Raw genomic sequence first — 576716 nt, forward strand, 5'->3', positions numbered from 1 at the left:
ATGCAAATATAGTCACTGGGCCGAAAGAGAGCCAAGAATATCATTTAGCTTTATGTGGAAGCCGTGCATGGAACTGTGTGTCACTGTGCACAAATGTGTTATGAGTTCCCAGTGCCCCATCGCAAGGGATTATGTAAAGCTGGCATAGAATCTTCTGGACGAGTTAAGTACTGACCTTATGAAAAGAGCACTGAATTCTTCAGCATCACCTTGTCCTCTTCCTTCTCGCCATCATCATCATCACTATCCTCATCACCATTATCATTTAGATGATTGATTCCTTACCATATTCCAGATTCTTTGCATATATATTTCATACACTTCTTACAACAACTCTGTGATATATAAGTTATCACCCCATTTTATAGATGAAGGAATTAAACCCCAGAGGTTTTAAGAATCTTCCTGGTCTCAGGCAGCTGGAACCAAAGTTTGAATCCAGGTATCATTTGATCCCAGAATTTTAACCATTGTGTTCTGCTGCCTTCTGAGATGGGGAGCTCTGGATTCTAGTCTTTCCTCTGCAGTAGAGTAACTAATCAGTTAACCTTGAGCAAGCCCTTCACCCTCTGTGGGCCTTGGATTCTCCATATGCTCCCACCATATTGGGAAAGATGTATGTATCATAAATAGGAGGAAGTGTGTTAGATGATGACTCATGTATAAAGAACATTTGTCACCTCTCTCTCCCTTTAATCTTCACACGTTCCCGTTGAGGTTGAGAGTGGCAGAATGAATGACTCCATTTGGCCAGTCTAGAGAGGCAGGCTGCAGTCCATGGGATCGCAGGAGTCGGACGTGACTTAGCAACTAAATCACTACCACCTCTACCACCACCAGAGAGGGTTAAGATCTCAGCAAGGCCATAGATCTTGGATCTACAACCAACTCTAGTGCCCTGGAGACGAGTCCAGTCCCACTCATGGTCACACAAGCCCCAGGTTGCTAAGAGTCTAGTAGCCTTGGACAAATGGCCATTGCTGGGTTTTCTTCTCTGCCTAACTGGGGAAAATAGTGACACCCCTCATAAGGTTATGTGGTGGTGGTAACCTGCCAGGCTCCTCTGTCCATGGGATTCTCCAGGCAAGAATATTAGAGTGGGTTGCCACTTCCTTCTCTAGCGGATCTTCCTAACCCAGGAATCGAACCTGAGTCTCCTGCATTGCAGGCAGATTCTTTACTAACTGAGCAGCAAGGGAAGCCCTCATAATGTTATAGTGAGGGCATGTCAGATCCATAGGACAGTAGTACTTGGCCTGTAACAAGGACTATATAAGTGTTTGTTGTGGTCATTTTTGTACTCAGCATCCTACTCGACAGCCACGTTGAAGAATCCCCATCAGTGCCCTCTCACACCTACCTTCTTAGTCTTTGCATGTGCTGATCACCCTTCTAGGAATGCCCTTCCAGCCTGGGCATTCAGTTCAGTTCAGTCGCTCAGTCGTGTCCGATTCTTTGCAACCCCATGAACTGCAGCATGCCAGGCCTCCTTGTCCATCACCAACTCCTGGAGTTTACCCAAAACTCAGTGTCCATTGAGTCGGTGATGCCATCCAACCGTCTCATCCTCTGTCATCCCCTTCTCCTCCTACCCTCAATCTTTCCCAGCATCAGGGTCTTTTCAAATGAGTCAGCTCTTCGCATCAGGTGACCAAAGTTTTGGAGTTTCAGCTTCAGCATCCATCCTTCTAGTGAATATTCAGGACTGATCTCCTTTAGGATGGACTGGTTTGATCTTCTTGCAGTCCAAGGGACTCTCAAGAGTCTTCTCCAACAGCACAGTTCAGAAGCATCAATTCTTCAGCACTCAGCTTTCTTTATAGTCCAACTCTCACATCCATACATGGCCATGGGAAAAACCATAGCCAGCTGAAGTTTCTCTCACTGGCTTCCTGAGGCCTTTTGCCTCTCACAGAGGGAGTCAGTAATGGTCTCTTCTGAGGTATTGTGGTGAGAATCCCCTACGTCTATTCCAGCGTTTTCCTCACCCAGTGTCACTGTCCTGCATAGGACTGCAAGGACCCAAGGCTGTGTGCTGGGTATGATTCTCTGAACTGAAGAGCCTTTCATGGCCCTAGCTCAGAGCAAAGTGCATACTCATCCAGCACAACAGAGCTTAATGCCTAGGAGGAGGAAACTCTTAGGGGGTTCATGGGAAGCACAGCCATCCCCAAGACGCCTTGAGGACAGAGGCACCATCGGAGCCACACAGGAGGGTTCTGGAGAGAAGGCCACAGCCAAACAAAACCCATGTATGACTTTGCATGGCGGTGCACTTTCTAATTGGCCTCCGCTGAGAAAGCTGCCAGACCCTGAAAGGCGCTCACTATCTGTCTGCCTTTGGAAGCTCTGCTGTGTGTGTTTGTCCATGTTACAGCTGAAGCCAAACCACTCCGTTTTCCTGTTTCACGGGAGTTGGGAAGAGGGTAGGGCGAGGGGCTGGCCACAGGTGTGATCTGCTGGACGTGTGTGTGTGTGTGTGTGTGTGTAATGAGGAGGCTGGTGAGGAGGTTGTCAACTCCAGTAGCACCAAGTGCCCCAGATGGAACATTAAGGATTCAGACCCGAGACCCAGCTCCGACACCAACAGGCTGGGGCACCAGGCCAGTCCCTCCCCAGTCTTGCCTTGGGTGTCTTTTCATCAACACATTGTTCCAGCTAGCATGTCCCCGAAGAACCCTTCAACGCTGACGTTCTAGGTTCTCCAGCCCTCAGGGCCAACACTGGAATGGAGAGAGTCAACAGTCCTTTGTATTTGATCAAGTTGCTGTTGTTTACAAGTCAAACTCCCCAGAGAAGTGTTCCTTATTCCAAGAAAGCTGCTCTGACTCTGACTCCCAGATTCAGGATGGGAGCTCCCCCTTTAGCTTCTCACAGTCTCCACACTTCTGTGGCGCTGTCTACTCAGCCCACTGAGTTTTAACTGTGCCTTTAAGATCCTGTCTTCTCCTGATGGGTGCAAACTCCTTCAGGGGGCCAGGTCTCATGGCTTCTGTGCCCAAGAAGCCATGTGCTCATGTGCTTTACGTGGTCTCGAAGCTATGTTTATGTGACTCTTAGAGGACAGGGCTACAAGATCTGCACATGGAATTAACTCATGAATGTGGTCCCATCTTGCAGTCCATGAAATCTTAGTTCCCTGACCAGGAATCGAACCTTTGTGCCCTGCATTGGGATCTCGGCATCTTAACCCCTCGACCACCGGGGAATCCTGCTCTACTCTTTAGATAAGGAAACTGAGGCTGGATTTGTGTCATACAGGACCTCCAGGCCAGAGCAGGCTGGCCTCTTGGGGATTCCAATGAGAGATGACAAACTTTGGTAACACGGGAGCAGTAGTTAACTTTTGTCAGGTGTTGGCCAGGGCCACGGCTTCCCTGGTGGCTCAGGAGGTAAAGAATCCACCTGGTTTGATCCCCGGTTTGGGAAGATTCCCTGGAGAAGGGCCAGCTACTGACTCCAGGACTCTTGCTTGGAGAATCCCCATGGACAGAAGAGTCTGGTGGGCCTCAGTTCAGGGGGTCGCAAAGAGTCGGACACGAATGAGCAGCTTTCACTTTGCCGGGGCCAGGGTCTGTGCCAAGCACAATAGTCGCACTGTCTCATTTAGTTCTCACCCACATGCCATGACGTGGCTGCCAGCACCCCCATTTTACAGAGCACGTCCTGAGGCTCAGGGAGGTCACGGGATGCGCCTGGCTCACACCGTTCCTAAGGAGCTGGGGTCCAGTCTGCCTGGAAACGTGGTGACTCTGCAGCTCTGCTCTCGGAACCGCACCACAGGCCGATGCTCCCGATCTATCAAGGGGAAGCCTGAGGGTCAGATAAGAAGTAGTACCTGTCCCAGGCCACGTAGCTGACGGAATCGAGTGTGGAATATTCCGATTTTATCTCCAGTGCTTTTCTGACCCCTTGGTAACCTCAGGCCCATCCCCTTTCCTGACGTCTGGGCAGGTGGGGAGGGGCAGAGAAGAAAGCCTTACCTCTGTTGAAGGAGCAAGGCCCGTGCCAAGCTAGCTCGGCCTCCCCAGGCGGTTTCGTAGTCCAAATACCAACCAGCCTGGTTGCGGTTCATCGGGTTTTATGATCGGGGGTGACGTAGTTTCTTCACTCACTTGCGAGCTGTTCAACTCACAACTCACAGGCACAGGCTTCCCAGGGCAGACCAAGGGCTGTGTGTTTAGAGGGGCTGCCTGATTGGAAAGTAAAACAGGACTCATCGGCCGTGGGGCCTTGGGCACATGTTCTCCCCTCTTTGCATCACGATCCCCCTTGTAATTCGGAGAATTGGGTTGAAACTTCCGAATAACAGTTTAGGGGAAATGCAGATTTTTAGTCCCCACTCGTTGAGGTTCCAATGAAGTAAGTCTTGAGGGAGACCTGGGAGTCTGTATTTTTACATCTCCCGGGGTGACTTTGATGCATGTCATGTAAGAAACACAGATCTGGATGATTTCCAAGAGCCTTCCAACCTGAGCACAGAGAGTGTGGCTTTCCGTGGAGGATTCATGGAGTCCCAGTCTCGTCTTTCGATATAGTAATAGTAGGCATGCAGCTGAAGGAACGGACTCTTTTTAAAACGTTTTGTTTGTTTGTTTATTTCTGGCTGTGCTGGGTCTTCTTGTTTCACGCAGGCTGTCTGGCTGTAGCGAGTGGGCGCTGCTCCTTGTTTCCGCGTATGGGTTTCTTATTGTGCTGGCTTCTCTTGTGGCAGAGCATGGGCTCAACAGTGGTATCCCACATCCCCACGGCATGTGGGATCTTCCCGGGTCAGGGATCGAACCCACGTCTCTGTCACTGGCAGGTGGATTCTTTACTACTGAGCCGCTAGGGAGGCCACAGCAGTGGACTCTCTTCTTGGGGTTTAGGAGAACAGAGTGGAGACCAGAGCTTTGCCCAGGGAGGCTGGTTTTGTCTCCATATGAACAGCTGATTTTTTGGTGAGGTGGTGAGCTTCCCATCACTAGACAGGTAGAAAATGAGACTCAGCTGAGTTGAGATTCAGGTCTCTGTGGTAAGGGGCAAATAACCACAGAAAGAGCTGCTAAGAGAGAGAGTCATTCCAAGGAATGAAGAATGAAGAGGGGTCTTTGGAGTCAATAAACTTAAAAGTCCAGCTTCACCAAGCATGGAGGATTGTATAGACCTGAAGCTAGATTTTCTCAACAGAAAAATAGACACCCCCAGATTCATCTGTCTCATTGGGACATTGTAGGGAAAACATAAATAAATAACAAAGGGCCTGGTGTAGATCCCAGCACACAGTAGGTGCTCAAGGAAGTCCTGTGATTTGGCTTTTATTTAATTTTCACTTGCTCATTCCTCTGGCTCCACTCTTAGTTCCAGGAAAACCTAACTTCAGGGAGAGAGAACTGCTTACCCGACCACATGTTTATTACGTAAGAAAGTGGGGCTTGTGCTAAATACAAAATCAATAAACAAAAACAGAACACAGGATGATTATTGGACAACAGAGCTTTCTGTCGCTGGCTGAGGGCATGGGGCGTGGGCCACTGATGAAAACATTTTTTGCCCTTATTCTTTTTAAATGTTCAAGTGAAGCTTCCAGTTGGTGCTGGGCCAAGCTCAGGGCCCGCTCAGCACATCTGTAATGGGCTTAATGATTTTGGGACTTGTTTAATCTATTTGTACCAGCATCAGTGGATATAACAGTCGCAGAATGCACCTTGGCCCTTGACATTGGGCACAGACAACGTCGTATCTCCACTCAGCAGGTACACAGGCAAGAGTAGTGTTCCCTAGCCTCCTTCATTATCCTAATCATTCCATGGTACAATGTCAAGTTGAAGCATCACCATGTTTCACCCCTGGCTTGACAGAACCAGTCACTTTTTGTCTCATGCCTTATATACCCAAGTGGACCTTCCTGGTGGCTCAGGCAGAAAAGAATCTGCCCACAATGCAGGAGACCTGGGTTCAATCCCTGGGTTGGGAAGATTCCGGGAGAAGGGGAACCTGTGAACCCTGTCACTGATATTCTACCGTGATGCAAGAGTATTTTCCCTGGGAAGCCTTCCTTGAACTCGGATATAGGGCTCATGGATTCATTCGTGGTCTTCTTGTGGGAGCTGTTGCGGTTGTTCGGTCATCTAGCCGAGTCTGACTCTGGGAGCCCCTGAGTTGCGGGACGCCAGGCTTCCTTGTCCCTTACCTGTGATGTGCTTGTTCTGTGCACTGCTCAGGCAACACACAAGCTGGGCACCTGCCCCCTCCTTTGAGGTTCTTCAGATAAAGAGATCACATCTATGTTAGCCCTGCCACAGCAGGACAGACAGCTCTAGGTTTTATGACTGTCTCCCTCCAGGCTGTGTGATTATCAGGAGCCGGATAGTGCTTCATTCACCTCGGGGTCTCTAAGGTCCTGGCATGGTGCCCAGAGCATCCTTGATGCTCAATAATGGGGATGGGTCGGAATTGACTTACTCTGGGGGGACTCCCTACAAAGCGGCCTCAGCCTTAGTCCATAATATCTTTGAGAGCTAACTTAGACTGTGTCGTATTTCGGAAAGCAAAGAGGGAAAAAATGTTGAGAGAAAACCCTGCAGTGGATGTGTGCTTCAGTTCAGTGAAGAACTCGTTTGCTGTTGGTCTGTTTTTTTTTTTTTTTCTCTTTAAATCACATTCTAGTTAGTGGTAGCCATGACTGACTGAGGGCTTTGGTGACTGGATGGAAAGATTTCATCTAGGCGTTCTAGTAAAAATCCCAATGAAAGGGATTCCCATTCCCCCTCTCCACACCCTTCTGTCTTTCCCTAAGAAGCCTTAATGGACCTTCAGTGCAACTCTGACATGATGGAAATTGCAAAGAGATGGAATTTCCACCTTGGGCAGAGAACAGAGGAATGTTATTCTTGGTCCAACCCTGGAACTGGCAAGCCGCCTCTGGGTGGGAGAAGGGACTTTGAGAGGGAAGAACGAGAGCAGGAGGAAAAAGGGAGGCAGAGACTGAGATGATGGAAGGCCAGGCTTCAGCTGTTCACTCCTGGCATCTGTGCCCCCGATGGCCTTGCCCATGCATCTGGAAGATCATTGTCACCGGGGCCCCACATCTGGAGAGCACCACACAGGTTGTGAAGGCCTTTCACTGTTATCTGTAGTCAGATGCCCATAGCAAAGTGGGCAGAGCAAATATCACTGTCCTCTTGTGGCCAGCGAAGCCCCTAAAGTTGTCACATGCCCCTGCTTAGACAGTAGTGACAATAGTGATGACGATGGTAGTAAGGAAAACCAACACTTAGAAAGCACTCAGAACAGGCCAGGCACTGGTCTCTGTGAGTTCTGCCTACATAGTATTCACTATTGAACCTACATGGCATTTCTGCAAGATGGGTTTTTTTATCCTCACTTTCCAGACAAGGAGAATGAATCACACCAGGGTTTAGCAGCTGGCCCAAGATCACACAGAGAGCCCATGGCAGAGCCAAGATTCAAGTCCAGACAGTTTGCCTCCAAAATCTATGTTCTAAACCACTATTCCATGCCTGCCTGCCTATCAAAGCAGGGCAGAGAAACAGGTCTGACTCCTGATTTCACTTCGATGTTGGTAGCACTGTATAAAGAGAGAAGTGCCATTCTGGTAGGAGACATTCATTCATTCACTCAAATATGTGCTGGGCGACTATAACATGTCTGTTCCTAAGTTGGACAATGGGGACCAGGATTCAGGAAGATTGGTCTCAGCACCCTATCTCACTGGTCACGTAAGTGCCATGAACCTCATGACCATCTCCAGCTCCCAAAGCATGTCAGGTGTTTAATACATAGTGTTGAGTGAATGTGTTGTTCCTGCTTTTCTGTGGTTCAGTCTGGAGGAAAAAACTTCAGATATATACTCATTTTTATAATATATAATTACATCTGTGTGTGTATACACACACATATATACATACATACATAGATACATAGACACACACACACATATATAGGAATGCTGAGAGTTATAGTGTACCCTGGAGAAGGAAATGGCAACCCACTCCAGTGTTCTTGCCTGGAGAATCTCATTGGCAGAGGAGCCTGGAGGCCTATAGTCTGTGGGGTCGCAAGAGTTGGACGCGACTTAATGACTAAATCATCACCACCACCGTAGTGTGCCCTGGGGCTAGAGTGGAAGAACATGAGTGGAAGGGTTACTGGCACTGCCAGTGGTTCAACACACCCTGAAACAGGTATTGTAGATGGGGCACCATCAGATAAGGCTGGACAGGTAAACCATCGTGTGTCCTCAAGAGCTGTGCATTATCTAAGGTTGAGCTCAGCAGACTTTATTTAAAGGGTCGTATAGTAAATATTTTAAGCTTTGTGGGCCATACAATTTCCGTTGCAACTACTCAACTCTACTTCAAAGGTAGACATAGAGAGTTTGTCAATAAATGAGCATAACTCTATTCCTCCAAAAATTATTTACAAAATGGGAGGCACGCTAGATGTGTCCTGTGGGCTGTAGTTTGCTGATCCCCACTGCAGGGTTTTGGGTTCTCTTGAGGCTGTGTGATCAGATGTCCCTCCTTTATTCATCCTTTAAGTATTTCTCGAACACCTAATATGTCCCATGGATAGTAACAGTTGCTTCACTCTTGTTGCTTACAGACTAGCGGGATAGAAAGACTCAGAGCACCCTGGCAAGTACTGTGATGGATTGAAAGAGAGGGAGTTGTGGGGTCAGAGAAACAGGCCTTTAAACCCAAATTTGGAAGGCTGAACACATGCCTCATACTCCAAGGAAAAATATCTGAGCTCCGGCCCAAAAGCTGAGTAAATGAACTGAAAAAAATGATACATATAAATAAAGGCTGGGTAGAGATAGAAGATGTTCAAGGTAGAAGGCCTGAGATGAGTTCAGAAGCATGGATCGTGCTAGGGAGCACAGCAAGAATTGAGGCTGAATGTTAAGTATCCATTAGAGCAGTGTCACCCAATAGAAATACAGTGTCAGTTATGTGTGTGATTTTAAAATTTCTAATGAAAATGAAATTCACTCAATCCTATCCACCTCTTTGCGACCCCATGGACTGCAGCACGCCAGGTCTCCCTGTCCATCACCAACTCCCGGAGTTTACTCAAACCCATGTCCATTGAGTCGGTGATGACATCCAACCATTTCATCCTCTGTCGTCCCATTCTCCTCCTGTCTTCAATCTTTCCCAGCATCAGGGTCTTTTCAAGTGAGTCAGCCCTTTGCATCAAGTGGCCAAAGTATTGGAGTTTCAGCTTCTAACATCAGTCCTTCTAATGAACACCCAGGACTGATCTCCTTTAGGATGGACTGGTTTGATCTCCTTGCAGTCCAAGGGACTCTCAAGAGTCTTCTCCAACACCACAGTTCAAAAGCATCAATTCTCTGTTGCTCAGCTTTCTTTATAGTCTAGCTCTCACATCCATACATGACTACTGGAAAAACCATAGCCTTGACTAGACGGACCATTGTCGGCAAAGTAATGTCTCTGCTTTTTAATATGCTGTCTAGGTTGGTGGTAGCCTATCCCTTCTCCAGCAGATCTTCCCAACCTAGGAATTGAACCAGGGTCTCCTGCATTGAAGGTGGATTCTTTACCAGCTGAGCTACAAGGGAAGCCATATTTAAAGAGTCCAAAAGCAATGAATGAATTTAAATTTAATAATTCAGATGGTCCCCAACTTAATATTTTTCAACTTTACCATGTGACTCACTCAGTAAAGAATCTGCCTACAATGCAGGAGACCTGGGTTCGATCCCTGGGTTGGGTAGGTTAGGTGTAGTAAATGCATCTCCAATTTACAATGACATTTTCAACTGATGATGTAATCATACCATAAATCAAGGAAGATGTGTCTGTCTTATTTAATACAACATATTATGAATATTATCCTTGCAACATAAGATTAATATAAACAATTATCAATATTTCTTTTTTTGGTACTAAGTCATTAATATCCAATGTGTTTGTCCCACTTGTAGCACATCTCAATTCAAACTAACCGTGTTTCTTTCAGTGCTCAATAGACACATGTGCTAGGGACTGCTGTGTTGGATGCTGCCAGAATTAGATCATGCAAAGCCATCTGGGGCATCAGTGGAGGCTGGGCTACAGCATAAGTGCAGTGAGATTTTTTATATTAATATCATTGTGGTAGCAGGATAGCCTGTTATCTTTACATTTCTGACCAGTTGCCTTAGAATAGGAAGCTCAAAGGAGAGAAGCAAAAGGCAGAAGAAAGGGAGAGAGAAGAATGGCCAACTTTGGATGGGAAGGAAACAGTGTGTGTGGCCTTATTAGAAAACCTGGGGAAATGAAAAAGAATAGAACCAAATAGCCAGCTGACCTAAACAGGCGGTGGTTGAGAGGGCAGATGTCTGGGAGATCTTGCTCACACAATGAGGAGTCAAAGCCTAGCTGTCCAGGCAGTGGTCAGCTCTGCTAACTACCCGAGAACCACCAACCCTCTCATTCAGAACCTGAGGATGTCAAGAGCGGGAAGGCAGGTCAGCCCGGGAAGCCGCCTCATTCTCCTTGCTGCTAGCTGGTGGCCCAGATTGCAGAACCCACCCCAGCCTGGGTCACAGGAGGTTGGCACTTCCTCACATCTCAGCCTCTAAGGGCTGAGACCCATCTTTCGAGGGAAACTCACTAGACCTCCTGGGTAGGTGGGCTAGTTTTGATTATAACAGCCCCTTCTCATGTGCTCAGATTTCCTTCTGTTTACCCATTTCCCCACCTATCATCGGGCTTCCCAGGTGGCGCGAGTGGTAAAGGACCCGCCTGCTAATGCAAGAGACACAGAAGACTTGGGTTCGATCCCTGGGTCGGGAAGATCCCCTGGAGGAGGAAATGGCAACCCACTCTAGTATTCTTGCCTGGAGAATGCCATGAACAGAGGAACCTGGTGGTCTACAGTCCATGGGGTGGCAAAGAGTTGGACATGATTGAAGCAACTGAGCACGCTACCTACCATCAACACTTTAAACGTAGGCGTCTATTTGATTATCCATATTTGACTGTATTTATTAAAACACAGGTCATCAGGCTATGCAACATGTTGGAATTACTGATCATTTCTTAAAATTGTCTTTTCTGTCTCTAACTACATGCTTGTCTTATTTAAGCCTTAGCAATCAGAAGTCTTTGGGGGCACCTTTAATGAAAAAATGAAAAAAATTGGTAATTAACATGTGATTTGTGCATGTGTGTGTTTGTGTGTGTGTGTTTATATACTGCACCAAAGTGCTGAAAAATTGTTTTCTTAATCGGTTTAGTTACAGCCTGGAGTTTTACATCACAAATTGGATTAGCATCATGAGTGGCACTTAACACATGCTCTGTCCAAATTTGTTGCTATCTTCCTCAAACAAACACAAGACCAATGGTGAGCCAGGAGGTATAAGCTGAATGAGCAGCTTGTGTGTTCTGAGAAATGGAAGAAGTAAATGGACAGTTAGTGTAGTCTGAGGTGATTTTGGAGGAAATGGACTAGTGGGGACTCGCAGATCTTCTAGGCTTGGTTGAACTTGGATAAGACTTCCAGGAGCATCACTAGGCATAGTTATGTTGGGGTTTCACATTCAGATTTCACCCCTCAAAGATCTTATGACCTTGGGAACGTTATTTAAAATTTCTTGCCTCAAGTCCTCATGTATAAAATGAGAATACCGTGTCAGGCATATAGTGAGCCTGTGATCAGTGTAAGCGATACTAATTAATATTAATATACTTATCTAAGTTGAGGCCTAAAGGATGGGTGGGAATGAGCTCCGTGTAGTCAAAGGAGCGTGTTCCAGGTAGTAGAGAGCTCAAGTCCGAAGCTCAGATCTCAGAGAACATTTTGTTCTTGTTCAGTCACTAAGTTGTGTCCAACTCTGTGGCCCCATGGACTGCAGCACGCCAGGCTTCCCTGTCCTTCACTATCTCCTGGAGTTTGCTGAAACTCACGTCCATTGAGTCGGTGATGCCATCCAACCGTCTCATCCTCTCTCACCCCTTTCTCCTGCCTTCAGTCTTTCCCAGCATCAGATCTTCTCCAATGAGTTGGCTCTTTGCACCAGGTGGCCAACGTATTGAGCTTCAGCCTCAGCATCAGTTCTTTTCATGAATATTCAGGGCTGATTTCCTTTAGGATTGACTAGTTTGAGAGGACATGGCATGTTACAGTAACCAAAGAGAGTTTGGTTTGGCTGGAACATGAAGTGAGGGGTGGGTAGGTGGCAGTGGGGTTGGGAGCAAAAGGCAAGTCTTGCAAGGTAGGCGGAACCTGAAACTTTGGGCCGCTGTATCCTTGAGATGTGAGCCTATTTCCAAATCTCAGGCTCTGAAGACAAATTTACAGGTGAACAGAGTCCCAACAACTGATGCTTTGTATGTGTTAACATGAGTTACAAGAGAACCACAGATGTTTGAGATGAAAGCCTTTGGCAGGGAGCTTCATGGAAAATATTTTTTTTTAAATATCAGCACAGAGAAAAATTAGCAATGACTTGACAGAAAGCCATTCCCCTAGGAATATCAAGGTTTGGGGTTTGGGTCTTGGATGGTGTACTGAATGTCTGGAAACTAGGTTTCCTCTTTGGCTACTTGGGGAGAGGTTTTGAAATTGGTCCTTGGAAATTCTGCCTCCCAGGCCTGTACTGGTAGAAAGGGTGTGTGTGTGTGTGTGTGTGTGTGTGTACAGATGAATGGATGCTAGGATGGACACCCCATGTCTATCCAGGAACTGGAGAAAATGAGACATCTGGTTACATCTTGTCCTAAACATGGTCTGTGTTACTTGGCATGCTTTAATCCTGCAAAGGAATGTTCGTACATGCAAAGGTATCAAGGAGAATGAGCTGCTGCTTTTCCTTGTGAAGCCCAGACAGGTTCCTGAGGGGAGCCATAGGGCAAGATCGCACCTCCTAGACAAACTTCTGTGGAAGGACAACGTGTGTGTGCTCCCTATTTGAAAAAGGAAGAGGAAATAAGGGAGGCAGCATAGGGTCCCCGAAGTCAGACACACCTGAGGTTTTCTCAACCAGACTACCCTTCCTTCTCTCTCCTGAAGCCCTGATTGTTCTTCAAGGCTCCTCGAAGGAGCCTCCAGGTACCTTTCCAGCCCCATCTCCTCTGCTTGCTCAGGTATTGACAATATTCTGACCTAAACTCCTCAGCGTGCGTTCTCCCACCAGGCTCTCTTATCCAGGCTCCTCCCTCTGCCTGGAACACCCTTCTCTCCCTCCTTGTTCTGTCTGGCTCCGCCTCATGTTCAAAACTCCATGTGGTCATTGCCTTCTTCCCTGCTGCCTCACGTGGTAGAGAATCTGCCCGCAACGCAGGGGACCTGGGTTCGATCCCTGGGCTGGGAAGATCGCTGAAGAAGGGAACGGCTACCCACTCCAGTATTCTTGCCTGGAGAATTCCATGGACAGAGGAGCCTAGTGGGCTACAGTTCACGGGGTCACAAAGACTCTACATGATTGAGCAACTAACACTTTCACTTCCGTATCCTCAAGTCTGAGTCCCTCTCAGATTTGGCCTTTGACATTATAAAACATGTGTGGAATCTCTTTACCAATAGACAGGAAACTCCCTGAGGGCAGGGGCCATGTGATGCTTATTTTTACCCATTTAGGGTAATCACCTAAGTCATGTCCAACTCTTTGCAACCCCATGGACTGTAGCTTGCCAGGCTCCCCTGTCCATGGAATTCTCCAGACAAGAATATTGGAATGGATTGCCATGTCCTTCTCCAGGAGATCTTCCTGATCCAGGGATCAGACCCAGATCTCCCACATGACGGGCAGATTCTTGATCAACCGAGCCACAACTCTCATAACTTTCAGGATCCTCATCACCTAGCAGAGTAGGTGTGTGTGCATATGGACAGTTGAGAGGTTGGGTCTGTGGTTCTCCAAGTGTGACCCCCTAATCAGCAGCAACTGTATCTCATAGCAAGTTTTCAGAAATACAAATTCTTGGGCCCTACTCCAGCACTGAATCAGAAACTCCGAGGTAAAATCTTAATAAGGCATTCAGGGGGTTCTGAGGCATGCTGAAGTTGGAGTGCCGCAGGTCTGAAAAACGGGGATGGACCATTGAGATGAAAAGGGCACAGTTACTAGGACGTTCTGCTGATAGGACACAAACTTCACTAGAACTCAAGGACATCACGAACTGTGAACAAAATGTTCTTACTGGGAGGGAGGGAGGCTAATTAGGGGAGCAGTTTTCTGTTGATTTAAACTGTTTCATGAAAAATATGCAACACATGTCCGTCATGACATGTAGCCCCGGCACTCGGTTCTTCTTTTCTAGGAAAAATTAATTGTACTTATTTGACCGCTCATGGCCTTTATACCTTTTCTGACTACATTTGGCCCCTAAACACCCTGGATTCTCCAGTTGGCCATGCAAAGTGTGTGCCTTTTAGGTCAATCATTCCACTTTCCCCTCTAGTCATCAAATTAATCACTTACGTCATCCTACTTGGGCTTCCTAGGTGGCTCAGTGGGTAAAGAATCTGGATGCAATGCAGGAGACACAGTTTCAATCCCTGGGTTGGGAAGATCACCTGGAGCAGAGCATGGGAACCCACTCTATTATTCCCTGGGAAATCCCATGGACAGAGGAATCTGATGGGCTACAGTTCATGGGGTCGCGTGACATGACTGAAGCTGCTGAGCATGCACGCTTGCTATCCTACTACTTCCTACCACTCTCTTCATCCCAACTGCTTTTTTTTTCCCATTATTGCCCATCAAAACCTGGTCATTTCTCATCTGGACCACTGCTCCAGCCTCAGATTTGGTCTCAGCAGATCCCAGTTCTCCCCTATAACCCTTGTTCTCCACAAAGTAGTCTACCTCAAAATTTTAAGTTTATTTCTTACTCCCTTTCCCTAAAAAAATGTGGAGTATGTCTGTCCATCATCCTCAGAATGATGTTCAAACCCTCAAGTGCGGCAGCAGAGTCCAGGGAATCCCTGCCCATTTCTCTGAGCTTAGAGAGTATTCTGGTCCAAATCCCCATGGTCAGTATCCACGTCTCTTTACCTGAGAGTCTTTTCTGATGCCCTGAGTCTCTTATTCTCATCAGCATGAAATACAAATGTGGTGAAGGATAAATGGTCTGGGGGCACCCCTCCATGGGAGCGACTCTATCCCAATTCTGTAGCATCTCAGGTCGGGTAACTCTAAGGAGTGTGTTCTCTGCTGGCTCAGCGTTTTTAAGGGGATTAAACTTAAATCTGTGTTGCTCACAGTAGCAACACGTTTGACAATACATCCTCTCTTGGTTACCTTCCCATCTTTGTTTCACATCCCCTCTTCTCTATCTGTAGCAATTGGAATCATTATATGATAGGCTACTTGCCTAGAGGTGTGCTTCTGAAGGAACACAGACTAAGACAGACAATTGCAAAGCCCTTGGCAACTGGTCTGTATAACTCTCTAGAATCAGCTGACACCTTTCTTCCCCAGAATGGTTCCTTGATTATTCTTATAACCAATCCAACTCCAATGGCCCGAACACTTGCCATTCTGCAAGACAGTCGTGTCCTATTTCACCCTCTTGGTCTATGCACATGGCACTAATTGTGCCTGCAACATTTACCATTTTCCCTCTGGGATGGATTCTCCTTTTTATGACTCTGTACACTAATGAGATAGTTGCTTGCCTCTCTCTGTATTTGGATAGTATACCTTGTGAGGGCTGTGACTGTGGCTGTCTCTCTGGGCCATCGTTTTTATCTCTACTTAGTCTAATGCACTACATATAGTCCTGCTCAACAAACCATTCTTCAACATGTAATTGTATAAATGAGTATGTTTAAAGGTTAATAAATATAGTAAATGATGTACATATGGAAGGATCTATTTGTACTGTGGTTTCAGCAAGTTGACCCCCAGAGGTTGTTGAAAGGACATAGTTGCCATCTCTGTAGCCTCTGAGAGTTCTTCTTTGCTTGAAAAGCTGTGGGTTAAGGAAAGAAATGAAAGCACTTATTTAAGCATGTAGCTCAGGCTGGATTCTGGATGGTGCAGCCCCATACAGAAGAAACCTCTTACTGTCACGGTGGACCATGGTTGGCTGTGTGTCAAGCAGAGAAACAACAAAGAATCTCAAAAACTTACGGGCCTTTGCTGCCTCCAAACCCCCTTTATTTGATCTCTAGGCATGCAGTGTAGTCTTTCGAAACCCCATAGATCACTGCTTCTGAAGAGCCCAAATATCATGTGGCATCATGGCAAGGCAGTGAGCAGTGTTACCTGCCCCTGCTTAGGGGTTCTGAGCAAGTGACAAATTCAAATTCTGAGTTTCTGTCAATTTCCCCATCTGTAAAAAAAGATTAGATTGTTTGCTTTCACCATCATGATGATCCCGGTTTTGTTCGAGAAGACAGATGGGATAACTAGGAGGGTCCCTCATCCCCTCTTTGATTACAGAAGCTCTTCAACTTGTTCGTATTTCACATCCTATTGTGCTTTAAAAATGGATTGCATGGTCAGAGTGTTTGAAAATCACTGACTGCCTGCAGACTACACTAACTTAAAGAGCATTGGTGTTGGCACACATGCTCGGACACACACACTTTCTCGATCTATTTGGGAAATATCTGCCTCTTTTCATGAATCTATTCTTTAAGTCTTATTTCAATCTTGACAGTGAGTTGAATAGAACTGAGTAAAACATTCTCTTTAATGATTTATCCCACTTTGGAAACAGTTATCTGATAGAATTTAGCAATGACTCTTGTTAAATTATTTGGAGCTCTGTCTCATATCTCCCAGTGGACTGTGTTTGTAAAGAGTCTAAAACACCTGCTGTGGGTGGTTCTTGGCTTCTCTCTCTCTGCCCTTTTATGGCATTCATATCGGTGTCCCTAAACTTTACTCTTTTGTACAGAATTCAACAGTTCAAGTATCAGCAGATAAACCTATATTATGGTGGTACTGCCAGTCTATGGCTCAGAATACAGTGCATACATTGCCTGTGCAAGTACTTGGATGCTTTTATGATCCTTGTTTTCATGCTTTTAGATATTAGAAAAGTCAATTCATTTATTGATACTTGTCACAAGCAGCCATGTCTCATAATAATCATAACAAGAGTTAATATAAACCATGTCTGGCACAGCTCTATAATCTTTGATATTTATCTTAGCTCATTCTAATAACAGCTTCATGGGTGGGTACTTTTATTATTTCCATTGTATAGATAGGAAAACTAAATCGTAAAGCAATTAAATAACTTTCCAAAGACCACATAGCTATTAAGTGGTGATGAGACAAAAAAATGAGATTCAATGGGCAGATTGAAAATAGCAAAAGTTTGGTCTCAGCTTCCAGTTCTGAAAATTGAATGACTGAGTGTCCAATTATGAAGAAAAAATGAAAATATACTGAAGTATATCATTGAACATAGCATCCAAAAAACTAGATATGACTAGAAGTGACATGAAAACTGAACTTTCTGGTAACATGTAAGAATGTTTCCAATTGTATATGTAAAGTATAGGTGCTCTCAGGAATTATTTCTGTAGAAGAGAGGGTGTATATTAGATTCAAATTCATGCTATCCTTGATCTTCTAATTCTAGGCCCTGGTATTCTATTCCATGTTACTGTGTATATGCGAGAGAGTCTTTTAGATTATGCTAATGTGTACATGTGAGAATCTTGTAGATTTCCACAACAGACAACAACCACACCGCTATTTTTGAAGCGTACAAGCTATTATATATTTTCATAATATAGAACTTTAAGGTATAGTAATCAACAGTGGCAAAATATTTCTGTCTTTGACATTATTTTTTCGTGAGATCCAACCTGTAATTGAGACCAGAGAAAACAGTATGGAGAAACAAATCCAGGAGAACAGGATAAAAATATCATGAACAGCAAAATATGTCTGAGTATTTAAAACCGTATAGAAAAAATAAATTAGATGAACAATTGTGTAAATATAAATTAAAAAAAGATGACATTCTTAATAAATAAAGTTTACTATTTACATTTTTATATATTGCTGAAAGACTTAACTTAGATCCATAAAAACACATAAACAGGAAAAAATAAAACCCAAAAAAGGAGCAGCAAATTTATGCGCGTGAGGTACAGAAAAAGGGTTGGAGTTGTGTTTTGTTTTTGGTGATTAGATTATTTTCTTTTTTTTTCTTTTTTCTCTTTTTTTAATAGTAGGCCAGTAGAATTTTCTTGAGAACAGATTTTTAAGCATATCAATGGAGAGTCATTTTTGGTAGTTTCCAGAAGATGCCAAACAGATTTCAACATCATCATCATTAGAAATACCCATAATAATTATAACAATAATAAAAAGGTATAATATACATAAATATGGAAGAGCCGCTTGTAATATGAATACATTTTCTCTAGACGAGATCACAGTTTTATTTTGTAAATATTACATTTAAGTATATATATACACACATATATGTACAACTATATATACATGTGCATATATATGTAAATTTATATTTATATATAATATCTTTATATAGATAGATATCTGCGGACAGGTTATTGATTATAGAGACCCAAGAAAGCAAGTCAATTAATTGTTCAAACTTCTCCTCACTGACTGCTGGTGTAGAATTTAAGAAACCCCGAGTTTGCACTCAGAATGCCGTATCTTCTTTTAATGGAACACTCGATGTGGAATTTTAAGTCTGAGAAGAAAAAGAAAACTTAGGGACTCCCTTCCTCTGTAAAGCTGGAAGTGGCCTGGAAGTCTTGAATAAGCAGTAAACTGACTTTTACACTGTAGGAAGTCACTGTTTTGTTTTGTCTTTTAAATCAAATTACAGAACTGGTAAAGGCCTGAATAAGGGGAGAAAGTCCAACTTATCTACAAGTAAAATATTCTCAAATGCAAGCCTCTCTCAAGGTGGGTTCTAATCTAGGAGCTCACTTCCATTCCTTGAAATACCGAAAGAGCACTCCCTGTCTTTCTCGAGTGGCCGGTGGGCCTGTGCATTCTTGGAAAGTAACCCATAGACGTTGTGTCAGGCTCTCACAGATTGGCTCTCAAGTAGATTGCCGCAGCCCCTTAGAAGCCTCGGGGCCTCACAATCCCCTGCCCTCCCGCTGTGAGGTAGGTTAAGTAGTATTATCCCCATTTTGCAGCTGGAGAAACTGAGGCAAATGGAGAGGCAATATCATGACTTGTTTAAGATCACGGAGCAAACTGCTGCCTGGAGTCAAGAATTCTGTGTTCTCACTCGAGGGACATAATTCCTCTCTTGGCTATGACACATTGCTCTTCAAGATCAAAGAGTTGGGAGGAATTTGGCAAAACGTGAGCAAATTGCCAAGAATAGGCTTTGATTCTTTTGCTGTTTAGTTTTATGTCTGTTATTTGCTTGGTTTGTTCTGTTTCTCGAAAACCATGGGAATTACCTGTCTGGTCACGTAGCAGCTTCTTAGGAAAGTGGACTGTGCAGTGTGATTCTAAGTGCAGACTTTAGAAAGCCCAGTGCTCTAATGGTAAATACAAACATTTCATAATGTGAAAAGCGCAACACAGTATGTCCCCTTAATATTAGGAAAAAGAAAAAAAAATGATTTCAAGCCCTCCCCACTCCCTACTATTACTGATTGACAACCAAACAAATAGACAAAAATGCACCCTCCCCCAACAATATCAGCTACATATTAAGGGGAAAGATGCCTTATTTCCTGAACCTACCACAATGTACAGAAAAGAACAGACAGCGCTATAAAACCCCTCTCTACTCCTGCTAGGGAAATCTTTAGACTGTGTCTACCTACTTAGTCTGTAGAATAAAGAATGTTCTTCAGGAAGCACAAAAATAGGTTTTCTTAAAATTCTTATTTTTAATCATGCTTTACTTTTTAATCTCTTTGTCTTCTATTAATCTCTATCTGTACAGCTTTGTCACCATCCATCTCTTCTTTTATATTTTCCCTACTTTGAAGTAGTTTGAGGAGAAAAAAAAAAAAAACAACACAAAAACCTCAAATCTGTTAACTTGAATTTATGGTTTCCTTTCTTCCTTCCCTCTTTCCTCCTCTTTTTCTTCCTCTCTTTCTTTCCTTTCTTAACACAGGTAAGACCTATAACAAACTGACAGAACCAAGTTAAACCAAACCTGGAAGGGAGGTAGCCAGAATCTGTCTCAAAGAATTATTGTCAACAAATAGCATTGAAGCATTGGCCAAGGCGGGAAAAAGACCAAGAGCACTGTCTAGGCAGTGACTCAACATGCTGAAGCCAGGAGAAGCAGCTGATACCCTCCATCCTCAGAGCTCTACTAGTTACAACCACTCATCTCCCCCTTTCATAACACCCCCTGTTCAGCCTCCAGAATGGACTTCCCAAGGGTTGTCTTCCCTTAAAAGGTGGCTGGCACAGAATCTAGGGGATAACACAGGTCCTCTGGCAGCCAGTAGGGCTGAGGCTCAGAAAGTCTTCCTAAGAGAAGGCTTGGCGACCTGTCCACCTGATCTTTTCTTTCTTGCTGTTAACAGGCGAATCCTTCTTCAGAACCTCCATGTTCTGGAGAAAGTTCTGAAGAAGCTAACCCATCTTCAGAACCTCCAAGTGCTTTAGGACCTCTGAGTTGCTGATAGACAGCAGTGCTGCAGAGATGCCCTGTGAGTACTCCGCCGCCCTAAACTGAAGTTGATAAAGGGGTGAGAGTGAGTTTACCCCCAGAAAGCAAATGAAGCTGAGTATCAGCGCACTGCATTCATGGAGCCGACCGTCCTCCACTAAGGTAGGAGAAGGACCTATCAGTGGCACCTTGCATGTGGGACTGAGGCTGCCCACCCACCAGGCAGCCTCTCCCACCTAATATCCCTGGCAAATAGGCATTTGTGAGTAACAGGTTTGAATGATGGTGAGGAGGAGACTGGGAGACGCTTTGCTGAGAAGGGCTTGATCAATCTGAGACTCTGAAGGCAGAAGTCAGCTGCAGAATGTGGGTGAGTGGAGGAGGAAAGAGCGTGAGAGTGGGCTGAAAGGAAGCTGGTGAGGTTCTGCTGTGGTTCCTGCCACCCCACCATCAGGAATGTTGTCTTCAGGTCTCCCAGGCTCTCTGCACTACTTACTGATGTTAAAAAAAAAAAAGCAGCTGGGAGAGCCAACTCTGTTAACATCTTACCTCATTTGTTCCTTCCTATCTAGCACCACTCAGGTTGATAACTCAGCAAGGGCATGAGGGGACTTGAAGACTTAGCCAGAGTTCTAAGATACTGGAGAGGGATACAAAATGGAATCGATGCTTATACAATTATTATTCTCTTGCCAAAGATTGGCCCTGGTAATTAAAGGGGAAAAAAAAACCCATGCCCTCAGTATAAATGAGATACAAGTTTGTAAGAAGGAAACATAATGGATCTGAGTCAGGCCTTAACGATGGCATGCCTGGAACCCAATCTCGGAGACTGTAACATGGCAGAAGCCACACAAAACTATCTAAGCACTGCGTCCTTATTTGTGGGCACCTGTACGAAAAGCACCTTGATATAGTTATTAATGTAACAGACCACAGATGGCCAACAGACGTCTTCTCAAGTGTTCTCGGTCAGCAGTTAGCTGCTGCTGGGAGAGAGAACAGTAGGAAGGTTTCTGAAGTTATTTTTGGTCCCCGTTGGAAAAAAAAAAAAAAAAAGGCTCTAGTTGATGAACAGCGACTGTGTTGGATGCAGGAATGAGGAGAGTCGGCCACATGCTTGGTACCTTCCATGTCTATGTTATTGGTTTTTCGGTTGGTTGTCTTCACTAGACTTGAGATGATTGGGGGCAATATTTATGCACTATCTCTACCTTAGACCTTCCCATCACCTCGCTTTCTCAGTTTCAGAGATCAGGGTAAATGTCAGCCTTCTTTCCACCTCATTCTGTATTCCTCACCTCCCTTACTAATTCAAAAGGAGTGGACAGGTTAACTGGCTGAACAAAGAGGACCCCAAAGAGGTGGGGGCTTCTGTGAGCATCTGGCTAATTTCCTCTTAACTTTTGGAGGCTGAACATGGGAGACAGGAGGCAAGGGCCACCCTGGGACAGAGGTGGATGGGAGTATGGGAGCTGAAGGCTCTGTGGAAGGCATGATGACCATGCTGGGTGGGTGGGGACCAAGACTGGAAACCCTTGGGCTATCCCCTGAAGGCCCCGCTAGAACACAGTCCAGGTGTGGATCCCATCCGAGATGCTTCTCTGCTCCAGAACTATTGCTACTCAGGGCACAATGAGGTCCTCAGACCCAAAGCCTGCTCTCGCCATGGAGGGGCAGGAAGACTTGGATAAGGATGCTAACCCAAGAGTCCCTGCCATCCCAACAGTTTCCGGAGGGTTCTGACATCATAGAAATGTAACACTGTTCCTCTTGCTTGTAAAATCTAACACTGGCTTAGACATTCTGGACTCTCGGTGAGGGTTCCAGCATCGGAAGCCCCTCAGTCCCCTTCCAGGATGAGAAGCCCACCCAGGGGGGCCTTCACTTCTCACCACGTGGGCCAATGAGGGGTTTTCCCTTGCAGAAGGACTAAGACGTGAGGAGTGGTGGGGAAATGTGGGTCACTTTTAAGGCAGACTGTTTGGTTGTGTGGGGGTTTTTCCTAACCTAGTCCTACCACCTTGGGGTACTCATGTATAGGATAGAGCAGCTGGAAAAGTAGCAGCAAGTGTGGTCCCAAGGCAAGATGTGGGGGATGTGAGGGATATTATGGCCTCAAGCCGGGGGCTGTTATAATACCTCGACATTGCAATCCTAAGCCATTTCCAGCCTGGCCTCGAACCCTGGGGGCTTTGCATACCTTGGATTCTTTACCTCTTCCTTGGGTCCTGCTTCCCTAGAAGGGAGGTGATCAGAGACCATTTCACTTCCAATCCCAAAGGACTGCACACTCAGGCACACCTTACGTATTCTATAAGCCTCAGGGTGTGAGCTACTTTGGCATTTAACACTTGGTCTTAGCAGTTTCTGTAACTCTCTTTCTCCCAAGGACAGTGTTGGTTAAGAGCCTGGGAGAGGAAGGATTGAGTCTGTCCCAGTCTCTCTCTGCTCAGTCTCCAAAACTGCCCTCCCACGGATGTTTGCACGGGTGCGTATGCATGCATGCGTACTAACCACAGATGGGCACACTCCTAGATACAGAATATGTTTCTCGCTGTGGTCACGTGACAAATGGTTAGAATTTTAGGAGGCTCAGGGACTGCACGCTGTATGTGCAATCCTTCTAAGACTTTGAGATGGGATTCTATTCCATCATCCAACATGGCGAGACTTGGTTCACACGCCCACTCTACGAGTCCTTCCTGGGTGAAATTAAAGGCAGACCGGTTGGGTGCTAAGGATCCCTGGTGTGGAGAGGCCATTCCGTTGAGCAGCTGACTGTGAAATCAATACCAAAGGGATGCGGGTCCTGGCGTTGGGAATTCTTTGACAACTCCTTGTCCTTCCTTAGCCATGGCTGTATCCTCGGAGGTCTTTCCGGCTGTGTTCTTGGGCCTGGGGGTCCCGGCAAGCACAGTCACCCTGTAGGTCACAAGACATGGGGAAGGGTGTGACCTGCAGAGAGAAAGGCAGAAGCGGTTAGCCAGGTGCTTGGGGCTGAAACAGAAATTTCTAGAGAAGCAGTGCAGGGCAGAGGGTTCATCACTGGATGTTGGGGGCAGCAGATTCAAGCTCAAGTCATGACTCTGCTTCTTGCTAGCCTTATGATAATTTTATTAGGATCACCATGGTCATTATCATAGCTGTTTCCATTTTCACGGGCATGTATTACAGGTCAGGCAATGTGCTCAATGCTTTACAACCAGGAAAGAGCTGAATTCTTCAACAACTCTGTAAAGTGAAAGTGAAGTCTCTGAGTTGTGTCTGACTCTTTGAGACCCCATGGACTATACCCTATCAGACTCTTCCATCCCTAGGATTCTCCAGGCAAGAATACTGGAGTGGGTTGCCATTTCCTTCTCCAGGAGATCTTCCTGACCCAGGGACTGAACCCAGGTCTCCCGCATTGTAGGCAGACGCTTTACCGTCTGAGCGACCAGGGAAGTCCAACTCTGTAAAATAGGCACTAAAGCAACCGCCCTTTCACAGGTGGAGAAACTGAGGCTCAGAAAGGGGCGGGCATTCGCCCAAAGTGGTGGTGGTGGTGTTTAGTTGCTTCAGCCGTCTCCAACTTTTTTGCAACCCTATGGACTGTAGCCCACCAGACTCCACTGTTCATGGGATTTCCCAGGTAAGAATACTGGAGCGGATTGCCATTTCCTTCTCCAGGGGATCCTCCCAACCCAGAGATCAAACCAACATCTCTTGTGGGTCCTGCATTGGCAGGCAGATTCTTTATCACTGAGCGACCAGGGAAGCCCAAACGAGTAAGGGACAAATCCAGTATTTTAAAGTAAGGCAAGCCACCTCTCCTCGAGCCTCAGGTTCCTCCTAGCTGTGAAATCAGTGGAACAAGACCTGCCTTGCACTGTGGACTCTGAAGGCTGAATGAAATTGTGACTGAAAAGTTGTCATGTATCACATGAGTGTCGGTTAATAGACTTGTACAATGGAATATATAGCTTCTAGGACTGTTGGGGCGATCCACTGATAATAAAAGATGCAGTGATGTCTTTTAGGAAAACCTAACTCTCTGCACATATTGGTAATTTTGATTTGGGGATGAGGAAAATAACAAAAGCTTTTGCTGGCAAGCTCAGACCATCTTCTAGGACAGCGGTCCCCAGCCTTTCTGGGACCAGGGACCAGTTTCGTTGAAGACAGTTTTTCCGTGGACCAGGGGTCGGGGGATGGTTTGGGGATGATTCAAGCGCATTACACTTAATGTGCCCTATATTTCCATTATTATTACATCAGCTCCACCTCAGATCATCAGGCATTAGATCCCAGAGGTTGGGGACCCCTGTTCTAGAGCGCCCGAAATCCTGGTGGGGAACATTTCACAGAGAGATTTTTTTTTTTTTTTTTTTTTTGCAGAAAATTAGGTTGAAGGATCCTAGGAGCAGATTTTAGCATAAGAAAAAGTGAGGGGTGCACAACGGGATTATTTGATATATGTAAAGATTACAAAATTGGAGAGGCCCAACTTTCATTTCCCAGTCCGGACCCTTCACATGCCTTGTGACCTTGGGCTGGCTTTCCTTTCTAGAAACTGTGAGAAAGAGACCAGCAGAGTGAACATCCTCCCCACACGGCAGAGGATCTGTCTTTGCAAAGAGCACAGTGCGGTCCCTGCTTGAGCCCCAGCCTGGGCTGACGCGAGTGGATTTCACCTCATTGCATCATGACATTTGCATAGAACTTTCCCTAGAGGGTCCCCCATCTGCGCAGATGGATTTAATGACCTCATTCGCCTCCTGCCTGGGCAGGGTCTCGAGTGCTCACAAGGCTCAGAGAGCATGTTTGTCCCTCTGGCTGTGGGCTCATTCTCCTGAACACTTTCTCCCCGCTCTGTGCCTTTCTTTCTTCCCTCTTTGCCTCCCCAACCTGCAACTTCTCAATAATTTAGAAGTGTAGGAATGAACAGGAAGATTGATGTAGAAGGCCCAGCTCTCTCACCTAACTGAGGTGTGACCCTGAATAGGTAACAATTTCTCTGAGCCTCAGTGATCCTTCCTAGAGGGGGAGAAGTGAAAGTGTGTGGTTGTGACCACAGTGTCAAGTGGTTGTGACGAGGGGTAATGAATTAGCCGATAAAATGAGCACAGCAAGCAATGCCTGCCACATGCCCAGTGTGCCTCCTTCTCGGTAAGCAAGGTGGGGACTGTGTCAGCCTTGCTCACTTTTGTATCCCCAGCGTCTAAGCTGTAGAATACAAATGCAGGTGTGTTCACTTCGCCCTCTCTCTGACTCACTGCAGCAGGGCTAGTGCAACTCCTAGTTTCTCTTTTCAGTTCCAGCTCACAGATGTGTGATGCCCTGGTGAGCATCCCCACAGCTACCACTTCCATGCAGAGGCTGCCTTGCTGCTTTCAGCTGCTCACTATGCCCTGATTCCAGGACACTCCCCAGCCTCCATGCGTATGCAGGGGCCATACCGTTCCCATCTAGAATGTTCTTCTGCAACTTCTTCACTGCCCCAAGAAGCAGAGAACGTTAGGCTCGAAAGAGACCTAGAGAAAATCCTCCAAAGTAGGGAGACTGAGGGCAGGGCCACATCCAGATCTAACAGCTGAGGTCCAGTGGGGAGACCCTGTGAGCAGAGAGGCCTGGATTAGTATCCTCTCTTGCCTCATACTCGCTGAACAAGTGTGGGAAAAACCCCTTTGCTGCCATCACCTTCAATTTGTGCATCTAGAAAACGGTGATAAAAAAAAAAATTACAGTAAGTCCGCTCCATACGAATGAGTTCCATTCCCAGAGCACGTTTGCTAAGTCCAATGTGACCCTAAGTCCAAGAAAATTAGCCTAGGTACCCAATTAACACAATCGGCTATATAGTACCACATGTAATAGGTTTATAATACTTTTTGCACAAATAATACATAAAAAACAAACACAAAAAGAAAACATTTTTAACCCTACAGTACAGAACCTTGAAAGGCACCAGCGCACAATGACTGGCACATCGGGCTGGCATGGTGTGAACAGGCAAGAAGAGCTGCTGCCTGGCCGTCAGTGAGCAGAGACGGCGGAGGAGGGCGAGCTGCAAGCTTACTCACACCCGACGTCGGTGGCACAGGTTCCGGTTCCTCGCTGGACCCAGACGCACGTTCCCATCTTTGCAAGTTTGCACCTTGGCGGTGCGTGTGCAGGGGACGTCCCCTACTGCAGTTCAGGCGGTTGGGGGGATTCCACAAGAAAGATGCAAACCCTCCCAGCACGTGGTCTGACACGCGGGTCGCCCGATGCTGAGTCGGCCTCCCGCAGGCTCGTTCTGCCTGCCCGTGACACCCTGCCTGCCTGCCTCCTCCCCGGCCTGAGCGGCCTCTGTTTCCCCCGGAGCCGTCCCGTCCTCTTGCCCTTGCCCTCATTCTAACGTTGGGATGCCCAGTGACCGCTCCTGTCTCCTGCACCGTGGGTTCCCTCTGTCCCTCTCCCACCGGGCTCCACGGTTCTTTCGGGACAGCCTCACATATGGTTCCTCTCTCCTGCTTCCTGTTGTACCTCGCCCAGGCAAAACGTGCAACAGATTCTGTCTCTGAGGATAAGACACAAAGTCCTCAGCGAGAGTTCAGGGCCTTGCCTGATCTCCACACTCTTCTTAGACCTCATCTGGTTCCCTTCATCCCCCCGCTCTCTGCCGCTTGTCTGTTTCCTGTTTCCTCAAAGACGCCAGGTGTTTTCCTGCGTTTGAGTCTTCAGCTGTTCTGTTCCTCCCCGCTCCTGCTCTTCCCTGGCCAGCTTGTCTTCATCCGCCAGGTCTTACCGCAAGCACTGCCTCCTGCCTCCTTAGTCTGACCAAAGACGGGACCATCACGCTCCTCCCGTACCCTAGCATCCTACCCCTTCCCCGTTCTTGGACGGAATCACGTCTGTGCTTGTATGCCTGCGCCGTCTGGGCAGGGGCCTTGGCTCTGATGTTGTTGTTTTTTAACATGTATTATTTGGCCGTGCTGGGTCTTAGCTGTGGTATGTGAGATTGTTTAGTTGTGACATGTGGGATCTAGTTCCCTGACCGGGGATAGTAGCCGGGCCCCCTGCATTGAGAGCGTGCAGTCTGAGCCACTGGACCAGCAGGGAAGCCCTCGTGTCTGTGGTTGGCCTCTTCATCTACCACGTGGCAGGCACTCAAGGGACCCGTGAATGGAGGGACATACGAAAGCACAAATACCCAGGGACACCACCGGTCAGCGAGCCTCTGCTCTTGCATTCCCGTGCTGCATAACTTCGTACAAGCCACCTCCCTTCTCAGGCTTCAGGGTCCTTATCTGCACACCGAGTTGATTTTAATGATCTCTACCTTCCCTTCTGTTTGAGACTCCTTCTCAGCCCGAGAAAGGTGGACGGCGAGGCCCTGGGCAGAGAAGACCAGGAAATGTCGCCCTTCTCCACAGCTTATGTCTTGCACGTCCCCCTTCCTGCCACCCCAGTCCCAGGAGCTTCTCCAGAGTTATCAGCCAGCAGGACCCTATGATGCCAGGGAGCTTCGCAGGCCCGTGTGGGCACCCTGGCTGTGTGGGACGTGGTGTGAGCACACGCTTTCCTCCTGGCCCGGCCCAGGGAGTTTCAGCGTTCCCCTAAAGACATGGGTCTGGATCCGCAGGGAAGGAACCTTAGAACACAATGAAGTCTAGAAGGTTTAGTCTCAGGGGGACGATCGGGGATGCTGCTTGTGCCCTTCCATGCTTATAAACGCAGGTGCACTGATGGAGCCCTTGCCAGGGGCCTGGGAGCACCCCGCTCGACTTTCAGCAGGCCCTTGGTACCCGTGGAGCTGGACTCCCCATCAGTCAGACGAGGGATCTGGTGAGGACCAGTGGAGCAATGCCGCCTGCACACCAGCCCGCGGAGGTCCCAGTGCAGAGGACAAGCCCGGTATCTCGCCCTTCTTCTTGTCTCTCCGTGACCTGCCCGTTCAGAGCCTGCCTCGGGGGGTCTCCTCTGCCCACAGGCGTCCTTACTGACTGGGCATCTACAACTTGTGAGGGAAGGTGGAGCTCGCCAGCCCCACCCGCTCCCCCAGATTCCCCAGGTCTGAGCTGGAAGAGACACGCCCAGGTCTGGTCCACAGCCGCGTGCACACACACGCAGGTACTGCCTGAGGCCGTCCGTGTGCAGGATGATTCCCACATGGCTCCACCCAGGCTCGAGAGGCTGCTGTCCTTTAGCTACCCAGCTTACAGATGGTAAAATAGAGGCCCCAGCCTGTCTCAAACCTGCCCTGGACCTCACGACCTGTCAACCGGGTAGGTGCTGCAGGATTTTAAGCCCCCACTCTGGACACCGAGAGCTGTCGGCAAGCCAGACAAGAGGGGGAAGGCAGCTCTCCGTCCCCCGTCCCGGCTGAGAGCTGTGGGCTCTGTTTAATAGTCACTCGCCTTCTACCTATTATTATGTGCCGGGCGCCTGTTACTCACCCTTCCCAGCAGCTCTTCTCACAGTCCTCGTTTTACATCTTAGAGGAAATGAAGATGCGAAGAGGTGAGTCACTTGTCTGGCAGGGTGCCTTGGACCTGCGCCCCCATTTGTAACCGCTCCCCGGCACCGTTTCCCCCAAGAGGCAGGTAGGGTAGGAGGCAGGGTCCCCTCTCACAGAGGAAGAAGCTGAGGTCTGGAGAGAGGAGTCCCACCCCTATAAGGCTGGCTCCAAGCCCGACTCCCAGATGCCCGGATTCCCCGAGTAGCTATCCACCTTCTCCCCCGGATGGCCTCCCAAGCAAACCTACCACCCACGGCATCAAGGCCTCGGCGGCCAGTTTACATTTGGGATTCCCAGCACTGTGCAGCTAGGCTGTCCCATAAACGGCTTGGCCACCCACTCTGGGATTCTGTCAACAAGCCCAGGTCGGTGATGGAAGGCCAGGGTTCTCGCTTTTCCCTCTAGGCTGGAGACGGTGCTCAGCACAGGGGTTTCAGCCCATGGGTGAGCTGCCCAGGGTAACACCTCCACCCGCGTGTGTGTGAGCGGCTCAGGAATGCAGCCTGGCCAATGCCACGGGGCCCTGGCGGAAGGGCTGTCTGAGGCTGGCTTCTGACTCACGCAACAGGGAGGTCACAGCCGAGGGTGGGCGGTGTGGGGGAGCAGGAGGCATGCTGCAGGGACGGTCAGAGAGCCTGACTGTCCACCCGCCCACGGCGGGGCCCTGGGCGACTCGCTTCACCACCCTGAGTCTCTGGGTCGCCGGAGTGTTGATAGAGAGACTTAGTGACCTCAAGCAGACCAAGGCCTGGTGCTGGGGGCTCCACAGTGGCTCCCTTGGGACTGTGCAGTTCTGTGCCTGGCACGGGGCATGCAGCAGTCAGGGCATACCAAAGCTTGTTTAGACGCGGGTAAGTGGAGGAGGAAACAGAAAGTGTGGCTCATGTGGAGGAATGCACCAGGTTAGACAAGGAGACGTGATTCCTTGTGTTGTTAGCAGTGTAGCGGTGTGTGCTAGTGAAACGCTAGCAGGCAAGTGACTTCCTTGCGGGGAGGGGGATTCGGTTTGCCTATCTATAAGATAGAGGAAGTAACAGTCCTGCCACGGAGAAGTATTTTGGATAAAGTATAAAATCAAGGACAGCACTTGCATAAGGCCTGGTGTAGAATTCGTGCTCAGTGAAGGATGGTGGTGACAGTGGTGGTGATGTGGTAATGGCATTGGTGGTGGCTATGATGATCGTCATTCCAGGGGGATAGAAAGGCCTGCTGCTTTTCATAGGATCAAGTTGAAATGAGTGTTGAATTCACCCACAGGAAAAAAAAAAAAGTCAAGTTATACCCCAAATGAGGGAAATCCTAACACTCCAGAAACCAGTGGGTAGAAGAATTAGTCTATTTGACTTAGTCATTTGCCTACTGTGTCTGACTCATCTTCCAAGTTGAGTCATGTGTTCCCTCTTCCAGGAAGCCTTCTAGGATTCTCTCAGCTGGTTCAGTGTTTAAAATCATTGACTACTCCCATTGCCACCTAGAGAAAGTTCAGATTCCCTAGAGTGGCTTATAGAAGCCTTGCTCATGCCTGCAGGTTCACCTCTCACACCTTCATCTCTTGCACTGTGCTCCGGCCATTTTCAGGGAATCAGAGTTTCCTGACTGTGTTCCCTGTTCTGGGCTTTGCACAGACTCTGCCCTCTGCCAGGAACACACTTCTCTCTCATCTTTCTCCCTGGTCTTCCCCTCACTACTTTTACTTGGGTAAGACCTGCTGCGACTTCCCCGTCTCACCTCTAACATTGTCTTCTCTGAGAAACTCTGGTGATTCGCCTTAGTTGTTGTATCTCCATTAGCATTTCCTGGACTCTCAGCACCTGCCCACAGGTCCCCATGACCACACAGCTGGGCCTGGCCCATCTGCTCATGGCCTAGCAGTATCTATCACATAGCAGGGTCTCAGCAGTAGGGGACATGGGAACTTGGGATAGAACAGTGACTAAAATAAATGCACCTTCACTCTCATGAAATTTTCCTTCCAACAACAAGAGGTATAGAGATAGCCAGGCAATGAATAATACATACATTCTTACAATATGTACAATATGTGATGCGTGTTATGGAAGGAAGGAAGGCATGGAAGTCAAGGTCAACAGGTGCAGAAGGGCCAGAGGTGATGGAAGGTGGGTGGTCAGGCTGGGGCACGTTGAGCACACAGCACTTGGGCAAAAGACCTGGAGTGAGTCATGAGGATGAGTGGAGAAGAATGTTCTTGGCCAGAAGAACAGCTCGTGGTGAAGGCTGGAAGGTAGGAGGTTGCCCGACCTGTGTGTAGGAGTGTGTAGGTGGCAAGGAGTCCAGAGGGCTGGAGTGAAGAGGAGGAAGGCACCTATGGGGGTGGGGGGTGAGGTCTGTGGTGGGCAGAGCACCCGGGCCTGGCAGGCTGTTGGGAGACCAGTGTTCACTCGGGGAAGTGGAGAGGAACAGAGGGCCGTGCACAGAGATGCGATGCCAGCCTGACTCCTTTTCAGAGGACCACTCAGGTTGCTAAGCTGAGACGTTAGAGCTGTTGACATGCACCCCCAACTCTGCAAACAACACTTTATCAGCTCTGCTGAGATGACTGCTTCCCATCTAAAGCTTCTGACTATCTTCCCCTATCTTACAGAATCACTAGCCTCCTCAGACCAATGAGCTCCACTGGGGTTTCATGCCCTTTCTCAAGCAAGCAGCTTTTCACTTAGATTTGAGCAAATACAGGTGGCAACCCTACGCTTCATGCCATCAGTTGGGCATGTCATCCTGTGCTGAGACACGCTCCTGGGACCAATTTTTTTACTCTCCCCTGGCCCCCTGACCCTGATTAACCTTCAAGTTCCTACTCAAGGACCACCTCACTCAGGAAGCCACGTGGAGAGTCCTTAGCCATGAATCTAATCTGAACATCAGGAGATAAAAACTCAAGGCAAGCCCGGCCTGGCCACGGCCACAGAGCTGAGCTGTAGAGTTGGGACCACACTGCAACTCCCCAGACATCTTCCAGAATCAGTCTCTTAGCAGCCAACCAAAACATGATCGTCACCACCGTTCCAGCCCACCACGCCTTGGAAAACACTGGTATGTCAAACACTTGAAGGTTACTTCTCCTTCCTCCCTTATACCCTGCTACACATGCGTACCTAGAATGAGTCCAACTAGAAATAATGGTTGTTCGTCGTTAGTATGGGGGGAAGCTGTTGAAGCAACCATCCTGGAGATCTGCTCTGTATTCTAGACTCCTCGTGGCTCCAATAAGAAAATGCCAAGTCCCACCCCTTCCTGCCTGCCTCGCAGTGCACACAGGTACCTGGGTGGGAGGCTGGGCACGCCTGGCAGGTGGAGTTTCCTCTGACAGTCCTGCACTCGTCCTGTCTCGTCTTCCAGCAGGGCCCAGGTCACCCCACAAGGCAGATGAGGGGAACAGCTGGGTCTATACAGACAAGCGGTGGGGGGTGCTAGAGGGAGCAGACAGACATCCTTCTGGCTGAAGTGAGGGGGAGGCCCCAGCTCCAGGGACCAGAAAGAGGTTTTAGGTGGAGAGTAGGAGGAAGGAAGAGCAGGAGAAGGCATGGAGTGCTTCCCCCGGGGGCTGGAGTTCCGGGACCCCAGTCCAGGAGGACCAGGATGCAAGAGGAAAGGGACCCCAGGAAGGGCACGGTGTGAGCCCAGAGCAAGCAGACGTTCAGAACAAGGGTCAGAGGCAGGGGCTGCGTGACTTGGAACCACAGCCTTTGTGTCTCAGCTCCACCACTTACCAGCTGTGTGACCTCAACCTGTCTAAGCCTCAGTTGTACCATCTGTATGGTGAGGATAAAAAGGACCGTGCCTACAGCGGGGCTGCTGTGCTGATGAAATGACACGCGGAAGAAAAGGTGACACTGTGCTTGGTAGACAGTAAGCTCTCGAAACACAGTAGCTACTATCTGTCATTTGCTTGGTGTCAGGAAATCCTAAATCCTACACAGAGGTCCACCACTTAGTATAAGTGATTCCACCTCTATGGGTCTCAGATGTGGGCCTTGTTGGATGGTTCTGGAGTCTAAAAGGAATAATATGCACAGAGATGCCAACCCACGGCCAAGCACGTGGTAAGCGCTCGATTACGGTCACTTTGGAAAGTGCAGGGAGTCTGTCTACGCTGTCAATGAGATTCTGAGCACCAGGCTGGGAGTTTAGGGGCAGGGGACTTGCCATGAGGTGGAACCAGGGCCATGAGTACAGGCGGGGGTGAACTAGGCCAGCACGTAAGAGATGGGAGGGGTATGGGAGCAGAAAGCCAGCCTCTGGCCCCTCTCCTGCCCCGAGAGGCTTCCTGCTATGGAAGCTGGAGACAGAAAGGCAGGACGTTTTTGTGCTCAGGGGAAACTCCTGTCTGGGCAGTCAAGGATGACTGGCAGGGCTGGGAGTCTCCGCTACTCCCCACCCTGGGGAAAGCTGCTTTTGCCTCGTCAAAGTGAGTGGGAAGGGGTCCCAGACCCAAGGCTCCCTGGCATTCAGGGGCCACAGCGAAATGTCTCCAGCTGGGCCAGGTAGCGTCACGCCCAGGTGCGCTGAGGACAGGTTCTGCCAGCCGCCGCCCCCACCTCCCTCTTCTGTGGCGCAGCCCCTGCAGCAGAACAAGCCGGGCTTGGGACTCAGACGGAACCAGGTTCGACTCTGGCCCGTGGCACTTGCAGCCGGTAAACTCAAGCAAGTCCTGTAAGTACTCGCTAAGCCTGAAGTTAAGGGCTTCCCTGCTGACTCAGCTGGTAAAGACTCTGCCTGCAGTGTGGAGACCCGGGTTCAATCCCTGGGCTGGGAAGATCCCCTGGAGAAGGGAGTGGTTACCCACTCCAGTGTTCTTGCTGGAGAATCCCACAGACTGAAGAGCCTGGTGAGCTATGAGCCCACAGGGTTGCAAAGTCAGACTTAATTGAGTGACTAACACACAAGCCCAAACTGGTTCCCAGTGCCCTGCCGGGGTTGACACGAGGATTAAAGAAGGTAAGGGAGGATGCGTGTCTGACGTGCGGCAGTTCACTAACAGGCGTCCTGTCTTATCATCTTCTGTCTCTATAAAGCAGCCAGTGCAAGGACAGTTGGCTGGAGATGAGAGAGCAGAGGGTTTCAAGAAGTTGGAGTTTATGTAGAAGTTAGATTGGGGAATTTAAACTGTGGGAGTATGACATCACCTTTGTTCTCCAGAAGTCAGACTTCAGGAGTCTCGCATCTGAAGAGACGTCCAGACACTTCTGAGCACGCAATAACTACGGTAAAGCCACCCTCACTATGACAGAGGCCATCAGGTGCTCTAATCCACAGGTGAAGGTCACACAGACTTCCCACAGCTCTCCCTATTCTCCTCCCAACCACCATGCATCTGCACCAGGGAAGTTCCTACTCACTCTTCAGGTCTCAGTGTAAACCTCTCTTCCTCGGGAACGCTTTCTCTGACCTTCACACTGTTTCTCCAAATGAGCCCCCACCTTCCCTTCACTGTCCCTTCTGCAAAGGTCACTAAACACATAGCTCTGTACCTCAGGGGGCTTTCCTGGTGGCTCAGTGCTAAGGAATCCACCTCCCAAGCGGGAGATGTGGGTTTGATCCCTGGGTTCCAGATGATACCCTGGAGAAGGAAATGGCAACCCACTCCAGTATTCTTGCCTGGAGAAACCCCATGGATAGAGAAGCCTGGCGGATTACAGTCCCTGGGGTTGCAAAAGAGTTGGATGCAACTGACTGACTAACAGCAGCAACATACCTCACTGCTCGTAATCTGGCCCCCCCGACAGCCCACGAGTTCCACAAGGGCAGGGATGGCGCCTGGATGCTGCTGCATGCCCAGCCCATGAGCTGCTCCACGGACACATCTCCTTTCACGGAGGAAGCCTGCTCACCTACATGCCATAGCCGTGGCCAACAGGAAGAAGTGAAAAAGTGGAAGAAGGTGGTCTTGTAACACAAAAAGCTAAAATTGCATTCATAATGTAGATTGAAAAGGGGGGGAAAAGGACGAGGAAACATATTCAGAACTAGCAAGAGAACAGACTCTGGGTCCTTGATTCAAGAGACAACACTCATCACTGAGCCCTGGAGCCTGAAACTGCTGCAGCTGAAAAATGACCATTTGAGATGTATATCTATATATTCAAGTGACTGTAATAACCTGGAATCTGCACCTGAGCCTGAATTATGACTGCATGTCCCTACCATGCATTCTAGAAATAACAATCTGTTTGAGAAAGTTTCCCAATAAAATTAGTTTTTATATTTTAATGTATGAGTTTTATATTTTAATATTTTAGTACCTAAGTTATAGTTGTTAGGAAAATTCTTTCAATCAGAGCTGCTGTTTCTCTAGCTGATGGTGTCAGATGAATAACATGTCATAATTCTACACAAGCTTCATTGTCTATTCACTGCCAAAGTGGCTGACTCCAAGGGAGTGAAAGAGACACAGTGTATTCATTGGCATCAGGAATACAGAGCCTTCAAAATGCTCACACCTGGAGGGGGAGGATGAGTAGGACATGGAGCTCACCTTCTCCCACCAAACACTGCAAATACATCTACAAGGAGAACCATTCACATGGAACAGCTACTGAATGCCGACAGAGGGCCTCAGACTTCCAAAGAGACAAGAAAACCTCCTTGTAACCAGGTAAGACAGAAGGAAAAAGAAAAGGAAGGAGTCTGAACGGGGCCTGCGCCCCAGGGAGGGAGCTCTGGAGGAGGGAAGGTTCCTGCACCCAGGGGCGTCTCCTCACCAGTGGGAAGGTCAGACTGGATGGAAGAGGGGCTTCGGAGGGCAAAGCACAGCAGCTTGCTGGCTCCCAGGCCGAGACACTCCTCTGTCCGTGCGGGGGGAGCTGGGTGCAGAAGACGAGGCTTCCGGGGGCAGACCCAGGGAGAAGAACGCGGTTGGCTGCGCAGAAGAGCCTAGAAAGTCTAGGATGTGGCAACCAAGGGTGTACCTGGGCCCACCAGCGTCAGGGCGCTGTTACTAGGGGGGGTGTGACGAGGGGGCGGGACCACCATCAGGGCTGCTTTCCCCGTCTGGGCCCCGGACACCAGCATTCCACCTACAGGAGCTCTGTGAGCAGGCTTTAGTCCTAGCGCCACTGTGGGCTTCAGAGGTGGGAGCAGGCTGAGGCCACGAGACCCGTGAGTAGGTGCCAGGCCCCAAACCTGCTGTTCCAGGAGCCCGCAAGGGGCCACTGTCGCAAACCCCATAGCAAGGGGACAACGGCCAGTACCTGATAAGGGAAGGGGCAGCAAGCATCCGAACCATAAAACAGTCCCTCGATCCCAGAAAAGACGGCAGAGTGGAAGGCGCTGAGCTCAGGTCCTCTTGGGAAAACACCAATATCACAACTAACTGCTGACAACCATCAATAGAAAAGACTGGAGCCTACCAAAACAGAGATTTTACAGACTAAGAAGATGCCACAATGAGAGCAAGCGGAAGGGTACTCCCTGACCTGATCAAATCCCATACCTGCTGGGCAGGTGACCGACAAACTGGAAAAGAACTATACTGCAGAGGTTCTCACGCAAGAGTGAGCGTCCTGAGCCCTGCATCAGTCTCCCCAGCCTGAGGGCAAGGCATCAGCAAGAAGAAACCCCAAAGCATTTGGCTCGAGTGTGGGAGGTCCTTGGGACTGGGGGAAATGAAAGATTTCACTCTCGCAGGACACACGAGGTTTCACATACACTACAACCAAGACTACTCTGCCCAGGAAGGCCCTCATTCAGATTCAACAGAGAAATCAAAGGTTTTACAGACAAGCAAAAGCTAAGAGAATTCAGCACCACAAATCCTAAGGGAACTTCTCTAGGTAGGGACGAAAAGGCCACAATAAGAATCAAGAAAATTACAAACAGGGAACTCACCAGTAAAGGCAAAGATAAAGTTAGGAAATCATCCACACACAAATATATCAAAACCAGCGATCATGAGAAGACGACAGTACAGGTACAGGATATCAGAAATGTGTTTGAGAGATCAGCAACTGAAAACAATCTGGTACATATATAGACTGCTATATCAAAATCTAATGGGAGCCACAAACCAAAAATCTACAGCAGATACAAACAATAAAGAAAAAGCAATCCAAACACATTACTAAAGATAGGCATCAAATCACAGGAGAAGAGGAAAAAAGACCTTCAAAAATACCCAAAACAACTAACAAAATGGCAATAAGAATATTCATATTGATAATCACCTTAACTGTAAATAGATTAAATGGTCTAACCAAAAGACACAAATTGTCTGAATGGATATAAAAACAAAACCTATGTATATACTGTCTACAAGAGACCCACCTCAGATCTAGGGCCCTACACAGACTGAAAGAGATGGAATAGAAAAAGTCATTCCATGCAAATGGAAATCAAAAGAAAGCTGGCGTAGCAACACTCATGTCAGACAAAACAGACTTTAAAATAAAGACGAGAGACAAGGAAGGACTCTACATAATGATCAAGGGATCAATCCAAGAAGAAGATACAACAATTGTACATTTATATGCACCCAATATAGGAGCCCCTTAATATATAAGGCAAGTGCTAACAGCCAGGAAAGAAGAAATAGACACATTAATCATGGGTGACCTTAAAACACTACTCTCATACATGGACAGATCATCCAGACAGAAAATCAAGAAGGAAACACAGGCCTTAATTGATATTTATAGAACATTCCATCTGAAAGCAACAGAATACATTTTTTTCTCAAGTGCATGTGAAACATTCTCTAGGATGGATCACATCTTGGGCCACAAATCAAGCCTTGGTAAATTTTAGAAAATTGAAATTAAACATCTTTTCCAACCACAGTGCTAGGAGTTAGACATCAATTACTAGGGCGAAAAACTTTAAAAACACAAACACATGGAGACTAAACAATATGTTACTAAACAACCAATGGATCACTGAAGAAATCAAGGAAAAAAATACCTAGAGACAAATGACAATGAAAACATAACAATCCAAAACCATCGGGATGCAGCAAAACCATTTCTATGAGGGAAGTTTATAGCAATACAGTCCTACCTCAGGAGACAAGAAAAATTTCAACAAACAACCTAGCCTTATACCTAGAACAACTAAAGAGGAACAAACAAAATCCCAAGATAGCAGAAAGAAAGAAAGAAAGAAAGATCGGAGCAGAAATAAATGAAATGGAAATGAAGAAAACAGTAACAAAGATCAATGAAACATAAAGCTGATTCTTTGAGAAGATAAACAAAATTGATAAACCTTTAGGCAGACTCATCAAGAAAAAAAGGGAGAGGACTCAAATCCATAAAATTAGAAATGAAAAAGAAGTTACAACAGACATCATAGACATACAAATGACCACGAGAGACTACTAGAAGAACTACACACCAATAAATTGATCAACTTAGGGAAAAAAAAGGAAAGATTCTTAAAGGATACACTCTTTCAAGACTGAATCAGGAAGACATAGGAATATGAAGAGACCAATCACAAGTACTGAAACTTAAACACAGATTAAAAAACTTCCAACAAACAAAAGTTCAGGACCAGATGGCTTCACAGGAAACTCTATCAAACATTTAGAGGAGTTAACACTTCTCATTTTGAAAATCTTCCAAAACTGCAGAGGGGGGAACACTCTCAAACTCATTTTATGAGGCCATCATAATCCTGATACCAAAAGCAGACAAAATACACTACACATAAAAAAAGAAAATTACCGGCCAATATCACTGATGAACATAGTGTAAAACTAGCAAACCAAATGCAACCATACATTAAAAGGATCACACATCATGATCAAGCAGGCTTTATCCTAGGGATGCAAGGATTCTTCAATATCTGCAAATCAATCACTGTGATACACTACATGAACAAACAAGAATAAAAACCATATGATCATCTCAATAGATACAGACAAAGGTTCAGACAAAATTCAACACCTATTTATGATAAAAGCCCTCCAGAAAGTGGGAATACAGGGAATTTAACTCAACATAATAAAGGCTATATCAGACAAACCCACAGCTAACATCATTCTCAATGGTAAAAAGCCAAAAGCATTTCCTCTAAGATAGGAACAAGGCAAGGAAATCCACTGTTACCACTTTTATTCAACATAGTTTTGGAAGTCTTAGCCATGGCAATCAGAGAAAAGGAATAAAAATAATCCAAATTGGAAAAAAAGATGTGAAACTGACACTGTTTACAGATGACCTGATAATGTGTATAGAAAATCCTAAAGCTGTCACCAGAAAAATACAAGAGCTAATCAATCAATGTGGTAAAGTCGCAGAATATAAATGCACAGGCATCTCTCGCATTCCTATATATTAACAACAAAAGATCAGAAAGAGAAATTAAGGAAACAATCCCAATTACCATCACACCAAAAATAATAAAATACCTATGAATAAATCTACTCTGAAAATTATAAGACACTGATGAAAGAAATCAGCTATGACACAGATGGAAGATTACACTATGTTAACTGGATTGGAAGAATCAATATTGTCAAAATGAATATACTAAACATCCACCCCACTGTTCACTGCAGCATTGTTTTACAATAGCCAAGACATGGAAGTCATCTAACTGTCCACTGACAGAGGAAGGGAAAAAGAAGATATGGTACATATATATATATATAATATATATATATAATAGAATATTACTCAGCCATAAAAAAGAATGAAATAATGCTATTTGCAGCAACATGGATGGGCCCAGAGATGACCATAAGAAGTGAAGTCATACAGAGAAAGACAAAGATGATATCACTCATATGTGGAATCTAATTTTTAAAAAGATACCAATGAACTTACTCATAAAACAGGAACAGATTTACAGATATCAAAAACAAACTTATGTCACCAAAAGGGATACATGGCACGGGAGGGATAAAGAAGAGCTTGGGGTAAATACACACACTAACATACGTAAGACAGATAACCAAGAAGGCTGTACTGTATAGCAGAGGGGACTCTCTGCAGTATTCCGTGATAATCTATACGAGGAAAGAATCTTAAAGAAGAAGGACTGTATGTATAACTGAATCACTTTACTCTGCACCTGAAACTAACAGAACTCTGAAAACCAAATATATGCCAATAAGATTAAAATATTAAAAAAATGCTCACATCTTATATCCTGCTCATGTCAATTCTAAGAATCAGTTGTAAATGAATAATTACAGTTATAGAATATGTCTGTGCAAAAATGTTCATTAGCATCATTGTCATTGTGAGAAGATGAAATCACCGAAAAGTTAAAATCAAAAGTTGGAGAGAAATAGTTTCATAAATTATTGTACATCACAACCATATACTAAGTATACTAACAATATACAGCAAAGCAAACGCAACCAGTAAGCCTGGCAGCTACCAAGAGATGCAGTAACAGGTCTCCAATTGGAGTGTTTCTTGGGTCTTGCCCTGTTTACCCCTTCGTTTAGAATCAGAGCATCTTTCTTGAAGGAGCAATTTGTCTTAAGGACGCTGCAGTACAAAGGGGCGGGGACAGAAGCCAGGAACCTCGCTCTATCACTCCCTATTCTTCCTTGGACAAATCATCCCTCCTTGATGGGTCTCAGAACCCCCATTAAGGCAATGCAAAGTCTGGACCACGTCATCACAGAGGGTTCTGTAGCCGAAATGACCATGAGTGTGTGCACTCCCCACCCACCTCAAGAACAGTTTCCCCTCTTTAAAATGAGAGAGAAGGTCAAATGATTTTCCAGCTTAGAATGTAGATGCACATGAAAATAGAAACTGTTCCCGATGAACTCATTCATCACAGGAATCTTTTTAACTCACACTGGGCCAGAGTGGTCACCTCTCTCCCAACTCTTGGCCCAGGCACCAAACTCTGGCTCCAGCTCTCACCAGGAGGAAAGTGGAGGTGGCCACTCCTCTGTGGGGGGGGTGCCACCGCATCTTAACTGGATGCTCCAGTTTTACCATAAATACTTGAATCACCTCTGCGACATCCTAATATGCTAAGGAAGAAAATGGTGACCGAGACCACACCCACTGATTTTCCAGGTGTGAACAATGAAAGACATTATTAAATGCTTAAAGAGCATAACTGACCTTGTCAGGGACGTCTCATCTTCCATCTTCCCCTAGGCTTTAGCCACACTCCCTAAACGTGTGTGCTCTCTAGGATTTCACATGCCAGCCTCCTGCCCCAGACACTTCTCCTGGCCACCTCCCTGCCCCTTCTCATCCCTCAGTGGTGTGTGTTGATGAAGATCCCACCACAGAGTCTTCTCCAACCCTTTGCCTGGGTCCTCAGAGAATTCTGTCCTTTCCTTTAAAAAGCATCGCTCTTCAACTTGCCAGCTTCCATATCTGACTCTAGGCTTTGAGGTTAAGCGACCTCACCTACAAAGACCATCCATGAACCTCCACACCTAGTTCAGGGCTCAGCACATGATATGAGCTCAACTACTGAGTAACATGGAGAAGGAAATGGCAGCCCACTCCAGTGTTCTTGCCTGGAGAATCCCATGGACAGAAGAGCCTGGAGGGGCCACAGCGCATGAGGTCGCAAGAGTCAGACATGACTTAGCGCCTAAACCACCACCACCACTGAGTGAAAGAATGAAAAATACAATGTCATAGAACACAATGAAACTCGTAGGGGAATGCTGACACAGCCAGGTCAATAGGCTGTCCAACACCCAGGGTCGATCCTGGGCCAGTGAGTTGGAGACGGCCGCAGAGGGGGTGCACTGGCCTACCTACCTTTTTGGTCTTCACTGTAGAAGCGCAACAATCTCCACCATCATAGTTGCAGAAGGCTCGGTTGTTGATGGCATCGCAGTAATTGTCTCCCATGAAGGGCTGTACGTGAGGAGAGAGGCAGGAAGAAGGGAGGCCTGATGAGCATCCTGGAGTGAGCAGCGACTGGCTTCTCTAAATATTCAGCTGTCTCTCTTCTTCTCACAAACCTCTGAGTCAGCCTACCTGGCTTCAAATCCCTACACCCTTTTGGACAAATCATCATGTCTGCCATTTTTAAAGACTCTTAACTAGCCAAGATTTTCTCCCCACTCAGCCACAGTTATACTAGGAGACACACACTTATATGCTGGGTATGCAAAAGCACTAGGTCTTCCTGAAGCACAGGGCTCCTTTCACTTGGAGAAATAAGAAAATCTAACCCCTCCCCCTACTTTCCTGGTAGTAGATATATACAACCATAATTTACAATAAACATATATGCAAATACACTGGGAAGCTGAATGTAAACTAACAAAGAACTATAGAGACTGAACGTAAGAATTCATATGAATTTGGCACAACAGTTGGTGTGTGATTGCGGACACTTTCTCCTCTAATATGACAGTATAGATATACTGAATGTCACACACCTTCCATGTTCGTTTTCCTTTTGTTCTCAAAAAAAAAAAAAACACGTGAGGTAGGCATTGCTCTTCCCACATTACACATTAAGACCTTGGGGCTCAGGGCAAGAAAGGGACTTGGACACAAGCAAACTGGCAGAGGCAGAGAAGAGATTTCAATCTAAGCTGACATCTCACTTTTCTTTACCCTTCTAGGTAATATCTAGAATATGCCGATTTCTCTCTTTTCTTCCCTGTGTTTCTCCAACTCTGTGATGCTTGAAAGATGATGAAAAGATGATAGAGTTATTACTGATCTGAACCCAGAGTCAGTTTAGGGCAGAGGCAGGGGTCTCTGCAACCCCTAGCACTTGCATTTCCCACCTGAACACTTAGCATACTGTGTAACCTGGTTGGCTACTCGATCATTTTGAGTAAGTGGCTTATTGTCTCTGGGCCTCAGGGCTCCCAGTGGTAAAATGAAGAGGCAGAATTAGACCACTGTTTTTCTCAAAGCAATGAACATACCCCTCCCCTCATCAGAGGTAATCCTGTGTAACCCTCTAATACAGAAAGGAAATCAAAGAGAAACTTCTCTGAATAAAGTTCGGCTTGGGGGTCTCTGACGCTCAGTGACTTGTTGATGAGAAAGAAGATGTCAACAGCTGGCTAAGACCCCTGCCTTTCAGCACCACCTCTGTGACCCAGCGGTCTCTCCCTCCCGCCCTGACTTCTGTGGGCTTGCTCTGGGGAGACCCAAATTCACAAGGAGGCCAGCCTGTGTGGCATCCTTGTCTCTTGCATCTGTGCTCCAGATTCACACAGTCTTCGTGCCACCAACTCTTGAGGCCTGATTCCATTTCATCACCACCCTACTAGGGTCTAAAAAAGCTCTTAGCAAGACAGAGCCAAGAGCAGACAGAACTGTGCCCAACGGCGTGTGCACACACGCAAGGCTGTGAACACAGGTGGGACTCTGCCTGTGACTGCCGTAACGGACACAGTAACCACATTCGTATTGGAGCAGAGAGGCAGCGGCCACAAAGGTTAAGCCCTTTGCTCTTTTCTGAGCCTTAGGAGATCTGTCTGGGGGCTCTCTTTCCTATGTTCTTTCTCATATCATATAGAAAGGACTAATCACAGAAACCAAATGTCCCTTTCCTAAAATAAAAAGAACTGGCTTGATAAAGGAGTAGCTGGAGAAGAAGAGGAGGAAGAAAAATAAAATAAAAGTAAAATAAAGTGTTTCTTTTTTTATTGGGCCACTGAAAGGTATCTCTAGTCTCATCACTAGCTACTGTCTTCTGTGTGCCCTTTCCTGCAGCTATATCCACCCACCCACCCATCTATCCATTCATCTTCTATTCAATCCTGTCTGTTGAACACCTACTATGTGTCACACACTGTGCTTTAAAAAAAGGGGGGGTGGAATGTAATAATGAGTCAATGTATTGGGTTGGCCAAAACATTGTTCGGATTTTCCCTAAAAGGTTAAAGGCTAACCTGAATGAACTTTTTGGCCAACCCAATAGAGCTCCTCCTCCTGTAGGTCTTACATTGTAGTGAGGAGGCAGACTTTGTTCAAGGGATCACTTATCTAATTGCTGATTTTAACTTTGATAAGAACTTGGGAGGAAAGGTACCTGATGCTGTTAGAATTAAGAGCAGGAAGGTCTGACCTAATCAGAGAAGTCCACGAAGGGGTCTCCGAGGAAACGATTGTTTCAGCTGAGATCATAAGATGAGTAGGAGTTAATCAGATGGTGGAAATTAATCAGGGGGTGGAGACGGGAGACTTTCTATAGAGAGAGAATCACATGTGAGAAGCTCTACAACTTAGAGGTTGCTTCTCTCTCTGGTGTCTCTCATGCTTCTACTGACAGTGTGTTCCAGAAAACAAGTCATCCTTCAAGATAGAGCTCAAACATCACCCTTCCAAAATGCCTTCCCTAGAACCCTGGGATTCCGTGTGCTTCTGAAGCTTCCTGCACCTGCTTGGCTTATAGCTCTTGGTGTATTAGTTTAGAACTCTTCTTTAACTATCTCTTTTACTATACTGTGAGTTCCTTACGGACAGGGGACGTATGTCATCCAAATTTTTATATCTTAGATTTCCTAGCAAAATGCTGGCAATTTGAGCAAACCTTTATCAAATACATTTTCCTTAAATGTTTATCTTGTAAAATGATCAGTAAAAGGGTGGACGGATGGATGGATGAAAGGTTAAGAAGATATCTAGATGAGTCAAGAGAGCATAGTTACTGTTCTCACTTGACTAAAACCATTGCACTCTCGGAATGTAGACCAGTGCTGGGCGCAGAATAGGCCCCCAGTGAAGCTCTGATAGACAAGCAATTAAATTACTAATTTAGACACAGCTTGGGGCAGAGGGGAGGGGGCTCAAGGTTCCCAAACCCTTTATCAATCTCGGCTACTGTAGATATTCCAGGATGATAGCTCCTCCCAGGACCCTGCATTTGTGCCTTTTCTAAGCAAACTTTCCAGGCCAGATAAGAGACAAGCTATTAGAAGGCAAGGAGACAAGGGGGCGCCTGCAAGGGCAGAGGCGATAAGCATCACTTGGCAGAGCTGAGAGCCGGGCAGGTGAGGGTCTCCAAGGCCTTAGTGCTGAGTCAAAGGAGGGATCGAATTCTGCTGTCACACTGGTCGCCCCGACTGCCGACTCAGCAGAAGGCATGCCCAGGTAACCCAAGCTTCCTGTTTCTGAAATGCTGGACTGATCCAGAGAGATGGCAGGATGCCACTGTCTTGGGTCCTTGGCTTTGGTTTTGCCATTTCTGCTGAATCTTGGGAGAAGGGGAGTTCTTAAAAACTACAGTGTCCTGTGCCCTAAGAAGATGCCACAGGAGGTCCCTAGCCCATACAGAAAGAAATACAACCCAGGGACTGGCCTGTAATCCTGACAGGCCAGGGGGTGGTCTGTGGGCAGGAGTGGCCAGTGAAGGAGAAAATTCACAGGCCTGGAAGCCAGGAGACCTGGGTTCATGCTTTAGCTCTATGTCTGTTATGCTACGCAACCTTGGGCTGATCCATCCCCCTCTAGCCCTCTTCCAGTCTACCCAACAGACGAGGAGGCTAGATCACATTAAGAGCCGTTCCAGTTTGGCATTCCATCAAACGTGAGACCTGGCTGCTAGCTTGGTCTCAGTCTCCCCATCACTTAGAAGAGCATTCTGGTTGTGACATTTTAAGAATTCCATCAAATAGAAAGTTTTCTAGAGCAGTCTAGTCCTTTCCACCTGGCTTTTCCTGAGGGGTCTGAGGGGACCACAGAGATGTGGGCGTCCACTTGGACAGGATCTGGGGCTTCCTTTTGATGCCAGCTGAAAAGACTTAGGTGGGCACAGAGGTGCACAGAATGTCTCTGACCTCCAAGGACAGCACCCCCTTGAGAACACAGGTGATAGGCCAAGTACCCTGGCCCTGCCCCTCCCCAAGCTTATCACTGATACCCAGGGACAGAGCGCCAAAATGCCAAGTTCCAGGGATTGGCTCCACTGAAGGGTCAGAGGAGCTGTTCTGCCTCCAGCTCTAAGCAGTTGGGATAAGGTGTCCCTATCTCCTTTGGAGTTGATAAACACATGAATGACAAAGATGTTGGGCAGAAGGAAGTGACCTGCAGCTAATGGTGTCAGAAAAAGAAGAAATTCAAAAAAAAAGAAACCTGCCTCACGTGCTTCTGAAAAGTTAAATGAGTCCATGCTGGTAAAATGTCTGGCGTATTACAGCTGCTAAATCAATATGGACTCGTTCACTCCCTTTCTCCCTTTCAGAGGCAATATTCCATGGAGCCAGAAACACCCGGTCTGGAATCCTGACTGTGAGCCACTCAACGTGTGTCTGAATGTGTGTCGCCATCTCTGTGCATCAGTTTCATGAGCTGTAAGACAGGACGGCTGACTCCCACCCAAGAAGTCTGTTAAAGGGGTATCTAAAGCACTTAGCAGGTACCACAAATGTTACCATGAGTAACAATAAGAGGGACAACCATGGTGGGACCATTCTGAGAAACTCACCTCACAACCTTTGACGCAGTGAATCAGGGCAGGGTGAGGATACCACTTGAGACCAGCCGTGCAGACCACTCTCTGCAGAGAGAGGGAGAAAGAGGTTCAGACGGGTTTGCGGCTGCGAGGGAGCCATCGCTTCACCGGAACCGTGTTCAACACCCCTGATCCCTTCTTGGATCTTCTGAGTCCTGACCTCACCCTGGCATTTACATGGAGAATTTGCCCAGGTACCTGCCTGAACTGGAGCCACAAGATGAAAACAATGTTTGTGTTCACTGTAGGGGTCGTGATTCTGTATTTCTCTGGCAGGAATATGAGAGGAGGAGATGCAGGCCTGCAGGACGGGGATGGGATCGGAAAGGCACTTCGGGAAATTCCTGGCTGGGGTTTGCCCCGTGGACAGAGTCGGGGATCAGGCGGGAGGAAGGAGGAAGGGGAGAGAGAGAGAGAGTGTGTGTGTGTACGTGCATGCGTGCGCTTGCACACATGTGAGCACATGCATGTCCAAGTGCGTGGCTGCAGCAGGAGATGGAGCAAGGCATGGAACAGGGCTGCCCCAAGTCGGCGCTGAGGACCACCCTAATCACCATCACACAGCACGCTGAAACGGCAGATTCTTCAGCACTGCCTTGGGCCTAGGGGGTCTGAGTCCCTGAAGCCAGGACTTGGGACTCTTGTGTTTTAAAAACAAGCTTTCCCAGATGATTCTGATACACACTACAGTTTGAGAGTGGTGGGCTGGAGGATGCAGGAATGCACCTTCGGTTTGGAACCCTGGACAGGCAGAAAACCCTTTCTGCTTCCACCTGCTGCCACCATACAGGCCAGCTCTCCATTTGGGGTTGCAAGAGTCGGACGCGACTTAGCGACTACACCGCCTCCGCCACCATTCCCGAGGCCGCCCACATTCCTACCTCTGTGACTTTGGCCCTGCTGCTCCCTTCCACGGCAGGCCCTTCCTCATCTTGTCACCTGGAGAATCTTTAGTTATCTTTTATGTTTCTGCACAAGACTACCTTCCTCGATACTCTGTAACGGCCTGTATGGGGAGAGTATCTAAAGAAGACTGCTGGGTGTACCAAGTCGCTTCAGTCGTGGTGGATTCTTTGCGACCCTATGGACTGTAGCCCACCAGGCTCCTCTGTCCATGGAATTCTCCAATCAAGAATACTGGAGAGGGTTGCCATGCCCTCCTCCAGGGGATCTTCCCGACCCAGGGATAGAGCCTGCATCTCTTGTGTCTCTTACATTGGCAGGAGGGTTCTTTACCATTAGCACCACCTGGGAAGTGGATGTATGTATAACTTATTCACTTTGCTGTACACCTGAAACTAACACATTGTAAATTAACTACGTTGCTGTTTAGTGGCTAAGTTGTGTCTAACCCTTCGCAACCCCATGGACTACAGCATGCCAAGCTTCGCTGTCCTTCATTATCTCCTGGAATTTGCTCAAACTCAAGTCCACTGAATCGGTGATGCCATCAAACCATCTCATTCTCTGTCACCTCTTTCTCTTCCAATAAAATAAATAAGTAGCATATAAATTTAGAATTAAAAAAAAAAAGACTACCTTCCTTTGGATTTCCCCAATCCCCTCAGGCAGAACTTAAGTATATGTATATACATTTACTTGTAGCCATCCTTAATCAAACTATTATTATAATACAAATGTATTGAGTGCACTTATGGTGCTATTTACTTTATTCATTCTCTTATTTATTTCTCACCACCATGCAGGGCGTGGGGGTGGGCATTAATCTTGTGTCACAAGGAGAAGAAATTCCCCAAGCTCCACAGCTGTTAAGTGAAGAAACCAACATATGAAACTAAGCATATTTTTTAGGAATGATTTAAGGTGACTCATAACATAAAATCCAACACAGTAATTTTCTTAAGGAGGTGAAAAAAGAAAGAGAAACAAAACTAGGAAAATAAAACAGCATCAGGACTGGGGCTAAGGTAGCAATCCCAGAAGCTCCCTTTTCTATTCTGCCATAGATGCCCTACTTTTCATGCCGGATTACAATGAGTGATTTGTTTGTCTATTTATCTATTTTTAATCTTTTAGCCATGGCATGCAGCATCTGGGATCTTAGCTTTCCGAATATCGATCATATTTATGCCTCCTGTATTGGAAGCACAGAGTCTTAACCATGGGACACCAGGGAGGTCCTACAATGATTTATTTAAAAAAAATTAATCAAAATAACCTGGAGGCAAATGCTTAGCTTGCCCATGACAGGTAACTCTGCATCAGGGAGAAGCCACTGAAGCCTCCACGGTCAGGGCTAAGCAGAGTGCCAGTTGATTAATTTTAATTAAGAAATGAACAGTCACAAGGGTCAGACTGTGGAAAATCCATGTGACCGGCCCATTCTCTCCCCGAGGGCAGACCTATATGGGAGCAAAGCTGTGATTAGGTTTCCTGGTGAGCGTGGAATCACGTGATTCCAGGATTTGGCTGAGGTTGGACTGGGTGCCTTGCTTCTCTGCCCCATTTCTCTGGTTCACCCTGGGTCTTCTATGCCTAGAATGGTGCCTAGTACTTGGAGGATGATCAGCCAGTATTTATGTTATTTATGAATGGATCCATCTCAAAATAGAGATGATTTTACCAAGGGACACTTGTCTTCCTGGGCTCCCCTGGTGGCTCAGACAGTAAAGAATCTGTCTTCAGTGTGGGAGACACAAGTTTGATCCTGGGGTCGGGAAGATCCCATGGAGAAGAGAATGGCTACCCACTCCAGTATTCTCTGGAGAATTCCATGAACAAAGGAGCCTGGTGGGCTACAGTCCATATGGTTGCAAAGAGTCGGACATGGCTGAGCAACTAATACTTTCACTTTTTCCTCCACAGCAGCAGAAAAGCATTTGCAAAGCCCAGCAGAGTGTCTCGCTTAGATGACCAGTTTAGTGTACACTGAATTAATTACAGATCTTGGACAAACAACCTAACGTAGGATCTGCCAACCACAGTCTCACAATGTGAAATCTACTCTTTAGCCCCTCCTGCCTCTGTTGACACTGTCTGCCTTCTCCTAAAACACAAGGTGATGTGTGGGAAAGGTTGAGCACTGAGGCATGACAGATATGGTTGCACTTCTGGCTTAAAATTTCCACTCTGAGGTTAGGTTTTCCTATCTGCAAAATGGGTCCTGAAAATGTCACAGGCTTGTTGTGAAGATGCATTAAGAGAAAGTATGTGGAAATGGTTTATCCAGGAGTAACAGCTGCGGGTAAGAGGGCAGGCCCTGGTTTTAGACATCTCTGCCTGCCCCCATCCCCACCCCCGAGGTTCAGGATGGAGCACAGCAAACAAATGCATGTTGATCCAGTGAAGGAATGTGAGAAGTCTAGTCCCTTCCTTCCAGCTCAGCTACTTTCTCACCCCTCTGCTTCCTAACCCTGGGGGCCAGAAGTGGAGGGGACCACCTGCTTTCATCATCTGGCAAGTTTTAATCAGACTTCCATCCCTGGGTCTGAGCGTCTGTTCCCGGCCAACATGCAGGGATGTTGGAGGGGCATTTAGGCTACGGTTCAACATTCGAAAAAATAAGCGCAAAGAGTTGGACACGACTGAGCAACTGAACTGAACTCAAGTAGTAGAAAACAGCAGGGTCAGGCTCCACAAGGGATTCGATGCCCACCCCCCACCCTGTTTATTTGAGCCCTAATTTAATCCATCCGTGGGAGTGTCTCGGTGTGGTTGTACAAGTTTCTGTCAGTTGAGGTTTACCTGACGTGAGTTCAGAAAAAGGACTTTTATACTATCTGCATGAGCCTATTTATGTTTCCAAGTCTTCTGGATTTTCCACTATTCCTCAGGGCTGCACGCCCCACCTGTCTCCCGACAGGGCCCCTCTGTCTGCCAGGAGGACTGGGAAAGGGGAGAGGCAGCAGGAGCTGAAGGAAAGACTAGGCTGTTTACACCTAGTGTGCTGGGAGATCCCAGATGGGTCCCCACAGAGGTCAGCCTTGCTCCTCTTGATGCCAGTCAGAGCCCTTTCAGACTAGGCTTTGTAAGACAGCTTTCTTTCCTGCCTTGCTACGTAGGAAGAACAGACTGTCTCTTCTTCTCGGCTGCAATGACCATCACCACCACCATCATCCGTAACAGCAGCACCATGATCTTCACCATAGCAGCCCCACTCCCACCATCATCATCAATGGCGCCATCACCATATCATCACCACAGGACCACTAACAGCTCCATCACGATTTTCCCTCGGCTCCTCAACACAAAACTCTCTACTAAGCACATGTTATGCTCCAAGCCTTGTGCTCAGAATTTTTATTTCCTTTAACATTTACCATAACTATAATATAGGTCCATATATATATGATATAGGTACTTTTTTCAAGCGTACAGCAAAATGATTCAGTTATCTTTTCAGATTATATTCTAATATAGGTTATTATATTGAGTATAAACCCCCTGTGAGCTTGTGTGAAGTCGCTTCAGTCGTGTCTGACTCTTTGCGTCCCTGTGGACTGCAGTCCACCAGGCTCCTCTGTCCATGGGATTCTCCAGGCAAGACTATTGAGTGGGTTGCCATTCCCACCTCATAATTCCCTGTGCTATATACTAAATCCTTATTGCTGATTTATTTTATATATAGTGGTTTGTATCTGTTAACCTCATACTGCTATATGTCCTTGCTTCCCTCCCTCTCCGCTTTCATAACCATAAGTTTGTTTTCTATATCTGTGAGTCTGTTTCTTTTCTGTATATAGATTCATCTGTATGGGTTCTAGATTTCACATATAAGTGATATCATACAGTATTTATGTACAATTTTTGATGCTGGTTTACACAAGAGGAAACTGAGGTACAGAGAAGTTAAATAACCTGCCCCAAATCATATGCATAGGTAACGACAATCAGGAATTAAACTCATATCTGTCCTATTTCCAGATCTATAATTTGAAAACTATATTCTCCTTCAAAACCCTCTAGCTCCCAAACCGGTTAGTATAAAAGCACTTACTCTTTTGACAGATGGAAAGACCAAGGTTCAGAAAGATGGAGGGGCTTTGAGACAAATGCAGCGGAAGCAGAGTGTTTAAAAGCTGAACCCCAGAGAAGATGGACCCAAGCAGAGCCAAAGACGTGAGAGAGTCTTAGAAGAACCCCCTTGTTCTAAGCCCAGACCTGACACCCGCTCTGAGGTCTTCTGGGACAAGTCCTCCTTTCTCCTTTATTTTTCCTTATTTATAGGACCTTCTGTGGGTCTGCTGCAGAAGTTGTTTTCCCTTTATTATCAGTTACTGAGCTTCTGGCTTTCTTCTTCATGTTTGTTTTTTTTTTCCTTCTAAACCTAGGTATTTTCCACCCTGTATCCCTTATTTGAAGAATGCCTTCCATTTTGAGGTACCCAATCTATGTTCATTGAAAGAGTTAATGAATAAATGACCAAATGAGTGACCGTATTAAGTGCATCCCAGAGTGAATGAAACATTGCTGGTTTCCAAACACATCTCCCCACCTCCGGGCTTCCCCCGCAGGGCACAGGATGTCTCCTTCTACGCACTGGGTGGACTGGACTTTGTCTTCACGCAGAGCAAACACAGACTGGACTTTGTCTTCACTCAGAACCATTCCACCCCTGGTCTTTAGAGTCTCATGCCTTCTCCTCAAGGAACGAATTGTGCAGCCTTTGTCTGATGCGTTGCACTTGTTCATTACTTATGACGTGTAAGGTGCTTGTCTCGTAGGACAGAATGCATCCGCCTTAGTCCTGGGCGCTAATCCTGATTCCATCACACAAGTTACGTGCATTGGTGACAACCTCTGCAAACCTCAGCTGCTTCCTCTGTAAAGTGGTGATAACACTGATCTCACCGGAGTGTAGTGGATTCCTCACAAAGAGCGCCCGCATGTCACAACAGAGAGTCAGTACGCGGCACTTTCCCTTCCCCTAACTCCCTCTCTCTCCTCCTGCTCAACCCTCCTTTCCTCTCTCCCTTTCTCTTCTCCTTCCTCCTTCCATCCTTTTTCCAGAAGCTCTTAAAGAAGCCAGGATCCCAGCTGTTGTTGTTGTTCAGTTGCGCAGTCGTGCTGGACTCTTGGTGACCCCTCGGCCTGCAGCACGCCAGGCTGCCCTGTTCTTGGCCATCTCCTGGAGTTTGCTCAAACTCATGTCCCTTGAGTCGATGGTGTGATCCTAGCTACCCAGAGGCATTACGCCCCTCTGAGGTGGTGAGCTGCACTTCCTACCGGGGAGCTTTCTCAGCTCCCTAAGCAGGGGGACTGCAGGGCGGACGGGGGGTGCTCCTTAGTCCTTAGGGGCTGATGCAGGAGGGGCCGCCCCCTGAATCCTGGAACTCCAGTCTGGAGGAGTGTCTCATCCAGAGGTGGCAAGCCAACAGCTTCCAGGCTACACAGCCCACAGAAGTGTCTGGCGTGGCGCACAAAGAGCTCCAAGTCAAAAGCAGTTGCCCATATTAAAAAAAAAATGAGAGACTTCACATTTTAAAGACTTCAGATTTCTTGTACCCAAGGAAACAGGGAAAATCTGGCCACACCGAGCCCACATTTCCCCGCTGTCACTCTCAGCTGGCGGCTCCCCCACTGGCAGCCAGGGTGTTTCTCCCTTGACCACAGTCCCCACCATTCCCTGCAGCCTCTCCAGCCTTAAGCCCAAGGCGTATTTCCATCCATCACAGAGAGTTTGCATCGTCCTATTGATCACATTAGAGGAAGGTTTCTCTGTACCTTCACTGCTTTCCAAAGTGTGTGTGTGCAAAGAGGCTTGAAAAGGGGGAGAACTTGAAAGAAAGGAAAAGGACAGCGTGTTTTTCTCTGAAGGTAAAACATATGGCTACACAAGAATTTCTCTGGATATATATGCTAAGATTCCAGCTACATGAAGTTCAAAAGTAAGCAAAACCAACAGAAGAGACCTTAGCGGTGGAGGCGCTGCCTGGCGTGGAAAGGGGAGGACTGTCTGAAAGCTGTAAAGGTCCCCACCCTGATCTGAACCTCACGAGTGGACACAGCAAAGTGACCAAGCCTTATGCTTAAGATTAGCATGCAAGCTTTATCTCAATAAGAAAGTGACTGCATTTGCGATAACTTATTTCTTAGCTTGGGTAGCACATACATGGGCATTTGTTTTATTTTAACCTTTTTGTCTGATGTATTTACACCACTACAGTTATGACACTTCAGTATTTAGAATGCAAAGCGACACACTTGGCCTGCTTCACCCACTGATCCCACCTGCCTGGTTCCCATCGGTTTTTGAATCTGTGACTCTTGATTTCGGTCTAGTTCACGTTTCACAGAAGGGGAAACTCTGGCACGTGCAGCAAGCAGCTGCCTGGGTTCAGACTTGAACCTTGGTCCCGTGACTCAGCCACTGCAAACAAGGGCATCTGCTGTGCCCTGGGCCCCAAAGGGCACGCCAGGGTCAACACGGTGAGCATGGGCCTGCCTTCACAAAGGCCCCTCACCCTGCACGTGAGCTCAGAGTCGATATTCCAAGTTACCTAGGTGGTCCTTGTTCTTGTCATATGTGCCAACCTATGTCTAATGCTTAAAGCAGAGCCTGCTATGTGGTGAGTGCCCAGGGTGGGCTGCAGCTGGCTCCCAGGGGCTCATGAGAGGCCACGGCGCCCATCTCTTCTGACTTGTGTTCAGCGACAGTCACTTGGAGCGCCAGCAGCCTGCTGTGGTGGGAATATTTACACCACAGCAATGGGCAAGTGCTTCACGTCAGAGGGTATATCTATGGGGAGAGCTGGCTGTCAGCTACTTAGGCGATGGTAAATATTTCCCTTATTATTATTATCATAGAGGCTGTAGGCAGCTAGAGTTAACAGCAGCATCAGATGGACCCGGATCCCTCTTTGGTTCCTTCTAGGGAGAAGGTTTCTACGTATGAGATGCCATTTCTTCTACTGGAAAAAAGGGAGACTAATTCCTACCTCCTGGGGGGTGTGTGTGTGTGTGTGTGTGTGTGTGTGTGTGTGTGTGTGTGTGTGGTGGGGGCAGGAGTGCAAATGAAGCCGGGAAGGTGTCTGATCCAATGCCGGATTCACAGCGGGTGTTCATCACACGTCAGGGCTCAGCTCTCCCTCCCTTACACGGGGACAGTCGTGACAGGGGTTGGCGCAGAGCCGTGCCCTTTGCCATCCCGCACTGGTGCTCGGAGCAAACCCCCTGAAAGCAGAGGGGCGACCCGGGCCGGCTCCCGCCCAGCCCCGCCGGCCCCGCAGCTGTGTCTGCAGCTCTCGCCACACTGGGGGCAAGGGTGCAGCGGAGGCCGGCGTCTCTGCCCGATTCCTGGAAATCATCAATCTCTGCCCTTCGCCCTCCTCCCTTTTTCTACCACATTTTTTTCCTCCTGGATAATGAGGCCTCCCGAGACCAGTGGAGGTCTGAACCTCGTTACGGCTCTCCGGGTAGGCCGGCATCAATAAGGACCGGGGACCTGGGCGGGGGCGGGGGTGGGCAGGCGGCGGGTGGGCGACTGAGGAGGGGGGCTTTGCAGACTTTCAAATCCCTGGATTTATTTCACCGTGAATTATAACTGAACTCTTTAGTGCCCGGGGCTCATGGAGGGGAGGGTGGAATTCAGCCGACGGGCAGAGGGCAGAGGGGTGGGGGGCCCTGGTCTGGGTCCCAGACCAAGAAGACCTCCGGCCCTGGGATGTGAGAGAGGTCTCTGGTGTCCGCTGTGTGTAGAGGCAGGCCCCCTGCCTTTGGTGCATGGGAGGTGGTGGGGGAAGGGTGCTGAGGGAGGGTGGGGTGGCATAGAAGGAGCTCCCAGTCAAGATCCTGGCGCTGCTCCCTTGTGACCCTGGCCCAGCGCCCTCCCTCTCTGATCCTGTTTCTCCATCTGTACAGTGAGGGGCGTGTGTTGATGATCTCCATCTGCCTTGAGACTGATGTATGGCCTCTGTGTGGGCACCTGGGTGTGTACACGGGATGCTCAGGGAGATCCTATGTGGGGCTCTGGGTGGGGAGTGGGCAAAAGCATGCTGAGTGTGAAAAACAGATGAAGGCACACAAGCTCAAGGAAACAGAGTGGTCTCTTGGATTATGTGGGAGAGTCAAGCAGAGAGACACAGACAGATAGGACAACAGAGATGGAGGCAAAGAAGGTGGGCAGGAAGCAGGTGGAAAGAGGTGATAGGGGTCTCAGGAGAAGGAAGAGAGGAACAGTGAAAACAGACGCAGGCAATTCTTGTATCTCCTTATATCCAGAAAATCCTTCGCGGTGACATCTGCTCCTTTTGACAAGTGGACCGTTCATGAGATTAGCGGGATCTTCTGCAAAAATATGTGCTTGGTTGCGTGTTCTCTGTCAAAACCACATCTATCTGTCAAACCACATCTATCCTGACCTTGCCCTTACCTCTTGGGAGCAGTTTCTCAGAGCTATCTAAGAGGCTATCTCCCGGGCTATAGTCCTCATTTGCCCCAAATAAAACTTCACTCACAACTCTTATAAAAAAGAAGAAGAAGAAAACAGAGGCAGGAAAAGGGCACTAAGTTGGAGATGGACAGAGGGTGGTGACAGAAGACAGGAAGAGAGGGGCGGCAGGCCCTGGGGTGCGGGGTCAGCAGAGGGGCTGGCCAGGTCAGCCAGCGTGGAGTGCTGAGTAAGCCCTCGCCATGGAGCCCTCAGCTCGTCTGGGAAACAGTATGCCTGCTATCAGGTTCTGCCAGCTCTCCGAGCGGGATCTGCAACGGGCAGGCAGGCAGACGGGAGCCCTCCCAGCGCCTCAGCAGAAAGGCTGGTCGAGAGACACAGCTGAATCTTCCCGGCGCCCCCGTCTCCATCTCTCACATCCTCCGGTGTGCGGAGCCAACGCCCAGAGCTGACACATGGCGACAGGGATCGCTCTGCCCCGGAGGACACAAGTGGGGTCCACGTCGGCTCTGGGGGCCCTGACTGATCAGCTGACACGTAGGAACACGGGGCTGGCCAATTCTGATGGGAATGTGGCCTTCCACACACACCTGGCACTGTGGGGCGAGCACAGCCCTCGGACTCAGGCTTGGGGTCGGACCCTCCTACCAGACCACTGTCCACCCCTGAGGTCTAGTGTCCATGAGGAGAGGATGCAGACAGTGGCCCCCACTCCACGGGACCATCCTGAGGTGTAAACAGACTTGTGTGCTAAGTGTTGGGTGCACAAACACGGGAGGTGCTCCATAAACAATCGGTATTACTAGTTCCCCGTATCACAGATGAGTTGCTTTCCACCACACAAGTGAAGTACAAGAAAGATACCAGAAACCCTGTCTACTGACTGTCCAAGAGCTTCTACCAGAGAAGCCCTGAGCCCTGCCCCGATGAGTGAGGACATTCCCGTCAGCAGACACAGCTTTGGGGTCTTCCCTGCTCCTTCACCCTAGTTGATCTTGGAGTCTCAGTCTCCTCATCTGTAAACGAGGTGCCTCATCCTCTTACTCCCTGGGCGTCATCAGGATTCAGTGGGACGGTGAATAACAGCCTTAGCGCAGGGGCTGCCAGAGGGAAGGACTAAATGGTCAACAAGGTCATTTTCCTCCCAGTCACTCACCTGTACCCGCGTGGGGTTCAGCCAGTGGGGGATGTCACGGACGGTCACATTCACTGGCAGGACGATGGACTCGCTGTTGTGGTCCAGGCAGGAGGTGGTGCACTCTGACCCTGCAGGGAAGCAGAGAGGGAGGTGGCGGCTCAACCCCTGTCTCCTGATGCCAGGGGCCGCCCCCTCCCCGCACTGGAATGGACCCGGCTGCTCCCTGGACCCCATTGGTCTGGGCCATCCCACCTTCAGGGACAGCAGGAAACAGAGAACCCCTCATCCCTCCGGGAGGGCCACGTCTGGTCTCCCTGACAACTCTCTTGTCTCCAGTGCAGCTGACACCCACCGCCACGCTCATCAGCCCTGAGCCCAGTTTGGTCTTACTCCTCCTCTGCTCAGAAACCCTTCCAGGGGTGGCCGACATCCAGGACAAAGTGCAAAACACACCCCTTTGTCCAGCATCCCTGGCCTCCCACGGTCTGGTCAACCTTATCACCCATGAACCATCTCACACACACTCACCAACTGGACTGCGCTTGGTTTTCCACCCGAACCCCCCAGTCACGACCTCTAAACTCTTGTCCCTGTGTATCCTTTCTCCTGACTTGTCCCACTGATCGGCCTTCTCAAGGTCAAATCCTACCAGCTCTTCAAAGCCCACTTCAGATCCTCCAAGAAGCTTGCCCTGATCTCTGCAGCTGAGTGAGAGCAGCATTTGCCGTTGGTGAATCCCACTCCCGCGCTGGCCGTGGCCCCCCGTCCCTCCTCTCCACAGCTACAGTAATGCCCTAGGAGAGGAAGGATGGGGTCGCATCCTCTCTGAGCCTAACGCAGTGCCTGCACACAAGGTCTGCTCTGCGGGCATCAGCCGAGGGAAGGGTGAGCGTGTGGATGCCACATGAGCGTCTTAACCACACTCTCCTCCCCCCAGGGCTTGTGTTCACACCCTCCTCTGTGCTTTCAGGATCCTTCCCACCCCTCTTCAGCTAGTGCAGGACAATCAACGATCTTTCAGACCTTAACCCAAGTGCCCTTGCTTGGAGGAGACCTCCACTTCTGACAGGCCAAACCCTCTTACAGGCACCCATCACAGACTTTGTCACTGTTGTACCAAAAGTTCTCTTCCCTGCTCGACTGTAACTCCATGAGGCCAGTGCTATCTATGCCCCTTTCTATGCCCAGAGCCTGGCACTGGGCACGGTGGATGGCAGGCACTCGATAAATATTTGTGAAGTGAGTGAAAAAGACAAGAGACAGCAGTTGCACAGATGGTTGAGGAAATGAATGAGTGAATGAATGGAGGGCACAATGAATGAATGATGAGTAGGCATTTAGGTATCCCGGAGAGCAGGAAGTGGGTACATAAATGAATGAGTGGATCAATAAATGACTGAGTAAGTAGATAAAGGAATGAAAATGTGAATCAGGCATGAGTCAGTGAAGGCACCACGACCAACAGAAACAGGGTCAGTACACAGAAGCCCTTGGTCCAGGCACTTCCCCAGTTGACCTTCAAGCTGTGGGTGGGCAAGATGATTGAAATATGACTGATTCATTCTCTGCTCTGACCTCAGTGATTCTGAAGTCTCCTTAAAACCAAGCTTATCCCATGGGATATCCCCAGGACTCCAGAAAGGTCCTCATTCATATGGACAAAGAACGGACATGTCAGAATCTGACCAGAGCCCTAGGGAGGTCATCCCCCTGCCTTAGTGTCAAGACCACCCTTGAACACTGAATGGTTTACGAGAGTCAACTTTCTTGAAAAATATCCTCTACTGTTAGCCAGTCCAAAGGCTCTCTTCCAAACGTGTGCATGTATAAAAACAGAATGCATATATGTATATGCATGCATGCAAATATATGTGCATATATAGATATTTGTAAATGTACATATAGTTCATCTGGGCCCTTTTGTTACCATCTTGTCATGATCAAAGCGAGTCACAAAGTCTGAAGAGGGGGCCAGGGTGGAATGGCAGATCCGGGACAATCTTTAGAATCTCTTTACTTTAAACACGGGGCCCCTGAGCCCAGAAGGCAGGAGTGGGGGGTATTTCTGGTCTGGTCAGCTGGCTTTCACCTGCCACTCACCCCCCTGCACACCCAGCCCTTGAGACCGGGGTCCTCACACGCATCTCAGGGGTGAGAGGGTGAAGTGTGCAGCACTTGAGTCCCAGAGCTGGTGAGGAGGGGGCCGTGAATGAAAGCCCACGCCTCTCCGGCTCCCAAATCCTGCGACGCACACAGTGGAGACACAGAAGGAAGAGAAGAGAAGGCGGCGGCCGTGGAAGGGGACAGAGCGCTGTGAAGGGTGAGCAGAAAGAACAGCAACATGCAGAAAGACACAAAAAGACGAGCTGAGAGTCCGAGCTGGGGGTCCCTTGGCCCTCAGACTCCGTGGTGTGTGTGTCTATCAGGAGATCAATTCTACAGATTTTAGGGGGCAAGGACACAGACAGGCTCTGATGGAAAATCTTTTTGGAGGAACAAGACACCACCTCTGAGAAACAGACAAGGGCTGTTCGCCCCAAAAGGGGGACTAAATAAACCTCGTCCACCCAGGAGGCCATGGCTGCCCTGTGCAGCAGACACAGCTCAATCCCTCTCTCCCGGCGGCCGGCTCTGCTCTGCCCTCCTCCCCCTGCCACAGCGCCGGGTCTCGGGACCAGGCAGCGTGTTGTGATGCATGAGCCCTAACTGGCATCATTACAGAGCGCTGATCTCACCAGGCCCCCGCCTCCCCCTCCCGGGAGGAGCCGGGAGGTAGCAGCGGCCTCAGTGGCCGTCACAACTTTCTGGGAGCTTCTGAGAGGGGACACAGGCCTCCCCAGGCTGCTCGGGGAGGGCCTGGAGGCAGTTCCGAGCGGCTCCAGAAAGTGGGCCCCAGCCCCCAAGCCGGCCGCCCACCTCACCCCTGCCCTCCCTTAGGAGGCCTCTGGCCGGGGTCCCTCTCCTTGGTGAGGTGATGTCTCCCCAGGGAGGGCTCAGCCCAGGGAGTGGATGGAAGGGGAACAAGCAGGGAGTATCGGGTGGGGTGGGGGGAAGCTTTTCTACTCTCTGCTTCAGCGTCTCCTTCAGAGACCCCCGGGGTGGGGGGGCTTTTACTCTCTCAACCCCCTCCAGCAGCCCACCACCCCCCACCCCAGCTGACCATGCTCATAAAACCACATGGGCATGGCAGTGAGAAAAGGGGGTACAGAAGCGGAGAAGGGGATTCCGGCTTCAACATCAGACACACAGCTTTCCCTCTCTGCTTGGACCATGAGAAACCTCAGGGGGTGAAGGAAACGCTCCTGTCACCACTACCCCAGCCCCCCACCCCCCACCACCTCTGGACCAGTCTGCTGGCTAGCAGAGAGCCAGGCATTCTGGCTGCTTTGCGTGTGTCTGTGACTTGCACATTTACAATAGGTACAAAGCAGCCATGTGATGTATCTTGATGTGTCTGCCTACGTGTGTGTGAGCGGCATGCAGGTTTATGGGTGACGCATTTGGGTGGTGTCTGGCTGATGTGTCCGTGCTAGGCATGAGCTCACCGCACGGTGGGCACGTTTGTGTCTGGTTGTTAAGTATGCGTGCTTGCTTGTTTGTGCATACGTGAATAAATGTGCTTGAGAGCATCGGTGGACATAGACATGAAGGCGGTCTGGTTTCAATCAGGATTTTTTTTTTTCCTTCCAGGGTTGCTCAATGCCAGGCATGAGTGTGACGAAGTATTCATGTGCGTGTCCTGACAGAGTCGGGGGCAGGGACCCCATCACAGACAGAAGTGTCCAGAGCCAGGCACACCCCTCAGGAATGATGGGGAAAGCCTTGGCCTTGGGATGGAGCAGCCAACGCTACTGGCCATCACTGCACCTGCTGCCCCGACTTTCCAGAACGCCTACACCGGCAGACCCGCAAGATCCCCCCTCTGCCACTCTCCTGCTTAAGGTCCTTTGGATCAGTGACTCCATTAGACCTTAAAGCACCTTGGGAATCAGCAGGGGGGCGAACCGTGCCCTTGGGTGTATTCTGAGCCGCCCAGCACTAATGCGGGAGTGCTGATCCCTCCTCTAAGTTCAGCTGAAGAGCCTCTGCGCCAGGTCTGCGTTTCCATCTTTCAAAGGAAGTGGTCAGGCCCCTCCCGCCTCTGCTCCCCGCCGCGGGCCTCCCTTCTGGACACGAAACGATAACCGCGTCAGGGTGAGGAACGCATTGTGTGGCTGGGAGTGAGCGTCTGCAGAGATAACCCTCTGCTCCAGACACCCCTGGTGACTGTCCCATAAATCACACTGGCCACGAGAAAGGACATACAATTCCCTGGGCTTTTCATCATGGTCAATTAAGGAATCTGCCCAGGAGGTCAGTAGCGCTGCCCTCCACTGAGGTCAGACTCCGTGTGTGCCCAGCTCCCCAGGAAGCCGTGGGCCTGTGATTAATGTATCTGTCCAGATACCTGGTCTGGTCTCCACCAGGCCAACCCCTGGCATCAGACCCCAGGTTGTCTCCCTTCACTTGGCGAGCTAGCCTATGACCATGCAAAGAATATTCTGAAAAAGCTGTTTCTCCTTATTTCGGAGGCAACTGAAAAGCCATGGAAAGAACTCAGGCTTTGGAGGAGTGGTCTCAGGATTCGGGCATGTTCTATCATTGCTTTAAGTCTCAATTTCCTCATCTGTTCAAGGTTATCGAGAGGATAAGAGATCCCATCTCTAGAGAGCTGGGTGCAGCACTGACCCATGGCCAGGATTACGAATGATTAGCATCACACATATTTTAAGATTACCAACAAAGGCAGCCACGCTAGATCACTACAGCTTCCCTAAACTGGATGTGGATTTTCACACTTGCCTCCCTTTGCCATGTTGACTCCTTCTATCTGGAGGGCTTCTTGCCTCCGGCGAATCCCTGTGTAAGCAGCCTTTCCTGTGTCCCCGGAGGCACCAGTCAACGTTTCTGTCCTCCAGGGGAATCCCACACACCCACCCAACATTGCTTTGCCGACATCCATGCCCTGAACTCTCTTCCGGGGAGGACAGGGTCTGGTCTCATTCCTCTTCATTTCCCCAGTGCCTCGTGCTGATAGAGGTGCCCATTACCCCAGCAGGACACAAGCCTCAAGTTCCGGGGAGGATGCACACGCCCCCTCCCATGCATAGCTCACCACCCACGCCCATCGTACCTATGGCATAGCCCTCAGGGCACTGCAGCTTGAGGTTGCTGTTGAGCTGGTCTGGGGCCGAGCACTCGCCTTGCATCTCCTGGCAGACATGGAAGGAGCCGCTCCAGGTGCCATCTTTCCGGCAGTGGATGACGTTGCTCCCGCGGCCCTGCACGCCACAGAGACACAGTCAGGACTGAGAGAGACCCCACCCTCTGCACAAGAAGCCTCCCAATGTTTCATCTCCGCAGCCCCCTGAAAGTGTTCCAAAACAAGTTCTTCACCATGGTGCAAACCCAGTCAACCTCCAATAGAGTCACTAGAATGTCTCCATTTTACAGATGGGGACACTGAGGACTCAGTGGGGGGAAGAGACTTGCTCAAAGCATTTTGAAGAGTTTAACACCCAGGTTTCCTACATCTGAGTAGTCTTCTTTCAGAGAGTCCAATCAGAGGAGTTTGTTTGGCTTGTTTTTTGTAATTGAGAATATAGGGGATCAGGTGCACCCTATGTACAGTGAGTAAGCATGGGTCTTGGAGCCATTTGTCAGGAGGCACACACCACCAAGGCTCAGAGGGTAAAGGGTGCCTGCAATGCAGAAGATCCAGGTTTGATCCCTGCATCGGGAAGATCCCCTGGAGAAAGGAATGGCTACCCAATCCAGTGTTCTTGCCTGGAAAATCCCATGAACAGAAGAGCCTGGCAGGCTAGAGTTCATGAGGTCACAAAGAGCTGGACATGATTGAGCAACTATCACTTTTCATTTTCACCCCAGGCATGCTCCAAAGCTTGCTTCATCTCAATTGATGAGAAAAAAAATCCCAGGCCCCAGCCCCCTGAGCAGCTTTCTCTTCAAGGGTTCCCTTCCCCTCCCTCCTTTCTTCCTTCAACTCCATTCCATTCCAGCAATAATGGCACCGGGACAGTAGCATGAGGATGCTTTTACATGCTCCCTCCCTCCGAGTCTTTAAAACAGGCAATATCCCATCTCTCAATCTTCTGCAAAGCCATGGACAAACGAGCCACTTTCCACTAACATTCTAACAGAAGGTCCAGCTTTGCTGAAATTTCAGAACCATCCCCAAATCCAAAGACCACTCCTTAGCGTCCATTCTAGGCATAGCTCTGTCGGGTCCAGATGAGAAGTAAGCCAGTATTTGCCCCAGAGAGCTGGCAAGACAGTCGTGAGCTGTCACCCACATCAGCATGACCATGCCCAGTGACCATGCTGTGTGCATATGGGGAGGGTAACGGGATGTGAGGGGCAAGCAGGGAAGGTTTCTGAGAGGAGGTGACAGATGGAAAAGTTTTCAAGTGTATGTACGTAAAATCAGGCAAAACAAAACATCTGTGGAAGCCAAAGGGCATGAGAAAGTTTGAGCAGGAGGGCATGGGGCAGGATGAGCTTGTCAGGCAGGTAGGGGCTTTAAACATCCACGTATGAAGTTTGGGCTCTACCTCCTGGAAAATGGAGAACCACAGGCATTAACAGTTTCTGCACAGGGAGTCCACCTATCTGAGAACAAGCTGTATATTGTCCCCTTCTTTTAAGTTTATGATAAAGAAAAAAAAAAAAAAAGAAACTCTACATGAGACCAGAGGAGCTGACCGTGCTCCACCAGCGAAAACATCTGTGGAACGACTCCTCTCAAGCCCTTCAGCTCCGATTCAGGCCTCCCGAGCCCTCTCAGCCTCAACTCTGCCCAGTTCTCCAGCTCCCTGCTCCCCACAGCACCATCGCCAACCCTGAGCGTCATCCACTGCCTGCATTCTCAAATGCCCCACGTGAGGTTCTGCCTGGCCAGGCTTCTTCTGCACGTGTTCCACCTTCTGTCTGTTCTGTCCCCCCCGCCGCACCCCGGCCCCCCTGTCCAAACACAGGCATGGAACTTTCTGGCAGAAGCATCCTGTCCTGATGCTACCCCCGTCCTGCGCACTGCACTCGCTGAAGGCCTCTGACACCCGCTGCCTCTTTATCATCTGTTCCCTCCTAAATGGTACCCTCTTGGGTCACCCCGGTACCCCCAGGGGCCTTCCACAGCACTTATCAGGTCCCAGCCACCCGGCCCATTCACACATCACTCAATAGGTATTTTTGCTCATTCAGGAATTGTTTAACAAAAGATGGAGTGAATAAGTACAGAGATGTGGGATGAATCTGTGTAAAAAATAAGAAGAGAAATGCATGGATGAGGAAATAAATGAGTAAATGAAGAAATGAGTGAATACACGAATAAATGAACAAGTGTATGCATGAGAAAACAAACTCTTGGAAAGGGCTGATGCAGGCTGAAGCTGCCCTGTCTGAGAAAACAGCTGTAAGGAGCTGGGATTTAGAGAGCAAGGGCCCCTCTCTGGGCCTCACGTGGGTCAGCATGAGGAGGATCTGGTGGCGGTGAAAACCTCTGTGGCCACGGAGAAGGGTGGCCCATCCCGCGCCCACAGCTGTGGGGTGATGGCTGAGTCCACCCAGAGGTTCCGTGTGAGCACGGGGAAAGTTTAGGCAACTTCCTATGGCTTCAGAGAACCCTGAATCTCCCTCCCAGAGCCCCAGGCCCCGTGATTCTGCTGGGCCCTCGGGGGAGTAGGAAATTGACCCCAATTTCCTGGAGCCTTGGCCTATGGTGCACTTGGCCTCCAGGCCCCGAAGGGCTGCAGACCTCAGCGCTGCGTGGGCCAGAGCTGGCTGGGAGCTGGGTTTGCAACAGAGAATGTATTAGGACCGGCTGGAATCTGCGCAGGGAGTTTCATGCCGGGGAGGCGCCACTACAGAAGAGGGGAGCATAAAGGCGCTCTGGTCTTGCTGACTCTGGTCTCTCTCCCTCCTGCCCAGCTCATCTGGCGCTTTCTGCTGCTGACTGCGCTTTCTGCTGCTGACTGAAGCAGCGTCACAAAGGATAGACTCCTTCTGCTAAGATACCTTGCACTTTCAAACCAGGCTTGCTTGAGGGCCGGCAGCCAGGGCTTCTAGAGTGGGACCCAGATGACACGTCCAGCCCCTTCTCTTGCTACGCACACTTCCTTCCTTCACGTCTGAGGTCACCTGTCTCTCCCGCACACTTCTTTTGATTCCCACCACCACACCTCTGGCCCTGCTGGTGGCTTCTACATGGCAGACTTCCCGGAGCCACTCTGGATTTCATGTCCTCCTTTGGGAAAAGGTTTGGGTGCACTTAGGCCTGCCTATCACCTGAGTGCAGATGCTCGGAGCAGAGCCAGGCTGTTGAGCCCAGTGTGACCACAGAAGGCCTGACATAGAGGATCCAATCTGGGAAGACCGGAGGCCAGGGGACCCACTGGACCCACTGACACTGAGGATCCAATCTGGGAAGACTGGAGGCCAGGGGACCCACTGGACCCACTGACACAGAGGATCCAATCTGGAAGACCAGCAGCCAGGGGACCCACTGGATCACTGACACTGAGGATCCAATCCAGGAAGACCAGCGGCCAAGGGACCCACTGGATCCACTGACACGGAGGATCCAATCTGGGAAGACCAGCATCCAGAGGACCCACTGGATCCACTGACACAGAGGATCCAATCTGGGAAGACCGGAGGCCAGGGGACCCATGGTGCATCTCTGAATGTACAGTGCTGCATGCTAGGGTGAAGTTTAACACCAGAGGGCTGAGCATCTCTCAGCAAAGCATCTTGTCTCTCTGCGCCTGTGTCTCCATCTGCAAAACAGCATACTGTGTGGGGCTGCCCTGCTGGTTCCGTGGTAAAGACTCTGCCTGCCAATACAGGAGACACGGGTTTGAGCCCTGATCCAGGACGATCCCTCTTGCCATGGAGCGACCGAGCCCACGCACTGCAGCTACGCGGCCTGTGCTCTGGAGTCCCTGGGCTGCAACCGCTGAAGCCCGTGTGCCCCAGAGCCCATGCTCTGCAACGAGAGGCCGAAGTCCAGCACAGCCCCAGATACATAAATACATAAAAATTTAAAAGAAGCATACTATGCTTTCTCAGCTCCTCTTTAACTACACGGGTCCACAAGAAGCCAAAAGCACATAATACGGTATCAGATATCTATATGTGCCCAGTGTTTTATACGCAGTTAAAAATGCTTTTAACAGTGCAGTTACTGCGGAAATCAAGTCCTTTTTACAGATTTGAAAATTGAGGCTCAGCCAGGAAGTGAAAAGGTGAGCTTTTAAATGATGCTGGTGTGCTGGTTAAGAGTCTGGACTTCAGTCAGACTTCCCAGGTTCCAGTTCCATCTCTGCAACCTTCCCACTGTGCAGACTCAGGGAAGCTCCTTAACTTCTCTCTGCTTTGGTTTCCTGTTAAATGAGCCTGGAATTCGCTGCCTGAGAAAGTCATCACGGGGATCAGTGAGTTAGGCTATGTGAAGGCATTTATAGCTTAACACACAGATCAGGCTCTCTAAGGGTTAGCTGAGCTCTTAACCACTCTCTTGCACTGTCTCAAAGGGAACTTTAGCATCAGCCCAAGCATCACCCGCATTTGAGAAACGGCAGCCATCAGAATCGGGAGGCGGCAGGGCCGGAGCCAGGCTTTTCCCTGTAAGCCTCTGCGCTTTGCTATAGCGCCAGGGTGCAGAGATGGGGAGGAGAGGCTGGGGGATGCGCGGACAGGGAGACCCGTGCTGCTCCTAGTTAGCACAAATGGAAACTAACAAAACAATGGCAGAGAAATACGACAGCAACAGAGCAATTCAGCTCAGTCGTTCGGTTGTGTCCGACTCTTTGTGACCCCACAGACCGCAGCACGCCAGGCTTCCATGTCCTTCACCATCTCCTGGACTTTGCTCAGACTCATGTCCACTGAGTAGGTAATGCCATCCAACCATCAGGGCAGAACTACACAGTGAGCCACAAGATACAAAGGAGGCAGCCTGGCCTGATAACAGAAATCTCAGTTCTGCCTGGACTTCCTCCTGGTTGTATAAGGTGGGCAAGACCCCTTAACTCACCGAAACACACCTTCCTCATCTGCAAAATGGGACAGTGATGCCAGACACCGTGGGGCTTAAACGTCTGTACAAAGCAATTAGCCCAGACTGGCATGGAGTACATGCTCAATAAATCGCAGCTGTTGCTTATTATCTGCCTCTGTGTCTAGTCAATGGCCTCAGGTGCATTTTGCTTCCTCCCAGTGAGATACAGGGCTGACACGGAGCCACGCAGCTGCAGGGGTCAGGCTGGGCAGAGAATGTGGTTTGTGCAATGACTTGGCTAGGATATCTGACTCCGCTACTAACTTGCTGTGTGACCTGAGGTATGATGCTCCCCTCTCTGGGCTTCAGTGGTCCCATCTATAAAATAAGCGGGTTGCAGTGGGAAAACCCTGAGGTCCAGCCCACTTCTAATATTGTATGGGCTTGGGATGTCTCTGACTTCCTCTAGGAAACCTTGCATCCTTGGGCAAGCATGTGACGACCCTGAACCTAGAAGCTGCCCCTGCTTGGGAAGGCATTATATGTGTGGGGGGTGTGCAGGGGTTGCACACTGCACAATTCCACAGGCCTGCCCCACTTTCACGGAGAAGGCAATGGCACCCCACTCCAGTGCTCTTGCCTGGAAAATCCCATGGGCGAAGGGAGCCTGGTGGGCTGCAGTCCATGGGGTCGCAAAGAGTCGGACACGAATGAGTGACTTCACTTTCACTGTTCACTTTCATGCACTGGAGAAGGAAATGGCAACCCACTCCAGTGTTCTTGCCTGGAGAATCCCAGGGATGGGGGAGCCTGGTGGGCTGCCATCTATGGGGTCCCACAAAGTCGGACACAACTGAAGTGACTTAGCAGCAGCAGCAGTCCTACTTTCATTGCCTCAGTTAATCCTCACAAATAAACTAAGAGGTAGCCAGAATTGCTTCCCCTCCCCCATTTTAAGCCTGAGGAAACTGAAGCTTAAAGAGTTAAATAACTTGCCCAAGTCCACCAGCTAGTAAGTGGTAAAGCCAAGATTCAAACTCAGAGTCTGGATCCAGCATCATAGTGGCTCCCTAGGAATGAATGAAGTTGAGGTTTGATTTGTTCATTTGCTTTTAGTAGCAGTGAGAAGGAGTATGCAAACCTCCCCTTCAACAGCCCCTGTCCTCCCTTGCCAGGATCTGGAGCTTGTTTGGAAAGCAAATAATTCCCGCTCCATATACACGCTGTTCAAGATACTCTGCACCGTACGTTTTGACTATGTTTACAGGCAGCGAGAGGGGATCTGAGGTGAATACTAGATTTGGCTCCCAGGCCCCTGGTCTGAGGGTAGAGGAAATTCATTTGCAGCACAAACTAGAAACGTCAATTGTATTAGGAGCCCATTTGGCACGCGCTCCCTCATTCCTTAGCCGGCAAGCAATACCCTGCTCCTTAGCGTCTGGCCTCCCCGCCAGTTGCCAAACAGGACCGCGTGAGTCGTCTGATAAATTTACATTTTCCTCTCCTTTAAATACAAACTGGCCATGAAAGGTACTTGGCAGGCCCCAGGCAGACTGGGTTTCAGTTTGATAACACGACCACAGCCAGAATAGTATTTGGCTCAGCCGTTTGGGTAACTGTTAGCAACAGTTTTATGTAAGGGAGCGAGAGGGAAGTTGATCGGCTGCGTGAGGCCGTGGTAATCTCTGGCCTTTGCTTGTTCCGGCCCCAGCTTCTGCCTCCCTGGCAGCTGAGGAAGGGGAAGGAGCCGGGTACACAGACAGAAGCCCTGAGCCCGCCTCCCCGACAGGGACTGCCTCCTGGACTCGCTCTGCGCACTGTCCACAGTCGGGGGACCTGGGTTCTGATTCGGATTCAGCTGACACCAGCTGCGTCACCTTGGGTGGCTGAGTGCCTGTCTCAGCTGTAAAACGGGGAGACTGGCCTGGACGTTCGCAGAGGGTCTCAAGCCCCGTCACTTTCTGAGCACCTACTAGGTGCCTGACACCGTCCCCAGTGCTGAAAACACAGGGAAGGCAAAAGCTGTGGTCAGGGATGGCAAAACCTAGTGAAAGTGAAGTCGCTCAGTCGTGTCCAACTCTTTGCAACCCCTTGGACTGTAGCCCACCAGGCTCCTCCGTCCATGGAATTTTCCAGGCAAAAGTTCTGGAGTGGATTGCCATTCCCTTCTCCAGGGGATCTGCCCGACCCAGTGATCAAACCCGGGTCTCCTGCATTGCAGGCAGACACTTTAGCATCTGATCCACCTGGGAAGCCCCCAAATCTAGTGGGGGAGTGTGAAGTGAAATCCAACGCAGCGTGGTCAGTGCCGTGATGCAGGGGCAGAGAGTCCACAGTGGGAGGGGCAGGAAGAGGTCAGGAAGAAGGGGTGCCTGGGCTGAATGAAGGGCAGTAAGGCTGGAAAAGCTGACAGGGCTTCTTTCACAGAGAACACCCAGACGAAGGGGGAGATCTGTCTTACTGTGATGGTGGAGATATGCTGAATGCACAGGTGAGATTCTTTCCAAGGGAGACAGGGTCGCTGGTTCACAAAGGACTTTGAGCAGGGGAACTGTCATGATCACATGTGTGCTATCAACAAGCCCCTCTGGCTGTGATGTGGACAGGATGCTGGAGAGGCAAGGAGAAGGCAGGGCCGGTCGGGAAGCTGCATGTGGGCCGGGAGAGTGATGCTGCTGGCCTGAGTTAGGCTGGTGGCCTTGGATAAGGACAGTTCAGGAGATCAGAATGGGCAGCATTCTGTGGCAGATCAGTGGCTATCTGGAGGTGGGAATGTGAGTGAGAGGAGCTGAGGATGTTGCTCCAACGGTGTCTAGTATTTGGTAGATGTTTTCCCAGTGGTCATGTACGGATGTGAGAGTTGGACTATAAAGAAAGCTGAGCACCGAAGAATTGATGCTTCTGAACTGTGGTGTTGGAGGAGACTCTTGACAGTCCCTTGGACTGCAAGGGGATCCAACCACTCCATCCTAAAGGAGATCAGTCCTGGGTGTTCATTGGAAGGACTGATGCTGAAGCTGAAATTCCAATCCTTTGGCCACCTGATGTGAAGAGCTGACTAATATGAAAATACTGTGATGCTGGGAAAGATTGAAGGCAGGAGGAGAAGGGGATGACAGAGGATGAGATGTTTGAATGGCATCACTGACTCAATGGACATGGGTCTGGGTAAATTGCAGGAGTTGGTGATGGACAGGGAGGCCTGGCATGCTGTGGTTCATGGGGTCGCAAAGAGTTGGACACAACTGAGCGACTGAACTGTACTGAACTGAATACCCACTAAGGACTGACAAGAGGGAGGTCCTTGCGCTGGGGCCCAGTTGGCTGAACTCTGGCCTCACCTGAGTAAAGATCCTTGCCCACCCATGAGTCATGGGGCTTGAGGCATCCACCCTAAATGGAGGGCCCTCTCAGGGCTGGAGCTCCTTGTGGACCTAAGTCTTCCTTGGAGCCAGCTGGTTCCTCATTCTCGTTCCCATTCTTGATTCCCTGACTGTCTTAGTGGGTGGAGGTGGGTGGGTGTAAGGATTAAGGAAATGCCATTCACAGAACTCCCTCAGCAGGGCTGGTGGGAGTGATGAACTCTGCCTCAGGTACACGTGGATTGAGATAAAATCCAGTCCCTGCCATCTCCTTCCATCCTTCTTCAGTAGTCTCAAAACTGTACATCTAGCCTAAATACGGCTCCCTTTCTCCAAATGCTTGAGGAGCCACTGATGTCTCCAGATAGTGGAAATCATGATTCTCAATATGTCAGAGCAACGTAAGTGGTGATGGTGGTAAAAAGTCAACAAAACAGCCTCGGTCACACCTTACCTTGGATCAAGTTCAGACATCAGGATTTCACTTATGATTTCTTTCATAAGATTCCTAATACTGAGAATTTTTTTCAAAGCTAAGAATCTCTGAGCCAGTAACATGCAGTGTGATGGGTAGGAGCACTAGGTTCAGAGAGATTACAAAGGATGATGCAGGGAACCCAGGTCCTAAACTTCTGCGTGGGTGATACTGCTATTAACTCTGGCATCCGCAGGGAGTTTCCTGGAGGATGTGGTTCTTAAATCCTGGCTGGTCTTTAGTAAACAGAGGGGAAAGGGATCCAAGTGTTGAATCCAAATTCAAGGGGCCTCACCTGGGTGGCATCGCTGTCTTCACACTTGATCCTGCATTCACTGTTGAACTGGAAGCCATTGGTGCACTGGTACAGCCCGTGGAATTTCGGTGGAGGAGGGTCACACGTCACAGGAACACAAGCTCCCTCCTGCCAGCTGCCATCCTGGGTACACTGGGTCTTGAAGGCCCGTCTTTCAGGAAGAGATGGAAAGTAGAGACATCTCAAGGACCAAACGGCTGCAGCCACACTCTACCAAGACACCCACAGTCTCTGGAGCCAGCTGGCCTCACATGTGCCTTTCTGATTCCTGAGTCCCTGCTCATCCTATTGGGTGATGGAGGGAGTGAGGAGGGGTTAAGGTGAATGTTCACAGAACTCTTCCGTTGGGGCCGAGCAAGAGTTTCATGTGGAATGAAATAAAATCAAGCCCTGCTGGCCCATTTCCCCCCACTTCCTTCCAGGGGCGCTGATGGGGGCTGACACAGGGATGGTATGGATACCCACCATTTGCTGTGTACCACGCACTTTGCGAGCACGTCACATACACATCCTCATTCATCCTTCGCCCCCATCTAATGCAGAGACTGTTATCATCCTCCCCATCGCATTGCTCAACAACAGAGGCCCAGAGAAGAGAAGTCACTGACTTCAGGTCACACAGTCAGCAAGCAGCTGATGACAATGGCCCCCCAGAGTCCCAGGGAAGAGCACGGGATGACGGTGGGCAGAGAAGCGGGCACGTCCTTCTAACTAGACAGACCTGGCTCCCCCTGTCCCCCCGCCAGCTCCGGCCGCCGGGAGCTTGCCTCTGCAGCCCCACTTACTTCTTTGACTTCCGGGGGGAGCCGGGCACGTGGTATCCAGGCCTGCACTTGTACTTGCAGAATGACCCCACCTTGTGCTTGCTCTCGCGGCACCGGGCCGTCTGGAGGTCCGCGTTGGGCACCGGGGGCGGAGCCAGGCACATGAGCTCGCACAGAGCCTCCGGGAAGGACCACAGCCCATCCTCCATGCAGGTCAGGAGGCTGTTGTTGCCTGCAGGACACAGGCAGGCAGTGTTAGTGCAGGCGGCAGGTGGGGAGGCTCTGCTAGGCCAGCTAATCCACGCACTGCCTGGACTCAGGTCAACCTGAAGAACCAGAGACACTTCCACGTGCAATTCCAGCCCCTTCCACCTTCAACTGAGGAGTGTAGGGAGTAGAAAGAGCTGCCACAAAATGAAAAAAAAAATAGAAAAAAGAAAAGGGAGAGACAACTTGGGGACTGACATACCCCATGTCAACAGTGAATCCAATTCAAGGCTCCTGACTTCTGATTCTGAAACCTCTTATATTGCACAGACAAGGGAACTGCATGATCCTTGTCAACTACAAATGGACACTTGCCACAAGCATTTGCCAGCGACTGAACGACAACAAGAAGGGCATTTGCCACCTGCCTGTGCAGAGATTGAACCCCATGCGGTTGCAGCTGCCGACCTGACCTTCAACACCCCCTGAGGGGAACTCAGGGAGGGGGGCGAGGCACTCTGTGCTCCAAGGAAACTGGTGGAACAAGTCTTTAGATAGTTAGATGTGTTCAGGAACTGATTTCATGATCCCAATCCTTGGATCTCTTCCTATCTAGGAAATCACTAAATCCCTTCATGATGACATCAGCTCCTCGTGACTAACAGAAAATCTTCTATAAAGTAAGAACTTGATTACATTGAACTCCGCCTTCACCAAAATCTGACATATGAACCTTCGCCACTGCCTCTTCGGAGCGTCCCTCAGAGCTGTCTGAAGTCCTGCCTCCTGGACTGCCATCCTCATTTTGCTGCAAATAAAACTTAACTGGCAACTCTCACTTTGCGCATCTTTTTATCCACACTTCCCTCCATCCTCCCTGCTTTGCATCTGAGCCCAGAGATGAAGGCACTTGCTTTCCAGTAATTGGCAGAGTAAGCTTCCCCGGTAGCTCAGCTGGTAAAGAATCCGCCTGCAATGCAGGAGACGCTGGTGTGATTCCTGGATCAGGAAGTTCCCCTGGAGAAGGGTAGGCTGCTCACTCCAGTATTCCTGGGCTCCACTGGTGGCTCAGACAGGAAAGAAAATACCTGCCATGCGGGAGACCTGGGTTCAACCCCTGGGTTGGGAAGATCCCCTGGAGGAAGGCATGGCAGCAGCTCTGAAAGGATCACAGGAGTTGCATGAGAACCTCCATTCATTCGGGGCTTCCCAGGTGATGCTAGTGGTAAAGAACCCACCTGCCAATGCAGGAGATGTAAGAGATGTGGGTTCGATCCCTGGGTTGGGAAGATGTCCTGGAGGAGAGCATGGCAACTCACCCCAGTATTCTTGCCTGGAGAATCCCCATGGACAGAGGAGCCTGGTGGGCTACAGTCCATGGGGTAGTAAAGAGTTGGACACGACTGAAGTGACTTAGCACACACACATACACGCACACACACACTTCATTCAACAAGCATCTCTTTAGTGCTTACTCTGTGCCAGCTACTCTTGTCTATGTGGAGACAAGGCAAAACAAACCAAACCCCAAACCCTGCCCTCTTGGAGCTTATATTCTAGTGGGATACCGATAAGAAATTACCTTTTTAAAAAAGCAAACTGTTTGGTGTGTAGAAGGCGGAAAGAACTACGGAGAGAAATAAAACAGGAAAAAAAGATGAGAGCGTGTGTAGGCGCCTCTGCGGCTTCGTTCCCTGCTCACTGTCCTCTTCCTCCTCCCGTATCTGTGTGAGTAACCTGGGGAGCCCAAGGCAAATCAGGGTCTGTAAGCCACACAGAGGACTCCACGTGATAACCTGTGACACTGCTCCCTACAGACATTTCTACATCAAGTAAAAAGAATAAAGGGTGCGGAAGAGTGGCTCATTTGGTTTCTATAGAAGCAGAGATGGCTCCAGCACACCCGAGATTGTAAATTGCATTATTATTATTATTTTTTGCATGGTCTTGTGATGAAGGCAGTGTTGGAGTGCCTGGGTTCAGCAAGAGCTTAGCGGAGACTGGGAGCCACAAAAGATAAAGGGAGCCCTACCCTCTCTAAATATTCCAGGAAGGATAAAATGCCTCTGGAAAAAGGGTCAAGATGCTTTACAAGTACACCCTATCAGCTAGGTAAACCCTAGACTGTGAAGTGGACGTTGTGGTTCTCTGGTGGTGAGCTAACAGAAAAATAGCAAAAGGTTAATCAAGAGAGAAAAGGCAGAGAGGAAATGTACATTCTTTGAGAGGGTAAATAGGAGTCAGCGAGCACTGCAGTCAGAAGAACAATGTTAACACCAGAGCTGGTGATTCAGGACCATGGACATGCCCCACACCATGGCAGACACGCAAGTGCGCAGAATCAGCATTTCCTGGCCCCAGCTGTGGCCCCCACCCAGCAGCCTCCATGGGGCTCTGAAGAAAGCAGGGTAGGATGCAGCTGTCCACGCCCTTCCCACGTGCCCTTGGCCCTGACCTTCATATGCTGAAGGACGCCTACTGCACCCACAGCTGTTTGCTGCTGGAGGTCTTTCGCTCTATCAGGGGTGTTTGGCCTGCATGCGGGGCAGGCTCACAGTGCTGAGGTGTCAACGCTCATAGAAGTAGCGCCCAAACCAGTGAAGGGGCTGGTGCATTAACACGACAATTGCCCGAGTTACGGGAACTCAGAGGAATAATCCTGCCCTGTCTCCAATGCGTTCCCAGAGGGACTGAGCCAGGCTGTCCACAGGGGGGTGGCTTTGGAGGAGCCCTGATGCTTCTATCATTTCCATGTCTTCCTCTCACTATGTTTCTTGGGGGAACATGACTCTGGACAAGAGGTGAAGGCGTTTCTGAGCCTGGAGTCCCTGGCTGAGGGTAAGAATGCTGAGGGCAGAGACTAGGTTTCAGAGAGTGATGTCACACTGTACTTTTGTCTGTTCAACTTTCAAAGTCAAGGAAACAAATCTTGCTCAGACTGTCTACAAATGTGGCTAAGGAAATTTCAATCTCCAGTGAGTATTAAAATGATTACAAATGTACTATCAAAAGAAATAAATCTACTTTTATTATTTTGCTGTAAAGAGTACCCAGAAGATCATGTTTCTTGAGAATACCTTTAAGACTGAAACTAACCTTGGTTAGAATGGGAGGAGGGAAATGCCAGGAGATCTAGGTCTGTTTATTTTTAATGCCTCGTTGATTGTGCTGGCATCGCCCACATCCTAAGGGCTGGGACTGCACCTTGTTCATTCTTTTATTCCCAGAACCCACCCCAGTGCCAAGCATACATGCATGCATGCTAAGTTGCTTCAGTTGTGTCCAACTCTGTGTGACCCCATGGACAGCAGCCCACCAGGCTCCTCTGTTCATGGGATTCTCTAGGCAAGAACACTAGAGTGGGTTGCCATTTCCTTCTCCAGCCAAGCATCCAGGAAGCCCTAAGTGTCCACTTGTTGAATACATACTGCTATTGTTTAGCCACTCAGTGGTATCCGACTCTGTGACCCCACGGTCTATAGCCCCACAGGCTCCTCTGTCCATGGGGATTTCTAGGTGAGAATACTGGAGCAGGTTGCCATTTCCTTCTCCATGGGATCTTCCCAACCCAGGGACTGAACCCACATCTCCTTCAAGTCTCCTGCCTTGCAGGCAGATTCTTTAGCAGATTCTTGAGCTACCGGGGAAGCCTGGAGTATTATGAATTTACTGTGACCTTGAACAAGTCGCCTGACTTCTCTGGCCCTAGGCCAAAGCCATCTTTAAGTTCTTGTCCAGTTCTAATATTTTAGGATGTGGAAGGGCATTGGTCACTGAATTAAGAAAGCAAAAACACAGCTAGCTGAACTGGGATAAGGACAAATCACATTTGTAGAGTCCATGAGGTAGGCATAGGAAGAGTGACTGGCCCCATCTCCTTGATCCTTCCAGTGACCCAATTTGTCCTTAATCTCATTTTGCAGGTGGGAACACTGAGTCCCAGAGTGAAAAGTGAGCTTCTCCAACTATAGCTGGCCTTCATTCCAGCTGTGTCTGACCCCTGAGCGCTCCCTTGACCACACTACAGAGCTTTTACCCAAGGGTATGGCCACAGAGGAACTGCCGTCTGGAGAAAAACCTCATGGAACCAGAAACATGAATGTGTGGAGTATCTCAAAAACAAGACGAATCATACAATTTCAGCATCCCTCCTGTTTCCACCGTCCAGAATGGTGTCTCTCACTTCCACATGTCTGCACTGAAACGCTCTCCATGTTAGACACAAAGGAGAAGAAGAATGTGCTAAAATGCAGTCACAGTCAGGGATAACGAATGGGTACTGTCCTAAGAGAGGAAAGAGCCTGGAATGTTGGACAGCTGCCATAACAGGGGCTGGGAGTGTGCAAGTCAGATGATTTCACAAGCCTGCTGGGAATGGAATGCCTGGCAAGAGGGCACCTCTTCTGGGGTAGGGACCCCTGGGTCACTTTCTGGCCCCAGTGCTCATGGTAATGCATACATGACCTTTCATGAATGTCTTCCTCTCTTGGACCTCAGTTTCTGCATGGCAAAAGGAACTGATGACTTCTGGCTTCTCCCAGCTCTGGCTGGAGAAGCTCCAATACTTTGGCCACTTGATGCCAAGAGCAGACTCATCGGAAAAGACCCTGATGCTGGGAAAGATTGAGGGCAGGAGGAGGAAGGGGTGACAGAGGATGAGATGGTTGGATGGTGTTACCGACTCAATGGACATGAGTTTGAGCAAAGTCCAGGATATAGTAAAGGACAGGGAAGCCTGGCGCGCTGCAGTTCACGGGGACACAGAGAGTCAGACATGACTTAGTGACTGAACGGCAACAACTAGGTTGAGAGGCATGGTTCAGAAAAGGTCAAAGGAATTCTGGATCAGCAGCTAAGAACCCTGAGGTGAGAACACGCTTGACTTTTGAAACCTGAGCACTGTTCAGAGTGAAGTGAAGGTGGAGGTGGGGGATGAGGGAGACAGAAGAATTATCTAAGAGAGAAAAGAAATCTGTTGCTTCCTCTTATCACTGCTCACCTCTAAAGACGGTGTCATGAGCAGCTGTGTGATCTTGAATAAGTTTTCTTTTCCATGGTGCTCGTCTGTCCCCAGGAAGGATTGGGTAGCGGTTTACCATTAACCACTATTGGATAGGAAATGACAACCCACTCCAGTATTCTTGCCTGGAGAATTCCACGGACAGCGTAGTCCATGGGGTCACAAAGAGCCAGATACAACTGAGCAACTAACACTTACCATTAACACCCAGTGGTGGCTGGGACCCAGGGACACTCTAAACCCTGCTACCTCCAAAGCACTAGGATGATAAGAGGAGAGTAGCCTTCTCTTAGCAGTGATATGAGACGTCCTCTTTGGTGGAGACCCTGTTTTTGTGGGAAAGATGCCTTGATGAGACCCTTAGGATAAAGTTGAATCCTCCAGGTCTCTGGCTATCTGCTTCTGAGAGAGATGAAAGGGTCTCTGCCTGAGAGAGGAGAGAAGATGTGAAATTCCTAGAGGGAGAAAGATCAGGACCGGACTCTGAGGGAGAGGGCAAGGGGCAAGGAGGAGAGTGGGAGGCTGGCAGGAAGGTTAACTGCTGGACACTGAAGGACATGGCCATTCCGCTCATCAGTATAGCAGAGTCTAAGAAACCAGAAAATGCTCCAGGGTACTGAGTGTCTTCTGGAAACCAGTGAATAGGCCGAGTTTAAATCTTGGGCCTTAGATAGAAGTAGACAGTGGGCCTTTTAGAAAGACTTTTTTATTTTTTGGGGGGCTGAGCTGCATGGCATGTGGAATCTAAGTTCCCTGACTAGGGACCAAATCCACAGCCCTGCAGTGGAAGCATGGAGTCTAAGCCACTGGATCACCAGGGAAGTCCCTGGAAAGATCTTTGTGGAATGAGAGCATGCTTGCTTTAGAAGCCCCGCTCCAGAATCAACATCCAGTGTACCTCACACGGTTGAGTTGAAGCTGACAAGGTCATGGATGCAACGGTGCATTTTTAGCCATTGCGTTAAACATTTATGATTCTGAGACGAAGGTTCTTTCTTTTAAACTTGAGAGAACTTTGTTCCTCGTGCATGTGTGTAGGTGCAGTGGGTGCTGTTAGTGCTGGTGTGATAAAGGGCCCGGGCAGGAATGACTCCAGAGCTATGGGTTTGCAGGGTATTTTGTGGACATCTTGATGAGGGCTCAGAACTTAAGGGAAGGTCAGGATATTCGAGAAAAGTTCACTTAGATTCTAAGGGACTGGTGTGTTTGTGCTGCTATTGATATCTGCATTACACTGGCCTTGGGGCCACACTCAGCGCTTCTCCTGGGTGGGGGCTTCTGGTCCAAGCACATTAACCTCTAGGTCCTGAGTGGAATGTGGAGGATGGAGCAAGTCTCCACAGGTCCCAGGACTAAGGCCTCCATGGGATAAAGAGGTCAGGGGTCAAGAGGGCAGCCACTGCCTAATTCTCACAAGAGTGCCTCTTGGGGATGAGTATTTACTAAGTACTTACTCTGGTTCTGGCAATTTTATTCACACCACCACTTTTAATCCTCACCATAACCCTTCAATGTGGATGCTCTTACACACATTTTACGGATGAGAGTACTGAGGCTCAAGGATGTGAAATTGCTCTTCTAGGATCTACTAACATCTCCCAATGTGAAATTCATCTCCTGAGATCAGGCAGCTGGGGCAGAACAAAGAGTTCAATCCCTCTCTGTCTGATGAAAGATGAAAGCTCACACTCCTTTTGCTTAAATCTTGCTGTGGGGAAGGAAAAGCAAAGAGCATAAAGGGACGCAGACAAGAAATGGGGGGAAATTTCGTTTTGATCACCCCTAGTGGTTCAGTTAAGAATCTGCCTGCAGGGCAAGAGACCTGGGTTTGATTCCTGGGTTGGGAAGATTCCCTGAAGAAGGGAACGGCAACTCATTCCAGTATTCTTGCCTGGAAAATTTCATGGACAGAGGAGCCTGGTGGGCTACAGTCCGTGGGGTCACAAAGAGTTGGACACGACTGAGGGACTTTCACTTTGGGCTTCCCTGCTGGCCAAGATGGTAAAGAACCTGCTTGCCAATGCAGAAAACATTAGAAATGCAGGTTCAATCCCTGGGTTGGGAAGATCCCCTGGAGAAGGGAATGGCTATCCACTCCAGTATTCCTGTCTGGAGAATTCCATGGACAGAGAGCCTGGCAGGCTATAGTCCATGGAGTCACAAAGAGTCAGACATGACTGAGTGACTAACGCTTTCACTTTATCTTTTGGCTTAAGAAGCAAAGAACTATTAACAAGCTCAAGAGAGAGGACCAGGCCCTCTGCACAGCCTTTGCCGCCAGCAGACCCAAGCCAAAGCACTGGACCTGGAATCTGAGCATCTGATGATGCCGAGAACCAAGGGCACGGTGCGTCAGTGGGTCCTGCCCTGCATCCTCAAGGGACGATGAAAGTGGGGATCAACACCTTCAAAATGACAGTCCTTCTAGGGTCACATCTCCACAGTGAGGTCATCCCTCCACCACAGTAAGCAGGGAAGCAATGACAGAGAATCACTTTGATTAAGGATTATTACTGCAGCCCTCGTTGTGGCTAATAATGCTGATTTATACACCTCCCTGATTTATACACCTGACTTAGAGGGGAAGTGTGATGTCCTAGTCTGGAGTTATTAATAAGCCCCACGTCTGAGCAGATGGGGCCAGGGACAGGCTCAGATAAGGTGGAGGCTTTGCAATTTTCACTGGTCTCTTCGTCTCTCTCAGATCTCAATCTCTAGGGCAGCTCAAATAAAATGTCTATAACTTTTAGACTCAAATCTTCTTGGCTAAAAATATGAGGGGACTTTGGTTACTTGATGCAAAGAGCCGACTCATTGGAAAAGACATTGATGCTGGGAAAGATTGAGGGCAAGAGAAGAAGAGGGAGGCAGGATGAGATGGTTGGATAATATCACCAACTCAATGGATGTGAGTCTGAGCAAATTCCAGGAGATGGTGAAGGACAGGGAAGACTGGTGTGTTGCAGTTCATGGGGTTACAAAGAGTCAGGCATGACCGAGCAACTGAACAATAGGAAAGGATGTATCCCAGAAGTGTTTTCTGCTTCTCTTTGGGGGCAGTTTAGAGAGATAGCTGGGTCCTTCATTCATTTCTTAAAAGAAACATTTCCTGTGGTTTTACTTTCATCAACTCATTCAGTTGCCCAGTCTATACACTTTATTGAGTCCTACTATGTGTAGTAATCCTTTGGAGTTCTACATCTTCTTGAAAACTTGGAGACACTATCAACCCTCTACAATCATCCAAATGCCTGGAAACTCATGAATTTGTATATGACATCTAAGTGAAAGTGAAGTTGCTCACTCATGTGCAACTCTTTGTGACCCCATGAACTGTAGCCTACCAGGCTCCTCCATCCATGGGATTTTCCAGGCAAGAATACTGGAGTGGGTTGCCATTTCCTTCTCCAATATGACATCTAAGTTGAAGGGAATTTACAGACCTCCCTCTAAACCCCCACACAACACACAGTAGTCCGCTCATTCCCATGATGGATCCCAAGGTAGGACCCATGCTTAGTGAGTTATCATTTTGGTTATCTGATGAAGGGACAATGTTTCCTCTGATAAGCCAAACAAAGGAAAGTCCTGCTACCTACGAAAACTGGGTATAATGCCCAAACCTAACACTCAACCAGAAGCCAAGAGAGTTATTCTGATGTTGCTGCTAACTTGCTCTGTGATTCTGTGCAAGTTCCCTCCTTCCTATCACTGCACCTCAGTTTCATCATCCGTCCAGTAATCAGTTACCCTTGCCTAGTTCAAAGAGCCCTTGGAGAGACTAGGTCGCCCAGGCCAGCCTCTCACTCATTTCCAACATGGGTCCTCTTCTCCCGTTTGCCAGACTATGTCTTCTCACCTGAATATCCCAGCACCTAGCCCAAGAGATGCCCATTAGCTCTTCCCTCCTAGAGTGACTCCCCTTGGAGCTAGCCCTTCCTAAAGGGCAGCAGTGGGCTTTGGAGAAAGACAGACCTGGGCCCCGTGGTGGAGCCCTCCAGTAATAGCATGGCCTTGGACAAGTTCTTTCAACTCTGAACCTTGAGTTTCTCCTCCATGAAAATTAAAATAATAATAATACTTTCCTCTTAGACTTACTGGACCCTCACCCCACCCAATGAACTAGTCACATCAGTTCCAGATGCTATTTTCTTAGAATCTTCTCTTTCCTTCCACTTTCCCTCCCTTCCTGCTTTTCTCTTTCCTCTCTTGCCAGATCTTAGAGACACCATCAGAGACGGCAATGGCACCCCACTCCAGTCCTCTTGCCTGGAAAATCCCATGGACGGAGGAGCCTGGTGGGCTGCAGTCCATGGGGTCGCAAAGAGTTGGACACGACTGTGCGACTTCACGTTCACTTTTCACTTTCACGCACTGGAGAAGGAAATGGCAACCCACTCCAGTGTTCTTGCCTGGACAACCCCAGGGCCGGGGGAGCCTGGTGGGCTGCCGTCTCTGGGGTCGCACAGAGTCGGACACGACTGAAGCGACACAGCAGCAGCAGCAGCAGAGACACCATGCGTGTCCACACTCAACTCTCTCCCCAGCTGCACAACAAGGCAGTCTGCATAGAACAGGTGGCAGGGACCAGAAGCAGAGACGACACCCTGTCCAAGCCCCGGTGTGGAGTCCCCGCGGGGGGCCTGGAGGCGGCCCAGGGTCTCGTACCTTTCAGCTGCGCCGGGTGGCGGCATTGGAAGGAGCACTTGCTGCCGAAGGTGGTGCCCTCGAGGCAGGAGAACGAGGCGGCGTGGACGTGGTGCTGGTCCGGGACGCCGCAGTCCACCGGCTCGCACGCCACCTGCTTGCTCCACTTGCCCTCTGTACAGGTCACCGTGACGCTGGGTCCTGTCTGGAAGACGGAGGCGGGCACCGTGAGATGCGGCGGGCGGAAACCCAACCCCTGGGGAAAACCCTTCTCCCCTGGGCTACGGCACCCGGAGATCCATGCTCCACATTTAGCTCCCTTTCCGGGATCCCAGCAACTGTTTGAAGGAGGTACTTCAGCTCCCACTTTACAGCTGCTGAAACTGAGGCTCAGAGACATTGACTAGCTCCAAGTTTCATAGCTGGACAAAGGCTAAGTGGGAATTGAGCGCAAAGACACGGCTCTGCATGGCTGTCTGGAGAGTCTCCCAGATAGTTATTTCCATTGTATTGCTGCGAATCTTAAGGCTCAGACTTCCCAGGGCCAGAGGACTGCTTTTCATGAAATAGCCTCTGAAACACAGCACAAGGGTGGGATGCTAGATTTCAACCTTTGGATCTTTCCCTGGCCCTGGGGGAGCGGGGGAGATTGTGCTTGGCACAGAGTGGGCATCACCCTGGGGGGATGGGGGAACGGGATTTGGTTCTGGGTGCTGTGAGACCGTGGGCAAGTCCCTTTCCTCACTGGCATCAAAGTCAAGCATTGCTCTAAGAGCCACTCCCTGCTCCAACACATGATGCTTCAATAGCTGGGAGAGGTGGACGTGAAGAAGGAAGGAGGCTAGGCAAATGAAAGGGTCGACAGGGATTCAACACACATTAGAAGACAGCACGGCTGGGGATAGAAGGACAAGCTCAGGCTGCAGGGACAAGGCAGGGTTGGTCCACGGCAGCCCAGCCCGGGGGGCCTCCATTCAAGGAAGAAGCCGCCACATCCCAGGCGATCAGGGATGCCAAATGTTGAGATGGGATTTCAAAAGCATGGGATACTGTTCCCCTCTTCAGCGCCCATCAAAGGAATGAAAGGTCCCTCACTGCCAAAGCCAGCTTAATTGTTTTCACAGGAGTTCCGACCTGCTGTGTCTGACACACGGAAGCAGGTGTCTAAGCAACTGGGCCCCAGGGCGCCTCAGTGGGACTCTTTGCAAGCCCAGAAGCTCTGTGCAAACAGGCATTCCCAGCAACAAAGAATGTGCCCATGCACCCAGAGCATGAAGGGGGAGTCTGCTGGTGGGGTCCCACAAGAGGCTGCACATGGAATCCCCAAATCTCAGGGCTTAATTCCCTGCTCCTCCTCACACCCAACTGAGACCCCACAGGCACGCTGGCTGAAAGCACCATTACACCACATCTAAGTCAACCTGAGGCCACTATCCTTATATAGGACTCAGCCCTCTTCCCAAGGCCGCCCCACCATGGCTGGACTCCAAGCCACACCCATGTGGGCCGCTGGAAGGACCTTCATCACCCACGATCTGACCACGTCACTTCCTTCAACAGCTCCCTGCTGCCCTGAAGAGGACCCTCCCACTCCCTGACCAAGCTAACAGGGCCTTACATCAGCACACCTTGCTTGCCCCTCCAGCCTCACTGCCTGGGTAAGATCAGAAAAACAAACGTCTGTCTGCGGTACCCTCCTTCTCACCAGCAGGCATCCATAGATTCCGGTCCACGCCCAGAGCCTGCCTCCCTCCCTCGCTGGAATGCGCGACCCTCTGCCTATGTCTCCAGTTCTCGGTTTTCATATCACCTCTTCCAGGGAGCTTTCCTTGACTGCCTCTGTGCTTCCACAACACCCCGCACTTCCCTTCACAGTGTTTATCACACGGTACGGCCATGACTCACTCATCGTCTGCTCCCGGTCACTAGTCATCAAGCTCCTTAAGAGGAGGAAGTAGGTTCATCTTGGTGACTTTTTTCTCTAGCACCTAGTATAGCATACCTGGTGACTCAGACAGTAAAGAATCTGCCTGCAATGCGGGAGACCTGGGTTCGACCCCTGGGTTGGGAAGATCCCCTGGAGGAGGGCATGGCAACCCACTCTAGTATTTTTGCCTGGAGAATCGCCATGGAAAGAGGAGTCTGGCAGGCTGCAGTCCATGGGGTCGCAGAGAGTTGGACACGACTGAGCGACTTACACACACACAGTACATCTGGTTCCCAGGGCACAGATGTTTGAATGAATGAATGAGCATCACATTGACAGGGGGCTCACCTCTTCTGAAACCAGCCCACTCAACTGTAGCAGGGCTCTGACTGTGAGGGTTTCAGCCCAAAAGTCATGCTCAGCCCATGGTTTTCCAGATTTTCAACCTACACTGGCGATGCTGGTACCTGTGATGTGAATCACTACTCTGCACGGGAACCATGGTCTCAGAAATCCCAGATTGAGGCAGTCTTTCATTCAACCCACACCTCTTTATTGGGCATCCACTATGTCGCAGCAGTGCTTCAAATGCTGAGGATTCAGCAGGGAACAGGTTCAACACCCGCTCAGCCTTTCGTGGGCTTTCTGCGCCCGGCACCCACACACACCTGGCTTTTGATCAGCTCGTCGTCCCGCTGAATCTGGAGCACGTAGCCGGTCCGACAGCGCACAGTGCACTGGGCGCCATGGTAGCCGTCACTGCCAGAGCAGTTGAGCCAAGCGTTCTCCACAGCCAGCTTTGGGCAGTCCGCGGCCTCACATGCGAAGTGCACACAGCTGAGGAGAAAGGGAACAAGAGGGTGAGAGGTGCTTTCTTGCAGGACCGATGCACTCCAGCAGGAAGACAAAGGCTGATGGGTTCTCGCTCCAAATTTCAGGAGGCTGACACAGGAGACACGTGGAGTGGACACGACTCCGGAGGCGCAGCGGCCAAAGTTTATCACGAAGAGCACAGTTTATGGAAACAGACAACCCGGGGCTCAAATCCCACATCTTAAAAGCCTTACAAATTATGAATCTGCAAATGCTGTAGAACCTTAGTTTTTCCATCTGCAAAATGGGAATTATTATGATTACAGCAAAAGCATTCATTGAGTCTCTTATCCGCCAGGCACTGAGCTGAATGAAAGCCTTTTCATATTCTGTAACAGCACTCACTTCCGGGGATCGTTGTGAGAATTAAATCAGATAGTTGAGCAAAAGCATGGAGTGGAATTCCTATATAAGGACACGAAGGTATGGATAAATCTATGCTGTATTACCTAGAGCCTGTCTAACTTTGGGCAAGGTCCATCACCTCTCTGAGTTTCAGCATACTCTCAGATTCGGCTAACCCATAGCTCCATGAGATTCAACTGAGGTCCTGAAGGTGGAAGTCTTTTATAAACTGTACAGTGACTTCAGAATGGTTGATAAAGTGGTACAGAGATCACGCCATGCATCTTCCTGTAGTTGCCAACCTTCCTGCCAACTGGAATTTACTTGTTCCAGTCTGAGCGCCATGAAAGGGTCTACAGAAAGCTTTCTCCTGTCCCCAGGTAAGCTTCCCTGCAGCACTGGGCCCTCTCTTCTCTCACACCCTGGCCTCTTTTTTCATGGGCTGAAAGCACGGGTCTGGGGTGCCTACCGTCTGCCGGAATGCGTGCTAACCCTTCAGGAAACGGAAACAACATAAAACCCCCACGCTTAGATGATCTTTCCCCTCATATTACCGTCACGCAGACGCTTAATAACATTAGCGACTATTTACCGATTGCTTACATACATGAGCTCACCCATCCTCACGGCGACCCTATGAGCTAAGCGTTACTCACTTTACTGTTGGAAAGTCGGGGAGCTGCGAGATCGAGTTACTTGTTTAAGTTCCCATCCAGATGTGTGACTCCAAAGTCCTCATTATGAACCTCATGCCACACCTGGACTAGAACTTCCCTGAGGGTAGAGATAGTGCCCGTTTCATTTCGGTGTGCTTCGCACTGCCAATGAAAATGCCTCGGGTGAAAGAGATGTTTCCTAACTAGCAAGGAACAAATGGTGGCAGTGTCTTGCGACAACTCTTAAGCGCTCTGCAAACATCGGGATATTGAATTTGAAGGATTCTAGGAGGCAGTTCTCTTGAATGTTGCCCCTCTGGCCCTGTCTACCCCAACTCCTGGCGTACGACATACACAGATGCTGGGGTTGCCATTCAGAGCCTTAAAGTGTTTGTTTTCCTGTTTCTATCCAGCACACGCGGAGCAGTGTGGGGGTCAAGCCAACTTAAGAAGACGTTCTCCACTTTTTGCTTGGTGCTGGTTTCAGGATAAAACCCCACACTGAGGGTTTTATAGGAACAGGCTTACTCACCCCCACTCTGTATCTCCTGCTGAAAAGTATGGTGAGAATTAGAGTGGGGTAACAGTGGGGGAGGTGAGGATCAAACATCTCTAGCACTTAGCACAAACAAACTCAACTTTTTAAAGTACTGGGACAAGGCAAGTGTTCAGTTCTGGTCTCACACCCACTCTGATGTATGCTTTGTAGCTTCCACACACCCACCTCCCCTTCACAAACGCAGGATGAGCTGGGATGAAGCGACACTCGCTGAGACTTTCTGATGCCTTGCCCTTTTTTCTGCTCTGACAGCCTCTGCCCTGCGCCACCCTAAAGACTGTAGCTTTGGAGTCAACACGAGGTCTCTGACACCAAACAATGCATCTGTTCACGTTGTGCAAGCGCTGGGGAAAGAGCCACATGGTTCCAATTTAAATAGATTTGAAGTCTGTAAGCCACCAGCCTCCAAGTGGGTCTTCTGACCTTTGCCTTACAGTTTGACCATTCTCGCTCTGCACACCCAGGAGGCCCCCGGTCTCCCATCTGATGACGGACCGGGGGGAGCCTCTGGGGACCCTTTTTGAAAGATAAGGGCTCTGGGCTTCTCTGGGCTGTGTGACCACTAAGGTTTGGAAAAAAAAAAAGGGCTCTCCCTCCTGTGCACATTAAGGTTGTTCTTCATAGGAAAAGGAGAAACTAAAAAACTTGATTTCCTCGAGCGGAAAGGCCCTATGGCTTAGCAGGTGGGCAGATCTGGGCTCCGGCCCAGGCTCACAGTTTATCAGTTGTTTGATCTGGACAGTCATGTGACGACCTGAGCCTCAGTTTCCTCCTCTGTTCAGTGGAGGCCACAAAACGATCCCTCTCTCAAGACTGTCAAAACAAGGTGATGGGTCAGCCACCGACTCATCTGTTCAACACACTTGCCTGGGGATCTCACCACACGGCAGACACTGCTGCAAACACGGTGGATCTGAGGAGGGAGGGCGTGTGCCAAAGACAAGTCATAAGTAAGCTTGTTTCAGACAGCAAAGCGCATAGAGGAGGGGCGCTAACCCCAGGTGAAACTACAGAGGGCGACACCGGGAGAGGGGAGGGCGGGGCGCTCTGCTCAGAAGGGTCGGGGAAGCCTCCTCTGGGGACCCCTGGACCAAGACCCGAGGAAGTGAAGGGGGTCAGCCATGTGAAGGTTTGGGGCACAGAGAATCCCAGGCAGAGGGAAGAGCATGCACAAAGGCCCGGGGCAGGCTGGAGTGTGGCATGTCTGCAGAACAGAAAGGCCAGCGCACGGGAAATGCTACGGAAACGGTGATGCGCCAGAGAAGGGGGTCCCTCTCCTCTGGCTCCTCCTACCACAGAGGGAAAACACCCCTATTCACATGGGCTGCTTGGCCAAGAAAGTGTTCAAACAGGGAGACCCGATGGCCAGTCACCTTTCTCCATGGCAGGACTTCTCAGAAGCTTGAATTCTAATGCACATGCTGGGTTTCCAGAAGGGACCGTAACTTCCCAAGCTCTGAGAGCCTTTCCCTGTGGCCCGGTTCTTGGGACTGGCGTCCTCTGGAACGTATCTGAGGGAAAGTGGCCTCCCTACATTTTCAGGACACTCATCTGCACCTGGCCTACAGGCTGGGGGCAGGAAGGAAAGGGGATGAGGAAGCAGGCCGCCCCAGGTACTGGCAGTTGTGTTTCACCAACATCATCTTATCTGCATCCTCACTGTAATTCCACGAGGTAGGGTTATTATTCCCGTTTGTGAGAAGAGGAGACTAAACTAAGCGAGTTTAAATCACTTGCCCAAAGGCACTCGGCATGGACAGGATTCCGGTGTGGATCTGTCTCTGTCCCCAAATCCCTGCTCTTCCCTTCGCTGTCCTGTTAGCTGGAAAGCGCTGTGTGAACACATGGCCCAGAAATGATAAACATCACCCCAGCGGCCCCTCCCAAAAAACTCCCTGACACAGCTCTGTCATTTCTGAAACACAAAAACAAAAATCAAAACAAGGAAAACAAAACAAAAGCCTCTGCCTTCATTAAAAAAAAAAAAAAAAAAGGAGGGGGGAGGGATTTCATACCAGTGACGGGCTGTCATAGTAACAAAAGAAGGGGGAGAAAGAAAAAGCAGCCGCTTCTCAGAAGGGCGCAGAGTGGTTCATCCCAGTGGGGGGACGGATATAGGTAATTTTACCAATAAAATTCGCACACCCGGGCAAAGGCGACACTCGGCACCCTCCCCACCCTATGCAAAGATGATCAGATGTTTATAAATTGTCTTTTCTTGTTATACCTATGTAAGTTATTCACGTAGAGACTCAACCTCCATACAGAGGCAGATCCTTAAGTGATCTGACAGTCCTCCAATTGTCAACCCCCACAGTCAACTGAAAGGGCCCCCGATTGTGCATAACATGGGGTACCTGTGCACCCCTCAACTGGGAGAGAGGAGGCCAGAGTTCACAGGCCTGGTGAGGGCTCCCCTCCTGGCTCCCCCTTGACCCATGGCTTAACTCCTGTGGTTACTTAGCTGCAATTATGCCATGGGGCAGTGGGGGCAGTCAACAGGCAGCCAGTTTATAAATCATTCTGAGCTGCTTGGCTGGGGACAGCACATGCAACACTGGGCACTGGGAACTGGGAACCGGGGAATGAAGGGGGAGATGCTCTCAGCACGAGTGCTGCAGGATCACTTGGGAAGTGAGACCGAGGAAGAGTCAGCAAGCAAGGCAGGACTCGTTTTCCTGCCCGGCAGCGAGGCCACTGCAGGAAGCCATGCCAGCAGGCTCTTCTTCCCTGGAATTCTAGAAGCGAGCCGGTGGTGTGGTGGGTGCGGCATTGGGAGGCAGGGTCAGCAGCTACAGCGTCTGGCCGACCATCTGAATGGCCAGGTGAGCTGAGCGCGGGGTGGCCAGTGGGAGGCCGCCTGCTGACCACAGCTGCCTCTCCAGTCCCAGGATCTGAGTGGGCCCAATGTTCCAAATCTTGTGATGTGTTTAAGAGTGGAAAGGATTCCGGCCTTTACTCTGTACTCTCCTGACAGTTAACTGCTACAAGTAATTTAAAAACATGTCAAACAAGGGCCAGAAAAACCACAAGTTGCTGGGGCCTCTGGGACAGCTGTTTTGATACCTCTGATGATGGGGAGAGGGAGGGGAAAGCTTTGCCCTGGAAGTCCCGAGACCTGGATTCCAATGCCGTGTGGTTCTGCATCCTAACCCACTGGGGCGACTTTGGGAAACATTTTCCCCGCCTGGACCTTAGGTTTTCCATTGTTGAATGAGAGTAAGGAACCAAAGAATCTCTTCACGCCTCCTAGCTTCCGGGGTCAAGTCAGGGTGTGGACAAAACCAGGGAGATGTATAATTTCAGAGCCCGCTGGAAGGGGAACAAGTAGACTTTGATAATCCCACGTTTTGACAAGGCTATGGAACAATAGGGATTCTGACAGGCAGGCTGGGGCTAGAGCATGGCTTGGGCAGTGTCTTAGAGGAGAGTCAGGCACATCCATACAGGTGAGAAGGGCGCGTGCTTAGGCACAGAAGTTCCGTTTGCAGGCATATGCCCCAGGCCACCACTCCCAACAGATGTTCTGAGAGGTGCTGATCCATTCGAGGGTGGGGACACTGGGTGAACCTGGGGACGGCGACCTGAGGCCTGGGCCGTCTGGCTGTGAGAAGCTTCCTCCTGGGCTCCCAATCTTACAGACAGATTCTTAGAGAGCCCCCAGTCAGGGCACAGACTCCAGGGTCTTTTGGTTTCAGCCTGTAGGCACCCACTCTGATGCCACCACTACCAATAAGTACCAGACTAAGTTCACTCTGGCTGCAAGGAATGAGTCTAGTCACGCCAAGAATTTACTGTCCCTTTGGAAGGAAAGTTATGACCAACCTAGACAGCATATTAAAAAGCAGAGACATTACTTTGCCAACAAAGGTCCATCTAGTCAAGGCTATAGTTTTTCCAGTGGTCATGTATGGATGTGAGACTTGGACTAAAAAGAAAGCTGAGCGCCAAAGAATTGATGCTTTTGAACTGTGGTGTTGGAGAAGACTCTTGAGAGTCCCTTGGACTGCAAGGAGATCCAACCAGTCCATCCTAAAGGAGATCAGTCCTGGGTGTTCATTGGAAGGACTGATGCTGAAGCTGAAACTCCAATACTTTGGCCACCCGATGCAAAGAGCTGACTCATTTGAAAAGACCCTGATGCTGGGAAAGATTGAGGGCAAGAGGAGAAGGGGACGACAGAGGATGAGATGGCTAAATGGCATCACCGACTCAGTGGACATGACTTTGGAAGAACTCTGGGAGTTGGTGATGGACAGGGAGGCCTGGAGTGCTATAGTCCATGGGGTCGCAAAGAGTTGGCCACGACTGAGCAACTGAACTGATCTGAACTAAAGGTTGATCCTCTAAAGGCTAGCTGCCAATCAGAACTGCCTCTCTCTGGATGCTCTGACATGGAGAAAGTGGGAAGAGTTTGCGGTAGAGAAAGGAAGAGAATACAAAACTTGAGAGGGAGGGGAGGAAGGGAGAAAGGAAAGAGGGGGAGGGAAGGAAGGAGGGAAAGGAAGAAGCTAATTTTCTAAACACATGGCCCCCTGAATGTTATGCTAAATTGCTCGATCTCTGTTTAGAACTATAGGCTGGATAATGGCACGTGCATCTGTGTGTGTGTGTCCAACCCCTGAAGCCTCAATTCCTGACGGCCCCTTTTCTCAATGAAGAAGCCTCATAGCTTCCATCCAACCATCGCTAGCGCTCCCCGTCTTTCCCCCTTCCCCTTCTTGGTGCGGAGCTGGAACTCAGCTAGAATTCCACAACTGGACCTCTCATTTGAAACCAGATCCTGTTTTCCTGGGTCTCTGAATTTACTCCAAGTTCCGCATGGGGACAGAGAGCCTTGAATCCGGGTCAGAACACACACGCCTGGACTGATTTTGCTGTGCTTGAGGCTTCTCCCATGGCAGCTGACCAGCTATCACGCTGCCCTCAGGAGGAGAGAAAGAAAGCGGGGACGGAACAGGGGGTGAGAGAGGATGGAGGGGAAGAGCCGGAGGAGCAGGAGGGAGGAAAGTCAGGAGAATACATAGGGAGGAGGTGGGAGGAGGACTCTGAGTGGGGAGAGGAAGGGCTGTGGGGGGCGGTGGGGGCCACACTTCACTACCTGGGAAGCAGCTGAGAGTCAAGTGGGCCATTTCCACTAGAGCAGCTGAGCTATAAAAAGGGATGCTATTTACCTTGGTGCTTCGAGAATGAAGAAAAACATCCCGTGGCTTTTTACAGTTGTTGCTTATTATTCTTTTCTTTCCTCCTGGTTTGTTTGTTTTAATGGCATTTGCACGTTTGCACAGTCCTGTCTGTTAGGGTAAATCCCTCTTCAGCGCCCCAGGGGCAGCTGCGGTCCTCCCCGACTCCCCGCCCCACTCCCACCCCACAGCCTGGCATTCAGGAGGAGCAGCCTATCTTAGACCCAGGGAGCTCAGGGCCCGGCCAGCCGGCCCCGGGAGTGCACCTCCATCACTCCACTCCGTCTCACTGAGAAGAGCTCGTCAGGGAGGAGGCCTGGGAAGTCCTCTTCTCTCCTGGATGAGCCTGGTCCTGGGGAGCAGAGTGTGGTTCTCAGGGGCGGACAAAGCGAGATCTTACCTCCCACTCCCTCCATGGTCCTGGCTCACTCACTCTGTCCATACCTCACCAGACAGGTGTGATAATGAAATAAGATGATGAAATCAGCGTGGGTCCCCTCCTCTTCCCCTCTCACCGCGCCTACCTCCTGGGAATCACAGACTGTTCCAAGTGGAAGGAATCACAGAGAACACAGATCTTCACTGCTGTCATTTCACACGTGGGGAGACAGGCCCAGAGAAGACAGGGGTCTGGCTCCCCATCCCACCACCAGTCAGAGACAGGGCAACGTCCTGCCCCAGTTCCGTGTGTTTCCACGAGAGGTCAAAGGACTTCAACAGACACTTACTGATGGACTTGTTTTCAAGGTTAAACATGTCTTACTGTTCACTTGGGACACGGGAACCGCTAATGAAGGATTCAAAGAAGCCAGCGCTGGCCTCAGCTCAACTCGGGGATGGTCTTGGTGGCTGGTTAGGGACGGGAAAGCGTTGCCGAGAGGGTCTGACGGATTTGCATTTTGCGTCGACATTGTTTCCCTGGGTTCTGAGAATTAACTTGTTTTTATAGTCTGGAGAGGCAGGGATGAAAAAGCCCTCTCAGGGTGAAACACAACAATGAATGATATTTAAGGAGCTCTTTTGCCTATGAAGGATTGCGACAGACTTTGCACAACAGAAGCTAGAGACAGTGGGTGCAAAACAATGCGGGTTTTGCAACCACCTTTTGTGTCCTCTGGTGGCAGGGGCGTGGGAAAGGCTGGGGTCCCCTCTCCCCACTCCTCCTTTCTCTCCTGCTCCCAGGTATACAGGGCAGAGCGGGACTGCCTTTCAGAGGGCCTTGCTTCGGGGGAGCCCACTGAGACCCCCAACTCTTTAAACAGACGTCAGAGATGCTGTGTGACTCTGGACCAGCCCTTCCTGTTCTGAAAACCCAGAGGGTAACATGGAAGTTGGACAATGCAGATATACTAGATGAGCTCTGAGGATTATTCCAGCTCAACTAGAAGAACTTTATGTGGAATTATGCACAGAACAGCATCAGCATCGCATCAGAAAGTGGTGATAAACACTCTCAATCAACACATTATCTTTGCACAGTGCCTAAGAGTTCGTAGGAGCACTTTCATCTGAGGCACACCATTCAGTTCTCACGACCACCCTGCCAGGTAGATATTACCCCAAAGGAGACAACTGAGACTCACTAGAGCTCATATTTTTTCTAGGAAGGACCCCCCTCCTCTCCGAGCTCCACACTAGGTATATTAACAGATACAGATCAAGGCACCGCAGAGCCACGTGGTTATAAGACAGACACCAGGACCACTGGGGCTATCTCCCAGGAGGGTTATGCCTCTTGCCTGTGCTACTTAGGATGCAGAAGGTTCCAGTATTTCAGAGCTGGAAGACAGCTAATCCACCACCCCTCACTTCATTCAAATGAGGATGCTGAGGTCCAGAGAGAGAAAGTGATGCTCCCAAGATCACCCTGCAGGTCGCCGTCAGCGCTGGGACCTCGAACAGGGTGAAAGAGGTCCTCCTTCCACAACCATGTCTACTGCCCTCCCGCACCGCCTGGAACTCAGAGTCGTGGGGTCCTCCCAAGCCCCAAGGCAGAGCCGGCCAGAGGCCAGACGATGGAGAAGGGAGAAACGCACAGACCTTTTCCTGCAACACCCACGGCGGCCCGGCTGCAGGGTCCCCCCAGCGCGCAGACCCGGGGTGCCTTACCTCTGTTCCGCAGAGCTGTAGGTCTCCCCTCTCTGGCAGCTGCTCAGGGTGACGGGGTCAAAGTTGTCGAAGGAGCGGAGGGCCACCCCCGAGATGGCGACCAGGGGTGAACTGAAGCTCACGCGTACCGCCTGGCTGTGGTAGAAGGGCTGGCTGAGGTCATGGACCACAGGGATAATCAGGGGATTGTTCCGGCAGCTCAGGACGTGGAGGCCTGTCAGGGGAGACAGAGGGCCGGGGGGCCAGGCTCATTACTCAAGGCCAGTCACGCCCTCCCCAACGGGCCCTTCCCGAAGCCCCCAGACCCTTTCATGTCACTGCACAAAAGCACCATTGGGTGGCCAGTGGGGATTTTGAGTTTGATTGAAAGTTTCTTTGTCTGCCTTTTTCTCTCGGCTCCAAATCTTTCCAATCCCCTCGCCTCGCCGCTCCCTAAGCTCTCCCTTCACCTAGCGCCCACGGCCCCCGCTCCCCCTCAAAGGGCCACCCCTGGGCCAAGCCTCGCTGGCGCTGGCTTCCCTCCCACCTCGCGGGAGGGCTTGGCTGGTCTGAGCTGCTAGTTTTCAGGCAGTCATCAAGATGAGGGAAACAGTTCACAGAAACAGGTCATTGTTGGGGTAAAAAAGAAGCCTCCTCTCATTTTTAAGCTAGGAACCTGGGCCCAGCCCTGTGTGCGAAGGACCTCTGCATCCATTTGGCAGACAGGAGACGCAGAAATGTGGCAGGAGATGGCTTTCCAGGAGGACACAGAACACTGTGCCAGCCAGAGTCCAAGGAGAATCCAAACTGCTTCGCCCAGAAGCTCTCAGTTCTTTCTAGAAGTCCCCAGGCTTTGAAAAGCGGTGGGGAGCGAGCGGGGCGGGGAGAAGAGGTACATAAGGAGAGGGAGGAGAATGATGGGGAGGGTTGGCGTTGGGAAAAGCAAAGCTGGCTTTGGTGCCTGATGGACATCAGTTCAATCCTGGCTTTGTAGGTCTCCCTGACAGCTCAAGTGATAAAGAGCCTGCCTGCTATGCAGGAGACCCGGGTTTGATCCCTGGATTGGGAAGATCCCCTGGAGAAGGGTGCGACTACCCACTCCAGTGTTCTTGCCCGGGGAATCCCATGGACAGGAAGACCTGGTGGGTTACAGTCCATGGGGTTGTAAAGAGTCGGACACGACTGAGCGATTGACACGGATAACAGATACTTACTTCTTTACTATGTGAGCCCACCAAGCCCCTGACCCTCAGTGTCGGCCTCTAAAAAGTGAGATCACCCTGACCAAGCGCTGGGAGTCCTGCTCTGCTCGGGCGTGAGGCTCCCAGTCTAGCAGGTCTGTGTCTGGGGTCCACTGGCATAGAGCCGCAGAGCCTCCATGGGAACGCCAGGGTGCTGAGGATGCAGGACAGGGGAGCCGATGGGGAGGGAAAGATGGACACTTGGGCATCAAATAGCAAGAACCAAAGATCTCTGCTGGAGCCCGAGTCTTTCCATTCCTCTGAAAACCTCTCCACAGAGCCCTTTGCGATGCCAGGACAGCTATGAAAATATTTGCTTCTCGCTTAGGGACATTTCCCAGGAATCTGGATAAATCCAGAGGGGTTTCCTTTCCCTTCCTTATTAATGCGTTTCCCCCTTGCCTTGAAAACTGACCAAATAAGTAAACATAAAAACAAAACAAAACCCCTCCCCACTGCCTGAGCTGCGGCTTGACCCCGACGTAACCCCTGGCGAGTTTGCTTCCTATGGGGCTTTGAAACGAGCTCCCTGTGGAATCGTAGGGCACAGCTTTGAAGCCGGGACTTCTGCGCCGGCCTGGAATTCCAGAGTAGGCTGAGCAGGGTGTCTGGGCAGTGTGGGAGGGGGTGGTGGGGCTTTCTGAGTGTGGGGTCTTGTGCTCGGCATGGGTCACCACATCTCAAGTGAGAGCTCATTTGCTATGGCGGACGCTCCTGGTTACAGGGTGAAGGGCAGTGGGTGCTGATTCTGAAAACCCGGCTTCCCTGCTTGCTGGCTAGCTCTGGCCATGTGACCCGGGCCTCTCAGTGTGTCTCTTTGGGTCTCAGGTGATGATACATACAATGGAAAAGCATCTTTATTCAGTCAAAAGAGGACTTTGACCTGAATCTCCTACCCCCATACCCATCCGATTCGGGCTTCTCTAGGTGCACACAGACCCATCCTGATCTGAAGACAACCTGATGGTAAATAGAGCAGCAATAAGAGGCGACAGGAGGCGAGAACTCATTCTCAGCCTATCCTTACAAACCACCCACGGGCAGATGGGGAGGCAGGTAGCAAGAGCAAGCCATACGCTCACCTAGATCGTGGCTCTGTTCTTTGGTATCAAGCAGCTGGACGCTGATGGTTTCCTGCTTTTGGTCCCCATAGTAGGTCCCATCGGTCACCAGGTGGACGATGACGGCGGTAGCGACCATTGGTTGAGAAAAGTATGCCTGAAATGCAGGAGACCCAGGAGGCTCAGCCATGCAGCTAGGCATGCGGTGGTGCGGCGGCCCCGGGGCAGGGGTTTTGAGAAGAATCTTCCATTTCGGGAGCTGGACTATTTATCATGGTCCATGGTGGGAACGGGAGGCAGCGAAACCTCAGAGCAAAGAGCATGGCCTCTGAGGTCAGAGACTGTTTTCATCTTGGCTCTGTTCTTTTCAAGCTGTGTGATGCCCAGTGATGACTGAGCCACTCTGAGCCTAAATTCCCTACCCTCTAAGTCATGGATCTGTAAATAGGTGCATCACAGGATGCCTGGCAGGCTCCTGCAAGATACTAACAGTCCAGCACACACTAAAACCACATGAAATGAGACTTGTTATTCATCACTGCTCCATGCTGACCAACCTCTGCACTAGCCATCAAGGAGACAAAGGTAAATAAGATGTGCCTTTGCATTTCTGTAGATGGCGGAGTTCCATGTGGGTGAGAATCGCAGTCCACAGTCAGGCAGATGGGCCTGTGGACAGCTACGGAATACCACGGCACATGACGAGTGTCACCCAACAGATGACCACATGTGGAGGACTAGAAGGGAAAGGACAGTTCCTTCTCCCTGGAGGGCTCAGTGAAGACTTCAAGGCAAGATGATTTAACAGAACGACATCTAAATGATATCTAAACTCTCGGCCAAAACAAGACTGACTGAAGGCATCCCATGAGCAATTAAGGGATTCCATTCCAGGAAGCATCCTGCTGCTAACCGTTTTGTTCTCTGTCCTTTCCATTAACACCCTCAGCGGGTAGACAAAACCATCCTGAGAAAGGGCCAAGGGAGACAGTGCTTCCCCGGGGGCCTCGCTGGACAGTCTGTGGCTCTCAAAGCTTTGACTTACCCGGACCCAGAAAGTGGTCTGAGCCAGCTGGGAATACGGGTAGCTCATGGTGCAAGGGTACCAGGCGTGCTGGGAGATGCCTTCGCTGAGATCGATCACCTTGGTCCGACACACCTGGAAAAAAATAAATCAATCAATCAAGGGAAACACATGTCTTAGAGGGTTTTAGAGGTTGAAATAAATTCAACTCAACAACACCTCACTATCCACCTATTCTGTTCTTGACACTGCAGGAAAAAACAGTGATGAACAGACAAGAGTCTATTCCAGGAGTCCACATTCTAATAATGCAGATGAGAAAACCTTCCATGGCATTCAGCAAAGGAGGGATAACACATTTGGGTGGCAGAGATGTCAGAGAAGTTCTTGTGGGGACATGTCCTGGAGGAGTTGACACTTGAGTTGGGTCTGGAAGAAGAGGGTGGCTGCACATGGAAGGGTGTTGCCCATGGAAGAAACAGAAGTAAAGTCTCAGAGGAAAGCAGAAGCCCAGGATGATGAACTGCCTGGTATAATCAGAACTTGGGGAAAGTGGCAGCAAAGGCAGGCCTCACGGCCTGAATCTGTCACGAACTCTGAATACCAAGCATCCGTTCAGGACAAATCTGTAAACTGTGCTCAGAGCCAGATTAATGACACAGACCGGAACAGTGTCAGCATCTGTTCTCCCCAAAGGATATCGGCTCCACCATTTGGGTGTGTGTGTGAGTATCTACACATACACACAGCCCCTCACCCTCAATGACAGACATACCAACTGACACTCCAAGAAACACGAAGCAGGTATAGACAAGTAGAATTCTTCAAACTGAGGAATTTCCTGTCCTCATGTCATTTCATCCCATTGGTTCAGTCATTCATTCCAATACTATTTACTGAGTAACTGCAATTGGTCAAACACTCTGGTACAAGACATCAGACGAGGCAGACAGGGAGAGGAGCTTGGGGTGACAGCGGGTGCAGGCACTCATCAAGGAATCACATATGTCTACGTAACTGCCAGCTGCAGACCAGAAAAGAACTAGGATGGAAAAGGACAAGAACAGCTACGGTACTCTTGAGATACGTCAGACTCTTTGCAAAAGGTCATCCCAGATTAGTGTTTTTCCTTGCATCTCTATTGGGACTCCTTTCTCAATATTCTCTGAGAAAACGGGCCTGTCATTCCACATCTGTGGGTCTTAGGTGACTCGTCTAAGAAGTAAGGCTAACCTAGATATAAGCTATGAAAAAAAAAGTGAGATCATCTAATATCAATTACACAAACAAACATATGCATGTAAAACAAAAAAAAAGGAAAGGAAAAAAAAAATATATATATATACAAGGATCAAGACTATCCATTCCAGCAATATCTTCAGTAGCAAAAGATCAGGGATATGCCATCATCAAAAATTCTACAAACAATAAATGCTAAGAAAAGGTGTGGAGAAGAGGGAGCCCTTTTACACTGACTGTTGGTGGGAATGTAAATGGATAACAGCCACTATGGAGAACAGTGTGGAGGGTCCTTAAAAACTAGGAATGAAAGCATCATATGACCCAGCAATCCCACCACTAGGCATATACCCCGAGGAAACCAAAACTGAAAGACACATGTACTCCAACGTTCACTGCCCTCTTTACAACAGCTAGAACAGGGAAGCCACCTAGATGTCCATCGACAGATGAATGGATAAAGAAGCCGTGGTACATATACACAATGGAACGTTACTCAGCCATAAAAAGGGATGCATTTGAGTCAGCCCTAATGAGGTGGATGAACCTCGAGCCTATTATATAGAGTGAAGTAAGCCAGGAAGAGAAAAACACATACTGTATATGAACGCATGTATATGGAATCCAGAAAGACGGTGCTGATGAGCCTGCACGCGGAGCAGCAGCGGAGACGCAGAGAACAGACGTAAGGACATGGCTGTGGAGGGAGGAAGGAGAGGTGGGACGTATGCAGGGTAACATGGAAACATACGTGACCGTATGGAGAACAGCCAGCCAAAAGGAAACTACTGCATGACTCAGGGGATTCAAATCAGGGCTCTGTAACAACCTAGAGGTGTGGAATGGGGAGGGAGGTGGGAGGGACGTTCAAGCGGGAGGGGACATGGGTAAACCTATAGCTGATTCATGTTGATATCTGGTAGAAACAAACAATACTGTAAATCAATTACCCTTCAATTATAAACAAATAAATTAAAAAAAAGATCAGGGATAGTTTATATGCTCCCCTGCTGAAGAAGGGGTGAGTAAAGATGACACATTCACATGTTAGGATTCCATAAGCAAAAGAATATTAAGAGGACTGAATGAGATTCAAATGTGGGGATGATCCTGAGAATATCTGACACCTGGTTCAATATGGACCCTGGCCAAAAAAAATAGAAGCCCTATTTGTGAGTTCATAGATGACAACATAGATTGCAAAAGCATAGCATGGAATGAATAAAGAATGAGGTATAAGTGGATAAGTACATTAGGATTCTATTTATTAAAATCAAAGGAAGTTATACTATACCCAGGGAGTCATACAGATGAGGGTAGAAGAATTAAAAATAGCACGGAAAGTTGCACATCAAATTCACTAATCAAAGTCAAGCTAAAACACATGGCCGCACTGTAATCCACAATTGCAAGCTGCAATGCTTTCTTTTAAAATAAATGTTTTGTTTTGGAATAATTTTATATTTACAGGGAACTTGCAAAGGAAGAAATACCAAGAGTTACATATATGCTTCACCCAGTTTCCCTTAAAGTTAACATCTTCAGTTCATTCTTGAAATATCAAATAGAAGAAGAAAAGTGTCTTAACCAACTTTGGAGAATCACATCATCACCCAGGGAGTTCCTGTAATGGTGAGCTGGGTTAAGATACCTGGTCCTGGTTCCGACTCCCTCAACATTTGATGTGTAATTGCCGACTAGCTATCTCTCATCTTTGGACCTCAGGTTATCTTTCACATCTGAATGTTGGATTAGGTCATGGCTTTTCAAGGTGTCACCTCTGGATTCCTAGGGTTGCTTGGAGGTGTCAATCTGGGCTTCAGGATAGAGGAAGATGTGTTTAGCTTCTGCTCCATGGTTTCAACCAAAGCATCTTCATCCATCTGTTTTATATATCAGGATGCCTTGTATTGTTTCCTTTGAGAGCTTCATCGCTTTAAAACAGAAAAGTACTGAAACTTGTTCGCTGCCAAAGTTGCCCTTCCCCTTCCCCAAGGTGTGAGCGGGTCCTGGGAACACAGTGTTAGTTTCCTGAATGTCACAGGTAACTTCCTAAAGAGAGTAAAGGTGCCAAGAATCATCCATCTCATCGGCCAGAAATTAGGTGATGACTTCAGTTATTCAAATCCCTAGAAGCCTAATACCGAGGAGGCTGTGGGTAAAACATAGCCAACTTAATGGGCTGGCAGACTTTTTCAAGTTTATTTATTTTTCTCAAAAACAACTTAGTTCCTGCAGATCCGCCAGGGGGATCAGGTTACATTTTACAACAGTGCGAGACTTCACATAAACTATCTATGGCATTTGAAATCCAGGCCAGCGATTCGACATGTATCCTTTTGGAATTCTCTCCCCTTGTGTTCTTAGCTGCCTGTCCCCCAGCAGAGCGTGGTGGAGTGCATCTCTGGAGTGCTGGAGCCCGGGGCTTATCTCTGCATCTACAGCATGCACGGTCAGAGGAGTCTCCGACATGAACAGAGCCCTCTTACTGCTTAAACACAATTTCCTCTTATCTCATCAACTTGATCAGCACCAGACAGGGCTTAGAGGGATGTACTGCTGTTATTTTATTCTCCTGGTTTCCTATTTAGTGTTGTGTTTGTTTCGGGCTGGCTGTGATCCTGACCATGGACAGTCAAAGCAGATCAGAGAGGAACAAACAAATGTAGCTGAACCTTTGCCCGAAGCCCCAGCCAGTGTTAAAACCATCTATGTTCCTGGGGAGGTGGGGGAAGGTTACAGGGGAAGTGGGAGGGGACACTCACAAGCCCCCCACTTTTACAGACCTTATGTGAATTTGCTCATTCAGCAGCCATTGATGGAAGGGGTTGGCACCCGGCTCTCTCTGAGAAGAAAGGAGCCTTGCCCTTGGGCAAAAGGAGGGTCACATATCTAAGTGTGATCCCCAAGATACCGGATGCTATGCAGGTGCACTGCTTTCAACCAGTCACGTTTTGTATCTTCTAAAAAGGCAAATCCAATTCCACAAAGTCTTACTGAGTAGCGTAGTCTTTAATGGACATTTTGTGGGGGAACGAGGAGGGGGTTACACTGCTCACCCCGTGGGGACACAAGCTCTCCCATCATCACCCCCGAGGCTGCTCTTTACTCATCCTCTCTCTTCAACCAGTGTCTTCAGCAGCCTTCCCAAACTCTCCCACCCCCTCTCCCTTCCCAACCTCCACCTCTCTTCAATCCCAGGCAGAGTCATTCTGCTCTCACTCCTGATCTCTAAGACACAAATCCTTCAACTGATACCAAGGATTCGACCTTGACCCCCGGGTCAAGAGATGACCAGGCCCCAGAGATGTCAGGCAGGTAAACACAGCAACCTTTTGACTCTCTGTCCTCCTGGTATGAACGAACTCTCCTCCCTGCCTTTACATCACTCACTGGTTTGCGGGATACATCACGGAGGCTCTAGAAGCATCAGCAATCTCTAGGCTCTTCTAGAGAGATAAGGAGAGGGTCTCCTCTAGCTGACAGTGATCTTGCTGCATTGTTTATGCCCATGCTCATGGCAGTATTATTTGCAACAGCCAAGATGTGAGAACAACCCCAATGTCACCAACAGACAAATGGATAAACTAAATGTGGTGGGTACACATGATAGAACAGTATTAAACCTGAAAAAATAAGGAAACACTGCTGTATGTCACTACACAGAGGAATCTCAAGGCTATTCTAAGTGCACCCAGGTAGTCAGTAAGAAACAAATACTGCGTGATTCCACTATATGAGGTATCTAACACAGTTAAACCCACAGAATTCAAGAGTGGAATGAGAGCGGCCAGGGGCAGCAGGGAAAGTGACAAAGGAGTTGATATAAGTTTATAAATCAACGTATAAATCAACAATGAAGTCTCAGTTAAGCAAGTTGATTAAAATTTTAATAGATCTGCTGTATAACACTATACCTATAATCAATAATGGGGTTTCCTAGGTAGCTCAGTGGTAAAGAAGTCACCCTCAGTGCAGGAGACTTGCAGGAGATGTGGGTCTGATCCCTGAGTCAGGAAGATTCCCTAGAGAAGGAAATGACAACTCACTCCAGTATTCTTGCCTGGGAAATCCCATGGACAGAGGAGCCTGGCAGGCTACAGTTCATGGGGTCACAAAGAGCCAGACACAATTGGAGACTAAACAACAGTAACATAGTCAGTACTACTGTATTGTGCCCATAAAAACTTGAGAGGGTAGATTTCTTTTCAAGTATTCTCATCACAATAAACTGAAATAAAATAGATAATATCATATTGAATGATTGACATTGATATTCACTGAATGAATGATTAACAAATGATTAAATGACTGAATAAATAAGTGATTGAATGAATCAATCAATCAATTAATAAATGACTGAATACAGTAATAAATATATGATCCAGAGAAGGGAGGGGAGAGAAATTCATATAATGTTGTCATGCAAAGAGCAGATGTGGTTGGGCTGGCAAGCACCATCACTTATGTCTTTTCGGGGTAAGAGGAGGAATTACCCAGCATCTTCCTGATTACTTCTCAGATGGAGGACTCTCTTTCATTCATAAACAGCCCAGCTTACCTTTGGGCAGATTCTTCCCAACCGTCAGGGGAAGATGTCTAGCTGTGCTTTCTTCTACTCTTTCCTCTAAGCAGCAACACTCACAAGCTTCCACATTTTAGAGCTTTAGAGTTAGCGGGACTTAAGTAGGTTACCAACTGGGAGCATTTCTTTTTCAGTGGTCGAGGGAGGGCAGGGGTCTTGCACAATACATCACAGCAAGTAAGTGGTAAACCTGATATGAAAACAATGACTTTCTGGCCCCAGAACCAACGCCCCGTTGTCTCCTGGGTTCTCCATCCTTTCAAGCCTCCCTCCCTGACGCAGGACCATCCCTGGTGAGATTCCTACCCTTACCCAAGGATTCATAGCAGAAATCCTGGTCTCCATGTCACTTGCTTCTGCAGGAAGCCCAGCTCTATATCTCTGATGGAAGCTGGGCAAGTCGCTGCCTTTCAACCTCATCTTAGTGCAGGAACCACCCCCCCCCTTTCCCCTTGACCTTGAAGGGGGATGTCTCATCTTTAGCACACTGCCTCAGACTCTCTGTCATCTTCAGAGATATCTGTGCTTACTTTAAAAATAGAAACCAAGAGACACAGGGGACCTGGGCTGGTTCTGTCTGCCACTTATCAGTTGGACATCTCTCCCATCCTGTCTCTCCATCTGGGAAGCGCAGTGGTGCCCCAGCAGCTTAAGAACATCCACAGGAATACTATCCCCCAAGGTCTCATGGGCACAGTATCCCTTAATCCTCTCATTTATTCAGGGAGGCTGGAATTATCCCATTTTTCTGATGAGGAAAGAAGGCACGGAAGCTTTCAATTACTCTTTCAAGCTCACGCATCCAATCGTGTATAACAGCAGGGTCCTGGACTCCGAGTCCACGTTCTGAGCACTCCATCACATGGCAGCCCAGCTGCTGTTTGATTAAAACCTCTGTTTCCTCTGATGGAGAAGCAGGCACTGAGAACCATTCTCCTCGACTCCAGTCACTCCACATGCTCGCCCTGCTCCTGAGTGTGAGAGAGTGTGTGTGTGTGTGTGTGCATGCAAGTGCGCTCTGTCTTGTCCTACTCTTTGAGACCCTATGGACTGTAGCCTGCCAGACCCCTCTGTCCATGGGATTCTCTAGGCAAGAAAACAGGTGGGTTGTCATTTTCTACTCCAGGGGATCAGCCCCACCCAGGGATCAAACCTGCGCCTCCTACACTGATAGACAGATCCATTACCACTGCTCCATCCCTGCTCCAGAGGTTCCATAACTCACTTTCACAATGAAGAATGCATCATGTTGCCCTGCTACCCCATCCATGGCTGCCCCTGGACCACAGGATGGAAACTTCCCTAGACGCAGCTTACGAGGGCCTTGGGGCGCTGGTTCGGTCACATCCCCAGGTGCACAGCCAGCTGCGTCCCATCCAGGCAGGTGCATGCACGGGCTCCCTTCCCACTGCACCACCCTCCCTCCCACGTGCCGCAGACTCCACTGTGGCGATGCGTGTGCCCAGTTTTCTTCCCCCTGCCCCAGCCCCCACTTCCCTCCATGGCACTCGATGAGGGCCCATTTCGTGAAACACTACACATACTTCAAAGCCAGTCTCAAATATCACCCCTCCTCTGAAAGCCTTTGCTCACCACCCCCAGGCAGAATTAATTGCTCCCTCTTCTGTGACCATATAGTTCTTTATGTATGCCTCCACTACAGCTCTTGTCAGGTTGGATTATAGTTGTTTAGAGCTCAGTCTTATCCCTTTAAACTCTGAAGGCTTCCAAGGTGAGAACCATGTTTCATTTACCCTCAAATAAATCGCAGCAAATTGCCCAGCACGCAGGACATAAGAGGTACCCAGTGAACACCAGTAACGCCAGCAGGGTATACCAGCTGCCTGATGTCTGCTGGGCACTGCTTTCAGGACTCTGGACGTATGAAAGCATCCAGTCTTCAATGATGGCTAGGTAAGACAGGTGCTATTATTATACCCATTTAATCTATAAGGAAATTGAAGCCCGGTAATTCACTGACATGAACCTGGGCAAACTCTGGGCTAGTGAGGGACAGGGAAGCCTGGCGTGCTGCAGTCCATGGGGTCGCAAAGAGTCAGACACGATTTAGCGACTGAACAACAGCAAAATTCACTGAAGGTCACACGACGAGTTAGTAGAACCGAAACGCAAATCCAGGCACAAAGTCAGCCCCCACTCTTAACTGTACGTATAATTTGAAGAGAGCCTGTCTACACGTGGCTGAGGGCTGTAACAGAGAATGGACTTGGGATTTTTTCTGGTTGTTTCTTCTGGTCTGCTGACTGATTCAGCAGACAAAAGCAGGCCGTTACAGGCCTGTTCTGGGACGGGGCTGTGTGGTTCAAAGAGCCCCGAGCTGCCAGGCTCCAGGACCTGCCTCCTAGAACCGACTCAGTTGCTGACTTTCTCTGACATTCATTGTTCCTGATTGTAGAAGGATGGAGTAAGATGTAACCCCAAAGGGCTTTTCTGTTCTGACATTCTGCCACCTTTTGATATCCAGTTCCTTCCAGCAAAAGTATCGATGCTGCAGTGAAATGTGATGCTCCTGTAGGTCTGAGTTGGCACAGGGATCCCATGACTCTGATACCCTGAGGCCAAAAGCTAACTCCTATCACAGTCAGAATTTCTGTCTAAGGCAACTGGAGAAGTAACCTAAAATTTTACTGCAGTCATTCCAGCAACGTGTTTTCTGTTTTGTGTTATTTTTCCTTTTTTGGTGTGTGTGCTGCAAAAGAGCTGGAAGTTCTTCTTCCAGAGCTTTGAGATCATCTATGTGAGTTGGGAAAGTCCTCAAAGATCTGATTCTAGCCATCATGCCTGACAGACAGGTGGGGTCAGAGCCCAGCGGGGAACAGAGAGACAGTCTTGAAAGAATGCTGCACGGTCCTCTGGGCTGGCTCTCAGCTGGCAGAAGCAGAGGCCTCTGTGGCCCTAGGACTTGGGGACTTTCGTCCACACCAGGCACTGCCAGCCGCGACACCCAGCACCCGCCTCCAAACCTCCTCCCTTGCAGAAGACTGCTTTCAATTAGAGGAGTTAACGACGTCTTGCTTTCAAAGGGTTTTTTAAATCCAGTTTATCTTCCACCCACACACGATGTACACAAAGGCGGGGGACGGAGAGAGAAGAGGGGGAGTGGGCGTTCTGGTATTTTCCCACACAAGGGAGATGCCAGGAGGTTTCTCCTCAATTTCACTTTTACAGATTTACATGCCCTTTTGTCAATCACAGGACAGAGGAAGTGCTCGTCAAACCTCGAGCCCATCTTCTCCAATTTCCTCTTTCAATCCAAAGGGACCCGGGAAAGGGCCTCACGGAGAAAGAGAGGAAAGGAGTAGGGAGGGGGAGGGGGCGCATGCCGACAATGACAGCACACGTAAGCGCAGATTGCACGCACAAGCACGTGTGCACACACACACTCACACACACACGTTCCCCAGGCAGTGGTCCAGAGTATTTCTACTCAGGCCACATGTTAACCTCAGGTGTACAGGTCCCAGGCCAAGCCATTTCCCCAAGAACTACAAGGTTGCAGAGGTGGGCAGGGGTCCTTGCTCTGAAGACTGCAGGCTGTAAGGGGCCTTGGGAGGCCAGACACAGAGTCAGCAACGTGAAATAAAGCTGCCTCTAGAAAGCCGGCTTGGCTGTTCCTTCGAGAACATGTTGTTCCCACCTTAGAGCTCCTGCTGGGGAGGGACAGGGCACCAGCTCTTAAGGATGGGCCCCCCAGGACTAACGCTGCGCCCTGTATTATATGCCCTGACCCTCATAAGAACCCTGAGGAATGACCATTTTTGTGTGTGTGTGTCCCTCCTGGAGAGATAAGGGCTCTGAGGTTTGGAAGGCACTGGCCGCTCCCCTGGGACCTAAAGGTCAAAGCCAAGTGGTCTGATTCAACGTCCATCCTCTCCCCACCCTGTGGCTGGACCAGCCGAGGACGCTTCGTCACAGCCTTTGTGTAACACGCTGCACTGTGGTTTCTCGTCCATCTGTCCCCGGGCCTGAGCTTCGAGGACACCGCCCGCGCCTGATTGATCTCCCCTTTTCACTGGTGTCCAGTGAGGTCACTGGGCAGGGCTCCTTGAACGTGGCCTTTATCGAGATAACGCGGCTTTTCCAAGGCTGCACATGCGGTTCCGGGCTGACAACGTCTGACCCAGAAGCCCGGGTCTCTGGGGGCCTCGACCAGCGCTGGGAGGTGATGATGACCGCTGGATGCAGGAAGACACCAGAGACCCCATCCGTTCAGGGGCACCAGCATGCCTGGCAGCCGCATCCGGCTACCACCCAGGCTCGCCCGGCGCTGACGTGCCATGAACAAGCCGATGACAATAAGAGCTGGTACTCACAGCCCTCTCTCTCATTAGTGTAATGCACTCCAGAGCCTGGTTGATTCCATTGCTTTGCTTACTCCCTAAGTGGGTGGCCATGCCTTTCTCCAGGGGATCTTCCCGACTCAGGGATTGAACCTAGGTCTCTTGCATTGCAGGCAGATTCTTTATCAACTGAGCTACCAGGGGAAAGCCGGAAGTAAACACTAAGTTAGCTGAATAAAAAATGAACTGACACCTATCACAGGGATGTCATTGATGCTTAACATGTATCAGGCATCTAACACGAGCCCCACATGCCTGGTCTCCGTGAGGGTGATGTGGACACCAAATGTCCCGCCCCCGGCTCAGGGCCTCTTCTGCCGACTGTGAAACACTGTGGTCCTCTCCCACCCGGGTCCTGTTCCCCTTCCTCCAAACGGACCCTCTGAATATGACGCACAAAATATCTTAAAAGGTATCCATAACTGAGGCTAACATGACACGGTACACACACACACACACACACACACACACACACACACTTTCAATCTCCTCATCCAACTTCCATTAACACATTTGCAATTTCCCCCTCCAGTCTCCATTTTCCACACTTAGTAGTGAAAGAGTCCACGCAGTCGCAAAGAGTCGGACACGACTGAGCGACTAAACTACTGCTACGACTAGTGAGAGAGACAGACAGAGGCAAAAAGGAGGAAAAAGCCAGGCCTTCTTTGCTGACCATTGGAAACAGTGCTCACTTTCCCCCAGCCCTCAGAACAGCATCCCCTTTGAAACCTGCCTTGAAAAGACCGAAAGGGGAGGGCGAGGGCTGGATTGCCTTTCTTTCAATTTCAGGATTTATTATTTGTCGTGGACAACAGAGCAAAAAAGCATTTCCTGTGTACAGGGCGGGTGCCTGGGGTGTAGAGTTACCTCCTCCTCCCGGCAGACCTCAGGGCCTCCCCACCCAGCAGACCCTCGCGGATAAGGTAACCTGGCGTCAAACGCCTCCAGCCTTGGGGCTCAGCCCCAGGGTGGCTAGTACCTTGTTGCCTGCCCCCCGCCCCCCAGAGTCTGTCCCTGACCCCTGAGGCATTTCGCACTCCTCAGGGCTCTAATATCCTCCTGGCCCACATCTCCCCCATGTGTCTGGAATCCTGTGGTTTGGGGCACAAGCCCCTGGTCTGATCAAATGGTCCTGGAAAAGATGCCTAGGCTCTCAAGGGGAAAAGTGCAAAGACGTCACTTAAAACACCACTGTCACGCAGTATCCTGACATTTTTACAGGCGAGGAAACCAACTTTCTTAGAAAAGAAATGGTTGAGAGTCACAGAATTGATTCTTGGGAACCTCTCACTCAACGGCTTATTTTTACAGACAGATACTCAGGACTTCTAAGGGACAGAAATTGGGTGCCCCAACCTTCTTCTAAAGGAAAAGTGTTTAGGCAAGGGGCCTCAGAAGGTGTCCACGATCAATGGCAAAGACAAAACACACTTTCTTTGCCAACACCTAAACTGGCAACTCTGTCCCAAGCACAGATCCTTTCCTTCCTGTGTAAGGTAGGAATCGCCAGCCTCACCTGCTCTCCAGGTAGGGGGCCTGAGTTTCAATGGGACCAGTGGCATCCCTAAGCCACATCCATCAGGACTGTGAAGTCTGGATCTGATTCCCACCGGTGGTACCGAGAGTCTGGCTCCTCTGATACGGATGAGGAAACTGAGGCCCGCCTAGGGTAAATGGTGATCTGCAGAAAGGCGACGATGACGGCAGTGGTGAGCACCCACCGCTCACCGTCATCAGCTCCATCCTCATGTCACTGTGAAAGGGAGAGTTCTATTACTCCTTTTCAGGTGGGAAAACTGAGGCCAAGGGAGAGGAAGAAATAATCACCACGGCAGTGGGAGTGCTAGTTAACGAAAGGACACAGGTCAGCCATGGACTGTCCGACATGTGTGTGGGTCATCACCACGCCGACCCTCGGGGTCAGCACCATCTCCCATCTCCCGGACAGCAGAGCCGGGCCTCGGGCGCGCTCAGCGCCGGAACCCACACACCCGTTTCGAGGAGGCGCTGGGCAGGGGGCTCGGGCTCCTCCAGCTAGTAAATCCTCTAACAAGGGAGAGTGATTAGTGTCGGATGTGGCGGTCGGCTTTTGTGCGGCTGACAACTCGTCCCTTTAGAGGCCGGGCCGGGCTCATTTCACGGGGGCCCTCCACAGGCTTGTTCCCGGCTCCGTAATTACGCCATTCACCAGTCACCCAGGCCCGCCTCTGAACTCCTGACCCGGCACTGAAAGACTTGGGATCTCATTACTAATCTCTTAAGCCACCTAGTCCTCCAAAATACATCCATTTAAGTTGGAGGCCAAGGCTTCGGGGGTGGGAGCCAGAGAGAGGGAAAGTCCAGGAGAGGCCCTTCTCATGACATGGCCATGGGCCCGCTCTGGGACCTGGGGCCGGAGCCACAGGGCAGCTGGCCGGGCTGGCTCCGGGCAGGACAGCCTCCCCGAGGCTCAGGACTCAGCTCAGAGACTAGGCTTTGGGATGGGGAGGGCATCTGGACCCACCTGTTTGTAATTTCAGGGGTGCGGGTAGGGGATGAGGCCCGTGTTTGTTTTAATTATTATTATTGTTGTTGAAAAGGGAGGGGAAAAAAAATGAGCAGAAACTGCTAACATCTGGAGGCTGCTGTCCAGTTACGTAATCTCCCGAAGCTGAGGAGGGACACGGGATCCCCAGCCAGATGGTCCGTGGGTGACTTCACGGTACACATGTCTCCTCTGGCAGTTAAGATGCTGACAGGGTGAGAAGAGTGGGTTGCGGGACCTTCTTAAAATTCTTGAGGGGTGAGGGATGGGGGCTTGAGAGGTTGCTCCCAGAGATCTCAGTTTTCTTTTGGAACACGCAAATTTTGCTCTGGCCAAAGCTCATGTACTTCTTGTATTTCGCTCTCATTCATTCATTCATGCACTCATTCAATATACACTGACATGACACCTATTACGAGTTAGGATCTTTATCTCATGATGTCTAAGGAAAATGGATCGCAAAGAAGGGGGGAAAAGGCCATAAAGATAAAATCTCTTCCCCAAAAGAGCTCCCAGACCCAGGTGGAGGAGAGGGTGGAGGGTAAATGATGATGCCAGCAAGCACCCACCCAACAACGTGGTGGGCTCTTTGCTCAAGGTTTGTGCAGGCTGAGAGGAACTTGGAAAAAGAAGTTCCCAGACAATCCGTGCCTGAGCGCCAGGCCTGACATGACGAATCTTAATATCAAGAGGCTGGAGAGCAAGGGCTGGAGGAAAAAAAAGGGGAGAGAAGGAGAAAAACTGGGCCACAGCTGAGCCATGACAAACCCAGTTTCCCAGATGATGTCAATAGCAGAAGCATGAAGGATAAAGTTCGAGATGTAGAATTTTGCTGCAAACACAATTCTGAGGACATTAGTACTTTTTTTTTTAATCAACATTGCTAACTTTATGTGTTTCCAAATTGTACTGAAAGTAATGAATGACATTTCATGAATTCTAGATCAGAATATAAAAGCAGCCTAGATTCTGGAAGAGACCAAGAGGGTGCTGTTATCTTCAACTAAAAGGTGCACTCAAATCTGGATCGAAACCCAGAGATACTGGCAGCGTGAGATGAAAATTCGGAGGCATCATCAGCCTCCAATATGAATCCTGCAGCAGCATGAATCCGATGTGTATTTCAGAGATTGGCCACACTGTCAGTTTTAAAACAGGACTTTGAGTGTGGAAACACTTCCAGTTCTAGACCAGAATATCAGGATAGTGTCATTCTAGTAACAGGGCCAAGCAATGCCATCTGCTCTAAATCCAGAACCCCCAAATGCCTGTGCCAGAAAATCAGACACCAAAGACAGAGAACCCAGATCCAGTGAGCTTTACTCTAAAAGGCCCCGTCCACAGGCTCGGGAGTGGAATTGGGAGACACAGCCAACTGAGGAGCAAAGACTGAACGGGGAAATCTCCAACACAGCTCGGAGCTACTCGGACTCACGGGCCGTCTGCGGAAGCCTCCGGGCTGCTCCTGTGCCTACTCTGGGACCCCTGAGATGTGCGCGGGTTAATCAGGGAAATGGTGACCGTGTCCAAGCTTGGGGCCTGGTCACTGAAACCCCTGGTTAAGCATAGTTGAGCAGTGGTTAATGGCAGTCTTGACCACACTGGCCCATTCGAGAAAGGTCAAGGGAGTGATTTTTCACTTAAAAACAGCTGTGCGTTAAAAGAACAAGACTTTCTCAAGTTCATAAAACTAGGAGTTTCCAGGTTGTTTTTGTGTTGTTTCTCCCTTCCCCTTCCTCATCATCTCCTACTTTCCTAATGAAGATGTGTGTGTCCCAAGCTGTGACCAGGATGAAGGCCGAGTCACACTGCCTGCAGGGAGCCCCACTCAGCGCCCAGGTCACGCAGAGCGCCTTGTCTTGGGGTCTGCCCTTCACCACAAACCTCAGGGTTTTCTGATCCCCTCTGATCACCCTGGGAGAAAGCGCTGGAAACCCCCGAGTGCGTGCCTCTCCTCTTTGCTTTTGAAGAGCAGCAGTCCTCTTGGCAGGTCTGCTCTAGTTTGATTTCTCCAAGGAAGGGGCTCTGAAGGATGCCTGCTCTGATGCACGCAAGGACCCAAGGACAGAGCTGACATATGCTTTTATCAGCAGCCTGCTGACCTTCTGGCTCAAATGAGGGCTCACATTCTGAAGGACGGGGGTGGCATCTCTCTCTGGCCTTCCTCTCCAGATTTCAGCAGGAGGGACAGTGACATGCAAATTGGGAGCTCTGCCTATCAAATGTCTAATGGACACTGCTGACTCCCGTGTCCACCACCCCAGCCACAGAGCTCTCTGAGGGACAGAGGCCATCTGCAGTGGTGCTCTCCCCCAGGGACCCTTGGACGAGGCAGCACACATCTGCAAAAGAGCAGGGTGTTGAAGCAGCTGTTCTGAGACACGGTCCATGGGAACCATCCCAGTATGATCTGGGATCCACAATATGACCTTCTTAACAATCCTACACCTGCCACTTTGTTGAACTTTCCATGAGCAGTGGAAGTCACACACATCCAAGAGTGCGGGCCAGAATTCATTGACATCATGACTGAATCCTCTAAGACGCCTCAGTTCCTCCACTGAGAAATCAGATGACGAGAGCTACTTTGGAAGGTTGATCCAGGGTTCAAAGATCCCTTGCACATCCAAGTGCTGACAAACAGCCCTGCAAGCCAGATACACGCTTAACATTCCCCTCCAGTGCCCCTTCTCACTTCTTTCCTCCTGGTTCTAGAAGAAGACAGTCCTGGGCATGAATTCTAGATTCCCCTGCCTCGCCCCTAGCTGGTTGTAGAAACTTGGGTAAGTTATTAATACTTAACCTTTGTGAGTCCCAACTTAGTCCTTTGTAAACCAGTGAAAGTCCCTACTTCCCAGAGGGGCTGGTGGGTATAAATGTGCTAAAAACAGAGTGAAACTCTGGGCAGAGAGAGAGAGAGCCAGACCATTTACGTTGCTATCATTGTCAGCTATTGTTATTACTATTATGTCCCTGGTAGCACTGTCATTTATTATTATTTAGTCATTCCTTTGCATCTGTCCCCTCATTATTTTTATTATCAAGTGACCTTTGTGAGTCTCAGCTTAGTGCTCTGAAATCAGTGAAAGTTAGTCATTATCTCTTAGAGGCGTTGGCGGGTGTAAATGTGTTATAACACCGTGAAACTCTGCGTGCTTTCCAGGTAGCAGACTCTGCTCTAGACCTGGCATACCTCAGGGTGTAAGATGGAGCCCAGATACTTGGCAGTTATGGGGCCCGTGGTATGGAAAACCACAGACACAGGTGGATGCAAAATACTGATAAAAGCTGCTTGTGCTGGGCCACGGATGGTTCCAGAAGCGCTATGTGGTATCAGAGAGTGAGGGCTGCACACGGGCTGGGCTGGTCAAAAGAGGCCACATCAAAGAGGCACTGGTTGAAGCAGACCTCGAAAGGTACTTAAGCTTTAAACGAGAGGCCTTCCCTGGTGGTCCAGGGGTTAAGAATCTGCCTACCCAGGCAGGAGACCCAGCTTCCATCCCTGGGCCGGGAAGATCCCACGTGCCGCGGAGCAGCTGTGCCCGTGAATCACAATTGCCAGCCACCACTACTGAAGCCCGCACTCCAGGGCTGGGGTGCTGCAAGTACTGAAGCCCGCCCACCCTAGAGCCCGTGTTCCGTAACAAGAGCAGGCTCTACAGCGAGAGGCCTGGACACCACAGTGAAGAGGAGCCCTGCTCACCTGGAGAAAGCCCGCGCAGAGCAAGGAAGACCCAGCACAGCCAAAATTAAAGAAATTCCTTTTTAAAAGGTGGATGATTGAAGGATGGCGTTTCCATGCAGAAGAAATGGAAACTCCAAGGTCTGTCTGCGGACTGCAGATGGGTCCATTCTGTCTGGCAGGTTCATGTCTAATGAACCTGTTAAGACAACAGGCCGTGAGGAAAAGCTGAGGGAAACAGACCGTGGGAGGCCTTACCTGCTAAGACTCTGGGATTTTATACGCCGTGGGGAACAATATAGATCTTTCACAAGCGAGAGATCCCTGAGACCAATATTTATTGTCAACGATGGAAGAGGTACTGCAAAAGGAAAAATCCTCCAATAAAGATACTTGCAGACTTAAATGATTTAAGATGATGTATCACAAAAAAGATAAATATGTCATATTTCACTTTGGGAACAAAAGAAGGGTTACTCCAAAAAAAAAAAAATTCTTGGGAGAAGTAGCGTGTCTACAGTAAAGCACATGGGCCGTGGAGCCTGAAAGCACTGGCTTCACTCCTGTTCCACCACCTGGAGGAAGGGCTCTATCTGGACTTCTGCTTCCCCATCTGGGAAATGGGAACACACTTCTTACTAGATTATAAGGATTTAATGCCATAACCAAAGTGAATCCATGTAGACAGCAGTTATTACCTGCCAAGCAATGTTCCATATGCTCTCTGTGGGCCGTTTGCTAGAATACTCGCAGTTGCTAGTTCGTCTCCCTATTTTACAGATGAGGAGACGGAGGCAGAGAGAGGCTACAGTCGCCCTGGGTCTCACCACAGGCGGCAGCATGGGGATGTGATAGACTAGAACGGCTCCAGTGGGGTGACTCAGGGTCTGCTTGTGGCTACTTCATTTTAAATCCGTTAGAGGTTCAGTTCCTTAGTTCCCTGAGCCACATCTCCAGGGTTCGATACAATAGGTGGCGAGGCGCAGTGGTGCCAGGATAGAACACTTCCACTGTCACCGGAAGTCCTATCGGGGGGCGGATCTGGAGGCTGGCTCTCTACACTGACCCGATTCTACCTTCTCTGGCACATAAACCGGCCACAGCTCCCCAGTGCGTGTCAGTGTATCTCCTTCCTGCATGGCTCTGCATTACTTCTCTCTTCCCAGACCCCTTGCCTCAGGCAGCTGTGTTGCAGACCTCAGCATCACCCTGGCAGCAGCCACCATTCCTAAGAGCAGCATCCGGCCAGCAGGCCAGATCTCTCCCAAACTCACGTCTCTTTCCCAGGATGGAGACAAATGCAGGCTTCAGGCAAGCATCCCCTTCCACCAGCTGGATGCATGGGTCCAGTTTGGGAAAGGTCTCAGGGTGGGCAGGAGCCCCCCGAGGAAGGCTTTCTGGACCCCCCAGCACAGAAGCTTGCCCCTCACCACGGGTACCTGTCACGTGCCTCTCTGAGTCCACTTCTCCCTGAGAAATGAACACGCTACAAATATATCCTGGCACATGGATCTGGCCAAAGAAAGGTGAGTTTTAAAAAAATCTGTGTCTGGGGTGGTGAGGAGGGTAGAAAGCTCTTTTTGGTCTGATTCTACAGACATCGGGCTTTCCAGGAGGCACAATGGTAAAGAATCCGTGTCAATGCAAGAGACGCCAGAGACACACATCTGATCCCTGCTTTGGGAAGATCCCCTGGAGAAGGAAATGAAATGGCGACCCACTAATCCACTCCAGTATTCTTGCCTGGGAAATTCCATGGACAGAGGAGTCTGGAGGGCTCTTATGATCCATGGGGTTGCAAAGAGTCAGACACAACTGAGGGAATGAGCATGCAGCTTCTATAGATTGTCGAGGTTAATTTTTAAAAGGATGTTGGGGTGGAGAGTGGGGGGCAGGGGGGTTGCAAACCAAACAAATGAACACACACACACAAACCCCCCCAGAAGCAAAATGCTGTGCACAACCAACATCCAACTCTCCTCAGACCCCCATCCTTCGGGCCTGGCTTGAGAAAGTTTACTTCCAGACTTGAAGAAACGAGCATGTGGTTTTGGGGACAGAATCCAATACCGCCGAAGCCGCGGGCTCAGCAAGCTCAACCGGCTGCTGCTTCCTAAGCGTATTACGGTCTCGGAGAGCAAACGCTGTTTACATATTTGACATGTTTCTTGGGTACAGGACATGAAACTAAATTATACAGCAAAGACCATGCTGGCTAAACACCGGTGCCCCCACTTAAAAGAACAACAATAATTTAAAAAAACAGAAAGAAGAGAAAATGAAAGACAAGGATGGAGTTGGGTCTTGAGAGAGCCTGAGTGGACGGCAAGGAAGGAGGGAAGGGGTCTGGTCCTGAAGGGATGAGGAGGGAGGGATGATGTGGAGAACACAGACAGCAAGATGGGAGAGGGATGGGCTGAGAGATGCAAGAAAGACAAAGGCCTAGGGATCTTGCAGGAGGGGCTGTGGTGTGAACTGGCCTGGCCATGTCTGCTCTCCGCAGAGAGCCAGTGGAAGCCACCCCAAACCACAAAGCCTGGCTTGTTCTTGGGCTGCAAGACAGGAAGCGACTGGCAAGCGAGAGCCTTCTCTGCTCCACAAAGCACCTTCCTGGTAACCCGTGCGTGTCTGCTGCCCCGGCCAGCGTGCCCTCCCCCGTCAATGTGCGTGTCTCTAAGAGTCACTCCACGTGCCTGCGTGCCACAGTGGTTTGCCCAGGTTTTTCTTTCCTTCTTAGAAGTACCTGTGTCAGTATTCCCTGTCCTCCCAGGACACTACAGATGCCTTGAGGGTAGGGGTTGAACTCTTCATCTCAGCCTCGACTCCCTGCTGAAAAGGATGCTCTAGACATAGTGAAAGGTTGAAGGCCAGAGGAGAAGGGGATGGCAGAGGATGAGATGGTTGGATGGCATCACCGACTCCATGGACATGAGTTTGAGCAAGCTCCGGGGGTTGGTGATGGACAGGGAAGCCTGGTGTGCTGCAGTCCATGGGGCCACAAAGAGTCGGACACGACTGAGTGACTGAACTGAACGGCGACATAGTAGGTTCACAATAAGACTCCAGTGGGTTTTGAATCCAAATATCAGAATTGCTTTCTAACAGATAGGGATTGAGGGGTTTAGGGAAGTTATTTCATCACAGCTGACTCTTCAGTGAAATATGACCAAGAGACTCTCAAAAGTCTCTCTCTGCTTAGATTTCTGTAGTCCTAAAGAGTGTTCCTTTAAAAATAAGAACACAGAACTCAATATTTCCTCATTGGATCCCTCAGTTGCTAAACTCCATGGACAGAAAGAAGCACTTCTTTAAAAAGTTTTTAGTTGCTATCAGAAGGAAAACTACATCTGTGGATCAACTGTCTCATCCTTGACAAGCACCTGCCATAGAAAGCTGTCACTCCTGTTTTATAGATTGGGTAGAGGCAAGGAGAACCAGCTTGCTTGGAGGGACCGAGTTGGTAATTGGTGACCCTAGAATCAGAAGCCAGGTTGAGTTGATCCTAAATCTCATTTTTTTTTTTTCTATAAAACTCTCATCATTCAAAGTTGGGGAGGCACAATCATAGTGTCTAGCATTTCACAGCTTTGAATACAGCTTGAAACAGTGAAGGACTTAAGAAGGGAGCAAAGAAGAGGGGTGGAGGAGAGTCTGGTGGAGACCTTCACTGGGGTCATGAACAATTTGATAGATTTAAAGTACCCCCCACTCCCCGCCCACGTTTCCATGTCAAGTCCAGGATGTTATAACCACCAGGGCAAGGGGGTCCTTTCTGATGCAGGAACTGACTTAGTCTTCTGGAGGGATTTTTGGGTGTCCCACACCAGTGGGACAGACTGTGACAGGCCATGGGACTAGCTGTTCTGTCTCCTTAGATGACTCACACATGTGCTCTTGAAAAATCATTCAGAAACCACCAGAAGAAAGCAGATCCCTTGGGTACTTGGGAAAACTGCTTGGAATCTTCTCGGACATTTTGGCGCATCCCCTTGGCCTCCCACTTCCCCCACCACCAGCAGATGCTGTCCCATTTCACCAGCGAGAAGACATGAACACTCCGGTGAAGGGACCTCAGCACTGAGTACTGAGCCCACAATTGCCCCCCAACGCGAGCCCTTTGCCAATACGAGCATCAGCAGAGAACGGCTCATCCATGCAAAATGTCCACATGGGGCTGTTTCAATGCAATACCAGTAGCTGGTGCAAGAAAAGAAAGAAGTAGAAGAAAGCATGGCACAGGCAAGACTGTCCACCTCCCGCACGCATGGAAGGCAGCTCTTCATTCTGAGATGAGAAGTGAAACTTCAGAGTTTCATAACGTGCTTCAAACCCCTCTTTCAGGAGGTGCTCCTAGAGGTCAATCCTCACCCTCAAATAAGCATCTGACCTGTTGGCCCCCAACTCAGAACCTCAGAGAAGCTCCTCATCACACTTGGGATAAAGTGTAGGGACTTCCCTTGTCCAGTGGTTAAGACTCTATGCGCCTAGTGCAGGGGGCCTGAGTTCAAACCCTGATCAGGGAGCTAGATCCTCCATGCCACTAAGAGCTTGTGTACCACAACTAAAGACCCCACATGACCCAATAATGACCCAAGATCCTGGGTGCCACAACTGAGGCCTCGTGCAGCCCATAAATAAATAGTGAAGTCTAAATTTCAAGCATCTGAAGGCGGCTCCCACATCATTTTCATAGCCCATCTCTCTTGACATCCCCTGGATCTCATTCTTTATTTCCCCCTGAATTTCTTATGGACCTTTCGTTGGATGCCTGTCTCCCTGTCTCTCTGACATGATCCAACACCCCTCTACTACCCCAGATTATCCTTCCAGTTACAGCTCAGTGATCACAACCAGAGGAAATATTCACCCACCTTCCCCTTGACTCCCCGGTCCCAGCACATCCTAGCCTGCACTGTGGAAGCCTGTGGAAAGATCTCTTGCCCTCACGTCCAGAGGACCCAGTAGATTTCCACTCCCTCCCCCTAGACACAAGGATGCAGCAGACATAGATACATGGTCCCTGCATTATGGGCCTAAGACTTGGGGGCATCAAGGAATGCGCACCTCTTGCGATTCCCTTACAGACATCTCAAGGTTTCCCGGGTAGAGCACATGGTTTTGCGACAAACCGGACAAATGGAACAAAGGTTCCCCTTCCACCTACAATCGTCCTGTTGGTGCTTTCCTTCATGTTCTCTCCCATAACCCATAAATAATTAGCCATGGAACCAAAAATCTAAAAAAAAAAAAAAATCTTTTTTTTTTTCCCCACATTCAGTGTTCAGCAACTGGAAACATTTCCTGAGCTTCTCCCATATTTTCATGAATGTGTTGTAAGTGACTTTCTGGAAAGGGCACCACTTAAGCGGAAAGAACGCCTGCCCGCAGGTAGAGATGTCGGTGGCAATGCAGAAACAGTGGGGCCATACTGGGGGTCCTGGAGAGGGGGCTTCCCACTATCCTCGAGGTCCTTAAATGCACACTAGGCAAGAAAACACGCACATGGCAGGCTTCCCCTCCTGTTCTCCTGTGTCAGTCACGGAAGCGGGCATGAGCTGACTTGCCCTGCACCCAGGCTCCTGTGACGAAGCCCGTGACCTGAATCCTGGTTGTGCCGCTGTCTCTTAGAAGGGTGTGCCCCCCAAACGAGCCAGCCCCTCGCTCCCAGAGTCCTACTGTCCCCATCTGTCAGAGGAGAGCAGCAATGCCTCCTTCTGCAGTGGCTTAAGTCAGATTCAAGGAATTTGATGCGGAGCCTAGCTGAACTTGGAAAATATTATTTTTATAATTTGTCCGGGACCTTCTGAAAGTGGGCAAAGGACTTTTCCATCCCTCCATGCTGGCTTTCATCCCTGCTGGCTGAGTAAGCTGATAGCAGTGCGGCTGCTTCCTCGGGAAACTCCCTCTGAATCTCAGACTCTTGGGTCTTGGCTGCTATTTGCAGCCGGACACACCCCTCCCATGGACTAGCAAGCACTGAGGGCTAAGAAAGGACCCGCGCTCCTCTGGAGTTTCGCAAAGTGCCTGCTCTAGTCCTGAGTGTGCAGGAAACTTTTGTTAATGCGACTGTGATTATTCACCCAACCAAACGCTGACTGTGCTTCTGTGCCGTGTGGCCCATTGGAACGAAGGTGCAGAGAGGAGGCCTGACACGGACCGAAGAGGGAATTAACACACGCACTGCCCGATACATGGGAAACTAACAAAAAACAACCACCACGACAAACAGTGCTAAACTTTTTCTCTGCATTCATTTCCTTAATCCCCACCAAACAGATGCCACCATTCTCTCTTTCCAGAGGAGAACACTGAGGTTCCCGGAGGAATAACTGGCTCAAAATTCCCAAATAAAAAGAAAAGCTATGAGGGCGGAGCCACCTCTGCACGATTTCCACTTGACCCCGCGGATGTCTATGTTTTCTACCTGCTCACACTCCTCAGGGTAGGATCCCTTCATATGTCCACTTAGTCAAACAAGTCAACAAATCCATCAGGGCAAATTATGATTTGCATTTTAATAGAGGCACACCATGTTCTGGATATGCCAAGGTACAGGTAATAGTGATTCTCACTGAGGTGGCAAAGGACCAATGTGTCTAATCATGGGTCAGTGGATGCAAAGTCAGAATCAGTCACAAAGGAAGGCGAGATGCAAGATCTTCCCGTGTGACCACCTGCTCAGCCTGACTGCCTTGTGATGGCAGCTTACTGCATCACAGGCACTCCACCTCATTGAGGATAGCGCTCGTTCTAAGCTAGGCTGTCTTTACTTTGGCTCTGAAACTACAGTCCCGGAAATGCTTAGTTTAAATGTTACCCTCAAAGGATCAACCAAATAAATCGGTTGGTTGACGGCAGGTCCATAATCCCTGGGAGAGCACTGTGCATTCCGATAGCCTTCACATCTCCACCACCTCCTGTGTGGGAGGGGGGAGGGGACTGCTTGGACAGGAGGGAACTGGGGTGGGTAGAAATGCAGTGGGGAGCGGGGGTGGGGGGAGAAAGGCAGTGGGGAGCGGGGGATGGGGGGAGAAATGCAGTGGGGAGCGGGGGATGGGGGGAGAAATGCAGTGGGGAGCGGGGGTGGGGGGAGAAAGGCAGTGGGGAGCGGGGATGGGGGGAGAAATGCAGTGGGGAGCGGGGGATGGGGGGAGAAATGCAGTGGGGAGCGGGGGTGGGGGGGAGAAAGGCAGTGGGGAGCGGGGGTGGGGGGAGAAAGGCAGTGGGGAGCGGGGGTGGGGGGAGAAAGGCAGTGGGGAGCGGGGGGGTGGGGGTAGAAATGCAGTGGGGAGCGGGGGGGTGGGTGGGGGGAGAAATGCAGTGGGGAGCGGGGCTGGGGGGAGAAATGCAGTGAGGAGCGGGGGAGTGGGGGGAGAAATGCAGTGGGGAGCGGGGGAGTGAGGGGAGAAATGCAGTGGGGAGCGGGGTGGGGGGAGAAATGCAGTGGGGAGCGGGGGAGTGGGGGGAGAAATGCAGTGGGGAGCGGGGGAGTGAGGGGAGAAATGCAGTGGGGAGCAGGGGGTGGGGGGAGAAATGCAGAGGGGAGCGGGGGGAGTGGGGGGAGAAATGCAGTGGGGAGCGGGGGGGTGGGGGGAGAAATGCAGTGGGGAGCGGGGGGTGGGGGAGAAATGCAGTGGGGAGCAGGGGGTGGGGGGAGAAATGCAGTGGGGAGCAGGGGGGTGGGGGAGAAATGCAGTGGGGAGCGGGGGTGGGGGGAGAAAATGCAGTGGGGAGCGGGGGTGGGGGGAGAAATGCAGTGGGGAGCAGGGTGGTGGGGGAGAAATGCAGTGGGGAGCGGGGGGGTGGGGGGAGAAATGCAGTGGGGAGCGGGGGGGTGGGGGGGAGAAATGCAGTGGGGAGCGGGGGGGTGGGGGGAGAAATGCAGTGGGGAGCGGGGGGGTGGGGGGAGAAATGCAGTGGGGAGCGGGGGGGTGGGGGGGAGAAATGCAGTGGGGAGCGGGGGGGGGTGGGGGGAGAAAATGCAGTGGGGAGCGGGGGGGTGGGGGGAGAAATGCAGTGGGGAGCGGGGCGGTGGGGGGAGAAATGCAGTGGGGAGCGGGGGGTGTGGGGGGAGAAATGCAGTGGGGAGCGGGGGGTGGGGGGAGAAATGCAGTGGGGAGCAGGGGGGTGGGGGGAGAAATGCAGTGGGGAGCAGGGGGCGTGGGGGGAGAAATGCAGTGGGGAGCAGGGGGGTGGGGGGAGAAATGCAGTGGGGAGCGGGGGTGGGGGGAGAAATGCAGTGGGGAGCGGGGTGGGGGGAGAAATGCAGTGGGGAGCAGGGGGTGGGGTAAGAAATGCAGTGGGGAGCGGGGGGGTGGGGGGAGAAATGCAGTGGGGAGCGGGGGTGGGGGAGAAATGCAGTGGGGAGCGGGGGGGATGGGGGAGAAATGCAGTGGGGAGCGGGGGGGTGGGGGGAGAAATGCAGTGGGGAGCGGGGGGTGGGGGGAGAAATGCAGTGGGGAGTGGGGGCTGGGGGGAGAAATGCAGTGGGGAGCGGGGTGGGGGGAGAAATGCAGTGGGGAGCAGGGGGGTGGGGGTAGAAATGCAGTGGGGAGCGGGGTGGGGGGAGAAACGCAGTGGGGAGCGGGGTGGTGGGAGGGCAGGATGAAGGAATCTCTGTATCTCACTCTGGCAGCCTGTGGTGTAAAGCACCGGAGAAGTGTGAGACCTGGAGACCAAATGCGAACAAGACGGGATCTTTGCAAACACTTAAACCAAACTGTGCTGAGCTTCCCAGAAGAGAGATAACTCTATACTTTCCATTTGTTCCATTTTTGTTCTGTCTCAGGGACCTCTTGAATTCCAGCAGGGCTGGGAAGGTGCACGGCCAAAACATCCCAAGAATGTCTCCTTATTATAGGATGTTCAGCCCGATGCACACAGCCAGGGAGGTGTGATGCTTCTGATAACATTTAGATATAAAACTCGATGTTCCGGGCGGAGGAGCTTAGCTCTTACCAAATTTGGGCATCTTGTTTGAGGGGGATAGACAAGCAAGACTGGGGACTTTGAGAAGTGGAGGGTTCATGCAAAAGTGGAAATGAAAATTTTAATCATTTTCTAGACTCGTCTAGCACAGAGAGGTAGAACAGCCTGCCTGCTGACTCTGACAGGGCTGCTCCTCTCGAGAGCATCCTCACATTATGGTCTTACACACGCACAAGGTCAAGGTCGGGTCTCCTTCTTCTTTGGTTTCTTCCATGGGCCCTAGCACAGAGCCAGGAACATAACTCCAATAAACGCCTGCATTTATCATTTTTGCAGCATCAGGGGAAATACACAGACTAGGACAAAACTGGTTTATAAAGAGGAAATGGACATGACTGTGGTCACTTCATCACTCTCCAAGTGGATAGAGTGTCCCAGTGAACACCAGGCTACCAGCAACAGGGACGCCTAGACAGAGTGGAATCAGCCTGAACTCAAGCTGTGGGCAGTGCCTGGGAGATTTTTGCTGTTGTTCAGCAGCTAAGTTGTGTCTGACTCTGTGACCCATGAACCGCAGCACACCAGGCTTCCCTGTCCTTCACAAACTCCTGGAGTTCGCTGAAACTTATGTCCATTGAGTCGGTGATGCCATCCAACCATCTCATCCTCCATCATTCACTTCTCCTCCTGCCCTGAATCCTTCCCAGTATCAGGGTCTTTTCAAATGAGTCGGCCCTTTGCATCAGGTGACCAAAGTATTGGAGCTTCAGCTTCGGCCTCAATCCTTCCAATGAATATTCAGGGTTGATTTCCTTCAGGGTTGATTTCCTTCAGGATTGACTGCCTGGATCTCCTTGCAGTCCAAGGGACTCTCAAGAGTCTTCTCCAACACCACAGTTCAAAAGCATCAGTTCTTCAGTGCTCAGCCTTCTTGATGGTCCAACTCTCAACATACATACAAAATTATTGGAAAAACCATAGCTTTGAAGAGACAGACCTTTGTCAGCAAAGTGATTTCTCGGCTTTTTAATATGCTGTCTAGGTTTGTCATAGCGTTCCTTCCAAGGAGCATGCGTCTTTTATTTCATGGCTGAAGTCATCGTCTGCAGTGATTTTGGAGCCCAGGAAAATAAAATCGGTCACTGCTTCCACTTTACCCCTTCCATTTGCTATGAATTAATGAGATCGGATGCTATGATCTTGGTTTTTGAATGCTGAGTCCTCAGCCAGCTTTTTCACTCTCCTCTTTCACCCTCGTCAGGGGGCTCTTTAGTTCCTCCTCAAGAACCTCACGGAGCCTGCACGGTACAACCAACGCAAAGAGCTATCCATCCATGGCTCTTTCCACCTGATTCACAGTGACATTTTTCAGGAACCCGGCTACTCCCAGCTCCTGAGCAGGACCACACATTCCCACACTCCCAGTGTTGCCTTCCAGGAGAACCTTTCCATCCTCAATTCCCCACTACGGGCTGTGTGACCTTGGGGAAACCACTCCACGTCTCGGTTTCTCCAAGGTGAGTAGTAATTCTTCCCTTGAAGAATGGCGAGGGGGTTGGTTAGGAAGCATGTATGAGGGCCTAACTCCATGGCTGGGGGACCTCGACAACCGCTGTCCCCTCCCCACTCTCTCCCCTGCGCTTCGGGATCGCTGCATGGACCTGGGCTCTTGCATCTGCAAGGCCTGCTCCTGGAAGATGCTCGCGTGTGTGTGCCTGTCTGTGTGTGTATAAAGGAGACAGAGAGAGAGGAGGAGGAAAGAGGAGGAGGAATGTATAATTGGGTTAAGGGAAGGGAAGGTGCTCACAGGGCATCTAAGAAGCCCACAGCTCCCTCTCTCAGGCCATCAACCTCTTCCCCGGAGGCCCTGACAGGGTGAAAATTAACCACCAGCCTCTTCTAGTCACCACGCAGGGTGATGAAGGGCCATGGTCACACTTCCTCCTCTTTTCTGCTGTCAGAAGGGAGCTGTGTCTACCCTCCAAGAAGAGGCTTGACTCAGTCATGCAGGCTGTGCGTGTGCTGTCTGTGTGTGTACACATGTTGGCCTGTGCACGATGGGGCTGGTGTGGGAATGGCTTCCAGGCACTCACTTTGAGACAGGGAATTGGGGGGACTTTTGTTCTGCCAGCCCCCAGACCCCCCGTCCGGCCCTGCACCCAGGCGGCACACACCTCCCCACCCCTGACCCTGTATTCTCCAGTGAGCTGATCTCATTATGGCAAATTTAGTTACAGCTGAAGTCTCCCTGTAACAAAGATTATGTCCAAGCCCAGAGTAATGGAACCTAGTCGATTTCATTAAAATAAAATTGGTTACAATGAATAATTCAATAGGATGATTTTGTTTTCTCAGCCCCTCTTTGTAGATCGAAGAGCGAGTATTTATAATGATTTTTTTTAAATTGGATTGTTGTTTAGGAAGAGATAATCACCCATGATTCCTGACAGCCCCCTCCTTCCCAGACTGGAATAATTGCCCAGGCGAAGTCTCTTTTCAAATGCTAAGACTGGAAAATTCTTTCTCTCCTTTTCTCACATTAGTAGCAATAACCTTTGGTGGTTTATAAGCACAGCTGTTACCTCAACATGTGGTCATGTGAGATTCTGAGTGTGTTAATAATACCCTTGTTTGAATGATGTTTTTAAAACATTTCTAGAAACTGGATGGCAGGGTTGAATCTGGAATGCCTGGCTCTATCACTGGCCAGCCCTGTTGTGCCTAAAGCAGGACACTCCTTATGAGAAAGGTAGCAACGTGTGTGTTTATCTACAATTAATTAAACACATATCGCTTGAACTCCTGGTCTTACCTAAAACCTGTGCTTGAAGATGGGGAACACAGTAAATAAAACCTTAAAACTCTTTTCACAAAACTAGCAGCCTGAGGGGGAAGCCGATATGGAAACGGGTAATTAGAGTTCAGAGCATGGGTTTCACCCAAAATGATCTCAGCAGGTACAGAGGTGGCATGGGGCAGAATGAGCGTAGGCAAGCATTCATTCATTCATTCATTCGGTCATTCATGCACCCAGCTGGCACTACACACGACAAACATTCGGGAATACCTTGCTTACATTTCTTTCCATCCTCCTCAGGAACAGTCCAAAACAAACGAATACATAATCTGATGCAGGTAAACGCAATCAGATAAAAGAACAAATGATCAAATAAACACTATAAGTGAGGTTAGATTCCTTTGTACCTCTTCCAGTGATGTTCCCCGGGCCCCAGGAGGAGGTCCCATGTCTCTTTCATCTAGAAACCAGGCCCCTCCGCCCTCGCCTCACCCCTCCACCGACCACGAGTCAGGCTAGCAATGTTAGAGAGGAATGGGGAGACAGAACTCTCCTGCAAGGCCAGGTGGGAGGCCGGCCTCTGAAACGGCCGTGGGGCGGGGTGGGAGGAAGCGCTGGTGTGTCTCTGGGAAACGAGAGTCTCGGAAGAAGGCAGGTGGTCACTGGGTAGGATAATTGGAGACGGGACTCTGGGGACAGCAGGGCCATCCCTAGAATCACACAAGCGCTGCCGGCCCCAGTGCTCTCACTCCCTCGACTAAGCTGATAGTCCCCTGGGGAAGAACCTGGGACATAAATAGTGCATTCGAGAATGAGGAATGAGTCACAGCTTTTGAGTGTTGGGAAGGTCCTTGGAGAGCATCCAGCTCAACTACTGTCTAATTTAAAGATGGGGAAAATGGGGCCCGGAGAAATGGGAAGACTAGCCCAAAGCCGCACGGCGCATCCACGATGGAGATACCATATTCACGAGAGCATGCTAGAGCAGTACGTGACGAGACGCCCTCCCCTGTCAAAAGTGAGAGTCGCCCAGAGAATCTGTTCTCATACCATTCAATGCCAGTGGTATATCCCAAATGGAGTGCTTTCCCCAAATATGACTTCTAGCAGGAGACACAGGAGAGTCATTACCCCTACGGCGCTAATGCTTCTTGCCCTTAAACACTCCAAATCCAACTGCTGACCAACAAGTCTCATAAGACCTCAGAATTACATTTGTCCATCGGCAGCAACATGGATGGACCGAGAGATTACCGTACGCCGTCAAGGTTTGTCAAAGCTTTCCAGGACACCAAATCGGTCACTCCTAAAGGAAATCAACCCTGAATATTCACTGGAAATAAACTGATGCTGAAGCTCCATTACTTTGGCCACCTGATGCAATGAGCCGACTCATTGGAAAAGGCCCTAATGCTGGGAAAGATTGAAAGCAAAAGGAAAAGAGGGCAACAGAGGATGAGATGGTTGGATGGTATCACCGACCCAGTGGATATGAATTTGAACAAACTGTGGGAGATAGTGAAAGGCAGGGAAGCCTGGAGTGTTGTAAAGAGTTTGCAACCATGGGGTTGCAAAGAGTCGGACACAACTTAGCAAGTGAACAACAACAGAGGTATAGTCAAGTGGCCATGTCCAGAGACACTGCCTTTGTGATGGGCAACCTTGAGGGGCAGAGCAGCGATCTGGAATGTCTGCAGGAAACATCAGGCATGGCTGGGCGCTTACCTGGGACGCTGCTGGCTGGCCAATGATGACCCAGCCTGGGCACTGCTGGTCTTGGTGGGACACTGTGGCATTGGACGCCCACTGATCCAGGAACCCCTGGGGCGTGTAGACACCACAGTCCTTGATGCTGGTTTTCTGTTCAAACTCCTCACATACTCCATCACCATCATGGAAATAGCACCGGCTGGGTTCATCTGTGGGAGACAGACATCGAAGGGAGAGAACAGATCAGTGTTTGTTCTTTGACCCTGGCTGCCACCAGCTGTTACGGAATCAGATACACAGAATCATTGGCATAGTCAAGCCCACCGCTGATGGTCACCACTGACTGTTATTCAGGCTTTACAATGGAGATCTTGCCATATGAGGCAACACTAGTGAACCTGGAGGACATTACACGCAGGACAAACACTGTATGATTCCACTTATATGATGCATATAAAACAAACTCATAGAAGGAGAGAGTAGAATGGTGACCACCAGGGGCTGGAAGGAGGGGGGTTGAGATTTCAAATCCACTATTCAAACGGTATAAAGCTTTGTTACACAGGATGAATAAGTTCTAGCAATCTGACGTACAACATTGTGACTATAGATAAAAAAAAAACAAACTGTATGTACACTTAAAAATTTAAGAGAGTAGATCTTGTATTATGTGACTTTTACTACATAACATACACACAGATTAACAAACACTTCCACCTTCATACCCCTTGTGAGCCCCACAGTAAACCTTGTGAGGAAGATATTATTTAAATTATGATTTTAGTCTTCTCAATTAGCAAACTGAAATCCTGCATGTCTTAAATAACTTTCCCAAGGTCATGAAAAGTGTTCATGCCGGATCCTAATTTTATACTCAGGCTTTCACTGTCTAAGTTCTAGGTACATTATCTGCCACCGCAGCACTTCATAGTCTTAAACTGACAATTTTGACTAATTAACTGTAAATAGGATTACAGTCTGACATAGAGTGAACTGTTATATGAGAGCCTCTGGCTTCAGTCCCGAGTCTGTAACGAAATTGTTCTGTTCCTTCAGACAAACCTCTTTCCCTCTTCTGGGCTCAGTCATCATTGAAGGGGGAGAAACTGCTAAAACTCCAGGAGCCCTTCCTGTCTAAGGTGCTATCTTCTAGATACTTGCTGGATATCTTAGGTATTTCAGTTAAAGGCCAAGTGAGTTCTCAAGCTCCTGTGTAACTCGAATCATAGCCAGGAGTTCTGCTTGGGACAGTTTAAAGCTGCAGCTGGCTGCAGTGATTCTCCCTGAGCTGTAAGAACAAAACTCAAGAGAAGCAGAGTTAGCTGGATACCTTCTTTTTTTTATTTTTTTAACTTTTAATTTTGTACTGGGCTAGTCAATCCAGTGGAAAAGACCCTGATGCTGGGAAAGATTGAGGGCAGGAGGAGAAAGGGGAGACAGAGGATGAGATGGTTGGATGACATCACCGACTCAATGGACATGAGTTTGAGCAAACTCTGGGAGGTAGTGAAGGACAGGGAAGCCTGGCGTGCTGCAGTCCATGGAATCACAGAGGCAGACACGACCTAACGACTGAGCAACAACGTAGTCGATTAACAATGTTGTGAGAGTTTCAGGTGAACAGTGAGGGGACTCAGTCATACATTTACATGGATAGCTGGAGGCCTTCTAAGCAGGTAGGACCTACACAGTACATGCTTCGTGGTGTTTCAGAATAGAATAATACAAGGAGAAATCTGGAGGTAGCTGTCCAAAAGCGATCATCTGGCCCATCTTTTGGGCAAGATGAAGGCCAGGCATACTTTCCCAATTCCTCTATGAAAGCTAAGTACTCCCTCCTGTGTGGGTTCCTATTTTAGAAAGATCCCCATCATAACCTGCCTGCAATTCGTCTGAATCCGTCTGCAACACGGGACACCCCGGTTCGATCCCTAGGCTGGGAAGATCCCCTGGAGAAGGGAAAGGCTACCCACTCCGGTATTCTGGCCTGGAGAATTCCATGGACTGTATAGTCCATGGGGTCGCAAAGAGTTGGACACGACTGAGTGACTTTCACTTCACTTCACCATCTTAATAGTCATCCCCCTGTATTGCCATCACATTTACATGCAGCAGCTCCTTCAAACAGTACACTTGGGGAGTGAGAGAGAATGCTAGTAAAAATTCCGCCCAGGCAAGAGGCACCTATCCTGAGAAAATCTAAACATCGCAGAACGTATGGTCACCCTGAGAATGCTGCTTGATCTAGGACATTCTTGCCTGATTCACTCTGAAAGAAGAGAGAGAGAAGCCTCACTGAAGACCAGGGTTTGGTTTCTGCCCCTCGTATTAGGGAGGGGTGTGCGCGCGCTCATTTCTCAGTCGTGTCTGACTCTTCACCACTCCATGGACTGTGTGGCCTGCCAGTTTCCTCTGTCCACAGGATTGCTCAGGCAAGAATACTGGATGGGTAGCCTTTCCCTTCTCCAGGGGATCTTCCCAACCCAGGGATCGAACGCGGGTCTCCCGCACTGCAAGCAAATTCTTTACTGTCTGGGCCACCAAGGAAGCTCCTATTAGGTGTGTAACTCTGCACGATCAACTTTACTTCTCACCCTCTGGTTTCCCATCCATAGTACAGAAACCAGCAAGGACAACCCCTCAAGATAGCCATACAACTTTCATAAGAAATGGACATAAACACACAGTGTATATCTTAAAATAATGGTCAAGAAAAAAAAATACTCTTCTCGTTAAGGGTTTAATTTATTCCTAAGTGGCTGAATTGAATCAGCTTGTAAAATCAGTACTCACTTGAAACACTTTCAAGCGGCATTCCCCCAAATGGAAAGAGCCTGGGTCAAGTAGAAATAAGACTTGAATTTCTGTGATGCTGACTATCTGAAAAAAGGAATCATTGAATTCAGGGGCAGCAGAATTTTGAGCCCCTTCCAAGCTCCAAAATCCCTTGTTTGTTTCTGCAAACAGTTTACATAGTGAAATACTATCAAAAGAGCCAGAATAAATCAATCCATTATAATTCAATTATTTAAGGATGAGTTTGAGCCAGCTGAGGACTCCAGTGACCAGTAGCATGCCTGGCAGTTCAAATACAGAAGGAATACAGGCTCAGCACTTCTCAGTAGCTCCAAACAACCTCTTGGTGAATGTGGCCAACTCACATATAATAAAACTCACCCTGATCTGAAAGCAAGTTATCCATTCAGACTTTACTCTTTAGAAACCCAATAAAGGGAACTGCATAGGGCATAGGTTTTGGGCATCAGGCAGAGCTAGGTTCAAGACTCCTGAGAGTCCCTTGACAGCAAGGGCATCAAACTAGTCAATCCTGAAGGAAATCAACTCTGAATATTCATTGGAAGAATTGATACTGAAGCCCCAATACTTTGGCCACCTGATGCGAAGAGCCTACTCACTTGAAAAGACCCTGATGCTGGGAAAGATTGAAGGCAAGAGCAGAAGTGGGTGACAGAGGATGAGACGGTTGGATGGCATCATCAACTCAAATAGACATGAGTTTGAGGAATCTCTTGGAGATAGTGAAGGACAGGGAAACCTGGCGTGCTGCAGTCCATGGGGTCACAAACAGTCAGACGTGACTTTGCGAATGAATAACAACAAAGCTAGGTTCAAGTGCTACCTCTGCCATACACAAGTGCCACAGGGCTTAAATAATCTAACTTCTCTGAACTTCATTTCTGTCATTCAAATCGAATGGATAATAATATCTATCCAGTGTTGTCACAATGGTTTCATGTGATGAGGTGTACCACCCCAGTCCCTTCACCCATTTTATTGAATAGAAAACTAAAAACCATAGGAGGAAAGAGGTAAGGCATTTGCCTCCAGACAACAGAGCCATTTGGTGGAGGACTAGCAGCAGGAGCCTGGACTTTCTATACCAAGCAGAGAGATCTTCCCCTACACATCTTAGTTACAGGATCATGAAGGCCCATCCCCTTGAGGATAAGGTCATGAGGTTGTCTGACTCTTGGTATCACCTCCCTTCTCCTCTAATATGAAGACAAATAGGGTGAGATGATGATGGTAAGATTGCATATGATCTGCTTTCTAGGGTACATTGATTTATTTCCTCAAAGAGACTGCAGAGTGGCAGGAATTGGAGCTAGAGTCAAGTTCTTGTGAAGGCTGGTTCCTTCCTGATTATGTGGAAGACCTCAATCTGTCTGTCTGCTTAGAGCTAGTGCATCCTGCAGGTTCTGGAGGAGAGGCGAGGTAGACACAGGTCAGGCAATATGCACTTAGACAGGCAGTGGTACGTAGCAGGAGGATAGTAGATGTATAGATAGTTAGGCAGAGGGAGGGTTAAAAGAGAGAGAGGAAATGAGGCTAAAAGGGGGAGGAAGAGAGAGAGGGAAAGAGAGGGAGAGATGGGGGAGGGAGGGATGGAAGGGGAGGCGGGAGGGAGGAGGGGAGAGAGAAAGGGACCTGTTTCCCCCACAAGATTCTGCTGACAAAGCTACTGAGAGTCCCTTTTTTTTGAATAACATCCCTGCACTCTGCTATGCAGTTTCCCTTGCTACGAGCATCCCAGGGGCCTTTCAGCAGTGTCTGCCAGTCTTCATCTAGGGAATTCTCTCTCCCTCTCTACTCCCGTGCCCCCAGCGCTGAAGAAAGCAGGGTGAGGAATGGAATACAAAATGTGTGGGCTGGGAAAACAAAGGCAGCAACAACAGAACAATCAAACAAAACCGGCCTTCTTGCTTTCATTACCCCAATTTGCTCAGTGCTTCTTGAACGCTTTCTGCGGGGGGCTGAGCAGGTTGTAGGAAAAAGAGCTTGCCGTCAATACCAAGGTCAAATGATCGCCCTGCCCCGTTCTCTTCTCAGGTAGTAGCTAGGTGGCACTGGTAATAATACTTCCCATCGGGAGGGGTATTCTGAAAACAAATACTTGCTGAATGCATGAATGAAGGAGGAAAACTCAGTACCCTCAATGTGCATACTCTTGTCCCAATATAGTTGAGGCTCTGTACACTGTGAAGCGTTTCTTTCAACTGGGTCTCAGGGCAAAGAGATGGGAGTGATGACTTGCTTCCCGTGACATCAGGGAACTCTCCACTTCAGATTCCCTCCCTTTCATGCAGTGACAGACTTAGAAATCTGCGCTAACCTGCTAGGAGACTTGATGCAGGTGGGGAGACACTGCCAAGTCTGTCTTCCCTGGCTGAGTTTTCAATTGCCAGGGGTAAGCTCAGCTCCAGGAGCCCACAGGAGATGGATGCTCTGTAAGTGGACAGACACAGCTGACACTGCTTCTCGCTGACTTAATTTTCAATTTCCATCAGTCTGGAGCATCAAGATGAACTCCCTTGCCTCTGCTCCCCTGAAGCATGTCCAAAGGACGCTATTTGGGATAAGCAGGGACTGTCATACCTAACCGAAACCTTAGCAAGCCAGGTCCCAGAGAGATGAGATAAATTTACTTTTAAGTATAAACAAAGGCTGTTATCTGAACTATTGTTAAAAGCTCTCATCCTTGAAGTCAGAAACCCTGGATTCAAGCTCCTTATCTGTCCCTGCTCCTTGGGTGAACATGGGCTTGGTATTTCATCTCCCTGTGCCTCAGTTTCCCCATATGGAAAACGAAAACAAGATTACCTTTTAGACTGCCTCGACAAAGTGCTAGGTATACTCAAATAGCACAACAGACACCGATGGAAAGTGATGAGAGTCTTAAAGGCACAGGGCTTATTCTTAACCATGATGATACTGGGGTGAGGTAGGGGTTGGAGAAGTTTTCTTAATTAGGAATTTGGTGTTTAGTCACTAACTAAGTCGTGTCCTACTCTTTTTGACCCCATGGACTGCAGCATGCCAGGCTCCCCTGTCCTTCACTATCTCTCAGAGTCTGCTCAAATTTCTGAAATGTCTACTTTTTATTTACACAGCCCTAGATCCTAGGGTACCTTCAAGAATAGAAATGATTGAAGAGGGTGCATGGGCTATTTTCAACTTAAATAGCCAGAAACGAAGTAAACTAAAACAAACAAAAAAGGGTGGGGGAAGTAATAACCTAAGGAAGAAGAAAATAATTACTTAGACCAGAACTATTTCAATCCAATTGGAGAATGTTAATTAACTTAGCTTGATTAGAAACTTTGGTAATTTGTGATACCACTAGAATCCTTGAGATTCCCACGGAACTTACAGACTAGTGGTAAACACAGATAAAGCACTTAAAACATAAAACGTGACTGAAAAATGGCCTATGATAATGGTGATCAAGATGCTGATGATTCTAGAGCCGAAAGCAATCATTTCATGTATGGGAAAACTAAGGTTCATAAAGTTGAAGTCATTTTCTGAAGGCTTCAGAAAAAATTTCTGGAAGAGACAAGACTAGACCATTGGTTCTTAAACCCATAATACAATTCCTTTTCCACTGTACCCTGCCACCTTATTATATCAAGTTTTCAGTATATAATTATGGCAACCAAAGGGTATCTTTATCCAAGTTCACTATCACTTTTGAGAATCTCTGGTTTCAGTTTTCACAATAGCCCCTGGTACCGGCTAAGTATAGTAAGTCTGAAGCTATTGGGATTACTAAGTTAACAGCCCAATAAGGGAAAAAAAAAACCCAAAAAGCTGCAGATAGAGAAATGAGAGCTACAAGCAATAGGAGATAGATGATAGATTTGACTTAGGACTCAAGGAAGACACAGGGATTTGAATGAACACCTTTTTTGGTGGCCTGCCTTCTAAACAATGGGTAGATTCACCTGTCTTTCTCAACTTCACATCTCTGAAGATGGGTCAACTTTTGAGAACTTAGCATCTGTTTCTATTTCCAGCTGAGGGAACAGGATTGGCATCAGGATATTCTCTTTCAGTCCAATGATGACTATTTTTTCAACACCAGAAAAAATAGTATTTTTTTTTTAAGTTCAGCTGTTTGTTTAGGGATGGGTCCAACCACAACAAGCTTCATGCCACATAACAATTCATCCAAACAACAACAAAAAGAGACCAAAAAATGCACAATCTTTGTGTCCAAATAATATCTTCTTGGAATGGGGGAAATTGGATGGAGTGCTTAACCCCCAAAGGTTTATAAAGGGGAAGCTTGAGATGGGCTGATGGCTATCTTGGCAAATGTTTCCTCTGGAACAGAAATATCTGGACTTTACATTGCCTATCTTTGAAAGGCTCCAAGTCAAACCCACATCGCTGACCTCACTTCATTCTATTAAAACCAAGGTTTGTTCTTAACCTCCACCACCAGATCAGCCTGTTCAGAATACAAAAGTCAGGGTGGTGAAGGGCTTCTAAAGAACCATGAACCCGCTAACAAGCTTCAGATGCCGATTAGGTCTACTGAATCTGGGGAGCTTATGTGGGTTTCTGGTTCCTTTCAGGGTTGGCCATCTACCAAAGTAGGCCAGAAATCCCTTTCTGCGTTTCCCTGTGATAACCAGGCACCATCGAGCAAACCCAAAGCGCTAGGAAAAGAAGAGTGAATCTGGGTCGGGTCCCCAGTGATCGCTCCGCCTCCACGGTCCCAGAGAGCATCCTCCAAGGGACCCCTCACTCCTCACAACCCTCTCACCGTGGCTTCGGGACTTCCTTACTTCAACAGCTTCTCACAAAGCAGCCTATAGTGATTCATCTAGAATGTAAATCTGATCCAGTTTGAGATTCTCAATTGACTCCCGCAAAATCTGAGCCTCCCCATCTAGTACTCAAGTCCTTTTGTCATCCAGCTCCAACCTCCCCATCTACTCTCATTTCCAAGCACATGTCCACCCTAAAAGCATAGAGCTCCCCTCCAGAACTCACACCTCAGAGTTGCCCACTCCCCACTTATTTCCTTAGCATGAAAGGCTAGTCCCTGCCTACAAGTCTTCCATCAAGATTTAATTCTAGCATCTTCAGCTCCATGAAGCCTCATCTGTCACTCTTCTGCATCACTACTGTCCAGCAAAAACTATTTCACTCTGTTCCTTGAGTTATGATTCTCTATTTCCAAACCAGCAAAGCAGGACATTGCCTCTGCAAATTTTTAATTTAAAAAGTGAGCAATGTACATTAAAAAAAATTTTTTTTTAAATAAAACCTCCCTTTGGTCATATTTCTCTTCCCATGATTCATAGTGAAATTGACTGAGGACTATCTAAACTTGTATTTTCCACATTCTCTCTGAAAATTCACTCTTCAGTTCTCTCCCATCTAGCTTCCAAAGTCCCCTCCCTAATACACACACACACACACACACACACACACACACACACCCAGAAAACCATCATGTCAAGATCACCACTGACTCAATGTTGCCAAAACCAACTACAATATCCAACAGTCCTGAAACATGTGAAGAAGTCACCCATTCCTTCCTTTCCGAAGCATTGCCCCCTGGATTCCATGACAACATGTATCCTAGTCCCCCTCCAGCTGTCAGACCTTCCCACACAGACTCATTTGCCATCTATGCTTCCCTCTGCTAAATGCTGCCAGTTTTCAGGGCAAGGTCTTGGGCTCCCTTTTCCTATCTATCTACATTCTCTTATCCAGTCCCAATATTTAAATAAAAATTTAAAGTATTGATGTACCAATGACTCAAACATCTCTTCAGATATGATTTCTGAGTCCCAGTCACCTGCAATGACATCTCTACTTAAATACCTATTTAAAGTCATCACTAAATCAGCATGTCTGAAACAAGAGTAATGGCTTCTTCCCAAATTACTTTTTCCCCATCTTAGCAAATGATAACATTGCCTGACAATGGCCAAACTAAAAATTTTCTGAGTCACCTCTCCTGTTTTTCTTCTGTCCACCCTCTAATACCACATACAGTTTATGAACACATCCTGTAGATTCTTTTGTCTCAGGATATTCCAAAAAGATCCACTTCTGTCCAATCACCGACACCCTTAATCCAAGCCACCATCACTATGGCATCACTTATTTATTTAAGCAGTTTCTCTTCCACGTCAGCTTCCCAGTCTTGCCTCCTCCAGAACACAGCTAGAGAGCTCTTCTAACAACATAAACCACATCAGGCCACTCTCCACTAAAACTTCTCAGTGGCTTCCCATGTCACATGGAACAAAATGCAAAGACTGTATCACAGCCAAGTCACCACTTCATCTGATCATTTTCTGCTATTATCCTTCTTGTTCATTACCTTCCATTCATTAACCCCCCTATCCATCCATCCAGATAATCATCCATTCCTCCATCCATCCATCCTGATATATATCCATCCATTCAGATATCCATCCATCCATCCATATATCCAATCATTCAACAAGTATCTGTTCCTTAAATAAGCCAAACTTGCTATTGTTCAAGAAAACTCAAACTTGCTATTTACTTTACCTGGAATACTTTTTCCCACCCTGGCTTTTCCCAGGGCAGGGGGGGAAGCTTCTTTTTATCACTTAGGGATTCTTTTCATCACTTAGGGCTCAGGTCACATACTACTTCCTCTAATAACAACTCTGCCTTCTTACAGTAAGGTCACATTTTATTCCTCGATCCCCGTTAGAATGTAGCACACAGTCTTATTTCTTCACAGCATTAGTCACTATCTAAGAACAAAGTATATTTATTATTGTTTCCCTCCTTCTCGATGACATAAGCTTCTTGGAAGACTATCTCAACATGTGCCTCTTTCTGTAGGATCAAGAAAACCACCTCTCCATATTATATAATTGATATTTAAGGACAAATGAATGAATGAATGTGTGACTCTGTATAACTCTTGGATTGTGACATATTTCTGGGCTGGCCCCAGTCACACTTATATCTACACCTCTAATTCTTAGAACAATGCCAGTCTCAGAGCAGGTACTCAGTAAATTATGAATTAACAACATTCTTTAGAGTTTCAGAATCTCTGTTACTGACTGTAATGAGGAAGTCTCAAACCTGATTTGAGTCTGTTCTGCAGATTGTACTATAGAAAGATTTTTTTTTAATAAAAATGTTAATTATGGTGATATCATATTATAAATCAAGCACATATTAAGGGGGAAAATCCAATTCTATCTAAATCATCCCATATTATTTTTTTCCCATGAGACATCCTGCCTCACCATCTGTCCTATATATTGTTTTATTTTCTTTCTTGACTAAATCTGCAAAGAAATAGAATATCTGGATAGAAAAGGTGGTGCCTACTAAGCTGAAATTTGATAAAGAGATTTGATGGGCTTATGAACTGGAACTTGAAGATACATTTACATCACTTTGAATTTAGCATAGTTTTTTAAATGGCCTAAAATGATTGTATTCAAAGATAGTGATCCTAATAAATGACAATACATCGCACAGAGAAGGCTGCTCAAAGCCCTGAATGATTTTCAGCTGAGTCTCTTTTGGGTTTTAATGCTTTCTCGTAAATGAAAGAAGGGGTAAAATTTAGCACTGCAGTGAATGACACAGTGATCATGAAATAGGACAGTCATTCTAAGCACAGACAGGAAGAAGGGTGATACCCAGGACCTGAAGGCCTTTAAAAGTGTGAACAGGAAATAACAAAATGAGATTTGTTTGGGATGATATAGGCTAATAATAAATGCAGAAAACCAATCTGAAGCATTCATATGCAGAGAGTCTGCAAGAAAAAAAAAGGTAACAGAAAAGAAAGATGATAAAAGATAGCAAAATACAAGCAAAAGAGACACAGATATAAGGAACAGACTTTTGGACTCTGTGGGAGAAGGCGAGGGTGGGATGATTTGAGAGAATAGCACTGAAACATGTATGTTACCATATGTGAAATAGATGACCAGTCCAAGTTCGATGCATGAAACAGGGCACTCAGAGCTGGTGCCCTGGGACAACCCAGAGGGATGGGGTGGGGAGGGAGGTGGGAGGGGGGCTCAGGATGGGGGCCACATGTACACCTGTGGCTGATCCATGTCAATGTATGGTAAAAACTACTACAATATTGTAAAGTAATTAACCTCCAATTTAAATAAATAAGTTAATTTTTTTTAATGAATAAAAGAATAAAAACAGGGAGAGCAGTAAAAACAACAACAAGAACAAAAAGATAGCAAAATACAAATGAAGTGTCAGTGATTTCAATGTGATCTCATCAGTTCAAACAGAAGTGAGGGGCCAGTGGGGGGAAAGAGGAGAGGAAGGGACAGGGAGAGACAGAGAAGAAAGAAAGAGAGGGCACTTCCTTATGATCAGCAGACTGGTCAAGAGACCTGGAATCTAAATCAGTTCAGTCGCTCAGTCGTGTCCGACTCTTTGCGACGCCATGAACCGCAGCACGCCAGGCCTCCCTGTCCATCACCAACTCCTGGAGTTTACTCAGACTCATGTCCATTGAGTCGGTGATGCCATCCAACCAACTCATCCTCTGTCGGCCCCTTCTCCTCCCGCTGTCACTCTTTCCCAGCATCAGGGTCTTTTCCAATGAGTCAATTCTTCGCATCAGGTGGCCACAGTACTGGAGTTTCATATGTCCACTAATATACCCACGACTTTGACCATGGCCTTTCCCTCTCAGGGCTGCAGTTCCCCTTTGAGTGAAAAAGAGTTAAATCAGTTTTATGATTCCCTTCAACTAAGTCACTCTAAAATGTAATTGCTTCTTGATTTTTTTTTAACTTTCTTTTAATTATTAAATCCACTCTTCAGTCTGAAGATGGGGAAGTATGTTCAGCAAAACTACTAATAAGACTGCAGAAGAACTCTCCGAAGAACGTGGAAGAAAATGTATCACAAAAAGTATATGGAACAGGAACCGGAAACCAAAATTTGAAGTGCAGCTTTGTCACCAGATCATTTGGTACAGGGCAACGTACATCATTATTGTGGGTTCCATTCTTTTTGTTTATTAAAAAAATGACAATATTACTTTTCCTACCCATTACAGAAAGTGGTTGTAATGATCAGACAAAATGGCGTTATGGAAAACACTCGAGCATGGTGATGTTTCTACATTTTATTATCATAGGTACAATCTAGAACTCATCTCCCAAAGCATTACATGGCTTTGCCAACTCATCATGTCAGTCTCTCCTCAACCATCACCTGCCTAATGAGGACTTCTCTAATCATGCTAACTTCACTCCAGTTTCCCTACTCCACTGGTCTATTTTATTTTCTACGTAGCATTACATTGCTTCTTCAGAGTTTAGTAATGAACATTGTATTCTCTCTAAAACAAAATGGCTACTTCATGAGAGCAGGAACAGACGCTGTTTTGCCCACTAATGCATTCCAATTCCAGAATACAGAAGACAATTATGAACTGTTGGCTGAATGAATGAATAAAGGTTTAACACTGCAAAAGTCTTTTGAGATTATCTAGTCTACATGCTTTGTTTTGCAAATACAGCAACTGAGTTTCAGAAAGTTTAAGTAACTCTTCTTGAATGCTGCGCAGTTCATTGCTACAGGCCAAGTGTTCTGACTGGCTAACTAAGGTTCATTATATAACTGCTGGGAATATGCAACATCAAAGAGAAATTGAATCGGACTGTGAGAAATCCACGTATGTGACCCTAAAGCAAAACAATCAAATAAAAGTTGGTAGGTGCACATCTGCACATCATTCTTCAATCCAGCAAAACAAGCAGCAGTCAGTCTTCTAAGGCATCCTCAAGAAGCTGGAGAAGAGGGACTTGTAGACAAGTCTAGGTTAACAGTAGCTGAGGAACTGAAGATACCACGTGAAACTAAGCCAGTCACCCTAGTCTGGCATAAATCGTGACTAGAGTGAACACAGTGTGTTAGGTTCTTGGTAGGGTTCCTAGGCAAGAAGCTGGAGTGTCAAAAATGGATCCTTTCCACCCTGAGCCCTGGTTGGTTTAGCCAGCCTTGAAGACTGTCCTCTTGCCATATGATTGAGATAAGACCAAGAAGATGAGACATTTAAACCACAGCTTGCTTGATCTCCAGGTTAGGACACGTGCTGCCGTGCTCTGAAGAACAGAAGCCCAGTTAAGGGGCAGAACTGCACTCACCTAAGTTTCCTTTATCTCGCATGATGAGTGTTATATCTTGCATAACTCATGTGATGTCCACTTGAATCTATATGTTTCATGTGTATCTTTGAACTGCAGTTTGTTTTCCTAGAAATGTGTATATATATTTTTGTCTCTTTCCTCCCGATAAGGAAAGAAGAGGGGGGAAGAAGGAAGGAAAGATGGGAAGAAGAGATGGAAGGAGGAAGAAAGAAAGGAGGGCCACTGGTCCTCAATCTTAAGAGCTAACTTGAACTATTTGAAAATATCAATCAAAACCCCTGTTGTTTTTGATCAGAGATGACAGATAAAGGTCAGCAAAACTATTCATGCTCAAAGAAAGTTTCAAAGAGTAGCAGTCACCCTGGGATCTGTTTCTACCAACTGGAGAAAGTGTTGGCCCAAACAAGAATGTGAGATTGCAGATTACCTTACTGACAAAAAGACAGTAGATTCCAGAACAAAGGTCAGAGAAGCCCCCTCTGGTCCTAGAGATGGCTGGACAGACCAGTTCTGGACCACTGAATTGATGAACCAGGATATGGTCAGTGGATGCGGCCCAAGGCAGGCGTCATCAGGAAGCAGTGCTCACAGATATGAAGATGTTTAATCTGAAGGAGAGGAGGCTCAGAGCAGACACGGCAGAAAACTCTTCCAACAAACTGCACTTGGTTTGAGAATAAAATTGGCTACCTCAGAAGGTACTGAGACAGAGGCTTGGTAACAGCTGATGAGGCATAATGTGGTCCCAGTCTGCTTCTGCAGCCTTCTTTCTAGTGTATTCTAGTTTCAGCTCCAGGCAGGCTGAGATCATGGCCATCTCCTAAATGGGCCAGATTCCCCTTCCTGCCCCCACTGCCTGCTGTGCAGAAGCCCACCCCACCCCCAAATTCCTAATCCCGTTTTTGTTGCTGTTGTTGTTACTAGCCTCCATTTCCTACCCATACTTAACCAGACATTTCTCTGGAAAAATCTCTCCAGCAATCCACTCAGGAGGGCTACTGGCCACCGTCTTTGTCTTCCCATAGCATCCTCTACTTCTCTAGTTAAAATAATAGGTACCATGCAGGAGGAGAAGAGGGTGACAGAGGAGATGGTTGGATGGCATCCTTGACTCAATGGACGTGAGTTTCAGCAAACTCTGGGAGATAGAGAAGGACAGGGGAGCCCGGCATGCTGCAGTCCATGGGGTTGCAAAGAGTCGGACAAAACTTAGCAACTGAACAACAAACCATGCAGATGTAAGCTCTTCTATAAAGAATGGATAATCAATAAGATCTTATAGTACAGAGAACTATATTCAATATCCCATGGTAAACCATAGTGGAAAAGAACATTGAAAAGAATGTATATCTATCTGTGTGTGTGTGTGTGTGTGTGTGTGTGTATCACTTTGCTGTACAGTAGAAATTAATAAAACATTGTAAGTCAACTACACTCCAGTAAAAACAAACAGAACATGACAGACACCATGCAGTAAGGGTATTTACTAAGTGAATGACGTACTTAAATGTTTTTAAAGTACATTCAATGATGTGACGTCATTGAATCCTAGAAGAGCCCTATGTATTTGGTGCAATTATTATCTCCATTTAACAGACAAGGAAATTGATGTGCAGAAAGGTAAAGGCATCACCTAAGGTTTTAAGGCTCAAACCCTGATTAGCGTGATTCCAAAATCCATACACTCCCATCCGCCCCTGCTGCCCAGTTCCCTGTCTTTTGTGTGGATGTGGGTGCTGAGGAGGAGCTAATGAGACAAGCTGATCTGATTCTCTCTGAGATGCCCTGCAATTCTGAGGTACTTGGGGGCTCAGGGGTCTCACGGAGCTGCGGTCACATCCCTGCTCTCCACTAATTAGCTGGGTGTTGATGAGCAGCATGCTTCATCCTGGAGTGCCAGTTTCTTCTTTGGCAGTTGGTGAAATAATGACTCTTCCCAGACGTTAGGAGGATAAAAATGAGAAGCTGTATAGAAAATGCATAGCATGCGCCTAGCATGCAAAAAGATTCTGCAAGATTCTGCGAAGGATCATGAGCCTCCCTTTCCCTAAAGGAAACAATCTGTCTCTGCTACCTTCTGCCAGTTAAACTGTACGAGCTCGGTAACTCATATTTTGGTTAAATCTTAAAAAAAAAAAAATTTAAGGGGAATCTGAGTTTTTGTTGGCAAGGGATTGAACAGGCTTGGGCGCAGCCTCCGGGCCCAGAGTCCATTAGGGAATTTACGAGGGGAGATGGGGGACCATCAACTCAAGTACTCCCTTCAGAGGCAGTACTTACAAAGCCATCAATTTCCTTAACAAAGACCACTGGCTTAAATGCCCCTTAAAGCAGCATTATTTACACAGTTTCTCCACTTCCCTTTGAATTCTCTGCCTGGGGGGGTGGCCTACCTGCAGTCCTTTCCAGCTACTAGTTAATTAGGCTCCCTCCCAGAAAGGAAGCTAGTGGAAGCAGGGACTTAGTTTTGAAAAGCAGCTCAATTCGGGGGTTATCAGAGAGTTCACAGGAGCTACTGGACTGCCCGCTGCTTCTGCTGATATTCTAAAACGTGTGGACTTCATCAGAGCTATGACCACGGTTGGCATTGTGAGACAGTGGAGGAGAAACCAATCCAGCTGTCCCAGCTTTGCAGGGAAGGTATAATAAAAGTCCAAGAACATTCCTGGCAAATGCTACTATGGTGCTTTCTAGCTCTGTGGCCTGTCAACCTCGCAAACCTGCCGTTTTCATAGATGAAGAAACTGAAGTGGCCCCCACCCCTTTTTTTTGTGGGAGAACTGGGATTTGAACCAAGCAACCCAGCTCTGGAGCCTGAGCACAGAACCTCTATCCTAAGCTCCTCAAACTGAGACGTCTGGCCTGAGATGACAGCTAGAAAGTGGAGAGGCTGCGAGTCCAACTGAGGTTTGTCCGACTCTAAAGACCAACAGAGCTCTACCACAGTTTGTTGCCTCAGGAATAAAAATGTCTCTTAAGAAATATATCCTCCCTTCACTCATTTCTCCTATATTTACTAAGCTGCAAAGTATGTGCCAGGTCCTGGACGGATTGCTGGGAAATGAGATGAATGAACCCTGGGCTCAGCACTCCAGGAGCCCAGGGGTTGCAGAGAGAGGCAGGAAGTTATCGACTGCACCCTATTTTGCTCAGAGGTAGCAAATGCTGTAAGATCACAGAGAAGAGACCCCCTAACCTGATCTTGCCCAGATTTGAGAAGCTCCCCTTAGAAGGCAACACCTGGGCTAAGTCTCTGAGAGGAGAAATCAATCTAGAGTGAGGCAGACATTCCAGGAGGCTGGAGGGCCGGGTGGGGGGCTGCTGAGAGCAAGCGGGAGGAAGCTGCAAACAGGGTCGTAGGTGCAAAGCTAGAAGACGCTGCATGCCACAGTAAGGAACTAAGACTTATCTCAAGGGCCATGCAGAGCCATTGATGCTTTTAAAAGGAGAGGGACAGAATGACATCTGCCTTTTAGGAAGTTTAGGCTTCCCAGGTGGCACTAGTGGTAAAGAACCCACCTGCCAGTGCAGGAGACAGAAGAGATGTGGGTTTGATCCCTGGGTAGGGAAGATCCCCTGGAGGAGGGCATGGCAACCCACTCCAGTGTTCTTGCCTGGAGAATCCCATGGACAGAGGAGTCAGGTGGGCTATAGTCCATAGGGTCTCAAAGAGTTGGGCACGACTGAAGCAACTTAGCATGCACACACATACTCATGATACTGAAGGATAGATTGGAGCCAGCAAAGATGGGAGCAGGGACCTAGCTGAACTCTCCTAGGATGGTTCAGGCATGAGTCTACATGTGGGGGCGGGTCTGCAGACTCAGGTAGGGAGATAGAAGTAGGACTGATTTGGAGGGAAAAGTGTTAAAGGTCAGAATGGTGACTGGATGTGGCAAAAAGGGAAGAGTGGAGATTGTTTCCCGAACTTCTAGCTTAAATAGCTGGTTGGCTAGTGGCACCAGCCGTTGAGACTGAGAAAAACAGGAGTGCAGGAGCTCTGGAGAGAAAATGGCAAGCCCTGTGTTACATGTGTTGAGTCTGAGTGCCTGCGGGGATCTGATAGAATCATTAGATACACTAGTCCAGAGGTCAGGATAAAGGCCTCAGTCTGCACACAGAAATTTTGCAGTCTTTGGTTTTGAATGACGGAGTCAGGGAGAGAGTGCGGAAACTGGGAAGTGAGTCCATTATGGAACTTTGGAGAAAGAATATTTAAAAGGTAGGCATAACATGTCTGTGTAGGGATGGGCAGAGAGGTTAAGGAAAACTGGAAGAAGATAACATTTCAGAGGGCCTGGAAATTAAGAAGTTCAACAAAGAACCAGGTAAGCTGAAGGAGAAAAATACTGGAGTGTGTTTGCTGTTTGAAAAAGTATTAGTGCTCAGTCATGTCTGGCTCTTTGTGACCCCATGGACTGTAGCCCACCAGGCTCCTCTGTCCATGGGATTCTCCAGGCAAGAATACTGGAGTGGGTAGCCATTCCCTTCTCCAGGGGACCTTCACGACCCAGGGGTCGAACCCAGGTCTCCTGCATTGCAGGCAGATTCTTTACTGGCTGAGCCACCAGGTAACTTCCATGTTTGTTTTTTGGCTTCCCCTCAAAACCATTCTTTGGCACAATGGTAAAGAATCTGCCTGCCAATGCAGGAGACACAGGAGATGCAGGTTTTGACCCCTGGGTCAGGAAGATCCTGTGGCATAGGAAATGGCAACCCGACCCAGTGTTCCTGCCTGGAGAATCCCATGGACAGAGGAGCCTGGTGGGCTACAGTCCACGGGGTCCCAAAGGAGGCAGACGTGGCTGAGAACTGAGGACACACACACACGTTTAATCATGCTCTCTAAGAGAACCCCCTTCATTGCTCCATGATGACTCTCAACTTTCTGGTCGATCTCTTCCAGGGACAGGGTGTTCTCTACTTGTGAGTAAGAACTAGGCTGCTATTTATAATAACCACGAGAATCAGTATTTATTCATCACTTTCTGAAGAACAGAGGCTGCCCCAAGCCTAGCACATCTGGCATTCTTGGTGCCTTAGCACCCTGACGGGTAAGAGGTGCTGAACAAATGTATGATGAATAAACCCATAAATGCATGAAAGACTATATCACAGCTACCCTATGAAGTAAGGAAGCTCACTCCCCACACTCCACAGTTGGAAAAAGATGGTTGGGGACCAAGTCTGGAGAAGAGGCAGTCCCTGTGTTGCTGGGTCAGATCAATTGGCCTCTCCTCTGTCTCTCTCCATCTAGGAGTTCTCTTGGCAAAAGGTGCAAAGACTGATGGGAAATTCTGGGGTTTGAAGATGCTGGTGCAGCCCTCTCATCAGCAATGAGGCTGAACTCGAGTTACAATGCATGGTTTTGGACTCCTGAACTGAGAAACCAGTTATGATCCTGCCAATAGCAGTTGGAAGTTCAGTTCAATCTTTTGGATCATTTGGGCTGGGCTTCTGACTGGTGTTGAAAGCCAAAATCACTATGATTTCTCTTCAGGTCAAGTTGCCAAGAGTACTTCATTGGCCCTTGAAGAGCATCCCACAGCAGGAGTCTGCTCTTAAAGCACTGCTCCTAGCTTGTCTTGCTTCTGCCCAGAAACCACTGCTTGACCTAGAATCACACCTACCCACCTACCCATCCCGGAGCAGCTTTCTATGGGACCTGTCTGCCCACGGGACCGCAGAAGCACCCTCCTTCTGGACCTTCATAGCAGCAGAGTCCCTGCATGTGGTTTCACCGAGTCCAACTGCCCAGGAAGCCTTCATGGACTCACCAGCCCCCACCGCTGGTCTTCCCACTCCTCCTGGGGTCTCCTCAAACCACCCCGGTACATCTTGAAGGAGCACTGCCCTCTAGAGCCCTGCAGTGAAGGACTCCTTCTTCCCCAGATCGTCACTCCCATCTGCCTCCTGCCTAGCACAGAGCTTTGTATACAGCAGGTGCTTAATATAGACAAATGGCAGTGTGAATCTCTCCTGTGGTCACCTTTGTTTCCAGTCATCTTTGTAGAACCCCTGAGGCTGCTGCCTTGAGGCCAGAGAAGGGAAGCCCAGCACTTGTGAGGGGAGCTGCAGACTCCCAGTGTGGGATATTTTATCTCTCTGGCAAATTAAAATTAAAATCCAGTCCCTTAAAAATTATGATAATTTCAGCTTTGCTGTATCTTAATTTCTCCCTGGTACTTAATCAGTAGCAGCGAAGAGAAAAAGTCGCATTTAGTTTCTCCCTCTGTTGAGTCGCTAATGATCTGTAAACAAACACTCCAGACTGCGTCTTAAAGAGACCCTGGGAGCCCTGTGCGATGTGAGATTCCTTTCGCACCTTGCATTGTTTCCTCTTCTCATTATCTCTTTGCTGCTAGGCTGTTCAGCTCTCAAGAGCACATGTTTTTATTAGATAATCTTAATGATCAAAAGGCAGCATAAATTAGCAGTTCAGCTCCAGGGTTTAAGAGACAGACTTCCACGGCTGGAATCCCTTACTGGGGAGCCTTGACATCTCCGTGCGTTTTCCTTATCTACAGGGTCAACACAATTAAGCACAGGAGTTCACGGAGAAAAAGCATTACATGCATAACCAGGAGTCTGGACTGTTATGACTATTGTTTGAAATGAAGAGATGGAAGAGGGCTGACAACGCAGATATCGATGTCAGCACTTCTACTGGTTCTGAAGATCTGATGTTTCGGAGGACACTGGCTCCTTGAGTGTTGGAGCTGGGCAGATTCTGGTTCAAACCTCAGTTCTGCCACTTAAAAATCACCTGCTTTAAAGAAGCCTTTTCATCTCCCCGAGCCTCAGTTTCTTCTTGTGTAAAATGGGAGTCACAGGCCCTGCCTTCCTGCAGCTCAGGAAGATAGAGAGGGAGGGGAGAGAAGAGCCGTGTGTGTGGCAGAACGGCTGGCCTGGGATGTGACACTCACGAAAGCTTGTTTCCTCTTGGGCTGGTTTTCCCACTCAATAAATATTTATGGAACAGAGGTCACTTTCTCAAAAGTCACTTAAACACTGGGGACTTTGCTCTGTCATCTGGAAAGCGGTGATGAGAATGTCTGGATGCCCGGGGTGCTGGGGGTTTGAAATGAGACTGCCTTAGTAGGTTCTTACTAAAGGTCTATGTGCCCCCTTCTCCAACCCGGGGAGGATCCAGGATGTTTGCTGAAGCTCTAGGTACTAAGCTGGAGCTGAGCATCTCTGGCCACTCTTTTCTGCTTCCAAGTATCACTTGACTCAGTGTATCAGCCAAAGTCTGGCTCTAGCTGGATGCTGGGAACATGGGGATGGGCAGGATGACTTCTTTCAAGGGTGAGGGAAACTGACATGTAAACAAAAAATGTCGGGGAGTGAAGAGAACTACAACTAGGCTGCCACAGGCTGAGGGGCAATGCGGACGAGGTCGTACCTCCCCTCTCTGCGTCTCATCCGCCTTGACCTACCTGCTTGGCTAACCTCCCACCCACCTAGAGACTCCCCATCTATGCCCCAGGTGGTCAGCAACTTCTCCCCTGCAAGGCCAGACAGTGAATATTTTGACGTGGTGGGCCATACAGGGCCGCTGGGAACTACTCGACTATCTCTGCGGTCACAGATCTCTAAACCAAGGGGCACAGTGATGTTTCTGTCAAACCTGATCTGCCATCAGAGACAGCACGTGTGGTTTGACCACGGGCAGTAGTTTCTGACCCCTGATCTAGGCAAGCATGCCCACGCCTCCTGGGCCCCCGGGCAGGGCTTGTCCCCGTGTGTAGTCTGTACACCGAGGACGTGCCTTCCCTTCTTTTCCTGCCAGGAACAGCACCCTGCCCGGAGTCCTCAAACCTGCGGGGTCCAACCTCTTCCCTCTTCCACCCCTCACCACTCTCCAGCCATGAGGACTTTCTCCGACCTCCTCGAAAGCTCCTTCCTGCCTCGAGGATTTAGCAGTCTGAACTTGCGATCCTCGCTCCATCACCCTGCTCCCCATCTCCCTACTCTGTCCACTTTCTCTTCAACCTTCACGTCTCAACTTGAAGGTCCTGTCTCCAAGGGGGCCTCTCCCGGCCCCGTCACTTACACACCCCTACACGTTTCCACTCAGTGGCATTTTCAACAATTCTATTTCAATAATTGCCAGAGCTATTTCCTTCGCCTCCCTGGCCTTCCTTGTTCACGGACATCTCCCTTGCCACCAACATGGTGTTCGGCTCCCAGCAGACATCAGTAACTGTGTGACTAAATGCATGATGTGACTCAGCGACTGATCTGCACCATCCTTGGCCTGGCTTACGTTAGCGCCCACAGCCGCTCCAGTCTGCAGACTATAGCAGCGGGGTCTCACACAGTCCTGACTGCCCATCCATCATTTTATTTTAAGCACATTACTTCTCTGCCCCAAAAGAAGAGGAGGATACAATTAGGCCTATATCCCCCACTTGCTTAATATTTCAATTTCCCCCAGGGTACTTCCTTCAAGTGGCGATCACAGCTCATGAATATTAAATGTCTCTTCCAACCCACCATGGTCCCCAGGAAAGAGGAGAGAGTGAGCCTGGGACTAGGAAAGACTCCTGCCCCCAGGCCTCTCCCCACTTCGGGCTCTCTCGGACCTGAAGTCCTGACCACACAGATGCACAGCAAGGCCCCTGCAGTGGCAGTCCAGTTTCTGGTCCCTTGAAGTGCCACAGAGAAGCCCTTGTTCTCGGCTACCCAGACTCACCTGTCTTGGGTGTGGACTGCCTTTCAAACGCACACATCAAAGTGTGGTCTTGACTCCTCGATTTCAGGAAAGCTCTGAGCCCTTTTGGAGCCTGACCCCTCCCTGGGAGTCACGAGGCCAGCCTGGACCAAGGGGAGAATTCCTCCCGTCCAGCATCTGAGGCCATCCTGTTTCTTTTCATTCCTGACTGGCCTCTCTGTGGGGTAGGCCTCCCGGGCTTCTAAAGGAGGTGGTAAGCCGCGGTCTGAGGCTGGATGGCAGGCTTGATCCTAACCGGTGCTGACTCTAGGGTGTGTGAATGCATCCATCAGACCGCCCAGTTGAGGACCTCAGATCTTTAGACCGCCCTGCACAGCAGCCTTCCGCCCCATCGCCTCGCTTCCCCTTGTCTTTGTCCCCTCTGTGACCCTCTCTGACCCTCTGGGTTAAAGGAATTCCTTTCCCCTCCCCAAGCCCTCATTTCTTTTAAAATGCCCAGTTTAAAAACAATAACGATCTGGGATTTAAATTCTGGAAGTCAGGGTTTGAAGAGTCCCGGAGCTCATTTAGATCACTCCCGTCACGTGACAGCTGGGGAGACTGAGATCAAGGGGCCTCCGTCACTTCTCCTGATGACAGGATGCAGCTAAGGACCATTTGTCCCAGAGATGGACCTGTGGCCTTTGCATCCCTCACAACTAAGATGGCAAATGGGAGGGGAAGATAGTAGACATGTCTACTGATTGCCACGCACGGTGCTGGACACGCTAAAGACTCTCTTTCCATCTTTCTCTAAACATAACTGTGTTATGATTATGTCCATTTTCCAGAAAAGAAGACTGGGACTCAGAGAGAGGACGGGAGATGCTCAAGCTGACCCAGGGAGTGATTAAAATCAATAGACCTTTGAACTCATGCTCCTTGGTCTGACATTGCCATGACAACGGACTGAAGTGTCAAACTCCTCCTAGGCTAAAACACAATGTGGCTACATTCAAAGGAGGGTAAGCTATTAGAAACAAAAACGCAGCCCCAAACACAGAATGGCCCTAAGTCAAGGGCCTGGGGTTTGTGCAGTAGAATGTTTATAGGGTGATAATAACTGAAAATTGTCATTTTCCTGACTCATGAGAAAGGCACAGGAAGGATCTATGCGTTCACTTTTGTTTCCTACTGTGTCAGTGGCAACACGGCCGAAGTAGTGGAAAAGAGAGGCTTTCCATGGCTTTTGGTGGGGCTCATCTGGATGCTGGACGCACTCTTTGAAAGCAGGTGGACTGGAGTTAAAATCTCCTACTCTGACCCAGTTGGCTGTATGACTTAGGACAATTCACCTACACTCTCAGCACTCCAGTCTCCTCATCAGCAAAAGGGACGTCCTTATTCTGAGGAAGCAGCATGGCGGGAAGGGTAAATGAAATCATTTGACAAAAGGGCTTCTGTGCTAAGCACAGACGCTGGTCCAGTTGGGTGCCTGATAAATGAAATAATTTCACGGTCAAGTGTGCAGACTTTGCTTAGGTACTGTGAATCTCATCTCTGCTTTCCCCAGCTATGTGACCTTGGGCAAGTTATTTTACCTCTCTGAACCTCTACACAACTGAGATCAACATCGTTTATGTCATCGGGTTCCTGGGAAGATGGACCTAAGTTTCAAATTAATGACATTGATGACAACAGCAGCAGCATTAGCAAGCGTATACATATCATCTACTAGGTATCACTTATAAAATGTTTTACCTACTTAACCTCATTTCATCTTAACAACTGTGAGAGGCAGGGACTATTACTAACCCATTTCACTGATGAGCAAACTGAGGCACAGAGAAAACTTATTTGGACCTTATTTCTCACCCAAAATCCACGTCCATAATCATGATGGTCGGTGTCATTATGCTAGTACTAAGCATGACACCCAGTCTAGCTGACAGACCACCACCATTATCACCACCTCCATGACTACCACTAACACTTCTCTTTCCTTCCTTTAAAGACAGGTCTTCAAGTTAAAAGAAGTTTTATTTGAAGAAGGTATTTTGGCGACAGTCACTATGTTTTCCATAGAGGGAGGTCTGAAAAACTATGTATGGCCAGGAGATGTTTTATTTTTTTCTTACTTCAATTTTTTTTTTTTTTTTTTTTTTTTGGTAAGGTGAGAGGTGGGTCATCTATTATGATTTCACGTTGTTGGAAAGAAAAATAATAATAGACACAACTCCCAGCAGGGCCCATGCTTCCGCCTCTTCCCCTCCCCCTACCAGATGCTACTTTCCCCTTTAGTCAGTGGTGTTCTAAACTCTCATCAGAATATCCACCAAGAAGACACAGCGATTCATCTTCCTGTTTTCCTTTCTCGCCTTGGCTGGGAGCAGGCCAGGGCAGCCTGACAGAGGGGCCACAAGGCGCGGTGACCCCCGCCCCTCCCAGGGACTGGTGGGGAAATGGATTGATCCCTCCTCCCCCGCCCCCTTATCTACGCACAGATAATTTAGTTATTGGCCCTGGCTCTGGGACAGGGCTGGGAATGCTGTGTCCTGACCAGAGACAAAGTGATGCTAATGGCAGGGAATGGGGGAGAAGAGGGGAGGGGAGGGGCTGAGAAGGAGAGCCAGGCTGGGAATGCCTGTGTGTTTGTGTCTACAAAAGACGACGTGGGGGTCCGTTTGCTTTGTTTGCTTAACTATATATCAGCATCAAGCAGGATTTGAAACCCCAAAACCCTTAAATGGATGTTTGACAAATTGAGGATTCCTCACTGTCAGACAGGGGAAAGGAGCCTTTTGACCCTCAGCAGGCTCACTCTCATTTCACCAAGGGAGAGGCTGACGCCCCCCAGGGGAGATCCCAAGCTGCAACCCAGGCTCTCTAGTCTGAGCTGAGACCCCAGCTCTCCCGAGGAACCCGGGGCAATAAATCAACGTGGCACGAAGAGCCTTCTACAATCACAACCCCTATAATGGCTTAAATGTCATCTCCGAAGGTAGCACGTTTCCAGCACCCACTGGAGATATATGACTGAGTATGACCCCTATTGGGGATGCTTCCCATTTTGTCTGACTAATTTGACCATTACCTCCCCCCTTCAGCTTTTATCAGCAGCCTGTCTGTAGTTTATGACTCAGTGCTTTAGACACAGAATTCCCAACTCTGCGAACAATGCCTCCAGCCAGAGCCGCTCCGGGTGGGGTGCGGAGAGTTATCAGTTTACTGATGATACCACATTTTTTCTAACCGAAAACCTCAGGCCTGGGGTATGTTATATGTGAAAAGGGGGAGAAAGGACAAGATAATTTCCACATTGCTGGGGATGCAGCCTCATTGCCTAAGAGGGCTTGTGGGTGGTGTTCCTATTAACAAGCAACTTATTATGTGTTGGGGATGAGGGCTCTGGGGGTGGGACAGTGGGGAAGGGAAGTCCCAGGCTATTGCATAAAAACACATTGGCACCTTGGGAATCCTTCCGGATGTGTGGGCTTCTGCAGCGTGAATGAGAACGCCACCATAAATCTGCCACCCACCCTCACGCTGCTGGTGCCAGAGCCAGGGAAAACATCAGCCCGGCTCGACGGTCGGCGACAAGAAAACAAATAAGGAGGAAAGGAAGGGGGGAAGAAAGCGTGGAAAGAAGGAAGGAAGGGAGGGAGTGAGGGGTCGTCCAGCTAGGGAGGAGAGCTGCCGCCGAGAGGAGGCAGAGAGGCTCTGTGCTCAGTCTGGAGATAGAATCACAGCTCTTTGAGATGAGTCACCTTGGGCAAGTGAAGGCATCCTGTGTGTACGCTCTGGGCTCAGTCTTGTCAGAACTCTTCACAAAACCCCAAGGACTACAGTGCACCAGGATCCTCTGTCCATGGGTTTTTCTCAGGCAAAAGCACTGGAGCAGGTGGCCATCTCCTACTCCAGGAGATCTTCCCGATCCAGGGATCGAACCTGCATCTCCCGCATGGGCAGGCGGATTCTTTACCACGACGCCACCTGGGAAGCCCCTTTGGGCATCCTAGTAGGTCTCAGATCCCTCATCTGGATGTAAGAGACCTCCCACAGGCTCACCTTAAACAAAGGTGCATGACATAGGGCAGGCTGCCTGGTGAGTACCCACATGTGGTGGGCGGTGCTGATATTCACCCACATCCCAATGCTCACTGAGGGAAGTACTGGGTAATGTGCATCAAACACATTCAATTTGCTGGGAACAGGGCTGGACCTCACCGCATCTGATGACAACATTCAGTAGGGCTTCTAGGTGACAATCAGCAGAAACCAACTTTGGCCAAGTCAGGCAAAACAAGCAAACAAGAAGTATCTATTCAAAGAATACTGGGTACTGATGGAAGACTCCCTGGGAGGGCTGGAGAGTGTTCTGAAGGCTGATTTTGAGCTCACAAGGAAGCCCCAGGACTGTTTTTGTGAAGACATCTCAGAGCTATGGCTGCACAAAATCCTCTCCGCACGACTGCTGGGTGCTGTCAGCGGTACTGTGGAAACACAGGGATTGTGGCCACTCCCATCATCTTCATCAAATGGGTTTGCTTTGATGAATCAGAGTCCCTGTGTCTTCTGATTCATCCTCGGGCTGATGTGTCTGATTGGTGATCAGGGGAGAGGGTAGGTCACATGCCCACATTCAGTTACAAGGAGGACTGGGGCTCAGAGGTGCTGCCATTACTAACTTCTTTTCTTTTTTATTAGGCCTTTATTGAATGTGTTACTATATTGCTTCTGTTTCATCTTTTGGTTTCCCTGCCACTAGGCATGTGGGATCTTAACTTCTCCAGCAGGGACTGGACCCACACCCTCTGCACTGGAATGCAGAGTCTTAACCACTAGACCGCCAGGGAAGTCTCTGCACTACCAGCTTCTGTGGCGGGGCTCTGCCTCACTATTATTACAACAAGGAGAGTTCTTTCCTAAATCTGGGAAAGGGATTGAAATAATGTGTCCACAAATATTGGTAAACATCTTCCACAATGAAGTCCCAGGCCTGCTCCCATTTTCTGGATGAGAACACTGAAGCTCAGCCAAGACCACATGTCTAAGTCATGGTGTCAACCCAAGTCAAGTCTCATTCAAGCCTGTTCTCCTGGCTACCACCTTGACCAGCGTCTTGCCATGTGTCATGATGAGAACAACATCCACCCCAGCAACGCCTCCCACATTCCAGTCCCATTTCTCTGACTCATCTGAGCTGGATCTTTTGGGAGCCACAGATTCACTGTCTGTTTTTCTGTTATTCTTCTTAGAGGAAGATGTTTTTCTTCCTCTAAAGCCATGGAGTCTGTTCTTGGAATGTAGTTTCTAGGCGCCGGGATCTCTGGACAGACTCCTTTCTTCCTGGAATGTCCTGTCCCTCGGAGTGCCTAGGATGGACTCCTACACGGTGAGGCGGGGGTGACTAACTGAGGTGCCTCCTCTAACACAACCACAGTCACCAGGCAGGGGGAATGCAGAGCCTTCCCTGGATGCTGTCCACACCACTGACAGTTCTGTATTCCATTCCATTAATTCATTAAGTGAACTGTTCCATAGCAGTATGTTCCTTGCTCACACTCCCAAAGCTCTACCAGACCAAGAGCTGTCTGGTAAAAAAAATATTTTGCAGGAAGCTCCTCACCATGAGCCCTAGAGTCAGACTCTCTGGGTGAAAGTCCCAGCTCTATCACTTGACTGCATATCCTTAGTTCACCTCCCCACGCCTCAGCATCCTGGTTTGTAAATGAAGGATACTGAAAGAGTTCTTAGGAGAATGACACTTTAGAAATGTGTCCGGCATATGATAGGTGCTCAATACATGTCATCAGCAACGGCAGAACATTTAGGATCTACTGGGGAATAATCGTATGGGAAGTAGGTCGAGGGCCTTCTCTGGTGGCACAGTGGCTAAGAATCCATCTGCCAATGCAGGGGACACGGTTTCCCTTGGTCCGGGAAGACTCCACATGCCAGGGGGCAACTAAGCCCATGAGCCACAACGACTGAGTCCACGTGCTGCCTGAAGCCCACGTGCCCGGAGCCTGTGGTCTGCAACAGGAGAGGCCACCGTCATGAGGAGCCCCCGCTCGCCACAAACAGAAAGCGTCTGCACGCAGCAACAAAGGCCTAGTGAGACCATAAAAAGGTAAATAAATAAATTCTTAAAGAATAACAATATAAAGCAGATCCTGAGGTTCCAAGTCTCATCCTCTTGGTAACGTCCTCATCTTCTCTTTTCTCCCTCTTAAGCATTTCAGTGAACACAGCTTGAAAATCAGGATCTATTCCAATTACTTGGGCCAAAGTGTAGGTGGGGAAGCAATGCCTCTAGAGGTAAAGAAGAGAGGACCCGACTCTGAGTCTCCCAGGCCCCACTACTGTAGGTATAAAATGCAGTTATTTTTTCTAAGTGGTGAACCATGCCATAATGTTCATCTCCTCTTTGCACTAGTCTCTAGCAACCAATAATATCAGAGACCCAAAATCTGTGGACCAAGAAATGTCATCTGTAATGAGCCAAATAAATATTTTAGGCTCTTCAGCCCCTGGGGTCCCTGTTGCAACTACTCAGCTTTATGGTCGCGGCAAAAAAGCAGCCACAGATAATGAAAGATGGGTACTGTGTTCTAGCACTTCCCAGGTGGTGCAGAATCCATCTACCGATGCAGGAGATGCAAGAGACCTGGGTTTGATCCCTGGGTCGGGAAGATCCCCTGGAGGAGGGTACGGCAACCCACTCCAGTATTCTTGTCTAGAGAATTCCATGGACAGAGGAGGCTGGCGGACTACAGTCTATGGGGTCACAAGGACATCGCTGAGCATCCTGTATTATTCTGTATTATTGCATTCTGGGTTATTCGCTCAGTCCTGTCCGACTCTTTGCGACCCCATGGACTGTTGTAGCCTGCCAGGCTGCTCTGTCCATGGGATTCTCCAGGCAAGGATACTGGAGTGGGTTGCCATTTCCTTCTCCAGGGGATCTACCCAACCCAGGGATCGAACTCTGGTCTCTCTCATTGCAGGAGGACTCTTTATGGTCTGAGCCACCACGGAGGCCCCTGGTACATTCTGGAAAACTTTATTTACAAATATAGGCGGTAGACCAGTTCCAGCTCATGGACTGTAACTTGCAGACCTGTTCCACAGACCCTACCATCCTAACTTCACCACAGTCTAACTCTGGCCAGAAGCCCTTGAGCCACACGCCATCTTAATTCTAGTAAAATGGGTGGACATCGTCCAGCAGGATCTGAGTGTATGCTTGGGTGTCATGAGGATGATGTCCACGGTGAGAGATGGTTCGAGCAGAGCTCACAATTATGAGAAATAGTCACACACTTTGGAAACCACACAGCAGAAGTGCAGGTAAGGCTTTTAGAGAGCACCTAGTATAATCCTTTCAATTTATGGGAGGTCAGTCAGAAGTCCAGACTAGGGAGGTGACTTGGCCAGTTTCAACTAACATGTTCTCAGCATAGCTGGGACCAGAATGCCTGGTTTTCTGACATTTAATCCAAGGCTCTTTCTACCAGACCACTAGGTTCATATCAAGATTTTATTATGAATCATACTCAAATCAACAGAGAGAGAGGGGAAAAAATCTGCACTTTAAAAACCAAAGTCCCTGCCTGGAACCTCTGCTGTCCTTCCCCGCTCCGTATCTTCCTTTTCTTCCATCTACGAACAGGTGTGGGGCGCCTCTATTGTGTTGCTCAGCCTTGGTGCCAAGGAGAAAGTAAGTGGTCAATAAACGTGTTTGAGAATGGAATACACCGTAAATGATACGTGGTAAAGAGCGCACAGCATGCCAGGAGAAGGGAGGTCTAAAAGCTGCCTGTGAGGTGCTGCAAAGAGAAGAACCAATGGCATTTCCTCCCCTCCAGTCCTCCAAGAAAACTGCCTTTCAGAGAGAAATCTTCCCACCGAGGCCTTCCTCCTTTCCTTAGATGGAGCACCTCTGTCTTTTGTACTTGCAAATGAATTGTGATTAGTTTTCACCTCCAGCCCCGGGGATTAGCCAGGGGACCTTTGATCTTCAGGTATCGATTTGCATCTTAAAGGAAGCATGATCTCATCTGGGCCAGCTCAAAATTCCATCCCTGCCCCCCAACCCTTGTCTGTTTACCAGCCCCCCACCCCCAGGCTGACCAGGGGCCTCCCAAGTGGGGCTAAAACAACATGACCAACCAGACTCTTGGAGAAGGCGGAGGAAAACAAATTTCCCATCTGACTCCGTGAAGGTGGGAAAAGGACATTTGCTTTCTAAACATGGGCTGGTCTGCGATTCCTCTTCCTCAAGTCAGAGAACCTGGATCCTGGCTGGAGGCCGTGGAGGAAAATGAACTGAGCTTGTGTGCAAGAATCAGACAAGATCAGCTCCAAGTCCTGGTTCTGTCTTCAAGCCTAACCTGTATGACTCTGGACGCGTTTCACAAGCTCTCTGGCTTCTGTGTTTTTCCCATCTCTAAAGGAAGAATAAAAGCCTTAAACATCTACACAAATAATAGCCATCCCAGACGGTTGGCATGAAGAAGAGCAGTCAGTGTAAGATGAAGCTAGATCAGAAGGGTTATCCATTAGCACCGTCACCTATGAGAACGTACGCTCCCGGAGGGCAGAATGCCTGACCTCTGTCTGTCTGTTTCCTTGGCTGTGTTCACTAGTGCCTAAAACAGTGTCTGGCTCCCAGGAGGCACTCAATGCATACGCGTGATAGAAAGGAGTGAATCGTCATTTAGTTATAACCATTGCTATTCTTCTAACTGACCAGCCATCCGGCACCGTCCACTTCTCCAGCGAGGCCCAGAGAAAGGGCAGACTTACCAACACAGTTGAAGGAGACTTCCTGCCGACAGAAGAGGGAGCAGCCATCCCCACTGATCTTGTTCATGTCGTCACACTCTTCACCTTGGCTTCTGCAGAACGGATACGGAAGGAAAATTTGTCACATCAGCTTCAGAAGCCCAACCAGACATGGAAAAGCTCGCTGGGGGCTAGGAATGTTTTGGTTAGGTCTGGGGCAAGTCCCTTCTTCCCCTGAGTTTCTGCTTCTTCCAAACGACGTGCGTGCAAGGTAAATTTGTGAAGTCCTTATGTTTGTCTTACTGGGTGTTTTTGATGACAAAGTAGCATTCCTGCTTCAGACTCATTCGCTGAGATCTCCTCTGTTAAGCTGGTAAGTCAGAGGAGAGGAAGAAGAGGATGAATCAATGAACCAGACTTTGCTACTGTGTCTGGGAAATCGCACTTCCACTCTAAGATGGGGGACTGAAGGGAGTTTTGGGGTTTCTAAGGCAATGGCACCCCACTCCAGTACTCTTGCCTAGAAAATCCTATGGACGGAGGAGCCTGGTAGGCTGCAGTCCATGGGGTCGAGACGAGTTAGACATGATTGAGCAACTTCACTTTCACTTTTCACTTTGATGCATTGGAGAAGGAAATGGCAACCCAGTCCAGTGTCCTTGCCTGGAGAATCCCAGGGATGGGGTCGCACAGAGTCGGACACGACTGAAGTGTCTTAGCAGCAGTAGCAGCAAGGTATAAATACTGTTCTTCACTGTGCCCTGCTCTGGCCCTTCTGTCATAACCCCAGTGCACATAAAGGCAGTTTTGTCTCCTACATACATTCAGGTATCTGATCTTTATTAGATCAGAGAACACCGCCTTCTCTGTTGGCTGTGTCATTTATTGGTAACAAGAACTCTAAGGCCTGGGACCTACACTGCTAGGAAATAAAAACGCCTCCCCCTGCTTTTTAAGGAATTATTTCCATCACTGAAGGATGATTTTGCAGTCATTAGGATGGGCAGAAAATGAGCCACACTCTCTGAATCGGATCTAGAAGAGAAAGAGGATTAACAATGGAAAGACTGAATGTGTTACCACTTTCTGGAAAATTCCCATCCCTTTAGTCACAGAAACTTGGGTTTAGAGACCCGTGTTCCCAACTAATTGTGTGATTTTGGACAAGTCCCTTAGTAGGGCTCGCCAACCTTTGGCACCTAATGCCTGATGATCTGAGATGGAGTTGATGCAATAATAATAGAAATAAAGCACACAATAAATGTAATGAGCTTGAGTTATCCCTAAACCATCTCCCATCTTGCCAGTCCATGGAAAAAGTGTCTTCCATTAAACCTGTCCCTAGTGCCAAAAAGGTGGGGGATCTCTCTCTGATCTTTTTATCTTTGACAATTTACATCAACAAAAATTGAAAACAAACTTTCCATTGTTTAGCCACAGTAAGCACATTTCAAGTCCTCAATAGCTGGATGGAGCGAGTGGCAGCCGGATCAGAGAGCACAGAATCTACTTCCACTATTATAGAAAAACCCACTGAACGGTGCTCTTCCGGGTGTTGAGTCTGTTTTCTCGGGGGTTAAAGTGGAGATAGTTACACCTACTCCTTAGTGTCGGCACAAACGTGGAAGGCAACTTGAGGCGGCGGGCCAGGCTTGCCGCACACAGCCGACAGTGCGTCACAGTCCCCACGCCCACCCACCTGTCCTGGGAGGTCTCCGTAGAGGCTGTGGCTGTTGTCCCTCTTTCCCCAGAGACCGGCTGGGAGTCCCGGCCTGGGAGGGGCCTCAGACTTTGCCTTTCACCCCGGCAATTAACACGGGGAAACATTTGTTGCTTTTAGGAAGTGTCAGAGTACCAATATGGGGTCTTGTAATCAGTGCTTACGATGACTAGGACATTGCATTGATCTTTGAAGAGCCCCCCACTTCTCTCCAGCTTGCAAAGCCATTAGCAAGGAATTCTATATTCCAAGCTGGGCCCGTATTCAAGCAAATCTTACACACTGGAAATCAATGATGGCCTTGTGATTCTTAACTCTTCCATAGGTTATCTGGGGAGAGATTTTTTTTTTTTAACCTGGGCTGTTTTCCCTAAGCCACAAAGAACATTTCTAACCCTCCTTTCCTCACCACCCAAACAGTATGTTCTATTGGTTTAAGCAAAACATTAGGGTCACCACAAATACCTTCTAGGCATGCCGGATCTATCATTAGATAGACAAGCTCTGAGAAACCTTCTTTGACCTCCCAGGCTAGAGTGGGTGGCCATCTTCTCTGAGTCCAGAGACGAGGGGCTCCATCTATCACAGCGCTTGTCAGATCAACCACTTTTGCCTGTTACTTGAGAGCACCCTGCCCTAGGCTTTAGGAAGTCAAAGGATGTGACAGAGTCTTTGTCATCCTAGCACCCTGACGCCTGGCACAGTGTCTGGGAAAGAGGAAATAGCACGGAGCTATCCCTTCACTTGTTAGTCCTGCAGCACCATCAGTCACGGCAAGGCAATGGTAAACCCAGATAATAATGTGGGTCCTAGGCCTACATCTTGGTTCTGCTCCTTACTGAGTATGAAAGCTTCAGGAAACCATTTTAATCTTTGGGGGCAAGGTGTCTCTTTCGTGAAGCAAGGTAATAAGGCCTATCTCACATGGTTGTTGGAAGGACCCAAGGGGATTATAGTGTAGCACAGTGCCTCCTGCCTAGTAGAGTCTCAATAAATATTTATAATTATCATTATAACAGTCATCCAGTGTTTTTTCTCATCAGGGACCTCACTGAATGTTGAGTCTATCTGTATTTCTTCATAAATTCCTTTGCATATATATAGCAAATTAGCATGTATCATCCCATGAAAAATCCAGTTAGTGAAGATGACAGCCCTTCTCACCCTCAAAGTTTTTTTTTTTTTTTTTTTTGCTTAGGTTAGGTACCAAACAGTTGTTGACATAGTTAGTAGAAAACTGAATGCAACTGTTTGGTACCTGCAGGTAATTCAAAACCTATTTGACATCTATGAAGGTTATTAATCCTAGGTATAAAATACTAAAAAACCATGCTCAGAATGATATTTAAATTATTACTACTACCAGCAGTTTTAGGTCAGTGATGATATTGCTTGCAGTGTTTTATCAATATATCTATGAAAAGTAAAAGTGTTAGTCATTCAGTCCTGTCTGACTCTTTGAGATCCCATGGACTGTAGCCTGCCAGACTCCTCTGTCAATGGGATTCTCCAAGCAAGAATAGTGAGTAGGTTGCCATTTCCTATTCCAGGGGATCTTCCCGACCCAGGGATTGAACTCAGGTCTCCTGCACTGTGGGCAGATTCTTTACCACTTGAGCCATCAAGGAAGCTCTATCTATATCTGATTCCAAAATGGACAGACAGAATTGTAGACCAGTTCCTACACATAGTGAGTTTCTTTTTTATTCCTCTTGCTAAATTAAAAAATCCCAAGTCACAATTATGGGTTGTCGGCAATGACCATGACCGTTTCCTGGATGTTCTGGATATGTAGCTTAATCTTGGACCCATAAAAGATGCAGCACTTTCCCTGGAGATGATCTTGTTCACTTGCTCAGGGTTCTATCAGACAACAGCTTTATCAAAAGCTAGAAGTAGATGTCTTCATGTGGAAGGAAACAGTATCTTCCCTTTGCCCAATTTTGTTACATTAAGCGCCTGAAACCATATGTTCATGTTGGATTGTTGCACCTGGATGAGGATCTTAAATGTAGGCAATAGCACACCATCAATGTCAATCTCTGACAAGTGTGGAGTTTTATTTTGTATGCTTGAAGAGTCAACTTCTTGGCAATCAGGTGGTTTGCATCATAATTCAACACTTAAAAATCCTTATTATTACCCCCCTCCGTATTGAAATCTAGATAATTCAGCTTTGAAATTATAGGTGCAGGACGTTTAAGACATGGACACATATATATATATACCTGAGCTGCATCACTTCAGCAAATCACTTGAAATTGCACAAATATTCAATACTGGTCTTTATCAGTGTTAACAGTAAAGAAAAAACAAAAAAAGTCATTCATTATTTCAAAAACTTGACTTAGTACCCTGCTTGTAGCAGCTGGTTTATTTCAGGGTGTTTAGGGGAGCAGTGTCTTGCACATGCTGCTATCCTTTTGCACAATAAGTTGGGCAGATGTGGCTCACTGGCCGGCATCCGATCATATTCTCGACATCTGCTTTTTCCTTCAGTGCTAAGCCATGATCAGAAGGCAAACTGCTGGCCAATAGTGGGTGTCTGTGCAAATGTGTATTCATGGACACACTCTTTCTCTGCATCGCTGCATCATCCTTGCTGTGCTCCTAGCTGGTCCTTTCATTCCACAGCAGCTTTCCAGTGTACATTACACACCACAAAATCAACAGCATCCAGTTAAATTGCTCTTGACCTCTAGCACGAGTGTCAATGATAAACCAAGGAATCAGTCATTGAGCCCTTTTCTTTCATTATACGAATTATACCTATGAATTGATTCATGTTCTGCACATCAGTGAAACAAATTCCCTTTAAAGGGCCCCTCCCCCTACAGAAATAGTAATTGCAATCCCATGGTGTACAGATACTCTGTGACACCCAATGGTGCCATTTAATGATGGAATTTTGCCAATAGCATGTTGTGTCATCTCCATATGTAACGTTTATTATTAAATCCGCCAATAGTTTTAAAAGTCCCTTAGCAATAGTGTGATTTGCAACTGTGATTGCAAGAAAGAACACAGGCTTAGCAATAAGGAGTTTGTGAATGATCCTTGGTCTCTTTTTCATCTTGAGGACCAAAACTATTTAACTGAGTGACAAGCCATTTTTATGCTTACTCTGGAGGAAAAAAAAAAAAACCAAAGATTTCTTTTTTTTTTTCAACAATGCAAAAGTCTTGATGGCTTCTCGCCACTATTGCTCAGTTGTGTAACATCTTGCCCTGTGGACAGGGGATGAATGGACTGATGATCCGATAAAATCCATTTTCTAGACACACAGCTTTGTATTTTCTAATCACACTTATCCTTTCTTTTGGCTGCTCGTGTGGAATCTTTACACTTACCGATTCATTTGCCTCCTGTACTTAATAGTCATATTCAATGTTCACTCTAGAGGACTGCTTACTATTTATGGTTTCAACATTACAGAAGAGTTGAAATATTTTGCTGTTTCTATGAGACTGACCCATTTTGTAAACTGTTGACATAACACAATAGAAATAATAAATACACTTTCAATTTTAATAAGTGTAAACGGTAACCAGCAAAGAATGTGAAAGTGTTCTCACGTAGGTGCCCTGTGTCCTGTTAACTGAATGTGGACTGAGGTGGAAAAAACTAATAGAATCTTTGTGGCACATAGGAAACAATGAGGAACAACAGCACCGTGGTACTCAGTGCAGAATGGTGGCCCTGTGGAAATCTTATATTATTACACATTTGAGAAACGTGCTTGCTCAAAAAAAGAGTCACAGCTTTTCTTCTGAGGCTTGCCAACTACTTGCAGACAAATCGACTTGCAGATTGCTGGGGCTCCCCTCACAGCTCATACCCTGAAGGGTAGCCCATAAGTGCTTCTCTTTGGCACCCCGACCACCTTCTGGCCTAATTAGCACTGCCTCCCGCCGTGTCTGTAGCTACACCTACTTACCTCTGAACGATGCCATCACCACAGTACCCACTTCCGTGGATGTACGTGGCAGCAGGTGACAGCTCACTCTCTTCATTTCCTGAAATAGCGATGACCCAATACTGGTACATACTGCCAAGATGGACATCTCTGGAAAACATAAAAACATAAGGAAGACTATTAACTATACAGATGCAAGGCTGGGGACAGACAAAATGGACCCTCTTGAGTACATTTCTACTAGTCTGGCTTGCTTCTGATACCACCCACATATTTAATTATTCAATAATTGCTATTTGTTTTTTAGAAATTTTATTGAAGCATAGTTGATTTACAATGTTATATTAATTTCTGTTGTAGAGCAAAAGTGACTCCTTTGTACACAGACACACATTCTTTTCATATTCTTTTCCGTTATGGTTTGTTACAGGAGATTGAATATAGCTCCCTGTGCTATATAGTAGGACCTTGGTGTTCATTCATCCTATACACACTAGTTGGCATCTGATAGTCCCAAATTTGCAATCCTCCCCTCCCCCATCCCAGTCTCCTTTGGTGACCACAAGAATGTTCTCTATGTCTATGAGTCTCTTTCTGTTTTCTTGATATGTTCATTTGTGTCACATGTTAGAATGCACACATAAGTTAGTTATCCAGTAATTTTTCATGTCTACCGTGATTAAGCCACTCTCCCACTTATGATGGGCTATACTAAAATGAGGCAACAACTGACATACGACCATGAATATTACCAAGTGGCGCTAACGGTAAAGAATCTGCCTGCCAATGCAGGAGACACGAGATGTGAGTTCGATCCCTGGCTGGAGTAGAAAGTGGCAACTACTCCCGTACCCTTGCCTGAAAATTCTATCAACAGAAGAGCCTGGAGGGCTACAGTCCGCGGGGCCGCCAAGAGTTGGACACGACTGAACGACTGAGCACTTTTTATTTTTAGTTTAATCTTTAGGATAACCCTGGTGGATAAGAATTAGATGGTATATGGCCCACAATGAAGATGTCTTGGAGAATGCCATCTAGGAAAAATAAACGGGATGAGTAAAAGCGCAGAGGTGGGAAAGCGCCACGCGGGTTCTGTGGGCACTGCTCTATTGCCCTCATCCTAAGATGTGAGCGGAAACCCCACATAAGCAAGAAGTGCTTTCCTACGGTTCACATCCAGTGACGATCCGTCTCCCTGCCACTTGCTCTGCGCTGTGCCTCTCACTCTTGACTAAAATAATAATAATAGCAGCAACTATTAAATGAATGTCCAGCCTGGGGCTAAGCACTTTCTGTGTGTTTTCTCATTTGAGAATCAAAACAACACTACATGCATACTAGTAGTTTCATGTTTATTTTACAGACGATGAATCTGAGGCATAAGGAGATTAAGCAACGTGCTTACAGCCATATGGCATTAAAGTATATGCTGCACTCTGCCTCCCTAATTCCTAGCTCAGGTCTGCTTGAACAATTTCACTCCTTGCAAAGGGAAATCTTGTCCTACAATTGCAATTCCAGCCTTTGGTTCCTGCTAGATTTCCAGTTTACCTAGATTGCATCTCTCCTCTGCGCTCAAGACCCCCCGGAGCAATGCCTGTTCCACTTTCCTGGCACTCAACCTTATACCAGATCACCTTCCTCCCCTTCTTATCTCTTCTCAGCTCCTTACTTGAATTCCCTGCCATGGAAGGAACCTGGATACTGGCAATTATCTTCCAGGGCAAAGATATATTTATCCACATGACCAAATCACCACCCCCATTTCCTTTCTGACCATTTTCAAAGAGAAATGTTATTCTTCTCTTTCATCTCCCTCTGCACCAATTAATTACTTTTTAATAATAAAAATGTGTCATGGGAAAAAAGAAAGCACAAAATGGTAATGAAGAGAATTCCTATCAGATTCCAGAGTTGGGGTGAGGGGGGATTCATAAACAAAAGGATGGTGTCAAAAAATCTCAAGTCCTCTTGCCCATCTGTTGTTTCAGCTGCTGCTCGGGCTGGGGCTGTTTGGATAAGGCCAATAAGATAACAGGTGCAGCGACAACAGACAGTATCTCCTGACTCTCAACACAATGAGGAGCTAGAGTTTGTGAGCACTGAAGGAGGCTGCCGAAGAACACAACCCTTCTGAGAATGCTGGACTTACGACCCAGGAGAGAGCTTGTTTTAGCACTGCTGGAGCAGGTTAAGAATATTGAGGGTAGACCAGAAGTCCCTGGAGATTCTAGCCGCGCTCTGCCAATGAAAACTAAGTAGGCAAAATGCATAAAAATCTTGAGATATTATAACTGTATGAATAGTGGTTGCCTTGTAAACCTCTGGAATGCTAATTTGTTGATATAATTAGAGGCTTTTATAAAAGTTCATTGGATATTTGAACCACCTCTAGACCAGTGAATGTATACATTTTCAGATGGTGCTTCTGAAACTGGAATATTGGGGCAGGAGAAAGAATGGCTTTCCTAGGAGATGCATGAAGGCCCGAGATAAAGATGACATGCACTCTATTGTACATTTATTTTGCTTTGAAATATGGAGGCTGGGACTTCCTGGAGGTCCAGTGGCTAAGAATCCGCCTTGCAATACCAAGGACGTGGGTTTGATCCCTGGTCAGGGAACTAAGCTCCCACAGGCCCCAGGGCACCTAGGTTCACGCACAGCAACTACTAATACTGTGCACTTTGAAGCCCACTCAGCACAACTAGAAAGTGCATGCGCTACAAACAAAAGATTCCACATGATGGGTTAGGGTTAGGGTTAGGGCAAAGATCCGGCATGCCACAGCTAAGGCTCAACACAGCCAAATCAAAAAAATTTAAAAAAATAAAAATAAAAAATATGGAGGTATGTTTTACATTAAACAAGTATGGCCCAATTAGGGAATAAAATTAAAAAAAAAAAAATTTCTACAGGCTACCTCCCAGCTACTGGGGGCATATGGTCACTGTCTGAAGCAGATGGTGCACTTGGGTGGAAAAGCGTGAGACTGTGAAGAGTGTGTCTCTATCTTGTGCTTTTTCATTCGTGGTGTGCATCCAAATGACTTGTGCCTGATGATATTTAGGGGCTCTGCTAGTATCTGTGACTGCTTTCTCCCCCACCTTGCCTGGGCTCCTCCCCTCTCCCTCCTCCTCCGTCTCAGCAAATACCACTTTGAGGTGAGCAAACACATGTGTCCATCCTGGCTTCCTCACTTGCTTGCTGAGAAGTCATAGGTGGGGGTTCCAGTGCGGTGAGCCTATTTCAAATTAGTCAGAAGCCTGGTTTCACAGCATATTCCCACAGGTTGAACGTGAGGGCACAAAAAGCACCTATATTTCCAGCCAACGATAAATAGCTAACAAATGTTAACCTGTTACTCTTAAAGCTAAATTATCAACATTTTCATCCACTGAGAGTTTTGCTGTGCTCTCTTTACCAGAAGGAATGGAGAGACAGATAACTATATATAAACTTGGTTTGGTAAACCCATGAAGATGAATAAGACCATCATCTATCCTATGCATCATGGTTTGATGGAAACTCTCTTTTCTGCCACAGTGCTTGGCTAGAACACCCTCAGGGCATGTGGCTCTCTCTCTTTCTCTCTCTCTAGGTAGCTGTTTCAAGTTTTGAAATTTCTGGATCCCAGAAGGTTTGTCTTTACCCTGGGGCAAAATCGATTCCCCAGTAACTTCCACCACTGTCCTTCTTATTACCTGCAGGCATTACACAGAAAGTATCTGATGGGTAGAGAAACCTTAATACCCTGCTTCTAAACAGTGCGTGCATGGCACATGCATGATTATCTCTCAGAAGCCTGAGAGTGGCACTTTGGGGCAGGGGTTGTTATCCCAAGTTTTCACATAGGAAATTAGAAGCCATTCCCTTCATTAAAAGGTAGAGAAGGGAAATCATGGCAAAAATGCTATGAAAAAGATGATATTTCTCCACTTAAGAATTCTTGTGATAAAACTATATTTTCTCCAAATTAAAGTCACAATGAGTGCTAAACCAGGGCTCTTTTCTCAAGAGCCTAAGGTAGAAGAGTTTCCCTGGGAGCTTGGATGGTAAAGTGTCTGCCTGCAATGTGGGAGACCCGGGTTCAATCCCTGGGTCGGGAAGATCCCCTAGAGAAGGAAATGGCAACCCACTCCAGTATTCATGCCTGGAAAATCCCATGGACTGAGGAGCCTGGTGGGCTACAGTCCATGGGGTCACAAAGAGTTGGACACAACTGAGTGACTTTTCTTCTCTTCTAAGGTAGAAGAGAATTTTTTAGAGAAGGACAGGTTATGGCTTCTGAAGGCTTTGCTGGAGGTTAGGACCTATTTCACGGTTGGCCTAAAAGTAGGACATTTATGTCAGCTTGTTCCTTTCAGCTGCTCTGAAAACCATCTGGAAAGTCTTAATGCTGTCACTGGAACCCCTTCCCCTCCTGAGTCTCCCACATCCAAGCAGACCCTAAGCCTTGTCAACAAGCCCATCCAACAGTTTCCATGTCTTTCCCTATGCGTCCTTGCTACCACCTACATCCCAACCTTGACAGCTCTGCCTCACCCTCTTGCCTCGAGCATCTCCCCTTTCCAGCCTCGCCAACACCATCAGAATATTCTTAGATCCAAAGCTACTCTCCAGCTCAAAACCTCTCCATGTAGGGCAGTGATGGGAACACGCTTCCACCTGAAACTTCCTATTTCTCTTTGTTTAAAACTAAAATTTTACCACTTCATCTGAAACACAATCAGTTTCATCACTTCTGATTTCTCTCATAGAGTTCTGAGTGCCAGTTTATTTGAAAGCTAACCTCCACCAGAATTCAATCATTAATGCATCACATCTCAGATTAAATTCAGGCTTTTAGCTAGTAAGTTTAAATGGCAGTATTTAAATGTGATGAGATTGTTTGGCTAGTTTTGAAGGGTGGCTTGTTTTGCATCCTTGGTATGACTTTTTTTTAAATGTTTTTATGCTTAACCATCATTGTTTCACAAATATCTCAAATTACACATCTGCCTTAGGTTTGCATCTCTGGCAATTAGAAATAAAAACACTGACATTTCTAAGTGGTATGATTTTTCAGTCCTTTTCCTCAGAAATGTATTGATTGTGATGTGTATCAAATTTGAAGCACAACCTAAAAGTAAATTTAGTTATAGATTATAAAATCACTATCTTAAGAAAATACATGTTATTAAGGAGTCTAACACACCATGACCTAGCTTTTGGCAAAAATGTCAATTTCTTAAAATGTTGGTGTGTAATTAGTATCATGACAGCAATTAAAAACCCTTCTGAAATCTACAAGCAAGTCACTTTCTTTCTCTCAGTCTGTTTTCCTACCTTTTAATTAAGATGTATGATTCCTGTCCCATACCACTGTGAAGATAAAATGAGAACTACAAAAGTACAACAGGAGAAAGAGGGCAGGGGAACATCATCTCACAATGGAAATATGCCACTTTGCTTGCTCCAGGAAATTCTCTCTGAGCCTCTTGATTCCTCTGTATCGACCTCCTATTGTTTCCATATTATAGCATTCGTGTATCATACACTCTGTCTATAGTCTGTGTAACTGAACTGCATTATACTTTTTTGATACCCTAACTTCTGCAATAATTATAGCAATTGTAGTTTCCATTTGTTGGGTATTTATCACATGCCAGGCACTATGCCTGGCACTTCATATGAATAACATCATTTAAGCAAAACAGCAGTCCCTTGAATATTTACTATGAAAAGTTTTTAGCTGAGGAGACAAACACCTAGAGAGGTTAAGCTACCTGCCTGCAGTCACACTGCTTTTGTCACAGGACAGAAACTTAAGCAAGTCTGTCTAATTCCACCCCAAGACTCTGCTCTCTGGAGGTGAAGACCCTGGCTGTTACAAACCAGAAAAGACGGCAGAGGTGAAAAGATCAAGTTTTTGAATCATGTAGCATCCACATACAAGGACTAGTTGGAAAGTTCTAGAAGTCAGGAGAGACACACACTCTCTTAAACACCACTACTGACTCACCCATCATGGGCAAGCCATGCCTCCTCTCTGATCATCCATTTCTTCGTCTACAATGGGAATCTGGGAAGAATGTGACAAGCAGCCCTAATTTAATGAGGAATGTGGTGTTGCATCTTCCTGCCACAGGCTTTTCTACAAGCTAGAAGCTGCCTCAGCACTTAAAATTCTGCGCTGAGAAGGATGTAGTTCTAAATCTGCCACCCAGATTGACTAAGCTGGGACTCACGGTGGGGGGGACCACCTAGGATGCCTCTGGCTCAGGGAGAACCCAAGTATTCCAGGGCTGCCTTGGGCTAAGGATAAGAGGGTAATCCCTGGGTGCTTCACACACCAGCTTCCAGCCACGGGAAGAGAAGGAAACAATCACTTTTGGAGCCTGAGATGATGTGCCCAGGCACCCTACACATACCATTAGTATTGTGTTGATTAGAAAATATATTAATCTTATAGAAAAATACAAAGAACATTACAACAAATCCCCTTAGACTTACCACCCAGCTTTGTCGCATTAAAACATTTTGCCATATTTTCTTCCTCTTTTCTTTTTGGTGTTTTTAAAAGAAATAAAACATAACTGTTTTGTATTTTTTGTTTTCAATCAACCATTTCTCTCTCACATGAGTGCTTTTATATTTCTTGTGCCTATGTGTTGCTCTGCATGTTTTAAACTTCCTAGGTGTTTTAATACTACATTTATTATTGTGTAGCTGTGTTTTTCAAACCCAGCATTGTTTTTGAGATCACATATATTGATCATATAGATCAATGCAGTAATATACTTCCTTTGATCATTCTTTTCCTGATAGGTGCCCAGATTATATCTGTCATTATTACTATCACCATTGGTAATCTTTTTATTTGTTATTTCCAATAACATTGCTTTAAACATACATGTTCACATTCCTTTGCACATAAAGCATGAGTGTCTGCAGGAAATACATCTAAAGTGGTACGGCTAGACTGAAGATAACTGCATCTTCAACTTTATTCAGTTCAGTTCAGTTCAGTCACTCAGTCATGTTCGACTCTTTGCGACCCCATGAACCGCAGCACGCCAGGCCTCCCTGTTCATCATCAACTTTATTAGATATTGCTAGATTACTCTCCAAGAGTGTACCAATTAACACACCCACCAATAGATTTTCCGTTGCTCCGGGTCCCGGGCAGCACTAGATTCTACCAAACATGTAACTTTGTAGCTAATCTGATGGGTATTAAATTATATTTGGGCTTCCCTCATAGCTCAGATGGTAAAGAATCTGCCTGCAACGCAGGAGACGTGGGTTCAATCCCTGGGTTAGAAAGATTCCCTGGAGAAGGCAATGGCAACCCATTCCAATACTCTTGCCTGGAGAATCCCTCGGACAGAGGAGCCTGGCGGGCTGTAGTCCACGGGGTCACAAAGAGTCGGACACGACTGAGCAACTAACGCTTTAGGGCTTCCCTGGTGGCATTATTCTACGTCGCCTTCCCCTGATTACTAACAAGCCTGAGTACCACTTCATGTGTTCGTTGACAACATGTGTTTCTACCTGTGTTGACTGTTCATCACTCTGGCCTGTTTTAAATTGGATTCTTTTGTCTTTATTGATAAGCCATGCATTTACAGATAGTGGATACTGAGCCTTTGCAATTTTTTCTTTTCATTCTGTTTAGGTTGTTTTGTTGAATAAGAAGTTTTAATCTTTTCCTTCATGATTTGGCCTTTTGTTGGCTTGTTAAATAAACATTTCTTTGCTCCAAGGTATTCACAAACACAAATTAAAGTAGTCTCCCCTATTTTCTTCCAATGGATTTAAGTTTTAATTTTTACATGTATGGCTTCAATCAACCACAAACAGTTTTTAAAATGATGGTGGTAAGGATTGTTTCCCCCAAAATAGAGATGAATCATTTGTCTGACATTATTTATGTAAAACTTAATCCTTTCACTACTGAATTGTGGCACATTCTTTGCCGTATATCATTCAGAACTTAGATAAGCTTTCTTTTTTGGTGGGGGAGAGTTATCTTGTTTCATTAGTTTATTTTTTTCCTGTTATCTTATCAATAGCAGTTTGTCTTAATTTCCATAGTTTTAGAAAAGTCTTGATTTATCTACAAGTCCACTCTATACTTTGGTTTTCTCCATCAAAAGACCCTTTCACTTTTTCAAGTGAATTATTAGTTTCATTTTCTGAAATGCCTGTTGGGATTTTAATTCCAATTTCATTGAATTTATAGATGCATTTGAGGATAAAACACTTCTTTATGACATTGTATCCTCATATTTAACTGTATAGTTTATCTTTTTATTTATTTAGGTCTCCTTTTATGATTTCAATAAAGTTTTTAAAGCTTTCTTCATAAAAACTGTGATATTTTTTATTAGGGATATATTCCTAACTCTAAGCATTTTATAGATGTCACTGCTATAGTTAATGATAGCTTTAATCTATCTACCCATCCACATATATAAACATATTTGCATGTATATCTATGTTTGTATCTTCATGTCTTAGAGCTGACAAAAATAATTTCTAGATTGATATTCTATTCATCAGTCCTCACAGGCTGTTTTATTAGTTTCACTACTTTGTTGATTCTTATTAATTTTTCTATGCAGTCTTTTATAGGCGAGGGCCATGATGGTTTAGTTTCTCCCTTTCCAATCCTCAGAGATTTTGTTGATTTTTTTTGCCTAGCTGGGTAAGGTAGGATAAATGGTGTTACTGGTTTTGTTTGTTTTTATCATGAAGGGACTTGATTTTATTAAGAGTTTTAAAATTCTGCATCTAGTAAGACAATTTTATTAAAAAAAATATTTTCATATGCTGGTCTTGTGAATTACATTCATAGACCATATAACTTTAACATCTCATTTTATCCTGGGAAAATCCACTTGATGCAATGTATATGGATCTGTTTGAGTTTGTAGGTTTTAAAACATTGATATATTTGGTCTGCTAGTCTCTTATACGGGCTTCCAGGGTAGCTCAGCTGGTAAAGAATCCACCTGCAATGCAGGAGACCCCAGTTTGATTCCTGGGTTGAGAAGTTCCCCTGGAGAAAGGATAGGCTCCTCACTCCAGTAATCTTGGGCTTCCCTTGTGGCTCAGAGGGTGAAGAATCTGCCAGCAATGCGAGAGACCTGGGTTTGATCCCTGGGCTGAGAAGATTTTCCTGGAGGAGGGCAGAGCAACCCACTCCAGTATTCTTGTCTAGAGAAGCCCCAGGGACCGGAGGAGCCTGGTGGGCTACAGTCCATGGGGTCACAGAGAGTCAGACACGGCTCAGCGGCTAAGCACACACAGGATCATACATAAGGTTTCTTGCTTTTTCGATCATACACTCAGTTGACCCAAAAGATGTTTTAACCATCTTCATTTATTTACCTGTCTGCTTGTTTACTGGCTTATATATTTATGTGTTGTGCTATGGACAGAAATGCTATTCTATGTGATACTTATTCTTTGATACTTCCTGTTGTCATTTTGTGGCCTGGGACATAATAAATTAAAAAAACATGTTCTATACATTCTAGAAGAAAATATTTATACTTAATTCAGTAGTAGGGTTCTATATATTTTTGTCAGATGAAACACTTTTTTGGGTGTGTTGTTCAAAGTCGCCTAGATTATTATTCTATTTTTTTTTTTGCTTAGTGTAATAATTATTGAGAAAGTATGTTAAAATATTATAATACCACTGTGGATTTATCACCTTTTTTTCTTAAAGGTAAGTGTCATAGTCGATTTATATATTTTTAGGGCATGTTATTTGGTATATACAAGCTCAGAATCATTATATAACTTCCATTTATCATTATATGTTAATCACTATATCTTAGAAAAAAAATTTTTTTGTCTTAATATTTCCTTTACCTGATATTAATATTAGTGTGTTTTGGTTAGCTTTTTCCTGGCAAGTATTTTCCATTCCTTTACCTTTAACCTTTCAATGAATTTATATTCAATTAAATCCAACATGAGAATCTACATCATCATAGTCGACTTCAATCTGATTAGCGTGATGACTATTAATTAATTTATCCCATCCTGTTATGCTCTCCATTTATCATCCTTTTTCCTTGCTTATTTACATCCCCCCTTTCTTACCTTCCTTTGGATATACTGGATCTCTTTATTTTTACTCTGTACCCCTAGTTAGTCCATCTAATTTTTACAGATTATACTTTACTATTTCTTTTTCCTGGTTACACAAAAATATGAATGTACACACTTCTTATCAATGTCAAAATTTAATAAAAACTGATGTTGATTTCTTACCCTTATTCTTAGGTTTTTATGTTTTTTTGTGGGTTTCTTTTTTTAATTTTGACATGTCAACTCATGTTCATCGGGTTTTAATCGGTGGGGAATCATGTTCCCCAAGGTCAAGTCTACATTCCCTCTCAGAGGACAATTTCTAGGTAACCTTGAAACATTATTCATTGAGAACTCATCTTTTTCATTTTGCTTCCAGTTAGTTTTTTCAGTTCAGGCATTCCCAGACCATAGTGAGCAATGTAAACTCAAACCTCAAATCTTTATGAGATATAGGACATAGACATAGATATTTTCCCCCAAGTACACCCTTTCATTAAGCATGTAACTTTCAGAAGTCCTAACTTCATTCTGAAGCCCTCAGATATGACTTCCCACTCAAGAGTTTCAGGGCCAAATCTCTCCTGGAATAAGTGAGAATATTCAATCCACTCACTTGCCAAACTGAAGGCTCTCCCTTGTCCAAACTACATCAATAAAACTAGATTCAGAGCTAACCTGTCTAATTCTCAGTTTCATTTTATTGTTTGCCTGTAGCAACTTTTTTTTTTTCACTTCTCTGATCTGTCATGCATTTTGAAGAACACTAGTAACATTGGTTGTATTTTATCTCAAATGACTGGATAGATGTTTGTACTAGAAATATTTTTAGTTTGCTAGCCCATATTTTCACATACAATTACTAATATATACCCAAAAGATAGAAATCATTTGCACTGTTCAATTGGGGTTGAGTGTAGTTCAGTGATCTGCCCAAGATCAGGGAGATAATAATTATATAGCAGAATTTAAATCATGCTATTTGACTCTAGAACCCTTGACATTCCCATGATACTGAGAGGACTCCTTGGATAAGTATACACTAGTAAGCTGTGCATTAATCGACAATCAAGTGTAGACCATGGCAAATATCTGAAAATAACACAAGCTCCACTTGTAGTTCTAAAGTCTTTTAGGAAGCTACAACTCAGACTAAAGTAGACTTTATTGCTTATGTAGAGTTATAGAACAAATAGCTTAAGCACTAGCATATTGCTAGAGTGAAAGCTGATTTTTGTTTTAATTGAGAAAGGATAGTAATATTACTACAACTGCTTTACTTTTTTTCTAACCATCAAGATCACCCACGCTTGCTTTAACAAACTAAAACACTATATAAAATAATTAAAATAAAGTAAAATTATATCAAATTCCATCACATTGAAGCAGCTATCAAGAATAGTCCAGACTTCTCTAGTGGTCTAGGAGCTAAGAATCCGCCTGCCAATGCAGGGGACACGGGTTCCATCCTTGGTCCGGAAAGATCCCACATGCTACAGGGCAACAATGCCTGTGCGCCACAACTACTGAATCCATGCACGCCCACGAGCCCACGCTCTGCAACCAGAGAAGCCACTGCAATGAGCAGCCTGTGTACTGCAACCAGAGGGTAGCCTCCGCTTGCCCCAGCTAGAGAAAGTCTGCCCGCAGCAACAAAGACCCAGTGCAGTGCCCATCACAAAGAAAACACATTAATAATCAAATAAATGAATAATTTTTTAAAAGAAGAACATTCTGGTTAGCATCTTTCATGTATCTATGTATTATCACACACAAACACACAATTTTCTATGAATGTAAGTGCACAAATATGTCAATACTATTTCATCTTTGAAGTGAAGTGAAAGTCGTTCAGTCATGTCCAACTCTTTGCGACCCTATGAACTATACTGTCCATGGAATGCTTTAGGCCAGAACACTGGAGTGGGTAGCCTTTCCCTTCTCTAGGGGATCTTCCCAACCCAGGGATTGAACCCAGGTCTCCCTCATTGCAGGCGGATTCTTTACCAGCTGAGACACCAGGGAAGTCCATTTCACCTTTAAAAAAAAGGGCACAGGAGAAGTAAGTCCAGCTGGTTAGCTTCATGCTGTCTAATTACTGTCATGATTTTGACCACTTTTCAAATCCTGAATAAATATGTGTGTATCATTTCCCTGGCTGATCCATTCATTCATCCAAATAGCATTCACTGAGTTGTCCCAACTTCTCCTACGTTTCCTGGATTCAAAGATCAATAAAATATAGCCCTGCTTTTAGGATACTCATAGGCTTGTGGGGAAGAAAAGACAATAAAATGAGTGGCTTTCACACAGGTTAAAGAGGTCTATAGGACCACAGGTAGTATCAGACACAGAGGAGGAGCCTGAACAGACTTCTCAGAGAAGGTACACTGGCTTGACAGGAGGTGGAAGGAGAAACCATGCCAGGGGAAGAAGACGGAAATGGCTTTCGAGGCAAAGGACACAACCATCTTTGTTCTGAGGAAGACTATTTTGGCAGCAGTAGAGATAGCTGGTTTGGAGGAAAGGCATAAAGACCAAATATTCCCCATGGGATGAACGATGTGGGAATAAACTACATATCAAGTTTGGGCACTGTGCTAGACATCGTCATATTCTAAATTGATTAAAGAGACCTAAAACTTACAATAAAATATCTTTCCTCACTGAATGGCTGAAGCTATGAGTGGTCTTCTCCAAAGAATTTCTTAACATTCATACACTCAGGGTTTTTTTTTTTTCCCCGCTATATACAGTAATAATATACTCCTAATTCCAATTTTGTTTGGGTATCACCCTGAATTTTTATGAGAACGCTTGATTTTTGTTATAGGTTAAGAGGCCCTTTGGGCTTAGGTTTTATGGGAAGAGGGCAGTTGTTAATTATCTGAAGCAGAAAATATCCTCTGCCTTTGGGAAGGGACAACTCGAAAGGCGTTTTGACATCACTGTGGATGTCACCTGGACCGCATGTCAGGAAAAATGACTAGGATTCTTCTATTAACTTTGGCTGTGATTTCAGATGACTTAGTTCCCCTCTCCCAATGCTGCTTTCCTTGTGCAATTCAAATAAGAAGGATGTAAGGAACTTCTGGTAGGAGTCATTCCAAAGATGAAGAAGGCAACATCATTGTTCTCAAATAGTTCAGTGGGCAAAAGAGAGGATAAGCCAAATACAGTTTGACTGTAATTCAAGGAAGAACTTAAAGAGCACCAACAGAAAAGAGGGTCCAAGAGCGGTTAGAAGGATGAGAAAGGGAAGACTCCTAACACTGTTAGCTTGATTCCTCTCCCAAGTGCCCATATCTCCCCATATTTGATTATAAAATTCAGCACCCTTTGTTGCAGTCAGATATCTTCCCTGGTGTATATTAAGCGTGCTTAGGACAAAAAGAAACATCAGCCTTTCACGGCTACATCTCTGTACCTAGCACAGTGCTTGGCACAGGCGAGGTTTCCAACAATATCTGCTGAAGGAATTAACAGTGTGAGATAGTGCACACAGGGAAAATGTCAAGGCATAAATGATGAGCATGGTATTCAGTAGGAACAGCAAAGAACAGGAGACAGGTAGATGTTCTGAGAGGAAGAACAGTGCATTAAGACTGGCCTTCAAACTAAGTCAAAGGAAGTGCTCAAGTTCGCTGACAACGGTCAGCTGAGAGCGTGCAGGAAATGGTGGAAGGTTCTGAGCAAGATACTGCGGCATGAGTCACCGATCAATAGGAACCCACTGTTGTAAAAGCAGGGGACTGAACGCAATGATTTCCCAAGTCCCCCGTCTCCAGCTGCCTAAGTCAGAATAGATGGTTTAACAGCAGTTGAGATATCAAACCAGCACCCAGGTCTTTAGACAGCCTGGGTTAAATCCACTGCCACCTACCCTCCTGCCAGAGCAGGACCTGGTAGACCGCAGCCCCTTCCATTCAAGTGCCCTTTTGTTAAAGCAGTGAATCTCAGAATACCGAGATTCCATTGCTAAGAAGAGAATCTTTGTCTGGGAAAATGAACTTTTGTCTTACAATGTCCATCCACTATTCCTCTTGGGGGCTGCTGTGAGTTCCAACTCGTGGTCTGGACTAAATGAATAAAGAATGAAAAAGCAGGGATCCGAGAATCCACGGTGCTTGTGTATCCCTCCCAATGGGACTTGGGTCCACCCCTCTCACGCAGGTAAGACCCAACTCATTCTTTCCCTGCTGACGACGCAGCCCTCACTCTGTATAAGGCTCAGAAAAGGAGCAGATGTATACACTCAACTGATGAATTCCAGCAGCTTTTGAAATAACTGTCCAAAGGTTTGCCCTGGTACCAATTTACAACACAGTAGCAAATTTAATAAAACTAACAGTTTGCAGCCAAGGCCTTTGTTATTTTGTTTTAATCATCTTTTACCACCAATTGAAATGATTTTCTACTTTCTTGGTGCAGTGCAATAAAACACAAGACAAAGAATGGAGGGGCAACGTGGAAATTAGAAAAAGATTCCGAGCTTCAAATCCGGGGATAAGGTAACAGCAGGCCTGAGATCTAGCTGGTTGGTTGCGTCCGGTGCAGATTTGAAGGGAAGACATTTCCCAGTCTGGGGGAAATGCCACACCTGGATAGCATTAAAGCAAGGAGGGAGGAAAAGGCCTACAAGGGACTCTTGTTTTTCCTGAACGCAACCAAAGGCGCTGTGTGACAGCTTCCCCAAACACCCCTGCTGGTGATGGACAGGGCTCTTGATTACAGAGCAGGAGCCTGTGACAAGCTGACCGGTCGCCAAGACCCCCGGGAGCCGAATCGCCAGATACGGTGGGAGGCAAACAAGGCGCTCAGCACAGTGTGAACGCGAGGCCACGCCGGGGCCAGGAGCCGAGCGGGGGGACCGGTGACAGCCGGTGATGGAGCAGCGCTAAGTGAACACAGTTGTGGAGGACTCGGGGCCAGCGCAGAAGGCAGCCTCCTTTCTCTTCCCCTTGGCCTCTCTGGGTGGCCGGCGATTTTATTACTGGCAGAGGGTGAGCCCCACAGCATTTTCGAATTTGGCACCACATCTAAAACCATTTGGGGGGCTGGGTGCCTCTTTCTTCTCCCTCCTGCCCTCCCCCACCCCCATCACCCCCATCACCACCCCCCGCAGCCCTCACCCTCCCCAAGAATGCTTTGGATTCGGTGAAAGTCTCGGCGTGCAGCTAGCAAACGACATTTCCCCTCGAATTTGGAAACCCATGTGCGCTTGGGGAAAATGTAATCCTTATGTTTCTGATTCATTTACACTTAACTCATCAAAACGCTATTTTGTAAGAGCTATTTGATGTCCACGGAGTCTGCCGAGCCCCTTTGGTAAGCCGGACTTCTTAGGAGCAGGAAGTCACGTTTCTGACAAGAGGGAGAACTTGAACTTAAAAGATTGAGTTTGTTTTGAAATGAGGGCTCTCAGAGGGTCACGTGGACCCGGAGCTGGGCCAAATGCGTTCTCTCATTTCCTATAGCACCCCCCTCACCAGCACCAGCTGCCATGACGTGACTAGCGTCCGCCTGCTATGATTTCACTCCGAGCAGCCGACAGAGGCTCCTTGGTGATCAGAGAGAGCGGAGCTCAAAGCTATTGAATCCCCAGGTCTGGCCAAATTCCAGCCCCCTGCGTTGTGGGAAAAGGATCACCTGCACTGGGAATCAGGAAGACCCAGGTTCAAGACCCCATCCTGCCATTGAACGGCTGTGTGACTCTGAGGACATGGCCTCCCCTCTCTGGGTCCAGTGGAGAGGGCAATGGCACCCCACTCCAGTGCTCTTGCCTGGAAAATCCCATGGACGGAGGAGCCTGGTGGGCTGCAGTCCATGGGGTCGTGAAGAGTCAGACACGACTGAGAGACTTCACTTTCACTTTTCACTTTCAAGCATTGGAGAAGGAAATGGCAACCCACTCCAGGGTTCTTGCCTGGAGAATCCCAGGGATGGGGGAGCCTGGTGGGCTGCCGTCTGTGGGGTCGCACAGAGTCGGACACGACTGAAGCGACTTAGCAGCAGAAGCAGCAGTCAGCTCTGGGCCCAGTGTTCTCATAAAAAGGGTCAGGGCTTCAGCGCGCCTTTTCAGTCTAAGAGTTTTTGAGTCTACTTCCTAGATGGCAGGAGGTGTGAGTACCCCAGAATTCTCTCTGCTGAAAACTTGGGGACGGAGCTTGTATGCGAGTAGCTTTGCACAAGAAGGACACACAGGCATGTAGAAATCAGGCCTCGGCCATCCTGTGCAGAGCGTCTCACTGTGGGCTGGATACTCGAGGCCAGAGAGGAGGAAACTCATTGCCCCAAGTCATACAGACAATTAATGGCAGAGCCCAGCTTTCCTGGTGTTTTTTTGACTAACATCCTTGGATGGGAGATTTCAAATCATTCGGTTTACAGGATACTGAAGCTGAAGCAAAAAAAAAAACTCTGCTTCCCACTCTGACAATAGGAATGTGAACGCTGGCGCTAAAATGGAAAGGGGACTGGCATCGCTCTGCATGAGGCACAGTGAGGTGGTGTCTGGCTTGTATTAAAGCCCATGAGTGAATGATTAATCCTGGGCAGAAAACAAAGCCCATGCCTTGTAACGTTATAGGTATTAGTGCGACAGAAGATTAACCCCACGACCCCCCCAGGGGACCTTTGAGAACATTGGACAACACTTTGAGGATCGATGGATGATGAAAACAGGTGGTCTCACAGGTCCTGTCTGCCCACCCTTGATACACACACACACTCACACATATACATGCATGCATGCACACACACACATACACACATGTGTGCGCATGCACAAGCTCACCTCCATTGCTCCTGAATCTATGTACAGAAATGTTACGGTTCAAAGCCAGCTGCAGCTGCCTGCCTGCCACCGATTCATAGACTGTAATGGGAAGACACTGTTCCGTTTCTCCTTCTCCTCCTCCTCCTCTCATCCCGAACCAAACATCCCTCTGTCTTCCCATCACGTGACTCAGTGACCCCAGCACCACAGGCACTTCTGGGACCCACTCCCTTGCCTCCCCCTCCTGACCACCATGGGGTCCATCCATCCGTCAGCACTGCCTAGCCCCCCCAGCTCCCTCTGCTCCCACCCTGACGGCCATAGATCAGGGCCATCTTCCGCTTTACAGTCTGCAACACTATCTAACCTCCCTCTCCATTTATGGTCAGGGTCTCTAGTCTTACATCCACCCAGCTAGCCGCACACAGCCAAAGAGTGGTCTTAAAACCAAATCTCATCAGGATCCTCTCTTACCTGAAGATATCGAGTGGCTCCTTACCACCCTCAGGATGAAGTCCAGGCCCTTTAGCCTGCACTCTAGAACCATCGTTACAGACCTCCTCTCAACCTCTCTGGCTTCTTTGCTCAAACTCTCCCCCTCCTCCAAATTTACCCCACAGTCAGCAGGAACAAATGGTGCCACCCCCCTCCCCTGCCACCAAATCCCCATCTAAATGGCCTGGCCTTGGTATGCATGTGTGCTGAGTAGCTTCAGCCGTGTCTGACTCTTCCTGACCCCATGCACCGGAGCCCACCAGGCTCCTCTGTCCATGGAATTTTCCAGGCAAGATGCCACCTTTTCTAGGAGGGTCTTGCTGACCTTTTAAGCTGAGTGAGGATCTCCTAACCCTTTTGCTTCCCTTAATGTAACACTTTTCTCACTTTTGGTACCACTTAGGTGTCCCCTTCTCATATTAATGGGATGAAGCTCCCAGAGGACTGGGATGGTTCCTCCTTCATCTCCACTCCCCAGCATGGGGCCAGTTACACGCACAGCACTAATTCAGTGTCTGCGGAGTGAATGGCAGGCTGACTTACATCATTTGGCTTCATCCCTTGACTTGAGGAATAAGGACACTGAGGCCCAAAGAGGAGAGGAGGCCGAGCTGGAAGGTTTTCTTTATTCCTTTTGCGCCTCTGGTAACTAATCCGGTTGAGACGTTTAGAGGAAGACATCCGATATACCAGGTATCATCTGAATTATCACAGATTTCTGACCACTTATTGATCTGCCAAAGCGTTTACTCATCCATTCATGCCTTTACTGACCTATATTTATTGGCCATCTGCTTCACGCCTGTCCTTATACGAGAAGCTGAAGATAATGCAGCAAAAGCAACCTAGTTCCCATCTCTGGTATCTCACTGTCAAGGCCAAGGTATCACAGAACAAGGAAAAAAAAAATGCACCAATGCATTCTGAAGCTGTCCCAAATGGAAAGCTTGGAGAACTCTAAGAGAGAGAGAGTAGCTCAGGGAGGATTTCCGAGGGCCCCAGCACACCTGGAGGGGTTTCTTTACAGACGGCCAGTCTCTGAGCTCCCGGGGGACATGCAGCCTGCTCCCTTCTCTCTCACTGAATTAGACATTCAGGGCAGGTAAGATTTCCAGGAGGGTCTGAACAGAATGTCAGAGCTGGAAATGACTTTGAGAGTCATCTACCTAGGCCTTCATTTCATAGATGGCGTGTTGGGGGGGGGGGGGTCATGCTCAGGCTCAGAACTGGGGAGTCAGGGGCCAGGAATATAGTGCAATCTCAGGAGATCAGCACTGCAAGCCAGGTCTCCTGACTCCAGGGCTGGCCCTTCGTGGGTTTTCTCTCTTCTTTTCAGCTACAGAGATTAAAGCGCAACTATCTTTTCTGCCTCCAAATCCAGTACTGAACTCTGGGTAGAGCTGACCGGGAAACGGTTTCATGTGTGTGTCTGTGCGTGTCTGTGTGTTTGTCTTTCACAAATACTCTCTGGTCAGGCCAAGAACAACCCTAATGAAAACCAAACAATAGGAAGAATCATGAACATTTCAGTCTTTATAGTCCCCCAGATTGCATCATGTTCTTGCAAGTTCATTAACTCATTAGTTTTTCAGGACACCCCTCGTGAGGCTGTATGCATAGGAATCATCACCCATTTTTTTTTTTTTTTCCAGGGATTGGGGCTAAGGCTCAAAAGCATTGAAAGAATCTGGCCAGGGTCACGCAGCAAGGCCCTTGTGTGCTGGCCTGGGAATCAGATCTCCTGATTCTGCATTCAGCCTCTCCTAAGTCATGTCTGAGGTTCCTGCTTTAACAGACACAACATAAACCCATTAAGCTCTGTCCTGAGGATTCTCATCGGCTCTGAGCACAGACTGAATGGGTTTTTGTCCACTCCTGTTGCCAATGCCCAGTGTGAGATAAATTCCTCCATTCTTCCCACATCTGTAATTACTCTGACGGCTGTTATTTTCCTTCTCTTTCCTAGTCATTTGTTTTCCTAAAAAATCAGGAATGGGTGCTGTACCACTAAGTCCAGCCCATCCTACCGACCCACAGGGAGAATGGCCAAAGAGCAAAGAAGCAGGTGACGTTAGGACATCCTGGGCGACCCGGCTTCACCAACTCATTGTTTTCCAACGGAGCGCTTGATCCACCCCACCCTCTAATAAAACACTAAATTAAAATCTATTCCTCCATGTCAGGAAATAACATTTCCCTCATTCCAGATACTCAAACCAGAAACCTGGGAGTCATTGGACAGCTCCTTCTCAGAACCCTGGAGGCCAATACATCGCCAAGTCCTGTTGGTTCTACATTGTAAGCATTCCTCCAATTCATCTGCTTCTCCTGCAAATAATCATCTCTGGCTTGCACTTTAGCAATAGCCTCTAGATGGATTTTCTCACTCTTCCTCAACCCTTTCTTCACAGGGTACCAAGAGCAATTTTATAAAAATACAGCTCTGATGGGTTTAGCCCTCCACTTCCCAATGAACAAATCCAAACTCCATCACATAACCTCCCTTCACCACCCTGCCCTTGCTTGTATCTCGTTTTGTCTTCTGTATATCCCCCCTTAGTTTAAGAGGGAATTATCCTCTATTATAACCTCTCATAATAATAATCTTCAGTCTGTAATTATATTTTTATTTGGGCTATTATTCAGACCAGCCTTCCTATCCAATTATAAGATTCAGAATTGTAGTGCCAGTGTGGAGATTAACAGGCAGAAGGCACTTACTATTAAAAGGCTGACTAAATGAATGAATATGCTCATCAACGGAGGCTTGAGTTGAACACTTAACTTCGATGAGTTTTACTATCTGTTGAAGAGACACTAGAATGACAACCTGGTTTAAAAGCCAAGTAACGCATCAGACTGATCCATAGATGAGTGATCTCAATGGTGTGAGCACCAAACAGGGGCTCTTCACACATCCAAAATCGTGAGGGAACTTACAGACAGAGGACATTTCTATGGCTGCTGCTCATCCCAGAGATCCATTGATTTTGCTAAACCCTTTTGCTTACCCTAATGTTCTCAGAGCCCGTATTTCACTCTGAGAGGTACTTGGCCTAAGACGGATGAGAGGGAGTTGTAGGTGGATAATACCCAGCTTCCAAAAACAGAGGAAGATTGTGCTGATTATGTACACTGCTAGCCTGAGCTAGGAACAGAGGTATTTGTTCTGGGCCTGTAGAAATAGCTACCAATCCTGATGCTGCTCCTCTGTCCTGGTGACAGAACATCAGAATGCAGGCAAGGCATGCATTTCAGTAACAGCTTCTTGGAAACCATGCTGGTCTGACCATGACCACACTTTGTCAAGCCTCCTTTTCCTCATATGCTTAAATGTTCAAAAATTAGATGGAAAAGAAGTTATCTTGTGTGTGTTTATTCTCTTGCTTCTTGGAAACAAGAAAAACTAGTTTTAACATCTACTGTCTCCATTCATCAAGATACCACCTTATCCTTTTTCTGTCATAACAATGATTATGCTCTATAGTTTGCCAGGAACATCTGTTAGGGTCAGGCAAGGAGATATAAAACTTGACTCTAGCATCTATTTACTGTAAGACCATAAATGAGTGACTTTATCATTTTGAGTCTGAACTTATGCATCTAAAAATAAGGCATAGTGAGAGCTATATCTCATTGGTAGGCTTATAAAAAATACTAAGCACATATGAAGTATTTACTGGGGATTTTCTTGGTGGCTCAGATGGTAAAGAGCCTGCCTGCAATGTGGGAGACCCAGGTTCAATTCCTGGGTCAGAAAGATCCCCCGGAGAAGGAAATGGCAACCCACTCCAGTATTCTTGCCTGGAAAATCCCATGGACAGAGGAGTCTGGTGGTCTACAGTCCATGGGTCGCAAAGAGTTGGACATGACTGAGCATATATGAAGTATATTCTACATGGTAATTATTAGTGAATTACTAGTAATTCACTAGTAATGGTAATTACTAGTGAAGCTAGTACTACTGGTAGTAGACGTTACCTGCATATGTGATGGTGGTTAACAGAGAGACTAAATTTAGACTCCACTGAGGTCAGAACCTGGGTTGGTTTTTATTAAACACTGCATCTTCAAAGGTGGCATGGTTCCCATCCAAGGGGCATTTGAGAAAGATATCAATGAATATATGATTTCTAAGAGTAACTCCTTCATAAACGCTAGTTCATTCTTGACAATCCATTTTACCCTGGATTCCTAGAACACTGATGGATATGCAGGAGGGCTGATATTAAAATCCCAATTTAGCATCTAGGAAAACCGACATATGATAAGATTAACAATTAGACAGCACTTAGATATGTTAATAGACAAGTAACAGGAGAGGAGATGCAAAGCCAGTCAATATTTGAAAAGATGCTCAATCACAGGAATACCAATGAAAAGTCATGTTTTACCCATCCAGTGAGCAAAGCCAAAGCACCTCCATTTTTTGAGTAGCTGTGACCACAAGTGCAGCTAAATAACCTGTAGCACATTCCTACTGTGGCATATTATGTAGCAGTTAAAAGGAATGAAGTAGGTTTAAGCAACAAAGTGGATAAACAGTCCAGATGACTACATACCCTCCTCCAAACTCTACAAGTAATCTGAGATTGAACATGCTCTTCTGCCAGGAAGCACATTAGATTTGTCCATTCATTCACTCATTCATTCATTTGTTTATGTATTTATCAATTTTTGATGAGCATCCATTTTTCAACCATCCATTCTGTGGCAAACTTCTTCAATAATCAACTCTTACCTCTTTCAGGTCTCAACTTAGACAGACATAACTTCTTCTAAGAAGAAGTTAGGGTAAATTCCTAAATCATCTCAAGCTGGGTTAGAGACCGTTCTTAAGTTTTATATAGCCTTCTTATGCTCCTCACCCCACACACTTTTCATGCTGCAGCATAATCACCTGATTTTTTTTTCCTGTTTCTCCCTTTAAACTGTGTGCTCATAAGGCAAGGCATCAGGGCTCTCTAGTTCAAGTGTAGAGCATGGCACAGAACAAGATACCTAGTAAATATCTGTGAATATAGGAGTTACTACCAAACACGACTGAATTACAGATTTTCACTATTTGGTTGATGAATGAAAGAAAAAAAAAAGGAACATATATAAGAACAAAGAATACATGACTAAGTGATATACAGAAAGAGCCAGGAAAAGAAATGGCCCTAAGAAAAAAAATGGAATGGTGACTCACCTTGAGAGTCACAGAAACAGCAAGGAAGACCCGCCTGTTTCAGGTGACCCTGATTTGGTCTAACATTTCCCAATCCTCTGATGTTTAATATGGCATCACATGTCAATCTTATGGCTAAGATCTGGAGGCAAGAAACTCGTCTCTGAGAAGTCCCACTTTGTGCTACCGCTGACTCATTCTTCACACCCTTACCCAACAAGCATTCATGGAACCCTGAATGTGTTACAAATAAGCATGCTAAATTTTGTACTTAAGAATCTGAACCAGGTAAGAGGAATAAACAAACACAGCTAAAGATAAGATAGGTTAGACAGTAATCAAAGACCAAGGATCATGTTACAAGACACTTCTGTTCCAAACAGGCTAGGATCTCAATGATGACAGGTCACCCAGCCTTTATTATAAGTCACGAGGAGACCCTTCTGGTCTCTGTTCAAATGTCACCTTATCTCAGAGGCCTTGCCTGACAACCTGTCTAAAAAGCACTATATTCTAACCAGTTGGAGCACTGTGTAGTGCTTCCTGGTTTGTCTCTTCCAGCTACATCCCAGGGATGAGTAAAAGTAAGGATCCTTTCTGTTCTATTCACTACTGCATTGCTAGTGCCTTGAAAGTGCTTGGGTTCATGATGGGAATCAACAAATATACACCCAGAAAATGAACTGATGAGTGAACTATAAAGTTTCTGAAGTTACTCATGGGGGTTCTGAGTATGTGGAACCCAAAGGAAGAGACTTAGGGTTTGATTTGTAAAACGTGGACTCATATTCACAACAACAACAACAAAAAAAATATTCACAACAATTTCCACCAAGATCATGTGAATATACCCTTCCCTTATGCTGTCCTTAGTCATTCTGTTGTGTCCAGCTCTTTGCGACCCCATGGACTGCAGCCCGCCAGGCTCCTCTGTCCATGGGGATTCTTCAGGCAAGAATACTGGAGTGGGTTGCCATGCCCTCCTCCAGGGTATCTTCCCCACTCAGGGATTGAAACCAGGTCTCCTGCATTACAGGCAGATACTTTACCATCTAAGCCACTAGGAAAGCCCATGAATACTGGAGTGGGTAGCCTATTCCTTTCCAGGGGATTTTCCCTACCCAGGAATCAAACCGAGTCTCCTGCATTGCAGGTGGATTCTTTATCAGCTGAGTTACCAGGAAAGTTCATCCTTCCCTTATCATTATTCATTTATTCCAAGACTTATATTGAGAATACCAAGGATGTGAGGTAAAATAGAGATTGTGTTGGCACCTTAATAGGTCTGAATATGAAAGAATTGATAGATTAATTAATTTTGGACAGACAAATAAACTGGTGGGGAGAAACAACTTTTGAGAATATTTCTAGCTCTAAATCAATGATTCTAAGAACAGAGAGGCACAACCAAAGTAGGTGACACAGACAAACTTGTTCAACTAGAGAATGAATAATTAATAGCACTATCATTGAAGTTGATGGAACTCCGTGCAACCCCCAGCAATGGTTACACTGTTTGATAGCTGTGTAGACTTTGAGTTTTAGGTTCTGATCTATAATTTGGGGTATAGGACCACCTACTTTGTGGAGTTGTTGTACAGATTAAGTTAAATAAGACCGCCTAAGCAAAGACCTTAGTATGTGTTTGACATATAGTAGCTACTTAGTAAATTACCACTTCTCCATTTCTCTTCCACTGCTAAACCCCTTCCCACTCTTTATTTAAGAATCATTCAAAAATATTTACTGAATGCTGACTTTGTGCCTAGAATTGTTGTAGGCACTTGGACCACACCAGCAGATAAAGAGGCAAAAATCCAGTCCTCAAGGAGTTTATATTCCTCAATTACAGCTCAGTTCTTCCAAGTTTGGGTTAGAAACCTCTGAATTGACAATGGATGGATGAACAGATAAGTTGATGAATAATGAAAGTGAGCTGCTATCTGCTGTTCCTGGTTTGCTTTATATCTCACTTTCTCCAAGCCAAAAAGAAGGGTTAGTTTTATCCAGAGTCCTTATTTATTAGAGACAGCTGGAGATTCAGTACAGACCCGAGGAGTATGGTGCCCAATGCAGAAGCACTTGGCAGCCGAGCCAGAAACAGAAGTGTCCTCACTCCTTCCCAGCCAGACACAAAAAGACCTGGCCGTGCATTTCGTGTTGCTGGACTCCAAGAGCAGGTCTCAGGAATGGTCTGCGGGCTGGTAGCCTGTGAACTGTAATCCTGTCTTCTGCTTTCTGTACCTTGAACTTCAGCCAGCTTGGATGCAGGTCTGAGCTCTAAAATCCTGCCTCTGCATTATTACAGCAGGTGGAGTAGTGTGGCTGAAAAGGTGGGATTTGGAATTAGACCTGGGTTTTAAGCCTGACTCTGACATGACCAGGCTTCCCTGGTGGTTCATCAGTAACAAATCTGCCTGCTAATGCAGGGGACATGGGTTCTGATCCCTGGTCGGGAAGATCACCCGGAGGAGGAAATGGCAGCCCACTCCAGTATTCCTGCCTGGGAAATCCCATGGCCAGAGGAGCCTGCTGGGCTATAGTTCACGGGTCACAAAGGGGTCAGACACAATTGAACAACTAAATAAAAACAAGAACTGTCATTACCAGCTGTATTAGGTCCTTTCACTAGGACATGCAGAACCAGTAAGGTCTATGCTGGGTACTGATTTAGAGACAGTCTCTGCCGAGTCCCTTTTACTATTAAAAAACAACCAACCAAAGAGAATGACTCACCTAAGAACAACTCCTATCCACAGAGAAAAGCTTTATATGTTGTCCCCTCATTTTACAGGTAGAAAAAAAACCCAGAAAACAAAGGTGAAGCAACGTGCCTTCAAGTCACATAGTGAGTTAGGAGCGGAGTCAGCATGGGTCCCCTCTTCCCCTGTCAATGTCAGACCTCATTTAATGGAGAGCTTCCACTTAAGGGAGACAGTCCACAGTTCTCCCCTGTGCTGGCCAAGAGCAATCAGTCTACGAGAAGCGTCCATCGGGTAAGCACAGAAGCCTCTCCCTTCATCAATGTCATACCTTGGGAAACTATCTCCAGTATAGATAACAGAAAGAATAAATATTTTTGTTGAGAGAAAAAAATGAAGACAAAGGTCAAAGGGAATCATGTAATGGGTTGAGTCAGGGAAGAAAAAGAAAGCTTTTTTTTTTCTCTCTCCTCTTTTTCTCCAAAACAGTCTTTATATAGAACTTGTCTAAGAGCCAATTTATTTGATATGGAAAAAATGTGAAAGCAGTCAGACACACACACACACACACACACACACACACACACAAAGAGGTATTTGTGCTGGAGTTTAGAACTCGAATTACCAAGAGATAAAGGAGTTGAAATAGTAGGTTGACTTGGAACGATATTTTATTTTTTCAGAGTCTCAGAGAACTTTCAAGTCAGGAAACGGAGTCCGGCCCAGCCCAGGTCTCCAATAAATTCCTTGGGACTCGAGAAAGACAAAGAGGAAAAGGTCAAGGAAGGACTCAGTCTAGCCCTTGTGCCTGCAACACAGAAGGGACCAAAGAAACATTTGTTGAGGATGAAAGGACAAATGGTGCACAGTCTGGACCTGAAGAGTGGTGATTTGGGAAGCAAATTGGCCTAGGACCTGGCATTTTTACCAAGTGGTTAAGGTCTTCAGCAATAAAGTGTGAGTGTCTAAGGACAGAGGACTGAGTCATTTCTGAAATCTATAGCTCCCAGCACAGACTACAGCACCTAGAATGCCCTCAATACATACTTGTAAATTGAATGAGTAGTCAGTCGTATGAGTAAAGAGAACTTGGAGCTTCCTGGGGCTTAGAGATCAGTGAGAATAATAACTATTAAACTTCAAACAGCATCAGAATCATCTGGAGACGACCTGTAGGCAGAGTTTCTTAGTCAGCAGTCTGGGCTGCGGCCTAAGAACCTGCTCTTTCTAAATTCTCAGATCCTGTTGATGCTGCTGGTCTGGGCCACACTTCAAGAGCCTGCTTTGGTGCAGAGTTTCTTAAACTTGGCTGCAAGTCAGAATCAACCAGTGAGATGTTAAAGGCTTAAGAGTTATGCCTCATTCTCCTATTAAATCAATATCTGGGGCAGGACCAGGAGGAAAGAGGAGACGGGAATGTAAATAAGCTGGAGATGATTTTTAAATGTCCCCAAATTTTGTAATGTGCAACTCAGTCTGAGAATCCCTCATCTAATACAACCTCCTCCTTGTGGATGTAAGGCCTCTGAGGTCCAGAAAGAGTAAGTGACTAGTATAAGAACATATGGCAAGTTAGTGGCTTAGCTGAGAAGAGAATTCAGGGTGGTTTTACTTCTTTGGTGAAATCTACCATCCTGTACTTATCAACCCATGTGAGCTCTTGCAGGCTCACAGCTCCAGGCTAAGGAAAACAAAAAAAGAGCTGTGTCTAAGTTGAGGTTTTAAGACATCTATTATTTCTTCTCTTCCTTGTTTTACACAGAAATGTTAAGTGGATGCATATTTATAGAATTTTACCATTTTAGACAAGTGAGGAGATGGAAGAGACGGGGTTATGCAGGATTCTCAAGGCAAGACGATCTTTTAAGTACATCCTCAAACACAAACCAAGGGCTCCCTCTGAGTTCTTAAACAGATGTTCTTCATCTCTGAGTCAATGAACGGGCAAGGGTTTGCTTGCAATGTGCACGTTAATTGCCGGCCTTGTAAAAGGAAGTGCTGGTAAAGTGTCTGAAAGTGGTTCTGTCTCTTAAAGAGATTAAAAGTTTCCTCCAGAACTTGGTTTCTATTAATAACTGGCTTAGCACATATTTTCAAACAGACAGAGCAGAGATTGTGTCTTATATCTTCTTAGAACCAAAGAAAGTGCAACAAAAGGCCCATAGTTACCATCGACGTCCACGTTTTCATCAGTCAGAGAGTAAATCAAAACTCAAAGGGATTGACTGATTTATCCAGCGTGAGTCAGCAGATCAGCTGGGACTAGACACAAGGTGTCTGACTCCTGAGCTATTGTTCTTTTCAGTTCTCAAAGTGTTCCCTATCCATGTCGCTTGTACATAGAAGAGGCAAGGTTCAACAGATGTGACTTCATAGACTCTTGGTATCCATACTAGGTGAGGCTAAGGCCCCCTCATTTGTTAAATTAAAGCAGAAATTGGGATCACATCTTTAATTGAATAGTGGTTCAGTGCACTGGCTTCGGAGCCAGGATGAATTCCAATCCTGACCTCACCACTTCCTAAGTATGTGATCTTGGACAAGTGACTTCACATCTCTAAGCTACAGTTTCCTTCTGTAAAATGAGAAGGAGACTAGGGCTGTGGTTGTGGAGAGGATGAAATAAGTCAAAGATGCAAAGACATTAACCCATGGCTTGGCAGAGAAGAAAAGCACTAATGGCTTCATAGTAAGGTGGTGCCTGTCATAAAACATAAATCCTTAGGATATTTGAGGAAGAGGTGATAGAGAGACATCTTGAGAAAGGAATATTAAGAACAAACATTATCTCACATCCAAGCAATGAGTACCCAGAAAGAACCATGGAGACCTAGAGCTGTGAGGGCGCCAAAGAATCAAATGGGTACGAACCTCTCTTCCACACTGGAAAACAAAGACGGTTACTGGTTATGCTCACCTGCCATCATCATCCCACTCCAGTACTCTTGCCTGGAAAATCCCATGGACAGAGGAGCCTGGTGGGCTGCAGACCACGGGGTCGCTAAGAGTCGGACGTGACTGAGCGACTTCTCTTTCACTTTTCACTTTCATGCATTGGAGAAGGAAATGGCAACCCACTCCAGTGTTCTTGCCTGGAGAACCCCAGGGACGGGGGAGCCTGGTGGGCTGCCGTCTATGGGGTCTCACAGAGTCGGACACGACTGAAGCGACTTAGCAGCAGCAGAAGCAGCAGCAGCCATCATTATTTTTAAGCAAACATCTGGGAACATGCTCAGTTTCCAGCCAACCTACTGTAAGTTCACCCTTCCCTCAAAAAGCAACCACAGTGCATGAATATGCTTCCATGTAATCTAAAAAGGAGATCATTAGCAAACTCCAGTTCTTGTATTTCCATTACTAATAAGTGACTTTCTCATTGCTAATCTCATCCAACCTCCTTCATTTCACTGTTGGGAAAAATAAGCTACAGAGAGCTCAGAGAGGCTTAGAGTCCCATGTTAGACCTGTCACCAGCATTCAGGACTCGTGGTTCTTGGTCCGCTGTTCTTCCCACCATATCAACTCCGCCTTGTTAAGACAGGTCTACACCCAACGCCAGGCGACAAATCCCCAGAGGTGAGTCTGTCTGTGATCACCCTCCCTCCAGTGCAGGACACTCTGACCCTCCTGGCATCCCTCTGCAACCCCCCGCCCCCTACCTGACCACCCCCCTGTCCAGAGAGCACACTTACGTGTCTGTGAACCTTCTACCGAAGTGCAGGGTGGAGGCCACGTCCACCCGGAGAGGAGGGTCCCGCACCACCTTGTACCGCAGCGGCTTACACTCCAGGCAGAGTGGGCTGTCTGCCACCGAGGTCAGCATGGCCGCGTCAATCTCCAGGTGCTCATCCAACGTGTAGATCTGGACGCCATACACCTCCTCGCCCACATCCCGGAGCTTGATGGTCAGCGGGACATCACAGAAGATGTTCTGAGGCCCCAGGGAGATGTTATTCCCACTGACACCCAAGAGTTTGATGTCATTGACAGCCCCACTAGAGTCCCAGTCAGTGGAGACAAAGGTCACCCAGACGGTCAAAGACTCGGGGACCAAGGGGTAGCGGAATCTCAGGTCAAGGTGGCAGCCTTGGGGCTCAGGGCAGGCTGGAGGGATCGTATGTGGGTTGACGGCTGAATTGGGGCTCCAGGTGCGGACGCTGGACTTACAGGGCTGCTCAACATCTGGATGACCTGTGGACAAGACATGAGGATATGAGCTCTGGAAAGTCCTTCGAGTTTCCTGCAGCCCTCAGGAGATACTGGCCAGACTAGGACTCAGAGGGAAGGTAAAAAGAGAGGGAAGATTCTCAGTGTCTTGGTGAATCAGCTGTACTCACGGCACCCCTGCTCATTCCTACCCCAGTGACGTGGATCCGAACGAACTGAATCAGGAGACGTTTGGTTCAAATTACCTTCAAGTAAGTTGCTTACGATTGAGTCGTGGCCCAAACTACCCCTCCTCATCTCTCACTTGATGGAAAGAAAGAAGGGATGCACGCTAAACACCCACTATGTCCTCTGAACCAGTTTAATTCTTGCGAGGACTCACTTCTGAGGTGAGGCAACCAAGGCTTAGAGATGTGGAGTGAGCTAACCAGAGTCTCACAGCTTGACGTGTAAAGTCAGCACTAGAGCCAAGTTCTGTCTCACCCTGAAGTTCCTCCTTCCCCAGACTGAACGCGAGAGCCGCTAATACGAACTAGACTCCCTCCGGTACAACCTGCTTGTAATGACAGAAGGGCCAGAAACCTCCAGCGAAGAGGAGGTGAGTTACGATACTTCTGCCTCTTGGGCTGAGTTTTCTTGGACGGAACTGTCTAGAACCACGAATGACAGAGGTGGAAGACAGCCCTGGAGCCATCTTATCTCTTTGCCTCCCCTTCTCCACATGAGGTCATTCCACACCACGGGGCTTCTCTGAGCTCTGTCCAGTCGGACTCAGGGAGGGGAGGGCTGCTTAGGAGCGGGGAGAAGGAAGGAGAGATTCTTCCAGTCTTTCCCTGGGGAGACGATGCCTCATTCCCCACTGATCTCAGCCTGAGCAGTGACTTCTGGATTTTTCTCTGCTGAGATCATTAGTCCTAGACCCTCAGAGAACTCTCCTTTGCACCGCTGAGAAAAGTAATCAGGACTCAGTGCAATGACTGGCTCTGATTTATTTAAGGGTGTCTAGCAAGAGATGCACATCAGCTGGTGAGGGGAGGATGGAAGACCTCAGGTTTTCCTGTGAGCCACATTCTCTTTTTTCCTCCCTTTAAATCAGTGGTTGATAGGGGTGGAGGTGCTGGATATTTCAAAAGCAAAAGGGGGGAAAAACCCATCAGTCGTAGCCTGAAAAGGCTTTATGATAATGTTACAGCATAATAAGAACCAACACAATATGAAAACTAGAAACCAATTTTGGGTGGAAAAGCATTCCAGGGAAAGTTGTTAAGTATCTCCAATGCCCTTGCCTCTGCCCAGCCAAGGGAGCACAGAGACGATGTCCAGGGGAAAAGGAAACGAGAAGAGAAAAAGAGGGGGGAGAATGGGCAGGGGAGATAGGGGAGGGGCCAAGGACAAGGAAAATTCAAAAGACTCATCAGAACAAGAAGACATGGATATGACTACAAGGTTCCCTCCACCTTCCCTTGGCCAACTTCATTTATTACTTGTGGCAAATGCTGGATAAAAGAGAGCAGCTGTTCATGGCAAAGGCACAAGTAAGGCTGAAGTCTTTCTTCTCGTCAATTCTCCAACCCAAAGAGCTCCTGATCCTTTTGACTTTGTGGGTCTTTTGGTACTCAAGTAGCATTTAATCATTCACAAAGCCTTATCAAGGGCAGTGTTTCAATACATACAAGGCACATTCCTTAGCCATTAATGTGTTCATCTGATTCTCACCAAAATCCTGTAAGATGGTTGTCATTTTTGTCTTTTTTTTTTTTTAAGTTGTGTTTCACTCAGTTGCCATGTTCAGTGCTTTAGGCAGAGCCTGGTGCAGCAACAGGGAACACAGTGGACATTAGATAAATATTTAAGTGAAGACTCTTCTAGTATGTTCATGTGGAGTTAAAGAAGTGAAGGACCCAGGGACTATGAGGCCCTGCTACGTCATGGCATGTTCCAGGTGAACACCCCCCTGCCCCCCACTGAGCGTCCTCCTGGAGCTGACAAGAAATGGAGAGATCTTTCTCCCTTCCTTGGAGAAAATGACTTTCAGTGGTGGGAAGCCACAGGAGAGCAAAGATGACAAATCTCTTTGGCTCTGACTTTCATCCCTGGTTTCTTGTTAATCAACAGAGAGACCAAATGCTTTCCAAAGGATAAGAAACTAAGCTTGATCATTATGCTCAAGTAAGTAAATGGGACTAGAAATATTAGCAAAGTGTGAGCTTGTCTGGTTATCAGAACAAACTTATAGGTGTTAAAAAAAAAGGAAAAAAAAAAGAGTTTCAAGGGGCACTGAGTCCCTTTAATAATACCAGGCTTCACACACTGACCATAATCTGTGTGCTGGGCGCTGTGCCAAGCATGTTACATGCCTCAACTCTTTTCATCCTGCCAATAAGTCTATGACGTTGGTCTTATGAAACTCATTTTACAGAAGAGGAAGCAGAGCCTCAGATGGTTAAGTAATTCCATGGTGGTGAGCAGAATACTATGTGGTACTGTGGGCCCAGAGAGCATGCCAAACTTTGAAGGAATAAAGTATGGGTTAAAATATCAATTATATAGCTTCTCACCATATCACCCACTCTAACGTTGTCTACCCCACAAGGGGTACTACAAAACTCAAACGGGATGAGACATTTAATAGATGAACATATTCACAAATACATCAGCTCTGCTTTGACACATATGGGAGAATTAACAAGTAAAAGCCTGGGAAGAGGAGATATTCTAAGCAAAGAGAACAGTTAAGAGAGAAAGTGAAATAAGATGATTGTGGCTTTGAGTGCAGTGGGAAGGCAGTAAGTGGTAAGGCCGGCAAAATAAGTTGAACCCAGATTACGAAGGGTCTTGGGTGTCACTTTAAGGAAACTGAACTTCGTGCTAAGGCAGCTGGGGAGTTAGTGAAGACTTTCAAGCAAGCAAATGAAGGCTGTCTTTCAGAAAAACCAACGTTGACAGTCACAGATACTCTCCATCCACCCATCTATCCATCCATTCATCCACCCTTCCACCCATTCATCCATCCATCAGTCCACCCACCCATCCATCCATCCAGAGAATGGCTGCCCCTGCCTGTGTCCAGGGCTAGGTTATAGTTCCTGGAAGAACGGGTTTTGCAGACATGGTCTCTGCTCTCACGGAGCTTCCAGTCTAGTGAAACCAGTTAAGAAACTATTATATCAGTGCAGATAATACACAACTCTTGCCTGTACCTAGGGAACATGAGAGGCAATGAGGACAAATCAGGGTCCCTAAACCGGGAGGCTGGTAAGCTGTGTGGTGACAAATCTGGGAGAGGGGTTGAGAAAGGAAAGGGAAGGAAAGGTGGAGAGGAGGAGGATAGAAAGGGAAGGGGAAAAAGAGGGAAGGGGATGGAGGGAGGGGAGAAGGGAAGGAAGGGGAAAGGAAACAAAGGAAGGGGCAACGAAGAAAAGTACGTAGGAACTGCTACTTCATTACAAGTACATATCTTTTTCATATGAAAAGTCACGTGTATATAAGCAATCCACTAGAGATCAGGCAATATACGTGTGTGGAAATATATTTATACAAACCCACGCTGATTTAAATGTACATTTATGACAATCTGTACAGACGTCTATTACATATCTTTGTGTATATACACTGCAGCTGTTGACACAAATACTGTTTATAAAAACTCGGTGCCAAGTTTTTTCTAGATGTATACTTCAGCACACCTGAAATATTCTGGGCACAAAAATGGGGAAAAGATTCACACAAGTAAGAAAAAATGAAAACAGCCGGAGCCATTCGTTACCCTCTCACGTAAAACCCAGCAGTTGCAATGTATTATATGCTTGCATAAGTGATCTGAATTTGAGATTTGAGTCAATCAGATCTAGCTATCTGATTCCTGAGCTACGAGCGTATCGTGGTGTTGAATACCTCAGAAAATATTCATCTGTGAAGTACAGTTTTTGCTCAAGAGAAGGGGAAACAGGGTTTCTTTTTGGTACAACCATGTTCTGTGGCCAAAGGCAAGAATTTCTGTGATTACATTTTTCCTGAAGTTCTCAAGATGGAGTTAGTGGAACATAGTGAATATGCCATAAATGTTTGTTAAGTGAAGAATGTTCTATCTTGTTAATGTGGAGCTAAAACTATGAGGTTGTGGCTCTGTGGAATATCCTCGCTGGAAAGGACATTCTGTTGATAAGATGCTATCTTCAGAAAAGCAAAGTGACTCACTCAAGGGCACAGAGCACATTGATGGCCAGGCTCAGACCAAAACCCCAACCCCGTCATCCTCCCCACACCCATGCTCTTTCCCCTACCCCAAAGATACGTCTGGCATCGCTCACAGATTGGGGAGTTTTATGTTAGTTTGGGAAGTCCAAAAACTTAAACACGCAAAGATAAATAGGATGAAAATGAGTTGAGAAATACACTGCAGAGCTTGGCTCATGGAAAAGTTTATTTCTTCAAGAATATTAAAAGGGTCTGAGCCAAATGGATCACAGAGCCTGTAATAGGATGCTCTAAAAAAAGAACAGTGTCTTTTCCTGGCCTGCGTGTACTAAATTTGCATATCCTAAAGGAAAACCCAGGGCTGCTGGGTTTTCTTGGAGGCCTGAGTGAACTCTGGGTACAGGGGAGGTGGTTCAACACTGCTCCGCAGTTCCTGCTTTAAGAGGGTCAGGGATGCACCAGGAGCAGACCTAACCAACTGACAGTTTGGTCGGATGGTGGTGTGGGGTGATGCCAGGGAATTCTTTCATTCATTCAAGTGATGGGACAAACTAAGACGGTTTTAGCCAGAAAAGTCTCAGGGTAGAGTCTTGCTACTTCATCCACCCAGTGTGCATGTCTGCGTGCTCAGTCATATCTGAGTCTGCAACACTGTGGACTGTGGCCCACCAGGCTCCTTGGTGCATGGAGTTTCCCAGGCGAGAATACTGCAGTGGGTTGCTGTTTCCTGCACCAGGGGATCTTTCTGACCCAGGGATCAAACTCACACGTCTTGCCTGTTCTGCATTGACAGGCAGAACTCTTTACCGCTATGCCACTTGGGAAGCCCCATCGTCCTCCCAAATCTCTTTCAATCCCATTGACTCTTCTCCAATCTCACTGCCACTGACCTCAGCCAGGCCACCACCGTCCCTCTCCTGGGTTCCTGTAACAGCCACTTAGATGCACCCTTCTCCCTCCCCTCAACCCCACCCCAGGTCTACTCAACTCCCAACCTCTTCATCACAGAGCAGACCAGGCGATCTTTTATAACAGGCACATCTCACCATCTCCCAGACCCATGCCAAGGCACGTGGCATCTCCTTATGACCCTCAGAGTAATCCAAACCCACCCTCATCTGGTCATTACACGTCTCACTCCAGCTCAACCGCTCCCTAGTCCACACCTTTCTCTCCATACCCATTTAAGTTCCTACCCCATTATTGAAGAGCTTTTCTTCTTGCACATAGTATCTATGTCATTACCATATTGTGGATTAAAACTGAGAGACTTTAAAACACAGGAACACATACGCATGCATCCCGTTAGCTATCTAAGCAGAAAAATATCACATACCATGCAGTCACTGGGAAGCACCTCTGGAAACTCAGGAAAGAAAGGGAGTGAAAAAGGTAAGCTGTGCCACAGTATTACTATGAAAACATCTTTTCCTTGGAGGACATACTAAGAAGCCTCAGGAACCGCTGAAGTCTCCAGATCACACTAAAATAACCAGTGCTCTCAACACAGTCAACTCCTCTCACATTCTTGAATGCACCTTGCTGACTGCTGTGCTGACATTTCCTCGGCGGGGCGTGAGTCTCGCTTTGGGATGAGGTCCCCCACTTCCTACTTGTCTCCCCACACTCTGTAGGTCCATGAGCACCAGCCTCATCACACCAGATGGAGAACGCCCCGTATACTCATCTGACTCCCGTATCAGATAGCCAGCTCTGCAGAGAGCCCGGCACGGTGCCTGCCTGGTGCATATAGTCCCTGCGGTGGGCAGAGAGGAGATGGGTTTGTTCCTTGTATGGATGAGACATAGAGTTGCTTCTGGGAGAACCCAACGTGGGTTCAGTTTGGGCAAAAACGTCACCACTGCAGATTTCAGGAAGAACTTTCTAGCAGATGGCGTGAGGATGGGGAGACCAAGGAAAGACAGGAGCCGGTGCTGGGTGGGCACAAAGGGGATTCCTGCCCTGGGTGGGAATTGGGGTCGGATGACCCCAGGCATCCCTTCCACGTCTGACAGCTCGTGATTCTGTGGGGCTGAGCTGAGGGCTTCTCCCAGGCACCCCTCGAGCTTTACATTCCTGACAGATCTGTTTAGAGTTCCCCAGTTCGACTCCTTTATATTTCAAGCTACTTTAGAAGATAACAGAGCACAGTGTTGTCATTTTTCTCCCTCATGTTTCCTCTCTGATCCTTCCGCCTTGCTTTATTCTATCTCTGGCTTTCTCTTTTTCAACCTTCTTTCTAAAAATATAGAGGAGAACGGGGGAGTTCCTGCTGAACCTCAGTGAAGAGTCAGATTCTGCTTCCTCCGGTGGCCGCGGGGCCCTACTCAGAGACGGTTGGCATGAGCCGCCCTGCAGAGCACGATGAAGGATTTGGGGGGCGGGGGGCTTCTGTGTAGACGTCTCCGAGGGCAACAGAGGGCAAGACGGAGGGCTGAGATGGGATGTGAGGTTTCTGCCAGCCTGGCTTCAGGGACTAGACCTGCGCCTCGAAGAAAGAGACACCACACAAGGACCCAGCATAGGCAATTGGCCATGAGATTCGCTATGTTGCAAGCTGTCTTGCTTCAGGGCCAAGTGACAGGGCAACAGAGCATTGGATAAAAGACACTTTCTTAATTTCTCTCAAAAACTGAAGGGCAGTGGCAGTGAGTGTAGGGCAGCAGAGAGACTGCTGGTCTGCAGGGAGGCCTGGCGACTGCCCCGCCCCTAGCATGGAAGGTCTGCGGGTGAAGCCCACAACCATGGCCGTCCAGAGGAGCTTCCCTCCAGTGTCTTGCTGATACATGAATTCTGAAAAGGAAATGATACGGCAGGAGTCCGAGGGGAAGAAATGCAACACATGGAAGACTGCCTTGCGTATTCCCAGGAATAACTGCAGAAGAATCAAAGGCTCGTGATGCCTTGAAGTCCTCCAATACGCCTGTTGATTCTGATGTGAGCTTGTTGGTACCCACAGGCTGTCAAGGTCTAGGGCACAGACAAACACACACACACAGGGTGTCTTAGCAGGTATGTGGCCTTGGGGACTTTATTTCTCACGGGCTTTGCTTCTTCATATGTAAAGTGGGATGACATACCCAGGACAGTTCAGGTGCTCAAAAAGACTTGTGTTGAACAAATGCATGAATACTGGCCTTGATGTAGGGGAAAGGGTACAAACTCCTAGCAATACAATGAATAAATTCTGGAGCTCTAATATATAGCAACAACAATCAACAATACTGTATCAAAAAACTGTGTAACAAGTAGATCTTAAAGGTTCTCACTGCTCCCCTCCCCCTGCGGGGGTGGGGTGGGGAATGTGTGCAGTGATCCCCCCCGCAAAAAAAAAAGAAAAAAGTGTGCAGTGATGTGCGTGGTGACTTTACAATAAATGTGCTCTGCCATGCTAAGTCACTTTAGTCCTGTCCGACTCTCTTCGACTCCACAGACTGTAGCCCACCAGGCTCCTCTGTCCATGGAACTCTCCAGGCAAGCATGGGTTGTCATTTCCTTCTCCAGAGGATCTTGCCAACCCAAGGGTCTATCAATCATCACATTGCACACCTTAAACCTACACAATATTAAATGTCAATTATATCTCAGAAAAAATTCTTTTTTTTTTTTTTCGCTCAGAAAAAAACAGACCTAAAAAGAAAAAAAAAAAAATACTGGGCTTGCGGGGCGATCTTAAGATCAAATGAGATGATACATGCTGCTGCTGCTAAGTCACTTCAGTCGTGTCCGAATCTGTGCGACCCCATAGACAGCAGCCCACCAGGTTCCGCCGTCCCTGGGATTCTCCAGGCAAGAGGACTGGAGTGGGGTGCCATTGCCTTCTCCAATGCATCAAAGTGAAAAGTGAAAGTGAAGTCGCTCAGTCGTGTCCAACTCCTAGCAACCCCATGGACTGTAACCTACCAGGCTCCTTCACCCATGGGATGTTCCAGGCAAGAGGACTGGAGTGGGGTGCCACTGCCTTCTCCGGATGGTACATAAGAAAGACCATTAAAATCACAAAGCTCTATCCACATTGAAAGAGTTCACACACCCAACCTGCAAAAGAGCCCCAGCCTGGCTTACCTTCTGCTTCCCGAGGGCTCCAGTGTCCCGATGGGCCGCAGGGCATCGGGGAGGAGGCGTTGAAGGCATACTGCACCAGGAATCTCCCTTCCAGGCAAAGGTCACATGCTGATCCCAATTCTCTAGGAGGCCAAGGAGAGAAGGAAACGCACCGACTTAGGAAGGGTTGAATGAGTTCCTGACTCAACTGAGCCAAAGATGTAGGCGACAACACATCTGCTATCCTATCGTCCTTATTCTCCCTTGGGCTGTGAGGAGATCCAACCAGTCAATTCTAAAGGAAATCAACCCTGAATATTCGCTGGAAGGACTGGTGCTGAAGCTCCAATACTTTGGCCACCTGACTCGAAGAGCCGACTCATTGGAAAAGACCCTGATGCTGGGCAAGACTGAAGGCAAGAAGAAGGAGCCAGCAGAGAATTAGAAAGTTAGATAGCATCACTGACTGCATGGGCATGAACTAAGCAAACTCCAGGAGAGAGTGGAGGACGGAGGAGCCTGACGAGCTACAGGCCATGAGGTCACAAAGAGTCGGATGCGACTTAGAGGCTAAACAACAATAATAAGTCCTCCCTATCTTTGTCAGAGCTTCCAGAATTATGACTATAAGTGAAATTCCTCCCCACCACTCAGGAGGGCCTTTCTTGGGTCTAAGGGTCTTCTGTTCTGATGGTGGATACACTTAAATTTAAAGCAGCCCAGAATCGACAGGTCAAAGACTTACTACCCACACTATTTCTTCATCAGTCATTCAAAGTTCCACTGCAGATTTGACATGTGGTTGTGAGAAAACCTTTTACCCATTGGACCTCAAATTTTATTCTTTTAACAATCTCTGTCTGGTACCTACTATGTGCAGGAATTATCAGGATCCTAGGTGTTAAATAGGAAGACGGAATGGTTCAGTTCCTTCAGCTGAAAATGACTGGGCTGAACTAGACGGTGCTTATAGAACCTTCTAGCTCTGACATTCAGGGGATAGATGAGTCACTCCTGGATTTTACAGTCAAAAGCAGTTTCCTTACCATGCCATCTAATTCACTTCAGCAGCTTTCCAAGGGGCAAGCCAATCCCTCAACGGGACAAACCCCAGCAGTGGAATATGACAGTGGCTTTCCCCACCAGCTAGTATCTTATGTGTCCTGGATTCAATCTCCCTTTAACCACAGCAGCCTTTGGGATCCTACTTGTTCTCCAGACGTGGCCCCTGTTCAGGAGAGAGCTGCTTGGAAGGGAGAGGGATAGCCCTTTTCTTCTGTACCAGGGTGAGCAAGCCCAAAACTCTGAAAATCTGAGCGACTTCTGCAGAGCAACTGGAGAGGAAAAATATCAAGAAAGGTCATAGCCCAACCCATTATTTCTCAAAATGCAATGGTCCTGCAGAAATCTCCTTCCTAAAAGAACCACCATCCTTCAGCCACTGGAAAGACACAAGGGAGGGGCCGTATCTCAAGCCTTAGGGCTTCTGCTTCGCAGGGAAGCTCCACAGCCCCCGGCTCACGTGCTCGCTAACATCACAGTCTGCAGGTGGTCTGGTCCTCCGTCACCCAGCTGCCAGGGAGCTCATCCCCAAACCTCCGTCGGAATACTTCATGCCTCTGCTCATCTGCTAATATGATGACCAACATGTGTAATTTAATGGCTGGATGGATAGATGGATAAATACCAGTCACTCCAACATGTTGCTAAGACTCATGACTAACCTAGTGTAGACCCTCAAATTGCATATTCTGCATCATCAGCATTATCATCATAAATATGAAATCATGCTGCTGCTGCTAAGTCGCTTCAGTCGTGTCCGACTCTGTGCGACCCCACAGACGGCAGCCCTCTAGGCTCCTCTGTCCCTGGAATTCTCCAGGCAAGAATACCGGGGTGGGTTGCCATTGCCTTCTCCAATGAATGAAAGGGAAAAGTGAAGTCGCTCAGTCGTGCCTGACTCTTAGTGACCCCATGGACTGCAGCCCACCAGGCTCCTCCATCCATGGGATTTTCCAGGCAAGAGCACTGGAGTGGGGTGCCATTGCCTTTTCTGTATGAAATCATACATAGGTATAATTTTATAAGCACACTAATACTTAGTGATAGGAGAATGGTTGACCAGTCTAAGGTCAATCTGCTCAACGGAACAGTAAGCAGTTGTTACAAATATTCATAAAGTTCATTAAAATTTATGGAAAATATGTTATAATGTTAAGGGAAGAGTCATATTCAAAACTGTACTTTATAGCAGCATCTCGATGCTGTTCAAATAACTTAAGTGACAAAATACTACCAGCAATTATTTCTAGGTGGTGGAACTCCGGATGATTCCTCTCTCCCTACTTCCATTCCTTCTGGTCTTCTGAACTTTCTCTGTATTTTCAGCATGTATGAGGTGTTCCTGAACTAGCAATGATGATGATTAAACACATGTACTTGGAGGCATAGGACGAAGAGTAGAGAGAGAGGTTCTCAGCACCGGTCTGGTTCCATTACAAGGACCACAATCCATGCACAGCAGCTCAGAGTCACAGGACTGGCTTTATGACGACAATGAGATTAGAAACATCCCTGGAGGAATCACGATCGCACCATTCTTAATGGTAACTGAGCTTTCTACTCTAGATGCCTTGCTTTAGAGGAAACACATGTAGTCACCTGCACTTCACTGAGTTCTTGACAACTGTAGGTTCCCTATAAATACTTTGATGAACTAATAAACCGTCACCCACCTGACAGTACATGGGCCTTATTTACACGGAGTTCCACAAAGAGTGTTCCCTCATGCTCAATCATGGGTTAGCGTGTTCATTCAATATTTCACCTGTTCATTCACTGGACGCTCATTGAACAATCTCTGGTTGCTAGCACTGTGCAACGACCAGACACTAACCATCTTTGATGTGGTACCTGCCCTCACAGACCCTGCAATCCAGCAGAGGCAACAGTCCATAAACAAACAGGAAAGTAGTGTATATAAAGTACAGGTTGAATTACTGCTAGAAGGAAAGTTGATAGATGATGCAGGGGTTGTGCAGGGCTTAAGATGGGAGTGATGGTGGCAGACCCTAGTGCAGTATGGTGAAGAATGACACCAGGATTGGGAGTAGAGCCGCCCAGGTTCAGTCTCAAGGTGCATAAAGGACCCAGGCGGGAGAAAAGGCCTCGGTCCACAGAGGTCCCGAAGGAAACGCGAGTGGCAAGAGTCACCAATGAAAGAAAGAGCAGTGCGAGAGCCAGTGGGACAGGCAGGCAAGGACACAGGATGGGAGGTTCTGCAGACTCCTTGCAGATTACACATGAAAGTAATGGGAAGTCACTGGAGGGTTATACCATGGGTGACATGATCTAATTCACATTTTTAAAAGATCAGCCTGAATGATGAACGAAGAATAAATTGGGAAAAGAAGAGCACAGGTAAAAGCAAAGTCAGGAAATAGAGAGCAAAGGTGTGATCCTGCATATGGTGGGTGATGTTCCCATTTTACAGATAAGGAAACTGAGGCTCATGGGTGCAGAGGAACCATACCAAGGTCAAAGCTCAGAAAGTCACAGAGTCAAAACAGACTTTACCAAAACCATGCCATATCCTACACATTCAGGGTAAGTAAAATGTGTTTCTAATCTTTGGCATTTATTTGATTTTAATGGACACCTGTACCTACACAGACAAAAATACACACACACACACACACACACACACACACACACACTGAAATCATAGAAACACAGGATGCTAAAGTATGCTAACACTGGAAGAGATCACCTTTCTTACTCAGGGTCTGTGAGAATTAAAGTTTAAAGCTCCAAACCTGTGCTGTCTACTTCAGCTGCCCCTAGTAACATGTGGCTATTCAAATCTAAATGAATTAAAATTAACATAGAATTTATTTCAGTTCCTCAGTTACACTCATCACAGATCAACTGCTCCCTAGCCACAGTTGGCTTATGGCTACCACACTGGATATTACAGAACGTTCTATTGGACAGTGTTTCTCTAAGGTACCCACCATAAGGTGAAGGAATTAAGCTCTCTCCTAGGCATCTAGAATGGTACTAGTTATGTACTATCCTTAGGAGAATTGAGAAAATAAGTTATTCAAGTCATTTTCCATGTTCTGAGACTTGGAAAAAGAACCTTGGTTGAGAAAGGCTAGATTCCCCTTTAGTTTACAGATCAGAAAACTGAGGTCTAAGAGGAAGAAGAAATCAATGAAGTTGCAAAGAGTTCAGGTCTCTTGGTTCCCAGTCCAGCATTCTTTCTACTATACACCACAGCTCATTGTTCAGAAAACTGAAACCATCTAGTCAACACATGTTTGCAAGACAGATAAAAATAAAGGAGTTAAAAAAGCCAGGGGTGGCCTTGAATTATTTATTCAGTTGCCCATGTGTGAGGACCCAGGCGGTGGGAGGATCTGAGTATGTTTTTTTAAGGAAAACCCTTGTATTCTCTTAGCCCACAGATGTGAGGAACAGCAGGAGGACATGAGGATGGCCAGGGGCTAGAGGTTGGCATTGATGAATGTAGTGGAACACACCAGAGATTTTGCAGGGAAAGAGAATTTCAAGTAGCTCAACAGCTCTGCAAAACTTTGTACAAGATGCGAGCTAGTATTTCCTGAGCATAGAGTTGTGTGTGCTAGGCATATCACAGATGTCATCTTATTAAATTCCCCACAGAGGACAGGTGGAGTGGGTATGGTTAGCACTTTTTATGGGAGAAGACTCAAGAAGGCCAGAAAGGATCAGAGAGGTGAGACAATTTGCCCAAGGTCCCCTAGGCTGGGAGTGGTAAAGCTGAGACTGGAATACAGACCGCTTAACATCAAAGCTTGTGCACTTTGTACTAAGCCAATTTCCATGAGTATGAACTCCTTGTATATGGGAGACCGATAGATTCATTTCTTTTACAACAATTTATTGAACTTGCTGACCTACTTCCTTCTGTCATAGACTATAGTCTACATAGCTGTTAACCCTAATTAGATATGTTTCTAAAATGTCAGTTTTAATTTAACATATGATAACTCCATTATGAAATCTTAGACTGAACAGAATAGCTATTGTATAAGCCTCAAGTACCAACTGACTATAGGTTATTAAAAACATGCTGATTGAAGCTGAGGGCCCCATGTAATAGAGACATATCTCATTACACAACAATTAACCCTCCAATAGGTTTCCAACAATCAGATGGTATTTATTTAATGGACAATAACTGCTTTATGAAATACAAATTGAATACACACACAGGAAGCTTCATTTACAAAACTTTCATTTTTAAGTGGAATCGAGGCCAAGGCTTGACCAAAAGTCTGATACTTCTCATTGCCACAGAAAAAATAAATAAATCTACAGGCTGCTGGAAAGACTGCTCTGAAGTGTCATATGAGGTTTCCCAAACCCAGCTCTGAGCTCCCAGTGAGGGCGGCTGGGGCAGAGGAAGGGGGTGTCTACAGAGCGTCTAAGGCGTGCATTTCCTTTCTCCATGATCACATTCATCCAGCTGTCAAAAGAAGGTTCTAGATTCAAGGACTGATAGTACTGAAGGGAAATTGGAGCCTGAATTTAATTGTGATGCCATGATCTAATATGTTTTTATGCACACACACACATACTTGTGAGAGTTCCTTGCCACATTTTATGGCCTTTATGAAGGGGAGAGTAACACCTCCTTCATAATTCAAGGTTTGGAAAAACTTAATGAAAGAACATGCGAGCCTGAGATCAGACACTGCAAAATGTGAGTCCTAGCCTGGCTCCCACCACTTTCTGTGAGCTTTTGGCCTCATTGAACTCCAATCCCTTCCTCATCTGGCAAATGAAGAAGTTGATTCCCCTTTTACAGAAATTACCGAAAAGCTGAAATGAGACTCTGTACAGCAAGCATTTAGTACTGAATCCAGAGCAGAGTCAGCACTTGAGAAACAGCATGCACAACCATTGAGTAATATTAATTCATCATCAGCTGGTTATTATTTCCACCATTGTCAATATTGTATTATCATTACTGGATAAAACATTCCCAAGAAGGGCTGGGAGGGGGCAAAAATACTAATCCACACTAATTTATAGCCAAATTCCAGCCAAATTAAATGTCAACATGTTAGTACATTTTCATGATCCTTTAAAATCCCCTAAAGTTTCAGCACCTTGGGGAGACCCAATGTGGAAAGGCACCACAAGAAATGATTTCATTCATGTTTCCACCTTCAGAACACTGAGGCATCATTGGACCCACCTTTCAGTGGAGTATAAGATGGAGGGGGAGAAATTGACTTGCCCAAGGCCATACCGCTAGTAAGGGACTGACAGAAGCTTAACTAAGGCACCTTGTTCTTCTAAAAATTCTAACTTCAGTTCTATTAAACAACAAAGGCAAAGATTCTCATTATACAAAAATACATGTGTGTGTGTATACACACACACACACACACATATATATACACACACATATACTGTGCATATATATATATGCATGTGTACCCTTCATGTATAATGTACCCTTCTTATATTGTACTACGTGTATACAAAGGTGTTAGCTCATTAACCAGAGGCAAGTTAAACGCCCAAGCTCATGAGATGAGACCAGTACTTCCATCCCAGACAAGGTTCAGGCAACAGAAGTTTCCAGGTTTTTAACAATAAAATAAAGCTTAATATTCACCACATGAATTATGCATCATTACTCATTAATTTCTGTTAGCAATCATTTATGTACTCCCCAATCGCCAAATCTACAACATGTCTAAATGGAGCAGTTGCTGCGCTAGTGAGTCCTTGAGTGAGTCTTAGTCCCTTACTTGGGTTCAACTCTATGCGACCCCAGGGACTGTAGCCCACCAGGCAGGCTCCTCTGACCATGGGATTCTCCAGGCAAGAATACTGGAGTGGGTTGCCATGTCCTTCTCCAGGGGATCCTCCCAACCCAGGGATCGAACCCAGGTCTCCTGCATTGCGGGCAGATTCTTTACCATCTGGGCACTTGTGGGCACTTGTTAAACAAGATCAACAATAAAAGACACAGCAAAATCCCTCTCCAAGGCTGCTTCTCTTCCAAATTTCCCTCTTCTTGGCCAGAGAGAGAGAGAGAGGGATCAACACTTCGCAGGCCACACTCACCTTTCAAAGAAGTGGCCGTCGATGGGAGGGAACCACTCCAGCATCACAGAGTCGGCCGTGTGGCTCACGACCTGGGGGGCGAGGGCGATGGGCGCCGGCTTCCTGGAGAGCTGCCAGCCCTGGTACACCAGGTCCAGGTAACAGTGCATCCTGGCGACCTGATTGGGCGTGAAGGAGTCCGTGCAGTCGTCATCTGCAAGCAGGCAGAGGGAGAAATAAGCACCTCGTTGCACGCACAGACAGGCAAGAGAATGATGATGCCTCCCGGGCGGCCCGGAAGCCAGCACCCGGCCCCTGCCAGCTCGGAGCCGGCCTCTTCCAGTGCTCAGGAGTTAATGGTCTGTGAACAAATTAATGCGGTCATCACTTCTGCAGACAGGTGAGAGGGAGCATTAGGAGCGGGAGAGTGGATGAGACTGAAAAGGCAAGTCTGAGCCTGGAGCGGGAGGTCACGGGCAAGGACAAGGGCAAGAAGAGCTGCTTTCCACGGGCCCCCATCCACCAGTCAGTAAGTTACACAGCCCTTCACACCTCCTTCTCCAGCCAACCAGTCAATATCTCTCACTCATCCACTCGTGTCCTGTCTATTTGCTCACTCATTCTTTCACATGCTTACTTGTTCCTTCACTCCCACCTTCACATTTGTTCATCGGCTCATTCATTGATTCCGCTCCTTACTCATGCAGCAATGCCGCCTTCCAAACCAGCCTTCAGAGCATTGATTCTACACACTCTGCTCTAAGCCAAGGGCGACGGAAACCTACAACGCTCCTGCCGTTGGGGAGCTACCAGTCTAGCTATAGAGCAAAGGTCAGTTCGCTGCGTGGCTCAAGGTGGTTACAAGGCTGTTCAAGTCTGTGACGCCAGTCCCTGACGACAAGGAGATGGTGTGGCGAGGAAGACAGATAAACTGGAGAGGCTTCTAGGGGAAGTCCTGGAGGTCAACCAGGTTACACCGTTAAGACTGGGGAAGAAGACGAGGGATGGCAGAAGGGGCCGCTCAGGACCACAGAAGCGATGAGCCCTGGGCAGTGAGCAAAGGAGTCCAGGCTCGGTGTCCAGGCTTCGGTGTCCACGGCAGGAATGCAAGGACCTTGTGCACAGTGCTGTCACTGGGACACAGACTGTGGGCTTAGCACATGCTTCATACACGGGATACTGTGCTTTGGGCATGTGTAACTCTCCCATTAGTTTTGGAGTAAATACTCGGATCGCTCCACTTCACAGAGGAGGAAGCTGAGGCTGAGAGAGGTCTCACTATCTTTTTTTTTTTTTTCATTTATTTATCTCACTACTTTTTAAAGATCACAGAGCTAGACACGGGTCTGAGATGTGAACCCAGGCAGTCTTGACTCCAAGGCCACATTTCTAATCAATATGAGAACTTTTTTCCGAGTGTCCATGAGACTTGTATGAACAAAGTGTCCCGCAGGTGTTTGATAAACAGGAGTTGAGCCTGAGTCAGAGGGGACTGGAATACAATCTCATCTCTGAATGTCTTTAGATCTAATGACCTTCAGCTCTACCCTCTGTTTTCTAGGATGTGGACTGAAGGCCACGACCCGAGACTCTTCCCTGCCAAGGAGGAAGCTTGCCTCCCGTCTCTCCCTCCAACAGCTTTATTCAGCTGCCCCAGGGGCAGATCAAGGCACTGTTTTGGCTTGATTTCCAAAAACACCACTTCCCAGAGGTGTCCGCCTGGCCAGGGATTCTGCAGCTGGGCCCCAGACGGAGGAGAACGGGGCTCGCCAGATCTTAAAATAAACCCACCATGGGAATTCCGCAGCATAAACTCACTTTCTCTTATCAAACAAACAGAAAATAAGTTTGGGCAGGTGCTGGGCAGTTGGACATGACCTTGAGAATCCAGCTTGGGGAAGGGATAGGAGTGTGAGGAGGTTATACACAGAAGCTGCCTCTGATCCCCTTAGCAATTTTTGACGGTCTCCTTGCCAACACCCTGGGGAAGACTTTTATACATTTGGAAGCAGAAGAAGAGTCCCGAGTCCTTTGGAGAACACCACCGAAGAATGACTAGTTGCACAAACCACTCTCAAGCTCAGGTACCTCCATGTAACTCCTTGGATATAAAACATGCTACGGGTTGCTTTTGCCTGGAAAATAAGAATCCAAATGCCCCCAATGGTTTAAGAAGGACTGGATGGTCTGGTACATTTTCCTTTGTTACCATGGACTTTGTACTTCATCCCGAAAGCTTTGGAAAAGCCACTAAATAGGTTAAAAGCAGGAGAAGGGCATGCTGGCTAAAGAAGTAAGGGTTATGCAGTTAGATTCATGTATGGATGATCTGGAGTCAAATGATTTGTGAATGATCTGGAGTCACTGTGCCTCGGTTTCCCCACCTGTAAAGTGGAGATACTGATGATAACAAGAGTGCTGGTGTCAGAATGCTGCTGACGGTCATGGAAAGTGTAGCATCAAGAGGCGCCATCAATGCTCAGCGAATGCTCACTGCCTCGGGACCTGGGATAGAGCAGGCACCTCTGTGTGCATGCGTGCTTGTGTGCGTGCATGCCTGTGTGCACGCGGACACTAATGTGGGCGAGTGTTAGGAAACTAGAAGCAGGAAAAAAACCAGAATGTAAAATAGTCATTCTTTTTGATTTTGCAACATTGCATTTAGGAATTCGATAGATTGCTACTCATGAACAAACATGAGGGAAATCATATATACAAGGACATCTTTTGAAATATCATTTACATAGAAAAAAATGCTAGAAATAACATATCTGTCTATTAATAGGGGGAGGACTCTGTACATTAAGGCGCATGCACAGAACAGAATTCTAATCAGTCATTTCCCAAACAAGGAAGTAACTCTAAAACTCAGGCCCCTTGTGTGTGAGTTGGGGACATTTAAATCAACCCCACAACCTAGAGTGATGGTGTGGCTTCCATGAGCTGGAGCACACATAGCATTTATCTAGATGAACGAGAGAAAAAAACAATTTGCTTTCCTCTCTATATTCTGATTTGTTTGGTTTTCTTCCTCCAAAGGAGTTACTTTCCTTTTATAACTTAAAAATTAGCCATTTCCATGTCTGCCAGTTTAAAAGTTTGCAAAATGGGTAGGTGACAGAAGCTGGTAGGAGGACAGAACTGTACCTGAACTTTAAAACTGAAGTCAGAAAACATTCCTCCCAGAGCTAGGTCACTTAGAGACTGAACCGCTGCCAGAATCTTGGGTGAGGTACCAAAGGCTTTCTGTCGATCATAAAGGCTCTGCCCCAATTAGCTGACATTTCGAGTTGCCCCTCTTAGCTCCTGCCTCTACAGGCTTCCCGTCCTGACACCTGTGACCCCTTCATCCTGCTCTCTAGGACCATCCAACCGATCCCATTCTTCTGTCCCCATGCTGTCTCCAACCAGAGGGGACATGGGACTTCAGTATTCTGGGAGGCTACACCAGTCCCCAGGCTGTGGATGTTGTGCTGCGAGTTTGCAATTTAAACTTTGTTCTCAAGAACAATTTCCACCTGCAGATGGAAGGCCACACGGCAGGGAGGTTCAGGGCCTCCGCTTCCTGTGGAGCCTCAGACACAGTGCTGATCCCTGACAGCCTTGCTTCCACCCACTGTGAAACAGGGACTCAGGATCCTACCTGCCTTCTACAGCCAAGGAAAGCATGCAACTAGCTCACCCATTTCTAGTGCATGAATAACTGATGGCTTTGTTGTTTTAAAAACAATGATAATAACAGTAACAGCAACAGATGATTATATCCACTGCAGAACACTTGGTATGTGCCAAGCATGTTACAAAGAAATAAACATCAACCTAAATACACTAAAAAAAATCTAGTGTATGTGTATGTGTAGACAGATATGAATATCTATAGTGGATTTCTGTGATTCTTATCATCACAAACATCATATGTATGTACATATACACATACACACAAACATACACATATTTGTGAAGAGATATGATACATGTGCCAGGCCTTATACTGTACATTAAGTTCTGCAGTGTTTTCACGATCAACAGATAATCCTGCTAATCATCACTTACTGAGCGCTAGTTTTGGTACCAAGGACAGTTCTAAGTCCTTCACCTGTATGACTGGCATGCAAGGTGAGGGTGATTGTCCCCCATGTGCCAGTGAAGGAACAGGCTTAGACAGAAGTGACTTGCCTAAGGTCAAAGTCAAAGGCTACCATGCAGAGGATTCAAGTTGGTTCTCACACTCTAGACTTCATGCTCTGAACCACTATGTTCCTATCAACCGTCTGCTACATCATCTTTAGTGATCACAGGATGTTCTGTCATGTGAGTGCCTTGTGATTTATTTCAACAACCCATTCTCTTTGGATTCGTAAGACGCTTCTAATTTTTCACACGTGTAAGCATTTCTCTTCTATGCCTATTACACACTTCAATTAGTAAATGTCTAATTAATACGTGGAGGAAAAAACATTGCTAAAAACATTTTTCGGATGAAATCTTTAAACACATTAACAGATTTATTTCCTTAAGACATACTTCTTAGAGGTGGGGCTGCCGTGTCAAAGCTTATGTGCATATTAAAAGGAACACACAGAACAGCAGTGACAAGACACTTGCTCCCATAGCTGGGGAAGGCCTGGTTTCTGCACTCTTGAGGAAGCTGGGCTTGGAGGCCCTCTTAGTGGGTACCTTGTGGCATACTGTCTTCAGGAAGTAAGAGTCTGAACTGCCCTCTTTCTATCTGACTGAGGATTAGCCAATAGCTCAACGTGACCGCACTCACCTGGTGCTTGACTAGGCTTGTCCCTAGCACCTGCCTGGTGTCTGCTTAATCTGAGCAGTTGGGACACTCTCAAACTCCTCCAGTGTCAGAAAGGGAGCCAGATAATTGTTGCTTAAATGCAGGCTCTGCCAAAAAAGGCATGCCTTGTTTTTGCCGTGTGACCCTGGGAACGTGACAAGTTCCCTAAGCCATACTTTCTCCATCTGTAAAGTGGGTACAGTAGTAATAGCACTTATCCCATTGGGCTATTTAGATGTTTCAATGAGACAAGCCTATGGAGCGTTGCCCACAGTGTCTGGTATGTCGTAGACACTTCGTAGTTTCTGCAGACTTGCCACCAGCCATGTTCAATTCATTACAGTCCTAGGACTAACAATTAATTCAGGTCCTCAGCTTCACTCTCCTTGCTCAATAGCCACAAGTGGCTGATGGCTACCATGCAGGTCAACACAAACACAGAACACACCCATCTTCTGCAAAAAGCCAGAGCACTTGAAGGGAAGGAACTCTAAGCAGCTGACCCAGCAAGGTCTCTACCCTCTTGTCGTGACTGCAAAGCCCCCGTGGGTCCCTCTCCCCAGCCCTGAGAACCCGATCCTGGTCTGCATTTTGAATTTCATCCAGCTGCTTTTGTCACCTCATCTATCAGAGATCCTAAGAAAAACAAACATTTCAAAGCTCGTGGTCGCCTTGAATATGCTCTTGCGGGTGTAAGTTTGTTATCGTAGCTCAGTGAATTAGTTCTGCCGTTAATGGGTCACTGAGCTGAGGGGTTCCTTTAAAAAAGCAACATTAAATCAATCACCCTTTAGATCTGTACAAAGGGGAACAACCACAAAAAAAAGATTTAGTTTATGGGGGTCCGGTAGCGAGTGGCAGCTCCTGGCCCCTAAGAGGCCGGCAAACTTCCAAACTCATGTTATTGTTTATTTTCCATGCGCGCGGAGCTGGCCAAGGCAAGGTGCTGTAGAAATGGAACTTAGGCAGGGCTCTGGGAGGGGACGGGACACCGGATGCGGATGCCGGGTCAGCTGGGAATGGGAGCATGGCAGAAATCTGCTTTTGAGGAAATTCCTAGCACTCGGGTCTTTTTTAGAGACCCCAAGCCAGGGGCTGTTTATGGCACCAAGGGTGGGTGCTGACCATTCAAGAGACTTCGGGCGTGAACTGTATGAACCTTAAGCTGGAGATGCCCCCGGAGGTCGTTCAGTCCAAATAGGAAGCTGGGAAGACCCACAGGCAGTCATGGAACCCACTGGATTTCAGGAGGGACAGCCTCTCTTCGAATGCAATCTGAGGCAAAACCCCATCAGAAACGGAAACTGCTAGAAGTGGGCTCCCCTGGTTTAAGCAGAGATGGAGGCCCAGGGTCACACAGCCACTCAGAGTGCCCCCACCTCCCTGACCATGATCTCTCTGGCACGGACTCGAAAACCACCCAAATCGCTCACTATCCCGTCCAGCCATCAGCTAGGTCTCATTGGAAGAGTGGCGTGAGGGCAAAAGGCAAGAAATGGCCAGCTGTGAAATGGGGGTGGTTCCAGCTCCATCGGCTTGTTGAGAGAATTAAACAAGACTGCACACAGTAAAGTCCTTTAGGAACAATAACCTTTTAATTTTTTTTTGAAACCTTTGGGCTGTGCTGCATGGTATGTGGGATCTTAGTTTCCTGCCCAGGAATCGAACCCACGTCTCCTGCATTGGCAGCATGGGGTCTTAACCACTGGACCACTAAGGAAGTCCCATGAAGAGTAAACTTTTACATAAGCAGAAATATTGCTATACCAATCAACTTTATATACCTGTTGTTGGAGAATTTATTCATATTCCTCCCTACTTGCCGTTCTTCTTCCCTTTCTCGCTCCTTCCTCCTTTCCTTCTTAGCAAACATTTTTTAAAAACACAAGGGGTGTGCTAGGTGCAGAGGCTACAGTGATGTCTTAGAGACAGTTGCTGCCTTCATAGAGCTCACTTGCTTTGGTGGTAGAAAGAAACACCTAAACTGAATATTGTAATAGATCTGGATGCTCAGCTAACTCACACAAGCATCTGGTGCTTTACTCAAAGTCTCTTGGCCTAGGGGTAAGCCTGCGACTGTCCTAAGAAAGGGGTATCTCGTGCGTTCTTTTTAAGATTTTTTTTTAATGCGGACCATTTTGAAAGTCTTTACTGAATTTGTTACAATATTGCTTTTATGTTTTTTGGTTTTCCTGGCCCGGAGGCATATGGGATGTTAGCTCCCCAACCGGGGATTGAACCTGCACGCCCTGCATTGGAAGCTGAAATCTTAACCACTGGACTAACAGGGAAGTCCCAGGATAGCTTGTTCTAATTTTCCAAAGATGTTATAAGGACTAGAGCTGATCTTGATATACACTAAAAGGAACTGTAGGGGATCTTGGAATGTAAAGAATGAGTTATTAACACTGTTATCGACAGTATTAAAAAGGACTCTGAGCGGGTATATGCAGTGAGGGAAAAAACAAACCCATCTCACGTAATAATTTCATTATTTGTAAAACCAAAAGAATTCTACTTTACTGTAATAAAACAGTAAAAGAGCATGTGAAAATTTTGTGGTTTTTTTTTTTTTTTTAAGTTTCAGCAACCACCAGCTTAGAAAACTATAGCTGCAAAAGTAGAAGAAACCTCAGAGATCAATTCCAGAGTTTCCATTTTCTTGAGAAAAGTGGGACCCAGAGATAGGAAGTGACGGACCCCAAGGCAGCAGGCGACTTAGCAGCAGAACCTGACCTTCTACTCAGGACTTTTAGTCCTGGTCAGCTTCCTAAAGTATCTTTCTGAGGAGCTTTTAGATACAACATCTTCCTTGCATCCCTGAGGTACTCATGGAAGGCACAGGTACTCGATTATTTGGGATGAGGACTCGTTGGGATGAAGAGGCTTAGGAAAGAGAGGCAGCCTGCTTGAGCCAGGCTGGGAGGCCACATCTAACACTCTGGCACTCTGGTGCAGGCTGTGGGCCTGCAGAGTGTGGGCCTTACCTGCGTAGCTCATGAAGTTGTTATATGGAGTGTTGAAGAAGCTGTTGAAGCCGCACGTGTCGTTCCCTGGCCCCGGGTCGCCGCAGAACTTGTGTTTCGGAGCTGGGTTGGTGTCACTGCAGAGATCTCCGGTCTCATAGGAGGGCTCTGTCTCCATGCAGGGGTCGCTGCAAGACTGGATTTCCGAGATGCCTCGGAAGATGTGGTAGAGGCCCAGGCTGTGCCCAATCTCATGGATCATGGTGTGGGTGTGCCCAGGGATGCCGTAGAAAGATGGATTCAAGACGATGCCGCCTGCCAGGGGGAAGTCAGAGTGTTAGGCGAACTGGGCACCCTGCTTCCTGCTGCAGGAGTCCCCAGATCCCTCAAGGGGAAACGGGGCATGGCCCAAAGTAACCACAGTCTCCTCCACCCTATGACTCCACGGCTGAGAGCCGTTCTGACTTGTGGCATGAATCACTGATGGAGTAGGAAGAAGTCTCAAAGTCATTTTGTGCAATCCCTTCATTTTTCAGTTGAAAACACCGACGCCTAAAGAAGCAAGACAACTTACTCAAGAGGATTTCAAACTACTTAGAAGTAGTGGCATGATTATAATTTGAGGACTTTGATTTCTGGACTGGCAAAGATTTCAGCTGCAACTTCTTAGGAAGTAAGGCATGCCCCAGTTTATGAATATTCTACACAAATTGTTTAAATGAAACTCTCAAGGCCTGACACCTTGGTTCCAGCTCTCATGTTGCCTTCACTAATGATGTGAAGTTGAACAAGTTGATTGCCATCTCTGAATCCCATTTTTGAAGTTCTATACCCTACGAGAGCGCGTGTTCATAATGGCCAGCACTGTGGCGTGTTCACCATTGTAACACTGATAACAGTCAGTGTTTCCTGAGCATTTACTAGGTATTTTCAGGCCTTGTGTTCAATGTTGCATGTGTGCAAGCACACTTAATCATCTCACAACCCCACGCGAGGGACACTGACTCACAGAGAGGTGAAATAACCGGCCTATGATCGAATTAGTGAGTTCTGATCTGAACCCAAGATCCTTGGGTTTCAAAGTGAGGGGTCTTAATCAGTTCTGCTGCTAATGCCCACCACAGGCGCAGAGTGTGGCATCTCATTAAGTAAATGTTGAATGCCATTAAGTAGCTGCTGAATGCCAACCCAGTGTGAGGTTGTGAGGCCTAAGTAATTGTGTGTAAGTAGCCAGCATAGCACCTTACAAACAGCAAGTGCCTTGTTTACTGTCTAGCCACTTGCTACCCCAAGTGCACCCCAAAAACGAGCAGCATCAGCTTCACCTGGAGGGGAAGAAATGTAGACTCTTAGGCCCCACCCCAGACCTACAGAATCAAAATATTAAGTCTTTTACCAACAGCCCCAGATGACTTGCCTGTATGTTCTAGTTTGAGAAGCAATAAGGCACCCCACATGTCTTAAAAGAATGATCGTTCCTTCCCTTGGGCAGATAGATGGATCAGACCTCAGGGAAACCAATGGATGGCATGGTTCTGTGCTTGTTTTTAGCTACTGGAGAAAGACATACAGGTTGGCAGATAGATATTTCAGCTGGAAAATCCAAGTGTGTTTAAGGGAAGGTTAAGCTTCAAGTCCGAGGACAGAGGGATGGATAAAGAAGATGTGGCACATATTTACAACGGAATACTATTCAGCCACTAAAAAGAATGAAATAATGCCATCGGCAGCAACATGGATGGGCCTAGAGATTGTCTTATTGAGTGAAGCAAGTCAGGCAGAAATGGAGAAATATTGTACGACAGCCTTTATATGTGGAATCTAAAAGGAAATGATACAAAATGAACTTAGAACACAGAAAGAGACTCACGGACTTAAGAGAATGTACACATGGTTGCTGGGGGAAAGGACTAGATAGGGAGTTTGGGATGGTCATGTACATACGGCTATATTCCAAATGGATAACCAACAAGGACCTACTGAATAGCACAGGCAACTCTGCTCAATGTTATGCGACAGTCTAGATAGGAGGGGAGAACGGCTATCAGGATATGCATGGCTGAGTCTCTTCGTTGTTCACCTGAACCCATCATAACATTGTTAATCAGCTATACCCCCCAAACAAAATAAAAAGTTTAAAAAAAGAAAGGAAAAGCTTCACATCTGAGCAATTAAGTGTGGAGCAGCACAGTATAGGAGAATGGTGAGGAGGGAGGCCCTTGCTATTCTCTGCTGACAAGCCTGGAGCAGGCGTGGGGGGAGTTTTATCTCAGACTGAACTGCTGGGAGGGCGAGCTTGCTCAGTCATGGGGCTCACGGAGTCGATTAATTCTGAGCTGCTCAGAGCCTTCCAGCACAAAGATAAAGATGTACGAGGGGGTGTGTGTGCTTGCACGTGTATATGTGAGAAGCGGCAGGCAGAGGCAGGGAGGAAGAGAAATTGAGACAGGAAATCTCTCTCAATTATTTTCTGTCAATCATAATATGAAACATAATCCCCTTCCCACCCAAGGCTTTTTCCAGGGATCATGGTGTAACAGCAGGAAAAGAGGGTGTGTATATATGATTCTAATAAATTGGGTTTGATTGGGCCTACTGCAGAGGACCTGCTCAGGATCAGCATGTCTCAGGACGGAGAGGTGGCAGCCTGGGAAGCCGGCTGGAGTTGCAATCTTCATTCTGTTTCGCAATGGCTGTGTGATCTTGAGAAAGTAACTTTGCACCTCTGGCATGTTCTGAAATAAGCAACAGCAGCAGCACCAGAACACCAAAGATTCTCAGTCTCTCTGTGAAGCTTGTAATGTTGGGGTCAATGGAGAACGAAGTGGGGGAGGGCGGTGCTGGCAGGACCCCACAGGTGTTTCCAGGGGATAATGATAGGATTACAGGCTCGATGTCCAGGCTGGGTCTCCCAGGCTCCCCTCTTCACAGAACAACAGCACAGAGCTTGAGTCCTGTTTCACTGCTTCTCTTTAAGGTGAAATAGCTTGAGGCTGACATCACCCTGAAATACTATAACATGCTATGGATTTATAGCCTTCTGTATTCCTGGTCCTCAGCCAGTCTCTGAAATTCATGGAATTATCAGGAGTATTTCTCTCTCACTGTAGAAACTTGCTGCTCAACCCTTCTAAGCCTCTAATCATGACCCTTTTGGTTGATTTTTCAAAAGGAGAGAATTTCAGTCCTGAGAAGGGTCTTCAGGGGCCCTCTAGTCTAACTTACTCACTTAAAATCTGAAGACATCGAGACCTGGAGAAGGAAAGAGACTTGCCTAAGGCCATCCTGCGAAGTCAAGTCACAGCTGAGAACAAGCCTGTATGTTGGCTTTGAGCCAGCAAGATTCCCATACATCATGTAGGCATGTGATATGAGCTAATCAGCTTCAGCTTGCCCAAGCTGCACACTCTCTCACCCAGCCCCTGTCTGTCTAGGTCTGTCTGTCTATCCATCCATCATCTATCTCATGGTTTCTCAACAACAGCACTGCTGGTATTCGAGGCCGGGTAACTCTTCATCGTGGGTATCACAGGGGATCCAGCAACATTGCTGGCCTCTACCCACTCGATACCAATAGCATTCCCCCATTTGTGAAATCCACTCGACCTTGTCAAATGTCTCCCAGGGCATAAACATCCCGCAGCTGAGAACTGCCAGCTATTTATTGCTGTCTCCATCTCTACACAACCACACATGTGTGTGTATACACATACACACACACGGACATACAAACGGATTTCACTCTCTTAAAAACAACTAGCAGCAGATAGTGCACTGGAGCGAACTAAGTCTAGAAGTTGACTCAACACAACTTTATTGTTTGAAGTTGCAAAGCCCCTCAGCTCCAAGATACTGTGGATTTAGAGCAGCTACTGGACTCCGGCTGTATCACTGGAAAATCGGACAGGCCTGAGGAAAGATCCAGCACTATCACTCTGCTGAGTCCTGACATTCTCAGAAAAAGGTGCCCATTGAGTCATTACTATTCACTGGTGTAAATAATAGGAACGTTCTGACACAGGCAAAAGAGCTAGATAAACTGGAGTGCCCTCGCTAAATGGCATATTGTTGGTATTTGGTCACTAGGTTGCGTCTGACTCTTTTGCAACCCCATGGACTACATAGCCTGCCAGGCTCCTCTGTCCATGGGATTTCCCAGGCAAGAATACTGGAGTGGGTTGCCATTTCTTTCTTCAGGGGATCTTCCTGAGCCAGGGATCAAGGCTATCTCTCCTGCTTTGGCAGGCAGATTCCTCACCACTGAGCTGCCGGGGACACCCCAAAAGCATTTTACATGGCCATTAAAAATTCTGGTCTTTAGAGAACTGGACATAACTCAGAGAGAGGCTTCTCTCTTGTGATGTTAAGTGAAAAAACAAACAAACAACAGCTGGATAAGGAGTAACTTTGAAGATTGTTGCAACATGGGAAAATGTAGATGGCATAATATGAAGTGGAAAAAAAAAGAACACAAATTTGCATCTATGCTATGATTTCAGATACGCACAAGTTAAGAAATGCATATCTACATACAGATGCGTACTGGTAGAGAACATGGAAAAGCTGAAATTAAAGGACAACAGTGTTTGCTTACAGGGCCGGGTTCAGAAACCATCGTCATTTCTGACTTTTGGTGATTGGCTTGTGTAAACACACGTCTTGTTTACGGATGCACATAATGTGAATGTAAGAAGAATTCCTGGTGGTGCTGGTGGATGGAACATGGAGGAACAGGGAGTCCTTGCAAACTCTTTGTTTCCTCCTTTCAAGCCAACCCATCTCAGGCTGGCCCAGCACAAAGCTGTTATTAGGCTGAGAAGACACTTGCATGAATGAAGAGGCAGGGGGTATATGGAGAAAGCAATCAGTGAACAGAGTCGGAAACCTAAATTCCAATTGTGGTTCTGCCCCTGATTTGGGTGTGACCTTAGATAAGCCCCCTTTGCTCTCCAGATCTTAGTTCCTCCACTGGTAGAACAGAATAAACAGTATTGGGTTATTGTTCAGAGCCTCACTTGATGGCTGACAGATAAGGAATGCTCAAGAGTTTTGCAATATCAAAACAGATCAATAACTAAGTTGTTCACCGTCATCACCACCACGATCATCATCAGAACTGTGACCCCCATCATCATCCTCACTAATCAGTGTATGCCTGTACCAATCCAACTTCTTCCTGAAGAAGTTTCCAGTTCTCACCTAAGTGCATCAGGGCCTCCTTGTCCCATGGCCAAGTTGCTACTCCTGCCAATTCCTCCTCCGAGGAGTTTGCAAAGAAGATGTTGAGGTGTGTCGATCCATCCAGTCTAAGAATGTTCTTCATCTCATTAACATCCACGTACGCTCTGTAAGAGAAAAAGAACCTTGGCTGTCATCACCATCCAAAAAAAAGGTACTATTCAAATAACAGGTACTCCCAGATTAACTGAGTCACACCATGTGCCAGGCACCTGGCTAAACACTTTATAAACACGACCTCATTGGCTTCCCCCAATAACATGATACAGTAGGTGAGGGGATCCCATGGTATAAACAAACAAACAAAAAAATGTCCTTGTGAGTTTGAGAAACTTGAAGTTTTCTCAGCTTATCAACGATAGCAGTGTTCAGTTTAGAACCTCAGTCAATCTAAAGGCAACAACTGTGTCCCTAGGGACTCTGCTATATTGCCTGATGACAGGGCAACATAATACGGACATAGATCGAGAACGGACCATGGAAGAGATAACACATATTATAATCCTGGCTTCTTCTCTACTTCATTCACTATGGACCTTGGACCATTTATTAGGCAAACACAAGCTACACTGGGAGGCCTGCTTTGCATCTCTATTCCCATCTTGCAAGGGGGTGTTATTATTCTGTTCTCAAGATAAGCAACATGTGGTCCAAAGTGATTAAACAGGTTGCCCAGAGTTGCAGAACTTGGTTTCAAGGTCAATTCTGTCTGGCTTGGAAACATATGTTCCTTTCACTGGGGCACTATCTACCTCCCATAGATGATTCTGCACTCTGTAAGCCTTTATTACTTTGTCCATAAAATAGGCCAAGGTATATAACACATTGGAGGCAGTCATCAGTGCAGAAACCTAGAATATATACTGATGCATTTGGAAAGTGAATTATTTCAGCACACTGTCATCATTAGCTCTTTAACACACCAAACAAGCATGTCAGACAGAGAAAGAAATGGCCTTGAGAAAGAGACTGGCATATCCCAGGTGCTCAATAAATAAGAACATTTCCCTTGTGGAGTACGACTCTCCCTTCAGAACAGGAATTATAAAGCTTTGGGCCAGTCACAGACTCAATGGATCACAGAGAGAGTTATCTTACCCACTGTCATGCTTCTTTCAGGTGGCGCTAGAGGTAAAGAACGCGCCTGCAATGCAGGAGACGCAGGTTCGATCCCTGGGTCAGGAAGATCCCCTGCAGAAGGGCATGGCTACCGACTCCAGTATCCTTGCCTGGAGAATACTAGAGCCTGGAGGGCTGCAGTCCATGGAGTCGCAAAGAGTTGGATATGACTGAAGTGAGTTAGCATGCATATGAGCATGTTCTCTCTTAGGATCCTTGTGAACAGCCAATAAGCATTTTTGGAGTAAAGTTAGAAATGAATCAATGAACAAAAACATATAGAAATAAGCAAGCAGGCAGCCTGGTGTAGTAGGTGAGATAAAGCCTGTGAATAATGATCTTTAGTGGTTCAGATGGTAAAGAATCTGCCTGCAATTTGGGAGACCCAGGTTCAATCCCTGGGTTGGGAAGATCATCTGGAGAAGGGAATGGCACCCCACTTAAATATTCCTGCCTGGAGAATCCCATGGACAGAGGAGCCTGGCGGGCTATTGTCCATGGGTCACAAAGAGTTGGGCATGACCGAGAGACTGACAGTGATCTTTAATGTTCGCTGGGCCCTTCTCTGCGGTCTGACACTACATGGATAATCACCTTTAATCTTCATTACACTGAGGTAGGTGGTATTGTTATCCCCATTTTCCAGAAGAGGAAAAAGAGGCTCACATAACTTCAGACGTTGCTTGGGTCACACAGCTAGCTGGAATTGTTTCCCTTTCTCACCATGCTGCCTCTCAAGGGTGGGGGTGGGGGGGCTGGCACAGAGCCTGGCCAGCTAAACACTAATGATGCCACCCTTCTCATTTCTTCCTGGAGTCACGGAAGAAGCTCCCCACATGTGAAGCAGTAAAGTCAGGGGTCCCCAGTGGGGCCTGTAGGACCTTGGCTTCCCCTTTAGCCTCGTATCACTGTTCCCTCCCCTGAATTTCCCAGTGTGTTGTTAGCAACATCTGTCTCCCCCATTCCCCCCATCATGCATCATCCTCAGATCCTTCACTCACACTGTTCCTCTCAAGGACCTAGCTCCTCTGATGAACAAATCCAACGTCTGTGCTGGTATCACTCCTCCAGGAAGCCTTCCCCGACTCCCACCTCACCTCTATCTCTTCTACTGTCTCTGCACCCCTCCACCTCCTATGAGCATGCGCACTCACACCACTCCAAATACTCCACTGGTCTGTATCTACCACTGTCTGTGGCTCCCTGGGGGCAGGGAATGTGCCTAATTCATCTCTGTTTATCACCCACTTCTCAGCACAGGGCTTGACCCTTGGCAAGCACTCAGGAGATCTGGATGGAGGAGAAAAACATTGAGAAAGAGAAAATCTAAAACATTTAGGCCCCAGTCTCAGCTGCAGCTTCCTTCCAATGAGGCTCCAACTTCCTTATCAATACACTGGGGCTAGGAGCAGACGCCCAGTGCTTCACGGGGCATTTCTGTGGGTCACGAACCTGTACCTCCACTCTGGGGGGAAGAGAATATGTCTGAAACCTACAGTGCCCTCCTGGCCCCCCCATGTGATCAAGAGCCCATGATTAGTCATGGGACCATAATTTTTCCAGCTTTTCAATTACAAAAAAAAAGCTGCACATGTGCTGGAGATACAGGCAGGGTCTACAGAGGCCACACCTGTGTCGAGGCTGAGCTGACTAGGAATTCCGGGGAGAGAGGCTGAGATGATGGCCTGAAATCTCACTGCTGCACCTCTGCTCCGCTCCGCTTCTGAGACGAGAAGCCTCATGAGGAGTTTGAATGAGTCTTCTCAGTGATCCGAGTAGAAATGAGGAAGCATAAGGACAACACATGGTAAGTTCTCACTGTATGCCAGCCCCTGTCCTAGCTACACCTGTTGTCTCACTTCTGTGCAGAATTTGAAGCCACAGGGCAGAGCAAGGAAGATGACCTGTTCTCAAGCCAAAGTCCCGGGTTTGAATCCAGCTCTTCCCCTGGATGTTTGGGTTCCCCTGGGTTATTTATTTAACTTCCTGTGTCCCCGTCTCTTTATACAGAAGATAAAGATGCTAACAGTATCCACCTCATCGAGTCATTCTGAGGATCTGGGACATTAATAAAGGAAGTGTAAAGGGCTTAGAATAATACCTCGCACACAGAAACCCTGGGTAAATGTTTAGCCATTCCTGGTATTCATCCCGGTCCTACAGATGAAGGAACAGGGGTTCAGAGATCACATAAACACTGACAAGGCCAAGTCCAAATCTCCATGTGTCCAACTCTTCCCTCAACCTCACCCTCAAACCCGAGCTCTCTCAGGACCACAGGGAAAGGAAACAAGTGGGAGCGGAATGAAAACACCGAGATGCTGAGGTTTCCCTGGATCGGCCCTTCCCACACCATTTATTATTTTCTAATTGATTTGTCCATTTCCATCTAGCGCTCTCTCGGGCAGAGAACACACATGTTATTAGAGAAAGTCACCTCTTTGTTCCAGGGCTCCAGGCTGAGAAAGCTTCAGGAGAGGAAGAAAGGGGCGGGGCAGGGGCGGGGAGATGTTTTAATTGGTTGTTTACTCTGATGTAATTGCAGAAACCAATCTTTTCGGTGGGTGGTTTTCATCCTGGCCCAAGGCAGAGACGTGGGATGTTAAATAAATAGACTCTCCCTTGCTTGTATATGTTGTTGTTGTTGCTGTTGTTGGTTTTTTTTTTTTTGGTTTTTGTTTTTCACACTTTGAGAAGCTCCCATTTCCCTAAAGAGATTGACCCTGTCTTCTCCAGTTATCTTTTAGGGGGACCCACACAAAGGACAATAGTTGTGTGGCTAAAAGATTTTCTTCTGCTAGCTAAGGTCTTCCTGCCTGTTCAGAGCCAAGCTAGGTGTTTCCCGAAAGTATCAGGGGAAAATCTTGGGCATAGGAGTCCATGTATTTAACTTCTTCCTCCATCTCTTTAAGGTCTGTTGGATTTCCCTGGTGGCACAGTGGGTAAGAATCCACCAGTCAGAGCCGGGGACACGGGTTTGATCCCCGGTCCGGGAAGATTCCATATGCTTCGGAGCAACTAAGCCCATACTCCACAACCACTGAGCCCACACTCCAGGGCCCACGAGCCGCAACTACTGAAGCCCACACACCAGGAGCCTCTGCTCTGCAACTAGAGAAGCCCCCGCCCCGCAACCAAGGGTAGCCCCCACTTGCCACAACTAGAGAAAGCCCGCATATAGCAACAAAGACCGTGCACTGCCAAAAACAGTTAATGTTTAAGAAAAGCTTTGTTCATCCCCTTTGTAGACGGATGGAGGAGAGAGCACAGGCGGTCACACTGAGAAGGACCATTCAGAGTTGAGGGAGACAGGTGCTAAGAGGAGGAGAAGGGTTTGCTGAGGGCCACTCGCTCTCCGTTTTGTTACCACAGGGAGGTTGGTCCCCTAGGTACACTCTAAATTGGCCAAATTTCTTTAAAAAAAGAAATTACCTACCCCCAATTCATCTAAATCCCAAACTCTGTGTGTTTATTAATTTATGTGCAGGTTCTACTTGGCTGGACAGTAGACCCGGATCCACGGGCAAGTTGCTTCGCCTCTCTGAGTCTCAGCTATTTAGCTCATGGGGCTACCAGAGGGATGGACCAAGCCAGCTCAGCACCATCCTGGCACAGACCTGCCCCCACCACCCCACATTTTCTGGTCTCTGATTATTTTCCTTATTTCCTCCTAGTGGGAAAACCCACCTCCGGGTCACTCTCTGGTCTCAGCCTTCAGAGTCTCATGCCTACCACCCAATCTTCTCCTCCTCCCCACAACCTCCCACTCAAGTTCTTACAGTTTCCCTCATCCCAAGAACCTCTGGGTTTGCCCAATGATGCCCGTTCCTGAAGCATGCCCATCATCTCTCTTCTCTGCCTTACAAGCCCTCTTCCTGAATCTCAGCCTTTTAAATTCTTACCCTCCCTGCTAGGCTCCGTTCACATGTACTACACGCCACGTGTCCGCTCCTGACCACTCTCCCCTGTAAGATGGGGCCATGACTTCCACCCTTTAGGGCTGTCAGGCGGACCAGAGGCAGAAGAAAACGTTCCTCCCACAGTGCCTGGCACATTCGAAGGCATTCATTGATTAGCCGGGGCTATTTGTATTGCGATATTACTATTATATTAATTACAAGGACAATTATTAGCAACACCAAAATCAACAAAATCAACCTCTAGCTGAAAATGATTTCACCCTCCTCAGAGGTTGCTAATTTTGACTCTAGTTTCTATTATCCCAATCGGGATTATCCTCATGGACTTTCCATCAGCCTGCAATAAGCTTCAAACTTATAAGCCGCGTCTTTATCCTCTCTATATCGCCGACAACTTTCCTTCAAGAGACAGAGCTCTCTCTGGTTGGCAGCTTTTGAGCACCTCTCTGGTGAGCTTCCCAGGTGATGCAGTGGTAAAGAATCTGCCTGCCAAGGCAAGAAATACAAAAGACGCAGGTTCCATCCCTGGGTCGGGCAGATCCCCTGGAGGAGGAAATGGCTACCTGTTCCAGTACTCTTGCCTGGAGAACGCCATGGACAGAGGAGCCTGATAGGCTGCAGTCCATGGGGTCGCAAAGAGTCAGGCACAACTAAGTGACTCAGCGCACACACACTCATAAACTGTGTAACTTCAAAACAGGATAAGGAAGTCCAGGAGTCAGGGAAGTGAAGTGGCTTGCCCAAGGCGTCAAGTAAGGAGTGGAAGGCCTCTAGTCATGAGCCTATGTATGATAGCACTTTTGTACCAACTAATAAAGTCACCTCTCCCTTCGAGGTGGCAGGGGCATAGTTCCTTGCAAGGGGGCACAGTGTGGAGAGGACTGTAGCATCCACCTTCCATTTCAGCTGGACACCCCTGTGCAGAACCTCAGCGCCTGGATTTCTGGCCCACTCCCACTGTGCTCGGCTGCCTAGGTTGCAGCTCTGAGTCCCCATCTATTCCGTGAGCTTGTGAACTACCAGCATTTTCCAAAAATCGAGGGCTATGGAAGGCTAAATCCACAAGAAGCAGCGGCACACTTAAAGGAAAAAAGAGTTTCCAAGTCAGATGGCTTCAGGACATGCTCTGTTAAACAAGGTTCAATACATATATTTTTTTAATTGCAAGAATTTTCAGAGCCTTTAATATACAAAATGGGAGTAAGACAGAGAGCGTATGAAGTATTCCCAAACACATTTGACCATAATCCTTTTTCCCCCGCCCCACCGCTGCCCCTGCCAAAAATCAAATAACAGCACAACCAACTGAGCTTGGGAAACGCTGGGCTGAGCTGGAAAGTCCCTCCTCACTCAGATCCTCTCCCAACTGCCTGTCAAGAGAGGTGTCTTGGTGTCTCTCTTCTTCCCTCGCGGCCCTTGTACCTGGCTCCTCCTGTGAGGGCTGTGGGTCCCCTGGAATGTCAGTGTCAGGACGGGGCCCGGCCAAGGCATTCTCATGGCTTTCCCCCTTCTGCCAGAACTACATTTCAAAGCCATGAGAGCAGTCCTGGAGGGAGATCAAAGCTCTCTCAACTCAACTGTCATTAGGATATTTTCTTTATGCATCTCACTCCCTGGTGAGTGCCAACAACATATTTCCTAAATGCACTGGCCTGAGATGGTACAACTCGGTAATAATCTCAATGAGAGGGCTGTCAGGGCCTGTTTTATTGAACGAGAAGCAAAAGGGAACCGCGTTCAAAATACAGAACAACAACAACAATCTCTCCAACAGAGTCATGAAGGCATCAAGTTTTTCCAACTCTAGACTATAAGGCACTAGCTTTCCTATTTTCAAGATGGTGACAGGCAAGGTACAGTGAGCTCAGGTCAAGACTGTGTCTCTATTACCACTCAAAGCAAATGGACTCCCCACCGCACAAGTGATGGCTGAGACCTCTGAGGACTGCCAAGCCGAAGTCCTGCTCCCGGGGCCCTTGATGGGCACAGGCGACTGACGGGAATGGTGCTGCCCATCTGTAAATACCGTCCATTCAAAGAGGGTTTGTCTGAGCTGCTCCTGGCTGAGAACTGGCTATTTCCAAGCTAGAGGCTCTTTCAGATTAAGGGGAAGCACAGCAGAGTGCTACAGAAAAACTCATTTTTTTTTTTTAAAAAGTGAAATTTCTTTAAATATGACAGCATAATGTTTACCCACTCAATGGACACAAACTTGAGCAAGCTCTGGGAGCTAGTGAAGGACTGGGAAGACTGACATCCTGTAGTCCACGGGGTCTCAAAGAATTGGACACAACTTAGCGCCTGAACAACAACAACAACATTTAAATGGAACACCTTAGATCTTTACTCTCCTTGTAGCGCAGGTAGAGGACAGTCTTACACAGCAAAACTCTGTTAATTACATGGTTAAATGTTCTCAGATGGATTTCTAGACAGAAATGTCCTGGACTTAAATCTATTCTTCATGAAGTTGGTATGACAGTGGGGCATACATATGTCAAAGTCTGTGATACATTTTTGTATTCACTATTTTCTTCTGGCATTATACACCAAGACCTACCTAACTACTGTCATCCCTGGCCTTACTTTTCTTTTGAAAAAAAAAAAAAAAAAAGCCATATTTTAAGACAGAGATAGAATAGAGGTCAAATCCTCCCTCTTCTAGTAAGTGACCCTGTGACCTTGGAGAAGGGACTCAATCTCTCTGTAAAATGGGGATTATAAAATTCAACCTAGAAACGGGAATATAAAAATCCAAAGGGGTAGTACACAAGAATGTCCCTAAAAGATTGCTCAACTCATGAAAAAACCCTAAGATGCAAAACTTTATCTAACTCGCTCATGGAGCTAGGGGTTTCCCTGGTAGCTCAGTGTTAAAGCATCTGCCTGCCATGCAGCAGACTGCCTATAAGGCAGGAGCCATGGGTTCAAACCCTGGGTCAGGAAGATCCCCTGGAGAAGGAACCCACTCCAGCATTCTTGCCTGGGAAATCCCATGAATGGAGGAGCCTGGCAGGCTACAGTCCATGGGGTCTCAAGAATCAGACACAAGTTAGCGATTACACCACCATCATCACTATGGAACTAGAAGAAAGTGGCCTTGGATCCCAATGTTTATCGTGTCTCCATCCCATCAGTGTACCCTGGTTCCCTCACTGGACCAACGTGTTTGTCTTCCTAATAGGCAGCTGCCCCATCTCTACAACTCACAGAAAAAGTCCTGTAACATTGCCCATTTCCAAATTCTGATTGCAGCCTGTCATTCCCATGGAAGATCTCAAGTCCGTGGGGCGCTCCTCCACGTTCAGAACGCACCAGACCATTTGAAAGTGATTATCAAATATAGAGATCAAAGCCACTCAACACAAGTCATTAAAACAAGATAAACCTCAGAATGTTTATTGCATCCATATCCTTGTTCCAAATAACAAGCTTTCTCCAAACTGTGACCAGTTCTAAAACCTGGATGTTGTACTTTTATCCCAAGGGGACTAATAATCTGGATTTTATTCTCCCGCTTGGTTTCATTGCCAGAAATGCCTAAATCTGCCCCTCTTGTGTATAAGAAGGGGTAAAGAAAAAACACTTAAAGAGTTGATTTAAATTCTCAGAATCCTGAATGATTGGTTTCAAAGATAACTCTTATATGGACCTTGACACGCAATCTAAGCAAAATGCAACAGCAGCAATCAAAGATCAATTGAAAATTGATCACTTTTTAAATTCTTTTACTGAATGAGTCATTCTTTCATTATCTATCCTTCAGCCTCCCTCCATTCCTGTCTGCCTGCTTTCATTCTTTCCTTCTTAACTTCCTTCCTCCTTGCATATGATACATTTTTTTCTCTTTCATTCTCCAACACTTATTGAGATTATATCCTATACTATACTTTAAGCTAGAAGTTAGGCATAAAATATGAATGAGAAACACTTTTCTCTATCAAAGGGCTAGCAGTTTTATGAACGAAGCAGGACAAATTATCAGATGATCACAACACGATGTGATAATACTAATAAAACCTACCATTTGGGGGAGTTTGCTATTATACACACTGGCACTGCTTAAGTCCCTTTTTAAATTGTCTCTTTGAAGCTTTACAGAAACCTTATGTGTTAAGTATGAGTATTCCCATACTTGCAGGGGAAGAAACCAGGGTTCAGTGGGGGGGACACCGCTTTCCCAAGACCCTCCTTGGCACTCCTAGGCTGTAAGTCACACGATACAACCTCTGGTCTCCTGGATCCCACACACTCTAACCATTAGTCTCTTACCTCTGCCTCTGATCTGTGTTAGGACAGCGAGTGCTGAATGTGAGGAAAGCACAGAGGATGGCATTTACCCAGGTGAAGGCCGGGGGGAGATACCATTGTGGTTTTCACGGGAAGAATACGCCTTGGACCCAGTGTGGGAGGCAGAGGAAAAGAGGCTTAGAAACACATAAGAAGAGGAAGACACAACAAGTCCTCTGGTTTCAAAGCTGGGACCCCGGGAGTAATTTCACAAGAGGCAGCTGGCGGGGTCAGCAATGGCCACATCAGGAAGGGCCTTGTACACCAGGCTGTGGAGGATGGGCAATGTTCTGCAAGCTTTACGCAGACCCTGGCAGACTTTTATGGAAGAGAACAAAACAATCTGGTTCATGTTTTCCAGAGAGCCTTCTGGAGGAATGTTGGAAGATGGACTAGAAGAGGGGTGAAAGTAAAGGCATCGGCAGTGGCTTGCAGAAAACCGAGTAGATGTGAGCATGTCTAAGGAGGAGAGGTATTTACGCACCAGGATCATCTGATGTTTGGTGCGGTCAGGAGAGAGAGGAGGTGAAATGATGGGTCTGGGTTCTGACGAGGTCTACTGGAGTGCTGCTCTTTTATGATTCTCAGGTTCTACAGATCAACCCCCCACTCCCATCCCTCACTGCTGCCCTGAACTCTTGGTCCATCCACCAACTCTGTCTTTCTGGGGCTGTCATGTCACATGGAAGGTCAAGGTCCACCCCCAGGAAAATCACGGGCCTGCAGTTCTCTGCAGGATAGAGTCCTAATGAAACCAGGAGATGGCTGGGATTGAGAATCCTGAGGAAATGGACAGGAGGAGAGGAAGGTGCTGATTCAGAGAGGCAGGGAGGATCAATGGGCAGGTTCTCAGATCTTTGGATTGTCTTAAAAACTGACGTGAAAGTAGCAATCTCTCATTCTGACAAATGAATACGGCATTCAAAAGGTGAAACTCCCATACATGCTGTCCCTCATACCATAAAATAATGGGGACTGATGTAGGTCTCTGAAGGAAGGAATAAAATAATCTCAGAATAAAGGACACCAATTTAAAAGGAATACCTTTTATCGGGAACAACTCAGCTCCTATTTTTCTCATTTCTCACTCTGATAAAGGCTTCTAGAGACTTGTGGAGCAGAAGGCAGAGGGTCAGACACCTGACACTGGTTCCTGGCAAGCTCAGCTCCACTCACTTGGTTAATGTGCCCCATCCTTCCAGACCCAGCCTAGAAGCGACTCTGACCCCTGATGAGCCTTCTCCCCTCAGCACCTTGGACTTCTCCACAGCAGCAGTTCTCCAGCTAGCTACTTATTTACCTGCAGGAAATTCCACGAGGGCAGAACCACACCTATCTTGTGAAACGCTCATTGCAAACCCAGCACCTTGCAGAGTGCCCACACATATTAGACATGCCCCCACCCCCCACCCCAAACCACACGAATGAACCATCACTCTCCTAACATCTTCTCCTGGGGTTCAACAATCTCTGCTTTGATAGCCCCAGGGACTCCAAGTTTACTAATTTTCAGGGAAGCCATGAAACTTGAAGAATCCCCTGATCTGTAAGGAAGACCAACAGTTGAACTGTGATGGTATGTTCAAAAGTACAAGGACGGTGATATGGTGATCGCATGTCTAATCATTGCTCTCACAACAGCAACGCACAGTTCCAGGGCCCTCAGCTCTCTCTCTCTACCCCCTCACTTTCTTCTTAGAGGATCAAAACCACAATTGATAAATAATACAACTGACCACACTGAGAAGGATATACACAGCTCGCCGACAGCCCTGTGGTTGGTCTTACACTTGATGTTCAGTCAAATAAAGACAAATCACCTCTGTGTTGCAAGCTGTAGCAGCCACTGAGCTCTGAGGACAGGCGGCGATCTCACTAGACTCTGTCGTTTCACTCTAACTTTTAACCATTTAAAACTTAAGCCATGTGAAGACTGATCCCACACATTCATAGTTGGGGATATCTGAGCAAGAATGACATTATTTTCAATGTGGGTCAATATGGCAGCTTCTGGGTGTTAGTCTGGGCCCCTACAAATCACCTTCTTGCTGTTCAGTCACTCAGTTGTGTCCGACTCTTTGCGACCCCATGGACTGCAGCACGCCAGGCTTCCCTGTCCTTCACCATATCCTGGAGTTTGTTCAAACTCGTGTCCATTGATTGAGTCAGTGAGGCCATCCAACCATCTCATCCTCTGTTGCCCCGCTCTCCTCCTGCCCTCGATCTTTCCCAGTATTAGCTGAACCTAACGGTCCTATGAAGACCTACACGACCTTCTAGAACACCACCAAAAAAGATGTCCTTTCCATCATAGTGCACTTCCCTGGTAGCTCAGATGGTAAAGCATCTGCTTACAATGCGGGAGACCCGGGTTTGATCCCTGGGTTGAGAGGATACTCTGGAGAAGGAAATGGCAACCCACTCCAGTACTCTTGCCTGGAAAATCCCATGGATGGAGGAGTCTGGTAGGCTACAGTCTAGGGGATTGCAAAAAGTCAGACACGAGAGTGGAATGCAAAAGTAGAAAGTCAAGAGATACCTGTAGTAACAGGCAAGTTTGACCTTGGAGTACAAAATGAAGCAGGGCAAAGGCTAACAGATTTTTTGCCAAGAGAACACATCGGTCATAGCAAACCCCCTCTTCCAACAACACAAGAGACAGATCACCTAACCTTAGGCAAATCATAGACGCATCTAAAGTAAGAACTACCCAGTCATTCTAGGAGATCAGTGTCATCTCTCATAGACGTATATCATCTCTGGATGATCCTGCACAAGCCTAGTTAGTAACTTCCACAAACTTGGGTCTCTTGGGGGATTAAAAGAAAAAGAGACAGCTCTCCAAGGGTCATGTGAAAGTCAGGGTTCGAACATGGGGAAACAATGCTGGAAAGCATGACACTCTGTGTCAGGCTGTTCAAAGTAGAATTAAATTCAAATTGATTTTTGGAAAGAGGATGCTGCGTTCGGGGGCCTGAGAGAAAAGCAAAGAGCGGAGGGGCAGGCTGCTCAAGGTGGAGCTCTTTCCTGAGGCTTCTACCGGGGCCGGGGTGACAGTGGGAGGGTTTTTTTTTTCAACTTGTCACAGAGTATAATTGTTCCTTCACTGTTACTCTCTACCTGCCCTGCTCAATTAGATATGGGGACTGGCAGATACTTTGAAGGTAGGGACTGTCTCTCATTTCCCTGAATGTCCCCAGTGTCAAGGCGTTTGTACTTTTTAATAGTCAGCACCTCTCCCCTTCCATTTTTTTTTTCCCCTCTAGTCCCAGTCCCCACAAGCCTGGACTACAATGCCTGAGCAGGTAACAGATCTCAGAGCTCATCTGTTCCAGTTCCCCCATTTTACAGAGAGGCAGAATTTGAAGTCAGAGAAGTGATTTATTCCGTGGTGGCTTTGAAGTTACTTGGAAGGATCTAGTCACTTCCTTGCGCATGCTCTGCCAATCCACAGGCAAACTCCCTCATGTCTGCCTTCCTGCCCACTCTGGAAGATTCTGAGACACTCCAGGCTTTGGTGGAGTGACGTCACCACTGGCCTCGGTGGCCATCAACAGTGGTTAGTAGCGAGAAGCCAAGCTCGAGTCTGAGAGCTGTGGCTGGCTGGCTGAGCTCTAAAAAGGCTTCAATCAATGAACATCAGAAGCTTGAAATGAAGGACATGATCCCCCTCGCATGCCACGCATCGTCACCAAACCCACAAAATGACGTAGACTCTGGGAAAGAGGGAGAAAGAGAAGCAGAGAAGGATGGAGAAAGAAAGCATCCCTTCATGAATATGAACAGGAGACTCTTCCATGCCTACAGACAAACCCACGAGCCACATACTGTGGTCCATGCAGTGGTTTTGTGTCTGCAGAAGGTGGGAGTGGAGGTGGGGGGGTTCCCTCTCAGGAGGTGGAAAACTGGCTAGCTGCCAGCCGGCAGGTACCAGCTGGGCTGAAATCAATCGAGGGAAACGTGTTTCCCGGAAACAAAATGTACTGGGGTCTGTTCAGCCCTTCCTCACAGTCCAGCCGCTCCGTTCCCTAACCTGGAAGGGCATCTGGCTGAGCGCTGAGGCTGTGACGAGTGGCTGGTGTCACCAGTGGACGGAGGAAGGAAAACGAGAGTGCTGACCGAGCCAAACACAGCGTGGAGAAAACCCAGCCGCCTCCCACTAAGGCCCTCAAAAGGGCACCATGCGCTCCATCTGTCTGTCCAGGGCACTGGGGGTGGAAATGTATGTCTAGGAAAGGGGTGAAAGAGTGAGCAGCTCCCACCTGGCGGGGGCCACCCCAGTGTGTCTCGGAGGAAAGGGTCCAACCTTCACCTGGAAACTCTCAGGTGGGTGTGCTGTGGCCAGATCCCCAGGAGCAGGGAGAAAACGAGCTCCATTCTACCCTGCCCCGTGGGGTCCTGAGAGCCCTGGGGGCACCGGCCTGGCTTCCAGCCCCCTCCCTAGGATGTGCACAAGTGAATTCCTTGGTAGGATCCTTGGGACCCCGACAGGCCTGTGTTTTTTGGTGGGAATGCATACACTACATGTGACCTGCTGTCTAACTCTTGGGAAAGTGAATACATTAGCATTTCGTACATGCCGGGCCTTGGGAGTAAAGGAAATCTTTTAAAAATGGAATCGATGGGTGTCAAAATCCAAGAGCCCTTGGTAGTACAGAGTGATTAGGTCACATCCAACTCCCAGTCCAGCCCAGAGGTTCTAGCAAGAGGGCTCAGGATCCGAGAGGGGCTGGGAACTGGGGGATGTGCATGTCAGAGGTCAGAAGGTCTCCCAGAGACAGAAAATCTCCAAACGACCATTGTTACTTTGAGCGCTCACTAAGTCCCAGGTGCTGTTTTAAAGGGTTGACCGGGTATACTTCTGTGACATCCTCTAAAACCACCCAACGTTACTTTCATTCCTGGTTTTTCAGAGGAGAAAACTGAGTCTCTGATCACGGAAAAGATTAGTTCAAGGTCACAGAAAAAGTAAGTGGCTTGATTCACATCCCCTCTGTCTCTCAAACTTGTGTTCTTATTTATTGTCTGGACTATCCAATCTCTCACTCTTCCGCACTGTCTTGAACATTTTATTAATCACATCTTCAGGGGCCACAAGCAATTCTTCTGCTCTCCATCACCCCTCTAATCTGCTCTCAAAGACCAAAGTCACGGGTGTTCATGGGTCACAGACAGAACCTGCGAGTCAAGGTGGGCTTTGTTCAGAAGAAAGGCATGAGGAAAACCCAGACTGAATCAGAGGACACCAGGCCACGTGGCCCAGGGGGCCTGGATGGGGTGTTTGCATATCTACACTCAAGCACGAATAAAGGCTGGATACAGTCAAAAAATCTAGGAGCTTCGACTGAATCAGCAACCCACCCACTATGACCTCCCTCAACACTGAGGGACCGTCCCCTGTTGCAGAGCTGTATCCTCTAACACAGACATCGGGGTGTTTTCAAAGTAAACTAGTGTGTGAGCTCAGTGAGTTTGATAAAAGTTATGTGGTCTTCATTTAAAAAACCAATTCTGCGGTCAGTCCTTAAAAAAAAAAAAAGTATTTTAAGAATGGAAGTAATCTGAACAAATGCCCTCAGTGTGAGCACTGCAGTTTCAGCCAGACCCTCTTCTTGAGTCTGCAGTCTCCATAAGACAAAGCTGGTAGAAGTGGAGCCCACATGTGCCTGGGGGCAGGGAGGGAAGCCTCCCAGCACCTACTATGTGCCAGGCACTGGCCCAGGTGCTTCACACACCACGGCTCCATCTACATTTCATGCTGTGCCACACCCAACGGTGACCGTTGAGAACCCAAGTCACTGTTACTGCAAGATGGGCCAAGGCAGACAAGGAACCAAGATTCCAACGCTGGTCAGTCTCCAACACCCCTCATTTCTCCATTCCACCAGGCTTGACTGCTGTTACTGCTCTAATGAATGTTAGTCACGTTAAATAAACTCCGATATTCTGATTATAAAATTCCAAGCAATTTCTCTTACATGATTACTGGAAAAGAATGAACAAAGTTACAGAAAAAAAAAAAACACAATGCCTTCTTTCATCTGCATGCTGGTTAACTCTTCCCAGAACTCTTTCTGGGATGTTATTTTGTGTGACCCTCGAGGCAATTGTGTGATCCTGGCGGTCAGATAGCATTATTATTATTTTTCCCTTTGGACAGATGTGGAAATAGAGGCCCGAGGAGATTAAGAGACTTGCATACCTAAGAAGCTGCCACGTCAGAGCTCAAATCTGTTTCCCCTGAATTCTTCTTTCATTCTTTCTAAGTCTGATGGTGGGAGCTTGGTAACCTGATGATCAAAAGAGAGCATCTACCTGCATGAAGCCTCAAGCATCTATCCCACCTCTTTCTTATACCCTCCCCACATCTGCCCACCTCCATCTCTCTGTTCCTACCTTGCTCTTTTCTATCACCCCAGAGCCTACAAATGCTGGAAACCTGTTTGTATACCTTCTTTGCCAGAAAGATTTTCCTGGTTGCTCCTAACTGCCATGAATCCACCTTTTCTCAGAGCTCATGTAAGTCCAACATCTGTCTGGCTCATTTGGAAGTGAATCATCTGCTCTCCTGCCATCTCTTGAATGACTATAACAAAATGTCATTAAACCACAGCATACAGATACCTTGAGGACATGGATCATATCTTCAATCCCTAGGGCATTTTTCACAGTCCCTTGGATATCAAAGTGCCTTACCAAAATATGAATGATGAATAAGAACACAGCCTTCCTAAACAGAATGCTTCCAAGTTGTCAGCTGCTAAGACGTCAAGGCAATGGAGGGCACTGAAATGCTCTGGGAGGAAGAAATGAGACCCCAGGACTTGTGCTCAGCTTGGCCCTCCTCTCTCTGTGAGGTCTGGGTCAGCACTGCCCTTTTTGGGAGATCACCGCTCCTCATCTATGGTCATGGGGGCTGGACCACTCCACCACTCATTTCAGCGCAGAGTCCCTGATTCCATGCAACAGTGTTAGACGTGCAGGGAAGGGAAGAGAAGAAAGTACATGCTCTGTGAGATCATTCTAGAAAAGAAGTAAAAAAGAAAAACCAGTAAAGGGTCTCGTTAGAAGGCAAACCATGTACTGGCCTCAGATAAGGGGCAGGAGGAGAGACTGAGGAGGATGACAGACACTAGCAGAGGGGTCAAGCAGACTGCCTCGAGGCTTATTCCGGCCCTATCCAAAGATTCCATCAACACCCACTTGGGTCCAAAAAAACAAAGCATGACCCCAGGGGAATGCCCTTGTTACATTAGAAATAATAATGCAGGGAAGACAAAGAAAAGGTTTCCCTGTGAGCTGTCAGCAGGGTGTCAGGAAGGTCTCCTTTTCCCTGCCTGTCCTATTCCACACGAACAGATGTTCAAGTGAAGTTCACCTAACGATGCCAGAGCTCACAGTGTGAAGGGGTCCACCGGGAACTCGGTGGATGTGCTGCAGCATCCTCTCACCATGAGGTGTGCCCGGCCCAATGTGTCAACTGCCCCTGGATTTCCTGATACCCGGGATTTCTAGTAACACCCAGGTTTTTCATTTCATTTATAAAAAGATGCACCAAGTATGTTCTAACCTATTTGTAGACATTTCTAATGGCTGCAGATGAAGTCCTGCCTACCTGGCTTGCCTCCACTACTGCAGAGAATGGCCAAGAGTCATTGGAATGTCTTTTTATAACTGTCCAGTCCAATAAAAAGACTTGTGCTTCCCCTCCAAGGCAGCTCCTCTTGGCTGAGACTGGGGTGGGGGGGTCCTTCTTTCACACCAGTGATCACGATGCCTTGCTTGCTCATCTCTCTTATCCACTGGATAAGTGAACAAAAGAGAGTGAAGCTGTTTAGTCGTGTCCGACTCTTTGCAACCCCATGGACTGTAGCCTGCCAGGCTCCTCCATCCATGGGATTTTCTAGGCAAGAGTACTGGAGTGGGTTGTCATTTCCTTCTCCAGGGGATCTTCCCGACCCAGGGATCGAACCCAGGTCTCCCACATTGCAGGCAGACGCTTTACCGTCTGAGCCGCCAGGGTAGCCAGGATTATCTACTGGATGGTGAGCTCCAAAAGGGCAGGGACGGGTCTGGCACAAAGGGAGCATTCAACGTTTAAAGAGAAAAGAAGGGAAAAAAATAATAAAGAGAAAAGAAGGGAAAACAGGAAGGAAGGAGGGAGGGAAGGAAGAAAGTAAGGAGGGCCTGAAGAAGTGAAAGAGGGGACAGAGGCAGGCTAGAGTTTTTCATGAGATAAACTGAACCCCTTTCTGCTTATGCTCCGGACCCCAGCCATACTGAATGGCTCCTTATTCTACAAGCCCTTCCTCATCCCATCCCTCCTCGACCCCTTGCTGAGGCTGCATCCTCTCGGTGGCCCAGCTTTCTCAGTGCTCTGTTCACTCTTTCACATCCACTCCCCAGCCCCCTTCTTCGTGCATACCCTCACTCAGGTGTCCTTATCCTGGCCTCTTAATAAGGAAAACTCATGACCAGTGTAGCTCTAATAGCTATGCAGTGGCTCATGGACACCCAAAGCCCTTATCCGATTCTCTCCCAAACTCCCTCATCTCAGCATGTCACGAACCCAAATGCTCAGAAGAGAGCAAGGTCAGAGAGCGGGGGAGCAGGCATCCGCGAGAGGCAAGAACGTCAGCACAGTCCTGAGAAGCTGCACCACAGCAGATGACTGGGCCTCGGAAACCTAGAGGATCCTCAACCTCACTTTGACCACTAATGGACTGTGCAAGCTTAGGCTTCAGCTTCCCTCTATGGGGGAAGCAGGGTTTAGATTCACTGATCTCTGAGGATGCTTCTAGGTCTGACATCTGATAGCATTTTGATGTCTTCTGTAGCCTTCTGCTAGGACTAGTACTCCTCAGTAACACATGAACTCCTGAGAACATGGACTAAGGGGGCCAAAGGATTAGTAGGCAAAGAATGACTGCGAAAGTGTTAGAAGAAACAGTAATTCTCTGATAGAGTCTGCAGTGCTGTATCACTGGTGGATCTTATTTTATACGAAGGAACTGCTACATAAACTGTCAGGATGATGAATTTTACTCAGCACCACTCTAAGTAAGCCGTGCACCAACCCCTTCTTTTTAGTCTATGGCACAATCAGTATAGAAGTAGAGAGACAGCATTTAGAAACTTTTAGAGAACTCTGACACTGCTTCACCATTCTTGGGGGTACTTCGTTCATAGCAATTCATTTTTGCTGTTATGTTATAAAAGAATTGGTCAGCAATGTAGAGGAAACAAAACTGGTTCTGTACCATAGATTGAGAAGTAGTAATTGAAATATTATCTTTATTGTTTTCACCCATTGAGAGAGAGAGGGAGGGAGGGAGGGAGGGAGGCAGGCAATGCAGGAGCATACCTTGTGTATGAAACAACTTCACCTCTTTATTAAAAATCATCAAGACAATGTCAATCTAATTTTCTATTACAGGTGTCATCCTTCTTTCCTAGCTTCCTCTCTCTCTTCCTTTCCTCCCTTTTTCATTCATTTATTCCTCCCCCCTTCCTTCCCTCCTTTTTTAAAAAGTCACAAGTACTTTTTTAAAAAGTATTTCTCTGCAAACTTCCAGAGGTTTCTCTCTGCACACAGGAGAGCTGATTCAGCCAGAATGCTGGGCCCTCCCCCAGCTTCATCAGGAGGTGAAACATCCCCCGTGGGGCTCCCTGGGGCACAGGACTTTCCAGCCAGCAAACACACAGGCCCTGGTGTGAGTGGTCACAGCGCTGGCACATGGCTGCTCACGGACATTCTGGACATGTGGTCCCGTGACTTAGAAAAGAAGAGGCCTCTGGCACCTGCCAGCACTGTCTGCTGATAGTCAGCTCTCTGGAACCAGGGGCCCCGCGGCCCCTGCACCCCAACCACAGAGGTCAGATGCCCTTGGTCCTGACCCAATCATACTCAGCAGTTTTCTCCCAAGGCTTTAGGAAAGCCACCTCGCCAGTCACTCCCGCTTTTTGACTCTGCCTCTTACTGCTCCTTGGATTTAAAAATACCCCCCTTCCATGGAAGCTTTGGAGTCAACAGAGCAAGACTCAAATCTAAGCTCTTCCTGCCTTAGCTGAGTGACTGGGGGTAAGTCCCTTCCTTCTTCTGAAGCCTGGATTTCCTTCCGCAAAGCAGGGATAAGGGTGCTTACCTCCTGGCACTGGGAAGGTGCTGAATAAACATTTGTTGCATGAGTGAATGAATGGATAAATGGACAAACAGATGAGTGACTTCCAGTATTCCTGGCTCTTCATCCATCCTCCCATGCCCACTCTATCTGGGCACCCCAGGAACTCCTGGGGTCTGGCTCAGGAGAGCATACATCACATTCATCTCAGAAGTCTTGCATTTGTGATTTAGCCAAATGTCTTTCCTGACCTGGGACCTTGGCTGAGTCATTTCACTCTCTAAAGCCCTATCAGTCAAATACAAATGCTAACCCTGCTAGTCATCCTCATCAAATGCCATCAAAGCCTGAGAGCACAGACGAAAGTGCATTGTGACCTGGAAGGAACCTGCCACACACCAAGGCTTCTTCCTACACGGGCTGCCCCCATCCTGAGCCAAGGTGAGAGTCCAGGGGCCCGCCTGGTGCCAGAAGGCTGAGCTGACGTGCTCTCTGGCTTGGGGCCAGGCATGACATTCTCTTGCCAGCATCGTCATTCCTCTGCACATAGGTATTTTGTCGGTGCATGGGAGGCCCTTGCTCTTGTGAGAGAGACATAAAGAGAAGAGTCAGCAGAAAACCCGCAGAGGTTGGCAAATGAGCCGACCAATCAAGCCATTAGCAAGGCCAGGGTCCTGTGAGCTGGACAGAATGGAAAAGTTCAGCATGAATCTGGGAAGTCAGGAAAGTGGATGCGGACTGTCTCTCTGACTTAAAGCTAGTTTCCCTGGGTCCCATATCAAATGGCGATCATCTATGGTCCACCTCTGGGTGTTTTGGGGGGTTGCTGGTCAGAGTTGTAGTGCAAGGCAGAGGCTAAGTCAGGAGTTTAGACAGAAAATCTGCCCTCCACCCTTTCCACCCTGTTCTCAGCAATACGTGAAGCTCCTCTGCCTTGAATATCCTCCTTCTCCCTCAGCCTAATCTACTCAATCTGTGCTGTCCACATTGTACCTAAGCTTTCCCTAAAATGTTCAAGCTGCAAGTCAGCTGCTCCTCTTTGACCTCCTATGCATGCTACATGCTGCCTTTTATTGTTCAAGAAACGGCAGACGCACTTATTGAGAGGGAGTCACCTGCTAGCCCCAAGAAGAGACTTGCTTTGCCTGCCCTCATTTGATCCTCAGAGCACCTTCACAAAGTAGGTGTCATTGTCATTCCCATTGTACAGATGAGGACACAGCTTGTAAGAGGTCACAAAGTAAGGGAAGAGATCTGAACCCAGGATTCTTGCCTGGAAAATCCCACGGACAGAGAAGCCTGGCAGGCTACAGTCCACAGGGTCCCAAAGATTCAGACATGGCATAGTGACTGAGAAAGCATGCAGTCTGTCTGACCCCAGCCCACCCCAGCTCCACCAGAACTGCCCAACAGACCCTTCTGCTAGCACAGAAGTGGTCATATGACTCTGTCCAGTTTGGTAGCCACTAGCCCCAGGTGGCTCCTGAATTCTGGAAACGTGGCTAGTGTAACGCAAGAACTGGATTTTAAACTGCATTCCATCTTCACTAATTTAAAAACAGTCACATATGCCTAGTGACCACTGCACTGGATGGCAGAGTGCTTTATAACGTCAGCTGTTAGTACTCAGCCCAGGTCATCCAGTTTTAGACTCTGAACCCTTTGAGAAGACAGGATCTCGAGAGCTCCCTCTGAGCCCATAGGAAACAATGCAGAAATATTTTGGTAAGGCACTAACCTTGCGTATTTGTTTAGTGGCTAAGTTGTATCGGACTCCGTGCGACCCCTTGGACTGCAGGCTGCCAGGCTCCTCTGGCAAGAATACTGGAGTGGGTTGCCATTTCCTGCTCCAGGGGGTCTCCCGGACCCAGGGATACAACCCGCCTCTCCGGCACTGGCAGGCGGATTCTTCACCACGGAGCCACCTGGGAAGCCCCACCTTGCCTGCAGTCCTGGGGTTACCTGGTCCAGTCTGCCTTGCGAACTGGGAAACTCCCGCAAGCCCCTTGGGCGTTAGGAGCCACACCCACGGGGGGGGGGGGGCGACCGTCTTACCTATGCTGGTTGTCGGGCTCGAAGCACGTCTTGGTGACGTCGGTAATGTTGGGGTTACAGCACTCCCCGCCGTCGAAGTTGAAGCGCTCATAGTTGCAGTCCATGTCGCACACCCCGTTCTGCTGCTTCTTGGTGAAGGCGGGGTGGCGCAGGTGGCGGCAGTCCCCGCCGTCGTGGCCGGTCAGCGTGTGGTTGCACTCGGGGTCGCAGTTCTCGTCCCCGATCTTACTGATGTCGCAGTTGGCCAGGATGAGGCGGCGGCGCAACGAGGAGTTGCTCACCTCCAGCACCTCGAGCTCCCAGGAGATGTTGTAGTGCTTGAAGGCCTCGGCCAGCTGCCGGTGCTGGAAGTCGATCTGCTGCCGGCTCACGGTGGGGTTCTCCCGGCCGTCGTCGTGGAGGTTGACCACGCGGTAGCGCACCACCTTGGGCCGGCGGAGCCGCGGCAGCTGGTTGTAGTTGGCGATGACCTGGGGGCTGTCGCAGAGCGTCTGCCCGCACAACGGCGGCTCCAGGCTGGTGTCCAGCAGGAAGCCGGGGGCGCCGCTGACCTCCACGTGGGGGCTGCTGCCGTCCTTCATGGGGGACCAGGCCCGCTTCACATTGTCCCAGTTCTCCTGCAGGAGCAGCTGAGGTAGAGGGCCCTGGGGGCCGCGGGTCCCCATGTCCAGCACGATCTCGCGCTGCGTCCTGGCCACCTTCCACAGGCTGAAGCGCTCCACGTAGCCTCGGTAGTTGTGGTTCAGGGTGCTGCCTCCCAGCATGAGCACTTTGCACTTCTGGGTCAGGGGGCTGAAGATCCCGCCCACCTGCTCCCCCGAGGTGGCCACCTGGGCACCGTTCATGTAGAGCTTCATCAGCCGCCCGTCGTAGGTGGCAGCCAGGTACACCCACTGGCCTGGGAGGTAGCTGCGGTGGGCATTGATGGTGGTCACTTGCCGGGCCCGGTCTGTCTTCAAGGAGAAAAAGTAGCGTGGGTCTCTGCTGCCTTGGTCACTGACGGTGTGAATGCCCACGACCCATCCTCGGTCACGTGAGGCATAAGAACATTTGTCATAGAGCCCTATGTAGCCCCAAAAGAAAAAGATGAATAAATAAAGGGTGGAGGAAGGAAGGGGGAAGTTCTTTCTTTCTGATAAAATTCCTATCAGGATGTCCTAGAAGAGGAAGTTTACAAACTGCACTCAGTGGCCTCCTGGTGACCCCCGGAGCACCCTGACGGCAAGGTGAGGGCTAGAGGAAGGGCGTGCATGGATGAGGTGGCTTTGGGAGGCTCTGACCACAACGTTAGCCCATGTGGTTTCACTTGGATTGGTTCTGAGTATGGGGCGCACAAAAAATGACATCTGTTTGCAGAATACATACGTGAGCTAAGGAAAACAACAGTAATACTACCAATAATTAAAATCTGAAAATCTTTGATTTTTCAAAACCGTTGGATGGGGAGGAGGACTTTTTAATTAAAGGTGTTTTAGGTGTAGAATGACATGTGTGCTGAGAGTGAGAGGTAAGAGAAGCATCAGAGAGAGAAAATGATCAGTAAAAGGTGCTCATTTTGCAGCTCCGACTACAGTCACCATAACTAGGAGTGTATCAGCCACAAGCACTCATCAATGATCAGCGGTGGTGAACTGCCAGGAACGTTGCCTGGAGAAGTGATGGTCAGGGGCTGCAAAGCGTGTATCACAACAGTAGTCCTGACTAGCTCTGACATTCACCCCCAAAGAAAGGCAGGCATACTTACTATCTGAGCTGGAAAGATTTTTAAACATCACCAATTCCAACTCCTTCACTTGAAAGTTAAGAGAATTGAGACCCAGGAAATGGAAGGTATTTTTAGGTTACCCAGTCACTGACAAATTTCCTGAGAGCCAATTCAAACTTGCTTTCCTCTAACATCAATGCTAATATTTTCAAAAGTAAAAGGCATCCTCTTAGCATAAAAAAGATGTTGGGGACTCCATCATTAAGTAAAACCAAGCCTCTGTCACAAGTGAGGCATTGTGTGAAGGTCTGCATATGCATTAATTCATTTAACCCACTTAGCACCCTCACGGTGATGATATTAAGTTAGCAGAGGAGGAAACAGAAATTGAAGGAGGCAAAGAGATGGATGGTTTAAGGTCAGCTGGTTGGTAACTAGATCCTAGATCCATCAGACCCTACAATCACTGTCCTAGGTACTAACTTTACCTCCTTCTCCCCCATCAGTGTCACCAGCGGTCCCTCTGCATAAAACCACCTGCCTGGGTTGTCCCAAATTTCAGTTGACTGTTTGGGAAAGTTCCAAGCCAGACACCTCTAGACTTAGCCTGGAAACACCAGGAAGCCACTAAGTAGATTCTCTCTGGATCAATTATCTTTACTCTCATGAACTCCTGTTCCCAGCTTTTATGGAATATACCCAGTGTCCTTGGCACAGACAAACAGTTGGATGGGGAAGAGGACTTCCTAATTAAGAATGTATTCTAAGTGTTCGATGATACATGAGGCTAGGTGGGAGGAGAGAGAGAGGGATAGGAGAATGAATAAAAGATGCTCATTTAGGAGGACAGTCCCTACTTTCAGCTGGAGAATTGTTGCGGTCACCATAACTTTGAGTGTACCTCTGCCATTAGCACCCGTCAAATGAGCACAGAGAGCTTCCAGCAAAATCAATAGAGAAGGCCTGCACAGTCTGTACTTCTTTGTGGGTACTGGGGCAAAAAAATTTGACTTTGTGTAAATCTGTTAGCAGCTGACGTGGATGGTAGTTTTGGCCAAGCTTCCAAGTCCACCTACATCTCCACTATCACCATTCCCTGTTCTACCACCTTTCAAGTGAAGGCCAGGGTCTCCTACAATATCAACATGCTCTCAGGCCTTGATGAAACACCAAGTATTGGTGGGTCTTGGTTCTCTCCCCAGAAAAGGAGGGGAATGAATGAGGTTTCCCTCATATGCCTGGTCCACGGGGGATCTTCTGTGATCCCAGGTTTCCCGGTGACTAAAACAGAAACCACCTCTCCCAGGAAGCTTTCCCTAATGGTCCTGTGAGGAACAATCACTCTCTCCTCTGAATTCTTTGTACTTTTAGGAAACTGGACATTTACTCTCTGGTTTTGGAGTCTCCCCGCAACAGGACGCTTCTTGAGAATGATGACTTGGGCTGGGTCATCTCTACCCTGCCCAGCGTCTTGTACTATGGGTTGTACACAGCAGGCACTCAGCAAGTGTCCCACGAATGCATACATGGATGATTCCGAACAGAGTGGGAGAAAAGGTGAGATAGAATCAGAGGCACGTATTTATGTCTCCCTGGATAAAGGACAGAGAGAATCAGAAGACAGAGTATGTTCTTGGCCGGACACAAAGAGCAGGACCTTTGGACTCAGGGTAATTCTGATGACAACAATGATTGGCCGTCCATCGGGGCAAGTTGCTTCACCTCCGTGGATCTCAATCCCCTCCTCTGTATCTTTCTTCACATACGCTCTCATGCTTAAAAGACATAGTGGCTATACCGTCCTTGGCACACCACGGTTGTCCAGATGGGAGTACATTGTTAAAATGCTGGAGGGTCTGAGTGCTGTCAAGGATGAAAAGGGGGAAAGGACTAAAAACAAAATACAGCAACAGCAGAGAGAGTGGGTACCCTAAAGACAATGTGACTGATGTATTAACAGCTGGTAGGATGAGGACTCAAAAAAGCACCAGCCCTCCTCAAATTTACTGGCAAATTCGACTCAGAAATCATAACCCACCCCACCCCACCCCTTGCCTTCGCTACTGTTATGAGACTTGCATGTTAAAAGCCACCTCCTCACCGACCGCTCCAAGGCCAAAGCTCTGACTCCACATTTGGAATGAGCTTCCCTAGGTCTTAGCTACAGGAAGTATGAGAGAACAGGCTTCTGGACTTCACCCTCTGCCCCCCTGACCTTCCCCCACCCCCCAATCCCTGCCCTTGTCACATCCCACTTCTCTGCCCACCTTCTCTTCCTCTCCTGGCTAACCCCTCCCCCTTCAACAGAAAATTCTTCTAATGAGAAAATTCACATCTGACACAGGATCCTTTCTCCCTCTCTCTTTTTCTCCTCTCTCTGCAGGTTTTTGTTTGGCCAGGGGCTCTCAGGCCTGGCTTTCCTGTTGCCTTTGGAAAGCGGCTGGCTGGGGTAGCAAGGTAAAATGTTTACACGTCTGTAGGGCGCCCTCAGGTCAGGACCTTCCTGGGACTGGGGTACGCGGGCCTCGGTCACCTCTGTTTGTAGTCGAGAGAAAAGAGGGAATCAACAAGAAAGGCTAGACTCTGCGACGTGGAGCGGAGGACCAGCCCCAGGAGGCAGAGAGGAAGGGCAAAGGGAGGGTTTTCAGTGGAACCAAGAGGAAACACATTAAGGGAAACCAGAACCTTGAAGAAGGGGCTTCAGAAGTTCGGAGGGAAATATTCACCTGGGGTGTTAGTGGTGAAAGGAAATCACTGAACTTCAATAGGGATGGGGCGGGGGGTGGGTTGTAGTGGTGAATGGGATTTATTTCTGTGCAAAAATAAAGCAATCAACAGCAGTCACATTTCAGAGGGCTGGATGGGAGACACTGCTGTTTCACCAGCCGGGACCTGGGGACCTGGGACCAGAGCTCTGGGCTCTCGGGCTGCGGCATGACCTTGCCGGGGACAGGTCACACTGCCTCTTGGGCTGCCAGGCCTTATTTCCCTTTGATGAGGAGGAGGAGTTGGGAGTAAATGATCTCCCTGCTACGGTTTAAGACCTCTTTTGTTCCCTGTGAGAATGGTTCCTTGTGAGGAGGAGATGCTTCAGAAATGTGTGTTGATTTGAATCGAATGCCGCACGCCATTGCCAAGTCTTGTGTGCTTAGAGGACACATCCTTTGTATGTCTCCAAACCAGACATGGAACAGTGTTCTCTGGAGGACATGGGTGAATGCCAGGACCCTTCCACCCCATCCATCCCCACGGTTCTCCAGGTAGATACAGAGTGAAAGAAACAGTGAGAGTCAGTCTGAACGCTGGCACCATCTGAGAGGTACTAGGGGTTGATCCCGGGGGACACATCCTTATGGAATGGCCACAGGCAATCCTGCACACCATCTAAATCTAATTAGCATAAGCCTGCCTCAAAGCTATAAGCATGTGGAAGCAGGCAATGAAAGTGCCAGAACCCATTCATTCACTAGCCAATGACACGTCCGGGGCACCTGCATGGATGAAGTGGAGGCCCAGGAAGGAGGCTGCCCTAGGTCTCATGACCAGCATCAGACATGTGAACCCTAGTCTCTCTAATGTGTCCCTGTCTTCTGGCAGCCCAGATTTGCTGTGAAAGGGCTGCGTATCCCAGCAGAAGCTCAATGTTTATTTATTTTTATTGTCTCTCTCTTTTTTTTTTCCCTGGTCTCATCTCACCCCAGAGATAGAGGGCATGCACAATGGGAGCAAGTTCAAACGCAGAAGGGCTTGTAAGGAGTTTCCCAAAACCTTCCCCCGGGCCACAGCGGGAGAACTGTCGGGGCTCTGGGGTCAGGATCACTCTCAGGATCCCTGCACGGCCACGGCCCCAGGGCAGTGCTGTGTGACCACGCCACTCCAGCCCAGGTGTCCACGGATCTTCCTCCCACCCATTCACCATACTCCTCCCTGTCCTAAAAGACATCCGTTTGGTAATTACGCATTCAGTGTCTGCTTCCTGAGTGTATCTCTATCTGGTTCACTTCTAAATGCCCAACATCCAACACAGCATCTGGTACCTTGCAGGTGCTGCAGAGAGTCTGTCATTAAAAGTATAAAATAAAGGAAGGGAGGGAGGAAACGAGGAAGGCAAGAGAAGGGAAGTGGGGGGACACCTCTATCGCTCTGTGCCTTATAAGAGCACCATTAGATTATTAATATAATCACACTGTTTAGCGCTTACTAAGCGCCACGTGCTTTGCATGAATCCTCTCACTTAATCTTCACAGCAAAACTACCAACACAGCCCATTCTGCAGAGAAAACAGAGGCTCAGAAAGGTAGTGGCCTGTCCAAAGCAACACAGCTTAGAATCCATGTCCACAGGAGTCAGACCCAACTTCTTAATCACATCACTGCACCAAGTGCCAAGTGCCACACCTGTTATCCTGGGCTATCTGAAGACATTCCCCACCCCCTCCAGAAACATTTCTGTAAGCCCAACAGCACCAACACAAGCAAGTGGAATTGAACTGCAAACAGGCTGCTTTCCACGTCATTCTCCTGCCTGGGGCCTCAAAAACTGGACTAAGAGTTCATTATGACGAGCTTTTCACCGGTTCTACCTGACTTGCCTCGCTTCACTGGGACCAGAGGCTTGCCCGGGCCTGGCTGGCTGTCTGGAGTTTGGGGTGCCTCCCTGCTTTGTCCTTCAGCATCTGAACCCCCATTGCTAGCCTCCTGGCCTATGGGTTTCTGACTCCGCTTTGCTTATGTCCAGATTCTATATCGCAGTGTTCTTCATCTTTTCTTCAAGGATGCTGTCCTGCTCTTGACTGCCTCCCATCTTCCCGTCCATCTGCCATGGGCTGAAATGTGTTCCCCTCAAAAAACTCCTAGGTGCAAGTCCAGGCCCTCATTCCTCAGAAGGCGAACTTACCCAGAGATAGCTCTTTAAAGAGATAATTAAGCTACAGCGAGATTATTAGGGTGGGCCCTAATCCATCATAATGGTTGTCCTAAGGGGAAGAGATGCAGTTACAAGGGGAAGACACCACGAAGACACAGGATGGAAAGGTGTCCTATACGGGCCAAGGGCAGAGGGCTCGGAAAATCCAACCCCGCAGGCACTTTGAGCCCAGACTCCTCGTCTCTACGGCTGTGAGAAAATAGATCTCTGTGTTTAAGCCAGCAAGTCATGGTGCTTTGTTATGGTAACCCTAGCAAACTATAATACTATCATTCAACACGTTTTTTAAAGCTCTCCCCCTCAAGTTTCTTAAAATTGTTTGCTGCTTTGTACTCAATTCAGTACCCTTCTTGGTTACAACACATGGTCTCAGCCTAACTCCTACTGTGGGCAGGGCACGGAGTTCTAGGATATAAAAGTGGGTGGTGTGGCCACCTCACAGGAAACGCTCCTCCCAGGAAAGAGATGCTCCTGCGTTCCAGCTGGAGCCCGTGCTGGGTATTGAGCATGTGTATAGCTGCTTCTGGGCCAAGATGTCTCCTATTACCCTCACAAGCAACCTTGTGTAATAGGTGCTGTTTACAGATGAGAAAACAGACTCAGAGGGGTGAGGTCAACCTGCCCAAGGTCACACAGCACTGAGTGGGAGGAAGAAGTGGAATTCAAGACTCCTGATTTCAAGTTCAGTTCCCCTACAGATAAGCCAGACCTCCTCGAGGGGGACCTTGACATGCACTGGCATTTACATTGCATAAGACATTTTAAGTAGCCTAGTGCTGACGTAAAGTACACAGGAGGAAGTGTGTAGACCAATGGAAATTCTATGCCATTGAATACAAGGGACTTGAGCATCCACAGCTTTCAGTAACTGCGGTGGGTCTGGGAACAAATGCACTGGGGATACCAAGGGACAAGCGTAATGATAATAATAACGGGCAACGTAGCGGTCTCCTGGCTAAGCACAGACATCCCCTTCCATGCTCATAAGAACCCAGTGAAGTGGGCTTGACTGATATTCCTTGACAGAGAAGGGACAGGTGCAGAGAAGCTAACTGACTTCCCTCCAAGGATCCTAGCTAGAGAGTGGGGGAATCCCACTTGGGTTGACTCCAAAGCCAGAGCTGTCTTCTAGGGTGTTCTCCTCCAGGGGGAACAATCTCCTAGCCCACAGTCAAGGTTCTTGTGCCCCAGCTCTGCCACTTCGCTGCTGTAGGTCAATGGGTGGGCAGTTCCCCCCACCAAGGGCATCCTCAAATCCTCCCCTATGAAATAGGAGGGTTGTATCACATGGCCACAGAGGTCCCTCCCATCTGAGACCCTCTGTAACTCTGAGATCTCAGGTCTCTCAGACGTCCCTGCCTCGGTTCCTACTGAAGGGGATATAAGGTCGTGGAGGAGCGGGGAGGAGGGGAAGGAAGGCCATTTCAGGCCCTCCAACTTCAGGATGTCCACTAGCTGTGGAACCTCAGCCAGGGGAATACGAGCAGAGGTGAGAGGATGTGGGGATGAAAGGGGGAATTTAGGTCAACAATCTGGTTTCTTTCAAGAGGCTAAAAAAAATTAAAAGCTAAAAGTTGAAGCTGGTCCTTTTTTTGTTTGTTTGTTTTGTTTTCCCTTCCATGGTTTAATGGCTGGTATCAAAGCCACAGAGAAATGCTTGAGAGAGCAATCCTATGGAAAGCTTTTATCTGTCTAGAGGAGGGTGATTAAAAGAGACAGATTCGGGTTAAGTATACCCATGGCCCCTGCACTGGGTCCAGTGGTGGGGGAGGACCACCAGAGGGACCCTGGAGGACTCAGCAGCACCAGGCAGGTTCCCCAGGGACTTCGGCATCCTCATTCCTCCAGGCCGGCATACCTTGGCTCAAAGGATGCCTCCTTAGGCTCAGTGGAGGGACAAGGCCTGGAAGAAATCACACTTGGCTAGAGGCTTCTCCACACTATGCTGAGTTCTGATTGTCCCTCCCTCTGGGTGTGAGAGGCTGGGGTATCAAGAGTGACCTTTTGGAGCAATTCACAAGGTCAAGATTAGCTCAGGCATCTCCTATGTTGGCCCCGTGGGTGGGGCCAGATTTTCCTTTGCAGGTCTAGGCAGAGCAGCGTGACCAGCATCCATGGTGGCGCCTGTGTCTGCTCCCTGCCTGTGTTCTTTTTCCCTGCTGGGAACCATCACCCAAAAAGTCCCTGATATTATCGGTCCGCTCACCACTTCTTTTTTTTTAACACTAGCCTTGTGACCTTGAATGAGCTCATTCAACTCTCTGAGGCTGTTTTCCCATTTGTATTCTAGGGATTAAACAGTCTCATTCTGTATACTTCACAGGTTTCTTTTTTTTTTTTTTTTTTGGAGAGAGAGGAGGAGATAAATGGATGCATATTTCCTTGTAAACTATTTAAGGCCATTTGAATGCAAGGCAAGGTGGACAAGAGTATGCCTAAGGGTTCCTAAAAATCCATTTTCTGTATTAATACACAGACTTACATAACACACTGGGGATGGCAAAGTGCTCTTAGGCGCTCAAGGTGCACCTGTGTTTCCCTCTGGATTATGACTCTCCAGGCTGCCTCCTTCACTCACATGAAAGCAGGCTCTCTGAATATGGCACAGTCAGAGCTCTAGAGACCAGCAAACATGCATTCAGATGCTGGCTCTGCCATGCACGAGCACGTGACTTGGAAAGTCAGAGCATCTCTCTGGTAGAATTAGTCTTCTCATCTGTAAAATAGGGATGATGCGATCTACCTCTGCTTGTTGGAGGGGGAACTAATGAGACAATAAACGTATCCAAACTTGGCACACGGGAGCTGGCGATAGTTGGATGGCATCACCGACTCGACGGACATGAGTTTGAGGAAGCCCCAGGAGTTGGTGATAGACAGGGAGGCCTGGAGTGCTGCTGCAGAGGGTAGCAAAGAGTCGGACATGATTGGGCAACTGAACTGAACTGAACTGAAGCATTTGTACTGTGGAGACTTATCTGTTGGAATCCCAGCTCTGCTGTTTGTTAGCTTGCAGCCTTGGGCAAAATCCCTTCACCTCCCTGATAGTTTTCTCAACTGTAAACTGATAATAACAGTACTTAAGGCACAGTGACATTTTGAGGATTTAGTTAGAGAATACAAATATTCATCTGCATAGCACATGATAAATGTTAGCTATGCTGTTTAATCGGTATTAATGATAAACGTCTGTGCCTTTTCCTCCAAATTGGGACCATTTTCCCCCTTCTTCTGTGTGGTTAAACTTTATCCGTTCTGAGGCTGTTCTCTGAAATAGACAGACCTGTTCATCACTCTCTTTTCCACACGTTGTCATTGAAATTGGTTCATAAGGGCTTTAAAAAAGGAAGTGGGAGGGGGAGAGGGAGAAGATAAGGAAGAAAGAGAGGGAGGCAGGGGTCGGGGGGTGGAGGGGGAAGAGGAGTCAGAGGATGAAGAGGAGGGGAAGGGAGGAGGAGGAGGAAGAGTTACATGTTTTCCTTTGTTCACCCTTAAAAGTTATTGTAGCAAGAAGCAGCCCCCGGTGGACTCAGGGGTGCTGACATCAGAGCTGCCCCAGAGAAGAGCGCTGACCTTTGGTCTTTTTGATGGTTTGAAGACCCACAAACTTCAGAGATAATCACACTGCTTCTCAGAAAGCCCTCAAGCCAAAGCCCCCTGCCGCCCACACACTTCACAGCAGCCCCAAGCCCACCCTTCATATTCACAGAATCAGGCACCATCAGGACTGGAGGTTCCCTCAAAAATCATTCCACAACCTTTAACACCCAACCTCCGTCTGAATCGCCTGTACATCTTTGCAAGTGACTGTGTATCTCCAGAATCAGACAACTTCTGAGCCCCTGAAGAGCAAGGCCTTTGCACCTTGGGGCATTTCTCGGCACTCACCAGTATGCTCAGTCGTGTCTGACTCATTTCAGCCCCGTGGATTGTAGCCCACTAGGCCCCTCTGTCCACGGCATTTCCCAGGCAAGAATACTGGAGCAGATTGCCACTTCTCAGTTCAGGGGATCTTCTCCAACCCTCATTTCGTGCATTAGCAGGTGGATTCTTTACTAATAGCACCACCTGGGAAGCCCCAGGGCTCACCCAGAGTGAGCCAAAATCACTTCCTATTCCTTTCCACACAATGGTGCAGGATCTGGACTGCAGGAACCCACAGAGTTATTCAGTACGCTTTACCCAAGGGAGCCCTAGAGATGTCTAAGGCTTTTCACTGTGTTATCCTTGGCTCTTCTTTTCCCTAAATCAACATCCTCAAGTCCTTTCTGATTTATTAATCTGTCCATTCACCAATTCTTTCAACACAGTCACAGGGCATCCCCTGTATCAGGCCCCAGCTGGATGTTCCAGTATGGGGATGTACCCTCTGCTGAGAAACCTGCCGATCCCTAACGCTAGTGCCAGTCCTTCTGTTAAGGCAACACAGACACAATAAGAGTTGATACTATGCAATCAGGAAGATCTATTATCACCATGTCTGCCTCCTTACACTATCTCTAGGATCTGATTTGTTCTAAGGGCTCTACAAGCTGCATGAACCTCCTGAGAAATAAACAAAGCCACCATGGATGGTATGCCATGTACAAGACCTCTCGCCTGGAAAATCCCATGGACGGAGGAGCCCGGTAGGCTGCAGTCCATAGGGTTGCGAAGAGTTGGACATGACTGAGCGATTTCACTTTCACTTTTCACTTTCATGCATTGGAGAAGGAAATGGCAACCCACTCCAGTGTTCTTGCCTGGAGGATCCCAGGGACGGGGGAGCCTGGTGGGCTGCTATCTATGGGGTCACACAGAGTCGGACACGACTGAAGTGACCTAGCAGCAGCAGCAACATGTACAAGACCAAGACCTTTATGTGCATCATCTCACTGAATTGCCGTACCTACTCTGCGGGGCAAGTTCTCTTGGTCCCTGCTTATGGGTAAGGGAAATGAAACTCAGAGTTGGAATGACTGGGCAAAGGTCATCTTACTCACAACAACACAAACAGGATTCCGTGCCAGCTCTCTGAGTCCAAAGCCAGATGCTTAGCCAATGCCTTAAGTTTTCTATGGCTAAATATAAGCAGAGATTATTTTTTACTTAATACTTATTTTCTCATATACTCAACGTTTTACTCTTCCTTATGTTAATTACACACTCTGTCGGTGATAACAAGACAAGAAGAATTCTTAAGACTCCTTGAAGTTTTAACATGTACAAAGGACCTTAATTATTTCATTCACTTCTCCCAAGAACCCTCTAAGACGTTACGTTCACAATTCACACAAATGGGGATAATGAGGCTCTGAGAAGGTAAAGAGTATACATCTCTTTACATCTCTGCATTTAGAGCCTTAAGAGGGTGCTGAGAACCTAAGTACTCAATCAACACTTGTTGAATGGATGAATGAGCAAGTGAATGAATGAACGAACAAATGAAATTTCTGCCCAACACTTGTGAAGAAACTCAACTGGAAGACTCTGAGGTGTGGACTCGTCTTTGTAGTACTGGAGTAAGAGTCCTGACTTGGAGGCAGGGCAGGCATCCTGGTGACAGTGAGTAAGCCCCTCTGTCTCCAGGCCCTCGAATGTCTATCCATTGAATAGGAGGTTGGCATTGGTGGGCACTGGGTCGACTGCATAAAATACTGAGAAGAGCAACCAGAGGTCAGGAAAGCCGCTTGCTGTGTGACTAAGTTGTGTGACCCGAGGCAAATCGTGCTTTCTCTGGCCTCCTTTTCTCATCTCTGAAAGAAGATCGTGGTGAAATCGCTTCTGGGGCTTTTCTTCAAACATAGGGAGATTTCTAAATTGGGAGTGATGAGACATGAACTTGTGCCCTGATTTCCCACGAAGGTACTATTGATCTGGTGCAAATTCCTTCCATCCAGGGTGGCATCATGACTCTCATGGATCCTGGAGGCTTTTTCTTTCTCCCTAAATATATATAATTATATTTTATGACTGCATTGGTATAAAGATGTATATAATCTTTATACATATGAAGGGCATAAAGGGTATATAAAGATTTATATAATCTTTATATTACATGTTTAAGTATATGTAATGAAGGGTGGCTTCATTATCACATATGTATTATTATACTAGCTTTTTTCTTCTAATAAAAAAAAAAAGCCATTTTTATGGGCCTCTTAAAAGTGCTGTGGACCTCAGGCATTGTGTCCATTGCAGCTAATGGATGAGTGGGCCTTGTGTCCACCTCGAGGAAGACGGGTCTTCATCTACAGAATAGCATCAGAGGAGGCATTGAGCGCCTGCTGCCTGCCAATCCAGGGAGCTCGGGGGATAGAGTGGATTCCCACACGGGCGAGGCCAGTGATGTAAGTCTCCTAACTGGCAGAGGCCCACAACACGTCACGTGAAAACACACCCTAGACAGTGTGGGTTCCATTCTGGAAACAAAAGCTCCTCTGGGGTGAGCCTACTGTCACCTCATCCTGGCGCACAGAGCTAGGGGTAAGCCTTTCGGGGAGTGGAAGGCAACCAGAGACAAGGAAGGGATGTGACCAGACAGGCAGATCCCTGCTTTGCTGGGCTGGGGGCATCTGGAATCACTCTCCAAAGCAGGGGGCGCGATGGGACTGGATGTTTGCCAAGTGCGCACCGCACGCCAGGCATTGTGCTCGGCTCCTTGTGCAGAGTAGCTCGGGGTCCCTCCACAGTTATCCGAGCACTGTTACCTCCACTTTACAGACGAGAGAACTGAGCCTCGGACAAGCCCAAGCCAGAGTAACTTGCTGGCAAATGACAGGAGTGGGATCCAAACCCAGGCAATCAGTCTCTAGGGTTCACGTTCCTAAGTTCTGAATTATGCTGGCCAGTCAGGGGAAAACTGACTACATGGGGACCAAGGAGAAGTTTTTAATTATAAATAAATAAAGCATAATAGAGTTAAGTTCTAGTGGAGGTATCAGCCAAAGAGCTCAGTGGAGGGAACACTTGATTCAGACAAGAAGGCTCCAGGAAGTTTTCTTGGACGAGTGACATGAGAACTAAGCTTGCACAAGGAATCCGGTGGGAGAGGAGGGGTGGGGGTGGGAGGCTGGGCAGACCAGCTTTCTGGCAGTCAAGAGCTGTGGTCACTGGAAGGTGACTCTGGAGATGGAGAAGACATCCGCTTTTGATGGCACTGCAGGAGCTTTTGGCGGGAAATGGCATAGCTAGAATGTGCAGGGTGGTGAATGCTAGGCAAAGAGACTTGAAGTTTATTCCACAGACAGCAGGGACTCTTTGGGGGGTTTTCAGAAACAGAGACCTTCAGGGTAGGGCTCATTAGCGAGGGATTTCATGATGCTCTTACTGATCGTCACAGAGCTGAAAGAACCAGGACTCCTTTCCCCGGACACCCTGTCCGGGGTTGTGGGCAATCCTGAGCCCTTCAGCCTTAAAGACTTATAATGAAAGGCATGGAATGTAAGCAAAAATGTTGAAAAGAGGGCTGATATACTTTTCAGATATGAGTTTTCTATTCTTTAAATATCCACTAACAAATAATAAATTATGACTCAACTCAAAAGAACTCTTTAAAACTCCAGGTGGGTAAGCGGTATTTAATCGTTCACTAGGACTTCAGAATTTAAATTTTATTCCACTAGGTGGAGAATGATCTAGCTCAGCTTTGAGTGTGCTCTCTAACCGACCTTGATAAAATATCATCTACCTTCCGGGTCTTGGTTCCCTCATTTACTCAACTAGGAGAGGATGGAGAGCTGAATCTCTAAGTTGTTCTTGAACTCTGATTATCTATCACACAAACTCCAGAGGTGCAGGGTCGTATCACCTCTGACTTCATACTCTGAGTACTTAGCCTGGGCCCTGAAACAAATTCCAGCCAATATATAATCGCCGAATGCATGGAATGAACTGAGCTTTTATTTCAAGTTCCTGTGGAATCTTCAGCGGATTTTAAACAGAAAGTTGGAAATAGGTGACCATTTTTTTTTTAAAACAAAAAAGCATAAATACAAGCAGATCAATAACCCAGATAGGCTAGTGTTTCCTCTCTAGCCGTAAAAGGTGTTGAGGACCTCAAAGACTCTGGAATAGGGAAAAGACTGAGGGGAGGAGGCCAAGGACCCTACAGGGTCAAAGGGGAAACCCAATGTGAAAGAAGTAAATGCTAGAGAGGATGTGGCGAGAAGGTAGCCCTCCTCCACTGTTGGTGGGAATGTAAATCGGTGCAGCCACTCTGGAGAACGGTAATGGAGGTTCCTTCAAAAACTAAAAATAGAACTATCATACAACCCTGCAATCCCACTCCTGGGCAGATACCTGGAAAGAAACATAATCAAAAAAGATCCATGCATCCACATGTTAATTGCAGCACTATTTACAATAGCCAGAGCATGGAAGCAACCTAAATGTCCGTTAACAGAGGAGTGGATAAAGAAGATGTGGTATATATGTATATTCAGTAGAATAATACTCAGCCATAAAAGAAGCAAAATCGTGCCATCTGCAGGGATGTGGATAGAACCTGTAGACTGTCAAGCAGAGTGAAGTAAATCAGAAAGAGAAAAATAAATAGTATAACATCACTTATACGTGGAACCTAGAGAAATGGTACAGATGAACTTATTTGCAAAGCAGAAACAGAGACACAGATGCAGAGAATGAATTTCTGGATACCGAGGGGGAGAGGGGGCATGGGATGAATTGGGAGACTGGAATTGACAAACTAACATGTATAAAGTGAAAAGTAAAAGCGTTAGTCGCTTAGGCGTGTCCGACTCTTTGCGACCCCGTGGACTGTAGCCCACCAGACCCCTCTGTCCATGGGATTCTCCAGGCAAGAGCACTGGAGTGGGTTGCCATGCCCTGCTCCAGGGGATCTTCCTGGCCCAGGGCCTATGTATAAAGTAGATAACTAATGAGATCCAACTGTTCAGCACAGGGAACTCTACTCAGGGCTCCGGTGACCTAATAGAAGGGAATCTACTATTTACAAAAGAGGGGGGACATGTATCACTGATTCACTTTACTATACAGCAGAAACTAACACCGCATTGTAAAGCAACTATACCCCAATACACTAAAAAATTTCAAAACCTGAAAAAGCAATGGGGTGGGAATGGTGTTCTGTGAACACCAGATAATTCTGGTTCAGCAGACGAGTCCATGTAAGATGATTGTTCTCACAGCGAACATGTGGTCATGTTCCTGGAGACATTTTTGATCAACGTGGCCAGGGAAGGGAGGCTGCTTCTGCTTCTTGTGAGCAGAGGCCAGGGATGCTGCTGAACATCCTAGAGTGTCTAGGACAAACACCCACAACAGAGGATCACCCTTTCCAATATCTCCGCTGTGCTGAGGTTGAGGATCCCTGATATGAGGAACTAGGAAATATTATGGTAGACAATAATGCATGGGGAAGAAGTTGAATGTGATGCTAAGGAATTCTAGTTTGACCTAGAGGGTTTGCAGTGGGATGTAGTGAACTCCGGGACTAATTCTATATAGTACTTGACCTTCGAGAAGTCACTTAACTTTCCCATACTTCAGCTCTCTTAATATGGAAAACTGGGATTTTAAGAGTATCTATTTCAGAGGGTCCTTGTGAAGATTAAAGAGTTAATACACGCAAAATCCTCAGAACAGCGTCTGGCACACATTACATGCTAAATATGCTAGCTATTATCCTTACCGTGTGTAGGTGATAGGGAGCTACAGTAGACTCAAGTTTGAGAGAGTAACAAAAGAATCGCTTCGGCTGCTGCTAATGCTAGAAAAGTGATCTAGAGCTGTGTGATCACCATGTGACTATTACATCCACTCAATGAATAATCCCCCTTCAATCAGCGTCTGCTTCAGACGACACGGCAAGCGGGGTGTGTGTGGGTCTGTGTCGCTGTTCTCAAGCCACTCCCTGTCGGGGCTCTGTTTTCCAGATATCCCAAGCCCACATCCAACTGCCCCTTCAGTCCAGGACCCTCACGGTTTGAAGGAATAAGTGGAAGAGGACAGAGGAAGCCAGACACGAAGACAGATGGAAAGATGGAAAGGCAGGACGTCTTCCACGAAAGCAGCTGCCAGCGACGCACACCGTTCACAGGGATTCCAAGGACAGAGTTGGGGGCGTGTTCTAGAGGATTGTTTGAGCTACTGATACTGTTCTCTGTGAGCCCTTGTTTGTAAACAGATATTTCTGCTGATGCTGGGCTTTGCAAGGGCGGACAGAGTCTGGTGGGGGTTGGGGTGGGTAGCACAGAGTGTTGAAGAGAAAGGCAGGTTGTGTCCGCGAGCCTTAGACCATGTGTTTGTTGTTGAGAATACAAAGACCTCACTGTATTAAATGAAAATGCTTGTTTTACAAGGCGAGCGGGAATATGATAGGTACATGTCGAAAATGCTTCAGAAACTGAAAGAACCGCATGCCACGAGGGCTTCCTCCTACATCATGCGTCCAGGCGCACACACGGATCATGCAGGCTCAGAGTCTCTAGACCAAGGTTTGGGGGTAAAGACAGCCCCAGAAGCTAAGGGATCATCAGCCCCCTTCTCTGCCCGCTCTATGCAGCCAGCCCTTTCCCCCTCAGCCCTGCCTCTATTCCACATTCTCTACTGGGTTCCCACCACCCGCTGACCCAAGGTAGAAGCCGTTATTGATCTAAAATATTAGAGTTGATAAAGGGGCCTCCACTCCTCTAGACCCAGCTCCAGAGCACTACTGGGAATACTTAAAACTATGTCACTAAGTACGAAGAGCACTTGAATTTTTCTTCAAAGTAGTTTTCAACTTCTGAAGTGAGACTTTCTAACTGTACTCTAGTAGGAGCGAAGGGTTCCATGGAGGTTTCGCAGATGACTTTTGTCAAGGACTCACAGTGGTGTGAGGATAAGAATTGGAGTCTCCTAACCCTTGTCCTTGGAGAAGGCAATGGCAACCTGTTCCAGTGTTCCTGCCTGGAGAATCCCAGGGACGGGGGAGCCTGGTGGGCTGCCGTCTACGGGATCGCACAGAGTCGGACACGACTGAAGCGACATAGCAGCAGCCCCTGTCCTAGCTCTAGCATGAGAAAAGTGAAAACAGTGAAAGCGTCAGTCACTCAGTTGTGTCTCTTTTCAGCCCCATGGACTAGAGCCCGCCAGGCTCCTCTGTCCAAGGAATTCTCCAGGCAAGAATGCTGGAGTGGGTAGACATTCCCTTCTCCTGGGGATCTTCCCAACCCAGAGATCGAACCCAGGTCTCCCACGTTGCAGGCAGATGCTTTACTATCTGAGTCAGCAGGGAAGCAGGGAGCCTGGTAAATAGGCTCCATGGATGGAAGGACAGATTGGTGAGGGCATGGACTGACGGAAGGGTGGAAAGATCAGTGTGTGGAGGAGGGATGAAGGGAGGGTGGGGAGGAGGGTGGGTGGGTGGATGCTGGGTGATGCCTGGATGGACGGAAGAGTAGGTGGATATTTGGATTCACAGATTCCTGGGTAAAGTCCACAGTGAATAATTATGATAAGGACCACCTCAGGCCACTTTGGAAGTGAACTTGCCTAGTTTAAAACTCAGAGAAACTCAGAGAACAGAGTTTGAATAAACAAAGCTGTAGATTATATTTCTAAGGAATAAACGAACTTCTCCTCAGAGGGGGGAATAAGTCCCCAATTCTATTTACTCCAACAAGGGTACAGATGAAGGAAAGTGCAATTCCTCAGTCTGATATGACAACTCAGCGTCAACATTCTCATTTTCACAGATCTCCTACAGTGTTCAGATTTGAGAGCTGGGACCAGGCTGCGGGAAGTGACCTCTTAGGTCTCCTTCTTTTAGTCATTTAAGTCATCATTTAGGGACCACAGACCCCTTTTAGAAAGTGGTGAAAACATCCAACCTGCTCTCCAGAAAAATGTGCACAGTCTCAAATTTTAACAGAAAATGTCTTGAGGACAAGTATCTTCAAGTCCTCCTGGAGCAAAGTGCAAGGAACCCCTCTTCCCCTTACTGTTTTTAAAATATTAGTGCTATTCAGCTATTTTAGTTGGTAAGGATATTAGCAAGGAAAGAAGTGGTAATGATGTTCACCAAAATATTAAATCATGACTAAACAATCAACTAAGCAATAACATCAACAGTCAATTCACACCATAACAATGGTATAATTGACACTCTACTTTTGGTTTCATATGACTCATTTTCCACATAGAGGTCAAACCGATCTTTGGAAAGCAAACACCAGACCTTGTAACTTCCTTGGTTGAAACTCTGGTAACTTTCTAGTTCATCTAGATCAAAACCCACATTCCACAACCTGGGCTCCTTTTAGCTTCAGAAACACGGGCCTCGTAACGGCTTGACTATCTGCTTCTTCAACCTGCTGAATCTTCTGTGTCCTGCCTCACGGTCTGTGCGCTAGCTCTTCTGTCTCTTTCTCTCTCTCTCTCTGGAACTCTGTCTTTTCATACGGCTTGTTCCTCCTCATCTGTCATGCAAGCTTCAGCTTGGCCACCTGCATCCATGTCCTTCAACCTCAGTCATTCTCCACAGCATCCACGTTCATTGCCTGTCACTGTATAAGCCCTGACCACCGATCCTCTGTGTGTGGTCATTCTCTCCTCACGAGAATACTGCATCCACGAGGGCAGGGACCAGCTCTGCCCTTCAGCGTTGCACCTCTAAGAGTATCGGGCACATACCACATTTTTATTGACTCTATGGAGATGCATAGAGGGTTTTGGGGAAGGCTTGGTGTGTGGTTTAACCTCTCCTTCTCTTGGAACTTTAGATTTCCCAGCTATAAAAGGATAGCTTGGGTCCTACCCAACTATGGGAGTCAATGACCTAAAATCTCTATGGCCAAGTTCAAGTGAGCTGGGCTCAAATCCCAGAAAAATATGACTGGATAGTACAATGGTCAGGAGAACTGGACTCTTGTCCTACTCTGCCTCTGAGTTGGAGTGGAACTTGGAATCATTTCCTTGCCTCCTCTGGACATCAGACTCTCTCCACCTGCTAACTGAAGAGACCAGATCAGACGTATTGAAAATTTAGGGCATTCATGTGTCCGGAAATTCATTCACGAATCTGCCGAACCCCAGCAACGTGCCAGCCCTGGGGAGGTGTGCTGAGATGGCAGGCATGCACCTCATCCTCGCTCTGCGCTCACATCCTCTGGGAGGTCTCCAGGGCACAGGTGAGGGTGGCAGGGCACATCCTCACCCCTGCAGCGGGTTCTTTGGCAGTTCTCTCCAGGGACAGGATAGGAGAAGCTGAGAGAAAGCCAGGGGGAAAAGGACTGAAAGCCAATAGAATGACACACTGGCTCGACAGAAAGAAAGGAGGCTTAGTAACAGGTGAAAGGTGGCAAGACTACACACAGGGATGGTCAGCTCAGAGAAACCCAGAGCCGTATCGAATGGCTGTCATTCATAACAAGTTTGCTCTCATCGCCTGGCCCTTCTGAAGGCTCATCATCCTTTCTCAAAGCACCTTTCCTTTCAGCTGTCCTCTTTTCTCCCTGATGTGGAGTCATCGCCAATTCATTTCACGAAATCGACTGGGCACCCCCGGCACGGCTGGTGCTGGGAGACAGGTGGGAAGAAAGCAGCGATAAAGACAGAAATGGTCTCTGCTCAGATGGAGCCTGGAAACAAGTGGAGAAAGACAAGTACAAAGGCATCACAACAGCGTGATAAACGCATGAGGGGCTGTTGGGCTTGATTCGGGTGGTGATAGACTGAACCGTCCCATCATTTCCTAGTGTCAGATTCCTAAAAGCTACTCTAGGTCAATGTCCTTAGCGGAGACATGAATCAAAATGTTTACTGTTCTACTTTGATTTACAGTTCGCCATTTTATCTGTCATGCATGCATCCTTATGCAGGGCAAGGCGCACATTCCACACACACACCACCTACTTCATGAACCCCCAACCCTTCTAGGGGGAAGGGACCTCTCTTAGCCTCCAAAATCTCAGAGAACTTTCTAGCCCCCATAACAAATGTGGATGAGCAACAACACAGTTTTCCTGCTTCTGAGCTTTTCCAGGACTCTATTAATTGCTTAGTTAGAGCAGTTACCATGATGTCATGTAGCTGTTTACCAGTCTATTTCCGCCAGTAGGACTGGGAGTTCCCCAAGGGATGGAACTGTGCCCTGTTCTTTTTAATCTGCATCTCCTAGCTCAGTGTCTAAGACCCAAAGACATAAAGGTTGCTCAATAACTACCGAATAGATGGGTGGATGGATGCATAGAAGGAAGGAAGAAGGAAAGCTTACCTCTCTGAACAAACTGCCATTTCCTATTCAACTTTGCAGAATATCTAGGACAGAGGCTTGGCATGTAAGAAATACTTAAGTTAATAAACAGCTGTATGACATTTCTAGTAAGCTCACTAACGTGAACCCACAGATGTATCCATCATCTGACACTGTAAAGGAAAACAAAGTGGTCCGGCGGAAAAAGCACTGATTTGGGAGTCAAGAGATTCAAGTTCTAGTTTCAATTTTGCTACCGGTTTGCTGTTTAACCTCACTCAACTCAGCTTGGTTTAACAGGTTAACTTGCCTAGATTTCAGTTTCTTCATCTAAAGACTGAGCAGATTTCATAAAGCAGACTCTACTGTCTTGGGAAAGGGAAGAACAAGATATCACATTTGTTGCTAGCAGATCAGCTCTCATCAGCCCAGTGGGGCCCTTCTGTAAAGGAGTAATCCTGAGAACTCACTATGGGCTCTACAGAGGCTTAATCAGCTCCAATGAGAGCATATCACAAACCAGCCTTGTTCCTCCAGAGTCATTCGTCTGGTCAGAACCCCTGGTTCTCACAGCATACCACTTACACTGGGCCCAGACTGGCTCTGAATGTATCAGGTCCCTCCTCAGATGGTGACAGGGTATCTCTGCCGAGCATGATCCTGGGGGAACATTTCCCAGGTCCTGATTCCCAAAAGTGAAAGTTGCTCAGGCGTGTCTGATTCTTTGTGACCCCGGGGACTACAGTGCATGGAATTCTCCAGGCCAGAATACTGGAATGGGTAGCCTATCCCTTCTCCAGCAGATCTTCCTGACCCAGGAATTGAATCAGGGTCTCCTGTATTGCACGCAGATTCTTTACCAGCTGAGCTAGCAGGGAAGCCTGAGGCCCAAAAGAGGAATCCAGAAACATGTTGGGCAGAGAGAATCTTTGAAAGTATATGAGCTCCTGGTAGACCATGTAAACGTGGGAAATGCTCTGGTGGACATCAATGGCCTTTTTGTTCCAAAGTTACTGGCAAATAAAATATATTCTGAACAACAAAGAGATTTCTTAGCCAATCTCTTGAAAGTCTTATAATGTTCATTCCAATTTTTCTTCCATCTCTCTCTCTCTCTCCCTCTATCCCTTCTCTTTTGTTCTACCATCTCTAGATGGTTGCATTAGCCACTGGGGGTAGCCTCATCCAGCCAGCCAGCCAGCTAGACAGCCATCTATTTAGCATTCACTTATATTCATCCTCTCATGGAACATTTACTGAACAGTCACTGTATTCCAATCAATGCACTAGGCCATATGGAGAGAGAGAAAATTAAACTGGCCTAGTCCAGTGCCACGACCCTTAAGCTGTGAGGCCTTCAGCAAGTCGTGTCACTTTCTAAGCCGAGCTCTGAGGGTCCGGCGTGCAGCCCTCGGCACGGGGCCAGCACACAGTAAGTGCTCATTACAAGCTGGCTGCTTTTACGACTGTTATTACTGCTGAGAATGTGTGTTCTCCCTCAAGGGTATATAAACAGCGGATAGAGGATTCCAGGCCCCAAGGTCACCCCAAGGGCTCACAAGATCAAGGCCAGCCGACGGGAGGCCCGCCAATCACAAAGGAGGGAAAACCCAGCCAACAGATACGACAGCTAGGACACTCGAGGCCCGAAAAGGACCTGCGAAGGGGGACCAGGGTGGAAGCCGGGGAGGCCAGCAGAGCTGGAGATTATGTGCTGCGGTGCACACACACACAAGTGCTTCGCAAATGGGCGAAGGACAGAGTGGGAAGGACCAAGGTTAACCCGGGGCTCGGGCTGGAAAGGCCGAGATGTGAGCTGAGGAGGCGTTGACTACACTGTCCCTCCCCCACCCCGTGTTTGGGAAGGCCAGATATCTTTTCCCTTCTGACTTCTCTGCTCAAGGGGAAATGGAATTAACCACTGTGTAATGTTTCTGAGTGTGACGCACGGGCCAGGTCATGTGCTTTGGTTACGTAATGCAACATGCCTGAGGTTCCCAAGCTCTTTCTCCCAGAATCATTAGAAATGTAGCTGGTTCCTTTATCCACTCATGCATTCATTAAGCAAAAGTCCCTGTATTTCTTTTATAAGCGAGGCACTTGGCCAGGCAGTGGAGAAGCTGAGAGGACCCCCTAATTTGCACAGGATAAAACGCGAGAAAGAATTCCAGGTGTTGTGATAAGTGTGTGCAGAGAGTATAGACAAAGATGGAACAGAGAGGTGGGGAAAAAAGTGGTATTTGGGGAAGAGTCAGAAAGGGCTTCCCAGAAGAGAGGAACATTGAGCAGAATCGTCTAGAGGCTTAAGTGCGCTGCATCATGGTGCCTGCAATATCTCTATGCGGGGATAGAAAGGTACGTCACGGATCTAGGGGGTCGAGGAGGTTCATCGAGTAAAGAAAATGATGGGGGGAAGCCTATGGCATTTATCTGGGGGACTGTAAATAATTGCAGTGCTATTGAAAGGCCTCTAGCTGGAGGCAATAGAGGAAGATTTGCATTCTGGCAAGATTTGACTGCGGAAAGCTGAAGGACAGGTTGAAGGACGTGTTGGAGTTGAGGCTCAGAGAAGTGGGCACTCACCACACTAAGGAAAGAGTCAAAGCAAGAGATGAAGAACGCCTAAGCGGAGAGAGGGGAAGGGTGGCTATAAACATGTTAAGAAGGCCAGGCAGACGGGATAAATACGGTGGGTGACATATCTAGGGCAGGTGACACTCGATGAGGACAGAAGGAATTCTGGAAGAAAGAGGATTCAGCTTTGGACATGTCGAGTTTGAAATGCAGGCTGACGTTTTCAATAGACAGCTGGATCTGTGAGTCCAGAGTCCAGCAGAATCTGGAGATAAATGATGCTCCTCACCAGAGAAATGGTACTTTGACAGGGAAAGATGCAAAGCCAGGAGGCAGGCAGAACTAGACCTGGTGTAAGACTCAGAAGACAGAGGACCTTACCCTGAATGGTCACTGGTTCAGACAAGTCAGTTTTTCCACCACCCCTTGGTTTCTCCTTCTGGGAATGAATGGTTCTGATGCCGACTCTCACACACCTTGGTTCTCTGCACTTACGTGAATGTCTCTTCACCAGAGTAGAGGATACCTTCCTTTCTTACAATTTATGTGTACTGCGCATCTCTCAGAGCAAGGCTACCTTGCTCCTGATTGGCCTGTTATCAGCTCTTTTTCTGTACTCCTATCAGCCTCCGTAGCTAAAAGATCTCCAATTTCACTGGGGGAAATAAACCACTCTTTACAAACATATCTGGTCATGTTCTGCTTCGCTGTATTTCTTGTCTATAGGGCAAAAAGAATTAAGAAGAAACGGATGTGGGACAGGGAATAGCTTCTTGACACAAAGGTGGTGGGTACAGGTGAGACCATCAGTCTCTTGAAGGCAAAACAGTAGATCAGGGCTCTGTAACAAGTTATATGCTCCCCCACCCACCCACATACTTGGGCCTCCCAGCTGACTCAGCGGTAAAGAAGCTACATCCAATGCAGGAGATGCAGGTTCTATTCCTGGGTTCGGAAGATCCCCTGGGGAAGGGAATGGCAATCCACTTCAGTATTGTTACCTGGGAAATCCCATGAACAGAGGAGCCCAGTGGGCTACAGTCCATGGGGTCACAAAAAGAGTTGGACACGACTTAACGACTAAACAACAACCCATGTACTTAGATCCCAAGCTGCGATCCGGCACCTCCTAGAGTGTCTGTCTCTGCTTCCTGCAAATGGACTGGAACCTGGGACTGTCTCAGGGTTTCCAAAACTGAAGCAGGGTCATCTCTCCTACTCTTCCATGGCCTCTGGGTTTGTGGCAAGTAATACTGGAAAACATTCTCTTTCTCTTGTTGGAAGAAAAATCTGGGGATGACAGTGCTGGGGATTCCCAGAAGGAAAATAGACTAACAGATGGCTACAGACTCCAGAGTTCTAGTATTTTAATCATGCAGTGATGTGATTAAAATGATAAGCATGACTAAAAGGCCAGTGGTCTATGCCAGTGTCCAGCAACTTGCCTGGAATGGCTTTTGTACAGTAAGACATGATGAAACCTGAGCATTCTAGCCATAAGCCAAGATGTGATCATTGAAAAGGTCACTTAGTGAGTTTTTTTTTTTTAAACTATTTATGGCAGCTATTATTAGCAATATTATTAATGTGATGGTTTCCAGCTCTTGGGAAGTACCAATATTCCCTACATAATGTCTTCAGTCAGTCTTTGACGGAAATTCTACCCATTGGTACTCTGCTTGGGGATAGGAGGCTTTTCGAGGAGACATTACAGCTTATATGTCCAGGAAAGAGCCACATTCTAAGCTGGGGTCGGTCAATGATACCTGAGCAAGAAGGGGCGCCATGCCCTTTTCCAAGGATGCGTTTGGCTGGAACGAGCAGCAGATGGTGCCGGGCACTTGGTCCCCGAGGGGCGCAGGCACCATCTAGTGGAGGGAGCCTCGCTCAGACAGGAAGAGCGCTGGGATCACTGCCAGCACTGCAGCTCTGTCTCAGGACAGTCCTGACAAGGATCACGGGGCCCCAGGGGACCTCGGCTCGACAGGCCTCGAGGGCAAAGACAGACAGAGATGAGCTCCTCCTCACCCTCACTGTTCAGATGAGGAAAATGGGCCCCAAGAAGGAAAGAGAGTGACCCAAAGACACAGCAAGCGGAGGACTGCACTGCTCTGGACCTGACCATCCCCCCAACCACCCTCCTGCCCTTGGCCCCCTGCGCTTCCTTCTCCAAACCCCACAGCCTCCTCCAGCCAACCCCACTGTGCTCCGAGGTCTCTGGTCCCGAGTGATTTCTCATCACTGCCTCCCTCACTGCCCTGTTTAAATCCTCCTCTTCCTGCCCACCCCCTCAGCCCCACACAACTCCCTTCTCCGATTTTGTCTATGTTCATAAACATTCACCCTACATGATGGGGTGAATGTCCTTAATCATTCATCTTCTGCCTCCTCTTCCTTCTCACTCCCCACCCCCGACTCCAGAGTATAAACTCCCTGAGGTCAGAGATATCTTCTTTTGTTCCTTACTTTGTACTGACAGCCTAAAACTGTACCTGGCATGTAGAAGAAACTCACCAAATACTTGTTGAATACTTGGGCAGGGATGGACATAGCTTACTTTGCTCCTTGTTTTTAATCTGCTTTTCTTAGATTCTCTACAATAAGCCCACACTGCTTCTGCGATAAGAAATGATAAAGTGTTTATTCTGTTTGTCTTTCATTTTAGTTTTTGTTTTATGTGAAGATGACAGGAACAAGCCTTTCCTGAGTGGGGAGGGAAGGAAAGGCAATTCCTAGCTCTGCCAAAGGAGATAAACATGTCTAATTTATAGAGTTATTGAGAGAATTAGAACTAGTGTGTAGCAAGGGCCGGACACACATCAAAACCCATATGAGTTAACGTTTACTGGGTGCTTACCCATGGTCTAGATTCCATTACTAAGCATTTTCCACATGGAGGCCCAGTTAATCTTCAAAACAACCCAATGAAGTAGGAGCCAGTATTATCCGCATTTCACAGAGGGGAAAAGTGACGCTTGGTGATGTTAAGCAACTTGCCCTAGGTCACACAACTGGCAGGTGGGAGAATCAGCAAATCAAACTCAGGCAACCTGACTCGAGTTTTACCATCAATCATTACAAAATACGTCCTCAGCAAACATATGCTCCTTTCCCCCATTTCCTGAGGGTGTCAGCTCTTTCTTAGATTAGTCAACCATAGTTTATCCTCCTCCTCCTCCATCCCCATGAGGCTCTAGAAGCTTCTAGAAGGCTTCCAGGGCAATGGGAGATGCAGAGAAAGAAGGAGTCAAAAAAAAAAAAGAAAAACAAAACAAAACAGGGGCAGGTGGAAATGTGAGTGTGTGTGTGTGTGTGTGTGCGCGTGCGTGCACGTGCCTGTGCGTGAATGGTCACAATGTATTTTGGGTTGTCACAACGATTAGGAGATTCTAGGGGATTCTAGGGCTTTTCTGGTGGCTCAGAGGTTAAAGCATCTGCCTGCAATGTGGGAGACCTGGGTTCGATCCCTGGGTCAGGAAGATTCCCTGGAGAAGGAAATGGCAGCCCACTCCAGTAGTCTTGCCTGGAGAATCCCATGGACAGAGGATCCTGGTGGGCTACAGTCCATGGGGTCGCAAAGAGACAGACACGACTGAGTGACTGCCAGGCCAGGGGATTCTAAAGCACAAAACCAAGGATGTAAAATGCTTCCCAATGCTGGAGATGGTTCCATGCAGCAAGCAACGCCCTCACGGACATTTCTAATTGCTCTGCAAGGCTCCACCGGCCCCTCTGACTTGGCCCTCCTGTATCTCGTCCTCCTCTCAGGCTCTCCAGGACAGCCAGTCACCGGGGCTCGCAGGTGGGCAGGAAGAAGGGCTGAGGGAGCTCCTGGTGTCTGCACCCTGACTTTCAGTTGCTCTCTGTGTGACCTTGGGAGAGTCCCTGACCCGCTCCAAGTGGCCAAAATGCAGTTGGAAACCTGTCAGCTCACAGATCATGCAGGGATCTAAGACTTCAGCTCCTCCTGCGGCTCTCCAACTCTTTTAAACTTTCTATGACGGAATTCTTCAATCAGGCACAGGAGGACAGACAAAACCCGTATTGAAGCCCGTTGCTTCCTGTCACCTGGCTTCAGCGACCACCAATCTGCCAATCTTCTTTCATCTACCCCTCTTCCCCCCCAACATCCTAATTTTTTTTTTCCCCTGAAACACTTTAAACAAACAAAACAGACATAACGTCATTTTACCCATAAATACTTCAGTACGCATTTCTAACAGAATAGGATCTTTAAAAATATATAATCACAACACCGGCATCACGACAAAGTTAACAATGTCAGTCCATGTCCACTCGAACTCTGTCACTGAGAAATCCACACAGTCCTTCAAAGGAAATCTTGTGGAATCACACAATTCAAACAGTATAGGGGAGGGGAAGGCGGGGAAGCAGAGTGCTTCTCTTCCCTTCACCTCTCCCCTGCTGCTAAATCGCTGCAGTCCTGTCCGACTCTGTGCGACCCTATGCACAGCAGCCCACCAGGCTCCTCTGTCCACGGGATTCTCTAGGCAAGGATACTGGAGTGGGTTGCCATTTCCTTCTTCATCACCTCTCCCCAGGGCATTCCTAAGATTGTGGGGAACAGTTTGAAAGCCCTTATTTCATTCCTACCCCTGACTACGCACGCTGAGAACACCAAGGCACAGAGAGAAGCAGTTGTTTAGGTCACATAGCGAGTGAGGCAGACCTGTGAAGTTCCAACATCAAAGGACTCCAGTGAGGTCACACATAGGCAAAGGTTTGCGCACTCGATCACTGTTGATTGTCTGCAGTGTGAAGAATGATGATAGAGGTGCCTTTCCAGGAACGACGTGGCTCTTACAAAGCACTCACAGCTCTCGCTTTCTGGATCCTCCCACCCGTGTGGACCTAGGGACTGGGTTCTGATCCCAGCTGAGAGCTTCTCCTGCCATTGTCTCACCTGCCTCTCATGACGACCTGTGAGATGAGGGTGTGGACTGTAACCACACCTGCAACTCTCTCCCCAGAGGCTCCAGGTCACACCGCTCAGAGGAGGCCAAGCCGGGACTTGAGTCCAGAGTTCCTGGCTCTCAGCTTAAGGTTTTCAAAGGATCTAAAGGGCCAAGACCCACAAGTCAGGTCTGAGCCGAGTGTTTCCAGTAAGTGCATCAAGGCATGAAGCAGAGTCCTCAGCGCGGCAAGAAAAAGAGATAAAGGAGACACTGAAGGAAGGGGAATTAAATTCCAGAGATGGGGCAGCAGGTGAGGGGAGAAGCAGGCGCTTGCTGAATTCTTAAGCCCTGGACCAGCCATAGGCAGATGAGGCTCAGGCTGCTTGTGCAGGGGGTCCTCCTACCTGGGGTCCCTGGGGGTCTTCTCTCTCATCTAAGACACCCTGCAGCCAGCGCTGCTTTCAGAGTGATCGAACGGTGAGGGGGTTTGGGATGATAGGAACACGGGCCTTCTTTCAGGAAGGACTAGGCCTGGCAAAGTGGGGAATGCCTTCTAGCTGGGGTTCCTTCCCTCCTTTCCACCTCTTATTCCTCAGGAAAAAAAAAAAATACAGCTCACCACTCAAGCATGATGAGAGATCCATTTGAATTCAGATGTGTGGAACTCCATGTATTATCCCCTTTGAGGAGTGTTTGCACTTTAAAGGAGGTACCAGAAGGTGAGAATGTGGCTTCACATACAGGACCAGCTTTGGAAAGATGGAATGTCAGTGTGTGTGTGCACACACGCATGCATGCACACACACACACACACACACACACACACACACCCTGCCCCTGGGAACCACCGTGGAATTGGGAATGGAAAGGGGGTCCCTTCTGCTGGCAACTCAGAACTGGAACCGCTGAACTTCTCTAAAAGCTCTGCCACCGACCAGCTGGGTAAGCAGGAAGCCCTACTCTCTACCCCTACCCGAGGCCTCAGTTTCTCCACCTTCAGAGCAGGGAGACATCAAGCAGGATCAGTGGTTCTTCCTGCTGGTGGCCCCTCCACATCACCTGAGAAGGTTTCGGAAAACACCACTGCCCAGGCCAGTGCCAGACCCTCGACCTCTGAACCCCTGGGAGGCAGCTGGGCAGCAGGAGGTTTTAAAAGCTGGTGATTCTCAGTGCTACGAGATGGGAGCGACTCAACCAAACCATCTTCCAGACAGCCTTGAGAGGGGCAGTTTATGGATACAGTGCAGTTCTCGCCCCATGTGATGCTGGTCCTCGGTGTCCCTGTTTCTCCACAGGCTGCTGGACCCAGTCCATGGCTGGCTGACCATGCAAAACCCACGTTCCTGAGCCCTCCACCTCTTAGCCTCCAGTGTGCCCTCCTTGGTGAAGTGGGACGAGGGTGATGCGGCCTCTGTCACCCGATCTGCCCACGTGCAGGGCTGACTGGGGCAACGTGAAAGCCAGGGGGCGTCTGGGGAAGGAGCAGGGGCGTGCGACCACAGAGCAGTGAGCGGGATGCGCTGTGGCCACCATCTGCCTTCTGTTCCCGGGGGAGTGTCCTCTCCCGGCTGCTACTGCCTTTCTTATTCGTTGGTCCTGCGGTGGCGGCCCTCCTCTGGCCCTTATCCCCGAGGAGCATCCAAGGAGGTCAAAAAAGAGGAAATCAAACTGCAAGGAAGGGATCTGAAGGGGCCCAACTCTTCCCCAAGATGCACTGTCTACTCTGGACAGACTCCCCAGCCACGCCAGCGGGGAAGCCCTAACAAGGCATAACCGGGCTGAAGGCAAGGTGGCACATCAGGAAAGGCAAGAGGGTTACTTACTGGATCCAGCTACCACTCACTGCCACTGACTGAGTCCCCGGCACGAGCTGGTTCTGTGCCAGGTACTTCCTGCCGCTTATTCCCCTGCATTATCCTGACACTGTTACGCCCATTTTACAGAAGGGGAAGCCAAAGGGCCAGAAAGACAAAGTGACCTGACTCAAATCACACAGTAAGTCATTGACAACAGAAATTCCACGCCCAGTCTGTCTGATAGATAGTTTGATGGGAAGAGAAAAAAAAAACAAACCCAGATATGCGGGTCACACCCAGAGATCTAAGGAGATTTAGATTCACTTTTTATCCCATTTCATCTGCAGGAATACAGTTAGCACGCAGAGGGGCAGAAAGGAGTGGACCACAGCAGGTCTAAAGAAGGAAAGGGGGGTCATTCCTTCTCTCTCCAAAAGCACTGCTGAAGAAGAAGCAAACGCTTGCAGCTCGAGGCCACATCCGGGCTCTGTCCACTTTGGACTAAGTAGCTTCCACCCTCTGAGACTTTGTTTCCTCATTTGGAAAACAGGTGACAACGTCCACCCTGCAGGGTGGCTGTGAGGGTGAACCTCGCAGACACAAGGCAAGCTCCTCGCTCAGGGCCTGGCACCTTGGAGGCGCCCGGGAAGAGTCACTTTCCTTCCCGCCACCAAGTGTCCTCAGCCCATAAAGCCAAGGCTTCTCGGGGGTTGAGTGGGTTGTGGGAAGCGTGGGCTGCAGAAGGGAGGAAATAAAAGTCTCTTCTCAGTAGCCTGTCAACTCAAGAGTCCAACATTTAGGACAAAGGAAAGAAGCATGGCAGGAGGAGGTGCTGGATGGGATTCAGGTAAATCGTGTCCCCTCCTTGGGAGCAGGGATTCGGGGTCACCGAGGGATGGGGGTGGGAGGAGGTAGCGGTACTTGTGGGATCCACATCTCACTTATCTAGAAGGTCAGAGAAACTTTAACAAGATTAACTGCTGCTCGGGGCCTCTGCTCCTTGGAGCAAATTGAGTCTTGCTTTCTTTTTCTTTCCCTTCTTTCTCTGTCAAACTGGAGAGGTATGGTGGGGGAGGGCAGGTGGGGATGAGGGGCAGGGGTCTGGATCCTGCCTGGTATGCTATAAAGGCTAAAGGATGTGTCAATAAGCCCCCCTCACCCCCAGACTTGAAAGGGAACCCCAGTTGCCATGCCCCGAGTGCCTGGGTGGTGGGTCTGTGCGGGGTGGGAGGTGACGGTGTTTCTCGGACAGGTTTTCTCAGCAGGGTAGTGGGTAAGGCCTGGGAGTGGAGACGCCCAGGCTCAAATCCTAGCTCCTGCCACTGGGGACCCCTCCCCTTGCTGCATCTGTCTCCCTGTTGGGCCAGAGACAAGATCTGGCCTGGGGGGCCTCCGAGGACCCTTTTCACAACAGCCTTAAAGGACTCTTCAACCCTCAGACCATCCACCGTGGGTGGCCCGTTCAGAGACTCCTGCACAGAGGCGCTTTCTAACTTTAGCTTTGCTTTTGCCTGCATAAGCCTTTTCATTTTTATTAATACTCACACACATATATATGTGGGCTTCCCTGGTGGATCAGATGATAAAGAAGAATCTGCCTGCAACGTGAGAGACCCAGGTTCAATCCCTGGGTTGGGAAGATCCCCTGGAGGAGGGCATGGCAACCCACTCTGGTATTCTTGCCTGGGAAATCCCAAGGACAGAGGAGCCTGGCAGGCTACAGTCCATTGGGTAGCAAAGAGTTGGACACAACTGAGCAACTGGCACGCTCACATACACACACATGTACAGATATGTGTGTATGTGTGTGTGTATATATATATATATATACACACATATATATATATTTCATCCCCCCCACTTCCCTTTTGGAAAAAATAAAAGGCATGTTTTCTGAGCTTCAGAAGCAAAGTGCTCCTTCAGTCTTCTCTGCCTCTCTGAGTGCCTGTCTGAACTGGTGTCAGTGAAGTTTGAACCGGGGTAGAAATAGCATCCCAGGCGGATCTGGGAGCACGGCCCGCCTCCCAGCAGCAGCAAGGCCTGCCTCTGCCAGACGACAGACCCGGTTAACAGCACCATAAAATTAGACCTTTACGAAACCCAATTGAATCCTGCAGCAAAGAGTGATGTAAGGCAGCCTGGCCTGACAGCGAGGCAGCAACCCTCTGCCTGAAATAGCAGTGAGGTCCCTGCTGGGAGATGCCTGCTCTCTCAAGATAGGTGACCAGGGATTCCTAGGAAAGTGGCGACGCCCCGCCAGAGAGTGCCAGCAGATGTCAGGTGGCCACGCGGGCACCCGAGGTCGCCGCAGAAGGACGTGGCTTGGCACCCTCGGCCAAATTGCCCACCTCAGCCAGCCCTGCCTCTCCCAGTCTGAACTGACACGGAGGAAGGAGCTGCAAAAGTGCTTCTGCAAAGAACCTCTGTTTGTTTGCGTTTTAATTCAAGGAGAAGCAGGTTCTTTTCAGTCTCACAGCCTGTACCGTGTGGAGGATACGCAGAGTGAGTCTTTTCTGGCTCAAGGCCAGGTGTTTACACACCGTCAAATCTGGCTCAGATTCAACTAGGGGAGGGGAAAAAAAATCCACCAGAATCCTCGGGAGGAAAGCTCTGAGCTTTCTGGGGCTACACCGCAGCCGTGACTTTTTTTTTTTTTTCTCTTTCTCGTTTTGAGAGGAATGTTATTTCCACACATAAAATGGACCAGGCATTTTATACAAGCAATAATAACCTAACGTCCCCCATCCAATTAAAGTATTTTACTGCACAATCTTTGTGTGAGAGAGTGAATGAGTGCTCAAGAGAGTGTGTGTGTGTCAAGAGGGGGCTCCTTGTCTGAATTACAGACATTTATAAAGCAGGCTCCCGAGGAATCTCAGGTGCTATATGTATTTGTTTGTTTGTTTTGAAGAAATGCATTTACTACCTTTTCATTGATGATACCTCTATAACCCCGGGCTCTCCGCCCTGGAGGAGAAGGTTTCCAAACCCCTGTACCACAGGTATAGGCTAGGAAAAAATCAGATCTACTCATTAAAAAAAAAAAACCTCCAAGTAGCAGGCTCTGTGTTTTTCCTGGGTTTCGAAAGAGAAGCAAACACACCACAGCCCTGAATTATAAGCATCAGCATTACAAGTACCGTCTCCTCTCCGCTACATTATAACCCCCTCTGGCTGATTGGGGCTTGGGGGCTAAAACTGAATGAGCTCAGTTTCCCTCTCCTTCCAGAGACGCAAAAAAAAAGAAAGAAAGAAAGAAAAGAAAGAAGAAGAAAAAAATAGCATGTGATGACGTCAGGCATGGGGGAAAGTCACTTTGTAGCTCTCCGTTTGGGGTTTGGTAGCCGGGAGAGCGGAGCTTTGCGGGTATGTGCTTACTTAGTACGCAGCCGAGTTTGGGTCCCCGAAACGGGCTTGATGTAAATAGGACAGAGTTAGCAACATTTGAGAAGGTCCACGACACGACAGAAAGAAGCCGCCGGACTGCCCGGAGAACTCAGAGCTCTCCCTTCTAAGAAAGTGTGTGCAAGGGGGTGGGATCGCAAAACGCCTCCAACACGTTTCCTGGCTGCAGCGATGGGGGAACCCCTACTCTGAGACGTCCGAGGACGGGGCAAGATTGTTTGTGCAGGGAGGGGAATCTCCCAGCCAGAAGAGGCAAAACTTTCCTCCTCTCCTCCAGCGCCGCCCCCCCTTTCCGCCCCCCAGTTTTATTAAAGGCATTGCCACAGATTCATTAAGAGGGGGAAAAATGGATGCTGGAGGATTTCTAAGGTCTGCAACCCTCGCGAAGTGTCCGGTTTCACTATGGGTTTTGCTATGGAAAGGGGAGGGGAACCTAAATTCATTACGGGCTTGTAAAAGTCCCAAATGAGAAAAGCGCCCCGTTTCGCAGCCTAGTCCCGGGAAGACTGGCTGGGTGTGCATGCGGGAAGTCTCACCCCAGCTCCGAATGACAGGCAAGGGGCTTGGAAAGCGAGAACACCGGACGGCAGTGTGCGTGCGTGTCTGTGGGTGGCTGCGGGTAGGGGGTTAATCCCAGAGGCAGGCAGCAAGTACAGAGCAACTTTGGGGCACTTCAAGTACTTTTAAGTCCTGAGGATCACAACAACCTTGCAGGCTTTCAGGGTAACTGGGCTAAGTAAAGCGGGGGTAGGGGGTCATCTCCATTAAAAAGCCAAAGAAATCAATGGTCCCTAGCCTCTATTCACATGCATCCCAACTGGGTCATCCTCCCCTCCATCCCGAACAGAGACAGTCCATCTGACCATCCAAAACACGATTCATGTGCACAAGGCTCCCCGGGACCAGCCCTCACCAACTGCGGTCCGGGGTGGCCGGGAGCGCTCCCTGCATTCTTCCCGAGGGATTAGGCAGAGACACCTTCCAAGCGCGCCCATTCCTCAGATGGGGCAAAGTGAGGCTCGCAGCTCGTCCCGGAGCCTCTGAGCCGCCAGCTGAGCGGCGGCTCCTGCACAGACACACCCTCCAGCCCCCCGACCATCCCGTCACCCGCGCCCAGGCACCCGCGCGCCCCTGGGGCCGCGGGGCCGGTGCAGCACCCGCCCGGGCGTCCCCGCTTACCTGTGATCACCGCCGGAGAGCTCTGGCCCCCCTCTGCTCGCAGCCACACTTGCAGCGTGAACGCGTCCCGGGGCAGCTCGAGGTCGGCTCGCAGGCGCAGCTGCTCGCCTCGCCCGCTGAAATAGAGCGCCCGGCTCGGCGGGCTCGGCTCCTCCGCGGCGCCCCTTGCCTCCCGCTGCTGCCGCCGCCGGGGGACGCGCACGGCTTCCCAGGCACCGCCCGGCGGCGGCGGCGGCGGCGGCGGCGGCGAGGCGCGGCGGCCGCGGGCCGCCCGGGTGGCGCAGGTGGCCGGGCCGGCGGCGGGGCGCGGGGGGCGGCCGGCCCGCGGGTCTCTCCGGGCCCGGCGGGGGCGCTCGGCCAGCCCGCAGCCCAGCGCGGCGCTCAGCAGCCCCAGGCGCAGCACCCAACTCCAGAGCCGCATGTCCGACGGTCCCCCCCGCCCCCCCTTCGCCCCTGCACCGCCGCCCGGAGCTGCCAGCTTTAGGAGCCTCGGCGCCTCGACTTTCTTCGCTTCTTCACCCTTCTTGGGCGAGCCCCCCCTTCCACTTGCTTTTTTCTTTTCTTTCTGGCTTTCCTCCTCAAGGTGTGTGCTCCACTCCCCCCACCTTTGAAAAAATACAGCCCAACTCCTCCTGGTTGGCAATTAATTTCTCTCTCCGCTCCTTTATCTGCCTTATTCCCCCTCTAACAGCTGGTTGCCTTCCTCCTTGTTTTATTTCATTTTATTTTATATGATTTCTCGCTCTTAAAAAAAAAAAAAGCTCCTCTAAGACACTGATCCGCTGAATTCCCTCCCCCCCAAAAGATGCTCTAATTTATTTATTTTTTGCGTCCTTTATAACACAAGCCACAGCCCCCTTCTCCCCCCACCCCAGTCCCCCCTCCCCTCCCTCCTTCTTCACAAAATGAAAGGAAAGAGGGGGGAAAAATCCCTCAGAAGATGAGTAAACAAGCGTATGCTAATCTGCTCCCGAGCGCTCCACCTTCCCAATTGAATGAGTCCTAGTTAAAACTGCGGGGATCATGACTAATCAATCAGTTTGGAGAGGCCGAGCTACCCAGCCGTCCTCCACCTTCCCGTTTGCCTCCTTCGCTCCGCTTCTCCACCCCCTCCTTTTTTTTTTTTTTTAAGAAGACAATCTTAAAGTAACAATTTAATGAAATTCTGTACACACCCCCTTATGGTCCTCCCAGCTCTCCTCATTCCTGCTCAAAACACACATTCCTGTTTTTGTTTTGTTTTGCTTGCTTTTTTCCCCCCCTCCTTCACTCCCCCCCTCCCACCTTTTTATTTTTTATTTTTTTTTCCTCCTGGCGGGGAGAAAAATCTCTCTTCTCTCAGGATCCCCTTTGCACTTTGCTGGTCAACCTCATCCTTCTCTATAGCACATAAAGAGTCTTGAAACTTGATTCTCAGATTTGTTTTTTCCTTTTTTTTGGTAATGCTGTCTCTTTCTCCCTCTCTTTCGCTCTCCCTTCTCACCCTCATTCTCTTCTCTCCCTCCTTCCACTCCGCATCTCTCTCCCTCTCCCTCTTTCCCTTCTCCTGCTCTGCCCTCTCCTTTTCCCTCTTGGGATCCCCTTAAAGTTATGCAGTGGTGAAGGTCTCCCCCCTCTTTTCCGAGTCCCGGTGCTTCTGGCTTCAGCTAGTCCAAATGTTGTCCCAAAGTCCTCAAGGAATCATCAGAAGCAACTAGGAAAGGCATTTGCTTTCCCGAAGCTGTAGACTCAGCACAACTAGGTCTCTGAATACTCCTGAATACTTTTAAATTTGTTAGAAATTTGTTAGAAATTATTTCAGCTTTATATAAAAAGTAAAATAAAACACCTATCATTTTGCCTTCTTTTTTCCGTATAAGAAATTCAGATCCCTCTGACACTGTTCAAGTCACAGGTAAGGATCTGACCATTTGCTGCTTTGTAGATCTGTTTTGAACTGGGACATATATGTAATTTTTTTTTTTTTCTTTTTTTTTCCCCCTCTTTGTAGAACTCAAAAGCTCCCCCTTATGGCAAAACAGTTGTTGTTTTTTTTTTCCCCTTCCAAGTGTTAAATAAGTTAAAATGAGTTAGCAGCAGTAGATTACAAATTATTAGTTACTGAGTTGTTCAAACAGTACAGTGATAAAAACATGCTGTGTGAGGCTTGCATGTGGATAGTGAGCTGGAAGCCTGCGGTGGGATTAACTCAACTTCCCTCCCATGCCTCCTGTGCTCAGGGCTACCCTGGATCCTGCCTAAGAGCCGGGGTCATTCCTGCTTGCTTCGGGAGGGTGAACACTAGTGGAGAATATGTGCTGGTTGAAGCATGCGGATTTGTAGGATGAGCAAATGACTCAGACATCCCCCATAAAAGCCGGCATGTGGTGTGTAGGGATGATGGCCCCGTTCTGCAAACCAGAGATCCCAGATTCAGATCTTCTTGCTTTGGGAAGAACTTGTCATATAGTCTTAGGCTCAGAATGGATGAAATCAGCTTCTCCAGTTATAAAATGGAAATGGCATTATATCATAAATGTATTTCCAGAACCAACGCCATGGAGAAGGAATTTGCCTAGGCAAAACTTTCACTTTCTGCAACTCCAAGCAAAGTATAAAAGTCATGAAGTTGGCATTTAATAATGATACTAATAAGACCTACGTTGAACTCTGTATATTATATACTACAGAATCCCTCTCTTTTCTCAATAGAAATTGGAACCTGAATACTAATTCATTTCGATTACGGCTACTAGGCATTTGGAAATTATTCCTTCCAAGGGCTTCTAAGTCATTGCATACAATAGTTTTGAATATTCCTAGGCTTTTGGGACTTTGTCAGCTCTCCCACCAAAGCTCAAAATGTGGGGCTTATAATTCTAAGTCTCACTCGCTCCAACACGGGTCAGTGCCATGCCCTGAGCCAGGCGATCTGCTAACCCTCTATGTCTGCACTTTTAAAATGGGATATGTGTTTCACAAATGTGCTTTGAGGTTAAAGGACACTTTCAGGTATATAATATTTTGTAAGCTATAAAAATGCTATATAAACCCATTTATTCTACTGTAATTGTCAAGGACAAAGTGCTCTTTAGGTTCTTAAAGATAAACAAACATCTGGGAGGCCAAGTCACCATGCCTATCCTGTGACGGCGTGAGGGGAAGGGATAAAGAGATCCGAGTCTCATAGCTCTGTGAACTTCTGGAACTTAGCCCCTAAATGTGCTTAAAATGTGTTTAAAAGACTTTTCATTGGTCTTTTCATGGAACATACATTTATTATTCTATCCCACCTGTCTTGGAAGCCACACATACTTTTATGGATGTATATATCTATGTACACATGTGTATGTTTGTTTTTAATTGAGTGATTAGAACTGGATGAATTATAACCCTTGGTTCATGACCCACCCTTATGATTGGCCTATGCATGCCATTCTTATTTATTTACATGTAACAAATAATAGGTCAAGTACTACCATCCCTCTTTTACTCCATCCCTTGATCTCTCATGGATTTGGCCCATCTGCTTTTATCATTTATGGTCAAAGAGCAATCATCTAAGAGTTAGGAGACTTGAGTTCTGACTCTGTGTCAACTCTTTGACCTAAGTTTGCTCCTATGTAAAATTAAAAGTCAGGAGATTCCTAAGATCACTTCCAAATCTGAAGTGTAATGGAGTCCCCATATTTTTGGAACATGGCAGTAATTCCCATCTAAATAGCCCATAGTTGGTCAATTCCCTCCTACCCTCCAAATAGCCCCTTGTTTCTGAGGATTTTCTTTCTAAAAACTACTTTGACAGAACAAAAAGACCTGTTCCTCCACTCTTAGGATATACTCCTTTAATATTTTATTTGGTAATAACTAGAAGCAGGGCATTTTGCCAGGCAGTTGTAAGGTGCGTGCTCAGTAAGTGTAAGGCATTATTAGAATTGTTGCTGTTGTTCAGTCGCTAAGTAGTGTCCAAATCTGTGTGACCCGTGGACTGCAAGCCTGCCAGGCTCCCCAGTCCTTCACTATCTCCCCGAGTTTCCTCACACTCACTGATTCGATGTTTAGAGTCCTTTAGCAGAGGTAGGATGTGAATCCAGTTTCTTGCCCAAAGCTTACTTTCTAGTAAACCTCACTTGGGCAGCCCGTAAGCTTCAGCATCTCTTTACTGGAAGTCAGGAGGGCAGCCTGTGAGAGGTGTGCTAAAGTTGGGGAAGCGCTTGAATGCGTGTGTCTGGTTCAGAGGACTCATCTCAGAGTCACCCTCGTGGGTTCCTGCGGCCTTCAGCAAGTCACGTCATTTCTCTGATCTCAGGGACCCTTTCATGGAGCTGTCCTGAGGATGCTGTGCTATCTGGCGCATTGTGAAAGCCCAATCAACGAGTTCCCTGTCTTCTTTTCTGGGAATCTACATTTTACGGCTCGCTGGGCTTCTGTCGTCTTTCATCTACAGATTCAGCTCTCCCTCCTTCTTACTCCACACCAGGAGGGTTATTCTTATCTCAGAATTCCAAAGTAAGCATTGCCTGTCTGGCAGAATCCGGAACTTCATGAGGTAGGATCCTGCTTTGTTCCTGGGGTCCTATTTATGTGTTTTGTTGGTTTGTTTGTTGACAAGACGGGAACCCATCTAGGCAAGGCTCTTCAAGGGCCAGTTCTATCACTATGCCCTTCCCTACCAGCCTGAAGGGCTCCCTCTCCTCTGGACTCTCAGAAAACTTCCTCTGAATTTCTCCGGGTATTTTCCCAAAGCCAACCATCAGGCTTAATTACATATCTGCTTGTCCCTGCTTTTCATGTGGGACAGAGTCTGTTGCCTTCGTATTTGTGTTTGCCCTAATGCCTGGTTCAGCACTTTGCATAAAATTTTAGCTGCTTGTTCAGAACATATATGTGTGTGGGTGTGTGTGTATGTGCGTGCATGCGTGGATGTATAGGCTTCCCAGGTGGTGGTAGTGGTGAAGAATCTGCCTGTCAATGCAGAAGACATAAGAAATGCAAGTTTGATCCCTGGGTTGAAAAGATCACTTGGAGAATGAAATAGCAAACCACTCCAGTATTCTTGCCTGGAAAAATCCACGGACAGAGGATCCTGGTGGGCTACAGTCCATAGGGTTGCAAGGAGTCGGACACAACTGAGCAACTTAGGACATGTTCATGCACACGCACACACACATACACACACACACATATTTAGAGAGATTGACTTGTAAATCCATAAATTCACATACTTGTATAGATGTATGTATGCATTTTTGCTTCTCTATGCTTGTTTACTTTTTGCTATGATGCTAATCTGGTCGGTGCTATGAATATATCAGGCTCTTAATAAATGCACTATTTCTTTATTTTGCCAGTCTCCTCTTTCCCGGACAATGCATCTATGGATACACAGACAGAGGTACTGATGTTCACTGGCTGCCCAAGGGAGGTTTACTAGAAAGAATTCAGGCTTTGGGAAAGAAAGTGGATACACGTCCTACCTTTGCTAAAGAATAATTCTAATCACGCCTTACATTTATTGACTATGCTCTATGTTCCAAGCAACGTTTAAATGCTTTTTAGAGGAACGATGCCATCTCATCCTCAGAACAAACCTACAGAGGAAGTCTAAAAATCATCCCATTTTACAGGAGGGAAAAAAAACAAATCCTGAACACATAGACTAAATCTGGACCTAGCACTCTGTGTTCTAGCTCTGGGGGCCAGGAAGAATCACTTAACCTTTTGAATCTCATTTTTCATTTTCACACATTGCATGGGGTTATCTGGGAGATGAAATGAGACGGTGGGGATGGGTATCATGTTGCGTAGTGATGAGTACACATGTCAGTGGGTGTTGCAGAAACATTAGCTTCTTTACTTCCTCCCATACAGTAGTTTAATTATATTAATTTAACACATGTACTCAAGTTGACAATCGTAAGATTCATGCCAGCAGTGATAATAACTTATCTGCATTAAGCACCAGCTATGTGTTAGGCATTGTATTCAGCTTTTAACTTTTCACCAAACTAGGAGGTAGGTTGGAACCTAATTTATTTGAATCGCTCAGTAGTTTTCTACCTATCCTTCTCTCTTCTTAAATCATGTTAAAAAATAAACTTTGTTTTTAGCCCTGAGTATTTTTTTTTTTTTAGCATCTCCAAGCTTCATCTGAAATAAAAATGAACCTCATGTTTTAATAATTGTCTGTGCACGACTTCTCTTGTGGCCCACTGGTTAAGAATCAGCCTTCCAATGCAGGGAACATGGGTTCGATCCCTGGGTGGGGAATTAAGATCCCACATGCCAAGGGGGAACTAAGCCCGTAAGTTGTAACTACCGAGCCCACACAACAACTAGAGAAGCCTGCGTAATGCAATGAAGACCCGGCACAGCCAAAAAAAAGTTTTTTTAAGTGAATATAAAGAATTGCCTGTCCTACAAAGCCACAAAGAAGAGAGAGTCAGGGATCATGCTGTTATGCCTGAGATGAGGATGGGTAGATGGGACTTAGGGACCCCTCTGGCTGGAGGCGGAGCTGGCAAGCTCCAAATGTTTTCCTCTGTATTTTCTGAAACCTTGTGTCCCCAAGTGGGAGGCTCTGGAATGAAGTGGAACCCTCTTCTAGTCTCCCTGCAGTCTTATGACTAGGAAGCTAAAATAGCAACTTCTAAACTCCAACCCCTGTCCCTGGCTCATGACAAGGAGTTTCATTTTATTCACCTCCGCTGTGTAAGGCATTACTTAAGCTGAGATTTTTAGTTGAAGGTTGGAGAAGGAAATGGCAACCCACTCCAGTACTCTTGCCTAGAAAACCCCACGGACGGAGGATCCTGGTAGGCTATGATTCATGGGGTCACAAAGAGTCAGATACGACTGAGCGACTTCACTTTGACTTATCACTGCTTGACACGGCTTTTTTTATTTGTAGAAAAACATCTAACTTTATGAATTCTTTTATTCTCTTCAGTAAAATAATAATTAGCTAGAATTCACTACGAGAGATAGGCTACTATCTTGAGTGGTTATATAGACTATTTCGTTTCATCCTCAAAACTACAATCTGTAGTTTTTCTTATTCCCATTTTGCAAATTAAAAAAAAAAATGAAGCTCAATAAAGTTGGTTGGCTTTTATGACATTTGAACCCAAGTCTGTCTCACTTCAAAGTTCATATTCTTTTTTTTTTTTACCTTATACACATAATTTTTTTTTCCATTTATTTTTATTAGTTGGAGGCTAATTACTTTACAACATTGCAGTGGTTTTTGTCATACATTGAAATGAATTAGCCATGGATTTACATGTATTCCCCATCCCGGTCCCCCCCTCCCACCTCCCTCTCCACCCCATCCCTCTGGGTCTTCCCAGTGCACCAGGCCTGGGACTTGTGGACTCTGTGGGAGAAGGCGAGGGTGGGATGTTTCAAGACCACAAGTCTGTTCTATACATCTGAGTCTCTTTTTCTGTTTTGCATATAGGGTTATCGTTACCATCTTTCTAAATTCCATATATATGTGTTAGTATACTGTAATGGTCTTTATCTTTCTGGCTTACTTCGCTCTGTATAATGGGCTCCAGTTTCACCCATCTCATTAGAACTGATTCAAATGAATTCTTTTTAATGGCTGAGTAATATTCCATGGTGTATATGTACCACAGCTTCCTCATCCATTCGTCTGCTGATGGGCATCTAGGTTGCTTCATATTCTTAACTGCTGGGTGATGTCTACTCCAAACTACCTTTCATCATTGTATGTTTTAAACTGTGGTCAGAATATCTCCATAATCTTAAGGGAAAGGGAAGCTTTGTGAAAATCATAATAGGAGATGGTGGGCATTTTCTTCACTTGGTGTGTTTCACCTTTTGTTGTTGTTGTAGTTGATGGAAAATAAAATGTGTGACGACCTTTCCTCTTAATTCCAGAACAAACGTACCTTGTGGCTTTTTTGAGAAGAGGCCTTGAGTCACATAATGGACAATGCTGTCAATTCCTTTTCTTTTTTTTTTTTCTCAGAAATTGCATAATCACATTCAATCAACCACTTTTTATATCAGCTGAGGTTGAAGGCATGCAATTAATTGTTGTTCAGTGAAGAAGACCTTTTCGTGGGAAGCTAATCCAACAATGCTTTCTGATGAAATCAGTCTCTACCAATTAAGATTAGCATTACTTGTTGAGTATTTTCTGTATGCCATGCATGGACCCGAGGGCATGTATTCTGACTACTCAATTAGGTTGGTTTTGCTCTGCTTGTTTTAATTGATGAGGAAACCCAAGTTCAGAAAGAGGGAGCAGTTTACCCCAAATCATCTGGCTAGCAGGTACATGTTCAAACCCAAACTCAGTCTACGTCTTTTTCTCCAGTCTAGTGGAAATGTCACCTTCTCCATAACGTTATTCTTTATTAAACATTAAAATAAGTCATTCCCAGAGAATTATTTAGTTTTGTTGCTTGTCCTGTATTCTTAGATGCATGCCCTTGTATTGCTTTCTGTGACAGATCTTAAGCTTATTGAAGATAAGCCTGAGTTTTCCGCCTTTTGAGATCCTCCACGGGGTTAACTCTCTATGGTTTATGCTGAATAGGGGATCAGTGAACACTGGGTGAACTCTGGAAACCTCTGGAACTCCGGCCTCTGGGTGACTTCCAGAATAATGCCCCGCTTCTTTCATCTTACCTTGGCGTGAGTCCTTCAGATTCTGTGGTCTGTTGGTTTTCTTGTTGTTGTGTTCGTTTGCATGCACCTTTTATTTATTTTAATTTTTGTTGGAGTGTATTTGGTTTACAGTGTTGCGTTAGTTTCAGGTATACAGATGAGTGTGTGTGTGTGTGTGTGTGTGTGTGTGTATACGCACTTTCTTCCCATACACACCATTACAGAGTATTGAGTAGATGTCCCTGTATTGCACAATAGGTCCTTTTTTCATTATCTATTTTATATAGTGTGTTTATGTCCATCTTGCCAACTCATCCTGCTCCGTACTTCCCCCCAGTAACCCTAAGTTTGTTTTCTAAATCTATGACTCTGTTTTTAAATAAGTTCATCTGTTCCACTTTACATGGATAGACTTACAGATTGATTGAAGTCCCTGAAAGACAAATATGCGATACTGCTTATATATGCAGTCCTTCAAACTCTTAAGACCCAGCTGAAGAAAGCGGTAGCTCTTTCAGGAAACCTTCCTTGTGCCCTCCACCAATCAGAGTGAAGCTCCTCCGCCCCTGAGACTCTCCTGTCTTGTTTTCAAGACATTCAGCCAGCGTGGTCACACATTACCCTGTATTGCTCCTTACCTTGTCATGTGCACGTAACCCTGCCTCGATGGTCTATGGGATGATGTTGGTGTGTGTTGTGTCAGCCCACTGACATACATATATTTTTAAATCAAAAAGTGCATTGCTCAGTTGCTTCAGTCGTGTCCAACTCTTTGTGACCCTATGGACTGTAGCCCACCAGGCTCCTCTGTCCATAGGATTGTCCAGGCAAGAATATTGGAGTGGGTTGCCATGTACTCTTCCAGGGGATCTTCCCAACCCAGGGAACAAACCCAGGTCTCCTGCTTCTCCTGCACTGCTGGTGGATTCTTTACCAACTGAGTCCTCAACGAAGTCCCCCAAAAGTGCATTACAGCCTGTTAAACCTAGCACTGTCACTTTGCAGATGAAGACGCAGAAGGGAAGGGATTCTCCCAAAGTCTCATGCATCTAAACCATCCCAAAGAAATAATTTTCTGGTTTTCTCATTCCCAAACCAATATTTTCCCACTATAACATTTTTTTTTTGGGGGGGGTGAGATGATGATGATAATTTACTTATTCATCCAACAATTGTTTATCTATTATCAATTATGTGCCTGGCAGTGTGCCAAGGTGTGGCTAGCTATCTAACACAATTTTTCATTCTCAAACTATTACTTTTGTCTGTCTCTAAAGTTTATTGTTTGCTTATATGTGGTGACTGCTTACATATAGCATCATTTAATCTTTGTAACACTTCCAAGAAGCAGGTAATATGACTACTTCCATTTTATAGAAAAGAAAAAGAGAGCACTCATGAATTTGTAATGGCCGAAAAGCAGGTATGCTTGCCTCCAAAACTCAGCACTTAGGATAAATGACATCAGTGAGAAATTTAAAAGTCCTTTTCAGACAACTGGAGATTTACCACGCAGCACCCCAAGTCTGTCATTAATTCCGCAGATACAGAGACCCCTCCACGGTCAGTCTCGCAAGTCAATGGGAAGCGCTGCGGAAACGAGCATTGAGAGAGAAGACCACTCAATCCTAGGAGAACACAGACCATCGGCTGACTTGGGCCACAAGGGAAAGTGTAAACTTTAAACAGTGGATAGATACTAACATCGGTGATAGTTTTAGACGGTGACCCTGGTCTATGTGAAGAGCTCTACGCTCTTCAGAAAAAAGGTGCATAGAAAGTTAACGTGCAGTGTCATGTTGAGGAATGAGCAGTTTGTGCTTGGACCTGCTTCTCTGGTGCTCAGTAAGGGCCGTGGGGTAGACAAGAGTGATCAGAGTTCTTACGGGAGTCCTGAGTCTGGGCTGTGTTCTCATTTTTGCCACTGAATTTCTGTGCTGCCTTAGACAAATCCTTCTCCTTTCCTTCTGAGAATCTGTGAAAACGTTAGAGGTAGAAAAATTACCTAGCCCTCAGTCTGAAAGCCCACAGATATGCACTCCCACAGCCATGCTCTAGGACCATTATCCATTCCCTTTTCTCGGGCCAACGTTCATTCTGATTGGCTGATATCTGTGACCTCCCACTGCTACTCTGTGTTGGTAATTTACATCTGATCTTAGAGGGCTGACGATCATCATCCCGATCTCAATGGGAATCCCTTTCCACTCAATTCTTCCCTCATTCTCATTGACACTGTGGAGTCACTCCACATTGCTGTTGGCACGGTTCAGAGTGCTGGGCTATCTCTTGAAGTCCAAAGGGCTGTAAGGTGAGAAGTGGGCCTCTGGATAGCAGCTGTGCCCAGCCAGCCAGGTGTGAGCCCACCAAATGTTCTCAGCATCTTTCTGAAACTGTTGGGGCCATTCTACACATGTGTTCTCAAAGGCGGTATTAACTTGTCTTTACGTTCTGCATCGTTACACTCATCATTCTAAGGAGAGGGGAGTAAGCACTTTCAGCCCAGAAAGATGAGCAGGAAATCACCAGGTGAATGGTTCCTGGTTAAAGTTCCTCAGCATCGTCATGTGAGGCCAGTTAACAGTCCCTTAGGAGAGAGAAACGAGGTTAGATGTGAAGGGCGCCCACACTGGACCCGCACTGGCAGGGTCTGCATCTTGGCTGTGCAGCTGTGTTACTGTGGCTTAGTCGCTAAGTACTGTCTGACTCCCTGTGACCCCATGGGCTGCAGCCCACCGGGCTCCTCTGTCCACAGGGTTTCCCAGGCAGGAACGCTGGAGTGGGTTTGTCATTTCCTTCTCTGACCCAGGGACCGAGCCTGTGTCTCCTGTATCGGCAGGTGGATACTTTACCTTTGAATCAGGGAAGCCCGTGTGACTGTTACAGGAGACTTAACCTGTTGGGTTTCCTCACCAGTAAAGTGAGGGCAGTTAAGAGTAAGATCTATCCTCTAGGATTTCTGTGAGGATTAAAGGAGTCAATATGTCTTAAGCAGACAGGGCTTGTCTGGTGCAGATTAAGAGCTTAAGTAATGCAAGCTATTCTTATTTTTGTAATATTTCTATGAAGCTTCCCTAGTCCTTGGCAGCATCCCAGATAAAATTGAATGTAGCATTCTCTTACCCATTTAATAACTATTTATCAGTCACTCATTGGGTACAGGCACCAGAGTCAGTGCCAAGGATTCAGCTGTGACCCACGACTCTGTGAATTTATCTGTCCCACAACAGCACTGAGGAAACCACACTGAAAGTCGCAGGTGTCGCGTCCTGTTTATCATTTGTTAGCCTGCTCAGCCCTCACAATGGGGCCCCGAGTCAGGTACCACTGGTGTCCTCACTTCACAGAGGCAGAGAGTGAGATCCGGAAAGAATAACAACTATCCACATTATTAGACTATGATGAAGTCACAATTCAAACTTAAGCAGCTTGGGTCCAAAACCGAGTCTTCATTTACTTGGCTCTATATCTCATTGGAAAGGCAAAATATTAAATAACTGAAAAAAAAAAAAAAGAATCAAATGTGATAGAGGTGTTGTTGGGTTGGTGACCCCTGGGGGAGGAGATCAGGAGAGCCCAGGGCAAGCAGATAGGAATGAGTCAGGGACTTCCCTGATGGTCCAGTGGCTAAAAATGCACACTCTAATGCAGGAGGCCCTGGTTCGATCCCTCGTCAAGGAACTAGACCCCACACTAAAGATCCCCCACACTGCAACGAAGACTGAAGATCCCACATGCTGCAACCAAGACCGAACGCAGCCAAAATAAAAACAACAAAAGAACAACAAAGGCACAAAAAAGCCAAATAGGAAATGAGTCAAAAGGAGTTTTGAATCATTTGGCTTCTAATTTTACAACAGAGATAAATTTGTGCATGAAGTTTTAGATATTAAGAAGAGAAAAATATGTAAAGGTGAATTAGCAACATAGACTCTGTACCACGTCCACTTTAGGCCTTGCCAAATGGTTTTCTCTTCTATCCTCCCAAGCCTGGGGCCTCCCTGCAAGGTGGGTGGAACAGCAGGATCTCTACCATTTCCACTTTAGAGATGAAGGCTTGGCATTCAGGGGTTCCGGTGACTGGCGGGTTTAAATAGCTAAGAGATGGTGAGCCTGCGGTTTCTCTGTGCACCTCGACTTCTGAGCTTCCTTCACCTTGACTGGCCAATGTGAGTGCCCACTGATGTTAGACAATCAAACATGAGGAGGAGGACCGTGACGAGGATGATGACATGACAGCTAAGATTTCTAGAGTGTTTGCTAAGACATTGCCTCCTGCTGAGTCTGAACTCCTGAAATCTTCTCAATGCCCATTTTAGTCATACTTTCTGCATGGGGAGCCTGAGGCTTCCCAGGAGAGGATAACCGACTCACTGGAGCCTGGGTGGGGGTTTCGGCCTGAGCCACAGACCTGGAGATGCTGCTCCATAATTTCTCTCCACTAACGCTTGCGTTGTTAGCCATGAGAAGGAGAAAGTAGACCTCCATCGAACACCTGAGCAACTGTCCCGCCATTATTCTTCTGACAGTCACTCTAACCATCTGGCCCTCAGTTGCACCATCTGAGAAGTGGAAATAACAATGCCTCCTTCACTTTAAAGTGTGGTTATGAAACTGAGATGATCTGATATATCCACAGTGCCTGCTCAAGGGAGTGTCTCCTGCAGAAGCAGCTTTGTAGCTTTGCAGTCATATGAATGCCCTCCCTTGCCAAGCAGGATGCAAGGATCCAAAGAACGTTCCTGTCTTGGAAACAGGCTCTGGAGCATGACAAGTATGGGTTTAATTCCTGGCTCTGTCCCTTACAAGATGCATGCCCCTGGGCAAATGACCTCACCACTCCCTGGGTCTCCGTTTCCTCATCTGGAAATGGGCTTAGATTTGCCTGCTTCGCAGTGTTGCGAGGCACGAAGGAGACAGTACACTAAAGCCCCTGGCCTGGCGCCCGGCCCCGAGTACGTGCTCCGTGATGTGACTGCCGGCCTTAGGTGTCTGGATCTCACGCCGCAGCCAGCCCGCTGCCAATGCTCTGAACCCATGGAATAATAGACGGAGCGTTACACAACTTGTACGGGAGCAATTCCAACCACAGACAAGTGTTCCAGGGGATCCCAAATGGACCCATTCATTCTCAAGTCTATAGTTCTCGAGAGAATTAAGAGAAATGACGTGCTCTCTTTTCGTTGGAACTTTTTTCCTCTTTTCTATCTCTCTCTCTCTCTCTTTTTTTAAATGTCAGCCTCCTGAGGGACTAGGTAACCTAGAACTTGATGCAAATAATATATAATATCTGCATTTCCAGCTGTCTTCTTCTCTGCACCACATCTTGTGTGTCTACCATGCCAGGCAAGCAGAACAGAAACCAAGACACCTCCTTAGTGAGTGAACTTGAGTTGTGAACTTGATTTGTCCACTAACAGGGCTCCCAAACTCTCTGCCCAGGTACCACGTGCTATGTGTGCTAGCTAAGTCACTTCAGTCATGTCTGATATTTGCAACCCTATGGGCTGCAGCTTGCCAGGCTCCTCTGTCCAAGGGATTCTCCAGGCAAGAATACTGGAGTGGGTTGTTATTTCCTTCTCCAGGCAATCTTCCTGACCCAGGGATCAATCCTGCCTTTCTTTATGTCTCCTGCATTAGCAGCAGGATTCTTTACCACTAACACCACCTGGGAGGAAGCCTGGTGGGCTACAGTCCATAGGGTCGCAAAGAGTCAGACACTTTGCATTAAAGTGACCTTGCATACATGTATGCATAAGACTCAGAGTTATATATTCCTGATCTCACCACTATGAAAATTTGGTTGTTCTCATGAAATTCCTCTGAACATTTCCTTAGGCTGTTTTACTATACTATCATTGTTGATAAAACCGACAGAAACAGATGTCAAAGAAGGCAGAACTAGAAAGAAACTTATCCTGTACAATAGCTCACATACCCATTTTAGACAAGTAAAAATAGAGGAAGAAGGGAAATGTCAACAAACCATCGGTTTTACTGAGACAGAATCCTACAAAAGGTGCCCAGTCTACTCTACTGTAATTCCTGTGGATAGTGCCAGGCAGCTGCATCTTTTTTTCTTTTTTTATGGAATATGCTCATGAAACACTTTTAAAGCCCCCAAATTTTGTCAGTATCATGAACAAGCCCAACTGGTAGTCACTCATAATAACGACACTAGGAGGAAGTCCATGACTCTTGCAAGCTGTGTGGTTCCCATCCAAGGAGTCACACATCTCGACAACACAGAAGAAAGGTCGCCACATAGATTAACATGCCATTTAAAGAAACGCTCATTAGTATTCCTTGTCCTTGCAGAATGGCTGTTATGCCCTTCACATTTTTCTCAATGAACAGTCACCTGCTCAGAGAAACTATGCGTGGGTATTCCAATTCTCACTCCATCCTGCTAAATTTCTGTGGTCATTATGTATTTTGCTGCTGTTGTTTTTCTGGATTAATAAGCTCCTAAAAACACCTTTATTTCCTGGGGGGACAGAAGATTGACAGCTCCAGATGGTGATCCACTGAAAGCTGGACGAGTTCCTTGAATTCTTCTCCTTCATGACAATAGTGCCACTGGCCTGCAACTTCCACAGAGGAAGATGGAAGTGCTGGCTATTACCCACCTGCCCACCGTCTGAACTTCGATGGGGTGAATCCAGATTTTGTCAGTGACGGGCATCTCATCCTTCATGTATGCCCTCATCCCACAGAAATATAAAAGGGACTGTATCTCTTGTTGAAGAAATGTTCTGTTCATGGCGTGGCTCCCGTTAGCCATGCTGTCCATGTCTGCAGGTGGCACAGGAAAATGAAAAATCTCACCTCACTTGATTATTCTTCAGATCTCTATGATGACTCTAATTATATAGTCTAATTAGCAGGCTCCCTGTCCGGAGATTGTGAGCTACTTGAAGGAAGAGCGTCAGTCTTAAAATTTACTTGATTTTATCTTTGGCTCAATGCTCAGGGCCTGGAATTTCTTATAAAATGAAAAAAAGCCCAAGAATGAATATATACATTTGCTTATTATTTTTTTTAACGTCAAGGGGTAATTTGGACAGTTTCAGTTCTTCATTTAAAAACACTGTTATGTCAGGCAACTGGGAACACACTCTTTACCCTCAAAGGCTTCACAATGTAGAGAGAAAGAGTTTTGTAAAGAAAGGAGTGTAAGGAAGCATTAAAACTGCACCCGTGGATGTGCAAGTGGAGTATTGGAAGTCCTCAAAGGGTAAATGGTTAATTCTAACTTAGACGAGGAGTGAGGAGGGCAAAGGTTAGGAAAAATTTGAATGAGGAAGAAAACACAAGTTTAAACATGTACTGAGAAGGCTGACGTTTCCAGGCAGAGGAAATAGCATGTACAAAGATCCTGTGGAAGGTCTCAGGCAAAGCATTAGCAATGTGCTGTTGGTTTGGCTGACCAGGGCATAGTGCGCATGTTGATCAGAAGCCCTTATGGGATGTTCACCAAGCTTGAACTTGACATTGAGGCCAGCGGGAGATAACGAATGGTTTCATACAAGGGACTGGTGTTGTGAGATTTGCATTTTAAAAGGATCACTCTGGCTACTGTTCGAAGAATATTGTGGATGCTGGAGGTGAAGAGACAAGACTAGACACCAAAGGACTAATGCGAGAGATGATGAGGTCTGAACACAGATAATGCCTGGATGGAAGATGATAAAAATATGTTTAGGAAGTAAAATGAATAGGACTTGGTGATGGGAGAAGGATGAGACAGAAGGAAGAGTTGCAGAAACTTAAAAAAAAATACTTTGGAAGTAGATCAGGTGCACTGGAGAATGAAGGGGAAATTGCCCTTCATCCTGGCTGGTAGTCTATAATGAAATATTCTTAATCGGAAAGCCAAGGTCAGGCCAGGGTAAGGTGTGGCCCTCTTCATCCCATTGGTATGGGTGGATATTGTTCTTTAGTGGCAGGTGGCTGCTAGCCTAACTTTGACACACTTTCTATGTTCTAGAACCAGAATCAAATTCACATTTTTTATTTAGAACAAGGTGCTGTAAATAAGAGATCCTCAGGCATTTATAGGCTCCCCCCACCTAACACCGACCCCAGTTGAGGAATTTCCCTTAAAGCATTCCTTATCCAGGAAGTCATCTAGCTTCCTTAAATACTTCTAATGACCAGAAGCTCAACAACTTATAAGATCATCCTGTGAAAATCTGGGAAGTTTAATGGTGGATATTAACCCCAATAAATCGATTGTCAGTTTATAAGATGCTGTTGCCTATATTAAGTCCTGTTAGGTCCACTATCAACATGCCAGGTGGGTTATGAGATTTACTCAAGGTCACATCACCAGTCAGGGGTAGTACCAGGTCTGAAGCCCGAGAAAGATGCCTCGATCTTCTGTTGCCATGACGCACGTGTGTGTCTTCGCACTTAAACATCTCCTGGCTTTGTGTCAGTTTTCCTCTGTTTCACTGTAACCACCTTGACAGCAAGAATTCTATTTTATAACTGCTCCTCGCATGCCTTTTTGAGGGATTGGCCCAGAATATAGAGGTGTACAGTAAATGTTTGTTGAAAAGCAACAAGAGAGTATCTTGTGATTCAAGCGCTTTTGTTGAAAAGATGAAGTCTAAAATGATCTTCCCTGAAACTTTTGATCACAACTTTACTCTCTAAAGTCTTCAAGGAGAAAAATACATCTTTCACCTGAGACTCTCCAATCATGCCATGTGAATCCAGCCCGCAGCTTTTACATATGGTTTCCAATTCTCCTTCCCGGTCAGAAACTTTCCTTTTCCCCTTTGCTGGTTCTCCTTTTTAAAATGTTACTAATTAATAGTGGGTGCAACAAATAGATCCCCCACCACAACCAGCTGTTCCCTGATTAAAAAAGCCTTGCCCATGTATACAAGCCCTTGATGATTTCAAGAGACCAGGAAAATTGTCACGGCAGCAGGGCTTCGGTGCCTGACCTTCAGGCAGTCCTCACTGGTGCCAAACCATGTGCATGAAAACAAAACCGAGATGAGTCAGTCGCCCAGATGTTTTCTTGTCAGGTCACCAAGGATCTGGGTGACTGGAGGCTTCGATGCCAGAGTTTGTGTGGCCGTGTTTAGCCATGGCTTCGAAGTGAACACAAGTCCGGCACGGCTCAGACTGATTCCAGAACTGATGGCAGCTAACACAGAAGGAGAGGGTTAGAGTGGAGGGGAATTAGGCTCTCCGGAGATCAGAGGTGGGGGAGAGTGCAGGATAAACCAGAGTGGTTGGTACCAGGGGGCTCACGTGTTCTTGGGTTGTCATTCTTAGAAGGAAAGTCACAGGGCCAAGCATTTTCTGAGTACCGACTCCGTGCTAGACGCCCTGGGACATGCTAAGAGCAAGTGGTGGATGAGACAGTCGTGGTGGGTGCACATGTGTAGCTTAGTATTTAAGGGAGACAAAGGACATGGGAATACCTTGTGATACGCATTTTAGTAGGGAGGTGAAGGACACGGAGGGTTTTCAGAGGAAGGTCATCCATCTAATCCAGATCCGTGTGTGTGTACAGATGTGAATCAGAGGGCCCCCCAGATATCTTCCTGGATGAAGTGAAATCTAAGCCAAGGCTTGAAGGATGAGAAGGTTTTAGCCAGACTGTGGCAGGGGAAGCCTGTTCCCATCAAGGAACAGTATGGTGGAAGCCTAGAGGTGAGGGAGGAGAGCTCATGAGAGACTCACCAGACAGAAGAAGCTGGGTGACGAGGGTGGGCATGGAGCGGCAGGAGGCGAAGCAGGAGAAGTGGACTAGGCCCGGATGCTGTCAGGACCCACGGGTCCAGTGACACCCAACGAGCCCTGGAGTGGCGTGGATCTGCATCACGTACAGGCTTGCGCTGGGCAGTGATGTCAGTGGCCAAGGAAGGACAAGGTGGGACGCAAGGAGGTCGGTCAGGAGGCTGCTGCCGGAATTCAGATGAAAAACGACAAGAGACCTGGGGGCCTTCCAAGTGCCGCTGATCATGCATTTTCCATTCTACCTGTCTCTCCCAATTTCCTCTAGTTCTACCCTTTCTTTTTTCTTTTTTTTTATTTATTTATACTAATTGGAGGCTAATTACTTTACAATATTGTAGTGTTTTTTGCCATACATTGATATGAATCAGCCATGGTTCTATTGCTTTCACTGCCTCTTAATCCTTCCTGTATCACTGCACTGAGGACAACTCCAGGCACATAGAAGAGGATCACAAATCAGTTGGTGAATGAAAGAAACTAGCTGTGGGCCTCCAAACTGGAAATTCTCACCATTTCTCTCCTCTTTTTCTCTTCATTTCCTTATTTCTTCATGTGCTTTTCTCCCTCTCACCCCAATTCCTATTTCTCTCTCCTGTTCCTGTGAACAATTCTGGAAAAAAAAAAAGAAAAGAATGAGGAGCTCCCACTGAAAGCAACATTGCACCCACCAAGTGGATTTATTTTTAACTTGGAATTTGTTTTCACCATCCCCTCATCCCCACTACAAATGCATATACAGACCTGACTTCATGATCTCCCTGTGAAATCACATCCTCCCAGATCCGGAAGATGCTTGAAAGATCACTGAACCCCACCTCTATAATAGTCTTAATTGTGATTGTATTAAATGACTGCCAGGTATCAGGCATAGTTCTAAGTGCTTTCTGCAATTTTACAGTTTAATCTGTACAACAACCCCACAATCACGTCCTATTATGATTCCCATTTTATAAGGAGAAAGCTGAAGCACAGAAAAGGGTCACAAGAACTCAGCCAAGAACACACAACCAGTGAGTAGCAGAGCTGGGCATCACACACCTATGGTTGGGTTTGGAAGTCTGTTCTCCCAAAGAGCTGTCAGCCAGGACAGCCTTTTGAACCCCACTTGGAGAATGAGTTCCTTCAATGCCATCCCCCAAAAATGGGCTTTCAGCTTCTTCAGTGTATTTAATGACAGGAAGGCTGGAAATAAACTGTTTTTCCTTTTCCCAAAATACAAAGCTGAAATTTATTAAAATGCCCCCCATGGGGATGGTTGAATGATAATGTCCCTCTTTCCCTTGGGAATGTGTGGTTTGGGTTACAGACTCCAGGGAACACCATCCTTGGTGTCACCCATTGATCCATCACCCGCTTTGTAACTCTCTTTCTCAGGCATGGAAGGTTTCCTGTGAATACCAGGCTGGGTTACGTCCCCCACCTCGGTGTTCTAGCCGATCCTTTAATCTTCTCATCATGTCATTGCACAACTGCCTGAGTATTTGACTTTCCCTTCCTGGTCTTGTTGCACATCTAAGTTCACTGACTCTGGACCCAATGATCTCAAAGATCCTCTCCACATTTAAAATTTGTGGAAAAGCCAGTCCCTGGTTATTGGACAAAATCAGGAGCAAATATTATCTCAGTTCAGTTCAGTCACTCAGTCGTGTCCGACTCTTTGCAACCCCATGAACGCAGCACGCCAGGTCTCCCTGTCCATCACCAACTCCCAGAGTCCACCCAAACCCATGTCCATTGAGTCGGTGATGCCATCCAACCATCTCATCCTCTGTCATCCCCTTCTCCTCCTGCCCTCAATCTTTCCCAGCATCAGGGTCTTTTCCAATGAGTCAGTTCTTCACATCAGGTGGCGAAAGTATTGGAGCTTCAGCTTCAGCATCAGTCCTTCCAATGAATATTCAGGACTGATTTCCTTTAGGATGGACTGGTTAATCTCCTTGCTGTCCAAGGGACTCTCAAGAGTTTTCTCCAGCACCCCAGTTCACAGCACAGTTCAAAAGCATCAATTCTTCTGAGCTCAGCTTTCTTTATTGTCCAGCTCTCACATCCATACATGAGTACTGGAAAAACTACAGCTTTGACTATACAGACCTTTGCAGGCATGCCTGGTCCCAGACAAACTTTCCATCCACATCTGAAACAAACTGTACATGGAGTGACCTTTCCTGATGCCTCGGGGCTCCTCACTTCCTTTTCCCTTCGCCTACGAGAGTCCCACACTATAGCACTTATGACACAGTATGGTACAGGGGTCTCTTTCCATAGCATTTCTCTAGGAGCTACTAGAGGGTGAGTATCATATCTTGTTCATTTCTATCATACCTACGTTTAACATAGAAGGAACGCCTGTTTTCAAGTGAGTGAATAAATGAAGGTTTGAATCTCTTTCCGTAGGTAAAACAGGATTTGAACATCTTGATTGGACTTGATGAAGCATCTTGATTTGCTGTGCAAATCAAGACACAGTACAAAAGGATACAGAAGTCCTCGACAGAGCTGAAGCCGGGGGATTTTTATTGGAGGGGTCAGACAAGAACTGGAAATCCCATAAGTTTTTCTTTTTCTAGTGTATGAGCAGTAGGATTAGATCACAGTCACTGTACCCTGAGCTCGAGTCTAAATGAGAGAGAAGGAGAGGGTGTAGCAATTCCTGAAGAGCTGCAGTGTGTTCTCTGAGATGGTCTTTCTCGGGGGCCTTTCATAATCCCATAAAACAGGAATCACTGAAATAGAATTTCGTCGTGGCAGAAGACTGAAGGTCATGTGACAAGTGGTGCTCCCTGGGCTTTGGTCCACTCATTGATAAAATGAGGATGTTGGCCCAAGACACTGAAGTGCTCCAGCTTCTAGCCAATTTGGCGGGGCTCTCCCAGCACAACATCTTCAGTCTAAGTACTTCCTAAGGCTGTCTTGAACAACTTTTATGGTTAGCATTTTTTTTTTCCTGGGCACTAGGCTGTCTAGAATATGTACCCAACAGTTTACTTGTTCTTTCCTGGTGCCCAAATAAGTGTATTTCCTTGTCTCCCTGAGCCCGCAGACATTTGTTTCCTCTGAGCTCCCTTCTCTCTAGGCTAAATGATCTGTTCCTTCTTTTCTATAATCTTTGGACTCTTTCTTAGGCTGCACATATCCCACCTGTTCCTTCCATCTTAAAGTGTGGTGGTACCAAGAGTGGGTCCCAAGACTCCAGGAGAAATTAACCTGGTACGTTTAAGAGCTTGATTTTGCTGTCTTTGTGCAAAAGGACAGGCCAGTCACATCGGCTGAGATTTCACCCAGAAGCTGGGAGTCATTTGAATTTGAAGATTAGTGTTACTTGAGAGAAGGATCCAAAGTTCCAAGAGGGGAAAACCAGGCGTAAGAGACGGAGGAACACCAAGGATCACTTCATGGAGTCTTCTTGGATGAACTCTCTGACTTGTATTGGTCGTCTATCGCTGCTGTTAAAAAAAAAATACTAATCCATTAGTGGCTTACAAAACCACACTGTATCATCTCCCAGTTCTCTATGTCTGAAGTCCGGTTTGGCTTGGCTGAGGCGCGCTAAAAGTCCAGCGGGCCCTGTTTAAGGTCTCACAATGTGGAAATCCAGATGTCAGCACGGCTGCGCTCCTTCTCAGGTGTCTAGGGTGAGAATCCACTTCCAGCCTGATTTAAGTTCCTAAAAAATTTCAGTTACATGTAGTCATAAGATAGAAGTTGCTGGGACTTCCCTGGTGGTCCAGTGGTTAGGGTTTGTGCTTCTACTGAAGGGGGCGCAGGTCTGATCCCTGGTGGGGGAACTTCAGGTCCCACGAGCTCCGAGCAGTGTGGCCGGGGGCGGGAGGGGAAGAGATGGGAGTTGCTCTTTCCTTGCTGGGCTCCCCTGGTGGCTCAGATGGCAAAGAATCTGCCTGTAATGCAGGCAGACCGGGTTCGATCCCTGGGTCAGGAAGATCCCCTGGAGAAGGGAATGGCTAGCCACTCCAGTGCTCTCGCCAGGAGAATCCCATGGATAGCGGGCTTGGGCAGCTACAGTTCTTGTTGGCTTCCAGTCTGGAAGGATGGTGGGAGATGAAGTTGAGGGTTTAGGCAAGGGCCCGATTGTGCCTTGCAGAGATTTGGATTCTATTCTAAGTTCAGTGGAAAAAAGCAAACACAAACTCATTTGTGGTTGTAGACATCACTCTGGACTCTATTTGGGGAATGAATTGTACGAACATAAGAGCTAAAGGAGGAACATTAATTCAAAATTGACTACAGTGGTCCGGGAAAAAGATCACGGTGTCTTACAATCCAGTGATGGACTCCCAACAGCTAATCTCTCAAGCAGGGCAGGTCGAGTTTTGTGGCACCGTTTGAGAACTTCAGGATCAACTTATTTAGTTTTTGAAGTTAGAGCTCTAAAGAACAGTCAGTACAACTTTGCATTTCAGAGCCAAGTAGGCAAAAAGAAAAAAAAAAAAAACAAAACTAAACTCCAACTTGGACTAACTTGTTCACGTTCAGCAAGGAAGTGGGGGCAGAGCTGTGTTTAGAACCTGCGCCTCTTGATTCCTAGCCCAGTGCTCTCTTTACTGCCCTTGCAGGCTCAGACTTGCTCCTTGTATTTCATAAGCTCATTGCTTGTGATATGAAATTGCTCATGAAATTCAGAGGCTCTGTTTTTTTTTTTTTCTTGGCTGACAGAAGGAAGACATGCTGTTCTTGATGTTGACGGTGTGACAGGTAAAAATCAAAGTGTGGGTCAAGGGAAAGAGGCCTTGTCTGTAGGTATCAGGGAAATTAAACAAAGCTTCCTAGAAACATGCAAGCATGACCATGACTGATCACCCTGATGCCACTAGAAAAAGGAAGTGAAAGTGTTAGTCACCAGCTGTGTCCAACTCTTTGTGACCCCATGGACTGCAGCCTGCCGGGCTCCTCTGTCCATGGAATTCTCTAGGCAAGCATACTGGAGCGGGTTGCCAGGTCCTTCTCTAGGAGATCTTCCCAACCCAGAGATGGAACCTGGGTTTTCCTGCATTGCAGGAAGATTTTTTTTTTTTTTTTTGCATCTGAGCCACCAAGAAAGCCCAGTAGGATAACTTGGGCAATGTGGAACTGGTCCCCTGTGAGGTACCAAGAATGGACTCCTGGAAGGTCTAAACTTCTCCTGTATAGCTGGTAAAATTATAAGGCTAGATGCAGGCACAAAATCACTGTTTATTGTTATCCTGCTAATGTAGATTCATTAAGAAAATGCGATAAAGTATGTGTGAAATCAAAATATGATAGTGGCCAAAAATAGTTGTGACACCTGCTCGAAGTGGTAACAATGTGGTTTTGCATAATGCAACCTTCTCTGATTTTAATCTTCACAATCACCTTTGCTAATTCTCAATCGATTTAATCTTACTATGTCTGTGTAATTCCTTAAAAGTCATATCTGTGTGTACATATAGGATAAATTCATGTGGTAATGGTAGTTTAGTTACTAAGCTGCGTCCGACTCTTGCAAACCCCATGAACCGTAGCCCGCCAGGCTCCTAGGTCCATGGATTCTCCAGGCAAGAATAGAGGAGTGGGCTGTCATTCCCTTCTCCAGGGGATCTTCCCAACCCAGGGATCAAACCCAGGTCTCCTGTGTTGTAGGCAGATTCTTTACTGTGTGAGCCACTGGAGGCATCTTATACTCATGTATATCAATTATAGTTACACTTATTTCTTTCTTCTGTTGTGAATTCTTGGCTTAGCCTAAAGGGAATTTTGCCTTGTCTGTATATGCCTAATGAAGTGATAGATTTGGTAGACCCATAGGCATCTATTTGCATTAATTAATTTATGAGACCTTTGTGTTTCATCTTTTTTTTTTTCCTTGATGAGTGAGCAGGTTGGTACCCTGGTGAATATGGGAAAGACAGAGACATGGAAAGAGGAGACAGGGAGAAGGGAGAAAAGTAGAGAATGGAAGAACAGAATGGATCACAGGTTATCTGCATCCTGATAGCACCATAGGCTAGTTCTGTAAGCAGATCTCTGCGGAAAAGGTGGAGAGGGGCGGGGAATACAGAAGATGGAAAGTAGAACATAATACATCTCTCTCAGATGGGTTCTGACCCTTTGGAGAGAACTGTTGGTGGCAAGAGCTTAAACAATGTTTCCCTGAACGACTCATGAGACATAACTCACAATAAATATATATGCTAGCTATAACTGTATAACAAACCACTTCAAAAGAGTGGTGGTTTTAAATAAACATATGTTATTTTTCACAAGTCTCTGAGTTGATTGGGAAGCTCTTACAATCTTCACGGAACTCGAGTGATCAGTTGACTGTTTGCAAAGCTACAATAATAGTCTTAGCTGGGCCAACTGCCTCTGCTTCTCACGTCTCCTCCTCTAGCAGTCTGTTCCAGGCGTGTTCTTGCAGGCACTTGCTTACATCAAGTCTGTCGTTATCTTCTGGGTCGAAGTCAGTCACATGGCCCAACCCAGAGTCAGTGGGTTTACCATGAAAGGACACAGATGCAGTGAGGAGTGAAAGCTTTGCAGTCAATCTATTGCATACAAGCAAACTCCCTTCAGGCCTCAAATGATGGAGGCGTGGGGAGTTGAAGAGTGGCGTGTCCGCCTCATCTCTAGCTGGAGGCTCTGATGTAAGGTATACTGTAGACAAAACAGTAGGGTTTGGCAACTCCAGAAGCTCCTACTTATTGCCGAGATGGTGATGAAAGCATGTGATGAGTCAGTTATTTCAGGAGCAGCGCCTCCGTGGTGATCCACCTTGGGCATCTTGGGCATCACCCAAGACTGAGTGCTTCAGTCTTGGGTGATGTGTTCTGAAGGACCCTGGGATACACCGTCCACAGTGGGAGCACATTGTTCCCATTCGAGGTCATGAATGTCACATTAATGGTGAGCAACCATCTAAAGTGACTTTGTGCAGAAGACACCAATGAAGGGACCAGCAGAGAGGAATAGGAGTTAACCTACTACTGAGCATATGTTGATACTAAAAATAACTAGAAAGAGACTTCAGCTAGATGCCACAGGGTCCTACAATTATGCAGGTGGAAGCTTACAAGAGCAAAATTTGGGTGTTCATGATTTATAAAGGTTCATGAAATGCAAAATACATTATAACCTACATTTCCTACCAATTATGATAAGATTTCTCTTTTGGAATTAGGAAGGTTTTAATCTCATCAACTTGAACACCTAGTGGTTTTTTATTCACAAATTTTTGCAGAAAGACGCATGGAAGAGTAGGAAAATATTCTACACTGGCATCAGGCAGACCTGAATTAGCATCTTAATTTTATTTTACCTCTAAGTGGTGTTTAGCATTGGCAAATTGCTTAATCTCTCTACGCCTCTGTTTCTCATCTGTAAAATGGGGGTAATCATAGCTTTGTTTTGAGGTTAGAGGAAGGATTAACAATAAAGCACGCAAAATATCCGACACATCACAGGTGTACTAATAAATTTGGTTGTTTTCTTCATTGAATATTTACTGCATGGCAACTAGAGGCCAGGCATGGTCTTACATGTTGTAAATTCAAAACCAGTCAAAGGTCCTAGCACCTCACATAGGGATTCAAAGAATTAACAAATGAGTAATGATATGGCTGTCTCCCCCTACATTGCAATGTAGTTCTCTTGGCTGTGCCATGTGGCACGTGGGAACATAGTTCCCCGACCTTGTATTGAACCTGCGCCCCCTGCATTGGAAGCACAGAGTCTTAACCTCTGGGCTGCCAGCAAACCCTTCAGTGTGTTTCTCGTGACCACAGCTGGTGCTGCGTTCCTTTTAGACCTGCATCTCCAGCATGTAGCACAGAGCTCCTTGAGGAATGTCTCTTCAGCTGAATTGTCTGATAACTTAGAACTATGGTCTTACCATAATTAACATAAGACTGTCCCACAAATCAGCTGCTCAATACAGTCTGAAAGAGTGATCAAGGGAAAGAATGAGGGTGGGGGAAGGAAGAAGAAGAAAGAAAAGAAGCAGGGATGGGAAGTAGGAGGAAGGGAGGAAAGAAAAGAGGAAAAATAAAAGAGACTGAAGAGATCGTGTTGATGTATGGCAGAAGCCAACACAGTATTTTAAAGAAATTATCCTTCAATTAAAAATACATAACTTTTTTTTTTAAAGAGAGAATGAAAAGAAACAAAGAGAAATGGAAAAGTTTCCTCTTTTCATCCTTCTGACCAGAATTCGTGAGCACTTGGTCCAGAGAAGTACCACTGCCCACTTCTGATGGGGAGGCAGCTACAGGAGTCAATGGGCAAGCAAGGAGCCATAATCACGGCTCCAGGAAACCAGGGGGGTAGGGGACACTGTCCAAGTCTCCAGTTCTCTCTCTTCTCAGAATGCAGTTGCTTTTCTTCCTTCTATTTTTCTGAACCCTCTGATTGACAGCTGACCCCACGCCCCATCCCCGCCCCCAGGACTCCTGTGTGCTCATCTCAGACAGCAAGCTCTCCCCCAGCCCTTCTCTCTCAACACCAGGCATAGGGCTAATCTATCTTCTCCTGGGCCCACCCCTCCAGGGAGCTCCCATCTCCCACTCCCTCACTCCTTGCTGTGCCTTCACCTCTCACGGCCCAGCCCTTGCCCCCCTCAGCTCCGGCTCCTACCCTTCAGTTGTCAGAATGGGCGGAAATGAATTGATTTGGGAAAATAGAATTCAAGGGGGGGGGGGGGTGCAGTAAATCAAAACATTCCATTCATTCTGCCCCAGGTTTCAAAGAGAACACGGAGTATTCAGAAAAAAATGAGCAGGGTGGGGTGGGGGAAGGAGGATTAGAGGAAGAGGAGATTTGAAAAATTGGATTTAGGGTTCATGTATTAGAAATTTTGCCTGTGCACTTCTTGGGGCAATGTCAGCGCATGAAATAAATACTGCCTTGAGCTTTCAATGAAACTATTGCCATATGTTGTGGGGCTGGAAAGTTACCCGCCCCTTCTCTGTACCCCCTAACTCCCTGCCTACCCCCACCCTGCTGATTCACTTAAGGCTCTGATTAAGTTTGGTGAAATCCACATCTTCGCCATCACTTTCCTATATGTTACAGATGGACTGGAGGGGAGAGGTTTGCTGCCAGCAAGCAGAGGACTGGGGTACGCTCTACTTGCTGGATGCCAAAGGTACAGGAGTTCCGACACTTGCAAGGGTTCTTGCCTGCTTGTCTAAGAACACTGGGCAACTCCAGCAAGGTCTGGAGACTGCCTTGAAAAAGCAAGCAGACAAAAGCTCTCCTAGATGGAAGAGTGGAAGTTGCAGGGAGGTGGGTTTCAATAAGAGGGAAAAACAGGAATCTTCACAGCAATTAGAAATATCTTAAAATAAAGCAGACTTCTCTGGGAGGTAGAAGCTTTCTTTAATGTGTCATGTTTAAGCACATGTGTCAAGAAGCCGTGGAGGGAAAATTATAAATTGCAGGAGGGCTTGACCTAGATCTATGGTTTATAAACTTTTATGGCTGTGGAAACCTTACTGGTTGGTGATTGATGTTTAATCAAACTGTACTGGAACCCCCAGCATATACTTAAGACAGAAAGTAGCAATGCATTTTTTTCCGGGAAATGATTTCATATTTACATTGTCTTGATTAATAGAAAAATCAAGAAGTTTGGAGCCATGCTATGGTGACACAGTATTGATAAAGTCCTGATTGACAGAGATATGCAGATATTTATAACAATGTTAAAAAAACAAAGCTTGCCTCAGGGATTCTGGATATTTTGTAATTAGCAGAGATGACTAGAGATATTGTAAAGAGAGGTCTGAACCAAAAGCAGTAAACGTGTGTAGAGTCCAAAAAACATGGGCGCTCTATGGCACATCATTTTATAAACAACTGCTTTGTATATGTGTGAGCTCTCACTCACCTCTGAAATTGTGCAGTCTTAGGAGTTTTGAAAATACCAAAGAAAGGAAGATTTCATATCTATAGGGTAGACTGAATGAATCTTATAGTTTTTTAAGAGTGTGCAGGAGGCTATGTTCATGGAGCTAAGTCATATTTAGGAAATTACTCCCCCCCCCCAACTGCTTGTGGAGACAGGTAATCTTTTGTAAAACGAAGGCTGAGAAGCAAATTAGTCTAACATAACTGATCAATGTAGGTGGTGTTATCGATATGCACTATGAGGGATAAAACAGAATCTGGGGCACTTCCCTGGTGGTCTGGGGGCTAACACTCAGGACTCCCAATATAGGGGGCCTGGGTTTGATCCCTGGTCAGGGAACTAGATCCCGCGTGCTGTAACTAAAGACCTCACAAGCCACAACAAAGATCTCGCAGGCTACAAGTTAAGACCTGTTGCAGCCAGACAAACAAGCAAAACATAATCTCAATTATGTTCGGGATCCTCAGAAACAGATCCTGAGGTAAGACTTTGAGTTTATTTGGGAGGCAATTTGAGGAAATACTAGTTGATGCGTATGTCAAGGAAGGGAAAGAAACCAAAAAGCAAGTAACCACTGTGATGGGCAACTGGGATTACTTTTTATGCCACCAGGGGACTCTGGGAGTCAGTTTTGAACATGAACCAAAAATTATCCAGTGGCATCTACCTCACTCATTAGGATGGCTACTTTCAAAAACAAAACAGAAGGACATGTTAAGAAAGTAGAGAAACTGGACACTTTGCTCACTGTTGAGGGAGTGTAAAAAGTGGAAAGTACTATGGTGATTCCTTAAAACATAAAAAATGGAGTTACCATATGATTCAGAAATTGTACTTCTCTATTTACATCCAAAAGAATGGAAAACAGGGACCCACATAGTTATCTGCACATTCATGGTCATAACAGCATTATTCACAATTGCCTACAAGTGGAAGCAATCCAAATGTCCATCTGCAGATAAAGAAAACATGGCATATATATTATGAGGTATTACTCAGCCTTTAAAAACGAAGGGAACCATGCCATTTAGAACAACATGGATGAACCTGGAGGACATTAAGCTAAGTGAAATAAGCCAGACATAGAAAGACACGTCTGTAATGATCTCGTTTATATGTGGGATTTAAATGGTCAAAACACACAGAAGCAAAGAGTAGAATGGTGATTACCAGGGGCTAGGGGGCAGGGGAAATGGAGAAGGGATGGTCAAAAGGTACAAAATTTCAGTTATATAAGTAATAAATTCTGGAGATCTACTACATCGCATAGATCCTATGGTTAACAATACAGTGTTGTACTCCTAACATTTCTAAGAGGATAGATTTCATGTTAAGGGTTATTAACATGACAACAATAATAATATAATAATAATAATCATATGAAAGGAAACTTTGGGAGCAGGTGGTTGTGGTTTTTTTTTTCTTTTATTTATTTTTTTCTTGTGGCAAAAGTCACATAATGGTGATGCTTATGTTTATGGCTTTGATGGCTGTGATGATTTCATGGCTGTACACGTATCCCCAAACTCGATGAGTTGCATACACTAAATTTGTACAACTTTTACATGTCAATCATCCCTCAATAAAGTGTTTTTTTAAAAAACTAGCTTTGTAGTCTTCCCTGGTAGCTCAGCTGGTAAAGAATCTGCCTGTAATGCAGGAGACCACGGTTCAATTCCTGGATAGGGAAGATCCGCTGGAGAAGGGATAGGCTGCCCACTCCAGTATTCTTGGGCTTTCCTGGTGGCTCAGCTGGTAAAGAATCCGCGTGCAATATGGGAGACCTGGATTCAATCCCTCGGTTGGGAAGATCCCCTGGAGAAGGGAAAGGCTACCCACTCCAGTATTCTGGCCTGGAGAGTTCTACAGACTGTATAGTCCATGGGGTCGCAAAGAGTCAGACACGACTGAGCGACTTCACTTCACTATGTAGTCTTAGGACCAATTTTATACTTCTCTGAGCCTTGGTGCTTTCATCTATAAAATTGGTATGATAGTACCTACAGTAGCTACTTGTCATGTGGTCTCCTGTTGATAAAAAGTCGTTCCCAATCTTAGGGACTTCACTGTGAGTCTAGAGGGAAGTAGAGAAGCCAATATGGTGGTGTGTATCCTCTTGGGTGTCCTGCTTTGGAGGGCACCACCTGGTTCTGGCTGACTGATGCTCCTGCCTTGAAGTTTGGAGGTTGAGTGAATGGCTAAGATATGAAGGAATGAAAGAGAAAGGATGCTCAGGTGAGGCAGGGTTGTCTAGGAGTCTGCATCCATAGGTGTGGTGCAGGGTCGCAGAGGACTATATGGCTGCTGCTTAGAAATCATCTGATGCTTAAGACAAGCAGAGGGCACTTGTTGCTGATCTAAGTCCTGCATCCTAGAGTTCTTGTGGGGATCAAATGAAATTAGTTATGTAAGGCATTCTGTAAATCTTCTGGCAGGGACTCATGTGGTTTCTTTCCCTCCTTGACCAAGCAGAAACTCTTCAGAACTGCAGACTCTTATTGCTGAGTTCAGACTGTTGACTTTTTCTCCATCTCGCGTCCATCCATCTCGCCCTCTTTCTCACATATATTTCACATACTCTACCAGGAAAACAAAAAGTGAACACTCACAGACCTAATTCTATTCAGAAGGAGGCACAGAACAGTGACTGTTTGGTTGTAGCTTACTGACATCATCTATCACAGGGAACTTTTCTCTTTTTTCTCTTTAGTTTCTTGCCAGTAGATACATCTTTTCTTTTCTTTTTTCCCCAGTGAAATTCTATACAGAACTCCAATATATGAATTAAAATTTGTTGCTACTTTGAATATGCTTCGCAATATATTTTCCCCTTGCCAAGAACGACTTTCTGTTTTGCATAATAATTAGTGACCTGTCTTATCCCACTTCCTTGGTTCTTCATCTAGATAAATGCATCTATATCACTATTCTCATCTTCACACTTCAGTTCCATCATTCAGTCATGTCCGACTCTTTGCGACCCATGGACTGCAACATGCCAGGCTTCCCTATCCATCACCAACTCCTGGAGCTTACTCAAACTTATGTCCATTGAGTTGGTGATGCCATCCAACCATCCTATCCTCTGTCATCCCCTTCTCCTCCTGCCGTCAATCCTTCCCAGCATCAGGGTCTTTCTTCAATGAGTTAGTTCTTCACATCAGGTGGCCAAAGTATTGGAAATTCAACTTCAGCATCAGTCCTTCCAATGAATATTCAGGACTGATTTCCTTTAGAATTGACTGGTTGGATCTCCTTGCAGTCCAAGGGACTCTCAAGAGTCTTCTCCAACACCACAGTTCAAAAGCATCAATTCTTCTGTGCTCAGATTTCTTTATAGTCCAACTTTCACATCCATACATGACTATTGGAAAAACTATAGCTTTGACTAGAGAGACCTTTGTTGGCAAAGTAATGTCTCTGCTTCTTAATATGCTGTCTAGGTTGGTCATAGCTTTTCTGCCAAGGAGCAAGCATTTTTAAATTTCATGGCTGCAGTCACCATCTGCAATGATTTTGGAGCCCCCAAAAATAAAGTCTGCTACTGTTTCCATTGTTTTCCCATCTATTTCCCACGAAGTGATGGGACCAGATGCCATGATCTTAGTTTTCTGAATGTTGAGCTTTAAGCCAACTTTTTCACTCTCCTCTTTCACTTTCATCAAGAGGCTCTTTAGTTCTTCTTCGCTTTCTGCCATAAGGGTAGTGTCATCTGCATATCTGAGGTTATTGACATTTCTCCCAGCAACCTTGGTTCCAGCTTGTGCTTCTTCCAGCCTGGCATTTCACATGATGTACTCTGCATATAAGTTAAATAAGCAGGGTGACAATATACAGCCTTGATGTACTCCTTTCCCGATTTGGAACCAGTCTGTTGGTCCATGTCCAGTTCTAACTGCTGCTTCCTGACCTGCATACAGATTTCTTAGGAGGCGGGTCAGCTGGTCTGGTATTCCCATCTCTTTTAGAACTTTCCACTGTTTATTGTGATCCACACAGTCAAAGGCTCTGGAGTAGTCAATAAAGCAGAAATAGATGTTTTTCTGGAACTCTCTTGCTTTTTTGAAGATCCAATGGATGTTGACAATTTGATCTCTGGTTCCTCTGCCTTTTCTAAAACCAGCTTGAACATCTGGAAGTTCACGGTTCATGTACCGTTGCAGCCTGGCTTGGAGAATTTTGAGCATTACTTTGATAGCGTGAAAGATGCGTGCAATTGTGCGGTACTGTGACATTATATATAATACATAGTTGGCATTCAGTGAAGATTTATCAAAGGTGAAGGTCCACTGTTGACAGGGAGTGGTGCTCTTACTGTTAGCTTAGTTACCAGTACATTTTAGTCCAAAGAGCACTCTTTGTTACTGTTAAAAACTTTATGATAGCTGGGCATAGGGACTGGGGAACTGCTGAGATTAAAGGATGACAGTAGTTTGTGGTCTGACAGAAGCAGGAAGTAACAGTATTTTTATTTATTTCTCTAATGGTGAATGATGCTGAACATCTTTTTATATGCTTATTTGCCTCTATATATTCAATTAGGTGGGGCAACTGTGTGAACTTTTTGTCATCTTCTAATAGAATGGCTTGTTTTCTTATCTTCATGTTTAAAGTATTTTTTATATATTTTGGGCACAAATTCTTTGTTAGATGATTGATTTGCAAATATTGTCTCCTAGTTTATGGCTTGTCTTTTCATCTCTTAATAGTGTCTTTAACATTTTTAATTTTTATGGAAGTCTAAATTTAACTTTTTTTTTTCTTTTATGGATTATGCTTTTGGAATCACACTTAAGAATTCTTCCCTTGACTTAGGTAACAGAGATTTCCCCCATATATTCTTTTCAGAGATATATAGTTGCATGGTTTACATTTAGATCTATGATCCAAGTTAATTTTTGTGTAGGATGTGAGGTTGGCTTTAAGACTCCTTCCTCCCCTCCTCCTTTCCTTCCTATCCCAAATTGTTCCAGAACCATTTGTTGAAAAGTATACCTTTCTCTATGAAATTGCTATTCCACTTGTTTCCAAAAGAAGTTGAGCATATTTGCATTGATCAATTTCTAGTTTCTCTATTCTGTTCTACTGATCAATATGGCTATCCTTCCGTCAGGACTACACTTCATAATGTAACCGTAAATGAAGTTTCAAAATCAAGTAATGTAATTTCTCCAACTTTATTCTTTTTTTAAAAAAATAATTTTAGCTATTCCAGTTACTTGGGCTTTTCACATAAATTTTGGAATCAGCTTGTCTGTATCTACAAAAATCTTCACAAGATTTGATAGAAATTGCATTAAACATGGATCAATTTGGGATGTACTGACATTTTTACTTTGTGGAGTTTTCCAATCTATGAACATAGTATGTTTTTCCATTGAAGGCATTTTAAAAAAATTTATTTTAGAAGAGTTTTGTAGATTCCAGCTATGCATCGGTAGACATCCTTTACATGGTTTGTTAGATTTATACCTGAAAGTTCAGATTTTTTAGAACTATTAAAAATAATATTATGTTTTTAATTTGAGTTTCTAATTACTCATTGCTGGATTATAGAAATATAATTTTTTTCTGTTGACTTTGTATTCTGCAACCTTGCTAAACTCATCTAAGTTCTAGAAGTTTTTTTGTAGAGTCACTGGGATTTTCTTCATAGACAATTATTTTGATTTTTTTTATGTCCTCATTTATTAAATTTCTTAAGGAAGTGAGGATTGAATAGGGCCTGATGCCATCACTACGCCTAACCCCTTAAAGGATCAGAAAAGTAAGATTCAGGGTCTTGGGGTTCATATAGAAGAAAAAGACAGCTATCAAGACTGAGAGAAATAACTAAGAAACTAGAATACTTTCCATTTAGAGTGTATATGAGAAATACAGTTAAGATCAATAACACCTCAATTCATTAAAAAATTGTAAAAAGCAATAAAAGAAAATTCTAGCTTTTATGATGGGCTTATTATAGTCAATGTGCTGGTTTTTAGGTTGGGTCATGAGGCAAGTAATTATGACACTACATTTAAATATTAAAACCTAAAGTCATTGAGGTTTATTGCTCTCAGAGAGAATACAGTATTGTTGTTAAGTGTTGATTGCAACCTTAGATTTAAAACTGTGTCTTAGTATATTATAAAGATTTATTAAAAATAATATGGATTCAAGTCTGTCCTGAAGACCTTGTTCCAGTCCTTACTGAATGACCTTGAGTGAGTTACTTGGTCTCTGCATCTCAGTTTCTTCATTTGAAAAATTGGAATGGTCTGCAAACTATTTCATTTTATGTGTATATATATACATATATATATATATATATATATATATATATATATATTCCACATTCACATATTGTGTGTGTGTGTGTGTGTGTGTGTGTGTGTGTGTGTGTATGTATGTATTTCATAGATGCTTGGGAAGCAATGAGATTAAATGTCATTGTCACAATTTTGCAAATGAAAGTCCCTTGACAAGCGGATTGACTGATGACCTTGCTCAAGATCACACTACAAATAATGAATCAAGTAGAGACTTGTATCTAAAAGGTCTTGAACTCTAAAGCCCATGTGTTTATTAAGTTATGGAAAGTTCCAAGTGACAAAATAAGGAAGCTAATAGGGTTTAGTGGGACCACAGAGGGGAGAGGAGAGTGATCATGCACTACAAGGCCAGGGTCTAGCCTTTCAGGAGGGACAATTACCTGCCAGGAGAAACTTAGTGATACATTGCAGTTATCTTGTAAATGTGACCATTATCAGTGGGACAATACAAAGTTGCCTCAATGCATTTAAAAAACAAGTATTATCCATGTATTTTAATTTAACTTTAAGGATCAAATTAAATAGATAGAATTGAGTTTTTAATTAGAGCTTCCCCCAGCTACTTAGAAAAATTTCCATTGAAATAGAATGATGATAGATATAAGTATCTAAGAGAAAGAAGAAAATGAAAACTTCATTGTTTTCTTCAAGAAGTAAACAAGGGGATAAATTAAGAGACACTGCAACCAGCTTCAATTTTTTTCTCCCATATCTTAAGGAGAACCAAAAAAGAAAGCAAGTGAGTGGATAATGTATACAGCCAATAATCGTATCAAGGAGGTGCTGATCTCATCTTGAAGATAGAGCTCAAAGAGGTGAATGGTCTTCTTTCCAGCTGCACGACCAGCAAAGACCAGCAAAACATACACTCGGTACACAATCCCAGGCTCCCATGATTTCAAAGATTTGCTCCATCCAATGCTTCATGCTGCTTCTCAAAGAGTAGCAACGCTTCTTTTAATTTTGATTCTGAGGCGTGACTTACTAATATTGCAAAGGCATTGTATAATGGATACACTGTGTGGCATTATCACCACCGCCAGAGCCAGCGAATCATTAACATCTTCAACTGGGTGGTGTGACTGTTCCTGCCATGGTTATCTTGTCCGCTTCCCATTCAGAGTTTTGGATTAAATATTCATTCACCATTAAAATATTAATGCAGCCTCACTGTTTCTGTAACAAATATTAGATCCTTATGGCGTTTCCAGGCAGTGCGTAAGTTGTACATTTCATATCCCAGAGGAAACCGCTCGCCTCTGGCCCCTTGGGTTCACAGTTCTGAACACTCCTCTTGGCTGTGGGAGTCTGGAAGAGCGCAAGAGGGAAGAGGCAAATGATCTGTCCACCAAGCCCCTGCCCAGCCACTTCTGTCCCTTTCTCAGGGCTGATGCTGTCTTGTCTCTGGTCCAAGGAACGCACCAATTAAAAATTCAGGAAGCCAGTAGGACAGACAAAAGTAAGATCGCTGTGATAAAAACACACTGTTTACACCAAACTAGCAATCAAATATTTCAGGAAAGATAATTTCATCCTTCTTCATTATCCCGACCTTACTCACTTTTCCTTTCTCTGGAAATGCATCTTTTTTGTTGTTGTTTCAGTTTTTCAGCTTTATTATTATTACTATTTAGGACACAACATTCACATTCACATTTTTGGCAAAGGAAGCAATTCATACCGAGAAAGGGCTCTCTTCATAGTCTCAAAATTTTTTTTCACAAATATGGTGCTCAGAATTATCTGGTGGCTCTTGTCAAAATGCAGATTCCATGGCCTACTAAATCAGAATTTGATTTCGGCTATGTTTTTAAAAGCTGAGATTACGATACATTTCAGTCTGAGATGTCTCAGCTTGAATATTGGGTTAACAAGTCTTTGACTTCAGACACATTGGGGTTAGAATTTTGGTTCCACTCTTTATTTACCCTGGGAATGTGGGCAATTTGGTTTTGTAGTTTCCTTATAGATAAAAGTGAGAATAATAATTCTGATTTCAATCAAGATACTAATCTTAACTCTCACCTCCAAAAGCTTCCTTCTGTCCCTTTGTGATCTGTTGTTATTGTTGTTGTTTTAAAGATGTTTAAAATGCTTGAAAAATATGATTTTTGATCATTGGGTGATATGCATGGCACATAAACAATCAATAAATAAGATATCTTTATATTACTGATAGCATCAAATTCATATGAAAATAGCTTGGCCAACCCCAACCTGTATACGGGAAAATTATACTAATAAGTCCTGTTAAGTTCCTTCTTTATCACTGCAAGTTTAACTCCAGGATCAGAGGAACTTAAGCTTCTGCACAGCAAAGTGAAAGTCGCTCAGTCATGTCCGACTCTCCGCGACTCCATGGGCTACACAGTCCATGGAGTTCTCCAGGCCAGAATACTGGAGTGGGCAGCCTTTCCCTTCTCCAGGGGATCTTCCCAACCCAGGGATTGAACCCAGGTCTCCCGCCTTGCAGGCAGATTCCTTACCAGCTGAGGCACCAGGGAAGCCCAAGAATACTCGAGTGGGCAGCCTATCCCTTCTCCAGGGGATTTCCAGGAAACTATAAACAAGACGAAATGACAACCCTCAGAATGGGAAAAAATAATTGCAAGTGAAGCAACTAACGAAGGATAAATACCAAAAATGTACAAGCAGCTCATGCAACTCAACATCAGAAAAAGAAACAACCCAATCAAAAAATGGGTAGAAGACCTAAACAGACATTTCTCCAAAGATGTACAGATGGCACATGAAAAGATGCTCAGTATCACTCATTATTAGGGAAATGCAAATCAAAACGACTGTGAGGTATCACCTCACATTAGTCAGAATGACCATCTTCAAAAAATCTACAGACAATAAATGCTGTAGAGGGTGTGGTGAGAATGTAAATCAATACAGTCACTATGGAGAACAGTATGGGAGTTTCTTAAAAATCTAGGAATAAAACTACCATATGGTGCAATAATCCCACTATGGGCATTCACCCTGAGAAAATTGTAATTCAAAAAGACACACATACCCAGTGTTTATTTTAGCCTTATTTACAATAGCTAGAGCACGGAAGCAACCTAAATATCCATCGACAGATGATGGATACAGAAGTTTTGGTATATATATGAAATGGAATACTACTCAGCCATTAAAAAGGAATGGATTTGAGTCAGCTGAACTGAGGTGGATGGACTTAGAGCCTGTTATACAGAGTGAATGTTTCAGAAAGAGAAAAGTTCCATATATTAATGCATATATATGTAATCTAGGACAAACGGTACTGATGAACCTATTTGCAGGGCAGGAAGAGAGATGCAGAGAATGAACATATGGACACCGTGGGGGAAGGAGAGAGTGAGATGAACTGAAACGGTAGCATGGACATATATACACTACCATGTGCAGAACAGACAGTGAGTGGGAAGCTGCTGGCTAACACAGGAGATCAGCCCAGCGCTCTGTGATGGCCGGGAGGCTGAGAAGCTGCGATGGGGACAGGCTCAGGGGGGAGCGGATACGTGTATGCTCGTGGCTGATTTACTTCACTGTGTGGCAGAAACAAATGCAACATTATAAAGCAATCATCCTCCAATTAAAATTTAAAAAGTAAAATAACAAAAAAGGAAGATAAAAGAAGGGACAAGAGGATTTCAAAGGCAGAGTTCAAGGAAGCCTAATTGGAAGTCTCCAACATGTTCTCTATAAGCCTTTTGATTTTCAGAATTAACTCATCCTGAGGGAAGAGAGAGCTTGTTTCTGGTAGGTGGTGAAGCGGGCTGATTTACTGGGGGATTAGTCGTGGCCACTTCATGTCTCTATAAGTTCCCCTTGTGGTCCAGCCCCACCCCCATCCCACCCTTGGCTCACTGAGTTTTGGTACTCTATCCTAGCACCATTGGGATTCCCCTAGGAGTTTTGAGGGAAAAGTCTTAGAATTATAGAATTCTGTAGCTGTAAGGTAAAATATATCTAGGTGTTTCATGGAAAGTAGATGGGGAAAAGGTGGAAACAGTGAGATTTTATTTTCTTGGGGTCCAAAATCACTGTGGATGGTAACTGCTGCCATCAATCCAGGGACTGAACCTGGGTCTCCTACACTGCAGGCAGATTCTTTACCATCTGCGCCACCAGGGAATCCCATGACAAACCTAGACAGTGTATTAAAAAGCAGAGACATCACTTTGCTGACAAGGGTCTGTCTAGTCAAAGCTATGGTTTTTCCAGTAGTCATGTATGGATGTGAGAGCTGGACCATAAAGAAGGCTGAGTGCCAAAGAATTGATCCGTTTGAACTGTAATACTGGAGAAGACTCTTGAGACTCTCTTGGACTGCAAGGAGATCAAATCAGTCTTAAAGGGTATCACCTGGATATTCATTGGAAGGACTGATGCTAAAACTCCAATGGCCACCTGATGCAAAGAGCCAGTTCACTGGAAAAGACCCTGATGATGGGAAAGATTGAGAGCAAGAGAAGTGGGTGACAGAGGATGCGGTGGTTGGATGGCATCACCCACTCAATGAACGTAAGTTTGAATAAACTCAGGGGGATGGTGAAAGGCAGGAAAGCCTGGCATACTACAATCAAAGGGGTTGCAAATAGTCAACATGAGTTAGAGACTGAACAACAGGCTGTAGGGTCAAATATACCCAGGCAGAAATCTTGACTCTGTAACCTATCAGCTAACTACAACTGGACAAGTCTTTTAACTTCTCAAATCTTTAGTTTCTGTGCATTTAAATTAAGGACCGTATTATCTTTTATTTTATGTTTAAAAGAGGAGACACATGTAAAACATTAGTTACACCCTCTTCTTACTCTCATTTCTAATTCTTTTCTTTTGGTGTATACTTGATTTTTTTTTTTTTATCTTTCCTGAGAAACTCACCAAAATCATTCCTATAGTTTATCCTTTACTCTTTATTGTATCCTCCCCCCAGACCATCCATCCTACACGCACTCTTTAACTTGTTGACTTCTCTGGGAATACAGAGGATGCTGTAAGCCAGATCACAAATACTGTAAAATTTCAAAAAACGTACAGACTATATACAATGTTTCCCAAAATTGTTTGGCCACTGAACCCTTTCATTTATTAAGCAGTTTTTCCTAGTGGAACACCTCACAAAATAACTCGTGTCTGGCAAACCCTTATATACAGTTGGAAGAAGAGTGGGCTTTGGAGAATGAGAGCAAAGGGCTCAGATTCGGCCTGTGACATTTAGGAGCCATGTATCTTCGGACAAGTTACTTTTACTTCTCTGAGCCTCCTTATTTCACGTGTAACAGCCCCAAGGTTTGAAAGACACGAAGTAAAACCTCGTGCATGTGTGCTCAGGCCGGCAGTCGTGTCTGACTCTCTGCAACCCCATGGACTGTAGCCCGCAAGGCTCCTCTGTCCATGGGATTTTCAAAGCAAGAGTACTGGAGCGGGTTGCCATTTCCTTCTTCAGGGAATCTTCCTGACCCATGGCTTGAACCCATGTCTCTTGCATTTCTTGAACTGGGAGGCAGATTCTACACCACTGTGCCAACTGAGAAGCCCCAAAGCTGGTACACAGGAATACGATCAGCATTAACCACCATCAGAATTCTTGACAGGATCTAACAAGGATCTTACTTCCACAATAGTCTTTGGTTCTTTGAGATTCTATAGGGTAAATTTTAATGACATTAGCTTTTGGAGTGAATCAGGCAGTACTGATTTAATTTTAAAATATGCATGTGCCTTGACTTCTCCAATCATCCTTAAGAAAGATACCTCCAAAAATATTTGCATGTAAATATTTTCACAAACATATCAGTACATTGGATCACTGTGTATAATATCTCAGACTAAAAATAACCTCCATATCTGTCATTAGAGGACATGTTATCAAAATGAAATAGAACTAAACAAAAGAGAGTTTTTCAAAGAGGAATTTGATGTGGTCATCAAAAAGAATGATATAGATCTGACGGTATAGACATGGTAAGATGCTTCACGGCAGTTTTCCAGTGTCTGTAGCATAGGGCCTGGCTCATTGCAGGCTATCGCTAAATATTTTTGAAATACAATGAATCAATGTCACAATTTATTTCTGAATGAAAAAGCAAGTTGCAACACTATATACCTTTGTATGCGTATATATACATATATTACATGCACACATACATGCATAGACATACATATGTATATATATACATATATAATATATATAAAAATGGATAGTAATATAGAATATCAGCAGCTGATAACATAGATTCTTTTTTTAGCAAATATTTATTTATTTATTTTCATTTATTTTTATTAGTTGGAGGCTAATTACTTTACAATATTGTAGTTGTTTTTGCCATACATTGACATGAATCAGCCATGGATTTACATGTGTTTATTAATTTTTAAGTAATTTTTATTGGAGTATACTTGCCTTACAATGTTGTGTTAGCTTTTAACTCGACAGCAAAGTGAATCAGCGATATGTATACATACATCCCCCTAGTTCGGATTTCCTTTCCATTGAGGTCACCATAGAACACTGAGTAAAGTTTCCTATGCTACATGGTAAATTCTCATTAAAGGGCAAACAAACATCCCACTGAATACACATGTATATGGAATCTAGAAAAATGGTACAATGATCTTATTTGCAGAGCTTTGATTCTTGAAGCACAGCTACTCTTGGCCCACATCTAAATTTTCTATCTTAATATTTAAAAACCTTCCTCATGGTTTCTGCAAGTTTCAGGACTTTCCCCCTCATGTTTCTACCTGTTTCTACATATCATGCTGCTTCCATCCTACCCTATTTGAACCTGGGGCACAAAACTCAATCCTTTTGTCTCTATCTCCAAGAATCAACTCACATCCAAGTCTTTTCTTGTGTTGGACTCATGTTGCTAAAGAGTTATAGTGTTTTTATTGAGCAGAGAGGCTGGAATTGAAACAAGCATGGCTTCCTGGCTTCAGCATCACTTCCTTCCCTTCCTCCAGCCCTCTTCCAGCCCATCCTCCACCTTCAGGGTAGCGGCCTCTTTATACACTTAAACGTTTCCTCCCAAACTCTTGTAGCCATACTAGGGGCTCCTAGTTTCTTACTTACATATTCCCCAAAGAAGGACCTTTATACAATGAATCCCTCTGAATAGGTAGCTTCCTCCCACCCCATCTAGTTGCAATGGTCAATTCTTAGTAAAAAACGTGGAAGGTTACACATTATACTATTAATCGTCACAATGTTTGGGGTTATGAGCTTGTTGAGATTAGGGTATATGGTTGGCTAAGGAATTTTACAATTTCATGGGCCAATTTCTATGTTGCTTGAAGTTTCTGACACAGTATGATTTTTGTTTATAATCAGATTAAAAAAGGAGACACACACAGTCCCGGTTCCCAATTTCTACCTTGTGAATAGAAGGATATGAGGCAAGTGAGAAACTGAGCTTGTTTGGTGACAAAATACTGCAAAATGAGAGGAGAAACCAACCAAGAGAGATCTGACTCTGTTCCAGCTGATAGAACTTAGCACCCCAGTGTCTTAGGGAAGGGCAACCCACTCCAGCATCCTTGCCTGGAGAATCCCAGGGACGGAAGAGCCTGGTGGGCCGCCGTCTATGGGGTCGCACAGAGTCGGACACGACTGAAGTGAGTTAGCTGCAGCTGCTGTGTCAGGGAAGGGGAACTTACAGCTGCTTGGGGCATCTCCTAGCAGAGACTTATGAGCAGCTAAAAACCAGCCGTTCCATGTTAAGCAGCCACTGAGCCCTGAAAGTGAAAGCCCTTCCATTTAGGCATGAGAAGAGCATGTTGTTTAAATAAAGTCCAGGTTAATACTCTGGTTGTACCCCGGCAAGTGAGAGTTCTGCTGCGAAGCCTGTCAGCAACATCCATTATGCTAAATAGCTGTGGAAGCTCTAGGTACCTGGCGGCTGAGATAATAACACCACTGGCATCTGAACATTTTAAAGCTGTGACTAATCTTTGTTTCCTGCTCTTTTCTTACGCTTGAAATTAAATACTACTCTCTCTTTGGGAGAGTTGATTTCCATAGGAAATGTTACTAATTGATGGCACTGAGGGTGGGAAGCGTTCATTTTCCTTGAAGGCCCGAGAAGCCCATAGCGATGCTATTTCACTGCACATCTTTCTCGGCTTCAGAGGCTCATGGGACAGCAGAAAAGATTTAATTGATAAGAATAAAGACAATGTTCCACTATATGTATGTAGCACGGCTTCTTTATCCATTCAGCCACTGAGGGACATCTAGGTTGCTTCCATGTTCTGGTTATTATAAACTGCCATACATACACCACAATACATGTATTTAAAACAGATATCTAATGAGAACCTGCTGTCTAGCACAGAGAACTCTACTCAAAATTCTGTAATGATTTTTATTGGAAAAGAATCTTAATAAGAGTGGATATACGGATAATTGACTGCTCTAGAGTGGAATCTAACACAACATTGTAAATCAATTATACGCCAATAAAATTAGTTGAAAAAGAAGAAAGATGATGCTAATCATGATAACAACGGAAGCTAATATTTGAGTGCTTGCTGTTAAGTTCTGAAATAAAGACTTTTATATGTGAGAACTGACTCTATCCTTTCAATAGTCTATGAGATAAGTGTTATCATTTCATGGTTCTCTTCAGTTCAGTTCAGTTCAGTTCAGTCACTCAGTTGTGTGTGACTCTTTGCGACCCCATGGACTGCAGCGCACCAGGCTTCCCTGTCCATCACCAACTCTCAGAGTTTACCCAAACTCATGTCCATTGAGTTGGTGATGCCATCCAGCCATCTCATCTTATGTTGTCCCCTTCTCTTCCCACCTCCCATCTTTCCCAGCATCAGGGTCTTTTCCAATGAGTCAGCTCTTCGCACCAAGTGGCCAATGTGTTGGAGTTTCAGCTTCAACATCAGTCCTTCTAATGAACACCCAGGACTGATCTCCTTTAGGACGGACTGGTTGGATCTCCATGCAGTCCAAGGGACTCTCAAGAGTCTTCTCCAACACCACAGTTCAAAAGCATCAATTCTTTGGTGCTCAGCTTTCTTTATAGTCCAACTCTCACATCCATACATGACTACTGGAAAAACCTTAGCCTTGACTAGATGGACCTTTGTTGACATACTTTTTAATATGCTGTTTAGGTTGGTCGTAACTTTCCTTCCAAGGAGTAAGTGTCTTTTAATTTCTGTCTGCAGTCACCATCTGCAGTGATTTTGGAGCCCAGAAAAATAAAGTCAGCCACTGTTTCCACTGTTTCCCCATCTATTTGCAATGAAGTGATGGGACCAGATGCCATGATCTTAGTTTTCTGAATGTTGAGCTTTAAGCCAACTTTTTCATTCTCCTCTTTCATCAAGAGGCTCTTTAGTTCTTCCTTGTTTTCTGCCATAAGGGTGGTGTCAACTGCATATCTGAGTTTATTGATATTTCTCCCGGGAATCTCGATTCCAGCTTGTGCTTCATCCAGCCCAGCATTTCTCATGATGTATTTTGCATATAAGTTAAATAAGCAGGATGACAATATACAGCCTTGAAGTACTCCTTTCCTGATTTGGAACCAGTCTGTTGTTCCATGTCCAGTTCTAACGGTTGCTTCCTGACCTGCATACAGATTTTTCAGGAGGCAGGTCAGGTGGTCTGGTATTCCCATCTCTCTTAGAATTTTCCACAATTTGTTGTGATTCACACAGTCAAAGGCTTTGGCATAGTCAATAAAGCAGAAGTAGATGTTTTTCTGGAACTCTCTTGCTTTTTCAATGATCCAACAAATGTTGGCAATTTGATCTCTGATTACTCTACCTTTTCTAAATCCAGCTTAAATATCTGGAAGTTCACAGTTCACATACTGTTGAAGCCTGGCTTGGGGAATTTTGAGCATTGCTTTGCTAGCGTGTGAGATGAGTGCAATTATGTGGTAGTTTGAGCATTCTTTGGCATTGCCTTTCTTTGGGATTGAAATGAAAACTGACCTTTTCCAGTCCTGTGGCCACTGCTGAGTTTCCCAAATTTGCTGGCATATTGAGTGTGGCACTTTCACAGCATCATGTTTCAGGATTTGAAATAGCTCAAATGGAATTCTATCACCTCCACTAGCTTTGTTCATAGTGATGCTCCCTAAGGCCCACTAGACTTCACATTCCAGGAAGTCTGGCTGTAGGTTTGTGGTCACACCATCATGGTTATCTGGGTCATGAAGATCTTTTTTGTATAGTTCTGTGTATTCTTGCCACCTCTTCTTAATATCTTCTGTTTCTGTTAGGTCCATACTATTTCTGTCCTTTATTGTGCCCATCTTTGCATGAAAAGTTCCCTTGGTATCTCCAATTTTCTTGAAAAGATCTGTATAGTCTTTCCCATTCTATTGTTTTCTTCTATTTCTTTGCATTGATCCCTGAGGAAGGCTTTCTTCTCTCTCCTTGCTATTCTTTGGAACTGTGCATTGAACTGGGTATATCTTTCCTTTTCTTCTTTGCCTTTCACTTCTCTTCTTTTCATAGCTGTTTGTAAGGCCTCCTCAGACAACCATTTTGCCTTTTTGCATTTCTTTTTCTAGGGGATGGTCTTGATCAATGCCTCCTGTACAATGTCACAAACCTCCATCCATAGTTGTTCAGGCACTCTATCAGATCTAATCCCTTGAATCCATTTGTCACTTCCACTGTATAGTTGTAAGTGATTTGATTTAGGTCATACCTGAATGGTCTAGTGGTTTTTCCTACTTTCTTCAATTGAAGTCTGAATTTGACAATTAGGAGTTCCTGATCTGAGCCACTGTCAGCTCCCAGTCTTGTTTTTGCTGACTGCATAGAGCTTCTCCATCTTTGGCTGCCAAGAATATAATCAATCTGATTTTGGTGTTGACCACCTGGTGATGTCCATGTGTAGAGTCTTCTCTTGTGTTGTTGGAAGAGGGTGTTTCCTATGACCAGTGCATTCTCTCGGCAAAACTCACTGGGTTTGAGAGTCTCCTGTGGAGGCCCAGGTCAGCAGTGGACAGCCACAGGGTCAGGGGCTCCTCTTGGAGGAGGTCACCATTAACCCCACCTTAGAGCTGCCAGAACTTACACAGGACTGGGGAATAGACTCTTGGAGGGCACAAACAGAACCGTGTGCACCAGGACCCAGGAGAAAGGAGCAGTGACCCCACAAGAGACTGGCCCAGGCTTGCCTGTGAGTGTCCAGGAGTCTCCAGTGGAGGCATGGGTCGGTGGTGGCTGCTGCAGGGCTGGGGGCGCTGACTCTAGCAGTGCCTGCATGGGATGTTTTGAAGGAGGTCACCAGTATCTTCATTACCTCCACCATAGTTTGGCCCCAGGTAAATAGCAGGGAGGGAACACAGCTCTACCCATCAACAGAAAATTGGATTAAAGATTTACTGAACATGGCCCTGCCCATCAGAACAAGGCCCAATTTCCTCCTCAGTCAGTCTCTCCCATCAGGAAGCTTCCATAAGCCTCTTACCCTTCTCCATCAGAGGGCAGACAGACTGAAAACCACAATGATTCTCTTACAGATGAAGAAAAGGCTCAATTAGACTAATCTGCTCAAGGCTGGTAATAGGACTAGACAGTCTCTCCCAAAGGAGCCCTGGCAGGAGCTACTCAGTTGACCGAGTGACTGAAAACCATGGAATCTGGGGACTTAAAAGATGTTCCGGGACAAGGGTCCAAACTCCGTGTTCTACAGCTTGGAATCATGCAGGATGGTAATGGACCTTTGTGACATCCCAGATGTGGGTGAGTTGTGACAAGGTCAGGAACCTCTACCTAGCACATCTCTGCTTCTCTAGCACATAACTATGGATCCAAAAGGAGGGAAGTCCTCAAGACTCTATGGACTGCAGCCCACCAGGTTCCTCTGTTCAGGGGATTCTTCGGGCAAGAATACTGGAGTGGGTTGTCATGCCCACCTCCAGAGGATTTTCCCAACCCAGGGATCAAAACTGTATCTATCACGTCTCCTGAACTGGCAGACAGGTTCTTGACCAGGAGTGCCACCTGGGAAGCCTGGGCTTCTCAGAAGACAACCGTTCTCTACCTTTTAGGAAAAACCATCATTTGCCCCCCAATGAGACTGCTCAAATGGATCAGGCAGACAGGAAGAGTGCTGGCTCGGTGGCATCTGGTTTGAGAATGGGAACAGATTGCTGGCATGTTCTGAAAGCCCATTAAATTTCACTGAATTATTCAGTCCCTTCCTTGCTTCTTCATCCGAGTGATCTGTCTTCTGTAATTCCATTCAGTTCTTTCCAACTATCCGATCCTCAGGAAGAAAGCCGTGATTTAAAGTGTTCCTGCATAGGTGAGTGTAGAAGGAAATGCCTCGATTAGACCGACTTTGATCCCATTTTATCTTACTGCAGCACTCCCACTGGGTGGAGAGGTGGCTAGGCTGGGTGGTGAGCACACGGCTGTCAGTGCATTCAACGTCCAGCTGTGTTTTTTAAACGACTTTCGTGAGGTATGGTCATCAGCCCTCTGATGTTTAATTGGATAAACCGGGTATGCTGCTTTACCCCTGTGAGTCCAACTTCTTCACCTCTAGTTTTACAGATGAGTTATAGCATCACTTAAACTAACACACATGGTGTCATGAGGGCTAAGGAGAAAGAAGTTAAACGCAAACCTGCTTGTAAATAAAAAAGGCACAGAATAGAAGAGAGATGTTGATTTACCTATTACTACAGTATTGTGGAGCATGAAACACCAGAGGCAGATTCTTATGATTTGTCGGGCTTTTGTCTTTTAATTTTTGTGGGTTTTAATACATCTCAAAAAAAAAAAAAAGAAAAGAAAAAGAAAGCTACCATAGATGTAAAATTGATTCAAAGGATTTTAGATTGTGAAGGCTTGAACTAACGGACCTCCTTAGCATGATGGTCAAGGTTGCTGTTTACTATTCAGACACTCAGTCCAGAGATCACAGACTCACTGTTTTGTCTGCCTAGGTTTTTTGGATATTAATATTTTCCTAAATTACCATTCCTTCTAGCTTATATACACTTTGCAAAAGAATAAAGACACTTAAGGGACCCAAATACATCATTTAAGTTCCAAATTACCCCTCTGAGCTAAAAGTCATCCTGGAATTAGGCACCTAAAACAGAAAAGGCTCATACCTCTGGAAAACAAACATGGAGTGAAAAATAGAGACAAAAATATGATGAAGACTGAATAGGAGAGAGTTGAGCAATTGACTAACATGACTCATTCTTACCTCATTCATATTTGTTAACAACAACAACAACAATAGTAATAGCCTGCAGAAAGGCTCCTGTGTGTCAGAGCTCCATTTGCATCATCTCATTTAATCTTCCTAATAAACCTGTGGTGTGAAGGTTAGTACCCACTCATATGGGATGAAGAAACTGAGGATCAAACATATTATGAAACTTGTTCAAGATCACAAAATGAGAAAGGGATGGAAACTTGATTAGAAACCTGTGCTGCCTAAATGCAAAACACTTGGACACAACACAGCAGGATTTCTCCTAAGGTGGACAGACTTCCCATGCCTTCTACTTCTGAATTATGCTTGGCATATAGTCAAAATCCAGACAAATTATAAGACTCTGCCTCTAGGGTTTCATGCTCCACAATACTGTAATGATAAATAAATCAACGTCTTTCTTGTATTTGTTCTGTGCTTTTTATTTACAAGCAGGTTTGTGTTTACTTCTTTCTACTTAGCCCTCTTGATACTGTGTGTGTTAGTTTAAGTGATGCTATAGCTCATTTGTAAATTAGGTTTTCCTTGATTACAGTCAGTTAGCATTGCTATACAACAGTACGAAAGGCTGGAGAAATATGAGAGACTGCAGAATAGGTGAAGTTAAATGATAATAGGATTGAACTATTGCTGGTCCATAAATCGTAAATCCTTGGATTTCTTTCCATCTTGAACATCATTGTATTTGTGTGACCCTGAGCAAGCCATGGAACCTCTCTCTGTCTCAGTTTTGATGCCTGTAAATAGGGACTATTGTACCTGCCTCATATCCAGCCAGGTGGGTCCAGAAATCAAGTGAGATGTCAGGACAAGTACTTGGCAATAAAAAGACATTGGTATTTTTATTGCCCTTTATGATTCAATGTAAGGGTTTATGGTATCTGTCTCTGAAAAATAACTGTGATAAACTCACATAAGCAAAAGTCTAGGAGCAATGTGGGCAAAGACATGAATGGCGGGAAGTGGGAGGTGTGTGGGTGAGCAAAGTGAGTAATATGGGCATTTCAGAGCATGGGAAATATTACAAGAGTTCAGGGGGAAAAAAAAAGAGTTCAGAATTCACCCCAGGATAACACGTCTGTGGGGTGAACTTAAGGTGAGACAGGTGAGCCACCAGAGTGGGTGCTGGGAGACGTCAGAGATGGGAATGACTGACTCATCAACCCTCTTCTGGCCCATCTCCTGGAAATGCAAAGCAGGTGTTAACCCCAGAGAAAACTTACAGGAGGAAAGAAAGCTTCCTTTAGTTGATATTGGGTACCTACTAAGTGGGAAGGAGAAGACAGGGAAGAGCAACAATTATAAAGAGAATAGTTGTAAGGATAAGACGATATGTTGAAAAGCTATTCAAACAGAGTCTGGAATGAATTCGACATGTGCGAAATGGTAGGGATGACAGTGCATGCTTGCATGTTCAGTCCCTAAGTCACGTCCGACTCGCATGACTCCATGGCCTGTAACCCCCCAGGCTCCTGTGTCCATGACATTTTCCAGGCAAGAACACTGGAGTGGGTTGCCAGTGTCTTCTCCAGTGGATCCTTCCCACCCGGGGATGGGACTTGTGTCTCCTGAATTGACAGCCAGGTTCTTGTCTGCTGAACCACCAGGAAAGCCCTCTGATGATGACTGTAGTGCTCATGTGACGCTCAGGAAGTGTGGCACATAGAGATGCACAATGTGTCAGGCCTGACTTTGAGAAACTCACCATCAGTAAGCCCAGAACTAGAGCAGGACAAGAAATGCTTGAGAGGGAAAGCAGCAAGATGGAGCTGGGGAGACTGCCTGCAAAAATCGCTAGGATATTCCATGCATTCCTGTGCCAATAGCTTCTGTGATGCCACCTAACAGCTTCCCCCATCAGGAGCCACGTAGCGACTACCTCGCCAGCCCTTGAATTGGGGCCAGTCTTGGGACATGCTTTGCCCAAAAGCATGTTGGAGAAGAGACTCTGTGCCAGCCTTGAGCTAACGTCAGACAGGTTTTGCACACTTCTGCTTTCTGTCTTGGTTCTTTGCTGGCTGCTGAGAGGACAAGGGCAGAACAAGAGCAAAATAGATGATGAAAGATATATGTTCATGTCTCCCCTGTGGTCCAAGTCAGCAGTTGGCCAACTGATAAATGATAAGTGATAATCCAAGTCAACCCCAGTGAACCCAACCACAGACTATAAACATACGTATCAGCCCACTGAGATTCTCCAAGTCTAGCCAGATCGGAAATTCCCCGTGCATCTACAGATAAGTTGCCCAGTCGGGGCAATGATATGTTGTTTTCATTTTCAGACACTAAGTTTTTATGTTGTGTGGTATGTAGTAATAGCCAACTGATCTAGGAACTGATCTTCAGGTACCATCATCTTTTCCAAAGATTGTCACGTGTCACAACTGGTATATGATGTCACTGACTCCATTTTACAGATGAGGAAAGGAAGATTGATGAGGGGAGAAGTAACTCACCCAAGGTCACAGGGATAGAAGTGGTAGATCCAGAATTTTACTCAGTACATCTGACTCCACATTCTATGTATATAACACTATGCCATGTTACCCTAAGAAAAGTGAAAAAAAAAATAGGTCTATGGGTTGATCAGGATGGTTGTCTTGGAGTAAGACAGGGGGACAGGCCATCCACTAGTCGGGGAGGGGGGCGGCTTCTGGAAGTCTAAGCAAGGGAGCACCAGGAGTGAAAGCCACAAAGGTCAAATGGGATGATTCTTGTCTGACCTCCTTAAACCATGAGAAAAAGGAAAAGTTGATCATCCACTGGAAAGAGGTCATGAAATAGAAGGGATCTCAACCCACTCCAGTACTCAAGAGTGACACAGGTAAGGACTTAGGACATGGTGAATCAACTTCCCCATCCAAAAAAAAAAAAAAGATGTGACCTTAGGTGAGGAGGAGGAGAAATGGTGAAAAATTATAATATCAAAGCCAAACTCAGACCCACAGAGAATTTCCAGTAATCCCTGCTGTCCTTCCCAAGCAGAAGGAAATTTAAAAGAAAAGTCTGAAGAGTGTTTCAACATCAGAGCCCAAGGAAATCTGTTTCTTGAACTATACTTGGAAATCCTTCACTCCATTTCTCTCATTATCCCTTTGTCCAAGATTCTTGCTCTTGGTCAATAGGTAGAGAAATTCCTCAAAACTTTTTCCTTGAGATTGATGTTACTGCTGCTCACTAAATAATTCTGATCATATTGTATGGGAAACCTTCTGAGCACATAGAAGGATTATACTTCCAGGCTTCTTGTCATCAAGTGGAACACGAGACTAGTCCTGATCAATGAATTGTAACAATTAAGTAATATGCCTCTTCCATGCCAGGGAATTTAATGGATGAACCTGAGACCAACCAGCAGTCTTTTTTCCCCTTTAAGGCAGAGGCCAACAACATTAAAGATGGTAGCTACTCTACACATCTGGATCCCTGACAAGAATTAAATTCCCCCGCCAACTATGATGAACAAGCAATAAGTAAGCCTTTGCTGGAAGCTGGTTGTTACTAGGGGCTTCCCTGGTGGCTCAGCAGGTAAAGTGTCTGCCTGCAAAGCGAGAGACCTGGGTTTGATCCCCGGGTCGGGAAGATCCCCTGGAGAAAGAAATGGCAACCCACTCCAGTACTCTAGTAAACTCTTGCCTTTGCTAGAGCAAAGCCTATGTTCGTCTGGATCAATAAAGCTCCCTTCTCTCTGCTGGTCTAGGTCAGAATTTCTTAAAGTATGTTCTATGGAACATTAGTTCCAAGAGGTTGTCTGTTTAAAGGATTTTACAATGAATAAACCCTGGGATACTCTACCTACCCTATTTTCATCTTGGGAACTTCTGGTTCTTTCACTGAGCTGCTTCTGCTCAAGTCCTCTTGCTCTTACTGATCTGGCTGGAAGCCTGTCTGATCCTTCTCTTCTGGCCAGCTCCAGATGATTTTCCAAATTTACTACCTCAAGTTTCCGTGAAAGGCCGTCTATTTATTCAGTCACTCAGCAAGCATTTATTGAGATTCTACAATGTACCAAGCCCTGTTTAGATGATGTAGAGCAGTGAACAAAAACCACGTCCCTGCCCTCATGCAGTTTACATTCTACAGAGGAGAGGCAAAAAGTAAAGACATCAGGAAGTAGTACAAGTAATGTATAATAAGGTAAGGACTAGGGAGAAGAATAAAGCAGAATAGAGGGATGGAGAATAATGATAGATGAGCTTTTGAATAGCCTCTATTCTATCCATGAGGCTTATATTACATGCACTCTCATCCCCTCACATGATTACAGAAACAGACACATGCTTATGCGAATGTTCACATCCTACCTCACTCCGTGGTCCCAGCCATTCATCTTGGATACTTTTGTGTCCACAGCATCAGGCTACCCATTCTCCATTCACTATTCCTTTCCCAAAGTGCTCTGGCAAGATCAGTACTCATAAGCATCATCCAAGTGAAGTGAAAGTCACTTAGTCATGTTCAACTCTTTGTGATCCCATAGACTATACAGTCCATGGAATTCTCCAGGCCAGAATACTGGAGTAAGTATCATTTCCCTTCTCCAGGGGTATCATCCAAAAAGCTCATTAAGGCAGATATCTCTGGAATACAACTCAGGCTACTCTAAGTAGGTGGATCTGTGGTGGGACCCAGGGATTGCACTGTTAATCTAAGTCCTGGACCACTCTGATGCAGTGTCAGGGGCTCAGATGCTCATCTCCTGGGACTGTTCTACCTCTGAGGCTTTGGAAAGAACTTATTCTCTTTCAGAGTATGTTTGGGTGTGTGTGGTGGTGGCGGGCGTTGGGGTCAACAACTGACTTTAGAGTCATCAAGAATTGAATCTCAAATCCTTTTATTCAGTTTCCATAAATCTTGCTTATCTAATCTACAGAATGGGGAAGTGATACCTACCTCATTGAGCTGTTGAAAAGATGAAAAGAGATAATATATATGAAATGTGATACTGAGCTTGGGGAGGGGGGCCCTACTAAGTGATATTTTGGTTCCTCTTCTTTTCTCTCCCAGCATGATCTAATGGGTTCCACCCCGACCCCTTCAGAGACCCCACAGAAGCTCAGGAGTTCCCTAGAATTCTCCTAACATTTTGAAAAAATCTCTGACAAGACTGAGAGTCAAGGAAGGATGACTTGGAATAAAATAATTTTATATATTTAAAAAAAGAATGAATGATTTGCCCCAGTTACGCAAAAATACAGTTTCTGAACCAGAATAAAGAGCTGAGGTTGCCGAACTCCCGGATATTCTTTTCACTACTTAGTCATCTCTATTCTAGTTTGGAGTTAGGCTTTTCTGATTTCCCAAGGAAAGAGAGGGTGTTCTATTTAGAGGCATCACAGTAGTGTGAATATAGGTTAGGTCTCTTCAATCAGACTGCCTGGGTCAAAGCTTTGTTTCGATCATCTGGTTATCTAGCTGTTGGGTGGCCTTGGGCTAATCTATCTATCTATTACGTTAAATGTATTTCAATGTTGAATACACTCTATTATATATATAGGTATTTATGTATGTATTTTTGGAGATATTAAGTTAAGCAGTATAGCCTAGAATAGAAATTATCATCATAAACATCTGGTTTCAAGTCCCTGTTCTACAGTTCTAAGACTTTGGACAAGTAGTTTAAACTTCTTGAGCCTCAGGTTTTTGTTTTTTTTTTTCCTATATCTAAAATGGGACCATATCTAATTCTTAAGTTGTGTCTATGTGTGTGAAAGATAGATAATGCATATTTAACATATAGCACAATACCTAGCATTTAGTGGATACTGAATAAGAACTGACATGTCTGTAACATACATCTGTATCAGAGTTTGAAAGACACTGGACATTAGACCTGATGAGAAGTTGACTAGCTCATGAACTCTGGAAGCATCAAACTCGATACCTTGCTAAGTAGCATCTTGTAGAACTTTTAATACTCCCTTCACCCTCTGCATCCCCAGATAAAAATGCAAACATCTCCTTCAGAAGAAAAAATTAGGTTTTATTCTACAAGGTTGGTATCATTTTTCCTGGGCAAGGCTTTCTCATACTGTGGCTGTCTTTCATTTGATGATAACTATTTGGGGTTTCTATTGCTTGTCCTGTGCATCTGTACCAGACCACTGGACCATCACCTGCTTCCTGAGCTGAACTATTTCCATCTGCTCTCTAGCTCTAATGTATAACTTACGTCCTGCCTGAACCATCTCACAGTCAAAAGATCAATATTTTAAAACTACTGTCAATAAACAGCTGCCATTTGAGGCTTTCATGAATGGGGGACACACTACTTTAGGCATTTTTTAATTTTACATATAATTGTGTATAATTCTGATAAAAAGTCTTTGCAAAAGATACAGCTACCATCATTTTAATATGAGGAAACTAAGGGTCTGAGAGAGGAAAAGGGTGAAAAGGTAACCAAAATCAAAGATCTAATGAATGCTTTGAATCCAGGCATGTACGACTCCAAATTTCATGAGAGAAAATGTTTTCTTGCTTTGTTTATTTCTGTTAATGTTCTATAGATTGAGGAAATCTCTCCATTATTGAATTCAATACTTGGTTAAGATGAATAACCAATTTTCTAGTTAGAGCCTCAGGGAATTACTTAATTAGGCATTTTATTCTTTGAATTGAAAACTATTAATAAAGATACAGAAAACCACAGAGAACAAATGTATGGCTTAATTAATCATTATAAAGCCAACACCTTTGTGACTGCTACCCAGGTCAAGAACATCAACTTTGCCTACTGTTTTGGAAGCACTACTTTGTGTGCTGTCCAGATCAACCCTCACTTTCTTTTCTACAAGATAACTTGACTTCCTTCTAGTACCTTCCTTCTGTGTCTTTATAGCTTTGTCTCCTAAGTGTGCATTCTTAGAGATTATAGTTTAGCCTTGCTGTTTCTTTCTTTTTTTTTTTTAAGACTGATGAGACTTTTAATCTATAGGTTCACCTTCTACCTCTTGATTTTCCTTCCATTTCATCTGTGGGAAAACCTATGGCATTTGAGGAGTGTCACAGCCTGGATTTTGTTTGTTGCGCACTCATGACACGGAAGAACTTGTTCCCTCATCCTCTAGACTTCCTGCAAATTGGCAGCTGGATGCCAATGCCTGCTCAGTCTCAGCTCAACTCTGGTAAAGTGTAAGTGGTGATGAGTTCTCTCTTTAGCAAATACACCTAATCAATATACAAAATATTCCCTTTCTTTAGAAATACTCCTACTTCCCAAAGGAGGATACTGCCACACTTCTGACAGGTGAAGTATTTCAGGGACTAAAAAGCAGAATTAAACTGTTTCATAGAACATAAGCAGTCATGTATGTTTTTCTCCTCACCTTTCTCTTTCTCCCCCTCCCCCTCCTTTTCCTTCTTGACTATTGAGAATGTACTTGGGATTTCATCTTTTTTGACTCCAAAGTGATAGATAGAAGGAAAAATTGGTCAGGTTTCCTACAAGAGCATCAAATTAGCCCACCTTTGCATTTTTTGGGGTTCAGATTGAGAGAGACAAAAAAGAAAGCTTGGCTTGCTTGCAAGCATGGATGGATCATGCAGACACTGATTAGAATCCAAGTCTCCATGAAACTAAGGATAGCTAATGTGGTTCCTTCTGAGATTTAGAGACTTAGATTCATGTTTCTCTTTTCTTTAATGATCCTATTGATCTTTATGTTCTTGGTTTACTGAGTAAAAAAAAAAAATTAAATGTAATTGTGTCCTTGAATTTGGGTTTTCTTTGTGTCTAAATCCTACACACTACCACTTATTTTATGGCTGGGTAATTTTGGGGAAATTCCTTAAACTCCTTGTGCTCCTTAATTGTTAAATAGGAACATGCCAGTCTCTTTCCCAGGGTCGTCATGAGCCTTCAATAAGGTAAGATCTGCACAGTATATGGCATAATGCCAGACACAGTTCGAGTGTACCAAACATGTGGGTTTCCTGAATTCTTGCCATTTGTCTCTCAACAAATCTTAAAAAGACCCTTATTTTTTTCCTCATGTTAACATCGAACGGAATTGGAGGCTTAAGCTAAATGAACATCTACAGCAGTCCTGCAGGTTAAAGGTTATTTAAAAACACACACAAATAAATAAAAGTTTTCATTTTTGTTTTAGAAAGAAGGGGGGATGTGGAAAGATGGAGAAACTTTTTAAGGATGCTCTGAAAGGGAGAAAACCAGAAGGCACGGGAGACTGACACAGATAGAAAGATGGGATAACACAGGGCATATACAGGGCTTGGTTGGCAACTGGTAGAGCTGCAGTCAAAGGTGGACAGAAGGATGCAGAGGTAATTGAGACTGAAATGCTAAACCTGGGGATGGGTGGAGGCACAGATGTGATCCCAAGAAAGGATGACTAAGCTCTCAGTGGGTAATGACACACCTGATTCTAAACATAAACTGTTAAAAAAAAAAATCAAAATGGGTGTTTGGTGACTCAAACCTAGGTAGAGATTCCCCAAACACTGGTGAGAACAAAAACACCAAGGAAGGAAGAATATTTTGGGGAAGATTAATTATGTTTGAATAACATTGTTTATTTTTATTGCTATAAAACAGCCTCACAATTCAACTCTTTTTTTTTTTGGCAAACAGCATCTCCACCAGGAAACACCCATGGATTTCTGTGTCTCACGCTGAGTTCCATCTGTTGCCATATTACTCAATGGCAAATGGCACCCATATTTTTCTTTGTGGAAGATATATTTATTTATCGGAGTGTAAAAAGCATATTTCTTTTGGTTGATTTGATTTTATAAAGGGGTCATCGCAGTTAATTCTAAATATTTGAAATCCGAGTGATTCACTCAACCACTGCTACAAATGTTTTCACTGAGAAGAGATGCAGCTGGATTCCTATCTTTCAGATGGCTATGGTAACCACAAAGCTGTGGTTTTTCCATTAGTCATGTACGGATGTGAGAGTTGGACCATGAAGAAGGTTGAGAGCCGAAGAATTGATGCTTTCAAATTGTGGTCCTGGAGAAGACTCTTGAGAATCCCTTGGGCTGCAAGGAGATCAAACCAGTCAATCCTAAAGGAAATCAACCCTGTATATTCATTGGAAGGACTGATGCTGAAGTTGAAGCGCTGACTCATTGGGAAAGATCTTGAAGCTGGGAGAGATTGAGGGCAGGAGATGGGGATGACGGAGGATGAGATAGCTGGATGGTATCATCGACTCAATGGACATGAGTTTGAGCAAACTCTAGGAGATAGTGAAGGACAAGGAAGCCTGGCGTGCTGCACTCCATGAGGTCACAAAGAGTCGGATACAACTTAGCGACTGAACAACAACAATGGCGACTACTTAAGACTGGGTAGATTCTTTGCACAGGAAGACTGCATGGGGTTGTGAAAGAGGAAATGGGTTAGGCGTCAACACTTCTGTAGTCTCCTATAAGCTCTGCTGGTAGGCTTCTTGTAGACCTTGGATTGGTTAGCATGTACAAAGGGCAGAGATTTTGAAGACACACTGGATCAGGTTAAACTTCTAACTTTATCACTAACTATGCTGTGCAAATGTGGGTCCTGCTCTATCAGTGTCCTCATCTGAAGGGTTTAAATAGTATTAGCGATGTGCATTAGCAAGAATGAGGACTTTAAATGAAGTACTTACTCAGCAATGAGACTTGCAAGCAGTTCTCATGAGAAGAATATTCCTATTTCTTACTGAATCACTAACTGAAAAATAAAGCAGTAATTACCTGCCAGTTGTAGAGAGTTGCAAAATTCAAAATAAATGCATACTTTTGTACAGAGATGAGAAGCTTTATAAATCATAATGAAGTCAGTGTTTGAAAATGTCCTTGCGCTTGTCTGCTCAGCTTGTCTGACTCTTTGCAACCCCGTGGACTCTAGCCCGCCCGGTTCTCTGTCCACTGGATTTCCCAGGCGAGGGTACTGGAGTGGGTTCCCAGTTCCTTCTCCTGGGGATCTACCTGACCCAGGGATCGAACCCAAGTCTCCTGCCCTGCAGGTGGATTCTTTACTGGCTGAACCATCAGGGAAGTGCACCTTACTCAGGCAAACTGTTAAATAAATGGGAAGGAAAACAAGAGGCAAACAACTGATGCTTACTATGGAGTGCTATTATGTGTAAACTCGGTGTGTTTATCAGTTGTGTAAGTCAGGGCAAGGGTACTGGTTGCTGTAACAAATAACTCCTGGAAAAGTGCTTTTATACTGTTTGCATCATGGTTCCGATGTGGCTGGAGCAGCATTCCTGACTTTAATGGTACCTTTCATCTCAGCTCTCCTCCAGGACCTCAGTTTCCCATGGGATTTTTCTTTACATCCAGCCTGTAACACATGATTAGAAGGTTCTAAACTCTGTATCTGGATATGACCGGGATCACCACTGCTCCATTCTTTGAACTCCATTTCAGCACTAACACCCTCACTTAGCTATAAAGGGGCTGGGAAGGCTACTATGTTTCCAAACAGAAAATGAAACATTTTTCTGAACACATAGTTTTTCCTCTGCTACCTAGTATAAGGTCTGCAAAATTGTTGCAAGAGAGAGCTAATTACATAATTTGCAAATAAGATAATGGAGGTTTTGAGCTATTAAATAACTTATGAAATGCCACAGAATTATCAACAGACAAGCATGTGGCCCTCAAATCACCTGTAATTTCAAAAGTCTTGAGTTGGAAGCACAGGCAGAAGAACTTGGAGGGAGGTCCATTTGCCTGGTCAGACCATCCAAAAGAAATATTCAGATATTAATGGCCATGGATTGTATGCATTCAGTGTTGAGCTTCCAACAGTCCTAAATAAATACTATAAGAAATAATCTTCTCCAGAGTTAAATTCACAGCAAAATTACAGTGCATGAGAAAAACTGAGATCCTTTATGTGCCAAGAATTGAGCTAGAAATATAGAGTACAAACAGTACATGAGTCTAATTCCTAGCCTCCAAAAGTTTTGGCTTAGTGGAGGAAAAAAATGCAACTCCATGGACCATAACCTGCCAGGCTCTTCTGTCCATAGGATTATTCTGGCAAGAATACTGGAGTGGGTTGCTGTTTTCTTTTCTAGGAATCTTCCCAACCCAGGGATGGAACCTGGGTCTCCTCCATTGGCAGGTGAATTCTTTACTACTGAGTCACCTGGGAAGCCCCTTTTTGCATAATACTTAACAAAAATGACATCATTAGGATAAGAGGGCATACTTCCAGAAAGGTTATATGAGAGAAATTTTAAAAGATGAAGCTCTGGGGTAAGAATACCTGGATTTGAACTCCACTCAGATGTGTCACCTTGGGTGAATGGTTTCCTCATTTGCAGGAGGGAAGTTTTAGCAACTAATTACATCATAGGGTCATGAACAAGAAAACATACCTGTATAAAGAGTATCATATATGTATGATTTTTAAAGGCAGATGTTCACTAAACATTTATTGTCTTCTTCCCCTCATGAGTAATAGTATGCTGCTGCTGCTGCTAAGTCACTTCAGTCATGTCCAACTCTGTGTGACCCCATAGATGGCAGTTCACCAGGCTCCTCCATCCCTAGGACTCTCCAGGCAAGAATACTGGAATGGGTTGCATTTCCTTCTCCAATGCGTGAAAGTGAGGTCACTCAGTGGTACCCAGCTCTTAGTGACCCCATGGACCACAGCCTACCAGGCTCCTCCATCCATGGGATTTTCCAGGCAAGAGGACTGGAGTGGGGTATCATTGCCTTCTCCGGAAGTAATAGTGTAGAAATAATAAAAAATACTGCCATTTGTTAGAAGTGTTCTGTGCCCCACTTGACATGCTAGATACTTATGCGTATTATCTTACTGAGTTCTCACTAGCCTCTTCTGGAAGAGACAGTCACATGTCTGACATCACATCAAAGGGAGAACAGCTGACATAGGAGCCCTGGTCCTCTGGATCCAAGTGCACCCATACTGCCCAGTATTCTTCTTTGGCAGTTTAGGTCATTGGGTCCAATCATTAGTTGTGTTTTGACTCTCTTTTTGAGATGTATATTTAGGCATTGAGAGTCTTTTCTTGAATACTTCTGGTACTAGAGAACTCACATTTTATAGCAGACTTGATGGCATTTATCAGGTAACTCCCATGTGCTAAGTCAACTTCAGCCATGTCTGACTCTTTGTGACCCTACAGACTGTAGCCCACCAAACTCTTCTGTCCATGGGATTCTCCCAGGCAAGAATACTGGAGTGGGTTGCCATATGCTTCTTCAGGGCATCTTCCCAGGGATCACACCTGCATTTCTTAAGTCTTCTGCATCAGTAGGCGTGTTATTTACCACTAGCACCATTGGGAAAGCCCCTACACTATAGGGCAAACTTTATGGCATTTATCAGGTAGCTCTAGGGTTAGAAACGTATTTCAGCTGGACTGAAATTTCCTTTCATATAATTTTCATTCATTGGTCATAGTTCTGCCTTCTGGGTACACAGGAGGACAAGTCAACTTCTTCTGCCTTAAAGATATAATTTGAATGCTTAAATACATTTATGATGAGCCTGAAGTCCCTTCTTCTCTGGGAGAAAAGTGTTCCCCATTTCTTCAACTTCTCTATGACATCTAGGTCCTTTGCTAACCAGTAGAATGACCTCTGGGGAGTTTTCAATTTGTTAAATCTTTCTGAAAGCACAATGCCGAGAAGCAGAGGTGGTTTCCAGTTAGAGGCCAGAACACTGCACAGTAGACTCTGTTTTGGATTCAGAATTTTCATTCATAAGAGTCTGAGATCTCCCGAGCTTTCTTGGCAGCCTTATCCCTTTATTGGCCCCTGCTTTCCTTGCAGTCATCTTATATGCCTCAGGTGATGAATTACAGGATGACAGGGTAAGAAGGAATCTCAAAGATCATTCTTGATAAAAGAAGAATTGAGGTCTAATCACCTCCTCCAGTGGGTATAAGAACCATCTCCACATCCTTCTTCCCATCTACCCATCCATCTAACACGTTTTTCTTGAGTGCTCAACATGTGTATGTTGATGGTTGGGTGACAGTGCTATGCAGAACAAAGCTGTTCCCTGGAAGTGACAGTCTAGATCGGGAACCAGACCTCAGTCAAGTAACTTCAATTAGAACATATGTATATTACTCTGAGATGAGGACAGGGTAAAGAAAAGATTAGGGTGGGAAATTCCCTGGCAGTCCATTGGGCTTCCCTTGTGGCGCAGCTGGTAAAGAATCTGCCTGTAATGCAGAAGACCTGGATTCGATCCCTGGGTTGGGAAGATCTCCTGGAGAAGGGAAAGGTTACCCACTCCAGTGTTCTGACCTGGAGAGTTCCATGGACTATACAGTCCATGGGGTTGCAAGGTCGGACATGACTGAGTGACTTCCACGTCACTGGTGAGGACTCAGTGCTTTCACTGGAGAGTCCCAGTGAACTAAGATCCCACAAGCCGTGCAGTCAAGAGAAAAGGGTGCTAGGAGAGAGGATACTAAGGGGCCTGCTCTAGCCCAGAGATGAACACCATGCACCCTTAAATTGAAGTTTTTTTTGTTTTTTTTACTGTACTACTTTTGTCATTAAATTCACTGTATGTAATGAAATAAAGATGGCCACCAATTCTTTGTCACTTGTCCCTGAGATGTGGTGTCTGTTCCCAGTTTTTGTGGAATCTAGGCTGGCCTGTGACTGCTCTGACCAATGGAATGTGGGGGAAGTCATGCTGTGCCAGTTCTCAGCCTTGCCCCGAGAAGACTGGCAGATTCTACCGTGGTCTCCTAGAGCCCTGAGCTGCCTGGTAAGAAGTTTAACTACTCGATTGGAGAGACCATACAGAGATGCCCCAAAACTTCGTGAAGAGAGAGAGGGACCTAGCTAAGCCCAGCCTTCCAGATTCTTACATCAATTTGTCCTCCAGGCCACAGGAGCCGTCACCTGAGTACCACAGTGACTCAGCTGATGCCCCTGGAGGGGAAGCACTGCTCAGCCAGACTGGTCAGCACAATGTTTCTGAGCCACAATATCATGAGATATATAGACAAGCTATTTTTTTTGGGGGGTGGGGGTTAGTTTCATATGCAGAATATATCACCAGGACATTGCATTTCCCCATCTTCTTTGGAAAGTTCTGTTATTTCAGTATCCAGGAAATCACATGGATTTATTCACTAAATATGCATTTTATACCTACTTTATAGATTATGGGGATACAGATATAGGAAAATAATACAGAACATTGTTAAGGATACAAGTCTGGGAGACAGATCTTAATTTTGATCCTATACCTGCCACTTAGGTCTTGAATCATCTTAAAGTTTCTTGACCTCTCTGAGCTTTCTTTTCATCATCTTTAATGTGGAGATAAAAATGCCTAAATTTATACATTTGTGGTGAAGAGTAGAAGATAAAAATACATGTGAAAAGCTTATTTTAGCTTTCTGGCATGTGGTGAGTGCTCAATAGAGCAGCTATTTTTTAATCATTATCTTAAAATATAATCCTTACTGTTAAGAATTTTACTGAATAGTGAAATTACTGAATGATGGGACAGAAAGCAAGGATGAACCATGATGGAAGAAAGTATAGAACACCATTGTACTCTGGTAGAAAGAAAGGACTTTTATTCCAGTCTTGGGGAATTCCAAGATTTAGTTATAATGGAAGAGATTGAGATTTAGAACTGAAGGATGAAGGCTGAGAGTTAGACTTGAAGGATTAGTAGCAAGCAGTTAGCCCAGGAAAGGTGAAGTTTGGGCAGGAGAGTATGTGACAGACTCCAAAGGGAGAAAAGCAATTGATAAGTTCAGTAAACTGCAGGCAGCTTTTCATGGGCAGAACATGGGATCTGTGCTGTCTTCCTATATTTTGCTGAACTTTACCCAATGGATCTCCTTGGAACACTGATTCTAGTCCAGTGTGCCAACTATTCTTCCAATTCAATCTCCATTTCAGAAACCTGATAACTTTCTTTAAATTGTTGCTGGAAATCTTGAGCAGGGTTAGGCTTGATCTCTATGCCCTGAGCACCACCATTAGAATGTTCCTCCTGGGTATACAAACAAAACCCCCACAAAGGATGAGATAAAAAAAAAAAAAGAAAAGAAAATCAACAATCATGTGTAGAAATAGCCCACCACAAAGGGCAGCAGATGTTAGAGAAGCAACCCCACGTATGTCAGATAATGTTAATACAATAACCTGAATGATACTGGGTTGACCAATAGTTCATTTGGATTTTTCCATAGCATCTTATGGAAAAACTGGAATGAACTTTTTGCCAACCCAACACACACACACACACACACACACACACACCCCTCACTATAAAAGCAAAATACTTTTTCAAAAAAGAACTTAAGAGTCTGAAAACTAAACTGAGAATCCGAACTGCATAAAGCCAAAGAGAGTTTCAAACAGCAGTTTAGACACAACTGAAAACTGAATTGATGAAACAGAAAATAAATTTAGGAATATTGCTCAGAATGTAACACAGAGATTCCAAGATTTAGAAAACAGCACAGTAAAGCTGTGAGTCAGGGAGGCTGCGTGGTTTGGTCATTCAGAGAGCACGTCTTCATGTTTACATTGCGAGGCTTAACTCTGAAGGTGGATGGTTTCACTGGTCCTGGTCAGCTTCGTGATGGAGAAACCTTCTTTACCCAAATAATACCTTTCTCCTTTTGCCATTATTTTGCCTCTATGTCCCTCCTAATCTATCCTTCTGCCTCAAAGTGGCAGGCCCACAGGAGCTGAGGCACAGATCCCAGTGCTTCCAAAAGAAAGACAGGGGGAGATTCCAAGAACTACTTGAACGGCTCATGTGATAATGCCTGTCCTAAGGAAGCATATTTCTGAAATATTCTGAGCTACATAGAACTACATAAATCTTTAACTTCAAAGTGTTCCCAGTTCTGTCCGTGTACCTAAATATTATATTTTTAGCATAGTTAGCAGCTACCCTAGTTAAAGGTGATCCAAGCAAATAGTTCTGTCCCTTTCAACCTGCCAGGATCCACAGACAACTTCCACTGGTGAATTAAACATTTTGTCATCCCTCAGTGAAAGTTATTTCTGGAGTGGTTATAATTTAAATCATTTTTTACAAGAATTTATGGGCACTTAAACTTAGGTACTGTCTGTAACTGTGCTTTATGGGCAACATAAATGATTCTGGGCCTTTTTCTTCTTTCCCTGCCTGTTCACATCACAAAAAATCATATATCATACACAGAGACATCTGGCACATAGTAAATTTTCTTTGCCTGACACTATAGGTGGAGGACAGATGTATGAGAAGGTGCTGGCATGATACAGGGATGGAGAGCAGAAAGAAGGGGGTTTGTTATCTCTCACAGGAGCAAGAACTGTTTAGTTGTATAAAAATCCACACAACCTTTTAATGGACAGACATTATTAACGGCTTTGGTACAATTTTCAATTTCCTAAGGTTAAAAAAAAAAAAAAAAAAAAAACTCCAAGAGGTCAAACCAGTTGTTAGCTATAGTGTCTGGTGGGGGGCTGTTATTGGCTGAATTATGCCCCCCTCCAAATTCATACATTTAAGTCCTAATCCCTTAGTTTCTAGCATGTGACTATATTTGGGACAGGGCCTGTGGAGAGGTAAATAAGGTAAAATGAAGTCATATGGGTGGGCCTTATTCAATATGACCCGTGTTCTTGTAAGCAAAGGAGATGAGGACACAGACCGAGGGGCAACCGCGTGAAGACCCAGCAAGAAGGCTACCATCTGCAAGCCCAGGAGAAAGGTCTCAGGAGACACCAAACCTGCTGACACTGTGACCTTGGACGTTGAGCCTGCAGAACTATTAGAAAACAAATTTCTATTGCTTAAATCACACACTTTGTCACAGTAGCCGTGCACTCCTAACAGTGGAGCCAATAACACACCTCAGACAGGCTGGAGCTGGGAAGTCCAAGATAAATCAGGCACTCACTCCATCATCACAGGGACATCATGCGGACTTGCACAGCCCCACAAGCAAATACCTTCTTCAGGTTCTATCACAGAAAATTTGCTCTAGTCCGTGCCTTGCCTCCAGCAACTATCGAGAGACAGTCTAGCACCAAACTCCCCTTAAACCTCTCAATAGGGGTATTTGGACTGAGGTGGTATTTTCTGAAAATTCCCTGGACTTTCTTAAGAAAGGTCTCTGTATTTAGCTGTTAAGGGCGTTTTTCCATTCATTCATTTAAAAAAAAAATTTTTTTTTTTGAGTGCCTACTACATTCCAGGCACTGGGTTAACTTCTAAAAGGGAACAGCAATCAAAAGACATTTATTAAGCACCCGCTATGTGCCAGCACTGCACTCAGACATTAAAAGGAAGACACTTCAATAGATAGTTGGTTAAATACCTTCTATGAACAAGATGCTGAGCTCTTCTTTGTGGGAGGGATGTGGAGTTGAATAAGACATGGGCTCTGCCCACCACTGGCTCACAATCTTTCTGCAGAAATGGATAAATCAAAAGTAACTCTAGCACATGTGGGGGTTGATAGAGAGGCACAGTCATATTTCACAGGCATACAGGGAAAGGAAAGTACTTTAACCAACAGGATTTGAGAAGGTTTTTGTATTGTAGAAGATGTGGGTTTTCAGTAAAACAGTGAACATTTAAAGAACTTCACAGGAGAAGATGGGGCAGACATCTGAGCTATGAGTACTGAAAAAGCACCTACTGTATGCACATGCCTTGTGATAACTAACAAGTGGTAAGGAGGATGGGACTCTTGACCATAAGGAGGTGACGCTTTTGTCGGCACAGAGTCCAGAACACTTTGGGAGCTGTGCAAAGTGAGATGCCTTGCATAGGAGTAGAGTCCTCCTGAACCTGATGTTTGGGCTCATATCATAACATCCATGGATCTTTGTCTTCTCTTCCACAAAAAGTGGGGGTTGTGCTAAAGCCACTTGTTTCCAGATTTCTGGATCTCACAAACCAGTACACTTAAGGAAAACCGAGAGCAGAGGACAACATGTTTCCACTTTTGCCAAGTCAGGACATTAAATTGCCCACTATGTTCTATCCTAATTTTCCTAGCCAGTGGACTAACCTGGGAGCCACCCAGTTGGATCCACTGGGTCCAAGGGCTGCCCAGCTCTGAGACTCTACCCTCTGGGAAGAGCAACACAAACTATTTTGGAAGATTCTAAAGTTTAAATTATAGCTTGTAAATTGGTGGTCCATGGGCTGAATTTGACCCGCGGCTGTTTTATTTGGACTGCAATGTGTTTTAAAAGAATTTGGTTCAGATGCCAACACTGAAAAGTGGTGAGGTTCATATAAAAATCCAGATTTCTCTTTGTTTTTTTTTTTTTTTTTTTTTTTAATGGAGTATCTGGCAACATTGCCTGCCAACAATTGATGGGAACTGTTCCTCTTTCAGTGTGGGTCCTCTCCCCCAGCCCCTCCCCCAGCTTATATCCCTTTAAGCTACCTGGAGAGCATTTAGTTTGAGATTTCCAATTTAAATCTTTTGCAGTGAGACTTGGATATGGGGACTCCACTTTCATCAATGAGTCTCAGTTCTCTTATCAACAAAACGGGTATAAGGAGGATTAAGGAAAGAGATCAGCATGAGTATCTTGGAAGCTGTATTTGCTGAACCAGTGCAAGGTTAGAGGAATTTATAATCAATGGTGCTTTGGGATCACAAGTTTACTGAGCCAGAGACTTCAGATATTAGAATAAATAGCATGATTCTGTATTCAGGGACTTTAGCATATACTAAGTAGAATACAGTTGGGAAGTAAGGATAGACAGGATAAGAAAGTAAAAGTGACAGAAGTTCAGATAATGTCTGTCTCTTAGAAGGCGGTGGAGGCAGAAACTCTTGAGCTGTAAAATAACAGGAGCACCATCATCATAAACCTAAGTCATGGTTAACCTTTATTATTATTGTCAGTGATTTTCATTATGCAGAAGTATTCTGTACCACTGACATCAAATAATATAACCATTACAAACTCCACTTACTAAAGCCCTACTCTCTGCCAGGCTCATGCTCCCCAGCACATTCAACTATTCAGCTTTACTCCAAACATGTACTATGGCTCGGCCACGTGCCTAGACCCAGGGATGATGCATGGCTCCCTCAATCAAAAAGTTAAGTGGGGAAGACATTTATATACATGAAAATATATTTTATGATCAGTGTAGCAAGAGCAAGTCCATGGTGCTATATATTGTGCTGTATAATTGAGGAATCTAGCCTAGTCTAGGAGGGTCAAAGAAGATGTTTCTGAGAAAACAAAAGGTTTAAAATTAAGCCTTACATGTGTGTAGGAGTTAACCAGAGAGCAGAGTTGAGGAGAGTTGTGATAACAGAGAACAGACTCCTATGCATTATTTATCTTAGGCCTTACAAGGATTATTCCCATTTAACAGATTAGAACCTAAAGTTCAGAATTATTCAGTTAACCCATAAGCAGTAATGTTGGGATTGGACCCCAAGTCAGACATCACAGTCCCAGACCCCTTCACACTCACATCACTTCTCTTCGGTCTGTCAATCTGCTATTCTCTAAGGTTTATAATAATGCATATAACTAGGGAAATAATAGATAACTTTACTGCGACTAGGGACACTTTTTCCTCTCTCTTCACCTTTTCAAGTCTTACTTATCTTTCTCATCTTAGCTGCCATCACATTTGTATGAGTATTTAATTCCTGTTTATCTTCCCCTTCTCTCCACACCCTGGACTAAAACTTCATAAAGGCAGGGGTTAAGTATACTTTTGCTCAGTGTTACATTTCTCATGACAAGCCCTGTGCCTGACACATAATAGGTGCTCAGTAAATATTTGTGGGGAAAAAAATCAACAGATATAAAGTGAGAGCCACTTGCCAGAATCTGTGAGCAAGGATTTGGACTTGAATTTTCCCCAACACAGACAAGAGGGAACTCTGCATAATTTCCCACAAACAGAAGATCAATTTTTGCTGTGACAGCACAAGTCCATCCTAGCGGGGGAAAATAAAGTCATATGTTTGCCCCTGGCATAAAGTTGTAGATTTTTGGCAGATGCATTCCACCATTTTGGCTGTCAAGCACTTGTGTGCCTGTGTGTGTGTGTCTACCCTGACAGTCTCCTCCTGTTTCAGTGGAAAAAAGCCAAGGGAGTATGGGGGAGGGGAGAGTCAAAGAAGGAGCTAGACGCTCAATTTCCATCAGGGGTAATCAAGGGGATTTCTTTCTTAGAGGCAGGAAGACGTTAGAGCGGCAACAGGAACAGTAGCCGTGGAAACAGTGATAACACTCACAGCAAAAGTATCATCATCATTTCATCCTACTGACAATTTAAAGCCACCAGGCATATACTGAATACCTGCTGTTTGCGAGGCTCTATATTAGCTGTTTCTTTCTTTCCTTTTTTTTTTTTAACAAAACCACCCCATTTAATTCTGGTGAACAACTTGTGAGGTAGGAAAGGCCATCTCCATTCTACAGATGAAATAATCAAGCTGAGAGAGAGGGAAATATATACAACATGATTGAACATGATTGAGATCATCCAGCTTGAAAACAGGAAGATAAATAATTTAAACTCAGACCAGTATGACCTTGCGAACCCCTATATCACACTGCCGCTTCCAAAAGGTAAGATGACCATTTTTAGACTGTTTTTCATTGTTTTGGGTTAGAATCTTTGAGAAAGATGATTTGATTTCCCTATTGACTTGATTCCTCAATGATATGCTTTATTTTATTTCATTGAACCGTATAGCAAAGACTAAAATCCTGGTTTCACATGTAGAATTGTATTAAAGTATTAAAGTTAGACTTGATCAAATTATCAGGTCTGCATCTGATCAGCCAATCTCAAAAATACAGATTCTCTGCTTATGTGGTAAGTTCAAAGACAAGAGGTTCAGAGTCTAACAGACCTGAGTTCAAAACTCCTTTGCACCATTTACTAGTTGCATTATTTTGCAAACTAGTAATTTAATCTCTGAGTGTCAATTTACCCTCCATAAGAGAGGCTCATGATACTTAGCAAATAATATTAGCAAACAAAATCCAACAATACATAAAGAGGATCCTATACCATAATCAGATTAGAGTCATTCCAGGGTCACAAGGATGGTTCAATATTTGCAAATCAATCAATGTGATACACCATATCAACAAAAGAAAAGACAAAAACCACATGGATTATCTCAATAGATGCAGGAAAAACATCTAATGAAACTCAATATCTGTTAATAATAAAAACTCTTGCCAAACTGGGTATAGAAGGAACATGTCACAATGTAATAAAAGCCATTTATGACAAATTCACAGCCAACATAATATGAAATGATGAAAAACTGAAAATCTTCCTGCTAAAGTCTAGAACAAGACACTTGAATTCAGTGTGGCATTGGCAGTCCTAGCAATCAGACAAGAAAAAGAAATACAAGTTATCCAAATCAGAAGGGAAGAGGTAAATTTGCCATTATGTCGATGATGTGATACTTTATGAAGAAAAGCCCAAAGCCTGCATACAAAAACCATTAGAACTGATCAATGAATTCAGCGAGGTGTTAGGATATAAGGTTAATATACAGAAATCTCTTTCTTTACACTTACAATGAAATATCAGAAAGAGAAATTTTAAAAAGCAACCCTGCTTAAAACTGCATAAAACATACCCAGTGATAAACCTAACCAAGGAAGTGAAAACTGAGGACACTATATAAAACATTGACAAAGGAAATCAAAGATGATGCAAGGAAATAGAAAGATAGGCAATGCTCTTGGATTCAAAGAGTTCTTAAAGTGGCCATACTACCCAAAGCAATCTGCACTATCAAAATACTCATGACATTATTCACAGAACAAACTCTTCACAAATTTACATGGGACCAGAATTGCCAGAATAATCCTAAGGAAAAAGAGCAAAGCAGGAGACATAACCCTTTCAGATTTCAGACAATATTATGAAGCTACAGTAAACAAAACAGCATGGTATTGCACAAAAACAGGCATATGGATCAATGGAATAGAAAAGAGAGCCCAGAAATAAACCCACATACCTATAGTCAGTTAACCTTTGACAAAGGAGGTAAGAATATACAATGGAGAAAAGATCATCTCTTCAGAAAGTGGTACTGGGAAATCTGCACAGGGGCATGTGAATCCATGAAGTTAGAACACTCCATTACATCATATACAAAAATAAATTTAAAATGACTTAACTACTTAAATTTGACATGTGACATTATAAAATTGCTAAAAAAGTGTCCATAAGCAGGACACTGACATAAATTGCAGGATACTTTTCTGGATCCATCTTCTGGAGTAATAGAAATGAAAACAATAATTAGCAAATGGGATCTAATTAAACTTAAGAGTCTTTTCACATCAAGTGACTGAAAGTTGCTCAGTTGTGTCCAACTCTTTGCGACCCCATGGACTATACAGTCCATGGAATTCTCCAGGCCAGGGTACTGGAGTGGGTAGCCTTTCTCATCTCCAGGGAATCTTCACAACCCAGGGACTGAACCCAGGTCTCCTACATTGCAGGCAGATTCTTTACCAGCTGAGTCACAAGGGGAGCCCAAGAATACTGGAGTGGATAGCCTATCCCTTCTCCAGTGAATATTCCTGACCCAGGAATCAAACTGGGGTCTCCTGTATTGCAGGTGGAATTTTTTTTTTTTAACAACTGAGCTAACAGGGACTGAGAGTGAAAAAGTTGGCTTAAAGCTCAACATTCAGAAAACGAAGATCAAGGCATTTGGTCCCATCACTTCATGGCAAATAGATGGGGAAACAGTGTCAGACTTTATTTTCCTGGGCTCCAAAATCACTGCAGATGGTGACTGCAGCCATGAAATTAAAAGACACTTACTCCTTGGAAGGAAAGTTATGACCAACCTAGACAGCATATTAAAAAGTAGACATTACTTTGTCAACAAAGGTCCGTCTAGTCAAGGCTATGGCTTTTCTAGTGGTCATGTATGGATGTGAGATTTGGACTATAAAGGAAGCTGAGTGCTGAAGAATTGATGCTTTTGAACTGTGGTGTTGGAGAAGACTCCTGAGAGTCCCTCGGACTGCAAAGAGATCCAACCAGTCCGGGTGTTCATTGGAGGGACTGATGCTGAAGCTGAAACTCCAATACTTTGGCCACCTGATGCAAAGAGCTGACTCATTTGAAAAGATCCTGTTTCTGGGAAAGATTGAGGGCAGGAGGAGAAGGGGATGACAGAAGATGAGATGGTTGGATGGTATCACCGACTCAATGGACATGAGTTTGAGTAAACTCCAGGAGTTGGTGATGGACAGGGAGGCCTGGCATGCTGCGATTCATGGGGTTGCAGAGTCAGACATGATTGAGCGACTGAATTGAACTGAACTGAACAGAGCTGTCAGGGAAGTCCTTCACAGCAAAGGCAATCATAAACAAAATGAAAAGACAACCTGCAGAGTCGGAGAAAATATTTGCAAAATGATGTGACTGATCATTTAAGAGAAGGTTTAATTTACAAAATATACAAGTAGCTCATAAAATTCAGTACCAAAAAAGCCAAACAACCTAATCAAAAAATAGACAGAAAACATAAACAGACCTTTATCCAGAGAAGACATATAGATGGTCCACAGGCACATGAAAAGATGGTCAATGTCACTAATTATTAGAGAAATGCAAATAAAAACTACAATGAAGTGTCACTGCACACTGGTCAGAATGGCCATCATCAAAAAGCATACATGTAATAAATACTGGAGAGAGAATGGAAAAAACAGAAATCTGCTACACTGTCAGTGGGAAAGGAAACTGGTTCAGCAAGTATAGAAAACTGTATGAAGATTCCTTAAAAAGTGAAAAAGAGACTTACCACTTGACCCAACAATCCTACTCCTGAGCATAAATCCAGCAAAGATGAAAGTTCTAATTCTAAATGATGCAGGCACCCCAGTATTCATAGTGCCACTATTGCTAATAGTCAAGACGTGGAAGCAACCTGGGCAACCATCAACAGAGGAATGGATAAATAAGAAGTGGCCCATGTACACAATGGAATACTACTCGGCCATAAAAAGGAATGAAATAGTGCTGTTTGGCTCTCAGATGGACCTAGAGATTATCACTTAGTATTATCACACTAAGTGAGGTAAGTCAGAAAAAACCAAATATTGTATGATGTCCCTTATACGAGATATCTAAAAATTAGTACAAATGAATTTACAAACCAGAAACAGACTCACAGACATAGAAAATAAACTTACAGTTACCAAAGGGGAAGGTGGGGGAGGGATAAATTGGGAGCAGCAGATAAACAAATATAGGTTACTATATATAAAATAACAATGGTTTTAGTGTATAACACAAGAAACTATATTCAATATCTTATAAAAAACTATAAAGAAAAATAATTGAAAAACTAATATAGATTTATATTTATACATTTGTACATATGTATTTAGCTAAATCACTTGGTTGGATACTTTAAACTAACATAATATTACAAATCAACTATACTTCCTTAAAAAAAAATACAGATTCCTCGCTTATGTAGTAAATTCATGAACAAGGGGTTGGTAGTCTAACAGACTTGAATTAAAAAAAACTCACCTGCATAGTTTACAAACTGTGTTCAGTTCAGTTCAGTTGCTCAGTCGTGTCCGACTCTTTGCGACCCCATGAACTGTAGCATGCCAGGCCTCCCTGTCCATCACCAGCTCCCAGAGTCCACCCAAACCCATGTCCATTGAGTCAGTGATGCCATCCAACCATATCATCCTCTGTCGCCCCCTTCTCCTCCTGCCCTCAATCTTTCCCAGAATCAGGGTCTTTTCAAATGAGTAAGCTCCTCGAATCAGGTGGCCAAAATATTGGAGTTTCAGCTTCAGCATCAGTCCCTCCAATGAACACCCAGGACTGATCTCCTTTAGGATGGACTGGTTGGATCTCCTTGCAGTCCGAGGGACTCTCACGAGTCTTCTCCAACACCACAGTTCAAAAGCATCAATTCTTCGGTGCTCAGCTTTCTTCACAGTCCAACTCTCACATCCATACATGACCACTGGGAAAACCATAGCCTTGACTAGAACGGACCTTTGTTAGCAAAGTAATGTCTCTGCTTTTTAACATGCTATCTAGGTTGGTCATAAATTTCCTTCCAAGGAGTAGGTGCTAGTAGGAGTAGTAACTTCATGGCTGCTATCACCATCTGCAGTGATCTTGGAGCCAAGAAAAATAAAGTCTGACACTGTTTCCCCATCTATTTGCCATGAAGTGATGGGACCGGATGCCATGATCTTCGTTTTCTGAATGTTGAGCTTTAAGCCAACTTTTTCACTCTCCTCTTTCACTTTCATCAAGAGGCTCTTTAGTTTCTCTTCACTTTCTGCCATAAGGGTGGTGTCATCTGCATAACTAAGGTTACTGATATTTGTCCCAGCAATCTTGATTCCAGCTTGTGCTTCCTCCAGCCCAGCGTTTCTCATGATATACTCTGCATATAAGTTAAATAAGCAGGGTGACAATATACAGCCTTGACGTACTCCTTTTCCTCTTTGGAACCAGTCTGTTGTTCCATGTCCAGTTCTAACTGTTGCTTCCTTTTGGAATAATAATTTAACTACTCTGAGTGTCCGTTTCTTCTCCATGTGTGCTTAATTACTCAGTTGTGTCCAACTCTTTGTGGCTGCATGGACTGCAGCCCACCAGGCTCCTCTGTCCCAGAATATTCCAGGCAAGAATAGTAGAATGGGTTGCCACTTCCTACGTCAGAGGTTCTTCCTGACACAGGGATCGAACCTGCATTCCCTGTGTCTCTTGCTTTGGCAGGTGGATTCTTTACCACTAGTGACACCATAAAGGAAGCTAATAATACTCACCTCCCAATATTACTGTGAACACTAAGTGCATCAATGTACATACAGTTTCTCACCTGGAGAAAGGCAGTACCTATTTGTGCATCTCTTTTATTTCTGAATTCCGTTTCCAATCATCTGTACCACCTTCCTCTAACATCTCCCAGGAGTAGCTCCCCAAACCCGCAAACCTTCCTGCTGTTTCTCTTAATTCTTTATTCAACTATGCACTACGGTTCCTTTAACCTTTCTTTTATCATAGATCAATCACACCAGCTCTTCTTCCCCCAGAGGGTGATTTACTGTATTTCTTCCCCTAATGGAGGCAAAGCAGGATGTGAAACGTTGCCACAATCACAGGATTGTAGAGGAAAGCCATGGGCTCACGGGCCAGGCAGCTTAACTGTACCCTCCGAGGAGCTTTGAAGGGAGATGTCCTAGGACTCGAGGATCTTTCTGTATATTCCTAGTCTCAAGAAGAATTCCAGCAGGCCAATTCCTGGATCAGCACAGGATATCATGGTACAGATGAAGGCACCTAATCGTTCACCTCCTCTGACACGCTGCCTTCAAATACCAGGGCATTTTCCTCCTTACACTCTGTCAAATGTGGTTTTAATCAGCTGCAACCACAAAAAGCCAAACTTCAGGATTTTTTTTTTTTTTTCAATTTCCGTGCCTGAATAACTTTGTAGGGACCTACAGGAGACTCCCTGGAACCTTGAAGGTGAAAACGAGCAGATGGAAAACAGGTGGGTTTTGATCCAGGCGCTGGCCACGTGCATCAGTGTTCACACAGGCATGCACCCACTGATGCCGAAAGAGACACAGGATGCGTGGCTGGCCGGCGTTTAACTGGAGTCCCCACTCTGAGCTTGCTACTGCCAGCCTTGGGCCAAGGTGCTGCCAGTGTGAGCTTCCCCATATGCAGCTCTGAGTTCTCCCCAAATAAACTCCTTCCCTGGCTCTCTGTGCTTAATGTAAATGCAAACTTCACTGCACGGCTTGGAAGCTCCCTAAACACGCCAAACTCTTGGTTTCTTATGACTTGATTGCTCCATCCTTGCTTTGTTCAAATGACCAAGCCTTACTCGTCCTTCAGAACCTGGCTTAGACACACCCCGACCAGGAAATCTCTGATGATCTAGAATGGGTTAACTGCCTTTCCCGGGCATTCTGACAGGTTCTCTAGGGTTGCCTAAAGACACTTTATTTATCTTTTTTTTAATATGCTACTGTAGTATAATGATTGATTTTTTTAATCTGTTCTATTAAACTATGAGAAACTTGAGGACACAAATATGATTTTATTTATCTCTGTGACTCCATAATTAATATGGGGCCTGACACATGGGTAAGGGCTACATCTGTGGGTGTGTGTGCATGCTCAGTAATTTCCAATTGTTTCTGACCCCATGGACTGTAGCCCACCAGGCTCCTCTGGCCTTGGGATTTTCCAGGAAAGAATACTGGAGTGGGTTGCCATTTCCCTCTGCAGGGCATCTTCCCAACCCAGGGATCCAACCATCGCCTCCTGTATCTCCTGCACTGACAGACAGATTCTTTACCACTGAGCCACCTGGAAGCCCGAGGACTACATACGACAGCAAAAACCAAGTGAACATACAAAGCACATGGGCTTGCTGCTGGTTGGATAGACCTGGCGTTGAGTCCACTCACTGCCATTTACTTTCCAGGTCCCCGTGGAAAGTTACTTAACTTTGCTAAGCCTCAGTGTACTTATCCGTAAAACAGGGATCATCCTGAGTGCTCTTCCAGCATTGTTCTGAGAACTAAATCGAGATCATGCCTGCAAAGTGCTTAGCACAAAACTCTTATCCTTACTATAAATAGAAATGTTAATGCCCTTCCAGGGTTTCATGGGTGAGTGGTTGACATGAACCAATGACTGTAAAATGGCTCTAACAAAATGGACTGATCTCAGAACTCTGCCTTCAACTCCACTGACCTAGGAATAACTCTGAGGCTTTGAGCTGTTCATTAAGACTTTATTAAAATTATTTTAACCTTTGGTGGTTGCCGGAGCCAGACATGCCGGGGAGCTGAGGTTGGCCACAATGAGCTGTGTCCTCCCACTCATCCCCACCTCTGGCAGAAACATAGAGGGGCCTGGGCGACGCGCCAAGGGAACATAGTCCTCACTCAAACCTGCACACTGACGTGTGTCTTCACAAGCCTGGAAGAAAGGCTCAGCTGTTTGGCTCTTTTAGTGGCACTGAGTCTTGTAGCTTAAAAATATCTGCACACACCCACCTGACTCCAAAAACCTGGTCTGAACTCAAGCCTGGGCCAGGAGGACCTTGTGTTGCCCTCTGGAGGAGGCATCTCTGACTTTCGTTACTTGCCATGTAGGTCTGTGGGGGCGGCAGGTACTATTGGAACCACTGATGATCCTGTACTTGGTGAAAGACTGCCTGGGCGTGCTCTCTTGCAGCTGCAGAGAGACTACCCAGCCTCACTTGAGTGGTCTACCTCGTGGGGACATTAGAAATCTTCTGGTCCCACATGGATGTTCTCAGCATCCCCCTGAGGGATGCAGATCTATTTCTTCTTCCATGAAGGGGATCTGACGGTTCTGTTTTTGTGATGGTTTCTTCCTCGCTTCCCTCATCCATCCTTACCTCCAACTAATGCCCTCTTCTGCTCCCTCATCCAGTCTGGTGTCTTCTCTTATTTCATGTGAGTTACATAGTCAGCCTTCATTCTCATTATAACTGTGCTTCAAGAAGGTTTCTGGTACTTAGAAATAGGCTCTGAATGAGAAACCATGGTATTAAAAGGTGCCTGATGTGAAAAATCAACTCACTGGAAAAGCTGGCAAAGATCACAGGCAGGAGGAGAAGGGGACAACAGAGGACAGATGGTTAGATCGCATCACTGACTCAATGGACATGAGTTTGAAGAAGCTCTGGGAGATGGTGAAGGACAAGGAAGCCTGGTGTGCTGCAGCCCGTGGGGTTGCAAAGAGTTGGACACAACTTAGTGACTGAGCAACAAATTAGAAGGAAGAGATGATGCAGTGAGACAAATTTGGATGGCTTCACAGCCCATGACAGGATTCCTCGATGGCTCAGTGGCTAAAGACTCCACCTGCTGATGCAGGAGACACAGGAGATGTGGGTTCGATCCCTAGGTTGGAAAGATCCTCTGGAGTAGGAAATGGCAACCCACTCCAGTATTCTTGCCTGGAAAATTCTATGGACAGAGGAACCTGGCAGGCTACAGTCTATGGGGTCACAACGAGTCTGACACGACTGAGCACATGGCACGGCCCATAAGTCATCCCAGGATCCACGTCTACACTGTTCTCCTCCACATCTCCCCATCCCAGCCATCACCCAGGCATTCCTGCTTTTTCCCAACTCCCACCTTTTCTCCTCTCAATAACGTGTCCTCCAGAGGAAGCACCGCTCAGCACGAAGCCTGGCTGACACCGAGCCAGTAAGGGTTCTTGACTGTGATTTTTGTTTTCCAGCTGAAACCAGGAGGGAAAAACTCTCTCTTTTCTTGGAAAAATTTGATCCTGAAAGCTGCTAGTGGCTTCATGGAGAAACCATTCTAGTTTTTCCAGTTCAACTCTTGTCCTTCTCGGTTACGTCAGACAAAAACAAGCAAACAAACATCACCTTCCTTCGGCGTAAACTAATTCAAGTTGGTTTTCTTTCCCTGGGAACAAAGAGTGTCCTCATTCATGGCGTAGGAGGGCTGGCCTGAGAATTGAGTCAGGAGAATCTGTGGTTGTGTAGTGAGTTCTACATGAAAAAGAGAGGAGGAAGGGTAGGACTGATGAGGGCAATAGATTTAGGTGTCTCAGAAATCCTAGAGCCAGACCAAGACAGTGGAAGCTGGCAGAAAGTTTCAAGTGCCCGGCATAGTCATGAGAAATCCATCCCCTTTCTCAGGCTCAACGCGTGCAACCTGTGACTACGTCTCCTGGCCTTGAATGTTGCTGTGACTCATGATGCTGCTTCTAGCTTCCGTGCCTTTGCTCACACGGTTTCTATTTTCAGAGGTCACCTCCACTGGGAAGCTTTCTTGGATTTCTCCTGCTCCTTCAGTATTGCTTCTCAGTGCCATGTTTATGCCTTTTTATTACAGTTACCTCCTCCCTGATTGTCTGCCCAGTTGGACGCTGAACTCCTTCAAGCCAGTGACGGGGAGAGCTTTGCACCCTCCACGCCCTCCCCGCACCCCGCCCCACCATGGCTCAGGAGCCCAGCGGAGGACTGTGAATGGAGAGGGGACTGAGACGGTTCTCAAGAGCCACTGAAAAATAAAAATCTGGTCCCAGCAGGGCCTGTTCACATGCAGATTTCTACCTTTCATCATCTTAGATTCCAGAAGATTCCATCTTCCAGTTCAATACATACCCGGGCAGAAGTAGAAGTGGATGGAAGGACAAAGAAGGAAATGCAGGTGTTGCTTTATAACTACTTGTGTCAATTACTCACCCTGAGTCTTAACTGGAAAATAGAAATAAACATGTTTTCTTTCAAGTACTCTTAGTGCTCAGAAAATTCAGGTCTGTTTATTCATGTATCTGTTTATTTACTCCATAATCACACATGAGGTGTCCATGACCGTGACTATTTCAGGCGCTGAGGATACGTTACCGAATATGATCGACAGGGTCACCACTCACGTGGCAGCCACGTTATAATGCAGGTAAACAGACATAGCCAGAGGACAGACAAGAAACATCAAGCAGTGAGAAGTGTCGCCATGAAAACAGTGGGGTGATGGAATGTGGCTGTGGGCGAGGGACTCCTTGAGGCTAGTGACTGATTTAACTTGCTACCCAAAACTGTCAGAAAGATACCCCCATTAACACACTCAACAGCATCCTCAGATCAAGCTGTGCTTCTTTCAACAAAGCTAACAGCTTAGTTTTATGTGGATGCACTGTCTCACTGATGTGGCAATGTTTCACAGTGTACAGTGCAGTTTTCCAGACAGCATCTCATTAAATCCTATCTACAGCCCTGAGAACTGTGTGTCAGATGGCAACTCCCATTTCCTAGGTGTGCAAGTGGAGGCCCACAGAGTTTAACTGTCTTGCTGCTCATGTGTGACCCATCAAGGACAGAACTGGGATCAAATGACTCTGTTAACACTTACTGAGTAACAGCATGAGTCTCCTAGAGGGAAATACGGGGAGCGGAATTTCACGACATTGGTCCAGGTAATGATTTCCTGGAGATGACACCAAAAGCGCAAGCAGCCAAAGCAATAGACAAGTGAGACTGTATCAAACTAAAAGGCTTCTGCATAGGAGGAACCAACACAGTAAAAACACAAGCTATGAAGGGGGAGAAAATATTTGTGAATCATATATGTGATAAGGGGTTAATATTCAAAATATATAATAAATTTCAACAACTCAATAGAAAAAAAAATTAAAAATGGGCAAAGGACTTGAATAGATATTTCTCTAAAGAAGACATGCAAATCACCAACGAGTATGTGAAAAGATGCTCAATATCACTAACAACGAGGAAAATGCAAATAAAAACCCCAATGAGATATCACTTCACTTGTGTTAAGACAGATAATATCAAAACAAAAACAAAAGGTAACAACTGTCAACAGGGTTATGGAGAAATTGAAACCCTGGCACCCTGTTGGCTGGTGGGAATGTAAAATGATGTAGCTTCAATGAAAAACAAGTACAGCAATTCCTCAAAACATTAGAAATATAATTACCATACAATTACCATTTATGAGTATATAGCCAAAAGAACTGAAATCAGGATATCAAAGAGGTATCTACTCTCATAGTCATTGCAGCTTTATTAAAAATAGCCACTCCATGTCCTTTGATGGATGGATAAAAAAATGTGACTTATGTGTACAATGTGATATCATTCAGTGCTAAGAAAATCCTGCCACACGCAGCATCACGAGTGAACCTGGAGACCTTATGGTAAATGAAACAGGCCAGCCACAGAAGGACAAATATCTTCACTTATGAGATATCTAAACTAGGCAAATCAAAGAAACAGTAGAATGGTGTTTTCGGGGGAGGACGGGGAGATGATGATGCATGCGTCCATATATGCCTCACAGTCCCTACATTCAATGTGGAATTGACTTTTTTTATTAGTATCACTAACAGCAAAGGGATCAAGAGATATAAACTACTAGGTATAAAACAAAGAAATACAAGGATATAATGTATAGCACAGGGGATAGAGCCAATATTTTATAATAACTTTATAATGGATGCAATCTATAAAAATGTCAAATCAGTACGTTGTACACCTGGAACATATATAAACAAACTATATTACCATAAAAAAGGTAAAAAAAAAATAAAGGGTACATTGTGTTTCTGCCACCAAAAATATTGCCTAAATTTAATTTTTCTTTATTTTCCGATAATCCAAACATATATTTAACATACTTCTTAGAGTAAACTTTTTTTCTGCCAAAGAATAGCTAATTTCCTCTTTTGTTTAAAGAAGCAATGGGAATTTTATGCCAATATTATTCTAAAGAATGGGGGTGGTTTGTGGTGTGGAGACAGCAAGGGTTAGAGAATTTTTTTTAGACAGAGAAATTTAAGGTCATTTCCTAACCTGTGCTCAAACTAAGTTTTCCAAAGAGAATAACATATATTAAATAAATTCAATGTAACTGATTACTAATAATTTCTATTACTAATTGCTAATAGCTAATCATTAATACAAAAGCATTCAGAAGTTTTTGCGAAAATCTTGCCCAAGTAAGATAGTCAAACACAGTATATGTTGATAAAACATTTTGGAAGTAATTGGTGTGGGACAATGCCAACAGCAAAAACTACATTTATAACAAACTAAAAAGATAGAGAATTCTTCTCCTGAGGGAAAAGACTTCTCTAATCAATAACATGTAAAAAGACTTTTTAAAAAATAGGAAGTTTACACAGCATAATCAAAGGAAAGGAATAAAACTATCCACCTTCCACCATCTCAAAATCCAAGCATGTGTTACATCATTATGTAAATACCTTTCCTCAATCAAAGTATATTTTTAGCATTCTTTCATGTCAGCAATTCTATCTGCATACTCATGTTAGAAAACTGACAACTATTTCATAGGTTAAATATGAGCTTCTATTAGGGCATTAAATTTTTACTTTGCTTTTTAATTTTTTTTTTTTTTGGTCTTTTTCTACAAGATGCTGAAAACCTCATACATATGTGTCCTTTCCTCCCATTTCAACCCCCCATTTCATGTAAAACATTTTTAGAATGAAGACTGCTTTATTAAAGTACTTACTTGGCATAAGAATACCAGCATATTTAACAAGAATTATTTTATTTAATTATTCAGTGTCAAGTTCAGTTCAACTTGCTAGTGTTAGTACATTGAAGAATATACATACAATTCTTATCTTTCCAAAGCTAACATTCTAGTAGGGGTAAGATTTGTAAAAGACAATAAAAATATTCCAGTATTTTTATATTTTCTGATTTCTGTAAATGCATCCAGAGGCTGAGAAGAGAGCTTTAAAAAATATATATATATATATGTATATATAAACAAAACTTCCTGAGTTGCCTAGTGCAAAATTTTAACATTCATTCTTTCAAAAGGGAGGTAGGTAAAGTCTTTCTTCTCTCCCCCTAAAGAATAAGGTTAAATGAACCATTTACAAGTTTGCAAAAACCCATTTTATTTACCCTAGAGTTTCCTATGTAACCCATCATCTGAGTACTACTATAAAATATCCTGGCAGCTGAATAATCATAGCAATAACATTTGCTGTATTTTATTTCACATGCCAAAATCACTTGATTATGCATCTCTAGGGGGGTGTTAGTTAAATTTAATAAGCAAGATGGCAAACTTTATAGCTACTAACCACATATAAAAGCAGAAATGCCATGCCAGGGTGAAGTCTTAAGAGGTATTTCATGAAGGAGGGAGCATCGCACAGTGCAGGGCACTGCTGTTTATTGTGCACCTACTATGTGTTAGCTGCAGTGCTGAGAATTTTTGCATACCTTCTATCACACTTTTCCAATATGTAGCACTGTAACCTAGGGTTCATTCTAATACAGAGATGAACAAACAGGGAAACTGAGATAGCTGCATACTTATCATCAATGCATGGGTGAAGCAGGGTTTGAACATGTATCAATGAGATTTAAACAGAGTATTCTTTGTCTCTTCATAGATAGAGCGGGGTTCTCACAATAGGAGATATCGAAGTGGAATTTGAAAGATCACATGTAGAAATTTTATTGAGGAGATTAAAGTATTTGTTGGGGGAATAAGATAGATGAACTTCAAGTTCTGGTCCAAACAAAAGATTCCTTGTTTTTGAAGTTATCAAGAAAACCTCAACAATAGCCCCTGCTATTGTTACATTGTATTCATGCTTACATGTGTAAATGCTGATTGTGATTGTGATTTTGATCGTGAAGCAAGGTTCCAAACTGTTACTGCAGTAAGGATGCACTCACCTTAGGCTTGTGAGAGCAACCTGTATTCAAACTTGCAAAACCTTTAGCATCCAGTTTTTGTCACTGTGCTCTCTGGTTATGATGATTAGAAAGCCAATTCTTTTGTCAACTATAACTGTTTCCTTTATGCCATCCACTTCCTTCCAGTTTGCATCCATTATAGTTACTGATACTCTTATTTCTCTTCTACACTCTGACCCTTGCAAAAGGATGGTGTCTGATTCTTTATCCCAAACATCTAGCATAGTGCTCACCATAAGGAGGGATTCCATAATCATTTAATGCATGAACTCAGCACAGAGGTATGTAGGCGCACCAATGTTTTACATGGGGCAAAATGTTTTACAGAAGCACCGATGAGTGTAAAATATTCCATGTTTTACCTGGAATGGGATGCCCAAGGCAAAAGCAACAGTACACAGAAAGGCATGGATATCTCTGAGTGAGAAACCATGACTCATGTGAGGAATCTAAGGACGTTTAGTTTCCCTGGTAGCTCAGACAGTGAAGAATCCACCTGCAATGCAAGAGATCTGGATTCGATCCCTGGGTTGGAAAGATCCCCTGGAGAAGGCAATGGCTTCCCACTCCAGTATTCTTGCCTGGAGAATTCCATGAGGGCTATAATCCATGGGGTCACAAGGAGTCCGACACGACTGAGTGACTAACCAACAACAGCGAGTATGCTTCTAGCAGAGAGTGCTTATGGAAGGTAATGCTATCAAAGAGATAGACGGGCCTGTATCTCGTAAAAAGGATCATTTGAAATTCTCTTGAGGACAGCGAGGTCCTTCACAGGGAAGGATTTAAGCTATAGTGTGGTGCATAGGAAATATCACTCTGGTTCGCAAATAGAAGGGAAGGGATATAATTTCAAGTACAGAGCCCAGTTAGGAGGTTGATATAACTGAACAAATAGTAAGAAAGGTTGTAACTTTCACAAGATGGAGCAGAGGTGCCACATGTAAGAAAGTGTGAAGACGGAGCCTTACGAGGATTCTGGGGATGGTAGGGCTAAGAGGAAAGAGATAACAGGGTGTCAAGAATAGCTTCCTGGCTTCTGGCTATGTGATTTGTGGATAGTTCCACCATCCGCTGGGATGGGGGCGGCAGGGTAGGAAGGGGAGCTCAGTTTTAGGTTTGCCAAGCTAGAAACTCCTATGGGAATCCAGGTTCCAGCTGTCCCACAAACTGGAATATGCAGTTATAGAACCCATAAAAAAGAACAGAGGGATTTAGATTGGAAAATGATACAAGGATTTATTGAACATAATTTGAATTTAGATATTTAAAATGCTCTTGGGCTAAAACCAAATACAAGAACATTGCAAGTGGTAATCCCTGAACACACTGGAAAACTATTTTGAGGGTTATATTGGAGTTACCAATGACTTTCATTGTTCTAAGTCTTACAGAATAAGGCATTCATTCATTTTCAGGTCACCAAGACTAATTTAAATGTCACATTTGAACACTCTAGCTCAGACAACATTCAGAAAACTAAGATCATGGCATCTAGTCCCATCACTTCATGGCAAGTAGATGGGGAAACAGTGTCTGACTTTATTTTTGTGGGCTCCAAAATCACTGCAGATGGTGACTGCAGCCATGAAATTAAAAGACACTTACTCCATGGAAGGAAAGTTATGACCAACCTAGATAGCATATTAAAAAGCAGAGACACCAGTTTGTCAACAAAGGTCCACCTAGTCAAGGCTATGGTTTTCCCAGTAATCATGTATGGATGTGAGAGTTGGACTATAAGGAAAGCTGAGCACAGAAGAATTGATGCTTTTGAACTGTGGTGTTGGAGAAGACTCATGAGAGTCCCTTGGACTGCAAGGAGATCCAACCAGTCCATCCTAAAGGAGATCAGTCCTGGGTGTTCACTGGAAGGACTGATGCTGAAGCTGAAACTCCAATCCTTTGGCCACCTGATGCAAAGAGCTGACTCATTTGAAAAGATTCTGATGCTGGGAAAGATTGAGGGCAGGAGGAGAAGGGGGCAACAGAGGATGAGATGGTTGGATGGCATCACTGATTCAACAGACATGGGTTTGGGTGGACTCTGGGAGCTGGTAATGGACAGGGAGGCCTGACGTGCTGCGGTTCATGGGGTCACAAAGAGTCGGACACGACTGAGTGACTGAACTGAAGAGACCAGGCTCATGCTGATTCATTAGCAATGTGCACTGTCTTCAGGGTGGGAGGGATGTTTATACTTATTAAATGCAGCAAGTTTGAGAGATAAAATTGTTCAAGGCAGAAGTACCATCCAGGAGGAAAAAACAATAAACTCATAACAGGCACTGAATGAATGAAACTTTACATATAGTTAATTTACCTTCTAGGAAAGGGAAAGTGTTAGTCATTCAGTCGTGTCTGACTCTTTGCGACCCCATGGACTGTAGCCCACCAGGCTCCTCTGTCCGTGGGATTCTTCAGGCAAGAATCCTGGAGTGGGTGCCATTCCCTTACCATCTGAGCCCCCAGAGAAGCCTACTTTATAGGAAAGGCTTTTTAGGATACTTCTTAGGATATCAGGAACCAACTTTCCTAGAAAAATGTGGACAGCGGAAAGGTGTCGAATGGAGATTTGTAGATCAGGGTAGTATGACTTTTTCTTCTGAGAGATCAATTGTACCTTCCCCACCTCAATCGCTCTTCAACAGCCAGATACAGTTGGCAGCATAAAGTCTGCCTGAAAACTGAAAGGGGTTCTGAGAAGTTGAACCCATAAAATCAAAGGTCTCATAGATCCAATATGGCATACAAGGGGAGAATACCAAAGGTAAATATTATAAGGGTGTTCGTCAAAGAAGGGGGAGCAGAGGAAATTGGGAACATGTGTCCTAACAGATCAACCACATCCACAAAACGGAGAGAAAACTGGAGGAGGGCCAAGAGAGGTTTCTGCAAGACTCCAAAGTTACACAAAATCACTGAAGCATCCCAGATTTTGTGACCACTACACTCTGAAAGTTCAGAATCATTTAGGAAACCTGCGTTTGTTGTATTGACCTTCTCTCCTGCAGCATCAACAGAAAGTCCTCAGTTAGAAAATGCTAGCTTATAAAACTGTGAGCCAAGTGTGTTAAAGAGACAATGGACATTTGGTGAACAATGGGTGTGCAGGAAGCTACTTTGACAAGTGGTGTTGAGCTGGGCCCCACAGGAGTGAGACTGGAAACGGTAGTTTTTGTTGGCAAACATGTGTCTCGAGTTCTTTGTGTCTTGGATGCTAGGGGAGGCTGAAAGATTTCCCAATATGATAGAGTAATGAAAAAGAAACCATATATCTTGGCAGGCCCCAAATACTTTGTATTCACCTTTAGGCCAACAGGCTTCAGCAAAGAGACAGACAGACAGACAGACAGACACACAAACACACACACACACAAAGCACATGGCTAAGCTATTTACATATCACTGTGAACTATTTTGGTCCCTTTTCTCTCCTCTTTCCTCCTCTTCTGGTGTCAAGTCCATAAAAGAACACTTAAGTATGTGATTCTTTGGAATTTGGATTGTGTGGTCGATGGAAACCACTGTTTTAAATTCCCTGGAAACATGGGTCATGGATACTATATTTAAATAAATTTCAGAGTCATCAGGTGGCTGGATTTTTCCACCAATATTTTCACCTTGTGTTGAGTGATTCACATACACGCCCCTCATTCCTGCCAACCTTCTGTAAGCAAATGCATCACAACCCCTACCCTCTGATCCACACACTCTTGGTAATGATGTCAGGAGCCCATGATTTTCCCCTTTTGAAGAGAAAGTTTTCCATGTGGGTTGAACACAAAAAAGGGAAAGGAGCAGGGCACGATGAAGTAATTCAGTCTCTCTGCATGGGCAGTCGAGTGGAGGTGTGGGTTTTACATGATCACTAGGAGTTCAAGCCGGCTTGACCAGTAATGTTGCCAGAGAGAAGTGAGGGCTGGAGGTGAGGCCGGGTGGCTGGGTTGAATCCGAAAAAGACTTAAGGGGTAACACCCAGGATGTGACCATTGCTGATCCTGAACATGGATTTCCCTTGGGAGCTGACGATGTGGTTTTTCCTTCCACCTCAAAGTATTGGCAAATGCGTTTTGTACCCAAGGGGAGGAACCATCCCCTGAAGACAGAACTGTCCTTCTTGGAGTTCTTGGTTCAGCTTCCCAAAGACCTCAGCTCTGTGCAGTCTTCATGAGGCCCCAGGGGACGAGGGCTTTATAAGGCAAAGCCCAGGTCACTCCCTGGTCACCACAGAAGAAAGTGGGCACTCTGGTCTCCAATTCAGGAGTTTTTAAGGGTCTGTTTGTGGTTCAGCTGCTGAGTCATCACCTACTCGGGCCTCATTACCTCACCTTCCTGGGATCAAACGTATAACCCTTGGCAAAAGGAACAGCGTGAGACCTAGTTTTCAGGTCTTAGCTAAGGACAGTAAGGCAGAATGCTTTTCAAATGCTCTACTTGCTTTCATAAATAACTTGAAGAATGACACTCCTTTGGACCCATGCTGATTTTCTTTCTCCAGAAACACTGCTGTGAAAGAATATTTTAAAAAAATAATTTACATAGGTAAAAAAGCACATGTGCCTAATACAGGAAGCACTTTCTCAGAATCAAGATGAAGCAAGTCTTCTCTAAAATAAATTTCAACTGTGGTAACTGAAGTAAAGAAGAATGATTATTGCCCACAAGATTTTGCATAGATCCAGACTTCAAACCAGGGTTAAGTGTGGTTTATTGGAAAGATCTACTTTCATTAGATCTCTCTGCTACCACTTACCAGTTATGTAACATAGAACAGATTATTTGCAACCTCTGGGACACAAGGGGTTCATCCATAAGATGGAGTAAGGCCATGTACAATTTCTTGAATATTTAAGGTATAAACCTTATGTCATGCTGCTTTTTCCTCTATAATTTTCAGTACCACAGAATTGCATCCAAATCTCCAAACCACTTAAGTTGTAACATGCATATAATCATGGAGTTGGAAATAGCCAAGCCTATGCAAAAGTCTTATATTCAGCATCCCTGAATGGTGGACACCCAGTGGCAGGGAGCTTACCACCTTCCTAAGAAGTCCTGCTTATCTATCCATCTTTCCAACCAATCATTTATTCATTAAGCATTTGTTGAATATGTACTATGTGTCAGGGGCTGTTTTTGGTGGCGAGAATGGGTCAGTGAACAGTAAAGATCGTTGACACTCACAGTCCAGGGGAAAGCCCATGCAGAATACTATGTTACTGTCAAAAAAGATTAAGGAGAACAAAATAAAATAAGGAAGGAGGACAGGAATTGTTGGAGGTGTGGGAAGTAAATGGCCAGAGAGCGTCAAGCCTAGACAATGCCTCTGTGTTAATCCTGGAAGAAAGTGAGTCATGAAACCACTTGGAGGGAGAGTGTTCCAAGCAGATGTGGCACAACAAAGATGAAATCTCAAAGGTGATGGGATGCTTGAGGTGTTGAGGAGGCTGATGTGACTCAAGTGAAGAGAAATAAAAGAAGAGTATTAGGATAGATGGTCAAGGAAACAACAATGATGGGCAGAGAATGTGGGGCCCAACTGACCATGCTTTGGACACTGGCTTTCACTCTGAATGAGAGAGGTCACTTTTGGAGGAAACCCAATAAGGGATATCATGGATATAAGTTTAAAAAGACTACTTCAGCTGCTACATTGAGAACATTTTGGAGGGAACAGAAGTGGAAACAGGTTAAACAGATCATGGGCTATTAAAATAAGCTGTGTCAAAGAATATGGAAGTTTGGATCAAGGAGAGAGTGGTGGAAGGGGTAAGAAGGTAAAGCCAAAGATGGATGGATTGTTGAGAAAGAGAGAAAGGGAAGAAGAGAGAGAATAAGGATGTGTGTTTGGGCTTAGGAAAGAAAAAGATGGCCTTTCCATGATTCATCACGTACAATGTAGAAAGTGATGCTATGGGTAGGGTAGGTTTAGTGCAGGTATGATGGGGAAATATTACAAGTTAAATTCTGGACAGTGCATTTTAAAACCATACAATACGTCTGTGTGAAGATGTCAGGTTGACAGTTGGTTATAAAAATCTAGAGTTCAGGGGCTATGACACCATGATGCAGGTAAAATATGGGGGTTATCATAGGCATGGTAGTTTAAAGGGCTGGAGTAGGACATGCTTAACCAGTGAGTATGTATAGACAGAAACACCATCCCAGATTTGAGTCCGAGACATTCAGTGTTTAAAAATGAAGAGATTAGGAAGAATCTTTAAAGGAGACCAAGAATCGGTCAGAGAGGAAGGAAGAAGACTGTGAGAGGAAGTTCCTGGTAGACAATTAAGAACTTTAAAGAGGAAAGAGAGACCATCAGGATCAAATACTGCTGTAAGTCAAGCGAGAATGGAATACTGGCATTAGCAACATAGTAATCGCTCATCACTTTGGGGATGGTGGTTTGGTGGAGTCCTATGGGTAAGAGTCTGACTGAAGTGAATTAAAGGGAGAATGGAAGGAGAGGAGCTAGAAACTCAAGTTTTTGCATAAAAGAGACAAAAAATAGGGTCAAACAGCTTTTGCAGGGGTTAATGGGAGAAATAATACCAATTTTACATGCACAAAGGAAAGATCCTGAAGATAAAGTGAATTGATGATGCAGGAGAAAGGAGGGGACAATGTTTTTGACTAAATGAGAGAGAGAGAGAGAGAGAGAGAGAGGATAGGTCTCTTCAAGAGGTAGAAATCTCAGTTTTGGCTAAGAAATATGCAAATATCTAGTCTGTAGTAGATCAGAATACAGATGGTTGGTATAGATGTGAAGGGAGGAGCTTGCGAACATGATCTCCAGAATGGCTGCATTTTCTTGGTGAAACATCAAACAAGGCTGCCAGCTGAGAATGAGGATGGAGGAACGGGCTTTGGGGTTTCTCAGAAGACAAGAGAAAATAAGACATGGAGAATTTGTGCTGCCTCAAAATCTGTCATTCAAAGTGCCACTAAGTGGTTTTCATGGTTATCTATACAGGTATTTTCCAAATATTTGGAGGGGGCTATCATGTACCTTGAGAATCATCTGTTCTCTATGGTTAAACAGTCCCTTGGACTTCGAGGTGATCAACCCAAACATTCACTGGAAGGACTGATGCTGAAGCTGAAGCTCCAATACTTTGGCCACCTGATGTGAAGAGCTGACTCACTGGAAAAGACCCTGATGCTGGGAAAGACAGGGCAGGAGGAGAGGGTGACAGAGGATGAGATGGCTGGATGGCATCACTGACTCAATGGACATGAACCCAAGCAAACTCCAGGAGATAGTGAAGGACAGGGAAGTCTGGCGTGCTGTGGTTCATGGAGTCACAAAGAATTGGACACGACTTAGCAACTGAACAATAGCAATGGTAAAAAAAAAAAAAAAAACTTCTCTAGCAACTGTGCCATGTAACAACATTTTGAGAATTATTTGTGATCTTATGCAGTCTACTATGGGATTCTAGGTTGTCAATACCCCTCTTAAAATGAGATATTCAGAATTAAAGCCAAAGCTTTTGGTGTGTTCTGTCTAAATAAATGATTGGACACCCTATAAAGACTAACCAGACAGCATGAGCTTTGAAAATGAGACTTTAACTTGGGTCTCATTTCACAAATCTGTACCTGAATCCCAAGAACCATCCCAACCTTGTGCCACTGATTTGTTTTGGATTAAATTCAGTCCCACGCTAACTCCTTTAAGATCCTTCTCTGTTAGTTTCAGATTAGCATTCTAGTTTTTCAAGGTCACTTGAAAAACTTAAACTTGTTGTTTAAGTCCTTGGAAGAAAAACAGGTGCTGTTTATTAAGCAAGAACCAAAGGTTGGGGTAAGGTCTTTGCATACTAAGCCACTTCAGTTTTGCCCAACTCTTTGCGACCCTTAGGACTATAGCCTGACAGGCATCTCTGTGCATGGGATTCTCCAGGCATCAGTGCTGGAATGGGTTGCCATGCCCTTCTCCAGAGGGTCTTCCCGACCCAGGTATTGAATCCACGTCTCTTGCATATCCTGCATTTGCAGGTGGGTTCTTTACCGATAGAGCCATCTGGGAAAGCAAGGTCTTTGAAGGCACTGAACAGACTGAATTCTCTACACCACCCTAGAGAGACATGGTACCATTTTACAGGTTAAGAAAGAGGTACTGAGAGATGGAATTATTTTTCAAACGTCACAGAGGTAACAAGGTACAGAATGGGGATTCAAATTCAGGGATTTAAACTCCAATGCTTCAGCTCTGTTTCGTGTTTCACAGTCAAGAGACAGTGTGGGAAGAAGTCTAGCAAAAGAGCTCAAAGCAGAATTCAGGTCTCCTGAATCTGAGAGTTCTTCCTGGAAATGTGCCCTTTCTTAGGTCTCCTACCCTCCCATTCTCTCACAGATGGCTAGACCTGGAGCGTTCGTACATCACTTCTATGTCTAATCCCCAAATGTTTATGCTGTACCGCTCATTTCTGAAATATCAGTCACTCCCAGACTTTCTACTATCTTCATATTTAAAAAGCATTTAAACTAAACGGACAGGCATTAGAGAGGGTTGGGACACCTGCTGAAAGCTTAAAAGCTATCCCATATGTATCATTCTAGTCATAATAACCACATTTTATTATTTTTTTTAATTTGATGATCTCTTTTTTTTTTTTTGCTACAATGACCATTCATATTTAATCATAACGGAAACCTCCCTGCCATCCTCGCCCCATCATACACGTGCCTTTTTCATATGGTTTCTAAAATAAACAGTGTATTTCAAAGGCAATATCTGGTTCCAAAGACTATGACACCCTTAACGAGTTCTTCCAACTTTTAAGCCTCCCAAGGAATTCCCAACTGGCCAGTGATTTAACTTGTCAGATTGCTGGAATCAAGTCACTCGTACGTATTACCCCTGACCTCCAACTGGCAGCCACAGTCTTCTCGTTTGTGAAGAATGACACTCCTCCTGCTTGACAATCCAAACTGTCTGCTCACCGTTTTGCACACAGCTGTGGCAGCTGAAAGCGTCTGGCACACAACATATGGAATTTAATTTCCTGATATTTACATAGATTGAAAGTGTTTCTGCTCCAGACTTCAGACGATCTTCTGCACCAGGCCTTGAGGCAAAAGTTTTCAGGCCATTTCTTGTCCACCTTGTAAGCGTCCCTGCTGCAACCCGTACCATGAACGAGACGAGAATCAGAATGTGAAGTCTGCCAGTGTTAAGTGCATTGAAAGATTGAGTCCTTTACTTATTCACTTTGCTGTGTTGGTGGTTTATATCAGTTCTGTTTTCAGCTGGGAAAGGCAGGGTTTTAAACTATATATATTTCCTTGAAACTTTTTAAAAATAAAAATTTTAACTTGAGAGGTTTAGAGAAAAATTGTGAAGATTGTGCAGAATTGCCATATACTGCGTATCAAGTTTTTTTTCTATTGTTAACATCCTATACTGGAATTGTATGATCTCTGTAATTAATAAACCAGTATTGGTACGCTATTACTAATGACAGCCCATACTTGATTCCAGTTTCCTCACTTTTTACCTAATGTCCTTTGTTCTGTTCCAGGATCCCATCCAGGCTGCCATACTGTATCATGTCTCTTTAGGTTCTTCTTGGCTATGACAGTTTCTCAGACTTTCCTTGTTTTTTATGATCTTGACCATTTTGAAGAGTACTGGTCAGGTATTTTGTAGAATGAGCTCAGTTGGGCTTTTCCTGACAGGGTTTGTGTGTGTGTGTGTGTCTGTGTGTGTGTGTGTGTGTGTGTGTGTGTGTGTGTGATTAGACTCAGGTTGTGTGTTTTAAGGAGGAAGATGACAGATGTAAAGACCCGTGTTCACCCCATCATGTTAAGGGTGCATGCATACATGCTTAGCTGCTCAGTCATGTCTGAGTCTGACACGTCTGACTCTTTGTGATCCCACAGACTGTAACCCACCAGGTTCCTCTGTCCATGGGATTCTCTAGGCAAGAATACCGGGCTGTGTAGCCATTCCTGTCTTCAGGAGATCTTCCCAACCCAGAGATCAAACCCGGCCCTCCTGCAGTGAAGGCGGATTCTTTTCCACCTGAGCCATAAGCGAAGCCCCATGTTAAGGGTAGATATTAACAATGGGACTTATCACTGGGGATGCTGACCTTGATCACCTGGCTGAGGGGGTATTTGTCCCGCTTCTCCACTGTCCAGTTACCCTCTGTTTCCCCACTTTCTGCGTCCCGCCCATTGGAAAGGACACCCTCGGCACAGCCCACGCTTAAGGAGAGGGGAGCAGGTTCAACTTCCTTGAGGGTGGAGGCAATCGACATAAATCACTTGATATCGCTCTGGGTGGAAGATCTGTCTCTTCTCCCTAATTTATTTCTCTATTCGACATTAGTATGGACTCATGAATACTCATTTTATATTTAGGGTTATAATCCATTGCCACCTTATTTTGTTGCTCAAAATGTTCTTGGTTTGGCCATCCATGTCTCTTTCAGTTGGCTCCTTTTGACATATTCTCATCATTGTAGCATTTGTTTGCTTATTTCTTGCACACTTCCTAATTATCTGGCACTACAAAATGCTCTAAAAATGGTACAAACAATAAATGCTGGAGAGAATGGGGAGAAAAGGGAACCCTCCAGAACTGTTGGAGAGAATGTAAACTGATACAGCCATAATGGAAAACCATATAGAGATTCCTTAAAAACTAGGAATAAATCTACCATATGACCCAGAAATCCCATTACTGAGAAGAATACTCTGAAGGAAACACAATTCTAAGAGACACTTGTACCCCAATTTAACTGCAGCAATATTTACAATAGCCAGGACATGGAAGTAATCTAGGTATCCAACGACAGATGAATGGATAAAGATGATGTGGTACATAATATGCAAAGGGATATTAGTCATAAAAGGGAATGTATCTGAGTCAGAAGGAGTGAGATGGATGAACCTAGAGCCTCTAATGCAGAGTGAAGTAAGTCAGAAAGAGAAAAATAAGTATCATATATTAATGCATATATACAGAATATAGAAAAATGGTACTGATGAACCTAGCAGAGAATGGATTTATGAATCCAGCCAGGGAAGGTGAGGGTGGGGCAAGTTGAGAAAGGAGCATTGACATATACACACTATCATGGGTTAAAGAGATACTTAGCAGGAACCTCCTATATAACACAGGGAGGCCAGCTTGGTGCTCTGCGATGACCTAGAGGGGTAGGATAGGGTGAGGGGAGGGAGGCTCCGGAGGGACAGGATGCATATGTATGTGTGTTGTTATATATATATGTGTATGTGCGTGTGTGTGTATGTGTTGTGTATGTATGTGTTATGTGTGTGTATGTGTTGTGTGTGTATGTGTTGTGTTTGTGTGTGTGTGCGTGTGTATGTGTTGTGTATGTATGTGTTATGTGTGTGTATGTGTTGTATGTGTATGTGTTGTGTGTGTGTGTGTGTGTGTGTAGTTGCAGGGCAGAAACCAACACGATATTGTAAAACAATTTTCCACCAACTAAAAAATAAAATAAGAAAAACAAAACAAAATGCCCCAGGATCATCTTTCATATTTCCTGCTCCTGTCCTAGAATCAGTCATTTTTTTCCCCTTGGAATTCTGATATGACTTGAGTAGTCCTCATGAGAAAGTTTTCACTGAGTTTCTAGTAGTCACGGGTTGTGGAGGTCTGGTCCGGGAAAAACTGTTGGCAAGAGATAGGACACATTACTATGATTTCAGTTACTATGAGATAATTAGATGCCGAGGATTCAGCAGTTTCTGAGACCTGGTCTCCAGTCTCAGAGAGTTCATAGTCTAATGAAGAAGGCAAATAAATAAGCAGGCAACCACAATACATCCAGCAAATACTATGAGGGGGGTGGGGGTGGGTAGGTGATCCCAAGATTAGAGGGGAGTAGAGAAGAGAGTCATCTAACCCAGGCTGAGATGATTTTCCTGGAGATAAATTTAATGAATGAACTGAATAATTTATATTCTTGATAACTCATTTAGCCCCTCTGATCTAATACATTTACATTTTGAGATTTTTTCCAAAGTATATTCACTCATGGATCCCCTTTCTAAAAAAATTTTGAGCAGCTGGTTTCTTTCAGGATCTGAGATCAATTAGAAAAATCTACACTTTTCTGTAATGCCCTCATGAATGAAGAGACAGAGCGCTTTGGTCCTGTTCTCAGCAAGGGACTATATGTATGCCCAGACTGGAATTGGTTACTGAAACACTCTGGATCTTAAAGATCCAGCATCTCTCAACCTTTGTGTTTCTTCTGCATGTGAGTAGCTATTAAATTTAAGGAATATTCTATACATCTGTGTCTCTTTTTCTGTCTTGCCTATAGGATTATCGCTACCATCTTTCTAAATTCCATATATATGTGTTAGTATACTGTATTGGTGTTTACTTTCTGGCTTAGACTTTTGGACTCTATGGGAGAAGGTGAGGGTGGGATGATCTGAGAGAAAAGAATCAAAACATGTATATTATCAAGTGTGAAACAGATCACCAGTCCAGGTTGGATGCATGAGACAAGTGCTCAGGGCTGGTGCACTGGGAAGACCCAGAGGGATGGGATGGGGAGGGAGGTGGGAGGGGGGATCAGGATGGGGAACACAAGTAAATCCATGGCTGATTCATGTCAATGTATGGCAAAAACCACTACAATACTGTAAAGTAATTAGCCTCCAACTAATAAAAATAAATGGAAAAGAAAAGAAAAAAAAAGTTAAGGACTATAAATGTTTTCCTCATCTTTAAATATCAAAAGAAAAACACCGATTTTGATACGTGTTCAGGCAGATTGTATTTTCCAAAGATGGCTGCAATCATTTCTCCCCGTCCACAAATTCTTCTCACAGTGAAACTGTGACACGGCTCTGATCAAAGCAGCGGACCTACAGGTGTTCTCCCCTTAAATGTAAGTGGCCTCGTCACCATGACAAAGCGATGCCTGTAACACCTGAGGCAGGGCTACAGAAGACAAGTTTCCTGGCTTGCACCTAGTTCTCCTCCGAGGTATTCACTCCTAGCATCCAGCTGCCATGCTATGAGGAAGTCCAAACTGGTGCAGGTGGAGACAGCATGTGGAAAGGCCACAGTTGAGAGGTGGTGCCTGACAGCCCATTTGAGATCTTGGCTGACACCAACGTCAAATGCAAGACATGCGGGTGAAGGTGTCCTGAGATTTCTCCAGCCTCCAGCTACCAAGGGATCCCTGGTTTAGGACTCTGCCCTGTTGATGTCATAGATATATAGCCGAAACTGGTCCTCCCTTTGCTCCATCCCCCAGAATTCATGAGTACGATACAAGTGTTTTATACCATGAATTTGTGTGGAGATGTGGGGGAGGAGGTTTTTATGATGTACTAGTACTGAAATACAAGTAGCCACCTTCTCGGTCCTCCAAGCAAGTGGCCCCTGATAAGACAGCTAGCCCTGAGCTACAGAAAAGCTTAGTGGTTTCTCCTAGAAGCACTTCTGATACCTGATTCTTTCTAGCCTGTCAGCTTACAGATACTTGTTCAACGTCTGTTTCCTCTCTAATCATATATAAGAGCAGAAAACTGTATTTTCTCATTCATCTGTTTCTATAAACTCAGGGTTTAACCCAATGCCAGAAAATTAGTAGACATTCATTAAATATTTATTGGATGGATGGATACAAAGAGGCATGGCTAAATGAATATGATTATCTTTGGGGGGGGGTTCCTGGGAATATAGTAGAGCAAAACTTTAGCTACAGTTGACTAAAGTAGAAAATGCATGTATTTCTTTAGCTATGTCAAACTGTACATAAACAATATTCTGATACCCCTTACCTGAGAATCTCAAGTGGTTTTTGTCTACCTATTATACTATGTGATAATTTGTCCTAAAATTTAATGGACTGTAACAGAAATAATTTATTTGCTTATGGTTCTGGGTTTGGTTTGGCTGAGTGAGTGCTCCGCTTCACTTGGTATTGTCTGGGTTGGTCAAGTGGCCTCACTCACACGGCTGGCAGTGGTGCTGGCTGCTGGGTGGAAGCTAATTTGGGGCTAACAGCCAAGGGTCCAGGGTCTCCTCCCTGTGGGTTGTTATGTATGTGACCACTTAGTGTGTATGTGTGTGTGTGTGTGTGTGTGTGTGTGTGTGAGTTGCTCAGTCATGTCTGACTCTTCGCTACCCCACTGACTGGGGCCTGCCAGGCTCCTCTGTCCATGGGATTCTCCAGGCAAGAATACTAGAATGGGTAGCCATTCCCATCTCTAAGGGATCTTCCCAACCCAGGGGTTGAACTCGGGTCTCCTGTATTGCAGGCAGATTCTTTACTGTCTGAGACACCAGGAGGTCCAAAATCAAAGTATTAGTTACTCAGTTGTGTCCGACACTTTGCTGCCATGCTCCTCTGTCCATGGAACACTGCAGTAGGTAGCCATTCCCTTCTCCAGGGATCTTCCCAACCCAGGCATCAAATCCAGGTCTCTTGAATTGCAGGCAGATTCTTTACCATCTGAACCAGCAGGGATGCCAGAGGCCAACAGATCACTTAGACTTCATAGCGACTACACTGTGTCATATTATCCTGCCATATTTTATTGGTCAAGTCAAACCAAAGGGCCAACCCAGATTTAAATGAAGGGGAATAAATACTTCCTAACGAGAGAATGGCAAGCTTACATTACAAGATGGAATTTGGGGTGGAAGATACTGTTTTAGCCAGAAGATATTTGATTAATTGATTATGTTTTAATTTACTTGCGTGCAACCTGCCCATGTGGATTGCTGTTTCAATTCCCAGAAATTTCCATTCTCTGGTTATGCACAAAGGCATCATGTGTCTCACCAAGTCCTTTAAATACAGCATTAAACTTCAAGTTGAAAAAAAGCAGTTTGAGCTTTAGATCTATTGTGGAATCACTCTGTCTCTTGGCTTGTTACTTAACCTCCTGAAGTAACTGATATAGGTTATAAAATAAAATAATCAATATCTTATACATTCCAATTGTCTTAAAAAGAAGTCAGTATTCACAATAATGCTATGAACCGCCCGATGTGTTGAACCATAATAACAGATCCCGGTTGCTTCATGCTTCCTGTATGCTCAGCACTGCGTCATATGTGAACATGTATTAGCTATTTTAATTTCACAAACTGAAGCATCAGAATTAGTGTTCCCAGTTTACAAAGTTAAGTAGCCAATCCAAAGTTAAACAGCTAGGAATCAGTGATCTTAGGTGTTCAAACTCAGAACTGACTCTAAAGCTCACGATCCAAAGGAATATGAACCCCTTTCCTTTCAGTCACTTATGATCTAAGATACAATATTTGCAAATAATATATCTGATTAGAGATTTATACCTAAAATATATAAGGAGCTCTTAAAACCCAGTGAAAGGACAAATAACTCAAGTAAAAAATGGGCAAGGGATTGATCTGAATAAGTAATTCTCCAAAGAAGATAAACACACAGTCAGTCAACCTGTGACAAGGTCCTCAATCTCATTAGCCATTAGGGAAATGCAAATTAAAAGCACAGTTACCACTTCCCTCTCACAAAAATGGATAAAATAAGTAGACAATAACAAGTGTTGACAAGGATGTGAAAACTGGAGCCTGCATAGATTGCTGGTCAGAGTACAAAATAATGCAGCTTCTTTGAACAGCAGTCTAGTAGCATCACAGGAAGTCAAATATAGAGTTACTGTAATGACCCAGCAAGTCCCCTTCTGGCTATATATGCAAGAAAGATTAAAACATCTGTCCACAAAAAACCCTGTACACAAGTATTCATAGTAGTACTATTTATAGTAGCCACGAAGTGGAAACAACTCATCCTTCAACTGACAAGTGGAAAATTGCATATATCTATACATGGAACATTATTCAGCCATAAAAAGAAATAAAGTACTGATACCTGCTACAAGATGAACTGTGAAAACACTAAGTTAAGTGAAAGAAGCCAGTCATAAAAGACCATATATTGTATGATTCAATTTTAATGATATCTCCAGCATAGGCCAATATGTAGAAATAGAGACTGAATTAATGGTTGTCTAGGATAGCAGTTCCCACTCTCTTGGGCACCAGGGATTGGTTTCATGGAAGACAATTTTTCCATGGACTGGGGGGAGGCGGGTGGTTTTCAGATGACTCAAGCACCTTGTATTTCTATCTGCTCCCCCTCAGATCATCTGGCATTAGATCCTGGAGGCTGGGGACCCCTCATCTAGGGTGAAGGAGTTTGGGGAAATAGGCAGTGATGGCTGATGAACCCAAGGTTTCTTTTTAGGATGATGAAAATGTTCTAAAATTGATTGCAATATTAGTTTGACAACTCTGTGAAAATACTTAAAACCATTGATTTTTTACATTTTAAATGGGTGAATTGCTTGGCATATGAATTACATATCAATATGCTGGTTAAAAATAATACTATCAAGCATATATGTCATTAACTTTGTTAAGTAGCTCTTATAAGCTCATTATAGATAGTAGCTTAAACTTCACTACAATCTAGTTAGGTAGCAATATTATTATTTTCCTTTAAATAAAGAGAAAAAAAATACAGAGTAAATCATTTCCTTAAGATTTTTTGAGATTCCAGTCTTGATAGACTCCTCTAGAATCTGCAAGCTAAATTATCATGTGGTATCAACTATTATCAGTTATAAACTACACATACGTGAGTGCCTGCATGTAAAGTTACGTCAGTCACGTCTGACTCTGTGTGACTCTATGGACTGAAGTCTGCCAGGCTCCTCAGTCTATGGGATTCTCCAAGGAAAAATACTGGAGTGGGTTGCCATGCCCTCCTCCAGAGGATCTTCCTGACCCAGGAATAGAACTGTGTCTCATAAGTCTCCTGCGTTGGCAGATAGGTTCTTTACCACTAGCACCACCTGGGAAGCCCATAAACTACACATAATAGCTCTGTATTTCTCCTCTCCCCCCTCTTCAATTCTACTTTGTACATTTCCTCCTACCAAAGAATTTGTACTGAGATTTTTTATATATTTGAAAGCCAATGTCATCATCAAATCTTGTCATGAGTATCCATATATGTTGCCACCCAACACACACACACACACACACACACACACACACACAAATTCTCATTAGCTGTAAACTGGAGATGTGACTGCAGCCATGAAATTAAAAGATGCTTGCTCCTTGAAAAAAAAAAGTTTTGACCAACGTAGATAGCATATTAAAAAGCAGAGACATCACTTTGTCAACAAAGGTCTGTATAGTCAAAGCTATGACTTTTCCAGTGGTCATGCATGGATGTGAGAGCTGGACCATAAAGAAGGCTGAGTGCCAAAGAATTGATGCTTTTGAACTGTGTGTTGGAACAGACTCTTGAGAGCTCCTTGGACTGCAAGGAGATCCAACCAGTCCATCCTAAAGGAAATAAGTCCTGAATATTCATTTGAAAGACTGATGCTGAAGCTCTAATACTTCAGCCACCAGATGTGAAGACCTGACTCATTAAAAAAGACCATGATGCTGGGAAAGATTGAAGGCAGGAGGAGAAGGGGAAGACAGAAGATGAGTTGGTTGGATGGCATCACCAACGCAATGGACATGAGTTTGAGCAAACTCTGAGAGCTGGTGATGGACAGAGAAGCCTGACATGCGGCAGACCACAGGGTCGCAAAGAGTTGGACACGACTAAGCGACTGAATAACAAGAAATGGGGCAGGTTGGACTGTTCTTTTAAAATTTCCCTCCAGGATGGGAGCGGAGGTGATACCGGCATGTGGCTTAAAAGAAGAGATGTTCATATGTCCCAGAATTTGAAACATGACTCTGTGTTTAGCAGTTGCATAAACCTGGACTAGTTACTTTGTCTTTCTGAGGCAAGGTCCCCTCATCTTTAAATTGGAGGAGACGCCCTCACCCACCTGCAGTGCTGTGACGGCACAGCTACAGGAATTAACAGGTGTGGAGTTAACTGGAGGGCGGCCCGGGCTCCATGAACAGGAGCCCATCTTCTTTTTACTTACCCTTATTTACCCACCAGCATCCCAGATCTCCTAGCATGGTGAGCAGAACACACTGGCAGACGAAAGCTCTCCCCAAGCCCAGAGAACTCTTCTTTCTCCAAGCCCAGGAAGTTCTCTCCTCTCCAAATGGCCAACTTAAACCAGATTGAGAACCTGAGGCAAAAAAACACACTCTTACTGGGGAGAGAGTGCATTCCAGCAGTTGGCTCTGTCTCCCAGCTTCTCCAGAGAAATCAGAGCGGCTAAGATGTTTAAATCCCAGCCAGAATCCCTGATTTAATTTGATTTTATGGTGCAGGGATTGCCTTGTTGTGGTTTTCCTATATCACATACAGAGCTCGCCTCTGCATGCCATGGAGGGGAAGCCGGTCAGTATACACATGTGTTGGCACAGCGCTCAGTCTCAAAGGCTCGTCTCCCGATGCCGCCACTTCTGCATGGAGATCCAGACGTGAGGATCAGAGACAGGACACGGGCTGGATAAGGGAGGCTTCGGGCTGGCCCAGAAAGAGGCTGAGCTCTGATCTGCAGCCCTAGTCAAGGATTCTGTACAACTTCAGACAAGGATCCTGCCTGAGCCTCCACATTAACCCACATGCAGCATGGAAATAATAACCCGCACTTCTCAGGAGCGGTATAAGATGTGAGAGCTGATGAATGACATTAAGTGGGCCCTCCATCAGTGTTACCAGAGGCCTCCCAGGAAACAGAAGCAGATAAACAGCATGCATAGTGTGCTGAACTAGCTCAGCGGACTTCATCTTCACCACTCTGGGCAGATAGCATCCACGAAGGGAGATGTTTCTTTTTTCTTGCTCCGTAAAGGCATACTTTAACATTTCTTGAGATGTCCTGTTCATTCTACACTTAGCTCTAGAATCCTCAGATTTATCAGTGATGAAAGGAAGAGTAGAAATGATTTTGACCTCCCCACTTGGCATGCAGCGGTTCATGGAGTTGCAGAGTTGGACACGACTGAGCGACTGAACTGAACCGAACCCCTTTAACAGCTAGGGAAACTGAAGCTCAGAGAGGGAAACTGACCTGCAGAAGAACACACAGCAAGTTGAGTGGCTGAACCTGGCTTTGATGTTTGTGTCCTTTTCACCACATCAAATTGTTCCTGGGAAATCATCTGGGAGAAATTTAAAGAGAGGCATGATTACAGTGACTGTAAAGTATCAGAAGTGTCCAGGGAAAGAGAACTCCTTTATTTGGCCAGAGGACGTGTGAAGGTGGAGCAGAGGCAGTCTGCCAAGGGCCTCCTGGGGTGTGCTGAGAGTTTCAGCATTAGCCTAGAGGCAGTGGGAAGCCATGTTCCCTGGAATATAAATGACTTGAGGACACAATTCTAGTTCATATCATTTTTGTGAATCACTTCCTGGCATGCAACATCTGGCATATAGTAGGGATTGAAAGCAACTGCTTGACGATGCTAGACTTTCAGATCTGAGAACCTGCATGGCTGAAGAAATTTCCCCATGCCTTTGGAGCTTGCTCAAGTCAAAGAAATTCTGAAACCTATCGACAATGATTCACTTTTCTAAGAATTTCCGAACATGGGAAAGTAAGAACATGGGAAAGTAAGTGCAGGAAAAGCCTTCAAACGGCTTCCTTCGGAAATGACATGCCCCTGGTCACCTACTGAGCTGGTAATAAGTAACCATTCCTGATAGCTTGTGTATGGTGCATGACCCTGCATAATGCTGGTTCCAGTGAGTGAAGTAAGTAGATGCCACATCGACAAAATTGCTTAGCTGAAAAGATTCTCCATCTGGCATCGGTCATAGCCTTCTACCCTAAACCTACCTGTGCTCCACTGTTTTGGCCATCAGCCCAGGGACATCTGGTGATACACTGACCTTTGGTCATCCTGTTTTTCTAACTTTGTCATTGATTCTTTAGAAAAAGGAATTGAGGTGATCATGACTGGAGTTTGGAATGGATTAGTAGCCCTTGAAAGGGCTTGCCCTTCAAAGAAGCAATGAGCATACCAAAATGTGGATCATCCCTTCTCCCATGGTGGGTGGGGGGGGGTATATTCTTGAAATTTTAACTGGTTTGATAAGATAACACTAGCTAAATATAGAAAGAGACCTTGAGCTGGCTTCATGGATGATTACATAATGGAAGGGAAAGTGCTCGATATTTACTGGTCTTGGTGTATTAGGCTCTGTGTTAGGTGTTTCTCTCTTGTAATCCTGTTTGATGGGCTTCCCTGGTGGCTCAGTTGGTAGAGAGTCCTCCTGAAATGCAGAAGCCCTGGGTTCAGTCTCCAGGTCAGGAAGATCCCTGCAGAAGAGAATGGCTACTCACTCCAGTATTCTTGCCTGAGGAATTCCATGGACAGGGGAACCTGGTGGGCTATAGTCCATGGGGTTGCAGAGAGTTCAACACATTATAATCTTTACAGGTTGAGAATTATTTTGGGTCAGGAATCCAAACATTAGAGAGACAAGGGTCCACGGAGATAAGAACTGTGTCTGTTTCTTCACCACTGTATGCCTGGTATATATATGTTAAATGACCTTCCCATGGTCATAAAGCTGCAATGTTAATTATAGGTCACTGAATGATGGTCTGTGGGGATGTATATGATGGTGTGTGTGTGTGTGTGTGTGTGTGTGTGTGTAGAAAGCTCTAGTTTGAATGACATCTCTCTTTCATTGATAAACTTCGAGTAACTTTCCATTCTGCAAGGTCTTATTCTATATGGTCCAACTTCATCCTATCTCTTCTTTTTCATTTCCCAGCTTCCAGTTTTACTAGTTTTGTTTCCAGCCTTCTGAGGTGGCTCTTGTCTTACTCTTGCTGTTCCCCTTGTCCAGATCTATCTCAGCACAGCCAATTTTTCTCATTTTTTGGTTGCATCTCAAATGACGTATCTTCAGAGAGGCCTCCTCTGACAATCCCATTTACATTGACTACTCAACCCCTTGCTGTCACATTCCTATGTATTTTGGGGCTATGTTGCTCCTAGCTGAGGTGAACTCCTTTACTTATATATTTATTTGTTGTTTGTGAGACTCCTGATGGCAGGAACTTTACCTCGTTTTTATTCACTGCTGTATTTCCAGCATCTAAAACAATTTCTGGCAAATAGTAGGTGTTAAATATCCAATTTGTGAACAGATTAGCGAATAAATGAACAGATGATCTATGACTGTCACATTGTGAATAAAACCCCTAAACACCAGGTCTTGACTTTTTTTTCTCCCTACATTGTGTGTTAATCACTGTGTTATGTTCGACTTTTTGCCACCCCACGGACTGTAGCCTGCCAGGCTTCTCTGTCCACGGACTTTCCCAGGCAAGAATACTGGGAGTGGGTTGTCATGCCCTAGGGCATCTCTCCAACCCAGGGATCGAACCCGGGTCTCCTGCACTGCAGGCAGATTCTGTACCACCTGAGGCACCAGGAAAGCCCATTTTCTGCATTAGCTCTGGTCTTATATCTCTGCTCCTCCATCCAAATGCAGCTTTTTCCTTAATAAGTGGGAATTTGATCAGCAAACATTCCCCCTCTGTTTCCCTCTGTCTCTGACTAGGGTCCTGACGTTAGGGCCCTTATCCAATGTTCTAGCAATTCTTTTTGTTTTTCTTTTTTTTTTTTTAATCCAATTAAATTTTGTTTTAACAATGTTGTGTTGGTTTCTGCTACACAATGCACATCAGTCATAATTATATGTACATCCCATCCTTCTCAATTCTTTATAGTTTCCCAAACTCACCAAATCTTTCCCTCTGAACTGTTCTTTCTGCTCCCTCTCCCTGGACCATCCTTAACCATGCACAAGTCCTGCAGAACCTGTGGTCCTGAGTACAGACCGCCCCTTTCTGGGAAGCCGTTTCTCATCTTCCTAAATGGTACCAATCTCGGTGCCCCTGCAACTGCCTGCTCCATGCTTGTCCTGTTGCATTTATCCCACAGTGGAATGACATTTTCTGTCATTTTCCTCTTGGAAGCAGTTAACCAAGGGAAGAATGGAAGTCAATTTTTCTCCCATCTCCATCTCATCTCTTCTATATCATCTCTTGTACTAAGATGAGTATGAGATGACTGTCCAGTGACCAGGCATGGAGGATGCAGTGAATGAATGAACATGAAGGAATAGATTAAGTGGTTCTTAAGAAACATATCTGTGAATGTCTGACCCAGGGTTATCTTATAGTTACCACTCAGGGTGGCCAACTGTCTGGGTTTGTCTGGAATGCGAGACAACTCTCCATGCTACAACTGGAGAAGTCCCTGGAGAGGAAGATGACTTCATCACCCTAAACACACAACTTTATAGCTGAGTGAGGACTCCTGCGCTGGGCTCCACAAGGAGGTGATCACTGCGATCCTAACCCGTCTTCCGTGCACTCCGGGGTCTTTACGGAGCTCGCTTCCTTCACCGTGTCAACATGTTTGAGATTCTTGCTCTCGGTTCTACCTTTTCCTCCCCTTGCCAGTTTCGTATCAACAATTATTAGTTTTTCTGAGGGGATTCCCAGCTCCTTTCCACACCCCACCCTCACTCCTGATTTATTTTATTCCTTCTGGTTCCATTTTTGTTTTGTTTTGTTTTAGCAGAATAGTCACTGTCTTTATAGAGTTCTTTTAAAAAAATCAATACAGTTATTGGCCTTCAGAAGCTAGATAAAGGGGGGAGGGAGAGAAAGAGAGAGGGAGAGACGGAGGAGGAAGAGAGAGAAAGAGATCGACAATTTGGAGACCCCTGCATTGAGGTTTGAGGCTCGGCCATCTCAGCTGAAATTAACAAATGAAGAGACCCAAGATTAAACCTGAAGTCTAGTTGTCGGAACCCAGCATCACTTCCCCTGACAAGTTCAGAGACAGAAATCTTGAACTTTTGGGGTAGTGTGTTGGCATATGGAAGGGGTGGGGTAAAGACAAGGGTGCTTCAGGCTGCCGGCCTCTCACTATCTCTACAATTACTGCCTGAGTCACATAGCTTTTCAGTTTCCTATCTGTGAAGTACATTTTCCATTGCCCAGTGCAGGGTCACTACAGGACTGAGTTCAGTGCAGACATGTATTAAGTGCTCAATACATCACTGTTCCCTTCACACCCTATGAACACGATTGTCTCCAGAATATGGTGTAGGGTTGTCCAGTGTGTTGGGTTAAGTAGCAATTACATTTTGCAACCATGAATTAGCAAGAATTGTGCTCTGATGAACCATTGGTTTTATATACAATAAATATTGAGTTATGTGTAATGTGTGTGTCCTAACTAGTTTTGTGACATTTAATAGTTCCCCTGTCACAGGAGTATGCCTGATGTGGTGTGGTTACAGAGAGATTTGCAATTTCTCAAAAATCAAACAAAAAGCACCAATATCCACATAAAACGCGTCATACTCTTTTGACTGTGCAATTCTATTTCTAGGAATTTATCCAAAGGAAATAACTAGAGAATGCATGTACAATGATGTTCATCTCAGCATTGTTTATTACAGTGAAAAATTAGAAACATCTGGAATGCCTGACAATAGAGATTTGGCTAAGTTAATTACATTTCAGACATTCAATTGAATACCACGCAGACATCAAAAAATTGTGTTCTCTAAAAGTATTTAATGACTTGGAAGCAAGTTCAAGGCATATTGTTAAATGAAGAAAGCAGATAACAAAACAATATGTCCTTATGTTTCCAATTTTGTAAAATAAAAATTATGAAGGAAACAATAATAATATTAAATAATACCAGAAGTAGTATCATTAATGGTTAAGAACACAGTCTGTGGAGTTAGAACTCCTGGGTTCAAATTCCAGCTCTGACGCTTTCTTGCTACGGGACTTTGGAAATCCTTTACCTCTATTTGTCTCAGTTTCCTCTTCAGTTCCTGTAAAATGGGGACAACCTCATAGAGTTTTTTTCTGACAATTAAAATGTTCTGTAAAGCTGCAGAACAGTCCTTGTCACAAAGTCAATGCTACAGACGTGTTGGCTATTTGTTTCATTTTGGTGATGTAATTCATGAGTTATTTTAAAACAAAATTTGAAATAAACAAAAAGATGAATCATATATATATATATGAGTTAGTCACTGAGTTGGGTCCTAATCTTTGTGACTCCATGGATTGTAGCCCACCAGGCTCCTCTCCTCCAATATCCAGACAAGAATACTGGGATGGATAGCCATTACTTTCTCCAGGGTATCTTTCTGACCCAGGGATCAAACCCAGGTCTTCCACACTGTAGGCAGATTCTTTACCATCTCAGCCACCAGGGAAGCCTGTATACATATATGCAAATTCATTCAGCTAATAATTGCTTGAACTGAGATTTGAGCCAAAGCCTGTCTGACTACAGAATTTGATCATTTAACCATTATGTAATTCAGAAAAAGGAATGTCAGCCATAGTTTTCTCACATTCTCAGGAGGAGGAGTAATTTTTACTTTCATCTTTGTGATATTTTGGATTTTTCAAAATTTTAACAATGGGGATATATATATATATATATATACTGGTTTTATAATTGGAAAGATACTATTATTCATACACTACATTTCAAGTTGTTCAAAATTAAGCAAAATTTCCCTCACTCAGCTGCTGTCTTTATCCGTCCACTGGCTGATGATTCTATTTCCGCACTGTGACGAGGTGGAAGGTGAGCTCCATGGGAGATGCCTCAAATAGTACAGGAGGTCAAGTTCATGGTCACAGAAAATAGGTCACAGGCATCCTATAGCGTTGGCACAGAATTCCAGAAACAGTATGAGTTACAACATCAGACAGAACTGAGTTCAAATCTCAAGGCTATCCACCACAGGCTCTTGGATACATTTCTTAACTGCTCAGAGTCTGCTTCCTCCTCTGAAACTGGACAGTGACAGCTCCTCGTGGGGTCCCAAGTCACCAGGACTGTAAACGAACGGTCAGTCCTCCTCCGGGTACACCGTTGGCACTTAACTCCAGGTAATAGCCCTGAATAGCCCTACACTGACTTAACATTTGGGTGAGTACTTCCTAAATGCTAATCTTAAACAGTGGTAATAAATGCAAAATCACCAACTTCTAGCTGACTCACATCAGAAAGCTCTCTCTAACCTATTTCCAGTTTGGAGGAAAAATTCTGCCATTGCTGTTACATATATTCCCCCACTCCCCCCCCCCCCCCCCCCCCCCCGCTTTAAAGACAACAGATAAAACACCAAAAGCAACAGCTTTTTGTAAGTTGTTAAAAATACACTGAGGATTAAGTCCTGTCTGCCTGTTACTGATTTGGAAATGGGCTTGAAGACATTCCTTATATCCAGATTGGATTACTCTTACTTTCACTCTGCAACCTTGCCAGTACCTTTTTAGAAAAAAAAATTATTATCATCACAAGGACTTGTTTTGTGCCAGAACATGGCAATAGAAATTATCTCTGGCAATTCTGCAGCTCTATCCTCTCACCAGCCCCTAAATCTCAACAAGCGTTCTGAATTTCAGCCGGAATTGATTGGAAAATTGGCCTTATAATTCACAAGGGTTCAGATTTGAGATCAGTTAACATCAGACTTCTGGAAATACTGGCTGCCTCCTTGGGCCAATGAGTGGTGAGTTTTTTCTCCTTGAAAGCAGAGCTGAAAGTCATTTCTTTCTTCCTAACACCTAGTTATTACAGACTTTGCATCCTGAGAATTGCTCTGGTTGTGGGGGTGGCCAGGGAGGGGGGCGGTGGTACATACTGTCTCCAGCAGGCTTTACACAGAGTAAGAAACTTGTTTCTATAGCAGGGAATCTCAGGACTCATGTTCTGAATTTACAGATGATAAAGTTGAGTCCCAGAGAAGAGGCAGGATTTGCTGAAGTTATACCAGGAATTATGGAAGGCCGCCATTCCAATTTCTTGAATCTTAGGCTACTGCTGTTTTCCTTCTCTACTCTGCCACATCTCATGTTTGAAAGCCTTTGATATCACTCTAAATGGTGGGTCATCAATGCTGACTCCTCATATCATCTCCTAAATGTGGCCCAGATCCCATCTACTTAATGTATATTCACCATCTTTCAAACTCCGACTCGCTCATGAACTCACTCGGCCTCTCACTGAGCCATTCTGCAATGTAGAGCAAATACCAATGCCTTTTAGAAGTTGCAAGATCTGCTTTGGAATGTGCGTTTCTTGTTCCAGTTGGACTGCCTTCTGAACATGGAACAATTAAAAGTCAGAATACTGCTTTCCTGGAAGTGGGAGAAACAGATGAGAAGATGCATGCTGGCATGTGCTTTCTGTAATGCAGACTCCAATCCACCCTGAAGTCAGCCTTTAAAAACCTGCATCCACTTTAAACACGATGACTGACAGTCTGAGAAGAGCCTCTATTTGGAATTAAAGATCAGATCCGCAAGAACGAGGCAGCAGGAACTTTACCTGAATTGGACTTCTGACACACACTGAGAGGCCATTTAATTGCGTGATCAATAACATTTCAAAGAAAGCTTAGAAGGTCACCAACATCACCATGGAATGCAGTAAAAAATGACAGAAGGAAAACCTGAGCACACTGTGTCAAGGGTCCAATCAATAGTCACTGAGTTTTATCTGTGTCAGATTTAAGAAAGCTTGACATCTGGGCCAGGAGTGGTTGAAGGCAGTTATGCAAACCAACCAGCTGCTTCTCAGAACCCAAAAGTTCACCTAGGATCATCGGTATGGAATACACAGAAGACAGCTAGCAAAGGGACTCAGCAACGCTGCTCATAAAAGCCTGCAAACAAACAGATTTCCACGCTGTCAAGCCAAGTTCCAAATGTTGCTTACAGCTGGGTAAATTTGACCTTCCAAGTGTTTGCTCTTCCTTGTCACCCATTTTAAAAACAGGAGACCTAACTCAGGATTACGTGGAGGAAATTTTAGCATGCCAGGTTGGTTATGAGATCGGACTGTAGAGTTAAGCCTGCCTTGGTTGGGATCCCGTTCCTGCTACCTATTGACTGCCTGACCTTGGGTAAGCTACTTAGCCTCTCAGAGCCTTTATTTCCTCTTCTTTAAAATGGGGAAAACTGTTTTGCCGACCTCATAAGCTACAGTGAGGAATGCATATGTTAAAACGCTCAGCACAGTGCCTGGCACATAGCAAGGGCTCCATAAACACAAGGTTACTACTGAAAGTTTCTCGCTTTTCTCATTAATATTGATAAAATGTCCTGTAAATACAACAACATGCTGAATGCACCTGGGCATATGACAGTGAAGAAAATGGCCAGGAGGTGAGGAGAAGAAAAGCAAAGATATTCTGGCATAATTGTTATAATTGCTGCCTCTTACTGAGAACTTATGAAGAGCATGGCACTGTGTCATGTACTTAATGAATATAATCTCATTTAATCACCATGGGATGTTATAAAGTAAGTACAACTCATTTTCTGTACAAACAATCAAAGCAAAGCTAAGTCATTTATCTAGAGTAAGATACCCTCAAAATAGACTCAAATGTAGAACTTTCTGACTCTACGACTTTTGCTATACTCTTAAAGTGAAAATGTCAGTTGCTCAGTCATGTCTGACTCTCTGCGATCCCATAGACTAGAGCCCACCAGGCTCCTCTGTCCATGGAATTCTCCAGGCAAGAATACTGGAGTGGGTAGTCATTTCCTTCTCTGGGGGATCTTTACAACCCAGGGATCAAACTTGGGTCTCCTGCATTGCAGACAGATTCTTTACCATCTGAGCCACCAGGGAAGCCCAGAACTCTACTCTGATTATCTGTAAATCCCTTGAATTTCTTGGTACCATTTTGACGCAACATACAATGAACCACCCTTGTTATTGGGAGGTAGCTGTATCACATGACCCGGAATAGTCCTGTTATGTACACTGGAGCTATACTACACGGAGCTTGTGAGCTTCCACGGGGAAAGAGGGGCTATAGATGTTTACATGTTCACCAGCTTTCAGAAAGGCAGAATAAGAAAAAAACACTTGGGCAAAGCTAAGACATATGGTCTCCTGTCTCATGAAGTTCTGTATCCCCTGATGATGCAAACTGACAGGGCTAGCCTCAGAATACATTCAGGTCATGTGAGCATAGCAAATATTTATAAAAAGAGGTATATCATAGGTATTGTGTTGGCAGGGGGTGGTCAGCACAGAAAAATGAACTTATTGAGCTCGTACACAAGGAAAGCTCATGGGAAAATAAATGAGCAATTATAAAAATGTCTTTTAAGGCATAATGATGGAGAGTTTGGGCTTTACGAGGAGAGAACCTCTGTTCAAATCCCGAATGGACACTTACTCACTGTATGGACTCAAACGCATCATTGTGCCTTTGCGTCTGTAAAGTGGGGCTGCTATACCATCCCTATTGCACATGACTACTTGAAGAGTGAAATGGGATACAGCACATGGACAACTTCCGATGTATGCGTGCTGTTGTTGTTCAGTCATTAAGTCATGTTTGACTCTCTGCGACCCCCCGGACTGCAACATGCCAGGCTCCTCTGTCCTTCCTTCATTATCTCGCTCAAATTCATGTCCGTTGAGTTGGTGATGCTACCTAACCATCTGCTGCCTCCTTCTCCTTTTGCCTTTAATCTTTCCCACCATCAGGGTCTTTTCCAAGAGCTGTCTCTTCACATCAAGTGTTACATGTTATGTGCACATAACTAGCACTCAACAGTGTTAGTTTTGATACTTGAATTAGACCACCTGCCTGGGTCTAGTCTGAGTTCTACCTCCTACCAGCTTTGTGTCCCTCAGTAAAGTACTGAACCACTCTGCGTCTCAGTTGTCCCATACGTAAGCTGGGTTAAGACTGATGTGCGCCTCATAGGGTCACAACAAGGATTAAGTAAGTTAATATTTATAAAGAACTTAGAAAAATGTTTGGCACACAGTAGAGACTCGCTGTTGAAGTGAAAAGTGAAAGCGTTAGTCTTTCGGTCGTGTCTGACTCTCTGCGACCCCAAGGACTGCAGCCCTTTAGACCGCTCTGTCCGTAGACTTCTCCAGGCAAGAATGCTGGGTTGGGTGGCCATTCCCTTTCTCTAGGGGATCTTCCTGACCCAGGGATCGAACTCAGGTCCCCTGCATCGCAGGCAGCTTCTTTACTGTCTGAGCCGCCAGGGAAAGCCCAAAGACTCAATGCTCACTACTACATAATCGTGACAGTTTTTGACAGTGGGAACTACCAGATGCTGTAAGAAAACAAAGGGGCATTTATGCAGAGCTGTGGTGGGTAGGTGAGTAGGAAGAACTTCCTAGAAAGCAGAGTGAAAGTGGGTATATGCCAAGTAGATGGGTAGGGGCTAGGGGACAACAGGACAAGGTCTGGATTTAGAAACAACACTCCTGGACTTCTTCATGTTCCATCTTCAACGGCGACCTTGTTGCTCACAGCTCTTGTTTTTGTCCATTACAGTTCATGGGTCCTGCAATTGGTTTGAAGGCAAATTCCAAGCTTGCAATGGGGTGGGAGGCGGGTAAGAAGAGAATGCAATACCCCTTTCTGAAAACGGGCTGTAACCATTTAGCCGATTATTTAATATTGAGGAATGCAGTAAGGTCAGAGCCTGGATCACCTTTCAATGTAGCTACAGCTCCAACGAGCAGGCTCTGAAATTGCTTGAAGTCATTTACACCAGTGAATGCATATGTATCAGGGCCTGGTTAAAGATTTAGAGGATAAGCTGGTTAATAGAATTAATTTGATATATCCGGTATAATTCAGTGGAACACGTAAGTGCCCTTCAGAGCTCAAAACTGCTGGGAGAGGAACAAATCTTTGTACCACCATTAAAGAAGGATTAGTTGGACTCCTGAAGGAATAAACCCATGACTTTCATTTTTCTCCAGCTATATACATAATAGATGTCTTGATAAATGTCTATGGTATAAGCAACTTATCAAAACAACTTGGACTGCTGATATATGTATGTGTGAATGTGTGTGTACAGATATATTCGTATTTTTTTGCCACTTCAGGTTCATACCATAGTCATATTTGATCCCTTTGCCTTGTTTCTGAAGCCAGAAGGGAATGCATGAACGACCAGGGTTTCATACACTCACTAAGGGCATGAATGAAAGTCGCTCAGTCGTGTCCGACTCTTTGCAACCCCGTGGACTACAGAGTCCATGGAATTCTCCAGGCCAGAATACTGGAGTGGGTAGCCTTTCCCTTCTCCAGGGGATCTTCCCAACCCAAGGATGGAACCCAGGTCTCCCGCATTGCAGGTGGATTCTTTACCAGCTGAGCTATGAGGGAAGCCCACTATGGGCATTGCTCTTCATGAAGCGGGGTGGGCAGAAGATGATCACCACCATTCGTCTCTGGGTAGGCCGAAGAGAGCTCCTGGAAGGGACAGTGGCTAGATGCCCTGGATCACAATCTGGGCTGGTCCAGTACTGAGGCTGCTGGTAGGAGCTGAGAAACAAGACAGCTGAAAGAACCTAATATTTACTGCAGTTCACCAAGATGTCAATGTCCCCATATTTTGTAGCTGAAACATGATTGTGTAGGACAAAATAGCTGGTTTTTTGAAGGTGATTCAAAAACAGGAGTAGATCATATTTTCTAAGAGAAATAAAAGCTTCCTCCTACATTCCTGTTCATTTTGCGATGCCAAATTAGGGAGAACTTCTGGCTGAGAAATAGGAAAAAAAAAAATTGGAGATGTTTTAAGATGATGAGATGGGTTCTTTTTATGCCATTCTCAGTATATATGGTTTTTTAAGATGTCAAATGGGAAAAATGATAACTTTTTTCCAATCTGGGAAAAAGAACTTGGGAGTACACACTGATGACTCTTCTAGGGTATGTGTGTCTACAGCCAGCATGATCATTAAAATATTCTGTGAGCTGAGAAGTATGTTAGGGGGAATTTTAACAAAAGGGAGAAAGGAAAGGAGAAAGGGAAAAAATGCGCACTTTCTTTTTACCTAAAAGTTTGTTTTGACTTTCAGGGATCATGCAAAGTATCCAGCCCAGTGCCTGGTAGATAGGAATCATGTAAAAACAAAGAACAGAAATGTGCTTAAAATTGATTTTTACCAAAAGGGTAGGGGTACTGCATCTTATCTTGTGTTCTTAAATAAATTATCCTTCCTCAAGGAAGATAATCATTGCTTTCCTGTTTCTCTCTGTGCCCCCTATTGAGTCAGTTCAAGTGCAAACCTTGGACCACAGAGGAAGGCCTGGACTGATGGACCACAGAGGAAGCCCTGGACTGATGGACCACTTCTGACTGATGGTGGGCAAGGCCCTTCACCTCAACATGCCTGAGTGTCCTAACTATAAACTAAAATGGGTACAATGGTGCTTCCCTTACAGAGCAGTTGGAAGGAGTCAATGAGAATATTTTCACAGCCATCAGCAAGGAAAGCGGGTGTCTCATACTTTCAGTAGTTATCCATCTCTCTTTCCCTTTTCTCAACAATGATCCTAATATGTAGGATGAGATCAGTTTTACATTAAGTTTTACATAGAGTTGGTTGATGGAAGTCTCTGTATCTGTTGTAGCTGCTCCGATTTACAAGGTAAATGAATGCTAAGAGAGCCAAAGGTCAGCAACACAGAGGAGCAAGCCCTGGGCCACAACAGCCTTTCCATGATATGACGAGAAATCCACGCAGAGCTCAAGTACATCAAGGAAGAAAGAAGGACAGAAAGAGGGGCGAGGAAAGAAAATGGGGAGAACAGAGGGATACAGGGACAGAGAGAGGGGGAAAATAAATGTGGTTTTGAAATACTCTTCTAATTCTTTGCAAAGAAAAGACAGCAGTGTTGAGCTAATGCCCCCAAAATAGATCTGAGCAAACATTTGCCAATGATCTGGAAAAGAAAAATCTTTTCTGACACTTCTCTTTAAGTAAGGCTGGAATGTGGGACTCGGGGAAGGGAGGGTGGTGCCAAGGCCAGGCAAGGTCCTGCCCACACTGCATCAGGTCCTCCAGACTGGCACTGCCAAGGTTCGGACCTGGCTTGTGACAAGCAAACCTCTGAAGGCTGTGGTTTGGATTTTGCTTGTGGCTTTCTTTTCATATGTGAGGTCTTCTCATACCCAAGAAACCAGGCCTTGCCCAATTGACATCAGACCAAAAGGCTACCCACACTTACAAGGATGCGTGCCATCTTGCCCTTCTTTACAGTTTTCATGGATCTTGCTTAAGCAGCAGCGAGAGTTGGGAATGTGGAGGGGATCCCAGGTGATCAGTTCCTTTCCCTTCCTTGTATTTACAACAACATTTTACGAACTGAGTATATTCCAGGCGTGGTAACTGATATTAACATGAAGTGTGGTTTGGGCAAGTGAATTTGGGAAATGGATTCCATAAAGGTAAAGAGGCCTTTAGGGGGCACTTTGATTTGCTAATGTGTATTATGTGGGCTGTCAGTCACCTTATTTTATTCTTACTCTATTAGTATCATTTGACCCTGTCCCTCACTTTTTCTTGAAATAGTTGCTCCAGCTAGCATACAGGCAGCTACTCTCTCAGCTTCCCTCTGTTTCATTGGCCTCTCGGCATCCTTTACAAGTTCCTCTTCCTTTTCCACACCCAGGAAGGCTAGGTCTCAGTCTCAGGCCCTCCCCTGTTTGAGGAACACTCAACACCACCCGGGGCTTCTATTGACTTTATAAGTGTTTAATGCCATGGATATAACGATGACACAGTTTTTTTTTTTCCTCACACTGTGATCTCAATCAATTATCTGCAGATTCAAACTTTATGTATACAGATGATATCAACACTTGAATACCTAACGAACATTTTCCATGTCATACGTTCAAATCAAAACTTCTGATGCCCATTGGCTCCCTCTGCACTCCATCCCCACGGTTTCTGCATAGTTTTCCATTTTCACCAAATGGTGTCATGCTCCCATCTGTCCAGGCTTGAAAATGTAGGCGTCATTCTTGATTCCTCTCATTCTCTAACCATCTATGTCCAATTCAGCCCATGTCTTAACTGCATTACTTTTAAAATATGTCCTGGATCCAAGGGCTGTTACCACTACTACACCATTCCAAACCATCATCGTCTTTCACATAGACTACTTAATGGCCTTCTAACCAGTCTCCCTGGGACACGCTCCCTTTCCACAGTCAATTATCAACACTTCATGATTTAAAAAACAGAAACCAGATCATGTTACTCCCCTTCAAAAACCTCCCAAGATTTCTCATCTTACTAAAAATAAATTATGAACTTTTCCCCATATCCTAAAAAGCCCCATACAATCAGACTCCTGCTAACCTCTCTGCTCTCATCTATTACCACGGCCCCCTTCACTCAGTTCCCTACAGACACACCAGTGGATGTGCTACTCTGAACAGGCCAAGGTTAACCACAGGGCCTTTGCACTTGCTTTCCCATTGGCCGGTATGGTTCTGCCTCAGATTCTCAACCGGCTTTCTGACACCAGTTCACCAATTAAGTAAGTCCTTTCCTCCTCAGAACCTCCACTTCCCTCTGCTGTGAGGAGATTTCAAAGGGAAGTGGTGAGGACCAGGATTTGTAGACTGCAAAGTGTCAGGACAAGGAACAATATTTGGTTCCATATAATAAAGCTGATTCACAGTACCAGTAACCAAACAAAACAAAGGCACAGCAGAAATCTAGCGCTACAATTCACCAAGGTCTCTGTCATCTCAGTACAGAATATCTCAGTCATTTAAAAGTGGAGACACAGCTCATTATAGTCTTGGCTCTACTTCCATATTTATTGTAAAGATCTTCTATTCCTTGATTGGAGGCAGAGCTGAAATTAAACCACTGAATCATTTCTATGAGCAACGACCATATTTCAGAGCTTTCCCCACGTCATTCATGTGTTAATAGATTTTTCTCCTCATGACAGCCCTCAGGGGAGTCTCATTATCCCCATTTTACAGATGAAGAAACTGGAGCTTGGCAAATGATGCTGATTTCCTCATGCATACAGAGGTAACAAGTAACATCGCTGACTTTCGAACTCAGATTTTTAAACAAATTCACCTTGCTTACTCATGAAATACTATGTTCTGCTTCTCTATGAACAAACGTTTAAGTATATTGGCAAAGAGGATTCCATCAGCTGTAAGGACATTTGAGTTTGTGTGGTATTGTTGAAGGCCCTAGGCTTAATAGAAGGAAAGTTTTAGTTTGCCTTGTGTTTTGGTCTCTAAGTCTCTGAGCATTTTTATAAGAAAGAATATGTGACATTACAAAAGGACTGACCAGACTGAACTAGGAGTAATGAGAGCTTTTCTCAAGGAAGCACATTTTTACTGACAGCTGCCTTACATTAGGCTGGTTTGCCTCATGTGACAACATGAGCAAACTGTGACCTCCGCATCCCTGGAGGTATGTAATCAGAGACAGCACAGCCTCTCGTGAGAGATGTTACAGACTAGAGGGCTTTCTTGAATCACACAAGCTGCTCTAGACATTTCTACGCAAGTTGCACTGTGTAATGGTCAGGGTTCTTTCAACCTTGAGGCGTGGTTGTCCAGCCAACACCAAACATGAAGTCTCAGCTTGCTTTCCTCCAAAAGCAGAGTCTGAGATGAGGTCTGGGTGTCACGCAGTTTATTTGAGAGGTGATCCAGGTGGCAGGATAAAGAGTGGGGATAAAGGGACAGAGAAGAAGTAAAAGCGAATCAGTGGGGTTAATGAGCTGAGAATTATTGTGGTCCTGCGGAGACCCTTCTAGAAACCATGTGAACTGAGCCTCCATCCATGTTCTCTGAGAAGGCTGGGCATTTATTCATCAGCTTCCACCCAACCAGTGCTGGCTATGTCTGCATAGGAAGCTGAGCAGGCTTCTGCAGTTCCGAAACAGCCATAGGGAGAAACACGCAGAAGTTGGTAGTGTACCCCTGAGATGGGTTAAAGTAAAAGTGCACTTAATTATCCATCACAGCTACAGTAAGGTAAGAGGCTGAAGGGATATGATGTTGGGCATCAAAAACACTTCCCATACCTAGGATGGGGTTTGGTTTTTAGGATGGGGTTTGGAGGAACGAGCAGGAACCCCCAAGGCAAATGTTCCTTCTACTCTGGTCTTTTTTTTTAACCTTTTTATTTTATATTGGAATATAGTTGATTAATAATGTTGTGACAGTTTCAGGTGTTCAGCAAAATGATTAGCTATATATATGCATCCATTCTTTTCCCATTTAGGCTGTTACATGACACTAAGTGGTGTTCCCTATACTACACAGTAGGTCTTTGTTGTTATCCATTTCCAACATTGCAGTGTCTATATGTCAATCCCAAACTCCCTAACTATCCCGTCTCCCCTCACCGTTTCCCAGGGTAACTGTAAATTCATTCTCTAAGTTTGTGAGTCTGTTTCTGTTTTGTAAATAAGCTCATTTGTATATTTCGTTTTAACACTCTTTTCTTTTTAGGAGCACAGGATTAGCAATGGTTCCTGTGTCAGGCAGAATAAAGTCCCCCAAACCCTCAAAGACATTCACCTCCTAATTCATGGAAGCCTTGTGGCTCAGATGGTAAAGAATTTGCCAGTAATGTGGGCAACTGGGGTTTGGTCTCTGGGTCAGGAAGATCCCCTGGAGAAGGAAATGGCAATCCAACCCAAGCATTCTTGCCTGGAGAATTCCATAGACAGAGGAGCCTGGTGAGCTACCGTCCATGGGTTTGCAAAGAGTCGAACACAGTTGAGTGACTAACACTTTCACTTCGTGTCTGTTAGATTATGTAGCAAACAGGAAATAATGCTCCAGGTGAAATTCTGATTGCTAATCAGCTGGCCTTGAGACAAGATTATCCTGAATTATTTGTATGTTCCTAATATATCATAAAGGTCCTTAGAACTTGAAAATGGAGGTAGGAAAAGAGACTCAGAGAGATGACAATGAGTCGAGGGAGGTGGGAGGGGGGACCAGGATGGGGAATACATGTAAATCCATGGCTAATTCATTTCAGTGTATGACAAAAACCACTGCAATGTTGTAAAGTAATTAGCCTCTAACTAATAAAAATAAATGGAAAAAAAAAAAAAGGACATTCCCTTGAAGATGGAAGAAGGGAGCCACAAACCAAGGAAGGTAGCCAGCCTCTAGAGTCTAGAAAAGACAAGGAGATGGAGTCTTAGAGTTGCCCTAAGCAATGCAGCCATTTCAACACCTTGATTTTAGCCTCATGAGATTTATTTCAAACTTCTGACCTCTAAAACTATAAGATAAGTACTGCATTGCTTAAGCCAGTAACATTTGTTATAGCAGCGACAGGAAATTAATACAGTGCATTATTCCACAGACTGCAGGGCAATCTATGGAATCTAATCAAAGAGGATCAGCATGCTAGAAAGCTTTTGGCTGAAATAATGCTCTTGAATGACGAATAACCCCCAAACTCTGTACGTTAAAACAAAGAAAATATATTCCAGGCTAACAGGTAGATAGCTTGATGCAAATAACTCAGCGGCAAAATATGCAAAAAACTGTACCATCATAGGCTGGGCTTTACTGGGCTCTAAGCTTCAGGATGGGCTCAGGTCAGCTCCAAGATTTTCATGCCAGACTGAAGAAGCAGTGACTCTCTGGGGCCAGTTGGATTGCATCTCTTGGCCAAGGGAAGGAACTCCAAAAAACTGGCATAAATTTGCTATGCCTTTTTAGGTCACAGGTAGACGGTGACATACTATTATTTCTGCGCACACTCCATTGCTGCCAGTAAGTCATAAAATTTGGCCCAAGACAGTGGGTTCAGGGAGGATACTTCTGGAGAAGGAGAGAAAGGAAGGGAGGGAAGGAAAAAAAATGTAGATAAATAATGCTGCTGCTAAGTTGCTTCAGTCGTGTCTGCCTCTGTGTGACCCCATAGACGGCAGCCCACCAGGCCCCCATCCCTGGGATTCTCCAGGCAAGAACACTGGAGTGGGTTGCCATTTCCTCCTCCAATGCATGAAAGTGAAAGTGAAAGTGAAGTCGCTCAGTCGTGTCCGACTCATAGCGACCCCATGGACTGCAGCCCACCAGGCTCCTCAATCCATGGGATTTTCCAGGCAAGAGGACTGGAGTGGGGTGCCATTGCCTTCTCTGAGATAAATAATGCAACCTACCGCAATCACTGAGGGGTGTCAGTATCTGTAAAGGTATGTGTTCACCTATCTCTTGCATAGACAGTTTCCATCATGATCCAGTCAAAATGGCTGATTTTCCAATGAACGGTCCAAATCTACAGAGATCCCTTAGGTTGCATACATGTCTAAGCAGACTCTTAGAATCCTAAATTTGAGAATCACACAAGAAGGCATAATCCAGTTGCCATCTTATTAGGGGAAAGAGAGGTCTTGAGAAAGGAATGTCATTTTCTCAAGATCATACTTTTAGTGGTATAGCTGATGATAGACCAAAGGCCTTTAAAATCTCAGTCTGGGGCTCATCTCACATCTTCCTTAATTCTAGAATCCGGCTCCTAGGTACCCCAACAGCTTTGTTAGCATTCCAAGTCCTTTGGGGTCTATAGACTGAATTTACAAAGGTGAGGTTGATTATTCCAGCACCTTACACACAGAGTCTTCATTTTTCTTCTCTAAAGCTTAGGTTTGAATAAGCTTTACTTTGGCTGGGTCTAGGGAAACCCATTCTGCCCCTGCCTGAGGTCCTGCTTGAGTATTGTAGAGCAGTGATTCAAAGGGAAAGCACCTTCCAAATCCACATGGGCCTCTTCACTTTTTTCCGACAGCAGTCATTTCTAGACTCATTAGAGACGCCCAAATTGAGAGGGATAGAGACATGGAGGTTCTCCTCTCGGCCACAGGTCAACTGGGACATCTTCATGGGCCTTGTTAAGACTCTCGTTTATCAGGAAGCTTCAGTCCTCCAAAGAAAGAAGGCAAGGTCTGCTTCCTATGGCTGAAAACCCCTTGTTATCCTCTTGTCCCTCCTAAGCCTGGGGAAACCCCAGCCAGTTGATCCAGGAATCCTCCTCAACTTTTCCTGGGCAGAATTAATTGCTTACTTCTCTCTGCTTGCTGCTGCTGCTGCTGCTAAGTCGCTTCAGTCGTGTCCAACTCTGAGCGATCACATGGACTGCAGCCCAACAGGCTCCTCCATCCATGGGGCTTTCCAGGCAAGAGTACTGGAGTGGGGTGCCATTGCCTTCTCCGTCTCTCTGCTTACATATTACTTTAGGCAGGCTTTCTTCCATCACCGACCATACTGTATTACCCTTTTTCCTTTATACAGCTCCCTCCCTCACTAGGTTATCTCTTCTTCTGTTCCTGGGACTCTATTTCATTTAGCATGATGATCCAAGGATTTAGTACAGTGTCTACTAGATACAAAGCAGTCAGTAAATACTTGCTTGTTTAATGATTCTATTGATTATTATATCTGAGCTAACAGGTCCTGATAATGTTCATAGTAAAACACAATAGTTATTTACTAAAGAAACCTGAGTAAATTTATGAATGGAAAAGAAGTGACGATTATTAAATTTCTTCCAGGGCCAACCTCTATCCTACATGTGGTCCTTCAACACATAGGAGCATACGCATCCATGTGTACATAGACAATAAAGGATAGCATAGTGGACAGAATAATCAACCTTTTTGAATTATTAATGCAGACAGAAACAGATTAAAGAACACTTATTTAGAAGGCTTTTATTTTTCAAATTATTTGTGTGTGCAGCAATCAACCAATGAGTTCCACGGTACCAGTCTAAAAATAAACAGGGAGTGCTACATTGCCAGAAATGACCTCAGCTCACCTCTTGGAGGTAAAGTCTCCACTGGAGGCATTTTTGCTGCTCAGCTGTAGAATAGAAGTAGGCCCTTGCAGCAATTTCCAACCAGCTAAAGGGGCTCGGGGATCATTTTGGCAAACCTGACCTAGCTTTGAGCATGAGTTTGTTTCATTCCTCACTGTGCACATCTTGCCATTTCTGAAGCTGTGAGTCAGGCTGATGTCAGCCAAACAAGGAGCTGAACCAGCATGTCCAAGGAGATTGGAGGTGTCCTTGGCAAGGGTCTCTGATGCTACCTACCAGGGACAGATGTCCTAGAAGTGATGTCACTTTTTTCCCTATTTAGGTCATAACTCTATAGTGGCCTTTGTGCAAAGATGTTGAAGTGAAATTGTGAGCACCCTAAGAGTGCTTTCTGAAGAAATGGTTATGCATGTATGTATCTATATAGTTATATCTAGTTAGTTACTAGAGACCTGAAAGATAAGAATTCTGGTTCTTGCTCTGTCACGATTTGTTGTGAAACTTTGGACAAATCATTCCTCTTTCTCGGACTTCTGTTTTTCCATCTGCATGACAGCTATGTTGGAAAGGTAATGTCTAAGACCTTTTCCACCATTGTGTTTCCTTTATTACTGGAGACCAATGGCAACATTTATATCATTGCATTTAAGGAGGACATTTTGCTACAAATCAACGGTCGTGTTTTGTCTTTCATTATCATTGCCTCAAACAGATCTGAGATTCATCAGATGTGACACCCTTGCCAGTCTGTAGTGGGATTTGGAAAGGAAGCTGTGTTCCCTTCTGCTGGCTGACTATGGCCAGGTTTAAGCAGCATGGGGTTGGGAATCCGCATCCGGTGCGTGTAGCGGGGTTTTCAAGATGGTGAAGTTCCATAACTGAGTGTCAGATCCTGGACTGGAATCAAATTTTTGGACACTCCAGACCTTGAATTTCTTGATAACTAAAAGAAAGTCATAGTACCACTGATCTCATTGAAATAGGCTTTTCTTCGCTTTACAGCTTAATATCTGAAGGTCTCAGGAACATTATTTCCAACCTCTCAGCACGTAAAGTGTGGCTTTTGGTTCACCCTCTAAGATTTTCTTTAAATAACTAACATTCATGCAAAATTCATAGTCACTTGTTGCCCGTTTATAACTGTCACAACACCTTCAGCCCTATCTGCTGCTGCTCTCCCTCAAGTATTACTATTGATCTCAAAGCGGAAGTGATCAGAAAAGAACAGAACAAAGTCAGAGGAACTAACTTTGGCTGAATGCTTCCTGTGAACTAGTGCACTGGGCTTCAAACAGTCTCTCTCTTTCAACCTCATACCAGGCATGATGGTTTAGGAATTTTACTGGTAAAGAAACCTAGAACTCAAATCACACTCAGGAAGGCTATAACAAATAGTTTTATCATTGGAAAAGAATTACTCAAAGGCTTTTGATTAAAGGGATATTTTAGTTTCTTGGATTTGTTTTAAATTTTTATTATGTGTTTAGTTTTAAAATGAAAACAAATGTTTTCCCCACATTTTGACTGCAAGAGTTGATTGCATTCAGTAACTAGATCTTAATTAACCCTTCTTTGGAATCCTAACTTCTAAGCAGTGTTAAATGAATCAAGTCTAACATACAAAATAAAATATTACTCATTTTAGTTAATGCCTTAGCCATCAACTGGGAAGGAAACTGAATGTAGGAGAAGTGTCATGGGGATTGTTACTTCTCTTTTGCTTATGCTTCCACCTTCCCCCTGCAACACCTTCCTAGTTGGTTCCATTCATGAAAATTTGTTTAGGTGAATGATAAGTAGGTTCATCTTTGAGGCCTAAGAGACCTGGGCATGGGTTGTGCTCATGTTCCTACCGGCCACGTGGCCTGGGCCTTGCATTGCCGCAACACTGAGCTTCATAAGGTTGGGATATAACCAACCAGGAAGCTTCGTGTTGCCATTGGGATTTAATGAGAAATGCACTGTACGGGAGTCCCCCGCTCAGCCAAGGTTTTGTTTTCTGGAGTTTCAGTTATGCATGGTCAACTGAAGTCCGAAAATAGTAAGTGAAAAATCCCAGAGATGAATGACTTGCAGGTTTGACATTACGCTCATTCTGAGCAGCACGCTGAAACCACGCCGGCCCCTCCGGACCTGGCCCACCGTTGCTCAGCGTCTCCTTCCTGTGTGTCACCCAGCAGTTGCCGTGGTTACCAGCTTGCCCGCTGCAGTGTCATGGTGCTTGTCTTCAGGTCACCCTGATGCTACCTGTCAGCGGTCCTAGTGCAAGAGCAGTGGCTGGAAAAACAGTGTGAGCAGGGATCCGCGCCGTCTGTGGCGTCCGGCATCCACTGGAGTCTCGGGATGTTTGTTCCACTGATAAGGAGGAACTACACGTCTCAAAAGCAGGTAAGGTTTTCATTCCCTCAAAATTGTGCCCCCCAAAAGGAGAACTTCCTTTCATTTAAGAGTTTGCAATGTTATCTCAGTTCCTATATTTTGAATAACAGAGTTTGGGGAATGCACACTGGTGCAGAGAAGGCAATGGCACCCCACTCCAGTCCTCTCGCCTGGAAAATCCCATGGACGGAGGAGCCTGGTGGGCTGCAGTCCATGGGGTCGTGAAGAGTCAGACACGACTGAGCGACTTCACTCTCACTTTTCACTTTCATGCATTGGAGAAGGAAATGGCAACCCACTCCAGTGTTCTTGCCTGGAGAATCCCAGGGACGGGGGAGCCTGGTGGGCTGCCGTCTATGGGGTCGCACAGAGTCGGACGCGACTGAAGCGACTCAGCAGCAGCAGCAGCATTGTTGTTGTTTAGTCTCAAAGTCTTCTCTGACTCTTTGTGACCCCATGCACTGCAGCAGGCCAGACTTCCGGGTCCTTCACTATCTCCGGGAGTTTGCTCAAACTCATGTACATTGAGTCAGTGAAGCTATCTAACCATCTCATTCTCTGCCATTCTCTTTTCCATTTGCCTTCGATCTTTCCCAGGACTAGGGTCTTTTCCAAAGAGTCAGCTCTTCGCATCAGGTGGTCAAAGTACTGGAGCTTCGCTTCAGCATCAGTCCTTCCAATGAATATTCAGGACTGATTTCCTTTAGGATTGACTGGCTTGATCTCCTTGAAGTCCAAGGGACTCTCAAGAGCCTTTCCGGCACCACAGTTTGAAAGCATCAATTCTCTGGCACTTCTTTCGGGTCCATCTCTCACATTGGTACATGACCACTGGAGAAACCTTAACTTTGGCTATATGGACCTTTGTCAACAAAGTGATGTCTCTGTTTTTTAATACACTGCCTATGTTTGTCATAGCTTTTCTTCCAAGGAGCAAGTGCCTTTTAATTTCATGGATGCAGCCACAGTGGCTTTGGAGCCCAAGAAAATAAAATCTGTCACCTTTTCTACTTTTCCCCTTCCACTTGCCATGAAGTGCTGGGACCAGATGCCATGATCTTTTAGATTTCTGAATGCTGACTTTTAAGTTAGCTTTTTCATTTTCCTCTTTCACTCTTATCAAGAGGCTCTTTAGGTCCTCTTGACTTTCTGCCATTAGATTGGTATCATCTGCATATCTGAGGTTGTTGGTATTTCCCCCAGCAATCTTGATTCCAGCTTATGATTCATCCAGCCTAGCATTTTGCAAGATGTACACTCCGTAAAGTTCAATAAGCAAGGTGACAATACACAGCCTTGACCAACCCATTTCCCAATTTTGAACCAGTCCATTGCTCCACATCTGGTTCTAACTGTTGCTTCTTGACACGCATACAGTTTTCTCAGGAGACAGGTCAGGTGGCCTAGTATTCCCATTTCTTTAAGAATTTTCCAGTTTGTTGTGATGCACACTGTCAAAGGCTTTAGTGTAATCAATGAAGCAGAAGTTGATGTTTTCTCTGGAATTCCCTTGCTTTCTCTATGATGCAGTGGATGTTGGCAATTTGTTCTTTGATTCCTCTGACTTTTCTAAACTCAGCTTGTACATCTGCAAGTTCTCAGTTCATGTACTGTTGAACCCTAGCTTGAAGGCTTTTGAACACTACCTTGCTAGCATGTGAATAAAGCTCAACTTTACGGTAGTCTGAACATTCCTTGGCATTGCCCTCCTTTGGGATTGGAATGAAAACTGACCTTTTCCAGTCCTGTGGCCACTGCTGAGTTTTCTAAATTTGCTGACATAATGACTGCAGTACCTTAACAGCATCATCTTTTAGGATTTTTAAATATCTCGGCTGGAATTCCATCACCTCCACTAGCTTTGCTTATAATAATGTTTCCTAAGGCCTACTTGACTTCATACTCCAGGATGTCTGGCTCTAGGTGAGTGACCATCATTGTTACCTGGGTCATTGAGACATTTTCTGGATACTTCTGTGTATTCTTTCTACCTCTTAATATCTTCTGCTTCCGTTCGGTCCTTACTATTTCTGTCCTTTATTGTGCCCATTCTTGCATGAAGTGTTCCCCCGATATCGCCAATTTTCTTGAAGAGGTCTCTAGTCTTTCCCATTCTATTGTTTACTGTTTTCTTCTATTCCTTTGCATTGTTCACTTAAGAAGGCTTTCTTATATCTCCTTGCTATTCTCGGGAATTCTGCATTTGGTTGAGTATATCTTTCCCTTTCTCCCTTGCCTTTAGCTTCTCTTCTTTTATGAGCTATTTGTAAAGCCTCCTCAGACAACCCCTTTGCCTTCTTGCATTTATTTTTCTTTGAGATAGTTCTGGTCACTGCCTCATGTACAATATTATGGACCTCCATAGTTCTTCAGGCACTCTACTAGATCTAATCCCTTGAATCCATTTGTCACCTCCACTGTATAGTCATAAGGGATTTGATTTAGGTCATACCTGAATGGTCTAGTGGTTTTCCATACTTTCTTCAATTTAAGCCTGAATTTTGCAATAAGGAGTTCATGATCTGGGTCGCAGTCAGCTCCAGGTCTTGTTTTTAGAAGCTTTTTTAGAGCTTCTCCATCTTTGGCTGTAAAGAATATAATCAATCTGATTTTGGTGTTGACCATCTGGTGATGTCCATGTAGAGAGTCATCTTTTGTGCTGTTGGAAGAGGGTGATTGCTACAGCCAGTGTGTTCTCTTGACAAAATCGTGTTAGCCTTTGCCCTGCTTCATTTTGTACTCCAAGGCCAAGCTTGCCTGTTACTCCAGGTATCTCTTGGCTTCCTACTTTTGCATTCCAGTCCCCTATGATGTAAAGGGGATTTTTTTTGTTTTTGGTGTTAGTTCTAGGTCTTGTAGGTCTTCATAGAACCAATCAACTTCAGCTTATTCAGCACTAGTGGTTGGAGTATAGATTTGAATTACTGTGATGTTGAATGGTTTGCCTTGGAAATGAACCTAAATCATTCTGTCATTTTTGAGACTGCATCCAAGTACTGCATTTCAGACCCTTTTGTTCACTATGAGGGCCACTGCATTCCTTCTAAGGGATTCTTGCCCACAGTGGTAGATATAGTGGTCATCTGAATTAAATTTGCCCATCCCCATCCATTTTAGGGGCTTCCCAGGTGGTGCTAGTAGTAAAGAACTCACTTGCCAATTCAGGAGATGTAAGAGACTCAAGTTTGATCCCTGGGTCAGGAAGATCCCCTGGAGGAGGAAATGGCAATCCAATCCAGTATTACTGCCTGGAGAATTCCATGGGCAGAGGCACCTGGCAGGCTACAGTCCATCCGGTTGCAAAGAGCCAGATACGACTGAAGAAACTTAGCATACATTCATTTTAGTTCCCTGATTCCTAAAATGTCAATGTTCACTCTTGCCATCTTCTGCTTGACCACATCCAATTTACTTTGATTCATGGACTTAATGTTTTAGGTTCCTATGCAGTATTATTCTTTACAGCATTGTACTTTACTTTCACCACCAGACACATCCACAATTGAGCCTTGTTTCTACTTTGGCCCAGCCTCTTCATTCTTTCTGGAGCTATTTCTTCACTCTTCCTCAGTAGCAAATTGGACACCTTCTGACCTGGGGGGCTCGTTTTTCAGTGTCCTATCTTTATTACCTTTTCATACTGTTTAAGGAGTTCCTGTGGCAAAAATACTGGAGTGGTTTGTCACTCCCTCCTCCAGTGGACCACATTTTGTCAGAACTCTCCACTATGATCCATCCATTTTTTGTGGCCCTGCACGGCATGGCTCACAGCATCACTGAGTTACACAGCCCCTTTGCCATGACAAGGCTGTGATCCATGAAGAGGGAAGGCATCTTTTCGTATACCTATTTTGATTTGTTCTAGAGTTGGATTCTTATGAAATCATCTAACAAGAGCAAGTAACAAAAGAAAGCAATCAGATGTAACAAATATTTAGTAATTGTACAATACTGGGTGTGAAGTGTGGGTGAGAGAGGGGGCTGAGAGGGAAGATGGTCTTATTAGGCAAGATCTGAATATGAACAAGCCCTGTAAGATCAAACCAATAAATCTTAAAGGAAATCAACCCTGAATACTCATTGGAAGGACTGATGCTGAAGCTGAAGTTCCAATACTTTGGTCACCTGATGTGAAGAGCTGACTCACTGGAAAAGATCCTGAAGCTGAGAACAATTGTGGGCAGGAGGAGAAGGGGACAGCAGAGGATGAGATGGTTGGATGGCATCATCAACTCAATGAACATGAGTTTGAGCAAGCTCTGGGAGACAGTGTAAGGCAGGGGAGCCTGGCATACTGCAGCCCATGGAGTCATAAAGATTTGGAAATGGCTGAGCAACTGAACTTCTATGCAGAGTACATCATGAGAAATGCTGTGTGGATGAAGCACAAGCTGGAATCAAGATTGCCGGGAGAAATATCAATAACCTCAGATATGAAGATGACACCACCCTTATGGCAGAAAACAAGAAGAACTAAAGAGCCTCTTGATGAAAGTGGAGGAGAAGAGTGAAAAAGTTGGCTTAAAACTCAACATTCAGAAAACTAAGATCATGGCATCCAGTCCCATCACTTCATGGCAAATAGATGGGGAAACAGTGGAAACAGGGGCTGACTTTATTTTCTTGGGTTCCAAAATCACCAGTCCATCCTAAAGGAATTCAGTCCTGAATATTCATTGGAAGGACTGATGCTGAAGCTGAAACTCCAATACTTTGGCCACCTGATGCCAAGAACTGACTCATCTGAAAAGACCCTGATGCGGAAAGATTGAAGGTGGGAGGAGAAGGGGATTACAGGATGAGATGGTTCGATGGCTTCACCGACTCAATGGACATGAGTGAGTAAACTCCAGGAGTTGGTAGTGGACAGGGAGGCCTGGTGTGCTGCAGTCCATGGTGTCTCAAAGAGTTGGACACGACGGAGGGACTGAACTGAACTGAGCGACTGAACACCACCACCACCACCAAGCCCTGAAAACAGCACTTTTAAGAGCAATGCACTAAGTGCTTGTATTGTAAAGATCTCGGGTAATTATCTATAGGAAGAAAAAATAACTGTTCATAATCATATATAAGACTTAGAGGGAGAAAACACAAGGGAACAGAAATATATATGATTTAGAAAATTACTATATCTGAAACAACTTAGATGAAAGAAATTTAAAAAGATGATGTAATGACTGAGCAATATTGGAAAACACATTTTTCCAAAGTTTGAATAAAATTGTTTCATAAAATAAAAGAGTATAGGAAAAAAGCACATTTCTAAATTAATATATTAATAATTTTGAATATATTTAAATGAATAAACTACATAGTAGATATTTAATTATTTAATCTACATCATTAACATTTTCAAGTTGGTCAAACATATCTTAATTTTCTCACTGGGAATTTGGAAAATTGCTATCTATCTAGGGTTTCTTTATTTCTGGACACATGATAAAATATAGGCAAAGATTTGTCTCCCAACAAAAGGTAGTCATGTTGGAAGTATCAGTGTTACTAGTGGTCTGAAAATAAACTTCTATGTGAAAAAGAAAAAAACTCGAACACATGTAGCTAGTTTTTCTGATGAGATTAGTGGTCTCTCAGTCTTACACCCCAATTCTGCTAATCATTTACTCATTCATTCATGTAACAGTCAAACATGTAAGCCAGCTGAAATGTTCAAGGCTCTTGGCTGGACACTGGAGATACAGAAATAAAGGCCACAAGAGCCCTGTGCTTCAGGATCTCACATTTTAGTGAGTTGATATCAAATCAGGATTTCTCAGTTGTGGTACTACTGGCATTCCTGGCTGGATGACTGTTGGGGGGGCTGTCCTGGCAACTATAGGATGCTGGGCGGCATCCCTGGCCTGTAGTGCTGGCTGCCAGTAGCACCGTTTTCAAGTGTGATGACCAGAATACATCTCATGATATCATCAAATGTATTGGGGAGGGGGGTGGAAGTGAAATCACCACTGATCTGTATCAATATACATAACAAGATTCTGTTTCCCTAGCAGAGAAAGCTCTGGAAGACTTAGAACATCCCTGTATTTTTCCAGTGCCACAGAATGGTACACACATAATAGACATTTTACCACTGCATTGTGATAGATGCAAAAGAAAAAGAACACTGTGCAGTTTTTAGAACCCCAAATACTGGACTCTAAGATTCAATGTGCAGCTTCCGTTTTTATGGTGGTTCTTGCTGTCAATGTAGTTTTTGCCCTGTATACTTTCTCTCCCGAATCCAAGCATTCAGTTACAGTAAGCAGAGTCATGCATTAGAAATTGGGACAGAGGAAACAGACAGAGGAAAAAAAAAAGAACCTTGAGATTCTGTGGTCCTTGAACAGACTTCTAAATAGAAGTCATTATGTAAACACTCTGAAGCTTTCCTAATTCTGACTAATATATATCTATCGGTATGAATCTGCAATGCTTTGAACTACACACAGTTTTAAAGTAAAGGCAGATTATCTTTTAAGGAAAATATATTAATTTAAACTAGAGTTGCCAAGTAGGTGTCTCTAGGGACATATCTTAGTAAATGAAGACAAGTGATTTGTAATAAGCTTATCAGGGGTTGGTATGTAAAGTGCTTGAGAAAGGCTTGTTCTCTTATGGTGTTTAAACATTCCTTCCAATGATATCAAAGTTATTTATTTGCTAAGCAAATCCTTTCTCTCAAAAGAGTGTAGTGGCAAGTTTAATTCATTGACATGTATTTCTTACACATGCAATTGTACAATTATTCAAACATTTAAGACACTAAATTCACAGAGTTCTCTTTAAGATGCTTTGGAAGAACATAAGCAAGTAAGAAAAAAAAAAAGCAAGACTGTCACTTGATTTTTTAAGTACTTGATTTCTTCCCAATTTTAGATATTTCCATAGAAAGAACTTTACTGAGGCTGGAATAAGGTGGGGAGATAGGAGAAAGTTACAGATGTGAAGAAAGTTTCACCAGATGTTTAACTGCAGTTAAACTTTTCTCCACTAGCCATTTGGCAAGATCCTCCAAAGAGAGATATCCCACTTTTTATTACAGCTTACATTCTGTGTCCTACTACCCCTACATATTAACATACTCTCATAACTCAGCTTTTACTATCAAGAAAACATCAGTGAGAAATATTTTTACACCTCGGCCAGGGAGGGGAGAACTTCCCTGCACTCCATCACACAGGACACGCTTTCTTCTGTGAAACATTTCTCCTCCACGACTCTCTCTGTCCGCAAATCACACCCCTGTGCTACGTCCACAGAACATGTCCTCTGAACTCTTGCGTTATCACCAGGCTGCAAGAAAACTACTTCTACATCATCAGAAGAGGGTCTACTGTGAAGTGTAAAAGAAAAAGATTATGGAGCTGGGCACACTTGGCTTTAAATCCAAACTATATGACCATGGGCAAGGCCTTTAACTTCTCTGACCTCAGTTTTCTCAGCACTTTGGGGAGAGTTGAATGAAAAATACATAGATAGCTTTTAGCTTAATGCCCCATATTAAGGCTCCATAGTGGTACATGATCGTCACCATCACAACCATCATTGTCATCTTTGTTAAGGGATATGGCCTGTGTCCTGGGGCTCCTTGGAATTGAACTTATGACTTTGATTTCTCAGGGTCATGAAACGTGAGATAAATTTTCTTTTATTCATTTTATAAGTTTTCACGGATCATGAAAGCTTCCCTGGTGGTTCAGTGGTAAGGAATTCATCTGCAATGCAGGAGACTGTCTGGGTCAGGAAGTTCCCCTGGAGAAGGAAATGGCAACCCACTCCAGTGTCCTTGTCTGGGAAATCCCATGGACAGAGAAGCCTGGCAGGTTATAGCCCACGGGGTCACAAGAGTCGGACATGATTTAGCAACTAGAAGTGAAGTCGCTTAGTTGTGTCTGACTCTTTGCGACCCCATGGACTGTAGCCCACCAGGCTTCTCCGTCCATGGGATTTTTCAGGCAAGAATACTGGAGTGGGTTGCCATTTCCTTCTCCATTTAGCAACTAAGCCACCACCGTATCAATCATGTGCTCCTCCCCAGTCTCGGGGAATAAGCAATGCACATAAAATGAACTTATGTACAAGTTCTTGATTTTGCTTTTAGTTTAAAAGATATCAATAATGTCTTTGTTAATATAACAAAAGCATGTGTGTGCATGCTAAGTCACTTCAGTCATGTCTGATACTTTGTGACCCTATGGCCTGGAGAATTCCCTGGCCTGTCCATGGGGTCGCAAAGAGTCAGACACAACTGAGCGACTTCACTTCTAGTTGCTAACTTACATTCAATTAAGCAATGGGTCATATAGAAACTAGCAGTTATGAATGGAAAATGTTATTCTAAGTGGAAAACGTTCTGCTAAGTTTCTACTGCTAAGGTTCTGCCAGGCTATTGTGAGAAAGGCTCTCATGTGGGTATGTGCATTGATTTTGGTTGAGGGAATGGCTTAAGACTTCAGGGATGCAGTAACTAGAGAGCTAAGCATGAGTGGGAATTAACCAGGTGTGAGTGAGGATGGATGGGCATTCCAGATAGAAGAGGCAGTACACAGGAAGACTTAGAGATGGAAAGGAGCAAGGCATGATGAAGAAAGTACAGTGTGACTGGAGAAAGTGCTCAAAGAAGACATGGGTCTTTAAAGGGCGATGGGAGAGCTGGACGGACCTCAGATCACACAGGGCTTTGCTGGCCAGTCAGTGAAGGACCTTATCTAAGGAGGAATGCATAATAATTTAAGTGTCTGGGAAAGAGAGTAACAGAAACAAAAAGCATTTTTAAAGACAAAACTGGTGATGGAAAGTGCATAGGGGATGGAGTATGACCACGGGGCTTTCATTATGGGTGATTTATTTTAAAGATGTTTATGGTCTATTCACCTGAAATCCTGATTTTGCATTTAGTTTAGGTGGTATCCGTAATGTCTTTGTTAATTTAACAAAGGCACATGTGTACATGTTAAGTTGCTTCAGTTGTGCCCAACTCTGTGACCCTATGGACTGTATGCAGCTCACCAGGCTCCTCTGTCCATGGGATTCTCCAGGCGAGAACACTGGAGGGGGTTGCCAGGCCCTCCTTGGGGATCTTCCAGCCCCAGGAATTGAACCTGCAACTCTTGCGACTCCTGCGCTGCAGGCAGATTTCTCCTCCTGAACCACTGGGGAAGCCCTAATAAAGGCATAAATAAATATAAAATATTTGTTCCTAGTAAGAACAAAACCTCTTTTGTGATGAGCTGTGTAGAACAGCTTTTTGGTATTATTCAGTTAAGCAAATGAGAGATGGGATGGGGAGGGAGGTGGGAGGGAGGGTCAGGATGGGGAACACATGTACACCCATGGCTGATTCATGTGAATGTATGACAAAACCACCACAATATTGTAAAGTAATTAGCCTCCAGTTAAAATTTTTTAAGTTAAATAAATAAATAAATAAATAAATAAATGAGTAATAGAAAGTAGAAAAAGACAACTTTTCTATCTCATGTGAATATATTATGCATAAATTACAATTCTGTTGGAAACCTAAAAAGTAAGAATGTGGGGAACGTTATAAGATTACTGCAGTAAGATAAGAGAGAAGTGACAGCCACTTGGATGAATATGGGGACAGAGAGAAGTGGGCTTGCCAGTTCACCCTTTATAAGGGCCCAGGTTTGATGGCTGCATCCTTAACATATGGAGCCATCACCTGCCAGTCTATTTTGGGGACTGGGAAAGCACTGAAGTTGAGAGGAAAGAGGTGGTAACATGTGCTTCACAATTAAATCATCCCAGTGATGCTTACAAACCTGTACATTCATTAATTCATTCATTTATTTTCTTATCAAGCAATTATATTTATGAGGATCTGTGAAAATTGCTAGACCATAGATGATATAAGATTTTGGGACTAGATTTGCCTCTATAACTGAGTTTTGTCCCATTCTAACACCATAGATGAAATGAAAAATACTTTAAAACAAGACACTGTAATTTAGATCATATGTGAAATGGGAAAGGAAGGGAAGGTCAATGTATACATGGTGAAGGATGGCAGACTCAAGACCAAATCCAGGGAGAAGTCACCAGGAAGAGATTCTCAAAGTGACACCACAAAAGATAGTATGGTCTTACATGGTTGAGGAAAACATCCTCTGAGATCATGTCTTAGGATCCATGTTAAGTGAGTGACTGATTTCTATTTTAAAAAAAACCAGAAATTCTATAAATCAAGTGTTCGTCTATTTCTCCTCTTCCAAGTAGAAGGGTGTGCCCAGCAGACTCCTAACAGAGCAGGGCCCGCTGGCCACTCTGCCTGTTCTGATGGGCTGGGGACATCCAGACTCGCAGAGCCAGAGCTCACAGTGGTTTCTGCTCTGCTCTCTGGATAATCTAATTACCCAGTGAAGAGAAAACTGTAGGCCAGCCAGATTTTAAAGATTCCTCCCTTTAAATTCTGCTGCCACCAGCTCCTCTGACTTATAACGAAATGGTGTCCCGTCTCTTTTAGCCACGTTGTTACAAATTTATTATCTAGACTGATGATGACATCATTTGGAGAGGGACCAGGGCTGCGGTCATCTAGCTCCTCTTTCTGCATTACATAGGCAGCTTCTTCTCTCCCCTTTCAGGTCATTAATTTTTTAAAAGAGGGATTGCTTTAAATATCCAGAGTGCTGCTTTCAGCTGTGACACAGAGAAGGTTTCCCCTTTCAGCGCCTACAGCACGTGCCTGCTTCTGATTGAAGGCGGCTTGCCCAAGTGGGCATTTGAGATCCCCCAAAGTGTCTCCTGAGAAGTCCTTGGTCAAAGTCATACTAAAGGCACTTGTTAACTTTCTTTCCCATTTGGAAAGAGCAGGAGAGCCAGCCTGGGGCTGCAGAAAACGGGATACAACTTAGAAGATGAGAGCAGCTTCTTCACAGATTCATCACTGGGTATGAATCCTTCCTTTATGGGTTAGCACCCTTCTCTGTGAGATAGCAATGTTTCCATCACCCGTCTCCAACTTCCAGATGCTAGGAAGACTTGGAAGTAGTAGCCAGTTTTGTAACAGCACTTTGAAGCTCATATTCTCACGGGTAGATGCTGAGTGTCAACTATACGGAGAATACTATGCTAAGCACCAGATATACAGTTGTGAAGACAACAGGCTTATGTGCCACTAGGAGCCTTATAATCTAGTTGGAAAGACAGATGATAAACAGGAAGGCATACAAATAAGTATATTGTTACAAACCGGAAAATGCTCTGAAAGGAGGGGCTGGGGGTATCATGGTATGACAAAGTACATCGAGGAATGGGGTCAACAGAGTCCTTCCTTGGTTTCCACAAGGACTGGTTCCAGGGCCCACACAGATGGCAAAGTCCAAGGATGCTGAAGTCTCTTATTTGAAATGGTGCAATATTTGAATGTAATCTACACACATCCCCCCTTATACTTTATATCATCTCTGAAAAGTGAAAGAAGTGAACGTGTTAGTTGCTCAGTTGTGGGACCCGTGGAGTGTGGCCTGCCAGGCTCCTCTGCCTGGAATTCTCCAGGCAAGAATATACTCGAGTGGGTAGCCACTCCCTTCTCCAGGGGATATTTCCAGCCCAGGGATAGAACTGGGATCTCTCCATTGCAGGCAGATTCTTTAGGGTCGCCTGTAGTACCTAATACAAGGCAAACTCCAAGTAAATAGTTGTAAATGAACTGCAAATGATACATAACAGTTACTTCTGTGTGACAAACTCAAGTTTTCCTTTTAGGGCCTTTCTGGGATCTTTTTCTTGGAATACTTTAAGCTGAGGTTGCTTGAATCTACAAATGAGGAACTTGGGTGCCGTAAGTACTAACGGTACAGAGGTCTAGGAAATTCTCACTGAGCAGTTCACATTTAGATACAGGCTTGAAGCCTTCCCAGGCGGCGCTAATGGTAGAGAATCCATCTGCCAATGCAGATGAAAAAGACATGGGTTCAATCCAATCCCTGGGTCTGGAAGATCCCCTGGAGGAGGAAATGGCAACCCGCTCTAGTATCCTTGCCTGGAGAATCCCACGGACTGAGGAGCCCGGTGGACTACAGTCCACAGGGTCACAAAGAGTCAGACATGACTGAGCGACTTAGCATGCATACACTGAAGGCTGAGAAAGACCTGGCCATGCAGAAGGTGTATGTGTGAGGTGTCTCTGTGTATGTGTCCACATAATGCCTTGGTCAAAAAATTCATTGGGGTTTTTCCATAAACTCTTGGTAAAACCTGAATGGACTTTTTGGCCAAGCCAGTACATGTACAGTGCGGGAAAGACTGGTGTTTCAGGAAGTAGAACCAACTTGCATGAAGGACGTTAAGTGGAAGATAATTTGGGGTGCTTAAGGAACCAAACTGATGTGACTGGAGGCCAAGGAAGAAGGGGCTGGAAAGTATTACCCACATATAAGACATAATAGTTCAACGTTTGACAAACAACTGAGTGATTATGGTTAAGCTAAAATGCATCCAAATAATAGATAAGATTTTCCAATCAAATTGCCAAGCACGAAAGACATGTTGGCAGTGGTTGCAGAAATGAATGCGTCTGGTGCCTTGTCCTCAGATAGCTCACAATATTCTACAGTAAGGACACAAGGAGCCACAAATCAGCATAAATACAAGATAAAAGTTAATAAATACTAAAAAATGAGGGATGTAAAGTGTCATGGAGGACAAAAGAGGGAGAGTTCACATCTCTTGGAGTAGCTTTGCACATGAATGAAAACTTCCTGGAGAAGGTGGCATTTAGGCTTTTCCTTAGAAACGATGATATTTCTCCCATGATTCTGCCACTTGTAACCCTGTCATTGTCTGTTTTACTTATTTATTTTTACTTTCTATTGACGTATGTAGTGTGCTCAGCTGGAAAGTAGAAATAATTAAATGGTACGAGGTCAAGACTACCTTCCAACTCTTGTTTATCTCCTTTTCTTCTGCAATAAACCAAAGAGTAGGAGAGAAAGGGGGAGAAATCTCCGAGTGACTTTTTTTTCTACCTAGAATGCTATATCTCAGCCCCACCCTAGATCCCACCCATACTTAAAACTGATAAAGGTGACTCATTCATTCATTTATTTATCTACTTGTTAAAAACATATGGACAACTAACAACATACTGATGCCCAGCACAGAGTCTGAGGTATCAGAATCACTCAGTAAATCCTTGCTAAATTATCAAAGATAAGGACTAAAGGAAATTTTAGGCAGAGGCAACAATGTATGCAGGGTCACCTGTCTTGAAACATGTTTGAAGAAATGAAAATTATCGTACTTGGTCTGGAAGAAAGAATATAATGGAGAAGCTTGAGGGTGATAATCCTAGAGTAACAGACAGTGACTAGATGATATGGCTGAATTTAAAATGCTGACCTCGAGACTGTGGAGCATCCACTGCTCCATCCACTATGGAGCAAACTGTGGGGTTTTAAACAACTTAAAATAATAGTACCACCTCCAAATGAAATAATAAACAAAAAGACACTAGAAGGAGCCACGTGATTTTTTTTTTTTCAGCCTCTGAAATGTACTTATGCAATGAAAGGGAAGTCACCATTTCCTTCTAGAGTTCACAAAGGTAGAATGTACATACAATATGGTCTAATTTTGGTTTGAATTGCAAATATTTTATAGTTCTTAATATTTATACTAATTTAAATTTTTCTCTTACCTATTCAAGACCAATCAAAAAGACTATTTTCAACTAGGATTTTAAGTCAAATACCATTTTTTAAAAATATGGCTCTGACAGAAATACTTAACAGCATGGTGACCAGAGAGCTCAATTATCCTGGGAGAAAATGTTCCTAGAGATTACCATCCGCCCATTGTTTGCAAACTGTTATTATTAATGTGAAAGTGTTAGTTCCTCAGTTGTGTCTGACTCTCTGGGACTCCATGGACTGTAGCCCACCAGGCTCCTCTGTCCATGGGATTCTCCAGACAAGAGTACTGGAGTGGGTAGCCATTCCCTTCTCCAGGGGGTCTTCCCAACCCAGGGATCAAACTGGGATATCCCGCATTGCAGGCAGATTCTTGACCATCTGAGTCACCTAAGAGCTGCATTTAAGTTGTTTGGGATCATGTGGAAGATACCCATATTTTTTCTCCATTTCACCGTGGCCTCGTCTAATAGAGCGTAAGACACACTGCCCAGTGAGGTCTTCCTGTAACTTAGAGTTAAGGCTAAATGACAATCATCCGTGGCTCACTTTTCTTTTCAGACTTTTTCTACACTTAAATATAAAACCAACACTTCCCTTTGAGACAGGACTCACTAGGAAAAGCCGTATCTTGCCTGTGACCAGAGGTGCTGGAGAAACAATTGAACAGTGTTGGCCATTTGGTGAGCCATGCAGTAAGGCCATGAGCCCTGTCACAGTGAGATGAAGGAAATGGGCAGGCAGGTCAGTGGGACGTTAGACAGGTGAGGTATGCATGAGACATTTGAGGGAAATAAAGACTGAGTGGTCCTCCGATAGAAAGTAGTCCGAATTGCACTTGTCACAGGTTGGGTTTTTTTTTTTTTGCTTTAATTGCTTTATTGTGCTGTGTCAGTTTCTGCTGCACAACAAAATGAGTCAGCTTTATGTATACATATATCCCCTCCTCTTGAGCCTCTGTCCCACCCTGCTCCCCCACCCCACCTGCTAGGTCATCACAGAGCACCAAGCTGAATCCCCTGTGCTATAGAGCAGCTTTTCACTAGCTATCTATGTTGTACATGACAGACAGACAGACAGACAGACACACACACACATCAATGCTACTCTCTCAATTTGTCCCACCCTCCCCTTCCCCCGCCTTGACCACCTGTTGGTTCTGCATGTCTGAGTCTTTACTTTATTCCTGCCCTGCATGTAGATTCATCTGTACATTTTTCTAGATTCCATATATGTGTATTAATATACAATATTTGCTTTTCTTTCTCTGACTTACTTTACTCTGTATGACAGACTCTAAGTTCATCCAGCTACAGGGGTTTTGTAATTTATTGTATTGTGTAAACCTACAACTATATATTGATTTAATTTTCTGTTAATGCTTTAAAAACTTCCAATAACCCTTTCATTATCGATACAATTAAAAAAAATGAAAGTATATATTTAAAAAAGAAATTAAGTACTGAGTTTCTGAATCAATTTCAAAATATTTTTAAAGATTGTTTTCAGATGGTTGCTAGATGATGATGATTGGATATGAACAGGGACAGAAGGAGTGGTTAAATGTCATTTGGAAACATCTAGATTTTTAAAGGAGCTCCTTTTGTTAATTGGATAGTTTTCTCTTCTGTGCCATAGTAGAATGAGATGGAGAAAGTATACAATTTTGCATCTAAATTTAATATTATACATAAACACATTTGATAAGTTTTTGTCTTGTAAAAAAATTTTGTTGAAAAAGTCATTTGGCTAAGTTGAAGGGAAAAGATACTACCTGTTAGAAATATTTGAGTTGAAGTATTTATGCATTTAACATGAAAAATAGAGTTGATAATTTCCTCTGAGTTTCCTGGGTACCTCCATATCTGCTGAGAATTTTCTCAATATTATTGTCTATAAATAGAGTCAATTGAAGGTGTCAACAATTAAAATAAAACCCATAATACTGAAAAGATTATAAGCAATTTGTAGAAAATATTAAAATAATATCATACTAAGAGAAAAAAAATGCTTCAAATATATTAGTGATACCATATTAGATATAGATGTTACAAAGGTCACTATATTATCTAAATACTTACTGATAAAAATTGTTTACTGTTTTTCCGACCATCAATACATGGAATTTTTAAAAAGAACATTCCTGAAAGTGTATGTGAACTTATGTTAGTTTTTTTTTTAAAACTTAATTTTAAAAAATATTTTTTTGCACAGTACCATTTTAAGGTCTATCAATATATTAAAATGAATATGTTAGGAAAAAAACTCACATAATTCCAAAAAATCTATAGGTATATCTTTATTAGCAAACTGACCCCAGCAATACATTAAAATGATATCTGTCATGATCGAGTGGGATTTATTCCAGAGATGAAAGAATTTTTCAATATCCACAAATCAATCAAATGTGATACAACATATTAACAGACCAAAGAATAAAAACCATATGATTATCTCATGTATGTAGAAAAAAATTTTTGACAAAATTCAACACGGATTTTAGATGAAAGCTCTCCAGAAAGTGAGCACAGAGGGAACCTATTTCAACATAATAAAGGCCATATATGATAAACCCACAGCAAACATTCTCAACGGTGAAAAACTGAAAGCATTTCCTTTAAGACAGCGAACAGGACAAGGGTGCCCAATCTTTCCACTATCATTCAATACAGTTTTGAAGTTCCTAGCCACAGCAATCAGAAAAGAAAAAGAAAGGAATCCAAATTGGAAAAAAAAAAAAAAACCAACTGTCACTCTTTGCAGATGACATGATACTTTACACAGATGCCACCAGATAACTACAAGAGCTTATCTATTAATCTGGTAAAGTTGAAGACTTCAAAATTAATACACAGAAATCTCTTGCATTCCTATACACTAACAATGAAAGACCAGAAAGAGAAATTAAGGAAACAAACCCATTTGCTATTATAACAAAAAGAATAAAGTACCTAGGAATAAACTTAACTAAGGAGGCAAAAGACCTGTATGCATAAAACTATGATATACTGATGAAAAAAATCAAAGCCCACACAAACAGATGGAGAGATATACCATGTTTTTGAACTTGAAGAAGCAATAATATGAAAATGACTACACTATCCAAAGCAATATGCAGAGTCAATGCAATCCCTATCAAATTACCAATGGTATTCTTTCATAGAATCAGAAGAAAAAAAATTTACAATATGTATGGAAACCAAAAGACCCAGAGTAGCCAAAGTGATATTCAGAAAGAAAAACAGAGTGGAGGAATCAGGCTCCCTGACTTCAGGCCAGACTACAAAGCCACATTAATCAAGACAGAATGGTACAGTAGGACAGAACAGACAGCCCAGAGACAGAGCCACTCACCTGCGGTCACCTAATTTATAACAAAGGAGTGAGAATATACAATGAAGAAAAGACAGTTTCTTCAGTAAGTCGTGCTGGGAAAACTGGACAGCTACACATAAAAGAATGAAATTATTAACAGAATACTGCCTAACACCATACATGAAAATAAACTCAAAATGGATGAAAGACCTAAATGTAAGACTGGACCCTATAAAACACTTAGAGGAAAACACAGGAAGAACACTCTTTGACATAAATCACAGCAAGATCTTTTATGACCCACTCCTAGAATAATGAAAATAAAAACAAAAATAAACTACTGGGACTTTAAACTTTAAAGCTTTATCAAAGCAAAGAAAACCATAACTGAGACAAAAGCACAACTCTTAGAATGGGAGAAAATATTTGCAAATGAAGCAACTGACAACAGATTAACCTTCAAAATATACAACAACTTAATATCAAAAAAAAACAAACAGCCCAATCAAAAAATGGGCAAAAGATCTAAGTAGCCCCTTCTTCAAAGAACACATACAGATGGCCAAGAGGCACATGGAAAGGTCTCAGCATCATTAATTATTAGAGAAATGCAGATCAAAACTGCAATGAGGTATCACCTCACACTGGTAAGAATGGTCATCAAAAAATCTGCATACAATAAATGCTGGACAGAATGTGTCGAAAAGGAACCCCCTTACACTCCATACAGCCACTATGGAGAACAGTGTGGAGGTTCCTTAAAAAACTAAAAATAGAACTATCATATGACCCAGCTATCCTGCTCCTGGGCATATACCAAATGGAAACCGTAGTTCAAAAAGCCAGATGTTCCCCAGAGTTCACTGCAACACTGTTCACAAGAGCCAGGCCATGGAAGCAACCTAAATATCCATCAACAGGGGAATGGGTAAAGAAGATGCCCTGCTATATAATGTAATATTACTCAGCCATAAAAAGGAACAAAACTGTGCTGTTTGCAAAGTTGTGGACGAACCAAGAGACTATCATACAGAGTGAAATAAGTCAGAAAGAGAAAAGCAGATATCATGTATTAAGGCATATGGGTAGAATCTAGAAAAATGGTATAGGTGATCTTATTTGTAAAGCAGAAAGAGAGACAAATACATAGAGAACAATTTATGGATACCAAGGGAGAATGGGGGATGAGATGAACTGGGAGATTGGGATTGACATTTATATACTACTATGCGTAAGATCTTGTAAGACCTACAAGACCTTTTAGAACTAACACCCAAAAAAGATGTCCTTCTCGTTATAGGGGACTGGAATGCAAAAGTAGGAAGTCAAGAAATACCTGGAGTAACAGGCAAATTTGGCCTTGGAGTACAGAATGAAGCAGGGCAAAGGCTAATAGAGTTTTGCCAAGAGAACGCACTGATCATAGCAAACACCCTCCTCCAACAACACAAGAGAAGACTCTACACATGGACATCACCAGATGGTCGACACAGAAATCAGATTGATCATGTTCTTTGCAGCCAAAGATGGAGAAGCTCTATACAGTCAGCAAAAACAAGACCAGGAGCTGACTGTGGCTCAGATCATGAACTCCTTATTGCCAAATACAGACTTAAACTGAAGAACGCAGGGAAAACCACTAGACCATTCAGGTATGACCTAAATCAAATCCCTTATGACAATACAGTGGAAGTGAGAAACAGATTTAAGGGACTAGATCTGATAGACAGAAAGTCTGATTAACTACAGACAGAGGTTCATGACATTGTACAGGAGACAGGGATCAAGACCATCCCCATGGAAAAGAAATGAAAAAAGGCAAAATGGTTGTCTGAGAAGGCCTTACAAATAGCTGTGAAAAGAAGAGATGCGAAAAGCAAAGGAGAAAAGGAAAGATATTCCCATTTGAATGCAGAGTTCCAAAGAATAGCCAGGAGAGATAAGAAGGCCTTCCTCAGCTATCAATGCAAAGAAATAGAGGAAAACAACAGAATAGGAATGACTAGAGATCTCTTCAAGAAAATTAGAGATACCAAAGGGAACATTTCATGCAAAGATGGGTTCGAAAAAGGACAGAAATGGTATGGACCTAACAGAAGCAGAAGATATTAAGAAGAGGTGGCAAGAATACACAGAAGAACTGTACAAAAAAGATCTTCATGACCCAGATAATCACAATGGTGTGATCACTCACCTAGAGCCAGACATCCTAGAATGTGAAGTCAAGTGGGCCTTAGAAAGCATCACTATGAACAAAGCTAGTGAAGGTGATGGAATTTCAGTTGAGCTATTTCAAATCCTGAAAGATGATGCTGTGAAAGTGCTGTATTCAATATGCCAGCAAATTTGGAAAACTCAGCAGTGGCCACAGGACTGGAAAAGGTCAGTTTTCATTCCAATCCCTAAGAAAGGCAATCTCAAAGAATGCTCAAACTACCACATAATTGCACTCATCTCACACGCTAGTAAAGAAATGCTCAAAATTCTCCAAGCCAGGCTTCAGCAATACGTGAACTCTGAACTTCCAGATGTTCAAGCTGGTTTTAGAAAAGGCAGAAGAACCAGAGGTCAAATTGCCAACATCCACTGGATCATTGAAAAAGCAAGAGAGTTCCAGAAAAACATCTATTTCTGCTTTATTGACTATGCCAAAGCCTTCGACTGTGTGGGTCACAATAAACTGTGGAAAATTCTGAAAGAGATGGGAATACCAGACCACCTGACTGGCCTCTTGAGAAACCTGTATGCAGGTCAGGAAGAAACAGTTAGAACTGGACATGGACCAACAGACTGGTTCCAAATAGGAAAAGGAGTACGTCAAGGCTGTATATTGTCACCCTGCTTATTTAACTTATATGCAGAGTACATCATGAGAAACGCTGGGCTGGAAGAAGCACAAGCTGGAATCAAGATTGCCGGGAGAAATATTAATAACCTTAGATATGCAGATGACACCACCCTTATGGCAGAAAGTGAAAATGAACTAAAATCCTCTTGATGAAAGTGATAGAGGAGAGTGGAAAAGTTGGCTTAAAGCTCAACATTCAGAAAATTAAGATCATGGCATCTGGTCCCATCACTTCATGGGAAACAGATGGGGAGACTGGAAACAGTGTCAGACTTTATTTTTGGGGGCTCCAAAATCACTGTGGATGGTGACTGCAGCCATGAAATTAAAACATGCTTACTCCTTGGAAGGAAAGTTATGACCAACTTAGACAGCATATTAAAAAGCAGAGACATTACTTTGCCAACAAAGGTCCGTCTGGTCAAGGCTATGGTTTTTCCAGTGGTCATGTATGGATGTGAGAGTTGGACTGTGAAGAAAGCTGAGCACCAAAGAATTGATGCTTTTGAACTATGGTGTTGGAAAAGACTCTTGAGAGTCCCTTGGACTGCAAGGAGATGTAACCAGTCCATCCTAAAGGAGATCAGTCCTGGGTGTTCATTGGAAGGACTGATGCTGAAGCTGAAACTCTAATCTTTTGGCCACCTGATGCAGAGAGCTGACTCATTGGAAAAGACCCTGATGCTGGGAGGGATTGGGGGCAGGAGGAGAAGGGGATGACAGAGGATGAGATGGCTGGATGGCATGACCGACTCAATGGACATGAGTTGAGTAAGCTCTGGGAGTTGGTGATGGACAGGGAGGTCTGGCGTGCTGCGATTCATGGGGTTGCAAAGAGTTGGACATGACTGAGCAACTGAACTGAACTGATGCATAAGACAGATGACTAATGAGAACCTACTGCACAACGCAGGGAGCTCTACTCAGAGCTCTGTGGTGACCTGAATAGGAAAGAAATCTAAAAAAAGAGGGGATGTATGTGTACATGGGGCTGACTCACTGTGCAGTATGGCAGAAATGGACACAGCAGCATCAAGCAACTATATTCTTTAAAATACCTTAAAAATCCAAACAAAAAAATCAGAGAACATGAATATCAGGTGTCACTTACATGTGAAATATAAAATGAGATACAAATGAGCTTATTACAAAATAAAAACAGTTTCACAGACACAGACAATGATTTTATGGTTACCATAAAAGGAAAGGAGATGGGAGAGGGATAAAATCAGGAGTTTGGGCTTAGCAGACATAAACCACTATACACAAAGTAGATGAATGAGTTCCTATTGGAGAGCACAGGGAACTATATTCAATATCCTATGAAAAACTATAATGAAGAAGAAATATACATACACACACACACACACATTCTAAGTCACTTCAGTTGTGTCCAACTCTGAGCGACCCTATGGACTGTAGACTGCCCAGTTCCTCTGTCCATGGTATTCTTCAGGCAGGAATACTGGAGTGGTTTCCAGGGGATCTCCCCAACCCAGGAATTGAAACCGAGTTTCTTAAGTCTGCTGCACTGGCAGGCAGGTTCTTTATCACTAGCACCACCTGGGAAGCCTATAAGTATATACACTGAACCAATTTGCTGTACACCAGAAATTGTAAATCAACTATAGATAAATAAAAAATTAAAATTAAAAAAAAAATCTAGAAGCTTCAAGTCAGTGTTAAATCCTGTCACTGGAAGTATGTGAGCAATGATTAGGTGACCAACATCCATGACATGGTGGGTTCTAGTACAGGCTCTGCCGAAATACGTAGCTGTTTGAGTTTGAACCATTCCCCTCTTGCTCTCCCCAGAGTTCTCGAGGATAATCTGAAGACAAGGGAGTCCTCTAAGGGAGGCAGCGTCCCCTCTGACACTGCAGAGTCCCAGCAGCCTGCATGAGCCCTCCAGGGGACGGATGAGGGCAGCAAGTCTTCCATGGCTTAGCTCATCTCGTGCCTTCCAAATCACCATTGATGAAATTGACCAGGAGAAAGCTATGTCAACTCTCCTCCTAATACAGCTTCCAGGAATAAATTTGGAGATATCTCCAGTAATGGGTGTGAGCTCAGTTTACTGGACCTGTTTTTCTCAGAATAGCTTTATGGAGAACTGCTCCTCACAAGCAGATGCCTGCTTTTATCACGCCATATATCAGTCAGTGAATGACTGTGAAATCCCCGCCTTACTGTGCCAGCCAAATGGATAAACAGAAAAATATAATCGTCTCTCAGCCAAATCACCACTGGCATTTATATTGCTTAAGGCGGAGAGGGACCACATGCTTGCATATTGTTTCAGGGCCCATTCATTCATCCATCAGTCATCTTCTTGCATGTTCCCTCCCTCCAGATGGTGTACCTGCGAGGCTGGGATGGAATGTTCCAGGGGGTGTGAAGAAAAAAAGGATGCATGGATGAATTAGCCCTGTAAGCCCTCAATGGGTTTATAACAGCAGGAAGGATAAGACGTGCGTGAGAGAGCATTTATTTTGTCCTTTGGCCAAGTCCTTTTCATATTGTTTGATATCTACTTATTTATCTATTTATTCATCTGGAAATCGGTAACTCTTTTAGGCCAAGGATAATGACTTATTTTCCTCCGCTGTCCTCATCTGAGTTGGCTGTCTCTAACTTCCCTACCAGCACACCTCTCAGCTGGGTGTTGAATCAAGCCTATTCTTCTGGTGGTCCATGAGACATAAAGAGGGCAAAAGCTCAGCCTGTCCTGTTCAACTTTGTATTCATTCATTTATTCAACAGATAAGTGATAGAACTCCTAGTGCATATAAGGTACTTTCCTACATATGAAATGTTCAGCAATAAATCAAAAGCCTCATATCCCAGCGACAGAATCAAAAGATACATGAATAGAAAAAAATATACAGTGAGTTTGAGGACAGTAGGCATTATGGAGGAAAGTAGAGTGAGCAAAGGATGAGAAGAGTCAACGTGGGTGGTAATTGCAATTTTACATTATGTAGCGGGATGCGTCCTGACTGAGGAAGGCGTGTTTAAGCAAAAACGTGAAGCAGGAAGAAGACAAGCCGGGTTTGTTTAGAGAAAGAGCATCCTGGGTGGAAGGAGGAGCAAGGACAAAGCACAGATGTGAGGACTTGTTCAAGAAGAGTAAAGAGGTTAAGGAGGTGGATGCAGGTTAGGGTGGCTTAGAACGGAGATGAAGGCTCGTATTACGAGGGGCTTTAAAGGCCATTCAAAGCCGTGGGCTTTTACTTTTCTCCCCCCACACTGCACAGTATGTGGAACTTCCCCTACAAGGGATTGAACCTGTGCCCTCTGCAATGGAAGCACAGAGACTCAACCACTGGACTGCAAAGGAAGCCCCAGGGGCTTTTACCTTGAATGAGATCCCTTCATCCCAGCACTATTATTGGAGCTCACAATATGTGTAGAATAAATTTTGAGTCATATTCTCATTGCAGGAATAGGAGTCAAAGTACCTGGGTTCTATACCCAGTTCCCAACATTCAGTGTGACCTTTCTTTGTGCTGGGCAGGTAAGGGCGTCGCAGTTAGATGGAATGTTCAGACACTCCAAGACCCAGAGGTTGCATTCTTAGAGCCATAACATTGCAACCAGCCTAGAGAACTGAGGTGCAGAGGACTGAGTGATAAAATCATCATGGAATCAGTGCAAGGGTTCATCCAAGAGGTAACACTCAGTTTAGGTTTTGGAGGAAATCTGGAGGAGTACTAGGCATAGAGGATGAAGACAGAGACGTCCCAGGTAAAAGGGATGGCAGTCAGAAAGGCCTCAAGGATGGAGAACACATTCAATGAGCATGGAGTGGTCAGTGTTGCTGGAGCAGAGGCCAGGTAAGTGAGAGAAATAGATGGACACGATGCATGGTCCATGGCTTGGGGTCAGATAACAAAGCTCTTGAGTACTCAGTTTAAGCATCAGTAGGGAAAGAAGAATCATGGCTGATTCTGGAATGAATAAGTGGCAAGATCAAGAAATTAATAGCAATGACTTTGATCTAAGAAGCAAGGCAGAAACCAGTCAGTGGGTTGTTGATGAGGTCAGATCTAGGCTTCTGGCTGCAACAGCAGGGAAACTGAGTGAAGGGAACACAGGAAATACAGAGGAAGGCAAATCCCTATGATTACAAGTATCAATACATTGTTCGGGGGCAAAGGAATTTTCCCAGCCCACATTCTCTGTAGGTTTTCCCAATAATTGCTTGTGTTCAAATATTCATCAGCATGACTTGTTCATTTCCTCTTTTTTCTTCAGGAAGTGATTTAGAATATTTTGAAAACTCCTACACTTTCAGAAGTGTGCATTAAATGTGTGCCGTGGCTCAAGCTGATCCTTCTTAAATGCAAACTCCAGGCAAGGATTATTCAAAAGTGGCTGGAATGTGAACATTTATTGGAAAGGCCCAGGGAAGTGCAAATATCAAGGCAACTGAAAGGTGTTCTCGGATGTTAAATTACCATTGATTCGTGACACAGAGGAGAGAAGAGGTGCTTCCTAAGACATGCCGCTCAGGAGGACCTATGTCACACGGAAGTGAAGAGCAAGAGGTTTGCAGATAAACAGCCTGGGTTGAAGTCTCAGCGGCTGCACAGACTAGCTCTAAGACTTCGGACGAGTTCATTAACCCTTCCATCAGCTGATGAGTGAGAACGATCCCTAAAGAGGTGTGGCACACTCTGCCGGGTCCACATGCCACCTCCATGACCAGCCACAGTCTGGGTGGGCCACATATACAAAGACATACGTTAATTACTGCCACTAACAAACGCAGTGTGCTGAGTGGGATACGATCTCATTCATGGTGGCGTGAAGGGGAGTGCCGTGAGCACCTACACGTGTGCAGTGAACGAGGCTACTCTCCTGGCTTACCTTGCAAGGCCTGAGGGCTCACTCTAGGCCACACGGCTGGTAGGTGGCACAGCTGGGAGATGAAACCCCATCAAGCTGTGGCCACTACACTAAGTTCTGCCTTGATAATCACCTGGCTCAAACTCTTGACTGCACAGAGGAAAGAGACATTCAAAGCGATTCCATGATTTGTCCTAAATCCCAGAGCTAGTTTGTGACAGACCTGGAACCTGTATCTGGGGTGTCTGATTGACAGATGAGGACTGTTTCCATCCCAAACCCTCTCCCCCTTCCATGTTCCCTCCAAAACAACTCATCACCTTTCTGCATTTACTAAAAGTCATGGCATAACCGAAGAATCCACTTCTTGCTCTGCAGAGTCATTTTCCCCAAAACAGCTCCTGGATGCTCATCCATGACTTCAGTGTGAACTTCAAGTGCCGCTGGTGACAAAAACAGGGCGGTGCCTCAGCAGCTCCCCAAAGCCGCCACCGGACATGACTCACCAACAATAACATCCTTCCTGCCACGCTGAATGCCACCTCTTACTTTCCACCTGAGGCCTGGACTTTTCCTGGGTAGGGTTTCCTGGTTAGACCAACTGTGTGCAATGTGTGGGATGGGGCAAGGCGGTTAAAATAACCATGCCACAAAAGGTGACTTCTGAGCTGGGTCTTCTGACGTATGGCATCTACTCATTCTTTTGTACTGAAAACCATGCTCTGTCTGGAAAAAACCTCCAGAGAGTAGGGTTGCTAGGTTGTGGGAGTAATTAACCTTTCCAGAATTAACCTAGGGCCAGAAAACGCCTTGTTGGGGGCCTGGCATATGATACATTCCCTCTTAAATTAGAAGTCCAGCCTCTGAAACTCCAGCCAGTGATGTTCATCTTCAACCTGCTCTGGTCAGACCACACTCAAAGTGTGGCATTTCATTTCAAACTCTGCATTTGTTTTTCAAAATGAAAGTATATGTATTGATTACTTCTTAATATAAGAAGTAATTTGTGCTTATTTTAAAACCTTCAAGGAGTACTAAAATATATAAAGTAGAAGCTAAAAGTCCATCACCCATAATTCTATTCCAGAAACAACCACAATTAATGGATGGGATTTACAGACTTTTTTTTCTGTCTGTATGTTCGAGTATATTTTTTTTTCCCTTAGGAAAATAAGATTACACTAGTGTATGTAATGAATTATAAACTATTTTCGGCTTTCAAAGAGGTTGCGTTCTTCCTTCTACGTCAAAGTTTATAAATGTACTTTCTCATAGATTTAATAGAATCATTGGTTTATTGCTTTTTACCCATTTATTATTTATTCATTTTTCAATAATGTTTATTGAGAACCTATTATGTGCCACACACTCAAGTAGGCTACTGATTGATGCTGCTGTTTTGGTGTATATAAATTCAAACTTCATTATTTGCTCAATGTGGGAAATATCTAAATCACAAAATTGAGGAAAATCAACTTTGTTTTACATAAACTATAAAAGACCAACCAAAGTCAAATCATGTTTGATAAAATGAACAATTTTAAACTAGAAGCCAATAAATATTGTCTGTCTCCCAGAGAAGCACTGGATATATAATAACTTTCAGTTACTTTGTCTTTTATTAACAATGTTTGGGCACATTAATTTTATATTTTTAAAGCAACAATGAAGGTAAGAATATACCCTTTACCCTTGAAAATATTTTTAACATGGTCTTCTTTAGTCACTATGTCATATCTGATTCTTTTGCGACCCCATGGATGTAGCCTGCCAGCCTCCTCTATCCATGGGATTTCCCAGGCAAGAATACTGGAGTGAATTGCCATTGCCTTCTCCATGTTGCTTTTTATTGTAGTGAAACATATATAACATCAAATTTCTATTGTAGCCATTTGTACATGTACAGTTCAGTGGCATGCTGCACATAGGCATTGTTGTATAACCAGCACCACTGCTCATCTCCCGAATTTTTTCATCTTCCTCAACTGAAACTCTGTACCCCTTGAACAATAACTCCTCCCTCTCCCTTTCCCTGGCCTCTGGCAACCATTGTTCTGTTTTCTGTCTCTATGAATTTGACTGCTCTCGTGAGTGAAATCATACAATATTTGTCCTTTTGAGTCTGGCTTATTTTACTTGGCATAACATTTCAAGGTTCATTCGTGTTGTAGCTCGCCTCAGAAATTCTCTCCTTTTTAAGGATGAATGATAGTTCACTCTATGTATACACTACCTTTTGTTTATCCATTCATTTGCTGATGGACACGTGGGTTGCTTCCCACCTTTGGCTATGGTAAAGAATGCTGCTATGTACACGAATGTACAAACACCTACTTGAGTCTGCTTTCAGTTGTTTTGGGCCTAACCGGAAGTGGAATTGCTGGGTCATAATTCTATGTCTAATTTTTTGAAGAACTACCACACATTTTTCTATAGTAGCTGTGCCAGCAGTGTGCCAGAATTCCAACATATAAGACCTATTGTATTATAATGTTGTAGTATCTCATTGTGGTTTTGATTTGCATTTCCATCATGATTAGCGATTGAGCTTCTTTTCATGTGCTCACTGGCCATTTGTATACCATACTTGGACAAATGTCAACTCAAGACCTTTGCCTGTTTTTAAACTAAGTTGTTGTTTTTTGGTTCAGTTGTGAGAACTCCTTATACATTTGGGATACTAATCAGTTGTAAGATATATGATTTGCAAATACTTTCTCCCACGCTGTGGATGGTCTTTCACTCTGTCATAGTGTCTTCTGAAGCATACTTTAAAAAAAAAAAAATCTGATGAGGTACAGTGTATCTTTTTGCAGATTGAGTTTTAAATAAAACATGGGTCTATGCTTTTATAAAATTTGCATTCTAGTGGGAGGAGACATAAATTCAAAAATTAATTACACAAACCCATAGATACTGTGTGGTCATTAAAAGTAGTTCTATGAGTGCATAGGCCAAGCTTATCAAACCAGCCTATTTGGTGAGAAAAGACTTTCTGAAGACCTGGATAAACAGGAGTTAGGTAGGCAGGAATAAACAGGAGCTGCTGTTGGGGGAAGAGCCTTCTGGAATAAACACACAGATGTGAGGAAGTCCTCGGGGAGGTGGGAGAAATTGGAAAGGCTGCCAGAGCAGGATGAGGCAGAGTAGAATAGGCTGGGAACAGACCAGACAGGGTGTTGAAGGCCATGCATTCATAATCAGGGCCAATCTGTTGCAACCGTTTGAAAAAAATGCGGTAAACCTCATTTGAATAAGAAAATGTGCTTGGGACGGGAGTGAGGGGTGGGGCTTGGGGCTATCAAGGGATGTTTTTTGTTCATATTAAAAAAGAAAAAGAGAAGTAACACTAGCTTTGGTGATAATTAGATGCAGAGTCTAAAATCATGAGGCACAAACTCTCCTTCAACTCCCAGGTCTGTTTTCCTCTCTATTTAATCTATTTTATCCACATTATCTCACCCTGCAGACAGACTCTTTCCAGGTGTTAGGGATTGAGAGGTTTTGGCCATTGAGGGGTTTGGCTATTCAGAGAGAGACACCAGACATCTCTGCAGCAATAGATTCCAAAGAAAAGGGAGAGCTTTAGGAAGGGCACAGAAGCTTCTGTGGCTTTTCTCTGGCCGGTACTTGACCTTCCACCTCTGTGTTGGCAACAGTATCACCTTAGAACCTATTATGAACTCAAATTCTCAGGCCTCACCCCAAGCCAACTGAATCGGAAACTCCGAGATGAGCCCAGCAATCTGTGTTTTTATAAGCCTTCCAGGGATGCACACTGCATTTTGAAAACCACTGCCTCAGGCGAGTCCTTGTGACTAAAGAGATGGGATACGATGACTGACCACTTCTTAGTCATATGCTCACCCCGGGGGCCTGGAGGGCAAGGGCCTGGATTTTGATAGAGCCACCACGACCTCTTGAAGTGTTTGGTGTGGAGGTGTTTCTCAAGGGCAAAGGCAGGGAGTGTGGACTGCTATTATCAGAGCTGAGAAAGGACACTGCACAGACAGAAATCTCAGGGACACTCCGAAATCTCAGATGCCCAGAGCACCACGGCAAATACCTGGGAATTTATTTGAAAGCAAGAGGACTCCACTGAAAAGTTTTCAGCAGGAGAGATATTCAATCAAATATGCATTCACATGATAATAATGGCTGCCCCGTGTCCTTCTGACAGGACACTCTGGGCGGACACACAGCAGTCAGGAGGCCGTTGCTGTTGGGTAGAAGTGATTGTGGAAAAGGCGAGAGGTTGAGAAATGATGAGGAAATGGATTCAACAGCACTCAGTCAGCAGCTGCACTTGGGATGTGAAGGAGGGGGACCCCAGGGTCTGGCTGAGTCCATCACAAGGCCTTATGGATTCTGTCTCTTGTGCCACAAAATTCTCTTCTCTGCTCTTTACCTGGCAAAATGCTACTCCCCCGTCAGATTACAATCTAAGTGTCTCTTCTCCAGGGAAATGCGATCCTCCAGCCTCTCTTCTAATGCTGTTTAATTTCCCTCCATAACACTTATCTGAGCTTATAACACTATATTCATTCACACAATTATCTCTTTAATATTTTAGCTCCTCTAAAATTCTGTATCATCCCTGGAAGCAGGAGCTGCTTCCTCCCAAGAGACAAGAAAGCCAAGTCATTAAGTACACAGACTCTGGAGCCAGACTGCTCGGGTTCAAGTCCCAGTCCTCTAGTGGCAAGCTGTGTGATTCTACGCAAGTTACTCAGCTTCTCTGTGCCTCAGCTCCCTCACCTGTTAAATGTGTGGACTACTGGTCCTACTTCCTGGGATGGCCATGAGGAATCTATTGGGTTACGGGTGCAAAGCCTGGAGAAGAGCTTTGCATAGGCACCAGCTCACCTACAGCGACCTGGACTGTTCTCTTTGCTGTCCTCGCCATCTCTCCCAGTGTCTGGTATTGAGTAGGTACCCAATAAATATCTTAAAAGGGATGGAAAGTCAATGAGGACCTTTTAGGGAGTGACCGTGTGAAGGTGGGCACTGGAAATAGAGCAGAGAGGGCACTGTAAGGTGAGCATGGTGAAGAGGGCAGGCGAGATGCTGCATTTATGTTCAATATCCCCAATGCTACCTGCCTCAGAGACCATCAGAGAAGGATGCTGAGGAGCAGAAGGAAATGAGTCTAAGCCATAGCCTAGAGGTGTTGTATTCAGTATCCTAGCACTGCCATAACGAAGTACAAAAACCTGGGTAGCTTAAAACAACTGAAATTTCTTGTCTCCCCCAGCTCTAGGGGCTGGGATCCTGAAAGCAAGGAGTTGGCATGGTTGAGCTCCTTCAGAAGGCTCTAGGAGAGAATCCATCTTGCCACTTCCAGCTTCTGGTGGCCCCAGGCATTACATGCTATGTGCCAGCATCACTCCAGTCTCAGCTTCTTTCTTTTCATAGGCATCTTCTACTTATGTCCAAAATTTCCTCTTCTCTTAAGAACACCAGTCATATTTGATTAAGGGTCCGCTCCGTTCCAGTATGACCTCATCTTAACTAATTACATCTGCAAAATCCTATTTCCAAATGAATTCACATTCTGAGAATGTGAAGCTGGAGCTAAAGGCTACAACATATCTTTCTTGGGGATGCAGTTCAACCCAAAGAGGGCAGAAGTCCATTCGGGGGTGACTGGCATTGGATACTTCTTGGGACCATGATATCAGAGATAAGATTAGCCTAGTAGTTAAGAACACAAGTTATGGAGTTAGTGTTTAGTAAGTGGTATCTGTTAGCTAAGCTTTCTTACAGAGAGGATCTAGCATGAGAAAGAAAGAGGAGCAAGGAATACATCCTTAACCAAGAGCAATCACCCTGTTTTAGGTTAGAAATGACACAAGAGAGCAACTGGAATGACAAAAATAGTAGAAATTATTTCCTGGTGTTTAGGGTGCATATTTATCCATATAATTTAGCCCTCTTCCTAGCCTAGGACAGGTGACTCAATATGGCTTTGTTGACGAAGTTGAATGAGTATGAAGGACACTTTTAGCCATCAGAAGCGGATTATTAAGGGCAGGTAGGTCAAGAAAGAAGGCTAAAAGCTACCTATAAACCTCTGAAAGTCTCTCCTTCAGTAGAGAAATTATACCAACCCTTCTGTGAATACAGAGCTATAACTGGAGGGTAAAAATTGTAGCGAGGACCATTTTTCCCTTAATACTAGAAAACGTAAGCCGAAGGCTCAAGCATATGAAAGTTCCAGCATCAAGGCCCACTCCTTGATGCCTGCAAGCAGAGACGAATAACACAAGCCACATCATTTACAGACGGTGTCTGCACGGGGCAGATGGTTAGATCAGAGGTTCATTGAGTTTCTTTCCACCTATGATTTCAATTTGACAAAGAAGCTAATAAATAAGAAACATTCATTAGATGTGAGGAATATAATAGAAATTATTTAAGAAAAGACATCCAGTATGAAAATTCCTTCCTCTCATTTAGTTTTAACCTGCTCTATTTCCGAAGGTCAAAGGTACCAGCTATTGATATCATGTTACCCTTAACCTCTTTTATCTTAGATTTTTAAGGGAGGGTACAAGCAGTCTTTGAGAAGCTCCTCTGGACCAAAGCAACAATCCTCAATTCTTCACGTAAATGGGAATGTCACGTCAATGTCTTTTAATGGAAGAGACTTTAGACGAGGCATAAGGTATGGACCAATTGGTGTTCAGTCATGAGTTTGTGATTTTCAAAACTGTGAAGGACAATTTGGGAGAGGCAATGGCAAGATTAAAGAAAAAGAGCAGGGCGTCCCATACTTTAAAAGCTCTTTTGAAGTGAGTTCCAGAATGTGCCATTCAGATCCCTCTTAGGGAATGAAAGACTTGTTCTCTCAGCCACTGGGAAGGATTCTGACCAAGAGCTCTCAGGTTTCATTCCCTTCTAGGAGCTGTCTCAGTAGAGCAAAGCCCCCTTGACCAAGAGTGTCCCTGTTTCCTAGGGCAGTCCTCATCCAATGACTAATCAATGAAGGCACAAATAGGCCTGACCCTCTCCTTTTGTCAAAGGACATCTCTGAAGGCCCATCTCAGCTTCAAAGCTCTCCCTGGATTCGACTGACACTTTTAGTGGACTTCATCTCTGCCAGCTTCACCTTCTGTTCAATTTTGCATTCCCTCCCAAAGACGCTGATTCTGAAAGTAAGACCTAGTAAACCTTCTGCATGTCAATCTCTATATCCAAGTCTACTTCCTGACAAACCAACACGCTCCACTTTATTTGACCTTTGCCTGCTTTCAGTTACCAACTCATTTTTTTGGCTAATCTTCAGAGCAAAACTCAAAATACCACTCATATTCTTTATCCACCCATGCATCAATAGACATTTAGATTGTTTCCATATCTTCTCTATTGTGAACAGTGCTGCAGTGGAGAAGGAGTATAAATATGTCTTTGAGATCCTGGTTGCAGTCATTTTGTATAAAACCCTGGGAATAGGGTTGCTATTTCTAGTATATAACAATATATAATATTTCTATTTTTAATTCTTGGAGGAGCTCCCATATAGTTTTCTGCCCTGTCTGCACCATTTTACATCAACCTTGAGCCTATAAGTGAACACCACCTTATTATACACTCAACATTCTGCAAAGAGGGTAGGTCTCATCTTAAGTGTTCTTACTACCCACATTCACTATTTTCACTTCTTTCCCTTCCCTTCTCTCTTGGACACATTCCCCTTAGACTTGGTTGTTAATATTCCACACAAAGGATTCTTGTCAAGCACACTCCAGTTCATCTTGCCAAATCCAGTGGTCAAGTTTCAGCCCCCATCTCAGTTCACCCCACAGCAATACGTCACAATTAAACTCTCCCTTCCCATGACACTGTCTTTGCTTGGTTTCTAGGATCCAAGGTTTACCTGGTTTCCTCTCTTCACATTCTTTTCAGCGTCTTTTGCTGGATCACCCTTATCCTCCCAACTTTTAAGTACTGGGAAATGCCAGAGCTCATCCTTGATGTTTTTTTTCCTTTTTACCTATATTTATTCCCTAGGTCAGGAGTCAACAAGGTTTTTTGTTTTTTTTTTTAATAAAGGAGCAGACTGTAAATATTTTAGGTTTGGGGGCCATATGGCCTCTGTTCCTACTGCTTAACTCTGCCATGGAGGCATGGAAGTAGCCACAGACATTACATGAAAAAGTGAGAAAGGTTGTGTCTCCAAAAAATCTTATTTACAAAAACATGCAGTGTCTAGGTTTGTCCCACAGGCTGTAGTTTGCTAACCCCTATTCTAGATAATGTCATCTGGTCCCCTAGCTTTCAATATCATGTCTAAATTCTTTAAGTTTCAGATTCACATATCTAAATTGTCACTTGGCACCTCCTCTCAAAAGTAATGTGTGCCAGAAGAGATCTCTTTATGTTTTATCCATTTTTCCCTCACACAACCTATTTCTCTTCCAGTCTTTTTTATATGATCACATGGCATCACTCTTCACAACATACTCATGCCATCTCATTAGCCTCTTCTTTCACTGCCAACCAAGTTTAAGACACAAATTTCTTCCACCTACGTTGTTTCAATCAGATTCAACAGACCTTTATGCTTTACTTCTGACCCCCTTATACTCTTTCTTTATATGATGGCAAAAGAACACTTTCAAAATTAAAATTAAAATTAAAATTACATCTTGACATTTTGCTACTTGATACTGTCCAGTGGCTTTCCATCTCATTCAGGATAAGTTTCAAACTTTCTACCAAGACTTAGAAGGTCCTAAATGATCTGGTCTTTCCTCACCATTGTGGCCTTGTGGTCTACTATGCTTCTTCTTGCAACTTAAATTTCTCTATGAAAGTTATCCATAAATGCTATTTGTTGTGAAAAAAATTTTAGACATACATGGTCTCCTATTCATTTTTTTTTTCAAGAATTAGAGGATATGCTCTCAAAAAACTTGAGGGAGTAAAGCAAGGAAGAAGAAAGACTTGGACAGAAAATAGGAGAAGGGAGGGAAAGGGAAGCAATAAAATAATGAAGATGAAAAGTCTCAGGAAGACAGATAAAAGACCTGGGGAACAACCATTCCACATAGGAGCTGGGGGACAGAGAACACGAGAAGTTTCATACTCAAATTAAAAACAAAACCCCAAAATAGAAATTAGAACTGATTGCACTAAGTACTGTTGTTGTTCCCATTGAAAGGGGCTTCGCAGTTCTGTTGAAAATACAGACTAACATAATGGCAGGCACTTTAGAAACACATACATATTAGATATTAAGCAAGTTTAAAAAGGAGGAAATTATCAATTCCAATTAAAACAAAAAACTATCCAAAAGCAGAAATGTGATCACAATGTAAAAACTGGTGGCTCAGCTGGGACAACAGTTTTGTAACTATGACTCTTAAGAGTCCCTTGGACTGCAAGGAGATCCAACCAGTCCATCCTAAAGGAAATGAGTCCTGAACATTCATTGGAGGGACTGATACTGAAGCTAAACTCCAGTACTTTGGCCACCTGATGCGAAGAACTGACTCATTTGAAAAGACCTTGATGCTAGGAAAGATTGGAGGCAGGAAGAGAAGGGGATGACAGAGGATGAGATGGTTGGATGGCATCACTGACTCAATGGACATGGGTTTGGATGAATTCTAGGAGGTGGTGATGGACAGGGAGGCCTGACATGCTGTGGTTTGTGGGGTCTCAAAGAGTCAGACATGAATGAGCGAATGAACTGACTGACTGATACAACCATACAGGTATGAATGCAATTTTAACCTATATAGTGAAGTTTGATGCAGTGGTAAGATCTTTAAAATGTAAGTACACCAGGGACCCAGTAGAGTATTTTAGATATTATTGTGATATAATTATACTTGGAAGGTCATGATTAGAGTATGTGTGTGAATGTGTTTGTATATGGAATTATAAAAAATATAAATTCTTATCTTTGATAAGAAAGATAAGATTTTAAAAAACGTTTGCAACCATAAAATAATCCACATTAAAAAAAAAAAGATAAGATGTTTAAATGTGTCTGCCCTTCCAACAATGATAATCTAGGGTATAAAAGGGAATCATTGCCTATGTATCTCCTTTTAAAATGTTTTGGTCTTTGTAAAATATGTAATATATACTTTCAGTAATTTCTAAATTAATTAAAGAAGAATAGAATAAATCAATAAAATAATTCTGACTTCTTATGGACCAGGCTAAATTTTCCTCTCCCCTTACTTTTTCAAATAGAAGTTAAATTGCAAAATATGAAAAATACCTAGTACATAGTTAGGCTTCACAAATACATAGCTATTCCCTCATCATAACAAACAGGGGTAAAATTCCAAGTTGGAATTTTAGTTTGGTTCATAGCATTTAGTTTGGCTATAAAAACAAATTAGTTTACAAAAATGCTTGTTTTCATAAAAGCATTGCTAGACTTTGTAGGAAGGGCAATAGCTCTTCTGCCAGCTTCAATAAAATGGTGACTAAACTAACAGTAGACACTCCCCTCCCCATCCTCAGTCATCAACTCTCCGGCCATCCATCATTTAGTGTGCTGCTGAGAACCTGCAGGGGTTCTGAAAACAATTGCCAACTGACTGTCTTGCTAGGATGAGCTATGGCACCGCTAGAGAGAAGGAAGTGAAATTGATTTGTACGAGGCCGACTTTTACAAAGCACAATTCCACTGGGTTAGTTACGACTATTCAGTTTCCCAAATAAAAATCGAGGCCTTACTAAGTAACAAATTACACTTTCAAGGGAGAAAAAAATCTAGCTTTTAGATGGTAATATAAATTTGCTTTATTTTATACGTTTACAGAGAGAGACTATGTTTTCCTAAGATGCTGTATTCTGCTTCAGAAATATATAACTTCTCTGATGGAATGTAGTCTTTCATGAACTAAAACCATTTTCTCTTTTTCTTCTGGAACTGGTTGACACTAAAGCCATTTATGACTCATCAAAACATGATAGCTTGTGACTCTTGCTCATTGAAGCCCATATGTCTGAGAAACACAGTCTTCCTAATATGGCACATTTGGGTTGTTTCTGTTACAGCTGATCCTCTCTATTAAAGCCAAGGATCAAAGGCTGTGGGTGGCCTCGCTTTAATCCTTGTGTTTCTAAGAAAGGAAGTAGGGAGAACTATTTGCATCCTCAGTCATGATAGGAATGGCCTGCCCTTTAGGAACTGATTATTTTATTAAGAATGTACTGAAGGTCCTTTATATTTAGGTGCCAGTAGATATGAGGAGAAAATGCCACCATCCCTGGTCTAGTAGGGGTATAAGCACATAAACAGATATCTGCAAAACTTTGTGGAAAGGACCGCAATAAAGAGAGGCAGTACTGGCAAGATTAAGATGAGAAGCAAATCAAGCCTGAGATCCCTTTTCAGAAAGGAGAGAGAAAGAGTAAATGGGGGCTCCTGGAGGAACTTACCGAGAACAAATCAGGCCTGTGAGAGGCACACTGAGCATTTACTCACTCATCCCAAGAAGAACCTATCAAGATTATTATTAGTAGGAGCATTATTATTATTATTCCCATTTAAAAATGTGGAAACAGATATTTAGAGATAAATTATTTATCAGTTACTTCCAAAGCATTAAAGGGCTCAAAAACAAACAAAAAAAGCTATATAATCTCAGAGACACGCCCCAGAAGAATGTCTAACACAAATTTCCTTTGCTGTGACCTCTGCAGTTTCTAAGGAGAAATGTAAAATGTTTAATTCAGGACAATATTTTAATTAATTGGAATTAAAATGTGCATTCTTGGCTTGCTGTACTAAGTACTTGTTGCTATTTACCTGGTGTCTGGTTAGGGTCCTTGGGAGTGTATAGATGAATAAGCATATCTCCAGCCTTTGAAATGATCACGGGCTATTGAAGGCAGAGCCTGAAACAATCATGAAGTCTTATCACCGTTTCACCTTCATTCTGTTCAGTCTATCATCAACACTACCAACCATCATATACTTTAGGAGAGGCATTTTATAATAGTCTCCGTATAGCTCCTCCACCTCATTCTGTGCCTCCCTTCAATCTGTTCAGCGCAGCGAGACTGATCTTTGAAAACAGAGCTTCACTTTGCTTTTTAAGGAAAATTAAATCTACCTCTAGGGTTCCCTGGTGGCTCAGCAGTAGATAATCTGCCTGCAATGCAGGAGACGCAGGATACTTGGGTTCAATCCCTGGGATGGACAGATCCCCTGGAGGAGGAAATGGCAATCCACCCCAGTATTCCTGCCTGGAAAATCACATGGACAGAGGAGTCTGGAAGGCTACAGTCCATGGGGTCACAGAGTTGGACATGACTGAGCATGCAGGCATATGTACCTCTAATCTTATTCTTTTCTCTAAAACCAACAAAATTCAATAAAAACAAAAAAAAGAAAGTTTATACTTATTTCTAATTTTTACATCCCTACACACACAGACACACATTATATATTACAAGGAGTTACACTGTGAGTTTGTGAGTCTTACTAATGGCACATCTCTTCCATCACTACTAATTTTCCACGAAAACACAATAAAGGGAAAGCAAACCGTATTCAATGATTATGTTAATACAAGAAAAGTCAGCATAGATGTAAAATAATACCAGCAAGAAGAAAGGGGAAAAGGAAATTTACAAAGGAATAAAGACCAACAAATATCCTCAAAAATCTTACCACAGATAAACATTTGCTACCAAATATTTTGTTGTATTTTTAAGATATAAACACACGTGTTTGCAAAATAAAAGCTCAAAAAATATTTAGGATCTCAAGGAATAGCAACAACAATGATGAAATAAATGAACTAGGCAAAAAGGTCAGGAATGAAATAAAAGTGAAAAAAAAATATAGCAATCACTTAAGCCTGCATTAAAAGCACCATCTCTATGGGAGAAGTAATGCTAGAGCTATAGAAGCCTGTAGACTTGAGAAAAGTGAGCTAAAAAAAATAAAAGCAATTGAAAAAATATTTGGAAAAATTATTTCCCGAAGAAATACGAAAGAGATAAAACATGCATATAATTGGTGTCACTGAGAATGCCATCAGGACAAATGAAAGAAAAAAATAAAGACAAATATCTAAACATGTCACTCCTTTTTCAACACTTCAAAATGCTTCCCATATCTTACAGAAGGATCCAAAGTCTGACTTTGCTGACACATTTCTTACTGTTATACCTCTGTAGATAGTATTGGAGAGGTGAAGTAAAGGTCCAATGATGTAAGCCCTCAAATGCAAATAGGGATTTACTACACTGAGTATGATGGTAAGCCATTGAGTGTTCTGCGAAGAATATGGCAAGATCATCTTTGTTTTCCACAACAGAAAGTCCGTCTGCTGGGGTACAGAGGGAGAAGGGGGTTTAGATAATGTCTTACTGATTCTGTCCACCTCGGAGCGAAACACGCAGTAGCTATTCAAGATACGATTTCTGATCTAAAAGCAGCCCACTTGTCCTGAAATGTCTTTACAAAGCACTTCCATTAGTAAAAACACAAAAGACAAAAAAAAAAAAAAAAAAGGAGGCAAGTTTCCTTATACCCTCTGTAGAGTGCTGTACCCAAGAAAATCTCTTTCATTTTCAGAATTTCAAACTGGTCGAGGGTTCATTTGCTTATTTTGCTTTGACTCTGAATGACAGTAGGATGAGCAGCCATCACGGTCAACAAGAGAGTCTGAGATGCAGCACCTGGACGTGATCTCACGAACAACAGAGTGACCTCTGTTCGCTTCCAAGGCAATCCATTCAATATCACGGTGATCCAAGTCTATGCTCTGACCAGTAACGCTGAAGAAGCTGAAGTTGAATGGTTCTATGAAGACCGACAAGACCTTCTAGAACTAACACCCCAAAAAAGATGTCCTTTTCAACACAGGGGGCTGGAATGCAAAAGCAGGAAGTCAAGAAATACCTGGAATAATGGGAAAATGTGGCCTTGGAGTACAGAATGAAGCAGGGCAAAGGCTAACAGAGTTTTGCCAAGAGAACCCACTAGTCATAGCAAACACCCTCTTCCAGCAACACAAGAGAAGACTCTACATATGGACATCATCAGGTGGTCAACACTGAAATCAGATTGATTATATTCTTTGCAGCCTAAGATGGAGAAGCGCCATACAGTCAGCAAAAACAAGACTGGGAGCTGACTGTGGCTCAGATCATGAACTCCTTATTGCCAAATTTAGACTTAAATTGAAGAAAGTAAGAAAACCTTTCAGGTATGACCTAAATCAATCTCTTATGACTATACAGTGGAAGAGACAATTAGATTCAAGGGATTAGATCTGATAGATACAGTGCCTGAAGAACTATGAATGGAGGTTTGCGACATTGTACAGGAAGCAGTGATCAAGACCATCCCCAAGAAAAAGAAATGCAAAAAGGCAAAATGGTTGTCTGAGGAGGCCTTACAAACAGCTATGAAAAGAAGAGAAGCTAAAGGCAAAGGAGAAAAGGAAAGATATACCATTTGAATGCAGAGTTCCAAAGAATAGCAAGGAAAGATAAGAAAGTCTTCCTTGAGGATCAATGCAAAGAAATAGAGAAAAACAATAGAATGGGAAAGACTAGAGATCTCTTCAAGAAGATTAGAGATACCAAGGGAACTTTTCATGCAAGTTCAGTTCAGTTCAGTTCAGTCTCTCAACCGAGTCCGACTCTCTGCGAATCCATGAACTGCAGCACGCCAGGCCTCCTGGTCCATCACCAGCTCCCGAAGATTACTCAAACTCATGCCCATCAAGTCGGTGATGCCATCCAGCCATCTCTTCCTCTGTCGTCCCTTTCTCCTCCCACCCCCAATCCCTCCCAGCATCAGGATCTTTTCCAATGAGTCAACTCTTCGCATGAGGTGGCCAAAGTACTGGAGTTTCAGCTTCAGCATCAGTCCTTCCAAAGATGGGCACAATAAAGGACAGAAATGGTATGGATATAATAGAAGCAGATGATATTAAGAAGAGGTGGCAAGAATACACAGAAGAACTATACATAAAGGATCTTTACAACCCAGATAATCATGATGGTGTGATCACTCACCTAGAGCCAGACTTCCTGGAATGTGAAGTCAAGTGGGCCTTAGGAAGCATCACTATGAACAAAGCTAGTGGAAGTGATAGAATTCAGTTGAACTATTTCAAATCCTAAAAGATGATGCTGTGAAAGTGCTGCACTCAATACATCAGCAAATTTGGAAAACTCAGCAGTGGCCACAGGACTGAAAAAGGTCAGTTTTCATTCCAATCCCAAATTAAGGCAATGACAAAGAAAACTCAAACTACCGCACAATTGCACTCATCTCACACACTAGCAAAGCAATGCTCAAATTTCTCTAAGCTAGGCTTCAACACTATGTGAACCATGAACTTCCAGATGTTCAAGCTGGGTTTAGAAAAAGCAGAGGGACCAGAGATCAAATTGCCAACATCTGTTGGATCATCGAAAAATCAAGAGAGTTCCAGAAAATCATCTACTTCTGCTTTATTGACTATGCCAAAGCCTTTGACTGTGTGGATCACAATAAACTGTGGAAAATTCTGAAAGAGATGGGAATACCAGACCACCTGACCTGCCTCTTGAGAAATCTGTATGCAGGTCAGGAAGCAACGGTTAGAACTGGACATGGAACAACAGACTGGTTCCAAATCTGGAAAGGAGTATGTCAAAGCTGTATATTGTCACTCTGCTTATTTAACTTATATGCAGAGTACATCATGAGAAATGCTGGACTGGATGAAGCACAATCTGGAATCAGGATTGCCAGGAGAAATATCAATAATCTCAGATATTCAGATGACACCACCCTTATGGCAGGAAGCAAAGACGAACTAAAGAGCCTCTTGATGAAAGTGAAAGATGAGAGTGAAAAAGTCGGCTTAAAACTTAACATTCAGAAAACTAAGGGTCATGGCATCTGGTCCCATCACTTCATACCAAATAGATGGGGAAACAGTGACAAACTTTATTTTGGGGGGCTCCAAAATCACTGCAGATGGTTAATGCAGCCATGAAATTAAAAGGCACTTCTTCCTTGGAAGAAAAGTTATGACAAACCTAGACAGCCTATTAAAGAGCAGAGACATCAATTTGCAAACAAAGGTCCATATAGTCAAAACTATGGTTTTCCAGTAGTCATATATGGATGTGAGAGTTGCACTGTAAAGAAAGCTGAGTGCCAAAGAACTGATGCTTTTGAACTGTGGTGCTGGAGAAGACTCTTGAGAGTCCCTTGGACTGCAATGAGATCCAACCAGTCCATCCTACAGGAGATCAGTCCGGAATATTCATTGGAAGGTCTGATGCTGAAGCTGAAACTCCAATACTTTGGCCACCTGATGTGAAGAGCTGACTCATTTGAAAAGACCCTGATGCTGGGAAAGATTGAAGGTAGGAGGAGATGGGGACAACAGAGGATGAGATGGTTGCATGACATCACCAACTCAATGGACATGAGTTTGAGAAGTCTCCAAGAGTTGGTAATGGACAGGGAGACCTGGTGTGAAGTAGTCCATGGGGTCACAAAGAGTTGGACACGACTGAGTGTCTGAACTGAACTGAACTTGAGTGACAAACATCTTCTCAGATGCATGTTAGGATGTTAACTACAACTCTGCATACTCATGGCCCATTACTATACCCCACGCCCAACCTCAAACTTTAGAAATCTGAACCCACTTGGTTAGAGCTTGCATATTCTCTGACATTCAATGAATTCTTCTCTTGAGTGCTATCTGAGAATGTTCATCTATGGAGCCAGTGACAGTCTGGGTTACATCCCACTTTTACATATTATTTCCTAAATGAATGCTGGGAGACCCCCTAATGTTCTGTTTAGCTTAAGCAGAGAATTCACTCTGATCTTAGATGGAATAAAAAATACTAGGTCCCCAGAAGCAACAAAAATTAGACCAACTGTGCATAAACTCTTCATTTCTGTGATCTAGAAGACTAGTTTGTTGAAGGTCAACAGCACCAATTATGCAATCAGACAGACTATACACTTACTAGCTGTGTAACTTTAGGAAATTAAACTTTCTGACTTTCAGTTTCTCCACCTGTAAAATGGAGATAATAACATCATAGTCTTTACAGGACTATTTGGAGCATTAAATGAGAAAATAGATGTAAACGTACCCAATATACTTTTTGATCCATACTTAAGGGCTCAATATAATAAAGTCATTACTCTATGTAAGATTACCATTATTACTGTAGCCTGTATAATGTAACATCTTGCACTTATAAAGCATTATATAAATTTTTGTGAAAAATTTTAGTTCCCAATATAAAACAGAAATTGTATTTTATCTGAAATAACAAAGACAATATGAAAGTCACAAACGTGTAAAATAATAGATGGCTGTTTAGCATGTAACTTTGATAAATCAATAGTCAAATTATGCATCTATTTTACAAACAAAATAGTGGACAAAGAAATTTGAGTACATATAGTCATAATCCCTAGGGGAGGCAGTAGACTGTCCCTAAAGTTTTTTTTTATTTTTTCCCTAGTAGAATATTAATATTTCTTAATCACAGAAGATCTATTGTTTAATAAATGTGGGCTACTATTTTCTTCAAAAGGACTCAAAGTCCTAAATATCCTGATGTACACAGCATGATTACCTATGCAAGGGCTAGAACGCGTATAATTTCCCAAACTTTTTGGCCTGGAACCACTTTTCCCTCAGCCTCTATGAACATTTCTCAGAACAGATGTTCTGGGGAAGTCACTTTGGGGACTTCTATATTAGAAGGTAGAAAGGGTTATGCCCATGACTTTTATGAGGAGCTATTGTTCAGTCCTGCTACATTACGGGGCCATGAGGGGACCCTAAGAATAGAAGGGCTGGGGGACTTCTGCCAGTTGTGCTCTTCCAGCTGATGTAAAACTCATGGAACAGGGAAGAAGCAACTGAGAGAAACAGCCTAGGTCATGGCGATCATTTGAGTTTGGACGTCCAATGTCAACACTCTGCCCAATGGTTATGAAGTCCTGCATGAGTCTTCAGTTCTATAACCATCTGCATGTGAACATGCCATGGCGTGTTCTGCCATTCCTTTGGCTAAAACTGATGATCCGGCCAGGAACCAACTTTGAGGTTCTCTTGACCTTCAGAGTCTGTCCGGGCCCCACAAAGCATAGCATGCTGCCCAGAGCGGAGAGGCATTTGTGAAATTTATGTCTGAGACATTCTTTTCTTCCAGTTATTTTCTTATTGCCTTGTTTCAACTACAAACAAGCTTTCCTCTAACCAGATTCTCTCTCCTGTTCCTTGGTTCTTACACTTGCTGAATCATTTTCAAGGTTCAACTTAGCACTCTCCCTCTTGGAAAAACACAGTAGGACAGCTGTCTCCCTCTTTGCAGTCTCCTGACCTCCTGAATATGCCTACATTGTTCTCTACCAACATTCCTAGGTCCAAGCCCTTAGCTGTGTCATGAATATGAAAGATTCCAATCATGTTAATGAGCTTGTTCACATGTATCCCTTTGAGAAACTGTATAGACAGGACACACAGCAGGCCTTCACTTGTTATTGCCATGCTTCACACAAATATTTTAAAATATTACCAAAACTCAGTGTTTACGGAAAATTTAAAACTCTGTTTACTACCAACAGTCCTTCTTAGCTGCTTGTGAATTACTGGTGAAAAGCTGCACCAATCCCTCCAGTTCTATAAATTTTCAAGAGAAGTGTTTAATAGGTATTTAATCCTCAAAAAATTATGAGAATCATTAAGTGTTTAACAGGATGCCTTCTGGGGCCTCATTTATTAATTTAACCACTACTTGTTGAGTGCAAAGAATATGCCTGACACTGAACAAGGATTATAATGATAAACAAAACACTAACCTGTTCTTTAGTTTCACAGTTTACAGTGAACGGGGAAGGTAAATTGAGCAGGCAATTATAATAGAGCATGTTAAGTTTTAAAATAGATCTCAAGACAGCTCTTCCCATTTTGCCAATGAGTCTGGAAGGAATATTTGAGGAAGGCTTTTCCGAGAAGTCTTCCTCTAATTTTCTGATTGGAAATTTGAATAATGAGCAAAACCTAGCCAAGCAAGGACAAGAGGTTATTTGGGATGGAAGGGAAGGTTGCCCACTGACTGGGGAGAAGTCGCAAAGGTTGCTGCACTTAAGGGGAATGGTGTGGATGAGTATGTGAAGGACATGATTGAGTCTGGGAACTATAGGGTGGGGGCATGTGGAAGAAGAGCAGAGTGAAGCTGGAGAACTCTGCCGGGTTGCTATCGTTGTTTAGTCATTCAGGCATGTCCGACTCTTGGAGACACCATGGACTGCAGCATGCCAGGCTTCCCTGTCCTTCACTGTATCCCAGAGTTTGCTCAAACTCATGCCCATTGTCAGCAATGCTATCTAACCTTCTCATCCTCTGCCATGTCATTTTCCTTTTGCCTTTGATCTTTCCCAGCATCAGGGTCTTTTTCCAACACTCTTTGCATCAGGTGGCCAAAATACTGGAGTTCCATCATCAGTCTTTCCAATGAATATTCAGGGTTGATCTCCTTTAGGATTGACTGGTTTGATCTTTGCTGTTCAAGGGACTCGCAATAGTCTTCTCCAGCACCGCAATTCAAAATTGTCATTTCTTAGATGCTCGGACGTCTTCTCAGTCCAGCTCTCAGATCTGTACAAGACTACTGGAAAAGCCATGGCTTTGACTATGCAAATCTTTGTCGGCAAAGTGATGTCCCTGCTTTTTAATACACAGTCTAGGCTTGTCATAGTTTTCCTTCCAAAGAGCAAGCGTCTTTTAATTTCATGGCTGCAATCACTGTCCACAGTGATTTTGGAGCCCAAGAAAATAAAATCCGTCACTGCTTCCCCTATATGGGAACCCCAACATAGAGAAAGTTTGACACAGTTCCAAGGACTTCAACAAGCAGGGGACCCAATGGTGTGTTTTAAAACAGAAACTTGATGTGATGTGATTTGCATTTTAGGAAAAAGCCCTCAGGTTCTCTGAAAACCAGAGGTGAAAATCCAGTTCTCAAAGAAGGATTAAAGAACCACGCAAGACTTGCAGAAGGGGCCTTCTGGGTCCTCCTTCGAGTCTCGGTTTTTCCGAGGGCTCTCTGGTTTCCCCCCTCTGGGTGACTTTTGGCCAGCCTCTCCTGAGGGACCAAGCCCACCCACAAACCCAGCTGCACTGCTCTGGCTTTCTCCAGCCTGGAAGAGACACTGTCGGCAGCCAACAATTTATCTCTGTACCGTCCTCCAGTGGAGAAGTCAAAAAGCTGTAAATCACTGGTCACACCCCAGGAGGGAAGGTTGGGACCACATTATTTCATGACCAGGAGGAACATGAACTTTTCCCCTGGGGAAGGGCACACACATTTCATTAGGACCCAAAGGGATGCCATGCACCAACACAGGTGGACACCTGTCTGGGATGAGTGACTGGTCCACCCCGGGGCCCTGTGAGTGCAAAGCAAATGGACTGGATATTAGCTGGCTCTGATCCAAGAGCTCCCAAACTGTGTCCTGTCTGAAGGAGGCCACCTCTCCCTCTGGTGTAGCAATTTCCAATTACTCCAGCAGGAAGAAGGAATAGGGGAAATTCCACAACACGACAGCCAGGCCCCTCCGGGAGGCTTGTTCTGAAGGCTCCTCACCTCTGAGCTCCTTACACGCTGCCCACCCACAGGCTTCTTTATGAAGTTCAGCCAACAGAGCCCCCAGCCCCCAGAGGGAAATGGCCTAATTAAAATCACACTTCTCGCCGCCAAATTGGAAATGCTAGTCTCCGCTCCAAGAATGTCTTGGAAAAGGATCTGGAGTTGAGTGAGTCTTTCCCAGAAGGGATTTTTCCTGTAAAAAAAAAAAAAATGGCAAATACTGCAGATAGTGAAGGCGGGAGGAGGGCGGGTGTCTCAGTTTTAAATTTTCTGCTGGTCCAAGGCTCCCCTTTCTTTCCCTCTGTGCCCTGGTTTCTTGTTATGTGCTATGGAACGTCCACCTCCTCTCTGCCCTGAATCTTGTAAGACTCACAAGAGGAAAATTCCTCATCAAGCCCCACAGTTTGTGCAATGCAGTGATAGAAGGTAAGAGCACCGGGAACAGCAGGACTTGTGTTTGCTTTCTGACTTTTACTGTTTAATAACTGGATGGGGTATTTTATTGTTGGAAACCAGGGTTCTCTTATGTATTTAACAGGGATAATAAGCATCTCAGGGAGATGATGAGTGCTTGACATATCTGAGTTCTAGAAAAATAAGATAGCTCTCTTTATTATAATTACCAGATTCCTTTGCACTGCAGGACTGTGATCAGGAAAGAGTTATTGGAGTAAGGCATGAAGGAATTACAAATTGAATGCCTGCCCAGTAGCAATTAGACCTTAGAAAAGTAATTTGCCCCCATGAGTCTCAATATTGTATTCTATAAAAGAAGAATTTGGAATGGACCAGTCTCTATGATCCTTCCTAGGTCTAGTATCTCAAAATTCTAGACCTAAAAAAAGTTGATTTCACTGTTCACTTATCCATTCATTCAACAAATATTTCAAATAAAATTCACTCTTTATTCAGCCCTTACTGTATGCCCTAAGCAGTATGTGTGCATGCAGCACATGGACATAGATGACCTCATGAAGTTTCCATGTATGCGTGGATGCTCAGTCATGTATGACTCTCTGTGGCCCCATGGACTGTAGCCCACCAGGCTTCTCTGTCCATGGGATTTTCCCGGCAAGAATACTGGAGGGGGTTGCCATTTCCTGCTCCAGGGGATCTTCCTGATGCAGAGATCCAACCCCTAGGCCTCCTGCATTGGCAGGTGGGTTCCTTACCACTCGCGCCACCTGGGAAGCCCACAGCCCTCATAACAATACAATTTATAATCCTCAAATATTTTTCTTCTGTTTTGAAGTTTGCTGAGAGTCTGAGTCTCTCCTATTTAATCGATCTTCTTTGGCATAGAGATGCTAATTTTAAATAAATGTTTTATCTGCATAATGGAGGGGAAAATAAAAGCTAACATTTATGAAGTGTTTGCTATGTGCCAGACCCTGAAATCAATTCTTTGCAAACTGTATCAAACTCTTCTGCACCACCTTAAATTTTCTTAGTGCTGCCTTCTCCTGTCTCTAAACTACTGGTATCATCTCAGTTTTTATATCTTCTTTTCAAGGAGTAGTTCAGAAGCTTGCCTCTGTGGCCAATTACCTCTGCTTACGTCTGGATGGATTCTACCTCTTGGATCTGGCCATTAGCTTCCCCAGGAAGGTCAGCCTCCCACCCTGCAAAGCCAGGCTGATCAACTAGATGTACTCAGACACTCAGTCACGTCTGATCCTTTGCAACTCCACAGACTGTAGCCCACCAGGCTCCTCTGTCTATGAGATTTTCCTGGTAAGAATACTGTAGTGGGTTGCCATTTCCTACTCCAGGGGATCTTCCTGACCTGGGGACTGACCCCACATCTCTTAAGTCTCCTGTATTGGCAAGGCAGGTTCTTTACCATTAGCACCACCAGGGAAGACCAGCTAGCTACATGTCCTGAATTTCAAGTTTCCTTTGCTACTTCCGGACTTGGATGAAATTCACAGCACGGGGTGGGAAGATCAGATTTTACGAGCAGTTGTCAAAAGAGCCAGATGCAGTAGTGCAGAAACACTGGGTATTAACATGAGAGACATGTTAATGTGAGAGACTACACGCCAAAGGGGAACGTTGAATCCTCTACTCTTCCTCTGGGGAAAGGATTCTCTCTACTAACTGCCCAAAAAATGGCCCACATGACAAAGTGGATCCACCTCTTACAATACAGCCGTGTCTCTTCATGGTTTACCATAAGACAGCAGACAGCATAGTAGTGTATCACAAAGTGTCACTTATGTCCATCCCTCCATGCCTCAGTTTACTTTTCTCACACTCTTCCTACCCCGGGATGTCATCTGCCGAAATTAAGCATTTACACTTTGTCCTTACATCAAGCTCTGTTTTCTGGGGAACCTGGGCTAAAACCATACAATATCGTATTTACTTCTCACAGCAACTCTATGGCATAGGAAATATTTTTATTCCCAATTTACAGAGAAGTACCAAAGATGTCTGACGAGGCCTTACAAACAGTTGTGAAAAGAAAGGAAGCAAAAAGCAAAGGAGAAAAGGAAAGATATGCCCATTTGAATACAGAGTTCCAAACAATAGCCAGGAGACATAAGAAAGCCTTCCTCAGTGATCAATGCAAAGAAATAGAGGAAAACAATAGAAGGGAAAGACTAGAGATCTCTTCCAGAAAATTAGAGATACCAAGGGAACATTTCATGCAAACATGGGCTCAATAAAGGACAGAAGTGGTAGGGACCTAATAGAAGGAGAAGATATTAAGAAGAGGTAGCAAGAATACACAGAAGAACTGTACAAAAAAGATCTTCACGACCCAGATAATCACGATGGTGTGATCATTCACCTAGAGCCAGACATCCTGGAATGTGATGTCAAGTGGGCCTAAGGAAGCATCGCTACGAACAAAGCTAGTGGAGGTGAAGGAATTTCAGTTGAGCTACTTCAAATACTGAAAGACAATGCTGTGAAAGTGCTGCACTCAGTATGCCAGCAAATTTGGAAAACTCAACAGTAGCCACAGGACTGGAAAAGGTCAGTTTTCATTCCAATCCCAAGTTAAAGCAATGCCAAAGAATGCTCAAACTACCACACAATTGCGCTCACCTCACACACTAGTAAAGATAATGCTCAAAATTCTCCAAGCCAGGCTTCAGCAATATGTAAACTGTGAGCTTCCAGATGTTCAAGTTGGGTTTAGAAAAGGCAGAGGAACCAGAGATCAAATTGCCAACCTCCTCTGGACCATTGAAAAAGCAAGAAAGTTCCAGAAAAACATCTATTTCTGCTTTATTGACTATGCCAAAGCCTTTGACTGTGTGGATCACAATAAACTGTGGAAAATTCTGAAAGAGATGGGAATACCAGACCACCTGACCTGCCTTTTGAGAAATCTGTATGCAGGTCAGGATGCAACAGTTAGAACTGGACATGGAACAACAGACTGGTTTCAAATAAGAAAAGGAGTATGCCAAGGCTGTATATTGTCACCCTGCTTATTTAACTTCTATGCAGAGTACATCATGAGAAACGCTGGGCTGAAGGAAGCACAAGCTGGAATCAAAATTGCCAGGAGAAATATCAATAACCTCAGACATGCAGATGACAGCACCCTTATGGCAGAAAGTGAAGAAGAACTAAAGAACCTCTTGATGAAAGTGAAAGAAGAGAGTGAAAAAGTTGGCTTAAAGCTCAACATTCAGAAAATGAAGATCATGGCATCCGGTCCCATCACGCCATGGCAAATAGATGGGGAAACAGTGGAAGCAGTAGCTGACTTCATTTTTCTGGGCTCTGAAATCACTGCAGATGGTGATTGCAGCCATGAAATTAAAAGATGTTTACTCCTTGGAAGGAAAGTTATGACCAACCTAGACAACATATTAAAAAGCAGAGACATTACTTTATCAACAAAGGTCTGTCTAGTTAAGGCTATAGTTTTTCCAGTGGTCATGTATGGATGTTGAGAGTTGGATTATAAAGAAAGCTGAGCACCGAAGAACTGAAGCTTTTGAACTGTGGTGTTAGAGAAGATTCTTGAGAGTCCCTTGGACTCTCCATCCTAAAAGAGATCAGTCCTGGGTGTTCATTGGAAGGACTGATGTTGAAGGTGAAGCTCCAATACTTTGGCCACCATATGCGAATAACTGACTCATTTGAAAAGACCCTGATGCTTGGAAAGATTGAGGACAGGAGGAGGAGGGGATGACAGAGGATGAGATGGTTGGATGGCATCACCAACTTGATGGACATGGTTTTGGGTGGATTCCGGGAGTTGATGATGGACAGGGAGGCCTGGCATGGAGTCGCAAAGAATCAGACGTGACTGAGTGACTGAACTGAACTGAACCTAAAGGTGTAAGATGAAGTGGCCAATATCACAAAGCAAAAAAGAAAAAAACATATTAACACTTAGACCAAAGACTGTCTTACTCCCAATACAACAGTCTTAACCAATATCCCATATCTATTATAAAAATCATTTGTAATGAAACATGCAATCAGTTAAGTATCTACTGAGTATCTTCTATGAGCCAGGCACTCTATCAGGCATTAGAAAATTAATGGTAAATAAAACACACACAACCCTAATTCAAAAGATGCTCAGTATATTTTGAACACATATATTAGAATAAGTAACTTTAGTTACTATGACAAATACCATAATCTCAGTAGATTAATAAATAAACCATTTTTACTCATGTCACAGTGTAATGAGAATATTCCCCATCATCAACCTGGCAACAGTAATAATAGAATTAAGAATAGTTGAGTGTGATACGAAATCATATAGAAAGGAGCTCAACTATGAGAGGAACAGAGAATAATACTCAATGCTTAAACTGATATTCTGGGAAGAGCTGGCTGTGCCAAAGGGCTGAATTAAAGTGGTGGGTTTTTAAATTTTTTTTCTTAAAATTGATAATTTCTTTAAAGAGCAGCTTTAGGTTTATATAAAACTTGAGCAGAAAGTACAGAAAATTTCCACATACCTCCTCTTCTTCACCCCCAACTCCTGCCTTTCCCCTGTTATCAGCGTCGTGCATTCCTGTGGTATGTTTGTTGCCGTGGGTAAACCGGTATTTGTAAATTATTGTTAATTAAGGTCCCTCGTTTACGTTAGGGTTCACTATGTGTGTTAAGAGCTTGTGTTCTGTCAACCCCATGACAGGTAACCGCCTGTCAAGCAGAATTATAATGCAGTTTACTTGAGTCTCTTCTAGCTTTTCCTGCTTCAGTCTATGCCTTCTGCATCAGCAGATTTACCCTTCCACTGCTCTAATTATGAATTTTTTGCTCTTCAGAATCCATTCATGGCTGCTTGTTGTTCTGGAGACCAAATCTGAAGTCCTTAGCTGCCTAGATTTGAAGGTCTGCCTACTTCCCCATGTTCATCTCCTATAGCTTCCCTATTGCCTTTGTTTCCCTATTTCTAATCTGCTACTCTAGCAAAATCTCACCCTTTGCCAATCATGTAGCACAATTTATGTGAAACGATGTTTTTCTCCTTGCCTGCACTTAAACCATCCCCTCTATTGGGACTATCCCACTGACATATGCTTATAGTTGGCCTACCCTTTGGAGCCAGCGCCAAAGTCAATTCTTAGATTTCCAGCTGATGATCTCTCTTCTGCTGGGTTCTTCTGTGCTTAAACTTCCTGCTTCTTATGAGACATTGAGTACATTGAGCCTGGTATTTTATGAAGCCCTGTTCACTCATTACCTTCCCCGAAGTGAAAGCTACACTTACACATCCTTGCCTCCATAACACTAAGCATAGGACTGCTCACTTATCCCAGGTGCACAAATATGTTTAAGTGTCATCTTGTCATCAGGACTTTATGTGTCCTTCCTTCCCCCTTTATTAAATCCTAGGGCATAATTCTTACCGATTATACCAGAATGCAATTCCTGGTAACTAGCTGTATTACTAGCAAAATGGATGGATGCTTAATCACTGTAGAATGAAGGGATCAGTTCCTCTGTCTGAATTCACAACATCCCATGATTCTAACTTGTCCCTCTCTGGATTTCAACCCTGATGTAGCCATCGCTGTTGATGACCACACAATTTCTTTCTCTCCCTCAGCAGTTGTGAGTCACAAACGGATCATTGTACTCACAGCTAGACAACTTCCCTTGGCCAAGGGTAAGTTACTCTACTCAGACAGCCTAGGAAGTAGCCCTTATCTTCAACCTCTTTGGATCCCTGTGGACACAAGAATTAACTAATATGGGATCATAAGGCTGGATCCCTGCCCTCCAAATGGGACAACTCTGTGGCACCAATGATGCTTCAGAGTCGCCCATTAGACAAGGTTGATGTTTTGCCTAGATTCTTCCTTTGTTTTATTATCAGAGGTCCTGTTGCCTTTTCTATGATGAGACCCTCTACTACTGAGGAATTTTAGGAAATAAGGGAAATTGCTAATTTACACACAGAGACACCATTTCAGTGTACTCAAACATGAACAAAAATGTCTACAACTCAATCTCTGTGTGATATCAACCAGTCAGCCCAGCTACAGCCTCCCACCGAGGTACCCTTTTGGCTCTCTGCATCTCCAAAGAATAAAAGTAATCTTTGACTTGTGCCAGCCCTAATTTCTCATTCATCTTAAAATAAAAAATTCAGTCTAAGTCTTTGTCCACTCATTTGCAACCCAAGGCCGTAACACTATGCATTTTGCATTTTTCCAAGATTTACTTCTTCGTAATACAGCTTCCATATTTCTTTCCTTTATATTTCTTTCCCCCCCTGAGATCACAGCTGAATCTCTACTGGCTCTCAGGGACCATGGAGCAATAATTCGAAGTGGCTTGGTAGAGAGTTCCATGGCAGAGGGCCAGTCCTCCCTTCCAACAACTCAACCCTAAGAGAATGGAGAAGAAAAATAGAGCACCCTGGAGGAAAGGATCCTTGAAAAGTCCCTTCTCACTTAGCGAGAATGAAAAAGTTCTATTCATGACTTTTACCACCAGGTTTAGGCCTCTGCTGAAAAACAACAAGGAATTTGGAATATCTGTTTAAAATGAGTGTAAATATTTACCCACATATGCTGAAATATTCTAGTGACATTTAGTCTGATGCACACTGCCAGGAGAGAAGCAAGCTTCTGAGCCAAACACAGGAATACTTTTTTTTTTAATCTTCCCTGGGAGTAGAGCAAACATTTGCAATGATATAAAATGTATTAAATTCACTGACCCTGAAATTCATAACTGGTTATGCATCAAGTATTATCATCTTGTTCAGAACCCCAATGTTTGCAAACTTCATATTCTTGGCTCTTCTCATTAATCTTCAACAGCAGGAACAGGGTTATCCATATTATTATCATTATTATAATTAAGCAGCAACGCATGCACATATTTGTCTTAATGTTATAATAATCTCATTATGATTATTAAATATATGCCTTGTTTTGCAGAGTGCTTAATAGTTGGCAAAGAATTTTTATACATCTGATCCAGGATATGGGAGGCACTCATATGTTTGTTAATCGCTCCCACTTACTTTATGGCAGATTCTTTGCTAAGCACCGTAGGTATGTGTTCTCATTTAAGAGAAGGCTGGATGAACTAAGTTGGTATTATTTTTCATTTCTACAGGTGAAAAATCTGAGGCTCAGCGTGGACAAATGATTAGAAAAGACATTTGATTAAAAGACATGCATTAAATATCCATTATGCATCAGACGTTGCATTAGATGTTGGGAAAACACACACACACACACACACACACACATACAAAATCTGCCCATGCCAGGGAATTTACACAGATCAGTGACAGAGGGATTAGTGAGATGGTTGGCTGGCATCATCCACTCAATGGACATGAGCTTGAGCAAACTGTGGGAGATAGTGAAGGACAGGAAAGCCTGGCGTGCTGCAGCCCATGGGGTTGCAAAGAGCTGGACACGACTGAGCGACTAAAGAACAACAAACAAGAAAAGTGAGAGAGGAAGGCACATAAACAATTAGAAAATACCACGGCTGCTATCAGTAGCTTAAGTACAACAATGGGAACACAGAGAATAAAACAAATACAAGATAAAGCAAAGTTTAATGACAGAGATTGAGGTCCTTACAAGAGACTGAGATCCGTATTAAGACTGAGCAGGAGTGTGTGTGGAAGAGGGTGGAGACAGGGGCCATGCTTATGGAGAGCATCTCAGGGGGCATATGCTCATATTCTGCATAAAATAGTGGATGCACGATACCTATCAGGGACTGGAGATACTTGCTCTGGTTGTAACTAAGGGTATATGCAGGAAAGAATGCTGGGAGATGCTCAGATTCTGGTACCACAAGAGGCTTTGAATGCTGTGCTATGGGGCTGGGATCATACAACCAGCAAATGGCAGAGCAGGGCCCCAAACCCTTAGGCCTACTTAGTACAGAACTCTCTATCACTCCTCTAATACATCCCTGCTCTGCGTGCGCTTCGGAGGCCACGTGCTCTCATGTGCTCAGGAGTCCACGTGTCCATCTTTCTTCCACTTTTTGAAGTTATTATTTTTCACATACAAAAATCTGTACACAATTGATGTATACAACTTGACAAGTTTGGAGGTGAGTGCACACCCAGGAAACCATCACAAGCATCTAAGCCATAAATCTGTGTCATTTTCAAAAGCTTCCTCCTCACCTCTTATTTATTTATAATTATTATTAGCTAATGATGAGAACATCTAATATGAGATCATATGCTGCATTTTTAGGGGTGTTGGGAGAACTGGTGAAGACTGGTTATTTGGCCAACAGCAGTACAAATCAAAAAAGTATTTTTATTTTTTAAATTAATTTTTATGGGAGTATATTTGATTTACAATGTTGTGTTAGTTCCTACTACGCAGCAAAGTGAATCAGCTATATATCTATCTATATATATATAGCTGATTCACTGCTGCATTTTTGGTTTTCCTTCTCACTTAGGCTTTGAACATTTTCAGTGACTGGAATCAATCCGAGAAAAGTAATGCACAGACAGAAGACTTTTTGAAGATTTCAAAGACGAGAAAAGGAAGTTTGTAAGCACATAAAAACATTTGTAAGTTCCTTGGCCCTGCTAAAGTGTTTAGATGTTGTGTGTTCTCTGTAAATCGCTAATGTTCCTTGTGGATGTATTTACCAGGATGTTTTTATTTATTTGTGTTTTTTTAAGCTGGTGGTGCTTTGGAACATTCCATGAGGTCCGCTCTCCAAGCGGACTGATTCCTAGGACTGGGCTAGAGAGATCCGAAAGAAAAGACTCATGTCCTTTCCCTGTGTCTAAAATCTTTCCCCTGTTTACTCATGTGACCGATTTCCATTCATTCCCTAGGTCTCAGAGAAGTCTTGCTTGACCTACAGCCTAGGCCGGGCCTTTAGGTATGCACTTTTTTAGTACTCTGTACTTCTCTATCATGTAACTGATCACAATTAAAATGTAAACAACCACTTATGTAAGTGTTTGCATTGTGTTCCTGTCCTTTTTCTCCACCATTCCCTGTGATACTTGGGTAAAGGGGAAGTGTAGTTCACTGCTGGCACTCAAGAGTCTTTCAACAAATATAAGTTGAAAGAATTAATGAAAATCAGACTAAAATCAGGACAGATCATCCAGGTAGCAAATCAGGTGTTTAAATAAGTCATTAGTACCCAAAGGAGCCCACTAGTGTTTACAAACAGGGAAACTGACCTTGTGATATTAAGAATGATGGCTTCAGTTAACATTTATTGATTAGGTACTTTGTACCAGGCTACGCACTAAGAATTTGATGCGTACTTTCTCATTCAATCTTCACAGCAACTGCATGACTTACTAATGGTGGCTGAGACAGAGATTTGTACTCTTCTTTCATAACGTAAGGGGCTTCCCTGATGATTCAGAAAGTAAAGAACTTGCCTGCAATGAGGGAGACCTGGGTTCAATTCCTGGGTCAGGAAGATACCCTGGATAAGGGAATGGCTGTCCACTCCAGTATTCTTGTCTGGAGAATTCCATGGACAGATGAGGCTGGCAGACTACAGTCCATGGGGTCATAAAGAGTTGAACATGACTGAAAGTTGCACACACACTTGGGGATTCCCTGGTGGCTCAGAGAATAAAGAGTCTGCCTGCAGTGCAGGGAGACTTGGGGTCGATCCCTGGGTCGGGAAGATCCCCTGGAGAAAGGAATGGCAGCCCACTCTAGGATTCTTGCCTGGAAAATCCCATGGACGGTGGAGTCAGGTGGGCTACAGTCCCTGGGGTGGCCAAGAGTCAGACACGACTGACTTTCACTTTCATAATGTAAAGTTGACGGTGGGAAGTGGCTGCCTGCCAGGGGCGTTATTTAAGCCCCCTTTGCATCTTCGTGGATCTGAGTGAGTAGTTCTGGTCAATGAACCATGAGCAAAAGACAAGTGTCACTTCTGCACTGAGGCTCTTAAGTGTCTGGCATTCTGTCTCCACGGTGTCCCTTACTTTTTCTGCAGTGACGTAGGCAACAATGTGTTAAAGATGGGAACCACAAAGTGGAAGGAGACTGGATTCCTAAAAATCTGGAAGGATAAAAATCTTCCAAATCTGGCTAATTCTTATCTGATTTGAATGTGAGTAGAAAATAATCTTTCACTTTAATAAGGATGCACTGGGATTTCAAGGTTTATGTATTAGAACATTTAGCATCACTCATTCTAACTAATCATCGACTTTCCCAATAATTCAGTTGGTGAAAATCTGCCTGCAATGCAGCAGACCCCGGTTCCATTCCTGGGTGGGGAAGATCCGCTGGAGAAGGGATAGGCTACCCACTCCAGTATTCTTGGGCTTCCATCGTGACTCAGCTGGTAAAGAATCTGCCTGCAGTGCGGGAGACCTGGGTTCATCCCCTGCGTTGGGAAGATCCCCTGGAGAAGGGAAAGGCTACCCGCTACAGTATTCTGGCCTGGAGAATTCCATGGACTGTATAGTCCATGGGGTCGCAAAGTGTCAGACACGACTGAGTGACTTTCACTTTCATTCTGACTAATCACTGACTTTCCCAACAGCTCAGCAGGGAAAGAATCTGCCTGCAATGCAGGAGATACAGGAGACTTGGGTTCGATCCCTGGATCACGAAGATCCCCTGGAGAAGGAAATGGCAACCCAGTCCCATATTCTTTCCCAGAGAATTCCATGGAGAGAGGAGCCTGGTAGTCTACAGTCCAATGGAGTTGCAAAAAAGTCAGACACGCCTGAGGGACTAGCACAGAGCACACATCCTGATTAATGAAGGTGCAGTTAGGACGACAACTATGAAGAGGAGGAAAGTGATGCTTAGATAGATTAGGTAACCACCTCCAAGTTAGATATGATAAGTGCATAAATATTTATGGAGTGGGGACTCCATAGTTTCCCTGGGGTGGGGGCACTTATGTAACTATCTGTTTAGAAAGGGGTAACTTAGGAACCTGAGGCTTGCATAACACACTATACATGATAGAGAATACTGGGGAATTATGGCACTAAGGAAGGTTTAACTTTAACAGTTCTACCTCAAGCCAGCTATGTATTAATATTCATGAGGTCCAAATGCATCACTAAAACATCTCTAATACAGTAACTATGAGAGGCAGATGGTTTGTGCCCATTTTACAGATAGCAGGTGAGAGGTTGAGAGAGGCTAAGTGACTTGTCTGTGCCTCTGTAGCTAAAAAGGAGTGGGGCTGAGAGTCAAGTTCTCTCAGGAACTTGTCAAAAACACTAATCTTTAGGCTCAAATTCAGAGATTCTGATTTAATATGGTTAAATCACAGCTAGGAATCCGGATTTTTACCAGCTTCCCGGCTTAATGTGCTGCAGGTAGACGTCCATTTTAGACCTTCCTGGCTCTCTGGCAGGGCCCAGTGAGACTCAGCTTTTTAAACCCTTTATTGCTGTTCCCAGCACTGAGGGAGAAAATGGCAATTCTCCTTCTGGAAGGGGGCGGAGGCCCGGAGCTTCCAGTTTGGAGCGTTCTGCTCTTGGCTTCTGTTCTCTGTGTCGATTAGGCCTTTCAAACCAATTACCATTATATATTGCTGAGATTTATAGCCCTTGGTATTTGAGGTTACAGGACTTCCGTTCTCAGGAAGAAGCTCCATGCCATCACTTCTAATCAGCTCAGCACAAAGCCTGACTTCCCCTCTGCAAGAGGGCACACTGCTCCATTAGAGTATTAATAGCCAGGCAGAGCAGCCTCAACTTCAGTGCTTGGGGAAACATAAAAACTGGCTTTGGGAGGATCCACAGTTTGAAAGAATTGTCCTCCTTATTAAAATCAACTCAACGATTCAACAAAAATGACGAAGAAAAAAATCCCTGAAGACCTGACTTCCCCGAGCTAGAGTGTCCTACATAGAAAGTGACTCTTTCCACGCGGTAGGCAAGGTATACTTCCCTGGGCTCATGGCGAGAGGACGGTTGCTCTCAAGTTCAAGGCACTAACAGTAAGCAGCAAAATTTCTGAAATATCAATTTATTTAATACCTACTAAATACTGAATGAATGAATGAACGAATAAGCAGAAGAGTATAAGACAGATAGGTATTCATTTTCCAAAGCTGTTACTTGATTCTTCTGTTCATCCAATCACTCACTATTTACTAAAGCAATAACCCAGTGTTATCTGTCAGTCATTATATTAAGATCATGAGGAATTCAAACACAAAGCTAAATATTCTATCCACAGAGAATTTATAGTCCACTCAAGAAAGGCACGTAGGGGAATCCCCTGGGGGTCTAGTTTGGGGGCCTGGGCTTGACCTCTGCTTGGGGAACGAGCACATGCTGCAATGAAGAGTCTGCATGCTGGAACTCAAGATTCTGCGTGCAGCGACGTAAACGGTAGCCTGTGCTACAGCTAAGGCCCGGCACAGCCAGATATATAACTTTATTTTTTTTTTTTTAAGGAAAGGCATGTAATTCTTCCCCTATAAAGTTAAGCACTTCTGAAGACCTTGAATCATGTGCTCCTAGCCTACATTTTCAGCCTCATTTCTCAGTCCTCCTGTCACACATAGAGTCTATGCATCTCTGTTCTTCCTTCATCTTCACAGTAAAAGATCCATCCTCTTTCACTCACATCTGTGTGTTCAAACCCCATGTTTTCTTTCAGAGTTGTTGAAAAACTCCCTTTCCTGCAGTCTGTTCCACATCCCTCCTTAGGTAAAATAATCCCCTTGTATGAAGAGCGACTTCATTTTCCCTTTTCACTTTCATGCATTGGAGAAGGAAATGGCAGCCCACTCCAGTGCTCTTGCCTGGAGAATCCCAGGGACGGGGGAGCCTGGTGGGCTGCCGTCTATGGGGTTGCACAGAGTCGGACACAACTGAAGTGAGTTAGCAGGAGCAGATGAAGGGCCAAAAGATTTTTTAACATAAGCCTGTGTTATTACTCTTAGCCCTGTCTCACTGACAGTTTTGTCCATTGTCTTCTGATCTTATGAAAGTTGAGCTTCTGAAACTGAAAAAACAAGAAAGTCTCAATACTCTTTATAATCTTTATAAAGCTCCAATACTTTGGCCACCTGATGCAAAGAACTGACTCACTGGAAGAGACCCTGATGCTGGGAAAGATTGAAGGCAGGAGGAGAAGGGGATGACAGAGGATGAGATAGTTGGGTGACACCACCAACTCAATGGATATGAGTTTGAGTAAGCTCCAGGAGTTGGTGATGAACAAGGAAGCCTTGTGTTCTGCAGTCCATGGGGTTGCAAAGAGTTGGATACAACTGATTGACTGAATTGAACTGAATGCCTTGTCAGTAACTGAAAGCTCAGAAATTTCAGTGAATTGAATGGAGGCATCCTCCAGGAGGGTGGGATTATCCCTGAGATCCTGCTGTCAAATGTCTATCCTAAGTCTGTTGGCAGTAGCCATACTAATAATAATATGTATTGATGTTAACAACTTCTCAATCACTTACTCTTGCTAGGTACTGATCTAATCATTTTGCATGTTTTATTTCACATAGCCTTAATGCTTCCTTGTTGAGATCTGTATGGCCACTTTTATTTTAGAGAGTATCTGATGCTTGACACATGGTTGACCTGCATCCAGGTGTGTATGTTCAGGACTTTGGTTCTTCACCATTAGGAGATTAGTTCCCAGACCCCCCATACCCCTAACCTTTGGCTGGATTTCACAAACTGTAAGAAACATCTAGAAAGGCATTATCTCTTATGAGAAATAATTCCTGACGTCATCCTGTTTCTGGAAGAGGAAACTTCTTTTTAATTCCATGCTGGAGAAATATACACTGTACTATGCCATGAGGAAAACCTACACAACTGTAAATTAATAGTATACATATACCATAAATATATATATATATATATATATTTCTTGATTTGGGCAAATACCACCTACAAATGGAAAAATGTTCTGGGATCTGTATTTCCAAAAAGAACATACTGCTTTGCTAGGAAGGGAATCATCCTTTAGCCCCACTGTGATGTAACATGAGTAACTGAGTAACATGAGTTTCAGCAAGCTCTGGGAGTCGGTGATGGACTGGGAAGCCTGGCATGCTGCAGTCCTTGGGGTCGCAAAGAGTTGGACAGGACTGAGCAACTGGACTGAACTGACCCACAATTCTTTCCTCACGCCAACAGGCAAACAGCTGGTCTGGCTGAGATATGAAATTTTCTGTATGGCTTCTATACCCCGAGAAGTATATACACTCTGGGTCAGTGAACTTAAACCATCTGGTTCAGCAATCCTGTTTATGTATCATGCTTCTTTGCCTCTATTCTTTAGAATCTTCAGAGTGGGAAAACAATTATGCTAACTCTGGCTTCCAATATGGCAAAGCTTATCAGAAAACAGTATCAGTCTCTTCTGCCATTTCCCCCATTCTCTCTTCCCTTCCACAATCATTTTTGGCTTCTTCAAGGGCTGTCTTCAGATCAGTTGCTCAGTCGTGTCCAACTCTTTGCAACCCCATGGGCTGCAGCACGCCAGACTTCCCTGTCCATCACCAACTCCCAGAGCTTGCTCAAATTCACATCAAGTTGGTGACTCCATCCAACCATATCATCCTCTGTCATCCGCTTCTCCTCCTGCCTTCAATCTTTCCCAGCATCAGGGTCTTTTCCAATGAGTCAGTTCTTTGCATCAGGTAGCCAAAATATTGGAGCTTTAGCTTCAGCATCAGTCCTTCCAATGAATATTCAGGACTGATTTTCCTTAGGACTGACTGATTTGATCTTACATGTCTATTAATCAGCATTGGCTACCTACCTTGAATCTCTAGTATCCACCATAAAGAAATGTGATAAACCCTTGTCTCTAGCCTCTGCACTGTGGAGTTTGCACAAAGTTGTCTACACTGGCATCTTCTTTGGCACATGTCTCCACTTAGTTATCTGGTATACCATGTTCTCAATCCTCTGTGGTATGTGGCAGCACCCTCCTGCAAAGGGAGTGGATTATTTCTTCCTCTACTGGAGGAAGTCCCACAGCAGGGCTGCTTGGTTCCCATTCTGCCCAACTTTTACTCCCAGAGTCCTCTTCTTATCCCAGCCTCTGCCTTTTATGATGCATTCTTTCTCAGCAAACTCACTGCCCAACTGGAGTATATAATCCAGTTTTGGGGTCTCTCCTCTGCTCATTCTTCCACACACAGTATTATCAGATGTGTCTGTATCTACTTTTCCCAAGTAGTTCCCTCATTTTCTAATTTATTAGATTATACATATAGGGACTTGAGACAGCAGTAAAATTTAACATCCTAGAGCAGACCTGAGGTTTGTCATCAGCACCCTTACTGTATTTAAAAGTATTACACTCTCATCCTCAACATTTCAACTGATGCTCACAGAAGCCTTATACAAAGTATGACATTATCCTCATTTTAAAGATCAATAAAATCTGGCCAGTAAACAGTACTTGAGTGGTTATGATATGCTAATGTCAATACTAGGGATTAAGAGAAGAGATAGGAGTATGCCACAGATGCCCCTTAGGAATGAACAGGTTAAGAGCGCATGTTGACACCATTTCCTTTTCCCCTCCCACTTCTTCCTCCCTATCCAGCTTCCTTCCTTCCTTCCTATTTTTCTTTTTCCTCTCCTCCTCTTCTTTTTCTCTCTCCATGATTCTTTCCCTCCCTCCTTTCCTTCCTTTTATCTTTTCCTCCCTCTCTTCTTTCACTGTTTCATTTTTTCTGATAGGAATTTTTGGAACACTTACCATAGGCTAGGCTTATACTAGATACTAAGACCATATCTTAAGACTATACATAACTAGGCATTTTTATATTGCTCTAATCTTTAAACATTGAAGTATAGTTAATTCATTACAATATTGTATTATTTTCAGCTGTAGAACAAAGTGACTCAGTAGAATGTACTCTAATTTTTAGCCTCCAAAAGAACCTTAGTGAGTAGATGTCATCACCATGTTCTGCATGGCAGATGACTTACTCAAGGTCATACACTTGAGGGGGTATAGTCAGGACTTTAATCCAAATCTGGCTTTAAAACTCAGCTTCTCTAACCCCAGATTAGCAGACCAAACATAAAATCACAGTCTCATGCAGCAGGAACAATGAGACAACTGAAGTGAGTGCAGAGTTCTGTAGGAGAAACTGCTATTAGGGGACAAGGAGTCTGGAGATTAGAAAACATTTACAGAAGAGGAACTCAGACACAGAGAAGACAAGTCTCCTAAGGACACATAACATGTATCTGTGTATAAGGGAGAAAGACAAAGACATACAGAAACAGACAGATACAGAGCTAGCAGACAGATAGTGTTAGTGTCCAGATCTTCTAAAATCAAGTCCATCCTGTCCGGCACATCCCTGGGCTGCTCATCCCTCATTGTTTGAATTTTCTGTTCTAAACTTTTAGGATAGGCTTCTATTCAGGTCCAGTGATACTAGGCTTCCCTCCTTAGAAAGCACAATGGATCCTAGAAGTTAAGAGTCAAAATCCCAGCTATTCAGTATTTGTCCTTTTTGTATTAGATGTTTATTTCTGTCCACACATGTTTGTGGAGATGTGTGTTTCCCCAGAAACCTAAAATATGCTATGAATTAGTGGGAGAAAGCTCAAAGCCACTTGGTCCAGAGTCTACTAAGGAAAAACCAGGGAATGAGAGACCGAATGGGGAGCTGTCTGTCCCTCCGTGGATCTGACATACGAAGAAGGGTTTGTTTGGGTGGGATTGGCTGGAAGTGCTAGAAAATGGAGGAGATAATTCTGTTTCTGAACCACCCCTCCTCAACACATCTGTCCAACACTGCTCACGTCTGCTCCAGCTTTTTCCCACATGCTGCCAGCATGTCTGATTCTTCCCTGCACTAAGGCAGGGTTCTTCTAAAGTCCTCCTTTATGTAATATAGAACCTGGCAGGCTCAAGGAAAAAAACAGCTACCCACATCCCCACAGATGAATAAAAATCTGGATCTTGTTTACTCTCTTTGCAGACAAGGCTGGGCTTTTCCTTCTAACTCGAGAACATCAGTGAGGAATCCAAAAGTTCTCCCAGTGGAGTGGCTAGTGTTGAGATGCCGTGACAAGGCCACATGGAGGTCTAGGGAACCCATCTGAAAAAAAATTTTTTTTAATGGGAAGAAACCTTATTTCACTAATAGTTCTGTTTTAGCTTCAAATTAAAAAAATAAAAATAAAACAAACACAGGGATAAATTGATGGGTAGAGCTTCTTCTCTATTAGACTAGAAGATAGCAAGTCTGAAATCATCCTAGCATGATAAAAAGTTATGTGAGAGAGGCCAAGAAATCTAGGCTTGGCACCTGGATGACACCTGCCTAGTCACCACTACATTCTGACATGAGAAAGCCATTACATTAGATCAGATTGTCGATGGTTTATGTCTGACATGTGCTGCTACCAGCATCTTCCATGCTCCTGGCAGACATTACCAATCTATGTAACCTTCTCTTGTGATGTGTAAGAATTTAGCATCAGAAGCTTCAGTCATTCCTCAACACATTCCACTAGAGAGCAGCTGTCTACTCTGCCTATTTATTATTCATCTCCAGAATAGAGTATCTTTACATCCTTCCCAGACATTCAATATATGTGTGTTTCCAGTCATTGTTTCTCTTCATTTTAAACAATTTTTTTTTCCTTACACAGTTTGGAAGGCAAGTCCCACCCCACTCAACAAGCGAAACCTACTTCACCTGTGACTCCAGGCATGTATGCATTTATCCACAGTAAACTTTCAGCAACTGTAGAGAATTTGGAATTAGCATAGATAAGAAACCAAATGTTTGGATACTGAGCTGAAGGCCATTTGAAGTGTTGCGTGCGATTCATCTGAATTCAAACACTCAGTTGGCAACCTCACAACAGACTCTTAAGACACTCTTTTTGTGGTATTTCAGAGCTAGTCCTGTGCAAGAGCAAGAAGCCTCCTCTAAACATGATGCAGACCTCTTCAGCCTTATTGATCACCACAAAATTTGCCACTCCTATGGATTCAAGAGGTAGAAGATAAAAGAATGCTTTTCCTAAACAAGCTTCCCTTTCACATACCCAGATGGGATAGGATAGACTGCAGTGACCTGAAGATGGAGAGGGCCTGGTGGACAGGCAGGAGTCCCAGGGTGGATTGAAAGTCAGAGAACTCTAATCTTTGTCCCAATTCTACCCCTGTCTTCTGAGATTTTGAGCCTCTCTCGTCTCTTCTTCAGATGTGCTGCCCTAGTTCACGCTGAGAACCCAATCTAGCTCCTCTGTTCTCTGACTCTCTGAATCTGTGCCTTGGCTTCTGAAGAATGAATGGATGATTGTGAGGTTCCTACAGATACTTCCGCTTACAGTTTCTACATCATCAGTTGTTTAAACTTTGAGGAGGGGAAGGAATGCTTCAAGTATTACCCTTGTTTTTCCCTCTAATATTCTAAGAAATTAACTCTTTGTTCTATTTTTAATGACTCTCAATTATATAAACAGGAACTTTTTTAATTTCAGAAATTTTACTCTGGTGCTCTTGTTAATAAATTTACTGTGAGATCGGCCTCCTTTGGTTTTTTTTTCTAATTCACTCTTTTCCACCAAAGTCTCACCCATTCAGAACTCCCCTCTGTAGTCTTCATGTATGTAAATCCTCTGCATCCTTTAAACCTGAGTATTTTATTTCCTCTATGAAGTCATCCAAGATTAAGGGCTTATCATCTGTCATAAATGTGATCATGGGCAATCTTATTATTCCCCATTTCATCATCCGTCATGCATTTATTCTTCATTTTCCAATAGGGTTTTGGGAGGAACAAACATAACTGAAAAAGACTCTTGAATCTCAAGGACTGCAGTAAGTGTGTGTGTGTGTGTGTGTGTGTGTGTGTATAATATTTATAACCATACCTAGATAGCATGATGTTTAGGTTTTCAAGTTTAGATGACTAAGAATAGAGGAAATTAAAAGTATACATCTAATAACCAACAGAACCAACCTTGAAACGCAGTACCATATGACTTTAAAATGCATGCATCTTTTACTACCACACAGCTCTCTTTGCCATAAATTCTTCTAGTAGGTAGGAAAAGTCACATTTTAAAAGCTGGACAAGAGGCAGAGGAGGGTAGTAATGAAAATAAAAAATAAAAGTATATTTTTAAAAGTCTTAAGTCGCAGAAGTTGAGTGTCACAATGAGCACTGAGTTTCCTGGAAGCCTAAGCAAAGAAAGAAAGAGGATGAGTATCAATCTCTTGGCACCTAACAGAAGAAAACATAGATGCACATGTTGGCCTGGATTATACTTCTGAGCTGGGCTTGTCACAAAGGACACTGACCAATACATTGGAAGATGTTCTCAGTAGCACTTTGATCAAGAGTCCAAAAGATGTTCTGCAGACATCTGTTTTTTTATAATAGCAACAGCATGGATGAATGCTGGCAGAACTGTGCTAAATCATAATTCCAAATGGCAATTCTTTAAGGGGCCTGAAGAATACAGTCCAGGGATCTGTCTTAACACAGGAGTAAAATGTGAAACATTTAAAGTTTTGACTAGTTAGCATGCTTTTAGTCCAACATTTCCTTGAGATGGTGAAAATGTTGTTCTGTATTTGTATGAAAAAAGAAATACATGATAATTTTTCTTAATTTGTAGCAAGAGAAAAGCTGTTGTTTTGTATTTTTATAATTATGTGTTTGTTTCACAAAAGTCTGGCCATAAGATGCAATGAACTATATCTGTAAACAGCAGGAAGGCATGCTGCTGCTGCTAAGTCACTTCAGTTGTGTCCGACTCTGTGTGACCCAATGGACCGCAGCCCACCAGGCTCCTCTGTCCATGGGATTCTCTAGGCAAGAATACTGGAGTGGGTTGCCATTTCCTTCTCCAAGGAAGTCATAGGAGAAATAATTTAGTACAGAAATTCATGGCCTTGGGATTCTTTGGGGGTAGAGAGTGGTCAAGAAAGCCTTCTCTGAGAAGGTGACATCCAATATGAAAACTGATGAGTAATTAAGAGAAAAAAGAGCAGTAGATTGGGGTACAAAGATAGTTTTGAAGAGGAAGCAATTAGCTCTCTGAGAATAGGTCACAGTAGAGGTGACATTTGAAATAAATATTGAAGAGTGAGTTTTCCCAGGAGGCAAGGGGGCAGGGCCTTCTGAAAAGAGCAAACTGCCTGTACAAAGGTTTGGAAGCACCAAAATGTGAAATAGCAAATGCATGTTCAGGTCCTTTTAAGTTGCTTTGTGGGTCAGAGCCTGCCCGTGTAGGAAAGTGGCCAAAAAGTCAGGCTAGAGGTCAGCACAGAGTCAAATGATGAAAGACCTCCTATGAGATGTCAAGGAGTCTGACTTCTGCTCTGAGCAGGTGAGACTTGTTTGTGAGTGACACATCTGAGTCCGACTGTGGCGAGGAGCTGGCAGGAGGGTGAGGCTGGAATGGAGCAAAACAGTGAAGCTGCTGCCGTGGTAATACAGGCAAGAGATGCTGAAACTGGAACTGAAGACTTGGAGTGAGATGGAGAGAGAGGAGCAGGTGGAACTAAGAGGTACTTAGGCAGCGGAATCAGTTGAATTTAGTCACTTGCTGGCTGGGAGAGGGGTTTCAGAGCGGAAGAACTCCAAGACAATTCTGCACATTGTAAGAACTATGGGAGGAAGGGACACCCCTGAAACGCAATCTGCGCAGGGCCCTGAGAGGACTCTGATGACCCCTTGTTCACGAACAAACCGTTCTGGCTAGGGTGACGGGGAAAACAGCAATGTGGTAGCAAGGATTCAACCAATGATGTAGAATTGAGGATACCAGCTTATTTACAGAAGACTTCTCTAGGTCTAGGACATATTTATCTAATTATTATAATAATGGAACATTTATTGAGCTCTTGTAATGTGCTCATCAGCACTTGGTTAAGCATTATATATTATGGTATCACGATTAATGGCCATGATGCCTCTATGAGGAATAAACACTTATCGCAATAGTCTTTTGAGCACTGAAAGAAATTCAGACTCTAAAAGCTTAAGAAAATCATTCAAGGTCACAATACTAGTGCATGGCAGAGACAGGATTTGGACCCAGGTCAGTGGAATTCAAAGTCTGTACTCTTAGAGAAAGACAAATATCATGTGATGTCACTCTTGTATGTAGAATCTAATTTAAAAAAATGTTTAAAGATACAAGTGAAGTTATTTACCAAATAGAAATAGACTTACAGGTATTGAAAACAGACTTACAGTTACTAAAAGGAAAGCATGGTGGAGGGAGTGGGGATAAATTAGGAGCTCAGAGGTACACACACATGCTACTATATATAAGACAGATAACCAACAAGGATCTCCTGTACAAGGATGTACTGTACGGCAAACTCGACTCAATATTCTGTGATAACCTACACGAGAAAGCAATCTGAAAAAGAATAAATATATGTATATGTATAAATGAAGCATCCTGCTCTACACCTGAAACTAACATAACATTGTGAATGAGCTCTACCCAATAAAGTTAAAATATTTTTAAAAAGCATACCAAAAAAGCCTAAACTCTTAATCATGATTCTTGGAGATCGAGAGAGACAACTTGTTCAAGGACACTCAGTAAGCAAGAGTTTTATAGGGGCTGGAGCTATATAGCGCAGTTGGTTGAGAAGGCTAGGTAAACTCTGGTGATGTTTTATTATAGGGCTTATGTGTAGATATATGTAAGCCATTCTGGAGAAAACACAAAACTACAATTCAACGGGAAGATACCAGTAAGTCCTCTATTTCTGTTAAGGGTTCAACCAGTGAACTGTCTAGCTCTCTGACTTCAGTGCTACACAAGGCAAAGTGTTAAAGAAGAAAAAGTGGACAATGGGTTGGATCTCCTTAGTAAGTGTCAGAATAAAAGAAGTTGTTTAATTCTTACTGTAATTTGCTGACAGCCAAAGCCTTTGGAGCTGCAAATTAGTAAACAAGAGTTTTCTACAGAAAACTGGAATGTTCACACTCCCAGTCAACTAAGCTATTAAGAATGTTGGGGTTCATTTTCTCATAATTGCCCATGAGTGCCCAAGGCCAAGTTTCTGTATCAGTGGAGAAGGAAACAGAGAGGCATGGTCCTAAAAGCCATAGGAAAACTCTTCCTTTAAAGGCCTATGGTATTGACAAGCAAAACAGAGAGGGGCATTGACAGAGGAACTTCAAGCATCAAGGACGGACCAGAGGTGACATTATCCAGAGCCAAAGCTTCCCCATGAGAGTCATCCTAGCCTTTTCTTGAGGACTGCAGCTGTGCGCTGCTTCATGACACATTTCATTATCCGCTGGACAGATCTAGCTCCTGTATTGCCCAGGGTCTGTTAAACTGTAACTTTAATTCTTTTCTAAAGGCATCTCCTTCCTTCACAAAAATGACTTTTCACATCCTGGAGGATAGTTCTTGTACTTCACGATGTCCTTTTCCCTCAAGGTTTCATAATGGACAGCCGAAGTCACCAATATGATGAGGATGTAGATTAAAAATAGCTTCCATTTGTGGAGCGCAGGAGACCCTGTTCTAGATGTGCTCAATAAAACAACCCTGCCTAGAGTTCTATTCAATTCTAATCACAACTCAGAAAGGGAAGTAATGATTATCTCCATAATATAGGATGAGGAGGTTGTGTTTCAACGAGATATTAAGAAATTTTCCTGGTTGTTCAGTGAGTAATGGTGGTCCTAGAATTTGAATTCAGATAGGTCTGATTCTAGAGAGCAAGAATTTTCTTATATAACAGACTCTCTTAAGCTTTACCCACTTTGACCCTTTTCACTTTTTATTTGCCCCCTCTACCCATATATACTTTACAAGCATAAAGAAGGAAGATCAGTTATGGGGGAAAATCTGCTTACTCTTCAGAGAGTTTTATATTACACTTATTTTGAGTTATTTTCTAGGGAAAGTTATAGCGAGATGAAATATCTGACATACTTCTTTCCTAACCAATAACACTTTTAAGAACATTATTTCGTGGAGATGTTAAGAAAACAAATATGAAAATAATCTGGGTACATCAAGTTAAAACTATCCCCTTTAATTTTCAGCTAGTGACAGCAAAGGTAAGATATAGTTTTTTTTGAAGACCAGTTTGGCAACGGGCATCCAAAGCTTTAACTTTCTGCATACACTTAAACAGAATAATACATTCGTTCTTTCATCTATACATTCAACTCATGTTTACTTATTGAATATCTAGGAAGGCAGGTATTTCTAGTTTTTCTGGAGCACAGTGATGAAGGATTTATGAAACTAAAAATTCTAGCGTGGGACGATAGGAAAGTACATTTATACTATAATAGGAGGACTTATGCTGTGGTGAAAATAAAGCAGGGTGTTGACAGGGTAAGTCTGGAAGTGCGGGAGGAAAGAGAATGATGGGTGGTAAACTATTTTGGAGTGAATTAATGGAGAGGCTCCTAGAAAGATCTGGATAGAGAGTTTCTGGAAGAGAAAAGTCTTGAGGCAGGAAAGTTGCATTCAGGGAACAGTGGGAGGGCCAGTTAAGCTGGAGAAGAATGTGTCTGTGGGGAGAGGGTAGCAAGGGGAGGCTGGGGACACAGGGAGGACCCTATACAAACAGGTAAGAAAAATACCTTAGAGAACTTTGAAGCTTTGAAAGCCATGATAGGGGCTTGATTCCAAGTGCTCTAGGTGTAGGAGATTAACATTATCTGCTCTTACATTTAAAAGATTTCTTATTCTGTTAGGTGCGGAAAAACCTAAAGTGCTCAAAGTGGAAACTGGGAAACCAAGTATCAAACTATAGCAGTAAAGAGGAAAAAAGATAGACTAGGGTGATGGACAAGAATGGATGTTCTAGGGAGATGGACTAGGGGGAGCTGTTATAGGGAGATGGACTAGGGAGAGATGTTCTAGGGAGACGGACTAGGGGGTGCTGTTCTAGGCTGATGGACTAGGGGGAGATGTTCTAGGGAGATGGACTAGGGAGAGATGTTCTAGGGAGATGGACGAGGGGGAGCTGTTCTAGGGAGATGGACTAGGGGGAGCTGTTTCTAGAGTGATGGACTTGCGGGAGCTGCTCTAGAGTGATGGACTAGGGGGAGCTATTCTAGAGAGATGGACCAGGGAGAGATGTTCTAGGGAGATGGACGAGGGGGAGCTGTTCTAGGGAGATGGACTAGGGGGAGCTGTTTCTAGAGTGATGGACTTGCGGGAGCTGCTCTAGAGTGATGGACTAGGGGGAGCTATTCTAGAGAGATGGACCAGGGGCAGACAGACTAGGCTGATGGATTAGGGGCAGGTGAACTAAAGTGGTGCACTAAGGGTAGCTATTCTAGGGTGATGGACTAGGGAGAGATGTTCTAGGGAGATGGACTAGGGAGAGATGTTCTAGGGAGATGGACTAGGGGGAGCTGTTCTACAGTGATGGACTAGGGGAAGATGTTCTAGGGAGATGGACTAGGGGGAGATGTTCTAGGGTGATGGACTAGGGGGAGATGTTCTAGGGAGATGGACTACGGGGAGATGTTCTAGGGAGATGGACCAGGGGCAGACAGACTAGGCTGATGGATTAGGAGCAAGTGAACTAGAGTGGTGCACTAAGGGGAACTGTTCTAGGGTGATGGATTAGGGAGATGCATTAGGTGGAAGTGGACCAGCTGTAAGGGGACATGGAGTGGAATAGAAGAGGTGGAATTGGTGAACAGTTCTGGGATTTGAGATATATTTGATGTCAGAGCTGGCATAACTTGCCAGATGATCTACTGTGGAGGTCTGTGGCACTAATTTCACTTCTGGAAATTTATTCTAAGGTAATAATCATGGATCTCCTCAAAGATACCATTATAAGAACATTCATGATTGGCAATGGCAAAATGTTAGAAATAACTTATACTTCTCAAACTTCTGACCTAGTTAAAAAAATTATGAAAAGTCCTGGAATGATACAAATAAAAATTTAGCAGATATCTTGTCTTGGATAGTGAGATTTTTCAGTCATTATTTTTCTTTCATGTTTGTTTGTATTTTTAAATGTTTAAAATGAGACTGTTTTATTTTGTACAACAACAAAAAAAAACCCTCAAAGTCATGTTTCAAAAGTAAACTTGTCCTTATTTGACTGCACTTCTGCACAGCAGGGTCCAATGATTTTCCATCTAAAATGTATCCCAAGAACTCAGTTCAGTTGGACATCCTCTGAGGATTTCACAAATACTCATGATAGATTTACTATGTAGCAATATGAGCCCAAGCTGAGACTGACACTGGGATTCATACATGTCTGGAGAGCTGGCCGGGTGCATGTTTATTTATATGTGTAGTTTGTACTGGTTAGAGGGGGTGGAATGGGGAAGGTTGCAGGGAAAAAGGAATGGTGAGAACAACTCGGTGTCTATGATGTGTCTGGCATGGTCCAGAGACTAAAATTGAAGGAGCTATTTATTCAAAGATTCTTGGAGGCACAAAAGTACAAAGAGGGCATCCGCAGTGCCCAGGAGATGAAACATGGCACAGAATGGGTGCAAATATGCTCTTCATCACTCTGCGGGAGATCATAGTCAAATCTGGGCATTTTAAAGATGTCTGAAAAAGCAGGGCATCTGGAAGTTCCAGTCCCGGGACCATGCTCATACAACTGAACCCTTAGAAGTCCTAAGAGCCCCTCTCCAAGTGGACTCATCAACTTCCAACATAAAAGAGGGGGTGCTGGGAAATTACAGAAGGGCATAGTGACACTTTACCGATAAAGGTCTGTCTAGTCAAAGCTAGTAGTCATATATGGATGTGAGAGTTGGGCCAAAAGAACACTGAATGCTGTAGAATTGATGCTTTTGAACTGTGGTGTTGGAGAAGACTCCTGGGAGTCCTTGGACAGCAAAGAAATCAAACCATTAAATCCTAAATGAAATCAACCCTGAATGTTCACTGGAAGGACTGATGCTGAAGCTGAAGATCCAATACTTTGGCCACCTGAGGCAAAGAGCCAACTCACTGGAAAAGGCCCTGGGAAAGATTGGGGGCAGGAGGAAAAGGGGATGACAGAGGCTGAGATGGTTGGACGGCATCTCTGACTCGGTGGACGTGAGTTTCAGCAAGCTCCGGGAGCTGGTGATGGACAGGGAAGCCTGGTGTGCTGCGGCCCATAGGGCTGCAAAGAATCTGACAAGATCGAGTGACTGGACTGCACAGAGGGATTACTGTGACCCTGTTTATTTACAAAGGCTGGTGTAATGTTGGGGGGACTGAGGGTGCATAGAATATAGTCCCACTCCCCAAGCCCCAGAGTTGGAGAGGGAACTGGAGGTTTTCTAACATCTTCACCTAGCTCCACAACCACCCAGAGAGACGGTCTCACTCCCCGAACACCCCTGATGGGACCGACTGACTCCTATTTTGGTGGTGATATTGTCGTGGTTTTGTGTAGTCGCTCAGTCGTGTCCGACTCTTCACAACCCCGTGGACTGTGGCCCACCAGGCTCGTCCATCCACGGGACTTCCTGGGCGAGAATTCTGGAGTGGGTTGCCATTTCTTTCTCCAGGGGATCTTCCTGACCCAGGGGCTGAACCCTCATCTCCCGCTTGGCAGGTGGATTCTTCACCACTGCGCCACCAGGGAAGCCCACTTTTTGGTGTATGGGGATAAATTTCTCTCTCTTCTCTCCTAGTCATGATGTTTGGAAACATGATGGACAGGGCTATCATGGCTGAGAAGGTGAGTATTAGTGGGAGCCAAAATATAAGTGGGCTTCCCTGGTGGCTCAGCTGGGAAAGAATCCATCTGCAACGTGGGAGACCCAGGTTTGATCCCGGGGTTAGGAAGATCCCCTGGAGAAGGGAAAGGCAACCCACTCCAGTATTCTTGCCAGGAGAATTCATGGACTCTATAGTCCAGGGGGTAGTAAAGAGTTGGACATGTCTGAGCAACTTTAATACACACACAAAATCCAGTCTGCACTCTTCTCTCCAAGTTGTGTGTCTGGGATAGGTGAAATGAGGTAGGTTTTTAACTTGCTGAAAGAAAGCACAAATTAATTCAAAAAATTAATTTGCCCTAAAGGATGCATTTTCTTTCTTTTTAAAATTATTCACTCAAAGCAATCACGCGTGCTAAAGGCAGTGCCCATCAAGGGCCAGGTTCAACAACAGTCCTCAGCTTTGTCTTCAGCACTTCTAGTATGTTGCCAAACAATTTCAGCCCTGACAGTTCTTGAAGCAGTCTCAGTGTTGTAACATGGCCATCTTTTAATTGCACACAATCTATCCTTATGGCAAGTCCTTCCAGCTTAAGTATTTGACATTATCATTCAACTCCTCTACACATTCTAAGATATTTTAACAATTGCCCAACACAATTCTCATCCCTATTCAAAAAAGCCTTCTTTTGTCCCTCCACTAGTACATGACCCAGGGTCTACCCAATATTTATTTACAGCCTCATTTCTCTCCAGAAATCCCAGTCAAATCCTTATTCTACATCTCTTTGGCAGATATTCACACTCAAAGACCTACATGACTGCTTACACCTTTTGCTTGCTTCTCCATCTATAGCTGGTCTCCAATGATTTCTTGAGCTTTTCTTTTCTTCCTTCAACTTGACGATAAACTCCTTGATGGTGATTCTGTGTACACAGAAATCATGCAATAACTGTGTGTTGATTGATTTAATTCCTTTGTTAATCAGCGCCCGCGGCCCACTCTCTGCCTCTCCCTCTCCTGGTCACCTGGTTAAATAGGCTTTTGATAAATACTTACTGAATGAAATAATGAACCAGCACTAACTAAATATAAGGTGTTATTGTAATAATTGGCTGGGTCAGACAGATACTTGGATACCATGTGGAATGCTGTGGCAGCATTGGAATGCCACTGGATATATGGAGGTCTGGCAGAGAGCACACTGTGGTTGGATCTGGGCACAAGAGGGTGAGGGTGGGAGAGGGAAAAGCCGAGCAGGAGTCATTATGTCTGGGATGAAGTGGAAGGTCTGAGCAGGGCAAACAGCAGCCCCAGAGCAGACCGCCCTTAGTGTTACAAATACAGGTGTGCAAACCAATGACAGCCGTCACAACAACAGCAGCAGCACAATAACATTATGAAAAATAAACCGCCCCACGGCTTGATGTTAGTTTAATGATTTTCTCAGGTTCCCGAACAGCCATCCCAGACATGGGACCTCAAACGCATTTTGGAAAAGAAAAGTCATAAAGTATATTAAGTCTTGAATAACGGTGTGCATACTGGAGAATCTGAGTAAAGTTGCGGTGATGACTACAAACCATTTCAAAATGCATCGGGAACCAGATGGATTGACAGAGGGAGAGAGGTCTACAGATGGCTTGATATGTATGTGATAAGTATAGTAAAACGTTTGTTGTAGAATCTAGATGGTAGATGTGCGTGTGTATATATATATATATGTTGACTGTAAAATATTTCAGTGTTTCTATATGTAAACATGTTGGTGAAAAATACACTGTGGAGCAATTGCTTCAGTTTCTTTGAAAAGAAGCATGTTGGATCCTACAATGACAGAAGCAAAATGTAGTTCACTAGGTAGACTTCTCCAGAGTGTTAATAATAAACCTACGAATTTATAAAGGGCTTTAGAGTCTACCTAACACAAAATATGTTGACTGAGAGAAAAGACTCTGGAGCCAGACTGGCTGCTTCTGCTCGCTAGCTGTAGACAAGCCATTTAAATCCTGTGTCCCTTGGTCCTTTCATTTGTAAAAGCTGTATAATAAGTCTTCCCAGAGATGCTGTAATGTTGAAATAAAGCAGTGAATTAAAATTGCCTAGGAAGGAAACTAATGAGCTCTGTATTAACACTAGTTATAATAATAATGTTGTTGCTATTATTGTTATTATATTGGCTTTCTGAATAGGAATAATCAATTCGCTTTACAGCAGAGGAAACTGAGGTTTAGAGAGAAGTCTTTTGTCTAAGACCACGGCGATTAGTCAGAGGTGATACTGACATGAAACTCAACTCTTCTTTTTCTCTTTTGAAATATGCTTCCCCTGGTTTCCCACTGTCATTCAGATTTTCAACCACCTCTAAGGTGGAAAAGGAAAGCTATGGGCCCAGCAGAGTGTTTGGTACATGGTAGGTACTTTAAAAAGCAGTGATGATAAAAGCTCATTTATAGCACTTGCTGGGTCTGCCCCCCTGCTAAAGCACTACACATTATCTCAAAGCATCATCATAAAAGCTCTGAGTTTAGTTTTACTGCCTTTACTGTCCAGATGAGAGAAGAGAGTTTAGGAAGCGTATATTGCCCAAGATCCCACAACTAGCACGTCTGGGCCACAGATCCATCTGGTTCCAAAGTCCCATGCCTTTTAAACAACACTGCAACACTTTCTTGAATGAAGGGAAGGCTGCTTCAAAGCTGAGCCGAATGGTAGAAATTAAGAGACATGAGCCATTCTACCCTTACTCCACAGAGCTCCCCCTGGGTCCTTCTCATCATAGATGCATTGTATTACTAGCAAATGTGAATGTTTTGATGAATTAGGCAAACACTCCAATTGCCTGTACATTGCAACATCTTCCCTTCAAAGGCCAGGGAATGTAGACTGTACGTTCTTTGTCCAGCTTGTCTGAATGCGTCAACGCTGTCTGGGAGGCACAGAGATGGACGCTTTCCTAGCAGGGGTGAGGGCCCCTCCTGCATATCCAGCTTCTGTATTTGTAACACTGCCATGTGCTGTGCCACTGGGCCAAGGAATGAAGGGGCCCATGGTCCCAGCCACCTCCAGTTAGGCAAGCCAAGAAAAATTTGCAAATCGCATGAGAAAAGGAGGCAGTCCCCAAACATCTTTATTTGTTCATTTCTGTGCCCTGACACTTTGATTGCAGTCTTGCACTTAGAAAATTCAAGATAAGTATCAGCAGCTGGACACCGGGTAAATCAGAGACACAGACTCTGTGTAAATATTGAAGTTTCGAAAGCACAAAATGATGTCCCATGGCTTGGAGCACCGAACCCAGTGGGAAGGGAGGGGGAGTGATGCTCCGGCTTTGGCAAAGTCGACCTTCTGAGAAACTTGTGGACATGTCTGGACTTGCCTGAACTTGCCTGACAAAGCCGAGCAGAGATCTCAGAGTCTGCCAGATCCACATACGAGTGGCCTGTTTGCTTGGAACCAAAAAGGAACAGTCAGAGGAAATGAAGGATTAGGATGAAGAAACAAAAGATTAGAGGGCTGAAATCTGTTAACAGAACAGAGGGTGCAGGCTGGGTAGTCATGATAATGCTAGTAAGCTGAGCAGCCGTCTATTGAGTGGCTACCATTGACAAGACCCAGGGCTGGACTTCTCACATCCATTCACACAATTAGCTCTACCAGTCATCTGGAATTTGGACTGAATTTGCCCCCATTTTATATATATATATATATACATATATATATATATATATATATATATATTTTTTTTTAAGGAAACTGAGATCAAGTGGTTGGAGAACTGTATCAAGGTCAGAAATCAGCAAGTAAAAGGAAAAAAAGGTTACAGCACATGCTAGTCAGAGCCGGACCACCGTGTATTACAGATGCCCCCATGACCACTTCACATGGATTTAAACAAAGAAGGAACCCAGGATCTAAATTCCCCCAGAGGTAGAATAAAGAATAACCACTATACTTGATTCTAAAATTTTCAAAGGGGTTATATAATCTATTGGATGCAGAAGAGATAAAAGTACCTAAAAGGGTTTTACCTCAAGGACAATATATTTCATATACTAGATGTACATTTTAGCTAGTAAATATTCATTTCCCCCCCTCTCCTGAGATAAGCAATGAGAAGGGGAATTCTATTTGAGAGGAGAGAAAAAAAAGAAATAGAGAGAAACTCTCTTTTCAGGGGTTGAAATAATGGGTGGTACCGATCTCTCAGCATACTATAAGCAGAGATTAAAAAGTTTTGCTGGTAAAATCTGTCAGGAAGATGGACGAGAAAAGCATGGCCAACACTAGGTGTCAGAGCAATCTGATCAGCTGAGTAAGAGTGTAGATACATTGATGAGTGAAGTTCAAATAACGAGTAAAGCTAGGTAACACGCTGTAGCTACACTGAGAAGCTTAGCACATCATTTAAGATACTCTGATTGCAAGTAACAGAACTCAACTCAGGGTAGCATAAGCAAAAAAATTTAAAAAGTGAGAATTAGTAAAAGCACGCAAGGATTTCTCTTGCAATAGCCTGTGTGAAATATAATGGGAGAAATATTTAAGCTGCCTGGGAGAATAGGGAGAAATGATGCTAGAGACGATGACAGAATTCCAAACCCTGAAGTTCTCTATACCCAAGGAAGGAACTTGGATTCAATTCTAAAGGCAACAAGGAGCCAGAAAGGAAGCACCATGATCAAGAAGCATGAAAATGGGATGACTGGATAAAAAGATCATTTGATTTGCCAGAGCGGTTAAAGAAAGGAAGGTGTCAAGGGTGACTGTTGGTTTTCTTCACTGTTTGTAGTAGTAACAGAGATGAGGTAGGAGAAAATGGTTAACGATGCATTTAGTTTGGGACAGACTGGCTTTGAGATGTCTATAGGCCTTCCAAAACATACTGATAGAAAATTAGAGGCATGGGGTTGCTGCTCAGAACAAGTTGGAGCTGCGGTTACAAATGTGAAGCTGCCGGCACAGGGATGCCAAGTAAAACCATAGCAATGGATCAGGACATCTGAGGAAGTGATAAAAGATGTGATAGCAGGAAGGAGAGTCCCAATACTCAACTCTAAAAAATAAACAAATAGTAATGGGTCAGGCATATTAAGAAATATGCCTTCAAAGTTCCTAAGGGTAGCCAGAGAGATAAGAGGAAATTACAAAAAGGATTAGTTCCAGAATGGCAAGGCAGAGACTTCTGAAAATCCACTCCTCCATCCAAGCAAGAACACTGAAACAACTGTCAAAATCAACGTTTGCAGAATGCTAGATATTAACCAAAGCTTGCAATAATCTGAAGAGTCTTTGTTGAAAGAAAACAGCTGAACCTCAGTAACAATAGTAAGCAGCTTTGTGGCATTTTAACATGCCATAAAGCTATTTTTTCCTTCCCAAACCACAGCCATGAAAACCAACAGACTCATAATCAAGGTAGCTGTGAAATGCACAATCTAGAAAAGACAGAATTTAGGAATCTCCCCAAAGCCCCATTCTCAGAGAATTATTACTATTTGATTTGTCTGGAAGCTCCCTGGAATACCCATTCACAGGGCTTGTCTTTATGTGACCTGACCCAAAGACAGCCGACTCATTGGAAAAGACCCTGATGCTGGGAAAGACTGAAGGCAAGAGGAGAAGGGATGGCAGAGGACAAGAGGGTTTGACTCAATGGACGTGAATCTGAGCAAACTCTGGCGGAGAGTGAAGGATAGGGAAGCCTGGGGCGCTGCAGTCCAAGGGGGTCACAACGTGACATGACTTAGTGACTGAACAGCAAAAGACTCCAGAAATACAGGTTGTTTTAACATCTAGAAAATCAATCAAGATAACATACCATATCAATAAAGGACAAAACCCACATTATCATTTCAGTACATGCTTTAAAATGACTGGACAAAATTCGATGCTCTTTCATCATAAAACAACTCAAAAACTATGAATAGAAGGGAACTTTTCAACCTTAAAATGCATCTCAGAAAAACCCATGGCTAATATCATGCTTAATAATGAAAGACTGAAATCTTAGGATCAGAAACAAGGATGCTCCTTCTCACTATTTCTATCTGTTGCTCTAGGTCCTAATTAGGACAATTAGTCAAGAAAAAGGAAAAAAAAGTTATCCAAACTAGAAAGAACAAAATGAAACTATCTCTCTTTGTGGATGTCATGATTTTTATATAGAAAACTTCTAAGGAATCCACAATTAAGTATTAAAACTAATAAGTAAGTTCAGCAAAGCTACAGGATACAGGATCAATATGCAAAAATCAACTCTATTCTTCTATACACTAACAATCAACATTTCAAAAAGAAAATTAAGAATATAACTTCATTTATTACAGCAATTGAATGCCTAGAAATAAATCCCTATATTATCAGTTAGTTAATTTTGATAAGGTTGCCCAGACAAACCTCAAGAAAAGAATAGTCTTTTCAACAAATAGTGCTGTGACAACTGGATATACATGTGGAGAAGAAAGAAGTTGAACCCCTCAAAATATGGAAAAATTAACTCAACTGGATCATAGATGTGAATATCAGAAATTAATCTACAGAATTTTTAAAAGTAAACATATTATTAAATCTTCATTCCTTTCTTAGATATGATACCAAAAGTCTAAATGAAAAGAGAATAAGTAGATAAACTGGACTTTATCTAGTTTAAAATCTTTTTGCTTCAAGGGCATCATCAAGAAAATGAAAAGACACTCTACATAATAGGAGAAAATATTTGAAAATTATTTTTATGATAAAGGACTTAAATCAAAAATAGATAAAAATTTATTATAACTCAATAAATAGTAAAAAGACAGATAACACAATTTACAGGCAAAATATCTGAATGCACATTTATCTCTTAGGAATATACCCACTAAAAATGAAAATATATTCCCACATAAAAACTTGTACACAAATATTCACAGCATAATTATTCATAGCAGCCAAAAAAGTAGCCAGAACAAATATCTATCAACAGATAAATGAAGAAGCAAAATGTAGTATATCCATATAACAGAACATTATTTAGCCACAAAAGAATGATATACTGAAATGCTACAGCATGAATTAGCCTTGAAAGTATTATTTTATGTAGAAGGAGCCAGTAACCAAATATCACATTGGATAGTTACACTTACTTAAAATGTCCAGATTAGAAAAAAAAAAAAGTAAAATAAAGTAGCTTAGTGGTTGCCTGGGACTGGGTAGGGGAAAGGAATTAGGAATGACTGCTACAGGATATGAAATTTCTTTGAAGTGATGTAAATGTTCTGTAATTAGATAGTGGCTAGTGTTACATAACTCTGTAAATATATATATATAAAAACACTGAATTGGGCTTTTAAAAGGTAAATTTTATGATGCGGGAATTGAATCTCAATAGAGCTATTACAGAAAGAGAAGAGGATGTCAGGAGACATGGTGATAGCAATATTATAGGCGATGAATGACCATTTATATGAGGAATGAGAGACGTTTACGGGATTCAGCAGCGGTGGAGTCCTTGATGACCTGGCTAATTAGACAGTGGAGAGGCAGGGCAAAGCAAGTTTGATTCATCAGCCAGTATTTATGAATTGCAAATTACACATTGGCATATGTCATTCAGATGAGAAATGAATGAAGGGAAGGAAGGTAGATGGTAATGTGCAGAATTGAAAATGAAGGAAGAGAAAGGGAGGGATGAGAAGTCTAGACAATTCTTATACAAGTTTGGTTGCAAAGAACAGAAAAAATTTGTCAGTATTTGAAAAGAGACATAGAGACAGGCTTCTTTGTAACTTGTTAATCTGAGAGAAATTTAAATATCTTAACATGGGTGAACTAAACTCTACTGCTGATGGGAGCAGTTCATGGGAGCAAGAGGGCTGAGGTTGCTGACACATAATAGGGAGGTGATTGCTAAAAGGACAAAGTTCTGGAGAAATTCACCAGAACTCTGATGAAGGAATTATCTTTAGATAGTAAGGGAGAGACATAAAGGAATGTTTTGTGTGATAGGACGAACAGAGGATGAATAGGCAGCTTATCTTGAAGACATGTGTGAGAATGTTGAAGGAATTCCCCAGTGCTGGCTCCTATTATAAAGGAAGGTTTATCTGTGGAGAGCCAAGAAAGAATTGATGGAACTTTCAGACCCAAAACGAGGTGGTGAGACAGCTGCAAAGGAGGAAGCCTGAGGGTAGCAGTGCGAATTGGAAACATGAAGGAATGCTTTCGGTGTAGAGGGCGCTCAAGTGGAGTTTGGGACTATAAATTTATTGCAGCTTCAACCCACAGCACTGGGCAATTATTCCTTCTTCCGGGGTTTAGCAGTTGTATTCAGAGGCAACCCTAATAAGGAAGATCTCTGGCTGTGTTCAGGAGAGTTTTCCCAGAGAGGCCAGTGAATGTTCCTTGGTGAAGGAAATGAAAATAGTTTATGGATAAAGGAATCCTTTAAAGTGGGCATCAAGAATCAAAACTATGGGGAGGGAGTAAAGCCTGGGCATGACTATAGGGAGAAAGGAGAGGGGTCAAAGGACTGAAGGGGCTTCCTCTCCCTTTCCTGGTCTGTTTTTATCTCCCCTTACCCCTCTCCCCACCAGCCTTCTCCTTCTACATCCCCTTCTTAAAGAGATGCTTGTTTAAAATTGCTTTTCGGCTCAGTTGGTTATGCTCTTGATGGATGAGTTCATCAGTTCTTGGAGAACTCTTCATGTACTGGCAATTGGATGAGGCGTAGGTCAATTTAGGATACTACATGGTCAGCTCAATGGCTAAGCATGAACAGAGGAGTTCTTATTAGATTTTCACAACAACTCTGTCCTATAAGTGAGGCAAAGAGAAGAATCTACTCCAGTGTCCCAGGGGAAATGTGAGGGAAGTTCCAAGTACAGGGTTGGAATCCAAGCCTGTCTTGTTTGGCTCTTCTCCATTCTATGTTGACAGATAATTTAATTTGTAAATGAGAATACATACATTCAATGCAGTACAGAGCCTCCTACTTATTTGGAAGAGTGACATTTAATCATAGAAAACAATTAAAATCATAATCCATCACACACTTTAAATATAATTATTACTTTATTCATGCAGTTCTTCCTTGGTTTTCTAAGCTATCTTTTCAATATGTTCAGTCATTGCCCACCCCGCTCCTTGCATGCATTTTCTTTAAATTATGGCCCAAACATAAGCTAGGCAACATCCTACATACGATATGAGAAGGGTCACTACTTTCAAGGCCTTTGAGATCCAACTGAGAATACAAAATATGTCTGTATATATGCATATTTGAGCATATAACATATGTTATGTTGGAAAGAGTTAATTATTTATGTTAACTTTTAATTATTTTTCATGTGATGACACAGTTTTCCAAGCAAACTCATTTGAACATCTGTTCCTTCTAGTAATTTAGAAATCAACACAGTTTTATTTAACATTATCATATCCAGACAACATTTAAATGAAATTTTTTACTAGTCTTTGAAAATTTGATGGCAGAAATTGTGTCATTTGGGTCTCTCCAAACTTAGTGTTGGTACTTAACAAACATTTGCTGGTTTTAACTGAAGTGCTGAGCCAAAACAAATAATCAGTCTTAGCACAAATGCACATCTATATTGGCTTCATATAAATACCTGCTAATTTTCTAGTGTTGAGACACAAAAATCTTCACCAGCTAATAACTTTGTGATTCTAAGAAAGTCATGGAATCCCTGGATTTGTTTACTTGTTAAATGGGGATACTATTTTATTATCATCTAATAATAAAGATAAGTGAAAATTCTATGAGTTCTGGTAAATATGCAAGAGCTGTAAGAGGTTATGGACTGTGTCACTTCCTCAGCATAAAGCATTATTCTATAGTCATAGGCCTGTTATGATATTTTACAAGTTGTTATTTTATAGTTAAACCCAGAAAATACTCAAAGAGAATGAACACACAAGAACATGCATATACACATACTGTTGTTGTTTAGTCACAAAGTCGTGCCTGACTCTTCGGTGACCCTGTGGGCTGTATGTAGCCCACCAAGCTTCTCTGTCCATGGGATTTCCCAGGCAAGTTGGGGCTTTCCAGTGGTTCAGACGGTAAAGGATCTGCCTGCAATAAGGAAGACCTGGGTTTGATCCCTGAGTTAGGAAGATCCCCTGGAGAAGGAAATGACAGCTCCTTCTAGCATTCTTATGGAAAATCCCATGGACAGGGGGGCCTGGTGGGCCACAGTCCATGGGACCGCAAAGAGTTGGACATGACCAAGCGACTAACACTAGCGCTAGCAGGCTCCTCTGTCCATGATTTCCCAAGCAAGAATACTGGAGTCGGTGTCGTTTCCTTCTCCAGGGGATCTTCCTGACCCAGGGATCAGACCCAAGTATCCTACCCTGGCAGGTGGATTCTTTACCGTTGAGTCACCCAGGAAGCTCACATACATATGCACATGAGCAAATGTTTTCTTTTGAAAAGCCATTAGATCGAAGAATCAAGTATCTTCACCCCTGATATGGATGACACTAAAGAGAATAAGAGATGGATCTAATTGTTGATGGCTGTTACTGGTTGATCATGTAGGAAGAAAAATATCCTTAAATGTTTTTAATTTGATACCACCTTTAAATTTTGAAGCAGAAGATAATTGGTACAGATCGACATTTAAATGAGGACATCTCCACTCCTGCAACTTGGGTCTGGACAGTAAGCTGGGAGGTGAGAAGAGGCTGCCTTGTGTATTGCAGGAAGCTGAGTAGCATCCCTGCCCTTTACCTCCTGGATGCCAGTAGCACACTGCCCTTCCTGCAAGCATGACAACCCAAAATGCCTCCGGATGTTGCCGAAAGTCCACTGGGAAGAGAGTGAAGTTACCCCCAGGTGAGAACTACCGCTTTAAATAGTATGAACCAACATGTTCATGCAGTTCTTTGCAAGGCTCCTTTAAATAGATTATATATTAAATTCCTCTCAGCATCTAAGACTTTGAAAAAGTAAATGACTTGTCCAAAATCACACAGCTAGGGATCATGGGAAGCCAGAATTCAAGCTCAGTCTCCTAATGTCTCCAATTCATGCTGACACCACAACTCATCTTATTCAGGAACTTGGAAGAATCATAAATGACCTAACCAAGAAATCTACTTCCTAGATCCTTACAGATGGGTGGAGGGGTATCTCAAAGAGAGAACAATGCCAGACATTCTTTCATTCTGTTTTCCCCTTTAATTCGTTTGCCCCGTTTTCTTTAATTCTTAACCCCTTGTTCCCTGATTAATAAGAGAGTGAGAGTCTGGCTTCTGTGAGCCCTGTTATTCTATTGAATAATAAGAGTTCAACATTAGCAACTAAAAGTTGCTGTTTCCATCTTGTCTGGAAGTTCCCTTTCTTTTGGACTCACTTAATCTTAGGATGTGCTTGCTTTTCTCAGCTCTTTCTGCCATGTGATGAACTCTAAAGTGGGTTTTGTTCTTTTGGGACCCTTGAATCTATTTTTCAATTGAGCCAAAGCTAGCATGACCAATTTATCCTGGTTTGTCTGGGACTTTCCTGATTTTATCACTAAAAGTCCCAAATCTCAGGAATCCTGTAGTCCAGAGGTAGAATGATATCCCTCATGGAACTAACTGATGATCTCAGAAACCTGGAGGATTTAGAAGGTTAAAAACAGTCTTCAAATTGGTATAGAACCACTGATTCCCTGACATTAGTTCAGGAAGAGAATCTTGGAATAGTCACTGACTTTTAATAAGGTACTTAAATGCAGAAGAGAGAGATGAGGATGTCTGAATATGTTGATGTGTTGACATGGTAGTATGTTGACATGACTTGCATGGATAGAGGAACAATTTCTTTAATACAGATTCTAACTCAGAGCTTAACATATTCATTTGTTTTATTCTCACAATACATCATAGTATCTAAAAATAAGTATCAATATCTCCAGTTTATAGGCAAGCAAGTCAAGACTCATTTGAGTAAGTCCTTTGAGGGCATATAGACATTTCAAGGAACAGCTGGGATTTGAACCCAAATCTAATCGATTCTAATCTCTCATCTCAAGTCTTTCCCTCCTTCTCTATACCTGATATCTAGAAATTTTCATTATCAAAAGGCAATAGGCAGCTATTACTGCTCCCCAAAAACCTCTGAGGGAAAAAAGGGCAAGAGTCATTAATAGGTTTTCTACTTAATTCAATTCACATTCAATTAATATTTATTGAGGGTCTTTAGAGGACTGGAAACTGCACAGTATTTTTAATGAAGTCTGAAAATTCTAATCTTTCCTGGTATAAGAAACTTTGAAGTTGTTTTTTTTTTCCCACTTGCTTTTGAGAGAGACTCTTCTCTCAGTACACATCAAAGTGCATTCAAGGGTAAAAGGGCTTATTCTGTTATCTAAAATACTTATGGTCTTTTAAAGTGGATCATTAATGAATAATTAATTAACACATTAATAACCCACCTAGCCGTGTGACATGCTCAGAGCACACCTGCTGCGTGTCCGTCTGCATCCAGGCATATCACTTCTGTTTGCAGGAGGCGAGAGTCCAGTAAGTGGGGTGGGAAGAATGGTGACTTTAACATGAGCTGCAATTCCTTGTTATTTTGTTATTCCCATTTTTGTATTTCAAATTTTCAAGAACCTTTGGAGCACAGGGGAAATGATGGGACTGGATTCTGATTTCTATGATAACCACCCTTAATCTCTCTAGTCTGTTCCTTTTTTTATAACTTCATTCACTCAACAAATATAATGGAAGTGGGGACAGGGGATATCATGGGGAGCACAATACTCGCTGTAATGGAATTAGCAGAATTATTGGAATTATCAAGGTGGACTGTGTCAGGGATGGAGCATGATCAGAATGAAGGACCAGCGCATGCTTAGTTATAAGATCAAGGGAAAATTTTGCCATTTAATAGAAGCAGAAGAAACTTATTCTGAGATGTCAATAAAGTATATTTTAAAAGTGGCAAGGGGGTCAGGCTGGAGAGGAAAACAGGACTGGAATGTAAAAGATTTGTTTGACATTTAGAGGGGCTACGCCACTGAAGAGTTCAGGTATGGGTTAGATCCATACCATTTTCACTTTTAAGAAATATCCCACGTGCTTCATTGTGGAAGATGAACTTCAGAATATTTACTTTAGATGAGAGAGAAAAGTGCCTTGGACAAGGGTACTGTTTCCAGGAAAGAGAGAAGCAAGCAGATATTTAGAAAATTTCTATTGAGGGAAAGAGCCATTTTTCAGATAAGGAAACCTGAGGCCAGTGGAGAAAAGTTGTCTTGTCACACATAGACCTCATCAGAGGGTGTCATATGGAACCTCAGTACAGAGCAGAGGGTTTGGAGACAGATAAGAATTCAATCTCAGCTCAGCCGTTTACTAGATGTGTGACCTTGAGTGAGTTACTGCAACTGTGTGCGGAGATCAGTCCTGGGTGTTCATTGGAGGGACTGATGTTGAAGCTGAAACTCCAACACTTTGGCCACCTCATGTGAAGAGCTGGCTCATTTGAAAAGACCCTGATTTTCTGGGAAAGACTGTGGACAAGAGGAGAAGGGGACAACAGAGGATGAGATGGTTGGATGGCATCACCGACTCAATGCACATGGGTTTGGGTGGACACCGGGAATTGGTGATGGACAGGGAGACCTGGTGTGCTGCGGTTCATGGGGTCGCAAAGAGTTGGACATGACTGAGCAACTGAACTGAACTGAAAATTAAGATAATGATGTCACAATTGATGTTTCATAGTGTTTCAAGAATTCAAAAGAACAAAGCATTTAAACCAGTAACTAGTACATAGTAGGCACTCAGTAAATCATCACAATGATCATCATCCTATCTTTTCCTTCTCTCAAACTATCTTGACCTCAGACATGAGGGAGTCCACTGCTCACCTAAGTGGATGGGCTATTTTGAATACACTGTGTGACCCTTTCGCCCCACTGTTCCTGCCTCTCCCAGTGAGAAGTCTGGAGGGGCCAAGCTCTGCACCACAGGTAGGGTTCCACGGGGTTTCTGGGGACTCTTGGTTTGCGTTCAGATGGGGACAAAATCTGGTGTTGCCTCCTTATGGTTTGCCTGGGCAAGATGAGAGCACAGCTGTATCTCTGTGAAGCTGGTTTTAGTTTTGCCTTTAGACAGAGTGAAGACAGTACCCAGGAGGATGGGGGTGGTGTCACCGTCACCAGGATGAAACGTGTATCACTCTCCTAGGGAATGACCTTGGATACAATGGAACCATGCTGAGGTCCGGCGGGCACATGGAAACAGGGCTCTCCCTCCCCGCGCCTTGTGGCCTCACCCCCCAGGCACACGAGGTTTATTTACGGATCTTCCCTGACTCTCTGCTCTCGCGGCGCCTTGTGATAGAGGAAAAGAATGGACTGGAACATTTTAAGCCTGGGAAGACTCCAAGGCAGGGGTCCCCCACCTCCGGGATCTAACGCCTGATGATCTGAGGTGGAGCCGATGTGATAATAATAGAAATAAAATGCACAATAAATGTAATGCACTTGAATCATCCTGAAATCATCCTTCACCACCCAGGACCATGGAAAAACTGTCTTCTGTGAAAATGGCCCCTGGTGCCAGAAAGGTGGGGAACTGCTGCTCTAAGGGACATGTCATTCAATGAGCCTCTTCTATTTTTAGATGTGGGACCTAGCCCCAACAAAAGGAGCTTACTCAAGCCCTTACATCAATTTCATGATAATAAAAATGAAATAAACTGCCTTCTTGTGGAATAAATAAAATTAACAGTATCTGCTCTAGAGCAGCTTCCCAGAGCAATTCATCTGACTTTCCATTGTAGTATGTTTCTTTCCTGCCTGGTTGTATACATATGCACACATTTTTTTTCACACCAGTAGCCTGATGAGAAGGGCACAGCAACCCACTGTCTGGAGAATCCCATGGACAGAGGAGCCTGGCCATCTACGGTCCATAGAGTCACAGAGTCGGACACAACTGAAGCAACTTAGCACACACACACAGCGTGATGAATCTCTGGGAGATGAGAGTCACCCTTTCTCACAACTGTACTATACACAGTGTCAAACACAGAACTCTGCACCCAGCAAATTCTCAATAATCTGTTATTGATGATAAATAATGGGAAATAGATGCATCAATTATAATGCTAGCTCTTAGGTCACACAAAGTCCACCTTAGAAGAAAGAGCACTTGAGACTGTGCCTCTTAAACAGAACCAAGAGCACCATGTTCATCACTTGATTCACATTATTTTATTTAAACTCCTTTGGGAGTTTAGAGAGTCTCCCAAGTTGTTAAATTGTGTAACCAAGTTACACAAAGGATTAGGCAGATAGAGAGGAAAATGTTACCTTTATTACTGAAAGAGCTGTTTAAGGAGGGGCAGTGGCATTCTTTCAGAATTAGACAGAGGTGTCCACCTGGTCAGAGAGGCCCTGGACATCCCCAGGCCTCTTGGGCATGAGCAGGGCCATAACAGCCTGGATTATTGCATGACAGAAGGCAAACCAAATCATCAGTTCTCGGAAGACAGGAAGATTCCAAAGAGGAAAGGGACATTGCTGAGCTATGACTTCCAAGTTCTTCATCCCAGTTAGACAAGTGAGCAGTGGTAAGAACCTACAAGTGTTTGCTTCTGGACCTCCTTCCATATGGAAACATTTCCTTTCCTTTCTCCTAACAACATTCTCTAACATTCCCATCTATCAGAGGTAATTGCTATTGTTGTTTTGGTCACTAAGTTGTGTCTGACTCTTTGTGACCCTTTGGACTGTAACCTGCCCGGCTCCTCTGTCCATGGGATTCTCCAGGCAAGAATACTGGAGTCAGCTGCCACGCCCTTCTCCATCGGATCTTCCTGACACAGGGATCAAATCTGCGTCCCTCGTGTCTCCTGCATTGGCAGGCAGGTCCTTTACCACTGAGGTCATCTGGGAAGCCTAGAGAATGTAAATTGTGAGAGCAGGGAGCACGGATGCCAGCACTCCCCTGGAGAGGGTGTGCCCTTACTGGGTTTCACGGAACCAGTTGATCCAGGTGAAGGCTCCCCCACTTGGTCTCTCCCGTTGGCCACCGACTCAAGTGAAGAGTAACATTCGTGCTTGGTGCAGAAGAAGTAAGAGAAAGCAACACCTTTTTTGACTGCTTAAGAGTCAGGAGTTACAACTAAACCAATCTGCCTGACATGTTCAATACTATTCTGAAAAGATTCTCTGCCCAGCTGAAGGCAGGAACATCAGAATCTCTGTTCTCAGCTCACGTCACCCAGTGTGACATCTGATAGAACACAACAGGACAGAGTTTTAGCCAGAAGCAGCACCTTCTGAACCTACGACACCTCACATCAAGAGACTCGTCGGAACCTAAGGGACAGCATTTCACTTTTCAGAGCTTCTTTTCCCTCTTGATTCTTACCTTAACCACTCACATCACAAAGAGGAGGTTGAACTCGAGGTGAGGAGCACTACAAGCACCGATCTTGGAGCTTAGTGGACCTCCTGGCCATACCATTTATTGCTGGTTTGACCTTGGGTGGCCACCCAGCCTCTCGGAACCTCAGATTCGCAATATAGAAAACATGGGTGATAATACTTGCCTTCTGCCTTCTTCTGGGGATAGATGAAAACAATGCAAATAAAAACACTTTGCACACTGATTGACATGTAAGAAATGCTTGCTCAATGATGGCTGATTTCATTATATGGTAACATCAGACACTATTATCACTGTCTGATCCCAAGTAAATATGCACTTATGGAGTAGTGTAAACAGAGATTTTACAAGGAGGAGGCCCATAGAACTAATTTTTAAAGGTACTTTAGAGATATTGAAGATGACACCTCCCACTACATTACACATGATTTCTTCAATGACAACCCAGGAAAGAAACTGATTTCAGCCTTGTTGCTGCTGCTGCTAAGTCACTTCAGTCGTGTCCGACTCTGTGCGACCCCATACACAGCAGCCCACCAGGCTCCCCCATCCCTGGGATTCTCCAGGCAAGAACACTGGAGTGGGTTGCCATTTCCTTCTCCAATGCAGGAAAGTGAAAAATGAAAGTGAAGTCGCTCAGTCGTGTCCGACTCTTAGCGACCTCATGGACTGCAGCCTAATACCGCTTCTCAAGAGAAAACAGTTATTTGCTGGTTTTAAGGCTGCAGCAGCAAATAACTGTTTTCTCTTGAGAAGCAGTACTGAATCTCACAACAGACTGCACTTCTGTTTTCAGTGGTAGGAAGCTCATATTTAAAGTGGAACAATAAATTACCATTTATGTAAATATCCTTTTATTCAAGGGCTCATTATACCAAGGAGAACACTGTGGCCCCAAATGATTTATTTTATATACTTGACACAATTGATCTTTTCCTCAAATTTGGGACTCTTTTGTTTCTTGAAAAACTACTCTTTTGAAAATCTGTTCCCTTTCTTCTCTTCTGACTTATTGTCCTTTGATGCCTCCCATATCCCACATTTTCAATGTGCTTTGTCCGTATCATCATATTTAAATCTCCAAGACATGTTCTGAAGCATGATTTACTCTTATCTTCACTTTATGGAGAAGAAACAAGTTTAGAGTGATCTGCCTTTACCTGGTACACTAGTCATTCTCCCATTCCTTTCATTATATTCTCCCTCCACATATGAGACACTATTATATGACCACATTCATGATGTGCTGCAGTCCATGGGGTCCCAAAGAGTTGGACATGACTTAGCAGCTGAACAACAATAACATACAGTTATGTGTCAACAATAATTAATATCAACTGCCAACAGTAACAAATTTGTACCTATAGCTCTAAACTCTTTTGAAAACCAAAATATTACTTCCAAATGACTGATACTCTACAAACCCTCTAAGTTCAATAAGTTGAGACCCAATCTTAGTACCCCTCATCTGGAAACCATTCCTTTCCCTAGAGACTCATGTTTGCCTCTAATAATTAAATAAATAAATAAACAAAACAAAAAAAAACTTGAGCATCCGCCACGTCCCTGGCACCATGCTGTGTGGTTTTATTTTTTTTTCTTTTCAAAACTTTTTTTAATGTGGACCGTTTTTAAGGTCTTTATGGCACATGTTACAATATTGCTTCTGTTTTATGTTTTGGTTTTTTGGGTCCAAGACATGTGGGATATTAGTTCCCCAGCCAGGGATCAAACCTGAACCCCCTCCATTGAAACGCAAAGTCTTAACTGTTGGACAGCCAGGGAAGTCCCCATGCTATGTATTTTAAAAGCATCATCTCATTTGATCTCCACAATAGTTTCAGAAGGTAAGCTCACCATTCTCTATAGCTGAGAAGAGGGTCATTTGCTCAAGGCTACTCATCAAGCACCAGTTGTAGCCAGTCTGATTCTTAGACGAGGCATTGAAACAACAGCCTTTCTTTAAGTCATGTGGGCTGGAAAACCTTATCTTTCAGTTTTCCTTCTTTCCTGGCCATATCCAATTAGTCATCTATTCCTGTAATTTTTAAGTTCTCCAACTTGGGTACACACAGAAATCATCCAGGGAGCTTTATAACCTATTGTAAACCCCAGAAATTCTGATTCAGTTGATTTCAGTTGTGTCTGGGGTACCAGAATTGTTTAATCGCCCCAGGTGATATAGCGAACTGCTGATTTTAACACTCTAAGTATGTATACCCAAATCATCATTATCTGTCATTCCCACCAGGAAAGGAAAATGGCAACCCACTCCAGTATCCTTGCCTAGAGAATCCTGTGGACAGAGAAGCCTGGAGGGCTGCTGTCCATGAGGTCACACAGAATCGGACATGACTGAAGCAGCTTAGCATGCCTGCATGCATTGGAGAAGGAAACGGCAACCCACTCCAGTATTCTAGCCTGGAGAACCCCAGGGATGGAGAAGCCTGGTGGGCTGCCCTCTATGGGGTCACACAGAGTCGGACACGACTGAAGTGACTTAGCAGCAGCAGCATCATTCCCACTTCTCCTGCTCCAGCATTAGTTTCATCATGTCTTCCCACATTTTGCTAAGCCCCTTAGACTGCCATCCTGTCCCTATTTTTTTTTTTTTCCATGCCAGACATTCTTCATGATGAGTGTTCAGGGTGATCTCAACAAAGAACAGATCTGACAAGACCACTCTCCAGATGAAATCTGGCCATAGTTTCCTATTGCCCCAGGGAAAAGTCCCAGATCCACCTTCTCTTTGTTGTACCTGCTAAGCTCTTTCCCAAATGGCTTGCCAGGTGGCTCAGTGGTAAAGTACCAGCCTGCCAATGCAGGAGACATGGGCTAGATCCCTGGGTCAGGGAGATCCCCTGGAGGAGGAAATGGCAACCCACTTCAGCATTCCTGCCTGGGAAATCCCATGGATAGAGGAGCCTGGTGGGCTACAGTCCATGTGGTCACGAAAGAGTTGGACACAACTTAGGGACTCAATAAAATGACGACAAAGACAAGCTCTTCCCCACACTGACATTACTTTGCTCCTGACGCAGCCCTGCTCAGAATACAAAGTCCTTCCTGCCCTGTAGGATTTAAGTTAGATGTCCTCTTTCTCCGAGGTCTTCCTTGTTTGATTCCATCCTCATCAAATCAATTGCTCCCTCCTCTGTGCTTCTAAAGCACAAAGCACTCTTATTTTGGGGTTAATGTCAACTCTCCTAGATTGTAATCTCACTGAGGGCAGAAAATACTGTTCATTCTTCTCCCCTAAAGACACAGCATACTATAATAGAGTTGTTATAAGAATTAAATCATAGTAGCCATTGAAAAATAAACAAATACATTAATATAAGAAGTTTTTTCTTTTTTTATTTTTTTTTTTCATTTTTCCCCCCTTCCTTTAAATAGGATAGCCTCATCCCCATAAGAGATTTCTAAAATTGTATCCCATGGTCAGGAACCAGAGAGAAGAAGAACTGACTTCGGATATCTATAAAAATTGTTGTAGTCACCTTAAGAAAGTGAATTAGCCTCTTGACACTACAGTGGTCTATTCTGTAAAATGGAAACAGCAATAACAACAATTCTCAGGGTTGTAGGATAATTTAATGATGATGGATATAAGATAGTAACTTAGTACTTGGCACATAGTAAGAACTCAAAGAAGCTTTTTTCCTTCTCCATGAAGCCTTCCTTGCCCATGCTAAATCTCACTGATGCCTTCCTTTTCCTTACTCACTTGAATTTACTTAATAAATATTCACTGAAGGTCCAGTATATTATACACACTTCTCTAAAGTGCTTCTTACATAACAGTGGAAAACCAGCAGAAAGCCCTGCCCTCAAGGGACTTAGTTTCCAGTGTGGAGAGAGAGAGAGAGAAGAAAACGGCAAAGCAAAATATATGGAATCAAAGACGATGGTAAGCACTAACAAGGAAGGAAAGGAAACGCTACTGGGGCAGGGCTATGATTTTAAGTGCAGTGGGCAACTACGTCCCTTTTCAAACAGCTGCCTTGAGGTGGAGATCTGAAGAAGGTGGGGAAATCAGCCACGCAGATGTCTGGGGGACAGGATTCCAGGCAGGAGGGATATCAAGGAAGCCAGTGAGACCACAGGAGAGTAAGTGGGGGTGGGATGGGGTGAGTAGGCATTGAGTTCAGGGGCGGGAACACGAGGCCAGATGGAGTAGGACGCTGTCAATTATTTTAAGAAGTTTGGATATTACTCTGAGTGAGATGAGAAGACTTTGGAGAGTTATACTGGGACAACTGATATATTTTTCGGGATCAACTTGGACACCAAATGGAGACCAACCTTTCAGGGCAAAGGCAATGGGGAAGGAGACCATGTAATCTCAGTGAGAGCTGATGGAGGCTTGCATCAGACTGTGACCATGGAGATGGTGAGGAGTAGCTGGATCCAGGATGTATTTTAAAGGTAACTCAGACTGGGTATCCTGTAAGACTGGGTGCATGATATGAGTGAAATAGAAGGGCGTTTTGTTCTGAGAAATGGCAAAGTTGGAATGACCAGAGCTGAGACTGGGGAGTCCATCCCAGGACTGGGTTTGATGGGGAAAGGTAAGGAGTTTAATTTTGAAAATAAGTCTGAGGCATGCAAGGAGATAAATCAAATGCTCATTGTAGTACCAATATGAACAAACGATCCAGAATGAAAGGAAAAAAGAGCTGTTGGTATGCAGATAATATTGGAAGTAATGAGAGAGAATGAGATCACCCAAGGAGTGAATGCAGACAGCGTAAGGTAGTAATCAAAGGACTGAGTTTCGAGAAACACCAACATCAAGACATCAAGCTAATGAGAAGATGTCAGCTGACAGTAAGAGATCTGGCAGTGAGGAGCCAGCAAAACCAGGACAGTGTGTGTGTGATGGCTTGGAAGTCAAGTGAAGGAAGTGTTTCTAGGAGAAGGGGATGATAAAAGATACACTGCTAACAGGTGATGAAGTTCAAAATGAGGGCTGATAACTGACTCCTTGGTGTAGCCCCATGGATGTCCTTGATAACCTTGAGAAGAGCAATTTTGATGGAGAGGTAAAGATAAAAGCTTGATTAGAGGCGATAGGGGAAAATGGGTGGTGAGCCTACTCACCAGCTGTCAGGAGTTGTACAAGTTACGGAGCTTCAAATGCTTCATCCCTCCCCATCTTCTTCCCTTGCTCTCCTCTTTGCTTCTTCCGTCTCTCCCTCCCTTTCTCTCTTTCTCCTGCCCTGCCTTCCTTCTTTCTTTCCTTGACCTATAAAGTCTATAAAGGGATCTGTATCTATAAAGGGATAATAACATCTATTTCATGAAAATTTTATGATGTCTGGTATGTAAAGCATGGTAAAGTGTGGCATGTCCTTCCTAAAAAAAGTCCCTTCCTGCCCGTGTAGGATGTTATGTCTTGTACCCTCAGGGTCTGGAACAAGATCTGCACAAGTAGGTGCCCATTAAATGCTCACTGATGGAGATGAGTTAGGTCTACAAGTCTCCTTCTGGTCCAAGAGCCTGGCTATTTCTTTGGATCAAACAAGAAAGCATTCTTGTTAAAGGTGAGGATGGAATGCTGGAGTCCATCATTGGCTTTTCAGGAAAGGAGGCTTTTGGCTCGGAAGAGTATGGGGCTTCTGACTGTAAATAAGAACTGCAATTCTGCTTGGAAATGGGGATAGAAGGTCTGAGAATAAGTGCACTCCGTCCAGGGCAGCCTCCTGCGGAAATGATTTCCGGAGCAGAGTGCCAAAGTGCTTTCGTAAATGGTTCTGGCTCACCCCTTTCCCTATCTCCTGCCCTTGTGTATGCAACATTTATAAAAATAAACATTTGCAGGAGGCATTTGGGAGGACGCCAAGGTGGAGCACCCAGCAAAAGAAACAGATACACTAGAGAACTTAGAACTCCCAAGAAGAATGTTGGTTTTCAGAGGAAGGAACTGAAGGACCAAGGAGGGTGGTGGTAAGGGAGAGGAATGTGTGAGTCTCAGAGCTCCAACTCTTCTCTCAGCTTCTCCTCTCTTTTACTACCTCATTCCTTACCCTTTTTTCCACTAGAATGCATGATTCTTGATGGAAAGAGCCACACTTTACTCATTTTTGGTCTTGGCTTAGTATCCAGAATGGCATGTTTATCAAGCAACCACTGGATTCCAGGAACTCTGTTCCTACAATCATGTCTGCATTAGATTTCCCATAATTAAATAAGCATGCTTTCATCCTTATAAGTTAGTACTGCATTTGTTCCATGCAGGTTACCCCAAATGTCACCTTCTTCCTACATGCGTCATTTCTCTTCAGATACCCGTCACTTATCGCTCTGTAATAGAAGCTCCCTGAAGGCAGGATCTCACTGCCTAGAACAGGGTCTGGTGTATAATAAATATTCAGTTTATATGAACATATGATTAACACTCATTTCATGTCTGTCTCCATTGCTAGACTGAATTTCCTGATGAAAGAGATGGAGCCATTTTCTACTTAATTTCTCCACTTTCTGGTACTTAGAAAATACCTAGTAAATGCTAGGACTCCCTTGGTGGTGCAATGGATAAAAATCCACCTGCCAATGCAGCAGACACTGGTTTGATTCCTGGTCCAGGAAGATTCTACAGGCCTCGAAGCAACTAAGCCTGTGTTTCACAAGTACGGAGCCTGCATGCTGCGGCTATTAAAGCCCGATTGCCTAGAGTCTGTGCTCCACCACCAAAAAAAAGCCATGACAATGAGAAGCCCACATACCACAATGAAGAACAGCCCCCACTCACTTCAACTAAAGAAAGTCTGTGCAAAATCATCAAAGACCCAGTGTAGCCAAAAATAAATTTAAAAAAACTTTAATAAAATGATAGGAAAGATTTTTTAAAAAGATGACACTCAGTAAATGTTAATGGGATAAACATATGACCCAAACTCTCATTTTTTTATGTTTCTTTCAAATTATTTTCTACTTTATTAAATAAAGTATATAATTTTATTAAATAAATGTATGTTACATAAAATATGGGATAATGTTGAAAACAGATGATAAGTGTTTCCATTTTAAAATAATGGAGGTATGACCATCTTGCTCATTATTAGCAACAAATGCTTGCTCTTCTATTCACTCATTCCAAGTGTTTATTAAGCACCTACTGTGTGTTGACATCACGCAAATCACTGTACAAAAGATGGAGATCAAGCATATAGTCTTTATACTCAAATAAATCAAAGGTTAGTGCCAAGATAAGGGCACTAATGGGAGTCATGGAAGAACAGAGTCGAAGCCAGACTGGTGTCATCAGAGAACTCCCAGAAAAAGGACCAGTAAAGCTAAAGAAGAAGTTGAAATGCGTCATGTATTCAAGGGATGATTGGCCTGGGTTTGGGCAAGGGAGAGAGAATGAGGAGAGGAGGGATAAGTTTGCCCAGGCAGAAGGAACAGTATCACAACATGTAAGGAACAGAGCAAAAGGACTCAGAAAAGTGACAGAAGATGAAAATAATCAAAAAAGTAAACGGCTAGTGGGCAGGGGCAGCTGGAGCAGAGAGAGAGCATAGGGCTGGGACAGGCATGGTGAAGAGGCTCTTGTATTTAGGAATAGTTCAGACTTCCTTCTGTGAGTGCTGAATCCTATATTTTCTCACTGGTGACTCTCTCAGACACACAGAGGCATGCAGAAGGGAAGTAATCCCCCAGAAAGCCTAGTTAACTGATGTCTGGAGGGCCTGCCTGAAGATCTGGGCCTAAATCCCAAATCTGCACAAATCACTCAAATCCAAATCACTGCACTAGGAATGGAAATGAGATAACCTCTCTCACACTGGTTATAATGAGCTGGTAATGGAGGTCTGGGGTCAGTGTTTTAGAAGGACCCTGTGGTTCCATCTGCATCTATACGAAAGGGAGTTGGGCTAGATTCAAGCTCTCTGCCTTGGGGAGGCAGTGGGGGTGGGAGGAGAACTCACTCCCACCTGTCATGTATCTGGCATTTCCTGTAACCACATTGTGCAACTCCTCACTTACACCGCAAAGACCTCTATTTCTTGGTGAATTCTTTCTAAATGATTATGATTCTTCATTTACCCTTTTCCTTGTTTGAACATCTCCTTACCAGGACACATACCAGAGATTTTCCTAGAAATCCAGAAAACTGCTAGCAAGGGTCAGTCTGACTGATGATTGTGAAATTCTCCAAATTAAAAAATGGTTCACTTGAGTCAGGCAAACCAGAAGGAACTCTCACTACTACCATCTTCTAATCCCCAGGTTTATGTACTGAAGGAAATCAGGAGGGTCCAAACACAGTATTTTAACAGTGATTACTATGTCCACAGGATTGCTTGTTCATTGCCACAGGAAGTATTTTAATTAACAAAGCTTTAAATATGATGAAATATATGGAAGCTGTCAACCCTCCCATAGGAGGTATTGGGTCTTCCATGTAATGTACTTTTTGTATATTTCCTTATTTGTCATTTTGATAGCACATTTCATTTTGTAAGTATTCAGTAAGTACGTTTTGAAGACATGAAAGGATGAACTCATGGATGAAATAAATAGGTAAGTAAATGAAGGCAGAAATTAATGACTCTTATGTAGTTCTAGTTAAGCCTTTTGAGGAAAGGACCCAAACATTTTTCATCTTCAAGCTTCTGTGGAGCTTATCATGGCATCTGACACATAATGGTTTCTCAGGAAACGTATATTTTATGGATTATATTCCATAAGTACAGAATACACGTATATACACATACACACACACACACACACACACATACACACATACTTTATAGAGGCCACTGCAGCGCCTGTTACTCAGTAAGAAGAGACAAAACAATGCATGTTCAATGCATGTTTTATATCATTTTCAGGACAAGTTTCTCCACAAGAGGCTCATGAACCATTTGTATCAGAATATAAAAATTAAGTATGAATAATTTTGGTCCCCAATCCCAGGTCAATCTTGGGCATTTTTAACAAGTTCTTAAGTGGTTCTGATGTACCCACATGAGAGACTTACCATCTAAACCAAGGGATACTTGAGAGCAGGAACTAGGTTTATGCATCTTTGATTCTCTCAAGTGCAATGCAACTTAAGGCCCAGGACAGACTGGGCTTTACTTTTGAAGGATATTTCAGGGGCAAGGTCTTACTGGATGTCTTGACAGTCAAATTGGTGACCTTTCATGCCAAACCAATCAAAAAACAGATGATCTCACAAGGGTCAAGTTGTATACCATAGTTGCTTTCTCCAGCATGCTCCTGGAAGTTACGAGGAGTGTCTCAAGCTTATGGAACTATGGGTTCCATCATGCCCTACTATCTGAGACTGGGTTTAAGGAGTATGCTAATGGTGTTGTGTGACTCAGTGGTAAAGAATCCACCTACTAAAGCAAGAGTGATGCAGGACAGGCGGGTTCCATCCCTGGGTTGGGAAGATCCCCTGGAGTAGGACATGTCAACCCCCTCCAGTATTCTTCCCTGGGAAACCCCATGGACAGAGGAGCCTGGTGGGCTACAGTCCGTGGGGTCGCAAAGAGCTGGACACGACTGAGTGACTGGGCATGCAATGCAACTGCTGATGTTAGTGCAGATCTCTGAACTGAAAGGTACCAACTAATGAACTGACTCTGACCAAATTCCTCAGACCCAGGCTCTGGCAGAGGTTTGCATGTCCAGAAGTTTATTAGAAAGTGCTTTTGGAGATAAATCTAGGGAGAGTGAAGGGGCCAGAACTGGGCAGAAGGAGGGACTGGGCTTTGATGTAGTTAAAACAAAGGCCTCAGCTGATCCCACCAGGAACTCTGGGGCTAGGGTGACCCTTCAGAGTCACTCCACTTGAGGCAAGAAGGCCAGGCCTTCGAACCCCACATGAAAGAATGACGGGCTCACCCTGCGGCCTGGGCGGCTCCCTTCCATGGAGGACCACTGGCAGCTGGAGAGCTGACGATGACCAGCAATCTCAACACCTGGGCCCCTGAGCCCTTTAATCTTAATGGAGACTGTCTGTCTGGTACATCACCACGGGCAGCACACCAACTGTTTATGAGGACCATCCCTAGAGAATTCATAGTTTGAAGATGGTGCCGAGTGTTGCTAGCTAGCCATAGGCTTTGGGGTCAGGGATAACAAATCCGATGTCTCTTCTTTTTACTAGCTGCGTGACCTGCGTAACAAGCTTAATTTTTCCAAACTTCAGGGTTTTCCTTGCAAAATGGTGCATGACAATGCCTGGTTCCCAGGAAGTCATATGTACAAAGCCCCTCTGCCTCCACTCTTTCTCCTTAAAGATTATTTAATGTCAGTTTAACATTTATTTACTCCTCAAACATGTTGTGTGGCTTGACTCAGTATGTGTCCGTAAAATGAAAATGACTTGGGGGAAGGCAGGCTTGCATCCCCTGAGCCTGTTCTCAAAATCAGTGACTTAAAAAAAAAAAAGTACATTTTAAAAGCATAATAAAAAACTACCTTATAGATATAATAAAAACATAATGGTTTCACATAATAATGGAAAGTAACTGAAGGAAACAATATAAAGTAAATTATTTCTTTGACAAATATCTGAGTGCCTGCAGCCCGTGCCAAGCCTACCTTGTATGTATGGGATTCACTGGTGAACAAAGTAGATGAAACTCTTCTCTCTTTCAGAGTACATCTTCTAAAAGGCAATTGTGTATGTATACATATATACTCAAATAAACAGATAAACAAATGCCTTTATTTAATAACATAGACAAGTAGTAGGTAGGTAGATTATTGTTGTTGAGTTGTTAGGTTGTGTCTGACTGTTGCGACCCCATGGGCTGTCCATGGATTTTCCAAGCACGAATATTGGAGTGGGTTGCCCTTTCCTTCTCCACCATAGTCACTGGACTCCTGGCAAAACACTATCTCCACAAGATGAAACAGAAAGAACACAGGGAACTTGGGAATATTTCCTATGTTCTGAGTGCAGCATTTCACTCTGGCTTGAGAACTGGGGAAAATTCATTCTTTCAGTCAAAGGGCTCATGAAATAGCTAGACAGATAGATAGACAGACAGATATGTTAAAAAGTTGTAAGTGCTATGAAGAAAATCAAGAAAACTGTGAGGAAGAATGCAAGACTCATTTTAAAAAAAAAGGGTCAGTGTGAGCTTCATTAAGTCAATGAAAACGACCTTTCCCTGAGAGTTGAAGGAGGTGTGGGCGCCACCCTAGGGGAAGCTGTTCTAAATACAGATAGCAGCCAGTGCAAAGGTCCTGAGGTAGAAACATGCCTGTCGTATGGGGAGCTAAGAAGTCAGATTGTGTGACACGTAGAGAATATAATCACAGCGGCACCTTGACTGTCCTAGCCTAGACTGACCCACAGTGCAGGGCCTCCCCTGCCAACCTGCTTCTGACTGCCTCTGCTCAGATGGAGGATCCCCATGCCATTGCCCACCCCCCTTCACTTTCTTGCCCTCCCGAAGATCAGCAAATGACATGCTAGCTGTGCTTAGTCACTCAGTCATGTCTGACTCTTTACGACCACATCAGCTGCAGTCTGCCAGGCTCCTGTGTCTGGGGGAGTCTCCAGGCAAGACACTGGAATGGGCTGCCATGCCCTCCTCCAGGGGATCTTCCCAACCCAGGGATTGAACCCAGGTCTCCCACATTGCAGGCGGATTCTTTACCATCTGAGCCTCCAGGGAAGCCCAAGAATACTGAAGTGGGTAGCCTATCCCTTCCCCAGGGTATCTTCCTGACCCAGGAATTGAACCAGGGTCTCCTGCATTGCAGGTGCATTCTTTACCAGCTGAGCTACCAGGGAGCCTGGCATTTTATTCTCTTTCTCTATAGAAATCACAATTAGTGGAATCAGTCTGGAAAACAGTCACCAAGATAGAATAAACAAACACACACTCTCTGTCTGTCTGTCTGTCTAGGGTACAAACAAGCCTGGAACTGACATCCCAAATGAGCTTCCGCAAGAAAGCTCAGGACAAGACTAGGTCTTCAGCCTAGGTCCTGCCTCAACCTAGCGATGGCAGTCATTGATAAGAGAAACCGATCTCTTATATTTCCACAACTTGAATGGTTCATCCTGGAATGGAATTTATAAAATGGAGAGAAAATAATACTTTGTGGTACAAATATCACTGCCCCTCAGGCTTCTTCCCCTGAGATCTGGACTCTACTCGGGTTGAAAATGTTAGCAGATGTCCTGACACATAGTCGTTTCTGCTCTTTGAATTCATACTCAAAATGCAACTTTAACATCGTGAAAAGCTTCAGTGATGGATCTCAGAATCTTGTAGAGAAAACTGCTCAAGATTATAATCTTAACTCTCATATCTTCTGGGATCTCATTTCTGAGTGTTTATGAGGAGGGGAAAGTCTTCATCCTTTCCCTACATCCAGGAGGAGCTACATAACATCAACCTTTGCACCAGAGTTTCATCATCTAGATCTCTGATGATGCTTGGCACCTATAACAGCATTTAGTTTCTTGAAGGGTCAGGATGGTGTGAACATGTTCCTGATGAACTGCTCACGGCAGGGCTCTGCTCCATCTGATGACACCCAGCGTCTCTAACAGCTTTGCCTCTGACACCAAATGACTGCAATATTTTGGCGAAGACACACCTAAAATCTCTCAAACTCTTCTCTTACTTGCAAAACAAAAGTGTCTTGTACCCATGACGTGAAGACAAAGATCTGGCTCCTGGCTCTGCCCGTTGTTTTTAACTTTAAAACCTTTTCCCATATTTATTGAGACATAATTGACAGAGAACACTGTACAAGGTGGAATATACAGCATAAGGATTTGACTTGTAACTGGATTTTGACACTTTTGAGAAGGCTGCTGTTTTTTGAAATTTATTTTTAATTGGAAGATAATTGATTTACAAAAATGTTGTGTTGATTTAAGCTGTACAACAACATGCATCGGCTGTAAGTACCCATACATCTCCTTCCTTTTTTTTTTTAATCCTATAGCACTTTATTTTTTTTTCCATTTATTTTTATTAGTTGGAGGCTAATTACTTTACAATATTGTAGTGGGTTTTGTCATACATTGACATGAATCAGCCATGGATTTATATGTATTCCCCATCCCGATCCCCCCTCCCACCTCCCTCTCTACCCGATCCCTCTGGGTCTTCCCAGTGCACCAGGCCTAAGCAATTGTCTCATGCATCCAACCTGGGCTGGTGATCTGTTTCACCCTAGATAATATACATGTTTCGATGCTGTTCTCTTGAAACATCACACCCTCGCCTTCTCCCACAAAGGCCAAAAGTCTGTTCTGTACATCTGTGTCTCTTTTTCTGTTTTGCATATAGGGTTATCATTACCATCTTTCTAAATTCCATATATATGTGTTAGTATACTGTAATGTTCTTTATCTTTCTGGCTTACTTCACTCTGTATAATGGGCTCCAGTTTCATCCATCTCATTAGAACTGATTCAAATAAATTCTTTTTAATCGCTGAGTAATATTCCATGGTGTATATGTACCACAGCTTCCTTATCCATTCGTCTGCTGATGGGCATCTAGGTTGCTTCCATGTCCTGGCTATTATAAACAGTGCTGCGATGAACATTGGGGTGCACGTGTCTCTTTCAGATCTGGTTTCCTCAGTGTGTAGGCCCAGAAGTGGTATTGCTGGGTCATATGGCAGTTCTATTTCCAGTTTTTTTAAGAAATCTCCACACTGTTCTCCATAGCGGCTGTACTAGTTTGCATTCCCACCAACAGTGTAAGAGGGTTCCCTTATCTCCACACCCTCTCCAGCATTTATTGCTTGTAGACTTTTGGATAGCAGCCATCCTGACTGGCGTGTAATGGTACCTCATTGTGGTTTTGATTTGCATTTCTCTGATAATGAGTGATGTTGAGCATCTTTTCATGTGTTTGTTAGCCATCTGTATGTCTTCTTTGGAGAAATGTCTGTTTAGTTCTTTGGCCCATTTTTTGATTGGGTCATTTATTTTTCTGGAGTTGAGCTGCAGGAGTTGCTCGTATATTTTTGAGATTAATCCTTTGTCTCATCTCCTCCCTCCTGAGCCTCCCTCTCAGCTCTGCCCCCGTCCCCCTCCTCTCGATCACCACGGAGCACTGGGCTGAGCACCCTGGGCCATAGAGAAGATCCCCGCGAGCTATCTATTTTACACACGGAGGTGTGCACGTGTCAATTTGTTGTTGTGTGGTCGCTGAACTATGTCCGACGCTTCCTGTAGCCCCATGGGCTGCGGCCTGCCAGGACCCTCAGTCCATGGGATTTCCCAGGCAAGAGTGCTGGAGTAAGTTGCCATTTCCTTCTCCAAGGGATCTTTCTGACCCAGGGGTTGAACCTGCATCTCCTGCGTTGGCAGGCAGATTCTTTACCACTGAGCTATCAGGGAAGCCTGTGCATGTCCATGCTACTTATTAATTCCATGACTTGCAGCAGGGCATTTGAACTTTCTATGCTGAAAGCTCCCCTTCTGAGTGAGCTACCTCACAAAATACCATGGCATTAGAGGAGCTTTGCAGAATAACTATGGAGTGATACTGAACTTAAAGAGGCATTAATATCTGTTGCCAGGGAACACTGAGGTGTGCTGTCTGCTGTGGGGTTCTAGGACATCTGGAGAGGTCACCTGCACCTTCCTAACTCATTTAAAAAGAGAGAATTCAAAGGCGCTCATGGACACATTTTCTTATTCTGCTAATAGGATGGACAGTTTCTTTCATAGGATTAACTCCTCTGAGGCCCAACTGTATGATCTTATGGTTCTGAATTATCATCCCCTTTTTCACTAAGACAATCAGTTTATGTTAATAATTGAGAACTCGGCCTCTGGGTCAAAAAGTTTCCAGCCTTGTTCACTCTCTAGCTGCAAACTTGGGCAAATTTCTTTGCTTTCCTAAACCTAGATACTGTAGATTTATATAACAGTAGGCATAATAAAAGTACTCTTTAATAGAATGTTGATTACATTTAATGAAATAATGCATATACTTGTTTGAGCATGGTATCTGGCACATAGAAAGTGGTTGAGACTGATTATTACTAGTGTTATTAATATTACTTTATAACTATATACATCCAGGTTTCCCAGGTGGCACAGTGGTAAAGAATCCGCCTGCAAATGTAGGAGACGGAAGATCCCCTGGAGAAGGAAATGGCAACCCACTGCTGTATTCTTGGCTGGGAAACCCCATGGACAGAGGACTACAGTCATGGGCATACAAAGAGTCAGACGTGACTGAGTACACACACACACACACACACACACACACACACAATCTATGTATAAACATATGTATGCATGTGTGTGTGTGTATGTATATATACACAACAAATATATATATATATATATATATATATAAAACAATATTTTTAAAGTTAGGTGCTTGGAATCAGGCTAGCAAGGAAAATGACTCTCTTGGTCATTAAGGTTGTAATTTCAACATGACTATGACAGTGTTTATATTCATCTATACAGTGCATGGAATTCTCCAGGCCAGAATACTGGAGTGGGTAGCTGTTCCCTTCTCCAGGTGATCTTTCCAAACCATGGATCGAACCCAGGTATCCCACATTGCAGGCGGATTCTTTACCAGCTGAGTCACAAGGGAAGCCCTCTTTTCTTTTAGAGAAAGCCATTTCAATGCATTATTCTGTTCTGTATGTTGAAAAGAGGATGGGGGGTAAAGGATGACAGAGAACTGACCCAAAAGGTTTAACGGAGAGTCCACTGTAATTAAAGTACTGGGTTATGAATAGAATGGAAGTATTTGGACTCTAATTAATACATACGAAAAGAGAGAGGACGGTCACTTGGATGCTAAAAGAATTCTCTGCCGGCAACAATACGCACATTGCTCCCTCCACTACTGCTAACAGAATGCATACGTAGAGGCCACCAGAAGCCTCTGGGTTCAGCTTGCTTTTTCTTGCTACTCCTAGTTTGCCATGCCCTAATTGCTGCCTTACGCTTCCCCCACCAAAGTTCAAGGGGGAAGGAAGAAGAGCTTGAGATTTACACAGGTACTTGGTGGTGACTCAGAACCTCATGGAATTTATAGTTTTGCTGGCTTCGTGTTTGAAGCTCAGCTCTATCATTTACATGAGCTGCGTGACCTTGAGAAGATTCTTAACATCTCAACATTGTTTTCCTCCATTCTGCTGTGGTGATTACAGGAGACGCCTGGAATTACTGTCTTTTGATTATTTACCGGACACCAGCTGAGGTGAGAGGTGGCGGAGACATTTATACATGGAATGTAACTGAGGAAATATTGTGGGGTTAAGAGCTATCTCTGTGAATCAACAACAACACAAAGATCCCAAGCATTAAGCACAAGGACTGCAGGGCGGGACAGACAATTCAGACCCCCCCCTCGCCCCCAGAAAGTCTGGTCTCAGCCACTACATCGTCACTTTGCCTCCATCTGTCTTGGTTTCTAGACACATAAAAGGTGGTGCTGGTTTAGTCACTAAGTCATGTCCAACTCTTGCAATCCCTGCCAGGCTCCTCTGTTCATGGGATTCTCCAGGCAAGAATACTGGAATGGGTTGCCATTTCCTTCTCCAGGGCATCTTCCTGACCCAGGAATTGAACCTGGGTCTCCTGTATTGCAGGCAGATGATTTACCAACTGAGCCATGAGGGGAGGAATTAGAACCTATCCACAGAACAGGTGTGAGGAATAAATGAGATCTGGATATAAATCACACTGCGCTGGCTTTCCCATAAGGATTCATAAGTGTCCATGTTTATTGTTATTATAGCAGCAGTAGGAAGAGCAGTATGGTCAGGGTTAGTTGTTACTGAAGGCGGTGGGGCAGGGCAAGGTGCACAGGTTTTCTAGACAATGAGAGCAATCTGAGCAAGTGCATTTGGGCTGGAACCGCAGATGCAATGCAGGGAGTGGGCACTGAATGCACACATGATCTGACAGCACGTCATAAATGGGAGAGTCAGAAAGTAAATCCTGAGACTGGAGCCCACCTCTGGGGTCCACCTGCTAACCCTCTGCTGCACCAATAAGGACAAACCAGAGATAGAAGGTGCAGACTCTGATCCACCTCAAGGAGGCCCTTTTCCCTCCATCCCTGTCGTTAGGACTGCAGATGAATTCTCTCTCTGGAGTAGAAGTTCTAGTAAGCAGAAAAGGATGTGGGAAAACAAAGTTCAAAGAAAGCAACCTTGAATGCCCCAAGGAAGTTTCCACAGGTTTCCTCATCCTGTGGTATGGGAGTTGACAGGGTATAAGGTACAGCCTTCCTTTAAAACTACAGGGTGCAGTCGAATAGGATGCCAGGACATCAAAACAGAGCTCAGTGAGTTTCCTCACTTCCTCCTTAATCTACATCTGGGAAAACTGGGGCTCAGGAAGGGGGCAATGTGGCTGACATCTTAGCTCCAGAAGGTGGTAAGAGCTAAAGCAGATGAGAATCCAGGGTGAGTGGCTCCAACCTGGAAGCTGTGTTCACCTACACACTGTTGTTCCCCTCCACGGAGCACAATACTGGAGGCTTCAGTTCAGTTCAGTTGCTCAATCGTGTCCGACTCTTTGCAACCCCATGAACCGCAGCACAGCAGGCCTCCCTGTCCATCACCAACTCCTGGAGTCCACCCAAACCCATGTCCATCGAGTCGGTGATGCCATCCAACAATCTCATCCTCAGTGGTCCCCTTCTCCTCCTGCCCTCAATCTTTCCCAGCATCAGGGTCTTTTCAGGTGAGTCAGCTCTTCGCATCAGGTGGCCAAAGTACTGGAGTTTCAGCTTCAACATCAGTTCTTCCAATGAACACCCAGGACTGATCTCCTTTAGGATGGACTGGTTGGATCTCCTTGCAGTCCAAGGGACTCTCAAGAGTCTTCTCCAACACCACAGTTCAAAAGCATCAATTCTTCGGCGCTCAGCTTTCTTTATAGTCCAACTCTCACATCCATACATGACCAATGGAAAAACCATAGCCTTGACTAGACGGACCTTTGTTGGCAAAGTAATGTCTCTGCTTTTAAATATGCTGTCTAGGTTGGTCAAGGAGTAAGCGTCTTTTAATTTCATGGCTGCAATCACCATCTGCAGTGATTTTGGAGCCCAGAAAAATAAAGTCAGCCACTGCTTCCACTGTTTCCCCATCTATTTGCCATGAAGTGATGGGACTGGATACCATGATCTTACTGGAGGCTTACAGGAGAAGAATTAAAGAATGCCTTAGAAACTCAAGTCTCCTCAATTTATAGACAGGGCTTCTGAGCCCCGTAGAGAAAAATCAGCTTGTCTCAGGTAATCGTGGATGGCTGGCTGAAGCAGAATTATAATTCAAGTCCCTGTACTCAGAGAGTATGCTTTCTTGTGTGCACTTTCACACTTCTGCAGAAAACCTAGAGGCTGGAGGACCTTAGACGAGGTCCCTGCTCCTCAGGGCTTTCTGCATGTAGACCAGGAGTCAGCCTGTAAAGGTTTTAAGCTCCCAGTTTGTGGCTGGCCAGGCCCCAGGTTGGCTCTGTGTATCTCTCAAGTAGCAATTCCCATGAAATATCTCACAAAAAACTTAGTGGAAAGGAATGAGGTCTCTTATTCGATCTGTCTTAGGATTCTTGCCGGCTGTCCTATCTTGGTGGGTTCAACATCTCCCCCAGTCTCTTGGCTCTCATGCATCAGGTACAGGTGTGGGGTGTGGGGACCCAGAAGGCTCCAGAACACTGACCCCAGGGTGAAAAATCATCCACAGGCTTTTTTTTTTTCACCAAGAACACATATCACCTGACTGCCCCTGGCCAGAGCTGCTGAGACACACAAGACATTCAGCTCCTTGGTCAGGTAGTGATGAAAGAACCACAGCACAGCAGCATCTGGAAACATGTAATCAGAATTGGCACAATTGCAGGGGAAATGCAATGAAGTATATTAAATTATTTCTGCAACCGCAGCTCTGTCTTTAAAAGGGAAAAAAACACCACACACAATGTTTCATATTTCAATTTTAAAAGAGAGAGGCTTGACTTATAAAGTCAAATACATAGTTCAGGGCAAAGCATGTAGTTTGGTTTGTAGTTTATTTTCATATGCTTATTTATTTATTTATGGTTAGCTGAGTTCCAAGAAGGAACTGAAGCAAAAGATTTGTAACTTTTTTTTTCTTTTCCAAGTTAGGTCAGGCCAAAATTTTTCTTTGAGAGGCTTATCACTGTGTTGGAAATTGGGGAGACAGATAAAAGAAAGAGTGTGATCCTTAGCCTCAAGGTCTCAATCACATGAAATAAAGATGGAATAATAAAAATAATAATGTACAATGTTATGGTTTATCAAAATATTATCACATGCTGCATATAATTAAATCTTTCCAAATGAGACTGTGAGCAAACAATTTTTCCTAGCCTATTCATAATTGAATTGATACTCAGAGGGGAAAGACGGTCAAATCAGGTTCACCTGGCTGGTAGCTGGTAGAGCCAAACTTGAAAGTTTGAATCTGAAATCAAGTGTGATCACTAAGAAAGAAAAGAAGAAAAAAGGCTTAACTGGTTTGGGAAGGCTTTCTGAAAGAAATTATATACAGACTGGGTATGAATATGAGTTAAGAAGAGTTTGATGTTAGTACAACAGAGAAAGACACAGCAATTAATGAAGGAATTTCTAACCCTTCATAAAATGCATAACTCAGTTTATGCTGTATTCCATATCTAAGTGGCTGTGAATGCCTCCTGAAATTGAGCCAGTTGCTTGCTTCCACATGCAGTGGCCCTGCTGATGGCTCATAATATCCTTATGGTTACAAAGTCATTTTATCACCTCTCCCCGGGTGAAAGTCTGGTTTTGGCCATGATTTCCATTGGGTCCACCATATTTAGAGCCACGGGAGCTTAAGCTATGATAGGCCCCACAAAGCCTCTGGCTCCACAGACAGGCTGGGTAGTCCAACCCAGAGGTAATGGCCACAGGAAGGACTTTTATCAATGGAAGACAGAAGGTTGCCAGTAGATAAATGCCTTTTTCCATTTTCCTTTTGACAGACTACTTTGCAATGTACTGGTTTCAGGTAGAACCTCTCCAGAAATGTCCTAAGTGACCAAGCAATTAGCTGCACTTCCTTGAGAAGTTGTGATCAACTTGTTAGCACAATACCCTGTGACAACTTTCTTTTCAAATACCAAATTTGCTTATTTCTGAAAGATCAAACTCTCCTGATATTATTAATGCTCACATCTTCTCAGTCTCCTTTTCTAGGTTCTCCTTATTAGAACTTCTGAACATTGAAATGCCCAGCTTTCAGTCTTTGGAAATTTTCTCATCCAGACTCAATTATTATTTTTTGGTGGCAGGGGGTGGGGGGGGCAGATATTCCTATTGCCGATGAATCACAAACATATTTCTCCAATTCAAACCTGCTTTCTAGACTTCAGACTTGTGTGTTCAGCCAATTGCCTGATCACTGTCTCCACATGGATGCCCAATCAGTATCACACACTTAACATGACTAAACCAAACTGTCTTCTGTACATATGCTTCACAAGCAATCTCTCCTGCACTTTCCCCATCTCAGAAAATAACCGTTCCAATCTGCTGAACCTGGAGCCAGTTTTGACACCTTTTTTCCCCTGCATCTTCTCCACCCCCCCCCATCCATTCCCAAGTACATCCAATCCATCCGCTAATACAGTATCTATGCACTTCTTTTCCTTCCGCAGCTTTTATTCTGCAGATCAGTTCAAGGTGCCATTTTCTCTTGCTAAATTATCACAGAAGCTTCCTAACCAGTCTCTCTGCTGCCCCTTGGTCTCCCTATTTTCAACTCAGCGGATGAAGTAGCTCTTTCAGGATATAAATCATATGACATCTCTCCTTAGCTTAAAAAACATCTTAAATTTTCCATCCTACGCAGAGCAGAAGCCAGTCCTCAAAATGACCTACAAAGCTCTCTTTGATCAGCCTCCCCCAGACGTCAATATCCTTTTCTTTTCTCTCTCTACAACAGTTCTCTTGGCCTCCTTGACTGTCCTCAAATCTGCCCCCCTTGCTTTCATCTCAGGGTCTCTGCATTTGGCATTCCTCAGCTAGAGGGAACATATCTGAGATATATGCCTGGCTCACATTCCCCCTTCCCCAGGGGTCTGCTCAAAAGACCTCATCTCAACAAGGTCCATCATGACCATCCCATCGAACGTTGCCAGAGAACTCTTTCACCCCTTCTAGGCTTTGTTCTTCTGTATAACACTTCTCCCATCCAACACGCTATACATTTTACTTAATCATGTGGTCTATTATCTGTGTGTGGTTGTTTAGTCACTGCCTTGTGTCCGACTCTTTGCGACCTGCCATGGGCTATATTCACCCACTATACCCACCAATAGTAAGCATCATGAGTCCAGGGTCCACCCTCACCCTCATATTCCTAGCCAAGTAACAGGAAGGTGCTTGACAGACATAGACACTCGTGGGATACGTGAGCACTTACTTACCCCATGGGCTCTATGACAGCCCTCCCTGTGGGATCAGTGTTTCCCACCTGCTGAAGTCATGAGAAGGGTGTGGAAAACTGCCTTTGTGGGCATCATCTGTGGCTGAAGGCCTGGGCAGAAACTATGTCTCTCGTGTGCAGGAAAAGACAGCACATCCTCTGCAATATGAGCAGAACTCTCACCAAGGAGGGAACAAGACCATTACTAGGGGCAAAGCCTGCGGACTCACTAGCGTAGGCCAGGCCTTCCCAGGTAGCTGCATGCCGTGCCAGCTGCCATGGATTACAGAGTGCCATGCGTGCATGCAAAGCAAAGGAGCAGTAGGTGGGAAAGGCATTATGTTTTCATTTCAGCCAAGTCTTCAGGTGGCATTTCAATAAGCAACGATGGGATGGAAAGGAGGGTCATTCCATGTGAAAAAAAAAATTAAGGACGGGATTATTACCCTGAGAAGAGGGGACCTGGGAGGGATGGAGCCAGGAGGCTGTGGCTGAGTGGCGAGTTTCTCTTCAGGTTCTAAGGGCAGTGCTATATGTGGGCCCCGGGGTGAACAAGGCCCTCATAGAGCTGAGGACTGGGCAACTGTCCGTGGGAAGATCACAACCCAAAATTAAGCATCTATTGCTCTTGTCAGCATCCCAGAAGTCTCTCTTAACTCTGAGAAACACAAAAACAAAAAGAAATACATATAGATAGATAGATAGATATAGATATACACACACATCACACACATATTTGGGAAAACATGTGGTTGAGGGAAGCAAGGAGAAAGCAATGGCACCCCACTCCAGTCCTCTTGCCTGGAAAATCCCATGGATGGAGGAGCCTGGTAGGCTGCAGTCCAAGGGGTTGCGAAGAGTTGGACACAACTGAGTGACTTCACCCTTTCACTTTCATGCAGTGGAGAAGGAAACGGCAACCCACTCTGCTGTTCTTGCCTGGAGAACCCCAGGGATGGGGGAGCCTGGTGGGCTGCCGTCTATGGGGTCGCACAGAGTCAGACACGACTGAAGCGACTTGGCAGCAGCAGCAGAGGGAAGCAAACAGTATGGCTTATGTACATGTGCTGTTTAGGGAAGAAGGGAAAAAGCAAGCTTTATTATTATCATTATTCAGTTCAGTTCAGTCAGTTCAGTCGCTCAGTCATGTCCGACTCTCTGCGACCCCATGAATCACAGCATGCCAGGCCTCCCTCTCCATCACCAACACCCGGAGTGTACTCAAACTCATGTCCATCCAGTCGGTGATGCCATCCAACCATCTCATCCTCTGTCATGCCCTTCTCCTTCTGACCCCATTCCCTCCCAGCATCAGGGTCTTTTCCAATGTGTCAGCTCTTCACATCAGGTGGCCAAAGTATTGGAGTTTCAGCTTCAGCATCAGTCTTTCCAATGAACACCCAGGGCTGATCTCCTTTAGGATGGACTGGGTGGATCTCCTTGCAGTCCAAGGGACTCTCAAGAGTCTTCTCCAACACCACAGTTCAAAAGCATCAATTCTTTGGTGCTCAGCTTTCTTCACAGTCCAACTCTCACATCCATACATTATCATTATTACTAATATTTAAATGGCCATTCTTGGCTGTGTTGAGCAAGAGATTCTTATATAAATGGCCTTCAATAATTGATGATGCACACCAAAGCTTTCCAGTATCATATTAGTTTATAGAGACTTTCACTTATAATTCACTAATCACAGCTCTCATCCCCTCACTCTTTAAAGGCTGAGAAAGTTAATACAGTTTCCATAGGACAATTTACACCATAGAAGACACTGTGTGGCTCTGTTAGTGAATTGATGCATCAGCAGACGCAAAGGACACAATAATCCATCAAAACACAGCCTCTGCCCTCAGAAGACAAAAGGACCTAGAACTAGAGGATCTGAATTTTGCACTTTAGCCCGGTGATTTTCAGCTGTGTGAACTTAAGCACCCTGTGTGTGTACTGAGTCACTTCAGTAGTGTCCTACTCTTTGTGACCCTATGGACTGAATCCCACCAGGCTTCTCTGTTGCGGGATTTTCCAGGTAAGAATACTGCAGTGGGTGGCCATGCCCTCTTCTAGGGGATCTTCCTGACACAAGGATCAAACCTGTGTTTCTCATGCCCGCTGCATTGGCAGGCAGGTTCTTTCCCCCTACCGCCACCTGGGAAGCCCTGTTACTTGCTCAGTCATGTTCGACTCTTTGCGATCCAGTGAACTGTAGCCCACCAGTTTCCTCTGCCCATGGAATTCTCCAGGCAAAGATACTGGAGTGGGTAGACATTCTCTTCTCCAGGGGATCTTCCCAACCCAGGGATCAAACCCAGGTCCCCCACACTGCAGGCAGATTCTTTACCATCTGGGCCACCAAGGGAAACCCTTTGGGGGCAGTAAATGTTTCCAGGGGCTTGACACAGCGGTCTTAAAAAAATTAATTATAAGAATTTCATGCAGAAACAGACAAGACAGTCATATCTATAACACAGGAAAAACTTGAAAAATCAGTAAGTCAGTTAAGATTGGCAAAGGTTATGAATAGTCAATTCACAAAAGAGGAAATCTTAACCAATAATGGCCTAAAAATCAGGGAAGTATGCTCCACCTCACCAGTAATCAGGGGAAAGTAAAACAGAAACAAAGAAAAAAACATCTATAACAACATCAAGACAGACCACTTTACATTCATCATCTCATCAAAAATCAAAAAGTCTGACATATCCTTTTGATAATTCAATAGATTCTAATCATTCTGAGTCCTGTGTATTTTAGTCCCTTTAAAAAAACCTCAGAATCTTTTGTGGTAAAAGAGGTCAGGGGGCGCTGTGATTTTGTTTACTTAAAGTTTTCCATTTATTTGCAAAGTCTTGCCCTTTACTTTGTAAATTATTCACTCCACAGCCAGCTCTGAGCACAGTCAAATTAAAAACTTGGCTTATCCCATGTTTGTTTACCAAGAAGGAGAAGGCTTCTTCTTTTTCCATGCTCCACCCCATCGATCACTCTGGATATTTGTAGGCTAATAAAACCTAACCAGCATGTTACCAGGTGCATAGCACTCTGAAGTATGCCTAGACCATGTATTGAGATAAAAATGAAACCTTTCATTAATAAATGACTGATTCTGTTCCTGTCTCTTCAATTTTCCATGTTTTAAGGTACCTTTAAAAGGACCATTTCCCCTGCATTATGAGAGACATTAGGCTCGGCGACCTTTTAGATTCTGTGCAGTTTTATGACCCTATGACTCCACAGCTTTCCAAAGTCTGTTTTATTATTTTCAACATCGTATTTCACAAGAAGTTAGAGGACAGGGGTGCAAGGAGGGTTGGTAGACAGGGAGAGAAGGGTGGAGAAAGAAGAGAAGGTCAAGGGGTCCTAGCTATGAGTTGGAAGCCTGGGAAAGCAGGCTTGGGCCCCAGATGAAACCTAGAGAGGGCCTGAATGGCAGCGTGCGCTCTGCCAGAACACACATCTCGGTCTCCACACCAGACTTGCAGCTTTGGGAGGTGGAGCCATGTCACAGCTTTCAGATGCACATGTAGCCTTTCTTCCAGAGCCCCCTGGAAATCTGGGCTATAGGCCTCAACCCTCTTGTCCCAGAATAGAACATCCCCTTAAAGCCCTATGTCCCCGCAGCTGGAATTCATACCACCTGCAGCTATGCCATGACAGCATGCCTCCTGCTTAGAAGAGGCCGCTGGGACACACACTGTGCTCCCTGCACATCTAGGGGTTGTGTCAGAGGAAGGAAGACCAAGCTCTTTGAAGATGAGATTATATTTGTGGCTATTTCCCCAGCTGCCCAGAGAGTGGGATAGAACGGGGAACAAGGAGAGGGAAGACATGGCCAAAGCCAGGATGACTGGATGGGAGTTGACAGAATTCCTTATTTCAATGAAAAAAAGAAAGAAAGAAAGAAAATGGGAATAACAAAAGGACTAAAGAATAAAGTGATTTATTTCATTTAGAAATATTTCTTGAATTCCTATTATACTGAGCAATGGTTCTCATCTCTGAAAATCCCTCAGTGAAACGAGACAGACAGGTTGCCTGCTCTTGCAAATTCAGATTCTAATGGGAAATAGGGGATGTGCAAGCTAAAGCCAGAGTTTCATGAAATGGCTCTTCACATTTCTGGTTCATAATAGTAGCTCAATAAATGGTAGTGATTTAAAAATACTGAATGGTAGGTAAATCTATGAGGGCAAGACTTGTGTCTTACATTATCCTTCTCACTGTTATAAATTCTTAATATCTATTTACTGAATGGTTAAATGAATAAACAAAAGAATATGAATTATGGACTTGTCTCTGCCGATGAAGTCAATGTGAAACTTAGAGACTAACTCTATCTGGGACTGCTTATAGAGGGATTTCCTCCTCCGTATAATCAAGGATATTACTGATCTCATGACTCCAGACCACAGTCCCATCACAGTGCTCCCTGCTCCAGCAGTCCAAAGAATTCAGGCCTGATGTCTTAGTCTCATGGACAGAACCTTCTACAGGTCCTTCTGTTATATTTTCAATATGATTTCTCACTAACCTTCTACAAGACCAACCCACCTAATCACATCCCTCTAAATTTTCAATGTGTTTCTTGCAACAGCACTTCCCTTAAGCACTTTCTTCTCTTTTTTTCACCCAGCTGACTTTCTCCTGTTATTTAAGTTCCAGCATCAGTGACTTTGTTCAGGGAATATTATTTACCATCCTCTCTCACCCTGTACATCCAGGGTAGGGGAGAAACTCCTCTACTGTGTTGGCAAAGATCTCTAAGCTTTCTGAACACATACCCATAGAAAGCCGTAATTCAAAAAGATACATGCACCCCAATACTTATTGGAGCAGTATTTACAATAGCCAGGACATGGAAGCAACCTAAATGTCCACTAGTAGAGGAATGGATAAAGAAGATGTGTGTGTATATATGTGTGTGTATATATATATATATATATATATATATATATATATATATAGTGGAAGGTTACTCAGGCATAAAAAGAAATGAAATTTTGCCATTTGCTGAGACATGGATGACCTAGAGACTGTCACACAGAGTGAAGTCAGAAAGAGAAAAAAAAATATTGTCTGTTAACACATATACATAGAATCTAGAAAAATGCCATAGATGAACTTATTTGCAAAGCAGTAATAGAGACACAGACATACAGGACAAATGCATTTATACCAAGGGAGGAAGGGGCGGGTGGGATGAAATGAGAAATTGGGGTTGACATATATACACTAGTATGTATAAAATACATAACTAGTGAGAATTGACTGTACACCACGGGGAACTCGACTCACTGCTCTGTGGTAACCTAGACGGGAAGGAAATCCCCAAAAGAGGGGGTTGATATAGACATACAGCTGATTCACTTTGCTGCACAGCTGAAATTAATACAACACTGTAAAGTAACTATACTTCAATTTAAAAAAAAAAAAGATCCCTGAGCCTGCCTCTTATTCATCATGGTCCATTTTAATTGTGATTCTGTTTTTGTTTACGTCTTCCTTTTGAGACCAATGACTATTTTATCCTCCTCTCTGTCCCTAAAGATTTCCCAGTGCTTTTATCAAAATAGATTCTCAATAAAGTTTTCTTCAACTGAACTGTTATCTTCTGCATACCATTGGGAAGAAATTTCCAGCCATTATTTTATAATGAGTTCATGTGAATCTTCACAAGAATTAGTTATTTTTTTACAAAGTCTTGGAAGACACATATCAAATAAAAAAGACTTCACATATTGTCCAGCTGAAGAAATACATAGGGAATGTTTAAAAGTCTGGATGCTAAAAATAATCTCTCATTCCATGGTAAGCTGAAATGATATTGCAAAGAAATGTCAATGCATTGAAGTGGAAAGTCAATTACACTTGACATAAATGTATTTTAAACCCAAGCTCTTGCCACTTAATTTAGGTCCCTGGCCTCTCTTGGAGGCAATACTATCCAGTAGAAGCAATACTGACTTCAGCATGGCACAAATTTTGTCTCACTTCCTGAATGCATCTTTGTGTAACTCTGAACAGGTGAAATGTATGTATATTCTCTAAGCTCAGTTATCTCATCTATATCATGGTCTAATTAGATGTAACACATGGGGTTACATATGTTAAGAACACATTAAGAACACATGGGGTTCTTAATATTTTATGGAATTATGTAAGTATTTAGCACTGCATACCTCATATGAAATTCATATTGAATATGAAATTCAAAACCCACCCATCTTGGGTGGGTCTTGGGAGGCTCTTGGGGCAGGATGCATCTAAGTCCTTAGCTATGTCTATGAAAATGATATGCCCAATTACTGGCAATAGATGACATTCAACATATATCCATTAAAATAATGAAAATAGTGACATGGGTAGTGGTGGTGGCCCTGATGGTAGCTGTCTTCGAAAAGAGGAAGAAGGAGGAGGAGGAGACGGAGGTGGATAAGAGCAAGAGGATAATTGTTAAAGAAAAATGAAAAATGTAAAGAGGTTTTCAAGGAGCATAAAATGTGATACCCATTTTGTTGAGACAAAGTAAGTACTATCACTGGAAACTATTTCTTAGTGTTTACAACCCAGAAAAGTGCTAGTGGATTTTATCTGTACTAAAGGATACCAAAACAACTGGGATGAGGCTGCTTTCATCATGATTTAAAAAGGCCTAACATCTCTAAGGATGAAGTGCTGTAAACTTGTGAATTTCTTGGAATTCCAAGATGGCTATGGCTTTTCTTTCTGTGACCCAAGGCAGCATAATTGCAAGAGTATCAACAGGATTTCCTGATTTAGGTTCAAAAGCCTGATTTTTTTAATAGTTCATGCAAGTTAAAAATAGCCAAGACTTGACTTCAGGGAATTATTCTTTCAAAAGCATTATTTCTTTAAAAAGTGCCACATGTTTGTTTTTTTCCATGTCATCACTGGCACAGCCATTTTTGAAGGCTTAGTAATAATACTCTTTTTAAACTTTAATCCCAGTGATGAGGCCCCTTCAGGAGAGAACCAAGGGCTCCTTACTTAAATCTTAAATTAAAGAGGATGGGAGAAAAGTTTTGCTTGACATATGCTACAGATGAAGCTAATGGCGCAGCAAAAACTAGCTTTTACAGGTAGTCAAGTTTGCTTGTGCGCTGGCTTTAGGACTGGGGAATATGCATGTCAACAATTTATGACTTTGTTTTGCCTTGAGTGTTTGGTTTAATAATTTCGTAAGCTACTTTCTTTGTCTGCTTGATCTCTTCTAATTCATTTTGTGTTTCTTTCATATGTTATGACATTAAAAACCAACATGTCAAAATGGACTATAGTTCCTTAGGCACAAATTTTTCTTTTTTGTTTTTTCTCTCTCTTGTTCCTGATTATATAAGGAATAAAGGCTTAATGGAAAAAATGTGAAAAATAAAGGAAAAATTAAGATATTACATCTATATATCACCAACTGGAAGCATGTATTCACACACAATATTATAAGTCTATTGGTCTATTTCTTCCTAACTTTTAATCTGTGTATTTTTTCTCTTTACATACTCGTTATATAAATTTAAATTCAGATTTTTTGTTTGCCTGCATTGTGTTATTTTTTTTCAACCTCAGATAAGGTATATAATTGAGTCAATATTACTTTTTATTTCATAGTAACTACAATAGATTCTTTTCCATACTTGCTTTATTTTACCTGTATTTTATGTTCCATTTATTTCCTCTCCTTCCTCTTCCCTTTCTTCCCCAAAACACACAAAATAGTGTATTTGATGTTTCCTTAGATACAGAGTCAATCTTGAAAAATATTTTATGTGTATGCATTTTTCATTTACAGAAATAAAATTATGAATTTCCTGCTTATTTTATTGTATTGTATTTCTTAATTTATTCAATAAATACTATGCTTTCAATAGCTAACCTCAATCCTCCAAGGGCATTTAATTTATTTCTTCTGACTGCAACTCTATTCCATCATGAGTACCCTCTCCTTTTTAATTTATCCAATCTGCTGGTAATTGACATTTAAGTCAGTTCTACTTCCCCACAACCACAGGCATTTTATGAATAAATTTGTCAATTACGTGCCTTAACCTCTGGAGAAGGGCATGGCAACCCACTCCAGGATTCTTGCCTAGAGAATCCCATGGACAGAGGAGCCTGATGAGCTATAATCCATAGGGTCACAAAGAGTTGGACATGACTGAAGTGACTTAAAAAGCAGAGACATTACTTTGCCAACAAAGGTCCATCTAGTCAAGGCTATGGTTTTTCCAGTGGTCATGTATGGATGTGAGAGTTGGACTGTGAAGAAAGCTGAGTGCTGAAAAATTGATGCTTTTGAACTGTGGTGTTGGAGAAGACTCTTGAGAGTCCCTTGGACTGCAAGGAGATCCACCCAGTCCATCCTAAAGGAGATCAGTCCTGGGTATTCATTGGAAGGACTGATGCTGAAGCTGAAACTCCAGTACTTTGGCCACCTCATGTGAAGAGCTGACTCACTGGAAAAGGCCCTGATGCTGGGAGGGATTGGGGGCAGGAGGAGAAGGGCATGACAGAGGATGAGATGTTGGATGGCATCACCGACTGGATGGACATGAGTTTGAGTCAACTCTGGGAGTTGGTGATGGACAGGGAGGCCTGGCATGCTGCGATTCATGGGGTTGCAAAGAGTCAGACACGACTGAGCGACTGAACTGAAGTGACTTAGCATAGCACAGCATAATTTTTGATACTGTTCCATGTGGAAAAAATGTATCCTTTTTGTTGGATATAGAATCTACACATACAGTTTATACATATTAAGCATATTTTTAACAACTTAAAACTATTTTTACTTGTTTTTAAAGTCTACTTGATCTAGTAGAGGAATGTGAACAAATCTCAACCTACAAAGTATTCCCACATTTATTTCTCCCTATAGTTCTGCTAGTGTTGCTTTATTAATCTTGAGTCTATCTTAAGTGCATTTATCTTTACAAACATCGTAGCTGTTAGATACATTGTTCTTTTAAGTATGCTTTTATTACCTCTTATGCCCACTTTTATCACAGATTATATTTATCTATTATGAAACTGCTACCTCAGCCTCCTATGGTACCCATCTTCCTCATATGCTACTTTCTCTATTTTTATGCACACTCTTTATATCCGTTTGTTTAAACAGTTTCTCTGAAAACAAACTGGTGAATCTTGGCATAAGAAATGCAATCGGAAAAATCTCTGACTTTTAAGCTATGAATTTAAACCATACACATTTAATGTATCATCATTTTACTGATACCTTGCCATTTATTCTTGCAACTTTATTTTGTACTTTATATTTGCCATGCATTTTTTTCCCTTTGCATTTCTCCTTTCAAACTGTCCAGTGACCAGAGTAAATTTCATCTTGCTGTTTTTGAAAGTTACATGTTCTGTTCAATTTTTTTCAGATAGTTAAAATCAATTTATTAAAATTTGTAATTATTTTCTCTTTATTTTGTCATCAATGCTTACAATTGCAATGTATATAATCTTCCTCTGATCAAGACAAACACTTTAACCCATTCTTTTCTTTCTTGAACTTGCCCTCTCTACTCTGTCACTACACCATGTTGAGTTTTAGTCTGAATTCTTATATATTTCCCTTTTCTTTTATTTTTATTTGTGAGAGACGTATCACTAAGATGAAAACTTTTGCTAAAGTAATTAATATTGTTTCCCAGTTCTTCTCCAGATAAATAATTATCTACTTGTTGTAATATATCCTATATAAGTATATTCAAAGACATTATTTTTGCATTACAATTTCTGAGCTTTGTATACCTAAGACTAAGTTTATTTCATTTCTGCATTTGAATTTGATATACATATGCTTTTTATAAAACACTGCAAAATATTTCTCCACTCTCCTCTTGAATACTACTACTATACAAAGAATGTTGATTTCAACCTGATTTCCTACTGCCTTGTAAGTCATATATTTTTATTCTAGAAATGCCCATAATTCTCTCATCTGGAGTTTTTGCTTGTGCTTTACTATGATGAGTTATTTATTTCTTTGGTTCTCCTTTGTATTGATTTCTTTATCTACTTTATTTAGCACTCAGAATTTTCTGTATAAAACGCTTCCTTAAAAACTGGATTATTTGTTTTCATGGAACTAAACAAATAGTTCCAAAATTTATATGGCATCAGAGAAGACCCAGAGTTACAATAGTTCCTAAGAAAGCAATTCTTAGGAAAAAGAACAAAGCAGGAAGAATAACCATCCCAGACTTCAGACAATACTATTAAGTTACACTAATCAAAACAGCATGGTATTGGCACAAAAACAAACATATAGATCAATGGAACAAAAGAGAGAGCCCAGAAATAAACCCACACATCTATGGTCAATCTTAAGCAAAAGAGGAAAGTATATACAATGGAGAAAAGATAGTCTCTTCAGCAAGTGGTGTTGGGAAAGCTGGGACAGCCACATGTAAATCAATGAAGTTAGAACAGACCCTTATGACATACACAAAAATAAACTCAAGACTTAAAGACGTAACTGTAAGATTTGACACCTTAAAACTCTTACAAGAGAACATTGGCAGGACACTCTTTAACATAAATCATAGCAACATTTTATTGGATCCATTTCCTAGTGAAATGGAAACAAACAAACAAGTGAGACATAATTAAACTTAAAAGCCTTTACACAGCAAAGGAAACCATAAAAAAAAAAAGATAATCTAAGGAATGTGAAAAATATTTGCAAATGATGTGAACATAAAGGGGTTAATTTCCAAAAATATATAAATGGTTTATACAGTTCAATATTTAAAAAAAAATCAAAAAGTGGGAAGAGAGATTAAGATGGCAGAGGAGTAGGTGGACGTGGAGTACATCTCTCTCCACGGAAACATCAGGAATACACCTTCAGACACAGAAATACAAGCCCAACCCCAGTTGAGAGCACACAGGAGTACCTGACCAGCAGAAAAGAACACACAGAACCGTGCAAAATTCATAGGACAAAGGAACTACGGGGAAAAACAGGTGTCTCAGTAGGACTGGACCTGCCCTCAGCAGGTGGGGGAACTGGAGCAGGGGTCTGATCCCCACATTGAGGCAACGGAGCCAGAGGAGAAACATTTAAGGCTAAGAGTGAAACAGCGGCCCTGTGGCAGCCTAAGTGGAATGAGAATCAGACAGTCCTTGCCGCAGCCCACATACCCTGGACAGGGATGCAGGCCCCCCGGAAGTCACAGTGGCTGGGAGCTGGAGTTTAGGGGCTGTGGAGCAATCCCAGGGCGAGGGCTGCTGTTGACTGCAGAGAGATGGCTCATGGGGATGTGAGGGAGGAGACTGTGGTGAGAAACGCCTGTGGAGGAGAACCGGACAGCCATGGAAGCAAGGCAATACTGCTGAGTCACGCGTAGGGGGTGGAGTCATCAGCATAGCCTCTCTCTCCGCACACACTAGCATTGGCAGCTGAACAATAGAGAGGCTGGCCCACCAAATGCCTGACACATTGAATACAGAGTAGGACCCCACCCAGGGTGCCCCTTTAAGTGCCTGATGGGCCCATCTACAGAGTAGGACCCCAGCCAGGGGGGTCCCTCTATGTGCCTGACTCGCCAAACAACAGAGAAGGACCCCAGGCAAGGGAGCCCTCTAAGTGCCTGAACAGGCAGAGCTATGGAGAAAAACCGGCCAAAGAGGGCTTCTGATTGCCAGCTAGGAGAGGCTTGAAAAAAGACTCTGATAGGGTCATAACTCCTGGGGCACAGCAGTCTGTGTCCTTGAACACTTTGAGCTGGTGTCCCCCCAAAGCCAAGCAGCTGTGCCACATTCACACTCAACTCTCACGGGGGCAGAGTTGCCACAGGCAAAAAAATCTTGCATCTATGCATGCAGAGCCACTTCGGTCCTGTCCAATTCTTTGCGGCCCTATAGACTGTGGGCTGCCAGGTCTCTCTGTCAGGCGGATTCTCGAGGCAAAAATACTGGAGCGTATTGGCCAATACTGGTTGCCATACCCTTCGAGAGCACTGTATTTCCTGCTGCCCTAGCCTCCAACTCCCCTGAGTACCTGGTGCTGCCAGAACCCCTGTGACCCAAGCAGCTGCACCAGCTCCACACCTGGTCCTCACAGGGCAAACCCAAGTCCTCCAGGGCAGCCTCAGGAGCAAACCCCAGTGGACGACCCACATGCAGAGTGGAAATAAAACCACAATTGAAACCCAGAGGCAGTGTGGCTAAGGAAGAAGACTCAAAACCTTCCCACCAGCTGTACAAGCTGCAGATTAAATCCACATGATCAACCAGGCAGACTCTGTGTCTATGGATTATATGAAAGAACATTGAGAATTCCCACAAAAGAAAACCCACTAGTTCTGATAGCTGTGGACATTGGAGGCAAGAAACACAAAGGAGTAGGACCAGACTAGAATCTGAGCTGCCCCCACAGCAGGTCAGAGACAAGCACAGTGCTGGAGGGCATCCTAGGGAGGGGAGGTGGACTGTGGCTCCAGCGAGGGAGAGGAATCTCACAGCAGTGACTCACGAAAAAACATTTATTATTCGTATGTTTGTTCTGCAGATTCTTTTGGACTTCTTTTCCTTTTTTCCCCCTTCTGTTGTAGTTATCAATTTTATTAGTAGTATGAAATCAAATTAAACTTTTAAGCTTTTTTTTTCTTTTCTCAAACATATTTTTTATTGTTGTCATAAACCTCTTGTTCTACATTGGGCTTTTGCAGTTTTCCTTTTTATTGTTTTTTTCTTCTTTTATTTTTAATTTTTAAACCTATTGTTATTTTTTCTACATTTATTCCCTTGCTTGCTTTTCCTACTGTTCTTTTCCCCTTGCACTTAATCTTTAATGTGTATAAATCTTCTTTATCTACCTCTATATAACTTTGCATATCTATTATTTCTTTTCTTCCTTTCCTTTCCTCTCAACATATTTGTTAGTTTTATTTTCATTGCTTCATTCCCCAATTGGCACCTTGCTTTTTAGTTTTGTTTTTCAGTTTGTGCTTCAGTTAGTTTTGTTCTTAACTAGCAGATATAATTTCTGGTTTCCTTTGTTTGACAGATCAGTCTATTGTACTTTATTTTTGTTGGGCTGTTTGACTTTGCTTATGGGTGTATATCTACATGTGTATATTCAGTTATACTTTTTATTTTCATTATAAACCTCCACCTCTATTTTGGTCTTTTGCAGTTCTGTGGAGTTTTCCCTTTTTTTATTAAAACATTTTTTTTAATCTAGTATTATTTTTTATACATTTATTCCTTTGTTTACTTTCCCTACTGTTCTTTTCCCCTTGCAGTTAACCTTTAATGTATATAAATCTTTATCTACCTCTGTTCAACTTTGCATATCTATTCTTTCTTTCCTTTCTTTCCTTTCCTCTCAACGTTTTGTTAGTTTTATTTTCATTGCTTTATTCCCCAGTTGGCACCTTTGTTTTGTTTTCCAGTTTGTGCTTTAGTTAGTTTTGTTCTGGTAGATATAGTTTTTGGTTTCCTTCGTTCTCCAGGTCAATCGATTTTACTTTATTTTTGTTGGACTGTTTTGATTTTGCTCATGAGTGTATATGTATACATGTATATTCAGTCACACTTCTTACTGCTGTTTTAAACCTCTGGCTCTACATTGGGCTTTTGCAGGTCTGTGGAGTTTTTTTTTTCTTTCTTCCTTCTTTTTTTCTCTTTTTTATGATTTTAATTTTTAAATTTTAGGCCTGTTCTATTCTTTCTATATTTATTGCTTTGTTTGCCTTTCCCACTGTTCTTTTCCCCTTGCAGTTAATCTTTATGGGTATAAATCTTCTTCATCTACCTCGATTTAACTTTGTATATCTATTCTTTCTTTCTTTTCTTCAACATACTTGTTAGTTTTGTTTTCATTGCTTTATTCCCCAATTGGTACCTTGCTTTAGTTTTCTGATTTGTGCTTTAGTTAATTTTGTTCTTAACTGGTAAATATAATTTTTTTTTTTTTTGGTAAATATAATTTTCGAGTGCCTTTGTTCCCTGGGTCAGTCTACTGTACTTTTAGTTGGACTGTTTTGACATTGCTCATGTGTATATATGCATATGTGTATATTCCATTATTTTAATTATTATTTGCCTGATTTTGTAACTGCCATTCGTCTGGGGTTCATCTTTGGTTTCTCATTTTTGGGTATTTGTTTTAATCTCACTTAATGCCATAACAGACCACTTGTGGAATCTTTGTTCCTGACCAGAGATCAAGCCCTGAGCCTTTGGAGTGGGATCACTGACTCCGAGACCCTAGACCACCAGAGAACTAACCCTGCTGCTGCTGCTAAGTCGCTTCAGTCATAGCTGACTCTATGTGACCCCATAGATGGCAGCCCACCAGGCTCCCCCATCCCTGGGATTCTCCAGGCAACAACACTGGAATGGGTTGCCATTTCCTTCTCCAAGAACTAACCCTAGGAAGTATCAAATAGTGAGAACTCACACAAAGGAAACCACTTGAATACAAGTCCCAGCATCAACAACAACCAGTAGCACCTTGTGCAGGATGCCTCATCTAAACAACAAAACAAAACAAAAATACAAATTAATCAGCAGACAGTATTACCACCTAGCTCAGCCTTGCCCACCAAAGGAAAAACAAACAAAAACTCAGCACAAATCTCACCTGATACAAAGCTTATACAAACCACTGTACCAACCTTAGGAGGGCAGAAACCAAAAGGAAGAAAGAATTTAACTTGGAAAAATGGAAAAGGGAGACTTCAAACATAAGAAGTTAAAAAATATATATAATGAAAAGGCAGAGAAATACTACACAATTGAAGGAACAAACTAGAAACAGAGAAGTCCAAATAAATGAAGAGGAAATAGGCAAACTACCTGAAAAAGAATTCAGAATAATGATAGTAAAGATGATAAAAAACCTTGAAAACAAAATGGCGAAAATGCAAGAATCAATGAACAAACACCTAGAGGAATTAAAGAATAAACATACAGAGAAAAACAACACAATTACTGAAATTAAAAATATTCTGGAAGGAATCAATAGCAGAATATCTGAAGCAGAAGAATGAATCAGTGAGCTGGAAGATAAAATGATGGAAGTAACTTCTGAAGAACAAAATAAAGTAAAAAGAATGAAAATAACTGAGGACAGTCTCAGAGGCCTCTGGGACAATATCGAATGCATCAGCATTTGAATTAAGGGGTCCCAGAAGAAGAAGAAAGTGTATGAGAAAATTTTTGAAGACATTATAATTGAAAATTTACCCAATATGGAAAAGGAAATAGTCAATCAAGTCCAAGAGGCACAAACAGTCCCATACAGGATAAACCCAAGGAGAAACGTGCCAAGACTCATACTACTCAAACTAACAAATACTAAACACAGAGAAAGAATATTAAAAGCATCAAGGGAAAAGCAACAAGTTACATACACGGGAAACCCCATACTCTTAACAGCTTATCTTTCAGCAGAAACTCTGCAGGTCAGAAGGGAATAGTAGGATATATTTAAAGTATTGACAGGGAAAAAATTACAACCAAGATTATTGTACCTGGCAAGGATCTCATTCAAAATTGATGGAGAAATAAAAAGCTTTTCAGACAAGCAAAAGTTAAGAGAATTCAGTATCACCAAACCAGCTTTACAACAATTGTTAAAGGGACTTATATAGTCAAGAAATACAAGAGAAGGAAAAAGAACTACAAAATCAACTCCAAACAATTAAGAAAGTGGCAAAAGAAACATATATATTAATAATTACTTTAAAGGTAAATGGATTAATGCTCCAGCCAAAAGACACAGACAGGCTGAATGGATACAAAAGCAAGACCCATATATATGCTGCCTGTAAGAAACCCACTTCAGACCTAAAGACACATATAGACTGAAAGTGAGAGGATGGAAAAAATATATCCCAAGCAAATGGGAAGCAAGAGAAAACTGGAATAGCAATCCTCACATCAGGCAAAATAGACCTTAACATAAAGAAGATTACAAGAGATAAGGAAGGACACTACATAATGATCAAGGGATCAATCCAAGAGGAAGACATAACAATTGTAAATATCTCTAGGAGCACTTTAATACATAAGACAAACACTAACATAGAAGGAGAAATTGACAGGAACACAATAAATAGTAGGAGACTTTAACACCCATTCACACCAATGGACAGATCATCAACACAGAAAAAGGAAACACAAGTCTTAAATGATCCATTAGATGAGGTGGATATCATTTATATCTTCAGGACATTCCATCAAAATGCATAAGAATACACCTTCTTCTCAAGTGCACATGGACTATTCTCCAGGATGCAGCATATTTTGGGTCACAAATCAAACCTCAGTAAATTTAAGAAAACTGAAATAGTATCATGCATCTCCTCAGACCACAACACTATGAGACTAGATATCAATTACAGAGAAAAACTGTAAGAAACACAAACGCATGGAGATTAAACAACACATTTCTAAATAACCAACAGGTTACTGAAGAAATCAAAAGTGAAATCAAAATAACAAATGACAATGAAAACACAACAACTCAAAACCCATGGGATGCAGTGAAAGCAGTTCTAAGAGGGAAGTTTATAGCAATACAATCCTACCTCAAGAAACAAGAAAAACATCGAATAGACAATGTAACTTTACACCCGAAACAACTGGAAAAAGAACAAAAAAATCACCCAAATTAGTAGAAGGAAAGAAATCATAAAGATATGAGCAGAAATAAGTGAAAAAGAAATGAAAGAAACAATAGTAAAGATTAATAAAACTAAACGCTCATTCTTTGAGAAGATAAACATAATTGACAAGCCTTTAGCCAGACTCATCAAGAAAAAAAGAAGAATCAAGTCACCAAAATTAGAAATGAAGAAGGAGAGGTTATAACAGACAATGCAGAAATACAAAGGATTATAAGGGACTATTATGAACAACTGTATGGCAATAAAATGGATAGCCTGGAAGAAATGGACAGATTCTTGGAAAAGTTCAATCTTCCAAGACTGAACCAGGAAGAAATAGAAATTATGAACAACCCAATTGCAAGCACTGAAATTGAAGCTGTGATCAAAAATCTCCCAAATAACAAAACTGAAAGCATTCCCCCTAAGGTCAGGAAACAAGACAAGGGTGTGCACTTTCCCGCCTATTATTTAACATAATTCTGGAAGTCCTAGCTACAGCAATCAGAGAAGAAAAAGTAATAAAAGGAATCCAGATCAGAAAAGAAGAAGTAAAGCTCTCACTTTTTGCAGATGACATGATTCTGTACATAGAAAACCCTAAAGATAATATCAGAAAATTACTATATCTAATCAGTGAATTTAGCAAAGTTGCAGGACCCAAAGTCAAAACACAGAAATCACTTGCATTGCTATATACTAACAATGACAAATCAGAAAGAGAAATTAAAGAATCAATCTGATTCACCATTGCAACAAAAATAATTAAATATCTAGGAATAAACTTACCTAAGGAGATAAAAGAATGGTACATAGAAGATTATAAGACACTAATGAAAGAAACCAAAGACAACATAAATGGATGGAGAGATATTCCATGTTCCTGGGTAGGAAGAATAAATATTATGAAAATGACTATACCACCAAATACAATCTACAGATTCAATACAACTCCTATCAAATTACCAATGGCATTTTTCACAGAACTAGAACAAAAAATTTCACCATCCATATGGAAACACAGAAGACCCCAAATAGCCAAAGCAGTCTTGAGAAGGAAGACTGGAGCTGGAGGAATCACACTTCCTGACTTCAGATTACACCACAAAGCTACCATCACCAAGACAGTATGGTACTGGCACAGAAACGGAAATGTAGACCAATGGAACAAGATAGAAGCTCAGAAATACACCCATGCACCTATGAGTACTTTATATCTGGCAAAGGAGGCAAGAATATACAATGGGGCAAAGACAGCCTCGTCAATAAATGGTGTTGGGTAAACTAGACAGCTACATGTGAAAGAATGAAATTAGAACACTTTCTAACAACATACACAAAGATAAACTCAAAATGGATTAAAGACCTAAATGTAAGACCAGAAACTATAAAGTTCTTTGAGGAAAACATAGGCAGAACACTCAATGACATAAATCAAAGCAAGATCCTCTATGACCCACCTCCTAGAGTAATGGAAGTAAAAACAAAAGCAAAAAAGCGGGACCTGGTTAAACTTAAAAGCTTTTGCACAGCAAAAGCTAAAATGAATCTATAAGCAAGATAAAAAGATAATCCTCCGAACAGGAGAAAACAATAGCAAATGAAACAACTGACAAAGGATTAATTTCCAAAATATATAAGTAGCTCATACAACTCAATGCCAGAAAAACAAATAACCCAATCAAAAAGTGGGAAAAAGAACTAAACAGATATTTTTCCAAAGAAGACATACAGGTGACTAACAAACACATGAAAAGATGTTCAACATCACTCATTATTAAAGAAATGCAAATCAAAACTGCAATAAGATATCACCTCACAGCAGTCATAATAGCCATCAGCAAAAGTCTACACACAATAAATGTTGGAGAGGATGTGGAGAAAAGGGAACACTCTTGCACTGTTGGTGGGAAGGTAAATTGATACAGCCATTATGGAAGATGTTATGGAGATTCCTTAAAACTAGGAATAAAACCATCATGTGACCCAGCAACCCCACTTCTAGGCATATATCCTGAGGAAACCAAAATTTCAAAAGATACATGTATCCCATTGTTCATTACAGCACTATTTATAGAACATGGACGCAACCTAGATGTCCACTGACAGATGAATGGATAAAGAAGTTGTGGCTCATATACACAATGAAATCTTACTCAGCCATAAAAAGAACACACTTGAATCACATTTCTAATGAGGTGGATGAACCTAGAACCTATTATACAGAGTGAAGTAAGTATCTATTACTTTGTCAACAAAGGTCCAACTAGTCAAGGCTTTGGTTTTTCCAGTAGTCATGTATGGATGTGAGAGTTGGACTATAAGGAAAGCTGAGCACCGAAGAATTGATGCTTTTGAACTGTGGTGTTGGAGAAGACTCATGAGAGTCCCTTGGACTGCAAGGAGATCCAACCAGTCCATCCTAAAGGAGATCAGTCCTGGGTGTTCACTGGAAGGACTGATGCTGAAGTTGAAACTCCAATCCTTTGGCCACCTGATGCGAAGAGCTGACTCATTTGAAAAGACCCTGATGCTGGGAAAGATTGAGGGCAGGAGGAGAAGGGGATGACAGAGGATGAGATGGTTGGGTGGCATCACTGACTCAATGGACCTGAGTTTGGGTAAACACCAGGATTTGGTGATGGACAGGGAGGCCTGGTGTGCTGCAGTTCTTGGGGTCTCAAAGAGTCGGACATGACTGAGCAACTGAACTGAACTGAATGCATATATACGGAATCTAGAAAAATGGTACTGAAGAATTTACTTACAGGGCAGCAATGGAGAAACAGACAGAGAGAGTAGACTTGTGGGCATGGGGAGAGGGGAGGAGAGGGTAAGATGTAGGGAAAGAGTAACATGGAAATTTACATTACCATATATAAAATAGATAGCCAATAGGAATTTCCTGTATTGCTAAGAAACTCAAACAGGGGCTCTGTATCAACCTAGAGGGGTGGGATGGGGAGGAAGATGGGAGGGAGATTCAAAAGGGAGGGGATATCTGTATACCTGTGGCTGCTTCAGGTTGAGGTTTGACAGAAAACAACACAATTCTGTAAAGCAATTATTCTTGAATTAAAAAAAAAAGTAAAAAGAAAAAAGTGGGCAGAAGACATAAACATTTCTCCAGAGAAGACATACAGATGACCAACAAACACATGAAAAGATGCTCAGCATCTCTAATTATCCATTCTGCCATTCACTTATCTTGAGAATTCTATTTCAGTTGTTTTATTTTGCCCACTTGATATCTCAATTTTTAAAAAGAATTTATTTTCTTGCTTTTGATCCTAATAGATTTTCTTTTTACTCTGGGTAAGCCTTTTATGCATATGTCTATATTTCCAAGTAGCATCAAGCTTCATGAAGGTATTCACCCACTTCTATATACCAGCACCTGAAAAAAATAAGAAATTCAAATAATATTAGCTAAATTTCTGAATGAAAGAAAAGGTATATTACATTATTTATGTAACACTTCACATGCTTGGAGGAATCTTTAGCATTTTCAAATCATGTTTCTTAACCTCGCAGAGTGTTCTAAAATTTATTCTACTAAAATTTTATTTGTTGATGCATCTGTGATAGCTACAATAGTTCCTGACATATGGTAGCAGCTCAAAATATTTGTTGAGTGATATATGAATGAACAAAAGATAATTCCTTGAAATGGTTCCATGGTATACTAGGATGAAAGGTGGCCCTGAAAAGGATATGCTTACTTCCTAACCCCTGGAACCTGTGACTATTACCTTATAAGGTAGAAAATGAATACTACAATATATCACAAAAGATGTAACTCAGATGTGAGAGCTGGACCATAAAGAAGGCTGAGCACCAAAGAATTGATATTTTCAAATTATGGCACTGGAGAAGACTCTTGAGAGTCCCTTGATAGCAAGGAGATCAAACCAGTTAATCCTAAAGGAAGTCAACACTGAATATTCATTGGAAGGACTGATACTGAAGCTCCAATACTTTGGCCACCTGACGTGAAGAGCCAACTCACTGGAAAAGTATCTGATGCTGGGAAAGATTGAAGGCAAAAGGAGAAGCAGGTGACAGAGGATGAGATGTTTAGATAGCATCTGACTCAATGGGTATGAGTTTGAGCAAACTCCAGGAGATAGGGGAGGACAGGGAAGCCTGGCGTGCTGCAGTCCATGGGGTCACGGAAGAGTCAGACATGCCTCAGCAACTGAACAACAAGTTAAGGTTTGACGAAAGAGTAGCTTGTCCTGGATTATCTAGGTGGGCCCTAAATTAAGTGACAATATCCTTAATATGAGTAAGTCAGGGAGACAGTCAACAAAGACAAAGGAGGCGGCAATGGATCAGAAAGTGTGATTGGAGTGATGTTGCCACAGGCCAGAGAATACCAACAGCCACCAGAAGCTGGAGGAAGCGGAGAACGGATTCTCCCCTACAGGTATTCTGGAGGAAGGTAGCTCTGCTGATACGTCGCTTTTAAACTTTTATATGAAAGAATTGTGAGAGGATAATTTTCTACAGCTGTGAGCCACGACACTTGTGGTAATTTGTTGCAGCCCAGGACACTGATAAGCTTGGTAAAATGTTTGGGAAGTCAGTCCTCCATAAGGTGCTCCCCTCTCTTCATTTTGAAATTTATAATGCACATTAACATACTGCAAGATCTCTAACATCCTGGGAGTATTTAAGTCAGTATTTCCAAAACTTTAAAAGAACTGCTGTTCTTGCCTTCCTTCTTTCCTTATAACATTTACAGCCCATGTAACTGTGGTTTTGCAGAATTTACTTTGAAGAATACTGGGTTAAATATTCGTCACCCTAAGAATAGGTCAAAAACAGTTGCAAATAACCTAAGTGCATAAAACAGTGAACTCTCCCTTGCCAAGCCCTGTGTTCTGCCTGACACGCCATCTGCTCAGGTAAGGTGGGCTTTCCAGTTGGTCCACCTAGGAGTGAAAGTTATCTCAGGTCTGCATTAGCTTTTCAAAACAGAGTGGTGGTCCAGGGGTCCAATCATCTTTCTCCAAGGCCCACCTACATTTCTCTTTATAGTGTGAACTCTGTATATAAGTTTGATCTTTAAATTTTTAAATTTACTTAGGTGGACAGAATATTACAGTATCAGGTTTTGCTTAAATAGTAAAATTTATGTATATTACAAGATTGTTTTATCAAAAAGAATGTCAGTTATTAATAAAAATAATCATTTGGGTTTAAAATATAGTTGCAAAGTCATAATATTTTATTATTATTCCTAAAACAACTGGTACACTGTTAGTGATACTTTAACCATTATTATGGAATTCATGCTTTCAATAGCAAAATGGACTTGTAAGATTTACTACACAGTTTGGGACAAATGAATGTTAGGTGTAAAACTTGTTAGTCTGAAAATGTTAGAGTTCCATTATTGTTACCTGTCATTTCACAAACATTACTTACATTCTCTATAGCATATAGGTCAGCACATTTCTTATATACTGCTCCAACAAACATTTATATTACTGCCATTTACCTAAAGACATCAGACTGTGACTCCATAAAGCATGAACTGAAAACTGCACTTGAATTGCATATCCATTAGAGTTTACAATAAATTAACAAGGGGTAAGTATTTATGTAAGGACAAAGAATTCTAATCCCTAGTCTACTGCATTTTGGAAAGAAGGCATATTTTAACATCAGAAAAGTAAAGGATAAAATGAAGCAGAGTCCATTAAACATCTCTTCAATCAGAATAATCGCTTATTCATTCTTGTAATATTTTTTGGACAAATATTTATTGAGATGTCCTTCTACATGACAGGTATTGTGCAAGGGGCTGGATTCATAAACAAAAAGCAGAGAATGATTTAAGAAAACATTGTCTAGTTAATACCAAATAATTCTGGAAAAATCGAGGTTTAGACATACAGAGAAACTTGCCAAAAGTCACACAATGAGTTAACAGAATAACAGGCTTGAATTGCAATAATATTAACTTATTAATTCTACTGACATAATGCAGATATGATCAGTTTATGGTAAAGATAAGAACAGATCTAAATGCTACCCTGTTTTTTATCCAGTCATTTAAAAGGTATTGATGCTTTTTTATTGTCCAGTAAATGGCTTATCTTGGTGAACATTTATGTACACATGAAAAGAATGTGTTTTCTGCTGTTGTTGGGTGGAGTGGTCTATAAATGCCAATTAGAATGACTGTTAATAGTGTTGCTTGAGTTTTCTCTGCTCTTACTGATTTTCTGTCTACATGTTCTATCAGTTACTAAAAGAGAAATGTTACAGTCTCCAACATGGATTTGTATGCTTCTCCATTTTTATCAGTTGATCTAGTATACTTTAAAAGTATTATTATATGAATGCACATTTAGGGTTGCTAAGTCTTCTAGATTAACTGACTTGCCTGCCATGATGAAGCATCCCTCTTTATCTCTAGAATTCCCACTTTTCTAATGTCTATTTTGACTAATATTAACAAAGCCATTTGGAGAAGGAAATGGCAACCCACTCCAGTGTTGTTGCCTGGAGAATCCCAGGGATGGGGAGCCTGGTGGGCGCCGTCATGGGGTTGCACAGAGTCAGCTACGACTGAAGCGACTTAGCAGCAGCAGGAGCAGCATGGCCATTTTGGTTTTCTTATAGTCAGTGTTTGCTTTGTATATATTTCTATACTTTTTACTTATACTTTTACCTTTTGTACTTTCACTTTTCAGCCTGTATGTTTTTTTAAAAATAACTTAAAGTGTTACTTGCTAAAGAAACTCATAGGACTCGTAGTCAGCAATTTTGGTTGGATCTGACATGTTCTAATATGATGATGATCTCTTGATTTTTTATTGGAGTGTTTTTATCTTTAAATCATTCATGTTTAATGTAACTATTGATATGTTTGGGTTTAAATCTATCATGTTGGAATCTAATGTGCTCTTCACTCTTTCTTTTTTTTTCCCCTTTTCTACCTTATCATAGTATAAAGGAGTAACTTTTAGGATTACTTTTCATCTCCAATATCACTCACTCTTTTTCTTTAGCCCTTGCTGTAAGGTTTAACAGTATTCCTCTTAACCTTATTACAGTCACCATCAAATAATTTTTACACCAATGCACAGTCGCTAGTATCCTTTTCCCTTCTTTACCTGCCTAAGTACTAGGTTTCCTTGAAAACTCAGTTCAAGTATCACTTACTTCTTTCTCCTAAGTCAATATAGTTATTTCTCTTCCTCTGGTTATCCAAAGTTTCTGTTATACTCATAATTTTAGTTATTTACTGGACATAATATTGAGTAAATACTCGATGTCTGTATAGATGATTACTTTCACATCTTTAAAATAAGAATACACCCACTTTTGGGGTCATTCCAAGTATGGAGACCCATACAAGATATTCCTCTTAAAATGGGTTAGCTATTATTATCATTCTATATTATCATAGACTCTGTGGGATGTACTATAACTCTATTTACTGCCTTCTTTTCTTCTTGAGCTGGACCACAGTCCACAACTAATTTTGTTTTATCCTTAACACCAAAATGTGATGGGGTTCAGTACATCTCCACTTAGTAACTCAAGGAGAGGGTCATCCTTAGGAATCAAGAGATCCAGCCTTGCAACTGACCTGCTATGGGATCTTAGGCAAATCATTTCCCTTTCTAGGAATGTTTGAATTTGATGATGGTTAAGGCCCCATCTAATTATATCATACTGTTGAATCCATCAAACTACACAGGATGAGATGCTCTGGTGATTTTCATATATTTTTTCAAAGAGTTGATTCCAATTCCAGGGTCTGATGCCATCCACACACAGACTTTCAGAAGTTCTCAGGTAAATCTGGGAGCCCTGCCCACTGGGTAGAATGAATGCTACTTAAGCTAATAACTCTAACAGTCTTGGCCCCAACTATTCACCTGTCCAGCAACTGGACATACATTGTTCCTGCTGTTTCAGCAAAACCTGAGAGGGTTGTTTATGATTCAGGGTGTCAAACTCACAGATTAACAGTCATTTGTAATTTTTACATGTACAAGTGACTACAAGTCGAGCTAACAGAATTTAAAAAGTGCCCTTTCTCACTTAGTTGTGTCCCATCGCCAGCAAAGTGATTTTTTGTTTTTTTTAAACTTAGAACTTGCTTGAAGTAAAGCTATTGAGACAGTGACAACAGCCAACAGAAGAAGTTTTTTCCCAGGACAGAAGAACAAAAGATGGCTGCTGCCCCTTATGTAAAATTTCAAGAATTTGGGCATGATATTTTGAATCAAGTGACAGGTGACTGACATCTGTCACTAAGTAGCTGGGAAATTTATGGTCATCTCTATGCCTCAGTTAGCACATCTTGTACAGTGGAAATAATATCTACCTTGTATGATTCCTGGGAGTATTAAATGAAATATTTTCAAAAGTATTAAATATATTCAAAAGCACTTGTTCAATTGTAAATTACCAACAAACATAAATTGTAGTTAACTGAGGGAGTCAAACTTTGATTTGTATATTTAACATCTTTACAAACCACATAATCCCAATTTTTACTCCAGGGATATAGATTATATTGAAAATAATGTAAATTTTGTTTAAACATTTTAGATCTGACAAGGCTTTGGGAACATCTTTTGTGAAGGGAAATTTTCACTGAGGAACAGAGGGAATAGGGTCATTCTAATTTTTTGCTCCACTGTTTTCTAGAACTTGAAGTGGGAGGAGAGTGGTGTTGATTAAGCACAGCGTCCCATCCACCACACACACTCACACACACACACTCACACTCACATACACACTCACATGCACACTCACACACACACTCACTCACACGCACACTCACATGCACACTCACACACACTCACACTCACACGCACACTCACACACACACTCACACGCACACTCACACTCACACACACATACACACACTCACACTCACACGCACACTCACACTCACACGCACACTCACACACACACTCACACACACTCACACTCACACGCACACTCACACTCACACTCACACGCACACTCACACGCACACACACACACAGAGTACTGCACCCTTCAATTTTATACGGTTGTCCAATTTCTGCTACACATGAAGGGAAGAGAATCAGGGACAGTCATCTCAACCCCATATGGCGGTTGTGAGGAATAAATGAGCTGGGTTTACGTGACTAGAGCTTTGCTAATAGTAATGTCATGCACAAGGGGGCCTGTCCTGGAGCAGACATAGGACATGAAGACTTATCGAAGCTCTGAGTTCAAAAATTCTGAGTTTAGCGACAGCCTTTGCTTCTCTGCCTGGTCCTTCCTGCGTTGACTGGGACTTAGCTCCCACAGTCACACGTTTCAGTCTCTGTGGGTATAAGCTGATATCCCCCCTTGCCTTTCAGGACTGTCAGAAGGAGGAAGCAAGAAGATGCCTATAGCCTTGCCCTGCAACTGGCAGGATCTCCTACAAACTTAAAGAGTGGGCTCTGCTCTAGTCACAAGAAAAGCCCAGGGCCTCTGAATTAGCTGAGGAATTATTCTCCTCTCCACCAAAGCCTTGAAGAGCCCGCAGTAGGACTCCGCCGCCAAAGACAGCCCACCATGAAGCAGCAGCATTCACACCCTGTCTCCAGAGCACTGCATTTCTCAGTCGAACCATCTCACAAGTACAGTCAGCACAGAAAAGAAACAAGCGTTGTGGCAGAGGTAAGGTCCTCTATCGGAAGAATCCAGCATGTTGGTCCATCCTGGGCGGAGGGCAGGCACCATTCCCTCCCTGAGGCCCAGCTGTGGCGATTCACACAAAAGAAAGGAATAAAAGAAGCAAATTTTCTGCTCCAACTACTGAGCCATCCCTGACTTACAAGAAAGGAAAGGAGGCAAACGAAAGGAAGGATGTAACTAGCCTCTCCTCTGGGAATAGAGCTCTCTTCAATACCCATATGGGTGACACTCATCGGCAATAAATGCAGACACCCATTTTAATGAAATATTAGGAACAGAATAAGAACATCCAGAAACTTGACAATACAAATGATGTGCTAAGAACTCCGTGTCTGTTATATGGGCTATTTTCTGTCCCATCCATGGAAAACTACTTTAAGCCTCTTGCCTTTTGTTTCTGTTTTCTGTGTTTACAGACACATGATACTTTGTTTTGTACGATGAGCTCTTCAAAGACACAGGCCAGGTCTCCCCTGTCTCCCCGCTGCCCTGCTTAGCACAGGAAAGGGGCTGTCATAGGGGACCACGCAGTGCCGGCCACCAGGCTTCAGACAGGACACGGGGACCCTGGAGTTAGAAGGACTTGTGCCTGGAAACCATGTCATGTGAGGAACGAGTGAAAGAATGGAAAAAACTCTCAACTAGGAGAGCGGAAGGTGGGGTGGGGATGGCAGGCGGCATGGGGACCCAGTCAGCAAAACTCCCTGCAGCCTGGAGAGACCTAACCTAGAGTGGATCCAAGGAAGGAAGGATGCTGCACTCACATCTGTAAATGGACCGTTTAATTTAGTACCCTTTCCCACTCAGGTGAGTTTTCACACTCTGAGATTTTTACCCGTAGGGATCATTAAATTCTGGATTAGAAAATCTGATCTACTCTTGAACATCACCGGCTCTTGTCTCCCTTTGAACATCACTCTAAGACAAGCAGGGGCCCACTCAGGATCCTTTGGTTTACATGAGCATTAACATATACAACAGCAACAAAACTTCCTCTGGGCATACGATGTGTTTTTTCATTTTCCCTCCTGAGAAGCACTGATCTTTTTCCTCCGATGGAAGAGAATTTTTCTAACACAGCATGATGGCATTTCTTTTTCCCTCAAGTCCCAACCTCAGAGCTTTCCAAAGAACACACATTCCAGGTTCAGCCATCAGGGACCCCTCATCGGACAGCCAATGTTTCGGTGAAAAGGATCCCAATCAGAAGCAGTGTGGGAGAAGCTCCAATTGCCACCAAGCTTCATGAGGGGAGGGCGTTAGATGGCCTAGAACTATAGCATAGCATATCCAGCTTTGAGCAAATTTTAGACACAGGAACCTGAGACCTAAAGAGAAAATGATTTTCTCAAGGTGCCTCGGAGAGTGAGAGGGTGAGGGGTCGTCCCCATGTAACATGTCAGTAGTGATGCTGCAGCTCTTGTCCAGGGGCGTGGACTCTGCCACTGGACTTCAGAGACGACCTTGCTTCCCCAAGAACCAGCAACAAAGCTTGGACCGCAAATTCTGGGGAGAAACCAAAGATGCGTAAAGGAGGAAGGAATTCAAAACATCCCTGTTCAGACTCCTTAAGTCGGGGCGTGAGGCAACAGTAAATCCACAAGAGCAGGGCGTCTCCTCACTACCAGACCCAAGGCCAGGCTCCCGGCAGGGGCACAGCCCAGCCTGCGGACCTGGGAGGGTCTCAGTAACCAGTGTGAACTGAATCAATGAGAGCTCAAGGGGAAAGCACATTTTGCCCCAATCACTTCTAGAAATCTGGTCTGAAGATGAAAAAACTATAAACAGGAGAGAACCTAACATGTACTAGGGACCATAAATCAACACTCTGAACGCTGATGTGACAGGTGAAGCAGGTACAACCCCTGCCCGTGAGGCATTTACGCTCTGATTTCTTGTACCCACTTGAATCAAAGAAGCTATTTATTTATTTAGAAATCACATGGATGTATCTGGTAAACTGAAGGGACACATCACATTATCTAGGTACCTAATAATGGGTCAAGCATCTCCCGGCCTGAGCAGTTTGGGGAGCCTTCTGTTCTCTGCCAGAACTCTTCAAGCAGGTTACCCCCTGTCTCTGAGCCTCAGTGTGACCATCTGTAGAATGAGCAGATGGGGACAGATGTTCTCTGAACTCCCAGGTGTGGAGTGCCGGAGCCTCACCTGGGAGCAGGAAGGTTTGTGGTCCTTCACTTTAATCTGCAATGCCACCTTGTGGTTATCAACAAGGACGGCACTGGGGACGAGCAGGAGGCTGTGATGGTCTTAACACTGCAGCGCAGATGACCAAGGGCAGGGAGTTCCCCTCCCCAGGAGACTGGGTTCAGTGAATGGAATATGGGGGTTTTCTTTCAAGTCCAAGTCTCAGAGACCTTGGAAGCCTCATCCAGCTTAGAAACACTAAGAGTATCCTCTTGTAACATAGCCTGGGGTGCCCTGGAGGCTTGGAAAACGTGTCTGCCCCATCACTGCACACATCCATGCCCCTCCTTATGTCTGCAGGACGATGACAGATGGGATGAGGCCGGGACAAGACACTGGAGGCAGGGACAGAAAGGAAATGAGCCAGTTTTCCAGGCCAAAGTCCTCTCGCCTGGGCTATGGGGAAAGGATGTCATTGTTTCCAGGGTCTAGGAGGTCTGAACATTCTCAAGCTTCTGATGCTATTTTTTTTTTTCTTAAAAGCACTTTTTCTCCCCCTCATGGATACATTCTAACATGGAATTGAGTGGGTGGCCCTGGAGACCAGACTCCTCCTCCCTCCCTCCCCAACCTCACCCTGCTCCAAGGAGCCGCGTGAACTGGACAGGGTGGAGCCCACTGCCCCCAGCTTCCGCTGTGCTGGGCCATCATCTCTCCTTAGTCCAATGAGTGCACTTCTCTTTTGCATCCAGACCAAAGACTTCCTCCTGCTTATCACTGCACTGCCCCTTCTGAATAGGAGACGGAAGGGAGGCCATATAGCAAATCCCTGGCCTCAGCCACACACCAGTCAACCCTAAAGCTGTGATATGCTAGTTCCAGACACGAAGCTGCAGGTTAGAATGTACTGCATACGCAACTCTCAGCTGAGTGAACTCAAGCATATTGGCTTGTGGATGTCAAAGAGAGTCTACTATTGCAGGAGGAGAACACTAGTTTGAAACTATCTGGTCCTTAAAAACATCAACAACTCTGAACCTTCACACTTCAGGACAGGAAGTGATACTGCCCAGCAAAACAGCAACCATGAAAACAAAAACACAGTTAAACCACAGAAAACTCCACTAAGCGGTGAGCTAGACATTAAACACGCATTACTTTATTGAATCCCCGCATGACGATTATGAGGCAACTAGTTTTATCATTCTCATTTTTATAGTGGAAAAAAAAAAAAGACTTAGTAAAGAGAAAGTAACTCACAGTTTTCCAGCATGGACGTGGTGTCACAGGATTTCAACTGCTGTCTCTTCTAACTCAAGCTCTTAGGTTCTGACAATGCCCAGAAGAGCATAAGGTTGGGATTACCAAGGCTTCTGTCCTGGTTCTCACTATATCACCTTGAGAGCTTGGACCAATACTCAGTCTCTCCAGCCTCTTTCTTTGGATCTAGAAAACAGATGATGCAACAATATCAGATGAAAGACAAAACTCTGAACCATATAATGCTGTCAAGTTCTTCCTACAATCAAGCATCCAGTGTAATACACTGGTGGAGACTGAAGCTGAGGTATGTAAGCCAGCACATTACAAGGGAATTCAGATCATCAATTTGTTCTGCTTGTTCTGAAATTTGTTAAATATTTGAATTCAAAAAGCAGACCCTCCACTTCATCCTGGCTCCCATCTCCTTGTCCTATCTTGTTCCAGGTCCGTTGCCTGCCTAAACTTGGTGAACAAGAGAGACTGTGACTCTTGGTTTAAGCCAAATCCAAGGTTTATGTTGGTGATCAGAGTGCAGGCATCGTAGAGAATAACCTCATTGCCAAGCTGCCTCTTGTATTGTTTATTATTATTATTATTATTATTATTATTATTAAAGGCGTAGGTGTCTCAAACTCTGTTTTCTGCTCTGGGTAGCTGATGAGAAACTCAGGCCAAGCTTATAATATTTCAGAAAATATCATGACCCAGATTTCAGAAGACCTGAAATCTAAATTGTGTGATTTTATATAAACTTAGGAATCTTCCTGGGTTTCAATGTCTGCATTCATGGGGGTTTAGAGTAAACCTTGCAATTTTCTATGTCCCTGAAAAACTGACCATTTCACTCTGATTGGTTAAAAGCACTAGTTGTCTGCCCTTAATCCTACTCTAAATTCGGGTAGCATTTTTTAATACCTTTGTCCCACATATAAGCATTTAATTGACTTGAGCATCTAAGTTTTTTAAAGTTCCCCAGGAGATTCTAATGAGCAGTCAAGATTGAGAACCCCTGGACTAAAGGTACATTTTAAAACAGATTTTCTTTCTCATATAAGACATAGAGAGGTTATAAAGAAAACTGCCCAAAGCTTAAAAAAAAAAAAATAAGTGATATGTTCAAAACCAAACCTAGGACTGTCTAACTCCAAATCAAGGTTCTTTTCCATTGTACCCACCACGGTATAGCAGTTAAAACATCCAATCTTTCCTTCCATAAATACTCAAAATCCTTTTAAAAATATTCAGCAGGATAAACAATGCGCAGCTTGTAAAAATAGTTCTGCTCTGACTTTTTCTCATTTTTCTAGCTCCCAGCAAAAACAGAGATCCTATTCTCTAAGTCAGTCCTTCTAATCCCTTGGGTTTCATGACTTTCTGTTTGCTTGACAGTCCTCAAAGTGAAGAGGGAAACTGCATCTGGGTAGATGGAGAAAGAAATGGCCTGCTGAATTTCTAACAGGTAGCTGATTCTTATATACAAACTAAAAAAAAAAAAAAAAAAGCACCCTTTAGATTTGCTAATCAGCCAAAAAGCCCAGATTATCACCTTCCAAGGAAACAGAAGTGGCTTGGAAGTCAGTTTCTGCCGACCCCTCCAGGTTTCAGCAACTCTGTTCTTGGCGCTGGGTTCCAGATCCATCCATCAAGTCACACTAGCCCATTTGCAAATGCTATCTGGCTTCGTAAGAACTCTCTTATTCATCCCATTTATTAAGTAATAGAGAGAGTGACAGTCACTAGTGAATATAAAAGTTATTTTCACTCAGGGCTCAAACAAGTCTCTCTGGCTTGAACACAGAAGAGGAACTCTGGCTGACTCCACCCCGTGCCCAGCGATTGTGCCAGAAGGCAGCGCGTCTTGGTCAGTCCTTTCTAGATTAGCTCAGCACTTAAGCTAATTAAACTTTACTCCTTCAGATTTGTTTGCTGAGTGTCAAGTATATGTCTGGCCCTGTGCTAGAACACTGCGACTTTGGGTCAGGTGCTTCATGTGTGAGCTTCTTTTTCCTCATCATTGAGATGGGCCTAATAATGTCTATACGACAATGATGTAATGTGATACAAGAAATACTAAAGCTTTATCAAATGGAAAACAATGTTTGCAAAATTTCTTTCACCTATACCTTTTCTGGGCCTAGAATTATATGTAAGGTGGGGTCATTTTTATGCAATGGACACTTGCCTATCTAGTGCAATTCTGAGTTTCTTAACTCTCAAGGGAGCCTTAAGTTTCCCCTTTGCCATTTTGATTGATGTTGCCCTGATACAGGCATTAAACTTCTATTTTTTAATCCAGTCCCTCAAAACCTCTGTTCCTTTCTTCTTCTCCTTATGTTAATTCTCAGTGCAACATTAATGAATCTCAGGGATATAAATCTTTCCAAAGGAAGTGGTTTTTATTCACATGGAATTATAGATCCTAGACGTGGGTGACTCTTTAGAGTAAACTGATCTAATTTTCAACCTAGTCTGGAAGAAACTTGGACTATCTAGCTAGAGAAATAGCCCATTGGAATTGTTTGCATATATTTCAAATTTTGATAGGCAAGAGAAATCGCACCTCTTGTCCCAGATGATTGAAAACTAAATAGCAAATTGCAATCATTAGAACTATAATACTTAAGCATGGGCTGTTTGCAAATTCACTGGGTCCTTCGTCTCTGCAAATACTTCCGTGATAGTGATTGTGAACGATTGAATTCCGCCGGGCATGTTACACGCTGGGCTGAGCTGACTCGGTTTAACTCACAGTGTTCAATAACCCTACCTTTGGTTTGGTCACCCAAATACAGGTACACTTTCTAGTCTTCGCCACCCTTTCCTGTGCCCCATGCGTCTTACCCCTCTGGGCTTCCTTGCCTTCTAGCTTTAGGTGAGATTCACCCAGATTAGAGGGAGAGAGAGCAGCATGAAATCAGGAAATCGGTCCCTCCCTTCTTACAGGCTTGTCAAGGGCTGGCTGCGTCCTTTGGATGATGGCACAGCTCCCTCCTGGCACCTTCCCCTTTGGTGTGGGCATCTGTGTCTCATGGACCCCAGAAGCACTCTCTGCTCCGTCCCTTCGGGGCTAGGTGTGACGTAGGCACCCTGCTGGCATAGGACCCAGAGGGCTGTGCTAAATCTTGGGTTCCCTCTATACCCCACCCACACCTCTGTCAAGACTTTCTTCACCATATTCTCCTCAAAATACCCATATTTCTTTCTACCAGGACTCTGACAACATGGGATAAAAATAACGGCAGAAATCAACACAAAGTTGTAAAGCAATTATCTTCCAATTAAGGATAAATAAAATTTATATAAAAAAAGGTGAGAACGGAGAATCTAAGATATTTTGGTGTTTTCTCTAAACCCTGTAGATGACAGCTGAGACCTGAAGAAGCAAAGTGACGTAGGACATTGATGGCAGGACCAGGATTAACAATTTATATTCCCTGAGCCAAGATCAGACATCGCAAACCTCTCCCCCAAAGCCTCTCTGAGTAAGAAAGAGGAGTTTGTTGAAACGTAATCCATTTCCAACCTGGCAAACACTATGTACACTGGGTCACCGAGGTTAACACCCTCAGTTATAAATCATGTTGTCAGCATGCACCCTTGATGTGATGTGATGAGAATGGCCCTTCATCTCTGAGGTCCTCCTCTCCAATGCCCCAAACCCCAGTTCAGCCCTGAGAAAAACATCAGACAAATCCACAAGGAGGGACATTCCATAAAATGCCTGAGTGGTATTCCTCAAAACTGTCAAGGTCATCATAAACAAGTAAAGTCTGAGAAATTGTCACAGGACAGAGTCATCTAAAGAGACTTGCCAGCTAAACATGATGTGGTATCCTGGATGGAATTCTCAAACAGGAAAAGGATATTAAGGAAAACTGATGACATCTAAATAAAGGGAAGAATTTAATTAATAGCCCGGTACCAACTAAGTTTCTTACTTGTGACAAACGCATCCTAGTAACAAAATATGTTAATAGGAGAAAATAGACAATGATATACACGAGCTCTCTGTATTATCTTTCAATTTTTTCTATAAATCTAAAACTATCTTAAGTTACCACTGTTTTCTGAAATAGGACCTTGGTATGAAGTTCCTGAATACCCTTCTCTCCCCAACAAATTGACAAAAGACTATGCAGGGGGAAAAAAGTAAATTTCAAAGTTTAAATAGGAAAATATAGTTTAGAGCACAAATTCTAAATAACAATTGTAATTCATAAACTTTTATGGGACAGAAAAGAATATAAAGACTTTCTAAAGCACAGATCTTTACAAACCATGGATCTAAAATACCATTACTTGTAATTAGTTTTCACTGTTCAAGAGTATCATTGTTTTATTTGTTTGTAAACTGAAGACAAAATTGGCAAGGGTGGGAGTGGGGTTGACTGGGAATGGTAGAGAATAAAACACATCCAAATGCAAATAGCATATATGTGTCTCAGCCTACAAAGTTCAAATATGTTTTTATCTATACTTAGAATCCTCAGAATTGAAGGTTTGTATTCTTTAAACCAAAATCTATCAATTATAAACTCCTGGTGTTTGAAAGGAAAGAAAAAAAATCATTTTAATGTTTGTTTTTAAAAGATATCAAGTATCCTATAGAAAATCACATTTGGTGAATTAAATCTAGAGATTCAGCTTTTCTTAAATTACACCTGGGATTTAAAAAAGATCAAGGGAGACTCTTTGGCCAAATACATTGGGAATTATATAGAATGTGAAATGAAACAAATGCCAAATTCTTCAAGATGCAGACACAGCTCTGAAACTTGTCTGAGTTTCCTGATTGTCCCTCTGATGTTTTTTAATGGTGATTACTGACATCATATCTGTTATCCTACTATTTATTAATAGTAGTACTTGTTCTACTATACGTGTTTCCTCTGTTTTTCTGTTTCCTGCCTTCATTTGGATTGATGAAATTCTATCCTCTTTCATTTCCTCTAATAATTTTGAAGGTGTATGTGTGTGAAAGTACATATATACTATATGTACGCATAAATATTGGGTTGTCCAAGAAGTTCTTTTGGTTTTTAAACAAAAATAAAAGCCAGATTTTTCATTTTCACCAAGAACTTCATTGAACAATATATTCACTATTTTGTTCCAACCTTCTGCCATTTTTCAGGCAACTCCATAATTCTGTCTTCCCAAAACATTTTATCTTTTTGCACAAAGAACTATTTCAAGTGCCTTTTACAGTCTTTGAGGGAATTGAAATTTTTTTTCCACTAAGAGAATTTTGTAATGACTGAAATAAAGAGAAATTCAAAGGTACAACATCTGCTGAATACGGTGGATGAATCTGAACTTCCCAACCAGGCTATCACAGTTTTTGCCGGGTCATCAAAGAGACACATGTTGCATTATCCTGATGGAAGGTTATGCATTTTCTGTTGATTAATTCTGGACAGTTTTCATCGAGTGCTACTTTCAGTCAGTCTAATTGGAAGCAGTACTTTTTGGAATTCATTGTTTGGTTTTTCTGGAAGGAGTTCTTACTAGAGGGCTCCCTTCCAATCCCACCATGTACAAAACATCAACTTCGTGAGATAAAGATCGGCCTTTGGTGCAGTTGGTGGTGGTTCATTTCACTTGCTGCATGATCTCTTCTGTTTCATGTTATTGTACAGTATCCTGTCAAACTTTTTATCTCCTGTCACAATTTGTTTAAAAAATGGAGCATTTTCACTGTTTCCATAGAGAACTGCATGTGGAAATATGATCAAGAAGGGTTTTTTATTTAAATTATGTGGAGCACACACATCAAACATCAAACATAACACATCAAACACACACATCAAACATAACCAAGCTGGTGCAGATGATTCTGAGTGCTTGATTTGGATATTTTGAGTATGTTGACTATCTCCCACATGGTATACTGTTGATTGTTCTCAAGTACTGTCTCAGTTTTATTGCTATCATGTTCAACTGGTCTACCCAACCGTGGAGCATCATCCAACAAAAAATCACTCACAAGAAACTTCACAAAATGCTTTGGACACATTCAATCAGTCACAACACCTTTTCTATACATTGCAAAAATCTTTGTGTTTCGCTTGCATTTTTACCTTTCTTGAAATAATAAAGAATACTATGAGAAAAATGTTGCTTTTTCTCATCCATCTTCAATATTAAAATGGCTATGCCATTTAATATTTTTGAATGCATGCTGACATGATAGCTATCACAACATAATCTAAAAAAATTGCTTTGAATGAAGTTAAAGATAATTAACTGCTACTAGAACCATCTTATGGGAAAAATGAACAAATATTTTGGCCAATCCAATACTATATATATAGCAGATTTATTTTTTTATCATTTACTTTTAAAATTTAAGATGCATATATAGAAATAGTCTTATCAGTGTCTTCTTTAAGCTCCCACCAAATGACTCAAAGAACCTAGAATATTTTACTTTATCAGTTCAGTTCAGTCACTCAGTTGTGTCCAACTCGTCGCAACCCCATGGACCACAGCACACCTCCCTGTCCATCACCAACTCCTGGAGCTTACTCAAACTCATCTCCATTGAGTCAGCGATGCCATCCAACCACCTAATACTCTGTCATCCCCTTCTCCTCCTGCCCTCAATCTTTCCCAGCATCAGGGTCTTTTCAAATAACTCAGCTCTTTGCATCAGGTGGCCAAAGTACTGGAGTTACACTTTTGGCATCAGTCCTTCCAATGAACATCCAGGACTGATCTCCTTTAGGATGGACTGGTTGGATCTCCTTGCAGTTCAAGGGACTCTCAAGAGTTTTCTCCAACACCACAGTTCAAAAGCATCAATTCTTCGGCACTCAGCTTGCTTTAGAGTCCAACTCTCACATCCACACATGACCACTGGAAAAACCGTATCCTTGACGAGACGGACCTTTGTTGGCAAAGTAATGTCTGCTTTTTAATATGCTGCCTAGGCTGGTCATAACTTTCCTTCCAAGGAGCAAGCATCTTTTAATTTCATGGCTGCAATCACCATCTGCAGTGATTTTGGAGCCCAGAAAAATAAAGTCAGCCACTGTTTCCACTGTTTTCCCATCTATTTGCCATTAAGTGATGGGACCAGATGCCATGATCTTACTTTTCTGAATGTTGAGCTTTAAGCCAACATTTTCACTCTCCTTCACTTTCATCAAGAGGCTCTTTAGTTCTTCTTCAATTTCTGCCATAAAGTTGGTGTCACATGCTTGTCTGAGGTTATTGATATTTCTCCTGGCAATCTTGATTCCAGCTTGTGCTTCCTCTAGCCCAGCATTTCTCATGATGTACTCTGCATATAAGTTAAATAAGCAGGGTGACAATATACAGCCTTGACGTACTCCTTTTCCTATTTGGAACCAGTCTGTTAGTCCATGTCCAGTTCTAACTGTTATTTCCTGACCTGCATACAGACTTCTCAAGAGGCAGGTCAGGTAATCTGGTATTCCCATCTCTTTCAGAATTTTCCACAGTTTATTGTGATCCACACAGTCAAAGGCTTTGGTATAGTCAATAAAGCAGAAATAGATTTTTTTTTCTGGAACGCTCCTGCTTTTTCGATGATCCAGTGGATGTTGGCAATTTGATCTCTGGTTCTTCTGCCTTTTCTAAAACTAGCTTAAACATCTGGAAGTTCATGATTCACATACTGATGAAGAATTCTCTGGCTTAGAGAATTTTAAGCATCACTTTACTAGCTTGTGAGATGAGTGCAACTGTGGTAGTTCGAGCATTCTTTGGCACTGCCTTTCTTGGGGATTGGAATGAAAACTGAACTTTTCTAGTCCTGCGGCCACTGCTGAGTTTTCCAAATTTGCTGGCATATTGAGTACAGCACTTTCAGAGCATCACCTTTTACAATCTGAAATAACTCACCTGGAATTCCATCACCTCCACTAGCTTTGTTCATAGTGATGCTTCCTAAGGCCCACTCAACTTCACATTCCAAGATGTCTGGCTCTAGATGAGTGATCCCACCATTGTGATTATCTGGGTTGTGGAGATCTTTTTTGAACATTTCTTCTGTGTATTCTTGCCACCTCTTAATACCTTCTGCTTCTGTTAGGTTCATACCGTTTCTGTCCTTTATTGAGCCCATCTTTGCATGAAATGTTCTCTTTCTATCTCTAATTTTCTTCAAGAGATGTCTAATCTTTCCCATTCTATTGTTTTCTTCTATTTCTTTGCAATGATCACTGAGGAAGGCTTTCTTATCTCTCCTTTGTATTCGTTGGAACTCTGCATTCAAATGGGTATATGTTTCACCCTAATCTTTCATATTATTGTTTTGGCATACTTTGTTTTCACCTTATTTCTAATTACTTCAAATTAGTTAATATTATTTATGTTTAGATTTACCTATGTATCAAGTAATTTATTATTATTTTATGTGCATTTCTAATTCCTTCTACATACAATTTGCGGCTTTCTGAAATACAATCTTTATCAGCACTTTTCTTGTTATGTCTTGTAAGCCTTCAGTCTTTGCTGAAATTATATTCAATTTATTACCAATCTTGAATAATTTTGAGGTCTTACAGAATAATGGGCTTAAAATTATCATTTGGAATGTTGTGTATTATTTAATTCTAGCCTCTATTGTTGCTGCTAAGTCTACCAAACATTTAGCTTCTGGTTTTGATATTATTTTTTCCTTTGTTTGCTTTATAAGATTTTTACTGTATATATGGTTTTTAAGTGTATGTTTATTATGATTTTTCCTCTTTAGGATTCCCTAAATTTCTTTAACTTACATCTTATAACTCTCTCCAGTTCTGAAAAGTTCACAGCTATTATCTGTTTAATTTTCACTCTTTAGGCACATAACATCTGTCTTCTCTTTCAGGGATTTCTATTCTTTCATTCATCTTTTCAGCAAATATTTCTAGAGTACTTTCTATGTGCCACATACTGCTTCAGAATATTAGTAATATATCCCAAGTATGAAATATTGAAACTTCTAAGTTTCTGGTCCAAACTCTTCATCTCTTTTTTCTTTATTCACATCTATTTATTGTTTCTGCACTTCCATCTCAGTAACTTGATCTTTTTTTAATCTTCTAGGTCTTTACTTCTCTCTCCAGCTATGGCTGAATGTTGGGCCCAGACATTGACATTTTTTAAAATTTAAAATTATATACATATTTTTCTTTAACAATATCAATTTTTAAATTCTAATTATTCATCTTTGATAAGTTCTTGTTCTATTTTTTTGTTTCCATCTATATTCTCTTTAATCATTTAAAATGTATTTATTTGATAGCCTCTTTTTTATGTTCTGTAATTTCAGTGTCTTGGGGTATTAATTTTATGCTTTGTTGTTTCTGTTGATCTCCCACGTAGTAGATCATTTCCTCCAGTAATTTGTATTTTTGGATTATGTGTTTATTTTTCATGGTGGTCTTTCCGCCACAGTCTATCCCCTCTGTCAATGGGAGGCACATGCCCTCTGGGTTTTGGAAGCATCTTCACAGCGTGGTTTCTTTTATTTGCTTCTGCCAAAACCATGAGGTTTATGGTCTTAAGAGTGTTTTTTTGCATTATTTCCCTCCTTGTGATCCCTACTGCATGTGAATAGCATATATTCTGGCCCAAATGCATGCATGGCACATGCTGGGTTTTCCAAATTCTCACTGCAGATGCCTCTGCTTTTCCCTCTGTGAGCACAGGCGGAAGATGAGCTCTCTTGCCACTTTACTGGACTTACAGGAAGACTTTTGTCCCCTAACTACATAGATTGAGCAATGTTTCAGGGCCCTGACTCTATGTGTAGCACAGAAGGTTCTGCCCTGGAGGAGGGCATGGCAACCCACGTCCAGTATTCTTGCCTGGAGAATCCCACGGACAGAGGCGCTTCGTGGGCTACAGTCCATGGGGTCGCCAAGAGTCAGACATGACTGAGGTGATTTAGCACGCATGCACAGAGGTTCCCAGTTTCCACGGAGAATTCAATTCCCACCTTATCTGCTACCTTTCTAAGCCACCATTACCACTAACTTGACACTGTGTACATTTGGCTTAGATCTGCCTCAGTTCTTATCCTTCAGAATTCATCTGTTTCAATCCTGGCTATTGATTGGTATATTGCTGTCATTATAATTAATGCAGTATCTCTATGGGTTCAGAGTAACTGTGGGTCTCTGAAGGATCAGTCCATGATGTTGCAAGAGGTGTGAAGTCAGACCAGATGGAGAAAAAACAAAACACTAACCTTTGTCTTTAGCATTCTCATCACAGAGTCAGGCCTCCTGGCTCGTGGCTCATTGTTGGTAATTACATGATAGAATGAATGAATATCCACACGCTTGATTTATACTTACCTCCCCTACAACTGTACATTTACTGATACTTTACATTTCTGTCTTTGTCACCACATTTCATCCATTTTTCTTTTCAAATGGATGCCCCTCAAGTCAACACTTTATAAAATTCCAATACAATACTATTACATCTTTAAAGCAGTGCTCACATCTCTGTAACATGCTGTGTATTAATGTGTAATACTGCTCAGTAATATACACAGTACAATAAGAAATCCCATTGTTCAGTTCCGGGATGGCACTTGAAAAGTTTAGGACAGTAAATTTCCAAAAGGCATTCATTATTTGATGTGTAATATAAAAAAATGGGAGAGAACTGCATTGCCCAATGTAGTAGCTTTTAGATGTATTTGAACATGAGAATGTATATGACTGAGAAACTACATTTTTAAGTTGTAATTAACTTTAATGAAACAATGGATGTTCAATTCAATTACTGAAAATATATCTTTCCAGTACATTTGAAGAACTTTGATCTGTGACACTCCCAACTGTGAATAGGATGAAATATAAATATAGATCAGCTATTTCTGATTACAGCTTAGAGTTCAAATCAGGATGTGCTATAAACTACTGCCTCTGAGAAGTTTTTCAGGATAAAGACTTTCAGAGCTAAAACCTGGGCAGTCCCACAGAAACCAAATGGGTTGGTTACCTTACTTAAGGGCAAATACCCTGAATTTCAAAGACAAAGTATTTTTAAAAAGAATGCAAAATATTTAATGTGTTGAAATGATCATATTTTAGATGTACTGAGTTAATAATACATGCTATTAAAATAATCTCATTTATTGTTACTTACTTCAGTAGCTTTTCTTTTTATAAATATGATGCTAGGAAAATTAAAACAATACATGTTGTACACATTATATTTCTAATGGACAGAGTTGATGTAGAACACAGATCACTTAAGAATATTTTTATCTATCTATCCATCTATTTACTGGAAGCACTCAAAGTTGGACTTATGAAATTCTGGATAAATCATATAATTTTAATTGAGTTTATATTCCCAGTGTCTAAAATTTATTATTGCTCATAATTGTCATCTTTTGAGCAGTTACTATATTCTAGCCACTATGCTATTTTCCTAAATTCTGTGTTTAAGTAGCTATGAACCTTTAAGGTAGCCCACTGATACAGTAAAGTGCCCTGTATCTCCATTTTACATACAAGAAAATTTAGGCACATACGGAAAAATAACTCTCTTGTGGTCATTTTTCTAGTCAATGTTAAAGCCCAGGTCTCCAATCCTGGATGACAATTTTCACCCAGGTAACAGGCACACTTTTCAGAAGTGCAACCAAATAACACTGGCTCATCTGGACAGGTACTTTCAACCATTAAGAATCACTAATTTAAATATCCAAAATTGTTTGCTTCTTGAGTTTTACATGTAGTGCCTGTGGTGACCTAGCTTGAATTTAGCTTGATCTTCATAATAGATTGATGTGACTTGGCTTAGGGTTTGCTATGGTCAAGAAAAAGTTAACATGTTAACTGATACAAAACACTATGCCAAAAATTTATGGTAAGTGCTGAGTATGCATTATTTCACCATATCTTGCCCTAAGACTTGTGTATTATTATTATGGGTAAGGAATCTGCCTGCAATGCAGGAGACAAAGGAGATGCAGGTTTGATCTCTGGGTGGGGGAGAACTCCTGGAGAAGGAAATGGCAATCCACTCCAATATTCTTGCCTGGAAAATCAAATCGACAGAGGAGACTGGCAGGTTATAGTCCATGGGGTCTCAAAGAGTTGGATGTGACTGAGCACAAGGCACATGAGTATTATTATCAGTTCCCTTTTGTACACAAGGACATTGAGGCCCAGAAAAATTCAGGAACATATTGAAAATTGTTTTATTTCAAGTAGAGAGAGATGATTAATCTGGTTGCACCTGCTTCCAGAACAAAAATTTTACTGCTCTCTGATATATTGTAGATGTAACAGATGCTCTTGAGAAGACTCTTGAGGTCCCTTGGACACAAAGAGATCAAATCAGTCAATCTTAAAGGAAATCAATCCTGAATACTCTTTGGAAGGACTAATGCTGAAGCTCCAATACTTTGGCCACCTCATGCCAACAGCTGACTCATTGGAAAAAGACCCTGATGCTGGGAAAGAATGAAGACAGAAGGAGAAGAGGGCAACAGGATGAGATGGTGGGATGGCATAACTGATTCAATGGAAATGAACTTGAGCAAACTCTGGGAGATGGTGAGGGACAAGGGTGCCTGGTATGCTGCAGTCCATAGTGTCATGAAGAGTAGGACACAACTTGGTGACTGAACAGTAACACCACCAGATGCTCTCAATATTCTGGGGGCAGTGAGTCTGAAACTTGTTTAACAGAGTATAGTTCAATGTTGACTTAATGAATTGCATCTCCTTGGGGAATGTTGCCAAAAATTTGAGGTTCACACTGTATTAATTTCCTATTGATGCTGTTATAAATGATCACAGACTCAGTAGTTTAAGACAACACACATTTATTCTTTTATTCCCGAGTTCAGAGCTCTGAAATCAGTTTCACCGGACCAAAACCAAGGTGCCAGCATGGCTGTGCTCCTTCAGTAAGCTTTCAGGGGAGAATCCATTTCCTTGGTTATTCTCATCTTTGAATTGCATTCCTTGCATTTCTTGACTAACAACCCCTTCCTGCAGCTTCAGAGCCAGCAGCATAGCGTCTTTAAATCTTTGTTTCATTATAACATCACTTTCTTCTCTTCTGTCTCTGAAGTCAAATCTCCTTCTGCCTCCTCCTTACAGAACCATGGTGATTACATTTAGAACCCACCTGGCTAATATGGGAAAAATCAATCTCTCCATCTCAAGATCCTGAATCACATCTATAAAACTCTGTTACCATATGAAGTAACATTCTTTGGCTTGGGGGATGAGGATGCAGACATCTTGGGGAGCTGTTATTCAGTCTACAACATATGCCTAAAAAATAGCACCTATTTGTGTAAGCCCATGGCTTCCAAAATTTTCATAAAGGTGAGCACAGGATATTTTAAAAAGGGGACTTCCCAGGTGGCGCAGTGGTAAAGAATCTGCCTGCCAATGCAGGAGACGCAAGAGACGCAGGTTCGATCCCTGGGTTGAGAAGATCCTCTAGAGTTGAAAATGGCAGGCCACTTCAATATTCTTGCCTGCAAAAATTCCATGGACAGAGGAGCCTGGTGGGCTACAGTCCATGGGTTCACAAAGAGTCAGACATGACTGAGTAATTGAGCGCACACACAGATTTTAAGCAGTTGTGCAAAAGTCCTTTTAGCTTTCTTCATCATAAAATGTAGAAGTGTGCTACATCAAACAGTACATATGACATAAACCAATGTAAAAAATGAATGACACTAAAATGATTTCATGTGACTGTTTCATCTGCTTGGATACAGTCAATGTACTTTTGTTCTGGTGAGCAGCTTTTTTTTTTTTTTTTTTTTTTCAAAAAAAGACCTATGAACACACATAATTTGAAAGTATTTTAGCAGAGGAACTTCTGTACTTGTAACAGTAAACTTGTAAGACACATACTGCAAAGATGTAGACTGATTATAATACTTGAGATCTTCTCAGGCAAACAAAACATTATGCTTCTACAACTGATCAAGAAATGCATAATTTATCTTAAGCCATCTTGCTTCCATATAGGACTTTTACATGGTATAGTTATGCTATGTCCCAATGATCCCTATAGATATTTTGGATATAGGTAGAACAAGTATTACTTCAGTTTTGGGGAAAAAAGGGGGGGGCTACTAAGAGACAGAGAAAATCAGTTTAGTTTTCACCCAAGTTTTCTGAGCTAGTTACATCCAGAGAAAGACCAGAACACAGATCTTGCAGTTCCTAGTTCTATATTCTCTGTTTGAAACTTTCATCCTACTTAAGTCAACTGATATAACTTTATTTACTACATATTTTTCTAGAGTAATTTAAAGATTGTTTACTTGTGTTAAAGGAATTAGAAGCTCTCTTATTAGACAGGGAGAAACAAAGACTTATAATTCAATGTGTTCAACACAGATATTCACTTGGTCTTTTAATCCATATTTTATATATTCAGGGTATTCAACTCATTTATAAGTCTTGACTCAAATATAAACTTCTCAAGAAATCTTACTCTGTTCAATTTTTTTTTTTCCATAAACTTATAGTACTGTAAACTAGATAGCTCGTGTGCGAGTGTGTGTGCATATATGAATAAAGCTCAGGGAGTAAGGAGCCTGCTGCCCATGTGGGAGAGCCAAGTTCAGTCCCTGGGTTGGGTAGATCCTCTGGAAAAGGCAATGGCTATCCGATCCAGTATCCCTGCCTGGAGAATCCCATGAACAGAGGAGTGTGGCCGGCTCGAGTTCCCTGTGTCACAAACGCTGGACACACTGAAGAAATAACACTTTCTCTATAAATAGAAAAAAATGTGTATTTATCGTTGTCTATGCCCCTATGCTAAAGGCAATTTCTATGAAGGCAGTGGTTTCTGTATCTTTGTTTATCCCAGTGCCTAGAGTTGAACTTGACCCATAATAAGTGCAAGTGTTAGTCACTCAGTCATGCCTGACTCTGCGACCCCATGGACTGTAGCCTGCCAGGCTCCTCTGACCATGGAATTCTCCAGGTATCTTCCCAACTCAGAAATCAAACCCAGGTCCCCTGCACTGTGGGCAAATTCTTTAATGTCTGAGTCACCAGGATCCATAATATGTATGCAATAAAGTTCGTTAAAAAGTGAAATAAAAACTTCAAATTCTTACAGATTCACTGCAATCCCTATCAAATTACCAATGGCATTTTTCACAGGACTAGAATAAAAAAATATTAAAATTTGTATGGAGACCCAAAAGACCCCAAATAGCCAAAGCAAATTTGAGAAAGGAAAACAGAGCTGGAGCAATCAGGCTCCCTGACTCCAGGCAATACTATAAGGCTACAGTCATCAAAACAGCATGGTATTGGCACATACAATAAACAGATTACTGAAATAGGATAGAAAGCCCAGGAATAAAGCCACACATCTATGTTCAATTAATCTACAACAAAGGAGGCAAGACTATACAATGAAGAAAAGATAGCCTCTTCAATAAGTGGTGCTGGGAAGACTGGACAGCTACATGAAAAAAAAATTTTTTAGAACATTCTCTAATAGCATACATATAAATAATCCCTAAATGGATTAAAGGTAAATTGGAAAACTATAAAACTCTTAGAAAAAAAAAATTTGCAAACCATGTGACCCACAAGATAGTAATATGCAAAACTTACAGCTTAATTAGTTCAGTATCAAAAAAAAAAATCCCAATCATAAAATGGGCAGGAGACTTACACAGACATTTCTCCAAAGAAGACATACAGATGGCCAACAGGCACAGGAAAAGATGCTCAACATTGCTAATAATTAGAGGACTACAAATCAAAACTACAATAAGATATCACTTCACACCAGTCAGAATGACCATCATCAAGAAGTTTACAAACAGTAAGTGCTAGAGAAGATTCAGGTGGAAGTGTAAATTGGTAAATCCACTATGGATAATAGTATGGAGTTTCCTTACAAAACTAAAATTAGAACTATCATATGATTCAGCAGTCCCACTCCTAAGCATGCATCTAGAGAAAACTCATTTAAAAAGATACATGCACCTCGATGTTCATTGCAGCCAAGACGAAGCAACCTAAATCTTCACCAATACATGAAAGGATAAATAAGATATGATACATATATGCAATGGAATATTACTTAGCCATTTAAAAAGAATGAAATGGTGCCATTTGTAGCAGCATGGATGGGCCTGGAGATTACCATACTAAGTGAAGTAAGTCAGATGGAGAAAGACAAATATATGATATCACTTATATGTATCTAAAATGGATATAAATTAACTTATTTTGAAAACAGAAACAGACTCACTGACTTTGAAAATGAACAAATGGTTACCAGAAGAGAGCTGGAGTCAGGGAGGACAGATTGGGAGTGTGAGACTGACATGCACTCATGGCTATATTTAAAATAGATCATGAATAAGGACCTACCGTATAGCACAGGGAACTCTGCAATAACTTAAATGGGGAAAGAATTTGAAAAAGATTAGAAACATATGTACAACTGAATCACACCGCTGCACACCTGAGACCAACCTAACCCTGATAGTTAGCTGTACTCCAATACATGATAAAAATATAAAATTATTTTACTAACTAAAAAGTTCAAATTATTATCTAAACAAATGGGTCTGATTTTGATAGAAGAAAATAGCTATGACTATAGTCTTTTAAATTTTAGAGTATTTTGCTCTTAAATGACAACTTTTGTATGATTTATTCCCATTATGTAAATAAGAAAACTTTTGCTCATAGAAATAAAATGACTTATGCATGATCAGTCACCCAATAGTTTGGATATTACTTATAATATTTATGAGATATCATACATAAGAAATAAACATTTGGATATAATGTATATAACAATACATTGAGAATATAGATATAAATGGCCCCTCCTTCTCCAACTGTAGTTGATCAATGATTAAGTAATTCACAGCTCCAGGGGATCTTTTGCCTCTTCTACATCTACATAAAGGGGAGGATTCATTCTGTTACTGAAATTTAAGAGAAAAAGAGTATAGTAGCCTAGGGGGCTGGTTTTTGACAGTAGAGAATGGGTATTCCTGTCAATATTTACCATGGAATAATATGCACTTCCTTTGGCTCATCCTCACCTCCATCACCCCAACTATGCTTCACTGTTTAGGTTCTCTTGGGGATAATTATTTGAAACAGAACAGAGGTAATTCAGCCAATGCTCATCTTGACCCCACTCACACAGCTGAACTGAGACTCAACATTAGACACTAATTCTTATCTTCTCAGGAAAAACAGGACAAAATGCTCCATTTGCTAAAGATGTCCACACTGATTAATCTCCTCTCAAGTTGTGGTTAGGTCTGGAGAAAAACATACAGCCATATTTGCATAATTGTTTGTAAACTCATCCTACCCCTCAGTGAGTGCATATATACACAAAGATTTCATTCAGCTGAGATTAATACTGTCCCGACTGACAGCAGAAGAATTTCAATTACCCATATGAGGCAACTGAGTTCTCCAAGGGGCAAAAGAAAGACCCCATTCTTCATTTGACTCCATTCCAAGTAAAGGACAGTTTTGTGTAATCTTGTGACTGATGAAGAGACTTGACAGTTATTAATTCCCAAGAATTTAACAAATTAATTTACATCATTCAATAACTGAACAATAAGAAAATTAAGTATTATGTGTCTCACAGAACTATTGAGGAAATTACGGCTCAGAGAGTATATTAAAAAGCAGAGATATCACTTTGCCAACAAAGGTCCATATGGTCAAAGCTATGGTTTTTCCAGTTGTCATGTACAAATGTGAGAGTTGGACTATAAAGAAGGCTGAGCCTCAAAGAATTGATGCTTTTGAATTGTGTTGCTGGAGAAGACTCTTGAGAGTCCCTTGGACTGCAAGATCAAACCAGAAAATCCTAAATGAAATCAACCCTGAATATTCATTGGAAGGACTGATGCTGAAGCTGAAGCTCCAATACTTTGGCCACCTGATGGGAAGAGCTGACTCACTGGAAAAAGATCCTGATGCTGGGAAAGATTGAGGGCAGGAAGAGAAGGGGATGACAGAGGATGAGATGGATGGATGGCATCACTGACTCAATGGACATGAGTCTGAGCAAACACCAGGAGATAGTGAAGGACAAGGAAGACTGGTGTGCTGCAGTCCATGGGGTTGCAAAGAGTTGGACATGACTTAGCAACTGAACAATAATGAGTTAAACCAAGACTTGAGTGCAGATCAAACTTCAAAATATTTATACTATATCTCAATGCCAATCTGTTTTTTCTAAACCCATGTATTCTTTTAAGGAAGGGAAGAGGGTCTGGAGAAATGAACATATTCAGTCTCTGCCTTAGAGTAAATATTCAATAAACATGGCAGTATAACATTTTAAAAGAACTTCAAATTTTGGGGGTGCATATATTTATTAAACACTCATAATGCTTCTATTTCCTACAGTACATAGGAGGCAGAGAATGGTCATCTCTCAGTGCTTTGGGGAGTACTTAAGTTCCTCAGGATTAGAATACAAACAAACATACCAAATACAAAGTGCTGAAAAGGTATTTTTATTTTATCCAAGATGTACAATGCAAGTGAGAAGTTAAGTGGCTAGAATTCAGTGATTCATGTTCATGTTAATATTCTAGAAATTTGCTGAGAATGTTCTTCCTTTTTAGAGAATCCTGTGCTTAGATCATACTGAAGTCTGTAAACAAGAGGGAGAAATTTGTGAAGTCCTCATTTTCAAATTGAGCCTGGGAAATGGCTTGACCGAGTGAGTGGAAGCCAGTGAATGTGATCATGTTGGAGTCAGAGACTAGGAAGGGAAGATGTCTGAGGCTTTCATTACCCACATGGGTTCTTCTGCCTGGATCAGGGAGTGACTGACTTCAACCATGAGGAGGAGTAATGAAAGCCTAGACCACAGGAAGGCCGCTATTGAAGAGCCACTCCCTGCACCACCAGGACCACTGGCATCACCTATAAACCACATTAACGGCCCCCGAGTGCAGCATTCCCATCAATAACCATATAAACACGACAGAAAACGCAGGTAAACGAGATTAGTGAAAATTGCTATAAGGAAAGTATAATACGTTGATGTGGTAGTAATTGGGGATGGGGTAAATGTTGTTTTAGCAAGTGGTCTTGGCAAAGCTCTCTTGGTAGTTGATACTTGGTCTTGAACCTTTACAAGGAGCTGTGAAATCTGGGAGATGGATTTTCTAATGGAGCCTTAACATGTACAAAAGTCCCTGAGTTGGATGTAAGTATAATGTATGTGAGATACAGAAATACGAGTGCTGCAACAAAGGGAGAAGATGAAAAAAGCTTAGTACTGAAAAGGTAGGCTATGGTGAGGTCATAGGTTTTACTCCAATTCCACCGGGCTTTGCTGGAGGGATTTAAACAAAGAAGGTACAGGATACGGCTTACACTTTTTAAAAAGATTGCTAAACAGAAAATGCAGTAAATTATTGCAAGGGGGAAATGGAAGGGCAGTGTCCATGACCAATAGGAAAAAATAAATTAAAAAAATACACAACATTTATTTAGGAGACTTGGTCTATCCTGGTGGGAGGGGTGGTCAAGGCGGTAGGCAACTGTAGAGTGAAGGATCATGGGACTTCAGCTTCAGTCCAAGTGGAACATGTCAAACGAGCCTTAGAATTGTTACCTTTCTTTACATGCTATGAAACATTTGTACCGTGACATATTTGTGCCTTGAATCCAGCAATGAATCTACATGGGACCGTAATACGCACATGCTAAAGTTTAGCCACTTTTTAAAAATTGGAATAGAACTGCTTTATAATGTTATGTCAGTCTCTGTTGGACAACAGACCGAGGAATAGAACTGCTTTATAATGTTATGCCAGTCTCTGCTGGATAACAGAGCGAGGAGCGGAGCTCCTGGTGCTACACAGCAGGTTCCCACCAGCCGTTTCACACATGGTGGTGTGTATGTAGATCAAACCTAATCTCCCAGTCTGCCCCATCCTTCCCTCACTCCCATGTCCTCATGTCCAGGCTCTCCATCTGCATTTCTACTCCTGCCTGGGAAATAGGTTAGCCTGTACCATGTTTTTAGATTCCACATATATACGTTAATACACAATGCTTGTTTTTTTCTTTGACTTTGTACAGCAAAGAAAACCATAAACAAGACAAAAAGCAATCCTCAGAATGCAAGAACATATTTGCAAATGAAGTGATGGACAAAGGATTAATCTCCAAGATACATAAACAGTTCGTGGAGCTCAATATAAAAAATGACGACAATCCAATAAAAAAAAGAGGATGGAAGAACTCAGTAGACATCTTTCCAACGAAGACATACAGATGGCCAGCAGGCACAGGAAAAGATGCTCAACATCACTAATTATTAGAGAAATGCAAATCAAAACTACAGTGAAATATTGCCTTACAGGAGTCAGAATGGCCATTATCAAAAAATCTACAAACAATAAATGCTGGAGAGGATGTGGAGATTAGCCACTTCTTTTTTTGTCTTGAAAGAGCTTTAGAAGGAATTGTGTCAGTGGGGGGTGGGGTGGGGTTTAGAAATCTACAAATAAAAAGCAACTAATATGGAAGCACTGTGAGAAAAGGGGCGAAAAAAGAAGAGCAAGGAGGTTGGGAAGAGGAAAAGAAGAAAGGATCAAAATGTATGTGACAGAGGACATGATAGAGATCTAGAGCAATAGACTTAAGAATCCCTAATCTTAGAATAACACACCTCCAGGGAACCCCGGATGCCCGAGTTTGGAACACTACTAACAAGAGCCACTATTTTCTGTGTATTTTTTAAAAATATGAAAGACATTGACTTGTGTGTTGTGTGTGTGTGTGTGTGTGCACGCCAGATGGGGAAATTGAGATTTTGAGAGGTAATCCAACATGTTCAAAGTACCACAGCTATTAATTTTAATTTTCCAACACAAAATTTCAATCCGGATCTGTCCAATCCCAAACCACTCTTCTCACTATGAATTAGATGTACCTATTCTTGAACTGTACATGAACGGCATCTCACAGCATGGAACCTTTCATGCCTGGCACACCTCCTCGACATTTCCATGGCTTTGCACACTCCTTTTCATTGCTATATAACATTCTGCTTTATAACACATTTTAGGGTCGATGGATACTTGGGTCTATTCCAACTTTTATTATCACAAGTCATGCTTCTATGAACTTCCCCGTTTGTATCTTTTGGTGCACATGCTCACTTTTTCTGTTGGTACACACTTAGCAGTGGAATTGCTGAATCATAAGGTATCTGTATAATCAGCTGTAGGAGGAAGTGCCAAAGGAAGTTTCAGAATGGCATACAAAGTCCCCTCATTCCTACAAGTGATAGAGCAAGGGAGGGCCTTCGAGAGGACGGATTTACCAAAAGTGAGCTGAGCCCACGTTGCCGACCCTCGAAAACTCAGGGCTCCTTGTGGTGCCAGCGCTCACTCCCCTTTCCTGTGCTGAACCATCCCAGTAAAAACCGCTTAGTTCACTTCTATCATTGCTCTTCTTCCTAAACGTTTTCTTTGCCCTTCTCTAAAAATTCAGGATAAAATTATCTAAGTAGAATTAACTTAAAAACAACAAAATAAAAACAGTGCAACCATTTGTGGAAAGGCTCTGGGATGGAAAAACCAGACAGTTGTTGCCACAGGTCTTCAGTGAACCTTTGACTCAGCTGGGATTCCTCAGCAAGTTTTGTTATAGAGATGAGTCATTGGCTTTTGACCACACTTGACAGTAAGTATCCTTGTATTAAAGAAGGAGCTGCATCATTTCCCCAAAATCCTATTTCTACCCCCACTCATTCTCTCTGAATACCATGAATTCTGTACTCACCTCAATGTGAAAGAAACAGCCAATTCCACTCACCGCCACACAAGCCAAAACTTTTATAGGCATATTACAGTATAATAAACATATACAGTTCAAAGTCTTCCCAAAGGAACAAAACAGAGTGGACAACTTTATTTCCCAGTATTTTATTCATGACAGAGAAAACTATCCTATGTGTAAGATCCTAAGTGTGGGTGTGCACATGCTTTCATTTTAGAAACTGTTCTGAGAGTTATTCACTATTAAAAATCCACAAAAAACATGTTGATTTTATGGACAAGTAGGTAGAGACAAGTTTTTATGGGCTCCCCACCCCTGCTCAAATATCTGACATTTTAATTTTCCTTTAACTGAAACGTCTATGTACTATCCTGTTTTTATTAACAGTCGCCAGTGAAACCCTTGTCCAACTGTTCCCTCACTCTCTGAATCTGATGTTCGCTCTGATCGGTAATGTCCCTTTTATATCTGATGTCTTCTATAAAAGTAATCGTTACCTGGGAAAGTGGATCTAACACTACCTTTATCTGATTGTTTCAGTCTTTCATTCAGCAAACAATTGCTGAGTAATTACTCTGTGCCAAAGCCCTAGATGCAGCGTTATACCAGATTCACATTTGTAAGTTTCCTTTTAAGGAGAACCTTGTGTGATGGAGGCCTATTTCTCTTAGTGATAGATAGTATGGTCAGTGGCTTTGGAAATGTCCCCTACAATTTGGAATTGTCCACTCATGATTGTATTGAGACAACATTTTAGATAACTTTCAGACTCAGTAATAACAAGGGCCAGACTGAGTGATCGGCATTACCTGCTAAGAGAAATGAGTGGATGGAAGTACGTATTTGCATCATGGTCTGAATTCTTGCAAAGAAGGCCTCAAAAGATCACGCTGATGGAGAGAGAAAAAAGCCATGTGTGGACAGCTTAGCAACCAGGGATCAGACTGCATGGGTCCAGGAATCCAGACACATGTCTCAGCATATGAAGATATCGGGTGGTTCTTAAAGGGATTTGGGGCATGCTTACCATCACTTTCACTGCATTCTCATCCTTTAACTCTCAAAAAAAAAAAAAAGTCAGTGAATGCTTTACTGAGTATGCGATTCTTCAGGCAAGTATATTGAAGTACCCACTTCAGCCATTCCCTTCTCCAGGAGATCTTCCCAACCCAGGAATCAAATCCAGGTCTCCTGAATTGCAGACAGATCCTTTACTCTTGAGCCACGAGGGAAACCCTTACTGAGATTAGCACATTGTGAAGTAGATGTGTGTTAGATCAAAGAAAAAGGGATCTAATGTCTGTCTGTGAGACCTTGGAGAAGTCACACCTCCCCTCCCTGAAACCAATTTTGCTAAAAGAGGGAGTAGAACCTGAGGAGCTCTAAAGACACTTGGGGAAAGTCGCCTGCTGCTTTAACAAAGTCTGCCAAATGATTGGAATGGGGACTTGAGACACACCTCGAGAGCAAGCAAAGTTTCCTCTTTCCAAGAGATGGTCTGTAGAAGTTCTCACGGGCCCCTTTCGGGTGGGGTGGCTGGCCCTGCTAAGCAGATGGACCCAGATTGCAGTCAGGGGTTGGTGAGTCATTTGCAACACACGTTAGTCATTCAGGTGCATTTGCATTGGACTCTGCAGCTGGGAACGGGCCCCAGACTCGGAGTTTGTTTATTTCCATGGACGATGGATGTCCCAGAGCTTGTTGTGAAATAAGAAATTTATAAATTGTTATGTTCTACTGCTGACAGCCTTCTCCCTTCTCTTGATGATCAGCAGCCTCTCAGACAGTTCCCTTGTTCCATTCTAGAGGAAGGGAATTTGTTGCACTGAACACTGACCAGGTTGCCCTGCCCGGGACTGGAAGCTTCATAGAGATATTAACTATCTGGTTTTACCTTCATAGCAACCCTGTAGATAGGTATAATTGTTCTCATCTCAGAGATGTTAGAAAAGAGGCAAAATTGAACAGTGAGAAAGTCTGGAGCTAAGATTCAAACCCAGAACTGTCTTTTCCAAACCAAAGTTTTTTATCTTAGATTTTACAGCGTTTCTCCCAAAAAAGATCACCCATTCACACTTTATTTCATGTTGGTTCATTTTGGTTCTCAAGATTCCCTTCTGAGATTGAGAAGCAATATGAACTTACATTTGAAGGCTGGAGAATTGCAAAGAAAATTAACATTCACATTTTCTTTTCATTGTTTCAGTTTTTGTGGAGATAAATCACTGCTATTTATGTTTGTAACGTAGGGCTGAAAATATAGTAGGGCTTCAAAAAAGTTTATAGAACTGAACTAAATAAATTTTTTGTCCATCCAGAAGATTATTTTAGAGTTTCTCTATTGGGATAAATTTGAATTATGGTAATATACAGAAGCAAGGATATGCTTGGATGATAATTCAAGGAATGAAAATATGGTATAAGAAATACAAAGTAATCATATCATTGCATATAATTTTGTTTTAAAAATCAACAATCTCACATTTCCAATTTTTATAGGAAATAATTAAAGAAATCTTGAGCTACTATGTGAACATTATCTATTCAACAGAAGACTTGCTCTCCAGATTACTGATGATTATGACTTCTAGACTCCTTACCAGCTCAAAGCTTGAAGAAATGATGATTTTTTTTCCCAAACAACTATCTGCAATTATCCTAAGATAGCTAGATCTATGTATCTATGTGTGTATTGATCTTTCTACATATTATCCATCTACTTAACATGGAAGATGTTTACAAAATTTTTCATCAAAGGTTATCTATAATCAATGGTTTTTTAGACCATGAATGAAAAAAATAAAAGGACAATTTGAGAACAGGCAGTGCTAGAACAAGGTTATGTGTATTTAGAAACATGGAGTGCAACTTTGTGGCAGAAAATTGCTACTGAGGAGGCCCATGAAGGGAAACAGATGTCTCCATGTATTTGGCTCCCATGAACTCAAAAGAAGTGAGCTCTGAGGCAAAGCATCAGTAACACTTGCCTTCTGAAAAAATGCCAACTTCATAAAAATTCTTAATATCAAGCTGTGTTTGCCCTCCACACTTCTTAATTTAGCTATTCTAGGTCTTTTGCATTTTCCTTTGAATTTTAGAAGCAGTTTGTTCATTTCTTAAAAAAACAAACAAAAAACACAAAAAACACGCTAGTGTTCTATGTATTGCTTTGCATCTATAGGTTAGTTTTGGAAGAATTAAACATCCTAACAACAATGAGCTAAAACAATTGAAGGGCATCCTCTGCATATAATAAAGAACCTGCCTGCCAGTGCAGGAGACTCAGGGTATGATCCCTGGGTCAGGAAGATCCTCCGGAGGAGGAAATGGCAATCCACTTCAATATTCTCTGCCTGGAAAATTGCATGGACAGAGGAGTCTGGTGGGCTACAATCCATGGGATTGCAAAGAGTAGGACAAGAATAAGCATGCACCCACATGGCTGGCATATGTTTAGAGCACTCTCTATGCAGACAATTTTTCTATTACTTTGTATTGGAAATTCTAAGCCCCTTGGTCTTCCAGGATTTTGACTTCCATCTCAACTCAGGGAGTCTTTTTGGCTCAGATTGTGTTCCATTTTCTAGGTCTGGAAACTTTCTCAAGGCAGCAAGCTGTGACAACTATACAGCTCACATTATTTGTTTCCTGTCTCTGAAGGGCCACTGTCCTTCATTACTTGATGTCTTCAAAACCATCAGTTCATATATTTTGCTTACTTGTAGTTTTAATGGAGTAAAACTGTTGCTTCATCTTGACCACTGTTGCTTCTTCTTGTGAGAAATCAGTCATTTAATTATGCTGAATATTTTAATTAAATTTCATGAGCTAGTACTGGTCACTCGGCCATGTCTGACTCTTTGTGACTCTATGGACTGTAGCCTGCCAGGCTCCTCTGTCCATGGGATTCTCCAGGCAAGTGTACTAGAGTGGGTAGCCATTTCCTTCTCCAGGAGATCTTCCCAACCCAGGAGTCAAACCCAAGTCTGCCACATTGCAGGCAGATTCTTTACCATCTGAGTCACCAGGGGAGCCCCAAATGTAATTAAACAGTAAACAAATACTTATCGTTACACATGTATCTACCACCTCCAATGTCATCTGTTCCTTTGTATAGAGGCAAATTTCCCTTTGGTATTATTTTCTGTCTTCTTAAAGTATTTTTTAAAGACATTACTTCTAGAGGTAATTGACTAGAGATGAATAATTTCAGCTTTCTTTTGTAAAATGTTTCATTTTGCTCTAAAATTTTAAATATTTCTGCTGATTATAAAATTCCAGATTGAACACTGACCTTTTTTTTCCCCCCCTCCTCACTCAGTACCTAATAATGTTACTTTGCTGTGTTCTGAGTTCTACTTTTCCTAAAGAACTGTCATTGTTATACTAGCCTTTGACACTCTGAGCAAAATGTTTTTTTTTTTTTCTTTCTCTTCCTCCTAAGATTTCTTTAACACTGGTTTAAGAAATTTGATGATAAGCTTTGGTGTAGTTTTCTTCATATTTCTTCTGCTAGGGTTTTGTTGTACTTCCCAGATATGTGGGTTTATAGTTCTCATCAAGTGTGGATAAATTTCAGTCATCATTTCTTCAAATACATCTTCTGTTCTTTCTCCTTGCCTTTGGGAACTCCAGTTATACATATATATAGATTATGGTGGTACCTGTCATGTTTATGCATGGAAAGTTACTCCATTTGCAACTATGCAGTGTCATGAGAGGAGAAACTTTGAAACTATTCACAAATTCTGTTTCTCATCATCCCCTAACTTTAGCATCCATGGATGCACGCAACTATTACAACAGTTTTTGCCAAAAGGTAATTTTCTATTTATGCCATTCCTTTTACATGTATTAAGTGTAATTCTATATGATTTAGAGAATAAATCTCTCCCTCAAAGACACTGACATACCAAACTCCAGACCCTGTAAGTTATAGTGTTACATGAAAAGGAAGAAATAAGAGTGTAGATAGAATTATAGTTGCTAATCAGCTGATTTTAAAATAAGATTATCCTGAATTATCTAGTTGGTCCAATGTAATGAAATAGGTCCTCTGAATGGGAGGCAGAAGAGTTTAGTGTCAGGATGATGTAATGTGAGAAAGATTCTACTGGCCGTTTTTGACTTTAGTGGTACTCAGAGTGAGGGAGAGTGGTAGCCGCCCTAAGGATGCTGGAAGTCTGTGGAACATGGAAAAGACAAGAAAATACTGTCCCACAGAGCCTATATAAAGGAATGCATTCTTGTCAACAACTCAAGGTTAGCCCACTGAAACCAATTTCAGACTTCTGACCTGTAAAATTAAAAATTTTTTAGATTTTAAAATTGTTTTGTAATCTTTTTAAATTGTGGTAATTTTTTCACAGTGGCAATAAAAAAACTAATGCATTCTACCATAAGGAAGCGAGGCCCCTTTGCTCCATTTATTTATTGACTCACTCATTCATTCATTCACTTATTTTGCTGCCTGAGTCATGTCAGATTTGGTCACTGGAAACTTCTTCAAACTGACTCTATGTCCTTTTACATCTCCATCACTTGATGGAAGTATGTTTTCCCCTTCCAGTCTTGCACTTTTAACCCAATGTTTTACTGATCTCTGTGAATCAGATTTTATATATTTAGTTGTTTCTCAGGATTACAGGTGAAATTGATACTGCCAGAAAAATAATGTAGTCAAAAAAAGGAAAGATATTAAAAGCCAAATAAATTCTCACATTTTTTTTCCAATGTTTATTTTTTTTTTTTTTATTTTTTTATTAGTTGGAGGCTAATTACTTTACATCATTACAGTAGTTTTTGTCATACATTGAAATAAATTAGCCATGGATTTACATGTATTCCCCATCCCGGTCCCCCCTCCCACCTCCCTCTCCACCCCATCCCTCTGGGTCTTCCCAGTGCACCAGGCCCGAGCACTTGTCTCATGCACCCAACCTGGGCTGGTGATCTGTTTCACCCTAGATAATATACATGTTTCGATGCTGTTCTCTTGGAACATCCCACCCTCGCCTTCTCCCAGAGTCCACAAGTCTGTTCTATACATCTGAGTCTCTTTTTCTGTTTTGCATATAGGGTTTTCATTACCATCTTTCTAAATTCCATATATATGTGTTAGTATACTGTAATGGTCTTTATCTTTCTGGCTTACTTCGCTCTGTATAATGGGCTCCAGTTTCATCCATCTCATTAGAACTGATTCAAATGAATTCTTTTTAATGGCTGAGTAGTATTCCATGGTGTATATGTACCACAGCTTCCTCATCCATTCGTCTGCTGATGGGCATCTGGGTTGCTTCCATGTCCTGGCTATTATAAACAGTGCTGCAATAAACATTGGGGTGCACGTGTCTCTTTCAGATCTGGTTTCCTTGGTGTGTATGCCCAGAAGTGGGATTGCTGGGTCATATGGCAGTTCTATTTCCAGCTTTTTAAGAAATCTCCACACTGTTTTCCATAGTGGCTGTACTAATTTGCATTAGGAGTATATCTACCTAAAGAAACAAAAGAACTATACATAGAAAACTATAAAACACTGATGAAAGAAATCAAAGAGGACACAAACAGATGGAGAAATATACCGTGTTCATGGATTGGAAGAATCAATATTGTCAAAATGGCTATACTACCCAAAGCAATCTATAGATTCAATGCAATCCCTGTCAAACTACCAGCGGTATTTTTCACAGAACTAGAACAAATAATTTCACAATTTGTATGGAAATACCAAAAAACCTCGAATAGCCAAAGTAACCTTGAGAAAGAAGAATGGAACTGGAGGAATCAACCTGCCTGACTTAAGTCTATACTACAAAGCCACAGTCATCAAGACAGTATGGTACTGGCACAAAGACAGAAATATAGATCAATGGAACAGAATAGAAAGCCCAGAGATAAATCCACAAACCTATGGTCACCTTATCTTCAACAAAGGAGGCAAGGATATACAATGGAAAAAGACAACCTCTTTAATAAGTGGTGCTGGGAAAACTGGTCAACCACCTGTAAAAGAATGAAACTAGAACACTTTCTAACACCATACACAAAAATAAACTCAAAATGGATTAAAGATCTAAATGTAAGACCAGAAACCATAAAACTCCTAGAGGAGAACATAGGCAAAACACTCTCTGACATAATTCTCACATTTTTAAAAGCCTGATTAAAGCTCTTCACACTTATGACTAATGCTTGGAATTGACATAAAAGGTAATTATATGAGTTTTTGAAATTTCCTTACTTCACAACTGGAATTGACATTTTGCACCATAATTTTGTCTCACAATGCCTTCATGTCAACTTACTTATATCTTTATTTATCTTGAAAGGAAATCAAAATACTAGTGTCAAAACACTGATAAAAATGCATTGTAGTCAAAGCTTGAACTTTCAAAACTAATGAGTCAGTAATTATTACCCATAAACCTAAGGTATTTTTGCCTAGCTAAAATGTATCTTTAACAAATTCAGCTAAATACAGATCTCCCTTGAGTTAGATGGGATTACATCCTAATAAACCTATCATAAGTTGAAAATATTTCAGTCAAAAATACATGTAGTACACCCAGTCTACTAAACATCAAAAGTTAGACTAACCGATCTTAACTGTGCTCAGAACACGTGTGTTAGCCTACAACTGGCAGAAATTATCTAACAAAATGTCTGTTTTATAAGAAAGTGTTGAATCATGTAATTTTTCAAATGCTGCACTGAAAGTGAAAAACAGAATGGTTGTACAGGTCCAGAATGTTTGATTGCTCATTGATTGTTTTCATGTATTGATTGTTCATTCTTAGGATCTGGTGGCTGACAGAGCCGTAGCTACTGCCACTGCCCCAAATTGCAAGAGAACATATTCCTAAGCCTAGGAAAAGGTCAAAGTTAAAATTCCAAGTACAGTTTCTACTGAATACATACTACTTTTACACCATCCTAAAACCAAAAAGTCTTGAGTCAAACCACCATTAACTCAGGGACATTCTGTATGTATTGACTCATTTATTAATAAGTTGACAAGGAACTGAAATAGTAGAAGTGACTAAAAATGGAAAAGGAACTCATACAGTTCATTTCTATAATTAAAATATATGTAAATGAGACTATGATATTTGATTTACAAATGGATTCTCAGAAATATAGGTGTTGCGCAGAACAAGACTGAGTTGCAAATGAGAGAAAAATATATACTGATACCTCACATCTATGGTGAATTGAAACTTCTGTAACCTGCATTCATTGGTTTTTATGTTGTTATTCTTTAGCCATCTAGTCGTCTGACTCCTTTCATCCCCATGGACTGCAGTACACCAGGCTTCCCTGTCCTTCACCATCACCTGATGCTTGTTCAAACTCATGTCCATTGAGTCAGTGATGCCATCCAACCATCTCATCCTCTGTCGTCTCTTCTCCTCCTGCCTTCAATCTTTCCCAGCATCAGGGTCTTTTCCAATGAGTTGGTTCTCCACATCAGGTTGCCAAAGTATTGGAGATTCAGCTTCAGTTCTTCCAATGAACAGTCAGGGTTGATTTCCTTTAGGATTGACTGGTTTGGTCGCCTTGCAGTCCAAACTCTCAAGATTCTTCTCCAACACCACAGTTCAAAAGCATCAATTCTTCAGCACACAGCCCTCTTTATGGTCCAAATTTCACATCCATACATGACTACTGGAAAAACCATAGCTTTAACTAGATGGACCTTCATAGGCAAAGTGATGTCTCTGCTTTTTAATACACTGATTAGGTTTGTCACAGCTTTTCTTCCAAGGAGCAAGCATCTTTTAATTTCATGGCTGCAGTAATTTTGGAGTTCAAGAAAATAAAATCTGTCACTGCTTCCACTCTTCCCCCATCTATTTGACATGAAGTGATGGGACTAGATGCCATGACCTTAGTTTTTTGAATACTGGGTTTTAAGTTAGCTTTTTCACTCTCCTCTTTCACCCTCATCAATAAGATTTTTAGTTCTTCTTTGCTTTCTGCCATTAGGGTGATGTCATCTGCATTAGGGTGGTGTCATCTGCATGATCTTGAAAAACTAAGATCACGGCATCTGGTCCCATCACTCCATGCCAAATAAGTGGGGAAAAAATGGAAACAGTGACAAGCTTAGTTTCTTGGGCTCCAAAACCACAGCAGATGGTGACTGCAGTCATGAAACTGTACGACGCTTGCTCCTTGGAAGAAAAGCTATGATTAACCTAGACAGCATATTAAAAAGCAGAGACATTACTTTGCCAACAAAGGTCCACCTAGTCAAAGCTATGGTTTTTCCAGTAGTCATGTATGTATGTGAGAGTTGGACCATAAAGAAAGCTGAGCACTGAAGAATTGATGCTTTTGAACTGTGGTATTGGAGAAGATACTTGAAAGTCCCTTGGACTGCAAGGAGATCAAACCAGTCAGTCTAAAAGGAAATCAACCCCAAGTATTCATTAGAAGGACTGTTGCTGAAGCGCCAATACTTTGGCCACCTGATCCAAAGAGCCAACACATCAGAAAAGGAGATGTTGGAGGACAGGGAAGCATGGTGTGCTGCAGTTCATTGGGTCACAGAGAGGTGGACACGATTGAACAACTGAACAACATCATCAACTGAATATCTGAGGTTGCTGATATTTATCCCAGCAATCCTGATTCCAGCTTAGGATTCATCCAGCCTGTCATTTCGCATGATGTACTCTGCATAAAAGTTAAATAAGCAGAGTGATAATATACAACTTTGACATACAGCTTTCCCAATTTTGAACCGGTCTGTTGTTCCATGTCCAGTTCTAACTGTTGCTTCTTGATCTGCATACAGGTTTCTCAGGAGACAGGTAAGGTAGTCTGGTATTCCCATCTCTTTAAGGACTTTCCAGTTTGTTATGATCCATACGTTCAAAGGCTATAGTGTAGGCAATAAAGCAGAAGTAGATTTTTTTTGGAATTTCCTTGCTTTCTCTATGATCCAAAAAATGTTGGCAATTTCATTTCTGGTTCCTCTGCCTTGTCTAAATCTAGCTTGCACATTTGGAAGTTCTCGGTTCATGTACGGCTAACTTGAAGGATTTTAAGCATTACTTTGCTAGTGTGTGAAATGAGCTCAACTGTATGGTAGCTTGAACATCATTTGGCATTGCCGTCTTTTTGGGATTGGAATGAAAACTGACATTTTCCAGTCCTATGGCCACTGCCGAGTTTTCTAAATTTCCAAGTTTTTATGTATTTAAGTAATAATGTGTAGGTTATTAGCATATAATTAGTTGACCGTTCCTTTGAAATTACAAGAAGTCCTCCAGATTTTCATAATTTTTAGCTAAAAATTCTAACTCAGTAGGATTTAGGTATTTAATAAGAGGTGAAAACACTGACCTATAGAGAAATGCCCTAAGGCAAAGCACTGATACTTTCCTGGATAAGAACACAAAAGACAGAGAGCAGGTCCTTGAAGATGATGATAAACAAGAGCAAGGCAGACTCACTCAGGAAAGAATTACTCTTAGCAGGTAGAACCCTAACTGGATGATAACAAATTTAGCTTCATTCCAGCGGAACGGTGGGGGGGGGGGGGCGGGGAGGGGGAGATATCATAGGATCCATCAGGATATAGCTCTCAAGGTGGATCTGAAAGCACAAGAAGGGCAGGAGCCTGGCATGCCACACGGAAAGTCAAACCAGAGCAAAAGCACAGACAGAAATTTGGGGCAATAAATCCAGTCTAACAAGAGTAAAATAAGAATAGGAATGGTGAGAAATTCAAATTGCGAACTGAAGCCAGATAGTGACACATCTTGAGTGACATCCTCAGGGGATGAAGAAGCAGCATCGCTGCTTGCCTTCCTGGCATCTACTGAACCTTTATTGTATCCACAATGGTTCACACTGTTTGGCCAGGGGTTGGTGCTGATGTCCCTAAACAGACTGTAGCCACCCTATATAACTTCCTAGAGCGTTCAGCTCAGAGGTTGCTTTAAACTCAAATCTAAGGAAATCAGCTTATGACATCTCTTTAGAGCCAGTGATTATTTCAGAGGTGGGTCCACAGCTTAGGGATGGAGCAACAGAAAGACATGTGTGTGTGTCTTTCTAGCTGGATGGTGATGTGGATTTAGGATACCTATGACTGCTTTAAACATGTTGCTGAATAATAGAAGTCAATCAGAGGACAAAATTGACATTTGGACAGGAACCAAGAGAGAGAGAGAGCTAAAATTCTATTCAAATTGTGCCCAAAGCCCAAATTACCTCTGGCTTTTTCTGGTAAGTGAAGTAATCTATGCTCATTATTCTTTTAATTGGATAGGTCTGTTATTGTTCCTTGCAATGAAAGGTGCCCTGATAGACTTATTATTCAGAAAACAGAACATCTGTGAAGGTTTTCACACAGGAAGATACAGTGATCAGTGTGGTATTATAGGAAGAACATTCTGAAATCCCAGTGAAAGCCGGACTGAAATAGGCAAGTTTGAAAGAGAAAAGGGAGCAGGGAACACTGGGGATGATACCACACTGGTCTGGATGAGAAATGCATCTTAACTTTAAGTATGGCAGTATGAATATGGAAATGCAGAGAAATGGAGAAACATTACGAAAGTTAAATAGAAATGCCTCTTCAATGTTGACAGCTAAGTGAGAAACATCATTTTACCTATAATTATGCTTTGCTCATTTCCTCTTATACATGGTGGAGCATGCTAACGTGAATTTCCAACTGAACTATTCACAGAAACTGTTCTTTACATGGTCCCGACATGAAACTGATAATACCCAGGACCCCATTTTTGAGATTACCCATCATCCAGTTGTTGCAGCCCTATCATGGTGGGGTGCTAACTATAGGTGGGAGAGGCTAATGAAGAGAAAAAAAAAAAAGATGGAGACGGAAGGAGAGAAGATGGACAGAGAAAGGATCCAGGGTTCAGGGCTTCCAGAAATAAGCTGTTGATCCCAGATCACCTGACTTGAGGGATTAACAATAACAAAAAACAAAACAAAACTGGAAAAGACCATGAAGGCAAAGTGAAGATGAAATAAAAAATAAATACATACTATTAATAATAATGGTAATAACATGACCTCATGTTTATCAAGGTCATTTATCATGAACTCATATTTACCATGTCTCAGCTGGTGTGTAAACAATTTACATGTTCTAACTTCTTCAACCTTTACATACACCCTATGATCTAATAATGACTAATAATGACAGTCAGTCTTAGAAAGGTTAAGTAATCTGCTCAAAATCAAGCAGTCTGAAGAGCTGGAGCTGGTGTTGAACACAAACATGTCAGACCATACTGCTGTAGGAACCAGGTTTTTAAAAAATACCACCCAGCTCCTTACCTTGCTGGGGACTTCCCAGGTGGCGCAGGGGTAAAGAATCCTCCTGATAATTCAGGAGACTCAGAAGACCCAGTGTCAATCCCTGGGTTGGGAGATCTCTGGCCATAGCAAATGGCAACCCAGTCAAGTGCTCTTGATTGGAGAATTCCACGGACAGAGGAGCCTGGTGGGCTACAGTGCGTGGGGTCACAAACAGTCAGACACGACTGGGTGCACGCAGCAGGGCCTTACTTCCCTAGCTGAATCTCTCATCAAGTGAGATTCCAATTCCAACCTGAGCCATTGTTTCCTCCCTGGTGCTAGCCTCCTCCACCCATTCCTCTCTTTCCTTAATTTGAACGTCACTTCTCTTGGCATAATTTCCATGACTTTCTAGAACCATATAGCAGCCCCTGCTGTGGAGTTCCTGCTTCCACCCACATGACGGTACTAACTACTGCACTGCTCAGAGGCTGGCCTGTTGGTTCACTGATGGGCACGCCATGAATATTCAATGATTGTGTCAAATGAGTGAATGAGGTCAGAAGGCATGAGTGGAGGACAGAATGCTCCATGTAATAATGAATACATATGTATGCTTCTGTGGGAGGCCTGTTTTCAAAAATAAGATCTGAACAACAGCAAGAACATGCTTGGGCTGTTTTTTTCCAGCATCCTGGAATCTAGCTGGGAGAGAGGGATTTCTGCATTGGGCAGTAAGTTATGTTTATCTTTATGATTCCCACACCTCCTTTCAAAAGGCTGGATTTAGCATGAAGATTTCAACTTCGAATGGTCTCCAAAGACTTTGCTGTTGACGAGAACAAGACTTTTTTTTTTTTTGGTAAAAGGTAGTGAATGAAAGCAAGAAATGCTCAAGAAGAGAACAGGCCAGACAACTCAATCTCCTTCCACAGGCACTCAAGTAATTAAAATAAAAACAATTACTCATATACATAGAGCAGGTCAGCACATTTTTTCACAGAACAAGGGAAATGCACAACTCCTAAGAGGCAGTGATATAAATATTTCAGCTGATAGTACGTCCAGGACCAAGAAGGTAAAATAAACTAGATTTAAACAAACAATTTGACACAGAACTGCAAAAAGGCATTGTGAAATTCTGCAAAATTGCAGATCCGATTTCCCTGGAATATACTTTGGCCTAGCAAAACCTTGACAATTATTCATGTTGGAGGACTAAGCAGAAATGCAGACAATGGGAAAACAAACACTCAATCATCAGGTTTCAGAATGTTGCAGTGTCCAGAAAATGACTATGTTTGCCTCCTTTTCTCTGAAACCTAGAGCTGGCCTACTGATTCTTATGTGTGTGCTAAGTCAACTCAGTCAAGTCCAACTCTTTGCAAGCCTATGGGCTTTAGCCCTCCACGCTCTTCTAACCAAGAGGACTCTCCAGGCAAGAATACTGGAGTGGGTTGCCATGCCCTTCTCCAAGGGATCTTCCCAACCCAGGGATCGAATTTAGGTCTCTTGTGTCTCATGCATTGGCAGGCAGATCCTTTACCACTAGTGCCACCTAGGAAGCCCTCTTGATCCCTATGGTGAAGAAGTGAAGTGAAGTGAAGTCACTCAGTTGCATCTGACTCTGCGACCCCATGGACTGTAGCCTACCAGGCTCCTCCGTCCATGGGATTTTCCAGGCAAGAATACAGGAGTGGGTTGCCATTTCCTTCTCCAGGAGCTCTTCCCGACCCAGGGGCTGAACCCAGGTCTACCACATTGTAGGCAGATGCTTTCCTGTTTGAGCCACCAGAGGAATGATCCTTATGGTGGTGGTGGCTTAACTGCTAAGTCATGTCCAAGTCTTCGTGAACCTGTGGACTGTAGCCCGCCAGGCTGCTCTGTCCATGGGATTCTTCAGGCAAGAATGCTGGAGTGGGTTGCCATTTCCTTCTCCAGGGGATCTTCCTGACCATCACGAATCGAACCCAGGTGACCTACACTGCAGGCAGATTCTTTACCAACTCAGCTACAAGGGAAGCCCTTGGTACCTAAAGTGAAAGGGAAAGTGTTTGTCGCTCGGTTATGTCCAACACTTTGCGACCCCAAGGACCTAGCCTCTGTTCGTGGAGTTCTCCAGGGAAGAATACTGGAATCTGTTGCCATTCCCTTCTCCAGGGGATTTTTCCAACCTAAGAATCAAACCCTGGTCTCCTGCACTGCAAGCAGATACTTTACCATCTGAGTCATTTGATCCCTATATCTCCCAACATATACCTTGCCACTAACAATAAATAAGGATTCATAGGACTGAGGCTGTAAGGACTCCCTGGTACAAGAAATATTCTGCCTTGCTATTGCTAGGAATAGAATCTGTGTACTCTTGAACCTCATACTGAGCTAGCATTCTGATTCTCCTTGTTAAGTTGCTATGTGCCTGGTCCAAGCCACTTGAAGATTCAACAAAAACCTTAATGAGACCCTGAATTGTGAAGTCATGTTCTTCTCTATCTACTGGTCAGACTTTCAGCTTATCAAGTTGAAACTGCAGATCTGACTCACACCACTACATTCCATCCATCTATGACCACCCAATGTCTCCAAGACAAAGTACAGATCTCTGAGCCTACACAGGAAGTTCTCATGTTTCCATCCCTGCTTAAGTCTTTAAGCTCATTTCCCAGAACTGCGTGGAGATGCTCAGCCGGTTGGATTGCTGTATACCTGTATCACTGTTGTGACTAATTTCCCACCAGTCACACCAGCTCTAATACCAGTCTACACTGTTAAGCCTTGTCCATCTGGCTAAATTCTGTCCTTTAGTCTGAGCTCAAGAATTATCGTTTTTCCGAAACTTCTCTCTACTCCGTAGGCAGACCTTGGAACTCCTGTGTAGATACCCAACTTCAGTTTGCTCAAACCTCCACTGATCACCTGAGGATATCGTATTAATCCTTTTTACTTACAAATCAATTTCTTTCCCAAGGGTATAGTTCCTAGGCAAAGGCTGTGTGTTATTCTTCACTGTGGTCCCAGGGCTCAGATCTTGCTTAACTGCAAAATCAGTGCTCAGCAAATAGTTGTTGGCATCAGAGGCTGAAAGTCCTGCTTTACTTTTCTGATAATTGCAAATTTTGTTTAGTTTCCAATCACTCATTGAGTGTTTCCTGAGTTTCTACCATGCCAGGTACTGAGGACACAGTAGTGAATAAAA

The 576716-nt window shown here is 44.4% G+C and overlaps 1 protein-coding gene across 1 annotated transcript; it reads right to left on the bottom strand.

Moving 5' to 3' along the window:
* Positions 1-17675: 17675 nt before the first annotated feature.
* PAPPA (pappalysin 1) lies at positions 17676-276941 on the bottom strand. The gene is made up of 22 exons (XM_070459199.1): positions 276521-276941; positions 241823-242885; positions 220279-220424; positions 215101-215394; positions 207346-207538; positions 200239-200360; positions 191502-192000; positions 162597-162725; positions 156961-157052; positions 126550-126743; positions 96727-96840; positions 95703-95838; positions 93401-93614; positions 84344-84512; positions 81770-81953; positions 71896-72106; positions 71090-71261; positions 62074-62221; positions 56919-57028; positions 46387-46458; positions 41748-41846; positions 17676-23516 (listed from the first exon to the last, which is right to left on the bottom strand). The coding sequence occupies exons 1-22, from the start codon at positions 276939-276941 to the stop codon at positions 23409-23411; spliced, it is 4890 nt and encodes a 1629-aa protein (XP_070315300.1). The 3' UTR covers positions 17676-23408.
* Positions 276942-576716: the final 299775 nt, after the last annotated feature.

This window comes from Odocoileus virginianus, chromosome 31 (genome assembly GCF_023699985.2).
Source record: "Odocoileus virginianus isolate 20LAN1187 ecotype Illinois chromosome 31, Ovbor_1.2, whole genome shotgun sequence".
Classification (NCBI taxonomy): Eukaryota; Metazoa; Chordata; class Mammalia; order Artiodactyla; family Cervidae; genus Odocoileus; species Odocoileus virginianus.

Coding starts and splice junctions, on each gene's coding strand:
- PAPPA (XM_070459199.1), bottom strand. CDS start 276,941: ATGCGGCTCTGGAGTTGGGTGCTGCGCCTGGGGCTGCTGAGCGCCGCG. Junction 215,395..220,278: donor GGAGGCCCTGATGCACTTAG/GTGAGAACTGGA, acceptor TCCCCCTGGCAG/GCGGCATCGTCTTGAATCCA. Junction 192,001..200,238: donor GAGCCCTCGGGAAGCAGAAG/GTAAGCCAGGCT, acceptor TCTTGTCCACAG/GTCATCCAGATGTTGAGCAG.